General features: G+C 41.5%; 28 protein-coding genes and 1 non-coding gene across 60 annotated transcripts; 14 read left to right on the top strand and 15 right to left on the bottom strand.

Annotated features, from left to right (window-relative positions):
- The first annotated feature begins 18364 nt into the window (after positions 1 to 18364).
- znf710a (zinc finger protein 710a) lies at positions 18365 to 25685 on the top strand. Of its 2 annotated transcripts, none has more exons than XM_085779183.1 (5): positions 18365 to 18672; positions 20763 to 22286; positions 22986 to 23177; positions 23275 to 23449; positions 23873 to 25685. In XM_085779183.1, the coding sequence occupies exons 1-5, from the start codon at positions 18628 to 18630 to the stop codon at positions 24040 to 24042; spliced, it is 2106 nt and encodes a 701-aa protein (XP_085635309.1). In that variant the 5' UTR covers positions 18365 to 18627; the 3' UTR covers positions 24043 to 25685. The 2 variants fall into 2 exon arrangements, with proteins under 2 accessions (XP_085635309.1, XP_085635310.1); XM_085779184.1 differs by having other exon boundaries at positions 18522 to 18672; positions 20763 to 22256.
- Positions 25686 to 25730: 45 nt separating this feature from the next.
- Positions 25731 to 38176, bottom strand: idh2 (isocitrate dehydrogenase (NADP(+)) 2). Its single transcript, XM_085779185.1, has 11 exons — positions 37995 to 38176; positions 32517 to 32608; positions 31897 to 32062; positions 31147 to 31307; positions 30917 to 31060; positions 29508 to 29644; positions 29136 to 29287; positions 28880 to 28992; positions 28564 to 28661; positions 28379 to 28471; positions 25731 to 26135 (listed from the first exon to the last, which is right to left on the bottom strand). Exons 1-11 carry the CDS (start codon positions 38110 to 38112, stop codon positions 26051 to 26053), a joined length of 1359 nt encoding a protein of 452 aa, XP_085635311.1. The 5' UTR covers positions 38113 to 38176; the 3' UTR covers positions 25731 to 26050.
- A 3494-nt stretch (positions 38177 to 41670) lies between these two features.
- Positions 41671 to 45180, top strand: LOC146985859 (retinol dehydrogenase 13-like). The gene is made up of 7 exons (XM_085779182.1): positions 41671 to 41808; positions 42338 to 42478; positions 42568 to 42759; positions 42867 to 43028; positions 43159 to 43275; positions 43374 to 43578; positions 44466 to 45180. The coding sequence occupies exons 1-7, from the start codon at positions 41736 to 41738 to the stop codon at positions 44560 to 44562; spliced, it is 987 nt and encodes a 328-aa protein (XP_085635308.1). The 5' UTR covers positions 41671 to 41735; the 3' UTR covers positions 44563 to 45180.
- Positions 45181 to 45566: 386 nt separating this feature from the next.
- Positions 45567 to 48523, bottom strand: ankrd34c (ankyrin repeat domain 34C). The gene is made up of 2 exons (XM_085779180.1): positions 48352 to 48523; positions 45567 to 47439 (listed from the first exon to the last, which is right to left on the bottom strand). Exon 2 carries the CDS (start codon positions 47387 to 47389, stop codon positions 45800 to 45802), a length of 1590 nt encoding a protein of 529 aa, XP_085635306.1. The 5' UTR covers positions 47390 to 47439; positions 48352 to 48523; the 3' UTR covers positions 45567 to 45799.
- A 38575-nt stretch (positions 48524 to 87098) lies between these two features.
- Positions 87099 to 117197, top strand: rasgrf1 (Ras protein specific guanine nucleotide releasing factor 1). 2 transcript variants are annotated; one of them, XM_085779177.1, is made up of 27 exons: positions 87099 to 87812; positions 91800 to 91906; positions 92212 to 92359; positions 94336 to 94428; positions 94524 to 94777; positions 100284 to 100363; positions 100483 to 100676; positions 102778 to 102887; positions 103627 to 103745; positions 104277 to 104437; positions 105090 to 105153; positions 105475 to 105617; positions 105752 to 105834; positions 105926 to 106174; positions 107575 to 107945; positions 108042 to 108161; positions 109150 to 109320; positions 109544 to 109650; positions 110187 to 110299; positions 110396 to 110456; positions 110754 to 110857; positions 110945 to 111029; positions 111136 to 111333; positions 111426 to 111505; positions 111587 to 111704; positions 111799 to 111867; positions 115177 to 117197. In XM_085779177.1, exons 1-27 carry the CDS (start codon positions 87537 to 87539, stop codon positions 115267 to 115269), a joined length of 3771 nt encoding a protein of 1256 aa, XP_085635303.1. In that variant the 5' UTR covers positions 87099 to 87536; the 3' UTR covers positions 115270 to 117197. The 2 variants fall into 2 exon arrangements, with proteins under 2 accessions (XP_085635303.1, XP_085635304.1); XM_085779178.1 differs by lacking the exons at positions 87099 to 87812; positions 91800 to 91906 and having other exon boundaries at positions 92262 to 92359; positions 94336 to 94435; positions 94530 to 94777.
- Positions 117198 to 120001: 2804 nt separating this feature from the next.
- Positions 120002 to 123216, top strand: ctsh (cathepsin H). The gene is made up of 12 exons (XM_085779179.1): positions 120002 to 120188; positions 120337 to 120368; positions 120585 to 120690; positions 120779 to 120849; positions 120938 to 121042; positions 121438 to 121524; positions 121686 to 121741; positions 121865 to 121946; positions 122039 to 122107; positions 122195 to 122301; positions 122681 to 122809; positions 122891 to 123216. Exons 1-12 carry the CDS (start codon positions 120122 to 120124, stop codon positions 122958 to 122960), a joined length of 981 nt encoding a protein of 326 aa, XP_085635305.1. The 5' UTR covers positions 120002 to 120121; the 3' UTR covers positions 122961 to 123216.
- A 694-nt stretch (positions 123217 to 123910) lies between these two features.
- On the top strand, positions 123911 to 132104 carry blm (BLM RecQ like helicase). 2 transcript variants are annotated; one of them, XM_085779171.1, is made up of 22 exons: positions 123941 to 124297; positions 125079 to 125139; positions 125230 to 125854; positions 125951 to 126086; positions 126499 to 126602; positions 126719 to 126833; positions 126929 to 127596; positions 127789 to 127965; positions 128068 to 128186; positions 128294 to 128407; positions 128531 to 128629; positions 128726 to 128874; positions 128971 to 129077; positions 129472 to 129632; positions 129758 to 129953; positions 130035 to 130225; positions 130335 to 130479; positions 130573 to 130772; positions 130870 to 131065; positions 131160 to 131282; positions 131406 to 131610; positions 131708 to 132104. In XM_085779171.1, exons 1-22 carry the CDS (start codon positions 124203 to 124205, stop codon positions 131898 to 131900), a joined length of 4179 nt encoding a protein of 1392 aa, XP_085635297.1. In that variant the 5' UTR covers positions 123941 to 124202; the 3' UTR covers positions 131901 to 132104. The 2 variants fall into 2 exon arrangements, with proteins under 2 accessions (XP_085635296.1, XP_085635297.1); XM_085779170.1 differs by having other exon boundaries at positions 123911 to 124297; positions 125079 to 125854.
- A 3510-nt stretch (positions 132105 to 135614) lies between these two features.
- Positions 135615 to 189472, bottom strand: frmd5a (FERM domain containing 5a). Of its 4 annotated transcripts, none has more exons than XM_085779174.1 (14): positions 189088 to 189472; positions 150557 to 150661; positions 149111 to 149153; positions 148321 to 148399; positions 146263 to 146360; positions 145405 to 145528; positions 144345 to 144432; positions 144104 to 144192; positions 143366 to 143429; positions 143147 to 143229; positions 142124 to 142198; positions 141088 to 141156; positions 140771 to 140877; positions 135615 to 137578 (listed from the first exon to the last, which is right to left on the bottom strand). In XM_085779174.1, exons 1-14 carry the CDS (start codon positions 189187 to 189189, stop codon positions 136992 to 136994), a joined length of 1713 nt encoding a protein of 570 aa, XP_085635300.1. In that variant the 5' UTR covers positions 189190 to 189472; the 3' UTR covers positions 135615 to 136991. The 4 variants fall into 4 exon arrangements, with proteins under 4 accessions (XP_085635300.1, XP_085635299.1, XP_085635301.1 ...); XM_085779173.1 differs by having other exon boundaries at positions 143147 to 143238; positions 189088 to 189465; XM_085779175.1 differs by lacking the exon at positions 141088 to 141156 and having other exon boundaries at positions 143147 to 143238; positions 189088 to 189465.
- A 1130-nt stretch (positions 189473 to 190602) lies between these two features.
- trnah-gug (transfer RNA histidin (anticodon GUG)) lies at positions 190603 to 190674 on the bottom strand. The gene has a single exon. It is a non-coding gene; the product is annotated as a tRNA-His (tRNA).
- A 659-nt stretch (positions 190675 to 191333) lies between these two features.
- malt3 (MALT paracaspase 3) lies at positions 191334 to 199068 on the bottom strand. Its single transcript, XM_085779168.1, has 15 exons — positions 199036 to 199068; positions 198634 to 198704; positions 198392 to 198520; positions 198051 to 198185; positions 197776 to 197951; positions 197485 to 197581; positions 197003 to 197038; positions 196676 to 196879; positions 195857 to 196034; positions 195610 to 195684; positions 195252 to 195379; positions 193671 to 193820; positions 192950 to 193104; positions 192149 to 192265; positions 191334 to 192039 (listed from the first exon to the last, which is right to left on the bottom strand). The coding sequence occupies exons 2-15, from the start codon at positions 198641 to 198643 to the stop codon at positions 191698 to 191700; spliced, it is 1932 nt and encodes a 643-aa protein (XP_085635294.1). The 5' UTR covers positions 198644 to 198704; positions 199036 to 199068; the 3' UTR covers positions 191334 to 191697.
- On the top strand, positions 198438 to 214036 carry alpk3a (alpha-kinase 3a). Of its 3 annotated transcripts, XM_085779161.1 has the most exons (16): positions 198438 to 198534; positions 200811 to 200921; positions 201241 to 201510; positions 201824 to 201853; positions 202199 to 202320; positions 202834 to 202951; positions 203078 to 204440; positions 206979 to 209400; positions 209868 to 210015; positions 210575 to 210702; positions 210809 to 210844; positions 210942 to 211216; positions 211321 to 211409; positions 211506 to 211723; positions 211805 to 211853; positions 211963 to 214036. In XM_085779161.1, exons 3-16 carry the CDS (start codon positions 201383 to 201385, stop codon positions 212300 to 212302), a joined length of 5466 nt encoding a protein of 1821 aa, XP_085635287.1. In that variant the 5' UTR covers positions 198438 to 198534; positions 200811 to 200921; positions 201241 to 201382; the 3' UTR covers positions 212303 to 214036. The 3 variants fall into 3 exon arrangements, with proteins under 3 accessions (XP_085635287.1, XP_085635291.1, XP_085635288.1); XM_085779165.1 differs by lacking the exon at positions 201824 to 201853; XM_085779162.1 differs by lacking the exons at positions 198438 to 198534; positions 200811 to 200921 and having other exon boundaries at positions 201105 to 201510.
- An 80-nt stretch (positions 214037 to 214116) lies between these two features.
- slc28a1 (solute carrier family 28 member 1) lies at positions 214117 to 220307 on the bottom strand. The gene is made up of 18 exons (XM_085779167.1): positions 220259 to 220307; positions 219921 to 220000; positions 219768 to 219835; positions 219318 to 219409; positions 219019 to 219208; positions 218775 to 218916; positions 218402 to 218515; positions 217737 to 217811; positions 217556 to 217636; positions 217357 to 217437; positions 217078 to 217203; positions 215784 to 215914; positions 215519 to 215687; positions 215157 to 215354; positions 214987 to 215068; positions 214803 to 214901; positions 214617 to 214722; positions 214117 to 214505 (listed from the first exon to the last, which is right to left on the bottom strand). Exons 1-18 carry the CDS (start codon positions 220260 to 220262, stop codon positions 214385 to 214387), a joined length of 1959 nt encoding a protein of 652 aa, XP_085635293.1. The 5' UTR covers positions 220263 to 220307; the 3' UTR covers positions 214117 to 214384.
- A 2513-nt stretch (positions 220308 to 222820) lies between these two features.
- Positions 222821 to 230672, top strand: znf592 (zinc finger protein 592). Its single transcript, XM_085779166.1, has 9 exons — positions 222821 to 223007; positions 223482 to 225727; positions 225823 to 226001; positions 226089 to 226262; positions 226356 to 226515; positions 226847 to 227107; positions 227990 to 228102; positions 228204 to 228345; positions 228448 to 230672. The coding sequence occupies exons 2-9, from the start codon at positions 223502 to 223504 to the stop codon at positions 228958 to 228960; spliced, it is 3768 nt and encodes a 1255-aa protein (XP_085635292.1). The 5' UTR covers positions 222821 to 223007; positions 223482 to 223501; the 3' UTR covers positions 228961 to 230672.
- A 1279-nt stretch (positions 230673 to 231951) lies between these two features.
- Positions 231952 to 235804, top strand: kti12 (KTI12 chromatin associated homolog). The gene is made up of 9 exons (XM_085779169.1): positions 231952 to 232167; positions 233166 to 233217; positions 233296 to 233348; positions 233439 to 233494; positions 233583 to 233662; positions 233751 to 233910; positions 234034 to 234096; positions 234839 to 234907; positions 235598 to 235804. Exons 1-9 carry the CDS (start codon positions 232017 to 232019, stop codon positions 235739 to 235741), a joined length of 828 nt encoding a protein of 275 aa, XP_085635295.1. The 5' UTR covers positions 231952 to 232016; the 3' UTR covers positions 235742 to 235804.
- A 1284-nt stretch (positions 235805 to 237088) lies between these two features.
- Positions 237089 to 238125, bottom strand: ch25hl1.1 (cholesterol 25-hydroxylase like 1, tandem duplicate 1). The gene has a single exon (XM_085779160.1). It carries the CDS (start codon positions 238025 to 238027, stop codon positions 237194 to 237196), a length of 834 nt encoding a protein of 277 aa, XP_085635286.1. The 5' UTR covers positions 238028 to 238125; the 3' UTR covers positions 237089 to 237193.
- Positions 238126 to 238559: 434 nt separating this feature from the next.
- On the bottom strand, positions 238560 to 243327 carry LOC146985846 (uncharacterized). 2 transcript variants are annotated; one of them, XM_085779158.1, is made up of 12 exons: positions 243189 to 243327; positions 242053 to 242632; positions 241627 to 241686; positions 241480 to 241532; positions 241183 to 241327; positions 240669 to 241066; positions 240345 to 240573; positions 240123 to 240237; positions 239838 to 239949; positions 239613 to 239724; positions 238902 to 239014; positions 238560 to 238804 (listed from the first exon to the last, which is right to left on the bottom strand). In XM_085779158.1, exons 2-12 carry the CDS (start codon positions 242620 to 242622, stop codon positions 238735 to 238737), a joined length of 1977 nt encoding a protein of 658 aa, XP_085635284.1. In that variant the 5' UTR covers positions 242623 to 242632; positions 243189 to 243327; the 3' UTR covers positions 238560 to 238734. The 2 variants fall into 2 exon arrangements, with proteins under 2 accessions (XP_085635284.1, XP_085635285.1); XM_085779159.1 differs by lacking the exons at positions 238560 to 238804; positions 238902 to 239014; positions 239613 to 239724 and having other exon boundaries at positions 239907 to 239986; positions 240032 to 240237.
- A 1251-nt stretch (positions 243328 to 244578) lies between these two features.
- Positions 244579 to 245419, top strand: ch25hl1.2 (cholesterol 25-hydroxylase like 1, tandem duplicate 2). The gene has a single exon (XM_085780593.1). It carries the CDS (start codon positions 244586 to 244588, stop codon positions 245417 to 245419), a length of 834 nt encoding a protein of 277 aa, XP_085636719.1. The 5' UTR covers positions 244579 to 244585.
- A 928-nt stretch (positions 245420 to 246347) lies between these two features.
- Positions 246348 to 250340, top strand: tspan3a (tetraspanin 3a). The gene is made up of 7 exons (XM_085779157.1): positions 246348 to 246503; positions 248370 to 248561; positions 248828 to 248902; positions 249070 to 249171; positions 249287 to 249439; positions 249555 to 249638; positions 250158 to 250340. Exons 1-7 carry the CDS (start codon positions 246441 to 246443, stop codon positions 250248 to 250250), a joined length of 762 nt encoding a protein of 253 aa, XP_085635283.1. The 5' UTR covers positions 246348 to 246440; the 3' UTR covers positions 250251 to 250340.
- Positions 250341 to 251068: 728 nt separating this feature from the next.
- Positions 251069 to 258849, bottom strand: pstpip1a (proline-serine-threonine phosphatase interacting protein 1a). The gene is made up of 15 exons (XM_085779154.1): positions 258641 to 258849; positions 257255 to 257355; positions 257104 to 257178; positions 256930 to 256964; positions 256709 to 256815; positions 256506 to 256568; positions 255780 to 255884; positions 254805 to 254850; positions 254508 to 254587; positions 253883 to 253981; positions 253701 to 253797; positions 253445 to 253529; positions 253225 to 253301; positions 252478 to 252575; positions 251069 to 252388 (listed from the first exon to the last, which is right to left on the bottom strand). Exons 1-15 carry the CDS (start codon positions 258668 to 258670, stop codon positions 252257 to 252259), a joined length of 1230 nt encoding a protein of 409 aa, XP_085635280.1. The 5' UTR covers positions 258671 to 258849; the 3' UTR covers positions 251069 to 252256.
- Positions 258138 to 261598, bottom strand: rcn2 (reticulocalbin 2). Its single transcript, XM_085779156.1, has 8 exons — positions 261490 to 261598; positions 260886 to 261026; positions 260686 to 260788; positions 260401 to 260597; positions 260193 to 260306; positions 259977 to 260070; positions 259748 to 259887; positions 258138 to 259615 (listed from the first exon to the last, which is right to left on the bottom strand). Exons 2-8 carry the CDS (start codon positions 261024 to 261026, stop codon positions 259472 to 259474), a joined length of 933 nt encoding a protein of 310 aa, XP_085635282.1. The 5' UTR covers positions 261490 to 261598; the 3' UTR covers positions 258138 to 259471.
- A 744-nt stretch (positions 261599 to 262342) lies between these two features.
- scaper (S-phase cyclin A-associated protein in the ER) lies at positions 262343 to 323570 on the top strand. 4 transcript variants are annotated; one of them, XM_085779150.1, is made up of 31 exons: positions 262343 to 262623; positions 266932 to 267049; positions 268026 to 268102; positions 268739 to 268936; positions 271278 to 271378; positions 271832 to 271948; positions 272525 to 272652; positions 272778 to 273064; positions 273581 to 273931; positions 275218 to 275385; positions 275483 to 275549; positions 275652 to 275769; positions 276147 to 276258; positions 276685 to 276825; positions 277197 to 277352; positions 277447 to 277589; positions 277733 to 277814; positions 277907 to 278059; positions 279187 to 279294; positions 283343 to 283479; positions 289785 to 289850; positions 290470 to 290596; positions 298290 to 298405; positions 307106 to 307229; positions 308837 to 309063; positions 310780 to 310935; positions 313504 to 313738; positions 315171 to 315320; positions 321420 to 321611; positions 322449 to 322497; positions 322797 to 323570. In XM_085779150.1, exons 1-31 carry the CDS (start codon positions 262456 to 262458, stop codon positions 322892 to 322894), a joined length of 4470 nt encoding a protein of 1489 aa, XP_085635276.1. In that variant the 5' UTR covers positions 262343 to 262455; the 3' UTR covers positions 322895 to 323570. The 4 variants fall into 4 exon arrangements, with proteins under 4 accessions (XP_085635276.1, XP_085635278.1, XP_085635277.1 ...); XM_085779151.1 differs by lacking the exon at positions 262343 to 262623 and adding an exon at positions 263329 to 263833; XM_085779152.1 differs by lacking the exon at positions 273581 to 273931.
- A 1454-nt stretch (positions 323571 to 325024) lies between these two features.
- On the bottom strand, positions 325025 to 329675 carry isl2a (ISL LIM homeobox 2a). The gene is made up of 6 exons (XM_085779149.1): positions 329459 to 329675; positions 328759 to 328948; positions 328187 to 328446; positions 327421 to 327707; positions 326416 to 326583; positions 325025 to 325845 (listed from the first exon to the last, which is right to left on the bottom strand). Exons 1-6 carry the CDS (start codon positions 329514 to 329516, stop codon positions 325729 to 325731), a joined length of 1080 nt encoding a protein of 359 aa, XP_085635275.1. The 5' UTR covers positions 329517 to 329675; the 3' UTR covers positions 325025 to 325728.
- A 1701-nt stretch (positions 329676 to 331376) lies between these two features.
- etfa (electron transfer flavoprotein subunit alpha) lies at positions 331377 to 338504 on the top strand. The gene is made up of 12 exons (XM_085779148.1): positions 331377 to 331454; positions 332397 to 332546; positions 332709 to 332790; positions 333092 to 333174; positions 333293 to 333392; positions 333614 to 333724; positions 333914 to 334015; positions 334793 to 334861; positions 334952 to 335034; positions 336233 to 336298; positions 336581 to 336661; positions 337999 to 338504. The coding sequence occupies exons 1-12, from the start codon at positions 331416 to 331418 to the stop codon at positions 338032 to 338034; spliced, it is 1002 nt and encodes a 333-aa protein (XP_085635274.1). The 5' UTR covers positions 331377 to 331415; the 3' UTR covers positions 338035 to 338504.
- Positions 338505 to 338507: 3 nt separating this feature from the next.
- On the bottom strand, positions 338508 to 366278 carry tmem266 (transmembrane protein 266). 2 transcript variants are annotated; one of them, XM_085779147.1, is made up of 12 exons: positions 365974 to 366219; positions 364919 to 364982; positions 364364 to 364472; positions 356765 to 356953; positions 345946 to 346100; positions 344592 to 344665; positions 343541 to 343597; positions 343256 to 343394; positions 342362 to 342477; positions 341560 to 341752; positions 340444 to 340506; positions 339456 to 340348 (listed from the first exon to the last, which is right to left on the bottom strand). In XM_085779147.1, the coding sequence occupies exons 3-12, from the start codon at positions 364375 to 364377 to the stop codon at positions 339711 to 339713; spliced, it is 1638 nt and encodes a 545-aa protein (XP_085635273.1). In that variant the 5' UTR covers positions 364378 to 364472; positions 364919 to 364982; positions 365974 to 366219; the 3' UTR covers positions 339456 to 339710. The 2 variants fall into 2 exon arrangements, with proteins under 2 accessions (XP_085635272.1, XP_085635273.1); XM_085779146.1 differs by lacking the exon at positions 364919 to 364982 and having other exon boundaries at positions 338508 to 340348; positions 365974 to 366278.
- A 1816-nt stretch (positions 366279 to 368094) lies between these two features.
- nrg4 (neuregulin 4) lies at positions 368095 to 369698 on the top strand. The gene is made up of 5 exons (XM_085779145.1): positions 368095 to 368164; positions 368390 to 368423; positions 368511 to 368604; positions 368782 to 368934; positions 369076 to 369698. Exons 2-5 carry the CDS (start codon positions 368417 to 368419, stop codon positions 369155 to 369157), a joined length of 336 nt encoding a protein of 111 aa, XP_085635271.1. The 5' UTR covers positions 368095 to 368164; positions 368390 to 368416; the 3' UTR covers positions 369158 to 369698.
- A 1286-nt stretch (positions 369699 to 370984) lies between these two features.
- lactb (lactamase, beta) lies at positions 370985 to 374656 on the bottom strand. 2 transcript variants are annotated; one of them, XM_085779128.1, is made up of 6 exons: positions 374169 to 374656; positions 373972 to 374038; positions 372491 to 372681; positions 372059 to 372377; positions 371818 to 371983; positions 370985 to 371633 (listed from the first exon to the last, which is right to left on the bottom strand). In XM_085779128.1, exons 1-6 carry the CDS (start codon positions 374553 to 374555, stop codon positions 371114 to 371116), a joined length of 1650 nt encoding a protein of 549 aa, XP_085635254.1. In that variant the 5' UTR covers positions 374556 to 374656; the 3' UTR covers positions 370985 to 371113. The 2 variants fall into 2 exon arrangements, with proteins under 2 accessions (XP_085635254.1, XP_085635253.1); XM_085779127.1 differs by having other exon boundaries at positions 374157 to 374610.
- Positions 374657 to 378023: 3367 nt separating this feature from the next.
- On the bottom strand, positions 378024 to 389657 carry tpm1 (tropomyosin 1 (alpha)). 15 transcript variants are annotated; one of them, XM_085779132.1, is made up of 10 exons: positions 389438 to 389657; positions 388916 to 389041; positions 385056 to 385189; positions 384560 to 384677; positions 383949 to 384019; positions 383023 to 383098; positions 382759 to 382821; positions 382589 to 382658; positions 381905 to 381983; positions 380761 to 380972 (listed from the first exon to the last, which is right to left on the bottom strand). In XM_085779132.1, exons 1-10 carry the CDS (start codon positions 389549 to 389551, stop codon positions 380969 to 380971), a joined length of 855 nt encoding a protein of 284 aa, XP_085635258.1. In that variant the 5' UTR covers positions 389552 to 389657; the 3' UTR covers positions 380761 to 380968. The 15 variants fall into 15 exon arrangements, with proteins under 15 accessions (XP_085635262.1, XP_085635263.1, XP_085635257.1 ...); XM_085779133.1 differs by lacking the exons at positions 383023 to 383098; positions 388916 to 389041 and adding exons at positions 383652 to 383727; positions 388598 to 388723; XM_085779129.1 differs by lacking the exon at positions 388916 to 389041 and adding an exon at positions 388598 to 388723.
- Positions 389658 to 401077: 11420 nt separating this feature from the next.
- tln2b (talin 2b) lies at positions 401078 to 483551 on the bottom strand. 4 transcript variants are annotated; one of them, XM_085779122.1, is made up of 57 exons: positions 483322 to 483551; positions 450661 to 450834; positions 450468 to 450565; positions 450146 to 450275; positions 449329 to 449484; positions 448714 to 448856; positions 441862 to 441989; positions 441488 to 441551; positions 441161 to 441265; positions 438929 to 439084; positions 438039 to 438140; positions 437854 to 437930; positions 436455 to 436638; positions 435840 to 435953; positions 435354 to 435462; positions 434508 to 434716; positions 434161 to 434259; positions 433310 to 433477; positions 432652 to 432946; positions 430858 to 431024; positions 430057 to 430185; positions 428816 to 428929; positions 428497 to 428610; positions 428278 to 428412; positions 427902 to 428030; positions 427671 to 427773; positions 426472 to 426680; positions 425939 to 426058; positions 425564 to 425761; positions 424874 to 425013; positions 424206 to 424299; positions 423666 to 423755; positions 423439 to 423561; positions 422784 to 422927; positions 422414 to 422599; positions 422144 to 422284; positions 421241 to 421422; positions 420418 to 420550; positions 420203 to 420304; positions 419910 to 420080; positions 419059 to 419205; positions 416869 to 416970; positions 416603 to 416722; positions 415208 to 415354; positions 413999 to 414165; positions 413432 to 413615; positions 412840 to 412965; positions 411185 to 411301; positions 410435 to 410620; positions 409890 to 409997; positions 409025 to 409130; positions 407511 to 407635; positions 405065 to 405190; positions 404908 to 404970; positions 404636 to 404818; positions 404424 to 404549; positions 401078 to 403369 (listed from the first exon to the last, which is right to left on the bottom strand). In XM_085779122.1, exons 2-57 carry the CDS (start codon positions 450794 to 450796, stop codon positions 403241 to 403243), a joined length of 7659 nt encoding a protein of 2552 aa, XP_085635248.1. In that variant the 5' UTR covers positions 450797 to 450834; positions 483322 to 483551; the 3' UTR covers positions 401078 to 403240. The 4 variants fall into 4 exon arrangements, with proteins under 4 accessions (XP_085635248.1, XP_085635249.1, XP_085635250.1 ...); XM_085779123.1 differs by having other exon boundaries at positions 405065 to 405187; XM_085779124.1 differs by having other exon boundaries at positions 422438 to 422599.
- A 2447-nt stretch (positions 483552 to 485998) lies between these two features.
- Positions 485999 to 487752, top strand: c2cd4a (C2 calcium dependent domain containing 4A). Its single transcript, XM_085779121.1, has 2 exons — positions 485999 to 486152; positions 486267 to 487752. Exon 2 carries the CDS (start codon positions 486294 to 486296, stop codon positions 487635 to 487637), a length of 1344 nt encoding a protein of 447 aa, XP_085635247.1. The 5' UTR covers positions 485999 to 486152; positions 486267 to 486293; the 3' UTR covers positions 487638 to 487752.
- Positions 487753 to 502893: the final 15141 nt, after the last annotated feature.

The following is a 502893-nucleotide window of genomic DNA, read 5'->3' as shown; positions in this document are numbered from 1 at the left end:
GAATAGCACCTCTCTGAGGAAGCACTAGCTAAGTAGTGGCACAGAATGCAATCCACAGCATACAATGCATGTTATTGTTGAATGACCAGTGGAAGATAAATCAATGAAACACTAGTACAGGTGATGCAGTTTGCGTAGTTTATAATCATTACTTAAACAGAGCTACATGTGCACACTGCTTTTGAAGTTCATGTAATGCAAATTATATTCAATGACCCCTAAGATTTCTTAACACATACTAAGTATGCAATGCCTAGTTTATCCTGCAAAACCATGTGAAGGCATCACACAATTAACTGATTGTCATACGTGCCCTGAGTTATTTGGCTTTTAATCTGGAACAACTGTCATAGCAGCAGGTCCTTAATAAAACAATAAGAAAAGGATTTTCAAAGCAAACCTAATCATAACCTTATTTGTGGGGATGGAACTGAATTCTTCCCTTACAGACAAAATGTGGATAAAATAACCTGTATACTTCCCTGAAAAATCATTAAAATCCATTTCTGCAATTGTCTAATTTTTTATTTTTCAATGAAATGAAATCTAATGCATGATAAAAATTTTGTGTAAAGTAGCTCAATTAAACTAAAGGTTTCTGACTGTTATCAGACCAGGGGAACCAGCAAAGAGTGTGATTATAATTTTACACAAAAAATATGAATTAAGAAATTTTGAGTCAGAGGTATACTGTATATTTGGCCAACAATTATATAGTTGAGTGAGACTGATTATTGGACTCTGTTTGCTGGAATTTCGCCATGGAATTCAATTTCTGCCTTTAATCTATTTAATGAGGGATCTTGGCAGGGTTTTCCTGTATTTGATAGCTTCAATACTGTATGTTGCCCAAGGTAGGTGGTCCCTTAGTCTGAAATTAAAGCTTCCCTGCAGCCACAAAAATAATAATAAAAAAGATATGTGCTTTATGCAACTATAGAGCTAGCCAAAATGTGTACATTTACAGAAACAGCACTCAATCACAAGAATGTTCCCTGTGGTTTTGACTTTGTGCCAAGATGCATTCATTTCAAAATAAGAAAACACTGCTTATCTGAGATTCACAAATCAATGCTCCAACTGCATTTGAGGAAATTAGTTAGCTGGATGATAATTATCAGGATCAAATTATGTGGCTAACGCCATGTGTGAGTCGGGATTGAAGAACAGAGGATGTCCCTCAGCAAAGACAATGTGTCTAAAGCATGACAGACATATTGAGGACCCTGACTTCCTAGTAAAACATTCCCAGAGCCTCAATGTATGGTAACAATGTAATTACGCCGTCAACTGCCATGTCAGGTACAGGTGCATGTGCTGTGGAGAGAACGTAAGATACAAACCATATAGGAACCTGCTCTTCAAAACATTGCTCTTCTGCAAAACTAATGAGAAGAGGAAGAAACCTTTGGTTCCTTTAACATCAAATGAAATTTAACACTCCTGTTGTCCTTCTGGGTCAAATTGACCCAATCTGTTCCCTTCCTCCATCCTTCCTTCTTTCCTTCCTTTCTCCATATCTCCTTCCACAATCCTTTTCTCCTTCCTTCCTTCTGCTTCCTTCCTTGATCTAATCTGTTCCCTCCCTCCATTTTTCATTCCTTCCTTTTTCCCTTCCTTCCTTCGTTCCCTTCGTCCTGACTTCTTCTTCCTTCCTCTTTTGATCTAATTGACCCATTCTGTTCTCTCCCTCTATATTTCTTTCCTTCCTTTTTCCTCCCTTCTTTCCACAATCCTTTTTCCCTTCCTTCCTTCCCTTTTGACCCAATTGACCCAATCTTTTCATCTATCTTACCTTTTTTTTCCCCGCTTCCTTCTTTCCTCCCATCTCTCCCTTTGTCCTTCCTGCCTTCCTTCCTTCCTTCTTTCCCTTCGTCCTGCCTTCCCTGACCCAGGAGGACAACAGGAGGGTTAATAAGCTATGCTTCAACCTATGCCTTTTCGGTCCAAATTTTCTTTTTCTGTTTACTTATTGTTTACTCTGATTGATGTTATTTTTCTTTATTTACTTTTTTCTTTCTGGTTTGTTACTTTTCTTTTAATGACATGTATTGACCGAAATAAACTAAAATAAAATAAAAATATATATATATGCATCATGGTACGCTACATTGTCTACTTTAAGGTTAACACAGCATTATTGCATGACTTCCATTTATGCATGTTATTCCTTTTTGGTATAATTCAGAATTTTCACCCGGATTAAGAAATGAGTAGAATACTTTTGTAGGTAATAATAATAGATTAGTATCCTGCAGTAAAAAAGGATTGTGAGGTTGATTTTTTTTTTTTTTTACTCTGAATAATTAATTAAATTTTAGATTAAATTATGCAAACACTAGACTTATTTTTAATTTAATTACTTGCCTTTTTTTTTAAATTGAAGCAATTTCTGAAGAACCATGCTACCTAATGAACAAATGCTTCTAAATTCACCATTTTGTTTTTGCCAATCTTTTCATTAAGAGCAAAAACAACAGGGCCACTATGGATGGTGGTGAATAACACAGATTTGAGGGCCAAGGTGATTTACAAATAATTTAAAATTGATCCGAAAATGGATGGTCAGTGTATTCTCAAGTCAGCCTGTGAAGCCCAAAGGTACTGCAGTCAACACTCTGAAAATCCTGACATTGAATGCAGCAAGAGATACTTCATGAAACTGTCCAGGATGCTATCTGGACATGAGGAAAACAAATTTTTGAGCTGAATAGGTTTGATTAAAAAAAAACACTCTGTACCCACAGCCAGTGATTAAGATTTGACTGATGTGATAATAATTTAATGAGTATGACAGAGTAATTTAGTGCAGAGTCCAAACCAGATTCTCAAAGGCTTAAAAGGCAAATAATAGTCTAGTGGTGGTCCATGCATAATCCAAGTACTTTTAGTAGCCTGTACTGGGGAAGACTGCGGGTCTATCCAAACAATCTCAGATGTTGATATATGCTTGGAATAAATAACTCAAAACAATTTTGGGGTATCAAATACAAGAGCATATTCTTTCTTCACAATTTCCAATAAAATATCATCTTAAGTGGTGTGTTTTAATTTTTTAAAACCAGGGTGGTCGCTTATGGTCAGTATTTTTATTTAGATGAACAAAGAAAAAAGCTCACGCACATCCAGTCTCTAATTGTCACCCACCAGTGTTGCTTACTTATCCACACCCATGGGTGGATCCTGTGAAACTACTTAAAGAACACCTGAAAGCAACTGCCCTAATTGACCTGATGAAGAGCTTAACACTCAAAACGTTGTCATTGTCTCTTTTTTATGTAGTCCTCTAATAAATTTTTGTATACTTTGGGAGCATACAGTGTGGCGAGTCCCCTTCTTTTTGTTTCTTTTTGTCAGTATTTTTATTTACTCAGACAGTTCAGCTGGGAAGCATACGGGAGAGGATATGCTGCACAAGACAGTTCTAATAGGATTCAATCCTCTGCCAGCAAGAAGCTGTCATACCGAAAGCTCTCCCATCTTCCTCCCTTTCCTCTTCAGCTTGTAGCTCATCAGATAAATTTCTCTGTTGTGCATACTAAACTCTCCTGCATTACCGTAAGATATCATTCTACAATGAGCGTCTTCTGCAGCCCATAAGAAACCTCTAACACCACCTGACTATTCAAGCTCTACAGTGAGTGTCCTCCACTTGGGTTCTCTCCTGTTCCTCATCTCCCCCTACGGCTTGTTCTCCAAGAGCAACATTGACATCCATCAATCTTATCAATTCATTAATACTTTTCTGGTGGTCCAGGTGCATACTCAAAGAAAATCAAATTGTTTTCATTATGTGCTGGTGAGTGGACGGGAAATTAGGGCAGAGAGAGATTGGGAATGTCCTTGCCCAACAAAGATGTCTGACTTGCCATCAACTGGAAATAGTCAGTACACAGTTAGAACCTTAAAGGGGAACCTCACCAGTTTTATTCATCCAAGTCTCTTCGCAGTAGTTCCCTTGGAGGAAACTACGGTAAAAAAAAAAAAAAACTACAACTATTGTAAATTTGAGAAGGGCGGATTCATTAAATCTCAAGTTATTCCTTCCCAGACTTCTATTGTCCAGTGCTCATATCAGACTAGCGGTTATATATTAGGCACGCTACTAGCATAACACATTCAAATATCTGACCATGTTGCGAGCAGAAAATGTGGGTTAAATGCAACGTTTGGGTAAAAGAAGAAGACGGTGTAGCCTATACTAAAAAAAAGGACATGTCTACTTTTGCTGCATCCATTTTGATCAATGTTTAAAGTCCCACTCCCGCGACCCTTTTCGGTCATTTTAAAACCAGCTCATTAGCAATGCACATTAGCAATGCACCTCTGGAGGGTGGGCGGAGACTGCGCTGCTCTGCACCCGCCCAGCCACCTCCTCACACCCCACCCGCCGCTCGCTGACAGCTGGACATTGTACAATTACAGATTCAGCGCGTGTAGCGTAAAACTCCACACTGGGATTCGATCCCAGACTGGAACATGGTCCTTGCTCACAGTGCAAGCTGCTCTACCAGGTGAGCTATACCTGGTATACCTCAACAACTACACCGAGCTGCCAAGCCTTTCACCTCTGAGCCAGATGCAGAGCGGGGCGGGAGCTTGTAGCACTAGTGCCCTCCCCTGGAGCTGTGACACGTCAGCTCCAGTCTCCCTGAAACTGCCAGTTTGCGTCTGCCATTGGTTCACAGCAGTTTGAAGGCAGAAAAACTCAGAAATGCAATTTTGCACTTCCTTTTCTGCTGATATGTGCTCTAACACAAGAAAAATGACACAGGAACATGTGAAAAGCACGAAAAACACGATTTTCATGGGAGTGGGTCTTTAAACCTGTATTATCTAGCAAACCTTAAATGTGCAATGCTAAATCTGTGAATTGCTTTTAAATAAAAGGAACTAAAAGAGGTGTTCAACAAAGTCCATGCCACATTGGCCTGTGACAACCCTCCAGGTGTATCCAGACCTCAGAAACCTACATACATACTGCCCTAATTCTCTATGGTCTTTTTTTATTTTTTTTATTGTATTTGTGGGGCAATGTGCAGTCTAATAGGCCTGCAGCCACGGTTAAGCCTGGCTCTAATTGGTCAGCAGCCTTTTCTTGCAAGAAGCTTATAATACATCCCATTAATGCACTTGCTTTTCATTCTGTTTCTTAAAAGTGGCCATCGAAGTCTATGTAAGCTTTCCCATACCGTAAGTAAGTAGTATTTTATTTCAACCCCTGTCCTCGTTGGTCCATATCCTGCCTTCTGGTTTGTGGTTGTAGCTTCTGTCAAAGTGGGAAGTCTCATCAGCCCAGAGCCAAAGCAATGATCATGACTCCTTCTTCACCTGCCACCTGAGTACTGGTTTCAGACTGACCTTCTAGAGACATTGCATATGAAAGTTGTCACCTGAGAACATGTCACAGCCTTCCAAATCTATACAAGTCTTCCCATGTTTTGTGTCTGCACCTACTGACTTGCATTCAGCAAGTACATCCATTTGTACACACATTTTGGACTGCCCACAGCCATTTGCAAAGACCAAACATGTGTAGATTATTACATTTCTAGTTAGGAGTTAAGTGGGATTTGGAAACCCCTTCCAGAAGGTACTAACCACATGGCCTGAGAATTAGGTATGCAAAAGTGTCTTCAAGACTCAGTCTCCAGGACCACTGACAGACAATCAAAAAGTTGTGGTTTGCTGTCGTAGACACCTAGTTTGCCAGAATGTTCTTACATTCACTTACACGAGGCAAGACTTTGATGTGGCTTAGTGGTTTTCAAACCATTCTGCAAGAAAAACAAAGGACTACAAACAAGATGGTAAAACTCCAACTCATTCAGGCTGACACCAGAATTCTCCCAAGATTCCTAGCTGCCAACAAGAGCTATGCACAACTTATTTTTACACATTATGCTTTTAAAGTAGACTTCAGTGCCTAGTGGAACCATGTAAGGACCCGCTGATCTGGGCACTCCATAATGGCTACCCGGAAATACTTCTTAAAGGATTGTACTTCCTAAAGGCTCTATATTCTACAGCGCATGGTCTGTTTAAGTCCATTTAGGGCAAGTCCATGTATCTTTTTTTCTATTTTAATAGCAGAAAATTTAGTGGCTGCTTCGGGTGCATGGCCAAAAGATCCAATAAAACACTTTTCTATTTAGGCACACTTGCACCTTGGTGAACTGATATTACAATGCTTTAATGTTTCACAACGAGTTAGATTCTCTTTGTGGTCAGCTGATTTCACTTGTATTTGTATTGTAATTTACCAACTGACTTTTCCCAACATCTAAGATAATTTTCAACAAACTCTGCTTATGCGCAACAGGCAGAGTGTGTGCTCTCTGCACCCATGTATGTTGGCACATATTGCTCCCTTTACAATGCGCCCTTAAAGTAGCAGTGAAATGCTGTGCTACTGACTTCGGACCAGGTTTTTGTTGGTCAATCATGCAATCACTTTCCACAGCCTCAAGACAGCAATATGCCAACAATGCACCTGACCACACTTAATTTCAAAACCAACAAGCCTGTGGGCACACAGATGAGCATAAGTGTATTTTCTATCCAAACAATGTTGTGACTGCGTCAGTATGAAACTAGCAAAGACACTCTCTTTGAACGAGGTGAAAGACCGGGCCCCAAGTCTTTCAGAGCAGATTTAATTGTTAAAAACTGAAATAAGTGATACTAAGCAGACTTCAGGTTATGTTGCATGTAGGATTCACAATTAATAGGCTACATATTTGTGAGGCAGCATTGAGCATATGCTGGAGTACAGCAAAAAGAGCCACAATCAAAACTCTTTCAATGTAAATCAACTGTTGCTAGACAAAAGTTAACTACAAATGAAAAGTGTGAAGGGTATGCACCCTCATCTGTTATGACTGAATTTTAAGGTCAAGAGGTTGCAACAAGATCTTGTGGTAAGGCAGACTCCACCTCCTGCCAAACTATTACCCAAGATAATGTCAGTTCCCCTCTCAGAGAACAAGATTAGCCTTCGTGGCACTCAAGTCAAGATTGTCTTTGTCTACAAGAAGAGTCAGAATGGTCTAATGTAACACCAGTTGCTAAGAAAATGGCGATGCATTTAACATACTCAGCTGAACTGAATGGTTCCAGAGATGAAGATGTAGAGCTTTTACCAATCTCGAGCAGTTGAACTTCTTCATGCCATAAATAGACAAAAGGCACTACCGAGGCACAACGTGTCAGACAGTAGACTGGGATAACCATTCACTCTTGTCCGGTTCTCCATTGTGCTGTTCCTGGCATTGACCTATAGTCATCCAAATTGCTATACGGTGTCAAATAAACCAACCTTGAGACCTTTGTTTTCATATTGGATTAATTTGCAACAGAAAAGTGTTGATTAAAACAATGAGGATTCATTATTAATCTAAGTTAATATTTGGAAAATTGCAGATAATGTATGTTGACACTGAATGTATCAGTAAAACAGATTTGTTTTCCATGAAAATGTCTTTCATTACTGAGTTGTAAACCATGATTTACAAAAAAAATATCTTATGTACTATGTTAACAACCTATGAGCAACTTTCAATTTACCAATTTAATTTCCACATAAAGCTGATTTATTGTGTGAATATTTTTACAAATAGCTCACTCTTTAAGCAAGTCATTCACATGGGTATGGCTCAGTGTAAACAGCACACCAACAACTGTGGAAGGAAGTAAGGAATGTGGTTTGGTTGGTGGCAGTAACCAAACAGACCTGTCTTCGGGAATTGAGTTTATATGGAGATACAAGGTCCTTGGATCTTAAGCAATGTTTTTCTGAGCATAAGAAGGATGTAATGTGGATGTAAAGACATACGTTTATATAAGGTGTGTGGTTTGGTTTGGCCAACAAGAGCACTTTGGCTAGGGGAAGGATCATGATTCAGTGAAAGGCTTTCCTCATTTTATTGTGCTTCAAGTATTTCTTTATCAGTAGCTAAGGCCACAATCTTTTACTCAACCAAGTGCTATAGACATATAAAGTAACCACACTTTAGTTGCTACAAGTGAATATTGTAAAGAAAACAAACTAAGCACATAGCCAGTGGACATTTTGCAGATACAGATTCTCCATGATCATTTTTTCATTTTGCCATTATGCAATTAAGGCACAAGTACAAATGCAATAACCAATGACCAGTGTGGGCTGAGCGGAATTAACAGGCATATTTAAGATAGCAGACAAGTTACCTCTATGTGTATAAGAGCGATATAACAACGGTAGTTTTAGCTTGGAGGAATTTGTAAATACATAGATATTCTGCAGATTCACATGTAAGATTAATATATTAGTAGATTACACTATAAACACTGTCTATGGCAACTGACATGTAAATATCTTGTCTTATTTCAATCAAGATCAAAACACAGAGCTGCGCTTGTCAAGTCTTTCATATTATTCTTGGCATAGCTATTAATGTGGTTTTCTTTCTGTGTGTTTGATTTGATTTCAGTGCATGTACCACAAAGGTAACAGAAGATTGCAAATGCAGTGTGATGTGCTTGTAACAAGAGCAGTAGGTAGCTAGTAAGTTGTGCTGATGGACGATGATATCAGTGATTGATGATCATCAGAGCAATCACTGATAGATCATGCCTGTGCAAATGTCAAGGCGCTATTTGACTTGTTAATGTAGTAAATTATTATTACTTGAAGTATTCATTTGAATTGCCTCACCAGAGTATCTTATATACAGTATAACCATGCTTGCAACATGCATGTAGATGCTGCACTGTTATTTAAGAGTGGAGGAGATCGACAGACAGCCAGATCACACCATTTAGTTTCTTATCCCTCTGCTGTTTATGGTTGGGAATGGAACTTTTGGGCAGTCAATGAAAAATATGCATTACTTGTGGTGTCGATTTTGTTTTAACATTGCCAGAAAATGTATTTGTCATCTTGCTGTCATTACTCAGCTTATCCATTAAGACAAAGAGAGACACAGAGAGGAGGGCAAAAAAAGGATACACTCACATTTTTGGTCAGTCTTCCTTAACTCATGCTGATAGGGCAACATAAAAATAAGGACAAAAATGCAGAATATGGGACAAAACAAATGTATGTCGTTAAATAACAATCATTCTTTTGATTTCTCTGTTTTATCATTCAGGCCCTAATTCATATAAGCTAACACACATAACAGTTTTGAGGAAGTCAGCCTTCTTTGAACCATGTTCATCAGACTATTACCTTGTGTATGAAGTGACTCACATGTGCATGCAAAATCAGTGACTGTTCTTTCACCGGTTTATCTCTTAATGTTACAGTTCATCAGTTTTTCAAATTGATTTTTCTACTAGAATAATGTTGAAATATTTCCTAAAGCATGACAATAACTGAGCTTAATACAGTACCCTGTGTAGTTCCTTTAGAATAAGGCATGAAGATGCATTCAGAACTCTTCACGGTCTACATGTAGGTTTTGAATGGGCATGGATCAAAATGAATATATATGTATATATGTTTAAAACCCCCTTCAGAACCCATTTACAGAGATCAAGCAATGGTCGTCTCTACAAACTGGCCCCACCTTGCATTACTTAAATTGATCTAATGGTACTCGCTATACCCAGGCTGTTCTAGCGTAGTAACAATATAGGCCTGCTATTCTAAATATGTGTGATATATTTATATATTTTACTTCTAACTAAATTTAAAAATTTTGGCTCACATATCTATTTATTTTGCTCTGGATTTGCCAGTTATAAGGATGTGCAACACTCAAATATGAATAAACTGTAAATTTATTGATGGTATTTTGATGGATTTAAATTTAGGGAAGTGCTCCTATGTTTATGTTTCTGGGACTGTTATATATGATATGCTTATGCTAACTTCACATAGCCACTTTCAAACTTCAGCTTTATCATTCTCTCATTTGTTTAGGGTGATGTAGATGACACCAGGACTGTAATAAAGATACACATGGCTGTAGCCACTCATTACCTGATCTTTCATATTGGCTAACAAAATTATTATTGTTTGCTACATGCATCTTTGCTAGAGTAAAGCTGGAAGGTCAGTGTTTTCAATTACAGATTGTATAGCTGATACCCAGTATCAGATTCTTGATCATAACATCAGTGGAGCCAGAGTTAACCTCCTGCACGCCACATCAGCTGAGAACTATACACTGTTCCCACCTCAGTCACAATCATATAAGTCAATGAGGGCATAAGTGAGATGTGTGACAATTTCTCAAACCCTATCATAAACATTTTGACTGCTCCATCATTTGTTTTAGATGGTTGAATAATTTTAAAATAGTTCATTCTACTGCTGTGACAGAATAAAGGAAATTTAAGTAACTCTTTATTTTAAAGGGCTCCACTCGTCTTCTCCAATCATTCCTTGAGAGTCTCCTGGAACAAACTGTGTAGTCTTGTACTAATCACAGGACAAAATACATTAGCAGTGTTGACTTTATTCTTGACTTCCAGGTGATTTGCCAAAAAAGACATTTCTCCATTTAAACTCCTGTGAATATTCATTTATTCTTCATTTGAGCTGTATTATTATGTTTATTATATTTAATGTTTCACAAAGATCACCAGCTTTCCTCTGAATAAGAGTCTCAAGGTTGTGTTAGCTTAGCACTTAGAAACGATGTAGCAGCTGATCACTTAGAAGCCTCCCTAATTATATGGTCCTTTCCAGGAAACGTCTTTGCAACACTAGAGTAAAGCATTACTGAAAATAACGACTTGTATCTACATAAGAATGGTGTTCTTTGTAGAGAATGGTTAAATTTACACAATACTACTGGTGCACTTCTGCAGCTTGGCTTTTAATATCAGTGTTTTATTGAAAACAGAATATGTGTATTCAATTTTATTAATTGAAATCTATGCCGCTGGCTTGAAATTTTGAAGGAAACAGTTTAACAGTGGGAACTGCACTTATCCGTATGTGCCAAACTATTTTGAATTCTTGGGGTCATGTTAAAAAAAAAATTTTTTAAAAAATTGAAATCTTACTTTCTTTAAATTTGTTTTCTATGAATTAAATAAACAAGACATGTTTGTTTTTAGTGAGCTGATAGTGGATTTTGTTATGTCACTATCCGTTTTTGTGCTAGGCTAAGCTAACCAGCTGCTGGCTGAAGTATCTACATGATGGTGGACACTGACGTCTTTTTACTCTTGTAAGCTATAAAACAAATTGTTCTTGTGCATTTGTCATGGAATGTCAAGTTAATCTTACTCAACCATGTGATTTCTCTCTTTGTAGAACATGGGGATGTTACATAAATACAATTCCAATAAAGCAATAATATTAAGAGGTTTATATACAATATAACCTATGGACTGAGCGGTCTTAACAATACATCACTTTTTTTTATTTTTCCTTTTAATAATTTCCACAATAGCACAAACCACACATATCCCTCCTTGGAAAATACACCTTGCATCAATAATGATAATAATAACAGTGTCCTGGCAGACACACTGATGATGAGTAATGTGAGGTGAAACACAGGGAGGTGAAATTATGTAGTCAATTGAAAAGGCCAAATCTTTTTGGTTCTCTGTTTGACATTATATGAACAGTATCGTAGAAACAGTCAAATCTTGTGTATTGTTTGTCTTTTCTTACTCTGATTGAAAACGAGGGATGCAGCCACTCTAATTTAGTTTGAATGTTCATTTAAGAGAAATCAAAATAGCTTTATTTTTAGTATTTTCACAATCTCTACTATAATTATCGATTTTTCAAACCATTTTGGTCAGTTCCAAATGAACCTTTTCCTTTCCAAGATATTGTTCCCCTCATTTTCTCCTTAGAATTATTTTCCACTGAAATGTTCCTGTCTTTCAGAGCTTTCAGTCTGTATTTTTCCTCTCTTTTTTTTCGCTATGCTTTTCTCTCCTTGCTTTATGCGCCTTTTGCTCTGTATCTTTTTCTGTCTCCCCTCCCTCTCTCTGTCCTTCTTTCTCTCCTTCCCTTTTTTCTTTGGCTGCTTTTCATTCTGTTTTCTTTCATTGTTTTTCTTTTCTTTCTCGCCTAGGGACCCCATTTTTTTTCTCTTCCTCTATTCAGGTTTTCTTTATTCTCTTTTCTGAATAGTTGTGGTACTTTAAGGGGAAGGGGAAGGCGAGGGAGAGGGGAGGGAGGTTAGTTTCAGTCAAAGCTGCAGAACAAAACTTCCTCCCACACCACATGCAGTGTCTCTTGGAATGAGTTTGTCACTGACTTGAAGACACTCTCCCCCCCCTCTCTCAGCTCCACCCCATGTATACCACCGGATGACAACCCAAGAGTGAATTAGCCAACACACATACATATGTTCTATAATGACGACTGTCCTCTTAAATATCAATGGGGCATGTTGTGAGGAGCCTCTGTGTCCCAGCCTCTGTTTGTGGCTAAGGGATGTCAGTTCGGTGTGCAGTATCACATGGTGACACATGATGTGGTGGTGCATTAAACCAACCACAGCTGTGTGTGAATATGATTATCTCCCAACTGAGGTGCGTGGAGGGAGGCATTTGTGCTTCACAAGAACATCTTCATCACTGCAGAGAAATGACAGGCTACCTTACAGGAGGCAGCCCCATGTCGAGGAGCACTGGCTCCTACAGCTTCTGTCTCAGTGGGACTGAAGTCAGATAAGCACGGGTGCTGTCCACTTCTAAAGTAAAAATAATAAAATCATAAGCACCAGTTTGTATTTTTTTGTTGAGCAGTAGCTGTTGATATGGAAATAAAATTTCTCCTCATATAGAAATGGAGGGAGGGGGGGCCCAGTGCTGCACTTGCACTGAAAGACAAAACCACAGCAGCCAGTTAATCTCCAGATATCATGACAGAAATCATTCCTCTTTCTTTATGATAGTAAAAGACTACAGCCTCCTGCACCTATGGTTTCCATCTCACAGTCACACACACTCACACATTCTGCCCAAGACAATTTAATGCATGACTCAATGGCATTGAAAGCGGTTTGGATAAATTGGAAATGATTAAAAATGCAGAATTGACAGGGAAACCGATAAAACTTTCTCTCTATAAGTAAGAACCAAAAACCAGCATGATGGAATGGCAGGCTTGAAGGGGAGAGAAAGGTGAAAGACAGATGAAAGTGAAGAGAGATAAAAGCCGGAGTGAGGAGGGTGTGGGATAAAGCAGGAGGAAGGGAGGCAGAGATGAAAGCAAAATGAGAAAGATAAGAACAGAGTGAGAGAGACAGAGAGGGAAACGGAGGAAGAGATAGATAGTGTACAGAGCAGAGAGAGAGGTAACCATGGAAACAGGAGGAAGGTACAAAAGAAGAGATAGACAAAGGGTTTGATTTAAAAGAATGAAACTTGGACGAAAGAAAAGTAATTCCGACTGAAATTTGTTACCGGGAGGTGGAGGAATAATACAAAGGAGTGACGGCCATAGAGGGACAGTGGCTGTGTCCCTACTATCTCCTACAGCCAGTTTGAATGTGGTCGCCTCTAACCAGCATATAAAGGCACTCCAGAGACCTCTAGTGTTAATAGGCTTCTGTGGTTCATTGTGGGCCTCACCTTGAGTAGATCTGGGGCCATTTCACTATGTAGGACACTCGCAAGATCGTGAAAATCGTACGTTTCCTTTTTTGTACATCGATCTTTTGCGCGGCGATCTCAGCACTGACAGTGAGAATATGGTGCGATGGTACAGTATATTTTATAAGCATACTTTTCCATGAATCACAGAGCAGGAAGAGACTTCAGAGTGACTAAAATAGGATAAAGTACCTTGGTAAAATTCCTCTTCCACCTTACTGCAATGAAAAACTGCATTCCTGATAAGGAGATATGAGTTCTCCATGGTCCTACATTGTGTTTGCTGACTTATTGAATGAACTTGAGGTGCATGTTGAATTCTGCACTGTTGACTATCCTTTCCCGCTGAATAAATGCAATGTGCCCATATATTAGGATTCATATTTGTATATCTATATAGAGTTACAGACAGACAGAGGGTTTTTATTCTGTGGTTTTTGAGTCTCTTGTGGCTATCCCTCTTTCTCCCTTCCCCCTCTCTGTTTTTCTCTCCTCTCTGTCTTTCTCTTTCGTCCTCTGTCTCTGTTTCTCTCACTCGCTCCCCCTCCCTCCCTCCCTCCCTCTTTCTCTTGATCTCTCTCTCCTCCTCTCTCTCTTGCTCTCCCATGCCCCCCTCTTTTTCTCGCTCTCTTATGCTCTCTCTCTCCCTTCTCTTTCTCTCTTTCCTTCCATAGCTCTCTGTCTCACTCCCTCGCCCCCCTCTCTGTTCCTTTTATATCCTCCTTGCTGAATGCTCTTCTCCTCTCCTCCCTCAACTCTGTCTTTTCTCCTTTATATTCAGTCTTTTTTTTTTCAAGCTCTCCCCACACTCCTTTCTCCAATGTTGTCTCCAAGCAGAGCTACTTCATTGCTAATATTCTGTCTTTCCATTTAGTACCCCCACTACAAAATGGGGAGAGTAATCTTTTATTTAGGGTTTTTTGCTCTGGCCATCTCTGCATCCTGTCTTGAGGTTTCCGTAAGAATGATTTGTTGAGGGAATTTAAGACTTGATTTGTTTGAATTTTATAATACAAAAAAGGGGGAGACCGAGCAAACATGGAAAGCATCAATATTCAATCAGAAATGCAGAAAATGCTGCAGACGTCTGTTTGTTTATGTGCCTGAAGTTGACAATTATTCACCTATAGTCTACCTCGTCTAACCATGTATGCTTCACATTTAAAGTTGCTCCCCCTTACAGCAGCAGAGAGTGAGCCAATACTGATAAAGACTGTACTTTGTTTTTTTTCTTCAGTTTGTGTTCTCTGTCTGTGTGTCCAGTCTGATCCTACTGACCTTAATGGAAGAAGCTGGAGGCGTGCAACTAGGGTGTGGCTGCTTTTATACACTTTTTCTATATTCCATCTGCATTGCTTAGATTCACGCTGTGTGAGATTGTCTGTTCTGTGCTTATGAAAAAGCCTGCTGTGTATTTTTTTTTTTTTTTTTTGGGGTGGGGGGGGGGGCTTAATTACAGCAGCTAATCATGCTTGAGACTTACTATTATATCAGCATGCCGTGCAGAGGTGAGACTGATCCAGCACTGAAAATAACAGAAGGTGTGTGGGCTTGCTGCCTGAGACACAGGTCTGAGAGGAACGGCCAGCTAAAACATCAACATCAGTCCAATAACTCAAAGTTCAAAACACAGAGCAAACTGATCCCTCTCTTCTCTTCCTTGTTTCCTGATCATAAGAAAATCCTCACCTGAACGCCGTAGCTATAACAACCCTATACAGAAACCTACACAGCCTCCAGTTCGCCTGACAGTGAAAGGATGTTGAATTATAGCCATCACCCAGCACACAGTCTCACACACACAGCCAGAGCAAACTCGGGCTGTATGCAGCCTGTCACTGGGCTGTATGAAGAAACAACACTGACAATGTGAGCTCGCTAACATGCAGCAAAGAGGAATGGGGTGTATATATAAGAGACTAACCTACGGCTGATGCACTTTCTACCACTATACTGTCATTCGCGTTTGTCACCATGTGTACCCACATTTACAAAAAAATAAGGAATGAAGATAGAGGTGATCAATGAGTCCTTTGCTGTTTTATGATTCATTGAGCTTTTCTCAGGGGTAAAACAGACAGCTGATATCTGAATCTACCCTCCAACCCCCCTTCTCTCTTTCTCTTTCTGTTTTTTCCTTCCTCTCTCTCTTTCTCTCACTTGTTTCTTCTTACTAGAAAAAAAAAGTTATAACTTTGACCTATATCACGGAGAGGATGTGACACTGCACTGCATGGTTGTCCTCTTGTAGATAAACAACACAAAACCAGGCCGAGGTTTGGAAACGAGCAAGTAGTACGAAAAATATGAAAAAATACAGCATAAGTCATATGGACACCCATGTCAGAAGTGTGTTGTTTCAGGGCTTTGGGGAACTGAAAGCCTGTTGGTGTCAGCGGCGTGTGCGTGCATGGGTGTGCATGTGCATATGTGTGTGAGTGTGTGTGTGTGTGTGTGTGCTTGTCCCTGATCTCAGACATCAGACAAATGCACACACGCAACCACGCACAAACACACATTTGAAATCCCTGTTGAGGGTTAGTACACTTGAGAGCAGGGCAATGGCTTACTTCCCTCACACTTTCCTTCTCTCCGTCTCATATGTACATAGGAACCTGTAGAAATCTATGAGCTGAATGAAATTTTACACTGATTATCTATCGTGGCCGTCTCCACTGTTAGTTTTACGGAGCCGCACACACACACACACACACACACACACACACACAAATGTACCCAAAGTAAATGGACAAGCAAGCAGGTTTTGCTGTTATGAAGATTCAGGCCTGGAAAGGAGCCAGTGTATTTCTTCCCCAAACTTTTGTTGTCTGTGTCTTTTTCATTTTCCCCATAGGCTAGTTCTGTGTTGTTTTATGTACGTGTCCCTTGTTGTTTCTTCCATGTGGTTTCTTTGTCTTTCAGCCTCTTATCTCTTTGTTTCTTCCCTTGCTCTCCTTCTATTTTCTCTCCCATTCTCTCCCTCGACTTCCTGCTATCTCTCCCCCTCACTCACACCCTCACTCAATCTCTTTCTCTTTCTGCCCCCCCCCCCTTCCCTCGCGCTCACTCTCATTCCCTATCTCTCCCTCCTCCCCCTCCGCTCCCCTTTCTCTCTATCTTTCTCATTCTCGCAGCACTCCCAGTCGCTGATGATTGATCAAGGTTTTCAAGGTTTGCCCTTTCCTGTTATTTAGTAGGAAATGTTTATGCACAGTCCTCACAGCCTCACAGCCACAATTGGCATGTGTCCACACAATGTTTGTCACGCTCGCCTGCACCTATAGATATATGTTTGAAACACACTTTTATTTACCCCCCCCCCCCACACACACACACACACACCCACCCCACCCCTTGTGTTTACTAGTGAGGTAAGGTAAGCTCTGGTATAACAGAATACCTGTATAATTATCAGGATCATCTTCAGTGCCGACTACTTAAGCACACAACCTGTACTTAGCCCGCAGGTACTCTGCCGCACTGTTTCTCAACACAGCCTGAAAGAAATCTGGAAGTTCAATAGTTAATGTCTTCCCTTGCTGTTTTTCCTTTTCCTCACTCTCTCCGTCTCTCTATCTCCTTTCCTCTCTCCATTCCCTTTGCTCTCACCCCCCCTCCCTCCCTACCCTCCTCCTCCTCCTCCTCTCCTTCATTCTGCCCCCCTCTCGCCCCCCCCTTCCCCTTCCTCCCCTCCTTTTTTCTCTTTTCTCTTGCTGATGGACTCTTCTTTTTTATTTTCACACTCCACCATCCCCCTTTTTTTTCTTCTCTCTTTTTCTCTCTCCTTCGTTCCTCCTGCCCCCCCACACACACACCACCACCACCACCACCCCCCCTCCGCTCTTCTCTTTCACTGCGTTTTCTTTCAACCCTCCCTCTATCTCTCTTCCCATCCCCACCCCCCTCCTCCTCCACCTCCCCCCTCCTCTTTCTTTTTTCTTTTATTCTTTCTTTCTCTTTCTTTTGCCACATCCTTTCTTATGCCTCAACCACCACCACCACCACCCCCTCCCTTCCCGTCTCTCCTTTCCCTTCTTCCTCCTTTTTTGCTGCATTCTCTTCTTCCCTACCCCACCCCGGCTCTCTTTCCTCTCTCCCTTTTTCTTTCTGTCTCTCTCACCCCCCCACAACCCCCCCACCCCTCCTCCTCTTCCTCCACTCAGCTTCACTCCCCCTCCCTCTGCTTCTTTCTTCCTTATTCTTTCTCCCCCACGTCTGTCTCCCTCCCTCCCTCTCTCCTAACTGCTTTTCTCTCCTTTCTTTCTCCTTCTCTTTTCTTTTGTCACTCAATTTTTTTTTCTCCTGAATTTCTCAGACAGTATACTTCAGGCTGTCTCAATAGTTAATTAGTTTGAATCTAGAAATAATGGCAGCAAACTACACGGTCTCTGGAAAGTTAAAATTTTAGCATTTCTCAGACATTATCTGTCTGACTGTTTTGCTACTGACAGACACACCTCCACCCATAGTCTCTCAGAGTGTTTGTGCGTGTTGTGAAAGTGTGTACGTGCCTATGTGTGTAGCTGCTTACACACCTTTATATACATAAACATGTTTGTGTGTGTAAATTCATATATGTCGGTCTGCACGCACAGAGAGGAACTACTGACTTTATTTAATAATTGTTTGTGCTTTTGAGCACACACTTACAGAAAAAAAGGAAATGCAAAGTAGAAAGTGTGATCAAGAAAAGATAGAGCTTGTGTCTCTGTGTGCCTTAAAGAGAAATGTGTGTTGAAGGGTCATGCTAAATTGTATGTAGTGAGAAAGGGAGATAAGATGTGTGTGTGTGTGTGTGTTTGTAAGAGAAAAGAGGAGAGAAAGAGAAGTGAGATGGGAAGGAGAGGGTGGGAGGAAGAGAAAGAAATGGGGTGATGCTGTGTGTGAGTGTGTGTGTTTGTGTGCGCGCGTGTGTGTGTGTGGTGGGGTGGAGGGCTGGTGGAGGGGGGCAGGCACAGTCAGTTCTGATAACAGCAACAGTAGGAGGAGGATGAGCCGTGGGACCGCCCCACTCTCCCACAGATATAAATAGGAGGTGGATTTTTTTACTCCACTCATTTCTCCTGAAGGATGAGATCCCTGAAACACCTCAAACATCACTCCAGGAACAATGTGGTGAGTTGGAAACATAAAGATGCAAAGAGATGTGTTGCCATTAAGGATTGGGAGGGTGGTGGTGGTGGTGGTGCTGCTGCTGCTGCTGCTGCTTAGTTGTTTTACAGTTAAGTTGGTGAGGTATTTACACTCTTGTCTGTGCGTGAGTGTGAGGGGGAAGCCTGATTACTTTTCGCATTCATACGAGTACCGCAGTGGGAACATCTTCTAAAAAAGATAAGAGTTGTGTTTCTGTCTCTGCCGCACGTTTTCTGCTGCTGCTCTAATTGTTTGTCCTTAGGTGTCTTTCAGTTGCAACTTTAAATGTGAAAGTACGGACTCTTGCAATTACTACCCTACCTTCTCTGTCTCCTTGTCATTTGTCTTTTTCTCTTTCATTTTGTCAGCCTTTCATTTTGCTGTGCTTTTTTCTTCTCTCTCTAGCCCCCCCCCTCCTTCCCTCCCTCCTTCCCCTCTTTCTCTCTCACTCACTCACTCACTCACTCACTCACTCACTCACTCTGTCTTTCTGTCTCTCTCCGCCCCCCCCGCACACTCCCTCTCCCCACGCCCCCCCCCACTCCTTTTCCTTTCTCTCTTCCCTCCTCTCACATGCTCACTCAATCTCTCGTTCCCCTTCCCTCCCCTCCCTCTCCTCCCCTCTTTCTTTATCTTTCAGCCCCTCCATCTCATTTCTCTCTCCGTCTCCCTCCCTCCACTCCTCCCCCGCCCACAGCTCTTTCTCCTTCTCTCCATACCTCCCTCCCTCTCTTTTCTCTCACTCACACACACACACACACACACACACACACACACACACACACGCTTTCAAATACACACCCAGTCTCTTTCCTTTTCTTTCTCACAAACACACAGTCTGTCTCTGTCTGACTACTTTAAAAGCAGTAATTATAAATGACGTGGTTATCAGGGCATCCAGGTCTACTCCCCTCTCCCAACACACACACACACACATGCACATACACAGATACACACACACCTTTATTCCTGCAATATCACTATCTCCTCTTCCTTTTTCCCTTTTCACTCTTTTCTTTTCTCTTTGTATTCTGTCAGGAAAGGAAGCAGCTCTTGCTTGTAAGGCACAGAGTGAAGACTGGTGTGTAGTCTGAAAGGAAAGCAGGAGTGAAAGCTGCTCTCTATACATTTTCATACAAGTTAGATTCACCTGAAACCAGTGGCCTACAGTAGTCACTTCTCCTTTACCACAAGCGAGCCAGTTGGGTCATACCATAATTTTGTCCTCACAGTTTCACTGTTCCGCTTTCACAGGCAGCAGGGTAAACATGTGCATGTGGGTCTGAAACACTTCTGAACCATACAATTATGTTAGCAAGTCTTATGCATCGGTCTGGAATACAGAATGAGCTCGAAGCTCAATCGAATGTCTGTTATGGATATGAGACTGACTGCCGGCATACATCATCTTGTTAAGGAAGCCCAGTGTGGCAGGCATTATGAAGTCGGCTATGGCGAGAGTCTCTGAGTGCAGAGCTGAGACACTTTGCTCCTCATGAATGGGACAGATAGCTCCAGTGATGAGCCGACTTTGGTCAGCCAGGCTGCCCCGGGACCCCACAGGAAGTGCTGAGGACAGTCCACGGAAGTCAACTTCCTGGCTGGACCTGCATCCCTTGTTGTGTTCTTTATTATTCTAAAGCCTGTCAAGGAAGGAAGTGGGGTGCTAACACAGATCTGCCTTATCTTCTAAATCTAATGTTCTGCGGATTCAGAGCAAAGAAAAAAGGCGTAGTCCGAATGCGGCTTTCTCAAAGTTATCCAGAAAAACATGATCTCTCTCCTTGAGTCTTGGGAAAGACTGTATAGTTATAGTGTCTAGTGTCAATCTGGGGCTCTGAATTGTCAAAATTAAATAACATCACCATTTCAATATTACGTTCCCAAAAAGCTTTTGTTTGTATTAATAGGAACGTTACCAATATCTTGAGGCTACAATGGGGAAATGGGGTTATATGAGGAAACATTGTGAAAGGCTGGTTTTGTAACAACAGCATAATAAAAAAAAACCAAACACAGAGACATATTATTGCTTCTCCTTTTTTTGACTTATGTTGTATACTTTCTTCTAGGAGCAGGAGAGTAGCCGCTTGGTGCGAACCTACCCTAAGATGACTGAGGGCCAAGTGGATGTGGGTACACAGACCGAGCCTGTAGTGGTGCTATCGCTGGCTCAGGCGGCTGTACTTGGCCTCATCTCCCAGAATGAAATCTTTGGGGCCACCATTGCTCCTAATGGCTTTTACACAGGGGAGCCCAGAGAGTGCCCCCCTCCTCCACCTGATGCGATGGAGTATGAGTATGCTGACCAGCTGATAGGGGCTAACGGGGACTACCTCGCAGAGCCTGCTGGGGAGCCAGAGCCCCAGCCCCACTGCAGTGAAAGAAGAAGGCCCGGGCCCCGTGGGAGGACCAAAAGGCCCAGGAACGACGGAGAATTAGAGGGTCACCCACACAAAGCATCAAGTCCACAGGCGCAGGTTAAAGGTGAAAGACTTGACACTGATACCCCTCCATCCTGCATTCACATAAACAGCAGGCACAGTCCTGGCAAGTCAGAGGATCCAGTCACCCAACAAGAGTCTTTGAAAGAGGAGCATGCCTGTGGAAACTGTGCCTCATGTGCGAGAGATACATCCAGGTCACAGCCAGACAGACAACCAGAACAGGAACAAGAAGAGAGCACGGGTAGAGACAGAGAGAGGAAGGAAGAGGAGCTGGTGGTGGCGGAGGAAGAAGAGGAAGAGGCACTAAACCTCAAGACTAGTGGAGAGACTGGCAGTCCTCTTGAGAACCGCTATTATGAGTCCAATGAGGTGGCCTATGAGTCTGCTGACATGCCCCTGCCAGGGGAGTATGAGGAGAACGGCCAGGCCATGCTGTGGTCAGACCCAGAGGGTCTCGCCAGGAGAATGCAGATTGACCGGTTGGACATCAATGTACAGATAGATGAGTCTTACTGCGTAGATGTAGGAGAGGGTCTGAAACGCTGGAAGTGCCGCATGTGTGAGAAGTCATACACATCCAAATACAACCTTGTCACTCACATCCTAGGTCACAATGGAATTAAGCCCCATGAATGTCTTCACTGTGGAAAACTCTTCAAGCAGCCAAGCCACCTCCAGACTCACCTGCTGACCCACCAGGGTACGCGACCACACAAGTGCACTGTTTGTGAAAAGGCCTTCACGCAGACCAGCCACCTGAAGAGGCACATGCTACAGCATTCTGACGTCAAGCCGTACAGCTGCCGCTTCTGTGGCCGTGGCTTCGCCTACCCCAGTGAGTTGAGGACCCACGAGAACAAGCACGAGAACGGTCAGTGCCACGTCTGCACCCAGTGTGGTCTTGAGTTCCCAACCTATGCGCACCTGAAGCGCCACCTGACTAGCCATCAAGGCCCCACCACGTACCAATGCACAGAGTGCCACAAGTCATTTGCTTACCGCAGCCAGTTGCAGAACCACTTGATGAAGCACCAGAACGTGCGGCCCTACGTTTGCCCCGAGTGTGGCATGGAGTTTGTCCAGATCCACCACCTACGACAACATGCTCTCACTCACAAGGTACTGGCAGCGCACGCCCTCGCACTTAAGGTACTGAAACCCAGTGATGTGCCTTTGTCTACCAATTTATACGATCAAAGAGAAACCAAAACTGGTTAGGCTTCATGCAACAATACAACATCACTAAAACCTTTGTTTAAAAAGAAAAATTCTAAACATATAAAGAACCAAGGAAAAGAGGGACATAGTCTAGCCTCTTTTACTCAATGTCCTCTGTGTGAATCCTCATAGAAAAAAATGAAGGACATACTGTGCACTTGCATCAGTCTTTTTTTCCAAAACCAGTTGCTTTGTAAACATAGTCATCAAAGGCCCTAAGTTTTTTTTGTGTGTGGCTCAACCCCCCACTTGCATGTGTTTTGTATTGTATGACGTCCGTAGAGCAATTTCCCTTTGTCTCATGAATCATTCTGGTCTTTCTCTCCATTTCATTATAAAGTCTTTTTTATTATATAGAAAAAACTTTTTTTTTTCCAAGGCATTTGCTTAAGTTTAATATTAAACCAAAAGAAATAGTTTATTCTTTCCTTTGTTAGACTTTTTCCTCTCCATCTTTCAACACTTGGGGGGGCTAATGTAATCTACATGAGTTAGCCAAAATGCAAATGCTCAAAACACACAGGACATACTGAAGCACCTTGTATTTCCTCCCCATGACCCATTACTTACTTTCCTCTGAACCAACCCAAGTAATTAGAAGAGCTAAATAGTTTTTTTTTGTTTCCCCAGGGTATGAAGGAATTCAAGTGTGATGTCTGTGCCAGAGAGTTCACCCTGTCTGCCAACCTGAAGAGACACATGTTGATCCATGCCAGTGTGAGGCCCTTCCAATGCCACGTCTGCTTCAAGACCTTTGTCCAGAAGCAGACCCTTAAAACACACATGATCGTCCACCTGCCGGTCAAGCCTTTCAAATGCAAGGTGAGTGAAGCAATTGGACTTTAACATCAAGTCAGAACCGGGTTACATTGTGGGGATACTGGGATACTGACTAACTATTGAGCTCTTGCGATTTCAGGTGTGCGGAAAGTCGTTCAACAGAATGTACAACCTCCTCGGTCACATGCACCTCCATGCCGGCAGCAAACCCTTCAAGTGCCCTTACTGCACCAGCAAGTTCAACCTGAAGGGCAACCTCAGCCGACACATGAAGGTCAAACATGGCATCATGGACACCTCAATAGATGGACATGGTGAGTAGCTTTCTTGGCTGTCCTTAATGACACTCTCTGATTTGAAGTACAATGCTCTGATGGCATCTGAGTATGTTGATGAGTTATGTGTAGCAAATTTCCTGTTGGGACTTCTCACTGGGTTTCATGTCGCATTATTGTCACTCAGCCTGTCCCTAATGCACTTTGACTCAGCATGTACTGTAATCTAGTGGCCAAGTGTTTTGATGTTTCTCTGTCACTCCCTCCTTGTGTGTTTAGTAAATATAGAAGTGCCTGGATTAGACATGCCTCTCTCTATCAGCAGAGACTGATACTGAGACAGGGGAGGAGGGGCAGTCCACTGGCTGTCCTCAGTGAGGCCATGTGTCTTTTGGAGCTGTCAATGTGTGTGTTATTGAGGACAGTGTGGGATCACGTTGGTGTCTTTGTTTCCTTCTTCAGAACCCCCCCAAGACACAGAGGGCCAAGAAGACTACGAGGAGGAGAGCTTTGAATTCAGTGAGCGAGAAAACCGGGCAAACAACAACAACACACCAGACATTGCTAAACTATCTCAAATGGAGTATTACAGCACCTATGGGAAGGGCGCAGGGCGCTTCAGTACTGCATGAATTATTAAAATGACCCCAAATTGAATACAAGTGTGAACTGATGAAAATGGGATTTTTTTGCCCTTTATTATTTTGTTGTTGTTAAAGGCATTGTGTTTGGGTTGTTCTTCAAGGGCATGAAGAATCCCAGCAAACTGCACATTCATATGCACTGGAATCACTCATAATGCTACAAAATTTGGAAATGTATACTTTTTACCTAAGTACATATTTTTCACCTCTAAAAACACTGCAGATCTACTGAATACATATATTATATTTGAGAAAAAAAATAGGAGCATTTAGGTTTTAAAAAAAACAAAAAACATTAATAAATCTATATAAGAATGTATTTGTCAGTTGCTTAAAATAGGAACATCATCTGAGCCTAATTTGGAAAAGCACATATTTATCCACAAGCATAAAAGCATATGGTGATGTTATACTGCACTTACTCATTCAGACAATACTAGTCTCCCTCAGTCTGCTGGGGTAAACTAATGTGAAGGGTTAAAGAAAGAAATAAGTAGGCTATTACTCCCTTTTTTCTCTTGCCAAAGCTTTTCAAGTTACAGAGGTTAAAAATTCACTTTGCTGTGATAAATTAAATTTGAAGTATGAGAAATGACTGAAATTCCATTGGATTTGCAATCCGTGTTTTATTGTATATTATTGTACAGAATGTATCAGTCCTCTTGTATGTTGACTGGTACTGAATCAGTGCGTTGCACTGAGGACCACTGTGTCTACTTTTTAGTTTTCTGCATTAACAAGCATCACCTTGTATTGATCTCTAGTCTATGAATGTAATTGTTTCTGTGGAATGTTTTAAGATACTAATGAAAAGAAATTCAAAATACCCTTTTTTTAATGGTTAGGACCCTTAACCAAAGAATTGGATCAAATCCTGCAGCTACGGGCAACGTCAGTCTCTTCCTTGATGTTGTGTAGAGCTGGTACATTGGATTTCTTGGGGTCCAATCAAAGACCTCATGAAATTGCATTCAGGTTCCCCTCCCACCCATCTGTAGATCTCTTCAAAAGATTACCACAGAGAACAGACTGTGGTACAGCTTCTCTTTCAACAAATCTCACCATTTTCCCCAACCAGGCCTTCACGTCTGCAAAGACTGCAGCATTTTTCAAAAGCAATGCAAACCCTGCATTCACATTGCAGTTTTTTTTTTCTAAATGGATGAATCTCAACAAGAATTGTCCCAAAAAACTCGGACAGAAATATTAAGTGCCCCAGTGTGTCTGTGAGAGCGTGCCATCCATCATGCTGTACACTGGTCTCAAGTGATGAACGACAACCTCCCAACATGTGACAGGGCCATGGACCTCATGGAAAATGATTTGGGAAATGCTCAATATATTCAGTTTCCCAGTGCTTAGCTTTTCAAACTTGTAACCTGCAAACAAGGTATCCATTTGCAATGTTGATATAGTGCATTTATAATAAAAATGCTCTTTTTGTGCATTTCTCATCTTGTTTACTCGTCACTGTTTCAGTGATGATACAAAGGGGAAGATGTTCAGCTTCAATGGCTTCTGTATTAGACATTAGTGTGGAGATCATGTGGATAGAGATGTTATGTACAATGTTGTGTACCAGACAATACTGTAAATTAATAAATTTATTTACCTTTAAAAAAAAAAAAAAAGGTTGCACTTTCATTGTTTGTTCAAAACACAAAAATACTAATAAGTGAATCAAATAAGGGCTTTATTGGCAAATAGATTTGACACAGGTTCGAGTCCTGCCAGGCATTACACAGTACTGAATACAGTATTTCACATTACAAAAATAAAACCTTGCAAATATGAGGACAGATGTGAGGGAGGCATCAGGTGGAAGGATATCAACTGTTTAATAACCTAATAGAACACTATATAATCCTACAGACAGTACATTTTTCCTTCAGACAAAATGCAAGTGGATTTATTGACCTTTAAGTTAAAAATGAGGTACAAAAAAACAGAGGAGTGACATTGCCATCTCCAGGCCGACTTTATTCTTTCAAGTCCTTCACTTGCCGAGGGCTTTATCCAGATTTGTCTTGATGGCGTCAAGGAAGTCTGTAGTATTGACGTAGTGCTCGTTCAGCTTGACACTGAGGAGGCAAAAAAAGAGAGAACTGATCAGGAAATTCAGAACTACGCATTAGAAAACAAGACAATAAAACAGCAATAAACAGCAATTCAATTAGTAATAATGCAATTGTTAGGAATTAGTATTAATGCTGGTTAATAAAAGCCTAATTACTTAAATGGAACTACATAAAAAAAGACAGTATGACTAAGTATTGAATTATATTATCAAAAAAAGCTGTCCTCCTGTATTTATGCGTCTAGTTTCCAGAGAACGGCGCCTTCATCGACAAAAATAACATCCAATCATTGGTAGATGTATGGGCTGCATGTCTAACAGATGAAAAGCACTAAAAAGAAGAAAAAAAAAGATAAAGACAGGGCAGTTCAACTAATAAAAAATCTGGTTAAGACATCAGTCAGTGATGGAACAAGTTGGTGAACAAGACAGCACATACAGTACCTTCATCAGGGCTACCCAACCCTTAAGTAAGGGTTTAATAAAATGTTTTCAAAAAGTCTTTCATCTGTACCTCGATCTAGATGGATAATCATGAATACACGTGCAGCTTATTCTTCTGCATTTCAGTGCAAATCAGAAGGTCGGCAAAGATGCAATTTTAATATTTTGTGTTATTAAAAATTAAATTAATTAAAATTCCACATTTGGAATTTCCGCAAGAAAAAGTTTTTTTTCCTCGGACCATGGCTTCACATACCAAACTAACTCATATTGGCAGTATTTTTCTTTTCTGAGCTAATGAAAACAGCAACAGTAACAACACCACTATTTCTTTGGCACATGAATAAAACTTCTTAAACATGTTTAAAGATGAGGGCAGGGGTTTCATGCTTCTCACCTGCAACCTTGCATGCCGTCAGATTATAACCAGGGTGCACCCCATCTTATGCAAGTGTTTCAGACTGATGGCAGTTTTATCAAAGGGAATATTTTTGTCTAAAGTTAAAAAGGAAATTAGCCTGCAAAAGCGCTAATCATTATTCATTTTAGGTGCCATTATAGGCTTAATGTCCCAAAACAAAGATGCTGCATGGACTAAATGATACAGAATTCATCATAGGATTGCAACTGATGAGTATTTGTTTACTGATTAATAAACAAATTGTCTTCGAAAAATCTTTTGAATTATAAAATATCCGAAAAATGCTCATTACCATTTTTCAGAAGCCAATGTGACACCAGCAAATTTTCACTTTGTCTGACCAACAGTCCAAACACAAATATGTTCAAACTAGAGTTAGAGGCACATTCCCACAATTAGGAGGCTAAAAATGTGGTTTTGTTGTTTGGAATATAACACAAACAACAGTATCTAAGCTCAATTTGAATTATATTCCCCTATCAAATATTGAATTGACAATTACCATTAATTAAAGGGACAACGAGGAGTTTTGGAAAAGCGAAGCGTTTTCACACTACATTTATGAGCCTCCGCGCACACCGTAAAATTCTTTTGACCGGCGCAAGACGGACTCATGTTTTCATTCATCAATAATTAAAGTCAGAGGTTCAAAGAGGTTCACATACCGTCGTAGTTCCGACCATAAACGGCGATTCAGCTACGTTATTCTCATGACTCGTTGCGAAACTGAAAGTAAAGAAACGCTGGTCGGCTCGACCAGCATTTCCGCCACCACTAATAGTAACAAAATAACGATAGAGACAGATCGATATATTTATCGAAAATGGGCCCATTAACAAGTGTGGGTAGCGGAGATTCATCCACATTAACGTGAGACTTTTTTATAACCGATTAGAAACTCCTCGTTGTCCCTTTAAATTTTTTTTACTATTCCAACTCTTTATGTCCATTGCAACAGGAATCTCATCTCCACAATAGTTTCAACCATGCCTTTATTCTATTGTTTTTTTAAGTGTGTTGTTACATATGTACCAAGAATTTTCCACTCTTTATTTTTAGAGGTCCCTTGGGGCAAACCCTTCCTTACACCTTCAGACGCCTCCCAGGTAAAACATGGTCTGTTACGTAACCACACAATGCACCCAAGATATTTAAGTTGTTAGTTGATGTACTGATGGTGCCATTTAAACTAAAAATGTGAAGGATGTGCTTTCATGGACATGTTACACTGACACCATAGCACGTAGTTGAATCAGTGATTATCTGTAAACAAAACTACCCAACTATTATCATCTTTGTAAGTTATTCAACGGAGAGGGCAGTCAGAGCTACATGACTGCATTGTACAAATTAAAAAGCTTTAAATGGGAAAATAAACATACTTGGGAAGGCCGTGGATGCAGCCTGCGAGGTCCTTGGTCATGGTACCGCTCTCAACAGTCTCAACGCAAACTCTCTCCAGTGTCAGGGAAAACCTGCAGATGGGCAAAGACACAAACGAAAATATTTAGAAAACCCACATCTCATCCAAAGGTGAGCATCTTGACTATAAAACTGCACTTCTTACTTTATGAGGTCGGGATTTCCATCAAGTTTGCCACGATGCTCCAGGCCTCTAGTCCAGGCAAAAATGCTGGCAATGGGGTTGGTGCTGGTCGGCCTTCCCTAAAAGTACAGTCAAGGACAATGTTAGCTTTTTTTAGCTCATCACAAAGCCAATGTTCTTCCACATAATCTCAATTTTCTCCACATGATGGCAGTATAGCTCCACAGATTTACATTGTCTGTCTGCTACGCCATCACTTGGCCTCTCACATTTTCTGTTCTGTTACCCATCTTAGATGCTTTCCAATACAAGACAGACACAACTGATGGTTACTAACCTTCTGGTGCTCACGGTAGTGCCTGGTCACAGTGCCATGGGCAGCCTCAGCCTCAATAGTCTTGCCATCAGGGCACACGAGAACTGATGCCATCAGTCCCAGAGAGCCAAAACCTATAACAGGAAACACAAAATCCTGCTTTAGTGCAACCCACAACTGCTCAGAAGCTGGCAAGACCTTCAAACACATGTAGGTTTCAGTATTTTGTGGGAACATTACTTTCAAAAGAGGCAGAGCAGTTTTCCAAATATCTCACCCTGTGCAAGGATATCAGACTGAACATCTCCATCGTAGTTCTTGCAAGCCCACACAAAGGCTCCAGAGGACTTAAGCACTTGGGCAACCATATCATCAATAAGCCTGTGCTCATACCAGATCTTCAATTTGTCAAACTCAGGCTTGTAGTTCCTGTAGAAAACAAACACAGTAAACTATACCTACAGCCTTTCTGCTTTTCACAAAAAAAAAAGAAATCCATGGTGAAAAGATGGGTGTGATTTTCTGAATTACTGTAATAATGTGCTAAAACAAAATGCTACTAAGTGTCAAAAATATTAACAGGAATGATGTTGTGCATAAACTAATACGAGCAAAAAGGGGGGGCTCATCAAATCAAGAGGACACTCACTTTTCAAAGATATCCTGAAAGATGTCTTTAAATCTGCCATCGTAAGCTTTAAGAATGGTGTTCTTTGTGCTCATGTACAGGGGCCACTTCTTGCCAATAGCATACTGGAAGCAGCTGTGTGCAAAGCCTGTAATAGACTGTTGGAAACAAAATACAAACAGTTCATGACTGCTGTAGGTTTTTATCAGTAGCACAGAGGTTAACAACCTTCCTCTTGACAAATTCAGAGTAATACTATGACCTCTGGTGTTGTTAAATCAAACAGACCCGTTCTGACGGAAACCAAAACAGTAGCGAAGCAGGTTGAAAAAGGGAACCGTCTAGTGCAATTGCTGTGTTGATCTTTGAAAAAGCCTCAGGCAGAATTCAACAGCATTATCAGGCTACCTTAAAGTAAGAAAAGGTGAAAATAAAAATTAAGCTTTGGTATTGCCATCTCATGGTAATGAGGTTTAACTGCCAAAGTACCAAACTACAAACAAATGTGTGATTTAAAGAGATTTTACAGAATATTTTGAAAGCTTGTTGCTTTCAAAATGCAGAAAGGGTCCCACATGTGGTAGCATGCACCCGCATTTCTTTAACAAACAGATTGACAAGCATCTTACTCAAGTATGTGGGACTCTTTTGCTGAGGTGATAAAATGAAAGTGGTGTGGAGTTGTTTCTTAGTGTTAATGAATCCCATAAAACAACAATGATGAATTGATCCTTCTAACAAATGTACTGTGTAGCCAAATCCTGAACATCCTGACATAGATCATTTTACTTAGCCGGAGCGCCAGTACTGTCCATTACAAAACATCAATGAGCAACAGAGCTGTGCTGGGTCTGTGCGTGGTAACATGGGTAGAAAATTTATATCTATTGTTCACTTCATACATCACCCCGTTTTCATAAAGTGCACAAGGTTTATGGTAACAAATATCCCCAACATATGTGTTATTTGTTTACAATTTATTCTTGGCCATTTTATAAATCTAAAAAATAATAAAAATAAAAATAATGTAAAGATTCCTGAGCCATTAAAAAATGTTTCTATCTGCATGAGCAACAAAGAGAGCTGGGGTTGGGAGCCACAGACACAGTCACACTTTGAATACTACCCCACTTACACAGTAACACAATAACAACCATTTAGAGGAGGGTTTTTTAAAGTGTGGGAAGATGCCCTGACCATAAAAAAGGAACAACCAATTCCTATTTGCCTCATTGTGCCCTCAGTGTAGGTACTAAAAATCTATCCATTTTGCCACACGCATAGCCAAGTTTAGCTAACCAGATATTTACAGTCATTTTGTCTTGTTTATCTTCCCCTTAAACGGGCCCTCCGAACTTCTCTGCCATCCCCCGTGGGGAGGCGCACCTCTCATTGCATCCCCGGCTTGATTTAGTTAAGCATATGTTCACCTCATCTGTGTTGTACATGCCCATTCCACAGCCACCAGCAGGGAAGTCGTACACCTCCCATTCCTTGCCTGCGCTTCCATCAGTAGGTGAGAAGATAATCTTGAATTTGCCAGGCTGGTCGACAACAAAGTCTGTGGCTCTGTACTGTTGAACAGAGACATGAGGTTTAATTCGTTTAAAATAAATGAGCTGAATTGCTTCATTTTTTCCCAAACGTTTAGGAGACGCACCTGATCACCGAAGGCGTGCCTGCCAATGGTGATGGGCTGCGTCCAGCCTGGTACAAGACGGGGAATGTTCTTGCAGATGATTGGCTCACGGAAGACGGTGCCGCCCAGGATGTTCCTGATGGTTCCGTTAGGGCTCTTCCACATCTTCTTCAGGCCAAACTCTGCGGATAAAAAAAAACAAAAAAAAAACATAGGAATTATGTGCTGGTGGAACCAAGACAAGCATCATTTCATCCTGAGCTGCACTGCCAATCAAATGTTATTCTACATTATAACAACAGCTATGTAGGAAGCCTACCATAAATACAGCTGTTGCCAGTGTGCCCACAGGAGAAGGGCATTTGTGGGTTAAAACCCTTGGAACTAGAGTGGTAAGCAAGCTTGGGCATACTAGCATGATTTTGTTCTTTAATTAATCAGGGTCCAATTATCTTTTAATTTGATATATTTTCACGTAATTATTTTGCATCTGCTCTGATGTTCAACAGTTCAGACCACTCTAACTCAGCCTTTGTAATAAACACTTAGATCCTAATGGGACTCACACTTAGAGCTTTATTGAAGTTCAACCTGTTTAATTTACTGTCACTGTGCACACAGTGCTGGCATCTAACATAGAACAAATTAAAATTCATGTATGCCCCTATACCATCTTCCAAAACTTTGACAAGCTATGAATATTTGTTTTTCTGACAGCAGTTAAACGGTTGCCAGTCTAGACTATGCTGAAAGTTGAATAGTATAATCAACCTTCCACTCTGGCTTCATCGGGCGTGATGGTGGCACACTTGATCGCCACATTGTATTTCTTAGTGGCAAGGGCAGAGTCGATGGTGACCTGGTCATCAGTCTGGTCACGGTATGGTAGACCCAGGTCGTAATACTTCAGCTCCACATCAACGTTGGACAAGATGAGCTTAAAGACAACAAACAAAACAAATGTTAACAGAATTAGTCTTGATCCAGCTACTGTAGTACACCATTTTGCCATTTAGAAAATTACATTTTCCCGCTGAAGAATTGGAAAGAAAACATATGCAATGCATTATGGGATCATTAACAGGAAATACAAGTTATAGAGTGTCAGAAAGCATTCAGAGATTTTATCTCATGCCTCTCCACGTGTTCTTGCTAAGCCAACACACCATCTGCCCTCTCCGGGAGGCAATCAGCCAGTGACTGAATGAAACATCACAACAGCCCCTCCCCCGCAACATGCGTACATAATATTCCACATAACCCTCCCCTCACTACCACGTGCGAGTCTGTGATTTAAAAATAGAGCCAGCCAGTGTGGGCTATCCCTCCTCTGAGACACACACCAGTGTTTATGTGTTTGCCCCTCCACCCATGGATGCCACATTAATCACCTTTTCTTTGATGAACTCCCAGATGATCCTGGTCATCTCATCTCCGTCCATCTCCACCACCGGCTGGGCCACCTTGATGCGTTTGTCGGCATCTGTCAATCATACATATAGATGGGTTTGAGTATAACTGCATTTTCCATTCAAACCAAGATGCTTATAGTTATCTCAGAGGACAGGCAGAATTTTCTGTTTCCTGTTTCCTTTTGCCAGACAATCTGTGCCTCAGAAAGAAAACACAAAACAATTCACCTTAATCAATTCGCCTGCCTATTATCTTACCAAGAAGATACTATTTGCACCCAAGTGTCCATAACAACAGTGCAATTTTGAACATGAGCTGGGTAGCAAATTTGACTATTTACACTCTTAGATCACTTAAATGAGTCACATGTAGGTTTAGAAAAGGTTTTCTAATGCTGTTGCAAGGGCCATTTTATCCAAAACCAAGATTTATTCCTAGACGCGACCAGTAGATTTCTTACCTAAACATAACCCCAGTGAAAGCTCAACACAATAATAAAATTTAAAAAAATATCAACCAAAGTCACCCATGTCTAAAAATAAGTCAATATTTCAATACACACAGGAACCAAAATCCTTTGGGAAAAACATGTGCTTGATGCATTCATTCATCCCAACTTCCTCCTTATGAGGACTTTGAAGGTCTTTATACCCTGCTACTTGACTCCCTAAACAAATCTGTTAGATAAAAATGGTGTTAGGTACCTGATCTCATCATATATTTGGACCACTACTCAATGTATGGCCTTTATTAAGAGATGCACTGCAAGAATTTTCATTGTCCCATGAGCCCTTTAACAGAAAAGTAATAGCCAAATAGCTGCCATCGCCATGTGACCATTTTCAGCCAGGTTCAGCTAAGACACCTGGCCACTTCATTGTCAAAAAAAGTTTGACATTTTTGCTTGAGGCTAAACTGCTGCAAATAAGGTTTCTTATAAACTCAATTCAGAGTTTATTTGGAGTACAAGCTATGTTAATATCATAAGACCCATTTAACCAGTGTTAAATGGGTATTTATACCAAATACTGTTCTCTACCAAAAAAAAGCACTTTTTTGGTTACAGGAAAATATTGCACTGCCAAACATTTAAGTGCATGTGCCATAACCAAACCAAAATCTGCTAACTAGCTGCTTCATAGTGGGATTTGTTGCCAAAAACTCCACAGGATACCTTGGGACAACGAGGAGTTTTGGAAAAGCGAAGCGTTTCCACACTACATTTATGAGCCTCCGCGCGCACCGTGAAATTCTTTGACCGGCGCAAGACAGACTCATGTTTTCATTCATCAAGAATTAAAGTCAGAAGTTCGAGACGATCACATACCGTCGTAGTTCCGACCATAAACGGCGATTCGGCTGCGTTATTCTCATGACTCGCCACGAAACCGAAAGTAAAGAAAGCTGGTCGGCTCGACCAGCATCTCCGCCACCACTAATAATAACAAAATAACGATAGAGACAGAACGATATATTTATCGAAAATGGGCCCATTAACAAGTGTGGGTAGCGTAGATTCATCCACATTAACGTGAGACTTTTTTATAACCAAATAGAAACTCCTCGTTGTCCCTTTAAATCCTTTTAAATCCTAATTGTAGGTTACATCTGGTAAATCCACAAATACCATTTTCCAAGGTCTATTGTTATCTTTGCCAAGATGATTGATTTTACTCTAATGTACTCCACCTCTTTACTCCAAAAAACATAAAATACCAGTTACAAGGGGGGCTCAAACATTATTTCATGTCGAAAACATAAATAATATTCATAAGTGTTTCTACACTATTTAACAATAATAAGTAAGCTTTGCCATGGTTGACTGTTAAGAGTGATCACTTAACTTCTTTTCTTTCCTACTGCAGCAAGGTAAATTGCTAATCATATCAACTCTCACTCTGCTCAGAGTGCGAGTGTCCTGCCAGCAGGATCATTTTGGTGAATAGAAAAGTACAGGGGGAGGTGCTGGGGATCAAGTGACTCTCAAATTTCTCTGCCAAGTTAATGCTCCCCCACTGCTACTAATGCCTTCCCACAGTACTGAAAGTGAAAATTAGGTGTCCGGTTTTCCTTAAAGTCAAAGACATGAATTAAAAATCTGAAATCCACATGGGTTTATAAAGACTTTTGACCTAGTTGGGATTACAAAGCCTTGGTGGCACCTGTCAAAACAGCTCGTGCTCTGTTCCCATGCTCTAAACATGACACACGAGCCCTGCACACCACAGATACTGTGACCATGAGGAACTGAAAATAACCTCATTGCAAAGAGTAAATAGTGACCTTTATATTACAGTTGTGTTAGGCAATTGCATAAAGCAGTTAAAGACATAAAAAACCTGTCATCTCAGCAATACTGGTCAGAGTGAAACTCAACAGATACTATTGGAGCCGCATTGAGACAATGTGTCATTTAGGTACAGCAGAACATGTGTGAGAGAAAACTATGACAATGATTCAGATTGTAGATTGTGTCAGATTTTTTTTTACCCTTTTCCTCTGATTTCTAGTTTCCATTCCCTGTGGAGTAAATTCACTCATCTCAAGGTCCCCAATTTCACATTATTTTGAGATTCTATCTTTAGTGGTGAAATGGTGAATGAAGAACTGAAAATGAACGTAAACTATTTTCATAATTGGGTCATGATGACATCATGGATAATGCATAATGTCTCATTCATATACTCTGAATGTGTTACAACAGGCCTCTAACACAGTATAGAGGGGAGCGCAGGAGGGAGCCGAGTAGGTTATGTAACTTTGGAGCGTATCAACAAATGCTTGGACGCTGAAGGGCGAACTGAGCTGAAACAAAGTCATGTGGGCCTTCCTGCTGGATCATTTGCACATGCTCAGGGGATATGTCTGGAAGATTTTTTTTCCCCTTATTGCACTGAAGCTTGAGACAAAGATAGACAGAAGGATAAATAGGCAACAGGTCATGTATTATGTAGTTCATATCACTACAATTCAAAGGCTAGTAGGAGTCCTTTGACAACAACGTTCACAATTAAAGACAAAATACTCGACTAGTGCAAAAAGGAAAACACAGACATGCAATACTTTTATTCTATAGACCTAATGTTGCCTCAATTTGAGTATTAAATGTTTAGGTTCAGTGGTCATAAACACATTTTGCACCCTAGCCCAAGTACAAACACTCTTGAAATCAATTGCTTATGTAAGAATCTACTTGCATAGAATAATTTCAAGCGATTGTGGTCTAAAGCAAACACTGAACATGTCTGACGAAATAATAAGTAAACCAGATTAACAATTTGACCTGCCATTTAGTGCCAATTTTCAGTATTTAGCCATTTTTAAATACCCTCACTGGGTTTTTACAATCAATTTTAAGTATAGCTGTGTTGAAGAATATGCTGGAGGTCTGCATGTGCTCAACTGTATGTGCACCACATTCATTGCAAGTAGACAAAGGTAGTCTAAAACGATGTGTGCCATGGCAAGATGACCTGAATAACCTCTGGCTATACGTCCTCTATGGTTAACTTTCAACTCAGACAGGAAAGCGCTAAATACTTTCTGTTTTAACACCTGGTCAAGAAAAGGCATTCACAAGATCAACAAAGTGACTAAAACTAAGTGGAGACATTTGTGAGAACTAGTTGATAAACTACTTAACTGAAGACAAAAAAATACAAGCTTTGGGAAGTTTATAGACTAAAGTTGGGGACTGACCGGAACATTAAACTTTTCCTCTCTGTAAAATCCACAGCCAAGAAACAGCATGTTGGCCAATTTTACAAGCAGGTTTAAAAAAGGCATGTAATTGCAGCACAGTGCTACTGGCAAAGATAGTGCAACTCCTGACTGCAATAAAAGGGGGCAATCAACTTGGTCAATCTTCTGTCAGCATTAAAATCATTTAGTCTGACAGACTGGACTAGAATTTGTATCCTACATAATTCTGAATGAAACACTCAAAATATTGTGACAATACTGCCAGAGGTTAACGTTTTACTACATTTCACATCTATTGCAAGCATCTGTAGGATTTTTATTTTACTGGCATTTAAGAGCATGAGTTGTTTTAAATCTCCGAGACACTCATGTTGGTGTAAACTATGCAATTATCATGCAGGTACCGTTTAAAGCTCAAAATGACATGTTGATTCAATCACACCATGAACCAAAGTGCCCTTCAACTGACCCACTGCTGTATCAACGCTAACTGGTTGGGCTGGTATGCTTTGCATAGACAATGTCAGAGCTTCAATGTGCAAATTTCTGCTGAATGTATTTTGACAAATGTTTGCACAGATCACGTGATAAATCTGGATCAGTGCTACACATAGCTCACAGAAAAAAAGCAGATTTAGGTTGGTCTCCTGAGTCCTGGCTTTGGTTTAGTAAGAAAACCGGGTAAAAGTTTGTAAACATTTAAAGCAATTAAACAAACAAGCCACACACAGCGGTTTACGGTTAATTGCTACAGCCAAATGTGGTAAAACTGTGCAGCTCTTTGCAGTTGCCGGGATGTAGCCCAGATGGAAAATATTATGTAGGACAGTTGGAGCACCGGCAGCCATTGCTCTCTATAGTGGAGGCTCGTATGCTGAGCCTGCCTGACCTTGGCGAAAGTTTGTCCAAGACTTCTATCAACAACCAAGAGGTCGAGAAGCAGTGCATCATAATTGACAGTAAAGGCTCGTCTGAATTGATTTTGCACGATAGATCAAGTATGTTTAGCCACAGTTTAGAGCGATGACATTTCCGCACAAACAAGCATAAAAAACGGGAACATTAATTTGATTCATTCGCTGCCTCTTTCTCTATGCAAAGCTAATTTATTTCTCCTTGATTTATGCGCCTCTTATCAAGGAATAACGGGACGTAAACATGCCCGGTCACACTTTGTGTGGTCTGTGGGCTTTTATTCAGGCAATGCTTCATTCATTTTTTTTTGTGACCACGTACGTGTCTTGACTTTTCCACCAACTGTTCCTCAAAGTTTGGATCGAGGAGACGCAGACAAAGACAAAGACTGCTCTCCCCTGCTTCGTCGTTTCGAGCCTGTGTCTCTTGTCTAGTAACAACAATCTGTCCTCGTCGACCGTGCACACAACCACCACCACCACCACCACCACCATAAACACACCGGGTGAAGCGTTTAAGAGCATCGTTGCCTCCGAGGTCACAAAGCCAATAAGGCTATTAACAGCATCCCGGCGGGCTAGCAGCGCCCAGGTCGGCTAGCAGCGCTGCTATCTGCTAGCCCGACGCCACCGGCTCCTAACGGTCGGTTGGTTTCGACAGTGCGCAGCTGATATCACATTTAGTTTTAAGGACATTATGCGACCAGAGCCGCATTAAAAAAAAGCGCCATTTTAACACGAAGAAGGCGGCATTAACAGTCAAGCATCATGATGCTGAGGATTAGCGCTGTTATCTCTCGCTTTCCCTTTCTTTCTTTCCTTCTTTCACTGCACACTCACAGTTCCTTTGTTGCAAAGTCTGGCAGTTTGCAGCCGGAGCGAGCACGGCGGGGTTTCTGGAGAAAGCAGCTCCAGCAGACCTGGAGAGGGTGCTAAGGACTTTCAAATATCCAGCCATGTCTCCGCAGCCGAAGTCACTTTGCGGTCCAAACACTCGACGAAACTCAGAGAAGAGAGAGGGCAAGGCGTTCCGCGGCTCCCCGCAATATAGCGAGCGGCGGCGGCAGCACCGCCCTCCTTCCTCCGCCCCGGCGGGACACGCTGAGGTCTACGTCAGAGCCACTCAGACCCCGAGGAGGGTAGCAGCCCACTGGAGCAGCAGCCTCTGTTGCAGTCTAGACAACAGAGAAAGTCCTGAGCTTCTCATGTGGGGATGACCCCGAGGGCGAAAGTCATTGTGTCTGCCACCAACAGTCTATACATTATTAAGTGTAGGTTATCGATAGCTACTCCCACGCACTGTGGGAAAAAATGACTGTATGTAGGCTATGTACTTAGCTCTATGGATCTATCATCAGAGTAAATTTGAAAACAGACAATTTCATGGTTTTGGTTATGGATGTAGAAATCCATAGCCTACATAAAGAATGACATGGGAAATATTTTAAGGATTGTCAAAGTCGGTGCACCAGACACCCTGACCAGGTCTATAGGCCAAGCTCCCAAACCTGTTGACCCTACATTTCCAACAAAGTGGCATCATAAATGTTCATGTCTGTCAAACGCCACACCTCTGGTTTATCATGCAGCATTTCTGTTGTGGATTTGAAACACACAATGCAATGTAAACCCAATCCCAAATAACCCCAGTGACATCACTAAGGTTATATTTCACACTTTCGAGAAACAACCCACGCACCTTTAAATAGTTAAACTGTTTTTACATGTTGGGTGTTAGGCAAATATTCTGGACTGTAAAACTGTCACTGCCCTTTAAAAGGGTGTCCTTAAAAGCTCCTTTAGGACCTGACCCACACTTTGCCTGTAGGCTACTTGTAGCATGTTGGTGACACACTCAAGTTTTTGTTTGTAGTTCTATTCTATTTCTAAACATGTTAATAATAAATTAGGCTAAATTAAATAAAATAAAATAAAAAACAATAGGCAACAATAATATAGTTTCCACAGGTAGCCTACATTTTTGCCTCAATCCATGCTCATTATGTGAATGTGGCAAGGTGAAGAGCAGGAAGGGCAGGCTTCGAACCCCAGACTCCCGGGTAACAGTCATGTGCACGCTAACCACTTGGCCAAAGGGACATTCCCTTGGCCAAGTAGCCAGGGCGCATGATCAATTGGAGGCATAGTGACAGGACTCTCAATTGTCACATAAACTAGAAAATTAAACGATAAGAGCCAAAATGTAGCTTTACACAGGGAAGCAAAACTGTTTAAATCAACTATTAATAGCTCCACTGATCTATGCAGATATAACAGAGTTTGTAGATATGATTATGCTGTTTGACTGAAGTTTGTTCAAGGACAGATTTGTTTGCACACAAACAAACCAGATCAGGTCACAAAGCACCATTCAGTGAAGAAATTTTCTCAGAGCAATATATTGACATTTATATCAAAGCATTCCCTCTTAGGGTTTGTTTTATGACAGGCCAAATGCCTTTTCCTAATGTGGAGAGGGAGTTGACAGAAAAACAAATTACAAACTGAAAGATATTCTCAAATTTATTTAGAGCCCAAATCATCTGGGCCCAAACCAGAGTAGATTTTACCCCAGCGCTTTAAATCTCCTCCGCACTCTACTCTAAAACACCACAGATTTACAACGAGTAGAATAACAGCACTGCACTGATGCTGCTATCACAGTTTGCTAACTGCACTGTTCTCTGAGAGACTGTGACCCAGGTAACACACAACACAAACATCCCAACTCCTTGCCATGCTTTCTTATCTTTTTAAGATCTTTGTATTCCTCCCATAGTAGGCTACAGCACACTGAATCTAAGTGTACAATGAGATTAAGATTGTTCTATTCTATTCTATTCTATCCCAACCAAAATGTCTCAGCAGACGGCCCTCTAATTTTAGCAGGGGAAGGTTACCATACTGGGAGAAAGACTAGGACGCGTGCAGTGCAGTCACATGATTGGTTTGGTGATGAGCCAGCTTGAGAGACAAGCAGGTCACCTCTGAAGTACTCCTACATTTGAGAATAGGGGGCCTGCACTGGCAACTGTCAGAAATACAAATATGTAACAAGAGGGAAGCAATTAATAAGATACAATATCTTGATGTATATAAAAAACAACATTCTGAAACTATTGCTTAAAACATTGCAGAGAGGGTGCATGAAGGTCAGCCATTGTGCCTGAAATGCACAGTCTGTCCAGGACATAATGAGAGGCTACGATGCAGAATGTGGCTCTGCTGTTACTGTTACACAGAAGACAGTGGCAGTTACATAATCCTCTGACTTTCCAAGGCAACCTTTGAACTTGTGGTATGTAAACATGTCTACATGCTTCCCACCTTCACAGTCACTCAACAGTTGTCCAAAGTGAGAACAGTCACCTCACATGTCACTCTGAGAACCCAAAGCTCTAATCTGTAGAGGCTGTTCTCACTAGCGTGCATGCTCCTTTATACTTTAAAGCCCAGAGAAAAGGGTGACTGATTGATCCAACACATTAATACTTAACACCGATCAATAAACAAGGACTTGGATGTTTTATTCCAAGAGTCAGTCGCTGCTCAGCTGCAGCTCTGATCAGGCTTTAATTTACATCTGTGGGTGTGATGCTATTATTAGGCTACTGTTATCTTGCTGCTGCTGATGCATTTCTCCTTTTGTCTGCTCATATGGCGCAGACACACCTTAATTTTCTTGTAGGAGTTTAGGATATAATGCTTTATAAAGTACTTTCTCACTTTTCTTCGACTTGATTGGTAACTGTGGATGTAAAAAAAAAAAAAAAAAAAAAAAAATCAAACAGTGTAGGCTGTGTGAGATATGAGGAATTTGCCCCATCTACTGGAGTCCTTTGGAGGGCACTGCACCTGTGTTGATGAGGCTCTGGTGACCTCTGCAGGAAAATTGGGTGAAATAGCAGCTGGAACATGAATTAGTAATGTTTTATATAGTCACAATTCATCTTGAATGTTTTAACTTCATTTTCTCCACAAGGTAATTTGTCTTGCAGCCAAGCAAAAACACACAGGCTTATGTGTATAATAAAATACATAAAACATCATATGAATTGTTAAATCACTACACCCAGTCACATAAAATAAATACTGTACTACAAATGTGACATAAAAACATACAATAGTGACCTGTGCAGTAATCATGCAGCCCAAAAAACATAAGTACAATCACTGGATCTGACTAGGAAAAATATGAAGAATTTTATGCAGCTCTTGTCTGTGTTTGCCTTGATCAATGATTAATGTTAATGTTATTAATGCATTGTTGTTATTATTACTTGATAGACTAACAGTCATCATCATTATTATTAGCAAAATTGCACCTTGTTCTCACAGAGACACTTTAGGTTCACAAGTCAACACAGCTGCACAGGTTTAATAATTGTCTTTGAAATATCAGTTTAAAGTTGATTAAGAAGAGGAACCAATAGGATCCCTCTACAGAAAGACTGTGGGCGGTACTTCCGGGTAGTACTAGAGGAGTGTTATGTAGGCTAGCAGCCGGATCGGTGCTATCGAGGGCATTGCTTATTTTAATAGGGCAGGTCTAATTCAGAAGTATAAACAGGTAGAAGGTTTATGCAGACATTAACAGCGATGCGGTCGTTTGTCTTCCAGTATCCTAAAACTGTCGCGCTCGTCACAGTAACAGGTAAATTATTTTTGTTCACCTTGAGGTTCTTACCTACTGGAAGAAGAGTTAGATAGTAGTTATCCGAATAAGTAACTAGTTAATAACCTGTTCACGCCTGTTCAGTATTGACTTATCATCGGCTGCACATTATGTTTTAGTTTATGGTGTTAAGCTCACATGCTTCTTCAGCTTGTTGCTTATCTGGTCACATGGTAATGCACTGTTTGTCTAGCAGATAGCCTAATCCTAATTTATAATCATTCGAAGTTGCCTTTTCTGTTTTTTAAAACTAGTTTATGGTGATGGGGAAAAAACGTTTATTATTAATCATCTTTCACTTTTAGTAATTTTTCATGAAAATATTGCGTGCAAATTGACATCTGATTATCTAAATTGCTACTTGAATAAATTCAAAACCTTTATGATATTAAAGCAGAGTTCAATAAAGTTCTTGTGAGACTATTTTGGTGCAAAATAAAAAATAAAAAGCTGTGAGTGGTTTTTTGTGATTGTAATTTAAATGAGTGTTCCTCTTCATTTTCAACAGGAGTGGGACTTCTTGGTGTGAAGAAATGGATGGCAGGTGGAGTATGCCGCAGTAAAGCCCGGCTGGACGGGAAGGTCGTCTTGATCACTGGTGGCAACACTGGAATTGGCAAAGAAACGGCAGTTGACCTGGCTAGAAGGGGTTAGTGTCTAGTGTCTGATCTGGGTTTTGTATTCTTGCCATCTCATTTGATTAAAACTGACTTAACAGTTCTTACTGCTGTGGTGCAGGTGCAAGGGTAATTTTGGCCTGCAGAGACATGGACAGAGCTAATAAAGCTGCAGAGGAAGTGAGGAAGAAGAGCGGCAATGACAATGTGATTGTCAAAAAGTTGGACTTGGCATCTCTGCAGTCAGTACGACAACTAGCCAAGGACATCCTTGCAAGTGAAGAGCGGCTGGATGTTCTCATCAATAATGCAGGTAAGATTTATAAACCACATCATTGTCCTGCAACAGTAAGTATACAGCAACAACATAACTAGGTAAAAGGTGTCAAACATACTCCCACTGTTGGCCTATTCTCTTAGGTATTATGAGCTGTCCGAAGTGGCAGACTGAAGATGGCTTCGAAATGCAGTTTGGTGTGAACCACCTGGGTCATTTCCTGTTGACGAACTGTCTGTTAGACCTGCTGAAGAAGTCCACCCCGAGCCGCATTGTCAGCGTTTCCAGTTTAGCTCATGAACGAGGTGCGGTCTTTCTCTTTTAATGTTGTTTTTTTGTCTCAATAATGTTGCATTTAATGTTAATTATTATATATAATGTTAATGTTAAAAATACAACATCTGTGAAGAAGTGTGATTTGATTTTACTCAACAGGTCAAATCTATTTTGATGACATAAATCAAGACAAGGATTACCGCCCTTGGAAAAGCTACTCACAAAGTAAACTAGCTAACGTCCTCTTTACAAGGGAACTTGCCAACAGACTACAAGGTACCGAGACCTTTTGTAGTGTATCTCATACCAGACATTATTCAGCATTCAGCTGAATGGAGTGGATACATTATGTCCAATGTCTTGTCATTTTGCAGGTACCGGGGTAACGACGTACAGCCTCCACCCTGGAGTAATCCGGACTGAGCTCGGCCGACACTTCTGGCCCACAATGCCTCTGTGGAAGAGAGTTGTATACACACCACTCATGTTCCTCATAAAGTCTCCAACAGAAGGGGCACAGACCACCATTTACTGCGCTGTGGAGGAAAGTCTGCAGAATCAAAGTGGACTTTACTACAGGTCAGTCATTGGACAGAGGTTAGACAGTCCATATCAATGCAGGTTCATCTTGTTGGAGTGGGGGCACAAGGACAGAAATAAGCTGCTCGGCTGCTGCACTCTGTTCCCCCGCGTTCACAAGCTGGTTGATAACTGCCCATCTACTGTTTGGACAGGTAGAGCACAGTGGGTTTATCAGGGCTTTTTGCTGAGAGCACCTACCTGCTATGGGTAGTTGATGAGAGCAGATCTGCAGGCTGGAAGACCAAAACAATAATCCACACAACCCCTTTCACTTAATACATAGAATACAAAAGTCATTAGATCTATTGATACTGTAAAATATTTATTGGTGCAGCTTTAAAAACAGTTTTTCAGTACAGGGGTCCTCAGTGGATATTGTGTGTTGTGTTAATAATGCAAATGGGATCTTGGGCTTTGGGCCACTTTGCCCAGTTGATAATGGTGACCTGCCGGAGGAAATAAATAAATTTAAAAAAAAAACTGTTCTGCTTTCCAGCAGTTTGCCCATAAACTCATAAATGACTTATTGACATGTAAGTGTTGGTGCGTAAGTCGATCACATTTTAATCTTTACTGTCCATTAATCTAAGAAATTTAAAAACCTTCATAACTGAGTGAATAGAAACTAAAAAATTAAAATTAAAATTATTTTGGAGGCTGTGCTACATTTACTTTTAATACAGAGGAAAATGTGTCAATGCAATGCTTATTACAGAATTATCAGAATTACCATCAGATAGAATAAAATTGCAGTATTAGTGTGCTACAAGAAACCCTGTGATTTCCATCCTCTTTCATCATGGTAACTTGCTCTTGTGACTGATTCAGCACAGTAGGAACTGGTCGAGTCGTGTGTCTAACACTAAATTCTGTGTTGATTACAGCGACTGCACCCCTAAAACAGCAGCCCCCCAGGGTCTGGATGATGAAGCTGCCAAGAAGCTGTGGGCTCTGAGCGCCTCTATGGTTGGTTTGACATAATCACAGTGACACTGCTGATGATGATTGTCATTATCACAGTATCAATGGACTTCCAAGTGGCCTGAGGAAATACCGGTGCTCTTTCTAATGAGCATTTGTGTGGCTACTAACAGCTGAGCTCCTGCCTAATGAGTCAAATTAATACATAAACAAACACCAGAAATTCACAAGTGATAGACATTTATTCAGAATATACAACAAACTACTTGCAAAAATACTATCGATTAGATGTTTTTTTCTTTTTCTTTTTCTTAAACAGAAGCAGTGCTTCACAGGTAAGTTACATGGAAGCTGTATGATCTTTAGTCTTGATTGCCATTAGCGTGAAATGACATTTTAATTGACAAGTTTCACCAATGTCTAAGAGCTTGAGAATGGGATTCAGTGTTTCTTCTATTTATCATAGGATTTCATGTGCTTTGAGAGTTTTTCTTAACACTGTTAATAGAAACCTTTTGAGTATTTTTTCCTTCTGGGCAATAAAGTGCAGTTATACATAGCCCATTGGTTTACCTGTTTCTTAAGGCATATTGTTCATTCACTCACATCACATCTATTCTTTACGTTGTTCCATGTGAAACCAACAATATTGAAATAAAACACATTTTGGTTACATCATCATGAATTTAAAATGGTTTTAATACACAAAATGTATCTGCCCACTCTTTTTTTTTAAGGTTTCTTTTTCTTAAAGGCACTTTGTACAAATTTGCTACAAACAGTCAAAGTTCATCTTACTCAAAGCTACATCTCAGACAAGTGCATCACATTTTTTCTTTTCAAAGAAAGCCCATTAATGGTGCTAATTACATATGCACAAAGTGCACCCAAGTGGCCTGCTGGCTACAAATACACAAAATACCCTGTGTGTTCCCTACACATTAAATGTATCATGTAAGAGCTAGTTCAGAGGAAAAAGTACCATGTCTTGGCATTTACATTCAAAACTGTAATACATAAACAGCAGAGGTTGTGAAGTTAAACGATAATAATCCATAAGGTTGGGAGTAACGCAGGGAGGAAATCTATCTATATTGCTCAGTTTAAATATATATAGAGAGAGATATAGATACACATATATATAAATACATATATGTATGAATAGGCATTATAAATTAAATTTTAATAAACATCTAGATGGCTGTAAGTGAACTGAACCTATGGACATACTTCCTGACAATTTATGGTGTTAACATTTCTACTTCCACAATATGTGCTGCATAAACACCGTCACAAACTAATGAGCCAGCTCTTCAAAATCAGAAAGCTGTTTCATCTGCTCTACTTGCATAGAGTGCCTTCTCACAAGCTTCTTTTTGGACTTGAGGCCGCCTCTCTTTGGTGTGTTTGGTGCTACCGGAGCTATAGATCTAATACCTGTGGCCAGAGGTGATGAGGGCTTACTACAAGCCCCAATATCAGGAATGGGTGGGTTGGGGTTGACATTGAGAGGGGGCAGGTGGCCGGGCCTGGTGTGGGAGATGTGGTCCAGCAGCAGTGTGCCCGAGCCTCTCCTCTCCAGGAGGCCTGGTGCACGCCTGCGAGCTGAACTGGGAGAGGATGTGCTGGCATTGCTGTCTAGAGACTCTCTGGAGCTGGTCAGCATCGCTAGTGGAGAGGTGTTTAGTTTTCTCCGCTCCACTGGGACTTTAGGAGAATCTAACATTGCAGAGTCTGAATAGAGCTGCGAGTCTGAGTCATAGTGATCGTTCCCCAGACGTCGCCTGTGCATCGTGTCTCTTAGACTGACTAGTCCACTGCTGCAGCTGCTGCTTTCCTGCTCTGTGGGTACAGTGCTGCGCCGGGCCAGCGGCTGGTGCTGGGCTAGAGATCTCTCATATGATGCCTTAGATGTTGGAGGAACAGATAGTGAGGTTGTCATTTTGCACGGCTGTTCACCTACGAGTGGGAACAAGCTGTCCTTCCCATCCACACTATTCTGTCGAGATAAAGCTGACCTCTTGCTCAGAGAGAGTCCGTTTACCCCCGCCACAACGTCCTCATCAGAGCTGGCTTTTTTACTCTCCTCATGGGCTGCAGCTGCAGCCAGGACTGAGGGAGCAATCAGCCCCCAAGGCTCTGACTGCAGCCTCTTCAGCTGAGGCAAGCGTGCACGTTTGGGGTTTGCAGGCCGCCGCGTCGGAGATGTGGGCCCGTTGGCAAGCTTTGCAGCCGAGCTCGATGTTTTCAACTTTGTCTGGAAACTGAACACTGTGTTTTGTTGCTCTTGCTCAGGTGTGGGAGATGCAGTAACATCAATGTCAGAGGGAGAGGCGCAGTATGCAGGAGGGGACCTCTCGTCCAGCTCTGGTGATGGAGGGACATTTAGGTACTGTTTGGTAGTTTTAGTACCAGATGGTGACTTGTCCGTGGTGATTATGATGACTTCCTTCCCTTTAGCTTTGCATGCATCCAGGAGCAGTTTCAGTGTCTGCTTATCATCTGCGTTGATGGCGTAGACCAGGGCTGAGGCTCCACTCCTGTCCTCCAGACTGGGGTCAGCTCCGTTGCTCAGCAGGTGATCCACCACCTCGTGTCCGGCCTTGTGGATGCAGGCGTGCATTAGAGCTGTCCTACCTGTCTTGTCCTGTATATTGGGATCTGCCTGGTTGTCTAGCAAGTATTTCACAAGCTTTGACTTGCTCACGCTTTGCTGATCAGTGTGTGTGGACATGCATGCCACCATGAGCGGCGTCTCCCCACGCTCATTGCTCTCGTTGATATATGCACCTCCTTCCAGCAGGAGCCGGGTGAGTCTCAAACGTTTGAGCCATACTGCCTTCAGGAGTGAGTTTCCATCTGTCCGCAGCTCCAGAATATCAGCCATCTCCCAGCCAATCACAGATCTTCTCGGTGTTGAACTTACAGCTCACAGCCCTTTGAATAAATCAGTGAATAAGTTCAGCTTTACACCACAAAATTTTTGTAGGTTCACACTCAGATGTTTGTTCCTCTAATTTGCACACTCATCTCCACCAGCAGGTGGCAGTCTGTTACAACATAAAAGTTACAAAATATTACTTACTATCATAGATTTCTGATATGGAAATATTGTCCTTATATAATAATTTTGATAGAGGCAAAATTAACCAAATGTAAACGAAACTCATCAGGGCCATTGCCAATAACCATGAGCATGCACGAGGCAGCACGTTAACATCACCTGTTAGATTCATAAACATTACAGATGGATAATCAAGCAATAATTTGATAATTATCAAAAAATAATTATATTGATATGAAATCAAAGTTTTCGGATTCATCACTGTCAGAACAGGAGCTTGCATGTGTCCTACAATCCAATTTATTTAAGAGAAACGAACGACGAACATATAAACCAACAAGCGCGCAAAAACACAGCATTGTTCATTTCGTTATTCGAGCAAATTATGACCACAAGACTGCACGTCATGTATTACATTAAATCTGAATTTGAAGCACTGACATTATAAGCAGACAGGCGACATGAGTCGCTGTCCATGGTTCTCATTTTGGATAACTTGGCGACACGCGCTCCATTACACATTGTCAGTGTTGCTGGTTTCATTCTCCATTTAATTCTGCGTTTTCACTGATACTTGTAAAGTAAATAATATTTTTCAAACATTATCCACGATGCATCTGATGCTGTGTATGATGTGATAAGTTCATCTTGTGATACCAGCCTCATTTAAGATGAGAGAGGCTGCGAAGCAAGAAAACGACAGTTGAATTAATTAACCTTCGTTTACGGTCGTTTTGCTATTAAATAATATCGCAGAGCAACTTAGTGTTTCCTAATTCTCTTACCTGATCGGAGGAGTGGCTGTCCATGCTCAAAGTACCCAGTGCTTTGTCACGTAAAAGGCAAGAATTCTGGGTTTTAAAAAAAAAATGCTATTTTACCCAGAAAGTTTGTTGCGGTTCTTCGCAAAAGCCCTATTTCTCAGCCGTGACGGTTCCCATCGATGCGTCTTAGTCTAGGTGACAGGGTGCCGTTGCTCTCTGGCACCATAGCACGGGAGCTGCGATGCTTTTGTTATGGAGGCACACTACATCAGTCCAATGGGGAGTATTCCTTTCACTGCGCACTCAAGGATCACAACCTGGAGACGCTGCGGGTTATAAATAACTTACTTTCTTGCTTGTTGAATGAAACGTGTATTCTCTTGACGTCAGAGTCGACCAAAATAAATTGCGTCTGATGAAAAAAAAAAAGAAACCTCTGTCCTCATCTTTCTATCCGCAAGACACAAACAAAACGAACCTTTCCTCCCAAAGACATGTAAATGATGTGTGCCTGCTTGATTTTAATTATTTCAAAAGGACAATTTGTAAATGAAAGCAATGGATACAGTTGGGCCTGCACATGATGGAAATGAGGGAATAGCAGTTTTGCAGTAGTTGCAGGTTTTGTTGAATTTGGGAATTCATGCCTCAGATAGTAAGTCTGTGCTATAAATAGCCTAAGCTTTAATCTGGAACATCAGTGCCTGTTAGAGTAAAGGCAGGTCTCCTACCTGCAATGCACTAAAGGGTAGAGCTAGACAATTCAGCTGTGAAAATGTGAAAGTAGTTTTTTTGCTCCAGATCACCGCCACACTGCTTCTTGCAGGAAAATGTCACATTCATGCGGACTCCTTACATAATAAAAATCAGATGCCATATTTTCTAAACACTGAATATTCTACAGTTCATTTATGCAAATTTTCAACCAGCTGTGTTTCTGAATGGCAGCGTTCACTGCGCGCTAAATTAAGAAACAGAGCAAAACAATGTGCACCTATACAGCATATATGTATTTACTGCACAATTAAGGAGGCCAAAACTTGTAGCAGCCATCATAGCTATACAGCCTAATAGGGACATTTCTATTTTTAGGTTGCTATGAGACAGCAGAGAAGCAGTTTCTAATGAGAACAGTGATGTTCTCAGCCCTGCGAGGAACAGGTAAATCAGACATTTAACATTCCATCAAGGACCGGGGGGCTTTTATGGCATTTACTCAAATGCTTAGTGTTTTTTTACCTACTTACACAAGTAGCCCACTTTTAAAGCACAACAATACCAATATCAATACCACCAGTGTGTTTGATCATTAGTCCTCTGACCCCTGCTTTTTTTCCTCTAAGATTGGGACTAATCACTTTATTACCCGTCCAAACACTTGACATCTAAGGACTGGAATCGTCGTTGCTGGCAGTGATTTCTCACCTGTGATTGCCTTCTCAGTCCCCGGGGACATGTTGTTTACAAGTCACATGGAGAAGGTTGATTTTTAGAAAGAAAAAAGAAAAAAAAGATAGCACATAGTGTAGTCGCAAAGTCAAAAGAATATGTCATCTCCCATTCAAGCGGCATCATGGCATTATAAATGATAATCTTGTTACGGTCACTTTATTTGGTCAAAGGGAATGGGTGAAGGCCTGTATTAAACATTAAACAACATAAGAAAACGGTGACATATGTTTCCAAAATCATAGTTTTTATTTGAACTTCAAAGTGTAACAGTTATACAGTTTGAAATGTGGTGCACTTGAGTGGACCTGTATCACGGGCAGACCTGCTGTCCACAGGGACAAGATGGATCTGGGACCAGACCAAGGCCAAAGCTCACTGGTTTAGACACATTCATTAGCACGGAGAGCCAGTGGGACGTCAGCAGTCTTCATGCAGCATGATCTTTGCCCGAACACTGCTGTCATTGGCGGTATATTAAAGGGAAAATAAATAATTAAAGTGGAGAGAATAAGCGCTGTCACCCCTGGGAGCAGTTTCCATTTTCAGATATCTTACATCGCAGCTGCTGCTCATCCTCCCCTCCCATCTAAATATAACCATTTCTTCTGTCTGCATTGTGAGACTTTTACTCAACAGACTACAGTAGCACCGCAACTATTTATAGCCCCTGACAAAGTACATGTAAAAGTTATCAACAGTCGTCAAATTTAGAGTGCATCTCCTAAAGTAGTCAGGAGCAGAGAACGTGATGTCTTGCCTTCATCCTATAACTAATGTCAACATTCACGAAAAAAGAAAAAAAAAGGAAAGAAATGAAAATGGATTCAAATAAAAATGAAAGGGGGAAAAAGCTCAGAATGAATGTAATAAATCTGGAATTGATTATCCTGGTGCCAGACCTTGAACTGGCCACCATGTCTATTTTTAAAAATCTTACATTGATTACATGTCTGCTGTCGCTCGCTTATCAGAGGATGGTGGGAAATTCAACAATAATGTCAGCCAAGTTGAAAAAAAATGTGTTCTGCTGATATGTCATGCTCTTAGTATTTTTAGAATGTAACCCTTGCTGTCCCATGCTGCTTGTGTATGTCTGACTTAAAGCCTCTTAAAATGTGGTTGTGCAGCTTGCTGTCTCATAACCGGGGATGATGTTTAAAAAAATACATTATATTTGGGTTCGATATGACAGCTCTTTGCAGCATCAGTGACATCTGTGACTTTTATTATGTAACTTCCACTTACTACAGGCCTATTAGAAATAAACTAATTATCTACAACAACAAACAATGACATAATTTGCATTGGCTTTACGTGAAGTATGTTTAACCTAACTATTCTGACACTGAGTTGGGCTAGGGATGCAGACAGACCTTATTTAAACAGACTGGGAGAGATGGTAGGATTGATACCACTCTCGTGTCTGTATGCTAAATATGAAGCTTCTATCAGGTAGCAGGGGGAACAGATATCCTGTTTGTCAAGCATTTTCACAGTTTTTAGTTTAGTTTTCAGATAAATAAGTAATTATGTTATAATACTTGTTTTCAGAGGTTGTTGTGTCATGTTGGTCATGTTATCCAATCCAATCCAATCCAATATCCAATTCATTATCCCAATATGAAAGCATTAATGATGCACCATGCACTTGCAGCTCTTCCTGAAAACTTGATAGTATGCTTATAGTTAGCGGTGATGCTGAACAGACAGTCCTGTCTAAAAAAAGCTTCTGGTGACCACCTCCCTCTTCATAAGATGTCCAACAATGAAGGTATGCAAAGCACTGAAATAGTTGTCCCTCATCCTGATGAAAACGTCTATAGTTTAGGTATTAGTGCATATGCCTTAAGATCAGAATACATTTTGATTTTTGAAAATAAGGTCACACTAAACAAGGGGAAAACAGCATCTGGGACAAACACAATCTAGGACGTTACTGTTCCTGTTTTTATAAACTGCATAAAACGCCAGTGTAAAAAACCATACGTGTTCTGGGGTTTTACCGCCCAACTATTTCTTGGTCAATATGCATCATCCATGAAACATTAGTTTTACACACCAATTTTGTGGCCATTTACTCTGTCTTCCCGTCTTTGCTCCAAGTCAAGCTACCACAGGCTGCTAAAAGTGACCTCATGTTCAGCATATAAATCTGAGAACACAATCAATCTACACGTGTCTCTTGGCAAGAAAGCAAATAGGAAGATTTTCCAAAAAAATGACAAAATTGTCCTTTCATAGACCTGAGAATGAAATGAAGGATAGATTATTTCTCCTGATTGATATCAGAAAAATGAGTGTATGCGAATCTGAACTGAGCCCAGATACATATCCATTGTTCCACTGTAGAGCTAATTTAAATCCTCTTTCATAGGAAATCTGCCGCTGTCATATAGACGGATGTTTGATATTGAGAATACAGACAAATCTAGACAAGCCTCTTTTTATACAATTAACTCACAAGGAAAATCATTTCCATCACGGATTCTCCCTCTGCATGTCAACACGGACTTTTTTTTTTCTATGTTGTATTCTCTGTTGCTGTGGTGCTGTTTGTGTTTCTTTCTCTGTGCTGGATGTCTCTTTAAAGACTGAGTTTGACATTCTCATGGCATTTGGTGTCTCTGCGATTGTATCAAGCGAATGTGTGGGCTGCGACAGCAATGAACTGGCACGAACCCTGCTGCAGCTTTGCACCGGACGGCTCCACGCCGCCCTCCTACCTCGGCAGATTTAGGAAAATGCCTCCAGTGCAGCTTAAAAACCTGCCACCCCTCACATATGCTGCAAGTGATTTTTCTTCCCTCCCTCATCCACCCATGATTATGTCTCATGAAGTATAACACATTTTCAAACACTTTGATCTTTTTTCATATTGAGAAGTACTACTTTCTCATACTTAAAATCTTGAAATGGTTCCACTCCTCTTCAGCCTCCTTCCCCTTCATCACTCCTTCTGTTCTTTCACATCTCACAGTGCAAACCAACACCTGCCCTTCTGGCAGAGCAGTAATCGAGTAGAGCATTATTCAAGAGCATTATACAGGCAACAATTTTGCTGGGTGATCATTGTGTATGTCGGCCGTATCCTAGGAGATTGGTGCATATCTAATAAGGAGTTTGTTACTCATATTGCAGAGTGGGCACTTTGATGTCCTCCGTGTTGAATTTTCTGTTTTAGCTCAACATCCTCCTAATGAAGCAGAGGGCTTGAAGCTGCAGAACTGGTTGCTTATCAACTCTACATCCCACTTGTTACAGGAGTTGTTGTGGAGCCTTTAATTGGATATTGGAATAGGGGACACCTTAACGGTTTGTCACTAACCAAGTGGTCAAGATATATCCACGGATGACAATGTTGTCAACAATATCAAAAATGCTACCATTAATATCCAAAACCGAACGCTTATGCTCTTCCACTCGCTTCTTGAGTTTCATGATCGTTTTTCCCCCGGGTAAATCAACTAGTATGTCAACAGCTTCCCTGGTGTAGTTTCAGGCAGTTTTTTTTTTCTTTTTTTCCATTTTGTACAGCCACCTCACGAACTACAAAAGTAATTAGTTGTAAAATTGATGTTTCGGTAGGATCTGTCACACCTCTGTTCACACCACCAAATCAAAAGCTTACCGATGTGTCTGCCCCCCCATCCCCACCCCCCATTGAGCGGAGAGCAGAAACTCTCTTCTATCCAGTTATCTAATGAAACCCTACAGAGGAAGTACACAGCCATCAATACACTTCCAGGGAATCCTATCTCTGCATCATTACTGGGCCTTTAACATCTTTTGGTTAAAAGTAATGGCACTAGTTACAGGGTTATTTAGGTAGAATAAGGTTGAAAATGTTGACATAGCTTTGAATAACATTTCAGTGCAAAAAGTATTTTGTGGCATGAATTAATCACTGTGCTACAGAGCTGTATCTGTCAGATGTTTGGGTCTGTCAGAGTATGTGGGTACATCAGTGTGGATGAGATGAAGTTCTGACTGTGAGTTAGAGAATTTCACTGCTCGTGGTTCACACCCCGAGACTGTGACGTCTTTGACACCATGAGGCACTCTGACCAAAATACACCTCCTCTGCAGCACAAGATGAGGAAAGGGCTTTTTTTGTGTCTGTTGTTGGTGACGTCAAATCATTCCTGTCCATCCTTGAGGATGTCAGGGCTCATCTGCAGAATCAGACATGACAGGACCAAACAGGATCAGCTTGGCCTCTGCAAAATGAGTCCTCTCCAGGTGACAGAACTAACAATAGATCTGAAGCTTCATAAACATGGCTGCAGGCAGAATACCTGCCACCTATTAATTTAAGTCTGAATCATGCTCCACTGGGTACATCCATAATTAATCAGTGAGCAACTGAATCAACCGTATCAGCCTATAGTAGGCTAAATTTTGCATCTCTTTATATCTCCTCTAATAAATTTAAATAAGTGTTTATTCAGCCATAATCCTGTTCCAACAATGAACGGCCAGTGAATTGAGCTTTTGTCCAGGGAGGTGATTGTTCTCCAGGATGTATGATAAGAGACTGTGGCAAGTGGAAGACGGCGGCGAGAGCCTGTTGCAGCTGTGTTAGGAGGTGGGAAGAGCTGGCAGGTACCAGAGGACAAACACTAGTCAGTAATTATTGCTGGGTGCTGTAAGAAAGGTGCTGTGAGACAGTTAAAGCCGTTACACTGAACACATTCCTCAGAGATGAGCTGCTCTAACACACATTGTCTGATCTGCTGTTTGACATTTGGGGGCTGAACATGCAGGTCGTTAAATAAGAGAAGTCATCCACACTCATGCAAGCATCTTTGTGAGGCTTTGTGCTAAATGCTAACATTGTACCATGTCTATACAGTACCATTTTCGCCATCTTATTATTTTATTTTTTTTAGCTTCTTAGCATGTTTACATTTTTCTGCTAAAGTAAAGTGTTCACATGTTGATGTTCAGCAGTTACAATAACATTCACCATCTCATTTGTAGCCTATTTGGCAATAAATATGCCACAGAATGGGGAATTTCAGTGGTGCAGGTATTTGATCATAAACCAAGGTACTGTGCTCAGTGACCACGTCTGGGATCATTAAAGATGTTACAGTTCATTATGAGCTGATGTTACATTAGATTGATTGTATGATTTTGCCATTCAGTCAGTCATTGTCATGTCAATTCATTGATCTGAATTAACCTACAAGAAGGTTTCCTCGTCCCAAAGTGTTTTTCACATTAAATGACTGCATGCACTGGCAAAGAAGAACTTTTAAATGCAATCAATCAGCACCCTGTTGTTGAGAGCATAGTATCAGCTGTGTTTCCCTCATCCTCTTGCTCGCTCTCTAATTATGTGAGCTTTAGCTGACACAATTGGCCGAGTTGTCTTTGTTTGTGTCCTGCTGTTTGCACACACAACCCAGGCAGGACTCGTATCACAGTGTCCAACAGGAGGCAGGGCCAGTGAGGGCCCTCTCTGCCTGAATCACAACTATATCCAGGTTTTTAATCCCCTTTCCTGTCTGATTTCAATTCAAAACAGGCATGACAACAATACACACAACCATAGTGATCTGGCTGCTAGCCTGGTAGCAAAAATGCTTAGTGTGAGGAAGATAATAGACATAATTAAAAAAACATGATGCTCAGTAAAAGGGGAAGGAAAATTCATCTACGCTCTGGTTCCCAGTGTGCTCGCTAGGCCCATAGTACTGACTCCCTGCTAGTGCTCCCCTGGGCCAGGAGCTCTCATACCTGACTGAGCAGATTGAGATAAGAACCAGTTATCTTTGCCTCACAGCACTCCGCACCCCAGAGGGAGATCACCTCTCTAAGCAGACACAGCAGCCTGGGATTTAATCAACCCACAATAGCACCATTTACTTTGTCTTTCTAACTTCCATCTACAGTCATTTTGAAAGCACTGAGAAGTCACTAATTGTTTACAATCACACAAGTGGGTTTTAAGAAAAGGGTTTCAGCTTTAAGGGCTTCAATCCTAACGTCTAAATTGTCTGTAGGTAAGATGTACAGTATCAGAATCCATTTTGCTTGCTGTAAGGTCAGTATTTCAGACCAGTTGTTTTTATCCTGTGTGCATGATCTTGTATTAAAGGGATAGTAATCATTTTTGGCAAATTCGCCTATTGCCACAATTCCTATAGTCATATGGGTAGGATCATTACCTTTAATTATTGGTGCATGTTGTTTTGAGATCCATGGGTCAGAGACATGAGCTGCTCGGCACACAAACACAATTGAGGTAATGGTACATTGTCCCCTGTCCCTCAAAACTAATCAAATACACAATCCAACAACTCCAAAATGCTCTCCTGGACAAGTTATTGCCTGCACATTTACCAAGCTATTAAATAATAATGTAACATTACAAGACAGAGTTGTTTTCAAGGCAAATGCATAGCTGGTATTATTTGACCCCAAAATAAGTAACTGGGCCCAAAATCGACTGAAAAAATACAGCTAAAGAAAGAGAACCTTAACTCAACTAACTGACCACACAAAATGAAACAGAGGGGGGAACATATACTTAATGATCACCCCAGTTAAAAACAAAAAAGGGGAAAACAGCTCAGGCAAAAACTGAAACTGAATGCCCCAAAACAACACAACCATCTTAAGCGTGGTGAGACGGGATGAATATTGATTGTGTGGTTGTGGATACAGCCATTCAGCAATGTTTTTCACATATGCAGTACAGTCCTCATCACCGAACACCTGTAAACAAACTTTGATGTGTGACATAAAAGTATCTTTTCACCATTCTCTGAAATCCTGAGATCCCTGAGATCACTTTAAAGAGGACTTGTCCTGAATAGACAAACAGCATCTTGGTAATATGATGCTGGAAGTCTGGTTTATTAATGTCAACCACTGACTGTCGCACAGTCCGTTCATGATATACATTTAAAACAAAGAATTTAGGCTACACTGTTGTACACAGAAGTTTTGAAATGAACTCAAAAAACACAGACACAGAATCATATTAATAGTCAGACTACATGGAGAGTCAAAGCACAGATGGACTTGAGCAGTCTGGTGCCAAACTCATCATATGTGAAATACCACAATAAATCTGTGAAACCCATTACTGTTTTAGCCATGCCTTATTAATAAAGATTATTTATTGATGCACCAAAAAAGAAAAATGGCATTATTATTTTGTCTAAATTCTCTTGCAGTGCCCCTCTGGCATTTTGTGCCCCAGGCAACAGCCTATATTGCCTATATGCCACAGGCTGCCCTTGCATATGTGTGAACATACATACGTGTGAACAGAGTGAGCAGCTCACAATCAGAGACCTTTGGCTGACTAGTTATCACCAGGAATGTTTCAATCGAGGTATTCAGGCTTTAAAAGAGCTATTAGATCAATGGTATCAGAGAGAGCAGCAGGGGGAACTCAGCATGGCTACTTACATATTTATTTCGGGCACATCCCCTCCATCTGTGTCTGTATCAACAGTGACACTGAAAACACAGAAACAGTCACATCTTCTCACAAGTGTAAAGGTGCAAACACTTGTGATACAACAAATTTTTAGCTGACACATAGAAAAGCTCATAAACAGTGACACGGTGATATCATGTATTGCGTGTGAATTCTAACACTCAGGATCGCAGCAGCATACGATAAATACAACTAGGTCTGCAGCAACGTAGAGCACATAGTATTTGATAAATCACAGGTTTGGAGCTGTGTTGTCGCAGTGCAACTGCAGAGCATGTAATTGATTTCACAGTGATGACCCAAAATCTTCCTCCCTGATATCTACTTACCAATTTGGGTGCAAAGATAACCACAGCTGGCTGTGAGCATAGACTAATGAATACCTCTAAGCCTACTTTCTTTAAAGAGCTGCACCCAGATGATCAGTCGTAATCATACAAAGACACGGTGTTCATGGAGTGAACATTGCTGGTGTGTGCTGCAGATAATTCAGATCAATGCAAGATCCAAATAATGGCTGAGTTATGGATGCGTAATTCTGCATAATTTCCTAAGACACTCAACTTGTGGATCAGATCTGTTGCTGTGATATCACAGCCACTGCATTACACTATATGAAACCATTTTGTAAGGGCACACTTGGTCAATGAAATGCACTGTGAACCCTTTGATCAGCGCTAATGAAATCAAGTTCCCTCTCCGTTCAGCATTCAGCGCATCCCCCTGAATATAGAGCAGCATCGCAGGTTGAGTTTGAGGACATCACACAGCTAATGTGAGACAAATGATTTAAAAGTCAATGTTGTTTCATGAGGCTTTTTTGAAGTTAGAAGACATTACTGTAACTGTATATTATATTTACTGTATTTAAAGATTGTAATAAGATGAATTATTAAAAGACACTTTACAGCCATTAAACATGGACACTAATATATTGTATATACAGATACACACAAACACATTCACACTATTTCTGCCGCATTCTTCAAACTGCATATTAGGAGGAGGAGGCACAACAGGAGAGAAGATGATAAACATGAGTCACCACATTGTGATACTGACACAGTTGTGCCATAGAAAACATCCCAGTGCCTCTGTAACACAAAGGGAATTGTGCATTTGTGTGGCTTAAAAGAAGAACAGGGTCAGGACTCTTTAAGAATAAGACCCTGACGATTGTTCTGTTTAAAATTAGAATTGAAAAATCAGAATTGTAAGAGTAAAAATAAATCAAATGCTCATACTCATATAAAATATGATCGAGGAAAAAGAAGATCAGGATTTCAAGAAGGATCTTACAGGACTGCAGGAACCTCATTTTAAGTCTCCTCTTGAAGCCAATTTTGAGGTCAAAGCAAAGATTAAGTTGATCCAGCACTTTCTTTGTGTGACCCTGCAAAATGAAGCAGTGCCCTGGTTCAGCTCCATACCAAGCAGATAGGAAGTCTTTATCTGGACAATGCTGTATACCTTTGAAATCCTTTCAAAACAAGACTCAGTGCCATCATCCTACCACACAAGATTTTGTTCTCAAAATGTGCCAACTGGAGCTCTGTCATCCTGAGTTTAGAGCCAAACTAAACTGACTCCTCTTCACACAAATGCTGGGAGAGCCCAGTGTAATGAAAAGGGCCTACACCAGTTCATCTTCCATCTGTTCAAAGACTGAATCATAAAAAAACACACTAGAGTTACACAAATCAATATTTTTTATATCAGCAATGAACCAATGACTATATGTAGCGACACGATAAACACAGCTAAAGAGCCAGAGATTTTTCTCAGGCATTGGTAGAGACCAACTTTTGACTGACTGACGACTGGACTCAAATACCTCAGGTATTGAGATTGAGCAAATGTTTGCTAAGATGCTCATCAGTAACAATATAAGGTGATCAGAATTGTTGTTTCATCCCCCGAGAGGCCAAAAGGGGGAAAAAATCAATTAATGTATCTTTTGATGCACCATAAAAAAGACATTATTCTATAGTCTAAATTCTCTAGCAGTTTCTTTAAATCATTGTTACACTAGATATTAAAAAAAGACTTTTCAAAACAAAACAAAAAGACAGAGGCCTATACTGCACCCCCTGAAATGTCAGTCACGAGTTGACAACATGGTAAACACTGTCTGCTATCATGATGTAATGCCTGTAACCAATGCGAGCACAATATTACGCAACATCCAAGGAAGGATCACCACATTGTGTGTATCATTAATCTTTATCAAACATCGCATCTAGGTCAACAACAGTGCATAATGACTTTCTTCAACAATAAAGAAAGAGAGGTAACAGCTATATAAATATACAGTATAATCCAATTTATCCATCTTGCAATGTTTACACTGCGTCATTCCTCAGAGCAACTGTGTGTACGGACCACAGTGGAGTACATCATAGCCCTTGATTTAACACTTATTGAATTCTGCTCCTCTGAAAATGTTCAAGTTTTATATACAATCAACAATATCACCAATGCAATATCTGTGTCTTTGCCAATTAGTGTTATTTGTTGTTGAGCACAGAAGAGTGAATCATGAACTTTTCACACTGACAAGAGTAACACCAAGAGTGATTTCCCAGTGTATTTTTAGGGATGATTTATGTGATTCTCAATCCAGGACAGTCGACTTGAGAGCGCAATCCTTGAGGGACTGTGGATGGAACTGAATGGGGTCACCCACAAGAAAAAAAAACCCCACACAAGCTGTGAATGTGCAGATACAGTAGATTGCTTTTCCTTCTTTCTTACACTTTCAGTTTTTAGTAGGATTTGAGATATGTTTAAGGTCTTTTTCTGCTAATAGAATTAGGGTTTAAGGGTGTAATTGCAGATATCTGCATCATCTTTTCTTTGAAATGTGTAATGTCATACCTAATTTTCCCACAGACCTTTTTTTTGACCCCTTGTTTTTTGCTGTTTTGATGTCTTCCAACTCCTTGGGGAAATGCGTGGCATTTTTGCCTCTAAATTTTGATTCCAGGTAAAAAGAAGCCATCGCTGACCGACAATAAGAAGCAAAGGGCAGTCTCCTCTGTGAAAGACATGTCCTCACTTTCGTTGTACCGTAATAACTTTAACCAGCTTTTTTCTTTGCCGACAATGTGGGTACGAGAATCTAAACGTAAAAAAAATTAAACCTGTATGCATTTGACCGAATGCAAACACCTTTAGGATCCCTGGTTTACTTTTTTTTTTTAACACAGCAAATCTCAAAAATACACAGGCCTAAATGAATTGTCATTCTATGCAGTAAATACATTTAACAATTTTCCTTTAGGAATTGATAAAGTGTTTTTGATTCCTTTGATTTTTTTTTTTTTTTAAAAGGCCAATCGAGATTTTAATTTTGATAATGTCACATGCACAATAAAGGATATCAGGTCTAAAAATATTCCACTGAACTTTTATCTCAACATCATGAACATTGGATGACAGAGGTATGACTGACATTTGATGTGAGGACATTTAAAAAAAAAAAAGATAAGACACTGGATTTGAGGTGTTCAAGGCACGTTGTTGTTGTTGTTGTTGAGTGCTGATTGTTAGTAGAGGTATGGCTCGATCAATGTGATCAACCATGCACATCCAGGTGTGTGGAGAAGCAGCGAGGCACAGGGACAGGGTTTATAAATAAACCAAATAAAGGACGGTGCCGTCAGTGACCCTTGAGATGTGGCTTTGGAAAGGGTGGAAAGGCAGACGTTTATCCTGAAGAAACTAATAAAGCACTGTCTGTCAGCTGGGAGGTGAGTCAGCCCAGAGTAGCATCATTAGAGAGAAGCAGCGCTCTGATCATGTCTCTGAGGGGAGATGACCACCACGCTGCACCACACATGCAGTCCCGACCACCAAGATACACACAGAACAAGCAGCCTCGCAATACAGACTGTTCCTGCAAACAGAAGCTCTGCAGCACGTGTTGGCTCTAGAAAAACACTTATGGTGTTACAGTCAATTGTCATGGTGATAATCTCCAAATAGAAAAAAAAAATCATTCATCTTATCAAGCATCTTTTGTTGGATAATGATGTGTTAGCTTGCCAAAGCTGTCATTACCCCTCTCACAAATGGTGATCTAGAGACCTTTTACACAAGGATATTCTTTAACTTTTCAATCGTGAAATAACCATAAGAGTGTTCAATAATCTAACATTATTGTTTCCTGGAATAGAAAATACAACATTACCCATAACTGAAGTCCATGTACACTGCCATAGACTATCACTTAAGTCCCAGGTTTCTTATTCGTGTTGGATTTTCTGACTGGGTAGTGAAACACAACAGTCAGGTTGAGGGAGAACGGGAGGATTGTCCTCTATCTCAGACAAATTGCCCTGTTGTCCGTAATATTAGTCTACAATAGAACTGCGCTGAATTGAGTCTGCAAATTACAGGACAACGTGCATCTGAGTTCAATACTGAACATGTCGTCCAGTTTGCAGTTACAGGATGATTCCATATTTTACGACAGTTAGCACCCTAACCCATGGTATCAGGCGGCCCTCACAGATTCACTGTTTATTACAGTATCAACAGTTATCATGGCCAAAACACATGAAACTGGGAGTGTCCTCCTTTTTTATTCCTTAGATAAAACCATTGGATATTTTGAGGATATATTGACCACAAATCTGGAAATACCCCTCGCTTTTCATTTCAGAAATCAAAATGTGTTTCTGGAAATGCTGATCTATGTCTTCAACATTTATTAACAATATGGCTTTAACAATGGTGAATTTTCTTACACAAGACAGAGACTATGAACCTGGTTTCAAGCCTGCATAATAAAGTAACTCCTTTGCTGTATAAGACTGCAGTTTCTTCCAAATCCCAGGAATTTTCCAGCTGTCTTCAAGTCCTGATACATTTTTCAGTGCTGATGAAAGCCAGAAAAGCTGCAAGCTCCTGCAGATATCAGGTACAAAGACAAAACAGGGGTATTGAGGACATGAGGATCTACTTTAGGCTCTTCCACACTGCTCAGCTGTCCTAGCTTGTGACACTGTGGTGTGCAGTCAGTGTATGGGGAGGGAGGAGGTGAGGTCAAGCAGGCCTAAATCTACTCACATTAGAGGTAAAAAATATAATCTATGGTTACATGTCATCACGTCTTAATCTTGATTTTTTGAAGATGTTAGACAAGGTAGAGGAATCTGGGATTTTTACTCTTTCTTCGACAGACTAATTAATGTTTGAAGGGAAGGAGGTGATCCAGTATCTTGCCACATAAACACTTAATAATGAGACTCTTGTTGTTGAAGTTGCAGCTGGCATCATGAAATCAACATGTTTCTGATTAAATGAGGCACAAAGTTCTTCTCTCTCAGGTTATATCACCCTGCAGAGTTAAAAAGGTTTATGTGAATTTATAGATTAACAGCACCGCAGAGCACTTTTTCTTTTTTTTTGGTAAGCTGACTGACCTTTTAATGTTTTGTACAATGGAAAAGAAAAGAAAGGGTTTCCACACACTCCACTCCACACAGATTTGAGTGTGTGGAAGCCCTTTCTTTTCTTTTGGACACTTTTGGTTTCCAGCACCTTGACAGAGACTGGTCTGGGTTGGCGGTGATCCTGCTGCAGTTTAATGTTTTATACAATACCTCAATATTTCTCTTTCATGTAATCATTTGTAACTACTTGGGATTTTGTTGTTTTTTTTTCTATTTTTTCGTACAATTCAAATTCCCTATAAGTTACTCATCCTCAGATAAAACCAAAATGCTCTCCAGTGGCAGGTAGTTACACCTGACCTTTGTCATGATGGTAACAATAATAAACATGCAGTTAAGGATATTCTGTCATGGATAAATGAATGAATGATTAACAATTATTGGTTTCATACAGGAAACTAATAGTTTTCTCTTTCCGACAATTTTGTTGAACCATCCGTCCAGCCAAACTTCATCTCAACATGGACTCTTCCTCTAACTTCCTTCTTCGGTCCCATCCTAATTAATGTGGCCACTAAAGGGTCATATTGGGTCATGATAAGCTGCTTATACAAACAACCCATAGTGCATTTTTTTTACATGACAGTCCTGACTTTACCTCTTTGATTTTTTTTTGCAACATATTTCAACATTTACCGTTATCCCACAATCATATATACTGTATAACCACAACTACATAAACTAACTTCAAGTTTGAGTTGTAATTTGCTAATCGTCATTGATCTACACCTTTGTAATGCTGCTGACTGGTTTCTGGGTTGAAATGTGCATTTGAGCTTGAAAGAGCTTTTAGGCTAATTGTGCCTATTTTCTCTCTGTCTCTACATTTTGATGGGCTTACACAATTTGTTCACCTGCTCTGTTTATGTCATATGCAGTTGAAAAGGTCAATTGATTCATGCTTTTGGTTTGTGAAAGGTCAATAAGGTGAATGGCAAAGGCCATGTGTCCTGGAGGGAAGGCTCTCTGGCCCCTTACCCTCACTTAGAGCATCCAATAGAACACAATGGAATGAAGGTTGAAAAAAATAACCCAGATAGGAAATGGGAGGAAAAACTAAAATAGCTGCTCTCGGTGTTTCATTTATTCTGTTGCCTGTGTGGTGGCTCATCTTTGAGTGTGAAATTGCCTTTCTTCCCTATATGGTTTACTAGTTAGTGGTAAACACGCTTATGAAATAAGAACATTTGGCAAAAGTATGCTAATTTTTGGCTGCACATCTCTTGTTAGCACTTTGCCAGACTTGCTGTCAAAGCTGACACATAGAGGCATGAAGATGTCACTGGCAGTCTCCTCACGAGCCACCTTCCCCACTTGTCAGCATCCTATGGCACATGAAAGAGAAGAAATGCAAACGCAGTGTCACAGAGCAGCTGGGAACTGCTCAGGATCTGCAAAACTCAATTTGTTGGACGGAAATAATTTTAATGAGCTACAAAAATTTTTTTATGGAGTAACACAAGTTTTCAGTGATGATACAGCTGAGTGAATTCAGGGGTTAATTTCTGTTCTCCTGTGTGTTTACATCAGTATTTTGCATGAGATGTACACAAAGGAAAGACATCCTGGATCGACTCTGCTTTTTTCTTTTTTTAGATTGCTGCCGTAGAGCCGCAGCCCCCCCCAGCCTTATCTTCGGTGTCATAGGTGCCACTTGTGAGCAAGACTCTGACGTCAGATTTCACAGCAATTAGTGTCAGCAATCGCTTTGCTGCGTGCCAAGCCATAGTAACTGCTGAGCTCCATACCAGGCGCATGGATGCAAACTAGTCCCAACAGGCACCAGTAAAGCTCTCCAAAAATTAATTGCTGGGCTCCTTCTCTGGGTGTCCTGAACCCACCCAGGGATTATTTCAACGGGAACTGTCATTCAGCCTGTCTCCTGTGGTTGGCTGATGTTATGGATGATGCCGGTCTGAAGAGGGTGGCTCGGTGTCTGAGGCAGCGGATGCCTGGGTAAACACTTAGCACATGGCAACAGATAATGGTGGGGAGCTCCAAGCGTCAGTGGGTGGTACGCTGCTAGCTCGAGATGATGGGGATGCGTTACCCACTCAATTTAAGATGTGCTTCATCCTTCACCTCTTTTCCTTTTCCGCCTTTAAAAAAATCATGAGCGGGGCCATTTTTCATCTCCTGAATATCCTGGACATAATCACATCTCATTAACTGTTCTATATTTTGACCAGTGTGGAGCTGCCATCCATTCAGTGGGACCTCATGTGTCACCATGTGGCCACAGCTGATCTGAGGGCCGTGTCAAAATAAATTAGCAGCAGATATTAATAGAACGCAGAGATCATATCACAAAATTATAGCCAAACATATGGGTGATACGCAGTGCCCTTTCTGCTTCCCAGAGATGCACACAAACCCCGTCTTCCTTCGCCTCTGTCTTTTTATTGTGTCGTCATGGAGATGGGTTTTCGTCTTTGTGTCTAATTAAAGAGAGAGCTTTAGATGTATTAACTATCTCAGATCACAGAATTCTTCCAATACCTTTCCCGGTGTGTCGTCATCAAATGGTCAGTCTTTAATTAGAAACACGCACATGCAGCCACAAAGTACATGCACGATACACGTGGATGGGAGCAAATGGCATCAGAGACGGCTGTCACACATTGTGATTCATTTGGGCTGTTATTATTCTTGACGGACTGGTGCTTTGAGGGAGGATCCTTCCTCCTGTGATCAACTCTTTCACAAATAAATTCTGTGTGACCTTTGCTGACAGACACCGGTGTCAGTAAACAAGTTTGTTTTTAGAAAGACACAACTCCGGAAGTGAGAAAATTTATCACAGAGCGTGTCAGCAATCAAAAATCAAGTTCTTAATTAAAACACATAGTTTCCATAGTTACCAGGAGAATAGGAAAGAATAAGCCAAAGCTCTCCAGTGGAAAGCATGACTTTTCACGTCATGTTTTCCACGACAAAGCAAGACAAAGCATATGTTAAGGAATCAGTATAATCTTTTTTTTAAAGTTGCCCATGCTCCTTAATGGTTTTGTTACAGTAATATCTCAGTCCTTTTTTTACAGGGGTATTTTGAAACAATTTGGAGTGACGAAACAGTCCAGGGTGCCGAGTGAAGAAGGCTCTTGGTCAAAGATAAGAGAAATCCAGTTATTGTCATGCAAATACAAACTCAGTTACGAACAGTCATTATTGCCTCCAAACTACAACAAACAGTGGCTTCGTAATGGAAGTGCAGCCAAAAGAAAGGCTTCAAAGCCACAGCCTTGTTTTGTGTCACCACATTATCGTTAAATAAATTGAGCCATCTATGTTTGTCCTATTAGAAGAGGTATTATACTTTAATCTTTTACTCTGCTGGAGTTCATATTTGCGTTTCTCTTACTCACAAACAGTATTGTATCTAATCTTCTGAAAAATAGCCTATTTCTACTTTTTTTTTTTTTTTTTTTTTTTAATTTCCAAGCTGCTGTGTAATATCCCACTGGCCTTATGGTAAAGAAGACCTATTCTTAGAAAACTAAACAAGCTATTTCTTGCCCATCAAGATGGAACAGAGTGTTCCCTCAAGGCTTTGACTAACAAATCAGGCTAAAAGAAGCTGGAGGGTCCTTTACTTGACAGGTGAGGATGCTTGAAGCACAGGTTAATAATCCCTGCGTCTAAACTTTGTACGGTTCCTCGGATCAGCCTCAGGTGACATTGGCTGACCTTGCACATTCAACATGTTTGATGGTCTTTGGATTAGATTTGGTTGATCTGAGTTGATTGCATTTGCTCCTCTTAGGGATGTCATTAAAGGAGCTTTGGGTGTATCATTGTAGCCTGCCTGTGCAACATCCTCTCCACCTGCATGTGACAACCAGCACGTTGCTCTGCAAAAGTAATGAAACAATACCCTCTTGTGTCGACCGATGCAGCTGCACTCTCTCTCTCTCCTAATCTAGAGTTGTCTACATAATTCATAATAATTATTTTTATTTTTATCATCCAATCATGCTCTTATTATTCTGTTTATGTTTCTATTACACTAACAAATACATCCCACCACATTAAAAAAACAGAAAAGAAATTGTTTGAAAGAAAGAAAGAAAGAAAGAAAGAAAGAAAGAAAGAAAGAAAGAAAGAAAGAAAGAAAGAAAGAAAGAAAGAAAGAAAGAAAGAAAGAAACGGTGGTACAGTGTCATTCTTCATGTTTAGATGACATTGCTAACACACTATTAATGGGTCAGCTCTAAAATATGCATTAGGATGCCCCAGAGACTTCTACAATCAAACTGTATAAATACATAAAAATGCATTTTATTGTTATTGTCAGAGCAAATGAAACAATTATGTTTATAGAGATGTACTTTGAAAAACCTCTGAAGATCTACTTCATATTTAGTTAAAAAAAACAAACATTAAATACAAAACAAATCTTCACAAAAAAAAGAGTCTTTTAAATATATGTGGTATGTACATGGGTAAAAAAGGCATAAAATTACATTTAGATGAAGTGAAACTGGGTTTGTTGGTGGCGTTTTCTAGTCGTTACATTTAAAGAGAGAAGCTGGGTTCCATGTTCACTTTTTTCACAAAGCAGCTTCTAATTAATTTGTGTTTTTCAAGATCCAGACTTCATCAGAGAATATGTTATCACAATGACAGCGGTCACTAGTATTTATGTCTATCTGAAAATATGATTTGTTGACTTTAATCCCAAATATTACCAGAACCATTGTTGTGTGACAGTAGTCACTGAAAGAAATTATAATATTACTGTACATTTGCACATTTGAAACCGTTTCAAATCTCAGTCTGTGCTGCATTAGAGAGAACAACCCAGATGAACAAACTGAGTGCCTGGGTTGATAATGTTACAGGAGCAGTTCCCACACGGAAAATAATTGTGGAAAATGTATCATTTTCTCTGGAAGAAAAAGTGTTTCACATTAGAAATGCTGTCTAAAAGTGACCAAAGCGTTAAAAACATAAAAAGAATGTTACTACTATGCATACACCAATATTTTTGTAGACTTTGTTAAGTGTGCCAGAAACCCTCTTCTGTCAGGTGAAAATCTTTTTACACTAAAATAACAAATTTATTGAATTACATAAATAACTGTACCGCTTCTTTTCCACTTCTGTGAGTGGGGGTTGATTTTAAAATGATCTGATATCCGTAAATTGTCAAATGTTCTCACAATATAAATGTATCACATGTGAAATATTTTAACAGCAATTGAGACAAGAAAATACCAACTTAACCAAATATAAAATATATGAGATTTTTCAGCAAACAGCAATGATATAGTTATGAGCCCCGGACTAATTTATAATAATATTATTAATTGCAGTAATATTTTTGAGAAGGTTAATACTTGGTTGCCCTTCTGACCCAGTCCTTCATATAATAAAGATTCTTTGTTTTTCCCCAAATGGCACCATATTGTGTCCAGTTATCAGTGATGGAAAGTGTCAGACACATACCCTTATCAGTTCTCCGTCCAACAAACATTTGATAGATAGCTGGGCTGGAAAAGTGATAAGGAGATGTGCTCGACAACATTATAACCTGAACAGCATTTTCTAATCAGGCAATAGTGCAGATGTAATATGACAGGAAAAAAAAACAATAAAAACAAAAGCGTCTTATAACCTGAGTTCAGCAGAGGGCACAGAAAAATAAAAACGCACTTTTGAAAAAGTCTCACTTAGCCGTCATATCATCATCACAAAATGTTGGTCCAAAACATTTGTCCACAGTTTACACAAACATCCTCAGAGGGAGCTGATCGCTGCATCTCTTCATCATCAGGAGCAAAACGTTGTCCAGCTGCAGTCGTTGTCCATCACGTTGGCACGGCCCAGAGTCCATGGAGCATTCAACTGCATTCAACAGGCAAAGTAAGTTTGAGGACACATCCCATGAGCAGTTTTATGTCACTCTGGCCCCACCTCATCCTGCTCTACTACCCTGTCTCTTACTGGTTGAAAATGAATACTCAGATTATCTTTTCACTGCCTAGTCTGTGCTTTGTTAGTCATTGTTGCACTAAGAGACTGAAAAGAAGAGAACAGTCATAACTTTGCCACAAAACTGCATTACAAAGTGCTTTGTTGTGAAAAATGAACAAGGATAAAGCTGTAACAGTAACAGATTATTATCTTAAAAAAGAAAAAGAAAAAAAGAAATACATGTTAAAATGGTAATAAAATGAGATTATTGTTACATTCAAGAGAAATCTATAAAATCTGATTTGAATAAATGTGCTATACATATTTATTTATTTTCTTATTACAGCTGCATTTTATTTTAGAGGTGACTTTACATTGTGAATCTAAATCCTGACATGTCAGTGTCTAAATTTCGTACTTGTTCACCAATTCTTATGATATGATAACTCTGGGAGTTGGGAAATTGATTTGATTTGATTTTACAAGACTTTAAGTTTAAACTCAAATTGCTGTAGCAACATCCTTACTAAGCAATGGTTAGTAAAAACAATAGATGTATTAATTGTTTAAAAAGCAGAAATGACCAGTTCACCAACTGGTGTGTAAAGACAATCACATCATCACCTACTTTCTGTCTTTTAAAAAGGAGGAAATTGGTTTTGTTTGTGTCACTGTATCACAGGCAACAAAACATTTTGTAGTAATCGACTCTTTATAGTTTGCTCTTCACCTTTCATTGCATGAGAGTCTGTTAAATCAGGATCAGTGAGAATGAACCAACAAATATGTGACACGCTCTGACCCCTTCTGCCTGTTATCTATAGTCACTCCTGGGCATGCAGTTGGCAGAGGAAGGACAGCAGACGTCTCTGTATGCTTTGGTGCTGGTTATCTCTGCCTAGTTCCTCCCATCGGTGTGAAAAGTCCCGCGCAAATTAAACACGGCTGGCTCGCTTTCTGATCCAGTTCCGGATTTCTTCTCCACACCAGCCGCCAACAGCAGTCACACGGATGAGGGGAGATCTGCCAAGCATCTCCTCTGCAGTGCTCTGCTCTCCTCTGGGATTAGCTGCACTGCATTCCCACCGTCAGCAGCACCGGGGCCATCACACACACACACACAATTCAGCGTAGGCAGGGGCGGGGGTCGTCTATACAAACAAACACACACACATAAATTCCTTTTCTCTCTCTTCTCTGTCTTTCTGTCTCCCACAGACTCACACCAGTCTGGTTTCCACTCTCCCACTAACTCTCTCTCTCTCTCTCTCTCTCTTTCACACAGACATATAAACACAGTATCACTCTACAGCAGCATCCACTCTCTAGTTTGTTCACTGAGATGCAGATGCACTTCCTCCCAGGGACAAAGCGATGCAGTAAGTTGACAAAAAAAAAGTTTGTGCTTTTGTTGCGTCCTCCCCTGCATTGACTGGACCCAGTCTGTCTCACCCGCCCTGGGGACGATGGATCAGATTGTATGAACAAGAGGTCAGAGCGCACATCATCTCATAAGCCTGCAGCACTGCACTGCAATGCAATCAAACTATACACACAAAAGAAAAGAACTGCAGCTATTTGTAGCCATAGCAGAGAGAGCAAGAGCACTTCAAAAATATAATTAATGCACTGAGATTGTGGTATTTTCTTTTTTGTGATATTCCTCAATAGCAGCAACCAGGAATAAGCTTTCTCTTCTGCCTTTTATGCTTCCGTGTCCAGTCTTCCCTGTCTCTTCCTCAGCCAATGCAAAGATGGTTGCATCCGAACAGAGGGTTAGCCCTCTTGGTGTGACCTTTGACCCTCGGCTGCATCCTCTTGGGTCATGATTGTCAGTGGTGAAATAACGATAGATGATTAGCCTAAGACGGAGGGGGGATTTCCACTACGCTGTTTTGTCTGCAAACAAAAGAGGCACTCAATTTAGTGGAGGCTTGATTAGGCTTTTCCTAGGGAGACCAGGTAATTCCCACTAATGACGCCCTGAGAGAGAGGAAGCAGGGGGAGTTTGGGGATTGGCTTACTGCAGGATGATGCAGGCATGCATGTGGGAAAATGGAGAAACAAGCCGGCATTCAGCATCACAGAGCACAGTACCAGCTGATCAGTGCTGCAGTGAAAAAAAACAGGTGCCGGTCTTATCATTTGTTGGCAGCCAAATCTCGATTAGGTGAAATCCAACATACCACCACTCTGTGAATACTCCTGCAGCTTTGCTTGATGCTCCAAAATACAGTACAGTGCACATCAGTGGCTCAAATTAATCTCCAGCAGAGGGCACCCTAGAAGCTTTCTATTTATAGAAGTTGACTAAGATTTCTAAAGGGGATTAGAGGCTTCCTGAAGTTGCCTTGCTCTGTTTTCAAAGAAAAAATGTCTATTTTCTCTGAGCACTAACAGGAGGTAGCCATTTATAGCATCATTAGTTTTAAGCCGCAGTAGTAATTGCAATATTTTACACACTATATCAGTGAATGTTTTTTGCCATGGTGTTACTAATCAAAATGTAGTGTTTAGTTTGATGTGTTTAGGGTCTGTCTCTGTGATGCTGATAAATGCAAATGATTCTGATAAGACTGCAGAACTGACCATCTTTGTTTAGTGCTGGCGTATAATGCACATATCTCACATCTCTGAGAGGACTTTTGCCTAAACCATTTTTGGCAGCACTAAACTTGACTCAGTTGCTATGGACACAGATGATGTTTTCTTTTTCTTTTTTTTTCTCCACCTTTTTTTTCTATCTGTGTCCATGACAACAAAATGGCTGTTACAGGAAATGGCATGCATTATAAGACTCCGGTAAGAGAGGAGGGGGGAATGTGTTCATTAGTAATGGCAAGTTCACACATGTGAAAGAAAAATGCAATTTGTTTAGATTTCAGTCATTATTGCATAGTACAGATATTGTATCTGCATACAGCCTTTCTAAATTGCATCAACAGGCTCATTATGAACTGATGTTGGTCAAATCAGAAGCATCAGTTATGTAAAGTGACGACTCTTCTCACTATGAGTAGATTTCAGCTGAAGGCAGGATGAAGGCAGATGGAGGTAGGAGGGGTATGGTGGGGTATCCCTGATGACGGTCTGTTGCTGTTGGTGTCTGTTTGTTTGTTTTGTAAAGGCTGACCAATGAAGATGTAACTTGTGGGGAAACAAGCAGAGAAGATATTAAGTTATTCAACCAAAAAAGAAAATCTTAATTGTTCATCACTTTTGTAGAAAGAAAAAATACAAATGCACAACATTGGAGAGGCTAGAATAAACATGACAAGTTATTTTTCTTCAGAAATTTGTCTCATTCTATTCATGAGACTTTATTTTAATCGCCCTGTTTGACAAGTAGTGCATACACACTTTAGAAAACACACTTGGTAAAGTGTTTTATCTTTAACTCTTCCAATGAATCATCAGTAACTTGTGCACTTTAGTCTTGACAGATACTTGTTTACATAATTTTTCATGTCCATAATCATGTATTATTATATGTCCTCATGAGTTGAGAACACATACATAAAAAGTTTTAACAAGCATAAGAATGATTTGCATGTATATAGTATAAATAATTAATACATGCTTGATGATTTATACGGTGTGTGATCATATATCATAAAATGTGATTACAGCTTTGTTGTACAGTGTTAATGCTGACCAGTTACTAGTCATAACTCTAGGTCATAACTCAAATGAAAGGCATCTATATTCAGACAGATGATCACCCGGCGCAGGAAGCATCCACAATTGATGTATAAACAGAGAAAATTTAACACGTATTACACATTATAAACCAGTTGTAACCCTACTGTTTATTCTAAGAATTTATCATCCACTCGTACACATATTAGTAATCCATCACAGGTACATGCTGTCTTATCGAGCATTAATGAACCGTTATAAATCAGTTATAGATGCTTCATAAGGTCAGTTGTTGATAAATACAATGATTATCGCTGTTATTGCTGAACATAGCTGACTGAGTTACTGCATATAAAGGCAGGAGTGGTTGAGCAACAGTGTACCACATTGATGCCCGGAGTACCATGACCTGCTTCTTTTGGATGACCACTAGATGGTAGTGTCAAGTCAACCATCAGACTCATTATTAGCACATGATGAGGCTGCACTTTTTGTGAAAAGCAAATGCAGGCAGCCAGATGAATATTTAAGAGGTACAAAGGAAACAAAGTGAGCAGCAACAAATTCAGCACAAGTGGACGTCCAAGGTGAAATCAGAAAACACCCTGAACGCCCCTGAGTGTTGCTGCAGCAGCAGCAGCTTTTAGATTCACCATGGATAAAACAGAGACGTTTAATGCGCACACGTGTTGTATGTTGTGAGTGGTCGTGTTCGCACAGCTCATGTTTGCCAGTTTGTAGTGTCGTGTATTTTCAGTTCTCTCCCAAGCTTTTACGTGTTAATAACGTTTTTGGATATGCTTTACACCAGAGGACCTAAAATACAGCTGGATGATACTGAAAGTGATTTTCAGTGCATATACTGATATGCATGCATTTTAAAACTACCGTTTTAAATTTAACCAGCTTTACAAGTCACAGTAAGAACACCTGACTAAAGCCAAAGCTTATTCAGTAAATGCAGCAAAACTGTCTGAGGTCAGTAGAACCACCGTTTTAAAATCCTCACTCTGTATAAAAAACAGAAACTCAATTTATTTGTGCCGAGCATTTCCTGGTAATTGTGCCCTCTTCACTGACTCATCAAGGTTCAGAAGCAGAAGCTTGTCCAGCTTAACTGTCCACGCTTAGTAAATGATTACAGTTTATATTACACACATGTTTTTGACTACCAAAGGACAAATGGTTCAGGTTTAAACTGAATTGCGTCACATTACCGGCACAGTATGCAAATTCAAGGCGCATATCTCGACACTTTGCACATGAGACAGTACAGGGTCTGAGGCAACCAGGAAATGAGAAATGTGAGCAAATGCATGGGTGTGTGCTTGATTTGGAATGACTGCTCCACTATCATGATCATTTCCAGATGAGAGTGTGATGACATCTGATGACAACGGAGGGCTAATGTCTTGGTAGTTGTGACACAAACATGTTAAGTGTGAAGTTGTGGTGGTGGGACACACACACACACAACACTAACACACATAACCACACACACACACACACACACACACACACACACACACACATACACAGTAATTCATTTCCAACAAAATACTGCAGTAAAAAGGGAGAGAAAAGATCACAACCTCAAATATCAACTCTGCACAGTGTTGCCAAGTCTTGTTGCTATGGAGATTGCATCCTACTGCAGGTGTGAGTAACGACAGAGGAAGTCAACTGTGCTTCCCTCTCTGTGTCTCTTTCTGTTCCTCTGTATCTTACATGGTCCTCGCTGCATGTGGGAGCACATGTGTGTGTGCGTGTGTGTGCACCTTAGACATAGGCTACTAATGATAAGCCTTGAAGATTAACCTTGAGCTATGTGTAAATATGCTTGCATGTTGTGCACTTTGGAAACTTCCAAGATCTCTGTGTGTTCATTACAGACACCAGCAGATCACAATTAGAGCCTCTATTGTCCTCTATGTTCTTCTCTGGCACTGGGGAGGTCTCACATAAGGCGACAATGGAGGACCTCTGGACAGTGCAAATGTAATGAGCCCACAGGCAGGGTATGCACATGTAGGGTGAAATAAACAGATGCATGCATCCAAATATTGCTAGGAGATCTCCAGTGAACCGAGATGGCCGTGCTATGCGTCAACACTGTTGGAGGAAATCCAGTCAAAAAAGCCAAACAGCTAAAAAAAAAAGAGAGAGAGAGAGAGAGATCTGGCCTGCTGAGATGTGATGTGACTTCTCCCAACAATGTAACGCCTGCTTCTTCAGGAGATGGTGCAGAACCTGTTCAGAGAGGAAATCAATAAATCAGTAACTGTCCATTTCTATTCTATTCTCATTTATCTTTGTTTAAGGTAACCAGTACAGACTCTCTCATTTAACATTATCAAGTGATCATTGCTGTGACCTGTAATCACAACCTTGGATGTTATTCATATCCAAGAATTACTGAAACATTCAATACCTATTACCAAGAAGAGATTGGATCGATTAGCAAAGTGACAAATAAAATGAATCATCTAGTTTAGTTTCAGCTTAGTTATTTTTGAGGATTTAATTATTTTCTTTGTGTTATAATGTACTGAATATTTTTTGGGTTAGGACAAAGCAAGTAATTGTTCAGCGGACATCACCCAGAGATTGAGGAAATCATCGTGGGTGTTTTTCTGTAGTGGCCCTGAGAGCTCAACACTCTGCAACCTGAGAAGGCATGTGCAAATGGACAAGCGTGCTGCAAAAAATATCTTCATCAATTTGACAATATATGCGCTGCAAAAAAACAAACAAACAAATCTCAAGTCATGCAAATAAACCAATTCAACTTCAGTCCTACAACACGACAGTGACAACATTTACAGAAAGTGTAATCCTAAAGGCAGTGGCCCCCTGTTCAAGTCCAACTTGTGGCCCCTCAGGCCTTATCATTCCCTGTCTGTGTCACTCGAACAATCAGAACTAAGGCAAGAGATAGGTCTGATTTATTAACAAAAAGTGATGTACTTGCTGAGACGAACTTGTTATTCAGTGCTTTTAACTTCAAAAGTCACAGTTGAATCAATTTGCTTATCAATTTTTTCATGTCTAGAACACTTCTGTTTTGTGAATTTGCAGCAAGCATTTTATTGAAAATATGTTAATTGTGTTGCGTTTTTTGCATGTGTTTTACTGTATCAGGTTGCAGTGCATTGAGCTGTAGGGCCACCGTTTTTTGTTGTTGTTTTTTTTACCACTTTCTTGCCTTTTTACCACTTTCTTACATTTGCAAATGATTAACCAAGCCATCAAAAAAAATTGTGCAGATGATTAATAATTGCAGCTTTACAACAAATTATTCAAGATACTCTGTCTCTTATGAGTAATTTTACAGCTCAAGTGCATAAAAACCTTACATTTTAAATGGTAACTATATACTTCTTCTTTTTTCCACAAGAATTACTCCCTCGCATTGACTTGTCCAGTTCCATCAGATTTGGAGCTGTTGTTATGCACTGCAGGCGGCTGCTGCGTGGCTTCCTTGTGGCTTTATGGCTTTGAGTCTAACCGAGGCAGACTGAGAGGGGCTTATTAATCCCAGGGCTGCAGCTTCACTCTGAAGGCCACAGTCAGGGGAAAAATGCACTCACTGTGTAACATAAATAGACTTCAAATGTTGATAATCTAAATATATAGAATGAAGTGCAGACGTTAAGGGTTCGGCATGCTTGATCCAGCATTGTTATTAACGGTGGCTGACATTTTCACAGTTCATGGCTCAATCGCTCTGTGCAAGCCTTGGTGAGCCTGCACATTAGTATTACAATGCATAAATGCTCACCCAAGTGTCCGAATTTGTTCAGAACTGCATTTCGAAGTAACGATAAAAATCTGAATAAAACTGTCTGCAGTGAAAAGACACAGGTTTTTTCTTCCACAAAGATATAAAGGGAAAGGAAGAAGGTGCAGAAGAGGAATTCATCTAATTTAAATATTTCATCATCATCATCATCATCATCATCATCACCATTATTGCAATAAAAACCTGTTTTGTCACAATGTTCTTTGTACATGGCTCATAAAAAACAAAAACAAATGAATGACAAATTGAACACCTAATGATCTGTGTCTCATTAGCAGCAAACTGGAAAGGGCAGCAGTTTGATAAACAAATATAAATCAGAGATGGCAAGCCAATGATTATGGCAGATACAAATTCAGCTCAGTGGATTTCAGTGTAAGCAAGTCATCACCGTTGTGCTAGTTGGCATGTAAAATTACCAAGACCAAGCACAGTTGCTTGTAAACAACACGAGGAATGCTTCAGTAATATGGATTTAAACACGGTGACTAGACAAAGATACTGTACATATACAGTAGGCTGAGCAACATCTGTAAGTATAGTAGGACAGGGGAGGTTTTATCCTATTTTATTTTATTCTAAACCAGCAACCTCTCAGTGCTTTGCAAGGATTACTCAGCCTACAGAAAAGTGTTTGTCAGTGACTGTTTTAAGATGGATTAATACATATTTGGTGACTCAAAGATGCAACAGGGCAGCATAGTAGTATTGACTGAAAATAAACTTCATTGTCCACCACATTCATGACAACAGTGAGATCATGTTACCGTGCCAATGTATGTCCCACTGATGAGTTCGCACAGAAAAATGTGAATTTTGTATTGATAGGCTACTTTTGAGACCAGTTCATGATGGTTTTGGTCTTTTCACTGGATTTTAATGACAAAAACAAAAAAGCTAGAATACATCCAGCCTTATCCTTTAAACCTGCAGTGTGCAGTGTGAGTGTCACCCAGGCAAGAAAGAGACCAACACACTGAAGAAGCCTGAAGATGGGTTCGCACTCGGTGGGCACTGATGTTGAAGGGGCTGTTGATGCACTGCAACTGCTGAGATAATAGCATTTTTATCGAGAGCACTCGTCAACAGTGGTATAACCTTGCCTGGGCCTGGTGAGCGCTGGGCTGTAGTGTAAGTGATGGCGTTCTGCCAGGATCTGACCACTAAGGCTCATTAGTCCCTATTGATAGCCCTGATGATATAGGCTCTCTGAAAGGACGCAGCCAAGAAAAAGGTCAGCATATGAATCTTAATTTGACCTCACTAACCCGTCGCTGATTGGCAGCATCTGTCATCCTTAGATTTAATTTAACAGTGATTGAGTACTGCAGAGACCATATTGGCAATAACCCCTGTGGGCCATCTCATTGCTCCTGTTCTTCCAGATGAAATCAGTGCCTGGCATCCTCTATGGCACAACTGTCTCCTGCCCATTTCATTCAGGCTGCGAATACAGTCCGACTGGTGTTAGGAACATGCTGTGGCAATTTCTTTTTGTTTTTCCTCATATACAGTATAACGTTCTATTGCTGTCTACAAATGCAGTTCTTACCATACAGTAAGTCTACAGTTAGCAGCTCAGTTGAGTAGGACAGTAATTTGAGCTAAATGCTAAAGCTAGCATACAAGACTTCTTTTCTAACGACTTAATGTTTCGCTGACTGGTTTGGCATTTGAATTTACATGTTAAGATAATCTATTCTACTAACCATGTTAATTTAGCATTCAGCTAGTACTAAACACAAAGTGCAGCTGGCGAGTTCTGAGGGTTTTCCAGGTCAGCTTTGGTTCAGAGATTATTAGAAATAGCATTGATCTAGTGAAGGTAATGGATGAAATTTTTTTGGGATGAATGTTTGTAAAGTTGGTGTTTGTCCATTGACAATCAGTTATTTAAAGAGAAAAATTGTATTTGCTGGTTGTGTTAACCCATTTAGACCGGGACAGCATTACCGCATTTCTACCATTAAAACCGGGGGCGCTGTTGCGTCATTCTACCTTTCAAACCGGGAAAGCGGATACGTCATTTTGTAGTCTTTGTAGTTTTTTCCGCCTATTTCCGGTCTCTTGGCCAATGAAATGCATCAGAATACACGTAGGAGCGTCGCAATGCCACATGGGACTTTAAAAAAAAAAAAAAAAAACTTTGAAATCATGGCGGAAGACGGAGGGAGCTCCGAAGTGAGTGAAAAAAGCGATCTTGATGAAAACTATTCACTCAGTTTTATTGCTGATCCGGACTTTGAACCCTTGGAACCAATTGACCGGTATTTATGGACGAAGAATATGTTTTTAGACAACGAAGATGAGGACGATGATTTTGTAGGTTTTGAAACCGAGTAGGACGAATAATTACCACCCTAACGTAATCCTCGAAGGCGATTCAACCGCACCCCAGGGGCGAAAGTCACCTGCAGATGCAACACCGATCACCGATGGAGGTATTTATTATTGTTTATTATTATTACAGTAGGCTAATGAGAGCTACCGTATGTCTTTCTTCCTATGTTGTATCATGTTTACATCTTGCTAATGGGCATGTATTCGTATTATGCATAGGATTTTTATTCAGTCATCATCACATACAGTACTAGTATAAACAGTAACGTTATCTTACAGTCCAATGTAATTTCAATATAGATGGTAGGCCTATTATGCATAGGATTTTTATTCAACTGTAAACAGTAGCTTACAGTCCAATGTAATTTACAATATAGACAGTAGCCTACATGTCACATAGTCACAACACATGAGAATTATGAATATTATGTTTTATATGAATATATAAATATTATGTTTTATATGAATATTATGTTTTATATTATGCTTTCATCCAAGGTAGCTTACCTGTGTCTATATTTTTTCAGGTATCTACACCTCCAGAACAACCAGGCAGCAGATGTGAACAGAGATGACAAGCTCTGGAAAATGTGCTGGTTCCTGAACTACCTCACTGCCCAATCCCAGGCACTTATTCTTGTACTGACACTTTATTTTTTTACATTTTTGATTGAAAATAGTGCTGCTTGGGGCAGTGTTTAGCCCCATGTGTTGAGGCTATGGTTCTCACTGCCATTTCCTGTCAACTCTCCTGTTCAATAAAGGCGAAAAAGCCTTTTTTTCTCAATTTGCTGAGTTTGTTGATTTTTTAAAAAACTTTATTGAAGGTTTGGACAAATAAACTCAACTTCTCATGAAAGCCACAGGTATAAGCTCTCAAATACTTTTTGAATTTCATTTCTATCTGCTACAGAGCCTGAGAAATCAATTATTTAGTAGGCGTTGACACTTATGTTGAATTTCCAGAAAAACTTCAGGTTTTAGGGGGTTATTTTAAAATCGTCCTTAGGTTTTACAGGCATTTTTTCCAGGCGTTTTAGGCCTAAATGGGTTAAATGAGAGGTCAGAAGAACAACAAGGACCGAATAAGCTTAATCTTTTGAGGATCATGAATGTTATGAATATGATCATGAACATTTGAATCAGCACCAAAGTGCTGGGCTGACTGTAGAGCATGGCTAAAATAGCTTTGCTTGCCTGAAGAGCTTTCCTTGATATGAGCAGTGGATGGGCATTACATGAAGTAATGATGCAGCTATACACAGTGAACGCCAGAGGACATATGGAATCAGACAACATCAACGATCCTCAGACGCTGCTTTAGCAAGCGGGCAGAGAGAAGAACTGACGAGGAATGGGTGTGTAAAACGAGTGATGCTTCAAGGAGGAAGGGACTGATTATGTAATGGAGGGACTTGTTTACGTGTCCCTTCTGAGTTCGTGTTAGCTGAAGGAAGACACCCCGCCTTTGCTGCTCTTCTTGGGCTCTGCCACATTGCATTAATGTCTTTATTCATAGTGACTGGCCTACTTTGAGCCAAGCATTTGTCTCTCATGTGGAAGTGTACAGTAAGGAAATGCAATAGAAACCGCCGATCCCACTTCAGTAGACATGCAAACACAAATTCAGAAATTAGAAACAAGAGAGGAATAATTGTAGAACCTGTAGAAAATCGCAGCAGCTTCTATTCAGCACATCTGCATAAAGTTTATTTTATTTGAACAAAGGCTTTTACATGCTATTATTAACTGAAAAAGTATTAATCTGCCATTACAGTAGGTCTGAACTGCATGAGTGGTAAAAGGACAAAGTGTGAGATGAGATGGCTGGAGAAATACAGTATGTTTTTAATGTTATGTTGTAGAGAAAAAAGGTTGCACCATCTAGATTGCAACACGATGGAGTGTAGTGAAGCATTTAGCAGCTACAACCACACCAGTTGGTGGTGACTCAAAAGAGATATAAAAGTAAGAAAAGTATTGGATTTGCCAGAAATGCATCTGTGGTGTGCACATGCCCCGATTGGCAGATTATTGACATTTATGTTTGTATACATTTTTCGTTTTCTGATATAATATTGGTTTGGTTTGGTTTGGTTTGGTTTGGTTTGGTTTTTGTTTTGAAATTTCTTTCACATTTCCACCATTATTACATAATTCTATAAGAAAATGGAAAACGACTTCTTGCTGTCATCCGCCAACAAAAAATGAAAGTTAAAAGTCTATATTGCCAACATTGTAAGAACTCAGTCAGTAAGCACACTAAAGATCACATGATTTAGAAAAACCAATAGTGCTTAGCAAGGGGACATTTTGCTCAAAGTTAGCACCTCCAGGCAGATCTTCTCATACTGGATGCCACCTCACCCTGAGTGGTAAACTTAAAACCCCAAACATGGGCAAACAACTCACCTTGCCAATCTACTGTACTGAATACCTTTTATCCACTCTATTGATTAGTAGAGCTGTTTGTGGGCTAGCACACAGCCTGGGAGGAGGTGCAGCCTTCAAGGCTCGGTAAAGGTCAAAAATGTCCCTTGCAGTGTGGGATAACAAGTGTTTTATCGTGTTGGTTAAGGCTTCGGTGACTATAGGCATTGAGGGGAAAACCCCAGCAGCTTTCTAGGAAAAGGTATGGAAGATTGATAATAACATCTAGATAATGGCGTACTGTATCTTTGTAAGGTCATGGATCTGGGTGTTTACACAACATCTATGACTTTTTTCTGCTATGATGGCATCGACAGTGTAGCCTATTTATATAAGCAACGGCAATCCAGAGAGTGCAGGGGAGCCGAAGTGTATTCTCCCTCATCACGATAATTCTCAAGCATATCAGGACAAATTTTTTCGAGGTACACACACCTTGCAGAAAACACAGTTAAGCTGACTGTGACATGTGTGAAATTCAATTACAGACCTGCTGTGGATGCACTCTGTGTAACCCAAGGAGATTGGAGGAAGCGGCAGCCAGGTGGCGACCCTGTAGGCAGCAGCGAGCACAAATCACAATGGCCTGGGCCGCTGCCAAGAGCAGGGTTTCTGCCATCACAGCCCACCAACACTCCAAGAGCAGCTCATGGTCACTCATCACAGACACTCTCTACGCGTCTCTCGCTCAGTGCACTCAGGTCAGCAGAAAGAGATTGCAATACACATTGTTGGCCACTTTGCTCTATAATTCATGTCCGACTCCTAAAATAGAGTACTTGAACAGTACACACTGTTTCAACAGTGACAGCAAAAAATAGACTCATGCATGTGGAGTAAAAAGATGCATATTTTCAGATAAAAGGAGATTATGTCAACAAATTGGAAATGACCGTGGCCTATTGTGTCTAGGATGTGATGTACACATGTGCCTCAGTTTCACCACATGTACTGTAGTTATTTCTTCTAAATAGAAGCTGGTTGGTGAAGATTCACTCAGGAAGACATGAAATCTGCATGTGCGCAAGCCCACACTTTCTACATGTGATCAAGACTCAGTGGCCCCCGGGGATCCCGGAGCATATCTGCGCTGTTACACAACGTTTGTGAGTGATGGGAGTGTCAACGAACAACACATGGCCCCAGCCATCTCCGATAACGAGGCCAAAACCAAAGTGTTTGTCCTGAAAAATGCGATTTGCCACACACAAAACACATGTGCTTTAAAGATAAGATATTGTGTGCCACAGCCAGTAGTATCACCCTGCCTGTCTGGACATATAATGCAGCCAGTGTCTGGTGGGTCCAGTTTCTCCCACTCCCCCACTCATGAGCTGTGAGTGGCAGGTCGGCTAACCGGACTTGACACAGGAGAATCAGCCTGAGTTGAGAGGGAGCAGCCGTGGGAGCAATGGCTACCTGCCACACTGGAGACCATCAGCGAGACCTGTCAGCCTCCATTCCAGTTCAAGTAAAGCACTAACAGTTATTACTGCAGAATCGATTATTTGTCAATGAATAAAGCGGAGGGACAACAAAACTATTTTTGTTCTCATTAACAGCTTGTAACTGATGTATTAAACATTATTACTCTTAATACAACCACTGATTACAGTTTATAAACCCCCTTCATAAGGGGGTTTACGTTTTATTGTCACCCCCACCACTTTGAGAGTCTCTGCACACCACCGGCTGGAGAATATCCCAGCATGCACTGGGCAGAAGGGCATACCAGACACAGAGCCCGGGTCCCACGTTGGCAAGAGAGAAGTATTTCTTCTTGTGCAGTATCATTCATCAGGATGTATTAATTTTAGGTTGAACAATGGCACACACAACGGTCATTTGCATGCAGCATGAATGTGGCTCCAAATTGTTACTACAGTTGAGGGAGTTTGTAGCTCGAGCTGAAGCATCAGGGAAAGATTTGTGAAGGAAAATTTTGGTTGCTCTTTTTGAAGAGGTTCTCTGGGCTCTGACAATTCAGATTTCTGTCCCAACATCACTGCTTTGCAGCTTTCCCCACACGTCCCTCTCTCTCCCTCTTTTTTATTTTTTATTCCTCACTACAGCTAATCCAGATTGTTTAACACAACATCATGCTTTAAAGGGATTTGAGATGTCTGTTTGTATGTTTGCTTACTCACTTTCAATCAAATAGGCTGTGACTGCCACAACAGCCAACTTGTTTGTTCCTACATGACAATGAGCATGAGGGGGCCCGGATAAAATCCAGAAAGCTGTTTCTAAAAAAGGAAGGAGTAATTAGTAAATGTCATTTGAGAGGGGTATGGCGAATTAGAAGCCTGGTGGATCATGTAATTAGGACTGGAGCCTTTTCATAGACGGCTCAGGGAAGGACGAGGACACCACGACAGCATCCTCTGCTGAACGCTGACAGCACTACGCGCTATTACAGAAAACACCATTTGACACACACACACACACACACACACACACACACACACACACAAGTTCACACACTTGCACACTGACAGAAACACACTTCTGCACACATACACACGCACAGGGACAGCTCACAATGTCAAACAAGGCTGACAGTGATGCATGGCTGTTACCCCCCCCCATCTTGTTTCATATTTCTGACCAGATGTTATGGATGTCACATGTGAAAACATACAGTATAAGGTTTAAGTGAAGATTTTGGTTTTCAAATGTGTATAAAGCTACATAAGCTTTAAATGTCAAAAGCTTAACTGTAACTTTTTTCTGTAGTATTTGTAATTTTAGTGACAGTTTTAATTCAAATTTCAGTTTGCAGCTGTTTTTCTAACTAACAAGTTTTGTTTTCACACATTTTCCACCAATCAGCTAAAACCCTCATTGTGCTTGAATGTGAAAAACTTAATCCATCCTTGCAACTAGCTTGGACAATAAACAACGTTTTAAACGAGTTTGTGATTTCAGTGTGTTTTTAATTATTGGCAGCAATTTTCAGAAATTAATTACATAAATCATTTATCAATCATCTTACAGTAAATGTGAGGATTTGCTGATTTTGACTTGTATGATTTTGTTTTATATCATTCTAAAGTGAGTGTCAGTGAGAAAAATAATAATCTTTTGCAGCTCTTGGTCAATACAAAATGATGAGCTCTTTTTTGTGGGGAAAAATTGTTGAAGTGAACAGCACAGTTATCGCTCCTTTGTCGTACAGACTCTCCCTCCAGACGAGTCAGATCACCACAAACACACATACTGTACATTTAAGTGAGCCTCATAGCCAACATTATACATCTGCTGCTCTCTGCCGATTCAATGATCCACAGGGCAGGATGGACTGAAAAGACCCACATGAACCACAAACAGCCGTGTTGTGTTGCACCTTGGCTTATGCAGTGCTCTCCAACAATACCCATAGTGTTATCAGCCTCTTACATGTGTGTCTATGCAAATCTATTCAAAACGTGGCCACTTTAATTGCTTAGATACAGCACACACAGCTAACGCTGGCTCAGTTTATTACAAAACAGATGTTCACTCTTATTTCTCCACATCTCAGCGAGAGTTTCACTGATCACCTGCATTTTTTTTTGTAACAATCAGTTAATATTTAACTATAAGTGCCTAATTGAAAAAAAGAGGGGGCAATGGGAGGGGGTGGGCTCTTATTGAGGAAGACGCTGCAGAGCCTGGAGGGATTTGTGGCAGAGCAGATCAGAGAGAGCACAGATAACAATGGAGATGGAGTAATAAATAAATCTCCTCTCTGAGAAGTAGCCGGAGGACTGACAGCAGCAGATTAGAGCCTGTGCCTTTTAAACAAATTGGGTGCTCAAAGAGGCATATTGGCTGTGTGCTCGAGCATGTTTTATAGTTGGGCTCTGTAACCACTGAGACACACATGTCTGTCAGTTCCCACATTACATCATGGTGCAGCTCAAATACGCTTACACTGCATTTTTTTTTTCTTTTTTGTAATTACCCTTTTGACCTACAGTAACTGCCGCCACACTCTATAGACCTTTTACTGTTGCACTAAGCATCAAACGTTGAATCCAAAGCTCAGAGGTAAAGTCTGCAGGAAATTGTTAGAGGAAAAAGATTTATATTCCTTTTTTTCCTTCTCATTATTATCAATGAGGATAGGCTAGATAACAAGAACATCTCTGTAGTATGGAGTTCAACTAAACAGAACGCTATGGTCTTCAACTGACCATAAATACCTATAGTAATAAATTGCCAAGTGTTTTTGACATCAAGCAATAACACCCACCAATTGTACAATTTATCAGTGTATACGTTTTCTCAAAACTTGAAAATTTGGTGCTCCTTTTTAAGTGAAATCACTAATGTAGAAAATCCCCACCTTACCTCACCGTGGGGCGGAGCCTCGGAGCCTAGGCAGCCAGCTCACCTGTGCGAGTCCTTTCTCTGGAGAGCAAAGGAGCTGGCTGTCCTCCCCTGTACTGTTGTTTGAGCTGTGTGTTTGATGTGAGTTTCACTTTTGTTCCACACATTAAAAGAATATTTAATTAATGAAACAGATACTAAGTTCTACCTTTTATTCTTTAAATTTTCCACAGTAATTTTGTTTACAGTAAGTACCTTTTGTTCAGTTGTTAATTATTCATTATTATTATGTATTATTATTTGTGTGGACTGATATCCTGCTGTTCTTTTCCTTTCTCTCAGAGATAAACCAGCTTAAATGATTAAATGGGCTGGATCCTCCGAGTTTGTGCTTGTTGTTCTGACAGAGAAAACCATTGAGTTTATCCGCCCCCATTGAAGCTGAACCAGTCTCCGCCACTCCCCATTACCCAATATTTTACAACAAATGTATCTGACTAAAATCTGGACCCTAAAATCTGAGTAAAATGAATCGGAGCAATGAGACAGTACACTCCAGAGTATCTTAAGATACCACAGAGCCAATATGGGACAGCAGTTTATCTTCTACTATCTACTTCCTGCCATTGACTGCTCTCTGATTTAGTGTAGTTGAGTCTCTTTTGCAGCAGCAACCACTCAGCAACAACTGGCATTACACAGGTAAAAAGAACATGCTTGTGTTAGAGACTTTTTACAAATGACATTTAGAAACTTCACATCGCATCAAGTTGCAGGGACTTGATTGTATTGGTCATCTATTGTGCTGAAGGATTAATCAAATTCTTTACTTAAGTATTAATATCATGCTCTAAGAACGCTCTTAAAATGTTTGAAAAGGAAATTAAGTTAAGTTTGTAAATACTGTCAGAAAATGTACCTGAAGTACCAAAAGTAGAAGGACTCAACAAGAAATTGCCCCTTTAAGTGCAACATATATATATTTATGCATTGCACAGTAAAGCTGAAAATGTCATTTAAAACAAGGAACACAAACAAAATAATATCTGATCAATTGAAATCATAAAACGTTTGGTATTTTCGGTTGAAAATGCCTTGAATGATTTATCAGTTATCAAAACAGTTGCTTATTAGGCTACATATTTTATAATAGATTAACATAAATCAACTGATATATACATTAACTAATCATATTATCATTTTTATAGTGCACTTTAATACTTTCACGTGTGTTCTGTGGGTGAATTCTTGATGTATTGAGTTATTACAGATATTATCAGAGTACAACAATCAATCTTTCAGAATTGTACCGAAGAAGAAACATCAAGGGATGGCATGAAAATATTTGCACATAAGAACAGTACTTGAGTAAACCTTCTGTGTTACACTCCACCACTGGAGGCAGAATCATCAGCTCATTTACTCACACTTAAAGTGGGTGAAGACCAAAATAATATGTGAGCCCTGGGCAGTAGCAGTTAACACACATTGTAACCTTTAACCTTTGAGTTGTAACATCACATCCTGCAGGGGGGGGGGTCACCAAATGCACCAAAAGATGTTAATTCCTTTGTGCTCAAGCCAATAAAGCAACTTCTATTGTTTTATATAACCACTTAAGAAAAAAAAAAAACTATCTTAACTGGCTGCTTTGCCACTGAGATATGATGACTATTGTTTAAATATCAGGAACACAGAGTCCTGCTACATAAAGTTTTAAATGAAACATGGAGGGTGTGATGTGGAAACACACACTGCTTCAGCAGCAGCAGCCTTTTAAACGGTTGGCTTTTGTTCATGTGAGGATATGTGTTTTTTTTTTCTCTTGGCTGCATTTTCTCCTCATGTCCCCAGTATTTGCCTCAATACTTGAAACTCGATTTATGCGGCATCTTGTTGAAACGTCCCTGTCCAAGGTCCTGAAATCTGCTTTCCCAAGCATGCGTCATGTGACTTCACCCAGCACTGCCTAGCTCAGCACCAAGCCTACTGGTTTCTGGAGATTTAATGTGAGAAAAGGACAAACCCCGAACCTCTTTCCTTCCTCCTAATCTTGCCTTGTTTTTAGACTGTTTTTTCTTCTTCTCCGCAGCTCACTTTTCATCTTTGGTCTTATTTTTGTTTTTACACGATGGGGAAATGTGGACCTTCAAAGCGCTCGGAGTATGACAAAAGATTTTAGGATGCTGGACTTTGCAGCTCGTGTTGTTCCTCTCTTTTTTACTTAAATGCCAGCACGGTGAATGCGTCGGACAGAGCGGACGAGCCTGCTGCTAGAAGGTCCGCATTCAGAAAGTCAACATCTTGTCTTTGTTGATTTAGATTTTTTATCTGGAGCCACTTCAGAAGGATGTAACGGCCGATCCACCGTGTGTGCAGCCGAAGTCTCCTCATCAAAATGCAGAAGGGAATACGACTTAATGATGGTCATGTCACCTACCTGGGGCTTTTGGCAAAAAAGGATGGTACGAGGCGAGGGTGCTTGAGCAAAAAGAGCTCGGACAACACGAAATGGCACACAAAGTGGTTCGCTTTGTTACAGAATATGCTCTTTTATTTTGAGAACGAGTCCAGCTCTCGACCCTCGGGATTATACCTGTTGGAGGGAAGCATATGCGACAGGGCGCCTTCTCCGAAACCTTCGCTGTCAGCCAAGGAGTGTTTGGAAAAGCAGGTATGGAAGGAGCAGAGTGCGCGCGCGTGCACACCAACACACACACATACACACGCACACACACACACAGCTCACTTATTGTTTTCCAGACTGCACCTTAAATTATTGACAGCGTGCAACACTGAATGTGGAGGGAAAATGTCCCTGCAGCCAAATGGCTTTGAACTCTTGTGTTAAACCTTCTTCTTATTAACATGTTCTTCTTATATCCCTTCGCATGATGACCTCAAATCCAGCGCAGCAGAATAACACGAGCTTCCAGATTGCTGTATTGCACGTTATGTAATGCATGCATGGCATTAATGATGAGGTAACAATATTAACACCTAATGGCATTACAGCAGCCCTGGCAATGGGCTATGCAGTGTTTTTGCTTTGGGTTGCAGCAAAACCCAGATCTCCTTCTTTTTTTTCTTTCTCTCTCTCTATTGATGGGAGAGTTTTCAGTGGTGCATGTCATGCACCACTGATAAATTGATTTCCGCATTTATCAGGGTGGTGCATTTGCATTCTGGTTGGTTATATGTTTTGCTTTTGACTTTCAGTCATCATCAGTTATCATATTTTTATGTTTTAGGGCGGAGAGTGATATACCTAATGCCCCCTCCAATTAAACATGCAAAAAAAAAAGAGAAAAAGTTATGACCTCAGGGTTTCCATCTTGTGGTGAAAAGATAAAATTACAACTGGGACTCGAGAAACAGCAGGGTGCCACTGATCAGTCAGGTCTGATATTGCTGAACCGAAAGAAATAATTCATTCTCATATATTAATTTGTTTTATACATGGTAACTGCTGGATCTGTTGTTTTGGGTGTTATGTTTACTCATGTCTCTACAATGTAATGAAAATGATTTGTGGCATGATTTGAACATCAAAATCATATCTGCAAAAAATTCATTTGATTCTAAAAGATCTCCACTGACTGCTCCTTAAATCATCAAAACACAAACATTCACAACAGTCAATACGGTTCACAGGCCTGCTGATATTGTTATTGTGAATAAACAGTGGAGGAACATAATGCCTCACTGTCACCGTCCCCTCTCCTCTCTCCAGGCTCTGTGCCTGACTCTGTAGGTAGGGCTGCAATCCAAAGTGAGTCCAGGCTCTCCCTGTGAACAGCTGCCCTTGTGCTGACAAAGCAGAATGCAATGCACTGGCTAACGTTGTGCTCTCACAGTTGCTTGAAAGGCACCAAAAAAAAAAAAAAAATCCCTCACTGCAAGAATTTGGATTGTTTTTATATTTTTGTCAGCAGTGTTGTTTTTGCCCTCTGCATTCTGCTGTTTTGATGTAAATGTGAAGATGCTGAGAAGATTCGGATCAATAGATCCCTGCCATCTTGGGCTAAATTCATGATAAACTAGATAAAAGATATTGATTCACTTTGTTCTGTGAATCCTGTTTGTGAAGAGAGAAAAAGCACTGAGCACAAACAATGGTGTGGCTTATATGGTTTGCTGCTGAAGAGTTATCTTTCAATGTAAACAAACAAACAAACATGCTTAAGAGCACAAATACTGGAAGAGAAAGAAAATATCACCTCTATCTCCTATGCCCACCTGGATTTATGGGTTTTCTGGCAACGTTTGAGCAATCCACTATAATCCCTACATTATATTTATCCTCAAATGCAGTTAGTGTGAAAATGATAATGCGTTTGAGCCCGATGTTTCTATGGCAACCCTTATTTGCATCCTAAAGAATGATGCAGTTGGAAGAGGCGGGGTAACAGAGGGGAGAGAAGTAGTATGTCGCATCTCTCCTATTAATGCGAGCGCTATCTGGGCTAAATTTGTTCCTTGCAGTACCTTGGAGGGGTCAGAGTCCATTTATAGAAAACACTGCTCGCTCACACTGGGAAACAGCAGCACTTCAACCAACAACACAAGAAGCTGCAGGAGCGAGTGGTGGCTGTTTCGATACAAATGCTACTGTAAATCAAAAGATCGGACTAATATGAAGCAGTAAACACGTGATGCGTCAGGACCCGTGGTGCTGGGATGAAGACTAAACTGGAGCTCCTCATTAAAATGAAAGTGGATACAAGTTGAGTGATTACCAACACTTAGTCCTCCAGGGAATATATTGCTGTATAGATCTTGTTATATGGCTATGTGGAAAGTCCTTTTACAGTTCTGCTGCAATAAAGCTGAGCTGTTTACCAGTCAGTGGCAATTACACAAGGCACCAGAGTTATTCACCTCATGTAGAAAGAGCAATTAGAAACATTCTTATGATTGTTTATTTACCACTCACTTCCACAGCACAGCAAGAGCTTTGGCCTCGTAACAAAAGGCGCAGTATTCATTGATTTGAGAGCAAATAATGCTCAAGTATCTACACTATATCATTGGATTTATCAATGCTGTATCTGTCTCATGTCTCTGTTTAACATCAGTAATGATTTTTAAAGGTGCATGACTCAGCCATAAACATGCAGCAGAAAGCAGACAGTGTGCTTAACATGGCCTCACAGCAGACACTCACTGTGCTCTTAGAGAGATCATGAGGGAGAACTACAACAACATGCATGCCTTCCCTGCCAGAAATAGATTTTCTTTGACAATAGGATGAATACCTAATGAATGTGAAGATGGAAGAGCAGTCGGCCATAAATAATGATCAGTTGCAGGTTGATCGGTGCCTGTTGAACATCTGCAGGCCAAAGATGAGAATCTGGTCTGGCTGGAGCAAATGACATTTCACTCATGGGAGGTGTAGTGTCACCAAACCAACATTATACAATAAGCAAAGTTTCCCATTAAAACTTTCATTTAAGCAGTTATGTGCTGTGTTGTAGCAAAATGTTATTGTATTGTCAACATCAGATTGCTCACTCTGCAGAATAGCTGCCACAAAGGAGGAAATTCTTGACAAATGGACATACAAAATGTGCCCTATCAATGTCCTACAATTCATATCTTTAATTACTTAAATCTTATAATATTTACTAGATGATTTTTTCCCCATCAAGATTCAATAAGTGTTACATTCCTTGCCACTAGTAAACCTGTTATGAAGAATGACTTGTACAAGATTTTGACACTGTATAAAGGTGAAGCTAATGTGAGCTATTTCTTATGTAACCCACTTTTTTTATGAACACAACATTTGTTTTTATATTTAAAAAAACAAACAAATCTTAATCAGGGAAACACTTCCACAATTTCAGTTTAGAGGTAGGTAGATGCCAGATAGTAGTAAAAGAAAACGAAAAAACAAAAGCCTGAAATGATAACAATGCTTCTTTTGTTGATGTGTTCTACTGTTTTTTGTTTGAAATATCACCACATCTCCTGTTTAGTTATGTTTCACCACTGCATTTAATGATCTCAGAGGAAGACATTTCCCTGCAAATGAGCATCTCTTCGGTCAAAGGATGCACATTAAAGGCGTATTAAATACACCAGTCAAGTAAAAAACAGCCTGAAGTATTAACTCATACACAAGTGGAATACAGGATCCATATGTTATGTGTGATAAACCTCACAATTACTTGCTGCTGATGGGAATCCAGTGCGAAAGGAATCACACTCATCTTTAATCGAGTGACACAAGAAAACGCAAAAGCAACCTAACTGTTCACATTGACTGGAGTTGCTAGGAAACAGGTATCGCACACAGTTATGTAATTGGCCGTGGCTCCAGCCTCCATGTCTTATGGCATTTCCTCCTGGGAACCAGAGACATCCCAGGAACCGAGCTGGGGGAGGCTTCCCTCAGCGTGCTCCATCAATTGCACTGGTGGGCGAGGAAGATGTGGCTTCCCCAGGCCCTGTGTGGTTTTAAATCACCCGCTTGATGTCTGCAGCAGCGAGGCAGTGGAACAAACACAGAGACAAAGGCAGTGGAGAAGCTTAAGCCAAACCACTATATAATAGATTTATCTAGAGGGTATCTAATAATGAATACTCCTTCCTGTGTTGAACATAAAACACGTCAGGCTAATCCTCCCCCTCTCTCCTTGCTTGTTTGTTTCAGTACTATTTCACTGTCAGCTTCACCCAGGAAAACCAAAAGGCGCTGGAATTACGCACAGAAGACGTAAAGGACTGCGATGAATGGGTGGCTGCAATATCACACGCCAGGTAAAAGGCACACATCAGTGAAATGTGCAGACATGGCAATTAGAAGTTGAATTAGTCAGTAGAGGGTAAGTAATCTTTGACTGATGTGCTCGGTCTGTAGGGGATGTTGCCATGGTTTCATAAGTGCAGTTAAAACTATGAGGAAGGACAGACTTGAAGAAAATGCTTTGTTCACAAGAAAAACCTGATTGCTTTGATGTGAGATGAAGCTGCATGCACTAATGTGAAATTCATTACTCAAGCTACAATAATAATAATAAAAACGTGTGTGTGTGTGTTTGTGTGTTTGTTTGCCTGTGTTACAGTTACAGAAACTTGGCCACCGAGCATGAGACTCTCATGCAAAAGTATCTTCATCTGCTTCAGATTGTGGAGACGGAGAAAACAGTTGCTAAGCAACTTCGACAACAGATAGAAGACGGGGAAATAGAGATTGAAAGGCTTAAGTCAGAGGTAATATTCACTGTGATTCCTTTACACTCAGGAGTAGGGATGTAAACAAATATGAATACATTATTCAGATATGAACAGATAATGCACTCTGAACCGATATGAAAAGCATCTTAATATTTCACTAATATTCAGCCCTCACCCCCCACCCTCGCAACGTCACGCCACTTCCTCAGATCTAAACACACCTCGCTATAATCAGCTGGATTCACTCTTGACATTGGTGCCAGGATCTCTGATATCACTTGAAGAGAACATCTGTTGAATCTGCTTAGAAATCACAGGAAATCATTTCAAGTTACTGTAAATTCAGATTTGCTTTAGTATCACAATAGTCCAGGTGATGTTGTCTGTGTAGTACAAACGGGGACTGTTTCCAGCCGAAGTCTCTCCACTTCTTCACGATGAGGATTTGTTCAAATGTAAACAAATCGTTTTAAGTCCGATATTGAGACACTGAGGTTCATCCTCAATAACTTTTCACCAGTTTATTTTTCAACAGATTTGTTGAGCTGTTCAGGAAAGGACTTGACTGATGTTCCCCAGATGCTATTTTTACCTCATGATTTGATATTGAAGTCTGCACCTTGTGTGACTTGACAGCAGATAGAACTGAAGTCAATGCATGTCTCAAACAAATGTTTGTAAATAGTTGTTTGTTTTTCTTTGCTTTTTCAAAGCAAAAACTAAAAACTGCACTTTTGTGTTTCTGTTGTTTTCATTATACCTCTTATTTACTACCAAATAACAGATTTCATTAAATGTAATTTTTTTTGCTGGAATTAGTTAAATTTCTTTTGCATATTTTTGGCACAAAATCTGTGCATATTCTTAAAGTAAGGAGGTTATAATTTGCAGCAAAATGCAATTTACCAGATTTCTGAAATAAATAAAATACAGTTTTATTTGTGATAACACCCAGAATTTTGGCTAAACTAGTACATCCTTTTACTGTATTTGGGTCCTCAACACCAAAGTGAGTGCTGTTAAAATATCCAGGATTTTGTCCTCTCTGACTAAACCACAATACTGGAGGATTACAGGATGTTCTATCTATAGACACATGTGTGGCAGCCTCACACAATATCAGTCAGACCTGCTGTAAATAGACTTCCTGAACTGGCACAATGGAAGTATATTACCATGGCTTCTTGCACTGCACTGATGGTCTTCACCAAAAGATGTGTACATGTGTTGACCCTCAACCTGCACAGCACAACAAATAACGGCTAAAACTGGGGAAAACAACGTATTGTGTTGATTATTGCTCCATTGGCCTCATATGTGGAAACCAGTGTGAGAGGAGAGAAATGGAAGCGCTACCCCGTCACACACAGAGAGAGAGAGAGAGGGAGAGAGAGAGAGAGAGAGAGAGAGAGAGAGAGAGAGAGAGAGAGAGAGAGAGAGAGAGAGAGAGAGAGGGAGAGGGAGCCGTGGTCAGGCCGACCACTCTCCACTTTGCATCTCGTCTCTGAGACAATGCCTCCAATCGAGCTGCGTTACCGGCTGTATTCTTCAGATCAAATAGTCATTTTACTTTAATGTGCAAATGTGATGCTTGAAATTAAATTATGTGCTGAATATGCATGAACACAGCTTTATATTGCATCTCCTCTATGAAATGCAGTGACAATTAACTCTCTTGCTGTCTACAAAGTAAATGGAGACACAGCTTCAAACAGTCCAAGGCAGCTCCAGTCTGGGTTTTTCTCCCCCCTCAGTAGCCTGTTTACCTCTCGTCAACATGCAGGACAGTCTATGTTGCATTTAAATGACCAATGTAAATGAACATTGATGCAGAGATGCCAGCTAAGTGAACAGAGCGAGTTTAGTCAGGCTAATGTCTCAGTGTTGATAGTGCTGACAGGTCCCGTCCCGCTGACTCAGGCACTTTGTTTACATGCTGGTACACTAAGTGAGAAAAAGTGGAAAGTGTAAGTGGCAATGATTGGTCTTTCTTGTGGCTACTTTCCCGGCAGATCTCTGGGCTGCTCAAAGACAACGAAAAGATCCACGCCAGCCCTGCAGCGGCCCCGACCGACGACGACTCAGAAATCAAGAAGATCAAAAAAGTAAAGCGTTCAAACTCAAAATTGTTGTTTTATTTTCATGTATATTTTGATTTTGAGGACGTGGCCATTGAACATGACAACATGGTTTGGTTCAGGTCCAGAGCTTCCTGCGAGGCTGGATTTGCAGGAGGAAGTGGAAGACCATCATCCAGGATTACATCCGCTCACCACATGCAGAGAGCATGAGAAAGAGAAACCAGGTGGTGTTCAGCATGTTGGATTCAGAGGCCGAGTACGTCCAGCAGCTTCACATCCTGGTGAACAACTTCCTGAGGCCGCTCCGCATGGCTGCCAGCTCCAAGAAACCACCCATCACCCATGATGATGTCAGCAGCATATTCCTCAACAGGTTGGATCCCCTTATCTCATATAATAGGTTTTTTCAGTTTTTGACGACTAGTAGTAATATTGAGTATTTCTGCATGTGGGTTCTCAATCGTTGTGTCTTTGTTTTGCTTTTCCACTGACTGATTGTCAGGAGCAGAAATGCACCAAGAAACATAATGTTGCAAGACAGCTGTTAACATCCCAGAAATTAGAGCGACCGCTTTGTGGTTTAATGTCTCTGCCTCTCTCACTTGCTTCTGGTTACATCCCCATCCATCAAGAGTTATAAAAGTCTGAGTTATGGCTACAAATGTGTTCTGTGTGGTCACTGTGTTCTCGACCTTTGACCACCGAAATGCAATCAGTTTATTCTGGAGTTCCTTATTTGCAGCGATTTACTGTACTTGAGGAGTTCCCAAACTGTAGCCTAATAATAATTGGTGGGTTTGTGGACCCTCTCTTGTTGGTCGGTTTGTAGCCTTATTGTGATTGGTTGATTTGTTGTTTTATTCTGCTGGGTTGAAAATATAAACATACACTATGTAAAATATGTCAGTCAGAGTAGACCATGAATAAGAAACACTGTTGAGGGTTAGAGACTTATGTGTTAACTATTGCTTCAAGTCATCACCTTGACAGCGTCATACAGATGTAAATAATTTCTAGATAGTAAGGGCAACATATGAAAATCTGGGAACTAAATCCTTACCAAGAAATTTCTTCACAATTGTCTTTAGGAACGTGCGTAGTATCATGTCTTAAAATGTTGAAATTCAACTCCCGTGGGAAACCCCCCAAAAAACTACTCAAAGTTGGGGTACCCGTAACTGGATTTTTGAACATTCCGAAATGTTAAATTTGGCCTTAAGTAACTTGTGAGGGGTCAAACTAGGGGTTTTTCATGATTCCGAGTTGATCGCAAACATTAGTTTTACACCCAAAACACTCCTTGGTGGAGAAAAAAACAGCCACACCCACTTTTCTTGATCATCGGAACCCCCACCACCACCAATAGAATGTATTGCAGAGAAGCCATTCCATTCATTATCATTGCAGAGGTTGTGTTACATAATATTACTAAATAGCCTACTCAATATAATATAACTTTTATTCTACCCTTTTTCTATAGGACATTACAGACCCTCCAGGATTTTGTGATGTCACGATTGCAACTATTAATGCAAATTCAATCATGAATTCTTTGGCACTGCAACTTTTCAGCAAATTTGCTATCATAGGCCGCTGTGGCTAGCTGTTTTCAGCTGTGGCCACAGTGTTTCCATTTTCCATTTCCATTTTTTTTTTGCATGTGTTTTTATTAGTTATTATAGATAGATATAGATAGATATTATATATTATAGTTATTGTTTTCATATAACATTACGTTTTATGCGGATCGGGAGCGAGAGAGAAGGAAAGAAATCAGATGCACACCAAATTTCACATACCAGTAAAAACGGAAACATACACAGCCTACACACACACCCACACACACACACTTCTCACTACTGGGTACATGTAGCTACATTAAAAGGTTGCTTTCTTCTTCTTTTTATTAATTGCCATGGTAAATCAGCCTAAGTATTGTTTAGTGGTAGTTGCTGTTGGTTAGCATTAAAAGTGAAGAATTTTGGAGTTAGCTAGTGCTAGACATGTTGAAGCCATTTACAACCTTAGATCATTGACAGACATAATGCTTTTTACACCTGATATGTGTAATCTACATCTTTTTTTAAGAACTTGAAATATGCCATGTCATTGTGTTGATAACATGCATAAGAAACTTAAAAATTGTGGTAACACTTTATTTGATGCCTATCTCTATAATGCATTATTCTCATACTTTTAATGAGTTATAATGCAGTTATAGCACTGTATAACTATAGTTATAAACACTCATAAATGATCATACTGCTGTATAACAATAATCATAACACACTATAAAGCATTTTATCATGACTAATAAGGTCAGGTATTATAATATGTTATAATTGTTAGTAACTCGCTGACAATGACCACATTGATAATGCATTATAAATATAGTTATAATGTGTTACAATTGTCTTATAAACATGTATAACTATCATAATAAACACTCATAAATGATCATAAGACTTTATAACAATAAGCTTAACACATTATAGAGCATTATAACTCTATTATAATACTTGACCTTAAGCCATTATAAAATGCTCTATAATGTGTTATGCTAAATGTTATAAAGTCTTATGATCATTTATGAGTATTTATAATGATGGTTATACACTTTTATAAGACACTTATAACACATTATAACTATATTTATAATGTATTATCGACATGGGCATTGTCAGCGAGTTACTAACAATTATAACGTATTATAATACCTAAGTCACAATAAAATGCTTTATAGTGTGTTATGATTATTGTTATAAAGTATTATGATCATTTATGAATGTTTATAATTATAGTTATAGTGCTATAACCACATTATAAGTATGGTTATAATGCATTATAGAGATAGGCGTCAAAGTCTTACCAAAATGGTTATTAGTTGGCTAACAGTAAATAATATGGTTAGTTAGCCAACTCCAATGTGCGACTGAATCTGATGACCATCTGACCATTTTATTTTCCTAAATGCTAGCTGACTGCTCCATTAGCTATCAAACTAGGATAACATGGTGTAGGTCAGGGGTCATCAACTATATTTGTCGAAGGGCCAGAATCTTTCTCAGCAGACACCTTGGGGGCCGGACATTCAAATAGGCCGAGATTGAAATTAAATTCACCTTTTTGCCTAATAATTTAGTTGTTTATATTTTATTTTACCTGTAAGCTCATAATACACATCTTTGGTGTTTGGTATGGTATAAAATGAAAAATCTTGACAGCTGACTTTCAGATACATGCTGGAGCTTTACACTGCTGACTTGCCCTGTGATTTTCAGCCTAAATATGAAAGGAGGCTGACAATTTCTCTTCTATAATACACATTCTACTGTACATCTCGGAGGAGAGGTTTTTCCACACACAGAGCTCAGTGGGAAACAGTAGGAGAGACTCAGGCCGAGGGGGAACCGGGACACAACACCGGAGGGAGAAGCAGCTCCGTGCAGCTGTGCGCCAGGACGTGCACAAAAAAAAACAACCGAGTGGCATCAAACACGCGCCGCTACCGCATCGTTTTTGTTTTGAGAGGGTGCATGGCGCGCATCTACACTGAATGGGTTTGAGTGCGCAAAAGACGCTACATCTGAACGGCCCGCCCGGTTTAACCAAGGCTGCGGCCAAACTCACCCAGGCAGCTCGCCTCTGCAGACAGGCAGAGAAAACCCTGCAGTCCAGCTCCCTAAACTTTCATGCACGGTGCTTTGGGTACCGCGGCGTTTCCTAATCCCAGTGCAGGGGCTCACAGGCACACACAAACACGTTTAGCGTGTCTCCGTTTCCCAGCGCATTGACTTACAGGCGCACAGAGCCCGAGAAATATAATACTTGTAAACTTTTAGAACTCAGTCGCGGGCCGGATTGGAAGGTTCGGCGGGCCGGATTCGGCCTGCGGGCCGCCAGTTGATGATCACTGGTGTAGGCCTATAGTCTTCACAAGGATTTTTGCAGTTAGGTTTAGGCGGTGATCTACTATACTCAATAGAATACATTAGAGATACAGTAAGCTATTCCTGTGCATGACAGAGGTTTTCTTTAATGTCACAAAAAAAACTTCTACTATGAATACTTAATATAACTATATTCTACCTTTTTCCATTGTTGGACATTAATCTAGCACACACGTCAATCTCATATCAAAAACCTGGGGGCCAGATCTGTCCTGCGATACACTTTTATATGGCCTTCAAGAAAAATATTATGTTAATAATGGCCCACCAATATAGCATTCACATTACTCACATTACAATTCCCATAATACACTACAACAGCTACTATACGGTCATGACCAAGCAATAGGCCCAAGCTGGAATGAACAAGTTTGTGACACACTGCAACATCAATCTTGGTATCTATCCATTCTTCAAAAACGACCTCTTAGAGCCTGGATGCTCGATGGAGATTGATGCTCAGTCTGTGTGCAGATTAACATTATCATGTTTGCAATCAATGTAGCACCACTGTGTATTTTTTGTGCTTTTCCTATCTTCATTTCGAACAAACTTGTTCCAGTTGTTGCTGGTATGTGACTTCTGGTGCATGTCCACTGTCTTTTCTCTCTCGCTGCTTGCTACCGATCCGCATAATAAATTAAATTTATAATGACTTTTTTAATAAATTTAGCGACACCACAAAATCCTGGAGGGTCTGTATAATGTCCTATAGAAAAAAGGGTAGAATAAAAGTTATATTATATTGAGTATTTAGTAGTATTATGTAACACAACCTCTGCAATGCTAAGGAATGGCTTCTCTGCAATACATTCTATTGGTGGTGGGGGGGTTCCGATGATCAAGAAAAGTGGGTGTGGCTGTTTTTTTCTCCACCAAGGAGTGTTTTGGGTGTAAAACTAATGTTTGCAATCAACTTGGAATCATGAAAAACCCCTAGTTTGACCCCTCACAAGTTACTTAAGGCCAAATTTAACATTTCGGAATGTTCAAAAATCCAGTTACGGGTACCCCAACTTTGAGTAGTTTTTTGGGGGGTTTCCCACGGGAGTTGAATTTCAACATTTTAAGACATGATACTACGCACGTTCCTAAAGACAATTGTGAAGAAATTTCTTGGTAAGGATTTAGTTCCCAGATTGGTCAAATATCTGCTAAAATGCCCTTACTAAGATGATAAATCTTAATGATACTGGTAATTCCCTTATGTATCATGTCCTACAGTTGAAAATTTCTATTTGTCCAACCTTTGAATTTAAGAAAGAAGTGTGTGAATTTGAATGCTTATGATATGCGGAAAATCTATTGTAATGATTAGAGGTCGGCCTGTGATCTATTTTCTTGCACATCAGCTGGAGGTTCCACTTGTCCACTATGTATGACAAAATCTGAAACGTGAACACAGTGCTGCCTCCTCTCACGCCTTCCTTTATCACTCTTTTTACAATAAGGAAATCAAATTGTAAACACTTGACATAAAGCAGTGTGTTCAGTGTTTGCTCAATTTAAAATATTTCCTATGAACAAAGTAGATTAATTCAAAAAATTGCATTTATGCCTACGTGTAGTGGAATTAAACAGTATTTGCAAGTTGTACATAATGTATACATATTCGGTCTGATATCAAGGTCTGCTGCCCCATCAGGAAATTCATTGCTGGGCATAACAGACAGTGCAGTGAAGACAGCAATCTGCATGTGCCCTCATTGGCCTATTCAAAATCCACCCACACACTCATCCAAGCATATTCATGGTCAAAACCTGCCCACCCATGCTCTCGTACACACTGTCTGCGCTTCCATTTATCACAACTTCACTGGATGTTGGAAGAATTATTAACTTGCAAACTCTGGATTTGTTTGAGGAGATAAAAAAAAACAAAAAAAAACAATCCACTAATATTTTTCTTTTATTTCTTTTTTCCCCCAGTGAAACTATCATGTTTCTACATCAGATATTTTACCAGGGTCTAAAAGCCAGAATAGCGAGCTGGCCAACATTAGTGCTGGGTAAGAAACATCTCCTTTGTTTGTTTAATTCAATGTTAACTATGATTAAAGGTGATGACGCAGTAGAAGCCCTCGGTATTGTTTGTGTCATTGTTGTCTTGCTCTTGATCTCCCTACAGCGGACCTGTTCGACATCCTGCTGCCCATGCTGAACATCTACCAGGAGTTTGTGAGGAACCACCAATACAGTCTACAGATCCTGGCTCACTGCAAGCAGAACCGAGACTTTGACAAGCTGCTGAAGCAGTACGAGGCCAAGCCCGACTGTGAGGAGAGGACCCTTGAGACCTTCCTCACATACCCCATGTTCCAGGTTAGCTCATTTGCTTCACTGATATACACAAGAAATAAAGGCAGAGCCATTTGTTTGCCGCAAAGCTGCAGCCTGGAGCCAGATTTTGTCATTAATTTTGTGCTCTCACAGCCAATCTGGGCCAAGTTCTTCTCTCCATAAATGCTACCTTGGGGCCATATATTTCACAAACTTAGTCCTAGATAGCTATTGCTATGCCAATGATACCCAATTGTAGCTGTCTTTAAAACATTCGTTCACTTTGCTTTCTGCACATTCACAGCCGGGTATCTTTTAAAGACACAGAGTTTCACTCATGGTTTCCTGCGCTCTCTTATGTTTCTTAAAATTGTTGATTTAATCTTTTAAGTTTTTGACTTTCAAGTTAACTGTCAGTGTTAAACAGACTGGGGTTTAAACAATTAGTTGATAACTTGTCTGTAATGCTTTTAAATTTTAAGTTGCACATTTAGTTATGATTATCTGAGAAAATCATAAATTGTCTATTCCCCTCCTGTAAATAAATCCAGCAATCACAGCTGAAGCTACTGTTGAGGACACCAAGGACACATGTGACCTCAGTATTGACAATTTGGAGATTAAACCGTCCTGAGCAGTTCATGATCTACAGTTACAAAATTACATAAGGGTAGTGACACTCATGTTGTTTTCATAAAAACAATGAAGTTGAAGTTAAGAAATGCAGAGAATTGCAGTGTATTTATGACAGTGTGGAGAATTTTTGTAATAGCATTTAAACCATTGTGTGGGAAGATTAAACTTACAGAGATGTAACTGAGCAGTTGGTTGATTTGCCAAAAAAAAAAAAAAGGTGACTGGTTCTTCATGTGCATAGATTTAATCACACCTCAAATGTTATGACTAATATATCTCACTGAGGGTCTGTCCAAACACCTGACAGCTGTCAAATCACCCACTTCTTAAAGCTCCAGTTGGTAAGTTGACGAAAGTGAAAGTAAACTCCGCGACTTTGTCGGAAATTTCAAGACAATACTCCGTCAGGTCCCTTTATGAACCTCTGCCAAGCGCCCCACACACACACAGACACACACAAAGTAGCCATGAACGCACCCACAGAGAAAAAAAAAAAAAAAAAAAGATGTACCGTATCCATAGCACGACGTGTAGGAGCGGCGATTGGCTGCTCCTCCTGCTCCCTCTACCTGACTGGTGGAGAATCGTCGGGCGCGGTGGATTTTGGCAAATACGATTACAGGCTGTAGGTGGAGCCAGAGGAGTTGGATTTTGTCCTAAATTACTCATTTAATGTCTGACCATCAGAATATAGTGACAATTCCAGCAAATATGACTGAATAATTGTTACCAACTGAAGCTTTAAGCAAACTTCTATCAGTGTTAATGTACATTAAGAGTGATTTAAAGGTTTGGCTGCTCATCTTTAAAGCGCATCAATATTTTATTTGCAATTAACCCTTTGTGAGCACTCCTTGTTTTACCTCAGGCTAAACTGAGGATGAAAGGTCATCCAGCTCTCTCCATTAGAGCCCATGAGCTCTGGATCAACTCACTGAGTGATAAATAAAATGAATTGAATTGATTAACCTAGTAACCAAACTGATTATTTTTAAGCGCAATCAAAAAGCAAGATTTTCATCAATGTGTTCTGGCCCGTATCTAGCGAGTGGCTCAGTCAGCACTTGGCTTCAAAGTCCCCCCTCCTTCTTGAACACTCACTGGCGTTGGTGATGTCCCATACTGTAGCATCGCCGATCAACAACAGGAACAGCAGGCATTTGTCTGTTTGCTCATAATATCCCTGTAGTGTTTTTCATATCTATAAAAAGCATTTGTCTTTTGAGCTGAGGCTTTAATAATGGCTCCTTTCTGGCAAGGCATGCAGTTTCCCAACAGTCCACCCTGCTGGGGCCTACTGCAGGCTGTGCTGTGTTGATAATAAATTTTGCTGGTGAGTGTAGATTGTCCTCTGCGCTGATCTACCTTTCATTAGTGGACGTTCACGATGGCACTTGTACATTCCTGTGTGTGCATGTTTGTGTTGTGGCTGTTAACATTTAAAGATGAACGCAAGCTGATAAATCTGAGTATAACTCCCCTGTTGCTTTCTCCTCTGTCTCTCTAGATTCCCCGCTATATTCTAACACTCCACGAACTTTTGGCCCACACACCCCATGAACATGTAGAGAGAAACAGTCTGGACTACGCAAAATCTAAACTGGAGGAGCTTTCCAGGTACTTTCTTAACAACATTAAAATCAAGCATGGCGTGAACTCATAGAGCAATCTATTACAAGTATGAAAAACATTAGAAATGTCTATTTTTAAGACAATATTAAAGCAGAAGTAAGCAGAATATTTGTGTTAATATAAGTCTTAAATAGTTATATCTTCCGACGGCAATCACTTACATAGAGTGTTTGGTCCGAAACACGGGTCTGTCAGTCACTCTGCTCTGCTGTAAGCCGAGGAGAAAACTTTCCTTGTATCCTACAACCTTTATCCAATGAGGAGAGAGAACGGCATGAAGGGCTGTGTGTGCGCATGAATGTGGTGACGTAGGGACAAGGACCAATAGATCCATGACGAGGGCGGGGGCTGCTAACTCCATCGGCTGACAAAAAGTTAGCCAAAACGACCGGATCGCTTACTTCTGCTTTAACTGTAAAACACACACGTAATGAGTGAAAACACAGTGGCCCTGAGAGCCACACAGCAACTTAAGAAAACACATGCAAACAGACAAACACAAGGATCCTCAGAAAAAAACATCTTCATCAATACTGCACTCACAATTCAACACTAAATACAGAAATGCATGATAAGATACTTGTGAAAGTATCCACTAATCCCCCCTGTGAATCCTGCCCTTGTGTATAATAGTAATAATAATAAGGGAACATTTACAGTCAGACTTATTGTGCTTGTTTTCCTTTTTTGTTCCAAAAGAGTGATGAAATGTCCTTTTTACTAGAATCATGCATGACGAAGTGAGCGAGACTGAGAACATCAGGAAGAACCTGGCGATAGAGCGAATGATTGTAGAGGGCTGCGAGATTCTCCTGGACACCAGCCAGACGTTCGTTAGACAAGGTAACAAGGGTGGGGCTGTGTGGGCATATATACTGTATTTCCTGTCCCTGTTCACCTGTTTGACAGACCAGTCCCACATCTTCAGTCCTGCATTTTTTATATATATTTTTTTTTTTACAATCTCTCTCCCTCTCTCTGGGGAACAACATGTACTCCTCATGAGGAGAGTCTTTAATTTTCAAGTGTAATTAGTCTGCTCTGAGGCAAACTGATGATGAATCTAGGACTGTAAATGTCACACGTCCCCAACAGGCCTTGATGGATGTGGAAAGAGAAAACAGAAATGGTAGATTATTTAATCCTTAGTATCTCATGTGACTGTACATGTATTCAATTGTAGAGGAAGACCAGCATTTTGATACTGATTCTTATATTTAGCTTCTCTCCACTATCACTATCCCCTCCTGCTGTTATTTTTTTCTAACCCCCTGCTCTTGCCTCTTTTCCATTTATACTGTATATGTACTTCTCTATATCTCTCTTTCTCCCTTGTCCTTCGATTTGCACATACTTTTTTATTCCCACATACAGGGTCTCTTATCCAGGTGCCAATGAGCGAGAAGGGCAAGATCACCCGTGGGCGACTGGGCTCTCTGTCTCTGAAGAAGGAGGGGGAGAGGCAGTGCTTTCTTTTCTCCAAGCATTTAATCATCTGCACCAGGGGTTCGGGGGGAAAGCTTCATCTGACCAAGGTGGGCCTGCACTGCTGAGCTAGTAGAGCTACTCCTTATTTCAAACATTACAATCTTACGGCGCCACACAGCCACGAATCTCTGAGCTAAATTGAACGAATTAACTGGCAAGAGATGAAAGCTACAGGGTTAGCGATGTTGTGGCTTTTATCATTGGCAATGACCACTGGAGCTACACACACTCGTACAAGGCTGCGTGCGTGCGTGCACACACACACACACACACACACACACGGACACACATAAACACATTATACATGTTTGAAAGCAGCTGCTAGATGTCAGTTTGATTTGTATAACAGAGTGGTACAGGCTATTATTACTCCACATTATTCAACATTACAGAGGAGGCGATTTATGTTTGGCGACGAGACCAAAAATCTCACATGGTAACAGACAAACAGTGTCACTGCGAGCCATTTAATCATGCTTGAGATTTTTGTAAAATAAAGTGATACTATGTTTGGTTGTAACTACATTTTTATACAGTATAGTAGTTGTCATTTTCAGCAGCAGGTCCACCATTGTCACACTATTCAATTGAAAAGCTTCAAATTCTCATATATAATATAACAGTTATGAAATGATGTCAGTATTCTCAGATCTGTCACCAGTGTGAAGAAACTGAATGTCTATTGTATATCGTTTGCAGAATGGAGTAGTCTCACTCATAGACTGCACTCTTATGGAGGACCCTGAGGGGACAGATGATGAGTGTGAGTGTTTTATTCATACAGCAGATTTCAGAAATATGCATCATACTGTATGTACCACGTGTGATGTTGTACTGTATATAATGCATGATTACTGGAGTATGCCAGAAGTCATTAATAATTTATAATACATTTTTGGTAACAACAGGAAGATAGTGCTCCAAATCATATGGAATAAAACAATTTGATAAATACATATTTGTATTTTATATTAATGTGAATACGCACAATATGATTTTTTTTTCTTTTTTGTCTTTACTGCATATCTAAAGAAAGAAAAAGAAAATGGCAGTTTATGTTATGCCTTTTTTGTTCATCTCAAAGCCAAATCAGACAAGAGCGGCCAAGACATGGAGCACCTGGACTTCAAGATTGTCGTGGAGCCAAAGGACAGCCAGTCATTCACAGTCATCCTGGTGGCCTCCTCGAGGCAGGAGAAGTCTGCATGGACCAGTGACATCAGCCAGGCACGTCAACACACATCACAGTCTTCAACAACCAGACAAGAAGCCGAGCATGTCAGCAGAAAGTCTGCATGTCACAGAATACCCCAACATTTCCTCTGTCCTCACTGTTTTCTTCGACTGCATCTGTCCTACAGTGCATAGACAACATCCGGTGCAATGGGCTGATGATGAACGCCTTTGAAGACAACTCCAAAGTCACAGTACCACAGATGATCAAGTAAGCTAATTTCATCTTCATATGCTACTCTGAGCATCTTTTCCCTTGGCATTCGTAAATTCTGTCTGTGTTTTTTCTTTTTCCTGAGCAGATCAGATTCGAGCCTGTACTGCGATGATGTGGACATCCGCTTCAGTAAGATGATGAACTCCTGCAAGGTGCTGCAGATCCGTTACGCCAGCGTCGAGCGCCTGCTGGAGAGACTGACGGACCTCCGTTTCCTCTCCATCGACTTCCTTAACACTTTTCTTCACTCCTATCGTGTGTTCACCACCGCTGATGTGGTGCTAGACAAACTCATCACCATCTACAAGAAGCCCATCAGCGCCATTCCTGCTCGGTGAGTCATTTTACATTTGGACAGACCTGATTGCTGCTTGGCTGTTGACAGCATTTACAGTGGACAAACAGATATTATTCAATCTGTTTGGCATCCTTCCAGACCTTGCAATGCTGCATAAAGATGAGATTGATCTATCATGATGTGAAGCATTGTTGTCTTCTAATCAATGCAATATGTGTGTAGGAGAAGAGAAGCCTGAAGTTTAAACTATTGGGTTTCACTGCAACTTCACTGCATTTCTCAAATTTGTAAGGCAACTGGCACAACAAAAAAACAACAACATCCAAATAAATGGATGTAGTTATAATTTCAAGTGGTCAATGCATAAATAAATGTGTGAAGCTAATGGTTTGTGCATCTAGATTGGCAGATAGAAGTCCCCAACTACATGGAAGCAACAGAAAGGAGTATCAAGAGTCCTCCTTTGTCATTACTGCATGTATTTATGGTCGTGCAATTTAAGCCAATTTAAATGTGAATTTGAATTAGAGAGAGGGCGGATGTGAGGACGATGAAACAGTCCAGCTGGTGTTCACGGATATTTGTAGCATAAGTGTTTCGATATTGTATGTGACACTGGAACAGTTAAGTCCTGTAATCTTCCGGGCTTCGCGTGTGAATTTTGGGGGTTTGTTTTGTTGGTTTACGTGAGCACAGAGAAGTAACAGATGAAGAAGTCTAGGAAGACAGGCTCTATGATGCCTCTGTATCACTGTATGTGTGCGTTTGTGTGTTGGTGTATTTATGTGTGTGCTCACTGGTCGAAGGCAGTAATTGGGTCCAGTTTCTCCTGCCTGCCTGGGAGAGTGTCTCAACTGGGCTCTGTCGCTCTATGGCAACCAGCCTTGGTGCTGCAGGACCCCACCCTCCCTCCCCTCTCCCCCTCTCTCCTTGGCTGCAATAGATCCATAGTGTGAAATGTTGACGGAGTGTTGCGGTGGGGCTAACTCGCCGCTTCGCAGGCCTAGAGCGAGAGCCCCGCTGTGGGGTTCAGATCAGGGGGAGCTCCCTATGCCCACGCCCTGCAGCACACTCTCCCATGGTGCTTGTCATGTCACTGTGAGACACCTACACTTTGCTGCTTGTGTCAGCAGTGGCCATGCGCACTATCACTCGCTGTGCTATTTATGGGAACCCGTGAGGTCGCCAGGAGGGTTGCAGGGAGTGGGAGAGATTTTCTGCAACACTGCAGCCTGTATCCTGCTCTAAAACGATGAGACGCAACTGCAAAGGGACTTCTGGTTGCTCAGCTGACTTGGTTTGCATAAATTACTTAGGAGGTGTTGTGTATTTAGCTAAGCTCTTAAAACATAGGGTGCACTCACCAAATATCAAAGAAACATATTCGTATGTCCTTAAAGTCCTTAAATTCAAATGCATATCTTTCCTTGATGCAGGTCCCTGGAGTTATTCTTTGCCAGCAGTCAGAACAGTAAACTCCTGTATGGAGAGCCTCCCAGCTCCCCCAGGGCCAGCAGAAAGTTCTCCTCCCCTCCTCCTCTCGCTATTGCCAAGAACTCATCCCCAAATCGCCGGCGCAAGCTCTCCCTCAACATCCCCATCATCACTGGGGGCAAAGCTCTTGACCTGGCTGCCCTCAGTTGTTCCTCAAACGGCTATGCAAGCATGTACTCATCCATGTCCCCATTCAGCAAGACCACCTTGGACATCAATAAACTCTATGTGTCCAGCCCTATCACAAGCAAAATCCCTGACGAGGGAGAGGACAAGAAGGACAAGGTGGAGGATACACCCGTGAGCAAACAAGGTGGGTTGGCAGCAGCCATTCCAAGAAAAAAAGATCCCAATATTAATGCGCTGCAGTTATATTCAGAGTAATTTGTGTGCTCTTGTCATGATACAGATCTCTCAGTACGAGAGGAAAGTGACAATGATCAAAACCAGAGTGATGATGGCGACCCTGAGGCCTCTCCCACCAAGTCACCAACCACCCCAAAAAACGTTAAATGCAAAAACTCCTCAGGTACACCGTGTCCTAGACATGTGCGCTGACGTAATAACGACTTGATAGTGTGATATCCAAGCTTGTAAACCGCACACTGACATGCCACCTGTATCCACTGCCTGCCAGTGCCACATTCATCACTGAGCCCTCTACACTATTTTGTTTAACCACAGAAACAGACCACATAATAAAACAATGCTTGTAGCAGACGATATTAATACATTTGAAATATACCACATTTTACTGTCTATAGGTTTTGGCTTATTGTTCTATATGAAAATTGAAGGTATCTCACTGTATTAGGCTGCAAAACAAACAAAAAAAATTTAAATAAAGATGAATCTGTGAAGCGTAAGTCACATAAAATATTAATTTGTGCATTATGAACAAACATGTGGAGAAAGCCAGTGCTTGGCTTTAGTAGGTGTTAGGGAAACTTGTGTCATAGCAACTACATCAAGACCGTGTTTTCCCTGCCGCCCCCAGTAATGAGGCTGTTTCGCTGGAGCCAAGATTATCTGTGCCTTCTAAATCTTATGACAAAAATCACACAACAGATTTTAAAAACAAAGTCTGCTCTGTGAATATGTGAATAAACCAAAAATGGGAAGCAATATGTGTGTTTCACATGGTGTAGGGTCCTTAGCTGCTTATGATCTATCTACATTCCCAAGATTTAAACATAACAGACTGCAGAGAATCTGTTGATTCCTCTGTTATGCTGATATTTGGTGGCTATATTTAGCCGCAACCATCTTGATTATCAAAGCCCCTTGTAAAGTCTAGAGGGACAATTGTGTTGGCCTGCAGTGCCCCCTAGTGGAAGGCTTAAGGAAAAGAAGCAGGTGTATTGTGCAGTGTATGAATTCAGTTATTTTCACTGATATGTGCGTTTTAAGAGTTTTAAATATATATATATATAAATACCAACTTATATAAAACATGTAGCTTTGTAAATGTAATTTGCAACCAAGATCATTTCCTCTTTATCCATGTTTACTTGCAGAGTTCTCCCTGTTCTCCTACAACAATGGCATGGTGATGTCCTCGTGTCGAGAGCTGGATAACAACCGCAGTGCCCTGTCTGCTGCCTCCGCCTTTGCTATCGCTACAGCTGGAGCCAATGAGGGCACCCCTACCAAGGAGAAGTATCGGCGGATGTCCCTCGCCAGCACTGGTATTCACAACTATCCACTACCTAAGATCAGGTTGAAAGTCCAGCCGTAGTTATTGGTATTGGTAACATCAGCAGACAGCCAAGAATTACAAACTGCACCAGATCCACTGAGAACTGGTGGTTTTAGATTAATTCTCTCCAACCTCAGTTTGCTTGCCTAGCTGTATGTATCACGACGATGATGAGAGCTCTGTGTAAAAACATACTCGAATATTTTCTGCAGGCTTCCCAACCGATCAAAGAAATGGAGACAAAGAGTTTGTGATCAGACGAGCAGCGACCAACAGAGTGCTGAACGTCCTAAGACACTGGGTGTCAAAACACTCTCCGGTAATACATCCCAACACAAACAAGGGCACATTAACTGTATTGGCAGAGTTCACACTGACAGGATAATTTCAGTAATTTATCCTCTGACACAACATCTGGTCATATCAACAAATGTTTACAGCATTTACATGTTTGCAGAAGACAGAACATGTTTCCAGCAATAATGGTTCCAAAATCTCCTGAAAAGCTTAATTTCCATCTACAAGTCCATGTGTTCAAAAACATGTTGCCATCAAAATATCATCACTAAAAGGAAAAACTTACCCACAAATAGTCTTGAGTTGTTAGATGTAATTTATTTGAGATTTTCAGTTTTTCCTGTCATTTTGTGGTGAGGAAATTCATTACTTTTCATTTACACTATCTGATTTGTGCTTGGTAGGTGGGATATGCAAAACACAGAATGCAAAACTGCCCACGCTGCTTATACGTGCAACAAAGAGAGGTCTTTCCTTGCAGCTTTGGGCAATATTTTGTTATTAACAGAGCAATAATGTGTGGTGTGCTATGTGTCTGTCTTGCATGTGCCTCTCCAGGACTTTGAGAGTAATAATGAGCTGAAGACAAAGGTTATTGCCTTCCTGGAGGAAGTGATGCATGACCCTGAGCTGTTAACCCAAGAGAGGAAAGCAGCAGCCAACATCATCAGGTACTGTCATGTGCCATGTCATTGAAGGTCTCCAATTATTATGTAAACCCATTATTTGAGATACATTATTGTACTGTCCATACTTCTGTCTGCCAGGACTCTAACTCAGGAAGATCATGGTGACAGTCCGATCACCCTTGAAGATGTGACACAACTGGTAAGTGTGAAAGTTTATTGTAGAGCAGCTTTGAAGCTTAAACTTATCCACTTTCATACATGGAGAGGAGCAACCAATCCACGTTAAAGGCTGCAAGCAGCGATTATTTTATTATCAATTAATGATTCATGTTGTGATTATTTTCACAACTCATTTTTCCAACGGAAACAGATTGAGTTTCTAAGCTTAAGCATTCTTGTGCCATAAACTAAAATAAAGTTTGCTGAATTTTGAGCATTTCGCTTTGTTTTTCACTCACCTGCTGTCATTTTCGGTTGTTTGGTGTCCTCGTCTTAGGCGGAAGGAGGCAGACCTGAGCCCTTTGAGAGTCACTCGGCACTAGAGATTGCAGAGCAGCTCACTCTGCTGGACCACCTAGTGTTTAAGGTCATCCCATACGAGTGAGTGTCATCACATCTTGTGTCTGTGTGGCTAAGAAAAACACAAATACAAATTCAGTCTCTTTTTTGTATTTGTTCATGTAACAGGGAATTCTTTGGACAAGGCTGGATGAAGAATGATAAAAATGAGAAGACGCCGTACATCATGAGAACAACAAAGCACTTCAATGATGTATGTTTCAATAAACAGACCCCCTTGCACAGCTCTTATAGTCAAGTTGTATTGATTTTTAAAACTAGTATTGAGTCTAAACGCCTCACTCTCTTTCCTTTACAAGGTAAGCAACCTTATTGCCACAGAGATCCTGCGCTGTGATGATGTGGTCCCAAGAGTAGCAGTCATAGAGAAGTGGGTGGCTGTGGCCGATATCTGCCGCTGTCTCCATAACTACAATGCTGTGCTCGAGATTACCTCCTCCCTCAACCGCAGCTCTGTCTTTCGCCTCAAGAAGACCTGGCTCAAGGTTTCCAAGCAGGTGTGTATCTCCCTATGCGTTGTTTTTCTTTTCTTTTTTCCTAATGTCTTTAGCGTTATCGCTAATTGTGTTCTTGATAACTATTCTTCTAGACAAAAGCACTGATTGACAAGCTGCAGAAGCTGGTGTCATCTGAGGGGAGGTTCAAAAACCTGAGAGAGGCTTTGAAGAAGTGAGTTCAGTTCAAGGACTTCCTTTTGGATAGGATCAATAAAACAGTACAAGTGCATGATGTGTGTCTTCTTCCTACTAGCTGTGATCCTCCCTGTGTGCCCTATCTGGGGATGTACCTCACTGACCTGGCATTCATTGAGGAGGGAACACCAAACTACACTGAAGATAACTTGGTCAACTTCTCGAAAATGAGAATGGTGAGATCAACTGTGTCCTGCCACATGTGGAACTTCATGCAAATGACTTGTTTGAAAAACAAAATGTAATATTCTGCATTTTTCTGCTTTCCAGATTTCTCATATCATAAGAGAAATCAGGCAGTTTCAGCAAACAGCATACAAGATTGACCTGCAACCAAAGGTAAATTAATACCAATACTGTAAACTTGTGGCCCCCTATTTGTTCATTAGCTATATATAAAATAAATGCAGAAGATTTATATAAACCTTCAATTAGTCTGGCTTATTGGTTTTCAGTGGTAGGGACGAATGAAAATGAAACCGGCAGCTAGTTGTGTGTGTAGATCTGTTGTGGCCAGTTGAACCATAGAGAGATGCTTTTATCCAAAGTGACTTGCAAGTGAGTGAAGCTCAAGTGCAATAGGAGGGTCTTGGTTTAAGTGCAAGGACTGCAGGTAAATAAGTGCAACAACAGTGCATAGTAATGTAAAGTGTTCATTAGGCATGCTGGGATGCTGGAGGTGTGAGGAGATAAGGTAGTCGTAACAGAGTGAAGTCTTCAAGAGATTATTTGAGATTGAGATGTACGCCCCTGCAGTAATTGTATTTGTTAGCTTGTTCCATCATCGGGAGACCATAAATGAGAACAGCCTGGACCGCCATTTTCAAGTACGCAGGGGATGGTAAATGGGATGACATTCCTTGGAAGAGCTCAGTCTCCAGGAAGGGGGCATACAGTAAGACTGTATGACTGAGTTCTGAAGGCGAGCATTGGTGACTTGAATTTGATTTGGGCAGCAGCCATGCACAACCTGTGAAGGTCAGTGACAGATAGAGTGAGGACCTGACTGACTGCTGCGTTCTGGACCATCTATAAGTATTTCATTGTGTTAGAGGGGAGGCCCACGATCAGGTAAGACAGATGGAAAATTGTCAGTGGATAGTTGGTCATCAAGCATGACACCCAGGTTTCTTGTAGCTTTTATTTGGGTAAGGGAAGAGGAGACTATTTTTATATCGTGATCAAGAGCCTGGTTGGCTGGCTGGATGACTTAAGAGTTCAGACTTGAAGAGGTTTAGTTGACCGTGGTGTGCTTTCATCCGTGTTGATAGTCAGAGAGACATGCTGGGACCCATGCAGAGACAGTGGGTTTGCATAGCAGTAACTTGAGAAGTCATGCAAGGGAATAATTGGTAAGGCGTGGGGTCCGAGTGCCAATTCTTGGGGCACCCCTGGCAAGTAGATGTTTCTACTTGCCATGACACACTGAACGAGTGCCCAGATTCAAACAAAGAAAGCACTCTGCCCGAGATCCCCATGCTCTGCAGACAGCAGGAAGTGGTGGCTGACTATATCAAAGGCCACTGATAGGTCCAGCAAGATAAGAACCGAGGACTAAGCTGTAGCTGCCTGAGGGGCTTCAGTGACATACAACAGAGCTGTATCAGGGGAGGGGCCACTCTTAAACCCTATCTGAGCTGGATCAAAGCAATAGTCATAGAGTAGGCTATATCACTGGAGATGATGGGTGGACTGGACACCATTGTATTCTAAAAAGTCACAAGCTAAAAAGGTTGAAAACAACTGATGAAGATCATAAGAAAATTGTAACATGTGTAATTTGTAAGATTAATTTCAACACTCTAATATTCCCCACCAACACTTATTATGCACTTTATTACCTGGTACTCTGGCACTTCAACTCATTAAATGGAATTAAATGAAATTATTCAAAGGCTTATATACACCTCCTAGCGTTTAGCTTAGCCCTGGTTCTGGATCTTCAGTATGGCCTCTTCAGCTCTGGTAGGTTTTAAAGGGATATTCCGGCGTAAATTTAACCCATGGTCCAACCTATGGGTCCAACGCACCGTGAGACCCCCCCCCCCAGAGAAGTCTGCTGACCGCTAGCTTCTCTAACAAACAGCGCAGTCTATTTATCCACGCACAAACGATCAAAAAGCCACTCATAGCCACAAATAATGCTCAGAACAGCACCAAACTTCATCAACAATACAAACAGGTTCCCAGCACATAATACAAGGCAGAGATGAAAACAACTCACCCAGTCTCCTCCAGTTACGTTATGCAGCAGCAACTTTCCGCGTCCAGCATAGCGTGAGGGAACTGACAAAATACGCCCGAGTCCGACTGGCAGCACAAACATTCAGTCTCAGCAGCCACTGGCAGGCAGTGACCACACATGATTGACCACTCAAACCCCCCAGATCCAGCACTGGGACTCCACCGACCACCGGCAGCTGTCCCTCTTTCACTTGTCTCCTCCATTTCCTTCAGCTCGTGTTCGATAAACTCGGTCTCAAACTGATAGGGGCGCCCATCAAAATGAAACCAGTCGTATTTGTTCTCAGACTGCATAAACTCAGCCGTGTTGTCCCTTCTGTTATGTCTGCTGCTTCACTGTCTCTAATGAAAAAAAAACAAAAAACTGTCTCTTCCGGCAACAAACGTTGTCCTATATCTCGCGTGTGACGTTGCGTCTAATCTCACGCTTGTTTACGTGATTCTCTCCCACAAATATTAGAAATGCCAAATTCCGTTCATTTCCCTGTCAACACTCGATAATAACTTTTATAAACTGATAGGCAAGAGAGTTAAAGCAGATATCAGCTTCACGGCCGTTTCGGCTAATGCTGCGTTCAAGGCAGGCTTTTGAAACCGTAAGTTACAGCTTCAAGTCACAACTACGACTTGGTAGCGTTCCAGGTAACCCGTAGCTCGTGTTTTTACCGTCCTGTTGTCTGTGAAAGTTCCCTATAACGGCCACTCGTAACTTCCGACCCGTGAACTCGTACCAGATCGAACTGGTATGACTTCACAGGAAGGAAAAACACAAAGTACGAGTTTCCTTGAACGCACCATGAGTTAGCAGCCCCCGCCCTTGTCAGGCATCAATTGGTCCTCGTGCTACGTCACCACATTCACGCGCATCCCTTGGCTGCACACACAGCCCTTCATGCCGTTCTCTCCCCTCATTGGATAACACTTGTATCCCACAAGGAAAATTTTCTCCTCGGGTTACAGCAGAGCAGAGTGACGGAGAGACTCGTGTTTAGGCTGAAATACTTCATGTAAGTGATTGCTGACGGAAAATAGGACTATTTAGGACTTATATTAACAAAAACATTCCACTGATATCTGCTTTAAGAGTTACATAGGAATTTTGGACTTCACCTCTCGGGTCTAACTCGGTGTCACGGTGCGTTGGACCATGGGTTAAATTTACGCCGGAATAAGCCTATCTCTTTAAGCGAGAAGGTCATTGCTTATGTCCCTTTTCTCCATCATCAGATGAAACACCAATGCAGAATAAAGACATGAAAACAAAAACACGCACACGCTCACAAAAATTACAAGCCTCAAGGACTCTCTGCCAGCACATTTTTCAGATTTTTACAATTGTATATTTACGTTTTCTTGTTTTTTTTAATGTGACTAAATTAAATAAACTTGTCTTTTATGTTACAGGTAGCCCAGTATCTACTGGATAGCAGCTGTGTTCTGGATGAAGAAAGCATGTATGAAGCCTCACTCAGAATTGAGCCTAAAGTGCCCAACTGATGGGGAAGGTGGTGCTCCACATTATTATCTCTGTTCATATAACACATCAGTTAACATACACATGGATTTTTGTATAGTTGTACATGTTTAAGATATTTGCTCTTCTGTACAGTAGGTGTTTAAGGTTGTTTGATGACACAAAACATTTCAGTGTATATTTTTTGTTTGTTACCATGACGCCACCTGCTTTAAAGAATTATTAACATTTCTTTGGGTTATTTCAAGCATAATAACAGAGGTCACCTCAGCTGCACGAAACGGTGTCTCCTTTGTGACCAATGACATTATTTTGCATCATCTCATACTGTGTCGACTTTGCACTTTCTGAGCACTTGTGCTGCTGGCCATTGTTCTCTTTGCTTGAAATTTACTGTTGACTGAACTTCTCTGCAACCAATGTAGCAATGTAAAAATGTAACTGCATCAAATCAGGTAAAAGAGCACAGAGAACATAACTGTATTTAATGCCGGGAAGCAATGATCAGTGGAGATGACAGCAAGGTATCTGAAGCATAACTGGCTCTGTGCTTCCCAAACCAAAACACGAGGGATTTGTTTCTTCATTTCTGCTCAATACTCTGAGGGCAGGGGTTCCCAACCATTTGTGAACTGTGAACCATAATGTCATTGTTTACCAGCCAAACTAAACACATAACAAATCTCTACGTCTTGTTATGGTCAGTGAATAGGTTAAATAAATAAAAAATACCAGGTGAATGCTGAAGGTGTTGATGCCATACTGGTTTACTGGCCTTCTGTATTTAACACGACTAACTCTACAACCACAATAGCAGCTTTCTGATCTAAATGCTAATGTCAAAGCACTAACAAGGTCACACTGACAATGTGATGTGCTGTTGTTTACCATGTATAATGGCAACTGTGTCAGCATCTTAATTTTCAATTTTGCTGTGCTTACATTTGCTAAATACTAATAAACACAGTCCAGCTGACTGATGGGAAAGTCTTCATTTTGCAGGTATTTAATGAAATTACTGGACAAACTATTACATTTCATCCAGGGTGACATTAACGTCTGAATCAGATTTCCCACCGGTCTGTCCAATAGTTGATGAGACATGTCCCTTTAAAATTCCTCACATGTAAAACAGCATTTGCAGAATTTGTGTTAGTCCACCAATATAGTATTGTTGTTGGGAATGTGACATGGACTCATGAAAAATGTAGCATAGACTGTGAGCTGCATTATTTGCAAAAAATCATTCAGTAGGCCTGTAGCAAATGTTGTACGGCCCCATAATGGTCCACAGCCTTGAGGTTGGGAACCTCTGCTCTATGGTACATGTCTTCATTAACCTAAAATTGATACTAATTTCAACTTTTTTTTGTTATTTGTTGCAAAGTGATACACTCTTTTTGTTGCCAGATGTCACATGAAGTGTCCAGACTCACTTCAGAAACCTCAGTTCATTTTGTATAATCAGATAAGCTGTGTAACACATAGTTGAGTACAACATCTTCTGTTTCTTGTTTTATTTTTTATTTTTATTTTTTATTTTTTTGTCGAAATCAAACTCATAACAAAAGCTCACACGCGGTGGTAAGTGTTGTACCTTCAGGTTCGGCGATACTTCTGTAGAGTAAAAGGTTGTTGCTCTTCTGTAATTAAAAAGACAATCTGTCCTTTTTGCTGTTCCAGTGATTGTGGAACGTGACTGTATATCACTCTGTTATATGCATTGCTGTTAAAAACTATGATAAAACATATGTGAATGACCTCTGCCTGCAGCATTCAAACACTATTTTTGTAGTAGTATAAGAGAGAGTGACTTGCTCTTTATATAAACATGGGAAAGTATTTTGTACTTTGTTGTTAATTCACCTCACTGAGATGTGCTGTACATTTTGTACATGCAACCCTGCATATTTCTCAATGTGGAACAGTGTAATCCTTTCAAAAAAGAAAAGTTGTATCTCAAGCTTAAACACAAAACGCTATAATGGTGTGGTCTTGAAACCATGACTTAGAGGTAGGAGGCAACTTCAGAGTGTTTTACATTAATACTGTAATCCTGTCTATAACCATTTCTGTTAGCAGGAATATAGTAATGTAGTGCTTATTCTGTGAATATTTGTATGTATTTTTACTATGTATGTACAGTACACTTTTGAAGCTCATGTGGCAGGCATGCAACACCTTCACAGACAGAATAATACTATATACTTATACTGTATACACTTATACATGCACATACTCTTATAAGGTATATAAACAAATAAACATTTTGCTGTTAGCAATACCCAGTGGTATGAAAATTATCTTTCAACCCTCATGTTTCCACACATTCAGAAATATTCCCAGTTTTGTAAGAAAAAAATTAGAAAACAGAATAAAAGATTTGATGATGATAATAACAACAAACAACAAAAAATATGTTTCCCAGTTACCTCTTGCTAATAAATCCATTTTATCTCAGGGGCATTTTGTCTCAAGTGTTTTTGTAGATTATCAATCAGTTAACATCATGCTCATAATATAATATAATAAAATACAATGATAGAAAGGTCCTTAATGACACATTTCTGTCAAGCAATGGTGCACAATACCATTCTAGTAATGTGCAAAATCCTTCCAGATATGTAAATTGACCTTACATTCACCTTATATTCATTTTATGTAGCCTAGTTAATTTAACACACGGTGTGGCCTAATGGTAAAGCCCAGGTCATTATCTACTATGTATACAAAGAGACTGGGTTTTCATGTAGCCTACTGTATAGCCTACTTATAACCCTATTTCCCAGTAATACACTGTATTTAAAATGACTATAAATGATATGTCACATTTTATAAAGTCAGTTTGGTATTGAGGGTCTGTAAGCAATCATCATTGCCACTAGATGTCTCACTACACCACCAGCATCTGGATCATAACAGATGCCCTGTAGGCCTCACCTCCGGCCTATGTTGCTTTGGTTGCTGCCACTGACATTAACCACACAACATGAGCCAAACCTGAACAAAGTTACCATTTGTTCAGAGACCCAACAAATACAATCCAGCTACAACCATTAGTTCTGCTGTGTAAATCATAATATGGGAGCATGTTTTCTGGGATTACCATGACTTCCTCTGTAGTCATGTCACTCATAAAAACGAACACCATTCACCGTGAAGTTACGCAGAGAGGAGTAGAAAAGGCAGTCCCAAGTCAAACTGGTGTCAATAAGCAAGGGTCTCCATTTTGGAAAAGTCAGAACAGTACTGAACCCGTGAACACTGCATAATCCACTGTAGCCTACTGTGTTTTATGAACGTGTTGTTGACACGTCGGTTTCGTGTAAATAAGTCCACACACACAGGCCTGGCTACTTTATCAAACCTATTACTGTCACCATAACCTGGCAACCCGATCAGGTCAGACAGAATTAGCTACCATGATTTTAGTTCTCAAAGTATCCTTAAACTGGATGAAGATTTTCAGGTGTCCTCTTTACATTTTAAAACTTGCAGTGTTTTTCAACCATAACCTTCATTAATTAAAGTTGCATAGCCTATGTTGTCTATAAGTTTTAAAACGTATTTTCTGCTGCTCATTTGTCATCCTCATTCAGAAATGTAAGATCATGATATGATAGTTATGGAAGGAATGCTCCATCACTGTGACCAATGAATGTTTTGTGTCTAAAGCTTCACACATTTTTTTATTTGGGCTACTGAGATGGTGAATATTTCAGTGCAGACAAACTGACTGAACCATCCCAGCTAATTTCTAGGGCCCATGTGGGGCCACTGCGGGGAGATGTGTGTGTACACAGAATGAGAGAGGATGACAGAGATGCAGCTGAAAATGCATTTAAATCTGGACAATTTGTAACACGTTGACCAAAGATTTAAAAAGACAATTTGTGTTATAATCTGGAAGCTAAAGTGACATGATGGAGTGGAATATTATGAGATTTTAATAAATAAAATTGATAAATTATTTGTAACATAATTTATGTAATTATGATCATAAATTAATTTACTTTTATCCCATGGTGGCAAAAATTTGTTCTCTTTTTTCAATAAAGAATTAAAAAGAAAGGTTTCACAAGTCGGCTGTCTTACTTGAGCTTTAATAAAACCTTCATGAATGGTGTCACACATTCAACTGACCAGCACACGGTCAGTGGGTGAGTGAACTGAAGATGTTCTCAGGCTCACTATCTTTATAGTTCCTAAACACATACTAATAGATAAAATATGGCACCTTTGTTGGTTCTGCCTAGTCTCACCACCAGGACACAACAATCCCTTGTAAATTTCCACAGGACACTCTGTTGTTTATTGCTACTAGAAAATAATGTAGGCCTATACTGACTGTGATTTTGCTAATCAACCTACTAAAGAATCAACTTTATTGATTAGGCTACATCATGAGAAATGAATAACACGAGTTAAAACGTAAAGGATCTCCTCCTGTCCCTCATATTGAGGAACCAACACACACATCCATCTGTAAATAAATTATAGCATTGCTGTGCGGCAGAGACATCAGATTAAAATAAACTTTAGGAAATGACCTTGACCCTTGTAATTTGTAGGTAATTTGAACATTATTTTATAATCAGAGTTATATCTTGAGGTTTTTTGTCTCCATACATCTTTACATCATTTTTGTATTAGATTAATGAGCATGTCATTGAAAAGCAGCAGAGCGCACAAACTGTCACAGCCCCAGCCCCAGCCACTGATTGGTTGATCCATTCACCTTTCGGAATTTCTTTGTCAGTAGGAGTAGGCTATTTCAACAGGCAGCAGTTCGCCTCGTGACTTCTCATCTGTTACACTTCACTGTCGCGCCCTGTGATCGCCGCCGGAAGCCTTGGTACATGTAGCAGAGGGATCATGATGGTCGCTTTGCTGTTGTTGACTCTAGTGTCTGCAGCTTCAGCCTTTCCACTGTCTGAACAAGGTAAAGTGCTGCGATCACCGTTCGACTAGTGGAGTAGTTGCCAACTTTTGCACTTTCACTTTCATATTCTGCCATTGTTTGTCTGTTCGTTTCTTATTCTATTTATCGACTGCGTTACATTAACTTTGATTATATAAATTGTTTTCAGATGAGTTTCACTTCAAGTCATGGATGGCGCAGGTAGGCTACAGTGGGGTTTACCTATCCAACTCTTCACGTGTAGTAAATGTAAACAGATAAGAGAGGAAGCTAGAGATTTCTCTGTAACATTCATATGTGCTAATGTGAGCTATATGATTAACTCTGTGAGATGATTTGTAACCATATAATAATTACAAAAAATATATATAATCAATATCATTATAAAACAAATAAAAGACAATTTATTGCCCACAGCACAACAAAGTGTACAGCATAGTGGATTACTATGACAGACTGCAGATATTCACTGAGAACAAGAGGAGGGTTGACAAACACAATGAAGGAAATCACTCCTTCACAAGTAAGAAGAGCTTGTTGTTGCATCCTTTACTTTTTTTTTCTCCATAATGTCCCAAATGTGTTAAGCATTGTTTCATCTCTTTCCACAGTGGGGCTGAACCAGTTTTCAGACATGACATTCAATGAATTCAAGAAGTCTTTCCTCTGGTCTGAGCCACAGGTAATGCCACCCATCCAGGAAGTCGTTCACACACAGGTTGTGTTTTGGCAGGACATATTATTTCAGCTTCCACTTCTTCCTTTCACAGAACTGCTCTGCCACCAAAGGGACTTACTACAGCAGCAACGGACCGTATCCGGACTCCATTGACTGGAGGAAGAAAGGGAATTATGTGACAGATGTGAAGAATCAGGTAAAGTCGCACAAAATACCCAACACGCACATTTCACCCGTAATTCTAACAGGTTTCGAGTGTATATTGTGTGTTCAGAGAGCAGAGCTGATGCAGTTCTTGGATTTATTATTAAAGGAGAGCATCACAAAACTCTTACGTACAGATGAAAGAGAATCTTTTAAGCAGTCAAGCTTCTTAATCACATGAGAGCAGGGTGGACAAATATCAAGTAAACATGACAATCAAATCCAAAATATGAGGAAGTGCTTTCTCTGAAATGTCAAAATGTCTTCTGTTAAAAGCCATAATTGTTACAGGTTGATATATCTTAAATGTATAGACTGTGTATGAAAGTGTTTATATAAAATATTAATTATAAGCCCTTTTAACTTTTTTTTTGTTTTACACCAAAGGGAGGTTGTGGCAGTTGCTGGACTTTTTCAACAACGGGTTGTTTGGAGTCGGTTAACGCCATCACAATGGGGAGACTCACACCACTGGTGATTTAGTTTCACTTCTCTATCAAAACTGCTGCTCTTGTACTGTACTAAAAATGTAGTTCCCCTATCATAGAAGGACAAAGCATACTGTATGTGCTGATACCAGGTTGGAACTATGATCTAAATTCAGTTTTCAAATGTCATTTTCCTATTGCCTATAGTCAGAACAGCAGCTGGTGGACTGTGCCCAGGACTTCAACAACCATGGATGTAATGGGTCAGAGTCAAACATATTTCATTCATTTCCTTCCCTTTTCTATAATACCTGGCTGTACCACTGTGTGCATCCCCACAGTCCTGTTTTTATAACAAGACCTTATATTATTAATGTGTCCTCTAGCGGTCTTCCCAGTCAAGCTTTTGAATACATCATGTACAACCAGGGACTGATGTCAGAGACGGACTACCCATACACAGCTGTTGTACGTAAATAAGCTGCTCCTACAGCATAATCAAAACAAAATAATGAATACATATTTAATAACTTTTGATTCCTCCACTTTTGTTAAATCAGGAAGGTATTTGCAAGTACCAACCAAAATTGGCAGTTGCTTTTGTGAAGGAAGTGATGAACATAACAGCAGTAAGTGGTCGTCAATGTCTTTCTTTGAGATAAATGTCAATATTGATGAATGACTCTGAGCGATGACATTTTTCTGCTACCCGTCAGTATGATGAGATGGGATTAGTGGACGCTGTCGCCACACGCAATCCCGTCAGCTTTGCCTTCGAAGTGACCCCGGACTTCATGCATTACAGCCAGGGCGTGTACAGCAGGTGAGAAGAAGTCACAGAAATAATATAGGAACATTACTGAGTGGTCTTTTTGCTAAACTATTTTAGGATCATATTTTGGCATATCTGTGGACAACATGGGTCTGAAAGATATGACATCTAATGACATTGGCTAACTAAATTCACGATTGTATTTTCATTAATTAACTTGTAGAGGTCATTGGGTTGTGAAATTCCTACAGGGCACCAACAGACTTAAACATACTGAAAAGTCTGCACACTAAGCATTTAATTAATTTATAAAAAGGCTCATTCTTTCAGTAAAGCTGCCAGACTTGAAGTGGTTTCCTGTCTCATTCTTTATCAGTACAGTCATGTATGTAAATATAGAGACTGTAACCTCTTCACTTCCTGCTTTCAGCACCAAATGCCACAACACCACAGACAAGGTAAACCATGCAGTGCTGGCAGTCGGGTATGGAGAGGACAGTGCTGGCACCCCTTACTGGATAGTTAAGAACTCATGGTCATCTGGCTGGGGGATAGATGGGTGAGATTTCTATTTGACCACATAAAAGAAAATAATATACACCAACCAGAGAAAAGCAATGACATTGTTCTCCTTTTACAGATATTTTCTCATTGAACGTGGGAAGAATATGTGTGGACTCGCTGCCTGTGCATCTTTCCCGGTGGTCTGAATTCTGCAAGACGGCAAAACACAAAAGGACTGAAAAGGGAGAAGAATCTGATCACTTTTTAAAATAATTATTGTACATGGTAATTTTTTATATAATCAGTAACATGCATTGCCTCCATAGAGTGGGTCTTTTCATATTGAAGCAAGTAAAACACTATGATTGATTAATCAGGTCATCTCAATGTATCATTCAAGTACTAATCATACATACGTACATATCATTGTTATAGAATAAAATCTATAAAAAATTGTTATGAGATGAGTCCCTTTTTCACAATGTACAATTGCAGCTGTGTGTGTTGTCCGTCTTAAATTAGTTCATTAGAGTCTGCACATCAACTCCTAAACTCAGAAAAGCTAATTTTGTGTTAAAGACATTAGAAAACATTTATACTTTTTAGATACAAGAAAAGTGCAGTATTATCTCATAGGCTACAGATTTACACCACATCTTTAGGAAGATACCAGCATTTACCAGAAGAAAACCTGTGGTAGCCTACATAGCATCCCTTCTGACTTGATTTTAGGAGATATCACTTGGCAGCAGGCAGAAAACATGTCAAGAGGGGGGCCAGATCTAAACATCATGTAGGCCTATACACACAGACACACACATTATTGTCACACACAGTACACTACAAATAATAATGTATTGTGATGACGTCTGTCCGACTACCCATTTCTCCGACTCCGACCATACATTTCTTTATTTTTGCGTCCATCAGTCCGACCTCCCACTTCTCCGACTTAAGTAGCCCTAACCCTTAACCTTACCCTAAACCTAACCTCAACACTGTAGAATGGGTAGTCGGAGAAATGACCGAGCCGTCGGACTTGTGGGCAGTCGGACTGACGTATGCTCCCCCATGCGCTACAGTAGAGGTGTGGCTTGACTATTAGGCGCGTGGTTCGTAAGACTACATTTCCCAGAAGCCTCAGCTTCAGAGCTTCAGCCAATAAGGAGTCAGTTTGTAGAACGGGCGCAAAATCAATCCGTTGTTTGTCTCCTCCATACGCCACTAGAGAGAGTAGCCGCTGCGGTTAAACGATGCAATAAGTAGATAAAAGCGACAGAGTGTGATGAACTTAGCTTCGTTGGCGGGACAAACACGGTGCGGACCTCCGGTTACTCGTCTCCTCTCGTGTCGCGGGCGATGCTGAAGGAAGCGGCCGCTTTTTGTATCAGGCAGCACGGGCTGCTAGCGGGCTAACACTCGCTAGCTCAACCTCTTCTCCGACAACAATGTCCGGTTTTCCTCAAAACAATTTGCAGGAGCAGCTGGCGAGGCACAGCAATGCTGCTCAGAGCAAGTTGTCACTGTCCAAACCCAAAGCGGGGTGAGTTTACTGTGAAGTTAAAACAAAACTACAGCAGGAGGGAAACAGTGAGCTAACAGTTACTTAACTTAGCTAGCTGCAGCTGTCAGATGTTGCTGCACCTATCATCATCAACACTGTAGCTGTGTTACCTGTGTTCAAGGTGGCTCATTGAACCGAGTCCACAACTAGTTTCACATTGCAGTAGGAAGAGTTTCACTTCACCTTAAAGCCAGTCTGCCACAAAATGTCTAATAAGGACCTGACCAGTAGAGTTCCCTAGAGATTGTATTTGGTTTACTGTGTTTGGAGTTTGCATCATTGTGTTAATGGGAGCTGCACTGGTACCAGTGATTAATGCGGCATTTTAGTGTCTGTTCAAGTAAGAGACAATGAACAACAAGCCTTTAAGTACGTCAGCAATGATTTCTATAATATTGACCTGATGTAGCTGCAGGGCTCCACCATGTGCTGCTGATGACCTTGTATTAAAATGAAATGTGACACTGACAGGAAAATGATTGTAATAAGTTAAATTTACTCTATTAATGGTTTTATCACTTTTTCAAATTAGAAGAAAGGGTTTAATGAAGACAATTATTGAAATTGCCTGTTCTATGGATATTTTCATTCATCCAGGTCATTGTTCTTTTCTGGGCAAATTGAATCGTAGGCAACTGGACTTGTATTTGTCTGTTTCCTATTATAATGTCCTCCTTACCCATCTAAATATTTCAACATTGTGCACCTACTTTAAACTAGTCATCCCATATTCCTAATTTCATTCCTGTGTTTGTTCCAGGGCCTTTTCTTTCAAAAAGAAGTCCTCGCTGGGTACAACAAAAGTGGAAGTCCCCTCCAAGGTAATCAGCTCAAATGTTTTGGCAAACAGGAATGTCAATGTCCCTAAGAACAGTTTGGTGACTAAATCTCCTTTGACATTTTCAAACAAGCTTGAGAGACCTCAAAAGTCAAAAATCAACAGCTTCTTCCCTGTAAGTTCAAAAGGCAAGTCAGACTCCATCGCCCCGGCCGGCGACTGTGCTCCTGCAGGCCAGACTCGTTCAGCAGTGTCCGGTATTAAGGTGACTGCAACTCCAACCCAACATGACAGCAACTTTCAAAGCCCTTCAGCGAATCTGGATGCATCTCTTGGATTCCCAATGGATGACTGGGATGATTTTGATGACTTTGAAACTCCAGCTAAAGCAAAAAATGACTCATTCAGTTTAGACAAATCAGGAAACGGCTCCAAGCAGGTTTCATCTCCAAGGGAAGAAAACCCCAAATTCGTAGCGGACCTGAACCCTGATGCTTCGGTTACAACTCCAGACTTGGGCAACTGTTCAGACAAGATGGGCTCTTCCAGAAATAAACAATCCTGTGTGGAAACTAAAGAGCCGACTGTCAACAAAGCTGCACTTTCAACAGGACCTAGCGCCAGTCTGGACACAGAGTTTTTACTGGATGATTATGAGGTTAAAATGCCCAGAAGACGTCATCTTCACCAGAAGCCTATCATCAGCGATAGTGAGGACGATGACAATGTTGTGTCTGAGCCTGCTGAAGAAAATACAGGTAACACTGTTGTTGTAGCTGTATATTATTTTTACATTGGAGTGCATTGACTTAATCACTGACAGTTTAAAATTTCTCTCTTTTTTTGTGTTTTAGACAGTAAGAAAAAGTTTATTGACCCGAGGGTGATCGAGCTTGACGACAACTCAGAGCCTGAAGACGACCTAGACTACATTCCTCCTTCACCAGTCCCAGAAGCAATCTCTTTTACTTCTTCAGTTATAGAGACAAGGTCCGTTTTCTCCGTTTATTATGCTGTAGCATTCACAGGAGTTGTTGTGTGTTGTGTGACCATTAGATAATTCCTAATTTATACTGTAATGAGTGATGGCTGTATTCAATAACACACAGTTACACAGATCTACTGTGCTGTTAAATATGTACTCTACTGATTTAGCATTGTGCCCCTTCAACATTGATCCCTAACTCATCTTTGACATATTGTTTGAGTTTCACATGTTGGTATAAAACCATGTTACTTTCAGTAGCACAGTGATAGTGGTTAGTGCATTTTTAGTGCCAAGGATTCATATCATTTTTATAACTGTAATGTGAATCATGTCTTCCCTCTTTAATAGCATATTCTTCTTGACCTGGATGTCACATTTGACCTAAAAGATCATTTTGAAATCTATGTCAAACAGGTCTAAATCATCTGATACTGAAAGTAAAGACAGCCAAGTGTTTTCAAAGGGACCCACCATGACTCCATGTGAGCTTCCTGACCGCCACTCAAAAGACAAGACAAGTGGGTGTTTTTCTGATTTGTACAATCCTTGTTACACAGTTAATTATTTAAACAATGTCTCTGTTCTTTGTCCTTAATGATTAATTTGTTCTATTTTTCTTCTCATCGTGTCTCAGAGGAGCAGCTTTTCAGTCTCATGGAGTCCATTTGTTCTCTGGTTGATTTGATCCCTGAACACGAACTAATAGGTCTGTCTTGTGGAAATGACCTCTTACTGAAAAGAGCTCAAAGGTTTGTGTGTTAATTTAAGTGGAAAATCTTATTATAATTCATAATATTTTAATGATACCTCAGTAGGGCTGCACTCATCTGCCTCTCTCCTCCAGGAAGAGGATTCTTGCAACCGGAGGCGATGCTTTCTTAAGGACACAGCAGCCTGACAGCACTGTGCTTTCTGAGCCCAGCAGCATAAAGGAACAATTTTCTGTGAGCTGTGATACATCTAGTGTCATGTCATCCCGCAGCTTTGCCCCTGTGGCGTCAAAGAAACCTCTCGAGATCAGAAGGTCCTCAGTGAAGTCTGTGGACATTGACTCCGATACCTGTGACAGTATTGATAATGTCAGACCCTCGCACAGTAAAGACAGCTGGAAGTTATATGAGGAAAATGAGAGTGTCTGTGACTCTCCATCTACACGCAGCTTCTCAAAACCATCCTTTGATTTTTCTAAGAAAACTAGCACAGACTTGGACGGCTCCGATCTTTTCTTTTCACCCAAGACCCCAGCGACTGTTGTTCAGAACAAATCTAATGCTCCAGCAGCCACAGAACACATAGAAGACGACTTTTACCTTGATGACTTTGACATAGATGACTTTAATGACTCGGACATACCCGATTACTTTGATGAACCTCCAACTACGTCAGCGTCTGGAAAAAACACCAGTGCTGTGACTAAAACAGTGAAAGAAGGGGGACCAAGCAAGTCCTCCTGGGAGAAAAAACCAACAACACCTGCATCCGCACCCAAACCTTCAAAGATCTGCTCCCCTGGTAAGTCAGCATGGCACAGACTCATCGGGCTTGTATTTACCAGTCGTTTCAGAGCAGAAAAGACACAATCTTTTGAGTGGGCTGTGTAAAGAAAACTCAAAATTCAAATTATATGTTTGGAGTTTCTGTCATACTGAAGTTGTTTTGGAGGTTTGTGGTGCATTTACTACCAGTTTATTTTCTCCTTCGCAGAGCCCACCTTCAGAAACCCAGCCCATGATCGATTTAGAGGGTTCAACTTCCCACACTCACAGGAGATGATGAAGATCTTTCACAAGCGTTTTGGTCTCCATCAGTTCAGGTTTAATCAACTAGAAGCAATCAATGCAACGCTTCTTGGAGAGGACACGTTTATTTTGATGCCCACAGGTTGGTAGACATCACACATGACAAAAACACACAAGGCAGTGAAGTGGCTGCCTGAAGTAGTTGCAGTAAACATGTCTAAATTTCTAATTGATGCATTTGCAGGTGGTGGTAAAAGTTTGTGTTACCAGCTGCCGGCGTGCATATCACCAGGAGTCACCGTGGTCATCTCCCCACTGAAATCGCTCATTGTAGACCAGATCCAGAAACTCACCACACTGGATGTGAGTGTCGTTTGTTCCTGCTGCTCTGTCGGTGTGACGTCATTACCGTATAACATGCGTGTTGCTCAGAAAGCACATTGTTTATTTTGTGATGTCACACTTTTCAGATTCCAGCTACAAGTCTGTCTGGTGATAAAAGTGACAGTGAAGCAGGAAGGATTTACATGCAGCTCTCCAGGAAAGACCCCATCATCAAACTGCTCTACGTCACTCCTGAAAAGGTGGGGAAATGGATGAATCACCAAGATAACACTCACAGATATCAATATTTAGAGATATTTAAAAGAAAATGTGATTTCTTTTTCTTTATAATCAAATTTGATGCATCTTTTCCTCTCTTAAAGGTGAGCGCAAGTCACAAGCTGATCTCAGCCCTGCAGAACCTGTACGAACGCGCTCTGTTGGCCCGGTTTGTCATAGATGAGGCCCATTGTGTCAGTCAGGTGTGTTCCCCTGCTTTTCCTGTATACATAGTCTGCAGTGTGCTTTTATTTTTGCAACAGCCATTTTCAATAATCCCATGACCTTGAATTTTTCAGTGGGGCCACGATTTCCGTCCAGACTACAAGAGGTTGCATGAACTGCGTCAGAAGTTCCCCAACGTGTCGATGATGGCTCTGACCGCCACCGCCACCCCCCGCGTGCAGAAAGACATCCTCAACCAGCTGAACATGACTCGACCACAGGTGTAGGTGTTTGAATTCAGACTCTCTTTTAGATTTTTTTGCTGGATTTTTGTTTCACCCAACAGTAACTGCATATTTTCCATTCAACGTGTGTTCAGGTTTAACATGAGTTTCAACCGAACAAATCTGAAGTACGCCGTGCTGCCTAAGAAACCCAAAAAGGTGGACGAGGACTGCATTGGCTGGATCAAGAAGCACTATCCACGTAAATAATTCAGTAGTACTTTTTCTCATCCAGGTTCATCCTGTTTTCAGAACAGTGTTTGTGACTGTTTTGTTGGATCTTCAGCTCAGATTTGTACGTGAACTCATTCTGAAGTTAGTCATGTCTGAGGGACAGTTAATGGAAAATGATATCTGCCTGCAGTCAAGACATTTTCTAATTAGATAAATGATTGCACCTCATATGAAAAAGATGCTGTTTCGTTACTGCATGTCATTCCATTCTGTTTTACCGAAGCATGGTTAAAACTTAAGCTTATATCATGAGCAACTTTGCATCAAAGTGTTTTTAATTATCCCACTGGGACATACTTGGATTGATCTCAATCTCTCTGTAATTTGTTTTGCATTTATTGAGCTGCATCTGTGTGTTGCAGGTGACTCCGGCATTGTGTACTGCCTGTCTCGTAATGACTGTGATGCCATGGCCGAGAGTCTTCAGAGAGCAGGGATCTCAGCTCTGTCGTATCACGCGGGCCTGAGTGACGGTGACAGGGAATATGTGCAGACCAAGTGGATCAACCAAGACGGCTGCCAGGTGAGGTCACCACTCATAACATAATAAATATAGCTCACAGATACAAAGGTAACATTCTGCAAACCAGCAGATGTTTGAAGCTTGAGTGGAGACACATTGTTTTGCTGTTACTCTTTGTCTGGCAGGTCATCTGTGCCACCATAGCCTTCGGCATGGGCATCGACAAGCCTGACGTGCGCTATGTGATCCATGCCAGTCTGCCTAAGTCGGTGGAGGGTTACTACCAGGAGTCGGGAAGGGCCGGCAGAGACGGAGAAATCTCTCAGTGTGTCCTCTTCTACTCGTACACGGATGTCGTCCGCATCAAGAGGATCCTCAGCAGTATGTGTCAAAAATAATAACAAAGACTTTGCTCTAAGAATGTTTTTCTTTACTAATTTCCTCTTTTTTTTGCCATAACAGTGGATAAAGAAGGTGACAGACACGCTAAGGCGACTCATTACAACAACCTAAACTGCATGGTGCAATTCTGCGAGAACATGATGGAGTGTAGAAGAATTCAGCTGCTCGCCTACTTCGGGGAGTTCAAGTTCAACAAAAACTTCTGTAAAGAGCATCCTGACGTCAGCTGTGACAACTGCACCAAACCCAACGTAGGATCACGTCTCATCATTTCTTTCTTTCATTTATTTACATAATCAAAAACCTACCTGTCTGTTTCCAGCTGTTGCTCAGCTTTTATTTGGAAATTCCTGTGTGCAGCAATACAAGATCAGAGACGTGAGCGACGATGTGAAGAGGATTGTGAGGTTTGTCCAGGAGAACTGTGAGAAAGTTGGAGCGAGGTTTGGCAGGACTGCTCAGCAGAACCGACTGACGCTCAACATGCTCGTGGACATCTTCGTCGGTACAGTACACGCCTGTGCTTGCGATACAATTTTAGTAAGTTTGAATCTTGCAATTTCATATGGCAAGAACATTGAAGTTTTTTTTTTGACAGGGTCCAAAACCGCTAAGGTACAGACAGGAATGTTTGGGATGGGTGGAGCCTACTCCAAGCATAACGCTGACCGTCTCTTCAAAAAACTGGTTCTGGATAACGTTCTGGTTGAGGACCTCTACATCACAGTCAACGGACAAGCTGTGGCTTATATCTCTGCTGGACCAAAAGCCATGAGTGTGCTCTCTGGAAACATGCAGGTAACAAAAGATAACGCTAAAAAATAACTCTACGTTTTATGAATTCTCTGAGATTCATCAAAATATTTAGCACTAAACAATGCTGTACTTGTGGCAGGTGGAGTTCTATGAGACGGAGAGTGCGTCAAGCATCAGGAAACATAAAGCTGCTGTGGCTAAGAATGTCTCCCAGAGGGAAGAGATGGTTCAGCAGTGTCTGAAGGAGCTGACGGATTTGTGCAAGCAGCTGGGGAAAGCATTCGGCATTCACTATTACAACATCTTTTCCACTGCCACCTTGAAAAAGATATCTGGTAAAGTTTGAAACAATCTTGACCACCTTGTTAAATCTTACTATACCATAAACATTTTTTTTTGACTCTCCAAACCTTGTTTTTCCCATGACAGAGAGGCTTTCCTCTGACGCTGAAGTCCTCCTACAAATTGATGGTGTGACTGAGGACAAGCTGGAGAAGTATGGAGCGGAGGTTATTCAGGTCCTACAGAAATACAATGAGTGGCAGCAGCCTGGTAAGAAGTGAAGTTTTTGTGTATAAAAATGTTTGCACCCGATATCCTGAATAGGAATAGATTTTTTTATTTATTTATTTTTTATCTTAACAGTGTGATATCACTCTTACGTTGTCTCTGTAGCAGAAGAAACTGCGAGTGCTCAAGATGGGTGGATAGACACGACACGAGGACGCGCAAATATCGATTACGATGACGAGGACGACACAGAGTCTTCCACTTATTTCCGTAATCAGCCCGCACAGGGACAGAAGAGGAAAAAAGCGCCATTCTTCAAGTACTCCAAGAAGAGAAAAGGATACGGCAACGCAAACTCCAATTCTAAGGGGTCTGTAGCATCACATTTCCTCATCATCATATCAGATCATATTTACAGATTCACTTTGTGGCTGATACCTCGTTTCCTCCTTCTTCTTCCCTCTCAGTCGTGGTTACAACAACAACAAATCGTGGTCGTCGTCGTCCAGCTCCAGAGGTGGAACACAAGCTGCAGGTCGGGGGACCAGGGGCTCAGGAGGAAACGCATCAGCAGGCAGGAGACCGGGCGTCCTCTCCGTCCCGACCCCCCAAACCAACCAGCGGCCCTTCTTGAAGCCAGCCTACTCACACCTGGGCTAGGGCCGTCTCCTGGTACACTACATTCCCAAACTAGCTACTGGTGGTAAAGTGTTTACAGTGCGTCTTCTGTACAGTTATCTCCACTGTGTTTGTCCAGACTTTACATTTGATGTAAAATATACTTGAGCTGACTATTTGTGTCCTTTTTGTAATTTTTTCTATAATAAAGATGACATTTTATGAATAACTATTGCTTCGAAAGCATGCTGTGTTGAATTTGTGTTGACCCACAAAGCCACATGAGAAGCCACGTCACATTTTTATTGAATGTTTATTTCAAGTTTGAATAGTTTTATTTAATGGCACCAGTTACAAGGGACTATTGGAGAGAAACAATATTTTATACTGACTTGTACAGAAGGTTACCTACAGTACAAACGGGTTCGGAATGGATCAGACTGAACAAGAACTGGATTTTGGCACATGGATTTATATATTTATATATATTTGTATATATAACGTAATTAAACAGCAATCTCCAATCCCTGGATAGAACGATGCAGAACATAACACACCACCAGACATGGATATGCATATACACTTGATGATGTGTATACACAGCTGTGTGAGGGTCTGTCTACTGGGAGCTGGCAGAGGCGCAACAAGCAGACCGAGATGTCTTCCCTTAACGACTATCATCAACCCCAGTTCTACATGCACCATCCGCTTTAATGTGAATAAGAATTTTGGCCAGGGACGAAATTCAGTTTGCCAGTTGTGTATAAGTCATTACATTTTCATCATCTAAACTGGTTGGTTATTTAAATTTCATTACATAATATGAAAGGAAAAAAAAAAAACCTGAAAACTAAATTTGAAGGACAGCCAGTGATAATCTGTAGCCTGGATTATACCATAGATTAATTGTTTCTTGAGGTTTTTATTAAACATCTAACTGACAACTACTGAAAATATGTAGTAGGACACAGATACTGTAGTAGACAGAATAACAAGAACACCTCAAAAACACAACCTCGAAAAACGACCCCAACAAATCCTTGACCTTTGTAAACTGATCACAAGTGTAGGATTTGTTGCTGTGAGGAATTAATGTATTATACCATGCAGGTGTTTCTGTTATCCAGTCCATCACCTGTGATGTTTGCTTGTTTGTTTTTGCGTGGCTGTACCTTCACTGTTGCTTTTCCGGGACGGATGGATCAACTGTTTTTCATATATAAACCATGGATGAAGCTGACACTCGGATCATCAAAAAAAAAAAAAAAATCACACACACACCCCTGACCAAAACTGTAACCATCTCCCATGAAAGTAAAAAGAACAGTAAAATATGTAAACATGACACAGCAACTGAAATGTAAATGTAAAATCAGGGTTGTCCCGCAAAAACATGCCTGTGAAGACAAATTAAGACAGACATTTTTCAAGGGGTGGGAGGGTTGGAGGCTGCACAGTGTACACCACAATCTTAGACAGATGAACACTGGTTTCCCTCTCGGCCTGGGAGATCGGAGGATGGAGCAGTTCTGTGAGTGCGACTGACAGGGTTGTTTTGTCTCGTGTCTCCATTCCTTTATCTTTGCCACTTTGGTTAAACTGCAGAGTTAGGATCCAGGCACACGGAGGAGCAATCTGTCACTTAACAATTAAAACAGCAAAAGAAAACAGCAGCAGAACAAACATCCACACAAGAGGTCTCAGAGGAAAATTGATTTTTTTTCTCCTCCATGTATATAAAATGTTATTATTACTGAATGCAACAAGTGTCTCAGTGGTCAGCACAACAGCAATTTGGTTAGTGATTTTCTAAGAAACAGAGAGGGTGTATTCATCGTTGGATTTTTCTACGCAAGTTTTGTAAATCACATCTTTTTGCTCTTATTGCTCCTTGAATAATGCTGCCTTTGTCATTTCCTTGTTGCATGTTCAGAGAGAGACCACTGAAGCTACATAATGCTGAGAGATGTGTGGGAAACACCTGTGCAGACTAACCTTTTAAAAAAGATGTCCTGCTAACAACTCGGCCTAGCTGGCCTGGCCAGTCATGTTGAGCTTTACGTCCGTAAAAGAAGTAATAAATATGAAGTATGAATGTCCACATACACACATACACACAAATAAAAGTAAACTGCCCACCCTGCTCCACTCCTTGTTAGGAGAAATGTGCTTCATCTTTGCATCTGCTATTTACTGGACGCATCCAAGTGAAAAAACTATTGACTATAACTGTAAATAAGCCCCTATACGGTCTATGGCAGGTTTTTTGCCAGTGTAGCTCTAATGATTTTTTTTTTATTATTCCCTCTAGCATCGTGCTGCGCCCTCCACCACAGATCACTACAGTTTGTGAAGGATAATGAGTGGATCCAGCCACAATGCCAAAGTGCATGCTACTCTGTGGTCAGGACGACAACTCGGCCCCGGACTGACAGGCTCGAAATTTACATAGGAGCGAATAAAGAAGGTAGCACCATTGGGCCTTCAGTGGAGCAGCTGCAGGTGCTGGTGTAGGAGGGTGAGGGGTTGGGAGGTTGGGGTGGGGGGGGCGGTGAAGTAGGAGACTAAACACAAGCAACCCCTGTGCAGCCGTTATTAGACCAAATGCCTTCCGTTCCCACTTGAACCTCTTGATCTCCTCCTCTACCTCTTTCTCTCATGACATTCCTGTCCACTGTCCCTTTCTCTAAGTCCTGCTCCCTTTTTTTTTTCTTTTTTTTTTTTAGCAAAATATGATAAATTGACCATTTTTTAAAACTCTTCTCTGTCTAAACATCCACCTCCATCACCTTGAATCCTTGTTTTGATTCCTACATACGGACATACTAACACTTACGCCTGCACTTGGTACAGGAGGTAGACACTCAGGTACAAAAAACAGATTTTACCCAGAATCCAGCAGCCATGACAGTTATTGCTCCCTGGAGCTATGAGGGTCTGGAGCCTGACCGGCAAGTCAAAGGGCAGATATCATTTGTCAGTGTTGGTTTATTATAGATGTAACGGTATCTGCTCTTATTGTGGCTGATATAGAAAAAGAATCAAGTGAAGAAAGCAAGAAAGTCCAGTCCCATTTATATGTTCATTTTGAAATTTTAGTATGTTTTGTTATTCGGCAGCAAACTCTTATTTTCATTATTAATTAAACTGCCTATTTGTTTGTAGATTAAATCAATGAATTGTTTTGATCATGAAACAATCATAAAATTGTGAAAAAGTAGAAAGTCGTCACAATGAAGAAGCTGAAACTATAAAATATTTAGCATTTGTGCTCAATTATGACAAATATTGATTTGTCAAGGCATTTTCAAGGAAATTATCTGTCAATCATTCAAACTCTACTTTTGTTTTGACATCTCTTTAAATTCACTACAGTGTGATGTTAGGTCTCTACTGTTTGGTGCAGATCCAATACCGGTCAGGCTCTCAGTCGCCTCGACACAGACTCTCCACATACAATAAGATATGATAAACTTATGAAAGGTGAAAATGTATTTTTTGGATTATTTGGTATTTGCAGTGGTGCAATAAAATCTGCAGATTTTATGCTGTACAAATACATGTTTTAAACTGCAAGTACGTTGAAGGCTAATTCAGTGCTGGTGGAGTGATGAGACTTGTGATCAGTGTTGAGTGGTTCTGGATAAAAACCCTGTTTTTTTTTTTCTTTTCTTTTTTTTGTTTTGTTTTGTTTGTTTTTTTGTCCCCCCTTTCACATTGCCATGAATGCTTCTGACCTTACTTGAAACACAGCGCTAAAAAAGGTATAATTTAATCTTCAATAACAAAATAACATTTCAGTTCTGTTAAAATATACATGGAAAACCTGTCAATATATATTAGGAAACAAACTAATTTGTACAAAAAGTACATCATTACTCTTATTCTAGTAATAATAATAATAATAATAATAATAATATAGTATGATACATAAACCTAAGAGCATGGTTGGTATGAAACCAAAATAAATCATAAACTCTTCATACAAAGAAATAATTGAAATTCATCGAATTTCAACTTGATGAGAAAATGCAAATCAAATTAATTGGAGAAATAACAGAACAACTGAACAAATGTGCACATTAAAAAGTACTGAATTATTAAAACCATATGAGCATTGCACATCTATCTAGGCTATTATCTACTGGTGCCAGTGAATCTTTGCTCTTCATGAATATATCTCTAACCGCACCTGACACTACTGGCTCACATAACACTATTGGTACTGGTTTATTTTTACTGTATCCTTATAAAACATTAGAAAAACAACTCTGATCTTCACCAGTTTACTTTGTACGCCATCATATACTAAGGTGTAATTGTGTCTGAAAACAATCCTCAAAATTCAAAACTGCTAACAGTCATCGACGTTCTCTGAAAAAAAGGCATTTGGTAATCACCCTGTCTGTTCCCTGTTTCACGGACCTTCACTCTTATTCCCTTCAGTTTGTTCTGTTTGTTCTCATGAGGTGAATCTGTAGTTTGTTTCTCTGACTTCTGACGGGGATGGATCGGTATCAAAAGGTCATATACTACGTGTCCTCACATAATACAGTACGTCACCGCAGAAGGCCTGTCGACTCTAACCTAACTCACTTCAATCTTTTCATCTTTAACAAATCAACTTCCTTGATTACCACTTATCATCTCGCTGCCCTCTCTTATGCAAATATATGTTTAAAAGCGATAAATAATAAATGAAGGCAACATTCATCTGTTGCAACAAAATCTCCCGTTCCTGTAAAAGGAACTGTTTAAAACTCTCCAGTTCTTTGATTTCAGTTTAAATTTTTTTCCTTTGTGTTATTTGAAAAAATAAAATACCTGAAATGACTTGGAAAAGAAACAAAAAAAAAACGCAAAAATGTCCTCTGGCTTTGTAGAAAAAAAGAAGAAGAAATCAAGCAAAAAGAGGAGGTGGTTGGTGGGTGGGTGGGGGGGTAAACTCAAAGTGGAGGTGGGGAAGAGAGATCCTGGCCCGGTGTTACCAGGAGTGGTCCAAGCTGTATGTCAGCAGGAGGATGATGGGAGAAGCAGGGTTCATGGTTGGGACGAGGCTGCCCTCCATCGCTCCGGAGTCCTAACCGTCTTCTCAGACCCCCGAACAGGTTTACGAACTCTACGACCGCACTCTCACTTGTTAATGAGCAACCCGCCCACCCAGCGGAGCTTGCAGGCAAACCACCGCCTGAGGGGACAAAAGTATTCGTAATGGAACTGCTCAAATTCGGGGGTCTGGCGGATATCACGTAAAAATGCTATGTCAAGGTCTGACTCGGTGAGGATGATGAGGAGGAGGAGCAAGACAAAGAGGAGTCCAATGGTCACAAGGAGCAAACGCAGGACACTTAAGACAAACTTATTCACCTGTTCCACCTCGCTGAGGGCCGAGTCCCCCCCCGCGCCCTCCTGTGCGGATCTACCGTCCGCACCAAAATCACCAGCTTCCCCGTGCGTGGGGGTGCCGGCCTCCGACTCCTTTTCCTCTTCGATGCTGCACGGCGCCCCGTTGATCTGGCGTGAGGCGGCCAGCTCCATGCTGTGCTCGGCCACCGGGGTGGGCAGGACGCTGTCGGAGGGGCTGTAGGCCTCGTCCGAGATGATCGCCGTCCTGTCGCTGGCGTCTGTGGCCTGGCTGCGGGACCGTGGCATGAAAGAATCGCCGTGGGACACTGAACGCACTGGTGTAGAGTGGGCACTGTCACGTAGAGATTCCAGACCTGGTGGAGGCGTTCAGGGAGGAAGAAGAAGGAGGAAACACAGAAGAAAGAAATATTACTCTATAGGAACGTTATGATGCCACAGTGAAGTTGAGTTTTGACCATTTGGATATATAATTATATCCTATTAAACGTTTGTGCTAAATTATTCAAAATGATGTATGTAAAGCGTGAAATCTAATCAGTTCATCCTTGAGTCCAAGTCAACATTTCTACAAAATTTCCAAAATAAATTCCAACAAGACGTTGCTGAGATATTGTGTTCACAAGAAAGAGGATGGATGGACAACCTGAAAACACAGTTCCTCTGGCCCCGTCTGTCACTGACAGTTACTGTGTGTGGTCAGTCATTAGGAATGGGCGATATTTTACCGTTTGCGGTATACCGTCAAAAAATTTCCCCACGATAAGAATTTGTCATATCGCGGTAATAACGATAAATTCCAGTTGATTACGTTTTTTCTTTTTCTTTTTCTTTTATTGTATTCAGATTTACTCCCGTTTGATGAGGTTGTGTGCAACCATGCACTCGCAGCCCAGCTCAGGTGACGGGCACCTGCGTGCAGACCGACCTCTTGGCTCACGTGAAGAACAATAACAAACATGGCGGAAGGCGGAGCTGAGAGCGAGGAGCTCGTTGCTAAACGAGGCTCCAGCATTTGAATAAATGTTGAATCTGTTCTCACATTTCAAACTTGTTTGATTTGAGTCATTACAGTTTTGCAGTACAGGTGAATTGGTACTTTTTATCGTCACTTTTATCGTTACCGGGATAAATGGCAGAAATTATCGTGATAAATTTTTTAGTCCATATCGCCCATCCCTATCAGTCATACACTATTTGAGTGTGGCGTTCACAGACACAGCGTACTGAGAGGTTTCTTCTTTTGTCTGTCCAGCAGAGGTCTGTTACAGGACACATCGTCTCCGGTCTGAGAGCTGAAACCTGATCGTGCTGTTCCCACAGTCAGGCAGACAGGAGGGAGCACTGTCATTGTACTAAATGATCAGCAGCTGATGTGAAGCCTATATCCAAAAGCACAATATCCACAATGGTCTTATTCATGTGATATGAAAGGGAAACATCAGCCTGCTCCTGCTGTTTCTGCACAACTGCATATTTCAGGCTGCAGGATAAGTAACAGTACAGTACACGAGAGCCGCTCTACAGTGTACACGTCAGTGAAGATGAGCTGTAGTTGAGCCCTTTGCTGACGATATCACATTCTCCAGAGTGTCAAAGCCGCAAAATTATACCTTCACTATAAAGAGAAGGGATTAAAATTCAGCTTTTGATGAGAAGGCAATATCATGAAAGCGATATTTAAAAGAAAAAAAAACTGCAGGAAAAGTAGGACAGATTATGTCCAGTGAACTAAGCCTCGACTCCTGTCAAGTGAAAGAAAGGAGGCATGAAGGCTGGATGAATGTCAGCAGCCATCTTTACTCAATGTTGATCTGATACTTTGAAGCATGTTTGATTTTTTTTCTCCACATTTTGAGATTTAATTTGAAATACTATAGCACGACTAAAAGAAATCCATAATCCAACTGAACCTACAGCAACCCTGAAAATACTGTATACTGGTTGGAACCAAATATAGCTGCTACATACAGAGTCCTCCAGTCTAAATCAAAATTCTCTCGACAAAAGCAGCAAGACGAATCAAAACTGTCACACGGACGACCATGGAAATAGTGTCACTCCCTCTCTGCCAATATGAAGGAGGCAGAGGACTGATTTAAAATAGAGAAAGCTCCTGGCACATCCATGTAAAGCACACTTCTGGCTGGCTCGGTGATGAGTTTACCTGAAGGTGGGCTGGTCTGAATGTAAGGCAGGGGAGTGCTAGGCAGAGGGGTAGCACTGGCAGACTCCTGCGGCCCCATCAGAGAGGGGTACAGGGGCAGGATGCCCAGGGCCTTGCCCAGCATGCGCGGCCCCAGGCTCAGCACGCGAACTTTCACATCCCGGTAGCAGTGGTTGATCATACGCAGGTGGACGTTCACCCGGGTGGTGATGCGGATCAGACACTTCACCATGGCTGCAGCTGCATGCGCGTGTTTATCCTGTTGTTATGGTCCCAGTCCCGGAGTCCAGGCCACAGTCTCACTGTGTGTGTGAGTGAGTGTGTGTGTGTGTGTTAGGTTGAAGGTGTTCTGCCTCGGTTGCAGTTTGTGGAGTGTGAGGTGTAACGGTGGGTTTCGGCAGCAGTGCAAAGATCCTCAGCATTGGCCTGGCCTGGTTTGGCCCCACCCAGGCCAGTGACATACATGGAGTAGAAGGACCAGGCTATTTTCAGCCAGGGTATTAATACCACCGTAAGGGACCCAGTCAGCACACACTGGGGGTAGGAAGCTCTCATGGCTCTTGTGAACCCACAGCATGGGACCCTCAGTATACAGTGTACAGTGCACCTGCTACTGACCTCTGTTTATTTCAGTGTACACAGAGTTGTGGCACCGAAAGACCAAATCAAAGGAACTCATTGCTTATGCTCCACCAGGTCCACGCAAAACTGTCTGTCAGAGCCACCGAGACCACCTGGAGCCTGCAGGTGGTATGAATATGTGACTTTAGCTGCTTTTGTGTTGCCTAAACTTACATTCAAACACACACACACACACACACACACACACACACACACACACACACAACTCAGAAGAACTCTGTTGAGTTTGGAGTGGGCTGACTGACGCACACACATGCAGCATGCCCCACCAATGCTGTAAGCATGAAATGGGCCAAATGGCTCTGGTTACAGCAAGAGTGTGTGTGTGTGTGTGTGAGAGACACAGAGAGAGGGTGTGTGCGTGTTTTCTTGTGGTAGGGGAAGAGTTCTCACACAGGACTAATTGCTCTCTGATCCATTTAACATTCTGTGTGTCAACTGGTTTATTGTTGCGGTAACAAATGATTCATGAGAGTATCTGAGGAGGGAAACTCTGAACTGCCTCTTGAATGCCAACATCAACTACGACTTACACGTTTTAGTGGATGAGGTTGGTATGTAAACAACACTACACTCACTCTAAAGAGTACTTTAAACACCGCCCTTAGTGAAATCAGGTCACTTTTCTTCTCCCTCAGCCCCACTGACCCGTGGTGTGAAAACCCACCTTTTCCACCTGGCGTATCACACATTTTCACGGCCAATATGTGATTTATCATTTCTTGATCTCAGTTCTTACCCTCCATGATAGATATGTGCACAGCTCTCCGACGTGTGCGCGGTACACTGCTGAGGCGAGGTCCGTGCGTGATGGATGGACAACTTCTGCTGGGCACAAGGCCAGCCCTGCAGAGACAAACACAGACACAAAGGCACAAACATCACTGCACTGAGAAACAGCACCGAGTGGACGTCATGCTGCAGCGAGTAGGTGCTGCTGATATAAAGACATCTACAGTAGCTTGGTGCCTAAGAAAATGGAGGAAAAATAAACACAAAGAAAGAAAATCTTATCGAGAGCATTCTGACCTCTCCTGAGTTCACATACAACTCTACCTGTGTATTTCTGGAGGTTCGCGTTTGATTTTGGCACTCTGCTCCATCACCTCTTTTGCCACTCGTCCACTGTTATAAAGCACAGAGATGATGCTCAGGATGAGTTTCGCATACATGCACACAGACATATAACCAGGCAACCTGGTGTCACCCAATGCCATGAGAGCCATCACTGCAGTGGATGAGTACAGTGCATGAGCATCATGATTGAATTAACCTGGTGAATTCAGCTCTGTGTAGCTGAATTACCACCAGTGAGACAAATGCACACAGACGTGCAGGCAAAAATATCAAAACAATGGCCATGGTTTGCTCTTCAACACTAAACTCAACAACATTTCATTGACTTGGCTTTAATGTCACTTCATATGGACTAAAATCACCAGACACATATTTTTTCTTCTCTTACATCTTGAGTGAATATCAATATTATCCTCTTAAAGGGGCAGTTTAAATATATTTTCTCACTTACCCGTAGTTAGTATCTAGTTATGTCATTCCAGCCCAGCAACTTCAGGGACATTAGCTGATAGCTACATCTGTTGCTATAATATATTTTGTATGCCTTATTTACACAAAAATATAAATAAATAAATATATTCTCAGCTTTTGAGATATACAAGTTATGTCACCACTCCAACATTTTTTTTTGTTAAGTAGTAGTAGCATAACAGACACATTTCTATCTTCATTTTGTAAAGGTGGTGGCAGACATGTCAGAGATAGATTATATCTCAAAACATGTGCAAATACTCTGCAGAGCAAGATACCACTAAGGGCAGTTGAGGATAAATTACATAAATAGTGTACTGTCTATCCAAGGTGATAATCTGTCATGTGACCAGTCCCCTTAATTGTGTCCTCTATCTGGTTAAGTGTCAGTCCTCTCCTCTGGGTAAATGTAGTCTGACGTTACAGCACAGAAGGCCAGGAGGCCACATCCTCTAGGAACACCTCTCTCCACTTCCAGCTGGGGGTTGTCTGCAGTGTCCTGCCCTCCCTCTCATCAGTCATGCTTACTTGTCGTGTACTCTACCTGTAACGGAAACGACTGCCCTTGAAGAACAGGTTGCCGCTGGACACTGTGCGAACCTGACTTGACTTTTCAAGTCTGGAAGGAGAAAAAAAAAAAGACAGAAAGAAAATGAAAGAGAAATTGCTAAATAAAATGTTTAAACAAGAGAAAACAGGGAAGAAACGCACTGGCATGATATTGAAAATAAATAATGTCCCACTCATTTTTGCTAGAATATGGAGATCTCAGATCTCATTGTGGAGACATGAATATACATGTAATCTTGTGAATCCCAGAACAAAGCAGAAACTACAGTAGGATCAAATACCCTACTATTAAATAATGCATGTCCTCTCTTTGCACTATAGGCACTGCATCCTCGACATGGCTCCATACAGTATTCAATATGTTTATATTGTCGTAAGTGATACATTAATATTTAATGCTTCATTTTGCTTTCAAGAGGTTTGTGTTCCTCTCTGACAGTCTACATCACTGTAGCCCCCCAGTCTCCTTATTACAGTAACATCTTAATAAGCATGGGGTTGATAAAATATCTGCCACTTCAGGGAGTCATCAGAAGGTCACATCATATTAACTAAAATCAATACGCTTGCCTTGCTCTTAAGCCCCCCTCTCTTTCTCACACACTTTCCTCATCACCTGAATCATCAGCTCCACTCATTACTACATCGTCCACGTCCTTCTGATCTCACACTCCCTGTTTCTTTCTAAATAATCTCCTTTCTTGATCCAGAAAGAGCACAAGGGATTTGCGCTATTATTCATAGATGGGAGAGGGGAGCCATACCTCAGAAGGAGCGCTGAGGTGCTTGCAGTCTCGTGCCAGCGCACACTCATTTACTAAAGGTCAGCAGCTACTCACACCTCATTCTCCCCATTGACAAACAACCCAGAGGGTTTTGTAAGGACACCAAGGCACTGTGACGGTAACCTGCCTGACTGCACTCAAAAGTAACTAAATCATGACAGTGAGGAGGAGCAGTGAGAGAAATGAAATCAAGTTAAATAAAAGAGACTCACTTATAGAAAGCTTGGTTCTCCACTCCACATTTCCAGAGGTGCTTGCATGCCTCCGGAGTGGGTGCAAAGTACGTCAAGATGATCTTTTCGTCCTGCACGTAGAGAATGAGAGAACGTGCAGGACAATATAATCAACTGATGCAGAAAAATCACTCTTTATGAGAACATGCACTGTGGAGTACTGTATTCTTTCCCACATCCAACAATTCATACGCTCACCTCTCTCTGATTTGCATATACGTGGAACGTCTTGCCTTCGAACTTCAGCTTGGTCACCTCATTCCTGACCGGGAAAGAGTGCGGCAACAGTTACACATGCAAGCAAGCGCAGACGGAAAACCACAGCCTCTTTAAATATTCATGACAACAACTTTGAGATCACATAAACAGCCACGGACCTCTATGTTTGGCTGACAAAACAAATAACCGATAATATTCCCTGCAGACAAGAGGGGGAAACCTGAGCGCTGCCGAGGGCAAACAAACACAGCCGTTACAAATGCTGCAAACATAATAAGTCTGCTCTCATCATGCAACTGTGACCTTCTTGGTGAAAAGCAAACAGACGAAAAAGTGCAAAAATGCATCATGTTGTTTACACTTTCAATTTTTCAATGAAGCACCTGGTGGAATTAAAATGTCTCCTTAAAACAGAAACAATTGCTCTTGACTGCCTGTCTTGATCTTCTATCGAGTATCTCTGTGCTGCTGTAATTAGCCATCTGTGCACATGTTGGCCCCCGGCTCTTGTCACAGGTAGAGGCCCATGGAGGAGCTTTGTTGACAGTGACTGTGCAACCAGCTGTAGTGCACATGCTGTTTCTACGCCCTGCTTATACAGCACATATGTCAAATCAGGTAAAAGTAACACCCGCAAAGTGGCGTGTCTGATTTATTACATTGTGCAAATACCCAAGGCCCATGTTCATGTGACAGACACTGGCACATTTCGCTCACCATTTGAGAAAATGAACTCTCTTGTTTCCCTGTAGCACCACAAAACCAAACGGTGTGAAAGCGAGGAAAGCTGGGTTTCCAGACACATCCTGAAAAGCACAAAAAACAATTACAAAACATAACTAAATTAATAATAATCAGGCACTTTTCTTTTTTTTTAGCTTGTGCGGTACTGTATATCCCATCAGAGTATTTCAAGCTGAACACAAATGTGAGTGAGATGTCTAAATATAGTAAAAACCTTGCATGGATGTGGATCAACACCATATGTCTCCAGCATCTGGGCTTTCTGAAGGAAATTTCGCTCTGATGTTTCAGGTGTCTGTCCACTGAGGGAGAGCAATGACACAACAAAAACAGCTGCGTCAGTTTCACATGTGGAAAATTCGAAACGTCGTCGAGGCACAAACACGAATAAATGTCCAATAATACAATACATGAAGAATTTAGAAATACCGTACTGAAAGAGGCAAACTGAGGTTATATCAGAATAAATCACACACACGCAAAGACAACATGAGATGATGTTTAAAAGGCAGTTATAGTTTAGCTCAGTTAAAAATCTGGGTTAACACAGGAACAATATATGTTTTCATGTTGCAGCACTGTCTCCTTGGTGGTGAGGGGGAAATGAACCACTAGTGGGCAGCAGAGTCTCATCATTCTCCTTTACAGCATCAAAACGAAACTTGGTTGATGCAATTCCACCTCTATTGTCTCACTGTCTGTCTTTACACATGTTTTGTTTTTTTCTTGGCCTTTATTTGCTCCAGAGAGTTGTATCCATTACACAGCCTCTTAACTAGTGTACAATGACACAACAGCATGGTGGTTTATTTACTTTAAAAATGATTATTTCAGAGCTAATAAGAATTATCTGACAGAGGTAGACAAGATCAGAGAGAGTGAAACGCTTCATCAGCATCATGTCTGCCCCGCATCATCACTCTCAATATCATGCTCTGCTGCTCTTCCAGTGAAGGCCACGGCTAGTAGCCATCACTAATAACTGTTCAAATAAAGGGCAGCCTATGAAGTCAAGACAATCTGACTGTGTTATCTGAGTGGATAGTGGAGAACAAAGTGCTTTATTCCTCTCTCTGCTCAAATAACTGACAATAATCTGTCTGGCCAACCCAGTACAGACCAATGGTAGCTCATTACTGCAGTCAATTACGTAAAGGTCAAAGGAAGTCTGACTCTTGATCAGCCTGTACGCGGGTGCACAGTCTGCAGGTACACTTTGTGAAATGGCGAGAGCTCTTGATAGTGGAGGTGCAGCTGTGTACTTGGGTTCTTACATCAGCTCTGTCTTGTGTATGTCAGCGATCCGTCGCTCCAGCTTCTCTGAATGTTTAGGGAAAAACTGGAACTTGGAGCTGTAACCTTCAGGATGCTTCCCTGGGTCATAATCACCAATCTCAGCTGGAGGAAGGAACAAGAAAAGTTACGACACATTCCCAGACATCCAAAGTTATGATGAGTTTTAGGACTCTGGTTCTTCTGCCGGTGAAGATGGTCTGAACATGTCTGGGATTATTTGTGTTCCTTCATGCCACACTGCACCGCCTCGGATGACCCTGATGCCGATTTCTCTCTGCGAGGAGGAGCTGACCAGGCAGCCCATCTTTAATTCATCAGCCCCTCCTCTGGAGGAACCTGTCTCTCCTCAAACACTGTGCTTTCAGTGATGTTAGCTCTGTGCCACCATACCTCATGTCTGTTGTGCTTGTTTAGGTCTTTATTTATAGTGTGCGTGGTAAAAAGAATGATAAGATGCCAGATAACTACTTCAAAGACTTTCTAAGCGAGAACAATTTCTTGCTTATTGAGAGTGTGCAAACCAGTGTGTGATAATACAAAGTACAGAATAATCATTTACTTTTCTCTTTGTACCAGTTTTAGAGTCATTATCGGACAATCATATGCTATGCTCATTACTCTTAGACTTAAACTGTGACAAATTCAAATTATTACAGGCGTACTCTTGGATGAGTGGTTGTTCCCTGTGTCACCTGATTCAGCTTCTTTCGACATATAAATCTATGTGCTTGACTGGCTGTTTATCAGCAGCTACAGGGCATGGTGAGGCAGAGGTCATGGACACAGTGCAAAGCAGAGAATGGTGTAAGTCATTTCCATCTGTCGCTTCCCATTACCTTGAAGGATGTGGGCAGCCAGCATGGCCGCATCCGAGGTTTTACACAGGAGCCGACCGTGGTAGAGGTCTCTCTTGATTTGCAGGAAGACAAGATACCTACAAAAGGACAAAGACCACACCAGACAGGTTAACTTACTAGGATACCAATGATGATATTCATAAATGCCCACGACCGCTCGTACAGATACATCTCGCAGTGAAAACACAGAGGGAATAAAACAATAAGAAAAGATCGAGAAGGAGCAGCAAAACAACAAACCTGACAAACCTCAAAGGCTGTTGGGTTCAGGTTCCCCACGGGTGGTTTGAATATTTCTTTTTGATTTAACAGAAACGAGGGTTTTGTTTGGGGGAAAAAAGGGTAAGCAGGGCCCCGAGGGAGACGCTGCTACCGACGCTGTGCTGCTCTTAAAGCCTCCAGCCTCGTTTCAGACTCGCCCGACCAATCGGCTCCGGAAGCATGAGATTTACTCTGAGACAACATCTGAAGCAAACAGCAGGAAGCTGATGATAATGATTATTTTAGATTATTACCATCATTATCATTATTGTTATCACTCTAATTATTAGAGGTAAGGTGAGGTCACCATGTCAGTGGGGTCGTTGGAAATCATGTCCTCCTAGTATTGAATAGGAAATAAAACCATTCCCTCTAAGGTTAATAGCACTTCCTGTGTGGAGACATGAATTAAAGAAGCTGCTTTCATTTCCTGTGCTGTTCGTTTTCCCAAACCCTGGCACATTGACATTATGTTTACACAAATTCTCCCCTATTTTCATATTACTTTTTTTTTTTCTTGTGGATCTTCTCACTACTACAGTGAGTGGATTGCATACACACTGTCATACATGTAATATGCTCTGTTGTGGTGCACCAAAACACATCAGCAGTTGAGTCAGACCATTAGTTTCGAAAAGAGCATTTAAAGTAAACAGTAGAAACGACACAAGACCAGAAAACATTTTTACGCACATTGGTAAATTGGTGCATTGGAACTGTTTTCCATTAAGACATGTTATTAGTAAAACCTCTGTTTTTTCTATAGTATGTAAATGATCAGACACAATAATGATAATAATGATAATACTACATGATACCTGCAGTATTTCTATGTTTTTTTATACAGCATTTACAGCGTATACAACATACTGTCCCTTCCCAATAGAACAGGAGGGGGCCAAACACTGAATGAGCCCCATATGTGACTGTGATTATTTACCCTCCTTTCTGTTGCCAACACCAAGCTCTGCCCTCTCCGCTCTCCTCATATATCACTCCCCCACCCACCCGACTCCCCCAGCCTTTCATTCTTCCTCCTTTCCCTTCCCACTCTCAATCAGCACCCTTTGCCCTCAATCTCCTCTGTCCGCCCTGTTCACTATGTACATCCTACATGTGGCGTGCATTTCATCTCATTACACCTCAGAGAGAGCGAGGAGACTCCTCGTCCCCCGTGGTCAGTGATGAATGCATCAGTAAACTATACATGCACTCATTCATCAGCCGGCTGCTCTCAGCAGTATCTGGAGGCAGCGTACACTCACCACTCTTCACTTTTAGTATTACATTTGCTTTTCTCTAAAATAACCAGAAATTATTCCAAGAACTGAGATGGAAAAAAAAAAAAAGTGAGTATTTAAACACAGTAGCATGTTGTTGTTGTTGTTGATCTTCTACCCATTAACTTTTGGAGACTTTGCTACTGGCGATGGTTTTTACAGTCCCCTGCTTCCTCTTGCAAACTGTGTTGTGTGTAATATTTATCATAATGTTTCAAGTACTCAAGCATTTTAATTATGAAAGCCCATGAATAATGTTTTAGAAAGAGACGTTTGCACTGCCGAACAATTCTGGAGCACAAACTGTACGGCAGAGAAAAAAAAACATCAAGCGTAGCTGCTTTTCACAGGTTTGTCAAACGATAGCATTCTCCCCATGAAAGTAACTGTCTTCCTTAATGTTTTAGTTTTATGCTGAGACAAAAGTAAGATACCTGTAGAGAAAAAAAATAGAACCATTATCGCCTTATCTTTGAACTACAACAGGAGGTCATACCGTGTAATTTCCTCCTTCAGGGCAGCAGGTTCAGGAGGGTAGAACTTGACTCGCAGACACATGGTGAACGGAGGCTGAGCTGCAGGAAACAAACACCAAACATTTAAGACACGGACGGAAAACCTTTCATAGTAAGAGATCAGACACTCAACATGAGACTGAAGGGGACAGCAGGACTCTTTTTTTACACTGAGATATGGTCAAATGTTATTCTAATGTCTGTTAGTTTGTACATCTTAAAGCTTATTTAGGCAGCAACTTGTCCGTCTTGATAGGGTGTTAAATACATTTAATTGAACTGAAAAACAATATTAAGTAGCATAAATCAGAGGCACACATGTACAACTACCTGAACATTTGTTTTTTTTACAAGTATATATTTTTGGCTTTTTCATGCCTTTATTTGACAGCACAGTTGAGAGAGACAGGAAACGGGGAGGCAGAGAGAGGGGGAATGACACGCAGGAAAGGGCCGTCTGATGCGGGATTCGAACTGGGGCCGCCTGCACAAGGACCATAGCCTCAACACATGGGGCGCCCGCTCAACCCAGCGCGCCAGTCGGCGCCCCCAACTACCTGAACATTTTTGATTAAGCAAACATTTTCAGCATATTAATTTTGAAAATTGGATAGATCACTTGCATGATTAATTAGCTATTAATGCTCTCCACTCCCTTGTATATTATATGGGCTCAAATAAATATATATTACCATTATGAGTGTAGACCTCATGTTGAGGTTGAATGATTTAAAGATTAAATAAAAATATACATGAGATCAGTGTACTTACATTTCATTTGCTTTGCAATGGATTTTGTGAACTCCAACCAGTGCTGCATTAGAAAGAAAAGCAGAAAATGCAAGTAATTACACGTCAGAGTAACCCACACATCAAATGATTCAACTGACACTTGATGGAAACCTGTTTGTGCTGCACGTGGTGTTACAATGGCACTGTTCCTTCACTGCAATATGTCAAGGCTGCGCTGAAAATAAAAAATTTTCAGGGTTTTCTCTGTGTGAAATCTTCAAAGGCTTCAGGTGAATATTCAAACAGCTCTGTGGAGCTCTCTAGAGACAGAGCACGGAGGCTGATTAGACACCAGGTTTTGACTGAACAGTGAACTCGTTTTGCTGGTGGTGGGTAGGTACGTAAGCCTCACAGAGTCACAGAGTCTATACAGCCTGATTCAGATTCTTCATTCTCTCTGTGAGCAGATCCTCTCTCCATCTTTCTTCAGGGCTACCTTCACATCAACCCGACCCACCCACAGCAACAACCACTGAAATAGTCAGGAGTGACAGCATAGGAAATGCAGCATCAGCAGGACTTGGCTCTCGTCTGCAGGACAACATGATCTGCAGTGCAAACATGTGAATACTTCATGAATCAAGCAGTGCAATAACATGCCTCTCAGCAGAGGAGCCTGATGGAACAACCGTCACTCCGAAAGGTGGCGCGAAAAGGAGACACAACTATTCACTCTGGTCCACAGCCTCACTCCCAGTCTTCAACTGAAGTCAAACACAATCCATTTTTAAAATATAGCCAAGCCTGTCGTTTTTATATTGACAAAAAGCCACACAATCTGATCTATATGGAGTCATATTGGGTTCACATTCAGCCACTTCTACTTTTAAAATACTGGATGCAGTGGATATAACAAGACCATTTCAGACTCACTATTGTCACCTGTTGTGATCGTGCACACTGGGACTATCCAGTTGAAATCCACATCCTACATTAGTGGGTATACTGTGAACACTGACTGAGTACTGAATGAAATATCCCATTTGAGACACAGCATTTGTAATACAGAGTTGGAGCCAGGAAGTGGTTTGCTTAGTTTAGCATTGACTGGAAGCCGGGGGAAACGACAAGCCTTAACACACTACATCGCCTTTGTTTAATTGATGCAAAAAGAGCAAAATGCAAAAGCAACATTTTTGGTATTAGAGATAATTGTGTGGTGTGAAGAATGCCCCATAAAACACACACAAATTAGAAACTTGTAACTGTGGTGTAGTCCTCAACACACACACAGTGATGACTCAGTTCAGTGCTTGTGAATCCTTCTGGCTGCATGATGTGGTGTACTATGATTTTTTTTCTTAAAAGGCTCCCTTGAAAGAATTTCTTTATACTTATTATCTGAAAATGACAATGCACATAAGCATGCACTCAGAAACACAGTTTTGCTCACACCAACACACATGCACTCACTCACACACTTACCCGCTGTTTGTCTGGATCCACATATCTGATGCCAAAATAGTCTTTCTCCAGCAAATTGAGGTGGTGACAGATGAGGTCAAACAGATACTGTCCCTTTGCGTCCCGCTGCAACGGAAGAGAAGAAAAACAAAAAATTCACCAAGCATGTCAGCAACACAATTCATGTTTGTGGACAAGAAAAAAATCAACAAAGAAAAGGCACCATCCCGAGTTTCAACATGACAAATAATTCCTGCTGGCAGAATATACTTCAGATTTCTTTCTTTTAAACCCTGCCACAGATATCTCAGATTCATCCAATATTAATACACAGCCAGAGCCATCTGAGGTGTCTGGAATAAACCCCATCCAAAGCTAAAAGAAGAGCTCAAAGAGAGGATGGATTTAATATGCCGAGATCTGACTGAGGTTTTGCTAATTCTCTGCAGTCTGAACCTGACGAGGAAGCTCCACTTGAAGAAACATCCGTGTATATTGCAGCACAGAGAGAAGCCTGGGCATCCTCACTGTGTCAAATACATATCTGAAAGCCTCCTCCCTATTCACAACACTGTAGTCTGTGCAACATTGCTTAACATCCTAACTAAAACCGGAAAATTTGGATCGGACTGGAGCAGACTTTAAAGTAATCCAACAGCGACACATAATACCGTTGAAAACATCCCATAATATTCACTCTTGCTAAAGATGACAGGACAGAAACAAATTAAGACTTGCTCTGCTCCCTTTGGAATAGTGTTGTACACCTATGAGGGATGCAGATACAATTTGCATAAATACATTATGAGTGTTACTGCAGTGAGCCAGGCAGAGTAATAAGTGACAGACACAGCAAACAGACAGCTAACTGGCGAGGAGGAGCATTAAGCAGTTAGGCGGGTAGATGTTTTCCTTGGAGCCTGGTGGAGACCAAAACAGAGGTAAAAGAAGAAGTACTTTATTGTACTGTCTGTTTTACTTCATCTGTCAATATTGTGTCTGATTCTATGTCTGTCTTGTTATACCTGTGTCTTGTAATTGTAATGAAATCTTTTCTATGTAAACTGCCAGAGGACAGCGGGTGAAAATTAGCTACTTGCTAACTCCGGTACATTTACGTTGGGCTTCTTCTTTTCTCTTCCTTAAAAACAGAAAAGAGCTGATGTTATTAATGTACATTGTCCTTTTTAAATAAATAACTAAAATTAAATTAAAGAAGTAACAAATAGTGGCAACAGACATTTGGCTTCTTTGATGAGATTTTCTACATTTTTTTTATTTTCATTTTAGACTGTTTTACTCAACTTCTTATGCAGCTGCTCATGGTATTTATAGTAATATCTTAAATGATAAACTGTTTTATCTTTTTTTTTTTACATTTACTGTAATGCTAAAGGCAATATCCAGTGTCCATATCTAAATCACATGTGGGTTGCAGTCTGATGGCCACTGGCTCGGCCCTCATCATGACTCATGAGGAGGTCGGCTGAGGTCAAGGTTGGACAGCGCTGTTCCTGTGCTTATTTGCCCTGTGACGGCAGTAGAAGTGTCAGTGGCAGCACTCCGCCTCATATCATTACTCAGGCTGCAGATAACAGGCACTTCATTAGGACAATGGCCTGTCGATGCCGGGCTCGTCGCTTAACTGCCGTGACTCTTGTGACCAAATGCCAATAGGAGCTTTGCTACTGGAGCTAACTGACCTTTCTGCAGCCAGACCGAGGGGCTTCATGGGTGCTCACCACTGTCACTTTGAGATTGTACTCTTGCAGTAACATGACTAACCAATCTGATGTGCCTGCTAACTTACAGAGCCATGATAAAAATGGAGAAGCAAAGTACTTTGTGGCAGTAGGAAGTATTTCAGAGGGACCACATATACATATAATCATAAATAAAGCTAAAGTTTATCTTCTTTTTTTAAAGTTTAAAAAATAAAAGAAATGTAAAAACAATAAAACTCAATTTCCCAAGCTGCATTAAAAAAAAAGAAAAAAAAAGCCATTTTATTGATTTATACATACACATAAAATAATTCGCAAATCCTGTAGAATTTTAATTAAGATGAAGATTTTCTAGTTTTCTGCTCTTAAAATCCAAAAGGGGCATATAACAGTGAGAATAGTTTTTCTAAATGTAAAATGTGACTGTTCTAATCACCCAGCGATAGGGAGCTGTGGGGAGCAACAAAGCCAAACACAAATTAAAAATGGGTCTGTCTGGAGAGGACACACTGAGTCAGAAAGGACATCTGCTCCTTTGTTGCAAGGAAAGAGCAAGTTTGTTAGTATTCAACAGCATTCCCACCATCCGCCCTCCCCCTCCCCATTTTCTTGCTCCCCGGTGCCCCTATACCTCAGTCCCTGCCCCATATCGAGCACAGCTGCATTATCCCCCCCACCAGCCTTTCTAATTACAAGATCGAGGTGATTTGCAGGAGAGAAAGGATGTCCTGAAATGTCTAATTAATACTAATGAACCATTTCCTCGCATGGGCTGGCATCTCAATCTAGCCCAACAGGAGCCTCAGCAGATTTACTAAAGGGTTTTATATTAGTCTGACCTGTGATGGAAAGAGTTTTCAAACAACCAGGTATACAGTATATCCCCATACAACATTCAGTCCTGCTGCGTTGTATTTGTTGCAAACCCCTCTGACACCTCTGGTTTGTCCTACAGTAAGCAGGAGTGGCTTCCTTCTGATACCTGATTACAAAAATGTTAAACTTTGAAGAAAGGATGGTGTAAATTGGGAATATGCAAATGTAACTACAAATCTGTATTTGTTCAGTGGAAGACTGCCTGCGGCAAAATGTCCCTGTTTTACGGAAAATATTGAAACAAAAAACAATTTCAAACTGCATCACATCAGGATTTTATTTTATTTCTGGAGAGACAATCCAAACCGAGCTCCAAATCAAAGGCAAATGTGATGTGAATTGATAAATCAAGGTTTCAGCTAAGAGCCAAAGGCTCATTTTTGCTCTTTTCTGGTTGCTTACCGAATCCCTCTTTTAAGCCTTTGTGAGCAAAAGCACTTTAATGCATTAATAAATGATTTTCGGATCAGTTACAAGCCATTACTACGAACACCTGCTTGACTGCCAGACAAATCTGTCTGCTGTTTATCTTCCTCCAGCATGACATTTGCTCGTGAATCTTTTTTTCAACCCAGGAATCAGGCTTTGTCAGGTTAGGATGGGAACCACTGTCTTAGCTATCAACCAATAAACGTATAAAAAAATTTGGCTCACAATCACAATCATTATTAATTGATCTTTACACAGAGCTCATCTGACAGCACAGCAGTTCTTATTTAACAAAACCACGTTTCATCATAAAGTCTTGGTCTATAAAAACAAACAGAACAGAACCTATTGTGTTACCGTTTGCTCTTTTAGCCTGATATCAAACATATTCACTTCATGGACTTTCATCTAATTTGTTGAACCATGTTGAAGATGCAGAATAGATAAAAGGCTGAATGTATAACTTTTTTAGATTTTAAAAAATGTATTTAGTAATCGATCTTTATGCGTGGCTAAAACAGTTTGTAACCAATTGATCAAAATACACACACAAGCTTCCTGAAACAACCTGACAGACGTCTCAAAAAGGCACAAAAGAATTAAAGAGATCTTTCTGACGTGCCTGTAACTGAGAACAACACATTGGTTTTCCTATTTCCTAAAGAGCCCCCAGAGTGCAATGGGCACTTTCCTTTCAAATTAATCATTAAAATGGTCTCCATGTCAACTCAGGAGCACAGACCATTAATAAAAGATTGTATCACTTTATAGTGAGAGGGGTGGAAACACGATGTCAATGACTGTGGGGGACTCAGGACTGGATGTGTGTGTGAGATTGTCTGTGTGTGTGTGTCAGGCTAAAGGTACCAAGAGCCCTGAGGCGCTTTCTTTGGTTTCATAAGCAGATTGCTTTCTTTTGTCCCAGGAGGAGCGAGTGATTGCGCTGATTCTGTCTCTTCTTTGAGCTGCGGAGAGATCAAGTCATGACCCTGCCACTTCAGCGGGGGCCGAGAGCACACAAAACTACACCCACCACCAGCCTTCATGATCAATATGAAGCTCTCTATACAGTAAACCACAAAATACTGTCCATCTCTCCAAGGTTACAAGCTGAAATGCTCTTCACTACTTCAAATGAATTAATTTGTTCTTTAGACAATAAAACTTAACAGTTATTTATTTACTATGAAAATTCTGCAGCACAACATGTGTCGGAGCATTTACAATAAATAATCATGTACATTTTCACAACAATATGTATTTTGGTGTATGTACATCATTAGTAGACTATTTCACTACAATTATTTAATGGAGGCTACAGCAATATTAGACTCTAGTTCTCACTTTGTTTAATAAAAAAGGAAAATAAATCAATTAATGCTACTAATCATCAGGAATTCATTCAGTGTAAATGTGTTAAATTGTGAAAAATAAGGGGAGAAAGTGCTGCTTGAATATGTCACAACAATGACAGACACAGCAGGAACTCATGATGCAGGTGAGTGTCGACAACTAAGGAAATAGGCCAAGGTACACTGCTTTTAACAGACGAGCACTGACAAGCACCAGATGATCTTTTTATAATCCTCAACCAGCCGTCTGTGTATGACACAAAATCTGCGTTTTTGAAACACATGGCCAAAATCATTCAATTGTCAGCACAAGACTGCTATAATGAAATGCATTCATGGGCTCTACAGTGCCTAATGGGGTGGAGAGAAAAAAGCTTGAGTGAGACGGAACTGAAAGAGTTAAGTGTCTTTAATAGAAAACGTCCTCAGGCACTGCGCCACATGAAGCCAGCAGTTATCACACTCATCACCTGAGGAGGACGGTGTATGAATCCAGAGAGGAAATAACCAACATTATGCCTAAGTGAGCTCCACTGGTCAGTGGGAGTGTCTCAATCCTCATCTCACATCATATTATAGAATAAACTGGGCCCAGATATCTTAGAGAAATGGTGAAGCCAAATACTTCACAAGCTCTGAAGAAAATGACTTATCTCCCTAAGGTGTGGAACCAATTGATCTGCACATGGTCGGACACTTGGTGTCTTATTAGCGGCTCAATGGCAGCTCTTAAACGGGCTTATTAACTTATATACAGCCCCGGGCAGTCCAAGGAGACACAGGACATGTAATAGACAGTGACAGAATATCTCAAGAGTGATTAAAATGCTTCACACAGACTATTTTAAATCATCAATCATTGAATCTGCAGAGTAAAGACACGATGTCAGAGTGACGGCTGAGGGAACATATAGTGCAAAGAAAAACACAATTTAATTTACAAAGAATATACATTTCCTTTTTTTTGGCAATTAGTTATTTCATACGAGATATGATGTGATGCAGTCATATAGAGTGTATACACGACGATGCTGTGAAGCAAAGAAACCATTTGCAGTTGAGTCCCAGCGAGCGAAAAAAATTGGGCCATCAAAACACGATGAGAATGTGTGAGGATTTGCCCCAGAAATGTGTGGAATCGAGAGAATATGAAAAGCAGAAAGCAAACTCTGGATAGAGTGATATGGATAATTGCTTTTAAAGCTTCTCAATGTTAGATAGTTTGAAAGGGTGAAATGTGAGTTGGCATTTAATGATTAAAAGAAGAATTCATGGGAGAGGAATGTTCTATTCAGCTAAATGCCAAAGCATCTCCTCCAGACCTTGCAAATAGGATTCATAATTGATATATTGAGCTGTAACCCTGCTTGACACCGCTGGCATGGCTCTTAACAAATCAGCAATGTCATGACTCACGACCAATGTTTTTGTGATTTTGTACACAAATAAAAGCAGAGAACAATCAATTCACAGCTTTGCTATATGGTTATCTTCTACTGTATCTTCTAGTGCTATTTCTCATGCTTGAAATACACTAATTTGGTACCATTTGATTTATCCAATATGTGATAAGCGGATTTGAAATACAATGCCCTTACAGTACATGACTTTGGTGAAGGGCTTTGTCAGCTAATGTTTTATCATAAGAAGAATGCTTATGCTTATCAAGAGACAAAAAAGGTGAAAACTGTGAAACTGTCATGAAGTCATGTAAGGAAAAGCTGAAAAACACCATACAGTACGCTCAATGTGTTACTTTAGTAGCAGCAGCAAAATGTCTCAGAGCTACTTGAAAATATTTTTAAAGCTAGCATTTCCAACTGCTCTATTTCTGCTGTTTCCAGACACATTAAAATACAGGCATATTGCAAAGCTATGTCAAGCTAAACAGTTACAAATGTTTAAAAACAAGACCAAGAGTCTGCAGCCATGCTAACAGCTCCATTAGGCTGCACTTACGCCTGCTAACATGCTACAGTAACATACTTACGTCAGCATACTATTTTCCATGTTCATTATTGTAGCTTGTTGGCATGATAATGCTTACTAATTAGCATTTAACACAAAGTGCAAGCCCACAAGTAATTGATTACTTTTGCTCTCAATAGTTGGCCAATAGTTAGAAATGGAAACCTCACGGTGGCGCCAATAGGGGTGTAAAGCTCTTTCTTTGATAAACTGAATAAGGTTGTCAGTCTTTAGAGGACTCAAGCCTGCAAGTATACTTTGTGTCACTCTGCATTCAGTGCTGTCCATAAAAGACATAAATTACTGCAGGGTCACACAAAGGATGAACCCTCGCCACCTGAAAAGTGTGAGGAGATGTGCGTTTGATGGAGAGTTGTTTGTGACAAGTGCCTAAATGATTCTGTGCCTTCCTGCAGGCACGGGGAAATGAATATGTTTCTCGATGAGGATTTCTGAGTCATTAGTTCTTCAGCCCACCAGTGATGGATTTCGTTGCCAGCCTGGTTCTAATAGCTTTTCTGTCACATTTCTCAGCTTCAAATACAGCTGAGCATTATGGGTACAACTATTTCAAAATATACCCTGTGTAGGAAATGTTTCCAAGCAGAGCTAGGTTTTAAGTGAGAGTGAAAACAAAACCAGGCATATCATCTTAAGTTGATCTTTTCCTAGCCATATCTTCGGTTAGTAGCCTATACTTTTGGGAGCTTGGAGTTGTTCCCCTCTGCACAACTGTTGGGTTTTCTTTCTAAAAAAGTGTGACAAATACCTCCCAAACAAAATGAGCAGCACAATTGGTGTCATGCTTGGGATTAGCATATAAACAATGCTTCATTTTTTGGCATTTGCACAGCTCTGGTGGTGATGCGCCAGTCTGGTCTCCCCCAGTGCACTGAGAGGCTGCCGGGTGATGAATCAGTGTCGCTAATTCAGACTGTATTACCCCCTTCAGACCAGACATTTACTCTCACGCATGCACTGTTAACCTATGTGTTACACCAAAACGGGGTAGTCTTACAGTATGCAATATTATCATAACTATATCTAGATTTTGCCCACAGGCATAACACATTGTATGAGACTTGCTGGCAAAGACCCATTCACACACTGACTAATGTCTGTTGTCTATCAGCGCAGTAGCCATAAGCAGTGCACTATTGGATTTCTTGGCAGGGGCAGCTTTTCGTGCCTCTGAGCCTTCAGTGTTTTTTATCCATTTCATAAATGGCTCTTCAGAACATTAGACCTTAACAAGAACTATTCCCAAGCAGGTTCATTTGGAGAACTTAAAAGCTGCACTACATAGTCTACTAATTGGTCTCAGGCTATAATGTTTATAGTGTGTCTCAGCCATGGGCTTTTTAAAACAAAGCAGAAACTAGTTCCCTGAGCTGTATCCTCATCCACTTTGCCAAAGCTAACTCCCCCTCCAGAGAAGGCAGCTGGAGCTTACCAGGCAGTCTCCACCACTGGCCCTTTCTTTTCAAGCCCTCCATCTCGAAAATGCATGGACACCCACCGTGTCTAATTGTTCCACTACCACAGCACCTTCTGCTTGGGTATGGTTATAACAAGTGATACTGTGCTGATAATGCGAGACCCCTCTCTGTGAGGTACACACCCACTGGTTTCATCTCACAAATCCCCCTGTGGCTGTACGCTGATGAACTCTGACGGCCTCCTCAAGTAAGACTTTTATCTGCACTTTTAGGACTCTCAGTTTTCTCCCCGTTTATCTCATTTAAGGGTTTACTTGCAAAACTGTCCTTTTTTGCTTCTGCTTACAGAATCTGCTGACACAAACAACACAGCTGGTTTAAGCATAATGTATCTCCTTCAACTGCTGCCGTCAGATCTTTAGGGCTGCATGAGACAGAGGGCAAGAAGAAAAATGGTTTCTGGGAAGGGAAAGAATTCACTCAGACACAGTTATCATTTTACTGTCAATTGTAATTTCCCTTCTGAATTCTTCATCTTTTTTCTATTATTACTGAAGAGGGATATTTCCCAGCCGCAGCCTCTCCTATTTTTGTCAAGTGGGCTGATTGAATGTGAAACCACAGGAGAAAACATCAGCTGGGAATGGCCCCTTTGTCATTTTACCTTTACATCTGACAGATCTAATAGATTCACAGCTACATGTTAAAAATATTGCATTTTTATAATTAGAACAGAAAAGTGAATTACTTTTCCCAGCAGTAGACATTTATATGTAACATACAGGACGAACCATTTTGTTTTGTATGATGCGTTTGGATACCTGCGAAGGATTGTTCTGCACTTCAGAATCATCACTTGGGCTGCAGTGAGGAACCGGCCTCAGGGCTTCGTCGGTGTGGAGAACTTTGTTGCTGAGATTCACTCCTCCTGTGTCACCTCAGGTTAGTCTAACGTGAGACTAGCTTGTCCAAATCGGTCACCTCGTCTACGAGCCTACAACCTGCGTTGACCAGAGAGGTGATGACAGGCACGCCGTCTAGTCTGGTGTGTTTAATAAGTGGCTTCAGAAGAGCATAATGGAGTTAAGAGTCTTTATGTTTCATAGGAGGTGTGGGGAATACAAATAAGGATGTGAAAAAAATATCCAGAATCCAAATATCCACTTGTAATGAAGTATTTTGTATGTAATGTTTGTTAAAAGAGAAGAACCAACAAAACCAAAAAGGTTGACTGACACCTGTGGACAGGGGCTCTGCTATGTATCCGTCCTCAGAGTCTCAGGTAAATCTGCTGATCACTGCCACAATGACAGACGAGTCTCTGCATAGTGAGAGCCTCTTTCCGTGCTGCATAATTGAGTAAATCAACACCCAGGTAAAGACTATGCATCGGATGTGGAGTGGAATTTGATACGTATCAATAAGTCTAGTGTAGAAGCTCCTGCAGAAAGCTTCTCCAAATTTCCTACTTTCAGACGAGCAGAGGCAGCAGATAGGACTGTACAGTACTTTGACAGATGGCTACAAACCAAAAAGCTGCATTGTGTTAGTATCCACTGCTGCCTCAATTCCAAAGCTCAAAGAGGCTCCATTATTTGACAAGGCAACACCAGTAACCTGCACATGTGCCAACAGGGCACGGAGTGATAAGATTGCTGCTGTGAAGTCCGAGGCAACACCAATTAGAGTGAGCTACAAGAGGGAAAAGCAGCAGGATCTTTTTGAGTAAATTCAAGCTTCACTGTAAGTAAGAGGAAACTATCTATTTCCAGTGCTGATTAAGTCACTTCTACATTGAATAATGTCAGCTTGACATACGCTCTAGTTTTTCTGTTTGACTTTGACAATAAGTGGGCCCAAACTGGAGTCGATCTTACTGTTGAAATCTTTTCTATATTCTAGTTATATCAAGCTGACTGCATCACACAGCTCTGTGGTATGGATAAAACGATGGTATGTGCCTGTTAATAGATATATTAATTAGAAACAATCGTCTATTTTGGCTAATTCAACTAATTAAAAAACCTGAGTCAAAGTAATTGCGTACATCATCACACTGATCATAAAAAAGTCATAAAAATCCATAAAGCGCCTGTTCAGTGTCTTGCAACATTACCCTGATGGACAAATTTACATACAGTTATTTCTCAGAGTAGATCATCATATCGCCCACCTGTATAATTCAACATCAAAGTTCCCTGGTTACACATAGACATTTTAATTTGCTAGCTGACTGGATACAACCAATATGACGACAAAGCATGGAAGCGCTACACTGTAAAATCTTTTTGCCTTCATCAAGATACCTGAATCTTTTGATGAGTCTTTAATCCAATGTCCCACAATGAGCCTATTAAATAGTGCTTCTTTGCAAACTGCATCCAGTTGCCCTCTCACGGTGGCTGAATTTCACTCAGTGTACCCTTAGTGCTTACAATGACATCCCACATATTTTGTGGCTGTGTCTGACTCCAGCATGCCAGGGGCACTGACTGTGCTGTGAATCAGATTCTGTTACCTCTTCAGAGTAAAGCACTTCTACTGTAGCCTACTACAAAATGTAACGATAGCTACCACAGTGGTTGTATACTTGGCAGACTTACTGTAACGTACGGGTAACTAAATATCTGGGCTTGTACATGCTATAGGAGCCATACTCGTGTGACTGGCAGACAAGCAAGTCAAACAGGCGATTGACTGGTGGAGAAATGTTGAGCGCCATCGCTCAGAATTAGCACCCTTTGGCTGAGTTAAATGTCTCATGCTGAGCAGAGGGGCCCTCTGTGGTACCACTTCACCCTCTCCATTGTCTCCAGAGCCCCGGGAAAGATCACTTTCCAGTGGTGAATCCAGCCATAAAAATGCGGAAAGCTGTTTGGCCCCGGAGACTGGCTGCCTGTGCACACAGGCGTGAAAGGCCCACCACTGTCCCTGTGTGTCAACACGCTAATGGAGGCCCAAGGGAGACGCAATCTTGTCAATACATGATTCAGAGAAACAAGGTTCTTGTAGAATGCCGGTCTGCGTAGTTGTGACAAGGGTAAACGTGGCCATGGGTGGGTCATCGGACTTGCTGCTGCCCCTAAATGATGCCCTGCATGGCTGGAGTGAAAACTGACTCAGTTCAGTGAAGAGGAACACTTTAACACAGAGAGATTATAGAGCTGAGGATGTTATTTCAGGAATGAGTGGCTGATAAAGCCGGCTGTAAGATTTTAATACTCACTCGAAAAGTTTTTCTACCTTACTGTTCTGTCGTGCAGATGTGGTTGTTGAGGTTGCACTGTTGGTTAGAGATAGTATGCGATTTATGTGATTTAACATTAATTGATTAATCAAGAAATTCAATGGTCAAAACAATCAGTAAATAATTTCAACTGAGATGAGGTTCATGTCTGTGCAATATGTAATATAACATTTGGTTCGTTTGATTCAAAAATAGCTACACATTCACAGGGCTTGCATACAGGGCTCTACACTAAGATTTTTTAGGAGCACAATGACAAATGTTTAAATAGCAGGTTGTGAATTTTCAGATTTGAGAACAGTAAAAACACCAAACGTTTTTCCTTTTAATAATGTTTTAACATTAATAAAACTCAACAACCTGTCACACAAGCAGCTCCATGTTGCCCCTGTGTGATGTTCAGGGACAGGTCAGACAGGGAGCTTTGAGGTTGAAGTTTATATGAATGTTAAACTGTGAGACTGTGACCACATGTCAGCTGTTCTCACCGGGACGAGCGTTTTTTTTTTTTTGATAGCTCCGCGGTAGCCTCGGAGGCCACGTCTTTCCACCTATTGGCTTCCTTCACCTCCGTTTGAAACAGTAGGAGAGACACAGCCCGAGACCGTGTACCGGAGGGAGAAGCAGGTCGAACGTGCACGACAAAAAGGCGCTTCGCACCGAATGTGCGCTGCTACGGTGTCGCCTTGGCGTGCATGACGCGCGTCTAACTCGAAAGTAATGTGCGGAAAAGACGTTACATCTGAACGGCCCCGATGTACACAAGCTTTAATCAATGCGGCGGCCAAAATCACCAAACAGGCAGGGGGGGGGGGTTACTGCAGGCGCTGGACTAATCTTCAGAAGATGGGGACTCCTATTAAAGCCAACTAATCCACAGATCCACTACAATGGGGGGAAATTAGGAAATTATATCATTGGTGGCACACAATTGGATCGCCAAGAGGGGAACAAAGAGCCACTGAGCTCTACAGTGCCCTATATAAGTGAGCTGTCTTTGAAAACTCCCAGAGGATGCAGTAGTGCCTGTACTTTGGACGACAAAAAGCCATTTCGCCTCGTCAAACCCACTGTTATTATGACAATTTCAAATTCTCACCCAACATATATTTAAAACAGACACTTTAAAAGCACACGTTTTAAAGGGAGGGAAAAGCCTTTTTTTATTTCAGAATAGACCAAGTCTTTTGAACGCTCCTGATATGTAAAACCCTGTTGTGTTTGGTTGAATTTGATGTGGTGCTTTACATGGCAGTTACACACTCCGAACTGTCCCGAGGTGGTTATTGAGTTAGACTGAGGGCACAGCTGCTCTCCTCTCACTTCTCAGCATCTTATAGCAACAATAATGAGCACAATCATTTCTTTGAAATTGTGTTATTTTCCTTGATTACTCGGTGTGACAGCCGTGAAGAGTTTAACCGTGAAGGCGAGGGTGGCTGTTGTCTGTGACCCACTGTGCTGTACTTGGCAACCAAACAGCGAGGCGGGACAAGCTCAAAAGTGCTGTTGAGATGTTGGCTGGGGATTTGGAGTGACAGCTTATTTGAGAGATTTACTGTGGTGTCACTTAGGAAGCTTCAAGGAGGAGGTTCCCTGTTGCCTAATCCTCAGCGCTGTTAGAGCCTAATTGAACAGACTGGAAATATTTTCTGAGATCAATGGTATAATGAGGCCAAAGTAAACAAAGGGGTCTTGCTTTGAAAACAACTGTGAGTACTAACTCCCATCACTCCAACGTGATATCATCAAGTAGTTTGATTTGTCCCACCAACAGTCCAAAACCTATACCGATATTCAGTCGACGATCACATACAGTAGGTCTAAAAAAGAGCAGCAAAAACTCACCTTTCACATGGAGAATGTGGGCTTTCTGACTTAAAGAAAATCTCTTCACATAAAACTGATATCAATATATTTGCAAATCTTTATGTTGATCAACTAACTGATTAGTCAAATAATCTTTTCAGCTTTTCCTCACTTTTACAGATCTGAGCTGCAGAAATTAATCACACACAACAGATCTTTTAAGCCCATTGAGAAGTAAAGAAAGGAAACTTAAACCAGAGAATGAATCAGTCTGATGATGATCCGATCAAAAATATCATAATAATATTATAACATCACAGCAAACCTTTTTTTGTTCAATGGAAAAAATGTTGTTTTGTTTTTTCTTTCTTCACATTTGCCTTATGCGCATTCCTAGGTGAGAGTAAACTTAATATCTTCAGATTAGCAATTGTTGGTCAAAGTAATTGATTGATCGATAAGGAAATGTGTCATCAATAATAACAATAGTTATGATTTTTTATAGAAATAAATTTCATCCGGTGCTGCTCAGCAAAGATAACATACTCCTGTAAATGTAAAGCACATGTGAAACATCATCTGTCGTGTCAGAACAGACAAAGCAGACGCCGGCCAGCTGTGACACAGATACTTTTCATTTGCGTGTGTGACTTTTATGAAAAGCTGGACGGTGGTTGTAAAACAACTGGCACTGGTTTCACATATTGTGCTTAGAGAGGTTCATGAGTCTGAGCACAAACCCTGTGGCAGCGGACGTCTCTGCGGCTAACCTTGTCTGAGGTTAACCGAGGGAAAATGAAGACGTGCATAACTTAATTGGTTTGCATGCTTAATTAAATGCTGGTATTTTGAGAGCAATCTGATTGTACAGCTAATATAAATTAAGCCTCTTAGGGTGAATCTCCAGAAGTGCTGCAAAAAATAGAACTTTCAAAGGCAGCTGTGAGAACTCTTTCAGCCGCCTTTCAGCTTCAGGTCCGTACAGCTTAGCCCGCGCTCCTCTGGGGAGACACGCTGCTGATTGTCTTATGGCCCCACAGAGACTGAAGGTTAAAAACCCTCCTTGCGATCACATGGGATCCAGCATCATCATGTGTTGGGACAAAGCAGAGATTAAGCGTGTGTCTTAGCGCTCCAGCAGTTTCTCAGCAGAAGATGACACATGAGTGATGTATTAACAAAAGTGTAACACATGATTAGTTTAACTATGTCTTTTAGCTTTAAGGAGACACTGTCATTTCAAAACACATTTTGTCACGTGATCCCAATTGTGCCCTTTGCAAAACAATCACTAACAATTTGAGTGTACACCCGTAACCATGTCCCTCAAACACCTAAAGCTCAATACAACCCCTGAGGGACAAACATGGCCTTTTCACTCCCTGTTATTCATGCTGTGTGAAAATATTGTTCCTCGTAAGCTGATCAGACAGCAGTTGACAGCGGAGGAGACGGGAGAGGAGCTGAGCAGAGAATCCACAGCGTACACAGCTCTGGCTTCTTATTCTCGCTGCCTTCAATGGAAACGGGTTACACTATTGCGTGTTCATCACGGAGGGCTTAGTGTAATTTCAGCACACATTTGGCGCCCAGGCATTAGGTGTTAAAAATATTTCAACTTTTCTCAAAACAGAGCTGTGCTTCAAACACGTTTTCGACAGTCTCATAGCAACAGAGGTCTCCGTGAACAGAGCTGCTTACAGGCCTCTCTTCACTCAGGGCCTTACTTCTCATGGCATGCCCTTTGAATGGAGGTAGGCGACTTCTTGCGGAACATACACAATGTAAAGATAGCACTCACTCTTCTTAAGTAATGGAGTCTCATATTCATCTTCAGCTGTCTCCCACACAGCTTACATAAGGTATTGATTTGAGTGTGCCAGACTTCAAATGGGAGGAACAAGCGAGTAAGTCACAACTCTAAATATCTCTGCAAATGAAATATTTAAATCTTATCAAAGTTGGACTCAAAATCATTGCTCTAAACCTCGGCGTAAGATGACAGCAAAGTGACACCACAACACTGGGATGGAGAAGAAGAAGAGCTCATAGAGAATTATTAGCCTGAAGCCAAACACTGAGACAGAGTCCTCATTTAAACATGCATCCTCATGAACTAAAGACTTAAGAGAAGCATTGTTATCCAACATGAGAATTGGTGCTATTGTAAGAAAGAATAGAAAAGAAAAGAAAAAATTACACAGTGAAGACCAGTTCAAGAACTTGTAGATATGTTTTCTCAATAAGCTCAGTATGAGTGGGTAACAAGAGGTATGGCTATCTGGCATATAAATCAGTTGTAAAGTGGAAGGAATTGAAAATGGAAGATGAAATGGTGATGAATGGAGTCAGCACAGCCAATAAAGTGACACTGACAGACTGTGACATTACAAATGCCTCAGATGAAAGCAACGTCTCAAATGTGGAAGACACAGGAAACGACAGAAAGATTTTCACCTCCTGCTTGTGAGATAAGAGTTCACGGCCTTGAGACTTACAACACACACGCACACACACACATGGCTACCATCAACATCACATCCTCAAAATATCAATGTTATCTGTCATTTTAAAAAATACCACGTTGAAACAATATTTGACCAGGACTACACACATGAAGAAGGGGAGGAAGAGTCGACCCTCTCAATATTAAAAGTTATACATTCATGTTTCCTCTGTGTTTCCTGTGGGGTCAAACCATTATTTGGCTCAGACAACAACTAGTTGACCATTTTATTAAAAAAACAACTATAAAAACAACAACTTTGCAGCGCAGTTACTCTGAGAACTACTGAAGTTGCATATCTGTGACAATCATGTTGGCGGCGACAGCAGACAGTTCAGTTAAGCTTCTGTCACACTTCAAGTACTGTCACACTAGACCGGCTCAGCCCACAGAGATGCAGCGCGGAAGTGGACGACTGCTTTTTTAAGGCAATTTGTCCTCGTGTTGAGAGTCCGCAAATTAGATCCAACCACATTATACAGTGTGGAGGGCTGCTGTTCACAGCTTTATAACTCACAGTGACACTGGGGATTTTTTGGTAACTTTGACACATAATTATCACAGAAAGCTGGTTGCAGCCAAGGCCTTGTTCGGGGAGGAGGGGGTTACTAAGTCATGAAGGGTTTATCTTACAATCAGATACTGAAACCGAGAACTTCAGATCATCAATAAATATAGCATTAAAAGCTTCATTTTTCACACAGTAGTATTTAAAGCATGTTACATTTTTGCATTTTAATTTTATATTCTTCATTTCCTTAAATTCTAATACGATGCACTTATTATTTTGGAAATGCTTGATAAACTATATACAATTTATTACATAAAATAGTCCACATGCTTTGATTAAGAGACAGAGCAGTAAAATATTCAGGCTTGTGAAAGTCATACCCATAACATTTGTACTGGCATGGACTGCTTCACACTCATTAAAATCTTCAAATTCTAATTAAGATCATCATTGTCACAGTTGAAAATGAGTGTCGTTACAAGAGACTCCTACTTCAGTGTAAAATGAGATTGGTGCCCATGGTACTGTAACACACAGTGGAAAAATTAGACTGTCAGCGTCACCAAAGATAGAGAGCTCCTTGTACTCCACTGTCGAACACCAACTCCAACTATGATGGCAGTGCTGGGAAACTGTTCTCATGGACATTCATTGCACTCACAAGTCAGTGGCCAGAACAGATAATCAAATTGAATGTCTTTGTCATACTTTTCCTTTGTCTCAAGAAAAGTTCCCCAGATCCATAAAATGAATCAAGGGTGTGAATATCAGCAAAAAATAAAAACTCCTTCATGCAATATGCTAATATAATTTATTGCTACATCAGTCTTTCTTAAAGCCTTGGAAATGCTGTGATGGGTGTATCAGTTCTCAGGGGAGTGCACAAGATACCAGTAATAGGTTACACAAGTCATGTTTTCTGCTCCCTGGCCTGAAAGCAAAGACTCTTTGCCAATGAAAAGAGAGGGAGACATGACTGCTGAAAACCAACAAGTCAATAACCTGACAAATTCATCGTACTTGGGTATTGATCATTTTTCACAATAGATGAGTAGCAAATTACCTAGTGATGAGGAGAGAGCGAGAGTCTAACTACACAACACAACACAACAGAAGCTGTGACTTAACTGATCTCCTAGGGGCACACATCTACAGTGACTATTGTTCATTTCCCAATTAGACATGATCATAACATGAACTATTATAATCCAATTTTTGAATTTATTTTCTTTTTTTTTTCTTGCAATTTCTTCCTGAAAAAACCTAATACTCCTGTATAAACCTGTACACCTGAGGCTGCAACTTCCTTTAATCCATTCCAGCAAAAGCTTCCCTGATAACCTTAAAAGCGTCTCGGGGCTTCAAAGGCTTTTCTTATCTTATAGGCCAAGGCTTGTTGAACACCTTGACTACTGCACAGAGTGACTGAATGAGGCCAGTAGATTGATGCTTCAGGTAGGAAGAAATGGGAGTCCGCTGACTGACACACCAAAGAAGTGACATCACCCCAGAGGGCTGATGGGAGTGCAGGTGCATGCTGGTCCAGTCTGCCCAGTTTCAACCTCGGCAGTCAGACAAATAGCATTTTGGCCCTGGAGCCTCCTCAACCATCAAAATGGGGGTGAGTTTGGGAAAGTCACTCAATATCACTGAAACAAAAACCTTCAGCTACTGTTCCACTCTCACACTAAGAGGTTCTCCAGCATCAGGCCTCAGGCTGCAGGATACAGACAAAGTATGTGATGTGTGACAAATATGATGGATGTTACGATGCCAATATACATTGCTATAAATAGACTTAGATATACTGGCCGACTTCTGTTTTCTGTTGGAATCCATACTGTGGTGGGCCCAATGAATTTCTATTTGATTGCATCTACAAAGCTACATAAACTTTTGACTACTTCTACTGGTAAGACAATGATATAAAGTTGTCTGTTATTGGAATTCAGTGGACTAAAAACATGGGTAAATGGTTTGGAATGATGTGTACAAAGAGTGAGACTGGAAACAGTGCCCATGAAGCAAGAATCAATTTTCAGATCAACTATTACTTACTACTTTGTGTAATTGTGCACACTCACTGTTTTCTTGGGATTATTAGAAATGACCCTGCTGCATTCACTTTCTGTTTCACCTCTAAATGAAGTGGTTAAACTACCAGCTTGTTTATAACTTCTACAATTGTCTGCTTGTTTTTCTTGGACCTTATCTTGGAAATGGAGTGGAGTTATGAAGTTCCACTAAACTTCAGTTTTCTTTTTAAGATGTCAAATTGGGTTGTGGTTTGTTTTGAATGCCATAGACCATGAACCTTGGCCTCACAGATCGAATTCTTCGCTGAATACACTGATGCATTGTCCCAGACAGTAGAGGGGATGGATCATCTTTGCCGGTGTGCCCTTTTCAAGATGGACAGCACCAAGCAGAAAATTCAAAAAGCAGAACCAGCCTGACTAGTTGTGCGAAGCACAAACCAGCAATGCTGTAGCAAGGAAAAGGCTGGGTCACTTCACAGTGAGCAGCCAAGAGGAACAGATTGCTTCTGCTCTGCATGATCACAGTAGGGACTGGTCTGAAAGGGGTCTTTGTTTGCCCAGGGGGAGCTAGAATGGCATGGCTTGGCTGCACAGGGTGGCATGTGGTCTGGTGTAAATGGGACCGAGGTGGCGTGGGAGGCTGCACTTTTTGCTGCAGGCCCTTTCCCCCTGTCCTTCCAAACTCTACTCAGTCATGCAACTCTGGAAGCAATGATGTCATCCAGCACTGTACACAGTAGGCAGCCTCCCTGGCGAGACTCACTCAAAAAATACTGCACCGAGTCTGAGATTTGAAGAAAGGCTCAAGTATTTTTGTGTTTCTGTCCTGTGCTCTGTGCTTCCAAAAAAAAGTCTTAAAACCAAATACCTTTCTATGGTTGGTTGGTGTGCAGAACAATATGCTCAGTCATCCTCAGGGGCAATGTGTAATGTGATCACGTGCATAAACATTTCCCTGAAAGCCCAGTGGAAGAAACCAATTAACAAGTGCCTTCAACAGAGACGAATAATTCCACCTGTGTGCACTGCTGTGTGTTGGTGTTTGTTACATTTATTTTAAAAGATTAATAGATAGTTATTCTTCTCACCTCAGACTGAAGCACATAGATCTCAGTGGTCCCTGAGGCAAAAGATACATCTCAACACCATCATCACCCTCTTTTCCCAGTGCTGCAGCTACTGCTGCTCCTCTGCTTGAGATGGATGAGCTGCTGTAAAATGGAAATCTCACTCACAGCCCATAAGACAGGAGCCTCCCTAGTCAGCAAGGGAAAATTGGAACCAGGAAGTATTTTTGATAGATTGGTCTAAAGACCTGGATTTACGGCTCTGGGGATGAATCAAGCTGCACACCATCAAAGATACAGAGATGGGATTCACCATTAGAAATGAAACATTCATATACATGAAGCCTGGAAACACAATGACACATTTGATAGAGGACTAAGAATTTACAGTGGGTGAAGAAGCCACTAAATGGGTGGTGATATGGACTGCTGCACTATTTGTTTTTCACTCATCCCAGATTACAAATTAATTCAACTTCAAACTGCTGTATTTTTCCACAAAACACAAGCCACAATTTCAAGCTGAATCTCTAAGCAAATGCAGACACTTTCACATTCACATCTACCGCACCAACTTCAAGTTCAAACACTGCTCCTTTTTTCACTGGAGAAATATATAAAAAAAAAAAACTTGAGTTGACTTTCAAAAGTGAAAAGGTTTTATTTTTTCCATCTTACAGAAACAATACAGCCACTAAATCAGTTCTAATCCTGTCAAACTATCGAACTTTCTTGTTGATTCCCCCTAATTAATAAATACTTGTAATCAAATTGTAATCCCTGTTACAGAAAAAACAAGGGCGCATACAGCCATCCAATTTTGACGTCAATGACAAGGCAGAGACAGATGTTTGTTCTTCATCTAATCGCTGTAGTCACATAAACTTGTCGAGATAAAACAAAAGAAGCACAAAGTACTCACATGTGAAGAGTTTTGGTTCAGTGGTAATGAAGTGAAGGTTGGCAGGTCATGAGTAAAAACTCTGACTCTTGCATAATGCACACACGGGTGCACACACACACACACACACACACATAAACACACACACGGACACACACCATCAACCATCTGTAACTGGCTGCCTGGTTCGGTGGCAGTGATGAATGAAGTGTAGGCTGAAGAGATCTTTAGTGTGATGCATCACCTATTTAAATGCTAATTGCCATTCCTTAATGTGATTCTGTGATTGTATTAATAACAATTAAAACAAAAGTAACAATTAACTGTTATTCTAATGACAGATAAACACTCATCTATAATTAGATAGTATTATCAATCATCACCGTACATTTACGCAGTGTATATCAACAGACAGATGTGTTGTAACTAGCAGCTGTATCTAAGAAGGTGTCAATCCTGAGATTGGTAGTTCATTCTCTGACTTGTCCTGCCCTCGAGCAAGACACTGAGCTCCATGTTCCTCTAGATTTGGATGTTTGAGGAAGAAATATGAGTTATTTTTGACTAAAAGCGTAAAAGCGTTGGCCATTCAAATCAAAACTACATCAGTGATGGATTTACGTCTGGTGATGATGTAGGCTAATTACAGCAATGTCATGACACAATGTGTGGAGGTCGTTAAATCCCCTGTGCGAGACCACGGAGTCGAGTCAAATTCACTGGAAAAACTCCTTCCAAGACAAAAGTCCTCTAAACTCTGCTGTCGAGGCCTGGAGGGAACTACTGTAGAAGCTCCACAAACCACCAGCCTTGAGCCCAAAATGCTGATCTCATTACCACCATGTAATCAGCCTTTTTAATGATCAGGGCCCCTTTTCAGCCTCCCTCGGATCACGTCATCCATCTGCTCCACTGGGATTCAGTCCTACTCTCCTTAGCACTGAGCCCACTGGAGCACCGGTGCTGGATTAGCAGAATGTGCTAATGCTGCACCCTTCAGGCACTAATTACTGTACCAGAACAAGCGGATTTTCATCTGCGGGCTGTATTGCTCACTGTGATGTGATGTGCCTCCACTTGCCACACGTTGATTCACTGCACACCAAATTTGTGAATACGGGAAAGGAAGACAGGAGTTTGTTTAGGTAGCTGAACAAAAAATAAAGAAATAAATAAAACAACTCAGACATAACAGGTCTGATACCACGCTTGCATGATAACTATGGCGATGACTCACAGCTTGGGTGATGTGGTGAGAAAACAAATGCAAACGCATGATGTAATGGTGAAATCACAAATCCTCTGACATCTAGCTCTGTTGGGATGAAGCCGGCATGGTTAAGTGTAACATGAGGTGAGCGACGAGGTGCAGCATGAGGTGAGACGTAGCTGGGAGCAGAGAGAGTTTGGGCACATATTACACAGCACACCTGGGGAGCAGTGACGAAGTGAGCAGTTGCCATGGTGATGAGGTGCCACAGCATCCCAGAACTCCAAGGACACAGAAATTTCTTTCTTTCTTTCTTTCTTTCTTTTTTTTGGTCCCTTGTTTGCCACTCACAAAACATAGATGTAGATTATCTGAATGCAGCTATATCATAGTGACAGATGTTTCTGTGCAATAATTCCACATTAAAAGTGAGATATACATGTGAATGTAAGTACATGTCCATCAACCCCTTATAAACGTTAAGCCAAACACATTTCACACCAGATGGATTATTATTCACATGCAACATACAGTAGACAGTAGGGCCGCATCTTCATGGTTCATTGGACTAAATTCTAAAAGCGGAATGTTTTTCTATAATCCTCTCAGGCGAGCAGTTACATAAAACATCTTGATTGAGAGAATTAATCCACTACTGGATATCAGAACAGGGTCACAGAGAAATAAACCTGCAGAGTGGGCCGTATGTTTAAACATAACAGACTATGTGAAGAAAGGAGTGGAGATGGAGACGCGGGACAGCTAGGAAGAACCCGGATGAGACCTATGCAGCTGCAGCTGACCACGATCACTCTAGAGGTTCATGCTAAAAGGCGGAAAATCTACTTGATACGTGTGAGATAATTATAGGGTTTGATCGGTCAGAAGCTGATTCGTGAGGGCAGTATGAAAAAGAGAGCGGGTCATCAGTTTTCCATATACTTATTTAACAGCGAGTTAAATTTCCATGGCCTGTCTGTGACCTTTTCCACTGTCTCTGGTGTTGAATTACTGAAGGATGCAAGAATGGATGCAGTAAAAATGAAAGTTTTGGTGTCAATATTCAGAAAAACATACCTAGAATTAGACTGAATACAGTAAACAGTTTCTTTGTTTTTTGTACACTGTGAAAATATGTGATAAAAAAGACCTTAAAATCTTTGTTGAACAACACTAACTCAAACACAAATCTTGGTACAGTGGGGACTGTGGGCAGGACATTGTCACACAGCCAGGAGTGGTGACTTCAGGCAGAGAGACAGCTGCATCAGAGCCAAAGGAGCGCATTTAAAAAAAACAACTAATGGCGATTATCGGCTGATATTATCGGGCATGCCGATAATTGGTTGACCCCCTACTGTAGCTCAAATGACATCACATTGTGGCTTTTCTGAGCGCATCTCCTCTCCAATCACCTCTAACACCTCCACAAGTATTATGCCCCTTCAGTGCACTTCTTTAGTTGTCCTTGACTTTATTGAGCAGATGCTGTACTTAGTACGTACACAAAGGTTTCCTACGACACTGAATCTTTAGTGACAGCTGACAACCCTCACTGTGAAGTTACTTTGGATAAAAGCATCTGCCAGATGAGTACATTGATTGTTTATTTATCTGCTTATTGGCTGTCTATTGTTCTATTGTCTTAAGTGTTTTTTTGAGCTCTCGCAAACCCTTTTCCAATGTGGTCTCCTTCCACAAATGGCGAATAAACTGACTCTGACTCTGACATGTAAATGGTGGGACAGTCTGCAGTGGCTCGTCTGCCTCTCCGTCTCTGCCTCGGTGACTCATCAGGCAATAACCTTAACAAATGACCTTCAACACCCACACTTGGCATAGCAACACTGACAAGATTTACAAAGCACTTTCAAACTGCAACTTCATTTCTGTCCATCTGTCATCTTCCCAATTATGCAGCTCTGCCAACAGTTATATACTCATAATTCACCTTCTGCACATCCTCCAGCGATTCAGATGAAACCTGTAGGTTGGTGCACTACAGTGTGTGTCATACTGTCTAATGCACAGTGGTATTGGTGACAATGCTACAACTGGGTTTCTGGTGAGGTTATGCAACCATGTTGCCACTAAATTGTCAACTCTGAGTATTTGAATTTCACAAAGTAGAGAGCTCGAGAACCCTGAAATACCTAGTTTCTTTAAATCTGTTTGAAAATGGCCAAAGATTACTGTCAGACATGAGAGAAAACAAAACCACCCCCATCAGCCACGACGAGTACGCAAAGAGGAAAAGTGGAGCATTGCAATATACCAAGAATTGTCCTGAGGGACAAATGCAATGTGCAGCATGTGTATCACTGCCAGAAATGCCTGTGCCTGTTTGAACTGGGCCACAGAAACATGTTAGCATTTAATGCCTCATGTATTTTACTGGGACAGTGTGTATTCTGAGGACACCCTTTTGTTTTGAGTATTAAAATAACCAGTGTGGTTGGTGGGAAGAGGTCAAGTTTTGTGTCACTGTTTATTGCTGACAAGCACCTGTCTGGTTAAGACAGAAAGTGAGAAGACAGTTTCAAAACAGATTGTCTCGTGCAATGCAGGTGTAAAGCCAAACCGGCCTGTAAGTGACATTTTAACACAGTCTGAGATTATATGACAACCTCATGTCCAGAAAAACTGTCATCACATACATTATAAAATAACTCATAGTATAAAAATCATATTTTATTTACCAAAGAAAGAAAAAATACAAGTCATGTGAGCCATCAGTCAGTCGGGGAAATATGTTTAACAGTCCATTAGGGTCAAGGATGGAAGAAGCAATAGATACTTTTCAGCTCAGGGCTGCTGCTTTCATCAGAGTGGACTGACTATGTGGTTTAGATACTCCATCTAATGTTTAATGCATCCGCAGCGTCAACATTATCTACAGCAGAGAGCATACGACTGGAACAGAGATACTTGTATCGTTTTGTCACAGCAGATATTTTGACTTGACCTAATAGGAAAACCACAAGTGTGACTAAAATCTTAAATGATGGCTGTACCAACGATAGTAATGATCAAAATGCCCCCAAAAAACAGACAAGGATTTTTATATCTGCCCCTTCACAGTCTTTGTCTTGTGTGCTCTGATACAGAGGGAAGACACTTCACAATAAATCAAATCAAGGTGACATTTGCAGTGAATGAAGTGGGCAGTGAAGTATTGACTGCAAAGTCTGGCCGACTGTCACAGGGTAAACATCAGCAGACAGCTGAGTGGTAATTACTGCACCGTTCACAGAAGGGCACAGCCTTGGCAAAGACTCAGACGCTCATATTTTGCCCACTCTACAGCTAAAAAAGATGAAAGTTCAAAAAACTCACTGAAAAAGTCAGACACAGGCACTACGTTGATTTCTGCCAAATTAGCAAAAAAAAAAATCAACTCTGGCTTTGGTCATGGAGAAGTGACCTACATTTAGTTTCACTGGGTCTGCACTGTCAGTTTCTTGGGGAAGTATACTCATTTATCCAGCATCCTCAGAGTTCAGTAACAAATGCATTATTCATATATTCACTCATTTATTATTTAGCCACTTGCAACTTTAAGACACAGCCTGGCTGAGGAAATGATGTAATTATTGGAAAAAAACAGGGGAAGCATCACATCATATTATAATTTCACCACTGTAAAACCTGCCTTACAGTAGTTTGTTCTTATGCGTACAGACAAAAACTTTTCTCTTGACTAAGACTCTTGGTGGGAACGTAAGTATTCTGTCAAAGAAAAATGTGTACTGACAAGAAAAACATTAGATCTGTGGATAATGAGGAATAATCTCAGACTTCACCTCCTACAGATGACAGCACCCCTCAGCCACGACTGTCACCACAATGCATCATTAACAAGCCAGCAACGACAGTCTGGGACTGCGCCCGCCAGAGGAAGGAGGTGATGGGATGTCCTGAAGGGCACTCCTGGGGGCTTTCCATAAAGCTCTGCTGCCACTCTCCAGTTAGCTACCCCTCATTAATTATAGAGACCAGTAAATGCCTACTGTATAAAAGGCGTTTCAGGAAAGCCCAGAGGAGCCAGGAGTGAGAGCAGTGGTCAATAAAGATGCTGAAGCAAAACTCAGCAGTTCACTCATTCGCTGTAATGGTACACTGACTCAAAGCACACAGAGAGACCTAATGTCCAGGTGTAGATCAACCTCAGTGGGACTGGTATCAGGAACGTCCTGCAGGTTGCAGGTTCTGAGCAAAAACACACACAGCATGAAGAAACAAGCTGCGAATACAGAAAACAAGCAAACAGGGAAACACTGCAAGCCTTAGAAGTCACAACACAATGGGATTTCCCAAGGGATCAAACTGATGGCTGTACATGCTAATGATATGTAAAAGGTATCCTTATTTACATCACATTTCTTAATACTGCATGTGCTGTCAAAGTGGAAAACATGTTTTTTCATTTGTTTGTTTGTTTTTTCACACCTACACTGTTTATGAGATATTTTTTCCACATCGTATCTTGTTCATGTTCTTATGACACAATAGCTGTCACTGGATCAGCCTATAAAAAACCAGAGACTGGAACATCTGCTTTGTGCCTTGTTGCGAGCTTTCGATCAGAGGAGGAGGCCATAGGCTACACATTATGTAATGTGCTAAACTTCTAAGGCTCCTTGGGCTTGAAACGCAATAAAACTGTAGCACAGCATGAGCAACACAATCAATCCAAGACAGAGCGTTTGTACGCAGGGCACCGACAGATCAGATAATGATAGTCACAGAATGCGTTCATGATTCATTAGCTTTGCATTGTGCTTGAGGCAGCATGTGGGTGGAGGTGGCCGGGCCAACTCCTCTGTGGAGTTTATTCTCTCTACCTGCTCTGAGGAATGACTGGTGCTAAAAATAGCTACGCTCGCCACAAACCGGACCACAGCATCATCAGTATCCCGCAGAATAACTATTGATCTCTGTATTGATTGGACCAATCCTCATTTAATTGCACTGCAATTTGGGCAGCACCTAAATTCATGGACTGTTGTGATGCATGAATGTGAAACAATTATCCCAATACAAGAGTACAAAACGTGAAGTCTTAATTTTGTCTAATCTATTTGTAAAATACATGCAAAGAAACAACTGAGAGGATGTGATCGGCCTATATTAGATATCATCTAATATTATATGAAACCACTGAAGCTGCTCTTCTCTTCTTGCACTGTATACACAGTCAAAGAGCCTGGGGCAAGCAATCACTCTCCCTTTGCAAATGAGTTGGGAGACTGACATGCTGGGTAGCTGCGCAAACAGTCCTTTATTCCCTTCAGCGGCACCTGTCTCTCACCCTAGGGACAGTGGGGAGCTCCATGAACACCATTTATTGAGAGGGGAAGGACCACTGTGGAAACAATCCCCTCCAGACTGCTATTCTCCTGCCATATGGCACACCTCTGTCTGTGTATACTCAGCCAAAACAAAGACACAGAGCTGCTACCAAAGGCTAAAATTATTTTCCTGAGGTTCACAGATTGTGCAGATTTTCAGTGTCACCGCAACACATATCACGGCACGCAGTAGACAATAAGAAAAAGTGACGTGTTACTGCTTAAAATGGTTGGTTTGGGTTTGCAGCTACAAATGCCGCCATGTTTTCTTTTGAAGGTCATTCCTTCTCAAAGCATCGTTTGAGTTGAATATGATACTGGTGTTTTAATGGTACGAGATGTTGACTCATAACAACTCAGTCGACCCTCTACAACTATCACCTGCAGCTGTGTGTGTGTGTGTGTGTGTGGCAGGCTAAGCAAATAGTCACCATCTTAGTTCAGGAGCAAGAAAAAGTGGAACTGGGCCTCCCCACCTGTGTCAATACGGAGATCAACAACCCCCAGCTTTCACTATACACAGGATTTTTAATTTGGTTAATGGACATAAATGTTTGTTGAAATACACACCAACAATGAATGACATGTAAACAATATGGATTTTAAAAACTGTTATTCCACATTCACTTCTTCCAGAGATTAATATCATACAGACAATGCAGACAGTGGAGGCACCAGACCAGAGCCACTTAGAGATTTCTATGTGTTATTTGCTTTGAAATAAAATCAATAAACAGCATTACCCTGCAATAAAAGCTCATCTCATCTATAGTTTGACATGACAAAGAGCAGGCTAATGGCTCATATGTTAGCAGATGCTTTATTCATTCAGTCACGACCCAACCAGAGAGACATGCACATTGATAATCATATGCACAACACTTAAACCCTAAATCCATGTCACTACTTGGCCTGAAAACCCATTTTCCTCAAGACAGCACTGCAGTTGTTCAGTGCTTACGCTGGTTCCTAATGTGATTTTCTTGTGCTAGATGTGGGAATATCTCCTGTTACAATTACAAACATTATCTGACACAGAATGGGATTTTATGAACCAAATGAAAAGATGCAAGTGATTTGTATGAGGAGAGAGGAGAGGAGAGGAGAGGAGAGGAGAGGAGAGGAGAGGACCAAATAACAAGTCTTTATCTTGGCTTGTTGTCTAATATATCCAGACACACAACCTAATGAACCAGGAATAATGAGAATGTTTTCCTGAACTCCAACAGCTGTTGTGGCTAAAGGGGGAGGACACCTGGGAAATATGTTGTGACAGGCAGTGGTTGCCCTGGTCATTGAGAACAGGAGCCTGGCTGGTTTCCTGGTAGGCTGACTAATCAGAGAGCAAATAAATGGCACAGTAAGAAATTCCAAAGGAGTAATCCAAAGAAGTAATTAATGTGATGATTACTCTCTGTGATGCTGTTATTGTTGTTCTGCAATTTCCCAGCTTGGGATCAATAAAGTATATATATATCTATCTATGTTGGTTGAAGTCTAACCTCTTACCAAGTCTCATGGTGACATAAAGGAACAGAGCTAGGGCTGCCACTAACAGTTTGTTTGTTTTACCATTGTCACTTATTGTAGCCTACGTTATTTTTTCAATTAATTGTTTTATACATAAAATAACACAATATTGTCAAAAAATATGACATGACAACTTCTAGAGGCCCCACGATGTTGTCTTCATATTACTTATTTTGTCTTACCAAAAATATATTTATGTAAGACAGAGAAAGGCAGCACATTCTTATAATGCTAACTGCAGGCCGTTTATGAGCCTTAGCCAGGAAAGATAAACAAGCACCAGCTTAGCACCAGCATGTTGGCCAAGTGCAAATAAAGCCATCTTTTCTTTCTGACTTCAGTACTACAGCAAAACAAACTGGTGTTAATGGTGTTAACACATCGCCTAATAGCAAAACTAAATGAAATACCTGTATAATCCCTATTAGCTCATTGCTACAATATTACAACAAACTTGTATAGGTGTAAAATAAAACTATTATCTTCCAGGAAGCCAAAGATTTTGAAATCTAATATAACGGCAAATTACTTTATGTTTTCTTTTCTTTTTTTTTACAGGAGAAAAGTAATGTTATAATGCACCTGAGGGTACGATTTGGCCCAGGCAGAGGCAAACATTTATAGTGGTAGCCTACTGTCACATGCATTACCGACTTACACCATTTCCTGCCCCTGTATAAAGCACTCTCCTCTCAGTTGCCTTGTGTCTGAATGGTGCTGTATAAATAAACCTGCCTTTTCTTGCTTGAGCAATCAGGGGATCTCACAGGACTTCAGCACACAGACGTCTGCCCTTCTTACAAGCACCAGGAAGGTAAACACAAGTAAATTAACGTGCAGGGTCCAACAACCTTTCATTTATTTCATTATACACCAACCTTATAATTTCAAACATCGCTGTCCTCTTAATCAAAATATGTTTACTGAATTGACCAAGAACCTGCAGTGGACAGCTTTGTGTCTGTTGTGTATTTTCACTGGCCAGCCCCTTTGTCTCCTGCGTGTGTTCATCTATCTCCTCTCCAGAGACACTCATCTCTTCTGACTGCTACGCTGACACACGCACAAAGGGAAAGGAGACTGATTGCATGCATGAATAGCTGTTAGTGTAATCTGCAGGCCCAGACACACGAGGAACAATGGAAGCCACCCAGGTCTTCATTTGATTTTAAGATTGAATAAAATATTGACAGATGGATGATATGGCGTGCAAATATATCTCAATAAATATATGCACATAGATACACACAATGCAGGCATACAGTGCCACCACGCACAATTAATGACTCTCATAAAGCAGCTCAGCCTGTCATCCTTCAACCCAGTAGAAAAACACAACTCCTCTGGAGCAAAACTACCTCGAGGAGTGGGTGGCAAATTAGACTTAGATGAATTAAAGATTCAGTTGCAACATTACACATGGTTCCCTTCAAGCTCCTCCGCTCTCTGCCTTTCTCATTTTCATGAGTGATTTGTTTGACTGTGTGCCTTGGCACACCTGAGAAAAGCACATGCTGTTGCTCTTCTGAGCAGAGATAAAATACAGTGCAGAAAGCTGCCTTCCTGAGAGAGCCACAGAGGGTGAACAGAGCTGGTGTTCTCAGTGCGCAGCTCAAGTAGCCCTCTTCACGGGCTCACAACCATACGTCTGTATGTGGATGATAGGCTCCCTATTGCTTTTAGAGGTAGATGTTCATTTGTTGGAGATTAGGCGGCTTCTGTTCATGACCACTTTTTACTGTGATGCTCTCAAGATCAGCCACCCTCCTCCTCGTACAGCACCAACCTGAATACAACACGTTATGCCAGCTGCTGTTTCTTCATTTATCCTTATGAATATTATAGAGAGCTAAATCAAATTCTAGCTTTACTGTCAGCATATCAATTTAGACACTGGGAACAGGGCCGTTGTATAGGGGAGAAAGGTGATGATAACTCTAGGGGCCCAGCGCCCAGTAGGGCCCACAAAAAACCCCAGTAGTCTAATCTTTGTATGACTGATTTATTCTGCATAAGACCCTGACTAATACTCATAGTAATGCTGCATTAGCATCAAAACAAAGTAGGCTAAATAAAAAATGATAATACATATGTAGTCTAAGAAAAAAAAGTGGAAAAGTCAGGGGGCAGGGGCCCACTTTAGTATTCTTTCAGGGGGGCCAGAATTGCTAGCTACGGCCCTGACTGGGAACTGTGGAGCCAAGCTGGGCACCAGGACCCTAATCTGATATACCCACATCTGGTGCTGATAGCAAATTACATAGATATCTGCCATGACTCCAAGCAGGGAGGTATATACAGATTTTAAATTTGGCAAAAAAAAGAGAGAGTATTTTTGTTCTTGGCAAGAGGAGAGAGAAACTTGCTTTGTCCTCTGCAGCTGCACTGGACAGGTTGTTCATTCAGAGACACCTTTATGCAAATCACTATTGCGCCCAGCTGTAACTTCCCTAACCTCTCTCATCAGTGAAGGGCTTCTGCTGACACAAAGCTTTCTGTTTATTATGCAGCTCTTGGCAAACTAATATTATGCACCAAATCTCAGGACATCATCAGGCATGAAGATGGCACACCACCTCAAATTTAGCTTAAAACAGTAACTGTATGCGCTCAATTTAGTCCACTCTACCTTGCCTAGATACTTTTATACTTTGGTTCGTACATGACTCACTGTCTGGTAAATTTAACTGTTTTGTTTTTTTCAAATGGAGCAATATACAAAGTGGAAACCCAGGGAATAGATATGCAGTATGAATGTACTGCTTAATAAAAAGAGAAAATAAGATGTTACCAGGCGTAATTCTGTCTGCTCAACACAAAGCCTGAGGGGGCTGACAGCTTTTCACTGAAGGATCTTTTCACTTTTTTACAAAAATATATTAAATGTGACATTATCGAACATAAAGTCATCTCTCCAGGCAGTCAAATGAAAACACCAGAGGTAATACCACAGTCTTCTGAAACTAAATCCCAGAGAAGCAGGATCCATGAAACAAGCTGCCTCATGAAAGTCAAGTGACATCCATAATGAAAACCATAAGGCTACAACCAACCTTGGAATAAGCCTTGGGCTGTACATTGAAAACAACAGCATAAGCCCAACTCTCCACTGAGCTGTAATATTTCACTCCTCCAAACATCAGTGCAAGAATACTGGACTGTGTCTAGAAAATTCAGTTATACAAAATCAATACCAATCAAACAGCTACTTACTGTATGAGCAAGTGCTTCCTTGTTTATTTTAAAGTCAGCTTCCTGGCAGAGACACGTATAATGGCACAACTGGTACACAGCAAGAAAGTAGAAATCACTATGAAACATTTGAATAACCTGACACACAAACATGTTCCTGAGAAGCAAGGACAGAATTGATAACAAGGCAGAAGTGAGAGGCCACAGAGCACACAGAGTGGGTAACTCTGCTGAGGCGACAAATAAAACACAAGACACTGAGGCATGAACGGTGGAAATGGAAGACAGAGGGAGGGAGGAAGGGGCGTAACGGCAATCATTATATCAACAAAAAAAAAACCCTGTGGTGAGGCTGTGTGCAGCAGAAGCAGGCCTGATGAGGTGACCTGAGGACCAGACAAAAGTATACCAGTAGGACAAAAGGGATGAACAAGAAATGTCTGATAAATAAAATGGTTCATCGTTTCTTTTGAAAAAACACTCCTTTGAGAGACATCAAACTTAGAAGACTCAACTGAGCGCCGTTTAAGATGAAATGAATCTCTCCACCTCCACGCTTTGTCAGTACTTCAGCCTTTCCTTGCTCTGTTAGTTGTTGGCTGGTTGTCACAGCTCTAAGAATACATCTGATTTCAGCTCACTACCTGTCCTGAGAGGTGATGGCACCCACATCAGCATGAATCTCCAACACAAAGCAACTTTTATGATGGAGAACACATCTATGGACTGTTCATCATTACTATTAACACTACTGGTCGGACAGGGACGAAAAATGTGTTGAATAGTACCCATGTAGCTACAGAATAATAATCCAAAATGCATAAACCAGAGACCATCCATGAAATAATATTATCACAATACTTTTGCAATAACATATTATGATACAGTAGTCTGTTCATCTCATTTAATCATTTTTATTCTTGCAAAATAGGATTGTCAAGTGGACAGACTGAAGAACGCAGTCATAAAAAGTACTAGTAATAAAAATCTAAATTCATACTTGCAGTTTACATAGAGCGATATTTGGTGTGGCGCATATTGATACAATGCTGTCGCACAAAACATCACAATACTATGCTGTACTGTTGTCTTCCCCCACCGCAAGCAGACCACTACATCGTTAATCTGTTGTTGTGCAGATTAAGTCAACAAAAAATGCAGCTGTGCTGTTTTTCCACTTGTGCAGTAGTATGAGCATATCCCTCTGTTTCCTCATTAGTCTGCAGAGGCACAGCGCCTTGAAGTACTGGAAAACAAAGGCTGGATTCTCCCATACAGCAGACAGCAGCACCGAGGCCCAAACACAGACAGGGCCAGATCCATGAGGAGGGCACAGGGAGAAGAGGATAAAAAGTGTTCATCACAAGGCTGATAACTCTTTGCATAGATCACCCCAAACAACATAATATGTGTTCAATAAATCCTTGAACTCAAAATCAAGTTTCAAAGGCAACATCAGCAGATTTTCTTCTCTTCTAAATTTCCATTTGTTTAGACACCGTAGGATGAATAAGGTTTAAAAACAGAATTACATTAGCAGCTGGTTGCAAAGCTGTGATCAAGCAGGCTATGGTCCCAAAACAAAAACATTGAGGGTAGTTACACAACAAAAATTGCTCTGCGCAAAAAAAGCGACACATTATAAAACATTACACAATCTGCAATATTTAAAAGGCTGTTACATTGTCCTCCGACAGTCAATGCAGAGCCTGACACAACGCTGCAATTAAAATTCAGTTTCATATTAGATTGAGCTCAATAACTTTTGGAGGTCAGCATCTGAAGACGGCTCTTATCTGATTAACTCTGTGGCTTGAGGTGGTGGTGCATCGCTCCTGTGCATCGTGCCTGCAGGTTACCAACACCCTTCATTATCTGTAATTGATCAAAGCTTAACTCGACTCTGATTTTTCCTTTTAAAGGAGTCACGCTTATCCCAGGTTCTCCCTTTCGCAATGCCTATACCGACAGTTGTGCTGCACCTCGTTAATTCGTTTATGAAGCCACTGAGGTGTGTAAATATCGCCAACAAGCTATGCAATCTGTTTGCATTACCGTGGCTGTAGGCTCTCTCCTTTTAAAGTGAACCCTGGGCTGCTAGGGGAGCAGGGCCATCAACTCTTGTCCACTTCTCTTATTAGCAGCCCAGCCCAGTCATCATCACCACGGGAATATATAGCTCTGGAAGGAGGTTTAATATTCATGCTTCCAGGTGGAGCATAACCTCTGGCCCCCCTCTGTTCTTTCCTCATACACAATACAATCCCAGAGAGCACAATGGAGGGCTCAGCAGACTGCTACCGACACACTGACAGACTGCCTGCCTGCCTGCCTGCTCTCCATCCTGCCCACACACACACACAAAGAGACACTGTTGGGAATAGGAGAGGGCCATTTGGTGAGACAACCCCGAACAAGCTCTGCACCCACATTTAGTGGCCTATGACAAACACAACAAATAATGACAGGTGATAACATTTCCAAGAGAGAAAAACAAGAAGCAAGTGTTTATGTGAGTAAGCCTCGTGTTTCAGCGGGAACAGAGCAAAAGATTTATTTGGTATCATGACTTCAGTTAAGCTCTTTTATGAATCCCAGTAAGCCAATGCAGGTCAGGCAGAGTTTAATTTCCCTGTCATACCTCAAGCCGTGTGTGAGACAGACAGCACTGAAACACAAGGGGGAAGATTAAGGGCCACGTTCAGCAGCAGCAGCGACCGAGCATCAGCCCTTTGCCACCTTGACACGATTCATCAGCTTCTTTCATTATCAACAAAACATGACCGATGGCATAAATGGCAAGTGGCTGCTCCCACATATCAAATCCCCATGAAGGAGATAGGAGAGGGCTACATGCTGGGGCTTTTCTAGCCTGCTCTGCTGTGATAGATGCTACACTGATGTAATCCTTAATCGCAACCAGCCATGCGCCATAGGTTCAGCCAATCGTGATGCTGGTGCGCAGTGATGCTGGTAAACACAAGTGACGTTCTCATGAGGTTAGTCCTCATGAAACATTCAGACCTAGCACACATTTTAATCATTCATATGAAGCATAGCAACAATGTGTCAGCCGCTGTGAGCGTGCGCACACACACCTGCACCCGGGAGGACGCAGAAGTATTCAATCTGTCAAACCAAGGTGACATGTTGTGCGCCTCTTATGGCGCTCCTGGAGGTCCTGACTCTGTGGAGTCAGCAAAAAACAGACACCTGCGGTCACCAGGGATCGCTTAGATGTCACACTGGACAATGAATAAGCATATCATAAACATCTTTGTACTAAACTAGCGAGATGATGACCTTGGGTTAAGATTTTTTTGATACGCATCCACTCAAATGCATCAGTGACAACAAAATGAAAACAAAAACAGAAAAGAAAAAAAAAACATTGCTTTGGGTGTCTGACTTCAATATGTTTTGGGTATGATCACTGAAAAATGCTAGGGATCGAAACCAGTATTGTTTTCTTAGTAAAAAAAAAAACTTAACTGTCATAGCAGGAAAAGCGCATAGTTAACTAATTAATTATGACTTTGCTCTGTTGAAGGAAACTCTGACAGTGTGACAGTGAGCCAAGATGCACAATGCCAGGGCCTTGAAACCGAAGCAGAGAAATAGAGTTCAGCTATATTTATACTTTTTCACATACATTTCTCTTCTCTTATGACATATAAAAAAGTCTTCTGTGAAAAGGAAAACTTTTATACCTGCACTACAGGAGAAAAACATGATACTGAGCACTAGATGCACTTGCTATTGTCCTAATGCATCTAGTTTTTCATGTGAACTTTACAGCAGCCAATCATGTCTTGTATTATAAACCTGTCATGATAATGGTATCACTAACAGTGTGAAACTGAATGTGTGTCAGGGGAACAGTGGGACAGTCCCGAGATAGTCCTGCTTGGTGTGGGCATGGCATCAGTCACCACACCATCAGTGCCCCGCAATGGCATTCAGAAAGTAAATTACAATACTTTCCCGTGAGTACTAACGGCCAAGTCTTTGTCAGGGAGTCAGAGTAAATGTGGAGTCACCGTAGCAACAGCTGGGACCCTGGCACCATGCTTCAAAGTAAAGCAGCCCTCAATACAGAGGGAGAGAGGAGGGAGGGAGAGAGGCTACCATCCCCCGGCCGGCAGTCTCCTGACCAAGACATTAGCAGACCTCAGGAGAACTTGTACAGCATTGATTCTGGTCCCTGCAGTGGTGTAAGGGCAGAAAGACCTACAGTAGCCTATACTAACTCTTCATTATTTTAGCACAGACTTCAGAACACACACTTTTTTTTTAAATTTTCACTTTTCAGTTGATTTAGGAGACACCTCGAAAGCTAGTGGTTGTGGCTTCTTCAAACAAACAAAAAATGAAGGGAAATCACAGATTTCACATGGTGCAAAATTATAATTAATCTGGAATAGAGTAGGCCAGAGACCTGTGCTGACAGCCATTCAATAAATCTGTAATTAATTACAGGCACAACAACAAAACACTGGTTTTCAGAATGAGTAGCAGAGTTACACTGGTAAAGGTGAAATTAAGTACGATATATCATACGTCATCTCTACGTATGATGCTCTCCTCCTCCTAATCAGCAAAATCAGGTGAGAATTCAAATAAAACCAGCATGGCTCGGTTAGAGGACAGCTGAAACACACCCTGTTTTTTCTAATTTGATCAAAAGCTGCTCAAACAGCCAAACAATCCTTTTAGAGATGAACAATAGTTTCCCTGTGTCTCTCTCACTCTCTTTCAGCCTCTACTCTCCCCACACAACATTCACAGCAGGCATGGAGACATTTTACTGTGACAACCGGCATAGAGACATTTTAAGAATGAAGATCTGAAAGAAATACCAGCAACTGACTGTGAGAGACAGTGGCATATCTGAGGCTTCTTCATATGCAGAGGCTGGGAGATGGAACTTTTAGTGCAAACTCAGGATAAACAACCTACTTTCCAATGTCTTAGACTCATCAATAATGCACCTGCCAGAATGAAATTAGAGTCATGTTTGAATTTTACTTCTCACGCACAAACAACAGAGTGTGTGTCATAGATATTGATATTTCATTAAATGTACAGCCTTTTCTTCGGATGTGATTCATCTGTTGTTCAAACATGTCAAAAGATGTGAGGCACTGCTACATCTCAGTGTGACTCTTTGCTGCAACACTGCATTAAAATCAGAATAGAAGAGGCCCGAGGCCAAATGAGGATTTCAGGCACTTCCATCAACCTGCCACTACATGAGGACTAAATCTACAGGGCTGTGTAATGATGAGTGCTCACTTTTTCTCCCCCCCCACCCCCAAACATAGTGGGAAGATCTATAATTCATTGAAGCAAAACTTAAGCTCATGCATTACAGCTGCCACTGCTTTAAAAAGATGCACACGTTTCCTGCCCTTCTTCTGAATGCCCTCAATGCTCTGCTCTAGTGCACGCTTAATTTATGTTTCTAATTTCTGCTGAAGGTGGCTTTAATAATAAAACGGACACCATGGAGATGACTCTGTCATTGTGGAAGATGATACCTGGTTCAATGTCAGAAAATGGAAAGAGTCAAACCTAAGCCAGGGGGACAAATTTGAATTTGGAGCCATTGTACAGTTTAAGGGCGGGATCGGAGTGTAATGGAAACAGGTCTAGTGGGAATAAAATCTCAGCATGCGAGAAACAGGATAAGAAGGTGAAAAAGAGTAAGAGGGAGACACAGAAACACATAGAGAGGGAAAGAGAGATTGTGAGAGACTGAGAATATATGACCTAGTTATGCCTTTTAGTTTGCATTCTCGAGGTGTCCTGGTATCCTAGGTGATTCTGGTTTTTGGGAGGCAGGAAGGCTTAAAAGGAAGGAAGGATGAAGGAAGGAAGGGCAAAGTTAGCCAGGAACATGCTTCAGTGGTTTGGCTAGTCAGGTAGATTAGCCTGCTCCCTCCCAGGGCAAGGTTAGACAGAAGCATAGTCAGGATGCCAGACAGTCACAGCAGAGCCAGTGCATGCTCCTCTTTCACTCCACTCCCCTCCTTCCAGCCTGCTGACGTCAGCCACCCAGACCACACGACTATGCTGCAAACAGCACACCTGCTGGCTTCACAGTCCATCTGGACCGGCTCCATCTCTGGCTCATCTCGCCGAGCAAAAAATGCAGGTCTCTCTTTACAACCTGGGCACACAGTCACGATCCTACAGTAATTGCAGTATCCATTTCTTGATAACTGAAGGCAAAAAGGAGGAATTGTTGCAGTGCAGCCTGCTGATGGTAACAGATATCAAAGTGGCAATACACATGCATGTCTTTTTAATGTTTCATTGTTGCACATAGCAGGTTAAATATTCATTTTGTTTTGTTATTGAGCAGCTTTAGTGTTTCAACATGTTGCTGAAGATTCAGAGAAATCACACGGGATTTCCTCACATCCCTTTCCTAAAATACACGGCATGCAAAAAAGAACTGTTTTGCCTTGTAATTGATGTGACAAGCCCCCTCACCTACTTTTTATGAAATCAGCATGAAGATAAAACCGCACTCTCATCAAAGCAAGGCTTCTCGTAGTGATATAAAAGGCAGAGAAAGACGCTTTTAATATCAGGGCCTGGTCTTGTGTTTACCTTTCAAAGCGATCTGTCTCAGCTGACAATATCAATAGTTGTGAGAGGAAAACCACTATCAATGTGCTATGAAAGCCGTGGTCTCTCACTGACAACATCCAAGTCCTCCATCAACATCACAAGGCACATTTTAGCCACGCTTCTGCCAGTGTGTATCTCAAAGAGCCACATTGTGTAACTTAGTAGGCATGTTTTCAAGAGCAGCAATGGGATACCCTCCGTGCATTATTGATGTCAAAGATTCAAGGGAAACTGCATGAGCAGCAACATGAAATGATGGCGTTTAATCCAACAACAAAAAAAAGCACACAACAATCCAGCCAACACCACAAAGCAGAGGCAATTGTCTTAAAAAAAAAAAAAAAAAAAAAGACAATAAAATTGTGTAAAGTCCTTTTGGCATCCCATCAGGTGAACCATGTTAGTTTAACAGAGCGCCCTGACGTCTCTAAGCCTACCACCGAATTAATTGACAGGATCTGGTATGCTGTGTGATGGGTCGTGTGGAGGAAGTGCATTAACACTCCCCCCTGTGAATCTGCCGTATGTTATTTGAAATGACAAAAAAATAATAATTCAACACATTCCTACTCAGGGTCAGCATATGTCCTATTGGTAGACACCAGCAGCCAGCAGGACGTGCAGGCACTTGCTGTCTCTTGTGCCCAAACAGTCGCCTCTCCGTCTGTCTGCCAGGTCAGACACAATTGCAGCGCTATTCATCAGCGTTGTGTGCGGACTGTGGAGTGAATCGGCTACAACTGTGGTCGACAGGTGACTAACCTGAATGGTGCAAGTATATTCCGTATCGTCCAGCAGTCTGACGGTGCAGCTGTATTCCCGCTCAAGATTCCTGATGCTGCCACTCATGAATCGGCTCAACATCTTCTCGGAGATTTGCTGCTCTGCGTCTATAAGGACCAGAACAATAAAAAAAAACTCAATGCCAGCGTGCAAGTGAATGTCACATTGACCACACTCCCCGGTCCTCTAGACGACGACCAGCTGCAGCCACGTATTCAGCCGCCGAGGCGTGCACCATTGTTGTCCCGCTAAGTTTTTCGTGCAGTGGGCCCGTGCTAACAGCAGAATCCGAGGATGCCCGCATCCAGATCCAGAGGCAGCTCAGCCCCGTAGTGTGTCTGTGGTCGAGCCGAGGATTATCTCTCACCACTCACCGCTGCCACTTGAGCAAGCGGGCGGGTCCCAGTGAAAACTGACGTCAAAATGAACCAACGGCAGCGATGGCTTTTTATCCCGGCTCTAATATACAATATAGTTGTTGTGGGGGGTTTTTTTTGTTTGTTTTATTAACGCTGCAATTTGTCCTCACACAATTGCTACCCAGATTTAGAAATATTTTTCATTTTCTTTAAAGACTGTAGAGGGAAAATAACATCTAGACGGCCCAGACTAAACTTCTGTGAACTGAGGGGTGTAGCCTAAATTATAAATCATCAGACCTAAATACAAGAGATAAATAAAATATATCCTCAGTTAATTTGGTGGAGGGTACAAGAAGCTACATGAGCATGGGACATTTCTAAAGCACACACAATCCTGTGGAGAAGAAAGGCGATCTGCCTATGATTGCAATCTTTTACAAAGGAACAAAAGACGGACTGGTTGGTTGACCAAAAAGCCACTGGTCTCGGGAATAATAGCAATATAACTCAAATATTTTTTTCAAACCTGAGAGGTGAGCAAGGCATCTTTTATCTGAATTCTTAGTGCATACTTTGGTGAATATTATGTACTCGCCTGCCACCTGCAGGCCGGTCATTGTTAGTGCGCTTTAAATAGATGCAAATTCTAACAATGCATCCATGGCGTTAACCCGTGCATGAAAGGATTAAAAAAATCAGACAGACTACTGTTTGGACTCAAAGGCGTTTATGTAGGGTGGTGCAAGACCCACCCAGGAGAGTGATGTAATTTTACTGTCATTTGATTCAATTTATCTCCAACGAATTACATGTACGTCTATAAATGAGATACAATGGATAGTGTAACTTCACAGATGTTGATAGGAAGAAATAAAAGCTGAGTTCTACTCTGAATGGTGTGTGTGTGTGTGTGTGTGTGTGTGTGTGTGTGTGTGTGTGTGTGTGTGTGTGTGTGTGTGTGTGTGTGTGTGTGTGTGTGTGTGTGTGTGTGTGTGTGTCCTACCCAAAATTATCAAGCTAAACAGTAAGTTATGTGAAGTTTCACTTTAAATTAATAAGTAGCCTACAATAAACATCCTTATTAATAGAAAAAATAAGGATGAAAAGATCACCCCATGAATTGCTGATCCTCTGCCGTGACCCGGATTCGAACCGGGGTTGCTGCGGCCACAACGCAGAGTACTAACCACTATACGATCACGGCGAGCTAGCGGGGACTGGTGCACGCCGGGTGGATTTGGTCTATATGACAGTCACCACCCATAGTCAGTCGCGTTGTGTCTTATGGACACCGTTACCTTTCAGAGCAGCCAGTTCCCCAAACAGCAGCTCGTCTTTTAACTACTCAGACTGAAGTTGCCATGGGAAACAAGAACGGCAGGTGTAGCCGCTCAGCAGCGAACTAGTAACGTTAGCTAAAACTAGTGCTCTAGCTAAAACTTCAGCTAAGCTAAGGTTCAGCTAGCGTTCACTGACTCGATGACGTGTTGGACAGACAAATTGCCAACAAAGTGGACATGTTACAAGATGGTAAGTTGTGAATATAAAATCAATTCTTACGTTGACGATAAAAAAAAGTCGTCTCGCAGTCCTCCATCGTGTTTTAGTTGAATTAACCGACGTCACATTAACTTTGCTAAACGTCGTCTTTCAATCATCATAGTTGGTCTGATAGTACCTAAGTTAACTACGCAGATGTTTACGCTGCAAATTATGAAATATTTTTGCTCATCTTTCCCCGTAACATTTTAATAAAACACGGCAAAAAGTCGCCCCAGTTCACATGTCAGCTGTTTATCAACAGTTACATTTATTTCACGTAAATGAGACATATATAATAAAACAGCAAAATACAAAGGAACCAAAGTGGAAATCTTTATTTGATAAATTATTGACAGCTTTGATAAGTTTGGCTAGCCAGCTTGCCACTTATTAATAAAGTGTCATTCATAATTATAATATTATATACAATTATTATATAAAGGTAGAAAAAAATTAAATGATGAAGTGGTTTGCAAAATTAAGTGTTACGTTTCTTCAGTGTTGAGCTAAGAATTAATAGAAGTCAAATTAAATAAATCTCACTCACTCTCTTATTCATTCATCGTCATCATACAACATACAGATGAGACACATGATCAGTAAATAATCACATCAGTAAAAAAAAAATAAAAAAAAAAACATCAAAGTATCAACAATGTATTTACAGTGATTCACCCACAAACGTCTAATGTTGAAAAGCAAAGTCTCGCAGTTCATTCTCATCATTCTCTTCAGGTTCGTTGCTCCTTGTAACTGCAGCTTTGGTGGCACACACCGCCATTCTGGTAAAAGGGCGGCATGAACCAGCCTGAGTCTGAGGCAGCAGTGGCTTACTGCCTGAAATGTTGCCCATACTTCGAGCTGAAGCACCTTCGTGTTTTTTGTTTGTTGCTGCAGGGTTCCTCTTCCTGTTCAATTCACAAGATGCCACCAGAGGTTTTCCGATGTCCACATGTTTGCTTTCTGTCAGGCGTAGCTTACTGTCTGTGTGAGTATAGTGTAGATCCACCTTGATGACCAGCGATTCCTATAACAAACAAAAAAAATTCACTTTTATTGCAAAGACTTTCAGGTGAAGACTTGCAGTTTGTTTTACATAGGGACAGAGATAGGGAATACACATATCACTGGCATACCTTAAGCCTCTGAAGAGCACAAAGTCTCAAAGTGCAGTCTGGGTTATCAGAGGTGTTAAATAGTAGAGAGTCCAAATCCTCTGACCTGCCAGGGCCTGAAAATATGTCTTGCATTGTCTAAGGATAAAGAGAAAACAATATTTTGTTAGTATAATGAGCATTTATTAACCAGCCAACCATTTATTAACCAGCCACCTCCTGCATTTACAATGTTTTGGCAAATATTCTCTGCCAGGATCTGGTGCAACAAGCACTTCAATGAATCAGACACTAGATGTCATTATGGTCCAAGACTTGGTAGCCTAAAGCATTTATGCATTACTAAGAGAAGTGCAGCAGATTACAAGTACTACATCCTGCCTTGTCTTTGTCTTTGTGGTTGCAGCAGACGGGAAGTCTATATTTGGGCAGAACTTCCTCAAACATGTGAAACGTGGGGGTGAATGGTCAACATTGAGAAATTCCTGCTGGCTGATGGAAAGTGACTGCATGCTACAGTGAGCAACGTGGAATTTATGATGTAGCTAGATAGTACAATTGGGATGACAATGTTAAACCCAATGTTGATTTTACTAACTCACAAAGGAGAAAGTCAGAGCTCATGGTGGTATAAAGGTAGTTATGCATTAATAAAGGTAGTATGTCTGTATACTGCCCATTTATTGTATTTTTTTCACCAGTGGTGTGTTTTGTTTGATGTTGTATAATTATGTGACTGTATCAATTTCGTGTGGTTCCTATATGGATGGCAACAAAGCTTGATAGAATTTCTAAAAGTTTTAAGTCAAAATGGATATTTACAGGTTTGCTGCTCAGTGTGACGGTGCAGTCCTGGGTTTTGGGGCCTTTTGTCTTCACAGTGGCAAAACACACCAAGACGTTAGAGAACAAAGCTGAGAAGCTGACTTCCACTTCCACCCCACAACGAAACATCAGTCGTTTCTTCCGTGGTAGCTCTGAAAAAAGATATGAGAAAAGTTTTTTTTTATACAAAGGGATGAGGCTTAAACCACTACTATAGCGTGAACCTTGTTTATGCGAGACTGAGGAAGTTCTCATACAAACACAATCGTCATCATAGCATTTCATTGTAAAAAGGTAAAACACATTTGAGGAAGTTGGTGTTAAGGAAGGTGTGAAACGATTACTTCCTTCAATGAAACAGAAAGATACATATAAAATACATATAAAATTAGAGTAGTTCCCTATTTTGATTTATCAAAAGCATGAGTGAGTGAGTTTTTTTAATATTGTTTTTATATTGTTATAAAAATATCACATGAAACCACAATGTCTCTACTTGGTTTGTCACATTTTACAGTGTAGGAGGTGTGACAAAAATAGGTGGGAGAGCAATTCCCCTATCTCGTTGAAGGGGACAATAGATCAGTTTTTCTTTGATGGAAAATAAACAATATTTAGAATGGAGACATTTATATACATATCCTGTTTGCAACTTGACCTGGAATATAATGAACAGAAGAAAAGAAAAGCAGCTGTGGGGACGTTTCTTTCAACTTACCGTTTGCTTGTCTCCAGCAGGCATCTCGCAAATGTAGTTCCTTTGTGTGGCCGGTGGTCCGAACTGGATCTGCGAGGGATCGAGGTTCCTTCAGCGTGTGCTTGATTTCCACCGCCTGCTTTCCTGTGATTAAAGGGTCTCCGGCTAGATCTGGTGTAGCGAGGGGAAGATAATGTAGGTAAATATAATGCCACAAAGACCAGAAAACAAAACTCCACCACAACATTACATTCACATTCAAATTTCCATTTTATTCTCGTCCTCTTTTGAGACTTCCATTCCATTGACTCCTAAAATCTTTTCAAACTTTTCTCCACCTACAGCAGCATGTACGCTCGCACTCCTTTTGATCATGGGACTGCCTGAGTTTTGCAATAGCAGTGAGTGAGGAATGAGTGAGCTGTACGGAGAGTTAATCAGATTCACATGGTTGATTTTGAGGAACTTAGGAAAATTTGAAAAACTGGGATGATATTCATATTGTGTAGTTAATATTCACTGTAATTGCGTGGGCTAAATGAGTTTTGGAAAAACCCGTCTCTTTGTAAGATTTAAATATTTGCCTATAAATATGGAAATAATTACAAAGGTTAACAGGTTGGACTGACTGACCAGCACTGACCATGTTTAGAAAAATAATGTAATTAATTTTATGTTTGGATTTTGAGGTGATTTTGTGTCAGTTTTCTCATTATGTCAGACAAGATGACTGAATATCAGAACCAGAGTTTGTTTGTTTTTTGTTTTTTGATAAGTTACTAACAGTGGTGTGGTGCTGCAATTTCAAAAAATAAATAAATAAATAAATAAAATCCATAACAAAAGTTACATTTGTCCACATAGGTATGTCTACACACACACACAGTGCTGTCAGCAGGGCTTCCTGTCCTGCTAGCACTGATTTGAGAGTGAACCCATGAGAGCAGTCACAGTGGGTGCCCAAACGGCAGAGCAGCTGTCTTGCACTCTGCAGCTCTCAGGTTTCTTGCTGTTCTCTAGCCAACAGTCTGAGTTTCCAGAGAATGAGGTCACATGCTAATGGTACCTCAAAAAATTATTTCACTAGAGACCAATTAAAACAGACAAAACACAACGGGCTGACTTGATAAACTGTCAGTCTTGCTCAGTCACAGCTTTAGTCACAAGTCCTGAGTCAACAACACAGAAAATGAGTTGCCAACAATTATAAAACTTGTTTATGGTCCACCCAGTACACCAAAGAACAACCTGTTCCCCTCAGATCTGTTTACCCTGCATCTGCAAGAACTGTTGGCCTACTGAATTATATAATATTACATTATTCATTAATTAAATTGATAAATACAAAAATACAGGCTGAGAAAGTTTTGTACTTTGGGAGGAGAGCCAGTTTATCAGAGGTAGATGTGGACTTTAATCTCAAAGATGAATGATTATTGGTATCAACCAGAAATTCCAAACATATTCCTTTTTATTGTACCCGTGACCACTCACCCACTAAAAACTACACAACATGATCACGACAACAACACCTATGCCTTACTACAACATCATTCCTCAATTTTCTGATTTTAGATTTATTCAAAAAACAAAGATTCTTACCCTCAGACACCTTCTCTAAGACATGTGTGACTTTCTCCGCCTCAAGGATGTGCTTGTTCAAGTACTTAGTGAATATTCCTGTACTTTTCCCTCCATCCTGGACCTCAAAAGCCTCCGCATCTTCGCATCTGCAGTAGATCATGAAGTAAATGTTACAAACAAATGTTACAACATGCCATGTATATGAACAAAGCTACCATAAGATTTTTCAAATTTACGTAATGTTACATTTTACAGCATGGTGGCAAAGTGAAATAATGAAATATTGTCATTACATCGCCTAATAATCAATGTACTTGTGCAGTTAAATAACCGAGTATTTCTATATATTTACATGAGAAGTGTTAAAAGTACTTACGTGGCATAACCGTAAACAGTATTGCCACTAGGATTCTGTGGTGTGATGATTGAAGGTATGCGATCCTGGTTGTACCTTTAGAAAGAAAATACAGTTTTTAGATTAGAAGAATGAAGCAGTCAAAACAAACTCTTATGTATTTCATTTAAAAGTTTACATTAATATGTCTAATTAGGTACTTGATAGATGCAAAAATTGAGCCACTGTCATCTCTCAGTGAAAACTGAAATGAATGAATGGCACCTACCATTTTCTGCAGGTATCCAGTAGGATTACACTCAGAGCAGTTCGTCTTTGCTGCATACTGAGCATGACCCTCTGCACACAGACACAGTTTTCAGGTTGGTATGGCTGTGGGGCATCAACAGCTACCAAGTAATTCCTCCCCGAGCACTCATACCCATGACCCGCATAGTAGAAAAGACCTGTGAAGAGTCACAAAATGCACATCTATTTAATGCTGCAAGACTATAAAAATCACTTTTTAAACTCAAAACTTGCCAGATATCTACACTTTATGTTTCAAATGACATACTGTAAGTTTCCCATTTTCCATTTCGTTATGAACAAGAAAATAACAAAACAAGGTATCATTCCGACTCAGCATGACGGTTACCTTATTGTTTTAATATGTTATGTAATGTCATATTACAGTTGTATGATTGAAATGTGTAGTTGTGTGCACCTGTGTGCTGTTTAATAATAAAGAGTGACAGAAATGTAGTTGACCAATGACAGTGTTTATATTTTTAAAGGCATAGTTCTCTATTCGACAAAGTGAGACAGATACAGGAAGTTCCATATATAGCCTGTGAATACTTTAAACACCCATGCTTCTCTTATCTGTCATCGTAGCCAGACATACGTATAGGCAAGATACTATAAACCGCTCGTGGGTTCGTGACCCATGACAACAACAGATAAGGCACATGATACAGCGAAGAAAATTACAATATAATCTTTTTAAGTCTCTACGTCAGAGTTTATATAAGCACAAAAGCTGAATTCATGAATCAGCTGACAAATATAACTAATAAAAACATTAATGGAGGCTTACTTTACTTACCATAAACTCCTCTGTCCAGGAGTTGAATGAACTTTTCAATAGCAGCCAGCATCTCCTCCCTGGTGAGGTCAAGCAGGGATACCACCCTGAAGCCGAGCTGCTGTAGGAGGTTGGCCAGCTCATGCACATCCATAATTGGAGCCATCAAGCCAGGGTGGTTGGAGTAATTCAGGTTTCCAATGAGTAGGGCAACTTTATCAGTGGCTAAGAGGTGAAAGTGGTGTTATAAATAGCAACACGAGGAAATTTTAAGACCACAACGGTTTCTCTAACTGTCTAACAGGTTATAAATAGCTTGACACTGAGGTTTTTTCCACAACACCATACCTGTGGGTGATGCTGGAGGAAGCCGATCAGTTTGCACTATAAAAAAAAGAAAAGCAAAAGTCAGTGTGTCTTACAATTACTAATTTCTTGTACTGATCATTTGCAGAGGGCACCTAAAGGGCAATGCAGTTTAGCAATTTGACAACAGTTTTACATTATACGCACTGTACAGACAAGTTACAACAGGAGAAGAAGCGCTGCAAGAGCTAGTTTCACTTTACATCACTTTTCCTGTTAAGTATCTGAGCCTCGGACCAAACACTATTTGGAGCCTAACAACTTCCTTTTTACACTGTAGAAATGGGAAAGTACCTCCAGCATAATGGAAACAGCTAGAGGCCTCAGTGCTTAATCAGTGGAATGAGAGGAGTCTGTTTTTCTCCACACCCTTTTCAGTGGAAATGAAGGAAGTAGCGTCTGAGGAAAATAACATGCCCAAAATGGAAAAGAAAAGGCCCCACACAGCCGGCGAAAGTGCTTACCAATGCCAACATCAACCGCTTCAGTCCATCTCTCCTCCAGAACATTTGATATTGAGCACAGGTAGGTTCCTCCATGTTCACTTGTTGCACGGTCAATCTGCAAATATCACAGCAATTCATTTTCTTTTCATTTGTTCCTATTACTCAAACACAAATCAGTGGCAGAAAATTTGCCAAACTTTCGAAATGAATTACATCAGTCAGTGAAATAACACAGTAAGTACAGCACAAAGTAAACAATCACTATCAACACTGAGGTTAAGTAACTATTCACTTGTGGTCTTCCCTTACCTGTAGCGTGTCACCAGTCATGTCTTGCAGGGGCTGTCCATTTCTGTACCACTGGTAGTGTGGAGTGGGGATGCCGAAGGCAAAGCAGCGGAGAGTGAGTTTTGTACCATGTCGGACTGTTTGGGGTTTAGGGTTGATGGCAATGTGCGGCTCTCCCTGCCAGTGCAATGGTAAACCTAATGTGTGACAAGTTATAGACAGATTCAAACCCACAACTCTCAATATGAACCATACGATTACACCATAAATCAAGGCGAGAGTGTCACAATACGTACCTGACTTATCTATGTCTAACACCTTCACTTTCACCCAGTCGCTGAACACACAGTTACAGAAGTGGTCACTCACTCGGCACACATAGAGCTCTGTTTTTTCGGCTGTGATGGTCAAGTCTGCTTGAGTAGCACCCGGCACCGTTTTGGGGGGGGAGGGAAGGGGGAGCTGAAAAATGATAATTATCACAAACATTTTATACCTCCTATATATTTTACTTAATTTGTTGTTTTTAGATGATTCTTTATGTCATGGGATTTTTTTTATTGAGCTGACTTGTTTCTCAGCAGCTGTAACAAAGGAAATTCATATTGAGATATTTTTAACCAAATGTAAAATCCACATACCTCCTGTACATCATTAGTGAACCACTGGTAGTTGAGGATGCCCGTGCCTTCAGCACGGACACTCAGAGTCACTTTGTGGTTCACTGGCACACACACAGAGACAGGATGACGCACTATGAAGATTTCTGGAAGACAGAAGGTGAGAAAATTCAATTCACCTGACATCGCAAGTTCATAAACATCTGTTTCCCGAGAAATCACAACACGCTGATGCGCAATCTAGAAAATAGCAACATACCTCTGATCATTATGCGACAGGGATGGGGACGGGATCCGGTCCTCAGTGCATTGTCCTCCTGTTTCACTGGGCTGTGGGGAGTTTGAGTTTCAATGAGAATTTTTTTTTTTTGGATTCACCCATTAAAAACCACAGAAGGCTCAAGTCTTCAATAACTAAAACAAACAAAGACAAAAAACTAAGAAAACAGTGAAAAGATTATTAAAACTTCGCTTTAAATGTGAACTCGCTGTAGCCTACATAAACCAAGCCTCTAATTTCCAGTTCAGTCAGCTTTAACCGCAGTGTACATTATCCTACTGTAATAGATAGCCTACTGTTTAGAAATGCCCTATTGTAAACATGCAAATGTAACAGTGATCGATAAGACCATCAGTACACTCGTGTTAGTGTGGAGGCTACCTGCCGTCAGTCTCGTACCAGTCGAGCAGCTGTCGGACGTCAGCCAGAAAATGTTTTTCTTCTCTTTAACTTCACTTATTTTATATTGAGCAAACTCTTCCCTTTCCCGGAAGGAGGCAACGCGCACACACACAATACCGTAAGGTGTGTAATATGAGAGCACCGCAAAAAAACTACAACAACAACAACGCGTCTATCACCTGAAATTGTTATTTTGCCCGTGAAGTCAGTTGGCCTTTGTGTGTTATTTGTTGAAACTGTCTGAAAATACCAACTCTTTGTCGATTAGATGGGCTGGAATATCGAAAGAGAGATTCGTGTGGAGCCGCTTCTCCAAACATTATGGTAATCATCAGTGGTGGCTTAATCTGTTACAGTCTATGGTTGAGGTTAGAGGGTGACAAAGTTTAAACTGGACAAACTCAGTCTTGGCTTTTACTATGATAGATAAACCACACACATACATGCAATTCTTATGTAATGTCCTCACTGACATTAATATTACTGATCATCTCAATACATTACAACTATGTGACTTTCAAAATAAACAATTAATTGTCCTCTTATTTGATTAACCTTTATTTTTCTTCTATTGTCAAGAGGCACTTTTTTCCACTATGGATGCATAAGTGTTCTTGCAAGTATTTGCAGTAGGCTACAGTATTTAGCCTGAAGTGATCATAAAGCATCATGATCTTTTTTATTGCACCAAACATATTGACTAAGCTGGAAGTAGTCCAATAGCCATGAAAAGGACAGACAGGCAACCCGGTATTGATCATTACAGATATAGCTTTAATTTTTAATTTAATTTTAATTTTAATTTTTGGGCAGCTCAAAAGACAGTGGCTCCTAATACTTTTTTATATATTATTTTTATACATTATCAAATGTTTGTATTATAGTTTGAAACCCTGTCACATTACAAATGTAAAGGTATGACATTTTTACAATCAAACAATTGAGATATTTGATGGATTTGAGGATGTGTTTCTTTTTTTTATGTTTGTTTGTTAAAGCTACATTTTTATTGTTATTTATTTATTTATTCATTCATTTTTGTTGACTCTATGTGTAAACAGCAGAGGGTTTTGACCAAGACACAACCACAAATTACAGATAAAGGAATGTTAACCAGAAATACCACTATACTTTTTTTTTTTTTTTTACACAATTGTAAGATTAAATAAAACACAGTTGTATAATAGATTCATCCTCTAATGACTGAATATCACAAAGCAAATTGGTTTGTTTTCATCAAATTTTTCAAACTAGAAATCTAAAATGACAACTAACACATTGATAGTCTAAAATAACCTTACATCATGAAATCAAAGATTTGGTCAGATGAGCCTGTTTGTGTTATTGATGTGAAATCATGTGGGCATCAAGTGGGTCACTATGTTTTGAGCATATGTTGCAATGAAAAGTGAGAGAATCTGTGCTGTAGCAACCACTAAGCAAAGCATAGATCATAGGCCATCGGCTGTCATCATCTACGTCATGAATCATATTATACAGGCATGTTTTGCAAGTTGACATCTACTCCACTTCAGTGACTCACTAAGATGGGACACAAATTTTCCAGCTTTTTAAGATGGATCAAAACAAAGAAGTGTTGTTTTTTTTCAAGAATGACCACTAATGATTTCTAGGAATGTGTTCTGTTTAAAATCATTAGCTTTTATTCCTCATTCAGTTTAAGTTTTAGACTTATTTACTAAGTCTAAAGTGTAGTTTCAGACAATCTGATGTGCTCTTGCACCTATTTGTAGGCTTGCTATAAATAGGCCCCTGCTGGCAACACATGCATGTCTATGATAGGCAGTTACAGAGATATTCTTCACAGACTCTGGCTCCAAAGCAATACTGACAACATCTCAATGGTAAGTTGAAAAGATTTAAAGGTTTTTAGGTTGCCAGGACACACTAAAATAATTTTTTCTTACATGTACAAGTAAATTTCTATGTTTTGTGTTTGTGTTTGACCACTAAGAGTCCTTCCACAACCTGATAGCTGATCTATTTTTAACTTGCTCCAATGTAAGTACTTTGCTTGGTCAAAGAGGACAAGCACAAGAGTCTGAACAGTGTGTTTGAGTTTTCTTTGAGCAAATATCCCAGAGAGAAACCCCTGTACTGTCTTTCATTGACTTCTTACAGGTTTTGTTGCAACTCTGAAGTGTTTCTTTTTCTTTTCTCCAGGGGTTTTTATATGGATAACACCATCAAATTTGAGCCTTGAACTTTGACAAGCTGTGGAGGTGAACACGGAGCTGTTTCATACTGTGGGGTGATACATTTATCTTGGATCTTACTTTTTTTGTGTGAGTTACTTCAGTGGACCATGACTTCCAGAAGGCCAATGACACGCTCTTTTTCTGGCAATGGGAGGACAAGCAGCTTCAGCGAAGAGGATGGCAGCTCTTCCAATGGCCGCAATACTTACCTCTCGAATGTTAGGCCTGAAAACAGGTAGACAGTCTCATTTATATTCTATGTATATGCACGTTATATAAATCTTTCTTTCTTGTGATTTCCATTTTGAAAAACAGCGTATGGTGGTCAACAGAAAGCTTTTGGGTCAGATACAAGAAAGGAGTGAGTCGCACCATTGACTTTTGCTTTAACATGTTCAGCACATTAAGGGTCAATCTACAAACCATCACAACAAGCTCCTTTTGACAAAGAGGAGGGCAGTTATGAAATCATTTTATTTAGGTAGGTTCCATATACGCAGATCTTATTTAATCATTGACGTCCCTTTATTTGCCTCCTCTCTGAATAGCTCAAGGTATTCTCACTACAGACCAACGAGGTAATCCTTGCTTTTAAAACATTCCTTCCAACTAACATCTTAACCACAAAAACTGGTGTACCCCAAGAATGAAACCTCCACACGTTTTAACTGTAATGTAAGTGTCTGGTTTGTCCAGTGTTGCGCTCAGTTTTAGTGAACAGTTTCAGTTTCAATGTTTGATTGACAGCTATGTTTTGCTTGATGTCTCACAAGTCCCTTTGTCAACGCTTTGGATTTTATTCACTACCAGAAATTTTCCATTAACATCTTTTCCTTAGTAATTGGAATGTACTGCACAGAGGTGGAGAGGTCGCTGAAATGATAATGAAATTCAGGCTCTAATACATTGGTGTTTCCTTCCAGGAGCACATTATGCAGTGTCATGGCTCAGCTGACGGAGGATATACAGCCGTCCTTTGAGACCACCTTGAAATCCAAGGCAGTGTCGGAAAACTGTAATGTGAAGTTCACCTGTGTGGTGTCAGGTAGGCCTTGTGTATTTGACATGTCTCTGCTTGTTTCTTTCTTTGTTTTTTGTTTTGTTTTTTGGAGCAAGTGAAAAGTTTCAGATTGGTCGTGGTGTGAGGAGACAGGATGTGACTAATCTAGTAACATTGAGCATAACATGAGAACTCTGGGGACACATTTATTCTTCCTCAGTTGCTCCTTTAAGACTACAAAAAATCGAAGCTGGTTCTTCAAGCTGTTGCCTGCAGGCAGATTGAATGGGTGGGTCCGTTCAACAGTTGCAGATGTTCCTGTCTGATGCATCACAAACGTGATGCAACATATTCATGCCAGAGGTTCTGTACTGTGCTTTGTTAACTGTGTAATTTTTATAATTATAATCATTATAATTATTATTTAGCACAACAAACTGTGAATAAGCATTATAAACTGTCTTATGTTTGTAGGGGGTATACATTAAATGTACATGTGTGGCATGAGCAATGTGTGTTTACTACCAAGAGGCAATGACAGCGTCTCTCTGTCTGTAGGTTACCCAGCTCCGGAGCTCAAATGGTATAAAGATGATATGGAAATTGATCGGTACTGTGGACTCCCAAAATATGAAATTCGCCGGAATGGAAAAACCCACACCCTCCATATATACAAGTATGTAAGGCAACTTTGCAGGGCTCATCTATACACCTTTTTGAACTAAAAAAAAAATGCAGCAGATTTTTTTTCTCTGCTTGTTGTATCAATGAATACCTCTAATACAAAAATGTCAATTTTCAGCTGCACATTGGACGATGCCGCCATCTATCAGGCCTCAGCTAGCAACAGTAAAGGCATTGTCTCTTGCTCTGGAGTTTTGGAGGTCGGCACCATGAACGAGTACAAGATCCACCAGCGGTTCTTTGCCAAGCTGAAGCAGAAGGCAGAGAAAAAGAAGAGAGACTTAGAAGAGCATACAAAGAAAGATGATAGAGAAAACATTAAGAAGGAGAAACCACAGAAAAGCCCAGAACCTCCTCCAAGGAAGCGACATGTTCCACTTCCACAGGAGAAGCCAGTGGTCAAGGAGCCTGAGGGTGGGGAACAACCAGGAGCTACAGCAGAACCTAATGGAGTTAGCTCGGAAGTCATGGAAACAGAAACTTCCACAAACATCAGCACAGAGAAGGAGGTACTTCCACCTGTGGAAACTTTGGCGAAAAAGAAAATGAAGATTTCAAATGGCGGAGATGTTGGGGTTAACAACAGCAGTAGCATCAGCACTAATGGTGGCAGGAGCCATATGATGGGGAATGGAGGTGAAAACTGTTACGACGGAGGAATCGGTTTGGCACAGTTTCTGGCAGAGACTCTCCAGTCTCAGGCTTCTGACGAGAAACAGAACTCATCTCGGGTGGAGAAACCTAAAGATATGAATGTACCTATTGTAAATGACAGGACAGAGACAGAGGGGATGCAGAAAGAGAGGGAAGAGCAAGAAAAAGCACCAGAGGAGAAGTATGATAAAGACAGAAGGAGTGAGGAGGACCTGGCCATAGAAAGAGAGACAGACAGTGAAAGCCCATCTGAGATGTTGCATACAACAGCCCACAATAAATATGGTTCAGAGGTCAAACATCGCGGCAAGGCTCATAAAGATCATGACCACCACAACATCCAGGCTTCCATTTCCTCCATGCTCCACACAGTAAAGGACTTCCTCTTTGGTAAGACTAAGAAGGACTTTCATGGTTACATTGAGGACAAGGACAGAGAGTTTGACCATGAGACAATTCAGTCTTCCTATCCAGATACACCGCCATCATTTCGGCTGCAACTGGAGTCTAATCCAGATGTGTACAAACCACCCACAGAGGATGTTGTGCCTATGGAAACAGATAAACCAAAGGAGTCTTCAGAAAGTGTGGATATACAACAGCAGTCGGCATCATTGGCGACACATGAACCGAAACCCCAAGACAGTGTTGTACATATAGATCTGACACCAGCTTCTAAATTGCCACCAGAGAGCACAGAGAAGTCCACAGAGCAGGGTGCCAAGGAGGCTGATGATGCTGTGGAGGCCATGGAGGTGTCTGTAGGGAAAGACAGCATCAGTCCAGCCAAAGAAGAACCATCGTCTGGGCTTCAAGTTCTCACTGAGGTATGTACTGTGGTGTTGCAGGACCGTCTAATAGTAGATATATGCAATAGATACTGCATAGATACCACATTTGTATGACCAAAGCCAAAGCTTGAACCTCTACAGCCTAGATAAGACTTAGAGCTGCTTCTGGTTGTAAAATGCAGGCAACGATTCGTAATCAGATGATGTATTAATGGGACAGTGTGAGTCAGTAAGACAACACAACCACTTCTGTGGGTTTACTGCACAACTGTACATAGTACACACATACAAAAACAAGTCAGAGAAGATAGTGTGGGAAACCTAAGGAACCATAACAACAGGGAAACTTGTGCTACATACCTATATGTGTGGGTGAGGGTTGTTGTGTACCTACACTACACACTAAGATAGGATGGGGAATATCTCAGATGTTTGGCTGAGCTGAGCGAGACACTAGTGCGTCAGAGATCATGATGAAACCTGAATGTCAGAAGTGGTTCTCATGTTACAAACAGGGCATGACAGAGAGTCTGGATGAGCAGTAGTAGAGTTGAGTCCTGCGGCAGGTCTTAGCATGAAAGGAGGGCCTCGTCACATTGGACGCATTCCTCACTGCCCCCATACCTTAAAATAAACCTCTTCCTCATCTAGAGAAGAGGGAGAAAGGCAGCACTTCTGTGTCCAGTGCGTCGATTTGTTTCATGTCTGTCACGTGCAAAAGAATTAGAGGATTATGGGTTGTGATAAATGCACTGCACAGCACACACCCATACAGTAAAAAAGCTGATGGTGACACTTTGTGACTTATTATTTTTATTTTATGTGTGGATGCACTTGTGGGACTTATATTTCTCCTGAAACTGATTTGACTTTGATGTTTCCATTGTGATGGTCATTAAATATTGCTCAAAACTTATGGTCATGGATTGGATATTTGAAAGTAAACTCAATGAAATAGTGACTGGATCTTCTCAATATTTGCATTTATTCAAAAAAGTAGTAGTTAAAAAAAAAAAAAAAAAAAACACTTAATAGTTATTAGAATTTTATTTCTTTTTCTGCATTTTTTTGTTTTATTTTCCTATCCGGTGATATGGCAACCACATAATTAAGATAAAAAATTGCACTGACATTATGACATATCAGTTATGATAATCAATCATTGAGCACTGGAAGCATTCTCAATTTATGAATTGGTTTGCTCAGTGACTTCAAAACGACGCGTGGAAAAAGGAAGTGAAGTCATTTAGTTTATCCGCCTGCAGAGCAAGGTCGGTCGTTAAAGTGGAACTACAACTTTACCTTTTGTTGTGTTGTGGTCAGACTTTATGGATGACTAAATGGAGGAAGTCAAACTGTTTGTGAACAATGATTTCTCATAGGTGTGACATCTATTTACATGCACGTGTCTATTGATGGCCAGTGCTTCATTTTTAGACTGAATGTGACACCAGTTCTGTTCCATTGAAAGCAGCGACTTCTTTTTTTCTTAGTAGCCACTGCTGGCCAAACATGTTGTCACGAGTTGTCACGTGGCTTCATTGCACTTCTGCATAAATGTAAATGGTGTTAACCACAAAACAGGGGAGGTGAGGGGAAAAACCTTACACTTCTCTTTATAATGTAAATCTTCTTTTTTGTGCCATACCTACTGAAAATAATTTACAGTATAACTGAAAGTTTTACAATTTCAAAGTCAGGCCCTGGTCTGTTTTGTCAGTCACAATTTAATGTTGTCATTAGTTTGATGATTGATGTCGATACTCAGGACAGATTTGTGTGAAACCCAGACATTATGACTGGTGTCCTTGCTGAGAGATTGTCCAGCAGGTTCAATGTGTAAACAGCACACCCCTGTCAAACATGGGAATTCCCCTGTGCATGTTTCAACACGAGACACAGAGTACACAAACAAAATCAAAATCACTCTCTGTTGTAGTTTGTTTTTGAACTGAATGGTGACTGTAACATGGGTTAGGATATAACCCATTTTATAGTTAGGCTACTTAAAAAACACAAAAAACATTCAGGATTTAATTTAGCAAAGACAAACTTGAAAAGATGAACTGTTGAACTGTTTGTTCAACAGTCTATACATTTTATTGGGCCCCACATGTGCAAACACTTGGTTTCAGCCATGTGACATGACATAAGGAACTTCCTGAAATAAGATGAGAGGTCATAAAACACACATATTTACTGACTTGCTGTAGTTAACCCAGTCTCTTTTTGAACTGTTTACTGTTTATTAATAATGGATTAATGCTGTTTACAGACTGAGTCCAGTGCTCTCGCTGGCTGTTGGGGATATAACACTGTAGTGTAATTTTGGATGTGTCAGAATATGTCACTGTTAATGACAACTAATAAATGATTTATGGTGTTGCAGTTTACAATGTCAAAGGTCGCTTCAGTTTACTGCAACAGGCTTCTTAAAATACTTTATATTTGTTTCCATTCAGTTGCACAGTCTCTTTGCTTGTAACAAATATAGGTATAGCTGCAACTGTAAGTTTTGAAGTTGTAATGTTATTTTTGTTGTGTTTTTTTTTGTTTTTTTTTACTTTTCCTCAGATGGAAGACAAAGATTCTCAAGTAGTCTCAGTTATCAGAGAGGTTCCTGTTAAACAGCAGGAGCCAGATTGCCTGGTAGATTCACCACAGCCTGATCACCACGCTGCAAGAGATGACTCCTCACCCGGGGAAGATATATCTCTCTCACCACAGACCAAATCCCCCTCTGAGGAAGGAGAGGAGCAGATGAGTGTGAATAACATGGGCAAAGAAGGTAAAACAGACACAGAGGAAGGGCTTTCTTTGAACAAGTTGTGTGAGGAGGAGAAAGCTGAAGTGAAATCAAACCCACAGCCGTACTCAGATATAAACAGATCTGAGATTACTGAATTAACAGCACCTTCACTGGAAAAAAGAGTGGAGCCATGTGAATCTAAAACACCAGATCAGGTGCTTTTGCCTCTGCCTGCTGTGGCAGCCGACACTGCAGAGAAAGATTATGTAAAAGAAGAGGCAGAATCTACTTCATTGGTTCAGGAAATGAATGTAGTATTTCCGCCTAGTGCAGCCCCAGAGAGTTTAGAGAACACTGACCTAAAAATACAGCCTGAATGCCCTCCTTCTACAGCAGGCGAAAGTGCAGAAGTCCACAGTCTCGATCCAACACCAAGCTTAGGTTTTACAAGCCATGAAGAGAAAAGTGAGTTGAAAGAGGTAGTGTTAGTTTCAGAAGAAAATATAGAGGTTCAAGGGGATAGGTTGTGTAAGAGTCTCAACACGCAACAGCATGTAATTTTAGAAGGTGAGAACACGGAAACAAGGACTGAGGGTTTACAGTCTGAAATGGAGACAGAGAAGACAGTAGAGGAGTTGGATGAATCAAAAATTGTTTCAGTAACACAAAACAATGTAAGAAGTGCTAATGTTGTGGAGGAACACACTGAAATTGCACAGCCAGATGGTGGTGAGACACGGCCGGTACCGCCTTTGGATAATATTCCACAAATCCAAATATCTACAATTGAAGACACCCCAGAGGTTAAAGCAACTGTGCCACGTACAACCCAAAATGAACATTTTGTGATTCCAAAAATTGAAATAATGGAGCCTGAGCTCAAAGAATGCACTCAGCCACTAAGTTTCCCAGCACTACCTGGGCCAGAGCCAGAGCCTACTGTTTTACAAAAACATGATGCAACTCCTGTGTCAGAGATTATGGGCCAAAACCAGAGCGTGACTGATTCTCCAGACTCGTTGCCCACAGAAGAAGGTATGCAGAATGATTATAACCTCTCCCCGGCACAGAAAGTAAAGGAAGTTGCACAATTAGATGACGAGACAGAAATGCTTGAGCAGGAGCAGCCATGCATGGAGAGCAGTGAACAGCTCCCTCAGATGGACTATGCATCAATTCCTGTTATAAATGTTTCATGCACTGATGACAAGGAGAATGATGCATTTGTAAATGCCCATGTTTCACATACACCACAGCCTTCTGAAACTCCAACAGTGCCTTTGTTTGTTGTGCCACCAATATCTGTCACTTGTCATGAAAGTGATCCCGGGCTGAGACTGCCCACATGCAGAGAGTGGACAGAAACAGAAACCTCAGCTGCCACACAAAGCGGAACAAAGCATGGCGCTGACATCAGTGAGAAGGCTGAAAAAACAGAGAGTAGAAAACATAATCTTGAGGAGGTGTCAGACAAGAGTGCGAAAGAAAACAGCCCCTCTTTTCTACTTGAAACTCAGTTACCAAAGGCTGGTGAAAATGAGTCATTGCTCAATAAAGCAGCTGAAAAGATCACTGTTCCTGAGAGGAAAAATAAGATAAAACCTCCGAAAGACACCAAGATAGAGAACTCCGTGTCTGTTGAGGAGCCACAGAGAAACAGATGCACTGTTGAACGACTCAGCTCTAAACCCCCAGCACATCCGTCACTGAGTCCAGCCAGTCTTCGCAAATTCATGCCCAAGGCTGCTCCAGACCCAGACAGTGAGGCGGTGACGACTGTCCCTACCATCACTGTGGGTGATCGTCAGAGCGACAAGGCAGAGGAAGATCTCAGCGGAGGCTCAACACCGACTTCATCCCTCTCCTGTGAGAGCAGTCCCCGGCTAAAACGCAGAGACAGCCTGTCACTCATACGCTCGGCTACGCCTGAGGAGTTGGCCTCCGGAGCTCGGCGTAAAATCTTCATCCCAAAGGCTAAAGACGATGGAGACGGAGCACTGCTCAGTTTGCTCGACACTCAAGGCAAGAAGGACACTTCCTACATGTCACCCAGCCAGGCTCGCAGAGCGGCGTTTCTACTGGCCTCCGCAGGACAAAACACTCCTCCGATGGAGAGGCGCTCTCCACTACTGAGCCGCAGAAAGGCCACCTTGGAGGTGCCAAAGGTGGTGGAGGAGACTCCAAAAGAAGAGCCAGCCACCAAGAAGGAGGAGAAACCAGCTGAAAAGAAGTTGGATCCTTTGAAAGGTAAAGTGCTGACAGATGGATCTTGTTTAGATATCATATTTAATATCCAAGTAAGAAAAGTTTTGGATGTTTTCCAGTGAGAGCTGTACTATCTTCTTTGAACCTTGTATGACTTACTTAACCAATTTATATAAAGCAAAAAAGATAAATGCAATATTGATGAATTCTCAGGCTGCCTACAGTGTAACATTTGACTTGTGTGACTCACTTTTTTTTTGACTTAGTTTTTATAAAATCCCAGTACAAATGGTCCCATGGGATTCCTTCCATGTTTTTTGAAGTTTGTCAACATGATCATCTGATCAGTGCACTGGCATTTGAGGAAGTGGAAACACTAGAAAGTCTCTACTCTCTCGAGTGCAGTATATATTTACCTTGGACCACTTGGTGGGTACCCCAATCCCCTCTCCCTCTCTCTCTTTTCCTCTCTCTCTCTCTCCCTCTCTCTCTCTGTCATACACCACCAGCTCCTCAGGTCATCCGTAAGATCCGGGGAGAGCCATTCCCAGATGCCTCTGGACACCTGAAGCTGTGGTGCCAGTTCTTCAACGTGCTCAGTGACTCCACCATCAAGTGGTACAGAGACGAGGAGGAAATACTAGAGGTTAAGAGAAGGTAAATCCCCTCGGGTCCTACTGTGGCCACCTGTAGCACCAACTGAGCAAAATCACACGGTGTGTGTTCACTTTTGTTACGTATAATTGATTCAATAATATCACCTTTTTCACAGCTATTATTCTGAGGATTTCCAGCCAACTTGAGTGGTAAAACTGGGCAGGTTCCAAATGTTAAACAATAACGCTGCAATGTTGAAAAGGATTTATTTGGGTCCCGTGGCCTTCTGTCAATTTCATATTCTCACTGCAGAGACATCCAGCACATGTGACTGTGAACCCCACAGCTGTGACACAGAGAGGTGAATCTCTGGCTAGACACAGAAACTGTAACCTGACACGATATTTTTTTCATCTCTAGGGGGCATTAAAAGTCTATATATGTGCTATTGGTTGCTGTGTCAGCGGATTGCTGCCACACAGCATGATTACTTGTCCCACAGTGACACCTTGTGGGCTGTTGTTGAGCCTCTGATGTTAGGTGTTAACAGATTTGATGAGCCATCCGACATGTGTAAATACTGATGTTTTTTTGTTTTTTCCATCTTTTTGTCCTGAAGTGGAGGTGATGAAAGTCAAGTTGCACTGGCTATTGTGCTGGCATCCAGCCAAGACTGTGGGGTGTACGGCTGTACGATCAAGAATGAATACGGGACTGATACCACTGATTTCCTGCTCAGCGAAGACAGTAAGATACAGAATACATGGAGAAATCAAGTTTGAAATCTAAATAGCAATAAGAGTTATTTTTTTCTGAATATTTGTGTGTTCTTTTATTCTTTTGTATTTTACAGTTCTCTCTGAGATTCTGCTAAAAGATGATTTGGAAGGTAAATTTCTCTGTCAACAGTTTACCATAGGAATCATCAATTAATTGACACTTTTTATGAACGGTAATGGTAAATATTTATTTCTGTTTTCCTTAAGTCGGAGAGGAGATTGAGATGACCCCGATGCTGTTCACCAAAGGCCTGGCTGACTGTGGAAACTGGGGTAACAAGTACTTTGGCCGCATCATGACTGAGACAGCGAGCATTGGGGAGGGCTGTGCTCACAAAGCCAGCAAAGTGAAGGTTATTTATGGCCTGGACCCTGTCTTTGATTCTGGAAGCAACTGCATCATCAAAGTTCAAAGCCCCATCGCCTATGGGACCAAAGAAGAGCGCAACCTCACTGAGAGGAATCTAGAGATTACTAAGCAAGTGAGTAATTGATTAATTACCTGATCTAAATTGCCCAATATAAAGTCTTAGTGATAATAAATGCAGTACATGTTTCTGACCTATGACATCCTTTCTTTTGCCAGGAATGCAAAGTCCAAAACATGATTCGAGAATACTGTAAAATCTTTGCAGCTGAAGCAAGAGTTATTGAGAACTTTGGCCATTCACTAGAGTGAGTGCCACGCTAATTATACAGATTTACGCCTCTCCAAATGAACAGTATTGTACACGATCAACCCCACTATGTGTTTTGCTGTGGTTCCCACAGGGTGATTCCTCAATATCTGATGTATCGTCCTGCCAACTCTGTGCCATATGCTGCGGTGGAAGCTGAACTTGCAGGTGTCTTCCTCAAGTATTGTATGATGGATCCTAAAGGGAAACTGATTACACGAACCATTTCTGAAGTGGAGCAGAAATGCAGCGCCTTCCAGCACTGGATCCATCAGTGGACGCACGGCAACTTACTCGTCACTCGGTTGGAGGGTAAGCCGCACAGACAAGGTAGTAATTACCCATATGTGAGAATAAAGATATGATTAATCCTCTTTTGATTTATATTTGCAGGTGTTGAGTGGAAGCTTACTAATGTTAGCGTTGTGACCAAGTCAAAAGGGTTTGTATCTGATACATTAAAATGCTGATATATTCAATACAAGCATATGTCATTGTATTGGATTGTGCAATGGTAATAGCTAGAATAAATTTTGTACTTTATATTTTAGATACCAAGGATTAACTGAGATTGGCTCTCCTGAGGTATTCGAACAGTTCCTGACACAGCATCAGTGCAATTACTACTGTGGACTTCTTGACCTGCGCCCCCTGAAGCCTGTGGATAGTCTGCTGCAGCCTAACAAAATAAAGGGCTCCAGGAGCCCCCTTCTCAACCGCAAGTTGGGCTCCAACAGCCCGCAGCTGCAGCGGAAAGGGCAGAGCCCTCAACTGTCTAGAAAAGCTAATTCTAGCCCAAGAGTGACCAGAAAAGTTCAGGAGCCAGAGAACAGTAAATCAGACGCCAAGGCCAAGCCTGCAGAGACTGTCGGTGCTCTTGAAACGCGGTAGGAGGAAGGCCTTCCTATTGTAGTGCTATTAATGGGTAACTTTTACCTGTTTCTTTCCTGTTACCAAAGCCAGCAAGGACGTGAAGAATAAGAGTTATGAGAAGAATAGCTTTTTGACCTGACTTGTGAAAAATATACTGTGAATTTCTCAGTTGTCATCACGCCCATCCAACATCCATTTACCAGCTGTTCAGGTAACTTCTGAATACAGTTAACTAGGTTAATGAGAATGTTTGGGGTGATGGATGCGAGGTTTTTGACCCTGTAGGGGTCAGAGGTCAAATAGGAAATTCAGTGTGTGTTTTTTTTTTTTACTGTAAAAAGCCACTCAGCCAGATGAGAGTTGACACCCGAGAGTCTTATCAGCTCTATAAATGGACAAAAAAAATCTCCACGCAGGTTTTATCCACTTGAAATACGTTAAATTGCATTTGCAGTTGTACTTTTCTTTTATTGAGGGGATGTCCTCATTTTAAGATTTTGATTGAAAGGACTGTTGCTGTATAAAACGTGACACAGATAGAGAGGGGATGGATTTAGTGTATCCTTATTAAGCAAGCATGTTCATCTATGATGCACAGAACATGTGTTGGGTACAAAGTTTATCTTGGAGATGTTATTTGCGATTAACATGTAGAACTGCATATGCAGCATTTCTTCACACAGCAAAGTTGAGCTGATGCTGTTGATTGCCAGCACCATTTTTAGGTCAAAAATGTTTGTGTGCACTGTGTTTTTCGGCATTACTTTTTAGTAGTTTTGGAATACTTTGTATGTGTTTATCATAGAAGTTGTCTGTGTATTTAATCAGTCCTTTTACAGTATTTCACAAATGCTGCTGAATACCTCTGTGGAAGCCGTAAGCAGTAAGGGGCTTAGCAGTGAACTCCTTAACTATGGCATGCTTATGCTCATTGACATGCAAACACATGAGCGTGTCCCTAGCAGCACAGAGGGCTGGTGAATGAGGTCCACACAGCAATTTGGACCTGTACTATGGACTGTGGGATAAAAACACACTGAACAAAATACCCAAATGAGCAGACTCAGGACTTCTAGATGGCTATTGATCACTAAGTGAGCCTGCCTGCGTGAAATCTGTAAAGTTTTACGATAACTGACAATCACATTTGGCTGAACAGCACAGCTGGAATTTTTGCAGGGGCGTAATTGGACAACAGAACCCAGACCACAAACACTACAGGAATTTGGTATTAGAAAAAGACTAAAATGTTCTTGTTGTCTCATGCCTTTCCACAGGTATTTATGGTTAAGTTCGGTCTCCAGTTTTTCTTTTATGCCTACATCACGTCTTCCCTCTGACAAGAAATCTTAAGGAATTTCCACAATTGATTCTTTGTTAATGATCAACACAAGTTTTCAAATGAGTCCAAAAAGTCACTCTTAAACTGCTGTTGTCAGTTAATTGCATGAAGCCTCTATTAAAAGCACAAAACACAATTTTTAGGAGGAATATTTGAAATGAAGATGAAATATTTGAAATAGCAAAGTAAGTGTGGAGTCATGCAAACAAGCCGTTGTATTGTGTTTATGTGTACATAAAGTCACTAAAGGACTAAATATGTGAAGTAGTGTGAAGAAATTCAGTAAATGTGTGAGGGAGCGTGTGAATGAGTGGGTGAGTGAAGAAATGTGGGTTTACAGTGTGTGCCATCTTTGATATGTTACGCCATGTCAGCTGAATTTTTTTAAATAAATGTGTAAAACATTTGCAGCCAAGCATGATTCCCATTTTGTTCACAAAGCTTTTTATTTTTACATATTTATGCCTTTCTGTATAATTATCATAACAAAAATAACCGAGTCACTTAACCCTATTTGAAATATTTACACTGATCAAGCCGTTGTTGCCTGAACATTTCCTGAGGTACATTTCTTAAGTTGTGCCCTTTTAGTTTAAATACAGGAATTCAGAATTAATTTACAATATGATACATGAGAGATACATTCAGCTTGAAACAATATGCATAGAGGCATTAAATCTTTACATTAACTGTGTCGCAAATATACAAACATGGAGAGAATTCAGTACAAAAACAGGCACTGATGTGCATTTTCTCCTCTACATACAAAGGGCCTCATGAGACACACCACAACACTGACAGCATTTAGAGAAAAACTCAGTGACATTTGCTACATTACTCCAAGCGTCTTCAAATGAGATCGTCCCATTTAATACAGTGCTGAAAAAGAATGAATTTAAACATATTAAAAATATATATTATATTATATTATATTATAGAAGTGTGTAAGACTGTGTCAAACTCCTTTTTTATTTGAATGAAAATGCTTACCTTTTAAAGAGGTCTGTACAGCACGTTGCAATGTTTGGATTTGTGCTGTTAAAAGCTGAATTTTTGAACAGGTCCACACAGTCCAGTTGAGGTTCAAAGAGGATTCCTGAGACACAAAGTCAGGGCTACTTGGTTAAACCGCACTGCAAGAATGCACTCAAAGCAAATACTTTAAAAAGCTCTTACCTGCAATGCAAGCATTGACAAGAGATACACAAGTCCCAGTGATCATAGCTCTCACCACTAGAGACGAGATGTCGCCTCTTCTTGATGGGCATATAGAGGCTTAGGTGAAAGAAAACACTGGGTGTCAAAAAGCATTACTGGCAGTGCACAAGGGCAAAAAAAAAAAGGACATTAAAAAACTCACATAGGCCACCGATCACAATACCAAGTGAGCTAAAGTTGGCGAAGCCGCAAAGTGCATAAGTGGTGATGATTTCTGATCGGATCTGAAACAAGACAAAACAAATCACTTGACAGTCACTGTGTCACCTGATGCTGTGGTCGTTCAAACATCAACTAAGGACATTTACTCACTGATATCCATTGTCTTTCATCTCCAATCATTTCATCAAGTCCATCGAGTCTGTTTTGTTTCAGTTCAGATAATGTCTGATAAGCCACAAACTCGTTGAGGAAGAGCTTTGTGCCAATCATTTCAGCCACAGTGAAACTCTCAGGGTACGGTACCCCCATCATGAAGGCCACGGGCATGAACAAGTAGGAGCACATTAACTTCAAACACAGAAAGGAACAGACATAAATGTCAGAATAATGAATTAAAATCCTAAGTTATTAAAACAAATGTATTTAACTCTAAAGCTAAAAAGTCATCATCATTATCAAAAAGTTACATATATCATATCATATCAGGTTGTCAGTAATTTGTTAAATCATACCTGAAACGTGAGTTCGGGATATCCCACCATTCCCCCAAACCAACTCAGAGCTGCATTAATGAACCCGAGAATGGCCAGAAAGGCTATCAAGTTAGCTGCAATGTTAGCAACAAGACCGATTGAAGCAGAGGCCCCACTGCTCGCAGCCTCCAGGATGTTCTGTTCATCTCTAGAGTTAGGGGAGGGGGGGTGTCATTCAAGTCACAAAAGCGGAAAAAAAAAACATGAAAGGACTGAGTAGGACCAAAGAGAGAAATCTACACACCCACAAGACACTTTGACATTCTTCTCTGACTTGAAGGGACTCTCCTCTGTCTCTGGATAAGACAGCTTGGAGATGGCCAAGGCACAAGGAGCAGCCATCACAGAGGCTGATATCAAGGAAGATGCATCAATCTGCAAAATATAATGAAACGTCACTTATATTTACATGATTTGAAGATTTAACAGTTATTGAACTGTTGCCCAAAATATATTTTTATTGTGGTTTTATTTTAACTTTAAAACACTGAAGCTATTACACTGCCTTTAATTTATTCAAATAGTGCAATAGCTAATAACTTCCATTTGATCATGTTAGAGAGAAGTGTAGCCTATGTATCCCTCCCCCACCAGGGATCTTGTCCAGTTTTATGGCAGCTGATGCTACTTTACTCAAAACAGGAGTGTTTTCTTGTCAATCTGTTAATTTCTCCCATGACCTCGTATTAAGACGGTCTTTCCTTCTCAGCAGAACCACTGCACATTATTGACCTCTTGACCTGCTTCTTTCCAATGACCTCCAAAGCTGTTTTGGTTCGGCCTGAGGGAAAAGCAGTCCCTGATGGTAACATGAATCACTTCTGACCAAAATACTGATTAACTCCATTATATCTCTGGCTCCAATGGGTTGGGCTCTCTGGCACAGCTCTAGACTGGATTATTGCACACCTATCTGACTGCAGATAGGTGTGCAATAATAATGGACTGCAGTGGAAGGTTATTTAAGAAGAAAGAAAACAGTCCTACGTGTTTGTTTTTAATTTAAGACTGAAGTAGTAAACATTTTAAGAGTTGAAATTTTGAAGCACACCAGTTTTGGAGAGGATCACTATATTTATTTTCTCATGGAAGAAGTGTGAAAACCACATTCATGGTTTTGTTTACACTTGTCCTGATTGTGGGCTAATGTATTACAGAGCGTCTTTGTGTTCTCACAGAACTGCAGCACTGCATCCACCTCCTTGCTCCAGACAATACCACTGGCCTCACAGTTCACGATCTTAACCAATCCCTGAGCTGTGTTGCCACTGTCACATTAACTAGCTGACAGTAATGTTACATTCATTTAGTTTATGGTGGACTCCTTCTATCACAACATTGTAATAAAGAGAACTCAACTCAAAACAAGACAAATCTCTACCTTGTTTTACAACTACAATATAAGGTTATTCATTAAAAAAGAACTTGTGATGTGCAATATGAATATAGCTATACAGTAGTATAGTATTGTATAGTATAGTATTGTTGTTGTTGTTATTTACATATTGTGTGCAGGTATGAAAATAGCTTCATCTCACCCCAAATGAGATGAACGCCCCCATCACACTGCCTGCAATTGTGGCAAATCCACCAGTCATAACAGCATGGATCTCAGATTTGGTCATGTCCTTTAAATAAGGGCGAATCAGCAGCGGAGCTTCAGTCTAATGCACAAAAAACATGATGTAAAAGTCAACAAGCAGGGTTAAGTGTAGGTGTTTTACTCCAGTTATACATGGTCAATTATGTAATCATAAAACAAAAACACAACTGTCAAAGGTAACACTGCAAAGACATGAAGCCTTGCCCTACAGTACCTGCCCAACAAATATATTGCCTGCCACACTCAAGGTCTCTGTGGGAGAGGTTCCCATCGTTATCTGCATTGCCCATGAGATCTGTGTGGACAAAAACACATGGCTTTTGGTCACAACAAGTATATCGCTACAAGCGTAAGCAATATACACCTGCACTTACAGGAACATGTATGACATATGTGCTTAAGGCCTGCGTTACCTTCAGTATGAGCCACTGCATTATCCCCAAAAAGTAAAGGACTGACATCACACTGCTGAAGAACACAACAATGGGCAGAGCCTGCAGATAAAATCACACAACTACAGTTAAAAACACACACATTCAGTTTTAAATCATTTGTAAGCTTGGTTATGTGAAGAGTTATTTTTCATCCTCTCACTTGAAAGGCAAAATATTTTTCATTCAAATCCCCGAACACAAATCCTGATCCCTGTTTGGTATAGTCGAGGAATATCTGCAATTGACAAGCAAAGAAGAAAATGTGTTATTAATTATATAATTTCAGATGATTTCCTCACTTCATTTATGATATTTATGATGTGGTTACTGCTGCAACTTGGTTGAGACAGTGGACTGAACCACAGTGATAAACAGACCACATGTCTGTGAGCACATCTGCTGATTCAACCCTTAGCTGACCCGGGAAAAAGGAGTCAATAGCCTAATAAAGCAGCACTAAAGATAAGCATTTATGCACCACTCAGATAAAAAAAAAAGAGCTTTTAGATAAAAGACACTGTGACTGGGAATAAATGCTGGATGAACACATTTCACAGTAATAATTCTGTTGTTATTCATTAGGGTTTTTTTGTGTGTTTGTAATTTGGTATGTTTCATATACACCTGACTCAGTTATATACGATGGATAAACATGTATATGTATGTACATTTTTGGATGTGGTTAATAGCATCATATTAATGCATGGCATTGATTTTTATAATCAAAAAACACAAGGCAATGGGAGTGATATACATCTAGTAAAACACACATTTCTGTACACTTTCTTATTTACTTTAAAGAGAGAAAAGGTTCTAATGACGTACCTGCACTTGATCTCCAAGCCATTCGAAAGCAATGAGGCCAGGCTCTGTTCTTATAACAAAAAGGCCAATGCAGAACTGTATCCCCAGACCCCAAAACACAGGCCTCCATGTTACCTAAAGGTTTTTTGGGTAATAAAAAAAGAAAGCAATTTGAGTATCTGTGTTACAGGGAGTCTCCATAAAGTCAGTTATCACAAGGAAGCACCTCTACTAAACCCTAAGATGATAGAGGCACAAGGCCGAGTGATATCCAAAGTCTTAAGATAAGTTGAGAGATAGCACCTAAGGCACGTTTCGAAACAAACGTCGCCACTATAATGTAATCTAACATCCTTGAGTGGAGTCACTGGTTGACTGGGTGTAATGTACTCACAGCTGTCCTGTGCGCCGAGAAGAGGAAAATAAGCAGGACGAACATGCACACGCCTCCAAACGAGATGAGCTGCTCAGGTCTCTTGCTTGTGTCTAAGACGAGCCACACCACCAGCAAGACCAAAACCACTACGATGAAAACCCTGTGGAAAAAACCCACATGAAAAAACACACACCATCAATCATCAGCAGGCTCCACCGTGAACAGCTCTTTATCAGACTGAGGACACATGACATCCGCTCACCATTTCGTCCATCTCAGGTTTGATTTAAAGCATCTGACAGCCGGTCTGAAACACCGACTGATGCTTTCTCCTTTGTACTCTTTCACAAGTTCATACGAAAAAGCGGCAACAGCCAGACTGGTTAGGACAACAAGGGCGATGGCCCTCTGGAAATTCAACACACAGGCTGCGATGAAGAACGCCACATAACCTGGAGAACAAAACACAGTGTTACATAAAAAAACACTGTCACAAAACCTCAATAAACTTCTACATGCTGTAGATGTTTAACCCAGATCAGATTTTTATTCTAACATTACCTGCTCCAAGTATTCCCAGCACAATGTATTTGAAGGTTTTTGAGTGAGACTTGATGTAATCCTCTGTGGCATTAATCGGCTTGGTCACTCGGCTGAAGTCCAGAACAAAAAGTAAGAGTAAGGTCCAATTCTCAACAACATACAGTATGCTTCGAATATCCTTCTCTCAAGTGCATAAAAAATGTCTCTGTTATTATTCTACAGATTCATTTTCAAGTAGTGGAAATTTAAAAATAATAAATATTGATTTTTTTGTTTCAAATACAATCAAATCTCAAAACACAAGAAGATAAATCTCAGAGATTACAGCAGCACAGATTTTGTGTTGTATATCAATCACTCTCACAGACATCTAGCTAAATACTGTACACCTGTTGTGGTGCGCCCCAAGTAAAGCAAATACTTCTTCTATTTTACAAAATGCAATCACTCATACTTGCACTGACACACCTTAAATATGATCCCAATCCCCTTTGAGTCTGCCCTCTCAAGTTGTTAGTATCAGTAATGTTGTCCTCCTATAAAAATAAAGATATTTTTTATTTGTTTTTAAAGATCATGTTGTGGTGTTTTTCTTTAAAAAAAATCAAAGGTGACACATACCTCTATTTCAAAAGCCTCGTTGACCACACCATTTTCATAGGTGTGAGTCAGACCTTTCAGCTGGACGCCGTTGACTTCGGCTGGAAAAAACAGAGCAATTGTTTACTTCTGTGCAGTGGCTTTGAGAAAAGCAGCTTCAGCTCAAACAAGCAGCGACGCCAAACAAGTAACATGCTGTCTCTCTGTGTACTCTGTGAGATAAAAGAAACTTAAAAATAAATCCACAGAGTCCTGGAGGCTTATCTTGTGAAGAATGGTGAACAAAAATACCCAAAAAAACAGTTCACAACTGCAAAACAAACGGCTTAATTCAAGGAAAAGAAGAGCTAATGGCTTACTCATTGTGACTCCTCTTAAGCCCGGCTGTGAAGTGCCGAGCCGTAAAATGAACAGCGGGAAAATATACTCTGCCCTCTATGAAGCATCTTATCATTAATTAACAGACAGACACGTAACTGCTCTGATCTTTTTCAGGAAGTACAGTGTCATTATGCAATAGAAATTATTTTTATTTATGAAGTAACACTGGACTGGACGTGATGTCGACCAAGTTCATCATTTGCCAAATGATAAAATGTGAATTCGTCTTCAGAAGTAAATATACTGCTGAGTCAGAGCCTGAAAAGCTGACACATGATAACACAAGGCCAAAGAAAACGTGGTGATTTAGTCATGAATGACTTTATCTGTTAGGGCTTGTAATCCGCATCATACAAGTCATACACGCTCTCGGATCATGAAGTTCAGTACGTGCACAAAATCACGACAAGAACCTATATTTTGATTAGGTTGAATCTTTTATTTATAGCATTCATGTAATTGCATTAAGTCTAGCTTAGCTACATTACTCAAACTCAGATTTCTTCAAAATCAGTTGTGGCCATTATATGGTCAATTTAATAAATTTACTTTCAGGGTGATAATTTATGATTGGAAATAACAGCAGCTATTTGTCTCACTTGCTGCATTTCAAATTTGATCATTTCGCACACAAAAAAACAACTTGTGATTCAAAAGTACAGTTATTCCACAGTTCATAACACTCAGTGGGGGCTCAGTCTGTCTGGATGAAGGTGATAAACCTTAATTATGTTTAAATCCATGTGATACATGTGTCCACTAAGTTGCCAGAAAGCTTTGCAGAGCCTGGACTTCATTAGCAGAGGTTAATGACAGTGAATGCCTTGGTTCAGTAAGTCAGGACATTGTTTTTATGTATCATCAACTCATTTGCAGACAGAACAGACTCATTTAACAGTTTAAATGTGGCAGTCATGACTTCAGAGAATTCATGGTTGAGAGGGATGTCTGCAACGAATACTAAAAAAATAAAATGCAAAAAAATTCATGCAACTCAGTTTGGTTAACATCTCAGAATTCGGTGTGTTCATTGTTGCCTTTATTCTTATGCCAGTATGCATAAATCTATATTTACATATCAACAAAACATCAAAGCAATTACTTAATTTATTATATATGTAAGCTGCATGTAGGCTACATACAAGTATACTTACTGAGGCTTTTTTTTTTTTTTTAACTTTTTATCTGATACCAGGGAGGGTAGTGCCTCTGTAAACTCAACACCACTGTGCTGCCTTAGGTGAGGGGAGAACGCTCAACACTCCCTGACGTTTGTCTTACAGGATATCAAAATGCAGCTAAGAAAAGTTGCCCTTAAATGACCCACGGAGTAGCCTACTAACACAGCATAAATACCACTGGGTAAAGTCGGTTGAGTTTAGTTCCAGATCAAAGTGTTGTGACTTGTAGTCTTTCTCATAGTAGCCTACCTGGCAAATATTGTACCAGTTCTATTGTTAATTTATCTAGCCTACATTCAATTCCACTTTGCTTGATTTTTCCAGGAAAATCTAGTATCAATACTGCATACCAGGTAGCAGTAGTTACACGTATTAAAAAACAAACAGTAAAACAATACCTTATCTTCCTCTGTGATGACGTGTGATTTACAACATAACAAGGCTGCTGACAGGAGCAAACAGTGGGCCTGACGCCTAGTTTCCTTTATTTACATCCTGATTTTGAATCAACAAAGCGCCACAATGGACTGGAGGGCATGAGCTTAACAAAATATTAGTATTTTGATAATGCATACCATTTTAGTCTGTATGTTTCTCATCACCTTGAATTGTGACTGACAAACATTTACAAGTTTCTACGTTCACCAGTTCACTTCCTTTGGATATGAAAAAAAGCTACAGAATAGTATGAAGCAGAGTTTGAATTTATCTTTAGCTTTAACCATTAAAAAGGAAATTGACAATATCAAAACATAGAGGTAACATGAACATGCTAGGAGTGTGAAGTTTGGAATCGAAGCGAAGACATAATTAGAGGCCTCTGATATTTTCATTTTGTTGCAAGCAGGGCTCCAGAATAACTTTTTTTTCACTAGAGCACAGTGGCCCCTAACTTTGTTTTTAGGAGCACTGGAAGAAAATTCAGGGGCGTACAATATAGGCTAAATTGACTTGCAAATATTCACATTTTCCTTTTCATTCATAATCCTCCTCACACACATTGGCCTGCCACCTGTTATGGCAGATTCAAGAGTCTCCCATGTTTCACCAGCATTAAAAAAAAAAAAAAAAAAAATAGTAAAGAGGGAAATTTACTGGCTGCACTTGGCTAAGTAGATGAAACATTTAATTGTAGCTGCCTACTGTCTCAAGTTTTAGGGCATTTAGGGGCAGTCTGGAGTCCTGCAGTATAGTAACATCCTATTGATTAAAGTTAAACTGCTACTTTTCCACTACTCACCAAAAACAGTGGCAAAGTTTGTAGGTACATTGCAGCAGTGGATGCTCACGGACTGCTGTCTGTCTCCCTCTTGGAGGTGACATGCCGGTGCAGCAGGACTGTTTCAATGGCGCCACCTCTCGTCTGTAAGACAACGCCGAGGGCTTCAATCACTCACGGACAGGAAAAGGGAAAAAAACGAAGTTAGCTTGTAGCCTAGCTATGAAACCCTGCAATAGCCAAACCTAGCAGGCGAGCACTTAGCGCCCACTGTAAACCAACACAGCTATAATTCAGTAGGGCTGTCAAACATAACCGGATCAAATGGTAAGCGAAGCTGTGCATCGATATAAGTGACGAGTTTATGGTAGCAGTTTGGGTGATTTATTTGCGCGTTAGCAGGTTGCTAAGCTAGGTTGCTAAGTTGCTACGTTTGGATACGTGAGGTAGCCTTCTGTGTTAGTTACGCTAACATCAAAACAACTGTCAGTAGGGCAGTCTTTGAAGGAGTTAATGCATTTTGGTGGCTCCATGAGCACAACAGTGTGTGTTAAATGTTAAGTCACGTATGCTGTGAATGTGATAATGTGTGTTTATCTACAAAATAGTAGCTTCATAGACGAAAACTAGCAGATATTTGCTACGTATAACTTGCTAGCCGAAGCTAACGTCAGCTACGTTAGGACGATACTCAGCTGCCTGCTAAGCGGGTAAACCAATCTGTCAGTGTGAAGCGGCAGCGGTTATTTGAGCACTGCCGAGTGTGTGCATTTAAAACTGTCCTTGCACCTGTCTCTGTAGGTTTATGAGACTACGCAGCCATGGGTGACATGAAAACCCCAGATTTTGATGATCTTCTGGCTGCCTTTGACATCCCAGATGCCACAGGGTTGGATGCCAAAGAGCCCATCCAGGGGAGTCATGAGGAGACAGAGAGTCAGCTGAAACACACGGGGATATGTCTGGATGACAGCTTATTGGGTAACCAAGCTGTCTCAACATCAGATGTTCCTGCTGTAAGTGTAATAGTGAAAAACACAAGTCGCCAGGAGTCACTGGAAGGTTTTGGCGATAGGCTTCACTCAGGATCAGCATTGCAAAATGGATTCAGGGGACAAGAGGCCTCCATTGACTCTGTTCAGACAACTAATAGTGGCTTCTCTAAATCATTTGTCTCAGCTTTGAATGGGGAGAGCTCCCGAGAGTTTCTTGGAAAGGCACCTGTTCAGCACAAACCTGATGGCACACCAGTATTTTCTCAGTCACTTTCTCATTTTAGCCCCATCTCCAGCCCAGAATCTGAAGGCACTCAGAGCAGTAGAGATGAAATGTATCCAAAACAAGAGAGACCCTGTTTCCCAGAAGCTTCAGTTTTGGTGGAGCCCTCAGGCACAGACAATCCCAAAAAAATTGACCTCAGCATGTTTGATGATTGTCCAAAGGCCTCTGATATTCCCAAGAACACTCAAAGAAACAGAGCAGAAAGTAGTAGAAGTGAGGAGCCCTCTGACATCTGTGTCAGTAATGAAATTGATGCGACACCTGGAGTACACACTGCACTTCTCCCGCCAGGCGGTAACCAGAGTTTTACTGAGACCAACTGCAATTCAGGAACCACAACGGATGCTTATCCACATGTCAAATCTCAGACATCTAAATTATCCTCTTGCCTTGAGGCTTTGGTGGCTCTAAATGCTAGAAAAGATCCCAGTGAGCCGACCAATCCCAGAGAGACATCAGCAGTTCAGAATGACTGTGTGAAAGCTAGCCCGAAGGTTCCCATATCCCCACGAAGTCCCAGAAGTCCACTCGAGGCTGTGAAGCGGTTAATGAAGCCTTCTGATAGCCCTGTTAGCATCTGCAGCGATAGTAGTGGCAAAGCTTCCCCTGCATTGGCGTCTGGGTCACCCCCTGCTATTCCCAGGGTCAGAATTAAGACCATCAAAACCACATCTGGGCAGATCAAGCGCACAGTCACCAGTGTGCTCCCTGATTCGGAAACAGATGAAATTCACTCTACGTACGAATCCTCTCCATCGCAGAGTATGATTAGTGAAGACTCTTACTGCAACATGTCTCCTCACCAGTCTCAAAGTGCGGCCGTCGATGGCGTCGGCGGAGGACAGAGTAAAGGCGCCTCCGCTAGTGCATCCTCACCGAAAGTGTCACACAACAAATCGGAAGCAAACTCCAGAAGGTCCGGCACGACGCAGTCCGCAACAATATTTCATAATACTACTGCGCCTCTCAAAAGGTCTGTTGCGCATCATAAACCAAAGAGAGTGTCAGCCACAGCAGGCCATGCAAGTAGCACAAACTTCCTTCCCAAAGCAATGCACTTGGCTAGTTTGAACCTGGTCCCTCACAGTGTTGCTGCTTCAGTAGCTGCACGGTCGACGTCTCACCAACAAAGCCAACACACGCTGTCCTCGACGGTGTGCAGCACTGTCCCATTGGTGCATCAGGTCAAAACGGTCAACACTTGTCCTCGCACATCCACTCCCAACACAGCAGCAGGGACACTGAACAGACTATTGAGCAACGCCAACCCCGTGCCTACATATGTGCCCAACCTGAACCCCCCTCCGGAGAGCAATATCAATCTCCCACCACGCGGGTACTGCTGCCTCGAATGCGGGGACTCCTTCGGGGTGGAGAGGAGTCTGGCGTATCATTACAGCAGGAGGAGCGTTCACATTGAAGTAGGGTGTACGCACTGCGCAAAGGTGATGTTGTTCTTCAACAAGTGTGCCTTGTTGGCACATGCGCGCGAGCACAAGAACAACGGCGTGGTGATGCAGTGCACGCAGCTCCATATGAAACCCATAGCAGAGGAGCAAATGTTTGTACCCCTGAGCGCTGAACCTGCGAAGGCGGACAACTACACCTCGCCGTCATCCTCCCGTAAGAACCAACCTGTCCTGCCCTTATATCCAGACAACGTCATTCGCCACCGACTCCGATGCCTGGAGTGTAACAAGCAGTTACCCGACTACAAAGCTCTTGCAGGCCATTACCAGAGGCCATCAGAAGACGTGGAAGGACTGGTGAGTGGATGTTTCACTTACATTTTAAAGGGATTGTGATAAGTATTTATGTATTTTCCTAGCCTGACACTTTGTCATTTATTTTTATCTCACAGATGTGTAAGGTGTGCTCAATGTTGCTACCCAACAAGTGCAGCTTCAGGGCTCACCAGCGTATTCATGCACACAAATCCCCTTACTGCTGCCCTGAGTGTGGTGCCCTGAGTCGCTCTGCAGACATACAGAAGCATGTGAAGGAAAACTGTCTCCACTACGCGCGCAAGGCTTGGTACAAGTAAGTGGCCAAGCATGAAAAAAAAAATCTCAGTTACACACAATGCAGTGGCAGAAAAGTGGCATTATGTTTCTTTTATTTTTCCAGATGTCTTCACTGTGATATGGTTTTCAAGACCCTTCAAGGACAAAAGACTCACATTGAAGATAAACACTGTGAGGTCTTTTACAAGTGCTCCATCTGCCCAATTGCTTTAAAGACCGCTGACAGCTGCGAAGTTCATCTGAAAAATAAACACACTGCTGTCAAAGCATCATCTCTGTGAGTTAACATCTCATGACATAATTGTGAAAACTTGTGCAATTCTTACAATTTTACAGTACTTAAGTTAACTGTTTTCCCTTTGTTTTGCAGGTTAATCTTTAAGTGCTCATGTGAGACAATTTTCAACAAAAAGCAGTTACTGTTTCAGCATTTCCATGAGAATGCCAACAAGCGTGTGACCTGTGTATTCAAGTGTCCTGAATGCAACTCAGTGTTTCCCCAAAAGCAGCTGTTAATGCAGCATTTCAAGGTTAGATTGATTGTATTTTTAAGGAGATCTTTCATATGCCTGTTTGTTGTAGGTTGAACGTACTTGTGCTGTAAGAGAAACATTTATCTGTGTATTTGGCTACATAGTTCTTGATATTTCACATATTAAATCTATGCCAAAAGTTTGCCAAACATTTAACCTGAGCCTTGAGCATTTTTGAATTTGCCAAACAAAGCTCAGCAACTACTTCGTCATAGTACTTAAAATCCTGCACGATGTGTTAAGGAGGAACTCACTCAGTCCAACAAACCTGTTGTATAGGCCTGTTTTGACTTATTGTGATTTTTGCCACTTATTTTCTGTCTTGCAGGGTGTGCATATAGGAAACGTGACCGTTGAGACAGAGAAGAGCACTAGACAATCCGACAAGACAGACCGGCATCAGGATGTTCATCCTGTCCAACAGCAGAAGAGCCACAGTCCTGTTAAACACACAGATAGTCCCAGGAAAAAGGCTGAGCAGGACAGCAGACCTCGTGTGAAGCCCGCTGGCTGGACATGTGGGGAGTGTCTCCAGTGTTTCCCTGAAAGAGACTCCTATGTTTCTCATGTGAAGACCAAACATGGGAAGGTAAGGCACATAAATCCCCCATGGTGGAATGTATTTGTATTGGATCAAAACATGTAATGTCTGCTGTGTGTCACACAAATCTTCTAATAATAATTCACTTTAAGTAAAATATATAGAACACATTCCTTTTTTTTTTTTTTTTACAATCAGTGTTGATAATGCTCTGAGGAAAATTTCAACTGTTGTCAAGGAAAGATTAAAAAAAGAAATCTTGGATTGGCCCCTTTTACCAGATGCTACCAGATACTGCCAAAATAAAACTGGTTCTTCCTCAGCCCATGTCCCATCACTGTTCCATAATTTTTGTGAAACTTTCTTGGTGGAGGAATTTGGAAATGAACAACAAATCCCCATTTTCCTCCAGCAAACCCAACATGCAGTCTACTGCAGTGGAACTGTAGTAGTCGTCCTCTTGTCAGGCTCTTTGGCCAGCCACTGTCCTTTGTGCAGTGCTGACAGGACAGATGACAGCTGGGTGTGACAACAGTGAGTCCTGCAGCTGAGGTCAAAGTGGGTGTTGATTGAATGGTTGGAGGCAACGGCATGAGACAAGCTGCTGATTGATTCCTTTGTGAATTTCTGTGGCTAATTCTGAGCTACACGACACTGTGTTTACACACTTCAGTTATGTGTGTTAGATTTTTGCTTTAAGATTTTAGTTACGTTTTAATCACCTAATTAAAAACATACGAGAGTAATAATTTCCTTTATGGTTACCTGTGTGCAGATAATGAACTCGTTACATGTTCATGATGACCTCATAACTCAGTTTAACAAGTGCGGCAAAGATTGGAAGAAATCTTTACGACTTTGTCAAGCTTGTGTTGACACACTTTTGATGAAATTAATGTACCTTTTTATCTTTCACTTTATTTCCAACAGTCTATCAGGAAATATCCATGTCGACATTGTCAGCAGTCTTTCAACTCTGCAACCAGTCTGAGAAGACACATTCGCATCGATCATGACGGAAAAAGAAAAAGTTACACTTGTTGGTAAGATTGTTGTGTTTGAAAATGAAATGGGTTAATAAATGTTTTTATTGAATTAACCATCGACTCACAAATTTCCTCTCCATTTTTTTTTTACACTCAAGGTATTGCACAGACACAAAAACATTATTTACATCAGCTGTGATGTTGAAGAACCACATCAGTCTCATGCATGGTATCAAAAATCCTGATCTCAGCCAGATGCCGAAAACTGCCATCCACGAGCCAAAAAAGGTTTTGGACAAGGTATTTATTTATTCATTCATTCATTCAACTCAAAGGCATTAATACAATTGCAGATCTTACAGACCATTGTTTTTAATGTGTGTCGACTTTTGTGATTGACAGGGACATGTATCGGAAAGACCTGCGGTTGGCTCACAGAAGGAGGGGAAGGGTCGCGCTGGGAGTCTGCAGGCTCCGTCAGCAAAACGTCTGAAAACTCAGTACCGCTGTTCAAAGTGTGGTTTCGTCACAGATGACAGTGCACAGTTCCAGCAGCATATACCTCAGCATAAAACCGATGAAAACACTCCTCAGTGCCTTCACTGTGGCCTGTGTTTCACATCCGTGCTGTCCCTCAAGAGACATCTTTTTATTGTACACAAAGTCAAAGATCCTGAGGGAGAAGAGACAGAAGCAGAGGAGGAGGCGGCAACAGGAGGAAAGGTTAGGAAGAAGGAGCAGGATAATCAGCCAGTAAGACCAGCAGAGACTAAAGAGGTCAATAATTCGTCACCAGAGGGAAACGAAACGGAGCCCTTACAGGCAGAAGAAGCTGCGCGTCGGCACTGTGACAAGACCACAGACTGTAATTTAAAACTGAGCTCTCACTCTCAAACAGTCTCCCCTCAGTATTAAGAGCTGCCTCAGAGTTGTTTTCCATGTGAGAGTAAGGAGGAGAGCTTGACGTAATGCATGGAGATGGCACAGTGTTGGAGCGGTTTTTTAATTTTGAAATTCCTCTCAAGTTATTCCGAGGCCATATAGTATATTCAAGGAGATCCTCAACGTTTCATATCAAACAGTATTTTCATAAATAAGAGGACAAATTAATATTCACATTTCAATTATTTTTATTTAACTTTGCATGTTGGTATTCATTTTTGCCTTCCAGACATAACTGCACTCATAGTAAGTCTAAAATCTTTTCTTTCTATTTCTTCTTTATGTTTTCTTTCTTTTTTTTCTTTTTTATTCCATCCACCCTGACAGGAGATCCAGGAACGTCTGTTATTTTTTTACGTCTTGTATTGATTGATGTAACAGTGACGGGGTGGATTTTCACCATTGTTAACAAACAGTAAATTTAAACCTAGCCTAAGGCCTAAACCTAAATCTTAAATATTTAATGCTACACACTATTACCTGAATGGGATTCAGGTTTGCAGTTTTTATGTTGACTGTCTTGCAAGCATTTTGCAATACAAAGCTAGGATTTTAGCCATCATTTATTACAAGACATAATATAGCTGAATATTCATTCAAAAGCAGTACTTCTGCATTCATGTTAATGAGTTATCTTATAACAGCCTGTAAGATGAGTTACAGGCGTGGAGTTGTGTTGCTAAGCAAAGCCTACTGCAATGAGGCTGTACATGAGAATAAGAGTTTCAACATTTCAGAGTTCTGAAATGTTTTTCCCTTCATTTTGTTCACCGCGTTTGATTTATTTGTGCCTGAGTTGTTCCAAATCTGGCCTTTTAAAAAAAGAAAAGTTATGATTTTTCTTTTCATTGGAATGAGCATCCAGGAGAAACATGTGGAGGTATTGGATGTGTGGTGCAGCAGTATTGTAAATACCTCAAAATGCCAGAAGTGTATTTTTCAGGCAAGTGAACGGCCAATTTATGTCAAATCAGGGTACATTGTTTTGGATAATCCAGAGAAGGTATGATTTAGAGCAGGACCTTTTTCACATCAAGTCACTCGTAATTAAAAAAAAAAAAAATCCTAGAAAGAGCATCTTAATTCCATAATCCATTAACACTCATTATGGTGTTTCCTTCGCGCTCACAGGTCCTGATTTGTAAAGCGGCACCTCATGTTTTGTAATGAACACATGACAGTTCCTACCTCCATGGTAAATGGCAGTGATTGTTAAATGTTGAAAGGCTTTGAAGAGTTACAGGTGATCTCAGTGCAATGTAAAATTAGTTTATAAAATGTGTATTATCCCACATTATTAAATTTTATAAATTATTTTGGGAACGATAGTAAGACTATATGGTCATATTGACTGAACCGGAAAGTGAACTTTTCTATGTACGCGCTATATGAGCTCTTTATTTCTCTGTAATCCTTAAATCACCACTCTGCAGCATGTCAGTCTGCAGAGCCTGAAAAGAATGACTTGTTCTTTTGTAATGCTTGTTGAAAGAGATTTGTACTTTTGATACTGTGTACAGTGAGGACTTGTATAGGAAAGCAACCTGTGTACATACAGTAGCCAACAAACCTTGGATTCACAGCATTTCTTAAGCCATTACATCTGTTCAGCATGCAGTGGCCCATGTGCCTTGCTGTTATGTTTACGTAATGTACTTACAAATAAATCGGTGCATTTAATTATACTGCTTTGTGCTTTGCATTGTGCCTCAGACTGGTTTCTGTACTAAACCACTGGATACTGGGGAGAAAGAATCTAATCTGGACTTTCGCACTGATGTCACGTACTTGACAAGCGTCATAGCAAGTCAAAATGGTGAAAGGCACCCCAATGTGTATTGTGCTATGAGGAACCAACCACAGATGTGTGACCTCATGCCATTATAATATTAGGCCCATCCTATCTCAGTATAAGTGCCTGCCCAGAGGAGAGGAGCAAGGAGATTTTAATTGACTGCCACCAAATTGCACAGAGCACGCTTGAGGAATGAAAGGCACTTTGACAAAAATCTGCAGAGCAGGACTCCTGTCTTCTTTCATCCTTATCTCATACGTTGCCATGACATCTTCAATGACTCTTGATTTGACTGAGCTGAGAAATAAAGTTTCAAAGATCAAGGTGAATCCCAGAGGGAATCTGTGGGCGACAGGTAAGAAAAATTAAAACGATTATGCATTATTATATTTTTGTTATTCTTAAAAATGTACCTTTTTGAACTGTTGACGCTGAGTTTACTATGTTTTGATCAATCAATAGGACATTTCATGGGCAAGAAAAGCGTTGTGGATAGCTCCTTTCTGGAGTCTGCCTTTGGGGATGTGAATGTTCCCACTGAAGTCAGAGCTGCTAGTCCTGTGCACAGAGTGGACGACCTGCAGGCGCTGCTCATTCACATTTTAAAAACGGCCCAACAAACACAACAGAAACAGCCGTTGGACATGTTAGTTCATCATCATCATCAATATTATGATTATCATTAGTATTACTGTTGGTCATAAGCTGAAACTGATTCTATTTTTTTTTATTATTATTATTCATTTAGAGGAGGAGGGGATCCAGCATGAGGAACATCTCCACCAGCAGAAACTGTATAAATGAAGAGAAAAAATGTACTTGAATATTATGATTTTACGTCTTTCTTTTTTCTTTTTCTTTTTTTTATCTTAAATGTGATGTATTATGTTGGAAAATGACTGTGATGCCAGTCTGCACTGCTTTATGACTGGATCCATTTATTTGAACCTAATATTGATGTGCCCTGTGTCAATAAACCAGTACTGAAAACCAGACCACTGTCTATTTGAAATATTATTATCTTTCATTACAGAAAATAAAATAAACTTACAAAAGGATGTATTTAATTTCTATGAAAGCACTTTCACACACTGCTGAAATGATAATAGAATATTCTGTCAGCTTCATGGCGCCCCCTGTTGGTCGTCTGAAATACTAGTTTTAGAGAAGTGTATCCGGGTGAAAGTGGCAGCACGCCGCTCAGGCTAGTTTACATGTGAAAACAACAGCAGCCATGCCTCTGATAGTGATGTGTGGATACCCCTGCAGTGGTAAAACACGACGGGCGGAGGAGCTGAAGGCGCATTTTGAACACAACACAGAGAGAAAGGTTCACGTTGTGGGAGACGAAGCTCTCGGCGTTGACAGAAACAGTGTTTACGCAGGCAAGTTGAGCTAACCAAGTCCATCTTCATTTAGTTATTAGCCTGCTATGTGTATGTGTTTATAAGTGTTGAGTTTTTGTGAATACGGAGCTGCTGCTGCTGCTGCTGGAAGCGCCTGGCTACCCTCCAAACTGCTCAGGTGTTTTTAATTTATTTTGATTGATTAAAAGGAGACCTGGCTGTCAGACCGGTGTCGCCTTGAACTGAGGCTAATTTTTGTAGCCTGGGAAGTGACGTAAAGTTATTCGTTAAAAAAAAAAATCACCTTTTATTGAAAGATATTAGTTTTTTGAATCGTTGTAAGATGTACTGCAAAATGAAAATATGATAGAACGAATATTAAAGCAAAATTTTTTAGTTAACCGTGGTTATGAGCAGCCTTAAATTAGTGGTATTTTGATGGGGGTTTGGCTTGAGAGTGTCTACTCTGCACCATTAGTTTATCATGGAAACTCCTCTAGACTTGATCATGTAAACTGGGTTATGTATGGAGTTACATTTGTTTCTTTATTATTCAATCAAACAGAATGGTTTTGCAATAAAAAAAAAAGATTTGAAAGCAAAACAGAATAGGTTTGTGTTGTGTTGTGTTCTCAAAAAATCTTGTAAAAATGTACTCTAACATATCAGAAACAGTTTATTACACTATTAATATTGAGTCTGTAGCATGTCAAATAGCTGTTGTGATTGGGCTCACATGGGCATTATCTCACCATATTATCTAAACCTGTCACTTCAATTAAAATTAATTGCGTTACTCATGATCCTGCCACACAGTAGGCTATGGCACAATTCACCCCTGTACTAGCCTCATTAAAAAGTCTACTTGTTCAGTTGTTTAATGACCAAACAACAGCATGACCCTGTGTGGTGAATTTGCCAAATACTTAGTAGCCTAACAATAAGAGGTTTTTTTGAGAGGGGATTTCTAGAAAGCAACCTTGGACTTGTTCTTGGCATACTTTGCCTGTGACTTAATCTTGCTGGATATGTTGCAGATTCCCAGAAGGAAAAAAATGTGCGAGCAGCTCTAAAAGCTGAAGTAGAGAGGTGAGTTTCTGAATGAAGATCATTCACTGATGTGCTACAGTCCCTGCCCTTTTAATATTCATCTATTTGTTGTTTTAGAAAAGTCAACAAGGACGACATTGTAATTTTGGACTCATTAAATTACATAAAAGGTAAATCATAATAATAATATACTATACTGTGTAGATTCTATGTTAAACATTGTGACTTGTCCTGACCTTTATAATTAAATTACTTTGCAGGCTACCGCTATGAACTGTTCTGTCTTATCAAACACACACAGACACCTCACTGTCTGGTAAGTGTTGTAGATAACTTACTATCTGATTTCAGGTTACAAAAAATAGTATGAACACGTTAATCAGAAATACTCTCTTTGGATGAAGGTATACTGTTTGACGTCAGATGAAGAAAGCTCATCGTGGAATACCAGCAGAGATCCTGCAGTGCAGTACACCCAGGACATGTGAGTGAGAAACCTCTGTTCACACTGGATCACTCATTCATGAGATTTGTTTTTGTAATTTGATTTGTGCCCATTTTATCTTGTGTAGCTTTGCTGCATTAGTTCTGAGATTTGAAGCCCCAGACTCCAGAAACCGATGGGACAGTCCTCTCTTCACCATCCTGAAGGACGACACGCTTCCCTTTGAAGACATTTCTGATGCACTTTTCAAAAGAAAAGCTCCCCGACCAAACCAGTCTACTCAGAGTGTAAAGGATATTGCTTTTATTTTTTTTCTAAATACACACCCAGTGTTTGGTGCATGTATAGATGCAGTCTCTGCTGTGCTACCTGTTTGACTCCCTGGTTTTAACCTTGTTTTTCCTCCACAGCAACCGCTGTCATCTGCAAACTTCTTGTACGAGTTGGACAAGATCACACAAGATGTGTTAATGGTATGTTTCTATTAGTTGTTTGCCTGTTGCTTTAAGTTTTTTTTCTCTCTTGTATATTGTTTTAGCTGGTGGCAGTGTATATTTAAGAGCACCAAAGTGAGACTCACACATTATGTACCAGCTAAATTTCAGGTTTATCAGCACGGGAGTGAAAACATTTTACAGAAAGTTCATGTAGGTGTTACTTGCAGGTTATAGACATGGCAATCTTAACATTGTCCACCATCCAAGAATTCCTTAAAAGTATTAGTTTTAGTCTGAATGCAGTCAGTGTGGTGTCTCTTTTCACATGGCTGACGTCAAGATTACTTGATAATTGCTAGGCTATTTGGTTGTGTGTCATCTTGTGCAAATACCTTTGCTGCTGTAATTATTTATCTAACTATTGATGTATCTATAATGTCTGTCTGCTAAGTGCTGCAAGCCAATAAGAGATTACCTCCTTTGTTCCCTCAATGTGCTATTGAGTTCACATGTTGGTGGCCTGAAATAGGATGTTAGTTGTTGCGTCTCCTTCCAGGCTTGGGACTGCATCACCAGTAATGTTTTCATTTTTGCCGTATTTCTACCCAAATTCCTTGAAAATAACACAAACAGTTTGAAGGACAAGTTCATCTCCGGCTGTGCAGATCCCATTTGCTTCTCTCTAACTCCCTACAGTGCACTGTCCCTGTGAAGCTGTGTTTATCATCAGAAACATTACCCTCTGTTTGTGTTTGATAAAAAGTAATTTAAATTTCAGGCAATTTTCAACGCACAGAAGACGAGTGTTCCTGGGGATCTCATTTCAGTTCCAGGAGCCACGGAGAAGATATCCTTTTCAAACAGAATTTACCTGCTCACTTTGTTATTTAAAAATTTCCTTTCTTTAAACTTTCAACAGATCTTGGTTGATCTTTTTTTACATGTGTGATGTCATGAATTCAGGTAGCTGTCACCGCTAACAGGGTGTTTTAAATTCTTTTGTCCTCTGTTTATTTCTGGTGACTCAGTCTCATCATCTGCCTCCTAAGGGAAGAGATATTAACTCACCAGTGGGAGGCAAAGTGCTCTATATCAAATGACTTGTTAGAAAGGGGAAGGTTGATGAGTGTATGTCCATCAAAGGACATAAATGAAAGGTAAAGCAACCAATCACTGTTAAAGGTCTCTCCAGTAATAACATAGTATGGGATATGTATGGTGGAGGGATACCAAATTACGTAGATACGTGGATTTTTATTGGCAGCTGCATGATGCCAGCCTTTCTTAGAAGCAAACACTTTGATTTTTTTTTCCTTTTGAAGGTGTTGCTCCAAGCAGGGACCAACATAAAAGTACATTGAATTCTGCAGTGGACAACCTTTAACAACACATGCATACTTTGAATTTGAAATTATTCATTCAGAACTTCGTGGTGAGGTTAATGTGACCTTTACAGACTTTGGTCTTTTACTTTCTGTAGTAAACTTGAGGATACATTTGCATCTGTATGACGACAAACCTTAACCCGTTGTTAAACATTGAACTTACCCGGAGCATCAACATGGCAGAGCTGCGGAAACTACGGCGCCAATTCATCAGCTACACCAAGATGCACCCGACAGAGAACACAGGACAAATATCCAACATGTTTGTGCAGTATTTAAATAAGAGCCTTCACTGAAATATTGTACCTTAAGTGACATTTTTTTTTATTTTTGGAGAAAAATAAATATATTTAAATATTTACTGTCTGTTTGTGCTGACCATTTTAGAGTCACGCACACACATTTATGGTTGGAAATATTAAAAGCAGAGCATTTATTAAAGAAGAAAATTACACTCAAATTGCACTCATTAATTCATCAGAGCAAAAATATAGATACTTTTGTAGTATTTATGTCTTGACTTCAATACAAAGCCACTTCTAATAAAGCTAATCACAAGGTCCAAATAGCCCTGTTTTTCTCAGCAAACGGAGTTTGTTCAGAGGTCATAATGATTTGACTCCAGATAGGTGAACCTTGCATTCAGAGTTGGTTGCCAAATCTTCAAGCTCTTTATAAGATTAGACAAAGATTGTGTATTCATCCCACACATGGGAAATTTGGTTGTTAGTAGTAAACAACAAGGTAGAAAAATCAGCAAACATAAAAAATATAATAAAAGAGAGAGATAGATTCTACAGTAAGGTACCAAATTATTAAGAGTATATACAGTTATGTAAGAAAATGGTATAAAATGTATTTATACACAGTGTTGATTGTTGTAAGGCAGAAAAGAAACTATTGCACAGATGTGGGGTGTATATGGAAGTGTACAGGAGAGGTATGCAGTTTGTACACAAAAATTGTAAAACTGTAGTTAGTAAACTGTAAACTGCATAAATATAGCCTAAAGTATTTAAAGTTTGATATTCAGTATTTCAGGCCTGTATCTGCATTTTGAACCTCTTTATTGCCTCTCATTTTTGCTGGGTCATTCTCAGTAATGAAGTCCACATTCATATGAGTGGAACTCCTTTTTAAGTCTGTACAGGGTATTTCCCCCCAAGTAAGGGTTAATGGTAATTCCTCGAGTTCAAACTCAAGGTGACAAGCCAGACAAATAGTGCTTAGACTTCTCCTTCAAATGCTACTAATTGCTGTGAGGAGTTTGAAAGGGAAATTTGCTGAGTAAAGCTCTTTAGATTTATGTAAGTATTATGCAAGACGATTGTGAGAAAAGCTAGAACAGGAATGTGAGTGGCTTCTACTGTTAACTGTTGGTTACTTTGAGTGACTTAAATGAAATGTGACCGTGCAAACGCAGCATGCATGGAGATTAATGCACTGAATGCATCAACTTTCTGCTATTTCATTGATCAATATCTGATACAAATATCAAAGAAGCAGTAGAGTCAAAATGTCATTTTATTGAAAGAATAGATATAAGATAAAAACCTTTCAATGACTTTTATATTGTATTTCACAAGGTTAGTCCATTCTTGAAGCTGCCCCTCAAAGAAAACAAGAGAGGCAAGTAATAGAAAAATAATGGGCATACATGATTTGCGAAAGACAAAGAATTTGCTAAAATAACTGTGACAATAACTTACAAAGAAAAAAACTAAAATGAGAGCAGCTTTCAGTTATTATCAGCTTCTCATGTTTTTTTTCTTCAGGGGCACAGCAGTGCCAAAGATAATGTCCCAGTGGCTAAAGAAAGGAGCGTAGTTACTGCTGGGCTTCTGGTGGTGCATGTCATGAGCTGGTGCACCACCCAGCAGACCGAAGGGCACCAGATGGTTGAGGGTCCACGGCAGGTCGTAGCCTATGTGGTCCTCCACGGACATCCAGATGCTGAAGACCGTCATGGACCATGTGGTGAGAGGGTGACACTTCAGGAGAACAGGATCCTGGTTGCTCCAAAGTCCCACAGTCATCAGCTCTGGGATACTGAGCTGCTCAGTCGACCATGAGAAAGGTGCGATGTATTCATGGTGGATTGCATGGATCCATCGGTAAAGCTGTGGGTGCTTGTGGTGTACGAAATGCCAGATAAAGTACTGAGTGTCAAAGAGGAGAAGTGCAGCCAGTCCATCAACAAATACCTCGTACAGAGTAGGAGCCTCCTGTGGCAGAGTTGGTGCTGGCAATATGAACATGCCAATTATTACAGCAGGGAGAACAAAGAAGAGGTGGTTATACAACGCTGTTAAGAAGCTCTTAGCCATCATTTCCAGTGTTGGCTGCCTGTCTGGTTGGATCTTGTACTGATACAGTGAAGGGACTTTATCTCCCAAGAGGTCCAGTATGGCAAAAGGTAAACTGAAGAGGAAATAGCTGGAAAACGCAAGCAGGACGGGGAAAAATGGAGATGAAATTAGAGGCAGATGGTGTAAAAGCAAATAATCCCAGAGAGGCTGAAGGAGACGACCTGAGGCCCTGGAGGGCTGGAGGTCCAGGGGCAGCTCACTGATGTTCAACATCCTGCTGTGGTACAAGAGTACAGCGGTGGTGGTGGTGCTGCTGCTGCTGGAGGTCTCAGGATCAAGACCAAGTTCTGCCTTTATATAGTGGAGTACAGCAGAGGGGACTCTGCTCCCAGTCAGAGCAGACCAGCTTTTCTTTTTCTTTTTTTTTTTTTACAACAGCTCAATGTCCACAAACAAATCTTCATAAGAAGATTAACAAAGGCCCCCAAGAACACAAGAACATGCATTAGACACAATATTGATAAGCTTGAGACTCACTTTATAAACCAGAACAGAGTCAAGCATTTTTAATACACAGAGAGGAGGGAAGATGTTTGTTTGTTTTTTTTTAATTTCTTGAAATCTAAAATATGGAACCACTTCTTCATTTTTTAAAGCTTTTTTCTAATTCTAGTAGCAAAATTGATTCTTATTTTGTCTTACAGACATGTACCTTCAAATTATGAAACTGACTGCTACATTTTCATCAATGACGAAGTAAAAGTATACTGTCTCAGGCCCAAAAGGGTACAAAGTCCTCCAACTCAATCCATGATAAGTCCTGAGACTTTAATATTAAATTAAAAAAATATTAACACTAATCACACGCACAAAGAATGATTATAACAAGGTTGTTTTATTGAGGAAGTACAAAATTTACTGAAATCATGATTCATGTATCAAAAATTCCAAGATAATGCAATCGTGCTTTTCTTCACCAGCTACTTCTTCTCACTGGCTGCCTTCCTTGAAACCGTTTTGTTGGTGTTGGCATATTTTTGTCGATCATTTCTGAGGAAAGAATTATTTTTTTTTTAAATTAATAAAACGGTTTCACTTCCACCAGTATGTTTTTTTTATGTAATGTTAAAAATAAATGTGTATTTACTTGCTCATTTTGACTTTGTTTCTGCATCCCATTCCTCCCTCCCAGTGGCTGCTGCGTGCACCTCTTGTCATCATACTCCCACAGCTGATGCAAGGCTTTCCATTGTTGTACGGCTGCCACAAAGAACATGGTGGAGATTTCATTAAAACATATCCAAATTCATAGTGAAAATATAACAGCCATGCTTCAATAAGGAACCTAAATTAAATGAGCTAAGCCAAGGGAAATGGCTCTGTAACTCCTTCACTCTACTTTTCTCATTTTTACCTGACCTCTCTTTTGCTTTTTATGAATACCTTAAGGTTTCTTGCCTGGATCCTAATTCTACATGCAGCACTCATCTGCTTAACCTGAACAGAGACAGGACATGGGGATATTTTCTACTGTGTGAGATGGGCATTACTGAAGTTATGTTCCTGTACTCAAACACAATGATGATGATATGATGGTAAATAATAACTTTTACAGTGATAGGAACAGGTGAAATGTTCTCTTCTCTTGCAGCCTTTGACTGTGGTTTTATGCTGTGTGATGAATTTCAGGTTGTGAATTATGTAAAGCAACACAGCATTTTGCATTAAAAACAAGAACAGGAAGAACAGCTAAGGCACTTTGAATGGGGTTAAAGCAGGATATTTTGCTGAACGTCAGCCTTATAACAGCATAAGTTGAATGCCTGAAATGTAATGTTGTGTCATGTCTATAACTCACCTGCTCTTTGGCGCAGTAGCCACAGATCATCCTGGTGGCGAGCTCCATGGGGTGATCCTGGTCCTCATCGTGGCACACATCACAGGCGTAAGCTCGGCCGCAGCAGGGAAACCTAACAACATGGGTGCAAAGTTTTTTACTCAGTTTCTCCAGGTTCCTCTCAAAGCTAATATCGAGGCGGATATCAGACATGTGAGATAAAATAGGACACAAAGAGCACAATACCTTAGCCAGCGATGGCTTTGTCTGTAATGTTTGCATGTTCCTTTGTCTGGTAGTGGTTTCCCCTTCTGCACAGCAGGGTCTCTTATTGTCTTATAATTAACAGTACTTGAAGCTGCACAAAATAAAAACACATTTGTGTATGAGTAACACTGATATTTCAAGGTTTTCATGCATCGTGTTACATTTCAAATAACAATGTGAGGTGACAATGGACAGAGTCAACTCTGGCACTTTGCTGTAAACCTGTAATGACCCTTTTGATAGCAGATGAAGGTGAGCTCTGACCTGTTTTGTTGGTGCGAGGCTGAATATACTGGAATCTTGTGCTCTCGGCCAAGATACTGACTTTGCTGTGGCAGTGTTCACAATTAAACTCTTTGGTTTGTCCATAGGAGATGTTCTGAAAAAAAAGAAAAAAGACAAATCTCTCTCTCATATTTCATAGTGTTGACTTTAACGCACACAAAAAAAAACTCACACAGCAATAAGCAGAACATGTTTCAATACCTGCACAGGGAAGTCCTGGGAGCAGGTGAGGCAGCCCACAATGAGTTCACACTCCTGCAGCACAAGGTCAGCAGCTGTAGCATTGTGCAGGTCCAGGTATCCCAGGACGTCACTGTAATGGTGCAGCATACAGGGCCTGAATGCAGCATTGATGCTTGCATTACACTTTTCACACTGGGCTGTGCAGGTTGTCCTTCCAGTGAGAGTCAGATCTGCAGTTACCTTACACCTGCAGACAGGACACATACAGCAGAGTCTGGTTTACAACTGAGGTTGAGAAAATGCAGATTTTTTGATCATATTTTTTTTCCCTCTTTCCCTTACCTGTTACACTGAAGACAAACTGTAATCCGTTGAGCAGCTACGGTGGCTGTGTTCTCTCCCAGCCTCAGTCCCAGCATCTTCACCTCTGTTCCTCTGCGGGGATCACTGATCTTAATGTTCTCCACCAGGCGACTAGCTTCCTCCTGTTGCTGCTCTTCTTCGCAGCCTGGATGCAACAGCTTTCCTTCCTCTGCTGACCTCTCACCCTCTGTCTTTTCCAGTTTTGTGTCGGTACCGGCATTTTCATCTGCATCTGCATCAGCATCTGCATCAGCACCGGTGTCGGAGGCCAGATCTGAGGTGTTGTCACCCTCTGATTTTTCACACACGGTCGCCTGCAGCTCCTGGTACGATATAAACTGGAGTCCGGCCTTTTCCAAATCGACATCTTTTTTAAACTGCCAAATTTCAAAATGACAGTGTTTTGATTAACATTCAACAAAATATTATTTCTTAACATTTCAGTGAATGGAGGTTCAGCATCATCCGCTGTTCACACAGGTTGTAGTCTCACCTGCCTCGCTCCCTCAGTGAACAGTCGCTCCAAACTGCGATCCAGCCAGCGAAGAAAAGGCCGGAAGAGCAGCTCTATCTTTCCCATAAGCTGATTGGTTGCGTGCTTTGCCTGAAGCCACTCCAACGATGCTTGTTGTACATGTCTGCACAGGTTAAAATATTATCTTATCTATTTATCTTCACTTAATTGGGTTTAAGAACAGTGCACACCTGCATTAATCATTAAAAACAATAAGAGGATGTGTGCACCAGATTTAGTATTAAAATATCACAAATTTAACTGTAATGATTTTACCTCGCCATTACTGATGGCAGATTTTGATCCAGTGGTATGTCCAAAGTGAAAATCTAAAGAAAATGTATCAATGTCAGCAGAAGCTGTTTTTTTTGTTTCAAGTCAGTTATTTAAATATAATAGAGAAGCGTAAGTGGTGACCATTACCTCTTGTGGGTAGTTGTCTGGGAAGCTCACCATGATGTCAATCTCTTTCAGGTCAAAGGGCTGTGAGTTAGAACACAGTATATTACCAGATAACACTGTATTTAATCTAATGTGGCTGGTTGTGTTTTCCCCTACACTGGTGTCACTTACTTAGAATAAGGGAATAGTGTAATGCCAAATCTAATGAGTCTAATGAGGCAGTTTTAATCACTACTTTACCCCATTTTTCTTCTAACAAACAGGATTAATTCTCAGTGGTTCAGTTTAGATACAAATCCCTTATACTGCAGGCGCTGTCGTGAGGTTATAAGAATGGTTGTATTATGAGTTGGTGGATTCATTTTGCATCACAGAAATTATATTTAGGTATAATTTTGCTCTGAGCTCATCTGGGTAGAGGCGTGGAGATGGAGATGGAGTGTTTACCCAGTCTGGATCTGTAGCTTCTACAGTCGCCCTGTAATAAGTAACTTTGCCATCACTTCGCTCCTGAACAATCAGCTGATCTTTGGGAAAACGCTTCTTCAGCTGCTTGATCTCTGTGTCCCGTAGCTGTTTGGCAAGATCCTCCGTCAGATCGCTCAGCTTGACCTCCTGGAGGACCGGGGGTCGTGGTACTGGGGCTGGTGCCATCCTCTGGGTAGGTCGTGTTTGATTGCCAGAGTCAGGCAGGTTGTCAACAGGGGGCAGCTGCGGCGGATGCCAGAAGCGACACCTGTCCTCCATGGTGCAGTGGCCTGAGATGAAGTAGCGACAGGGGCGGCGGCCAGCTGCTGGTGCAGCTCTGAAGTCATTAGTGGGAGGAGGGGTAACATCTGACCGGCTGGCTGTTCTGCTTGTTTTCTTCGTGTGAACAATGGTGTCATCTCTTACATGTAGAAATTTACATTTCTTCCCAAAACTGCAGTATCTTCCTTGAGAGAAGAAACGGCACAGTGGCTGTGTTGGAGGAACTGACTCTGATTCAGCTGCATTTCCATCCACAGCATTCTCCATTGTTGTGTACCTGGATGAAAGAAGACAGTTACAAAGATTACTGAGATTTATTTTCACCAACTACAGAGCACTGTCATGTAGATCAAGAGTAGCCTACAGTCACCAGGAACATTGTGGTTTCCAACCCTGATTTTGACTTCTCCTTGTGACACTGCATTAGCCTACAGTTCATGGCTTTTATTTATGAATTGTGAGCAATTCAAATTGTCTTCATTCCCTTATTATTTACTGTTATGAATCTGCGGAGGTCTAAGGAAGAGTGGGTATCTAGTGATGTTGTTCTTGGGGCATGTAGGCCTAATGGCAAACCATTGGTCTAAACGGCAGGTTTCAGTTGAGTTTACTGACGTGAATAAAAGACATTAACCAAAGACGTTTAAAAAAGAGGTCTGACGAATGCGAGCAGGAATGGCAAAGCCATTTGGTGTAGTTTACGACATGGCCGACGTTGTTTGTTAAATCTAGCCTACTAACCTAGCTGAACTTTAAGCAGAGTTATTAGGGGGAACTGACTTGCTACTGCTGTCAATCACATCGAAAGAGTAATAGCTGAAGGACGACATTACCTAAAATATTAGCAGGGGTCCGCATCAAGGTTTATTCCGTGAAATGTTTATATCACAAGTGTTCGGAAAAAAACGCTTGAAAAAACCTTCAAAATGAGCTTTTACAGCAATCTGTCAAGTGACTACACCGTTACGTGCTACCGTGCATGATACAAGCGTAGTCGCTACGTCATTACGTATGACAGGAAGTCCTTAAGCGGCAGGGGGATGGTCCATAAGACATCCATGCATGGGATGGTCCAGCGATATTGATATCTATGGCTCTGGTCCAGTCCAGTCCTATACATGCCCACACATCCAAGAATGTAGCCCAACCAAAGCCTGTTTATTTTAGAAACTCTTGCCGTGTGTAAAGTTACGAGAATTTCTACTTAAAGGGTCTTGAAAGCTCCTCTGTTGGACACTGGATAGGATTTGCTTTTGGCGTCCTCTATAGTCTGGGAGGTTCAATATTCATTTACACTGTTGTAATACAATGTAGGCTATATCAGTAGATGGAGTTTGCCCAGTTGTAATTACTGAATGATGATCGTGATTATGGTCAAAGTTCATTCTTGACTTGCAACACCAATTCCAAGTAGCCTATTGTACAACAATTTAGTGAGATCAATTAATCATCATGGACTGGACGAGCCTACATGTATAGCTCTGTGAATTTCAAATTATTTCAATTTAGAATGAATAAGAGAATGAATAAACACACATTCATTTCCTTTAATACATTTTTATAAGAAACAAAGCTACCATATTCCAAGTTTGCACCTACACCTTTTGGTCATTAGGCCACTGAGATAAATAGATAGATAGATCTCATCTCTACACCTAAGATATGTAGGACTAAGCAACATATTTTGCAAATTCTGCTGCTAATGTTTATTTTGATTCTATCATTGCTTTTATCTACAGTGTGACTTTATACAATCTGTGTATTTCTTTTTTAATTTCCTCCATCTCCCGTTAGGCCCCAAGTTTGTTCTCTGCAAGTCTTTCTGTCTTAGATGACTGTGTGAACTTAACAAGAACTTTAAGGGGCCTGTATCTGTGTAAAAGGGTAAACAGAGTCACTTGAGCTCGAACAGAAAATAAATAAATAAGTGAGCAGTTTCACACACTGAACAATTTATCATGTGGCGAGCTATATGTTAACAGACAGTTACCCAAGGTGCATGAATAATTTATTTCCCTCGTCTCTCACTTGATACCTCACAGTGAGCAAAGCACAAACAGACACTCATTGGATTCAGTTGTTTCTATAGAACAGCCACATTCCTCAGACATCAGGTAGCCTACATAAAATATTGACCTTTTTGATTGATTGATTGATTGATTGATTGATTGATTGATTGATTGATTGATTGATTGATTGATTGATTGATTGATATCATTTTTCCTGCAGGATGGATCTTTCTGATACTAGTGCATCTCTTTGGATGAGATGCTTTAGAAACGACTCGTTGCTGCAGCCCCTGTGGGACAGCCTGAGGCTAAACTACAGAGACCATCTGAGATCTCCACTCTTCCCCGTTGTCCTGACCGTGTCCTCCTACTTTGTCCTGTGCCTTCCTTTCCTTGTCTGTGACATCATGGGGGACAGGTGGGCATGGGTCCAGCAGTTCAAGATCCAACCGAGCCGACGGCCGACAGCCTCCATGCTGCTGCACTGTGGAGGTGTCACCTTGTACAACCACCTGTTCCTCGTGCTCCCAGCATCAGTGGCCCAGTGGGCATGGAGGCCCCCTGTGGAGCTGCCAGCCCAGGCTCCATCCCTGCTTGGGCTGATAGCTGGAGTGATTGTCAACCTCCTGCTCTTTGACTTTCAGTATTTCATCTGGCATCTGCTCCATCACAGGATCCGCTGGCTGTATGTCACTTTCCATGCCATCCATCACAATTACTCATCTCCCTTTGCCCTCGCCACTCAGTGTCTCGGTGGCTGGGAGCTGGTCACGGTCGGCTTTTGGACCACCCTGAATCCTGTGATCCTGCAATGCCATCTTCTCACCACATGGGTCTTCATGGTGTTGCATGTCTATGTTTCTATAGAGGATCACTGTGGCTATGATTTCCCTTGGTCTACATCACGTCTGATACCATTTGGCATCTACGGAGGGCCCAGCAAACACGACGTGCACCACCAGAAACCCAACACCAACTTTGCACCGCACTTTAGCCACTGGGACAAAATATTTGGCACCCATGCTGATTTCAGTTTCTCTTCCCCTTTAAAATAGAAGACTGTTACACTTTTGGTACATAGGTACTTGTGTTTTGGTGTCTGTTTTTCTGGATAGCATGACGATGGAAAAGCTGAAGTGAAATCATAGTTTTTCTTTGCATAATTATAGGCCTAATTGAGGCATGTCACTGTCAAAATAAGTGTAGTGTGTTTCCTGTAGCTTTTATGATATTGAGCAATGATTTGAACTTCCACCTTCATGTGTGTCTGGTTATTTACACTGAAAGTGATCTTGAGCTTTAGACGTGGCTTGCATCACATTTTCCCACTTGTAAATAATGAATCTATCCAGCCACTTTTTCCACTTGTGTCAGGTTTCGTGTAAAGTAATTTCACCCTTCTGTTTAGTTTCATTTCATTTCCTTGTGTTTTCAGGCCCAGAGACAAAAACATTTACATTTCCAGGGAAGAGATAATGTCATTAGTTAGACCTATTGTCCTTGATACTGATCATTTATTGACCTCTGATTTGTATTTATCTTATTATTTAGCAATAAATAAACTTGTGTGTGTACTGTGACACCAATGCCTTTTGTTTTTTCGAGGTCAGGTGACCTGATCAGTTACCCCACACACTAGCCTACTCCTACTGTCAACTTTTTTACCCATAAAAGTTAAGTGACATTAAATATCCCACCACTAGATGTCAGTAAAGCGCTCTAATTTATATTTAGGCTGAATTCAACACACTTTATAAAGTTATTCCCCGCATATATCACTCACACATCCTGGTAATTTGCGATAGAAAATATATTGCATACATGATATTTAAATTAACTAGGTGTAAATAATATTTTTGTTGGATGTTTCGTTGTCCAGAGAGTTTGTTGTTGTCATTGCCCTGGTGTCGGTGCAGGTGGCGCTGCGTCGCCGGCGGTGAGACCTGATCCGGGGGCACAGACAGTAGCTGCTGCTGGGCTATGGAGAGTGAGCCGTGGAGCCGGACGGGACATGTCTGAGTAGAAAGCTGCGTCATTTTCCAACACTTTAACATTTTTTAAATCTCTGTGTCGAAGATGGGGCACTGCGGCATCACGTCCTCGAAGACGGTCCTGGTCTTTCTGAACCTGATATTCTGGGTAAGTGTGGAGGGTTTTGACCGTTTTAAACGTGCGTCACGGCAGCAGCAGTTGCAGCAGTTAGCAGCAGTTAGCAGCTAGCGGCAGATAGCAGTAGATATGAGCAGTTAGCGGCAGTTAGCAGCATCACAAAAACAGCAAAAAAAAACAGGAAGAGTTATACATTTGCTGACAATTTTAGGGAAATAACCATATTCAAAAAAACAAATGTAGTCACTCAAAACCTTCATTTATAGCATTTGAAAAGGAAACTGGACTCTAACAACAAAAAAGCTGCTAAAACTTTTCATTTGTGCAATATAAATATTAATCAATAAAGGTTTGATTAAAAAAAGGAGAAGCTAGCGGCGGTTAGCAGCAGCAGCAGCAGCAGCTAGCAGTGGATAGGGCTGTGCCCAGTCAGCTGCCAGGCTAGCTGAGGCAGCCGACCTTTGTTCACTCGGGGGGGGATTAGTTTGAGAGCACAGCACCTCAGTGGTATATGATATCATGAGGTCAGTGGTTACCCACAGACGGCTTTACATGAGGTGGCATGAGGTTTTAGAGGCGGTAGAAAATGAGAGCGTTGCTCTACTTGCTAAAGTCAAACTATCACTGTTTTGACACCCCCAGTGGAGAGTAGGTCAACCTTAATCTGCCAGGCAGCAGCACAGAGAGAATATGAATCAGCAGTACATGGTGACAGCTAAGCTAATTCAAAGTATGCATTAATAAATGCATCATCCTTCATTCAGTGAGGTCATCAGACACACACACTAACAGGAAAGATATCAGTCACACACAACAAAACCCAGACCACTACCACCACACACACACACACACACACACACACACACACACACACACACACACACACACACACACTCACACTGCATCTCTATTACAGGTGTAATTTGCATAAACCTAAAGAAGAAGTAATTAACAGTGCAAAACGAAGGAACAGTCAGAGGCAGTCCCAGTGGCTGAAAAACTGGAAAAGGTCAATTTGACTAAAATAACAACTACTGGTACATCCAAAAGACATGAGAGGATGAAGTCTAATGGTGCTTTAAAATTTAAAGGCACATCTCCCACTTTTCTCTTGAAGCCAGGTGCAGGGGATTGGTTGTGTCTAAGCAGTATGACTGTCTTTATCTGACAACAACTTGTTTGAAGCATATAGGAATATTGAAGTAAATTTAGTTGAAATCAAATGTCTCCTATAAGAGGTGGCCACGGTTAAGTATCCTATGTGAAACAATGACGTGTGTGTAATATGATGTGTGCAGTGACAAATGTCACTGCACACATAAAGATGAACACTGGTTTCTCTTGGCTTTGCTAAAATGGCATCACCATCATCAGTTGGCTGTGAGGCAGGAGAGTCAAATAATTCATTGACTGGTATAAAAGCACTTAGGACATCCTGATGTGTTGCAGGTCCAGTCAGTGTCAGTGGGTCATAGGAATTCAATAAGAAGTGGTGACGGAAGCATGCAGCTCTCATAAGTAGTAACATTTTAGATAAATAAGAAATGAAACGCACATATGCAGCTTTGATAATATATTGATCCCCTATATGGTTAGGGGTGACTCCCTGGTGAGGTTTTAAAACTAAACATTTAATCTGCACAGTAACTGTAGCTCTCATTAAATGTAGGGGAACAAACATTATGGTATAGTCCTTGTAATGGTTAAAAGTAAATTTAAAGCCTATTATAGTATTGAAAGTAAAGAGTACTAGTGTGCACTTAAGTACTTTCCACCAGTGCATGCATCACATCACCGATTAGTGGTCCACATGCGTTTTATTTTTAAAGGTGTAATCATGTGATTTCCTTTTGTGGATTGAGGCGAGTTACATTTTGGTGCGTCTGTCACCCACAGGCTGCCGCTGGTATCCTGTGCTATGTTGGAGCCTATGTCTTCATCACATATGATGACTACGACCACTTCTTCGAAGACGTGTACACTCTTATCCCAGCAGTGGTCATCATTGCAGTTGGAGCCCTGCTTTTCATCATAGGGCTCATTGGATGCTGCGCTACAGTCAGAGAGAGCTACTGTGGACTAACAACGGTTAGTAAACCAGTTTGGCAAGTTCAGCTTGTGTGACAAAGTGTGACCTCAGGATACATTAGAACAAGGTACTGTATAGATGTTTTAAACTTGACATGAGACTGAGAGAGTACGTTATCATTTATCACATTTCACTGCAAGTATGGAAGATGGCAAAATGTAATATGATTCAATATTTACATATGGACGTGTTTGTTTTCTGAGGTGTCTACAGTCTGAGTTTCCTAAATTTCATTATGTCTCTAAATCCAAAATTCATTCCACAGTTTGTGATCATTCTCGTGCTGGTTTTCATCACCGAAGTGGCAGTGGTGGTACTCGGATACGTTTACAGAGCAAAGGTGAGAAAATCAAAAGCACACAATGCATATACACAATACTGACCCACAGGAGAAGCGAAAATCTGTCACCCCTAAGTAAGCTCATCTAATCTACTCCTGATTACCATCTGTAAGTCTGGTTTATGTGTCTGCAAACATGTAGTCTCACACCTATTTACTGTCTACAGGTTGAGAATGAAGTTAATACTTCTATCAAGAAAGTGTATGATGAATACAACGGCACCAACAGCAATGCCCAGAGCCGCGCCATCGACTATGTTCAGAGACAGGTAAGGAGAAATCCTGTCTCCTTGATCGCCACTTATTGTTTTACCTGCTTGTCAGTTAGGATTGATGCAAGTAGTTGACAGTGATTTTGAATTTTTATTGTCATCGTTTTTACAGCTTCAGTGCTGTGGGATTCATAATTACTCAGACTGGCAGAATACACACTGGTATGAAGAATCCAAAAACAACAGCGTACCCATCAGCTGCTGCAGAACTGACATTCAGAGCTGCACAGGGTCCCTAACTCATCCTGAAGATCTCTACCAAGAAGTATAGTTATTTTTGAATTTCTCAAGTTTTTATACTTTTAAAGCAGATTGATTTCTCCTCCTTTTAAATATTTATTTTAAACATATTCTGTGTGTGTGCCGGTGCGTGTGTGTAGGGCTGTGAAGCTCTGGTTGTGAAGAAACTGAAGGAGATCATGATGTACGTCATCTGGACTGCCCTGACATTTGCTGCCATCCAGGTATTTAACTTTTATCAGGATACCTAGTTGCATATTATCACCAGTCTTCAATGGAAAAATGTTTTTGTGCCATTATCATGATTTGTCAACTTACATTGTGCCCACAGACATCAATAACAATAATAATCACTACTCTTTTGACTGTCTGGTAATTATAAAGCTACAGCCAGCAGCTGATCTGCACATCAAATGCTAACCATTAAACCCTGTTTATCTAACAAACTCATGTTGGTGACCGTAATATGGGAAGTTGCTGCACCAGTACAGCAAATAAGCCTGTGTATATACTCCCCAATAAAACGACAACTTTTGTTTGTTTTACACTCGAGTTTTTGTATGGATTAAACAAACAAGATATCAGGTGTTGGTTAGGGCACTGGTGGGAAATTTTAATTTTCAACAGAGCCAGGACAGATGGTTTCTGCCTCTCTTTAGCAGTTTTGCTAAGCAAATTTGAACCACTCCTGCCTCCACCATAGTAAATAATAGTCAATGAGCCGTTTGTCTCTTTTCTTCTAGATGCTGGGGATGCTGTGTGCATGCGTCGTGTTGTGTCGCAGAAGCAGAGATCCTGCCTACGAGCTCCTCATCACAGGAGGCACCTACGCATAAAGGAGAGCACTCCTCTTTCCATAACACACAGACACACACACACTTTTAGGATTTACATGTGTCACTGAGGAGAGCATGAAAATAATCTAATACCCCACTTACCTTAACACGCTAACCACACTAAAGTTAACCCATTTTCCCCAAAACAAAAAAAAGCTTATGACCAAATTCTTTTAATGGTCAATGAGAATGAGGTGAGATGTAGAAATCATCCTGTTGCTCTGAGGATTTCATGAGGGTGTTAGACCTCATTCTTACCAAACTTAAACTCTGTAATTCCTGTATGGAGTAAAAATGTGGACAGGGTCATTTCCTCACATGTTAGTTTGCACTATGTGTATGGCTTTCAAATATTTTCTATTTAAACTTGTCATGTACTTGAATGAAACTGTGTAAAATTTCACCCTGTACCTCTACTACTATCACTACTGCGACTACTTATACTACTACAGATCAGTTTTGTTTAAAACCTCAATTTTTACCAGCAGTATTTTGGCAAGACATAGTGGACATCACAGCCCGAAAAAGTGGCACAGCAGGTTTTAGCGTGTGAATCATGAAACTCAACAGGCTTTAGCTTTGCTGATCTTTGTTTTAAGAGTCAAATCTTGTAATCACCTCGAGTAGGTGGGATATTTCATGTAGTAATAGTGGACACAAGATACGTTTTTTTTTTTCCTGTAGCCTTTTTGTTTGTCTCTGTCTCATTCTACTGATGGCATTTTTAGGAGATGATTTGCTGATTATCTTGAAATATAAAGACTCAAGAATGTAAATAAAATCTGAGGTGAAAGTTTGAAATTAAACAAGTGTGTTTTCAGATTTTATTGTTTCATAATATAAATATTAAATCTTTACAGACTTTTTACCCAATCTGATAAAAAAAAACAAAAGAAACACATTCAATGGCCAATCACCGATCATGTTGATCATGTCAACAGTCGTCAGGAGGAGGGATTGTAAAGAGCCTGTGTATTTTTTACCTTTTATGCTTTGATGCTACAAGTCTTTGAACTAGGTTGTGGGTTACCAGAGGATAGAAATATAAGTAACATGTTTAGCTATTGAAGCTACTTGTAACGCTAGACCTAATTACCGCTGAACTCTGCCCGGACACCATGGTAGCTGTGCGTCACCTGCTGCAGAGTAACCAGATACCTTAGGACTACAGAATGCTCAACCACATGACCCAAGAATAGTGCTTGGGTGTATTTGGACTACTTTACTTGAGTTGTCCAATCCGGTTTTATAATCCACATTAAGAATAGTTTTTGTTTGAGTAAATGGGCGACAAGGGGGAGAAAAAGAAGTTGTTTTCTTAAATAGTAAATAATAAAAACAATATTAACAATGCTTTAAAAAAAATCCCAAACATTTGTCTGTCATAATTCAATAAATACAAATACACAGTCATGCAGCATTAGCATTCAGACTAAAATCAATAACTAGATAATATATACAATAAATGCCAATCAAACTGTCCAGCATTTAGGCTTAACTCCTAATATAAAATAATTTAATAAACTTAGTGCAATGACCTTGTGTATCAGGTCAGTATATCACCCAGCTGTCATTGGTATGAAGAGCATTCAACACACCAGAAGTAAGGGCAGAGTAATATGAATATGTGCTATAGCAATAAATATTTCAATGGTTTAACAGTTACTGTATCTTTAAACTCCCATGTATAGGATTTTTCTGTGTTAACTTAAACATAATATGATTAAAAATAGTTGCAGTTTGTATAAACAAAGTTTGTTGCCATCAGGCTTTCGCAGCATTTTTCCCCACTACAGTGTCTTTTATGTTACCACCAATAGGTGGTGCCAAATTCTGACATTTTAAAATCTTACACACAGGAGTTTTAATGATGTTTGAAAAACAAATATGCACAGTTGAAAAAAAAAATCAATTTATCAGGTAACTTTGAAAGGACAGAGCCTTTACAACATTACATGAGAAGTGTAGTTGTCTTTATGCCCCAATATATGACTAGTCAGGTGAATTTATTCTCTGGCAAGGTACGAACCAGGGACCAACCCTGTGAGGCCATTTCTTTGCACCAACCACCAACCATCCTCGCCTTGATCTATGACCACCACAACGTCCCCAGCAGATACCGAGAGCTCATCATCCCCCTGAATGAAGACAGAAAGATAAGTCAACAGATCGGTGTGAAAAAGGAGAAAGAATTAGGACATGTGAAAGTGTCTCATGTCTTGCTCACCTGTGCCACGTAGTCATACACTGTCTTAAACTCATCACTGCTCAGCTGGGACGGCTGACATCCAGGAATGGAGGCATATACTCCCTCTGATGTTTCTGCTGTGGAGTCGGGACAGGATTGCAGACGTAATCAACATCAGTTCAGGTATCGTGTGGAGCCACTCATGACTAGACACTTTCTTATGGAACTCACAATGCTGGATGTTTTTTTTTATAGATTCTACACTAGTGTAATTATCTATATAAAAGTGCATGCTGTTGCACTTTATGGTGGGTGTGTTATTACAATGTAGTCTTGGTTTCACTTTTTTTCTTTTTTGGTAGATGTGAGGTTGATGTTTGAGTTTCAGCATTTCACAACCTGAAAAGGTAAATGCTAGACTTTAAAACTACCTACAGTACCTATTCTTTTGCACTTTTATCTATGATATCTGTCTATCTAAAACTAGGTTGAAGAGTTTTCATTTTACTTCATAACTTTAGTCTGGTGGAAAGCATGTCTCTACATTTCCGTATTGTGTATCACACCAGTTTATAATTATTTATGGGTGGGTACATATGCTTTTTTTTTCATGATTCAAATATTCCCTACAAAAATGTCCCTTTTATTTCAGATTAGTAGTGTCCCTGAATCTGTTATTTAATGCATTTTAAGTACATTTGTTGCAACTTCCTGTGTTGTAATGATGATGGTGGCTCACAGTCTAATCTGTCATCTGGAAATTGAAGGTTACTTAATTAACTGTACCAGTGGGTTGAGCAACAGACTCATTGATGCTGGTTTTGGAGCCAGTGGAGCCGCTTCCCTGCAGAAGATTCGAAAACCTGGAAATGATATTGAGAGGATACACAAAGAAACATTGAGAGACAGAAAAGAGAAAATCATGCATTAATCTCTGCGGTCATCTTTCATCATTGTCATTGTCACTCATTTAGTGCGACACTGCTTTCCATTGTGTAACTCTGACCTTTTCATGACTCCTACGAATCCAGCGCTGCCGTTTCTGTCAGTCGTAGCTTCCCTGTCATAGTAACTTTGGTATTCAATTGGAGCTATAAATGTTTTAAAAAAAACACAGTTGCTTCAAGGTCTTACACACAATACATCACCTGTTTCCCTGTGGCAAGCATTCTGTTTTTGCAGCAGTTGAAAGATAATATTAAAATTTTCAACTTAGAACATATTCAAATCCAAATCAGGAAGACTGCAGGGCGGGTGCCTACCTGGGGGGGTTGAGCCAGTGCGTTTCAAGTCCACAAAGCAGTTGTTGTCTGTGATGATGTCACACTTTTCCAGTGTTTTCCTGACATCCTCGTAACACTGAAAGAGAAGTTTGGATTAGATTTAGCTCTATAGCACGGTGTATTTCTGTCCCATACAGATGTGTAACAGCTGCTGCACCCACCTCATCATCTTTCACACTCTGCATTGATAACTGGTTACAGTGCACCCACAGAGCATTTCTTAGTATGCTGATGCGGTCTTCTTCCTGTTGCTGAAACATCTGCACAAAAAATAGTGAGTAGTAAAAAAAAATGCCAATGATCCAGAAGACTTTACTGCAGTTACTGCACAGCTGACAATGCACAACATTGCACACACAGTCTACATCTGAAATGATGCAAATGGCGACTTCTTGCACAATGAATGCATCCAGCATGGCCTTTCACATCTCTGCCATTTGTCAGGTTTACTTTTAGAATGAATTTCAGTGCTTTATAGCTGCAAATTAGCTAAAGAAAGAGTAAGAGTAAGAGAAGAGTAAAGATGTTGAATGGTTGCCACGTCCCAGTTGTGTTATCACATATAGGAAGGCTTAGTTTCCCCATTGGTTTTTCTTTAGTACATTAGTGACTCATTTCATATGCTGCTCATAGGAAGTATTACACATCCTCTATGACAAAACAGATTTCAAGTATTTCCACTCTTGGGTTTAGTCTGTACATTTTAAGATGTGTAAGGTACAGCCTGTATTCCCACTTGATAAATATTGTAAGAGGGGAAATACAACTTCCAGGATCATTCTTTACCTCACACGTGTTGCTGTGTGTTGATTCCCATTCTTGGCGGACCTTGTCCAGCTGTTCAATGTTTGACATGTACTGTTTCTCTAGAAGAAAATAGAAACAATGATAAAGAGAAAGTCAATCACAGATGCACTCTTGATTTTCCTAGTATGCCACATTCACAGTATGTCCAACTCTATTTCTATCCTCAGAATAGGGGAAGTTAATGTGACCACTATCCATTAAAACTGGATTTTGGTTAACCACCTTATTTTATTAAGCGATGTGTTCAGTACCAGTTTTAGTGTTGTTTGTTCTTACCAGCCTCCTCCGCAGCTTCCCTGCACTGTTTGGATTTGTTGTTCATCTGAAAAAGAAAATAGATGATACAATGACAAATTGTCTTTGCATCTGTAGCTGTGTGGATATCCAAATGAAATGGAATATTACTTCATTGACATAATCTACTGGTATGTAAATCTTATTTAAAGTCGTCAAGACAGAGGCTGTGGTGTAAGCTCACGCTTATAATGCCAAAAATAATGGTATTTCCCAATCACTGTTACTGTTGTGGAATAACTGGGATAACTGTCAGCGTTGTTTTAGAAACTCTTCCTCTGGTTGCTAACAACAGTGTTTGATTCTAAATGTATTTGTCATATTAATGGTTAAAGAGCATACAAGCTGTTATAATATCTTTATGATAGCCATAACACTGTTACATGTTCTTATGTCTGTTGTTTTGACCATCACAACTATCACATATTACACTACATATAATAAGTTGTACACATACAGTTTGGTCATTGCTGCTACATTCAGATGTTTGCCCTTCACTGTGCAGAATAAAGTGTGAGCAACGTTTTCACATTTATCTACCGTGAGAAAGTTTCACTGCAAGTTAAATTTAAAGACATGTATCTACAAGCATGATAGGAACTTGAAACCTTTTTTTCACGTACAGTACACTGACCACAAACTGTTCATGGAAGAATGAGACATGCTGTGTCCAGCAATTATCCATTTAAAGGCAACAAGTTGAATCATAGAGTCTAGTCTTCCAGGTGTAAGTGTGCTTTTATACGTTTTTGTCTGTTACAATTTGGTGGAATAACCACATCTGACACAAAGTATTATTTAGCAGATTAGCAGATTATATATCTGTATGTAGCTATATGTCTTGTGTTAGTGTTATGGCTGTGCACAGAGAAAAGGGTGTAAAATAGATTTACACTTTGGGATGACACTCCCTATAGTTACATCAATGCACTGAGTCATACCACAGCACAGATTTACCTTCTCAATCTGTTTGGGAGTGGCTGTGGGAGCGTTACCCATCTTCTCCGCCGTTTGCTCTGCCTCGTCCGCCTCCCTGCAGCGCTGCTCGTAAGATTTTTTAGACTAGAGGTAGCAAAACGGAAAAGATGTGAAACTTTAAACACATGCTTTGTTCGCCAGCAATCGACTCTACAAACTCCTCACAGGAAGGAGGGTTCGTGGGGTGTGGGGGTGGGGGATCTGGGGAGTTTTGGAAGGGTGGGGGTTGATGTACTGTAGGGGGACTTCCTTCTTCTGAGCAGAGAGAAAGATGGCACCAGGCTCATGATGCATTGACAACACTTGCAAGACTGTCTTCCTGTGAGACGTATATACAGAGCAATGCTATGCTTCTCTAATTTCTCTCTCACACACATGCACACAAACACACTATGTTTGCACTGTATAGTCTTTCACATGCAAGCAGGATGTACCTGTACTAAAAAAGATGACTGAGACGGAAGTTGCCACAATTGTATAAGATGTTATTTAAAGACATTCGCTGAGACTGAAGTGACACTTTTTCGAAAACTGTCAGCAAGGCCCACACCAAACATGAAGTCTAAACATCATCATTTGGTTACAAACACAACCTACACAAAATATGAACCCCAATATGAACCAGTATCATTTGCATTTCATGATTGAAAAGGAGCAGAGAGGTGGAAAAAACATACATATTATGATGATATGAATTGTCCTTACTTCTATTGTTTTCTTGTAAAGGGAGACTTTTGTTTTCTGGACCTTCTCCATGATCACTTCAAACTAAAGAGTGAAGGATAACATAATGTTAAAAAAAACAACAGTAAACAGAGTTAATGATCATCGTCACTGTCAGAAAACCACAGTCTCTTTTTAGATTTCCTCTGTATGCAAATGAAAAAGGTTCAGCCCTCTCTTGTTACCTTCTTTCTCTGTTCTTTCTGTCGATCTCTGAACTGCTCCATTCTCTTCACCTCCTCCTTCAGGAGCCCAGAAAGTTGAATGTGCAAGTTTCCTATGTTCTCGATTTCTGAAAGAAATACATATAACATAATACAACTGAAAAGTCTGAAGTAAAAGGGACGGGCCTGAATGCCTTGAAAAAATATTTAATACAAGAAATATGAGCCTATTCCGTGCTTACGTGTTTTCATTTCTTCAAACGATGCTCTCAAAGTGCTGTGAAAACAAATCAAAAGTAGGAGATGTTAAGGGGATGCTAAAACGAAAGACGTAAGAAGATGTGTTGCTCAGACTGGAGGAAATACAGATGAGTAGGCTATATTAATGCTCAAATGCACCAGCCCACAAAACCTACCTTATCTCATATAAACCCCCGGCCTTGCGTGCAATGGTGATCAGTTCCTTGCCATATTTCTCCTCTGCTGATGCTCTGTAACAAAACAATAGAACATGCATTTCTCTGAGGTCACTTTCTGTGTTCAAGTGCAAATTCAATGTGAGCCCACCTCATTTTCACCAGCTCCTCCATTTCTTTGCATGTCCGCCTGCCATCATTAAGTCTCTGAATGATGGTCTCATAGCCAGCATTGCTGATGAAGTCCGTTCCCTAGGACCACAAACACCAAAGTTCAACATTAATACCTTCAGTACAAAGGGAAAAAAATTATCACAGGGAACATTGATCAGTGTAAAATTTTAAAATAAAATAAATAAAAACAAACAAATAAAAGTCGTACATCTTAAACGGAAAGAAAAAGCCACTGCTTCTTTATGTTTATAGATATATTAAGGACCCCAATGATCAACTTTGGTCAATTTATGATCAATTCATTGATTTGAATGGCAAACAAAATATGTTGCTAACCTTTTTTACTTTGATAACTACGTGTCTTCTGAGACATTTTTTCATGCATCGGAATTGTGGTATCTCATCTTGAATGGAAATTGTTACATGGTGTTGTGGGGGTCTGAGTGGAAAGCTACCAGATGAGAAAAGTACCAAAAAATAGAATAGTGATACTTTGCTGAAAACTGACCGATGTGGAGATCAGATAAAAGGTACTCGTGTTCACTTGTTATATTAGTATATTCACATTTTACATGATTCCTCATGGCAGGATGATAACAAAGAGGAAAAAGGAAGCACACAGCTTCACACAGTAAACTTAAGCTACGGTAGAGTTCAACTGATTGTTCTTTCTCACCTGCCAGTTCCTGATGCTTTGCTGATGGTTATAAGAGTTTGCACCTGTGTTGGTATCTAGTTACATTGACATTTTGATTTCTCTTGCACTGTCACGAATGTGTACTAATAGGTGTTGGGTACAGATATCAAAAGGCAGAAGCGGTAAATCAAGTACACCTTAAGGAGCTGAGGTTAGACTGAACCACAGGAAACACCCTAACAATGATAAAGATCATTTCTTAACCATTATGACATCACAGCAGAGGCTAACTGAAACGATGAAGATGTTGTTCTGAGATCATGACATTGATGATTTTATCGTTTTATAGAACAACTAGAGAACATGTGCATAACCCAGAGATAAAAACAACATTTTTGTTTCCAATACCAATTCAGTTAGCTTTAAAGTGAGAACCGCTGAGGAAAAGAAAAAAAAAGGCAAGAAGTCTAAAGACAGGAAAACGTGTTTAGCTCAACGTGCTCTCAAACAAATTAAACTGGAATATGATACAGGAATTACAATCCAGACAACATAAAAAGCACAAATACAGTGAAAACACAAAATCCTAGTGACAAAAACACCAGTAAACGTACAGAATATAACAATGACTTCTCATCTCAGTACATAAACTTACATTCAACTAAGCTTTAGATCTAATCAATACCAAAAAAAAATTTGGTCAGTACCAACACCATGCTAACTCACCCAAAAGGCATCTTTAAATTGTAATGTCATCTTGGCAGTGGTTAATAACAGTCCCTGTTGGAGAATCCACTCAACTTCTCTTCACTTTACTTCACAGGCAGCAGTTTAAACAGGCTGTTGCTCGATGCAAGTGAACAACGGCTCATGACACATTCAGGAAATCAGCCGTCAAACAGCAACACTCACTCACTAACTCATTTGATTTAAATGAGGAAGAGCTGCAACATGTCAGCAGTTACCACAGCTGGACTGATACTCATATAATTTCACTGTTGGAAAAAGTGAACAGACAGCTTATGATAATGAATCTGATACACAGCTGCAATTCCATTTTAAGTAAAGTTAAGTTAAAGTCATATATTTCTTCAATGTGTTTTTTAAAAAAAAGTTTTAAATTGTACTCCCAGTCAGACATCCCTTCGCGTCAGGAACATGTATTTACACGTAAGGAAGGGATAAAAAACAGGAGGGCCTTCCACTGTTATGCAATCTAATAAAACATGCCTGCAACACACACTATTTAGTGACGCTGTTATTGTTCATACTTTGCTGACACTCATACTCACATTGGGGGAAGGTGCCACTTGTGCTGCTCGAGCTGCTTGAGCATGTGTTGCAACATATGCTTCCTGTTATTTGGTCCATGTCATTGACTATTGCAAACTAATCAAAGGGCAGAGAAAGTCAAAGTCACCTCTCTCCTGAGAGTGACATGACTCCTGTGGCGATGTCAGCACACAGCCCAGGAAAATAAACTGCATGACACTTATGTGGAAACAAATGAAGGCACTAAATAAACAAAACACAACGACCATAAATAGGAACATAAAGTTATAATTCATCATGTGACACATGCAGCTGTCTGCCATAGTCTGTCACTTCACTGTTCATGAATGTTTCTTGATTTTTCAAAATTTCAGCCTCTGAGAGCTGCCCGTCTCCGTCACTGTCCATTTCCTTAATGAGGTGAAGAGCCTGTTGACGACAGCAGAGCAAAAGAAAAGGAAAAGAAATCAGTGAATCTGAATATGTAGCCATAACATCATGGACAGAGGAAATACAGGTATTTACCAGTAAGTTTGTTATGTGGATCAAATTCAGTTTTACCTCTTCTCTTGCTGAACCATAGCTATTTGGTGCAACCCAACGCAGCTGCTCCTCCCGATTCAGTTTGCCATCTTTGTCTTGATCATAGAGGTCTTTAAAACGCACTGTTTCCTCAATCTCCCACTGTGAAGGGGAATCATCTGATAAAGAAAAATAAAGTGTTCATATTGCATAGGTCATTGCAGAGTAATCTAACATCTGTGTTTTAAATTGATTTCTGTTGTCTTACCATCACTACGGATGTCTCCAATAAATTCACTTAGACCGATGAATCCGTCTTTATCTGTGTCGTATTCACTCAACACATCTTCAATGGCAAAATCCTATCAGGATAAAAGACACATCGTTAAACTGTAACATAAAGTAGATATTGCATTCTTGTAATGGATGAAAGAACACATTATCATATCAGGTTTTGCAGGAACAGGAACTAATCTTGTCTTACAGCCATGTGATCCACTTCAGATGGATGGGTGAAGGCAAGGAACTCCGTTACATTAAGCCCGGGTGTACCGTCCACATCAGCAAAGTCAAAGCGCCTTCTTTCCTTCAGATGGAGCTAAGGGTGATACAAGCTCAGGTGAAGGTAACTTTCACACAATTTAGGATGTGGTATAATGTGATTATGAACAGAGCAATGAAAGCGTGCCTACGTGTCTGAGAGACTCCTGCTCTGGATCATCCAGAACCGTGTTCTCATCAAAACTAAAGAGCTGGCCGTGAACAACTGTGTTATATTCCTCCCATGTCACGACACCGTCTTTGTCGGTGTCAAACTCAGGGAAACGCTCATCTGCATCATCCAGGGCATATTTTCTGTAGACCTGCTGTATCCATAGAGTGATCTCCTCTGTGGAGAAAAAAACAGAGCAGGACAAGTATGAAAATGAATAATTTCTGTTATTATCTTTCTAAATATAATCATATATTTACTGTACCTGGGCTTAGCAGCTTGTCAGAATTTGTATCAATCTTCTTTACAATTTCCATCATCTTTCTCTTTTGTAGTGCTGGGCTAAGTTTCTTGATCTCCTCTGTGTCCTGAAAGTGAATACAGAGCAGAGACAGAGCAGGTGGTGAACGAAGCACAGACATTGGGTTGAAGAGTTTTAGAGAACGAGTACAAGTTTTCATTGACCTCATCTCCCAGCAGGATGTTCATGTCGTGTTCAGGGTTGTGTTGCTGACCAATATAATGGTCCTCATGAAGATGCTTATGGGAGCTTTGTCCCAGTCCAAACTGAAGTAACAGCAACACCAACAATACAGAGGATGCCATCTGTTGAGGAACACAAATAATTAGCAACAAAAGACAAAAAATAACAAAGGGGAGGTGTGGAATTGAAAGTAATGTTGTTGATTAGCTTTTAGGCTAGTTGGCTTGTTGAAAAGTCAACCCGACCAAGGTAAAACAGAGCAACCTTGTGGCCAGCAGGTGGAAGTTAACTAAGTTAAACTTAATATATATGTGCTTGTATATCGTCCTGTATTAGGACCATTCATACTTAATCTACAAAAAGGCAAAATGACCTGGTACAAATGTTGTTGCTTTTCTCGAGCTTTAATTGATTCCTGTTTATACCGAGCGTTTGACAGAGAGAGAAGTAATGAGACAACCAGGGAAGTCTGATGACAAGTTAGCAAAACGAACAGGCGCCGACAACACAAACTAGGCAGTACTAACTTACAGTAACTGTGACAAAGCTGATCGTGATAACGTAAACGGGCTAAGTTGTTATTACCGTGCGAAGGTGTCCATACAAGTGTTTACTTCACTGTCATCGCCACAAATGGAGATACGTACTTCCGGTCATAGCTTTCAAAATAAACGGTCTATCCTTCTGGTATTTTTTTTGGAGGCCAAACACCAGCTCAGATCGAGGAAATGCAAACATGTAAGTAGGTGGGAGAAACTATGCAAAAAAAAAAAAAAAAAACACAATGAATTGATGAAAACAATCTTCTTAACTAATACACTACTCCATGTTAGAAAGAGATAAACGTAAACCAAATTTTGACACAGGGCCCCGGTTGGCATTTTATTAGGGGTACCTTGCTAAAATGAGTGCAGTCTAAAGCAAGAGTCCTAGAACAATACTATCTTCATGAAGGTCACAATGTTCAGGATTATTTTGTGCAAATAAACAAACACTTAGATACTTGTTTGTTTGTTTTTACAGCTCGGTAAACTTTTGCAATTAAGTTATCAAAGTTTACTTGAATTAAATAAGTACTTTAAGTAAGAAAGAGTAAGTTTACAACAAAGTATTAAGTGATTATAGTATAGTTTTGCTCCCAGATGCTTTTATTTTGAAGGCAGACTCAGTGTTTGCTTTGTTTCAGACGGTTGTTAGGAGACTTGACGTTCTGTGGAATCAACCAAACCTCCCGCCCGATCATCATGGTTGCTATGGTAGACGGCTCGAAGTCCCGCCCCTTGAAAAATCCGCCCCACCCCTTGCCCCAAATTCCTCAGAACGTGATTGGCTGGCACGAACGTTGGTGCCATGCAACTGTGAATTCATTGGACGAGCCCAACGTCTGCCAGGAATGTAAAGTCAACAGACTTCCTGCTTTTGTTAGGTTGTCCTCCTCACTGTCATGTATTTATCTGACATGTTTTTCCATCAACTCTGACAACAAGACAACTTTGTCCGCAGACTTTGTTTTATTCGCCACACGCTGAGCGCTGAACATACCGCGTGTCGATGTCCAAAGACAACCGCCACGATGGACGACGGCGTGGCGCTGGACAGCACCGCCTCGGCCCAAGAATTAGCCAAGGAGGAGACGGGAGGGAGAGGTCTGGTAGCAACAGCTCTGGCTCCTCGCATGGAGGAGGCAAAAGCAAGAATACAGGCTCAGCCGCTTTGAAGGCAAGTGACGACCCGTTCATTTGATCGAGAAAACTCAAATTCCGATGCAGTCCGAGCTAACCCGGGGGATAAGATTAAGTAGGTTCGCCTAGCTAACAGTCTCCCGGAGGAAAGCAGCATTTTGGGCGACCTTACCTTTCTGTAGGTGATGTGGTCTTATTCAGTGGCCCTCCTCTGGGTTGAGAAATGTCGCTCTTTCCTCTGCTACCATCAGATTCATCATCACCTTTTGACATTTTTGCCAAGGGATGAATAAGAGGCCACGTGAGATTTGAAAGAAGATGTTTATTATGAATCCTGGGGATCCTGTGCAGAAATGTATTGTCATGTCACCATTTGAGAGTGAGGGCAACAAGAAGTGGTATGTTGGGTAATATAAGGTTAATACGATGTCAGCATTAGATAGTAGAGTATAACGTTAGTGCTCTCCAAGTTGGTCCCAACTTCTTGTAGAGTTTATGTTAGAGTATGCATGTGCAGCCTCTCAGACCATGTGTTTTGTCCCCCAGCAGTGTATGAATCACCCAGTGCTGAGTCGAATTTGATCCAGACCATCACTATGTGTGGCTAATGCACGATCAGGCTTGTGTTAGCAGCACACACTGCCTCTCAGCCTGCAGCTATACTCTCTCTCATCACTGGCAACATGGGATGGGGGCAGAGCGGCATGCCTGTTGTGTGCACATGACTGCGCAGTGTTGTGGCAGAAGGAGAGTGAGAGATGAGAAGCAGAGAGAGAAAGAGAGGGAGAGAGGGGGGATCTGATGCAGAGCAGAGAGAGCAGAGGAGAGAAGCTGTAAATATAGGAAGCTGCATTCAGTGGAGAGCAGCAGAGATTGGATGGCAGATAGACATCAGCGGGCAGCGAGGTGGGCCTAAGAAGTGGCTGCTAGCTCAGCAGAGAGCTGACGGCTCAGGCTGGATTACAGACAGAATAGTCAAAGTGAAAGGCAGGACTGACCCGGGCTACTGAGCACTTGTCTTTCTCAGTCGCTAGTGTGAGAGGAGTTGACACAGCTGGGCAAGTTGCTATAGCAGTGTGGACTACACTACACTGGGAGTCTATTTTGGTCCCACCGTCAGATGACGATGTCACCTTGCACAAGTGGCAGTGCTGGTGAGGGGGAACAGGTTGCCTGAAGTGGGCTGCAAAAGTATGTCAGGGGTGGATAAGGACGAGGAACCTGCTTACAGGCTGTACTTCTACTCTGTATGTATCCTCTATTCTTTTGATTTTCTCTTTGTCTGTCCTAATGCGCTAGGTCTCACTGTCCCTCTGTTTTGCTTGCTTGTTTGTAGACCTTGCCAAATGGAAACCTTACACTTGCCCCTTACTCAGCAGAGTCTAGAAAACAAGCTCTCTCTGTGTGTGTGTGTGTGGTGCATGGGGAAAGATTGCCTGTCTAGAGAATATCGCAAAAGTTATGCCCCCACAATGTATGTTATTCCTCTACAGTGCAGCCCAGGAGACAGCTTGTTTGCAGCTGATTAAGTGGATCAAGGGAATGTTGCTGTGGAAGCCCTTTTTTTTATCTTCAGGCTGCTGCACACAGGTAGCCATCAGTTGTGAGTAGGTAGGGTATTGTCACAACACTCATCTGTCATCCAATGGCTGCCAAGTTCAGGAAATATAGAGTAAATATTTACATACTGTGGCTGGGGGATGGTGCATTGATGCTAGCCTACCTCACTAGTTCTCACTGATATAGCAGGACCTATGTTGTTTGATGTTGTTTTATGTCTTTGTGGTCTTTTTTAACATGGCAGAATAAAGGCCAGGCCACTCAACATGTTAAGAATTTTGCTCACCAAAAGTAGGTCAGTTGGATATCTTCCTTGGGGACATTAAAATGTATCAGACCAATGCATGCATGCTGTTTCTACATGTGTAACGCCTAATGAGCCATGTTCACATTATTCGGGCCAGCCTTTGACAGTAGTCTGAAAAGATTTTTTTTGGTCATTTTTACATAAACGCGGTGCTAATTATCACTTGTTTTCCCTAAACCCTTGGAAAAACGTCAACTGTGTATGTACTTCATCCTTTCAAATGAGGAATAATTTTGCTACATTTCTTGTCTGAATAGTGGTGCTAGTGAGACACGGCCAGGAAAAGAGAGAACGGTTTGTTCCATGACTCATTTGCTATTAACAGGAGAACTGGCTCTTGATTTTTTGTGTTGGTTTCAGGTGGCACTGTATTTTAAGTCTGAAACTACATCTTGCAGTTGTCTGACCAAAATAGCAAAGTTTGCTCTGGATTTTTGTCAACACGAAATTAAATCATTTATGAACAGCACAGAATTGGTAGAGGGGCACTCTGCTTGGAGAGAGAACACAGCGAGTTGAAGATCCACAATGATAAGCCTCTAGGTATTAGCCTCTGTGTTGTTGTGTAACCAGATTGCCAGAAGTCAGAATATTTAGTGATGTAAGATTACAAAGCCAAATGATACCAAGCAGACCGTTGGGTACACTGTGTATTTTTGTCTCAGTGGTTGTGTGGTCAAATTGAGTTATTTCTTATATTTATTGAGTTTTCGTTCTGCATGTGGGTTTGTTTTACCTAACCGTTATGTGAGATATGATGTATTTCTCTGCGAGATGGGGATGCTGAGAGATGCTGACACCATGTTTCATCACACGGCATCTTAATTTTGCATTGGTAAAAGCTATGATGAATGACTTCCACTGCATTTATTTTGGTTCACAGTGTCTGCTTCACCCGAGGTTAGAGTCAAGCTCACTGATGCATATTCAATGTGTAGGTCAACCATGATGCATGCTGGGAACAAAACGAGTTTAGAGCTTCGGCCTGTAGCTGTTTCTTGTCACAATATTGCCAGTAGACCTCCTCTTACATACAGTGCACGTATGGGCTTTTTTGCCCTTTTTAAAAAAAATGGAAAGCACAGTCGAGAGAGAGACAGGAAATGAGGAGGCGGGGGGGGGGTGACATGCAGGGAAGGGCTGCTTGATGCAGGATTCGGACCGGGGCCGCCTGCAGTGAGGACTGTAGCCTCAACACATGGGGCGTCATCATAAGTATTGCTTATTTTACCAATTGGATGTCTTAGATTTTTATATATAGGGTTAAGAACAACTGATACTTTTTAAGTAACTGAGTAAAAGGTTTTGAGTTACTGTGAGGCCTAGAATGGGTGTTGACCATCCTGCTGTATTTATGATTGAATTATCTTTGTGAAGGGTACTTACGCACTTCTTTGCATCTGTTTTATGTCAGTCTGTTATAACGGATGTAACCATAGCAACATTACTTGTGCTGAAGGGCTGTTACCAGTTACCACTTTGGTATTTTAAAGAATTGTGCCGGCAATAGTCTATATTTTTGCACTGTCTGTCAACAAATCTCATGAAAAGGCCAGTGTTGGTTCTTCTCATGGCCCAACTTTGTTTGTGGTCACAGTCAGAGTTGGATCGCAGCCACAAGCCCTTTTGTTCCCATTGAATATAAAAGTCTTTTAAAAAGCAGGTCATGAATATATAGTTTCATTTTGAAAACGATGCCAAATAATTTCTGATAACTGCTGACACACACAGGAGTTAATGGTGTGTGTATATTTGGTACACTTAAATTATGTCACCCAGATGTCAGATTTATAGACATTAAAAACTTTCCATCTAATGGCTTAATCTGTATAGTTTCTTTTTTTTTTTTTCCCTTTTTCCTCTCCTCTAACACTTTGTACTATCTAAGGTGAAATCTTCCCTTTTTCAACTATAAATAGTTAAAGCTATTGCTATAAAAGAACACCCTCTGAGGAGCCTGGCTGCAAAATGGTCATCAAACATCCCCCCAATATGTTTGTTTTGTGCAAGATTTTGCTTATTTTTTAAAAGAGGCATCCTCTCTTTCTTTATGTGTGGCCATGGATTGAACCTTATAATGTATTCCAGAGTACTGAATAGAAAGAAATGGCCCTGGTGTCCATTAGAAATCATGCCACTTAATGAATGTCAGGAGACACTGTGTTTGTCTTGGACTATACCATATACCTCAGAATTACCTTCTGGCAGCATATCATGACATCATATTGAAAGTCAACTAATGAGTCCCACAGGTAATTATCACTGTATGTATGATTTGATACTGATTTGGGTTTATTGCCAAGTAGGATTTCAACATACAAGATATTTGCTTTGGTGTTTTAGTGCATGAAAAATAAAGAAAATGGTAAGCTGCTGCTGGTGCTTGCAGGTCACATATGTGATGTTGTATTGATCAACTCCAGATTCTTTGAAAAAAAATGCACAACTGATGTGTTGAAACCTCTCTCTTTCCTGCAGGCATCATTCCAGCGCTCCAACAGCCATGACAAAGTGCGAAAGATAGTTGCTGAAGAGGGCCGCGCTGCTCGAAACCTCATCGCCTGGAGTGTACCACTAGAGAACAAAGAGGAGGAGGGTTGGTAGCTGCATGCAAAACAAACTGTCTGCATGCTAATATGCAATTATTCTACTGTGTTTCCCATAACCCCTGTGTGTTCAGGACAAGAGTAGAACAAGCATGACATTTTATTTATCGTTACTAGAGGTCTTCTTTGTCCATTTGCAGGTATTTCTGCTGCTGTTTGCTTTAGGTGTGTTTCACATATCTTCGGGCCATTATTGAATGCCTGGTCATTTATCTGAAGAATTACAGTGACCACAGTCTTTGATCTTGCTTCCAGACAGAGCTGTTAGTTGTAATACAATATCAGCTGGAACACAATGATCATTTCATTTAATCTCATGGCCAAACTGATAAATAAGGGATCTTTTATAACTTGACCCTCTGTTATGTTGAATAAAAAAAGAACTGGGGTGGTGGGGGTGGTGGTGAATGAGCTATACTGCGCTGTGGGTCAGAGTGTTTTGTCAATGGGTTATTATGTAATAGGCTTCATGTTGATGTTATTTATCCTGTTATTTCAGAGAGAGAGAGAGTAAGCTCTGCCAAGAGGGTGACGTTCACCTGCTTGACAATGTAGTTTCCCATGCTCCTTCTCCTTGTTTAGGCTACATTTTTTGGGAAAGCCTCTTTACGGCCAACTCACTCAGGAACCCCCACCAGAGCTGTTCACAGTCTCACTTTCACAGACTCTCTCTCTTCTTTGAGGGACAGGCCAGTTATTTATTCAAGTGTTATTCAAGTTCACGCCACGAAAAGCAAAAATCTTAATTGCCATTACCCCAGGCCTCCAAATTTTGTTTTTGTCTTTCCCACCATGCTGTGCTTGTACAATTGTGACACTGGAATTGATCAGCGATAATCTGAAGCCACATGACTGCAAGTGGTTTAATAGAAGACATCACAGGAGCATGTTGATTGTTAACTAGAAGCTAAGATTGTTTGTTTCACCTTTGACTGTATGTAAGCCTGTTTTTTCCCTTCCAAATAGCAAAGTCCAAAAGCAACTCCAGTGGCGGTCCCAGGGCCCAGAGGATCAATTCTGGTCAGCAGAGGAATAAGAAGCAGGTTGGTGTTTGACCTCTTTCCACTAGAGGGCACTATTCACCAAGCTAATTTACTCTCTACAGCCAGGCTATGATGGTCATGTCTAGCACGGGATGAGTCAGCTTGGAAAAGTAGAGTCCACCAGTTTGACCAGTGCTGCAGCTGTGGCTTGTGATGAACCTTCAGTCTGAGCTTCATTTTCAGACCAGAACTTTATGTCCATTAGTTGTTGTGTAAGGTTGCAAACTTTTCCAAAAAAAAAAAAAAAAAAAAAAGATTGGGACCAACTGCAGTAGTGAAATGCTTTTTAACCAAATCTGTTATCTTTTAGTTTCCATGTATATTTATATACATTTACATACATTCCATGCCTTTAATTACGACGACTACGTCATCCGAGGACCCTATGGAAACCCTATTGAAATCGTGCAGTTTATTATTATTATAATTTATATATGTAATACTACCTGACACACTCGCAGTTAAGTTTTGGCATCAACATAAATGCAATGGGTTCAAATCTCGTTATATGCACTGGTAATGTAAGCCATATAATAGCTGTGGCTGTTATATATGTAAACAATTAGCAATTTACATGACGCTGTAATAAGTTTGTCATCGTTACCATAATATTTGGTTCATGCTTTGTTAACACAGAATGCTGGTGTGGAAAGTAAAGGCACGGCCGGTGCCCTGCTGGACAAGGGGGCAGAAAAGAGCCCCACCAAAGCCAGACAGCCCCGCAAAGTGGACCTGCGAGCACGCTACTGGGCGTTCCTCTTCGACAACTTGCGTCGAGCTGTGGATGAAATTTACGTCACCTGCGAATCTGATCAGAGCGTTGTAGAATGCAAGGTTAGTGGTGCTTGTCTGACCCGCGAAGAAATAAAGTAAATTCTTCTTTTAGCAACAGCGGGTTCAAGGACTGACCTGACCAAACAGTTCTTCCTTATTTGAGGAGATTTAAGAAGGTGGTGTGATTTCTAAACACTAGAGGGGGACATTGAGATCAGAATGAAGTTCTACCTCACAGGGCACATTCCTCTTGATTTCTGCTTTATGTCAGAGGGGCTCTCTGAAGGCTCGCTGGTGAGAGAATTATCACAGGACTCTCTCTTGGGCCTGGCTGACTGGGCTAAATATTGATGACAGAGTGTAAACAGAATTGTATACACCCTGTGTATGTTGTGAGGCATTTTGCAGAAACGGTACTTTGCCATTCAAACTTCTCCTTCAGTCTGCGCCCTGCGCACGACAACGACTGCATATTCTCCACGATTCTCTTTTTAGGTGGAATTACGTGTTTTGTTTCGGTCTGGCTCTTGAGTGCCACTGACTGTGGTGTTGCTCCAGGGCACAAAGGCATGATACGGCTGGTCCTGTGTTTTATTGATTCCTCTGCCATGCTGCATTATGCTGAGCATGGGTTCTGGTGACCGTCTGCGGTCAGTACCGTAGCCCAGTTCCCTGCGGTGCGGTTGGCTTGCTGTCAGTGCCGCAGCGCTGCTCCCTGCGGTGTGATCAGCATGTTGTCAGTTGGCTTATGTCAGACATCTGGCTGCTAGGTGTTTTTTTTTTTCTTTTCTTCTCGGACCACTGTATCGCTCTACACCCTAATGCTGTCTAATGGCCAGGGGGGGCTGGGTGCTGTTCATAATCCCCCAACCCACCCAGCTTGGGCTTAATGGACACTGATAGATGATGGAGTCATCTGGAGGGGAAGCAGAGTGCTCTGATAGCCCCCAGCCACAATCCCCCTGTGTAGCTGTGGGCAATCTGTATTTTGTGCCCTGCTAACAATTTTCCACCTAAAAACAAATGGACACAAACATAGCCATCATCAGGAAGGCGTGCCTAAATCTCAGCTAAGGCTGTGTTACTGTAACACTTGATGTCATTTTGAATGAGAGCCTCACTGCTGACCTGATGTAATGTGTTTTTCTCGCTCAGAGGGAAATTGTTCACCCAGCAGAATGATTCATGTACACTTATTAAAAACGTCCACACCTCTCTACCCCTTGGTCCTCAGACCAAATTAGCTCCTATCAACTATTCCTTATCTCATCACCTGATTTATTAGACAGCACATCAGGAGGACCAGGAAGGAAAGGTACCCGGTGTTCCTGTTTACTTTGAATCAGCTGAGATTTTCCTAAAACAGGCTCAAATAGTGAAAATAAAAAACAGAAAACAATGAAAACTGTCAATTATTTACTTGAGGGCAATAACCCTGACCTCGGCTGTACCTGTTCAGTCTTGTTTCAGTGTCAGGACCACAAGATTTTACTGCCCATTCTGCTTTATGGCAATGCCTCTAGAAGGTTAAACATTTTGTCATTCCTCATGAAATGTTACGCGAGGGTTGTATTTGGGTAAGTGTGCCGGTGAGCATGCTGAAAGCCGCTTTATGGTGCCTTCACTCACTGTTGGTTATCTGTCAGAGGAGCAGCAAACCTCTCTTCATCTCGGCCTTCATTACCAAATGAACACTGGGCCACAGCGGTGGTCTTTGCCTGTTAACCAGCTCTAATGAGCAGACCTGCTGCTGGACACATCTTTCACTGGCCTGACTTGTCTATTAACTAAAAGCACTGTGAAGCTTTACTCTCAATTACCACTCCCTTCACGCTCCCCATCAATCAGCTGTGTCCGTTTCATTAAAGCTCTGGGAAAAAGCTCCACACAGCCCGCTGCCTCTGGACAACCGACACTGTGTGTCTGCCCAAGTGCAAATTATTTGCTATTTGGAATTTGCTCACTCTCTGTTATTTCTCAAGTTTTTTTCAATCAGTGTTTTTACCTTTGACATGAACACATGCTTTTTGTAACGCTATTAATCACTGTCAGTTTTAAACTCACTTGAACTGGAGATTGCCGGTATTGGTTTTAGTTGAAAGTAATTTGTCTCTATCTGTGGATTTTACAATATACTTTTGTTTTGTTAAACTAATCCCAGAAATACTTAACCTCAGAGACAGACCCTCACTTGCAAATACTTGTAAAACTTAAATAAACAATCTGCTTACTTTATACAATGGTTGTAAAGATATCAGTACCAACTTTATTAACTAGGGCAGCTCCAAGGTCAAGTTGTGTTCAATGGTATGTTTGAGTACAATGCGATATTTCAGGTTTGTGAAACTCAAGTTGTTCCTTTTAATATTTTTTACTGTCCTGTTGTAACTACCATCTTCAGGAGGTTTTAATGATGCTGAACAACTATGTGCGGGACTTCAAAGCTCTCATAGACTGGATCCAGCTTCAGGAGAAGTTGGAAAAAACAGACGCGCAGAACAGGTGATCCTCCGTTTGGCTTTCTCACTGTTTTTCTTTATCGCTTGCTTTCATTCACTTTCCAATCTGAATTGCTCCCTGAGGTGAAACTGGAAGTGGCGGTGTCTGGTCCCTGGCTTTGAGTCACAAACAGAATGGATCAATAGCCTTGGCTTTAATTCAAACAGATCCATGAGTTTATTGGCTTCTCTTTAACACAGTGACCACTGCAACCGTAAATTGACTAAGAAATGAAATTCCCAGTGCTGCCTCGCAATTTGTTCATTTAAAACATACTGTTAATCAATAAGACAACCTGAAACTTTTCCATGCTCCATTTATTGCATTAATTGCTGCAAGTGAATCAGCCATTTAACTGATTTGCCAAACTGTGAGCCAAGCCTGTGTGTGTTTGGCCACAAGGAACTGCAATAAGTGTTGGTCAAGTAAAGTTGGCCACTTTCACTTTTTGTTCAGACCGACCTCTTTAGCCTGGGAGGTGCGTAAGATGTCCCCAGGACGCCATGTGATGCCCAGCCCCTCTGCTGACAGAATGGTTCCCTCTCCAGGTGCACGTCGCACCCTCAACTTTGGGTAAGCTTCGTCTAACTGACGTCATCTCCACTCTTCCCCCACGTCGGGTTCTTTGGTTGGTTTTAAAGATCAACAGAAACTTTTCTTTGAACAACATTAAATCATAAACTATGCAGTCGTTAACAAAATCCATATTTGAAACGATGCTCTATGCTTGTTTTTGAAGTGCTGCTTAGAAATTGATTGCTGATGGTGAAGCATTTGTTTAATGCAATTTGTTGAGTCTCTCACTCTCGGGCCATGGAATCAGTGGAAGGTGTAGATGAAAGTCCCAGTTAAAGACTGCTGAAGCATCGGTTCAATATGTGCACCGCTCTGTAATCGGATACTGCAGGAAATGGATATTGATCATGACGGAGGCGGCCTGTTGTTACAGTTCCGTGGTATCTCTGAGTGGAGAGTGTGGGGGTTAAGCAGACACTGTCTTCTGACCACTGAAGCTTCTTTGAAAGGCAGTGCAGTAGAAGATGCTCAGACACAGGATTTAAGATGGAAATCCTACCTCTTGACAACAAAGGCCTTACTGCAAGGCTTTACATTTTCTTATCCTCATGCATCTGTGTATGTATTCTTCAGTGGTCCTCCACCTACACTGGCTGCAGCACGGCTCTCCCACACAGGCCCCAGTTGGGCAGATCGAGTGAAGTGTACTCAGTCTGCCCCTAGCTCCCATCAAGCGACCATATCTCCATTAGAAAAACCTGGTAAGAAATTCCACTTTAACCCGTCCCAGACTCTACTGAGAGAGAATACGGTCTCTTCTGACCAAGAGAACACAGCAACAAATCATATTCCCCTCAAATTATGAAGTGCTTCATGTGTTTTCCAGGTAAAAAGGATGCCGAGGGCTGGGAGACTGTCCAGCGAGGCCGCACTGCCAAGCCTCGCTCCGCTGCCATAGTTGCCAAGGTCAGTCCTGTCTTGGCTCATGTCACCCCGAAACAGGACAACGCCAAGGGCAACAAGTCACATTTGCCGGCACAGGAGGAGGAACAGCTCCAACCTCAGTGTCCTCCGGCCAAGGAATCTAGCCAGAAGGACACTGAGCAGCAGGTCCCTGCGGAGCCCGAGCCCCCGGAGAAGGTTGGAGGTCCAGAGAACGGACACACGATGGAGGTACTGAGGTTCAGTACCTTGTGATGTCTTTTTCCCAGAGCAGTCCTTGGGTATCAATTATTTACAAGTAGCAGAGTAACAGTAGACCCATTTTATCAGCCACATTTGTTTTTGTTTTGGGCTCCATGGTATTCATAGACACTGTCCAGACAGGCGTATCAGCTTTAAGGCGATTGATTGTACACTGACATTTCAGAGGCAGAAAACCCTTTTTCACTCTCATGAAATAAATACTCTAGTCATGCCTCCAGACACACTTGGTAGGAGTGTGTTATAGCCATTGGTTAATTTTGAAAATACAAATCAGTATTTCCAATCAATCAGCAGACTGTATTTTCATCATAATTGGATGTTTAGGGCATGTCAGTATCAGCTTCCCTGCATGCATTTGTGCTCTCAGCTGTGTGTTGATTGGTCTGATTTTGTATTGTTTTGTGGTTATTGCTTTATGAATTGCTTGAAATATGCATGTTTTTAATTGAGTTTGCGTGTGTTTGTGTGTGACTGTCGGTGCAGCCCCCAGCAGAGAGTGCACAAGACTCGGGGGAGTGTGTCGACGCACCCTCTGAAGACGCGCCTCCCCCCATAGCAGCTCATAGCCCTTCCCAAGCCCCAGAGCCCACCTCATCCTCAGCCACAATCCCACCAACAGACATTACCCTATCAGTCCCAGTCCCCTCTCTGGCCCGTTCCTCATCCCCAGATCCACCTCAGACGGACGGGCTCAATGCGCTGTTGGTCTTGGGGGACAGTGGGGCAGAGGGGGGCGCGTCAGAGGGCACGGCCACATCTGCTCCAGGACAGGCTGAGGCTCCGATGGCAGCGGTGAAACTGGAGAGTGTGCTGGACCCCACAGAGCTTTCTACTGTGAGTGCTGAGAGATGGAGGAGCAGAGGGAGGGGAAGGGAGGGGAGGGGAGGGTGGGGTGGGGGGCCGGGGATCCCCCAAGGGTCCTTCACCGCCTAAACAAAGTCAGTCTCAAGAAACCACCAGACCAAATGTGCAGGCAAGACTGCGCAGATCTGTGTAGTGTTGTTCTAGCGCCGTTCACTGTGAAGAATAGCTGTGAGTTAGATGGATTTTTGTGCTCAAGCAAGTGTTCCCAGGGTGTCCTTGTTTTAGTTATTTTGGCCACTTTTAAAAGATCTGTGCAAGTCAAGAACATGTTGCCAAACCTGGAGTGAGTTTCCAGTTTGCATTCAACCCAGTGTCAAATCTTTGGCGAACACTGTCTGTCTGCATCCGGTGTTGTCACTATTGTTAAGCATCATGAAGTGAGTAAATGCAGAGTTTCATACGCTGAATCATGGATGCCTACACCTCCAAGTGGGATACTGTCACATTTTGACAGGTGGTGAAAGAAATCATGTGGAAAGAAACTTCAGTTCAAATCTACAGTGAAGGCTTTTTGGCTTTAAATCTGTCGACAGGATACACATGTGCATAAGAGTTAGAACATTTTCACCTTCCCAGACATACCTCATGTAAAGTAGACAGGGTTTTGGGAAGGGCCATCCCTGTTTACCAATATAATCTTTTTTTTTTCATAGTAGTTGCTGTGTCTGGAGTCATTCCCTCATTATTGCCATACCATGAAAACGCATAAACTCCCCAGTTATTTAAAAAGCAATCATCCAGTTTTACAAAGCAAAACCATCAATTGCCTCCTTCCGCCATCTCTTCATCCTCACAGTAAACGTGCCCTGCATGACTATTGAATGCTTCCTCACTTGTGATTCTTGTGATGATTGTGTGGTACAAACTGTGATTGGGTTGATATGGTGTTCCCCTTGGTCTCTGAATTGTGCACCCACGTTTGAATCAGACCAACTGCACAGAAACTAAAATCCAGTACGTTTGTCCATTTAAAAATATTTATCTACTATATTAAAAAATAAAACTACAATATACTGACAGGTAATTTGCATAATTTGTCAGCCCCACCCTATGGGCATAGGAGGAAGAAAGAAACCTATTAGAAACTTTGCGTTACATGTTCCGAAGTAATATAAATTATTTTATTTTTTTTATAATATCAGAGGGCAATTTTATTGTTATTGTGTTTCTGGTGACTGACTGTGTATGTTGGTTTGAACAACCTAGTGTTATGAAGTGAAATCCATGTGTGAGTGTTAATTAAAGCATGTGTTCAGCCTCAGTCCATGGCAGAGGTCCTGGCCAAGAAAGAGGAGCTTGCTGACCGACTGGAGAAAGCCAACGAGGAGGCAATCGCCAGCGCCATCGCTGAGGAAGAGCAGCTCACCAGGGAAATTCAGGCCGAGAACAACGAGCTGGAGACTGACAACGAAAGTGACTTCTCTGTAAGATGCAGTCACTTATACAAACTTTTTTCATTTTGTACCAAGTACGTTGTTGTCGTTGTGTGTTTACGTACAAAAACAAAACTCCACCTTACAGGCCAGCATTGGAAATGGAAGTTGTGGAACCAATATAGATTGGAGTGACATGTTGGCAGATTATGATGGTATGTAGCTCAATGTTGAAATGACCCCTAACTTTCACTCTTTTTTTAAAGGCACACATTGCATTTAAGTCTGTTCCTTTTCTTTGCTTATCTTTCCTGTAGCCCGGGAGCCATGGCGTCAGAGTACCTCGTGGGGGGACATAGTAGAAGAGGAACCTGCTCGGCCTCCCGGACATGGGATCCACATGCATGAGAAATTGTCCTCACCATCACGCAAAAGGTGCAAAAACCTTTTCTGTATGCAGCTCTATATATATTATACATAATATAATATATTCCATTTTTCAACCACCTGGTTTATTTTCTTGACACACTATGCCAGTATCTACACAGTGCAGTTAGCTTCTCTTCTTAGCTTCCGAGCTGCACCACAACACAATCTACTCATTTCCAATCCCCTCATATTATTTTGACAGGGATTTAACCCAGCAGCCTTAGAGTCAAAGGCCCACTTACTATGTTTGACCTCTCTTTCTTTTTTGGTTACCACCCACACTGTCTAAACAGGCTGTGGCCCATATCAAAATCTGTCCGCCTTTCCCACTGTTGATAAGGACACAGAAAGAGATGAATGATTTGTTACCATATTTTTGACAGAACCATCGCAGAGTCGAAGAAGAAACATGAGGAGAAACAGCTGAAGGCGCAGCAGCTGAGGGACAAACTCCGGGAGGAAAAGACGCTTAAACTGCAGAAGCTCTTAGAGAGGGTGAGTAGGCTGTGCCGAGTTGACGGAAAGCACCCTAAAGAACTTCACTACTCTGGCGCACAGCGAGAGCTTCTGTCAGCACACTGCCCGATAGAATCACCAAATATTATAACCACCTCCAGTCCCATCCAGGCCAGCTGGCCGCAGACAGTCGTGAGAGAGACCCCCTGGCCAAAATCAACAGCCTTTCATGAAGTTTGTTTTTGTTCTCCAGGCCATAGCTAGATGAGTGAGTCGAAGACTAAATCAGGATTAACCACATAAATTCATGAAGTGGTGTATATTCACATTAATCCCCATGGGGACACACTAGAGGGGGTAGCGACTGATAGATCAAGAATCTTTTGTCTGTCCTGTCCTGGAGACTGTACTGTATATTTTATTTGTTTTTTAACACTCCAGCTTCTCACTCTCTACTTTTTGCAGGAGAAGGAGGTGAGGAAATGGAAGGAGGAGTTGCTGGAGCAACGTCGGAGGATGATGGAGGAAAAGCTGCTACACGCCGAGTTTAAGCGGGAGCTGCAGCTCCAAGCAATTGTGAAGAAGGCTCAAGAAGAAGAAGCCAAGGTACAGAAGGGGATCTGCTGAAAAGCTGTAACAGTATGCATGTGACAGCTGAGGAATTTTCTGAATTAAGTCAGGCATTTGCAGTCATGCTTATTTTCACTTAGTGTTACATTACATTCATATATACACACATGTCCCTCGAAAAGGAGTGTTTAGGTCTGTGGAGTGATGGGGAGGGGGTCAATTTGACTGATTCAGGCCAAAGTATACAATTTATTTTAACATATTTTGTAATTTTCAACGTTGATGCCATAGAGAGCCAAAAACTGACGACCTCTGCTTTTGTATATGCATATGCATCCATGTATTATGTATGTTTTAAACCTTGTGTTTGTTTGTATCCTCATGTATAAGTATATGTGTCTGCACAGGTGAATGAAATTGCATTCATCAACACTCTTGAAGCCCAAAACAAGAGGCACGATGCCCTGGCCAAGTTAAATGAATATGAGCAACGGCTTAATGAGCTGCAGGAGGAGAGGCAGAGGAGGCAAGAGGAGAAGCAGGCCAGAGATGAGGCCGTGCAGGTGATGCAAACAATTGTCTATTCAAACTTAACGTTTACACACATAATCTTTACATATTAATGCATCTCTGCATTCTCTTCTACTCTCTCTACAGGAGCGTAAACGGGTCCTGGAAGCAGAACGTCAGGCGAGAGTGGAAGAGCTGCTGATGCGGAGGAAGGAGCAGGAGGCTCGCATTGAGCAGCAGAGGCAGGAAAAAGAGAAGGCCAGAGAGGATGCAGCACGGGAAAGGGCCAGGTTTGTAGTCCCAAATCCTTTGTGGATGGGAGGATATACACTGGTAGCAGCACCAATCCGAGTTTGTTTGCAAAAGTAATTTAGATCAATGGAAAGGGAAACGTATGGTGGTTTTACACTACTTTTATATGTCCTATCTTAAGGGACCGAGAGGAACGTCTAGCTGCTCTAAGTGCTGCTCAACAGGAGGCCATGGAAGAGCTACAGAAGAAAATTCAGATGAAGGTAAGTTTATATACTTATACCACCTTGTTTCTCTAACGGACACCATACAAGAACCCTCACTTCCCATATGACTGTTTTTTATTTTTCCATAGCATGATGAAAGCAGCCGTAGGCATATGGAGCAAATTGAGCAGAGGAAGGAGAAAGCTGCTGAGCTCAGCAGTGGTCGTCATGCTAACACAGACTACGCCCCCAAACTGACACCATATGAACGCAAGAAACAGTGCTCCCTGTGCAGTGTTGTGGTATGTACAGTTTTATTTAATCTCTTTCAGGACTCTTAGATGCTCAGTGATGTCATTGACTTGTACTGTATAGATTTTGTTAGATCTAACAATTCAACTTCCATGACCTCTGTTATGGAGACAAGATGTTTAAAAATCCTTCTTTTAAAACAAACTTGATTTGTTATTTAATCTGGAATTTATACCCTGATAAAGTTAGTGCACATGTATCTAAGGAATAAAAAAAGGCAGTTAAAGCTTTGGGCATCTCCTGTGTTATTTGGCAGGCTATATATACATTAAAATGCTGATTGGAAGGTGATTCAGAGGATTTTTTGGAAGAGGGCACATTTAAATGAGGATTTAACTGCATTGATTAATCAGGGAGTCTTAAAACAGAGATTTATGACTGGGCGTGATTATGCTTTTTCAAGTGTCAGGCAACAAATCCACCACACAGACACATTTATCTCTGATGGACCGGCTGCCACGCTAACAAGGGTGGGACACCTTGAGTCTTCAAACCAGCATCAGATAAAGAGGGGGTTCCGGGGGTGAATGAGGAAATCTTGTTAAAACGTCAGATGACCTTGGCCAGCATCTGACACCAGAGATCATGGATGGGTCAGCAGAAAGCACTTTATTTAATGACATTAAACACAAACCATTCTAAATGGGCTTATTTCCAGAGATGGAAGAGCAACGCTGCCTCTTGTTGTGACTATTTCTCAGACCCGTGCTACTTGTAGGGCAAGAATATTCAAAACATTTTGAAAATAATTTTTAGATTTTTTCCCCCCCTCAAATATCAAATATGTCCTTAAAGTAATAAAATCCCAAAAGTTTTTGAGTTGAGCTTGTTCTTCACCTTTACTGTGCTGTAGGCCCAGGTATTATAATACAAAAATACAATGACGTACAACCCTGAAGTGATCTTTTACATGTTAAGCATAACGTGGCACATGTAAGAAATCACATTACCTCTGCTTAGTCCTTGGTTCAAAGGACGAGGCAGGTCATGTCTCATTGAGAAGCCCCTGTTGTATATCGTTTCACCAGCACCCCATGGGACTCTCTTGACCCTTTCCTGCCTCTGCGTCCATTGTGTCCACAGCAGTGACCTCTGACCACTCTGTTTGTGTTTGCAGATCACCTCGGAGGTGCACCTGTTCAGCCACACCAAGGGCAAAAGGCACCAACAGGCCGTGCGAGACAGTAGCAGCATCCAGGGACGGGAGCTCTCTGATGAGGAAGTGGTGCGTAACCATAACCCCCCCACACACACACACACCACCACCACCACCACAGCACACACACTCTGCCAGGAACAAACACTCACACATCCCGTCAGAGAATACTGCTCTACTGTCGCTTGTGTCGTGTAAAAAGACAAAGAGGAGCAGCGGTTATCTTTTATGACGTGGTCATTATTATTGTTTATGCGTCCCTGTGTGTGTGCATGTGTGTGTATGTGTATATCCCCTTATACACTTCCATGGCTCTGGTGCTAGCTTTGTGAGATTACAAATGGGCCTTGAAATGTACACAGTTAGGGTTCAGTGCTTCAGTGGAGGGGTGACATCACCCCCTTGTCTCCAGGCTGTTTTTGTCAAGGAGTGCTTTCCATGGGAAGGCAGCTCGTTAATGCAAGGTAACCTCTCAGGCTGCAATATGAGATTGGCTTTTCAGCGGTGCTCATTGTGAGGCTGACAACTGTTGGTGCTATACGCAGCACCTTTGGCCCCGGCAGCTCCTTCATTCAAAGCTTTTCTCAGTAGGAAATAATTGATAACCCCTCTTTCCTTCCCTCTAAATCATTTCCTTTCCAAATGCAGGTCATTTTTTTTCAGTGTGACAGTATGATAAACAAGGCATTGGGGAGAAGCACTTGACCAATAGAGCATTATAAACACTTCATATATGAGCACTACTTCATATACAGTGCATTTGCACTCTGTTCTTGTGTATGATGTAGTTTTACCAACAACATTATAATAAGGCTTTATTGTATTCCCACATTGCATCTCACCTGCCAAACCTCACTAGTCATCCTTGTCCAAACCCACATCTGGATAAACCCAAATGTGGATGGATTGGATGGATTTTTATGGGGTTGTAGTATCTCATATAGATAATATTCCTTTGTCCAGAGCTTCTTTTTTTATATCGTTTGTTTGGCTAATCAAGTTCTGTAATAGGTTTATGTCTGGAGACTTTGTTTAGGTGACTTATGTTTCCACTTGTTATTTATATCAAACTTAATTTCAGTGCTCACCGTTTCATTCATACTACTGCCAACTATTTTACAGACTGTCACTTTATAACTCTCTGTGCAGTGAAAGATTTTTAATTAAAATAAGGATGGTTGGCTCAACCGTACAGAGGTCACTCCATAGTTTTTCCGGGGAAGCGGGCAGCAAATGCCCCGAGCCTTCATATTTAGTCATTTTCCTCACTCTGGACGACTTGTGCATTAAATTGAAAATACGTTGAGTATCAACAGGGCAGCACACATGGGGCTGCAATTCCTCTTTGCACTCGCCGCCGCTCCTGGTTTAATATGAAGCCGGTAGTAGACTTCTGACTTCAGGACTTTATTTCTTTGTCACTGTTAGACATGACAGCATAAAAGAACTGGTCCTTTCTGCTATGCGGGGGCCGTCCTCTGTTCTGCTTATCTGTAGCACAGCCAGTAGAGGGATCAACAGGCTGCAGAGGGTATCAGAGCTGACCTCCCAAATACACTGAATAGTCGTAAAGGTCTTGTCGTTGAAGCTCTGCTGATGACAAATTAAGAACCTTGATGAAATATCCAGACAGCCAGCTGGAGTGTGCCTTTCCCTCCCCACCCAGTGTTGAGATCTGACTGTCAGCTAGTTATAGCAACAAAGCTGCTGTTAAGAGAGAGGGAGCCAATGACTAGTTTTCACTTGGCTTTTGTCTGATTGTTCCACTCCTTAAATGACACTGATAGCACGTAGTTTAAAAAAATGTCATGCAAACCTCTGAAACGATGGTAACTCAATCCAGTGTAGTAGTATGATATTTTGCCTCATAGCCAACATGAAAAGCAGCTGTTTGTTTCACACCAAATGGAAAGCCTATCTCTCAGGCCTTTGTATGTGACTCAAAAGGCAGTGGTCGAACATATCCCATAGAATTTGTGTTTGTATGGGCTGCCTTTTAGATCTGTGATAAGTCTGTTTGTGTCAGTGAACGGCAGAGATGTTGAGAGTGGTATCACGTTACTCCCACCAGAGGCAATCTGCGGTATCGTGCGGTAGTGCTGCCCCGAGGCCATCATCTTTGCTGCTGTCTTACAATGGCTCAGTGGTAGACACCTGTCTGTTATCTATCTGATCGTCTCAGATGCTCAAAGTCTACACTACTTTCATTTAGACCAACCTCCTAGCAACAGGAAATGGGCTCTAATCATTATATATTTATTTGCCAAAGTATCTTAGTCAGTGTGTCAGCATTATGGTCTATTTGACAGTTTAATATTTTAGGTACCTTTTATGTTAGCAGTGTGATTTTCTTTTCTTTTTTTGCAAAGATGTTTTGGGTGTGTTACTGAAACAATTCCATTAAGAGAGTGTCTACTGCACAGGATACCCTCTCAGAGAGATTACTGCACAACAGCTGCCTCCCAAGCGAGGGACAGCTACGGTCATGGGCCATGACTGACCTGTAGTATCAGGGAGGAGAGGGCAGAAGTGTGTGTGTGTGTGTGTGTGTGTGTGTACCATTGCAGACACACACAACCTTCTCAGGAAACACAATACCCTCCCAATCCCATGCAGAACCCTTTTCATTTCCAAAGTTATCAATCCCCTTTTTCCCATTTTACTTTAAGTCTTCCACATGCATCAACACCAACTTAGTGATAAAATACCTACAGTATGTGACCATTAAAGCACAAAACATTGCTTTAAAACTTACTAATTTTTCTACGATATTGAACATTCATTACAAATTTTTGTCAGTGCAACTGTGTTGGTGTAATATGGTCAGAGATGATTGACGTTATGGCATTATAAGCAAAAAAAAAAACCTACAGCTGTCATCACATTTTCATTAAAAGTTTTCTACGTCTTGACTTTTTCCCATTGGAGTTCCACCCACATTCAACCAATGGGAAAAAAAGAAAATACAGAAACTCTCATATAACTTTACAAACTTTGGGAGGAAATTATGGACTCATGTAGTGCCCTGTCACTGTAAGAAAATAGAGTCTTAGGGCATTTAAATCAAAATGATAAAGAAATGATTTGATTCAGTGGCTCTAAATCACACTGTAGCACACCTAAGGACACCTGTTTTTTTGCAACAACCTCAAGTGAAATCATCTATTCAGGCAGCAGGTGCACTGACAACACTTGTGACCGAAGGGTATGGCATCCCACACGCAGGTTTAGCTCGACTGCTGAATGGAAAACCCTTTATCTGTGAGGCCATCCTACTCTCTGGGGTGCTAGATGACAGCATAATTGGGTAATTGCTTTCTTGCACATGCATCATGTTGTTCAAATTGGGTTACATTCCCCCTGTCTCCTGGTGGAAATATCAGAATCATCTGACAGGGCCAGACAGGAAGCAACACCTCCAACCCTTTAGCATGTCCATGGGCGGATGGCTTCAAAAGATTGTGGTTTATTGGTAATTACAGGATTCAGTGGTGTTATAGGGGGGAGTGTAGGTCTACATGTCACATAATACATGCAGTGGCTACAACGTTGGTGGTGGACAACCTGTATGATAATGGGAAAATTAGCTGGTGTATTGTATTTGTGTGTTTTTGAGAGAGCTTGCTCAGCTATGCTGTTTTGCAGTGTAGCTTGTATTGGTTTAGTTATACTCACTGTTAAGAAATGAACAGTTTATTAACTTTGTACAATACATTCACATATTTAGAGACTGATTTAGAAGTGTATATTACCCCTTTTCCTCCTGATATTTCCTATTCATTACCAAAACTAAAATTGCAGTTGCAGGGGATTCCCCTTCCAATATATTGGACTTTCATTCATGAAGTATTTTCATTTTGAAATAATTTCTTGCTTTGCCTCAGATTATAGGCATGGAGCAAGGACAGTACAAAGAAAGTGGAGAATTGAATGAATTACAAATGACAGACTCGCGTAATAGGCAGTGCGAAGAGTGACAAATTAAAACCAAAATCATGTGTCTCAGGAGTAGAACAGTTTCAGTGCCCTCAGTAATCACTGAAGAGCTTGCAATAATTAATAGTCCAGAAACTTGCCAGCATTGTCTTGTAATCTATTGTTTGTTTTCCAACTCTAGGAGCATCTCTCCTTGAAAAAGTATATTGTGGATATAGTGACAGACAGCTCCGTTTCTTCTGAGAGCATGAAGGATGGAGAAGAAAGGCAGAAGGCGCGAAAGAAGGCGAAGAAGCTCCGTGCCAGGATGAACTCCAGGTAACGCATCCATTTTCTCTCTCCTTTCAGGTCTCATAAGTGCGCGTCTCTGTCTCTCCCTCTCTATCCTCTCAGAGGCACAGAGGACAAAACTGTGCCAGGACTTTTTTATGAGTGACAAGGAGATGGAAAGCAGATGTTATGTGCATCCTGGCTGTCCACAAGATAACACTGATGAGCTTAATTTATGACCACTTTCTATGATTGGGGAGCAAAACTGCAAATCGATGTGTAGTGCCCTAGCTTTCACCTGTAAAGAGCTTTCCTCCAAATTGCTGCCACAGTTTTGCCAAACCTGAAGCCTTTCTCGGCGCACAGGATGTATGTTAAAGTATGTATGAGCCATGCCTATTTTTCTTCTTCTGAGGTATTGATTTTTAAATGAAGTATCAAAGAAAATCAATAGTAATCAACAAATAGGAGGCAGAGCTGCTTTGTGTCAGAACCTGGACCTGAGCTCAATCAATTTAACTAGGTGTCACAACAGGGAGGGTGGGAGGTAGAAAGAGACAAAATGTTGACAATGTTCATTATAAGATGTTAGTGATGCACATGGGAGGATGACCAGTTTATCTGATATGTACACTTCACAAAAAGGAAGCTTGCATACTAAATACAAACTCAAAGTGTCATTAGCTGGATATGGCTTTAATCAAAGTAATTTATTATATATATTATATATTACATGGAAAATCACTACCTTAAAAAACATTAAGATATCTCTGCCTATAACTAATAAGCTAATTATTTCTATAGACAAACGAGCTAAGAATAGCAACCCTGTGCAAATTTACATAAGTGATAAATCATATAATTAAATCCTTTAACATTAATACTGTACTTGGGTCTCAGTTTCATATGTTCACCATTGAAAAACTGAAAACTGGCATCTAGAAGGGAATTTAAAAGCTCACTCATGGAGTTGATATTTCAGCAAGTAGTTGCTGACCAAGGCATTTGTGCTACTTGGATTGAAAAGCTCAATTAAGTGCAGTCTGTTTGCTATTTATATTATAATAGGAGGTGTATTGTAAATGCTGTCTTAAACATTGAACAGCATACATGATGGCATACAGGATAATATATACTTAACAGTGGATCTGTGAATTCATCAACAAGAGGAACAGTAATTCCTTGACTATATCCTAGTAACAGTATTTTCTAATATACTCATACTTTAATATACTCCATTCCAGCCTTTTCATCTCACCCATTAAAAATATATTTTCCTATATGAATAACTGTAACTTCTCACTTTTGTTTTTTTTTAAGGTTCTTGTTGTTCACAGAAAAAAAAAAAAAACAACAAAAAAAAGTGAGAGGAGCCATTTCTGCATTAACTCATTAGAGGATCTTTCAGACTTTTATACCACTTTCTGGTGAATCTCTGCCTCTAATTTAGTTATGGCTGTGATGGTGTACATATCCTTCTTTTGTACTAGTGGCCCTCTGTGAGAATAGGCAGACTTAGGATCCGAATAGAGCCTCCAACCTCTTATCATGATATGATCATGAGTAAAATTTCTAAAAGGGGAACTCATATTCTGCTGTCCAGGTGAAAGTATTTATTCAAAAGAGGGGTACGGCAGAAACACCTAATATGCCACGGTGCTTTATTCACAGTGCTGCTGTTTTTGGCTTTGTGAGGCTCAGTGGTACTGAGAAAGTGACAACATGATCTGTCTCTGTTCACTGTCACTCCTGCGGCAGCACTGCTGAGACTAGCACTCAAAGGCAACAGGCTTTCAGAGGTCATAAATAACACAGAGCCCCAGTAAACATAAAGGTGAGCCGCTTCACCACCAGGTGGAAATGAACCGTTTTATTGGAACCTTGTATGGTGTCCGTAAAACTTGAGTGGTTCTCACCAGTCTTTTCACTAGGCCTACATGCAGCCCTGGTCTGTCATAAAGCAGTGCGCACACATTTTAGCCCACATGTTTTTTTGCGGCTTGGCTAATGTTCTCTAATAATAAGTGTTTTGGGAAGGAAAATATTCTATTACAATTTCATGTAAGTAGGCTGTCGGTTAATGTTAGGATGGGCTCTGAACTTGGAAAGCGAAGTCTCTACTTATGGTCTCATATGAGCTGCGTGTCCGTGGCTGTCCAGCTTGTGGTGTACTCAGCGGGGAACAGAGTGCCCAGTGTGTTTTGTATGTATGTAGAGCGCGGATGGTGGTGTGTGTATACAAAAAGTCTCCTGTATCGAGAAAGGCTACAGTATTAGGTGGTAAGCATGGCTCTAACTCATGTTACTCAGTCTATTGCGCTTAGATTCAGGGAGAAAATCTGCTTGTAAATGAACATGTATCCTTAAATTGCTTATTAATTCCCCTATTTTTGTGCAAAAGCACAAATTATATACTTTTTAACCTTTTTTTTAAAAGTTGTAACCGTGCCCTCCTCTGACAGGTAACTCATAGGACTTTTTACAATCAAAAACTCTAGGATACTGAATCAAAGTTATAGAGGGATAAAACGTGTACCATAATACATAATATCTAACCTTTCAAAACCGTTTTAGAGCCATAGCCACAAATTTGAACAAATCTGGTGACATATATCCTGGATGCTTTGCACAGATATATGAACAACTTTCAAACAAAGCTCTACCAAGGCGAAAGCATCCCACAGGTGGTGCAGTTGATCCTAAAAGCTTAACACTGCATTCTAAATGCATTGCAGTGGGAATTATCTGTATAATTTCAGGTTTATTATCCTCTTCTTGTTTATATTATTGTACAAAATAACAAAAATACAATAAACAGGTTGTGCAGGTGAGATTTAAAAACCCCCGAAAGGCTTAGAAAGGGAATCTCACCTCAGTAAACAAGTCCACAGCAGTAAAGAGAACAAGCAAACAGAAACCATAAAATAAAAAAGCAAGAATAATTCAAAAATCACATATAGAACACAACTAAACTTGTGAGAGAGAGTGTGTCCATGCATGCTCGAGCGAGCGTGGGAGTGTGCGACACATGTCCCAAAGCACACTTCTGGTCAGCCAAATCCTTACAGTGGAAAGAGGAGGGTCAATTATGGTCAAGTATGATCAGTTTGAAGAGATTGGGTCATCGGATAGGAGCGAAGCCTATGTTTGAAAGTCTGAAGTTAAGTTGACTGAGATGCAATTTGAATATGACTATTCCAATGCTGAGCCCCTTTATATCTATAGAAAAATCTATATAATTGACACAGCTTGGTACGAAACATTGGAAGGTGTAAACGTTGGCATGTCTAGTATTATAGTTACGAACATCACTATTAGGCTGAAAAAAAATCTTTACAAGGCATGGAAAGTGAAGCAGCAAGCTGAATGAGAGTGTTCCAGCTTTTTAATCAGAGTTTCATCAATTAGAACTCCATGTAATGGAGTTATTTCTAATGGAAAGACAACAGTTAGATATACATACTTTTTTGTTTTTTAAAGCAATAAAACCAGATTTTTTTATATATACTGTATATATTTAAAGATAATTTGTTTAATTGAAACAAATTTGACTTTTTTTCTGAATCAGAGTTAACTTTGGCCTTCAGTACAGAGAAATTAGAATGCAAGTCAAATAAATTGGTGTCATCTGCAAAAAGTACAGGAAACATGGAAGATAATACTGCAGTCATACATTGATGTAAATAAGGAATAAGAATGGTCCTAAAATAGAACCCTGTGGGACCTCACATGTTATAGTCGTCCTATCAGATGTCAGTCCATTAATGTTGACAAACTGTTGTTGATTATGAGTATAACTGTAGAACCATTAAGTGATTCCAGTAAAACCATAGTGTAACCGTTGTTGCTGTTGAAATTCTGCCTGGTTGTCTTTCCTAGGTCTGTGTCGTGTAGTCAGGGGTTCTCTGTGAGTCATGTGCATCTGTTGAAGAAATAAGCGTATAGGGGACCGAGACCTGTCATATCGTGAACTGCTTATGGTCCTACGCTATAGATTTGTGCTTTCTCCCTTATTGCTGATCACTGTTATTTATTGCTTGAGGTCCATTTCACATGGGCTGCTTCTCACAATAATGAATTGCTCAGCAATTGCTCCTTTTTAACTGAGTTAGGTATAAACCTGTCAGAGATTAATATTGTAATATCCTGAATGACAAACAGGACATATATAGTTCAACCCCCTCTGAGAGCCACGTCTGTGCTGCTTATTTATCCTGTTCGCAAGACACAGAAAGGAACTATATTTACAGTTAATACTGAGGGGTGACACAAATGAATATTGATATCCTTGCTTGGTCTACAGACATTTATATTGATTCAGTTTTCTTCCATCTGATCATGTAGACTGCTCATTAGTGTGACTGCTGAAGCAGTCACACTATTGTTCTTCTGTTTGGCCATTTTCTTCCGCCTTTTTACGGTCTTCTTCTAGTCCTTCATACTTTGTGCTATTTCAACAATTCATATATCAAAACGTGCAGCTTTTTTTGAACTTTATCGGCATTACTTTTCTCTTTTTAACTATTTATACTCTTTCAAATATTTAACTTTTTCACAAAAAATCTCACATTCATCAAAGTCTCAACCTCTCTTCTCCACATCTCCACTGTAGTGTAGGGGGTAGGGTAACTGCCTGCCAACCCTAAGGTCACTGGTTCGAATCCAACAGAAGAATTCTTGTTATGTTATGTTGAATTCTGCTCTCCTCCCCCGCCTTCAATTGGTTACAGGTGTTTGTTATCTCCTTGATTACTCGTACCAGTTTGCAGCACATCATCACATTACAATGAATGACAACAGTCTTGAAAGCAGTGTGCTCTCTGTAGCCGAGTGGCAGAGTAAAGGTTTAGTGATCATATGGTCACGGGTTCGATTCCTGCCTCAGTCATTTCACATCATTGCTTGACTTTTGATTCCAATTATTCAGCTGTCATTGGACAGTCTTTGATTCCTCATAGTATAAAGCTCATTGTAACTCAGGTTCTCTGTGGCCATATGGTTAGTGTGTTAGGTGTTGTGCTATTTCAACAATTCATATATATATATACCCCTTACATACTGTCTCTGTCTGTAGCCTAGTGGTTAGCTTGCTGGTCTGGAGACCTGAAGGTTGCTGGTTCAAATCTTGCCTCAACAACAATTATAGTGAATTATTTTCCCAGTTGTCCTCTGTTGACTTCTGATAACTTGCTTCATGTTGAAACTGCTGCTCTCAGCCTGAAATTCACAGAAATTTTCATTCTAAGTCATTCAAGCTTGACTCTCAAGCTTTCTTGATGTTGACAGAGTGCAGCTCATCAACAGACAACAGTCGCTGTAACAGTGTGTGCACTGTGGCCTAGAGGCAGAGTGGAAGTCTAGTGACCATGAGGTTGTGGGTTCGATTCCAACCTTGGTCAAACATTTGTATGGTGATCACAGCTTGCACTATTTGCTAATTCTGCAACAGCGTTCAGTTGCTATCAGCAGTCACACCATTTCCATTCTTGGAAATGCTTTTTCTAGTTTAGACTTCAACTACTTTAATGATCATTTAAAATGCCATTCCCATTGAGTCTATGGAAACATAGACAGTTTAATAAGAGCTCCATGTAAAATAACATGACTATATTTCTGAATATTACATGCCTAAGGTGATCAGTTGGAAGTGTTTTGGTATCTCTTTGCCCTGGTCTAGCCGTGAGGTGAGTTATCAGTTGCTGCCCTTGAAAGCAAGAGATTGTGAACAGTAGATCAGGCTTTGGTTGGTCCAGGGCCGGTCTCCCATCGTCTTCCAGGAAGTGTTTGATTATATCAGTGTAGAGATGGGTAACTGGAAGATGCTCTATCTTACTCTGATCAATAGTTACTTATCATGTCTGGGAATGCCTGATTGACAGATACACAATTTCATGCGTGCACAGCTCACACACACACAGTTTGTGTTTTGCAGCCTGCTGCCTGGACTTATGCCACAGAGATGCCAGTTCCTTAATGACTGTGACCTTTCAGGAGGTCAGCCATTCAAAATACTGGTTGTGTTGCTTGAAATCTCCATTAACTGTTATTTGACAGTGAGTGAAGCAAAGAACCTGAGCCTCCCTTGTTAAATAAGACTCAAAGCCAGAAGGATTTAAAGGTAGATTTAGGACTTGGGGATATGAGTCAATGGCAGCAGAGCACTTGTCCCTACAGAGCCAGTGTCTGATTATTTTAAGCCAAGTTACTTGGTGAATGGCTGACAGGCCAAATAAACAGACTCAGCTTGAACTTTTTCTTTCCTCTTCATACTGTCATCCGTCGTGCTCTTTACTGACAGGCCAAACACTTTTTTTCTGTGATTCAAAGACTTTTTCCTACTTCTCCCTCTGCAGGGCAAAGGAATATGAGACGTCAATGGAGGCAAAGACACAGGTCCCCGACTCCCCATACAAGGCCAAGTAATGGTTTTACTTTTCTGAATTTGAAGTTTCACATTTTTGTCTTTATATGTTTTATTCTAATGCTTATAAAGCTGTGGTGTAGCACAGCGAGTAACAATTATATTCCTAACTGATTTATCCACTGCTTGTTTCCTCAATCACTTAATTGTTTGGTCTGTAAAATCACAATTTGGTACAAATATCAATTGAGTTATTGCAAAATGCAAGATGTTGCATTTTAGAGGAGCAATGAAATAGTTGTTTTTATTGAATTAGTTTCTGTCTGACCAACAGTTAAACACCCAAAGGGATTTGAGTTTCTGTTAAAGAAAACATTCAGATTTCATTGGCTTAATTTTAATTTTAATTTAAATGATAACTTTAAATAAATCATTACATCCGTTGTTGATTAATTTTGTAAATCAATTTGTCAAGTACACTTTTCAAGTCTTAAGATAAGCTTGTCAGACCAGCAGTCTAAAAAAATCAATTACTGAATTTTCTGCTGATCAAGTAACTGACGATTAGTTTCAGCGCCACCGTGGTAAATAGAGGCTGGCCCGAAGCAGCACAGAAACACTAGCTGTCAACTAGTGTTTATAAACAGATTAATGATAATTAGTGTCTGTGTGTTCAGGTTGCAGCGGCTGGTGAAGGACCTGTTGAAGCAGCTGCAGGGCCAAGACAGTGGCCAGTGGGCCAACAACAAAGTGTCGGGCCTGGACAGAACTCTGGGAGAGATCTCTCGCATCCTGGAGAAACAGGTAGAGTTTGCCATGTTAATTTCTACCTTTGAATAATCTACCCGCCTCAGTGTCCTGCTATGCTGCTTTGCTGCAGACTCAAGAGTTTGCAGCAGTGCGCGGGTCGTGCCAGCCCTTTGGCATGTCTCTTCTGTGATGAGTTGTGTTTGGCTCTGGCTCCCTCTGTCTCACCCTCCCGATGTAGAGTATCGCTTACTCCTAACCAACTTGCCTTTGGTTATTGGCTAATGAAGACCAGATTAACTGTGTTTTCATTGTCCACATGGTACCAATAGAGGAGCTTCCTAGTACGAGAGCGAGCATTGTCTCGTGTCTGTATGCCTTGCACGACTCAGATGTCACTAGTTTAGACAATGGTAAATTGGATTTCCAGATGAAAAGCACAAGACTTGATTGAACAAAGGCAAGAGAGGAGAGATTTTTTCTGAGATTGAACATTTTTCTTACACTTCTTTACAGCTGTATAAATATATATAATTGTCAGATATAATGGCAGACATTTATAACTGTAGTTCATTTGAAACATGTGTCCCAGAGGCTTTGTTGCGTTATGTTTTTGTTTTTTTTTTACAGTAAAAGTCTCATCAATTTGAGACTGAGGGGAGGAATTAAAACACCTGCCACGGTGTTTATGATGAGGAGAATATACAGCCCACTTCCTGTAATGAGGCATAAATTTCCTGTCAAGTTGTGGTTCGAGCCATCATAACATCCCACTGTGCATGCCTCTGGGTGTGAGCACAGAGAGATTATGGTGCCTCATCAGTGACGAGGGGGACGGCTGTAGAGGCTATTACCGAATTTCCCCAGAGAGGCAAAGAAAGAGGTGGCTGAGGTGGGTGGCATAGCATCCTGTAAGGAGAGAGGAGGAGACCAGTGTGATGTGAGTAGCTCACAAGCTGTCACTACATGAGGGCTCCTCCCCTCAGCTCCACGTAATCCCAGTGGGAGGTCAGAGGTCAGTGGGCCACAGGAGATGTGCTCTGTTCAACAGGGGGTGTTGCAGGCAAAGAGGAAGATCAAGGTTGCGTTCGAGTGCTTCGGTTTTGTCTCTTAGTGCAGTCTTAAGGGACATTTTAAAACTGTTTTGTCAAGTTCTGTCTTACCAGCTTCTTACAGAAATGCCACCACCCCACCCCCCCACCCCCCAAAAGCTTAGTGGGACAATGTGATTGGTCCGTGGGGCAGTCAGCAGACACCTCCCGCTCTAATCCCTGGACAAAGTCAAATAAATAGAGTCTCCGTCAGCATGGCTGTCTGGCCCCTGAGTCACTTCAAGTCAGGACCGTTTAGATTATTTGACCTAACAAGCATCTCTCATGTCATTGACTCACCTAAAGATTTGTTTTTCTCTCCCATATCTGATTCAGTCTCCACTTTCTCTGCTAATTCCTTAGACAACACCCGACACTCCCCCCACTGCACTGCTATTCGGGTCCCACTCCCCACCTCTCTCTCCTCCCCTGCTTTCGAGGCTACGTCTAGTCTCTGACCTCAGTGTGTTTCTCCCTCTGTGGCCTCTAATGGTTTATTTTGTGTCAAACCAGATTTTTTCTTTACTTTGGATGGCTATGAAGCACAATTTTCCCAATGCGGTGTTGCTTCTTTCTGCTGCATATTTGCCTTTATTATTTAGCACTTGTATTTATGCATTGCCCAAAGTGTTTACCGCTGCTTTCAGTTAAAGCCCGCTTGGAAAAAGAGAAACATGTATGACAGGTTAAGGAACTGTCAGGAACGCGGTGCTCTGTGAACCAAAGACTTCAGACTGTATTTACATTTTCATTTGCCAGCTGTCGGAGCTTGGTGGGCCAACCAGTGAGACTGCTGGGAAATGTATTCGGGGATATAAGGGGGGAAGGTGAAAAGCAGAGTGGCAGGACAACATCGCTTCTTACTTGGGCCTCTAGCAGACTGAAGGATACAGCCCAGATCAGCAGTGTCAGAACTTTGTAAAGGAAAGCAAAAGTGAGCAGCACGGCGCTATCCAATCCAAATGAGAATACTCTTTTCTTATCATTATATTCTACTTCCATATCTTTATTAAATTAGGAGGTTCCCTATGGCGTTCATTAGTTCTTGGATTTTTGGCAGGCATTTTGGCCATTTGTGACAATTTTCAACAGCGTCAACCGTAAAGTTTTGAATTTCAGAATAATGGTATCATGCTATATCAGTCTCTCACATGTATAGATTTGCTTCATTTGCATTTTTAAATTAGACTCACGTAAAAAAAAATAATAAACTAAACGAACAAACAAAAAACATAGAGACATTTCGAAGCTTTGGTCAGTCAGTCACTGCACATTTTAAGCTTATGACCAAATAATTAATATGGACATTTTTAAGATAACGTTTTTTTTAAAAACCTGGATAATATACATGTATACTGATACATAGATTTTAAAAAAAGTGAAATCATCTATTTGGTTCAGCTCTAATTTTACCATATTTTCTTATTCTAGGCGGTCGGTTGTCCTTGTCCCTAAACAGTCTCAGTTTTGTTTCCTCACCACAAGACCAATGAGGAGTGAAATGGTTCTATGCTTGTTGGTGTGTTAGTTTACAACTAGGGGCTGCCTGTGGTTTCTGTGGCAGGTTCGATTTTGCGGCACACTTGACTTTGATTAATCTTGCTTTATTTTATAAGAATAAACAGAGTTTGTAGAATTATCCATTTCCATGTTTGCCTGCACTCATACAGTGCACCAAATCATATGCTGTTGTATCTTGTAAACACACAAGTTTATACTCGACCTTAAAATGTTTACTCCAGCAGCCTTGTTGTGGTTTACAGTCGACTCAGCCCACAGAGCTTTGTTTACCACGCGCAGGCTTGCCTTTAAGACTGTATAATGATGAAATTCATGTGTTGAGAGGGTGATCTGTCACACTCGTCTCTGTCATTGTTAGGTTTTAGTTGTGAATGAGTGAACTCGTTACTTGAAGGTGCAGATCAAAGTTGAAGCCGGTCCTTGATGAACTCTGCCAGTTGTTGCCCATCTGTTAGTTGGGCAGGACAACTGAGGCTGTGCCTTCCTCTCTGCTTTAATTAAAGTGTCTGGTGGGAGGAGTCTACGAAGTGCAATCTGGCCGGTCTGCTGGTGCGCAGACACTGTCGCAGGAATGACCAGCTGCTTCAGCCCTCCCATCAGCTGGGGTAACAATGGTCACCCCGGACAATAATTGGATAAGATTCCCCCTGTTGTATTATTCAGGAGCCATCCGTCTCACTTTTGTCTTACTGCTTGACCCTTTGTGGTGGCTCTACTTTTTTTTTTGTCTCCCTTTTCAGCTGAAATTAGTTGTTCCTCCTCTTTCTGTGTTTTGGTGTAGCCTTTTCCTGGAGTTCTACTGGGACAATGCTACAGTTTGAGTATTTGCTCTCTTACCCAAAGCCATAATATGAATTTCATCTGTCTTTCAGTGCACAGATATTGTAGGTCTAGCAATTTATGGCTTAGTTGAGCTATTTTCTCAAACCACAGAAGACATTATACACCGGTTTTTGCAGTTAAAGTAGTATTCCATGTGATCAGTAACTTGGCTTGACAGAAAGAATTTGAGCAATGACTTTTCTAAAAAATAGTTTTCTATAAAACTGGCATGCCGGTCCAGTGTGTCTGTGAGTCTAAGGTTTAGTAACACTTACACTGATAGAGCTAAATGGTAAAGTCATAGTCTTAACTTGCTTAGTGACAACGGTAACATGCTCGGTGTGCTCAAGTAGCCTATATCACGTTCCCTACCTCAGGTTAGAGTGTTTGCATGCTAAACTTTGCTAATATTGGTACAGCTTGTTAAATGCAGTGGAATCTGAGGTGATAATGTTAATTTAGCATGTGACCACCAATAGGAATGCACATTGTGAATTTTTTTTGCAGACCGATAACAGATCAATAACCATTAACTGGTGAAATTAAAATGGTTTTATTGAGTGTCTATGACTAGGCTTGTGCCGATCGGCAACCCGATCCCGATCAGACAATGCTTTTTTTTTCTTGCCAATGTTATAAAACACGCTGCTACAGCTGTGCAGCGCCACATCCACTGTGCTCCGGCTCAGCTGATCAGTGCTCAGATGGCGGTTAGATCTCAACTCATTTTATAATTACAAAGTGCAGCCAAACACCGGGCTAGAGAGAGGGGAACAGCAGAGCGCTCCTCTGACAGCTCGTCTGTGTGGGCTGCAGGTGAGCTGTCCTTACAGGTGATGCACACAAAGGTGTGTCGACCTGAGCTTCTTTCACGGGGACTGCACAGCATAACTGGCACGTACTGTCAGTCCCTCAGTGGTGTGTAGCTTTTTGCTGTGAAATATGGCTGAAGGCACAAGTGGAAGTCTGTACGTGTCCACAGACTTGTTAACGGTTTATCACACGCATCCCTAACCACCAAACCTGTATTACCTTTTTTATTATAACCTCTCAGGTTACAACACAGTCAACTATGCATCCAAGAGTCTCTTAAGTTTTGTTCTCAAATGTGATAATGCAACTTTGAAACTATTACTATGATGACCAAACATTGGAGAGGCTACATGGCTGCCTTACTCCCAGGTAGCCTCCATGCACATGGAGGAAACAGCAGTATCTCTTTAAGAGCACTGAGAGAATGACCTTTATTGTAACTGTCTCTCAGGAATGTAATTTGTTAGTTCTTGCTGGTCTTATAAAAACAAAAACATTGTTTTCATCTTGTTAAATTTGTATTCAAATTCAGCTTACTGTGTATACACACTGTCAATGTAATTACATACAAACATGATTTCTGTTGCCCTGCATGGTTACGTTTGTAGAAAGGATATATCATCACCAGATGCTTTTTCCATTTGCGTAGAAAGTCAGCTGCTCTGCACAGCACAAAGCTCGCCATTTGCAAACCGCCAAAGCTGTTAACATACAAAATAAGCCTGTATTTTAAGCAGTAGGTTTTTAGTTAAATGTGTATCTTGCAGTAATACTTAGATGCCCTTTTTGTCTTCTGTGGCCCATTGCATGCGTAGAGGAGACCACCTAAAGATAATATGTCAGGTAGTTTGAAGTTAATCCTCTTCACCGGTATTGTTCCATCATCACAACAGATAAATCTGTCAGCAGAGCAGAGAAGTCACAGACTAGCCAAGCAACTCTTGTCTGGTTTTCACAGGAGACAGCCAGGACTGGGCAGGTCCCAATTACCCCCTTTAATACCATTTGATAAGCTGCTATGAAAGACCTGCCTTTTTCTTTTTCATTTAGTCTAGAAGCTTTTAGCTAGGTGTGTTGATGTGAGGGTTAAGAGAGGGGTTAATCCAAGCTCAGTGACTGAGACTCAATTGATTAGGCATGGAAACTGCCTGCAACTTTCAGAAAGGAAGTCATAATGAGGTCTTTTATACAAACACTACTTCCACTCTTGAGACTGTCTTTGAGACATTTTTCATTATGTTGAAAGTAAAGGGTGTTTGGCGTGTTTGTTAATGTTTTGGTCCCAAACCCAAAATGATTGCCTAGCGCCTTCAGTGTGTGTGTGTGTGTGTGTGTGTGTGTGTGTGTGTGTGTGTGTGTGTGTGTGTGTGTGTGTGTGTGTGTGTGTGTGTGTGTGTGTGTGTGTGTGTGTGTGTGTGTGTGTGTGTGTGTGTGTGTGTGTGTGTGTGTGTGTGTGTGGTGTGTGTGTGTGTGTGTGTGTGTGTGTGTGTGTGTGTGTGTGTGTGTGTGTGTGTGTGTGTGTGTCTAAGACCGGAATCGAGGAGCAGTTACCTCAGCAGCAGGCATGAATGACAGATGAAGAGCTTATCTGTAATTTGGTATAGCGCTTCACTCTCAATGTGTTCAGGCTTGTTGGCAGCTTCCCATGTGCGGAACAAAAGCACTGTGAAGAGGTTTGATTTTCATGCTGTCACAGCAGCGAGGAGCCTGTATCCTCTTCAGGAGTAGGAGTGACCTGCAGTGTAACACTCTGCAGTTGTGTGAAGAAGGTCCTCCATCAGCAGCTCCTCATCTACCCAGGCACAAACATGCCCGGTAGTCAGTGCTCGCTCCTGGCTTTGTACTTGTTGATTTATAAGACACTGTAGCAACAGCATCTGCCCTCCTGCCAATTACTCTATCATCAGAGGAGGGCTGGGTCTAACTATTTACATGTGTTCATAAATCTCATGCACTGGAATGATGCACTAAATTATTGATATTTATATTACGGCTTTCTATTTTGTAACTGAGAGTGAGGGGAAAAGAATGTAACATAAACAATGGACTTGACTTATAAAGTGCAAATCCCCTTATTTCTTTATCAAGTTCAGAAAATTGTAAAAAAAAAAAAAAAAGACTCAAACCAATATGCTCATCCATAGGATCACTGCTTATCAGATGTATCCCTGTTTATTGCAGCATTTATATGGAAACGTCTGGCAGTTTAGTTCATCAAAGCGATTGAAGGACGAAGCAGTTTGTGATGGGGACATGTACCCAATAAAGCTTATGTGTTGTCTGTCAGTTAATAAAAACAGACAGAACAAGTAAAGCTCGTCTGTAAGAGAGTAATTATAGAAATGAATGAAGTTCTTATACAGAAAAAACAAATAAAATGTTTAATGTTGAAATTAAGCAAAGGATTTCTTACGAATAGGTCTACTTGAGTAACTTACAAGGTGAATTAAAATACCCTGTCCACTCTCTCTAACATTTGAGTGGCTAAGAGTTTATACAGAGGGTATTTTCTATTTTCTCAATGAGTCCAGCAGGCAATGTTTGATGGTGTAAAACATATGTACATATATATGATGGTTTGGCCTGATATTTACTATATGATTGTCCACCAATAATAATACATTTTCAATCACAGCAGACAATATATTCATTCTTTTAAAACATTTTGACATATTATTGGTTTGACATCTTTAAAAATTGCAAGAAAAATTTCTAGAAAATGATAAATATGTATATATGATATATATGTAAAGATTGTACATTGTGTCTGGCCTTGCAAATAAAGTCTAAAGTAAAAAGGCTAAAAACCACACTTTAAACATTTCACAAAGTCAACAGAGGTAAAGCACCTTTCGGATGGTCAAGAGTGAGTTGTATGAAAAACCTGCTATCAGTGCAAAAGTTTCAGCTCTAAACTAACTAGAGGTGTGAGATGATCTCCTCTGTGAGCATGTGAGGCTGGATCGTGTTAAAGGTTAAAGGAAAATCTCTGAACAGGATTACATGGCTCTTTAATCGCTGTAAATGCTGACACAATAGGTGAAGTAATGTAAGTGCAGAATCCTTTTTACCTCAGAGGATCTAATGCATTAACGATTGATTATAATAAGAATCTAATGTTTCTTGTTTCCTCTCCTATTAGAATCTTTTTTCGTTTTACATTTCTCTAATTGTCTTGTTGTTTGCTTGGCCGTGTAACATTTTCTCCGTTGCTCTTAACTCCGTGGTCGTCCGCCGAGACCACCCCGGTGCTTGCTGGAGCCTGCAGAGCTTTTGCCGTCCTCTGAAACTTGACTGCTGTGGGTCGGGAGTCGGGTTGTGCACTTTTGAGATTAAACAGGAATACTTCAGGGATCACTTTGTTTCAGATTTCAATCCCTCGCCCCCGTAGGAGAAGGAGAGGTTGCCTCCCCGGTGAGAGCCATGTAATCCCCCCTGTCCAGCGGGTGGTTTGTTGTCCTCTGACTGTACCTCTGTTTCTCTGTCTGCCCTTCCCTCTACAGAACAATGCAGACCAAGTTGCCTTCCAAGTGGGCGGCGGCCTGTCGGCTCTGGAACAAATTCTACATGTCATCACTGCTGCTTCCACACCCACTGCAGTTCCTCGTATTCCTCTCAAGTGAGTACCGTCACCAAACTGAAATATTTACTTATTAATTTATGTAATGATACATGCAAATACATGAAAAGCAGATTTCTATGATTGTTTTAAAGCCAGACTCAGCCAAGAAGAAGAAAGAATCAGTCGCTATGCCCTTTAGTTCATTATCATGGCTTTTGATCAAGTTTCTGTTTCAAGCCAGCAGGGTGAGCTGTCTCTTTAGCTTATGACTGGTGCAATTTGATTTCGGAAAAGCTGACCACTTGCTTTGTTGTTGTTGTTGATGTTGTTGATGAGTGGGTGAGTGTGATCTTGTTGTGTTGGATGGACACAGGTATGGACTGATTTTTCTGAAATGATCGAAAATACACATTTTCTTTTTACTTAATCGCCCAAAGTAACACAAGGTATAGTTGCAACATATTTTGCTTTATCATCCACAGTGGTTATCTAATGAAAACTCACTGATAGGTTTAATTTTTTTCAGTTGTCTTTTTGCTTTATTTTGATTTTTGATTTTTAATCACAGATTAGTGAAAGATGATTTTGGAGATTTTTGATTTTTCAGATTAACTGAAGAAATGAATGTAGTTTTATGGGTTAAATAGCTTATACATTCAATTAAAAAACATTTCAAATTTTAAATTAACCATTGCATTAGAAATTAATTGCTGAAAAGCTGAAAATAAGCTGTTTTATTAGCTGGTGTTTCCCAGGTATAAATGGTTTTCACAAATCAACAATAACAATCAAACCAAACAGAGGTGGACCAAGGCTTCTATATAATCTGCGGCAAAAAAAATATTTGATATCTTTTAATTTTCCCCAAAGTCTGTTTCCTTTTTGGGTATAATTACCAACCTTAGTGTTGGAAAAATAAAAATTATATAGTGATTTTTTCCAAGAGTGAAGTACTATTATCTGAGCCACATAAACACTTCTGTATCATCCAAATTACAGTCTAATCATAAGGCGGCAAACAGCTGTTGCACGGTGTCTCCTGTTGGACTTGTCTTTGACTGTATCCTTTTACTGACCTCACTGAAAACACATTGCTTTATTCCCAATTTGTAATTGTTTATGCAGTTGCATAAAGTGACTCACTGTTTGTAGTGGGTTCATCCCAATAAATACTCTGGAAATGCATTAATGAGTAACAGCTCTACCCTTACAGAAATGGAAAGCATTTCTCCATTTCTGTAATCAATTTATGTTCATTCTTTTCTCTGGAAACAGAGAAAGCACATGTGTCCCATCTATCATTTAGAGTGCAGAGTATTTTTGAGTTGTGGGTCTGACGTTTGCATGGCCTGCCAGTAGATAACCTCAAAGAGGCTGCCGTACTCACAAGTGGGACTCTGTAATGGACTCGAATGGCCTTGCTCTCCCATTCATTAGCATTTACTGGTCTCTGAAACTCTGCTAATGGAGAAATGCTTCTTATATTTATAAGGCTTTTAAAGGGCATCACATGTATATTGATTTTTTTTGTACTCTCTCTTCTTCAATCATTGTTATCTGAGGGAATTTCAAGCAGACTTCTGAATTGGAAGAAATGTTATTATCTCAAATGGAGAGACTGTCCTCTAGTACGAAGCGTTTGTTTGCTGAGTTTGTTGGCACGTTCGTGCAATGACGTTGTGTTAGCTTAAGCTCAAACAATACCCCCTTGACTTTTAAGACATCTTCTTGACATGCTGTGGTGATAGAACAGGAGGTGAAGATTAGGAGCATCTGTTTTTATACCCTTCATACTAGTCTAATCCAACCCTGGAGTCGGTTATGAATAATTATAAAAGAATGGGCTTGAATAAGATCCTCTTTTGTAAACTCTTGGCTTGGCTAAATGGGTTTATCTGCTGGGGCGTTTCACACCAGCATGGGATTAACGCAGTAACACTGACACACTTAAGTATGTTCAAGACCTGAAAGGTTATTATTGAATATAATTCAATTTTATTTGTATAGCACCAATTCATAATATGCATCATCTCAAGGGGCATGTTTATTGTGTGCAATGTTCTGTAGTGTAGATTGAAAGAGCTTGTCCTGTAGTTGGAATGTACTAGTAAATTAATATAAATTTAACATCTTGTATATAAACAAAAGGTTTAAAAGCCGTAAATAGAAACAATAAAATAGAATAAAGTTTGGTTTGGGGTGAATTGGGGGGTTTGCAACTTACTCATGTAATCAGTGCTGTTTAAAAGAATAAATAAGGTAAAAAGACAACAACAAAGTATTTCAACAAGTCGCAAAGTAACAAATACTGTGGCCCATATCCAGCAGTTGTGGATGTGCAATGCAGCAACAGAACCAATAGAGTAAGAGAAGGTATAGAATTTACATGCCAAACAGTATAGACAGTGTGCACACTATAGATTGTATTTAACAGTGTAAAAAGTGTTCAACAGTAGTGAGTTGTCACACAGCACAGGGCTGCAATGCAGTATCCAAAATGTGATGGGGTCATCACATGGGGTTGTGAAGAACAATATGGGTGAATGCTGAAGTCTCTGTACAGCTAATATTGTATTATTAAAGCAGAAGTAAGCGATCCGGTCGTTTTGGCTAACTTCTTGTCAGCCGATGGAGTTAGCAGTCCCCGCCCTCGTCCCTACGTCACCACATTCACGCGCATCCCTTGGCTGCACACACAGAGAGGACCGCCCCTTTATGCCGTTCTCTCTCCTCATTGGATAAAGGTTGTAGGATACAAGGAAAGTTTTCTCCTCGGCTTACAGCAGAGCAGAGTGACTGACAGACCCGTGTTTCGGACCAAACACTCTATATAAGTGATTGCCGTCGGAAGATATAACTATTTAAGACTTATGTTAACACAAACATTCTGCTTACTTCTGCTTTAATACAGCAGCTGTCTCTGTGTCGTAGATACAGATGTTTTACACACTATCCAGACGAGCGGTCCCCTGTGTGTGCTGTGTAGCTTCTTTGGTGGTAGTGCAGTGTGTGAGGATGTGATTTCAGTTGTGTGGGACACTTACAGTGGCAATTAGACAGATTATGGGGGTTACTTGATGGACTGATTCAGAGCAGTTACAGCTCTGAGGAAAAAGCTTTTCTGAGGCAGTGTGAGCTGTTTATGTCCTCCAGGGTTTAGGATCTGTATCCCAGTTTTCTTCTATGAGCTGGAGATGACCCTCTGAAGTGCTTTTCTATCGCTGCTTTACCACACAGTCATGCAGCGTGTCAGGATGCTCTCTGTGGTGCAACAATAGAAACTCACTACTGGCATGATGTAGGAACATTTCACAAACACCATCTAGAAAAACACCAGTCTGTGAGCTTTCTTGACCAAGAGAGAGGTCACTCTTAAAGCTTAGTCCAGCTCAGTCAGGTCAGTGGAGTCCATAGCTGGTGACGAGGTGCAACACAAGGACGCAGCCCGGCTGTCTACTTATCACTATCCGTCATCTGGATGGCTGTGCGGCCTAATGGGCTGCTATACAGACGCTCACCCCAGAGTGCGCTACATTATCTGTTTACAGTGATGCTGCCGTATTGATCACCTCCTCCTTCCAGATAAGCAGAGTGATTTACAAAAAAAAAAAAAAAAGGCAGCTGCGGAGATGCTCCTGCCATATCTCTCCCCGGGGAGGCTGATTCCATCTTGTTACCATTACATTAATGAGCTAATTCCTCTACGAAGCTCCGCTAATGTCCTGGTGTAACCCTGTGGTCACTGGAATGTCTTGATCAGAGTTTCTGCAGCCACTGTCATTAAGTTCAGCTGGAGAGATATCATCTCAAAACAACATCCCAAATTGTAAGAATTTAGTTTTTCACAAGGGGAATTAATATTTCATTAATTTTAAATAATAATAATAATAATTATTATTATTATTTTTTCTCTCCTTAAATCATTTTCTGTAAATTGACTTGCTGGTCAGTCAACAAATAGTTTCCGCTGGTCAATTTAAATTTAATATGAAATTGCACTTATAGTAATATATATAGCATTGCAGCATGTGAGGAACTTATCATACCCATTATACAATATAGTATGCATCAGTATCAGTATGCATGTTGTACTGTAAATAATTCCTGTTATGTAGTTGAGGTAGTTTTTGTGCTTTAACGATATAATGAAATGCGCAACTTCTTTCAACCCAAAACAAGTGTTCAACATGACAAAAATCTCTTTTTTTTTAGCTTGTGGCTTCTGTCTTCCAATAGGGGTCAGTGGAGAGAAGAGAGGAAGAACGGTCTAAGCACAAAGCTCCGTCTGCCTGTTCACAGCTTTTAAAATCTAACATGCAAAGGCACTTGTCTGTGATGTTTGGGATGCCAAAATCTAATTCAGAAGTTTATACTGTAATGTTTTATTTGTACCTTGACAATTTTCATTGCTTTTAAAAAGGAAGGCAGAGCTGCAAAGGGAGCGTAAAGGGGTGATCTCCAGAGAAAGGTTTAGGAGTCCTTCACCACTACGTGTTAACCCAATTTGTATTTCCACCTCTGTCTCACATGACCTGGTGTATCCTGTGAAATCAGAGCTGCTACCTGTGGTTTTATTTCAGGATGTTTTCCACCATTTGAAGGTGTGTGTATGTGTGTGCGCAAGTGTGTGAATGTGCGCACTCATGCTGCTGTGCGTGATGCTGTGTGACGGCTCATCAGATTTCTTCCCCTTCATACCTGGCCAGTGTGGCACAACAGCCAGAGTAGATGTCTTGGAAGCACTCAGGGTATCGTAGAGATCAACAGCAGAATCAAATTAAATGTCATTTAGATAGCAGTGAATGAAGGGATTGTTTGACAGCACAAGGAAATGGATTTGCTCCTCACCTTTTATTTTGGCTTAGGATTCTTTTTCTACCCCTGAACACAAATTTACCCTGTTTAAGAGGCAGGAACTTAACCTGATCTGGAAGTTGGTCAGATTTCTGCAGCGTTGCTCCAGTCAGGCTTGACTGTGCACATAGGAAACACACACAGAGGGCGAGAAATGTGAGACTCGGGTTGAGGAGAACAGATCTCGACTGATAACTCAATGCAGTGACAAAAAGCATAAAGAGCCTTTTAAATGTTTGTTGTCTACCGAATTGAAAGTCAGCTTTTTACTATGATGAATGACCTTATGTTGAAAGAGACAAAATCCATGACTATACATCTCTCTACGAAGCAAACCTTGTTTATGGTTACTTCTTATTTATACTCAAGGAAGGAAGTCTGGCCTCTGTTTTAGCTCTTTTTTTGTCTCTTTCCCTCCTTACTTATTTTTTCAGCAAGTCTGATAAATAAGTGTTTTGGTGTAAGAAGTTTAAACGTAAAGGTCACTGTGTGGGACACAGGCCCCCCAAGCCTCTACCTTATCATGTGTAGGCCTGTTGGCCACCCAGGCAGAGACCTAGAGGGCTGTAGGGTGGCGAAACTGGATCAGGTGTGCTCCATCCTTATACCTCTTGGCCTCATTTCTCTATGCATGTGAATAGCCATGTGGGTAAAATAGTAGCTGTGTGAGGTCAAGCTGTTTTTAATGTGGGTGCACAGATTAAATCGCTCTTAATTTGTCTCTTTCTTTATTTTTACCTTTTTTTATCTGCATCAGTTGTCACTGGTTTGTGCATCAGATAAAAGTTGTGACAGTAATTTTTTGCATCTAATTTCAAAGCAGCAATGTGACAATGCACTAGGTGGGTGGCAATATTTAGTGGCTGGGACCGTGTAAAGTGCCGTCTGTGTAATACAATGAGGAACCTCACAATGGTGTAGGTGGAGGAATGTTGGCGGCTTAGACAGAGCGGGACACATCAGTCCCTGCAAAGTTTTTATGCAACATGAGACAGGCTGGCGTGGCACTTCACCAAATTGTTCCACAAAATCTTTGGCTCGGGCTCTTATTGAGGGGTATTGAGATAGTGAGATTCCCAGAGAGGGCGTACTATCAGGTGTCATGCTCATCAAGCTCAATTAGGTGGGAGGAAACCAAAGACAGATCACTGTGATGGTTCATTGTACAAGCTGGTGTAAGGGCATAACTCAAACATAGTCTCTGACAGGACCCTCATTTGTTCAGAGATGACCAAAGACAAGCCTGATTAGCTGTGTTACAAAGCAATTGCATGCTCATTACATGAGCAGTTGAGTGAGTCAATTGTGAAGCCAGCGGGCCAGAGCTGAGCTGCCAGGAGTAAAGTGATTTAATCAGAATATGCTAATCAGCTCAGGGTGGCTACAGGCATGCCTAGAATTACATTTGAAATTAAACATTTACTTTGCCTTGTTTGTCCTGTTATACACTATAAGTGTTAAGCAGTACATCATGATATATCCATTATAGTTTGGGTTTCAGTTTCCAAATAGCAGCAGAGGCAAAATTAGGAAAACTTTTTACAGCTACATAATGGAATAAAAAAAACCCATCAGCACAGGTTACAGCATAGCCACAGTCAAATATACCTTAACCTGGGAACTGTACCCACATGCCAAACATATACAACATTTGAAAGGTTGAACAAGTGTTAAAAATGATTTCACCATGGACTGAATGAGCATTAAATGTTTCTCACTATTCTATAATTTTGATAATTTAATTTCACGTGAATCAGTCTGTATGCAAGGGCAACAGACAGAAATCATAGTCACGTGACAGCAGAAAACAAACAGTTTTTGCTAAGTAACATCGTATATGATGTTAATGGCAATCTTGTTTGACAGGACTAGGTGCAATTTTTAAAAGGGATTTTAGGTATTTGATTTATTTTCAACCAATTTCCATTTCCTGTCCAAAAACAAAGAAGTGAGCCAATAATTTGCATGTTAACCACTGAACAACTGAACAACTCACCACACATTTTCATGTGGTGATTTGCCCGTTCCGTTAAACAAACCCAATACCCCTTTCCCACTGGCCAAAAAACCCGTTTAAACCCGCTAACAATCGGCTTTTGGTGAGAGTGGTTTAACAAACTCTAATCAACAACAACTTTGCATTGCCTCTCCAGTCCACTGATAGAAACCTTTTTTTTTTTTTATCTTTAAGAGACGTTTAAAGTTCTTTGTTTCTCTTTGAAGCCACAGTTAAATCTCCCGTGATTAAAACTGTTCTGAAAGGAGTGATGACACCACCACAGTTTTTATGTAAAATTGATACACAAAACATTTAGAAAGTACTAAATCTGTTTTATCATATGTAAAATCTGACTGCTACCACTGACCAAAACGACCTCCATCAGGCTGCTGGGAATGAGCTCTTTGACTCTAAAGCGGTCAGTCCCTGCCTCATCATAGAGTCTGATACAATATCCTTACTGTTATGTGTTCAACAAGGGCATGATCATAAACGCTAAAATAGAGACTGAACGCACCTAAACTAACTCTTGTCCTTTGGAGGAATGTACAACTGTACAATCCAGCTACCACAGCTTAAATTTCATAAGATGTGTGAAGCACATAATTATACATCTGTATTTGAGAACAGGTATTTGAGATGTCAATTTGGTATTTGCATAGAAGCCGATCTAAATCTCGTGTTCGCTGGGGAATCGGAGTCCTGACGCTGCATGGCTGCACACATCCGTATAGTTTGGCTGGGATCTCATGTAACCTCACCTCTTGCTCCACACGGGCTGTTGTGTCAGTGCACTTAACCATTATGACCCGACTTTTTCCACCATCTTTATACTTTAATAGAATTAGTGTCAATATAGCTGGCACATGGGACTGTAGCATTTTACGAGAAAGCTCCTTTTATGATTTTTTTTTTTCTTCTTCTTTTTTTAGGTGGACGGAAGTGAGCTTTGATGTCAGATTTGGTCACTATCCAATAGTTCAAAAATATAGTGCCTCTCACATCAACACTACATTTCTATGTCTGACAGCTTTACCCTGCAATGTCAATAATGACACGGCAAAACGACCGATCTGCCCACTCGCAAATGCGAAGCAAAGAATGGAGGAACTTATTGACAGACTTGGGTCTACTTCAGTCTAATCTATTTTCCTTTACTATGCCAGCCGTGGTTTGACCGAAAACGCACAGCAGATGTGAAGGTTTCAGTAGATATCAAAATGTTTACCAGTTGAAATAAACATGGCCTACTTTAGGCAGTGGAGAGGCAGATTCCATTCTTCCAGCGAGCAGATAGGACACGCCATTCCGCCAATGGCTAAAATATACAGTTGTCAGAAAATATTAACTGATGAAACAGGGGCGAGGGGGAGTAGCAGTCACAGCAGAACGATTGGTCAGTTATCTGAAGCATTAATCTTCCCTGGGACTCGTTTTAGAGCAGACATAATACAGAGGCACGCTGGCTGGCTCAGCACTGGCTGCTGCCTGGGGCTGCCTGGCGGCTTGTGAGGAGCTGCTGAGAGGAATAGTTTTATCTCTCCAGCGGAAATGCTGCACCATCTCAGCCAAGATGGGACTGAGATTGCGTTCAGCTTCTCTGAAGGTGGCTCTAGTGAGGGGAGTCTCTGCATAAGTAGCTGATATGAGTGTTTTATTCCCCAAATCGGCTTCCTTACTCGGCGCTGTCAGTGAGATACGCTTTTGACTTGCGAAGACAAACTACACCCTTAAGGAACCACAAATACAGAAGAGTGTGTTTGGTTTCCTGATGACTGCAGATAGTCGTGTCAGTGCCCAGGGCTAGACATTTACATCCCAGTTGTAGTGTTACTGTAATGAATTGCGAGGGTGGTGTCAGCACACCTTGTGATGAATAATGATTTGTCATCTTTCTGTGTTAGATCGCTCTGTGCTGCTGTAAACACCTACTACCTGGCGTGCTCCTGTTGCCCCCTCAACTGCTCCTATGTGCTGTTTAGCAACAAGATCGCGCTTCTCATGGACCTGCTGCTGCATCAACTCACAGTAAGTCGGTGCACCTCCTCTGAGACATAATTTGCCATCATAAACAAGACATTTCACAAAGAATGCAATGAGTCGGTTTGTTCGCAGATAGTTTATGCAGGCTGCATAAGTCCTGTACATGTAGAGAAGATGCTGAATGTGTTTACATACAACGCACCAAAATTTGACCAGACGAACAGCGTTTCTAACACATACTTTTATTAACACTTCCTTGTTTTCTTTACATTTATCTGTTGATATACAGTATTTTGACCACAGAGAAAGCCCTGCCTGTTGCATGTTCCTGCCACAGTGTTAATGAAAGACAGACCAAAGGCACCAGCCAGCAAGTAACAAACCGTTGCCCAACCCTCTTCACAGATGCCTCCCGACTTGGGAATGTGAGAGCACAGTCAGTCAAGCAGGCAGGCAGGCTGCACTGCGGCGACATGTCAGCCCAGATCCTTCAGCACTCTGTAAGGAGGACTGTAAACATCAGCCCACTCCAAACATCTAACGGTGGCGGACTGCTGGGGCCGCCTACACTCACAACACAGACAGGACAAGGCACAGGCACAGGGTTGTGGTACATGCATGAACTCTACTGGGGCTTCCCTTTCTCCAGTGCCGAGTTCCAATCCAAAGCAGTCATATTTCCTTAGGGCACACAGGGAGAGGTTCGGCTGTACGTTTGAGTTTATATAAAACATATCTGAGCAGCTGCTCTGCTGACTGACACGTCCAACAACACTGCAGGAGACAAACTAACTGTTCTCCATGTGTTCAATGCAGATTAGGATTTGGGCTCAACAATTATCCACGCCGCTACACGCCTCTCTTTGATAAGTTGTGATTTAATTCACATCTGTTAACTTTAACATGTGTATGTCTCTGTCCTGGTTGTGCGTGTGCACCAGCAATAGCGAGTGAGGCAGTGGGGGTAGTGCTGCCATATGAGCATGTCCCCTTTTAATTAGATTTGTGGAGAATGTCGGTGGATTTACCTATGCTGTCAGCATTCACTCCAACCATTAGACCAAATGAGGAGGTTCTACCTTTACAACGTTCTCCATGTCTAACAGCAGCACTATATTTTAAACATGGACTTCTGCTTGTGTGTTTCATTAGGTTTGACTAGAAATGTGACCGAGGAAAATGGTCATCTAAATGCATGGTCTACTTTCTTCTGCATTGTTGTCATTTAAGCCTTCATCCTGTCAGAATGGACTTTATTCATATTCCATCTTTAATTGTTTACACCAGCTTTTTTTGTGTTTGTGCGGCTTAGAAATACCTCCACTAGATATCATTATTGTAGCCGTTAAATATCCCATAGATGCTGCTAAGTTGTGGCCTAAAGATGTTGAATAATGAAGTCACTAAACTCACTAAACTGTATAATGTAGCAACGACATCGGAAAAGCTTTAAAAAAATAAAACAGGGCATTTAATGTAAGCCTCTGTATTAATTGAATGGCTTTTAATGCACATGCTGGAAGTTGAATTGCCCTGTTTTTGTTTTTCTCTCTGCTCTCTAGATATTTTGTCTAACTGCATTTGGATGATCAAGTTTTTTTTGTTTTTTTTTAATTGGTTGTTGTGTTGTCTTCTGTTGTGTATTCTTGCAGCTGTACGTCCCAGATGAGGATAAGTCCATTTTTGGGCGCAGTGTGAACAAACAAGTCTTTGAGGGCTTGACCACAGGCCTGCTGCAGACCATTGCTACCATCCTGGGGTCCCTGTGGCCACATATCTCAGAGTCTGGACAAGGCGAAAACACGAGGATTTCCTCCCCTGATGCCAAGGTCAAACCTGCCACCGAGTCCTTCAACACCCGCACACAAGACCTCATCAGGTATTTTCCTTCCCGTGTTCCGTGTTTCTCGCACACTGCTTCTCCTCCTCCTCCTACATGGCACCTCTTTTTCTCATCATGACCTTTTTACCTCCTCTAGTACATCCCTCCTCCACTCCTCTTCACTGGGTTGAGAGTTGGTCAACCTCTGATTTCCTCAACAGTGTGCCTGATGTAAAGAATAGGCTGACAAAGTGTCAAATCTCTTGGAAATGGTCCAACTGGTGTCTTGTTAAAATGAGAGTTGTGTGAGAATGACGGTGTATTCTGGCATCCGTCCAGCTTGTACTTTTTCCACACATTCAGTGCCACATTTCAAGTAAAATCAGTTCTGGGAGGGGGTGGGGGGCTACAAAGTAGCATAAACAAAGAGCACTTCCAAAGCTTTGAAAGGTCCCCTTGAACCTGGTGTTTGAGCTAGCCTCGTGGGTCTGAGCTGTAGGAGTCGGTGCTGTGTTGGAGAAATGTGGGCTGTGAGGAAAGGCAGGCCCGGCTTGATGAAGCCCTGTGGAAGAGTGCAGTCTTTCCACCATCCCTCCCACAAGCCATGATTCATCTGGACGGAGCAGCTGCACAGGCCCACCACTCTCATCCACTGACCCAGTCGTAACCCTGGAGACAGGGGAGGGCCTGAGAAAAATGGTATCGTCAGACTGGTAATCCCAAGTACGAGCTCAAGATTTACCTCAACTGCCTTGTATAATGTATATGCTTGTGAGGAAGGACAAAAGATCAAAACAGTTTTAGCTTTTGCAACACTCTCCCATTATACCCACCCATATATCACACAGAAAGGAGTTCACCATTTCCTCTCGTCTCATTACCAGTTTCTCAGTTTGGCTTTCAGTGCTTTTAGTCGCCCATCATCGTCATTAATGTTTTCAATCCGTGCTCAAAACGTTGAGACCCGAAGCGGTGAGTCCGACCACCGAGCTGATTGTCAAACAGAGAGCAGCCTTTAACAGATCACTAAGTGTGAGGACTGATCCTTTCAACCTAAGTAAAGCTGTGGAAGAGGATCAAGTCAAAACAATGGGACTGGGTTCAAGTGTCAGGTGACCTGCAGTGGCGGTGGTTGGAAATGGTCATAATAGCCTGTTTTGAGAGACTCTGAGTGAGTGACAGACAGTTCTTAAAAAAAAAAAATTTTTTAAAGGTATGCGAGAGAAGCAAGGAGTCAAGACAGTGGTAAGATGAGCAGCACTGGCTTCACAGTGACCATATCAATGACTTTGAAAGCCATGATTGGCAGCTGCAGCACTCGCCAGGTTTTCATAGGCTTTCGGTGGCTGAGCTGAGCCTGAAGGCGCAGGCATGCTGGAGCTGTGGGAAGATGGCCCCAGGTCAAGCGGACTGTCAAGGGCCCAGAGTTGGGCTGGCACAAGGGCCACAACAGCCCTCTAATGACACTATTAGCAGTGATTTGTGGCTGAAAGAGTACAGGGAACATGATCATGAGACCTGTCATTGGCAAAGACAAATTGGAGATATCACAGTAATAGCAGGGAGTGGAGAGCTTAGGTGAGGTGTCTGCTTTCAGCTGCGGTGTTGTGGAAGTATGCACAGTAAAGGCCTTTGTCTGCCTCTATGAGATGAGCTTATTTTTTTTTTTTTTAACAAAGGAAGTCACCTGTGGTAAATTTGTTTCAACATTTACAAATAAAATGATTAACCACAGTATGTTCTTTTTCTCTTTTTGTGTTTTTTTTCTTGCAGCTATGTAGTAAACATGGGTCTGATTGACAAGTTGTACGGATGCTTCCTCTCCGTCCAGTCTCCTGTAGACGAGCACCCCAAGATGTCTGCTTTCCTCCAGCAAGCCTCGGCCCTCCTGCACAGCATGTGTAAGCTGTGCTTTGTCGTAACCGGACGGTAAGAATGTCTCTTACTCTATTACACACCTTAAACATCTCTGTGATCTCTTGACACACAGAAACATCTCTCTTTGCATCTAATAATGACAGAGACCCAGTCGCTGTCAGTTCTTTAATGTCACACGGATCCCCAAAGACAGGCTCGCGGTTACTCACACAAAGACTCCTGGTTCCTCTGCAATCAGCCAGCAGGTCGTTTCCTCCAGCCAGCTCGCTGGCTGAGCTGTCGTTACTGCAGATAGAGATAGGTATCTACTTGACCCAGTGCTCTGTCACTCACCATAAACCTTAGCCTGCAGCGTGGGGGGAGCCCACCCACGTGTGCTACGGTGACCTCCACTAAGGGAGGTTCAGTGGCGCCGCTGACAGAGGCTAAGCACACAGACACACTGAGGGACATCAGCACCACAATTCTTCACTTAAAAGAAAAATAAATGTTGACCATGGTAGCAAGCTGAGATGTTCTTTGATGTTGTGCGTTTACACGCATTTAATCGCTATACTGGATCTAGTTTAGAGATTGAGCCATAACATCTTCACTGTTATTCCTCTTTCAGTTCCCCCCACTGTACTAGGGTTACTACTAGTCTGCTATTATCTTACCAGCTGCAGAGCACTTCAGTATCAATGACCAACTGCTTCACACCAGCGTGGCAGAAGACAGCTACAGCAGGTCTACGTTCATCACTGAATATCTGTGAGAAAACACAGTCTGATCACACAGGTTTAGCGAGAGCAGTGTTCTGGTCAATATCGCAGCCCGTGGGCTATGTTCTGCCAAGATACTCTGTGTGTCATATACAAGAATGCTCAATGGGCTCGTAGAATATTTTGGCCATGCCAGTTGCTGTGTCAGGGGATTATAATGGCATTAGGAGGCTATGTTCTTGCCTAGCAGCATATTTCACGCAGTGCCTGTTGGCTAACATCAAGTATCAGCATGCAACTGTAGCTTCCATCCAGAGGTCACACACCCTCCGTTCTACATGGCTGCAAATCATAGCTGGTGCTGCTGCTGCTGCTGCACTAGTCTTAAATTGTCTGTCTGCACTAGCCCAGGGTTTTTTACTGGAGTCTCCTGCATTACGACTTATTTACTTACATTTTCTCTGGTGTTTCAGTTCATTTATTTTTTGTCGGTGAATGTGTGTACTCACATTACCCCTGCAGCCACTTAATGATATTTAATGTTTCTCTGATGTATTTTCTAATTTTTCCAGATTTGATTCACCACCTAAAGTTCTGTCCATTCAATTTTTAAACAAAAATCGCGAATATTTTTAAATCCCCTGCTCTAATGCCAGACACATCGATCTAGGAGCCTTTACTCCACACAGTACCTTCTCTTAACAACCAGCATAATCCTGAGCTTTGTTGTTAGATGTGATGGAGAGGTGTTAACTCTATTTCTGCATCTTTTTATGTTCAGTGTTACCGTGTCCTTTTCCGTCTATGTTGTGTTTTGTTATTGTTTGGTAATATTGACTTTTTCCTTTCTATAAATGCAATTGTATATAAGTATAGGTGTAAATGTGGTATAAAGCATGTTTATTATTATAATAATCATCATTATTATTATGAATTGCATTATTAGTAGTAGTATTTTAGGGAAGCGGGATAAATATAAATATGCAAGTTACTGCACAGGGAGAAGAGGTGGAACTGGACAAGTCTTGACTTCTTCCCACTCCTCTTTGAACATGTGTTGAGCTTTCTTTGTCTGTTGTTGTTGCTTACCGGTAACTGTTTTGTTTTTCTTTTCATGTTAAAATAAATTTTTTCATCATCATTTTACATCAGTGTACAATGAAAGGATGATGTTACCATCCCTTTTAACAGAGTGGCATCTTGTAGCAGTCAAAGAAACATATATCACCTTAAATCAAAACCTTACTGAGGATTTAATTAAATGTGCTGGAGCACTCGGCACCTTGTCAGGCATCAATCATTATCTGCCATCTTGGAGTTACTGCCATGAGCTCCTCGTCACGGGATTATTATGTTTACTGCAGTGGGAGTGGGAGTAAGTCATGATGGTCCCGCTTTTTCAGCTGCAACCAAACTGGCAGTGACTCTTACCAGTTAAATGAAAGATATTGGAGGTTCCTTGCACGCAAAGAAAAAAGATGGTTGCTCCATAAATAAAGGAGAGGCACATGAAGTTCAGAAGATGAATTTAGCAGCAGCTGTCATCCAACATGTCAATATGCAACAGATTTCAAACTTGGTGTTCTTCCACTCGCAGCAGTCAGTTAAGCCAGGTAATGCAGCAGCGCTAACAGGGTAGCGCGTCTTATCTAAAGGGAAAGTTATCTCTAAGCTCTTGTCTGATTAATAAATCTACAAGCTGCTGAGGTTCAGACTGTTATTTGTGTCCTCAGCCTTCAGCTAAATTATAGTCTGACTTTCTTTTATCTTTCTTTCTTTTTTTTTGCTTAACGGCAGAAAATAAAGACACTAATGCTATGTAGTGTTTCCAGGTATCAAATGGGCTTTTTCTTGATAAACGTTTTCACTTTTTTGTTTTTACTGACCATTGTCTCATGTCTCCTCTTTTAATCTCCAGTGCTCCCAGTATATTTGACAATAAACGTCAGGACCCCACTGGATTGACAGCCTTGTTGCAGTCTACAGACCTGGTGGGAGTGGTGCATACGCTGTATTGTATCCTGCTGCACAGTTTCTTACCAGAGTCTGCCTCCCAGAGTCAGGAACCCTACAGCCCCGGGGTCATCCAGGTGGCTTTGCAAGGCATCCGCTTCCTCAACAGTTTTGCCCTGCTTGACCTATCCGCCTTCCAGGTATTCATAATAAATCCGAAATATATTCTGTTTCACACTTGTCGCAAATAAGATCCTTTGATCCAGCAGATTTTGTGCATTGGTGGCAGATGGTTAGACGTAAAGTATTTTTTCTTTTTCTATATGATTCTGCATCTGATCTTTATTTGAGCATATTTTCTCTATTCCCATTCTCAGTAACTGGAGTTTGAATAAATTGTCAAAAAGAGCAAATTATGCGACTTCTGCCTTGTCACAATAAAAAAATTATCCTTTCTGGATTTAATAAAATTGCATACATAATCAATTTGATGCAGTTTCCTTTGTAAATAGCCATTAGAGGAGGAGTTATTCTCCTCAGGACAAAGCTGACCTGTGCACATAAACACCGGTACCCTTTGACCCCGGGTCAGTAGTTGGGGTTGAACAAAGCACGGTGGGTCAGCCGTTAGGACGGAGCGCCGGTGATTAGCACTGTATGCGGGGCCGTACATTACCCACCCTGAGGAGGAGAGGGCGACAGCTTCACTGTGCTAAGTCACCGTGTAGACGGAAAGGCACGAGAGCAAGCGTTAATTATTTTAATGTCTTGCCGTAATTACTTTGAAGCAGCTTCCTCTCACTGACCTGCCACAGTCCGGCAACTCAAAACAGCTGGAAATGAAAGCATTTCACTGCCGAGTTTTATGAACATTTTAAATAATGTTTCTTTTTTTGGCCTGGGTTGTAATCACCTTGTGTTTCATATTACCTCACAGCACAGACTAATACATATTTTACTGGATGGATGATCAGAATTCAGGCCGTTAATTCACTCCTCTGCCACATCAGCTCCTAATAATATGTTTAGAGGGGAATTGCAGTAGGGTCCTTTGCAATATAAATAACTTGGTTTTGCTGTGGTTGCATGTTGGCAGAATATGCTGCAACAAAGGGAACATAAGTTCACATTCAAACCAGAAATGATGTTTTCCTTCTTTGCTTAGTGGTTTTCCTGTTTGCCTTTTCGAACTGTGACATGATTTTCTTTTTTATCTAGATTTATTTATTTATTTTTATTACAGAGAGCAGCTTACATGGTTCATTGAGTGTAATATGTTGTAATATGTACATTTTGATCCTTCTCAGGTATTGTGTTTATGGATGTTACAATGCTAGCACACCCAAATGTCCAGTAAATTGTATTGATCTTATGGTGCTCTGTCACACTGACATGTTTAACAAATACTGTCTGTGAGCTGCTCCTAGCATCTCATTTCTGAGCCGTATTGGGGTGTTTTATGGTGGGACCCCCGCTTGAGTTGCTTATACTCTTACACCATGTATGTTCCCACCAACAGCTTTTATTACTTTGCGTTGTTAATGTGTTGAGGTCTTTGGAATCACAATTGTAGAGGATTTATGGTTATTGTGCTGTAGTACACACTAACATGCTTTGTCTCTGACTTGCCAGTCTGTTCTAGGAGCTGAGGGCCTGTCTCTAGCTTTCCGACACATCGTCAGCTCCCTGCTCTGGTACTGCTCCCAGCATTCCTCTGAAGAGCTGCTTCATGAAGTCATCATCTGTGTGGGATACTTCACCGTTAACCACCCAGACAACCAGGTAATCCAGCTTCAAACTCACAAAAAACGAATTGCTTTTGTCAGACTAAAAAGATTTGAAAAAGCAAACTACCATAAATATAGAATATGTACATAGTTTGTTATAATTAAAGCTAACTTGAAATTGTTTCTATTACAAGTAGAGCCAGTACTTTCATTTTGTTTCAGCTGATCTGAAGTAATGACAAATTCCAAAAATTCCAAATTACTAAAGATAAATTAGTCTTTATACTTCAGGTTAAAGACATTAAAAAACATGAACATAAATATATAAAAAAATACCATAATGGCAAAAAAAAGAAAAAAAAAGAAGTATCAGATTCAAATCAGATTTTACTTTGTAAATTACTTCAATGCAAGTGCTGCAATTTCCCAGCGTTTTGAAATGATGATGCACATAGCAGTTTAATTTTCTATATCTCTAGTTGATATCTACAAATCATTTGTTTTATCTGATTAACAGCACAGACACCAAATGTATTCATTTTTTTGTTATTCATAACATAAGAAAAGCAGAATCAGACAGTGTTTAGCATTTTTGATTGTAAAATAACTGAGAGAGAGTAATCTGCTGGAAATTATTGCGTATCAATTTTCTAGCAAAGAGAATTTAATTGAGGGGGTCAATTAATCTGTTTGTTTCAGCTTTACTTAGCACAGTGAATCGATTTCTACAACAGTTGTAATTTAATGTTGTGTCAATCTACTAATTGTTTAATTGTTATAGCACATGTTGCATTTAATGCTTTCCATTATGAAAAGCTGCCTGTTCAGTTAACAGGGCTGGCTAATATCATCTTACTTTTGTTCTGCTCATGTATTATTTGTCAGAAAAAGGGTGTAGTTTTGTAATTGTAACAAAAAGCACCTGTTTAAAGATTCATTCCCTGGCACCTTCCTGCTCTTGGTGTGTGTGTCGTCTATTGTCCCACAGAGTGACCCATTGTTCCCTCCTGGTAAAGCAGGGCTCCGTGCTGCGCCCTGTGTTACAACTACTTAGGGGGCTCTATTGAAGTGAGCAGGATGTGATGGAGCAGACCTGGCTGCTGTGTAATTGGCTGTCATGCATGGCCCGTCTACCGGGCCCCTGATTAGCCATGCTACAGTTGGCTGGGCTTTGATTACGTTAAGCCTGACCCACACAGGCAGCAGCCACAGCTTCACTCTCAAACCTCTGATATGTCATTTAAGTCCACACAGTTGCAGCCAACCCCTATCACAACAATTTATTGGCTGATTACTGATTTTAATTTGCCAGATTTTTTACTCCTAATTAAAGGTTCCTCCTCCAGTCTGTGGCACTTAAGCTCTCCTCTTTGCTCCTATCCAATTTAATTATTATGATGTACAGAATTAGCATTTGTTGCAGATTGCAGATCCAATTTACATATTATATTGAATAATTGAATGAAGACTGATGATTAAATTAAGCGAGTGACAGATGATCTGTCTTTGTGGACCCGTGCAACATTAAAAGAGCAGCCACGGGTGACCAAAAACATTTGCTTGTTGCTAATTTCTCCACAAGAGTAGACAAATGTTTAGAGAAAAATCACCCCAAAAAATAACTTACCTTGCCTTGGGTTTAAGAATTAAGTTTAAAAAGAAAAAAATACACATTTAAGTGAATATTGTCGAGAAACAAGATCCCACACAACCTCAACACAAAGTTGATCTTTGCCAGTGGTCCAGTTCCTGGAATGCGTCCATTCAGTTCCGCACCAAGATGGATGGCGTTAAGGAGAATATTTAGAGCAGCTTGAGCTTTTCTCAAGCTAATGTAAGCATTGGCAGAACACAAAAGCAGCCCGGCCCAAGGCTTGTGTGGTTGAGAAGACTGCTGATTCACTGTCGGCACACTAGTTTTTGTTTATACATACATACATATATATAAAATAGAGAGAGAGGGAGAGAGAGAGAAATTAGATTATATATATATACTCACACATATACACAACATACATATACGTATACGTATACGTGTGTGTGTGTGTGTGTGTCAAAAGCAAGACTTTGAAGCAGCACCTTACGTGGCGATTCCTTCCTTCTGCTGTGGGAACATGAATAATTCACCTTTTGCCACCAAAAGCCGATGGGAGAGTGACATATGTAGGCTTGTATGTTTTTCACGTGTCTCCGCTCATTGGGGCCACTGAGCCATTTGACCATATGTTTCATTGTGTTGTTGGGTGCGTCCGTACAGACCTTTCCACAAAACAACCCGAGCAGACAAATCCTACTTTGTAACTGACATGTAACTGTACTTCCTTTTCCCCTGAAGAGATATTTACCAGTAATCTCCTTGTCTTTAAACACAATGATTCATTTGTGATTCACCCACAGCGATGATCTGTTGAATCTTTCCGCTGACGGGACTGTAATTTTAAACTGTTGACACGTTAACCCACCTGCTTCCCACTTGCTTTTTTAGAGAGACACAAGCAATTTGAGAGTGTGGAAATCTTAACAAAACTTTGCCTTTTCTTAAGGACGTGCAAAATGGCCACACACACGCAAGCAGAATGAGCCACACACACAAACACACATGCTATTGTCCCTATAAGACACGTGTCGTACACAAACAGGAACGGGTGTAACTACAGGTAGGTTATGGTGGGTTTTTTTTTTTTTTCCCCCCTTTCTGGTTATAAATGTAATGGGGTTTTCCCTGCGCTGGCTCCTGATATTACCTGTCTCCTTTGTGCTTATATTTCACTAACTGTTTTCTTTATACCTGTAAGCATCTTATGAGCTATGGACATCTCTAGACCTAACATCCCACACACATCTCCAGAGCTCAGCCTTATCTGTGGGGTCATTCCTCTTCTTCCCATTCTCTACGAGGGCGTTTCCTCTGCCCTGCAGGCCCAGGACGAGCTTTAGGCCTGTAATTCCTGTTAACCTGATGTTGAAACGCTCCCCTCAGCAGTCCATTACTGCCGCCGAGACAACCAAAACCCTCACTGCCTGCAGGGTAAGTGCAGCTCGTGCAGACCATAGGGAGCCAGCACTAGGGAATGCACACTCTGTATCACCCAGCAGAGTAAACAGAGGCAGAGAGACGGAGACACACTGCACTGACTGGCAGGAGAGGGCCTGATTGTTAGCTCGGTAGATGATTTACACTCGCTTCAAGGGTGAACGCAGGTCCAACTGACTTAAAGTGAAGCTGAGGACATTTTTATTCCTGAAGACCTTTCAGCGAGGAGTTTCCATTTGTCTGTAACACTGTCGTCAGATTAGTTTCAGAGAGGAATTATCTGCAGTTCAATCTGGGATGGAATGACAGCGTCAGCTCGTAGCGATAAATAAGAGTTATTAAGCTTTATTGTGTAAATAGCAGGTTTTTATTGGGTTTTTAAAGCAACTGACGGTTATCTTTAAAAGTCAAGTTGGAGTGTCTATGTCAATGTCTGCCTCACTGGCACCTGGGTAATTTACACACGTCTCTCGCATGTCCCTTTGTAAATGTTGTAAACAAGCACTAAACAGTTATTTGACTGTCTTTTCTCAGTGGTGTCTGCTGTGCTGCTTGTCTTATCGCTGAGGCGGGTCCACACTGATGGATCTGGTTTATATTGTGGATTGGAGTGACAGATATACGGCCCCCTGCTGTGATGCAGGTTGTTCCTGAGGTGTTTGGGCCGTCTAGACGATACACTGAACAGGAAATGCCTCTAAATTAAATTCTACTAAATTCTAGTAAATTTGTGCGGAGACATTATTAAGATTTCTTTTCTGCAGCCTCATGCATACATTGCATGTCTGGATGATGATTTTTTTTTTTTCGCTGTCTGTTTTAAAAAAAAAATCTGCTTTAACTTTGTTTCCACCTCAACACTGGGTCTTCCCAGGAATTTGTTTGCGTTTCAGAACATTAACTTTACACACTCTTTGTTGTCATTGTGGACAGTGAGGAAGTTATGTAATGGAAGCGCCATAAAACTCGGCACTGTTTGAAAATGCCAGGTCTCTGAACTTAAGAGGGAACAGAGCAGCCAAGACACTTGAGTTTTTACAGGGTCTGCATTATATGCAGGCCAGATGCATGCGTTCAGATGCTTGTTGTTAGTTTTATGATGTCAGGCTTTGAGCTGCAGATACTTCAGCGGGAGAAGTAATGCTGCGGCATAATCTCTAGTTGGAAACCATTTGGAGCTCTGGTGTTGCTCTTCACCTGGTAGAGGCGTGGAAAGTTGGCAGGGGACTCAGTTTCTTTGTTACCTCCAGACTCTCGCTGCCACCAGGCTTTGTTTTATGTCCTATTGCGTCAGGCACTTGAGGGTGGACAATTTGTTTAGGCAGCGGAAGATGGAACTGTGCGTAGCGGAGGATTATGAGATCGCTGGGTGATTTGTGGGTTGGATCTCCTTGGCGGCCCAGCTCAAACATCCAACACTTGCGATGGTGTTAAATTATGATACCTAAACCATAAATGTCCTGGATTAAAACACGGTACACGAAGAACGAATAGATTCTTTAGTTTTCTTTTTTTGCAGAATCATGATTTTGGCTCTCTAATGAATTCAGCCTTGTGAATTTATGACCAACCCTGCTGCCAGTTCGTCTTTGGTCAATGTTGCAACAGAGAAGATAAATATGATATCGTAGGATTTAGTGGAAGGTAGCATTAAAATGCTAAAACTACATGTACTGAAAATAAGCAGCTCTGCTTTTGAAAACAACCAGACTTGAATTTTTTTTTCCTTCCTTCAGTGGATGAATTTGTCCAGCAAGTTCCACATTCCTTTGTGAAAAACACTTATTGAGTCAGTGAAACTGTGGGGATTTTGTTCTCCCACCATAACGCTCACATTCACTGCACAGTTTTCATCTTTGCTACATATTCAAGACCCTTCTTGAGTTCAGCCCCGTGCTCAGTAATACACACCAGAGCTGCAGTCGTTCACATGTTCTCTCAGCTTCATCAATTAACACTTAAATTTCAAGTTGACAAATGCACCGCTCTTCACATTTCTAAGTATTTGCAATGCATTACAGTTTGGTTTGTTTGACCTGTCCATATGGATTCTTTAAACTAACGAAGATAGGAAATGGCACTGTTTTGTGTCCCTTTGAACGCCGCTGTAGAGGGCGGCTCTGAGAAGCTTCACCTTGAACTGATAAAAGCCAAGAATTATCGCTTTGTTTATCCTGCTGCTAAAACTTGGAGTGCACTATCAAAGGAGAAGCCAGTGGAAGAGTATTAGAGAGTGTATTTTTAAAATCTTGTAAACCTTGTGAATTTATGTCACCATGACTTGGGGACCTCACCTTGCCCTTCTGGTTTCCATTTGCGTCGAGCCCCCTCCCAGTCCTCAGTCCTGCAGTCCATGCCTGAAAAGCATGGTTTTGTTGTTTTGGTGTCTCTTTTTTTTTTTTTTTTTCTTTGGTCTGACTGCCTGGCCCTCACAGGGGTGCTTGGTGGTCCTTGGTCTTCTGAGGCTCAGGGGAGATGACCAGAGCATTAGGCTGGGACCCCTTCCTCTGCAGCAGCCCCCCACCTTTCTAATCAAATGAGGCTGGGAGTGATTTGGTTTTAATACTGGTGGCCCGGATGTGATGCTGTGTGATTGACAGGCTGTGATGGAGGGCAGGATGTCGGCAGGGTGAAAATACCATTAATGGTATTGCTCATTTCTTAAAGTGGGGTGGCCGCACTGTCGGTGGGGGTGTTCCTCACCCTACCCTGCCCCTTCGTACCCCTGTTGCACTATGAATGCCCTCTCCACCCGGGCTTCATACCTGCACTGATTCTGCTGCTTAAAGAGCTCAACGCACAACTTGAAAGTGAAGTTGTAACCGTTGATTGTGACACAGGTACGCATTTGTCATTTCCCTCTTAGGTTACAGCAGCTCTGCTGTTGTCGTCGGAACAAAGGCAGAACAAAACATCCCATCATTGTGTTTTATAGCCTGTAATTGTGTGGTGGGAGGCTGTGCCCCACAGGTCTGCTCCTAATGGTTTTTTGTGTGTTGTTTTAGTAGCAGATTTACATGTGGGAGGGGCACAGGCAGGGTGATTTACAACCTGCAGTGCCACTGACTGGCCGCCTGACTGGCTCAGTGACTGACTGGCCCCGCTCCCTGTGTGTTCCAGGTGATAGTGCAGTCTGGCCGGCAGCCCAGCGTGCTGCAGAAACTGTGTCAGCTGCCCTTCCAGTACTTCAGCCACCCGCGCCTCATCAGAGTGCTCTTCCCCTCCCTCATCTCCGCCTGCTACAACAACTCTCACAACAAGGTCATCCTGCAGCAGGAGATGAGCTGTGTGCTGCTGGCTACGTTCATTCAGGTAAATATGCAACCGTGGTCACACATGTAGTGTATGAATGCATATATATTGTGTATTATAACACATTTAGATGCTGTAAACTATCAAGACACAAAAAGCTAGAGTGTGCTGTTGTTGGGGACCAGTGTTGAAAATGCGTATTAAAATCTACTATGATCAAAGTCGTCCTCATTGGCTTTGAGTATTTTACGTCTCAAAATGAAACTCAAACTCAATAAATTTCCTCCACATCAGAGGGAAACTTTTCTGTCACGGCCGCTGATAAACGATTGCTGATCTGGGGCCCGGTGAATCCGTAACAGGCGGGATTTTACAAAGATAAATGGCTTCCTTCACTGTGGATTTACCTGCCACTGGTTGGACTCCCAGTAAACAGCTTGTCTCCTTCATCTTCCTCTAACAACACGCCCCTCACCGCTCTGCAGCCACCACTGTTTAGACACCGATTAACTTCCATTCAAAGGGAGACAAGCTATTGTCATTTCTTTCAAACAAAGCAATAATGCATGGCGTCCTGCCCCGCTGCCCTCATTGTTGGGTTAACCTCAAGAGCATTCCTCAGAGTGGAACAATTTCATCCAGGATGGTTCAGTATTAGTTATTTCACTGAAGACATTTAGTTTGATCAGATAATTATTATTTGATCAAACTGCAGAGGCACCTTCAAAGCTTAATTTGTATCTTATGGGTGTTTTGTTGTTTTAGTTGTTATTTTGGGGAAGTTTGATTAATCTTAGAAGATACGTAAATGAAACTATTGAACTTTGGTACACACAGCTGCAACAGACTGTTTGTACTGTTGTAGAAGGTATTAATGTCGCTTATTAATTCTCCTAGGACTGTGCTGCAAATGAGAAGGAGTCAGACAACAAAAATAGGCAAGCAGGTAAGTTTTTCTGATTTCAATTTGTTTGTAACTTTAATAGTTTACTGTTATGTATAATGTATTATAATAATAGATACTTTGGACAAGCAGGTTTTGCTTGTTGTGATGTTAAACTAAATTGTCTTATTTGGTGATTTTATGATTTTTTTATTATTCTTTTTTTTTTTTTGGCCATGAAGATTTTCTTTCCATACAGACGTTGGTCATGTTTTGGTGACTTTTTCCCCCCTGTTTAAATTAAGGATTACAGTCGAGCGAGCAGTGTAATCTAGATGCTCTTTTTTTCTGTCTGTGCAAAGTTTCCCAGCCGCTGGATCACTGCGAGTTGTCCAACCGCTTCCCAAGAGATCAGTGGGACTCGGCGCTGCAGTTTTTTCTCAAGAAGCAGGAGGAGTGATGGAGTTGTCCGCTGTCCTCTGACCGGATAAGCACAGTACACACAGTACAAAAGAGACTGACATGTAGTGGAGATGGGGTTTTTTGTTTCTATGTTTGTTAGTTTGTTTTCTTTCTCCTGACAGTCAGTCTACACACGAGTGAAATATTTGTCCTTCAGACTGTGTCAAATGTAAAGAATATGAAGCCTTATCCTATATGTCAGTGTGTCGGTTTTGATTTCTTGGAAATCACATTGATGTTTAAGAGGAATTTGCACAAAATGTTTTGTTTGTACATTACAGTTGGAACACACGCACAACTATTCCATTTAATGTTTAGACAAACACACGTTTCTCTTTTCTGTCGTAGGTAGAAATGGATCTGTTCTTAAACCAGTCACAACTTAATACCTGAACCATGTTCTCATACTGTAATTCATAATTTGCCAAACACTTCCTTTTATGTTAATTTATTGTATTTTGTCTTATTTTTGAATGTGAATGACCAGAATGTTTTCTTAGTCTATATTAGGCCAGTTATACGTTACATGACCTGCCGCCTTGATTGCAAATATGTTGTTATATTGTGTAAGTTTACATCTTTTTCTGTTTTTTCTCTCTGTGTTAAGAGTCACTTAAAATTAATATAATTTATTGAGTTATTTGCCCTTATCTTATAAAATAAAATACTTACGGTTAAATTTTGTTCTTCCTCATATTTATTCTGTGCAAAACAAACTCATTTAAAATGAGCTGCGCTTTGTGGTGAGTCTTCTATCAGCTAAATCCCTGTGAACTATATTGAAGATATGTTCATTTGGTCTGACTTTTAAAATTGCAAAAAAGCAATACTCACAATCTAATACCTCAAATGAAAGAAAACGTTGTTTTCAGTTGTGAAAAATACAGATGATATTATTTTTAATTATTATTATTTATTTTATTTTTTTTACTTTTTAGGTCCCTTGGTGAATCCATATCTTAATATTCCTGCCCTTTGTCTGATCATTGGAAGTTTATTGATTGGTGCATATTCAAAATACAGGCCAGGGTTGGATTTAAAATGGTCCTCAACTACAGTATCAGTGTTGCCTACAGGTGCAAGTGACACTCAACCTTAAGATTTAGAAACTGTAACCCAAAAAAATCACTAAACACTAACTAAAATTCAGGCACAAGAAGTGTTTATTTTTAGTTTTATATTAATGTCACACCTATAGGATTTTCTGCTAATTAGATGGCACTGTAGTTGCATTTTTTTATTCTATGATCTTGTTAAACATCCTGTTGCTACTGTTGCACATCTTGTCCACCCTTTACAGATTTACTCTATCAGCACGTCTTAAAGACTTAACAGGATTTTGAATTCATTGAGACTCCGTGTCCTTCACTGATAAAAAACCGATCCTCCCCAACAAATTGTTGAGGTGTAGAGTGTCGGTCCTGGCTTGACCTGTGTGCTCTCTTGTCCAGCGGCTATTTGCTCGTTCGGGATTCCTACTGGAATGAAAATAAACTCAAGACACGCCAGGATGCGTCCGCAGGCTGGGAGTCCCCTCAGCGCTGCGCGGCCGTGCGTTTTGTTGTGGGTCCATTCAGTGTATCCTTTGCAGGTGATGCCAAATGCAGATAAGGGGCCGCCGCTGCCTGTCCTCTGTCTAGACTTGTATAACCGTGGGCCTCAGGTTGGTATGGCACTGGGACATTTGTTTAGGTAAAGACCACTTCTATCGTTTTCTCACTGTAACTGGAAGAAAACCTGCAGATTTCACTACAAATACAAGCCCAGGATCGTACGGTGCACCTAATAGTAATATTAATATTAGCTATCACCACATGAGGGGGTGAATTTTACAGGCATGGGCCTATTGTGTCTGCTTCGGTGACCTATAACACACGGGCCAAATGGTGACTAATATCCTGTCAGCCATCAGTCACTGATCCACTTGGCTGAGAAGCGGAGCAGCTCTGAATGTGACCTCTAAATGTGGGTTAGTCAGTGAAGCTCGCAGCTTTAGGTCGAATGAAAACTCCCTAACACTCAAATATCCAACATGTGAATACCCACACATATGTGTGTCTCTTTTGTGTATTCCTCAATAAACTCTATAACAGTGTCAGACATTATAAGCAGCAGCAGATGCGTTTCCATTGACCTTAACACTGATTTATTTTACCGGCTATTATGATAATTATTATAATTATTAAAGTTCCTCGGGCGTTTTTGCGGAACAGATTGATTTTGCATGCAATATTCAGTTAGAACTATGTTTTTATTGATAAGATCGGCTATGTCTTGTCCTCATAATAAATAATAATAACTTACTTTCTGGAGAAAACGCCAACATTGCGCGTCTCTCATCTGTTTCATTAATTTACAAGAGTCGATAGTGAAACTTACAAATCATGCACATCTACACAGTTTGTATTTTTTCCTGATAAACATACTGTAGCCTCGGTGTTAAACGCTCAGACGTCCAGTGTAGGCTACAGGCTGACGTGTGTTTTGAATCCCACCACATCCAGTCCAGGCACTGGAGCATGGCAAAAGGCAAAGGTGTTCCAGTACAGAGAAGCCCCCTGCCAAAATATAGTGTCCGTGGGCAGCTGTGTGTCCTGCCGGAGTGTCCTTGAGCAAGAACGAGATGTAAAGGGAACAGTCAGATCTCCAATTTGTCCAGGTGGGAACCCGAGAGTATAGCCTCGAACATAATCCATCCTGCTCCTTTATGCGTCTTTCCTTGATTGAATGTCACTGAGGTCTCTGCCTGCGCCTGTCCCTGCAGAGGACGCATGGGTAGGGTGGGATGGGTGGTGGGGTGGGGTGGGGTAGGGGGGTCCAGCTGATCTCTCCTCACGTGTCGACAGGACTCGGCACCATGCTGTTCGGTGTGTCCGGTAACTGCGACGACAGAGAGGTCACATCGCTGCCCGAGGAGTTTCCCAGCGAGCCCGACTCAGAGAAGGACACCTGCCGGGAAGGAGGAGGAGGAGGAGGAGAGGAGAATGTGATTCAGCAGAGCGGATTTATGTCGGTAACAGTTTGTTTCTCTCTGGTGGTGCCAAAACTCCCCGTGAACCTCTGGTTAAACAGATGTCAACATGTTAGTGAACGTGCTTATCACCTGCGCCCACCCCCCCTAAAGTATTAGGCTTATCTATTAAAAACATATGAAAACACATCACTCTATCAGTCCTGCAAATCACCCGAGACTCCAATCAACATACTATCTATCTGGAGGCTGCACGTGGGAGGCTGAGAAAGTGATGGACACAAGAAACAGCTGTTTGCGCCCTTCACCTGAGTCGGATTTTTTTTAGTTATAACTTTTTAAATGACTCATGTCACATTAATCCATTTTTAAACATCATCACCATCAATGCTAAAACATCTGGATTAATCCATCAACTTAATCTGTGCTCCATGTGTCCTTCCCCTTTATACATGCATCTAAACTCTTTATTAACAGTTAGGCTAATCTTTTTATTTTTTAAATATATTGGCTACCCCTATATATATATTTCTGTCATTCAACCGCACCAGTTGTTGGAAGGCGGGCTGGTCCAGGTCGCTCTGCAGGGCGAAGTCGCTGAGGGTTTTCCAGGGAGGCTGGTAGGTCTGCACCTCCACAGGATTCCCCTGCACCGTGTTGTCGTGCCGGATCGGACTGCCCGCCACCAGAGGAGTTCCCGTCAGGCCCTGCAGATTCTACAGGAGCAACGAAACACTCAGTGAACAGGGTATAAAAATCAACTCAGCCTCGGGGATGTTTCTATCAATCCAGGATGAATAATACAGAGGGACATTAAAGAAGAAGAAGAAAAAAAAATCAACGAATTGATTTGAGGAACTTACAGCTTTTGCAAGACCACAAACAAAACATGAAGTTTTATGATCATTAACTAACTGCTCATGTGTTTAAAAAAAAAAAAAAAAAAGCATAATAAACTTTTATAGGCCTGTAAACAGCATCGGTCTAATTCTGCAGTAGTTCGATGAAGTGGCTTTAATTCGCTCTGCTGTGCCAAAAACCTTTGCCCAAAAACACATTCATGATCAGTTTCAGGAAAGTCGATTCAGTGATTGAATTTACAGTTATTTTCTGGGTAATGTAAACTATTACGAATATTTAGAAAGAAATGTGGGAGAAGAAAATAAAGAATAAGAAGCAGCTGTGTCAGAAAATTTGTGGAAGGAATTAGCTAAATTTCTTTTTCTTTTCTTTGTTTTTTAATCTTACAATGATCAGTGTGTCTACATAGTTTGGCCTTCAAAATATCAGACTAAATATGATTTCATTTCAGTGTGCCATGCATTTTCTCCAAATATATTGCTAGTTTATTTTGGATTAACCAGCAGAAACACATTATTTGGTCACCTGGTTATTAGGTCATATGATTTTAATGTGTAAAGATATTAATCATATCTTGCTGACAGAAAGCTACAGTAGCCTACAACGAGACATAATGAGCAGGTGTTAACACGGACTGATCTGGGATGTGGGAACTGTTGGAGTGTGAAAGTGTGGAAATATCTTTGACTCACCGTCTTGTCGCTGTGCTGCTGCTGCTGGATCTGCTTCATGAGGATGGACCTCTTCTTGTCTTTGCAGCGCTTGTTCTGAAACCAGACGCGGATCACCCTGGGGCTCAGGCCGGTCATCTCCACCAGCTGCTCCTTCATCAGAGCGTCCGGCCTCGGGTTGGCGTTGTAGCAGGTCCGCAGGGTGTGGAGCTGCTTCTCGTTCAGCACCGTCCGGACCCGGGTGGTTTTCTCCGACTGCTTGTGGACGTGGTTCCTGTGATGAGGAGGGTGCCGGACCGACACTGGGTCTGAGGAGAAGTTAGGACGGATTAATTTATTTTAAGGAATTATTAAAGCCTTAGATAGCCTATCAAATAAACAGGCCTAGAAGCTAAAGCCAGAAAACTCAGGCTAAATCAAGATATTAAAGAAACTTTGCATCTGTGATTTATGAAAAATATATACCATAAAATACCAAATATTATCAGGCTGAGTCAGACACTCTCAGAACTTAATAAAGTAATACAGAATTTTTTTTTTTTTTAAAGTGTAATATATTGACATGACTATACTTGCCTCAAAATAATTTCCACATGAGGCCTATATGCATACAAAATCTAATCATTACCCTGTTGTGAATGCAAGAAAGAGGAAAAACGCAATAATAATAATAATAATAATAATAATAATAATAATAATAATAATAATAATAATAATAATAATAATAATAATAATAATAATAATGTGCAATTATTATTATTATATTATTATTGATCCCAGCTCGTACCTGATATGTGCAGCGGTCTGGTGTGGAGGTTGGCCGGACTCAGCGGGCTCCCTGCGGAGGCCCGCTCCACCAGCAGCCCGTGGTCCGCCAGACACAGCAGCTCGTCGTCCCGCAGGGAGAACTCGTCTCCCGGCAGGAGGTGTCGACTGCAAACCGAGCACCGAAAACACTCCATGTGATACACGTTGTCCCGGGCTCTCATCACCAGGTCGCTGCTGCAGAAGCCCATGTTACACTTTGCACATTTGATGCCAAATAACCTGAAAGGGAGCGCAAACACGGTTTGGGTCTCGCGCGTTATAGGCTTTGCCCTACAATATGACCCTCTTATTGAATGAAATTGAAATATTTGGAAGCTGTGAGATAATAGGCCTAATGATTAAAACAACACATGCACACTATTGCGCACGTTCTGCACCTTTGCAACTATAATGGACAATATAACCATGTGAATATTCTCATTTTTTAAATCCACCACTTTCATTTACAGCTCAACACAAGGCCTCTAACATTTTCAATAGTAAAACGACCGCAAAATAAAAGAATAACCCTGAATACTATTGAATCCATACCTTGCATAATCTCTTTTACAGTAAGTCTTTCCGTCTCGGACGAAGCAAGTACAGGTCTCGTCCAGGTACTGGCTGCACTCTGCACACTTGAGGCAGGCTGCATGCCACTCCAGGTCCGGGGCGACTCTCAGGATGTACTGGTCGTGTATCTGACTTCCACAGCCCACACACATTGCGATTCCCGACTTCTCTGTGTGTGCAAAGACGAGGAAAGGCGTTATAATAATGAAAGCAACAACCGTGTGCTGCTCTTTTTAATCCCCGTGACATCCCTGTTAACCCCCCTTCACCCCTTCACCTCAAGGAGAGAAACTGTTGTGCGCGTATCACAACAAACATGTAACCTGTGGTCCATCCAAGAATATTAATATTACTGAATAATTATGATGAGTGCACAAGAGCTAAAAATATATCCAAGTCACTCGCGGCATGAGTCACTTTAGACGCACGAGCGCTACATGTAAAATAAGTTTATATAGGCTGAAGACATCAGTTTTTCGTCAGCGCGGCTGCCGATCGTGTCATTGTGTCGGTTTTTTCGTTTATATTATTCTGCAAAGTTTGAAACAAAACCAGCGTTTTAACATTAAATTCAAGCGACTGCACACCGGTTGGGACGTAGAAGAAAAAATAAATAAAATAAAACTCACTTTTAACCTCACTAGTTCTAAGATATGAATAAAAAACAAGAGTGTCTTACTTTTGGAATGATCCCCCATATCATCCAAGAAAGAAGTATTGAGCAGGATATCCACCATACAGAAGAAGCCCAGTGCAAGCCGACAGATGGAGGAAAGGAGCGGCAGAGGAGACCGTCCCGTCCCTGACTGGATGATAAACTTGTATTCCTCCACCGAGAGGTGGAGAGGAAACAAAGATCCTCGACCAGTGACGTCTGTAAACCTGGACCTCTCTGAGTCCGGGGAGAGGGTGCCATGCAAATCTCCTCCTGGACCTTTGCGTTTTCTTTTTTTTTTTTCTATGGCGTCTTGGGCTGGATGTGAGGAAGGTTGTATGCGTGTTTTTTTTTGGTTTTTTTTGTTAATCTATTTGTCCCACAGCGCTGCCTGCCCATCTCCGGTTCCTACAAGTGAAAGCAGTTATCTCTGTTGACGCTCACAGTTATAAGCTAACTTTATACTACTTATTGTGTGACATCAAGTGTGCGTCTTGATCTGTTGTTACTTCCTTTGGTATCACATTCCCTTAATGTTTGTCTACCCGGGCCCGTGATACCAACAGATTTGTTGAGGTAATCTTATCCTTGTCAGTAGTTTGAATGTCTGTGTTTTATAGCTGTTTTCCTTGGAAATCCATAATGTTAGATTATGTTTAGATTTCCTCCAAAATACTGAAATAAGACTAAAAAGCAGAAACTGTGGGAAACACTAAAAATCTTAATTGCACTGGTTATTATCTTATTGATGCTATAATAGATAGGCTAGATAAAATGATAAAGATGATGATAATAATGGTGGTGAGTAGAATAACCTCACAACCCAACGATGGCCATTATCATTATTACTATTGTTGTTGTTGTTATTGTTATAGGTGTCAACTGTTAGTTTATTGTAGTAAAAAAAAAAAAAAAAAGTGACAGGACCGGTGTTGTCATATTACTGTAGAGAGCCCTCTACTGGATGAAACATGCAGGAATCTTGGCTCCACAGAGTGGCTGTTTAATAATAGCCTACGTTATATCTCCAGTTGTGAATTGACTCATTGGGTTATATTTGGTGACTGACAGATGATATTAAGCTTTAACAAAAATAAATTAGGCTAATAGGCCTACACTGTAAAGAGATGACATGCAGTATGACTAATTATACATTAGTAGGGACTAGAGAGAGAGAGAGAGATTCAGTCAGACAATCAAAACATCTTTCTTTTTCTCTTGCCTCCCTCACAGGCAGAAACACATAACCCACAAACTAGTCTGTTTAGGTCGCTAGGCTTAGTTGAATAAAATTCACCAGCAACCCACAAAATCGCTCTCTATTTAGGCCCAGGTATTTGTTCTAATTTAGGATTATAGGAGGATTATAGGACATTAGATGGGAGAATAAAAACTGTTAAAAATAAATAAATAAATAAAAAAAATCCTAAATGTTTTAGGATTTTGGTGGTTAATATTTGATTTAAAAAGTCCACAGCTGGTGATGAAGGTTAGCCTATATAGGCTATAACACATAGGTGTATCCTAATTATTGTATTTTCATCATTGTGAATTAAACAGCATTATTCTACTCAAACATTCTCAGTAGCCAATCAAGTCTGCAGAACAGTGAGACCTACATACAGATAGATCTTACTCTATTTCACTGAATAGGCCTATTTATCAAGTAGCCTAGCCTATGAACCAAATGCTATAAACAGAAGACAATATGAATCCGTGGAGTATAAATGTGTCCATGTTTGACTAATCACCGTGAAGCATCGAGTTATTTATTCATTTGTTTATTTTGGAGGATATTTGAGGACGTGTGTGTGAGAGAGAGAGAGAAAAAGAGGGGGGTAGGGTGTGTGTGTGTGTGTGTGTGTGTGGGGGGGGGGGGGGTAGTATCGCTCTATCTCGCGAGATCTCGTCGTAAACGTCAGATGACCTTTGGCACAGTTCCGTCTCTGCAGCGCAGCAGGAGCAGGCAAAAGGGTCCAAGATGAACAGAGCCTTTAATAAAACGAGTCTGAAACAGCTGGTAAGTATGTGACAGTCAGAGTTTAGCATTTTAACCTGCGCAGACATTTGCATTGCTCTGTTATCGCTGACTAAACACATGAAACACCTGTTTTGTTTTGTTTTTTTGTTGCTGTTGCTGCTGCTGCTGCTAGCTAACAGGTTAGCTAACTCAGGTCGCACTCATGTGGCACGCCGTGGTCGTATTTTTTGAGTTATTGCTTGAACAGTATTGTTTTTTTTGCTTATTCCGTCAATAAAAATGTATGTACATCGTGATACAATCAAATGACCAGTTGATAGGCTTTGTTCTGTGAGCCGCTGCTAGCCAGTGTTAGCATAGCTAGTCGCGTCGTTATGAAACCTCCCGTTAAACAACAGTTACGAAACTTGAGTGTTGCCGCAGTGTCACCAAAATATTAAATGTCAGAAGCACACTGCATCTCCTCGTATGTACTACTAGGACAAGAAAAGCAGCATGCAGTAGTTTAATTAGTATTTTTGCAATATTTGCTCGACTTCATCCGAATGACCTTTCATCATTGACGGTGTTCAGTCCTGTCCAGATGAGGCTGGTACTAACCTGCTGCACCTCGAGTCTGATGCAGCTGTTGCAGAGGTTGTTTGCTCACCAACCTGCCAGATGTCACGAGAGGGATAATGTGGAAATAGTGTGAACTTTTTATGGCCTTGAAATATAGACAAAATGCTGTTAATAAATACATGACATCCCAGAGCTGAGGATTATGTAGAACAAATGTCCATGTTGACTAAATCCTTGACCAAGTTGATTAACAGAATTAACAGTTTAGAGATTAAAATGTTGGCCTGTATTGCATTATCCTATTGATTCTTTCAACAAGATTAAGCACATTTTAAATCATAGATACATTCACCAGATCACTACAAATGCAGAACCTCGAGATTTTTTCATACTGGGATGTCAACCTTTTTTTTTAAACAGACTGGTCTCCTCCAGAGGTTTCAAAGCACCTTGGTGGTTGCAGAGCACAACAATGACAAGCTGACCCCTATTACACTCAATGCCATCACTGCTGCCAGTAAGCTGGGGGGAGAGGTGTCCTGTCTGGTTGCTGGAACAAACTGTGCAAAGGTTTGTAAAACTTTAGTCTCACTAAGTCTCGCTTAAAATTTCACCAAATGTGTATTATTTTTGATTTTACTTAAATGTTAATAAACACCTATAACATATGGAAACTATCTTAACATATGGTAAACAGATACGAGCAAAGATTTTATGTTTTTCCCTTTTCAGGTTGCGGAGGAAATCAGCAAGGTACAGGGTGTGAAGAAGGTTTTGGTGGCCCAACATGATTCTTACAAAGGTGCCATGCCAGGTGTGTAACACCACAGGTGCTTGATGCCTGTTGTATATTTAACCTTCAAGCAAAGATAAAAACATAGCAAACCAATCTGCTCCTTTTTTCTTATTTTTTATTTATTTATTTTTACAAAACCCCACTTGCACAATACCACATTCACAGCTGGATGATTTTCTGCTTTACCTGTTAAAAACTGTGTTGGTAGTAGTAACTGAAGCAGGGGCGACTTATTCATTGGCTCTTCCTGCTTATTTGTTTGTTTTGGCCAAAACTACCACCTCTCACTGTCAAATACGGCCACTTTCTTTTTCTTCAGAGGAGTTGACTCCACTCATCTTGGCAACACAAAAACAGTTCAGCTTCACCCACATCTGCGCTGGTGCATCTGCCTTTGGAAAGGTAAAGCAAAGAAGTTCCTCTGTCATTTCTAGTTTCAATACTGACTCCTTGTGATACTTTAAAATGAACACTTGTGAAAGCTGTGTATGTCTTGGCTAATTGACCATTTTATCTGCAGAACCTGCTTCCAAGAGTGGCTGCCAAGCTGGATGTAGCCCCAGTTTCAGATATTATTGAGATCAAGTCTCCAGACACTTTTGTCAGAACCATTTATGCAGGTGAGCCTGTTCATATCGGAAGAATGTCACAAAGGAATTATTTTATCTTCTCATAAATTCTTGGTTTGGACGTACCTCAGTAGAAATGGTGAATGCTTGATATGACTCAGATTTCACTTTGACACTGCTTGGTTTTTGCAACATGATTTGGCTGTGCTGAGTTTGCACTGATGATTGTTGGTGCTTTTTAAATATTTCACACTAATATTCAAATTTTACAGGAAACGCTCTCAGCACGGTGAAATGCAATGAGGCAGTCAAGGTCTTCACTGTCAGAGGGACGTCCTTTGAGGCAGCTCCAACAGAGGGAGGAAGTGCTGCATCAGAAGATGGTACAGGAGCTTTCAGATTCATTTAAAGAGCTCTGCTGTACTAGATAAGAAAGTGTCAGATATTCTGGATGTTCATTTGTGACATTAAAACACAAAGCTACATCTACATCAACAAGTATACATCTTACACTTTGTTTGTTATTGTGAGTTTTTATCCTTTTTGCTAATTAATTAATCTCTGGTTTACAGTGGCTCCCTCTTCACCCACCGGAGTTTCTGAGTGGCTGGAGCAGAGTCTGACAAAGAGTGACCGTCCAGAACTGACGAGTGCAAAGGTCGTGGTGTCAGGAGGTATGAGTTACCGCTTTATCTTTTTATGTTATGTATTGCTATTTACTGTATGGCATTTTGGGACGCACCTGTTGGTTTGTTAGCAAAGTGTTTAGTCAAGAGGCGGTGCGTGGCGCAGTGGCTAAAGCGGCCGCCCCATGTAGAGGCTACAGTCCTCACCGCAGGCGGCCCCGGTTTGAATCCCGCGTCGGGCAGCCCTTTCCTGCATGTCATTCCCCTCTCTCTGCCTCCCCCTTTCCTGTCTATCTATACTATGTGCTATCAAATAAAGGCAAAAAATATACTTTAAAAAAGTGTTTAGTCAAAGCCAGGACTGAAGAATAAACTGAAATATTAACACAATTTTGTCAAGTGCAATATCATAATTGCAGGAGCTGCAGTTTTTTTTGATAAAAGTAAAATATATCACCTACCTGGCATACAATTTCTGTTCTCCAAACTGAAGGGGATGTGTTTGATTAGTGCAGAGTAGACTACAACAAAAAACACCTTTTTTAATTTTCTTCCAATGAAAACAATGAAACACTCAAATTACCATCTCCTCTAAAACCAAGACTCATTACAATCTGTCAAAAATAGTCACAATTTTGTTTTTTTGCATATCAGAGCTAGTCAAAGTGGTTTCGATTTTTCCTTTAATTGTTGGAAGTATTAGGACAAACAAAATCTGCTTTATCTTCCCCCTTTTTTTTTACTGACCAGAGGTTTAAGGGGAATTCAGTTGCATGTTGGCTGATACAAAACTTAATTTGTATGGTGATTTGTTTCTTTCCTCAGGAAGGGGCTTGAAAAGTGGGGACAACTTTAAGCTGCTTTATGACCTTGCTGACAAACTGAATGCTGCAGGTAGGGTGGCATTATCATTTTTGTTTTTTGAAAATTATTATTTTCTTTTAACTAAAGTAGATGTTAAACTGCATAATATTCCTTTTTCAGTTGGTGCATCCAGAGCTGCAGTGGATGCTGGGTATGTCCCGAACGACATGCAGGTTGGACAGACCGGCAAGATTGTAGCCCCGGTATGTTTTTCCCTTTGCTAAGGGTTGTTATTTGTATTTACTCACAGCATATCAAAAAAGTAGAGTCATAACAATGTTAAAATGTACATAGTTACATTAGTCATGTTTAAAGGCAGACATCACTTGAACCTGGCTGCAGTATCTGTTGCCTGTCGGCGTTCTCATAGCACGCTTGCTATCCAGTAGCATCAGGATGTCTGCTCTGCCCTTTTTAAAAAGGTTAACTTCCCATTATGTGATTCAGCTGGGTTACCACAGCTGTGATTATCCACACATTAGGCCCTGCAAAATGTACTTGATGGCACATTTAGGGCCCTAAATGATTTAGCTGATCCATTAAAGCAGAGTGCAGTGGATCTCTGCTCGGAGCCTCAGACCAGAGCAGACTGTCCAAATTGGATTTTCCAATTGTTATGACAAGCTTGTTGAATTTTGCTAAGTTAATTGAAAAATAATTTGGATCTGATTAGGTTTTTTTTTCTTAATTTACCAATCCAAAAATGTTAAATTAAAGATTCATGTTGTTTTCACTTGTATGCATTATAAGATACCATCTCCTCACAATTCATTATCATTAGTGTAAACATCAGAGTCAAATGTCTTGAACAGTGTCAGCCTCTGAATTGTTGTTGATCCACCTAAACAGACTGGCCGTGTGTTGACAGCTTCACAATGTTGGAGTAGAACTGTAAGATGTTAATGAGTTAATATATATCTTTACCAAAAAAAGAAAGAAATGGGATTCAGGTGGAATAGCCAAAAACATCTTACTTGGTCATCCTTATCATATTCTGATAGCAGATTTGTTTTTGCTGTGTAATAACTGCTTGTATGGAGATCTGTAGATTTTGAGGTCAATGTCTGGCTGGTCGAAAAATGTTGCTTTATGCATTTCCTGCAGTTATGAGACACTTTTGTGTTCACACATCGATGCTCAGCTGCACTAAGGCGCCATTAAATAATTCATTTGGTAGTACATTAAACAGAGAGGCGCAGATGGTTTTCCCCAGCAAGTTTAGGGTGATGGGAGCGTGGCTGACCCTTTGATAGATTACACACCCACACTGACTATACAATCTATCGACTCTGCTGTGACGTGGTTCTGAGGTGTACTGTACCTTTTCCAAAAGCCTGACATTACACCTCATGTCAGCAACAAAGTAACACTTGTCTTCTCGTCTTGTTTTCATGTCTACAGGAGTTGTACATCGCCGTTGGTATCTCTGGAGCCATTCAACATCTGGCTGGAATGAAAGACAGCAAGGTAACACCACTGGAGCCAAGCGTCTCCCCATCCCCCACAAATTGTATTGAAACATTGTAATGTAGATTTCACGAAATCTAATGCTGCTGCAGGCAGCACTACAACCACAACTGTGTTGACCATACTGCAACAAATATAAGGCTGCTGCCATTAAACATTTTATTTCTGTGATTCAGGATTTAAGTCTAAATTCCAGTTTTATTAACTGAATAATCAATGTTTCTGGGCTTTTGACTGTTTTGTTACGTATAAGTGCTTGACATGTTCTCTTTGTTTCTTCAGACTATTGTTGCTATCAACAAAGACCCAGAGGCTCCCATTTTCCAGGTGGCAGACTATGGCTTGGTAGCCGATCTTTTCAAGGTGAGCATCAGGGATTGATATTAAAGCAACGATGACACTGACTCAACCAAGCAGCGAGGCCAAAACACCACTCATGTAGCTCCCATCTGGACTGCATGTTTTGACAGCTACCAGTCCAGAGTGACAGTCAGAATATAACATTCGCTTCTCTCCTGATAAATCTTGCACGATGCTTATTCCAGCTAATGGAAATGTGCGTCTGTTGAATTATTAAGTTCTTGAATTAATCAGAGTGGTGTTGTGGACGGGGTTTGCTGCAGAGAGAAAAACACATTAGCATCCCAGAAGATATAAAAAGTGATCAATAGCTGCTTTAACGGTTGCTTTGCCTTTGTATTCAGCCTCTACAGTAGTTGCCAGGCCTTTTACACACTCCACTGCCTCCCCGTATCAGCCTGGTACTTGGGGATAGCGAGCCAGGAGTGTTGGCACCAGCAGCTCTGTCCAGTGCTGCTCGTTAAAGGCTCGTGGGATGTATTTTCATGCGTGTGCTGTTGGTCATGTTTTATTTAGCCCCTCAGCAGTGCACAAGCAGCCCAGGTGTCCTGACAAACTCTGTAGAAGTGATTAGTAATAATAGCTGGTGGCAGTAGAGTTGTGACCTACTGGGTGAGATCGCCTTACATGTGATCACTCCTCAGATAGCTGATTAAAATGGATGGGCTTTCTACTTTTCCCCCCAAATGGATAATTGATACCTCAGAGCAACTCAGGCAGTGACTGATGATTCAGTTCTGAAGTTGCAAGACTCCATTTGAATAATTTTGCGCTCGCATCTTCCACAAAAGGCTTCGGAATCAGTCTTCTTTAAATCTACATGACTGGCAATATTAGCGTGTTTATTTATGGCTCAGATGACTCCCTTGTAGAATGTCGCTCTGCATTCATCAACCTCGCAAACACTGATAAATGTTTGTTTGCCTCCAGCCTGCCACTGTCTTGATAAATCTCAGCGTACTCATTTTTACCGTGAGCACCAGCATGCTTGATGGTTTGTGTAATAAACTCATAAATCTTATTATATCAAATACGCCAGGGATGAAAGTGACAGGTGCTGGCGAACATTTATCCCCCGCATGGAAAAGCCTTGAGATATTTCAAATAGGTGCAGCAGTTATTATTATTAACTATAGCTTCATTTTTATGCCTAAATAATTTCTATATTGTGTTCGTTTAGTTATTTTGACTTTTGTTAGCAAGTCGTTCATTTAAAAGTACACTGGAGTGAGAACAAACATATAGTTTTTGAGTTTTCAGGGCAGTTTGCAACAAACCACTGCAGTGAATACACTTATGGGTAAAGTTTGCTATTAAAGTCTGCCCTGCTCTCTCCTCAGGCTGTTCCTGAGATGACTGAAGCACTGGACAAGTGAGGAGAAAACAACCTCCACCAAACGTCCACTGCAGAGCCACGAGGGTGAGCACAGGATCCCACAGCCTCTGCCTTAACACATTTCTGAAGCTGTGAGCGTCCGGGTGCAAAGATAATCTCATCATCAACAGCTCTCTGACTTGTATCAGAACAGAACAGTCAACTCTCAACCCGGAGATAAACGCCACCTGTTTTTTCATAAACTGTACAAGCATTAAAATATCAGTGAATAAGCATGTACCCTCCTTTTGGCAAGAGGTAATTTCACGCCTTCAGTAGGACATGTGTTGTCATTTCTATTTAATTATGGGGTACAGCAAGGGACATCTTTTGGGAATGCTTACCTTGTCTTTAGACTTCTGACCTTGCTGTAGTTGGCTGTACGATGTAGCTGTTCACGCTAACCCAGAGGATGTGTAATTATTGAGGTGCTCTTGGAAAATGATGTATTAAATTGACATCTAAAAACTGTCCTTCTTGTTTTGCCATGATTACCCTTTATTGGGTTCATTTGTAATGCCCTCTTTCCATTATCAAGATAGAAAATGCCTGTCGACAGTACAACAAACAGGGTTAGTTTGCAATATTGAAGTTTCAAATCTTGAAGGTTCATGCTTTGATTTTTGTTCCAACATTTCTTTGAAGAGTTGCCAGTCTGTCATTGTTTTCGGCTGTGATATGATGATCAAACACATCCTGGAATATTTACACAGCTTCCAAACAGTAAAATCATAAAAAGGTAACACTTTTAGACCTGAATGATGTGAAATCTTATCATATACAGGTAGATTTTCTTCTAATCATTTTGGTGCATGAAGAACATGCCGCTTTTCTCAAAACCTTGGTAAACACTGACTCAGCTGGGTTCGGTCAGCCTCCAGTCATGGCACCTGGATTTAAAAACTCTGTGAATCACACTTGAATCATCAACTCGTCAAAAGATTTCCACACTCGTTCCACTTACAGAATTTAGATAAAAATGTTAACACTGCTGATATAGAAAGACAAAGATTAGAAAGAAGCTGAGACTGATCCATTGTACCCTGCAGCAGTCCATCAAAGAGGACTGGTCTTGGTAAGTTTGGAGACACTAGACTGAACCAAAACAGCAGACACACCTGCTCTTGTGATAAATCCATGCCTTGTAGCTTGAGGGGTAGGAGTGGATGGGGGGGGGGCTTATTCACAGTTTATAGCTCTCCCAATAAATCATCAGTCCAGCATCTCCAATTCCTATAAAGTGTATCAGAGGAGCAAAGCCCTCAGCACCATCCCCCTCACTGGTTTCATTTCCCAGGAACCAAACCACAGCTTCACATATCAAAAGCCAGATTCACTGCACTGACCAGTTGTCTGAAAATGAAGGACTTGAGCCCTGTTGCTGGTTTCTTTTGGTTTTTTTTTTTTTTTCATAAAACTCAGTTGTTTTGTTTTTTGTGAGTGTCAATTCCTGATAAGTGGTGCCTGATATCAAGTCCATCTCCTGTCCTCCGTGCTCTTATTTGTGCTGCTCTGGCAAGTTCATCCTCTCTGCTACAACACTACAAAGAGGATGACAGACATTAGGCATACAGTTTATGTGCCAGTGACTCCCAACAACGTGGGAGTTGAGTAAAGCGTTAATTTTTGCGGTTGATCTGAAGAGCGAGTCCTGTCAAGTTGAAGTGTCGGGCAGTTTTATGTCTCTGACAGACGGTTGACCGGTGTGTCCACCGGCTCCATCATCCTGTACTTCTCCTCCAGGAGAGGCTCGTTACCCTGCAGATGGATGAGCGGCTTGGAGTGGAGCCCGACCCGGCTCTCCTGGTTCCTCTTGTTGTAGATGTTGACCCTGTGCTCCAGTTCGGGGCTGGTTTTGGTGGAGCCTGCCGGGCTGGGCGGTTTAAGGTTGACAGGGTCCAGGCCCTTCTGTGTGAGACACGAGTCCTCGGACAGAGAGGAGAGCAGCTCCTGCACCACGGCGCTGGGACTCCCCCGCGGCTGAGTGCCCAGGGCCAGCGGGCTGCTGTAAGGTGGAGGGTAGCAGCGCTGGTCGCTGTAGTCCGTGGAGGTGGAGGCCTCTCGCACCGTGGAGCTGCAGTCCGTGGTGGAGCCCAGCGTGTGGCTGCTGATGCTGTGCTGCCGGGCGCTGAAGCTGGTGCGGGACACTGTGGTGGTGGAGGCTTCGCTGACTGAGCTGCCGGTGCGCTGCAGACGACTGGACGGCACCGCGTCTGCACTCACCAAAGAGGAGGGAAGCTGGCTGGGGTTGTTAGGCAGGTGCACGTCTATGGCTGCTGTGGTGATGACGCGTGCAGGATCTGGGATCCCCATATCTACAGAAGCAACACCCAGAGCACAGGCCTTTTGAAATATTGTGTTAAAATATGACATGAAGAAAAAACTGAAGCAGGATCTTGTTGATGCTCACCGCTGCTTGGCTCACTGTAGTACTGGCTGATGTAGTTGTTCATGTCATCTTGTCCATGGTGATCTGAAGGGGATAAAATTGACACTAAATAAACTTCATGTCTGGCACAATAAAAGTGAATCCAGTGTGAATGTAAGAGACCAAACAAGTTTTACAGTCCAGCGTGAGGAACTCTGAATTATTTTGATGAAGAACATTGTAACACACTACTTTACTTCTCTCTTTATAATTGTGTTAGATAGAAAATTCATATGCCCATCACATGTTTCTAGAGCCTGAGGTGATGTCCTAGAGTTCGTCTGATCTAGAGTCCAAAACCCATACTTATCAATTTTATATTTTAGGCGAAATGGGCAAATGGTGTTTCATGAATTAACTACTCAGTTTGATCCTCAAATATATTAATTAACCAATTTTTGTGTTACCTGAACAAGCAAAACTTGGTGTGGATGTTTTTCACAGATCCAAAATCAGCGTTTCTCATAAGTGCTATTCAGTGTTAATGGTCTGTATTCACCTATGTTTGGCTGTCACATGTTCAAATAAATGCCCTGAGAGGGGCCCACTCACAGTTGGGCCTAAAAAGTGACAGGGATCATCTCCAGATGATCAATACCACATGAGTGTATGAGGAGCGGGCTCGGTTAAAAGGATGTCTGACTAGAAACACTGCGTCTCAGATGTATTGCAGGTCACACTGTGATTTATAGCTTTGATAAAGGAAAAGCCTCACTGTTTTGAGCCCTGACAGCGCTTTGTTGCTTTAAGTCCTGTAAGTTATGACCTGTCACTGTGTGAGAGGTTTATAGTCCATCTAGATGTGGCACCAGAATTTTGATGTGGATTATGAGATGAATGTTTTTGAGAAGAGGACACCAGCACTGCTCCGGAGAGTAACATTAACACACAGTCCTACTCTCCAACACAATGCAGCTGCAGGTACAACTTATTACTACACGCAGATGTGTCGTTTGGTGTCATACTTTCTACTAATTATACTTTCGTGTTGTGTTGTTGTTGTTGTTTTTTTACATTCAATAATCCACCTAAAATGTGAACAGCACATCCTTGACCATCCTTGGTCTTTGACGGCCTGTAACACAGAGGAGAGGTTACCTGCAGGTCCTCCGGGCTCTCTAGCTTTAGCTGGACCGTGATGCTCGGAGGCACCGGGGGCCAGTCCGTCCACCTCCTGGAAGGTGCTGCTTTGTTTACCCCACATATGGTGGATCTGCATGGCTGCTTCACGCTCTGCTACCAGATCCAAGTCCTGCTGGGCCAGGTGAGCCCTCAGCTGCCTGATCTCAAACTTAAAGGGGAAAAAAAGAGAGAGACAGAATGGGAGACCTGAAGAAAACTAACTCTTATTCCCCCTTATTAAGACATACAGAGTAAATACACACAGGCATTTTTAAAGAAATTGACTAAATACTGTATATTCTTGCTAACAGGGCAATAACTTTTGTCCAAATATTTTATTTGGGTTTGATGCCCGTGAATTTAGGAGCTGGCTGTACTGCTTGCATCATAGCTGAGCTTTACATACACAGTTCAGTGTGTATAAGCCAAACTGCACATTCCAGTCTCTCTAATGGTTGCAATATGACTCTCAGACGTTCAGTAGACACTTCTGAGCACTCAGTGGATGCACTTGAATCAACACTGGATTATTAAATTGGGAAAATGTGAATAGATTGCTTTAGGATGATGCACAGTGTTGGCTATCTGATATCCACAAGACTGCTGTAAAAAGTTTTATCTTGTAGTAACATGAAATCAATTTTATACCTCTTCAAGAACAGATTTTATTATTCATTTCTTGCATTGTGCATTGCTGCCCTCTGCTGGTTAAAAGCTGAAGAAATAAACAATGTGCATGCTGTGAGTAGATAGAAGCTATGCAGACAAGAGGACTTACTGCCTGTTCCTGGCAGATCTGAGTGAGGCGGTCAAGCTGCTCCTCCCTCACTGCCTTGGCCTTCTCGTACTGCTGGATCTCCAGCTCCATCTCCACCTTCACTTGCAGCACATAGGCTAGAACAAGAGGGTGAATGAGAGTGAGTGAGACCTTTGATGTGAGCTCAATACTACATTGATTAATTAAATTCCCCCTAAAGATCCAAAAAGCAGATCTTTTATACGTTGTTAGCCACAGTTGTATTGCAATTAGAACCTGCGTATTCTCCACATTCACTCATTACAAGGATCTGCTCCCAACATGATATACACAAAGTGACATCATTATGATCCTGCAAACAACAACTCCTTTCTGAGGCTTCAGTCATACTGAACCTTCATTGAGGTGGTGTCATAAAATGTGCATATTTCATCAATATTTGTGGTGGTGTTGAGTTTTAATGTCTTGACATGACGTCTTCTAATCTGAACACGTTGCTGGAGGGGATGGCTGACATTACCCAATCATCCTTTTGTGCTGTATTATATTCAGAAACCACCAGGGGGAGCAACTTTGTTAAAGAAAAGCATTCTTCCCAACAAATGAAATGCTCAGTGTGCACCTACGTATATGTTCAAATCATTTTTCACGTAGCAGCTATTGTGAGAGCATCGAAAAACCGCAGGTTCATTACAACAAATGATGCAGCACCCGATGTACTGCCATAATTCCTGAGGGGAAAGAACAATGAAAAAAGAGGAACAAATAACCGGGCAAACAACCTCAAGACTAGAATGTAACCAACACTGCAGAGAGCACACTGCAGTATCTGCCTGTCTCCTGCGTCCTGTCCTTTACTGTCAGGTATAGGACAGGACTCAGGGGACAGCAGCCCCCAGCTCCTCCCAGCCTCACCATCGATGATCCTCTTGACCCTCCAGATGCGCAGTGTGATGATGAGACCGATAGCATCCCAGGGGCTGCTGGGGCCGTTTGCCACTGTTGAGGCCACCATGGGGGCCAGAGAGAGGACGATGACAGCTCCATCAAACACCTGATAAAATACACACACACACACACACACGGTTATTGTTGTGCCTGTAGCTTCCACAGTATCCACATTGAGGTATGACATTGAGGGAATGACACTGCAGTGAAAGGGGCCCCGAGTCAGGACTAATGGGACCCGTGGGAGCTTACCTCTACTTTGTTCTCTATGTAATCCCATATCCCCAACACCACGATCCTGAACACCGTCTGAGACAGACAGGGGGACAGAGATGGAGACAGAGAGCAGGTTACACTCAGGGTAAGATGGAAGACAACAAGGACAGAGACGCTGAGAGACACTAGATGATGGAGCACGATGGGTAGTTAATAATATCTGCAGCCGCAATTCAGATTTCTTTTGTCCCTCCCCTGGTTATTCATCAATGACATCATTTTCATACACATGACAAGGCGGCGCGATAGGATTTCATCTAAACAATCAGAGACACCACATTTAGCTCCTTCTGCTGACACAGCAGGAGCCGCAGAGGGCAAATAACCCTCTCTCTTTCTCCTCCTCCTCCTCCCTAACTCCCATCCTCATTTCAGATAGTCAGGGTTGCACTGGAGCAGAAACCAGCCTCCCTGCTGTTTGCGCTGCTCCAGTGTGGCACCGAGGGCTTGCTTTTATTGATAAGGAAAACTCCAGCTTTAAAAAAGAAAAAAAGTTAGCATTGGTGTGATCAAGTGTGGGGAACTTAGACAAATGCGGCTGGCTGTAAAGAGAATGGTAATCGATACGGCACACCTGCGGCCGTGAAATTATTTAAAACTAGTGGCACAGAAAGGCTCCATCTGCATTTTTAAAGTGTTTGTGCTGCGGATCAATCGAATAACCCGAGAGGGAGCGAGCAGCAGGGCCAGCTTCGACAACAGCTGCAGTAGTGTATGTGATTTTTCAAAAAAATAAAACAACACAGGTCTTTGTTGTCCCATGACTTTCAATATTTCATATAGGCACAACATCGAAGGAACCGTGCACAAGTTCACCTCCGCTAATCAATATCTAATCACGCGGTGACAGAAGGCATGGGGCGATTTAAGTGTTGTTAGTATTATAATGAGAATGTGTCGGCGTACCTCGCTTGGCCCCACATACTGCACAACGTAGCATTAATCGACAGGCCGCTGCATCAGCTGTAAGCGAGACTGTTTTTGTGTTGAGTTGGGGTGTTGTGGGGAGGGCAGAGCAGAAACTCACCTCAGTGAAGAACACGGAGAGGATGGCCAGGCTGATCCAGTGGATGATGCTGGCAAACTGGAATGCATTATTAACTGTGGGGATAAAACAGAATCACTTGTGTTTCATTTCATTTTTAATTCGTGTGACATGTTTTGGTGAAACATGGAGGCTGCAGCTTGGTGTGATTGTGCTTTTTTTTGTTGCTGCTGAACACCGGTGAGGTGTTGTTGAAAATATAGGTGCATCCATGTCCACACACACCTACACAAATGCACACAAGACAACAAGAGCCGTGAAGCAACATGGTGAATGTGAAGTCAGTCACCACACCTACTGTACATGCATGTGTCTGTATCATCGGTCTATTCCTGGACAGCCTCAAACAGCACTCGCCTGTCATCTGAGGAATTTCTCTTCATGCTCCACCTCTCGCCCCCATCTTTCTTTGTTTGCTGTGTTCAGTGATCTGTCTATCAGTCCATTGATCTCCCTCCAGTCAACCCCCGCGCTCATCCGCCCGCCAACTCTGTATTGCCCGATTTCTTAGTCTGCTAATCTCCCTTCACGCATTTGTCTCACTTATGTCCCTCTCGTCTGTCAGCCTGTCAGCTTCACGGCAACAGTGGAGGTGCTATATGTTCTTCAATCAGCTCTCTCACATCAAACAGGTCACAACCCCTGACCTTCTGCTTATGATGGATGAGGATGTATCCACCAGGCCGGATGATCATGGAGACGGAGGCGATGCTGGGCTGACATGGGTCACCACTGCTAACTGTGGAATACTAATGGGGGTGTTATATTCCCCAGGCCATTATTGATCAGAGCCTCAGGTCCCAGAACAGATCATCAGTGACACAGGCTGATTATACAGTAGATGTATAAGACCAGGATAGCAGCTAGTGTTGTTCACACTCCTCTGCACATGATTACATACTTGTTGCATTATTGATTTATCTTCTTTCACATACAAACACTGTTCTTGTTGTTCCTTATTTACAGCATCATGGTAAAAGGTGCCTGATGATACACAGTGAGAAAAATGTGCAATATGTCTTCCATTTACTCTGCTGTAATCTCTACGAGTGCATGATCTCCCTGCAGCTTAGCTTTGGTGCTAATTTAGATCTCCTTTGTGTGAGGTCTTTATTTAAGTCGATACATTGGCCCAGTGCCTTTGTATAACAATTAGTAAACCATTGTGCTGAGCGGTTCACTTTCCTCCCTCTACAAGAACACGATCGCCGGCCAAGATGGTAAACAATGAGCACGACAAACCACCTCAGTGTTGTGGCCTGCAAACCCACCCCCCCCACAACAACCATATCACAATGATAATCTAAGAAGACGTCACACTGTTGCTAGTACTCACACTGCAACAGCTTGATGTCTATGAGCAGCTCCAGCGTCAGCAGCAGCACCACCAAGATGACGCAGGCCACCAGGAAACAGTTGAAGCCCGCCGACAGCAGACAGACCTGCCACAGCGCTGCCCTCCTTCCACAGCACGGCTTCAGCCAGTTCGACCTGAAGCGGGGGGAGTGGGGGGGGGGTGAGAGACAGAGAGAAGAGGTGGGGGGGGGGGGGGGTTAGAAGAGCAGTGGCTACAAAGATAAATGGTGTGTCTTGTTGTGGTGTTATTTTAAAATGTAATACTGGTAACAGAGAGCAGACCTGACAGCCCAGCCTGCGAGGTCAAATCAATAAAACACAAGAAACGTCAGGATACACAAATCGTGAGGTGTATTCAACCTTGACTTGGCTCAGTTTTCAGTCAACGCTCTCCTAAATGATTTTCAGCAGAGGGCACTATTCTGCATACAAATCATACACATGCAGAAGCGTGCATGCTGAAATTAATTTACGATGAAATTCAACGATGCATAAATTCTGCTGGCAGTGAGATAATGTATTAGCATGAAGTAATTCTGTGCATAAAGTCAGGGTGGTGTTTCTTCTTATGGCCTTTTCTGCAACTGTCCCTGCAACTGTTCTCATTAGAGCCCTCCTGTTACACCATCATCAGGCAGCACACTCTACCTACTACAACAGCCAGTGCGTTGTTTGTGCCTATTTTTGGAAACAGATTACATGACATCTGTTAAAATCCATATTCAAGCATTAAATGGTTTGTTTTTGTCTCAGCATCACAGAACATGCTTGTATATATAGATTTAACAGAACATCCATAGAGGAGATGATAGATGTTGTTTACTCTGTAGTAGGCCTACACATGTGTGAACTCAAAGTCAGTAAAGCGTGGTTCTGGGGAGATTAAGAGTCTTGCATACTTAATTCCCCTCCCTGCTGCTTCACTGGGTGACAGGACGGGTCTCGGGGTGGAAGTGGGGCTAGCTGACTGGCTGGCTGTTTGCCAGTCTGAGTGACTGGTGTGCTAACAACCTCAGTAGCTTTGGATAAGCCACCGGCTAGGTGGCTGGACTTTAGGTATAGCTCTTACAGCAGGACGGTGGGGTTATGTGTGCACCATCTGAGGGATTCAGCCACACACAACAGAATTGTAGATTGCTTAACTGAATGTCAAAACCTTCATCTGATTTGTTTGTAGCTACCTGCATGCCTGGATACTTGCTGAAAGGACACAGGAGTGAAGGGATAAGGAAGAAATATTTAATATGTCTCATTCATAATTCGTATTCATATTCGAAGTGATACCATTATGTGTTGTCATTCCTACTGGTGGTTTAGCAGCTCCTGTTTATACATATCCCTCTGCTCTGCAATATGTTTTCCATTAGTTTGGAGTGTAGCAGGGTCCCAGTGTGCTTGTTCCTTGTCCAGGTGCACTGATCCCAGAGATGCGAGTGTCAGACGTGCCTTAAATCCATTCCTACTCTCTGCTTCAAATTCCTCCAATCAGAGACTGTGGCTGACTGAGGCTCCTGGGGATTTATGGTCAATAAATAATGACAAATCTCCAGGAGGCACACAGGGCTTTCCCTTCCTGTCACAGCTTTGTATTCAACACACACGCTACTCAGATGTAGCGTGTGTGTGTGGAAAACCAAATACAAAAAAGGGGAGGCGAGCGCGTTGCGTGTGGGGGTCTGGGTGCTGTCCTTTCTCGGATGCAACATTGAGAAAGGCAGTCTGTTCCTTAGCAGAAAATAGCAGCGATCCGTTGTCACCTGTCCCCCATAGGAGGAAAGCTACAGGCAATATCTGTCAGAGGACAAGGGAGGATGCAATTTATTCTGCTCTCCCTCTTGCTTCGGCTCAGAATGAAGGTGGCAAACAAAGAGAGAGGAAGCGGGGTGCAGCCGGTTCAAAGGCATTGGGACTCATCCAAAAGTGAACTGGAGAAAGAGCCAGAAAGGAAGGAGGGGGAGTTGGAAAAGGAAGAATGTAAAAGACAGAATAGAGGAGGAAGATCCTGATTGAGTTAATGAATAACTGACTTTTTTACATGTATATATATAACTTTTTATGTGTCTGAGCCGGGCCATCAAGGTAATGATAGCACTGTCTTCAGAAAGTCCCATTGAGCTTGAAATATTAGCAGTCTGAAGGTCATACACTGCACATTTTAACAAACCCACAGATGGCAAAACTTGTCTGGAAACAGGGCTACAACCTATGATTATAACTAAAAAATATAACACAACTTTAGGTGTTGAGATGTCTTGTTTTGTCCAAGCAGCAGTCCAAAACCCACTCAGTTCACTATCACAGGGGAAAAAAGCTATTTTAGATGCTGGAACTAGAGGATGTTCGGTATTTCTGCTTGAAAAATATGAATAATTGATTAGATTATTATTTTGTCAATTGACGGATTGGCAAATAGTTTCACCTGAGAAAAGAAAGGTGAATCCATCCATCCATCGTCTATAGCGCTCATCTGTGCATTGTCGTGGAGGGGCTGGAGCTACTCCCAGCTGACATACACCCTGGTACTGTACACCCTGGCCAGGTTGCCGGTCTATTGCAGGGCCACACATAGATGAACAATGCGCACACACATTCACATCCACGCCTATGGGCAATTAGAGTCACCAATCAACCTACTGTGCATGTCTTTGGACTGTGGGAAGAAGCCAGAGAGAACCCACACAGACACGGGGAGAACATGCAAACTCCACTCAGAAAGGCCCCAGGCCTGGGAATCTAACTTCTTGCTGAGAGGCGAAGAGTGCTCACCACCACTCCACCGTGCGGCAAGAAAGGTGAATGATAAAGTTATTATCAAAAACATACAAATCCATTAAATGTTACTCACTGATTCTCCAGTGCAAGTGCAACCTCCTGTTCTTGTGTATTGAGGAGCTTCCATTAACATTCTGGGCTTTCTCACTTCTGGCATTGCCTCCAAAAAGACTAAGCTTGTTTATGACTTGTCTAATGGTCTCGTGTGTCTTGGCCAGTTGGGCTGCCCTGAAGTGATGCCTCTGTGTTGAGTACCATAACCAATAGGAATTATGGCCAAAGACATAAAAAAAAATACCTAAGATGTGATAAACTGGAGCTCTGAGGTGGAAAAGAGAGGTGATCCATCTAAATGGTGTCATTTTGCAGGAGGAGCTGGACCTCCGGTGTAGCACAGCCACACATCCTCTCCATCCCTCACCAAGGTCAGCAGAGAGACTGGAGCTCTGCCACACCGTGTCATTGCCCTCCCAGAGGCTAACTGGTGCACTCAGCCCTCTGCAGCAACCCTCTGTACCAGCCAATGCCAACAGATTAGGAGCTCAACACCTGGGGGTGACAAAGCGGTGGTGGAGGGTAATGGTATCATTAGCAGATACCATAGAGACTTTCCCCAGCACCAATCTGTTCCCAAGGAACAATGTCAAACCCCATCTGCCAGTGGAGGAGAGCCAAGGAAAAGAAACATTTACCTAATGATACGCCTAACACAGAGTCACCGGACATTTGTGGACCATTAGTTAAAAGGCAGAGTGAATGGCACACAATCCAAGAGACACCTCACTTACCTTCAGGATTGAAAATTGTGATTTAACTCGTACTGTGTGGAATCATAATTCATTCAGACCTCTCCTATAAGCCAGGCAGAAAAGGTATTAATTTAATAAACCTGTAAAGAAAAACCCTGTCTGGAAGCAGAGTAAATGGCAGTGATGGATTACTCCAAGCTCAGAAACTTAATTTTAGGGAAATCACTTTAAACCTTGAACGCGGAGGACCTGAAGTATTTATGAGGAAGTGAGGCTGCTTCAGTGGTGGAGCGAGCCAAGGATGAAAACCACCTCACACTCTCTCAGGGTCACGGCTGGTGTGGATCGAATGGGCAATACCCAGAGGGGTCTGTCATGCACACATATGTGCATACACACACAAACCGTCACTCACACACACAGACACTCTGCATTGTGTGTGAAGGAAATGAGAGACACACAGTGGCTTTTGCTGTGGACAGATTCATGAAGACATCAACAGGCCAGCGGCTGCAGCGGTAACACACTGAGTGGAGATCGAAGCGTGCCCGACAGCAGCGCAGAGCGAGGGGATTAGATCATGAGGCTGATCAATAGTGGCCTGAGATGGAAGTGATGGCATGCTGCACATGACACCAGCTGCATGCAGTGGCCCCTCGCTGCTGCAGAATGACCAGACAGGACAGAGCGGACAAAGACATCGGGCTGAGTGACTGGCACAGAGGAAGGTGTCTGCTCGCCCTGCTGGGGCTCATTCACACACACTGGAGCTCTGGCTTCAGCCCGAGCTGAGTAACTCTGACCGAGGTGAGGAGCCAATCACAAAGAGCCCCTCTTTTATCAGACTGTCACCTGTAATTGAGACAGGATAAAATACAATGTAAACTCATTAAAGCACAAGTTAAATGGAAATTAAATCAGAGAGGTGGTGCTCTCTCTCTCTCTCTCTCTCTCTCTGTGTGTTTGTGAGTTACGAAATGGAGTGAGGGAGAGCGTGGGGAAGGGCTGAAAGAGGGAAAATTCATTCAGAAGTAATGAGTCTGAAAGACTATCAACTTGTCTGAGGTATTGATTGCAAGACACACACAACCGCACACAGACACACACACACACTTGAGCAACTGCAAACACTAACCTCTCCTTCAAAATGTTTGCAAAGGAGAGCCTAAAATAATGTCGCCCAGAATGACTTGCAATGCAGCTTCAGTCCTTTAAATAATTGATTGGAATTCTTGATTGATGTCTTGATTGCACATTTACTACAGAGCAACACTGCACATTAGGGCACAGATCTGTGGCATTTGCCTGAGAATTACATTTGCTTCCAAAGCCATTAATCATTGCTATGAGTGTAGAAAAATGAAGGCAGCCAGTCGATTCTCTGCGCGGTCAAGGCTCAGGTCACTGTGCCTCACAGCCATTCATTTATTCAAGCACAGAAGCAAAGTGTGCTCTTGTTTTAAAAAAATTGAATTAATTTTTCATACAGTACGCTGTAGCATTAGTGCATAGTTTTCCAAAACTTTTGAATTGTGAACCCTGAAGCAGTGTCTTATTGTGCCTTTGTCACAGGTTATAGTCTGCACAAAAGCAGAGCTGGGATGAGTAGTTATTTAATAATCAGTAGGTGGACAGAAAATGAACTTGTTAAATCAGGCAGCTATAGTTTCATAATTGATTCATTTCTCATTAGTCATTCAATCGTTCAAGCAAAAACACCAAACATTTGCTGATTCCAGCTTCTTTAACGTGAGCGTTTGATGCTCTTCTTATAAGGGCCCTGTTTTCCATCTTTACGGACTGTTAGGGAGACAAGAACAACCAGTTTGAGGATACCAGGAAAATGACTACTGGGTTTTTTCAATTTCATTATCATTTTTTCATCATTATCAGTACTTCAGTCACATTTTGTAAATAATTTCTTTTGATCCATCTACAAAATAACTAGCAGGGTTGTCAGCTGTTCAATCCAAGTGTTACATCTATTTGGTTTGTAAGAAAATTTGAAAGATTTGAATAGTTGAAAATATACAGAACTTGATACACACACAAATATACATTTAAAAAAAAGTAAACGTGTGTAATAAGGACAAATATTTTCATTCTCATGCTTTTAAACTATCTTATAAACCTTTAATATTTACATTGGTACAAGGTTGCTTGACCTGTTGGTGCTGAGCCAGTACTCCTGTAAGTCTAATTTATCATTAAAGGCTTAGTTCATTTTCATGCTAACCTCCATGCTAATTATTATTTTTGACAGACTCTGTTCTTTCTCCTGAATCTCTCAGATTATCAGTGAGAAACATGTTCACACACACTGGGGAGCATCTTTTGAATTGAATGTATCTTCTTTGATGGTGTAAGGGGTCGTGACAGATGCTACTCCCACAGCATTTTAAAATGATAAGTTTACTGTCTCCTCTCAGCTTCTCCCTCTCCGTACTGATAACTACATATCCCTATGGTTCCTCTAGTATAAACTTCAGCCAATTCACACCAATCTGCTGAACTCAGCAGGCCCAGGCAGGGGAAAATGGACCACAACTGTGTGCCTGCAGGCTACCAAACAGCAGAGGTGCGAGGACTTCATCCCATTCAGGTTGCTCAAGCTCTATGTCACACTTGCTCCTTAACTTACTTGGGAGGATGGATTTCTTCCTGATATATATGAGGCTCTCTTTCTTGACAAAGCACAGGTTGGGCACGATGCCGCAGTTGCATGAGATTCAAAAGATAAATGGCAACGTAACAACTGGCTAAATCCTTTCCTGTGGAACAAATGCTGGGTCATCCGTCATCACAGCCAAAGAAAGGAAAAGAAGCCCTGGGAGAGGAAAACCAGCTAAGCAATAAATATGCTGAATAAAGTGAAGTTATCATTGATAATCAATGGTACATTTCAGAGTTTGCATGTCTCATCACTATTAATCTCATACCTGTCTCATACTCGTGCAATTACTAAACACTTTTGGCATAAATTAAGAAATGAAAGAAAGAGGACTAATCAATTATAGATGCCAGTAAATGAAGTTTTGTCCACATACTTGAATCCTATGTGGTTGATAAGTAAACCCTTTTTATAATCTTCTTGATGAAAAGGGCATGCAGCTTTATCAAAACGTGATCAGCTACCATCTCTTCAATCCTCGCATCACCTACACCACAGTACAAGACAGCAGAGGGGATTCAGAACTGGTCTTTGCCGGAGAAATGGGCCACAGATACTAAGCAAATGGAGATGGATGGGGCTCCATGTGCAGAGCAGCAGACAAGCTGTCCCTGATAAATGGGTTTTCACCAGGACACTTGATCTCTCTCGCTCTCAGCCTAAAAAGCAATCTCGCACTTTGCATGTCTGTGAATATTAACAAACCCTCAAACCCCGCACTCAAATGTCATCTATTGTGTCGCACATGGTGCCAGGCAAGAGAGCCAATTTGATGGAGAGGACTGTTCCTCTGTGTGTTTGAAATAGAGTCAGAGGGGGGAGAAAGAGAAATCCTTCTCTCTTTTCAGACATCCATCAACACAGTACAGGTATAGTATGGCTCTGGTTCCAAAGCCCCATGAAATATTGCTGCTGCCAAGATTCATACTAGAGTCTGGCAAGGTCCTTCAGATTTATATTGTTCTATTGTACAGTCCGGGTTTTTTCTAAATATTCCATCTTACTTCAACCTTGAGCATTATCAACCTAGGTTTGATTATGTGATTGCTAACATAATCACATATTAATGCACTGCAGTGAAGGTCTGGGGACAACTCGATCTAGGCTGGCCTGGGTATATAATGTCATCTAATATCCAACATTTTGTCCAATATCAGCGAGCAACTGTGGCAACACGGCGCAGGATTAATCCCACACTAGTGTCCAACATGTCAGATATGACATTAATCAAACTGAGCCATTTCCTTGTGATCTGAGGCCAGCAGCTTTGTAAATGAAAGCATGGAGGAGGGTCTTCTGCTCCAGTCCTCCCTCCATCCTTCTCTTTATCCCCACTGCCTCCACTCTCCTCCAGTCAAAGCGGCAGGTTGACCCATATGAACCATCTGTCATTTCTGCAGCGCCTCACACCTCTCAGTCTGGCCCCCGGAGATCAACAGCATATGCTACTGCTGCTGTGGACAGCTAGCTGATCTGGGGATGATAAGCCAGGACAAGACAGTGCAGGATGTGCAGCCCGGGGTCCATAGACAGGGGCCAGGCAGGGAGAGGAGCCCCGGTCCCAACCAGCTTTGAGGTCACAAAGGTCAGAAAATGAAAGAAAATGTCAAATGCAATGCAATACTGTGTCAGATAAAAAAAATGAAAAAGTTCTACAATTATCTCAAAAAGTCATCAGTGAAGCGGATTATGTGATCTACAACCTACAGTATTTTATTCTGACATTACTGTAGACAGTGGGGACACGCATCTGGAGCTGATTTTTCTTTAAAGGAAAATAAAAATAACCTTTGATTTAGAAAATAGATACACGTTCCATAATAGTACAGTTGTTTAAAACAACTTCCACCTTTTACCAAATTATTTAATTCAGTTGGGGGTATGCTTTTCACGAACACAACCAGATATTAAATACCTTCTTATTGCTGCAGGGCATGTTATTGTAATAAAATAAATGATGATAAAAATCCTATATGAATAAGCTGATGGTTTTTTTTTTTAGAATACTACAATATAAACAAGTGGAACCATAATAATGTGACCTAAGTGTGGAGTTACACCACCCTCGTCTTGCACTTTCCACCAAGTTTCCTGGGAAGATGGCGCTGCTAAAAATCTATTAATAATCCAACTCACCACTGCACAGAATCTGCAAGTACTGCGTGTGCCCCTTGTAGTCCGCAAGAACATCCACCTCCTACATACATCGCCCACATCTCCTGAAGAGCCATCTTAAAGAGCCATGAGAAGCCTCCATGCAAGACTAAATGGTGTGTGGTGTGTTTTCTTTTGCTCTTTTTTTCCCCTCCACAGCCATTTACAAAAACAAAACAAAAAAACAAAACAAGGTCTAATCAGTCATCTAATCAAGACTGAGACCAGTGGACCACTCCAGTGACATTAAGCATTTTCCTTTAATGTCCACAACACGAAATCAAGACAAACTTTCCAAATTGAATAAAAGCAACTTAGATGGTCAAACTGAAATTAGACAACACCAGCTCATGAACCAACTATACCACATCATGTAATCACCTCTGGACATCCCAAGAACATGACTAAGATGTAAAGGCATCTCAGGAACGTAAGTCATAACAGTTTATGAAAACAAACTGTCTGGCTAATTGCCGAAATCAAAGCAACACCTGTAGCAAGGCAATGAAAGTGGGTTCATATTCATCTGCACAGTCATTTACAAAGTGCTAAAATTAGCCTACAGTAGAGGAGTCTCTGTGAACATTCATATCAACAAACAAGAGAAGAAAACGGTTCACAGAGCAGCAGAGATAGTCAGCTGCTCACTGCTCTGCCATCAGGGCTTTTGATAGTTTCGATTAATTTAAAAATCTTGCAGCATAAACACACCTCACCTTTGTGCCATTCCTCTGTTGTCACATGCACACAAAGGCAGCCAGAACCCGTGACAACAAACTAGCCCTGTTGAATTTCCCAGGAGCACCATCAAACAACCAATGTGTGTATGAAACTGTGATGACAGGTATGTCTAAGAATGTCTCTGACCTGAAAATCAGGAATTCCAATCTAAAAAGCTCATTGGACGCATCGTGACGCTCACATGGAAGACAGACAGCACGAGGTTTGCATTACCCTGCGAAATATTTCCAGGCTTCCTGGAAAACAATCATTTCTCAGATTTAAATTAAATGACTCCACTCTTTAAAAATAACAAATATTTACACTGTTGCCTTGATAAGTCCACTGTGGATGCGTCTTGGCAATGTTTGACTTTTCCACTGCACAATGCCAAATCCTAGGGGACCAGGGTGTCATATGGCGCCATATGAGAGTGCCCACTGTGATGATAATGTTACTGGGCTGCCAGATCCTGCCCTCTGCTGTGACATTGCTATGTGTGTGTTTTGTGTCCTTTGTGTGTGCAAGGGAGAGTGAGAAAGATATGAGGTAGGACGAGAGATTGGGTGTTTGGGACAGGACCCATCTGTCCCTGCCCTCCTGTCCCACAGAGACATCGGCCTGGCCCGGTCCAGGCCGGGCAAAGTCCAGCCGGACGCAGTCAGCTGACACACCGGGGCTTGGATGGCAAAATGCCGGATGCTCTAATTAAGCTTATGCTGTTTGTCGACTTTCTCTGCATGGATGCCAGCATCGCAGCAAGCCAAAGGGTTGTGAGTCACGCTTCCTGAGTGGAGAGCCATGGACACTTGCTACAGGGGTGCTCTGGGAGGGGTGTGTCCTGTCCTGAGAGTACTGGGCCTGCAGCATGGCGATATGGTGATAAGAAAACAACACGAACCCAGGACAAGCAGGCCTCGTGGACAGAAACAGCACCGCCACAAGGCCCTGACATTTCAGAAAAGCTACGGTGCTAACAACACTCTTTGTTTTCTGCCAGAAATCGACATTACGAACAGAGGCCTGTCCTGGTAGCGAGAAATTGCTGTGTCATTGAGCTGAAATGAACACATCAGTAGAGACATTGTCCATTTAAAATGGTGACACTAATAAATTCATCGCCAAATATCCTCGACTCCTGGACTCTAATATAAAATGAGGGGTGATTCAATATGCCAAGTGTAATTACCATGTGCAATAACGAGCAATAGAGAGAGTGACGGCAGAGCTTTTCTCTGCCAGGGTAGATTATAGATTGTAGTAATTGCAATTCTGCCTTAATTATGGATGTAGTACTTTCACACAACAAGCAGAGACAATGTTTCAGACACCATATCTCCAGTATCTTCTTAGCTGTGGCAGCCAACATCAATCAATATATAATTACATCTTGGGCTTTTTAGTATACAAATTAATTATAGGAAGATTTCATTGATAATCCTACGACTAATTTGTTTCCAGCCTCCTCAAAATGTAGGATGTGTGATACCCCCAATGAAAATTAAAGTGTTCAGTTTCATGTAGTTTCAAAACCAAATCATGAGCACTCTGAATGCAGTGCCTCTTTGTCTACATGACCACACATAAGTTGCTGCTTCAGTGCAGCCTAACACGTCACGAGTGCTGCCTAAAAGCAGAATCATCTCTACAGATAGTTTGTCTGGCTGCGGTCAAGCTGTGAGGTGAAAACAAAAGGTGAAAGGGCATATTGGGAGTTCATTTTTGGGACGTACCCCTCTCTGTTGTCTTCCTCGTCTGGGTTCGAGATGAGCTGGGATCCAGCAAGAGATATGTCCAGGGCGGCCAAAGGCAAGTCTCTGTAGGCGAAGCTGACCAGCTGGACGGGGGCCACGCACTGGTTGTCCTCCTCCACCTGCTGGGAGATCACCTCCAGCTCTGAGGCCCCAGCCTGGGGAGGAGCCCTGTGACACACACACACAGCGCACAGCACAACCAGAGCAACATTAGATTCACAGAGTGGACATGTAAGCTGTGAGTGTCACCCATGGGTATTTTAGTATGTTTACCGTGTGTTAAGTCTTCAGCAAAGATGGCAGAATTACAGGAAAGGTGTACATGAAAGTGTGCTGCTTATTTGAATTAGCCAATGCACCTTCTAGGAAAATGCTAAGTACTAAATGTGATAACACCTACTGGGACTTTTCCTAAATTTGATGAATGAAAACACAAATATGGTGTGAAAATCCTGGTTTCCAGTGTATACAGGTGCCTTGAACAAGGACACAAGGACTGAAAATCAAACTTAAAACTCGCTAAACATGAGTAATAGGGTAGGCTATGATTTGATTTTTTCTGCTAATTTTTTTTGGTTAAAATTATGTTAGCCCATTTGCTAGCAGTGAAACTTTTTAAAATCTCTATTACTATAATCGAGTATGTTTCAGCACCTGATAAAAACCTCTAAATAGGAGCAAGAAACTTAATTAGATTTTTTCAAGTTTCGAACATGTCTCCATTGTATCAAAATGGCCATTAAAGGTTTTTTTTTTTTTTTATCTGTCAGATACTTAAAGCAGAAGTAAGTGATATATTTGTGTTAATATAAGTCTTAAATAGTTATATCTTCCGACAGCAATCACTTACATAGAGTGTTTGGACTGAAACACGGGTCTCTCAGTCACTCTGCTCTGCTCTGAGCCGAAGAGAAAACATTTATCGTATCCTACAGTTTTTATCCAATGAGGAGAGAGAACGGCATGCAGGGCTGTGTGTGCAGCCAAGGAACGCCGTGAATGTGGTGACGTAGCGACGAGGACTGTTATGGTGCGTTCAAGGAAACTCGTATTTTTCCGACCGTGAAGTGGTACCAGTTCGATCTGGTACGAGTTCACCGGTCGGAAGTTACGAGTGGCCGTTATAGTGACTTTCACCGGTAAAACAGGTCGGAAAAACACGAGTGGGTTGCCTGAAACGCTACAAAGTCGTAAGTTGTGACTTGAAGCTGTAATTTACGATTTCAAAAGCCTGCCTGGAACGCAGCATTAGCGAAAACGACCGGACCACTTACTTCTGCTTTAATCTAAAAGAATAACGCATGAAAACCTGAAAAAATCATTGAGTTTAAATGTACAAAACTACCAATACAGTTACAGACCGTATCACAACGGTAGCTGTCAAATTTGATAAATGGCAATTGTAGGAAAAAACTAGAAAATTTCCTCTGGGGAAATTTTGAAAGGCCCACGGGGCTACTGCCGGTTTTGCCATCTCTGTCAACATGGGAATCAAACCCACGATCTTAAGGTCAAGACAGAGCTGATCAGACAGACACATGATCATCTTTCTATAAGCACTGATATGGAGGAGCTGTAACCACATTAGGTTAACTGTGTGTGTGTGTGGGTGTGTGTGTGTGTGTGTGTGTGTGTGTGTGTGTGTTAGAGTGTGGGAGAGGAGTGCGCGCTTCCGCACGCATTTGTATGTTATGTGTTTTGATGTGTGTGTGTGTGTGTGTGTGTCTGTAACTGTAATCACATGAAGCTGGCTCTAGAGTCTGTGTGTGTGTGTGTGTCTGTGTGTGACTGACTTGACACATGTTATGAGCTGCATCCTGTTTCATACTGATTTAGCTGTGTCTGTGTTTATAAACATTTAAACGAGCACCAGGTGGATTGCTTATGAAGTTAACGAGCTCTGGCCTGAGAATCAGACATTACCACGGCAACTCGAGGTGGTTACCACGGCGATAGGGCCCCCCCAGGCTGAGGCAGACAGAAACGTGGAGAAAAAGAGCGATTTTCTGCCTCTGCACTGGTCTCGCAAAAGGCTTAGCGTGACAAAACAGTAGCTCCTATCAGAACAAAACACAGATCAAAGTTGCTCTAAGGACTTCCTGAAAAATGTGGTACGATTTGGTGTTTCTACAGTAAATATTTTGGCGACGCTGGCAGTTTTAAAACATCGGTCCGTTCTGCTTCTCTCAGAAAATATTTATATTGGAGTCAATGAGGAGCAGAGACAGACGTGGCCGCACTCAGAGGCTTATTCTGTAAATTCTGTAAGTCTCTCTGATATTTTGAGCACCTGATATGAGAGATAACAAGTTTGTCTTACAAATTCTGAAAAAATTATGTCTGTAGAGTGTAAATTGTGGCCGTGCTGACAGTTTATCCAGAAAAAATACAGAATGTTTTTTCACTCTCTCCCACTCTAACCGATGATGTCACGTGCTCTGACACGAACATTCCGTGCAATACACAACCATTATAAACTCATAATTTCTCCAAAAATGATCATGGTCATTGATCAGGGATTGATCAAAAACTATATGACCTATCAAAACGTGGAGTAATACGACAATACACAAGACTTGTGTCTACTGTTTAAAGTTTAAATGAAGTCTCATATGCCTGAGCAGTAGACGTTTGTTAAACTCCAATGATTGGTCTTTTTCGCTCTTTTTTTTTCGCCCGTCCCTTTGACTTACATGCAAAAATTTAGCACAGTATTTTTTTAGCACAGAAAGATTCGTAAACTGTTGAGAAAAGTAATAGCACACCGATCCCGATCGAACCGCACGTTTTGATATATAATTTGTCCTAGCGAATTGAAAATCGTCCGGAAGATGAAAAATAATGATATTATGGAAGAAAAAATCCACACAATAACAGTAGTAGGGTACTGGTCCCTGCAGCTATTTCATAGCTGTAGGGATCAGTGCCCGGTGCGATGGCCCGTGGCCCTAATAAAAAGGTCATTATTTCAGTTCTGTCTCTTTTTCCTTTTTATTTATCTCCTCTTTTTTCTCTGCAAGGTTCTTAATATTTGACAGAACCTCAACAAAGAGTCACTTTTCCTGCCAATGAGATCTCATAATCTAAATATGTATAGGGAGGGCTGCAATTCTTCCAGCTTAGCCAATAGTGGACAAGGAGAAGTCAACCTGGGAACAGGAGACTCACACGGCTTGGCAGCTGTCCCAGTGCAGCCAGCGTGGAGACATCAATAACCCCAGTGCTTAACAAAGGAAGAAGGCATTGATTACAAGATACAGGGAACAAAAGCCACTGAGTTGGTAAATTCTACAACCTCTGTGTTGGAGGTGGAACCGAGAGGGAAGAAACAGTTTGTGGAAGATCACTAAGCAGACCCACCTTCCTGTTAAATGGCAATGTAAACCTGGGAAAGAAAACTGGCCTTTTTTCCTGACTTACTTCTTGACTAATAGCTGTTTAACTGACTCATTTGAAAGGTAATTTTGCTATTCTCACAGGGAACCAGGTATTGCTTAAATTAGTACTATATATACTATACAACACAAATGACTCACTATATAAAATGCCTCCACAATTTAAATATCTGATCCTTTGGTTATGCGAGTCCTGCTAGATGTGTTGTTTAGCTTGAGGGTCAAGTGCCCATATATTATGCTCGCCACAACAAATGCCTGCGCACACCAGTGTTATCTGTGAACTTGGCACCCCTGACTAACCGCAACAAAGACAATAATCAGTCATGACAGACACAAACTGTTTAGTGCATCAAAATCACATTTCCAGACAATCACAGAGCAGGCCAGGAGCCATTATGTGCAGAGCCCAGTGGAGTGGCTGGTTGCCATCCTGGGGAGGGAGCGGAGGCTTCCCATCTGAACACTCTGCACCCTTCAACGACGTGGGCAAGGACAGCCAGTAGCGTGCTAAGGGCTGGGATCTTTTCAGAGGCCTGCGATATTAGCAAACGCCATGAGGAAGCAAAAAGGTTAACATAGTGCATGCATGGCTAGGGGGGAGATTTCACAACCATACAAAGCTGAGGCTATAGCCTATTTGTAGAACCACATCTTAAGGATGTAGATACATGAATTTACTACAGCAAATTATAATGCAAAGTGCTGCACTGAAATGAAACTGGTTGTAGCTCAGTTTTTTCCAAATGTCCATCTATCATTATGTGGCTTAAACTATGTTGTCAAATATATGTTATGTTATGTTATGTTATGTTATGTTATGTTATGTTATGTTATGTTATGTTATGTTATGTTATGTTATGTTATGTTATGTTATGTTATGTTATGTTATGTTATGTTATGTTATGTTATGTTATGTTATGTTATGTTATGTTATGTTATGTTATCTTTAGAATTTACTTTATTTTATTTTATTGTGAATGTACTTTTGTGATCTAGAAAGTACAGTGTGGGTTTCAAACTAATTGCTGTTTTATGGAGGTCTATTTGCTCCTTTTGTATAATAACTACGAATTGGCTCCTCCAGAGTAACAGGAATCCATAGATATCCCCCAAGCATTTTCTACATCACATTGCTATAAATCACCGTGCGGTGATCAATGGAAACATAAAAATATAATGGCCTGCTGGGATCTCGCCTTTGCAGTTCTAAATCACCACATAAACAATTTAGTTGTTTGTCATGATATGACAGGCATAGCATTCATTTACTTTAAATAAGACTAAGAAAATATGTGCTCAATTTAAGATGGTCTCATTGTTATATTCTCATTTTCCTCCAGTTACAACACATTATAAACCAAAAGAACAAACACACACACACACACTGCAGTAACACATTCCTTGGAAATACATACAGGACCGTCTTTTTTCACTTAGACATTTTCAGTAGGAACATCTTCTTGGCAAGACATAGTGGTTCCATGGATCTCAAGTTTAAATGAATCTCAGTTGTAATCTATTCCAGCTCGAGTTTTTCTGCTGCATTCTAAGGTACTCGAATACCACTGAAGTCCAATACTGCTGAACTCAACACAAAGTAAAACTAATTTATATCTTTTTACTCTGAATACTAAACCTGGTGCACATAAAGAAGGTCCAAAAGCTGACATAAGATACATCAGAAGGGAATATGTAAACTTCCAAGGCTGCAACTGAGGCTGTGCAAGTGAGCTGATTTACAGTCTTAAAACATATAAAGGTAAGACAAAACTAAAACCAGCCATGGCTGAGACTCATTTAAATTAATTTATCTCTATTTCCATGTGTCAGGGACACATCAAACGCCTAATGAATTTGATTAAATTACATTATATAATAATTTACGTCATACAAACAGATTCTAGTCTGAAACAATCAAAGATGACTTGAATAGGATTGTGTGTGTGTGCAAGAGTCAACTGTTCATGGATAAATAAGTGTCTTTATGTTTAAGTTAAGTCAAACTAAACACTTTGAACAATTTATGATTGTTATAATTGTTGTGACCAATTCCAACAATCGCCAACAACAGCAATCGAATGAACTATAGCTATTCTGTCACAGTGATGAGGGATGAGACTGATGACTGCCACTTCATGGTTCGAATCACCTATTCACAGCAATAAATTCTCTGCTTCTGTCACTTCAGTGGAGTTTAAAGTGTTGCCTCAGCATGAACCGGTGATTTGCAGAGGGCATCGGTATCATTGTCATTCTGAGTGCTCACTGCCACGGTATTTCTGGCCAGCTGTCTACAACCCAACCCCTCTGTCTTACCCAGTGAGTTTGTATACGGTCACTTGGCTACTCCTCTGTGTGGAGCATTTCACTGCTCTGATATCATCAGGAAAGTGGGACCAATGTGCCAAATCACTTATATGGGCACTGGCCAGATTTCCCAGCAGCAGCAGCAGCAGCAGTCCGGCCATGAGCTCCTGACACAGTGGTACATTTGTAAGATCAGATCTTTGAGGCAAAGCCTGCTCTTTGAGGTCCAAGGGGAAATTACAGCAGCTGACAATGAAGAGTAAAGCTGTTTTCTCAGTCTTTGGAGTTTCCTCTTTAATATTAATAGAGAAAATAGTCCAACTTTTGCATATCACCTCAGCTAGCGAGCAGAGAAAATGACGACCGAGACCGTAGGTTTGATTCTGCAGAGATTCCAACAGCTGCTGCTTCCATTCACTGCCCCTGAGGAAGTGAATCTTATAAAGGCAAAATCATTTTCTAAACCATCAGGGTATTGTTTTTAGCAAAAGTTACTTGAAAACACTAACAATGCATTCACCGGGGCCAAAATCATAGTGATGAGGTGGATGTAGACAATAGTTCCTTTAGCATGGAATTTCTAATCAGATATTACTCCGATAATTCTCCGCAATCATTACACCGAGAAATTAAGAGCAGCGTGGCATTGGATCATGTGACACTGAGGGTAGTTACAGTAAATGTTAGGTGACCTGTTTCAAAGCCAGCAGGCTCCTCTGGGTGAGTGGTGTTTGCTCTTTGTGCAGTGAATGAGAAAAAAAGTACAAACAGCTCCATACATAGGAGAATGGGAGAATAGGAGGAGCGCTGCCTCGTCAGTAAGACGGTGCAGTTTTTCTTTTTCAATTTTCCTTTTCTATAGGTTGCTATTTAAATGTGAAATGCACAGATACCAAAGATTCCATCTTCTTACATTAATCAATGTGAAATATGTCATAAAAAATGCCACTGAATTTGTTGAATTTGACAGTCTATTATTTTTCAGCGTCCTGCTTCCAACTGCTTGTGAAGGGAGAGAGAGAAAGAGAGAAAGAGAGAGAGAGAGAGAGAGAAAGGATTTACAGCAGCAAGTCTGGGAGAGCAGGGGTGAAAATAACTCCAAAGACCTTTCTCTGCATGAGAGTTTCCCATCTGTCACTTCACAGAGAGTCACCGGCGTTCAGCAGCATTAACTCACGCCTTTGTACTACTAACCACTCAACACATCCTCTGCGGTTACATTTGTTTTGCACCAGCGTTCCAGTTGAAATGGACTCGTAATCGACCGTCAGCTGCACTAATCTGCTGCTCTCAGGCCTGGACAGAGATCTCTGGTGGTTAGACGAGGCATCCTGTGCCTTTAACCAGAAGATGCAGCTGACTGAACCCATTTCGCATTCACCCCTCACTCCACTCCACTCCACTCTACTCCACTCCACCTCCTCCTACTCCACTCCGTTGCCCTGCTCCCTCCCTTTTCCCTTCTCTTAGCCCCAACCCTGGCTGGCTGTCATCAGAATGCAGGGTCTGTCTGGAGGACCACACACAAAGTAATTATTAATAAGAGAAGATGACAAGTGAACATCTTTCCTGAATGCTAAGAGATGCCAACAGAGAGTGGAGATGGCCGGCCACTCACTCACTCACTCACTCCCTCTCTCTCTCTCTCACTCCCAGAGATGCTGGACCAGGCCAAGCTCCACTTTCCAGCTGATCCCCGTTCAAAGTCATTCACAGGAGAACCGTGAGAATATGCAGGTCCCATCCTGGTAATCATACCCTACTGTGGTGAGATGCCCTTTGCACAAGACTACGTGTTCATAAATAGAGATTTAAGATTTCACACTCTCTCAGACATGGTTTCAAACAAGACTCGGGCAGGTGTTATACTTACTGGGGATTGCTCATGTTGAGGTCTTGTTGCTGCAAATAGACGTCCACGATAAATGACCCTAAGTGTGAAATGTGATTTCACCACTGCAGAGACCTGGCTCCAATCACACCTAGAGGAAATACAACAGAAAAATGTCATTACTACAGGAGATGAAAAAAAACATTTCAAGCAAATCACAGGGCAAAATCTGTCTACAGAGGGGTGTTATGAGATATGATTAGAGCTCCAGAACAGCAACTGATAGACCTGGTGGAGATAATGTTTTGCCAGTTGCTGTTTCCAAGGTCAATAATGAACTTCCAATCTCAAAAATGTGAAATATCCATATACAGTTAGGTTTTATAACACAGATACATGCACACTTATCAGTGTAGTATCAGTGCTTATGCTTCTCCTCAAGGCACCCTGTCCTCACTTCAGCTCCGCTAAACTACTTTCCTGGGGAGCACTAAACTTAAATGGATTTTAAATCTCCTTCAATATACGCCCCGCTCTGTGAATCAGGGGCTGAGGAACATCACACCTCTTGCATAGCAAGTACAGCAGGATGCTCACTCTTTGTGCCACAGGATAGAGAGCCATTGATGTCCAAGTCGGTTTCAGTGAAAGCCCACTACAGCTGCTTTGCAGGAAACAGACATGACATGACCAGATAGGAAAGTCACAATCACATATCCACAGCTTTAACATGAGACATCCACTTCGACAAAAAAAAAAAAAAAAAAGTGTTGCAATGTAAATGTAACACTGAAATCAGCTGTCAGCAACTGAATTTATCGCACGTTTGCATTGCTTCATGATTTAAGGTGGTTGGTGAGTGTGGGTGACATAGAGACACTGTGAAAACCTTCAGACATGGAGAGGTGAGGAGTCAGCATTCACAGCCACAGCAGAGTAATGTAGTGAAGCACAGCAGATTAAATGCTACTCACGATAAATCACCCCAGGTCATTCAAGGGCTGGGGAGTGATATTGTTTCACTGCAGCACCCACATTTATAGACATTAGCATAATACTCAGGAAAAAAGAAACACAATTGATCTGACTGAAAGAGGAGCAGAAAGTCAAAGAGCATAACGCATTGCCAAAAATACTAAGGTGCTCCTCTTACTGTAAGAATTCTCTGTAGATGTGACCAGAAAGGCAAGTGGGATCAAAAATGTGTGTCTTTCAATTCACTGCACATGCAAAGTAATTACGGACTCGAGTACATCCCAGTATCGAGATTAAATTTTGCAACCAGCACCTTGACTTGCCACTCACTACTATAAGTGCTGTCTGCAGGAAGTGGTTCATCAGCGGAGGTGGTTGTCCACAAAGTTATTGCTTCTTTTTTTTTTTTTTTTTTTAACTATTCCATATTCACTGTGGTCTTTCACAGTCCATGCAACATAATCAAGATGCATTTGCAATCACTATCCAAGTCGTAGCTACATAAACAGTTATGGAGGCTGTTAACATTTTCCCACTGTGCTCACAGGGCCATACAGTCTCAGTCTTGCTCTTGTTTAACTGTTTAACCCAGCACACACACACACACACACACACACACACCCCTGGGCGCTTCAAATCAAGCCCTGACTGGGGAAGAAACACAAAGACACACTAACCTCTTGTGTTTTCTTGCTCTACATTGTGCGAAGTGTGGTCGTGACTCCTTTGCCCTCGCAGAGATGACGGTTATATCTCCCTCCTCGCCGATGATGAGGATGATGATGGTGGTGGTGATGATGGTGGTGGTGGTGATGGTGGTAGTGATGGTGATGATGATGATGATCGGTGTGAGGGAAGCTCGGATCTTGCTGTGTGTAGGCTGCGATTCCCCTTAAATTCGCGTTGGCCGAGCACCCGTATCGCCTCTCTGAAGACAGCGCACGACGAAAACGCCTACTCCGGACTGAAAGCAGCATCCTTCAGCGGAGACGACGAGGCTGTCACTGAGTCAGGGAGATAACGACATCTTCGCAAGGATGCATTTGTGCTTGCAGGGCTTCCCCCACAATCACACCAGGGACTCCATGTGCCAGAGAATAAGAAGAGGTTCACGACCGTGGGGGGAGAGGAGGAGGAGGAGGAGGAGGAGGGGGAGGAGGAGGAAGAGGAGGGGGAGCTGTCCAGGTGCTGAAAACGGGATTCCAGCGGCGACACTACAGATGTGTGACGAGCGGCGGCGTGAACGCGGAGGAAAAACCTGGCTATAGGTTCACAAAAACACACTCAAGACACACACACGCACGCACGCACGCACGCACGCACACAACCACACAATAATATCGATATCTGTAGCTACTCTATGTTCCCGTTAAGTCGTAAAGAACCCGCAGACGTCCCTCTTTCCGTGCCACCCTGGAAGCGTCGTCGTAGAAAAACATTCTCGCTTCACTTCACCTCTTGAGCTTCAGAGTTCCTCGCGATAACAACCCACACACACGGAAAAAAAGGGGACCCCCCCCTCCTCCTCCCCCTATTCTAGTTGTGTCCTAAAAAAAAATGTAGCAGAGGAATTAGGCCCCGGAAACACCAAAAAAGGCTACGTGGAGAATAAACATTGTCTGAATTGTTACTGGTTTTACCACATATAGGCTATTAGGCTATACCAATTAGGGATAATAAAGGAGCCTTCATAAAGTGATGGTCAATGGTTTGTAAAATGGTTAATAACCCATTTTGGTTTGTCATTTTATAGTGCTGTAGTGCAACAATCAATAAAAAAGAACCTGTGGGTTTCCAGGTTGTCAAAGTCCTTTTTGGCTGGAGTGCATCTTTTTTTATAGGGTAGGAGAAGTTGTGTATTTGGTTGTTAATGGAGTTCTAATTTTCTTTGAAGCCATAAAATCTGCAGTTGGGAATGTTAATGCAAGTTTTTCCAAAGGGTAAAAGGTCCAACTCTTTTCTCTCTCTTAAGAACCTTGGATTTTTTCTAAACTATAAAGCATACAGTATATGCTGGAGGACGAATAACACCAGTCAAGGATTTATCTTTAAACTTGGCCAGGCCAAAAGTTGTTCTTATATAACTGTATGTAATTAATCTGTGAAGCATTAGTGTACAATTTACTGCTATTAATATGCCCATTAGTTAAAAAGGGTGTCTTTTTAGAAAGTGGTCTCCCCATTATTAACAAAATGAAATGTAACCATGGCAGGCCTATGAGGTAAGGGCATTTATTCCCAGTGTGATCAAATAGTCAGAAACCGAGCAGAAATGTCGGCCAGTTGATGACTCAACTAACGGTACTGAGCGTGAAGCAGTAATTATTTGTCTGAAGGAAGTGGTGTTATGTGATGTGTGTTCTTAGACTACAAAAAAGTTCCCACGATTCCATTCATGCCTTCTTTGCATACCAAGCATTCAAGTTGTTTCCAACCAAACCCAGGCACACTGAGCACACATGCACAACAGGTGATTTCTTCACCCACTTTCCACTTGACGTCATGACTGAAGTGAGAAGAGAACAAAAACAAAACGTCACCCGCTTGAGTCTTCATCTGACATGGGCTTCGATGCTCTGACACCGACTTTTTAGGCCTCTGACAGCCATTTCTGATTTACTCACACACCGGCAAATGACACTATTTATGACACACTCTAGCAAATTACCCTGGTATCCTGACGTTTAGCTTGCCATTTACAATGTGGACAAACTGCAATCACAACATTTTTCTAGGCCACAGGTTGAACACGCCCACATGAGGATGGTCCGACATAAAGCAGTCCCGAGTTATTTTGAAGCATCGTTATGAGTCACCTTCACTACTACCACCTGCACTAACTGCCAAAAGCAGGGATTTCACAAGCTGGTATGTACAGACTTTTTCATCTAATTCAGTCAGGGAAATTATATATTCCTCTCAAAACTCAAAAACATTTAATTTTCACAAGGCTTTTCAGCTTTAAGAAATGGTTTACTTATGTGCAGGTTTGTTTCTGTCATTGGCATCTGAAACTTCTGGTTATGTCATTCTTTCCTCTTTGGTGACAGATTATTTTCTTCTCTGTGATAAAAATATTTCTTGTGTTCTCAGGAAACTCTAAGAAATACATTACAGATTATGGCAGGTAACTAGAAAAGATCAGAAGAAACAAAACACTCTTTAAAGTGACTGGTCATTTGTGTTACTGATGTCTTCTGAAATGTTTGTGTAGAACATGGAGACCCTTGTGATGGGCAGGAGGCCACCTATTGCATGAATGGTGGGACATGCTACAAAATACCTTCTATGAATTCGCTCTCCTGTGTGTAAGTTAAAACATTTTTTTCAAAATACTCAATTATCAACAGTAAAAACAAGGCTTCAGGAACCTTTAACCTTTTTGTAGAGATACCTGTTGATTTCAATGAATAGCAATATTGTTTGTTGACTTTTTGTTGTTCTGACGGGCTGTCTACATTTTTGTACGTCACATCTTACTTCAGGTGCAATGAAGATTACAAAGGAAGCAGATGTGAGCAGTTTCAGCTCCCGAGCACAGTCGGTAATGCAGGGGAGGCAGGGTTAATTGCAGCCATGGTCATTGTTGCCCTTCTCATCTTAGCGCTGCTGGCAGTTGTTATCTTCTACGTCCGCAGGTAAGTACATTATGGATGAAGGGTTGCCAATTTTCTCTAGATATCTAAAAATAAAATAAGGTGTGCCATAGTAGTGTGATTGTACTTCAGCCAGGATGTACTCTTTTAAAGCTAATGACTATTACTTGTGTCCACACACAGGATGTTGAAGGCCAAGCAGCAGAGCCAACAGAGCCAACAGAACAACCAGCAACCGTACTGGAGAGTAAAACCAAGAGTATAGTCTTTCTTGCTGCACACGTTTTTGTTTCCTCTTTTGGTTCTGTGTTGGATGGGGTGATGAAAAAAAAAATCTTATGATAACAATTAAAGACCAATAGAGGGAGGGAAGCTGCGGGTTGCTGAGAGTCAAGACGGGTGCTGAGAGCTGATTTAATCGTTTTCGTGAGATTTCTGGATTCCATGCGGTTTGCTAGGGAAAGGTGTAATTCATTAACACACTCGCACACAGACGTGGTGTGAAACACGTGTGAGTGGGTGAGAACTGAATCACACCTGGGACAGTAGCCTTTTTAACAGAGCTAAGGGGTTGGCACTGGTGTTACTCGTGTTAAAACGCATTTCAATCTGTGCTTTGTCTTGAATGTATTTACAAAGCGTAGTAGGACTATGTAAAAAAAATATTTTGTGAAATATTATTCGAAATATTGAACAAATAATAGGGGATTATAAAACAACCCCTTGTGTACATGAATGAATATGCATTGCTCAATATGTTACAAGTAAATATTTTGTAATTGTGTAAATATATGCAATGATCTCTACTGAATCATTTGACTGTGATTTCTAGTGGGAGACTACACACACACACACACACACACACACACACACACACACACACACACACACACACACACACACACACACACACACACACACCACACACACACACACACACACACACACACACACACACACACACACACACACACACACACACACACACACACACACACACACAAACACAGACCAGTCGTTCTCAGCCTCTAAACTTAACCATCGGCACTTCATTCCTCACCTCAGCCTGTAGTCTGCTCTTAACCTAACCCTAAATTTAATCTTAACCCTAAACCATAATTGCCCCCTACCGAAGCCAGGGCAGTTCAGGATAACTTCAGTCTTTAGAAATACATTCACTGTGTAGTTTAAAAAAACAAAACTGACCTCTCACAAAGCTGGACATGCAGGAACACACACACACACGCTGCCTATCTTGCAAATGCACTGTGTGTGGGAGTCTGTATAATTAGCCTATCCCAAGCCATTCATCAGTCCCCTTAAATCTAAAAACAGGGGCACAGGAGATCCCAGGAGTTTTCTAATGAGAATGGTGGCATCAAGTCGACTTCAGTTGAGCTAACTTAGAAGAGGAATTAAAACTCGTTGGACTGCATTGCCAATAGTTTGTCAAGTCTTTCTGTTTTGAGGGACTTCCAGTATTCTTGCACAGTTTCAGCCAACTATGGAGGGAGGACACATTTGGACAGCTGACAGCTTAGTTTCTCCCAAACATTCTTCACTCACCATTAAAACAGTGAACTCTGCTGTGAGTCCTTGTTAAATTCAAAGACTAAGTGACTTGTACTAAGGCACTGTACAATAGTGATCTTACAGCTGGCACAGAGGTGAATACATTGTATTTACGCCCATTTTGACATGCAAATAATGCATTGTTGACAGAGTAACATTTGGTCAACACACATCAGTTTTCAAAAGGAACATCACAATGGTATGAGGAAATATTTGGGCAGGGTGAGCCCTAAAAGGTCGCTCCATAAACCTCGACGCTGTAGCACAATGCTTTGAATAGCATCCAACTTATTTCCGCTATGTATGGAATGTTTTTGTTAACTGATTAAATTCAAATTTTATTCATTGTGAGAGTTGCCCTACCTGCTGTGGAAAGCACTCTGCACTGATACCACAGTTCAGTGGGCTCTTCTTATTGTTAGAGATGCAGTAAACTGCTTCCACCTAGTGGCCAAATGGTGTCCCTGCCGGGGAATTGAAAATCTAAATTTACCTAGCATTTCAAAAACTGCACATAAAGTCATTGATAAAACATTTATTCCTAAAACACCCTCTTCACACTTTTCAAAAAAAATGTATCAAAATCACACAAGATCACAAAATGTCTCAGTAAAATGTAAACTTATGCATTTGAGCAAACAACTTACTTTTACAGGCATCTGGCTTTGTCAAACTCATGTGCAATTTTCAGTGCTGTGTTATTGAGTCCCACAGACTGCATATTAGTGATGATTGTGACCACCACTCCCTGTGGTCTCAGTCCTTGGCGCTGGTCCATCTCCTCCTCACTGGGTAACACCAAGAGGACACTGCTGGCTCCCACAGCGCCGCCTGTGTGCGACACATAGTGTCTGCGCTTCCTGCACTGGCCATACTTCTGCAGTTTCTCCACTACAAGCCAGCCTTGGGCGTACAGTCCATCCTTATCCCAGCCGCCCTCTGTCCTGTCAACTGGTGCCCACAGATCTAAGGCGGTTTTAGGTTTGAGGAATCCAGGCTGCAAGCCCTCCGTGTCCTTCAGCTGGGCCAGCTGGTAGCTGTAGAGCAGGGCATTACCGAACAGCAGCAGGTCTCCAGCAGTGGAAAGGAAGCCGCCTCCTGCCCACTTGTAGGAGTTGTCTACATACGGGCAGTTAACAACACGTCCTCTCTTGTTGAGATGATAATATCTGTGGAGGGGGCATCATCAACCACTGGATTATTAACATGCAATGTGCACAGAGAAACAATCACAAGCAATCACAACAATCTCGAAGAAATAACAGGCTGATCCACTCTGATGTGATTCATCTCCCCTACAGCCACTTGCCCCTTTCTTTTGGACTTAAATTGACATTAGTTATTCTACATTACCTGGATCGGTGGTAAATAATGGGGTCATTCTCATCAGGCACAGTGTTGAGCATCCCCAGTTCACGAAACATGTTCATCATGATATCCAGGAAACGCTGGCCAGCAGCTTGCTCCATAACAGCACTTAGCAGGGTAAAGGCATGAGTGGAGTACAAAAAAGTGGTACCTGCATAAAGCAAAATAAGTCCTGCTCATGACCGCATCAACATAGAAATGTTAAGCGAGGAAGTGTGCTGCTTACCAGGTTTGAAGATGAGTGGGTCGTCCTTGAAGAGGTCCAAGGCCTGAGTGACGCTTTCAAAGTTGTCCTTCAAGTAATACTCTTCATGTTCAAACTCCTTTTTCTTCTGAGCCTGAGTAGCGTCTTTGCCTTTAATGCTCTGTTCTGTTGTGGGTTTGTCTTTGTTTTCAGATGACCTCTTTTCATCCTCTTTCTCTTTAACTGGCGGCTTCAGAAGTCGCTTAGCTTTCTCCTTGTCCTCTTTCACTTTCTTTGGATCCCTCTCATAATGTCTTATCCCGCTTAGGTGGGACAGAATCATACGAGGGGTTATTGTGACCTGAAAGAACAGAATAATTAATGTGCATGTGAGCTGAACACAAGAGTGAACTACATAGGATTCCTAAGATGGAAAAATGTGTATTACATTTTGCATTACTTCAAATGACTTACATCCTGTTTGTCAAATTGTTTCTGGGGAAATTCTGGGACATATTTCTGGACTGGGACATCGAGATCTAGTTTCCCTTCCTCACACAGTCGTGCAGCAGCTGCAGATGTGAGGGGCTTACTGATGCTGGCGATTCGCATCACCGTCTCTGGGGTGCATGGCACACGGTTCTCCAAATCAGCATAACCCAACCCTGAATTACATAAAGAATATTAAACATATGTACATATAACTGTGGTTTCTCAAGGAATCTGCTTGTTTGATTCTTGACACAAACAAAAGTAGGGATCAAACAATATCTTTTTTCAGGGCCAATACCGATACCAATCAATCAGGGAAACCAATAACCAAAATTTTGGTGTCAAAATTTAGAATAACACACCTGGGATTAGACTGAGTATACTGTTGAAACTTTGAAAATCTGTGATAAAAAGACCTTACATTTTTGTAGAATAACACAAACCCCAACACTAGTCTTGGTTCAGTGGGGGCTGTGGGTGGGACTTGTTACACAACCAAGAGTGATGACTTTAGGCAAAGAAACAGCTGCATCAGAGCCAAAGGAGTGCGTTTTAAAATACATTTATTTTATCGGTTTGTCTGTGAAAAAAATGGCTGATATCAGCCATGCTGATAATCGGTTGACCCCTAATATAAACAAAAGGCCAGAAATGCAACTGGGCTACTTGTGTTCCAAGGTAAACAGAGCTAAAAAACTAAGCTATTTGTTAATTATTATCCACCTCTTATGTTTCTTGTTCTTGTCCCTAGATTTGTTGCATGTAATAAACCAATACAGCCAATGTGTTTCTGCAAGAACATTTTTGGCAAAAGTGGCATGAAATCAGCAACAATAGCAGATTTCTGGAGTATTGGCAAATATTGTGTGGGAACCTTCAACAATGATCTATTGCAATATTGATCATATATACTAGCATTAATTCATCATTAGGGCCAATGTTGGACCATTCAAATCAGTGATGAGCAAACAGTTTACACAGCCAAGTCCACAAAGCAAGTTGCCAGTATTATTGGCATTATGCCAGCAACTGCTTAACAGCTTCAACATTGGTTAAACATGGTGAGGAATCTGACAACTAGCAATTGCTGCTTACAGCTGTTTAATGTGATTATACTGTAAATGTCATCTTGTTTGGTGTAGATTTAAATAAACAATATGAAGACACTCAAAACAGGAAGGGACTTTTAAACCTTTTTTCATGGTTTACAAGCAAACAATAGGTCCCTCAACTAAAGTAATGGGCTTATTTACTATAATTTGCATTACTTAATAATGGAAAAAGTGAAACAGCATAATTGTTATGTCACAAATGTACCAAAGGCAATTGTTGTCCTGGTTGAACAAAGAACATGCTCAAACACTGGACAGCTTTAATTAGTCTCCTACCGACAAATAGTAGAGAACTTACAATTAATTACAGTGGTATTGTAGCCATGTGTATTTTGCAAGAGTGGTACCAACCTTCACACCAGACCTGAACACCGTCCACAGAGACCCCCACCACCAGCCCAGGAGCCCCCACCTCTAACTGACAACAGACAGACAACAGTGAACTGACACAGGTGTCACTGAGGTCAGGCAGGAGACACGGAGGTCAGTGATATATAACTGCACCCAGCCAGCAGGTTGACAGTCAGCGGGCCTACCTCTGTGCCTACCTTTATCCGCTCCACTAGTTCTCTGCTCACTTGAACTGCGGCGCCGTATCGACCCGTCCTCTCTGCGACGGCAGCTGCAACTTTACCGCCGCACGAGCTGTTGGTTGTGTCGCTGCGATGTTTCAGGCCGACGGCTAAAGCGACGCCCGCGCCGACACCGACCCCGCCGCACACCCAGAGCCACGACTTGGCCCGGTGTTGGGAGAAAACCGTGTTGGACCGACTCACGTATCGTCTTTGTTGTTGAGTGAAAACACTGCGCGCGACTGGCTGTTGCTGCTTGGCTCGTGCTGCAGCTCGCAGCGTCAACAACAGAGCCGAGTCCCGCGCGGACAGCAGAGGAGGACATGTGGCACTGAAGCGGTTTGGTAAAAACAACCGCGACATTGTTAGATACGCTGCTCAGTTTTTGTTTTTGTTGTTGGCCGCAGCTGCACAGGCAGTTACCGACAACTTGCTTACTTCCTGTTTGCGTCCTCGAACCAGACCAGATGAATCAAATCATGATTCGGACAACATCGATGAGGCGCTCAGCGGGGGGGTGAGGGGTGAACCCACGGTCAGGACGGTCGGTGCATTAGTGCAGTATGAATGTTTTTCATTGTTAAAAGCAGCCAATGCATAATGATAACACAACGAATAGTACATTGTTAATGATATAAAGATGTAAATGTTTTCAATTTGGCTTTATACATGCCAAATACTTAATCACATGTAAAGCAGTCGTTGTGGTAGGTAATAAAGTCAGTAGCTACAGTGAACTGATCTGAACTGGTAAAACAGTTTCACTGTCCCACACTGTTGGGATTTTAAGATCGGATCTTTACACAGTTTTCTGCTTTGTGTGCACTGATGTTCACAAAAACAGAGACAGAGTTTCTGCAGATGATCTTGTGTGCAGCCACTGAAACTGATTGATTTCAAGTGAAATGAATTTTAGGTAAAAAATGTCCCTCAGAATTGTATTGTGCAGAGTAGCCTAAAATGTCCCTGTTTGCCCTGCAATTGAAAGTTTATTGTATTTAGTTATTACGCAATTATGTGGATGCCAGAGTCCACTACAGGCCAGTAGCCTACCACCACACCTTGCTGGCCCCACAGCCAGCAAGTAATGTTAAGTCATAAACATGACCACACATCCCACAACAGGGTCAAAATGATTTACAAGCTTTTCCGGTGATTAGAAATAATTCCTAAATTGATGGTTGTATATCAACCTGTAAAACAGATCTGCAGGATAAATTCAATTTTGAGCAAGTCAAAAAAAATGTAGGTGTCAAAGAGATTTGTGGCTTATTAAAAGACTCTATGAGTAAATTGCCTCTTTTCTGGCCTCTGGTGGTCATATTCTCTGCACCTGAAGACTACGCTCTTTTCACAAATAGCCTATCTTCTGTACAAATACTACAATTTTGAGTTTCTAATGCCATTTTTTTTTTTACAGGTTTGTTAAGGTTAATTTATCATTAGAAACTTTGCAAACATTTTTCATGCAAACAGGTTGCCAATAATATTGACTACATGTTGGGTGTGCCTTGGCCCGACAGCTACAACTTTCATGTGCAACTGCACAGTAACAATATGGGGGCCCATTATACTGCTTGATGTTACTTGGTCTGTCTGGTTAGTACTACAGCCTTGACTTTAAGAATGGGTATTTGATAATAACACTCTTAGGTGATAGGACATACAGTTTTTAAAGTTTCATTTATATTATATTATTATGTTTGATGTTTCTGGTATCATACAAAATAAGGTGACTTGTTTTCATACGTTTCTTAAAAACACGTGACATGTCACTTTTGGAAAGCATCTCACCCCCCACATTTCAAGATGCCAACCCAATCCATAAATACAAAAGATTCAGGCCTAACTCCCTGGTCATAAAGATCTAAAATAATCACTCATAATGTTTTTCTTTCACACACACTTATCTCCATAGTGCGAAATACGGGGGGGTCTGGGGGGGTCGGACCCCCCCGATTAACCCCTTGAGACCCCCTGAAAGACTCAAAAGCAAAATCTGAGGGGGGTCTCAATCTTGTCAAAAAAAAATATATATATAATATAATACAATAATTTTATTGTGGTCAATTAAATGTGTTTAAGATCACCATGTCCAGTATTCATAATTCAAAACATTTATTCGTTTAACATTAAGCTGAACCGTGTCACCTGCGCATTATGCAAATTAGCCATGTGCGCCAGCCCAGCGCAGGAGTCGAGCCCACTGCTATCAGAACAGAGGATCCCGTTCCTCTCCCACCCTCTGCCGAAGAAAGTGAAGTTGAGGCCGAGTGCTCTGAAGACGTAGCCGCAGCCCCTGCTGCTAGCACTGGTGATTGGCCGCTTTTCTTTTCTCTTTTTTTTACACCTAAGCAGGTGGGGTAATGGAAATACCGCAACCCTTGGCTTGACATTAAGGCAGGAAAATAACTTAAGGTAAGAGGCTAGCCTGCTTCAGCATACTATGGCCTGAACCCCCAGTGTTGTTTGGCCAGGCGCCTGTTGTGAGCTATGTGTCTGTGCTTTTTCAATTTTCATGATGGCCCGTTATACGAATGTGATTTGTGGATGTGTTCAATGCTGTGTTTAAACGTATTTGCTAGATGGATGGTTAGATAAGGCTACATGATCGGTCATAGTTGCAGGCTGAGGATCTCGTGCACATAATTGCACGTCAGTCTCCGATCTCCAGATTTATACAGTTGGTTGTTATTTGAGTGCACGAGTTTGGTGTCTTTCATTCATTTTAATTGTTGTATTTTATTTATTGTCTATTCGTTTCTGCATTGCCCTGATCGCGCGCCAGTCTCCTATACCTGGTATTTATTCATTGTTCAAGTGCGCCAGTGTGGTGCCAATTATTGTCTTTTATTTATTGAATTATCGTCTATTTATTATCAATTACTTTCTGCATTGCAATGCACAACTTTGCCTCTCCTTTTTAGGCTATAGGCTAATTTTCTTGGCTTATTGTAATGTTATAGTCCTACTTTATAAAAAGAAAAAAAAATAACGGTACTGCGCAACAATCGCGAGTTAGGGACCCCCCCGAATATTGATGGGTATTTCGCACACTGCTTATCTCTCTCTCTCTTTCACACAAACACACACACAGCCTTATCTCTAATGTGTCAAAGAACTTTCACCGAAGTCATAACACCCAGTTAGCTACTGTCAAATGTGCATATATTGTATTGTGTGTAAGGTGTTGTCCCTTTAATTGGTATTTTAAACTCCACTGATGCCTTCTGGGGAAAGTAAGATAACATGCAAAATATATGGCATGATAAACTAGTTATTTAAATGACCTACTCAACGGTATAGTAGTAAGTTGGGTCCAGACACTCCAGCATGAAAGGGTAATGCAACACTAATTCCAAGCAAATGAAATGCAACTTAATTTTAATCTGACTATAGAAACAATCTTCTAGTAATGGTTTCCATTAAGGTTCTGCTACTTCTACTAAACTAAAAAACTTGAGAAAATGTTCCACTCTTGCTAAATGGTTTGATTGACTTTGAAACTGAATTGCTATGGTCCAGTAGTGCTTAGTGAGCTGCAGTGAACCAAGGAAACACATGACAGTGTTTTTCCCCCAGCTGGAGGTCAAGTTGAGGGTCAAGGGAACATGAGCCAAACTGAAAAGATCTCCATTTGTTCTGAAAATGTAAACACATTCAACACCTTCATGGGGAGGTTGAAGCCTCTTTAATAAGTCTTCTTATTAATTTGCATTACATGAAGTGTTTTTCATCCACCTCAATACCCATTAAAACCTTCAATCTAGTTCCTCTTGAATGGACCAAGTATGATGTCTTTACTTTGCATGCACCACAAACAAAGTTAGAAAACTTTCAAAACGTGCTTTTATTTTATAGTCATAACTTGAACATTTCAGATATGATAAACACTTGAAACATCTACATTAAAATGATGCTAAAACAACGCACAACCAGATGACTGAAATCATACTTTATAGACAAGCTGAAAAAAAATCCGAACATGTTATTTTTTTTAAAGAAAACAAAGACTATACTGTAATGCATTGGCATTTTTCTGACATTGCTTTAACAATACAGTAGCACCAGTATACATAGAGACAGGCAAAGTCCATGTATACTTACATCTGAGAGGAAATTTTCAGGGAGGAGGGCACATGTTTCTTTTAAAAACATTGTTTTCTTAAATTATGCAAAATGTGCATAATGTTGAGGTTTAATTAAGTGCAAAACTTCTCCACTTTATACTTTGGTATGTGCATAAACAGGGTGGAATGGATCGTACCGGATCAGCCTCAAATGCAGATGTAGAAAACTATTTTTGTAACCAATGGCACATGTCACTTCACCAGATGACTTGTCAAAAAAAAGGCCTTATCTCAAGGATTGCAAAAGGCGGACATCATTACAAGGTAAAAGCTTGCTTGCAAAACAATGGTGTTTCTCAGTTTAGGCTTCATCAAAGGGAACGGTTAAGCTTTACTTCCCTTTAGCTTTGCTCCTTGGTCGAGTGGTGGAGTTCCACTGAAGGCAGAACGGTGCAACAGGAATAGCATCTGGCTGTTTGACTCTCCACCATGGGCAAGGTACGAGAAGAGGGGTTTACGGTAAGCAAGGTGCAAGTACAAAAAGCCAAAACCACAGTGTGTGTGGGAGGAGGGAGGAGGCAGGGTCTGGAGGATCAGACTGTTCTTTCACAAATTGTTCAGTTCCATTAGAGTCTGGTCCAGCATCTGGTGCATATCGAGGTTCTCTTCTTTAGCGTGTGACAGTTTCTCTGTTAGAACATCAAATGAAGAAGTTTTAATCTCACACAAGCAAGCAGAAGTGAGTCATTTGGTTAGCTTGCATTAATAATGGTGCTGGCTACATCATTCAGGTCAGTCATTAAATCTGAGTTATGTTTTCACCAAATCTACACCAAATAAAACCCAAAACAAGACAAACACACTCAGTAAACAAGCTCATATTATAATATGAGATGCAAGCAACCATGCAAACAGGTTACAGTCTCATTAAGACACATAAACACAACAACAGTTTGCAAAAATGATTATCATTTCATCACAATAACTTTAAGATTAAAAAAAAGATATCTGTAAAATAATCCCTGATTTTAACTATGTTTCCACTAGAAACAAAGAAACAGCAGCACACACTTCAAGCAGTGCAGGTGTCGAGCACTGGGCCAGACTGTCATACACACATTTAAAAAAACAAAACCATAACAAACAGATAAAACATTCACACTATTTAGTCCTCATTCAAGGCCACGCGTAGTTCATTAGAGAGAAGGCGGTTTTTCTCAAGTTGCTGGTAGAGGCGATCTTTGCAGTCAGACAGCAAGTTGAAAAACAGAGAGAGGACAGGCAATCAGAAGAAAAATAGGAAAAGAGAAAGTGCATTGCCTGTTGATACCTACCTTCTTTAAGATAGATCACTGAAGACTTTTTAAATCTTTGTAAAACTGCAATGTCACTGAAAATATCTGAATAGCTTTAAATTAACAAGATTGTAAGTGTTTCGATGCTGTTGTTTTTTGGACAGGGAGTTTTGGTAGTCCAGGTTTTTTTTCCCTCTGCAGCATGTAAAGCATGGCAGGACAGTGTGTTGAGTGAAAACAGAGCAGCAGAAGATTTAAGCCAGGAAGGTTTAAAGGAACAATGGCAGCAGCTTGTCCTAATAAATAATCACTTAAAGTGGATAGTGTGGCAAGAAAATAGAAAGAATAATGAATCTGTGTTCAGTCATAATATCCGTGATCAAAGGTGTCTTAGCATATGCTCAAATATGGCTGGTCAACATCAGAAAAGGATAAACTGTTCCTCATTCATCCGGCAGCCTAAGTTTATTTGCACATTGAGTGTAAGAATGTGGCTCAGCAAAATCTCCTAACACACACAGCTCCAGGAACAGCTCACTTCTGCTTGTCTCTCTGTGTCTGGCTTCATGGAAATAGGTTTAATAAAAGGACTCAGGATGTGTGATTGTATATTTATTCAAATATATGACAGGATACTGTGTATCATACAAAGCCCATGTGTCATCATAATCACCCATATCAGTTTCATCCAGTTTTCCCAGCAAGCAGACGAGACGGCTCAACATCTCTGACATACTGTTCTGTATTCCACCATTACCCATTCCTCTACTTTACCACAATCTTCCTGATAACAATCCAACACTGCCTCCCTCCACTTCTCAAATCTTTCCAGTCAGCTCATCCTACCACAGTACGAAATATTGAAAAGTGCTAGCAATGCATCAGTTTCAAATGCAAAGGGAAAACACAACTCGGCTCAGCTTTCAGTTAAGTCCCTGATGAATTAGGTTTGTGTGCTTAAAGCACTACTATGATATTCCTAATACCTCAGCTTAACAGAACAGTATCTGAAGACAATAAAAAGGACATTCATTGAAATCTCTAAAACTACACCAAGGAAAGGAGGGTAAGGCTCAGCTAATGGTTTGTTGAGATGTAGAAACAAAATGAAAAAAACACAAGTTCCTGGTTTTATCAGAGCCACAAATAAAAAGAAATTAAAAAGGACAAAAAAGGACAGAGTGAAGAGATACAGCTTACATCGAAGGAAGGATGTTTATTTTTTACACAACGCAGAAAGATTCTAGGATTCTGTACAAGAGATGGGATGCGAGTGACGTTGACATGTGGATGAAAACATGAGGGAAGGAAAGCAAAGACAGAGAGGGAAGGGGAAATGGAGAGAAGGCTGGTGAGAGCAGACAGATGCTGCTCAGCCGGCAGGAGGCGTCTTTGATGAGGTGTAAACAATTTATCTGCGTAGGAAAGAAGAAGCAGAGTGAACCAGGGGGGTCGCTGCGATGGGACCTATCCAGTGCGCACCACAATACACCATAACCAACGGAGTCACGGCACCTCACTACAAACTCACAATGCATAGAGGAAACTCAACATGAGACAACACAATGCTGACAAGCACAAACTGGAGGCTGGGGCTACGACATCCCCTCTCCGATCAAAACCTTTCTACTAAAACATGAAGAGCAGCGCTGGACCGGTCACTTGTCCACTGAATACTCAGATGTTTAGTAAAAACGCTAGGAGACAAAGTTATGACAATTCAACAGGGACGAGGGTCTAACAAATAAACAAGGGACACAGAAGGGGCCTTTCTTCTAGACAGAAGTAGACCATTATTAGTAGAAGAGGGAAGACTGAATTTGATTAATTGAAATGCTTCTTTTACAGAGTTCAGCATTTCAATAGACAACCTGCATGCAGCATTTGGGACGTCAAAACATCAGATGAATTGACCACAAATATCACCACATTTACAAATCCATCACCCGCAGAACAATATCACATGAAACATATACAACTCAGAAATCAACTGGAAAACGTAAGTGCTTTTTGTTTTTGTTCATGCATTACATTCACTCAGTCCTGTTTCCAGTATTCATCTAACATCAGTGATACTGACACAGATGGCATAAGCACTTAGAGTGAGTTGTAGTCATTTAGACAGCTTCAGTTATACAGACATGGAGTACCACAGTGTCTGTTTTAAGACGTTTAGGTTAAAACAAAATCAAAAAAAAAAAGTCCATAACCATTTACGATCCAAGGACAGACACACGAGTGGATTGGGTAAAAGAAACTAAGAGAGACGTCGGAGGCGGGGGGTGGTACATAGAAGGGGGCAAAGGATGGACGGCGGAACAAACAGGCATGGCAAGTTGAAAATTACATGGAAGTCATGTCGTTGAGGGCGTGGTCCAGCTCCTCGCTGATGGCCTTGTACTTCAGTTTCTGGGCATACAACTCATCTATTGGTGGGCCGGGGATGTACGGGGGAGGGAGGGTGCAGTGACAGAGAGCAAAGGTGGAGGATCACATGGCAAGGAGGTGAAGGGTGAAGCATCCAGACCATTGACAAGAGAGGGAGGAGGACAGGAAAGAAGAAGTGATAGAGAAAGATTTGGGAAAAGAGGAAAACAAAGTTACACCAGAAAATGATAGAATGGAAATGCACAAAAAATGAGGGCAAACTCCTCAGCACCGTGGACCGTTTATCTCACTGCCATATGGCTCTCAGCCGTTCAATGTGACCCTATGGACACTAAATCAACATCTAGGCCTAAAACCTGATAATTGTCAAAGCCAGACCTTCCTACCTCCTCAAAAATTAACTAAAATTGATAAGGAAGGTAAAAGAGGCAATAAAACAAAAGCATGTTGGTGTCTGAAAAAGAGGCATGATGAAATTAAGAGAGAAGCAGAAACAGCAAAGAATCGTCTAGGAAAGACTGAGCACTTACCCAAATACCATGACCCATAATGATAATACTACTACTACTACTACTAATAATAATAACAACACTAATGATAACCAGAGTAGCATTCTGCGGTGAGGTGCAACAAAAAATCATACCTTCCAAGTCATCAATGGTCTTCTCAAGCTTGGCTACTGATCTCTCAGCGAACTCAGCACGGGTCTCAGCCTGTGGTCCAGAGACAGATTTATGAGTCAGAATGTGATACGGCACCTGTGACTTGTATGAATGTTCCTGCGATCCCATACAAGGCCTTGTGAAACTTTACCTCCTTCAGCTTGTCGGTCAGGACCTTGATCTCCTCCTCGTACTTGTCCTCCTTCTGTGAGTACTGTGGGACAAAATCAAAGACAGGAGTCAAACATAGGGACATGGAGTCCAATGCTTAATGTCCTAGTATATTCAAAGTGGCACCGCACACATCTTCTAAAGGCATATTGTTAAGTTAAACTGATGTGAAGAGATTTCAGCTCCCCGGGCTCCTCTGCTGATGGGTTTGACAGCATGCACTTGGCCGCAAGGTCGCACTTACCTTCTCAGCCTGGGCCTCCAGTGACTTCAGGTTGTTGGTCACAGTTTTCAACTCTTCCTCAAGCTCAGAGCATTTGCTGGTGTTTTAGACAAAGGGATGAAGTCGCAAAAGAGAAGGAGGAGGAGTTTGAGGAGGGGAAAAGGAGGGAAGTGAGGATGGATAGAACCAGAGGTGGACACAAAACGGGTGGAGGGAAGGTAAAGAGGAGGGAGGGAGGGAGAGGACACAAAATAAGTAAGAACTACAGGGATTGAATAAGGAGGGAACCCCAAGTGTTTCCCCAAGTGCCTTAACAGAGCAGTGAATGTGAGAATAGCAATGTGAGTCTCATAAAAGAGCAGTTGAAAATGAATTAAAACATGCTTTTTGAGTTAAACATGTGGGGAGGGTTATTCTTGCACAATCTCTGCTTTTTGAGTTAAACATGGGGGGGTGGGGGGGTTATTCTTGCACAATCTCTGCTGTGTTAGAGGCATGAAAGAGTGTATTACCCAGAATACAACAGCACAAAAAGAGTTGAGTAACAAGCACAGCAAGCAAAGAAGAGGCTTCATTCAGCAGCACGAATGAAAGTGAAAAGAGCCGCTCATCAAAAGACAGAAGTGTGTGTTAGTTTTGGTTTGTAGTACCTGTGTGACTGAGCAGCTTAGTGATTTCGTGCTTTGCTCCAAAACCCTTAGCTCTTCCTCCACTCTCCGAGCTCGTCTGTTAATGGGTGTGGCGTACGTGCGCAAGCCAGAACCATTCAAACCATGAAGAGCATGCAAATAATTAGCACATACAGTAAGAACACGGGGCACACTGCTCAAAATGGGAACAGGTGTCATACTTTTGTGTATTAGTGCTGAAAGCTTCGACTGTTTAGACGCTGGTGGGCGTGCATGTGGAAATGCAGGTTTAGTGCACACACAGGTGAAACATCTTACCCTTCTGACAGCTCAGCACGCTCCTCTGTACGCTCCAGGTCACTCTCAATGATGACCAGCTTACGGGCAACCTTTAGGTGCAGCATAGCAAAGTGTTACAACACAACACATACTTCACCAGTGACACAATTACGACGTGGTTAACAGGTTTGGAGTGGACGTACAAGTGGAAAGTGTACTCCTCCAGAATGGTTCAGTAGTATTGGCAACACTTTTTACAGACAGAGTGGTAATTTTGTTTAAACTATTCACCAACAATTTCACTTTTCATATGAATCCATCTGTTATATTATTACAGAGGATATTGTCCTTTATCTGTTTCTACACAGCCTCCACTTATGGGTGCTGAAAGGAATTATAGTTGCTGAAAAATACATGAATAAAGTTTTATGTCTACTGACAAACTGTCAATTTGTTAAATCAAATCATGAATATTAATATAGTCAAAATGTTGCCACAATTACACATACATGGGTGAAAACTGGTTACTTTAACATTAAAAGGTTTAAGATTAAGTCTTGGAAATTCACCAACGATTCAATAATTATCACAGTGTTTCATCACAGTGATATTGATTACAGATTTGTTTTGAGGAGGCCTGAAAAACTCGCCTCCTCATATTTGCGGTCAGCCTCCTCAGCGATGTGTTTGGCCTCTTTGAGCTGGATCTCCTGCAGCTCCATCTTCTCCTCATCCTTCATGGCCCTGTTCTCAATGACCTTCATGCCTCTGTGTGAGGGGACAAACAGTTGGAGAGACTGTTAGGAATCAGGAACCTAGACATAATAAGGAAACACGTGTCCGGTGCAATGTAGCGATCTAGTAAATCTTTAATGTAGTCGTCTTAAGGTGAATGGCTAAATATTTTCTGACATGAAAGAGGGGGAAATACAGGATTTGGGATGTGAGGAAATCACTGCGCTATCTGACACAGCTCAGTGAGCCAGTCCGACACGGAGATCGGCAGCACAGAGGAGCTGCTTGTGCCCCCATACAAAGGGCTGGAAACGCAGCTGCACTTGGAGCTTCGTGCCCTGCCACCTGGTCTCTACAGCAAAATGGCTGAGATCAGACGCCTGAGTCTTCGCCGCTAAAAAGGAAACCCACCTCTCGCTCTCATCAGCAGCCTTCTCAGCCTCCTCCAGCTTGGTCAGGGCAGTGGCCAGACGCTCCTGAGCACGATCCAACTCCTCCTCAACCAGCTGGATACGTCTGTTAAGGGAAGCGACATCTCCCTCAGCCTGGGGAGAGAAGGACAGCGCGTCAGAATTTGGATTTCACCACCTTTAACAAACAACCTGCAGATCACACGTGTTCATACGTACATGTCAGCCCAAAGAATATATATGGTGTATTTGTGTTTTTTAGGGTGTGGGAGGCTTTGTAGTGCACTCGAACTTTGTTTCATACCCAGTGGGTGAGTGTAGCTGCTCAAGTGTTTCTGATTGTCACCTGTGGGGAAGAGCCCTCCCTGGAGGCTTGACTCTGCTCCTCACTGATTACATAATAATGATAACAACGTCCCAAGCTGACAGAAGGTTGAATACCCTGCCTCATTACCAGGCCCCTGAGAGAACATTAACAAGGCTCGGGTCAAAGAGCCTGAGACAATTATTCTGTAAATGACTGTTCACATGGTTCGTATACAACCACAGGGGAGTCTCTTCTGGTAGTTCACAACTGTTGCAGACATTTCAGAATGATAGAGCTGGTCACATTAGTCATTTAATTTTTGTTTTAAGCTTTATTTAATTTGCATTATTAGGAATGTGATATCAAAAAGAGAGCAGGCCTTTGTCTGCTTCTGCTTTCTGAGGTCTGCTCAGCAGGTATTAGAGCTACATTGTACTGAAAACGCACAATGACTTTTAAAACAGGATATAACTACTAGTCAGAGTCATTCAAAAGGTGTTTTGTCTGTTTTCGCCGTGCAGCTCAGGCTAAAAGTGCACAAAGCTGGACCCGAGTGCATTTCAAGGTGTCAATCTTGACAGGGGAGCTAGACTACTCATTATGTTTAAACTGAGGCAATGGTTTGAATTCCATTTCAACCATCTTGCATGACATAAATCAAAAACTGTCTGAGACTGGTCTCTGCACATAGATTTTCCCCTCTGGGTAACTACCGCTATGTTCTCATTTGTAGCTGTGAAAATCTATTGTCCTTATATGGACAAGTCAAAGAGCATAGCTCACAGTGCACACTGGCACCTTAAATGTTGCCACAGCTCACTTTTAACTTCCTGGTTGCAATAAAAAATATATATATTTCTCATGTGTTTTACCCTGTGCCGTGCTGCCTGCAGCTCAGAATAAACGGAGCTTACTAGAAAGCAGGTTGAATGGGACCGTTATATAGATATGGCATCAAACGGGAGATGCGAGCGGAAAGTAAAGCGGGAAGATATCTCAACAACACAACGCGCCAGGGTCGCTTCAGAGGCTGAGACCTGGGCATCAGCGGCCTAACGTTACCAATTAGAGCCGCTAAGCCCGGAGCAGCAGGCAACCCCCTCAGTAACACTTAGTTTGTGGTGGCACAGCCAAGCGACAGAGCGACAGAGCCACCCGCTGCTCCGTTTGGGGCTTTTTCAGGAGAAATCTCGCCGTACCACTGCGTGTCAATTCAAAGTGAAGACACCAAATGAAGTGAAGCGCGGCTGCAAAGGGAAAGGATGTGTCGTTCTGCGTGTGATGTGCGGGTCCTGTCTGACTATAGGCGGTTATAGGCTAAGCATGCTTACTTGTTCTCTGGTTTTCCTCTCCGCAATCAACTCCTTCTGTAATCTCTCGGCTCTGTCTTCAGCAGCGTCTGCCTGCCCTTGCAATGATTTAATCCTTCGTTTTACCGCGTCCAATGATGTAGCTCCAGCCATTGTTTACTGTGCAACTATATATAAATATATGTTTTAAGAAAAATCCCCTCTCCCTGCAGAAGCACTATTTCCGAGAAACTGAGAGGCAACGAGGTGACGTCCTTAGATTGTGCTGAATGCTGCGTGAAGACAGCCAGGTCAGTGCGCAAGCTTTCCGGAGGCGCACTCTGCAATGCTCTCTCATTTGTTCAGGAAGTAGCACTACGCTGGTATCAAGAATAAGCCGTAAAAACTAAAATATTCTGCATGTTTTGTGCAAAACGTCACGCGGTGGAAACCTGTTGCATTGTCCCCTATAATAATTGAATATTGAATTTAATTGATGCAAAGTAACAATGTGTTTTAATGAGAGGATTACTCCCTGACACTACATTGTGTGCATCATGCTGGTGGTGGCGGAATAATGGAGCCACAGCGCCCTCTGCGGGTCAATCCTCCCTATTACATAAGGTCATGAAATATTCTGAGACCACAGGGAATTCAATAAGTCCTCGCTGGATCAAGTAATTACAGGCTGCATTCTGGACTTTGTGAATATCACAGGAAATCAGTCCAGACACAAGAAGAAAAAACAAGGCCATAAAAACTGAGTATCATTTAAAGTCATATGAGCGCTTCAACTATACTTAAAGATCCATAAAGGCCTATTAAGACAGGATCCACAGCAGTATGTATGGAGGCCTATAGGGAACAGAATTCAGAATTAAGCTTGACAGGCTAAAGCTCACTATAAAGCAGCCTAGAGCCTCTAAGACACTAACTCCCTGAGGGAATCCAATTAAAGTATTGTTACAGCAAGGTGTGTTCAGGGCCACTCTGCAAACTGACTGACTGTGGTGCTGCACACGAACTTGACCCTGAATGAGTCATTAATGGGATTGTTGGTCATCAGAAAATGTTTATGAAGAGTGTGTTTAGTGTCTCCAGCTGGTCGAGACCTTGAATTGCCTAAATCTAAATTCTTTACATAGTTTCACTTTTATGTGGTGGAATAAAAGTATAACTATGAGCAATAAGGGGATCATTTATTTAGTTTTCTGTAGATGAGCTTAATTTTTCTTTTCTTTCTTTTTTAAGGGAGACGCTGCATGGGACGTTGCTGATGGGAAGCAGCGTTTTTCCCTTTGGTAAGCAAAGAGCGCAGGCCGCAGATGTGAGCTCTATCTTGACCATATAAAGCAGTGGGCTATATTTATCCGGGCGCTTCCTCCCCGTGCGCTTGGGAAGACTGCACATTTAGACTTGTTCACTCTTCACTCTGAATAAGACTGGTTGGGCCGGAGACATGTGAGACTGGAAACTTCTGGATTTAAAAGAATAAATAAATAAATAATAATAATAATAAAGTTTTATCCAGTTTAATGCTTGACTTAATCTATGGATGGAGTGGATTTACAAATGTATAAAAAGTCAATCTGGCTTTCGTTGGGCTGACTTGTAAGAGTTTGTGCATGTGATCTTTGATATAACATAAGGCGACAATTCAACAATAGTTGGTTTGATTAAAATGCCAATTAGGAGTTTGATGATGATGAGTTTTTCCTGGATGGGCAAATGTACAAAACGCACACCATCCCAAAGGAATGCGATTTCAGAGTTGATAGATAAAGTCAGTTTGGAGCAAAGATAGGAGACTTTATTTCTCAGTGGCGTTGAATTGTCGCCCCCACCCTTCCACCCCCCACCCCCCACCCACACACAGTGATGAGAGGTTGAAGATGTGAGGAAGAGTTGTGCAGGAATTGTGCCTTTGTGAATCCCGTCCCTACTTACATCGGTAGCTTTCTTCTCAGCCAGTTCAAGTTTCTCCTGGGCGTCTTTAAGAGCCTCAGAGTACTTGTCCAACTCATCCTCAGTTCCCTTCAGCTTCTTCTGCAGAGCTACCAAATCGTCCTCAAGCTGAGGCGCGAGTTTCAGTGCAGGACAGTTTCAGAGGTGATCAGCAGGAGAGTTGCGTGAGCGCGCACAGTGCGCAAGAACGCGGACAGACGGACACGCAGGACAGGAGAGGACAGGACAGGACAGGACAGGGGAAAAAGAAGAGAGAAAAGAGAAAAGTTAGGGAAGCTCATGCAGGTCAGGATCAGATACCTTGGTGGCGACCTCCTCAGCGGTCAGCAGCTTTTCCTCAGCAGTTTGGAACTCCTCAAACACTTTATCTCTTTCATCTTCAGTAACACGCAATTTCTTTTCCAACTCTCTTATTTCGTCCTCTAACTATACATGCATATAAAAGACATTATATATGAGTTAAAACAATATGGAATAAACATGCAACAATTCAATTCATTATCATAGATGATTGATTTATGATTTTAAATCTTGAAAATGATAATCATAATGTATAAATTCTATATTTACATCACTAACTGTCAAACAGTTGAGAAGAGACTTAGTAACATCCCAAAAAAATCATGAAGGTTGAGTTATTCTTAACTTAATCCTTATTTGGGATTATCCAAGAAAGTAATTAATCCGTATTTAGGACGCGATCCATTTAAAGGGCAGCAGCTTTATGCTGCTGCTGGTGGTGTTCCTGCTTTTTTTTTTCTATGGATCTTTGAGTTTTCCCACAAAAGACCAAAAAAAAAGGAGAAAAAAAAATCAGCCGACCTGTTTGCTCCTGTCCTCAGCTGCTTTCTTGTCTGACTCAGCCTGCTCAGCTCTGTCCAAGGCATTCTCCTTGTCGAGCTTGAGCATCTGCATCTTCTTCTTGATGGCATCCATGGCTGCTTTTTGCTGTTTGGCGGCACCAACAAAACGTCCAAATGAAAACCAAAGAGAGCGAGAGAGGAGCTGGGCGTCTGTGCCTTACTGAACGCTAAGCTGGAGTGCAGGCTCTGCCTGACTGTGCCCTGTCAAATATGTACTTTCAAGGGGGGGTGACTGGATTCCTTTGGACATCCAATACTTTTTGGGAGGAGGCGTGTGTGGGTGCCCGAGTGTTTTTTAAGGATCTGCTCAGTGATTCGTCGCTCCCAAACATTTGACTTTTGATACGCCTGTATATGGGGTGTGATGGACATGAAGGCAGCTCCCACGGAAAGGCTTCCAAATGGTAATGTAACAGAAGCCATTAAATGCACAGAGAAGATGCAGATAAACGGAGTTCTTACTGACTGAGCACATCTTGAAGTCTGTTTGTGGCACTTGAGTACAGTTTGTTTTTTGTTTTTTTGTTTTTACCACTGTGACCACTCACAGTGGTAAAAACAAACTGTACTCACATGTGGCAGTTATCTCTTTATCAAGTGCCAAAATAATTCATTTTCTTGAATAAATCAGGGGCATGGTTTCTTTTCTTTTTCATGCAGATTATACTTTCTGATTTTACAGGCTGGTAGTGTTGGACACCATGCAGCTGCAGTTACAGTCTGAACCAAGCATTTGTGAACCTCTGTCTCTCTGTCTCTCTCTGTGGCTGCCTGGATGGGTGTGTGAGTGTAACTTCCTGTGGGATAAATTGTAGTAGCTCTGGGCAAGTGGACTGTGTGAGAAGAGATGCTTTCGGTAAGCCAGGCAAGCCCTAGAGGCATTGTTCGGAGTCTGGAGGGCTCAAGACAGGGAAGTGTTTACCTGATAATGTATCAGATATCCGCCCTGTAAACTGTTGATGTGTCATTTGAATGTGGCACCACAGCATCCAGCCCCTGCTGGGCAGGATGGGTTTTATACCTCAATTACCACAGCTCAGCCACTGATTAACATGGCATTTGAGAAACGTTAACTGCTTTACAAACTACTAAAAAAGAACACTACAGTTTATGTGCAGCTCATTTGTTAGAAACTTTATAAATATGAATGAATAAGACTGTGTTACCTTAGATTTCATACAAAAAAAATCATGTATGAATTAAGAACTGATTATTTAATTCAGAAATCCTATTTAAATTTCAACATTATTTAAATGCACCAAACTGAAGGAAAGTTAAAGCACACAACTGTAGTGACTGAGGATCACTGAGTGTATATGAAGAGCTGAGGACACCCCAAGTGTCTTCAAGTCTCCACAAAGATTCTTAAGGATATTTTTAGCATCGCCTTCTCTTTCTTGCACCTGCCTTGGTCTGTAATATGGATCCAAGGGTCTGTGCCAAGAGTCCAAGGTCTAACGCTATTAGATATGTCCCCTAAAATAATCCTTCTCTTGCTTAGGCTTTGGTCTGTTCTATAGATTATTGTTGCTACGCCTGACAAATATGAGGTGCTCATTTTTCAGACTTTACCTAAGAAGAGGTAAAATACAGCAGCAGCAGAGAATAAATGGTCTTTGCAACTTCCTCATCACGTTACTTATAAAATTACATTTATTGTGCTGGTAGACTTTGACTGATGGGCACAGTAATAGAAAAATATTTTGATAATCTGGGCTCAGTTTAGACTGGTATTTGAATAATTGTGATTGGCACTGAAAAACACAGGAGCAGCGATCCAGACTGATTTCTTTTGCTGGATCACATTTCTGGAAAAAGCTTCTCTTTTTTTCAATGTGTTGCCTATATGAATAAATATTATTCTACTTATAAAATATGTTGTACTTTAGGCTACATTGGTACATTTTTTAAGATGTATTTTTACGGTGTTTTAATTTAAAGTTATTTATTCAATATTCCCCAGAAATCCTTTATCATACAATATCACTGACAGTAAAGCACAAGTGGGGTTTCCTTCATTTGCAATTTGATCTTAATTATCATCAACAGTCTTTTCACTTAATGGACTCAGGGGAGGTTCATGATGGCACACGAGATTTACTGTGGCATTCTGGGAATGAAAATAAGCTCCATTATAATGTTTTCCTTTAACACAGGGGCACAGTAAAAATAGCCCAGGGCCCAATACGCTTGTTTTGTAGCCACAACTCTCTCCTCACATACAAACATTATTGAAAGCCAAATGTGTTCCAGCTTACATCCCACGGGAAGATTTACAGCGCACACACATTAATACAGAGCTATGTTTCGTCAGTACATTATAAATGAATCAATGACAAACTCAGTGTTTAATCTTTAAAAAAAAAAAGTAAACTATTGCCCACAACATTTGAATTAGAATCAAGTAGTTTACTTGCAAGACCAGGAATTGATGAACAAACTAGTGTCTCCCACCCTCCCTCCCTGCCACATCTTTGCCATCAGTCGCATTAGTGAAGAACTTATCGCCTTTGTCTGTGTTGAAAACAGTGAATGCATGAGCTTGTTCAACAGCCAAGAATCTCCATAGCATTCATCCTGCTAGGCAGCAAACAGCTGTGAGGATGTAGTATGACTTTACTGAATGACAAATTCATTCTTCACAACATAGACCGTTTCTTACTCTGAAAAAAAACAAAAAAAAAACAGACTTGGCCATCAAACAACTGTTGCCCATTTTCTGGACAGATCTGAAATACTCTGTTGGAATCCCAATCGTCTCTGTTTCTGGACTCAGTCGTCTACACGAGGCGACAGCTGAGTGAAACAGGTGCAGCCACGAGCGAACGAGAATCCAGATTCATGCTCACTACACTACACTCCACTCTTTGCCCTCCTACCAAGTCAGAGTTTTTATGACCAATGGTGATAAACAGGATTATAAGAGTTGCAGTATCACATAAAAACATGAGACGCCTCTGAGTCGAAAAAGTATTTTTAGTGTTATGAGTAAATATAGATGTAACAAGGGCAAAACTGGACACATAAGGGGTCAAATTGTCAAATTTCACACAATTCAAGGCATTGACAACTGAGACAAACACAACAGTCCCTGAACTCTCACACTTCCAACTCTGTAACCCTGTGACCTGGAGGCAGCAGCACAGCCCGTCCTCTTGTCAATTTAAATGACGCCTTCCCTCTAAAGCTAGTACTGTAACACTGTATTAGTGAATCTGTTCGGCCCACAGTGACGACCCACTGTGTATATGGAATGTCCGGTTCCTCTGAGTCGCCGCTCAGGGAGGAGCCGAGCTTGACTTGGCTGTTGTGCCTGAAGTCATGTTTTAATAAGAGCACCCTTGGGAGAAACATTTAAGGTGGTTTTCTCATGTCTAAAATCTCACTGCATTAGAGAAACTATGTGTCTGCTTCTGTTGAGGCTCAGCCATGACGCCTGCTGTTCCGGGAAAATATCTGAAAGTACTTGTTCTTGGAAAAAATTCTGGCATTTGGTGTGAGAATATAAAATATTCTTTAAAAAAAAACGTATGTATGGTGGTTTTTCAATTGTGAGCTATTGATTTCAATGAATACAAGACAGTGAGGGAATACAGTACTGAGGGAGGTGACTTGCCCTTCTCTGAGTGAAACTCTGAGAAGCACAGTTCTGGCAGGCTCCTCTTCAAATACCATGTGGAGATTTCTGCAGACACCGTCCAGATATATATAGAGAGAGCTCCTTGGCCCTTTGAGACAGTACCCGGGGGATTAGATCGCTCCATGAAGGGGCATAATCATTTAGCATAGCAAAAACGGAGAGGGGGTAACTGGGAGGGTGTAACCCAAGCCGTAACCCAACCCTGGTCGATGTCGCGCTGCTGCCGGGTTTATTCACAGTAATGTTCCACTGACATACACCGGTAGTTGTAACACTTGAACTGGTATATTAATGAACACAGGTGGACAAACTGGACATCTAAACACAGCCAGGGCACAGAGGCAGTCACAGTATTTTCCTTGATGGATAGTTGCAATACGACTGTGACACTTTGACTCACACAGTTCAGTGTGGTGATAAATCTGTCATTAAGAAAGTAAATCACACATAAGCATCCCCTCAGAATGTTGTCATTTCATGTAACATTTTTGTTTAATTTACTTTACTGTACTGTTTCTGTTTACCACAGAACGAGGAGCTCAAAATTAATAATTTTCCACTGCTCGCATCTGAGGAGTCAAATTCCTGGGCGATGAAGGTCAAATATTTCAGCTGCAGGTGTTTCATTGAAGATGGGTAGCATTCCTCCTGTGCCAAGTTTTTGCCACTGTACAAGTAGCTGCTGTTAAAAGAAATGATCTGTCAACTCGTAGACTGTTAAGACCTGACATGAATCTCTCATGGACCTGGAATGAGGCACAAACTTTTACAAACTTTTACTCATACACAGTTTTATAGAAACGCCCATGACCACCACTACGACTCTAAGGGGAAAACTGGGAAAAGATTTGCAATGATAGTGAACATCTAAAGGTAAATTTGAACTTCAGATTTTCCCCATTGTGCAAATACAGAAACAGTGAACAATTGAGAGGGTAAAAGAGATTAAGGTGTACTTTCCATAAGAGACTAAAGTTTGAAGAGAATCCTGAGTGACACTGTGCAAGCAGCTATGACCTACTGAGTGAAAACACAAGCTGAGCTGTGGAGTAAAAATACCAAACGTGGAGGCTTCCAGTACTGCAAACACAAATGTGGGTAGAAGTCATAATGGAGGAATATTTGTGGCCTCGACGGCGCTCCTCCCAGACTGTTTGTTTGTGTTCCCCTTCTGCAGATGGGGACACACAGAGAGGCAAGAATGTCAGCCATATCTGATGCTGCTCAGTCAGCTTCGACCGAAAGAGGGGAGGGGGACGAGAAAGCATTCGGGGGGAACTGTCACGATTCATTTCAAGCTCATGTGGGATGCCATGCTAGAATCCTGCTGTAAAATTAAATTCTCCAAAAAGGCCAGACATGTTGTAGCCCGAAAAACTGGAGCAGAGAAAAGTCAATTCGTCTGACATCCTGCAACACATTTCTGTCTTCAATTTAGAAAAGCTACTTTTTTGCATCCTAATTGTGTTTATTTGTACGCAGAAAAGGGCAAGTCAACAGGGAGGTGGAGAGTAAATGACTGTTTACAGGCAACTTGGACTTCTCCCATTTCCAGATAAGAGATTCCTTCCGCAGCATCACGGTTGTGTCCTGCTCAGAAATTCTTCCCTCAGGGATCAGTTTGCTGTTGAAAGATCTTTCTAAATCACACACACACACACACACACATTAACACTCAATGTCCTTCATCATATACAGTACATGATGTCTTCACCCTCCCGCTGCCTAATTATCATTTTTTTGTTTTTTTTACCCTGGTTGCACTGGTTCACAGCTGCTCAGCATCTTGTTGATAGCGCTCTTGAAATATTTTTCTTCAGTCTTTTGCCCCTCATGTCACAGGGCTCGACGTTTTAGTGTTTGCACACGGAGGGAGAATCTTTCATACATGTGTCCATATATGGGCTCTCTCTCTCTCTCTCTCTCTCTCTTGTAAGTGAGGTAGAGGAGACAGACAGAGGAGAGAGCTAAGTTGCGGGGGCTTTTTGTGAGGTCCAAAGACGTACTCAATATTTCTTTCCATTCCACAGGGCTATAAAACTTCTTGGTATGTGCTTCCAGCTCAGCCACTGTTCTCCCGGTTACAGCCCTGACTGTCAGAGGCCTCTGGCACTGGGAAATGAAACAATTGCAAGACAAGGAGGATGCTGGGCTTGCCTTTGTATGTTTTTGTGACCATAAATGTTTCTTAATATTTCCTCTCAACAACAAAATTCATTGTAATTACCTATCAAATCACTTAGAATAAACATTTATAATAATAAGAAGAACTTCTTCTTTTCCAACTTTGAAAAAGAAAGTGAAGCTTTATGTGAAGTTTATGAGTAAGACTCCCACACCACAAAATGACCATAGCTTGGCTGAAGAAAAAGCCATAATGTGGAGCGTGTGTGAGAGTCTATGGTGATGAGACATTCCAGTGTGGTTTTGAGTGGCTGTTTCAAAGCTTGCAGGCTGTGTGTTCACCGTGACTGGGTCACAGTGGTCTCTCTACGGTGAGGAATGCTACAGGAACCCACAGCTCTGCGGCACCTGCATTCTTACACCAAAGCCTGCCTGCAGCCCCACGTTTGATCAGATGCCGTGACCATTTTCCAGTCAGGCTCAGACTCACCACTCAGCCGGGGAGCTAGATAAAACAGTTGTGCAAAGTCAGTCATCGAAAACAACCGTCTGAAGGCACAGACAGGAGGATAAATAGACATCCATCTGGTGTGGTTTGGTGAGTTCCTGCTTTGAGGCCTTGGATGTCTAAGATAACAATATACAGTACGATAAGAAGGCAATTATGCTCCTGGGCTGCTTAAAGACAGCAGTGGTCTCATCAAAAGCATGGGAAAGACCAGTGCAGCAAGGAGCTCTCAGATCCTCCAATTATGTACCAACAACCTTTAAACCTCAGGTTAAGTACTAGTACAAAGGTTTTATGAACAATATTTACATTGGATGTTGAGTGAGAATTTAATATCACTAGAACAAAACACAATCAGTGCTTCATTAGAGGTGGTTTAACAACTTTATATAGGCAGACAATGGGCTGTTTAGTTCAGTGGTTTTCAAGCTAAGGGCTGGGCCCTCTACTCAGGGTCACATGATAAATTGAAGGGGTGGTGATTTAATGGTTGAGATGGAAGAGAAAAGAGCTCTAGTTCTTCTGCTTCATAAAATTGGTGTTGTTTTTGGACTTCTTCCCACCAGTCTTTGCTTTTAAATGAGACTATTTCAGAAGTTTAGACAGGCCATCATTCTTGGGTGATAAAAATTCACAGACACTGGAACATGACACATTTTTCACAAAACATTGCAAGCTAAAGCACTGAGTTAAATAAGCTTGTCATCGGGTTTGTCCAAGTGAAATCTTAATCTGAATAGTAGCTAGCAAACTGCCACATGAATTAGGCCAAGTGGTGTAAAAAGTTTAATCTCGTGGAGTTTAAACTGGCAGAAAGTGTAAATTCTCGAGTAGCCTAAAGTGGAAGTAAACAAACAAAAAGAAAAACAGTGCTTTGGAGCACTACTTCAGGCACCTAGGAACCATCAAAGAGAGTCAGTGGAGTCTCTGGCTGAGTGAATACAGCAGAGAGAGACAGCCCCTCTGTGTAAGACATAGTAGTGTGGAGAGAGTCATACTGATTAATCATTTTGGCTGTCCCAACACCAAATCCTCTCATGAAAATTGGCATCAGTGATGAGAAAAATCTGCTGAGCACTGAGCAGAGTGACTGTTTATTCAGCTTTAATACAGGGTGGGGAGGCCGCAGGATTGAGAGAAGAAAAGGAGCCAAGGACTTTTTTCTCTCTGCAGAAATGTGGCCTGTCATCTAGCGAGTGTTGAGCAAAGTTTCCTTATTAAGACAGAAGGGTTTGGATGGACGAGTGTTAGATTTCACTCTAGACAGCTTAAATCCCAGGAGACACTGCAGATCAGTTCCAGTCGGCAGCACAGTCTGAGACACACGGCTCCCCTGTTCCACAGCTCCCTTCTCTACACTGTACCAGGCATGAGAAAAACCAAGAGAAATCACAGTAAATCACCGAGGAAAACCTGATTTTAGAGGAGCGCGACAGGGAGTCAAGACGGTATCATTTAATAGATGTTCCCGATGCTACATGTGGGGTTGTCCAAAATTAGCACTCAAGTTTTAAGTCTCAGGTCAGTCCCAATATAGCCTTGCTGTCATGCTGACTGAGAAATACTGCGCCCTCCTTACTTGATGGTTAAAGGAGCTGCTGTGCCGTCATGGGAGAAGCAGGCAGCAAACACTGTCACTCAAGACACTCAACACAGGTTGGACTCTCTGAAGGTGACTGCCGCCAACTCCCAAACTTCACCGAAAAAGCACCACCCACCTGTTTTCTTATGGAAATGTGGTGAATTTTTCTGCCTCATGTAGTGTTACATAACAAGTAAAAATATGGGGCACTTCCTGCAACTTGACACTCACTGTGCAAGTTCTATGATCTTTGGCTGGAGAGTTAAAGGCCATGTGAACAAGAATTTGTTCATCATAAAAAAAAGCACTGGTATCATGTCATCCCATCCTCTTCAGTTGTCCTCAGATGATTATATCCATTGGATGAGAAATAGAAACAGTGAAATCAAGCAGTTCAGTTTTTTTTTTAAACATCTTGTATGAAGTCACAACCCAGACAATAACCAGTTATGAAAGCACAGTCACCTTCCACAGACTCTGTTTACTATTCTCATTAAATCAGAGGCTGCACACTGGATAGGTTATGGAGCCAGCATGTTGGGACACCCCGGCTGATTACCTAAAATAGTCAAGGGTTCCAGACCTGAGTAAAAGGCTCTCTTCGATCTATCAGCTGCTGTCTCCCAGGTTTATGTTAGGGAGCCGGGCTTCTCGGAGCAGGCAGAGGGGTGGTATGTGAGAATGAGTAAACAGCAGCATCCTTATAGCACAATGACCTCACTCACTTTGGTAAAACTTTACTGTAAGTCGCTGCTCTGTTCAGCTGTGTTTCTGTTCTTCAGCCCTTTAACTACAGCACAGTGCGAGTGTGTTTACATGACGTCTATACAGCATCCCATCCGTGAAGTGCTGAACAGAGCGTGGGTAAACACAGACTGAGGATGATGTTTAAAAAAAAAAAAAAAAAAAAAAATCTCTAAACAAGCTTTTGTGGCTCAAAGATAAAATAATAATAATAAAAAAGCACAGATATTGAGCATAGGATAAACAACATAAAGAGTAAGAAAAAGGAAGTTGGATGGAAATTACTGAGAGGCTTTGGTAATTCTCTTAACAGTTTAATTGCCTCACTTCCATACCATCTTTGGGTCTGGACTATGTGAAACTTCCTGACAAAGTGGATTGAAGCCAAACACTAACTACAGCTATTCAGCCCACGAACAATGCTGGCTTCCACTGTTTAATCAGCTTGAGCAACCTGTAAATGTATTTTTCTGACATGGCTCCCAAACCACTGCTAAAGCCCTTCCTTAGCCTTCATTCTCCTGAATCCTTCATATCACTATCTCAGTAGGATTATAAACACAAAACTATTTCTGAGTAGTTTCATAAAAATCTCAGAGAACAGGTGTGCTCAGAGAGCAGCATAAAGGATAAAGGAGGAGAACATCGCTCATGTTGCCTGAAGTTTACAACTACTGAAGAACTTTTTTTGTGCTCACAGATGTTTTAATGTGACAAGGAGCTCAGAAAGAAACTGTCACATTGAAATGTCGTCTATGAGCAAGAAAAATCTAAGGAGCATGCTTTGGACAAATAGCCCAGCCCAAAACCCAAAAGCCTTTCCTGGTGTGCATTTTTTCCAAACCTCACTTCCTCTTTCATCCTATTTCTCTAGAACTGGAGAAAACCAGCTAAGAGCAGTCTCTCCCTCCCTCTGTCCTGTAAAAGACCATTCTGCTTTTCATGGCCTGTTTCATCTTTCTACACCAGAACAGGTTTCAAAACAGCAATTAACTGGTCAAACTGTCAATTAATTAACTGACAGGTTTCTTCTATGGTGTGGTCTGTTTTTTTGTTTTGTTTTTAATATACAGTAAAAAAAAATACTGCAAAAAAAAAACCTATTCCATATACACGGAGTATCATTAACACTCTATAACTGGCCGCATAGCTTTCCAGTGTGACAACTCTCAGTTTCACTGCGGCTGTTCTTAGCAACAAGCCATGGCTCCATGGCTGAGCAGTATCATGTCTGAGCTCACAGTAGCTAGCATGTTATCCAAACTGGAATATACATAAAACATATGGGTTTAAGGAAGCTGTATTAGCTTTGTGCATTGACTGTTGCTCTGCCATGGCTTAAGTATATTGGAGATTAGTGGTGAAATGATGAAAGCAGGCAGTTGACCCTGTGTTGTTTGGTTTAGCTACGGGTTAACACGGCTTCAGGTTTGAGAACTTGAGCGTGGAACAAAGCGTGAACTAAATGGTGGCCGAGCTGTGGGGATTAGGAAATGGCACAAGCCTCTGTCGCTGCCACTTCCAACGCAGCAAATAGGAAACACTTCAGATGCTAGAGATGCACACAGCTAATGCTTGGGATTACTAAAGCATATACAGTACACTACATGCTTTGTCATGAGAACTGGAGAAATAACACAACAACGTTCTTGTGCATTTCTTCATTAAACAACTTCGGTGAAATATTCAAAGCCAATTTTATGGTCTGCATAGAAAATTCTAGACGTCTTGTGTATCATTTCATGTAATCTAGCTCAACATCAATGGCATCTTTGGAAGAAGTGAAATTTTGACAAAATTTCAAAGGCTTGAAATTTGACTCTGTGGGGGGTGAGGAGGTTAATGGCATATGTCACGGTGTAAAAGATCGGATTGAAAAGGGGCATCTAGAGTTCACACCTGAAACTGACATGTGACAGGAAGTCTCTTTAATGGCAACCAATAGAAAGGCAAAGAGTGTGAGCAGTAGATATAAGTAGACTGAAGAAGTGCACAGAGAGTGAGAGAGAGAAAGCACCAGAAACCCTAATCCTAAACTATTTTCTGTTTTCATTGCAGACATCATGCCGACCGTGTGGCTTCTTCTGCCAAGTGGAAATTTTGCCGTAAAAAAGCTGTAGATGCACAACCCTTGTGGAAACTTGATTATAGCTATAACAGAGTGGTTTGCTAATTAGTCAGAAACCATGAAGTTCAGGACAATGAGAGGAAGAACTCGCGCAGACCACATCTCTGCTTTTCATCATTAATCTACTGAGGTTTTAATGGCTCTGAACAAACGCCAGAGTCAACCAGACAAACATCCTGCTGGTGCTCAGGACTGGAGGGAGAGAGAGGGTGAGTAGTAGATGGGCACTCCCAGTTAAACACATGGCTTCAGTTTCCCCTCTCCACTGTGTGGCCTGGCCTTGCATGAGACCAAAACACTCAACCAAATATGGTGTTCATTAGGACGACCCATTGTATTGTTAGGCACCTTTTAACCATCGTTTACACACTCTGCCCCTGTATATACCTCTGGCACAGAGAGGCTCGGCTTCAGGGTGCAGCACTGGATCACCTGAGGAAAAAATAAGAGGCCAAGTTCAAGTCTGACTTATTACTGGCAGAGCATCAAACTGTCCACATGAGGCTAATTATCAGCAGTCCTGCAAAGGTTTGAGCTATTAGCTGTGGAGGCCAGAGAAAAAAATAAAAATAGAAAAAATGAATGTGGAATCTCATTCTTGACCAAAACATCTAAATGGGAATCTCTACATACTTCAAGGTCTGGACTGTGAACTAAGAGGGGGAAAAAACACATCTACTATGTCCATATTTGGTCTGGCTTACTTTGCCAAACCCTCCAGTAGAACATATTTCTCCAAACATCCAGTGACCCCTGTGACTAAACTATGAAGGATAACACTGACATCTGCTGGAAAGAATGTAGCATGACTGTTATTTGCTCCATTACATCTACATGCATTGATATGAAACATAATAATCTTAATGCTACAGGTTGTTTGAAACTCTTTATTTATTTATTTTGTGAATACAAAAAATACTTTTGTGACCAGATAAATATTATACATACAGCATCAAATCATAAAACTAATGCAGTCTGTTAAAGAAAGCACAACACCGATTCATAACAGAGCTAGTAACTTTTTCTATTTCCATTAATACTCAGACAAATCAGTTAGACAATATATTTCAGGGTATTTCTGACATTTACTGATAAAAACCTTTTTTTTTAATATAGTGATTAGACAATGAAACAAGGAAGTTATTCAGTCCAACATTTAAGAGGGACTCAGCGTAATGAATTTCAACATTTCTTGACTTCAAACACAAATTGCCACATGCTCAAGGAATGCAGTCTAGTGTTAGTCTTCCAATATGGTCTCCTAATCCTAAGGTATCCACAGATGCCCTTTTATATCAGCATTATAATATTGTAGGCAGGTAGGTCACCAGCCAAGGCATTGTACTGTATGGCAAAGGACTAGGTGTCAGTTTATTAAGACCCCTAAGGGCATAATGTTCTGATCCAGAGAGGAAAAGGCTCAGGCTCCCACCCAGCATGATCTTCAGCTGCTCACAGGGCAGACTCAAGTAAGGCACTCGTGCACAATGCAGACCAGACACTGGCGTGGATAGACTGAGATGAACTGCTTAAAATTTCCAATATATTACACATTACTATACTCAAGAAATGAAAAAAAAAAGAAATAATTGAATCAGTTTCCTCAATCAGAGCTGGAGGCCATTTCCTTCTAGTTTGTTAGGAGAATGTCCCACATTTAATATAATGGAAGCGTTAAATTGCCTTCTTCAGTGCGTAAGTTTATGAGCAACTTCAGTGCATAACGTTTGCTTGTTCCATTCAAGAGCCCAAAGCCAAATACCATTGCACACATCCAATAACAGCACAGGCTCTCGTTATCATTATCTTCTTCTTAATGTATTGCTATAGACACTCCGTCTAAAGTAGAAATGCCTTTACCAGGACAGGGCAGTGACTAGTGGGAAATAACTGAATGTGTGTGAGTGTATAGTACAGCGGGCACCAAAACCAAACCTGGCCAGTGTTGATGGGAGAGGAATTAAAACATGCAGACAAGAGAGAACAATCATGACAAATAATGTAAACATATATTCCTTTAGACAGCTGTGGATGTGGATGTTAGGAGAGAACTCGTGGCTGGGTAACACAGAGTGGCATGACGTAAGAGGAGCATGACGTATTTGGTCACATATAGTCCAGATTCTCATAAACAACACAGATTACACCTGTCCACTCGTAAATAACTACTTGCTCTTTAGAAAAATTAGTCAAGAATAAATATATTTATAGCTATCGTTGGCCAGTGGTCTGTTTTCTTTTTCTTTATAACTTGTCATTTGCACCAATCACAACAACTCACTGTTTGGTGCGAAGCTAAACATCAGTTCCATCAGAATCTGTGGTTTCCAGAGGTTTGCTGGATTAACAGCAAAACCATAATTTCACATTTTTATTAGTAAAATACAAGTGCCTTTCCTCTCTACACTACTCTATTGGTTAGTAGCTTCATTGATATGTATACACATTATGGTGCATGCAAGCCAGTGGTGACATGAGGCATAACCCCCCCTCCCCCTCCCTCCTGCCTTTTTCTGAACCCTTTGAGGTTTTTTTTTTTTTTACGTACAGAATAGAAGCTATGGACCCTTAGGTTTGCTCTGCCAGTTGCAGAAATATCATCGGTTTATCGTTGCTCTGAACCTTCAACAGTTATAACACATTCAAAGATTATAGAGGATTTCTGCATTCATAACATCTTCAATTCATGATTGTAACAGTCAGAAATGCTCATGATGCTGTAACACTCACAAAGCAATGATACATTTATCATACAACTTTATCGTACTGTCTCGACTTGCTTATATTAACAGTAACAGCTTCCTCCTCATTGAATGTCAATGTCACCCACCGACAAATACATACGCACGTGATGCACACACACATACACACATACAAATACACTACAGAGCACAGGCACTTGCTTTTCTCACCAAACAGGCCTGTTTCAAGTGCTGTATATTCCTCGGTTATATGAGAGTAAAGCAGCCATCGGCAACATCATCCCATGACAAGAGGGTCTCATCAGCGCAGCACACATCCTCCCAGCTCAGCCAATCAGCCCTCATCCTCCCTCAACTCGCTGGGCAGGAACTTGTACTGCTGCTGTCGGATCTGAGCCAGCTTCTTCCGGGCTTCCTCCAGCTCCCGTTCCTTCCTCAGCATCTCCTCCTGAGCCGCAATGATCTGAGGAGAATGGGAACAGATGACAGAAAATGTGCCTTTCGCTCATCCTAATCCCATTCCTGTGGATAGCTTGAAATGAAAAACCTGCTCTACAGCTGCACTGTGCTCTGCTGACACTATACAACCTGTTAACTCATAGTATCGCAGAAAACAGCACCAAACAGCACTATATACTGACACACAGTTGCTTAAAAGTCAAGATTACATGTCAAAAGCGTCTGAATTTGGGGCACAATGTAGAAATCGGGCTGCCGTTTTCACAGTGTTCACCAAATGTGGATGCAAGCAGATGATAAAAAAACACGAGTGTTCAAGAGTGTAGTGGGGGAAATGGGGGATGTGATTTTTGCACAAAATATAAGCCTACAAGGTCTTTTTTGTGTTGGTGTATTTTCAATACATCATTTCTTACATTGTTATTTTGTTTTCAGATAAAAATGAATAGCAGCAGCAACAATAAACAATTTCCTTGAAATTATATAGTTATTGTTGGGCTTGTATAAAAAACTGATAAATGATCAAGCACAGTCTAAAGTGTTTAAAGACACAGTGTTGTCCACAGCTCCCTCTGAGCAACAGTGATCAGACATGAACGAGACAGCGAATCTCTCCGGTCAGACAAGAGAAACTGACGAGCTGAAGCCCTACAGGCACACACACCGCTGACTGGGACAGTAACTTCATCAATCAAGCTGAAAACTAAAGCTTCCTGTAGCACCCCGGAGGAAAAAAAAGGAGACACACTCACATCAATTACTGTCAAATTTTTCCAAAGATAAAAAGGAAGCAACTTATCTGCTGTAACAGAAAAATGCTAAAAGTCTTCAAGAGATGTGATGTTTTTGCAGCTGTGGGTGTCTGGTAAACCTGGTAAACATCTTTGAAATGAATGAATACACAGTACCTACAGCAGATCATCACAATTTCAGAAAAACCACTGTGGCATTTCGGCAAATCAGCGAGAGGTGCAAATGTGCAGTAAAAAGGGCAAACTGCACAAAAGGGATTAGTTTTGTTCCATGTTTCTCAAAGATCTTATAAAGTTTTGTCTCACCTGAGCTATGCCTCCAACAAATTTGGTCTTTACCACCACGCTATCATCTTCATTCTTGTCAAATGCTGCTTTCTGAGCCGCCTTCACCAGGTTGTCTGAGGCTCGCTTCACCGCGTTGCCTGCAGCCTAAAAATAGCAATCTCAAAGTTAGCACACCATCCATGTACACACACACTTTCGATGGATACGTTATGACTGTGTGTCAGCTTTACCTGTAGTCTCCTCATGGCTTCAGAGTCCTGGTCTGCCTTCACCTTGCAGGCCACCAGCAGCTGAGCTGTGGAGGCTGCCACCTGTTTGGCTGAAGAGATGAGCTTCTCCTCACTGGCGTGACCCTGGACTGAGGCGTTGGCCGCCTCACACAGGTTACTGGTGGCTGCTGCTACCATACGTGCCTACAGAAAGCACAAAGTTCAAACATGCTCATTTTGTTTTCAATCTGGGTTTAACACACAAGGTTATACAAGCAATTTTAGCAACTTACTGCTGATATGAGACCCTGCGACCACTGGCCATCATCCACTGCATTGGCTTGATTGGATCCCACCTGAGGCAGGATATGTAGAAACATTATCAATATTGTGACATTGACATTATTAGATGTAGTATGTTCATCTCCCAGAGTGAATGTTTTGACTGACCTTGCCTTGTGCCACTAGTTCTCTCTGAGCTGCTGATGCAGATTTAACGAGAGCACTAGTAGCTGCAGCGATGGACTTGGCGGCCTCTAAGATCTGCTCCTCAAAGTCCAGCGTCTCATCTGCCTGCTGGGAGGAAAACCACATATGAACTAAGGCAGTCAGGGGTGTCAGTGTCAGACTTTCACTACATGACTATTATATAGGCCAAAACAATTCATGATGATAATATTATTGGAAAATCCATAGAAATTTTGAGGGGGTAAATTCATAGTCCATATCTGTACAAGATTAAAATGAAAACAGCGATTACACTAAATGGATAGTGAAAAAGGCAACTAGGTGAACAGGTAAACAAAAGACCACAAAGCCTAACATCTGCCATCACAATATTCAACATGTGTATTATTACTTACACAAAACTATAGAAAAGATTACTGCCTGTATACGTTTGCTTATATAGTCTGAAATTTCCATCAATTCTTTGACTGAAATACAAATTATTATATTATATATTATATTATAATAGACTGTACTTGAGCTCATGAAATATCCACTATCACAAAAGGTCTTCCTCCTGGTTTACCCCGCAATAAAAAACCAAAAAAACAACAACCAAGAAGGACATGACCTCATGTCCACAATGGTAGCTACAACCCTGAACATAACCTGAAATGTTCAGGTTTATCTTGCACACAAAGCACAATTGAAAATAATAATTTTTCAGTGTTAACAGACTGTAATCTAGATCAATCCAAACCTGAGCTAAATACCAGACTGGAGTAGTGTATGAGTTCAAGGGTCAGTTAATAATTGGCCATCTCTGCCTCAGGAGTGAACAGCATTTGATAGAGCTCCATAAACACATAAGGCACACGTGGCTGGAGACAGGGCGGGACACTGTAGGAATATGTTTGATATATAGTTGGACTGAATAACAACCTAATATATCAAACATATCAGACAGAGCCCTGCAGAGAAGGCTTCCAGGTCTACAACGAATCAGAGGGGGGGATGGGGACGGGGACGGGCACAGGGCAGGGAAGCATGCTGGGAGCAGGAGAACCCACCCCCATCCTTGCAGGGTGGGAGGAATGAAAGAGCAGAGAGGAGAGGAAGTAAAGAGAAGGAAGAAGGAGAATTCAAGCTGCTCTAGACGAGTAAACCAGTGTTTGATGGAAGCATCTCAACACCTGCACAAACTGGTGGATTATACACTGACTTGATGTCTCTACGAACTGCAGCTCTTCGCTAGAATAAAAATCATATACTATGTTGCTTCTGTGTTTTTGTGAGACACTAATTTGTGGACTGCAAAACTTGCAAAAGCTTAACAACAAAAAATGAATGCTTATTCTATGAAAAACGTTTCTGCAGTTAAGCGTAGTTGTAGGTTGAGAGATCAGTGTTATGCCCCCTTTAAAAATGCTATTTGGTGGAGTTGCTTCCTGTTACATCACTAGAGGGAGACACTGACATCTAAAAAGAGGAAAAGCCTTTCACTCACTAATCCCCTTTTCATAAACGCAGTCTGTAGCTGTGGAATTATAGTACGAGACAGAGCATTATATGGTACTTATTAAAACTGGGGTAATCTAAATAAGGAATCCTTCACATCATACAGAGGGTGGTACTGACAATCACTGAGCACAGGAAACAGGTACGTATAGAAAAGTGGGGAGGGGAAGCACTACAGGCACACAAGGAGGAGCTCTAGGATCCAACTATTCAGTCTCCAGAGACAGATACACACAGGACACAATCATCATGCAGTAGCACACCACAAAGACAATCCTATTTTGCATACAGAACAATGTTAAAAAACAAAACAAAAAACTTTCACTTTCCAAAAGCACTATCACTACCATCTCCCATCTTTTGTCTATTTTCTCTGTGTATTATGTGGTAAAATTGGTTTGTTTTTCTAAGAGACCACCGCAGCATTGGAGGAGATGAACAACAGGCTGAAAAAGCCTCCATGAGTTTGGTTTAGAAATGAGGAACACTGCAATAAAACAAAGGAAATAAGTTCAATAAGACAGGGGCCCACTCCTTTGGAAAGGGTCACAACAGTTCATCACACATTTGAACTCGCTCCAACACAAGCTCGAGGACCCAGCAGTGTAATTGCGTCTCTTGGCAACGCAACTCACAAAAAAAAAGAAAAAAGAAAAAACGTCCAAAAGTGTGTTTGAAGAAAGTTTTCCAAGCGTTGTATGTGAGGTCACTGGACCAGCTGTCTGACTCAACACAGTGTGTGCATCACAGACGCATTTTTTCCCTCCTTTAATGATATCAAGATAGCAGCTCTGTGACGGGAAAAGATGACCCCACCAAAGTCGGTGTCACCTTTTCCTACCTTCGGCCCACACAGACTCCCTGCTGATTAATCGCAGAAAGCCGTGCGTGGGTTTGTGTGGGTGGGAAGGATTGAGAGGGGCACTTATACCTTGGGCTTGGCCCTGGGTTTCAGTTGCTCTAGTTTCTTGGCTGCAGCTTCAATGGACGCCGCTGCTCCAAGGAGCTCAGTCTCAGCGATGACAGTGGGGTCCTCGGGGTCCACACACTCTGATCCTGAAAAAAAAGGGATCCACATATGCCCAGATGTTGGTTACAGCATGCTGATATCTAGCACAGGCTCACAAAGGAAACACCAGAGCAATACTTCTGGCGATAATATTTTATTTTATGTAAACACTGAGGTTTGAGGTCAACATTAAACTTGAACCAGATGTTCTTCTTCATGCATGCATTCACACAATCCAGGTATCACAGAGAGGCTAAAGCTCAACTTCCTTCAAATGCACCAAAGCCCATGAGGTGTGCACGCACCCAAAAAAACAGTTTGCAATATGACAGCAATGTTTCAAAGTTAAATAAAATAAACTAAAACTTAGAATACGCGCACATTTGATGGATCTTTGTCTTTTTATAGGTTTTTAAGTGCCTATAAACTGGAGATGTTTGGGAACAGCTTGGTAAAGCAGATGGAACGATGTTTTCATAGATTATGTCGAGCTCTGGGGAAATCTGTTCTGCACCCCCCACCACCCCTGAAAGCCGACCATTCCTCTACCCCACCCCACCCCACCCCACCCCACCCCTCCTTCTGACTCTATGAAAGGTGATCTGAGGGAACAAAAAACACCACATCCCACTTACCTCCATCTGAGGCGGCGGGGAAAGAGCAAGGGAGAGAGAGGGAGAGAGCACATGGGACATTAGAGAGGTGAAGTGGATAGCCCCACTGGGTCTCGGGCTATACGCTGAAATCTAATTCTCGTCCAAACACAATCTATTACGCCTGTCAGATGTGGCACTGCAGTTTCTACAGGAGAGACTCCAGTATATCTGTGTCATAACCATCCTACAGAGCTTCATCTGGAGCAATTTGCAGGGCAATCGCTCTGCGGCGCGATTTCAATATTCTAAAGTGATTTTCATGACCTATCTTTATTAGGGACGCAGACAGGTTTGGTGGCTTCACTCAGTAACACTATAATATTATGCACGCAGAAGAGGATTAGCGCTCCTTTGACTAATCTCCAACATCGCCACAATCCTGTCGTTTAATATATTGGGTTGGGTCCCAATGGGAATCCCCTTGCTTTTAATCTCACGGTATGCTGCAATTTCAGCTTTCCTAGTTTTACACTGGTGTGCGTTTACTGTCTCCCAGTCATCCTAAAATTTAAATCTGCTGCCAACAATTTTTGGAAAGCACACGACCTTCTGTAGAAATCATGCCTTTCAAATGAAATAACATTATACTGTTTCATTGAGTTACCAAAGACTTGGACTGCTAAATATACACAACTTTCATGTGTGTTAAACGGTCCATAAAATCCTGACATCAGTGCGAACGAGGCCACGGGTAACTAAAGTTTGTCAAGCCGGACTCTTGTTTGTGTACGTTGTGTAAGAGTGTGTGACAGTGTACATCAGCAGTGTGTGTGGCCTCACCTTTCATGGCCTCAGCTGTCTGGACGAGCTCTGTCACACACGCCGCCACATGCTTCGAGTGTAGGGCCAGCTGCTGCTTCTGGTCCGGCGTGGGTTTCTGTAACACCTGAAAACACACACACACACACACACGGTTGTCCTTTAAACCTACCTAGATGTGAAAATTAACACTTATACCTGCAGCTAATGGAAACTGACAGTCATGCACTCCCTTCCAGCGAGTCTATTAGTGTTGCCTAGATATGATCTTTTTTAAATTATGGATCTTTCCTTTCTTTAAAGTTAACTAACATGGTTTCAACAGTATATTCTTTCTATGAGAACACAAATTCTAAAACACAGTGTTGTTGGTTTACTACATGATTTACCTGTAACTAATTATGTTAATTAGATGATTCATTACGCACAAATCAAGTGTCATACATGTCAACACATGGGAGTATTATAATGAACTAGGAATTTCATAAAATCTATGTTTTGCTCCTCAATATACAACCTTATGCAACAAGCTGCTCAGAAATTAAATAATGTCCAAACAAACATGGATGCCAACAAACAGACTGCAGACATAGAGGCACATTTCAACAGCCTGCAGTCTTGTCATTCATGCTTAACAATAGCAGTCATTCAAAAGACCTTCTTTCCATTATCAGTTCATAGTCATGAGCATGGGTGACAGGAAGCCAGGAGAGATTTGTCAAGCATCACAGGATATAATCTTGTAGATAAGACCTGTGAGATTTCACTTGGTAGTGGTAAAGACCAGGATCCACCCATCCACAGCTAGAGACATGCACATGCACACATGCATAGGCCAAGTCTGTTATTTATTAATTCATGACACATGCTTCTGACTCATTCTAACCTGCAGCACTTGCTCCAGAAGGTTGATGTATCCGCTGGTGCACTCAGAGCCGTACTGCAGGGCCCTCACCCTCAGCTCATCCCCCACTTCTTGGTGGTGCGCTGCTTGCTTGAAGGGGGAGAGAACACAGATACAAAACATTGTTCCCAGTAGAAAGTGAACATTTAACAGAGGGCTTGATATCACAGTGAAAATGTACTGTGTGAGGCCTCCATATTATTTTACTTGTGCAGATGATCCCATTGCCAATCACAAATCAAATATATTGTACGGCTTATAAAACAAATCTCTTAATTCTGTACTAATTTGCTTGTAATGCCTACAATGCTCTGTCTTCCCTCCGTTTTATCTTGTTGCAGCCGCTCTATGGTCACTGAAGGACATGCTGACTTAAAAATGACTGAGTCACCACCAGTGGGAGCAGCCATAAAGTGGACGAAACTCTAATGTCCTATCTGCTCTCAGCAGGCCGGGCCCACATGCTCCCTGGCAGCCTGGTGCTGTCTGTGTGAGGCCCGTTCTGGCAGGGCGGTGTGGATTAACACCTTGCAGGTAGTCAGCATATCGGAGATGGCTTTGCGGCTCAGGTTGGCAGTGGCGATCACGTCCTCCTGCTGGGCAGAGTTGCCGGCAGCCACCGCCTTGGCCGTTGCTAGGGTGATGCCCTTTGTCATGCGGATGAACTCCTCGGGCGTGGTCGGCTTGTCTGGGACGTCCCTGGACTGGAACACCTGACATGATGATGGACAGGAGACACAGGTGGTTACAGGCCTGACAGGGGCACAAACATTTAATATAGATGGGAACGTCCTCGTAGAAGTGCACATGAATGCTGTGTTTATTCTGAGAGTGTAATCAGTGCAAACAAAACCCTGATATGGGTAGCAGTGTAATAAGTAGTTAGTTAGACTGTGTTGAATTTGGCTTCAGCTGCAGTTCTTGGTAAAGCCTCCTCTCGGGCTGGGGGTTCTCTGATAAGGATTAGCAGTAAATTACAAAAAAACAAGCTCTTGAAATCGCCTTCCTGTTTGACTCTGCCTGTGCCTGCTATCCAGACCCTGATAAGAACAAGGGCTGTGAGAAACCTGCAGGGGCTGAGAGGGAAGAAGGAAAAAAAGGAGCTGGACAGACAATAAAGGAAAAAGAAAGAACAAAAAGCCTCCCTGTTTTGTTCAGAATAATAGACATAGATATCCCTGACCCTCTTTGGGCCAGCTTTGCAGAGAGGATGTGCCTCATCAGTTGACTCCCAATAGACCACAGAAGAAGCGCTTCAGCCTGTCAGGCACTCTTACTGTCAGCTCCTGCTTGATGCACTCAATGGTGGCCTCCAGTGCCCTCGTCCCGCGAGTGGCTTCATCCTCCACTGCCTTGACTGTTTTTAGAAGAGACGTCACATTGGTCACCATGACCTGTCAGATAAAGAGGAGCAATAATGAGGCTCACAGTCAAACCAGGAGGTGGAGCTCTTTCTCCTCAACTGCTGGATTATTATATTGTAAAAACAATAAAAGGGCTTCACTGACTCCATCACAGTAAATACTGGTTACATGTGCTGAGGATGCTGCTGATGGAGAGGACTGAGGGATTTATTTCAAAATTAAAAGAGGCTGATTTAGTGCTGGTGGTACTGGCAGAGTTTATTCAATGGCACCTAAAGTGGAAAGATACAGCTCATGGTGACATATTCTGTTCTGTCTACGCTGCATTCAGCAAAGTGCATATTATTAGGTTTGGAATTTGAGCACCATTATGGCCAGGAGTTTGAGAGGTTCCCATTTGGAGGTCACCATATGTTGGAAGAACAAAAACAACCTGTCCACCCGAGCAGGTCTATGGGTGGCCCTAATTCCATTTAGATGAGAAAACATTACACACCCCAAGCGCCACTTAGATGAGATGATAGGCGAGAGAAAAATAAATAAATTAACAGAGGAAGTTTGCAGAAGGGGAAGAAAAATCAAGAGGTTCACAGTTATCTGATTCAGTGCTTTCATCTTTCTTTCTCTATTGCAGTGACCGGAGCTGCGATAAGGTTAGACACAAAAAGGTCTGATCTCTAGTTTTCATTCCTCGGCAGCTTGGTGAAGTGGTAACAACAATCAAGGGCAAAACAACAATTCTCATCTCTCAGGTTAGTTCTCACTGACCTGCCACATGTCTTTCCTCTGCTCCAGTCTTCATAAAGAAAATGCATTTGTACAATTTCTCTGAACCCCCTTAATTGTTTTTTTCTTTATTATAATAATTCACATACTTTATAGTGTGGTTTTCTTTCCAAATGTTGATATTGTAGCTCTGTGGTAATTCTGTCACTGCTTTTTCTTGCTTCTTTTTACATGTACCACCAACTGCATGAGTCATGTCTTGCTTTTTCACCTCAACCAAGGACGCTGGGTCTTCACCCGGGTCTGTTTATTTATTTGAGAGCAGGAGTATGCAAAAGTGCTAATCTGACTGGCACGAAGCATGGTTGAGGAATGGAGGATGGGCCAGGAGAGAACCTATTAGATTTTAATAAAGGGGCAGTTCCTTTCCTCACTTTCCTGAACAATGCAAGATATTCTCTCCAGTTTGTCAGGATGATGATTGATGGAGATGCAGATCACAATGTGGTGGAAGAGCCTGAAGGATTGTTTGGTCTTACAGTTCTCAGTAAAGCAGATTAGCCTTAGCTCTCTCACACAGAAATATGCATCTTTGTAACAAGTCCACTCCTACAGACAGATAGGACGGAAAAGGTGAATAAATCCACACACTGATAAGAACAGTCACATCGTTCTTGTAAAACAGCAACAGCACCAGATACAGCAGTAAAACAAAGACAGGGTTTATAAAATACACTTCAAGCTGCCGTATTGTCTCGGTGAGAATGCATCAGCTGAAAAATAAATTACAGATAAGCTAAAGCAGATATGACAGTCGTTTGTTTGAGCGGTCTATCCTTTACCTTGGCAGCGCTCTTTAGCTGATACATGGACGGGTCGTCAGCTGGCTTCCCCGCGGCACATTTGGTGGCACCGATGAGTTCGGCCAGAGCCTTGGCAACATCACGCACCGCGTTTATCAGAACCACCTGAGGAGATAGAACAGGAATCAATACGGCACAATGGTCAGAGTATAGGTTTATCAGTGGTTTCCTGGGGAGAGGATTTAACACTGGAGCCCTTATCACTCCCACCTAGTCATGATACTTCAGACTTAGTGCAGGGCAGAGATAGAGGCATTCACACCAGGGGAAGAGGAGACACAATGTGTGTATCGGATGAAACCTCAATTACACGGAGAACGTGACGCAGGCTGCATAGACAGATAGAAGTCATTCATTGTGAATGACTGATATTAGAGAATAGAGTGACGACAAAGAATCTTAATGGCAGAACAAAGCTCAGTGCCACTGAATTAAAAAGTAATAACTGAGCTTAGTTAAAGATTTTAATCTTTTAGAAAATTAAAGCATGCAACTGTGACTACTTATGGCTGAAACAGCTGTGCATCTATTAAACATCCTGTAGTCTAAATGTATTTTGGATCGTGATTACCTGTGTCTCAGGGTCCTCAGAGCCCATGCTGGTAGCTCCCAGTTTGACCACCTCAGTGAGCTGGGTGATGGTCTTGGCCGAGGACTGGGCAGCCTGAGCCAGTTTCTCCTGGCTGGACGCGGCTCCGGCAACCAGCAGCTTGGTGTCCTCCACCAGCGCCTTGGCTGTCTTCAAGATGCTCTCCCTGAGGGACGGGACACATTGTGTCACAATCTGCTCCACAGTCACACTCAAGTACGAGCAATATGAAAGGAAGCTGTTGCTTTTCGTAACAGAATGCGTGTTTAGTACGGACAATTTTCAATTTGCATTCATTATGTGAAATGCATCTCGGTATTCTGCACTATTGGCAAACTGCTCTCCTCCTGAGTGAGTCATCAACAGAAAAAAGCAGCTCTGGTGTAGCAGTGTAAAAACCTAGCAACTGAAATCTTGAAAGCCATTAATCTATGGCCTGTTTTTTACATTATCCAATACTGCTCTTTTTCTTTCTTTCTTTTTTTTTGAGGTTCTCATTTAACATCTTGTCTAGCTCTGCTTCTCTTGTTTGTGGCAAGGTCGTTGCACCTGTGGTCAGCAAAAGACTCTTCATTCTCAGGGTTCAGTGTTCCAGCTGAGGCGAACATGATGGTGGTGTCCAGGTCAGCAATGATGCCAGACACAGCGCTGGCTGCTGTGATGCAGGCCTGAGTGCCTTTGTTCCCCGCCTGCAGTGCTGACAGCACCAAGGACACCTGGAACATGTGAAGCCCAGTATTAGATATGCAGCAGAGTCCTTCAAACATGCTGTTTTCAGAGGTGTAAAGACAGCTATAAATAACCCCAGTTTCTGCATGCATTGCAACTGTTTAATGATTAAACTGTTTTTTTTTTTTACTCTTCACAAAATGTTGGTGTAGCCTCTAAAAAAGCAAGTGAGCGAGGCTGTAAATGTTTACAGTGAAAGATCTGGACAGAGCTGCAGGATTAAAGCAGGAAGCTGGGACTAGTGGAGAGAGCAGGGTTAAGTATGCATTAAATCAGAGTCTGCTGCACAATCACATTAAGTCAATGAGCCTGACTCTGCAAATCACACAACTCCCTTGAAGACTGGCATCTGCCCATCCCTTCTAAACAAATGGACAGTCCTGAGAGGTACATTTCAACAAGGCCCACGCTTCAAGTATCAACAAGCGCAACACCACAAATTATTCCGGTTAGATTGAGCCTTGAATCAAGTCGTAGCCTCAGAGTAGAGATAAATTCTAATGTGTGAGCAGCACTGGTGAGCTGCTGCTGCCAGGGTCACAGCAGGGAGATGTTAGTATTATTAGTAACCGCACAGTGTGAGGGTGGTCAGAGGGCCATGCTCTTGTGACCTGCATGATTAGTACTGAAGACCCAGTTATTAATGCCTAAAATAGCATACAATACGTCAAACCCTCATTCCTCTAATGCTGAAACTAAAAAAAAAACAACGAAAAGCATACGTATTTGGAGTGGTATAGCAACAGTTCTTACAGTTGCACATGCTTATATGTTCTCGATCACTTTATGTAAATTGGGATATACTTTACATACTGTATGGCAGCGACGCTGAGAAATGCATGAAATAGTTTCATAAAAATGCTAATGCCGAGTTGATGCTGCCACCAAACTTCAAACAGCAGAGATGGCAAATTATGACAGCAAAAATAGACTCCTCTTTAAAAGTCAAAATTAAAAAAAAAAAAGAAAAAAAAGCTTTCTTCTGCAATAGTTAGAGATGCTGCACCAGTTTCAGTCTTCATGGCTTACCTTCTCGGTGACTGCGCGGGCACACTCGATGAGCTCCCTTTTGGAGAAGCTGTCAGTGGGGCTGAGCTGCAGGGCTCCAGCCTTCTGGACCAGGTAGATGCAGCCATGGCCCAGCTCTTGTACCCGACACTTAATCTGGAAGCTGACCTGAAAGCACAGCCCGGGGATAGACTTACGCTTGGATCTATCTTCTCATTTGCACCCATCTTCTTATTTGTGTCACTGTGCTACACAATCAGAGTCTTGTACTAAATTGGCACGTCTCTTATCCAGCCCGTGGATGAAAATGATTTCAAGCACCCTCAGAGAGGCAGTGCTGGCACTACACCTTTAATTTCCAGACTGAGTTTCATGGGTGGGTGGTACTTCATTATAAGCATCACTATAGGCTTTTAGACTTGTAGAGGCACAATGTCGCTATGGTAACCAGCAGGGTTTCCAGCAGCCTGTTATATACAAGATATTGATAAGAGTTGTGTGCTTATTAGTGCAATGTTTACACACACTGCTGTCCTCTGGACTACACAGAAAAGCTTTAAGAAGAGAATATGTGAGGAGGAGAATGATGGAGGCCGGGGGGATACAATATATTTCTGTTTGATCTCACAGTGTCGCGAACAGTCTCACAAACTTGTGAGTTTATATATCCGTGAGCATTTTTTGGAGTAAAATTCAGACTTAAAGGGATGGTTCAACATTTTGGCAAATTGGCCCATTGCCATAATCCCTATAGTCATAGCAGTAGGTTTTTTAATTGTCGGTGCAAGCTATTTTTAGAGCGGCCGAGCCGCTACGCTACGGAGGCTAATAGGATTTCTTGGTTTCCCTCATCAAACTCATCAAATACACAATACAACAACTCCAGAACGCTCTCGTGGACAAGTTGTGACCTGCACACTCACCACGCTATGAGATAAAAATGGAACGCAAAGGCAAATGCAGAGACTGCTTGCCGAAAAACACCAGCGGTTTTGCATGAATTTACCTCGAAAACAACTCTGTTATTATCTCATAGCGTGGTGAGTGTGCAGGTCACAACTTGTCAATGAGAGCGTTCTGGAGTTGTTGGATTGTGTATTTGATGAGTTCGATGAGGGAAACCAAGAAATCCCATTAGCCTCCGTAGTGCTCTGAGCAGCTCGTGGCTCTGCTCTGCCGTTCTAAAAATAGCTTACACCGACAATTAAAGGTAACGAACCTACTGCTACTGTAAGACTATAGGGATTATGGCAATGGGCAACTTGCCAAAATGTTGAACTATCCCTTTAAGCTAATATTCCAGTCTGAAAATCTAGGCAAAGAAGAGTAAAGAGATTCATGGCACAATGTGCTAAATCTTTCATGTGTGTGATTTGCTCCTACATCCTCTGTAATACGGAGGGTCTGGCCTCTCACCTCCTCTGGCTCTGCAGTGGCTGCGGCAAGGCGTCCTTGGTGTGTCAGCTGTCCATAGTCCACCGTCACCTGAGAGGCAAGGCCACCGAGCTCCTCGGGGCAGGTTACCGACTTGGTCATCTGGCAGCAGAGAGAACATACATCATCAGCAGAAGCAGATTAATGTTTCTCCAGTCCTACTGACAAATATTGTCATTGTAGATTGGAAAAGTAATGGAAAAACACAGAGTCGGACATGGCTATCCCAGCTGCATTAATGCACTCACCATCTCCTGTGCAGTGATGGCAATGGCCTTGGAGAACTTTACCATGGTGGTCTGGTAGTCCACAAAGGATCCCTCAGGTTCTGGGGGTGTTCCTTCATCCAGCTGTGAAGATCGACCCTTTAGTACTTACAGTATCAATTTCAGGGCTGGCAATACAATATATTTCTACATAAGGAGTTTATATGTGGTGAAAATTTTGTTTTTGTCTGATAACACTTCACAAGTCATACTAAAAAAAGAGATTTTGATGAATTATTTATCAAATATTCATACCATTTTCAAGGAGTGGTCTAATAGCTTCATTAAACCTGCGCTGATAATCAGTAAATTTTGGCATAATCCGCACATGGATAATAAGTTCACACCAGTCATTTCTTCATTCTCTATTCTTTCATGAATGCATTTTGCATATTTGTATGAAGATGTTACAATACTAAATATAAGGAGATTTTGGTTTTCTAGGTTGTCACACAATGAAGGAAAGGATTACCTTGGTCGATCATCTGCTTATTTCTCTTGCTTTGTCTTTTGATGCAGGTTCTATAAAGAAACCATCCCACTGACTTTCTGATCCCCCTAAGACGGCTTTAGACCAAATTACAACCCAACCATAAAATCAGTCTTTTTACACATACATCTGTATTATCATATATATTGACCGATAAGTAAGAAGAAATGACAGTGGAGTATAGAAATACCAAGGATATCTGAAGTACCTGTTATATAGTTGGCTGCCTGAGAACACTGACAATTTTATCTTTCAGCTAATGATGACATTTGATCATGACCAAATTTAAAGAACCGAAGTTAAATTTACACACATAAAGTTTATTATAACTGCAACCCGTGTGGATGTTGCTCACAAACACATATTGAGATCTAGATATTTCTCTACATACTGAGAATTTTTCCACACTACAATATCAAGTCTTCAGTTGCAAATTTTTGTCATTAATAACCAGCTGGCCTCCAAACTCAAAGTGATTAATTTAAAGCAGATATCAGTGGCAGGGCCGTTTCGGCTAATGCTGTGTTCAAGGCAGGCTTTTGAAACCGTAAGTTACAGCTTCAAGTCACAACTACGACTTGGTAGCGTTCCAGGTAACCCGTAGCTCGTGTTTTTACCGTCCTGTTGTCTGTGAAAGTTCCCTATAACGGCCACTCGTAACTTCCGACCCGTGAACTCGTACCAGATCGAACTGGTATGACTTCACAGGAAGGAAAAACACAAAGTACGAGTTTCCTTGAACGCACCATGAGTTAGCAGCCCCCGCCCTTGTCAGGCATCAATTGGTCCTCGTGCTACGTCACCACATTCACGCGCATCCCTTGGCTGCACACACAGCCCTTCATGCCGTTCTCTCCCCTCATTGGATAACACTTGTATCCCACAAGGAAAATTTTCTCCTCGGGTTACAGCAGAGCAGAGTGACGGAGAGACTCGTGTTTAGGCTGAAATACTTCATGTAAGTGATTGCTGACGGAAAATAGGACTATTTAGGACTTATATTAACAAAAACATTCCACTGATATCTGCTTTAAGAAGCAGCTACAAAGATAAATCAAGCTGTGCTGGCAACACTAAATCTGAACACACACCATTTGGTAACCCAAGTTCTTTTTATTGTACACTATCACTTGTTAATTGATGTATAATTTCTTAACAATTAAAAAGCTATTAGCGAGAGCATATAAACCTTTTTTATGCATGCATTCTTGTTAAGTGTTCCGACTTTATATATGCTAATGGGGTTTTAATGGTGGTCGCCTTACTTGGTTGAAACGGAGGGCACCATAAAAAAAAAAACATGAAAAGAAAGTAAAAGTAAAAGTAGAGATGAAATCTGAGCCAAGTGTGTATGTCTGAGTATGTGTAGAACATGGTCAATTATTAAACACACTGTCAACACATTGACATGTCCCCCAGCAGGATGAGTGACAGCCAACATCACCAGTGGGCTATATGGATTTGAAACGTGTCATCCATTGGACTAATGAGAGTCACTGACAAGGACACTCTCTCAGCAGCAGACCCACCGTGGAGCTACTCTTGCAGGGAAAACTCATTTTGTCTTCAGACAAATAAGATAGGGAATAAGTGCCAACCTGAAATCCATTTAACACTACCTGTGCAGACTTCTCACAGGACGGTATCACACATGTAACACACACAAACACATTCGTTCTCACCCTGCCCATGGCCTCGGCGATGGACTCCACCATGCCCCCGACCATGCCCCCCTCACTGGCTGCTTCATTCAAAGTCACCATGATGTCGTCCACAGCCTCCTTCATCAGCTGGGATGCCTCAGAGATGGCATCGTGGGTGTGGGACGCCTGGGGACACAGTCAGCTGATTAATGCTTCTCTGACAGTCTTGGTCTAGCCAGAGGGAAATTCATCAGCTTGACCACAGCTTCAGAGCGTCCCGTCCCTACAGCTGGTAAGTAGCATCTCACTAGAGGACATGACTGGATTCTAGCTGCTTGAACCACTCTGTAATATTTCAAATTTGAATTACAAAAGTTGACAGTAATATGCAATACATCAGAATATAGTTACCCAGTATTAATAAAAATAGGGTAGGGGCAATTCAGTGACATGAAAGAAATTCCTCACAATGTAATTTTATTATTTTCTGAGTTTGAGCAACAGCAGAATCAACCGTGAACACGATTAGAAACTGTGCAGTGAATGGGTTTTAAAAAATGATCACTAAAATCTGAAAAAATCAATTCTAACACTAATAGAGAGTCATAAAAGCTGAGGACTCCCGTGGCTTTGTTCTGTATGAGAGGAACAAATGACTTATGGCTGCGAGAGGGACATATAACAAAGAATTACAGACACTGAGGCAGAAGGAAACACTTCATGCTCAGCAGTAAAGAATGGCTCAAATCTCCTTAAAAAAACGTCATACTGGAAAAACATGGCTACATGACGGTATTACTGTATTGATCTACTCACAGAAATTTAGCCAACTATCACAGATCACCCTTAAAATGGTGATCATGCTGGCTTAACATAGCATAACATAATACCTTTGGATTCCCCCCGCCTTCCTTGGCAGCGTAGAGCATCTGCAGGGCGGACTCGGACAGGGTCTTGGTCTGGTCCAGGATGGTCATCTGCTGCTGGTGGTCAGGGAACTTCGAGGCCAGGCCCACCGATGCCACAATGAGGGGATCGAAGTAACTGGCCAGCTGAGTCACCTGGGAGAGCAAGTTTAAGAGAGCTGTCTGAGAAAGGATTGGCTCGCAAGACAGAAAACAGAAAGAATGGATCTTTCCTCTAAATCCAGAGGGGATGAAGGGATATATGACCAGACCAGCACCTTGTGTCCTAGTTGGGCAGCCTCGCCTCGGGCAGCAGTGGAGACAGGATCAATCAGATGCCCAATCTCCTGCACCGAGGATGTCAGCTGCTCCTGGAGAGCCTAGCGAGTTACAAAGGCAGAGAATTACGGTATAAGTCACAACAGAAAGACTACAGATCCCATTAAGTTCTCTCTCTCAGAAAAGATAGAGCTGATGGGGTACTTGAACTCACTTCCATGGAGATATCATCTCTGCAGGGCAGAGTCTGACCGACGGAGGCTAGGGAAGCTTGCTCAATGTCCCGGATACACTTATTGATGTTATCAATGGAGTAATCACACTCCCTCTGTCCTGGTGCCTTGTCCCTATCACCAGAAATATTGAACAATTAAAATACATTTCTATATCTTTTGTACAAATGAATATGCTGAACATTTTTTTATCGCTTACTTGAGGAAGGTTATAACAATGTTGACTGCAATTGAAAATCTTTACAGTAAATTTAAAGCTATAAATCACATTAGCATAGTTTAGCTTGGGTTAGCTTATTTTAGCATGAAAAATGTCTATTCTGGTTTTGCACCCCAAAATATCAGCACTTTGAAAGCTTAATTTTTAAAGTGTTATATCTAAACAGTGTACATTATGCATGTCCAAGCTACAGAACATACAAAACGGTGTATAAAAACTACTGCTGTGGTTTTAGAGGAGGAACTTGGCTGGAGCAGTGACTTCCTGGAGTTTTGTTATTGCTGCGAGGTTGCCTGGCAACCAGAGGACACTAGTTCATACTCCAGTTAATCAGCTGCTGATTTTAGCTGTTTAGTTTTGGTTCAGCAAAACAGGGGGGGAAAGGTACAGTACTTCATAAAATGCTTAACTGTTCACTGACCTATTACAAATCTATTACTAGGTAAGGGGAATCCAGTAGCTACTGTATAAGCTAAGTCTTAATAGTTATTAAATGTTTTCCTCCAACTGTGAGCAAACCTTTACAAGCTTGATTCAGGGTTATCCTGTAGAAACAGGAGGTTGTGGGTGGGATTAATACAAACCTGATGGAGGTGATGAGGCTCTTGATGGAGTCAGAAACTGTCCTGGAGTGGCCCGCTAGTATGGACCAGGTGGGAGGATCTTTGGGGTTGAGGACCAGTGAGCGGGCCGTTTCTAACAGGTAAGTGGAGCTGTCGAGCATGGAGCGGGCTGACTGTACAATAGGCTCCTGCGCTGCTGAGCCCTGTGGAAACGAAAAGATTAGTGCAGGTGAAACAACAACCCAGGTAACAGCTCAACAACTAAGAGGTGGCCACATTGGTATGACAGAGTTGTTAATATTCCTTGACTACCTTGGGAAGATCAAAGGTGTGATCAAAGGGAGGGATGAGATTAGAAAGGCAGCTTTACACAGATGCAGGAAGAAACACCTTCGGTCTTTATGATCCGAGCCAAAGCCTCCCTCGACAATTAGATTAACAAGCAGAAGATTAGAGCAGCTGTGCTGAGAGAGTGCCGTTAAACACTGCCCTCCAACAGATTACAGCCATAAAGCTTTTAGAGGACTGTGCGAGAACTGTTCTGCTCAGATTGAAAAATAAAAATCTCCTTGAGTCTTTTCATGACATCAAAAGAAAAGGGAAAATTGAACCTCAATCCAATCCCCCCCACCCCTATGTTGCTTGGCTGTACAAACCTTTTTGTGTTGGCTCATATAAAAGTGCCTGTTTCAAGAGGGTAAGCAAGTCACAAACACAGTCATTAAATCTTTCTGAAGAGTGGCTTCAAGATCCTCTGTGGGATGAGTGGAAGAAATTTACAAATGGGATGTTTCTGAGAACAGAGGACATCATGAAAGATTGCTATTCATTCTCATTCAGTTCAGGCATTTCCAACTGTAGGAGAAAAATGAAGAGAACATTTTAAGCAGGGTATTACAAACAGTAATCAAAATGGATGAATACCTCATTGCTGATCTGAGCCGGGATGCTCGCAAACTCAGGGTTGCTGGCGAAGGTTGAGAGGTTTTCTACAGCCTCAAGGAGGGGGGCTGTGGCAACGCGGCACCTGCTCCTGTTCTCCTCAGAAAAATCCCCATCTAAGGCCTGAAACCAGACAAGGCCATTTGAATATGTGTCCATTTCTGGTTGTATTTTTGTAAATAAGTGAATTATACACACTTTGACAGCTTCTCACTCGACGAAAAAAAATGCTGTAACAAATTTACACTCAACGTTTTGATCAGTTGGGGAGTTGACCTTGATGGTTTTGACGAGGTTGGCTGTGGTGTTGGCCACCTCTTTGGCTGACTGCACAAACTGTCTCCTAGCCACAGGGTTGGAGGTTTTAGAGGAAGCCAGGCGGCAGGCATTACAAAGAGCTGAGGTGTGTTTGGCTACAATTGTTGCTGCTGACAAGACCTGGAAAAACAAATACTGTAAGTTAAAACTGTAAAAGTGTAAAGCTGTAAAAAAAAAAAAAGAATCTGGTAACATGTGCAGAGTATTTACAATGCACAGGTTGATTTTAACTGTTCCAAACGAAATGAGCCATTTAATTGAAGTACAGTCCCTATATCCCCATCTCCCAGCCTCTGATTCTTACCTGTGAGGGGCTACTGGCTGGGTCCACTAAGTTCTGACAAGCCATCTGTATAGCCTGGTGGGCCCTTGCAAACTGGATAGGATCCACCAGCCCTTCATGGCCTGACTGACTATTGGGATCCGACACACCTACAAGATAAGAAGCCTGCAGAAAAACAGAAAGACGGTTGTACTAAAGCATCCGTTTGCACTAGACACGTCTTATTGTCCTGCAAGGCTACAATTGCTGTCACAGATAAGCCAACACTCAACACACAGTCCACATTTTCTGACATACATACACAAGTGCATGAATATGTGAATAGATACATACATAGATTCATATTGTATACATGATGCATAATAGGGGAGCTTTCTGAGGGAAGATAAGCAGTGGGAACAAAGGAGTCAGTGTGCCCTTTTTCTAGAGACAGCAACTGAATCTTGCATGGAGGTGAGGATGTTGTTTTACAGCTTCAGGGGTGGGAGTCTGTAAAACCTCCAATGAAACCTGGCTCACTCTGTCTCGCCATCAGGATTTCCAATGCAAAATAAGGTAAAGACTACGGAATTTTAATGCAACTTATAAACAGTTCCCACTTGTGAGGACGTATCAAAAATCCTTTGTTTTCCTCACTGAAACGTGACGTGATTATCATTAGGCAACGTAAACTCACCTGTCCTGCTGCCTCCGTCAGCCCACACAGAGCTTTGGACGCCACACCCACGCTCTCCCCGAAGGCTACTACGTCACCTGTCTTACAGTGCTGAGAAATGCCTGCCATCGACTCCCCAAGGACCTGAGGCATTTGGAAGTGGAAAAGCATGTTAAAAAATGTGTGCTATGCAATATATCTTTGGATCTATACAGTACTGTACGTGCAATTATTTTCAAGAAGCGCACCTTTGAGTTTTCCATGACGCTCTCAATGCAGTCAAAGTAGGACAGTTCATTGACAGGCTCGTTGGGATTATCCAGGAGCCCTCGAACAGCCTGTGCGCAGAAAGAGATGGTAATGACTACAATAAACACACCACTGAGTGATTCCACTAACATACCTTTACACTTTCATCAGCTATTTAAATTAGATTTGAACAAGCAAGCACTATAAATGTAAATCAAGCTGATTTATAATGTACTCCCATGATAATCAAGGCTTTAAAATGCACAGTGTCGTTGTTATTTTGAGTTACTTGAGTGTAAGTGAATGAAGGGCTTCAATATGCAAAATGCTGTTATTCAGCCAGGGTCACTAATGCAGCTACTGTAGTTGTGAATTTAATGTCCATCTACAATGGGAATAATCAAATGAAAAATAGATGAAAAGCAAGGGTGAAAAAAAAAGATGAAAAACAAACAGTAGAGGCATGCACAGGCAGCATAAAACAGGCCTGAAGAGAGCGAGGTTTGTGTGTGTGGTACAGTGTATGTGAGGACAGCTACCTCCAACTCCCTCAAGGCGTTGTCACACTCCTTTTGTCCTGCTGCTTGCTGAGTACAGAGCGTGATCAGCTGGTTAATACTCTCTGTCACCGCCCTGAAACACACAGGCAGCCACACAGGCCTTTTAGTTCTCACATGTGTCCGCTGCATGCATGCACAGCCTGGATGCACTCACACTCACTCGCACATGCTTTTAGCTCCACTATTCAAGCATGGCACTGCCGGCCTCTCACTGTGATAGGCTAACACAGCACACAGGAGCGCCGAGATTGTCTCGAGTTTGTGTTCAGCCTTGCTGAGCACAGACAGGCTCTATCCAAGGCTTCCATCTTCCTAATTAGACAGAGAGAAGTCAGTCAGGCCCAAAGCCCTGCGGGACCAGCTGCTTGGCTTCTCTCCACCAGGGGGAGGATATGTACTCCCTCCAGCAACGCTGAACAGACAGAGCTTAAGGGGTGGCATACAGATGCAACAGGGATATATTTTGTGACATTTAAGTATAGAATCTTAATTTTTCGCAACTTCCCGCAGGCTTGAATCTGGAGCAGGATTCACATTTAGGACAGACAACATGGTTCTGTTTACCAGCAAATAATGCAAGAGCTTAGTTGGAAACAAACGAGAAGAATGTCAGACACAAATCAGGTGTTATTCACATCTCATCGCACCTTGCTGCCACAGCGAGAAGATTCTTAGCATTGGCTGCGCCTGGATCCACAGAGAGAGACTTGGCAGCCAGTAGCAGCTTGCTGGATGCCATGGAGATGTTCTTAAGATTGCCAATGACTTGGATCTGGTCGTCCTTGCTCTGCAGGGGAAGAGTAAATAAAAAAACACAGGTGATATTTTTGAGATCGATTCAGAATTATATTAAATATAGTGAATTTCTAAACAGTGTTTAAAGAATCAGCAATAACTGTTCAGAGACAAAAAACTGCAGAATGTTCTTAACGTGTCCCTACAACCTATATCCTCCCTCAGCAGGCGTCTTTAAGCCTGATTAAAGCTCGGGTGTCATGCTACATCAACTCCAATCCCAGACGATCTTTCCAAATTAATGAGCAAAATAGCTTGAACAAGAACATCACAAGATCTCATTACTTCTGACTATGTTAGTGCTCTTGGGGACAATCATGTGCCTAAGTGAATTAGATGAAAAGGTCTAATTAACAAACGACTTAAATAGCTAAGGTACTAAGGTGCTAAAAAAATATGAGCTTGATCACCCAGTATTTAAAGCTTTTATATTCATCCAAGGTTTGGGCACATTGTTTGATGTGTATAATATTGGTGGCAGTAGATTATCACTGGACTGTTTCAGTGGAAGTGTGGAGGGACCGTATGATCATGAAACCTACTTGGGTGTGTCCTGCCATCTCAATGCCGGCATCCAGGAACTCATCAAAGTCCTGGCTGAACTTCCCCGAGGCCGCGGCCAGCTGGCTGCTTGTTCCACGAGAAGAGTGGACGACCTCGCCTGCAGAGTGGTTGAGTTCAGCTGCCGTGTGGTTCAGATCAGTCTGGGCCTCCTGGAATGTCTTACTGCAGAGAGGGAGCTTCAAAGACGAGACGCACATTAGCCGTACCGTACAATATCAAAAGTCAAGTTAAATGGAAATGTCCTGTACAGTTATGGGGGAGATATCAGAGCGTATGATCACGGTAGAGATGTTTGTGTCAATACACATACCCATTATGTCAATAAATTCCCGAGTAAAAAGCTTGAGACTTACCATGTCCACCAGCAGCTTCTTGCTGGCCTCTCCAATGCTCCTGAGGGCCATGTCAACATCCTTCTGGCCTGGCAGGCAGTTCACACAATTATTCAGGGAGTGTGACACAGCTTTGGCCACCTGAAACACAGCACAATGCTCTGTCAATGGATTGCCATTACTCATCCTAACAATGTGCAACACAATACAAAGTCCCAGGGCAGAGCTATAAGGGGAAAAACACCTCAAATGCAAATTGGGCTCACAGCAGTGCACAGTAATCCGTGTCACTAATTTATGCTGCTGCCACAGATATATGCCAAACAATATGTTTATCCACTGAAGAGCTGCCGGAGAATGAGCAGTTTTACTCTGGCACTCCTGAGAGACGAATACCAGGCGATAGCAGGGAGAAAATAGCAACGCTTAGAGGGGATGATTGCTAGGTAAAGAAGAAACATTTACAAATCAGTAGAGGAGAGAGAGATGGAACAATGCGATCGCTTCGTGAACAGCTTTGTCTCTGGGGCATATATTACTGGGAGCTATTCTACCTGTGCCAGTCTCTGCTGACTCTCAGCATCTCCAGGATGAACCAGGGCCTGATGGGCTTCATGGATCAACATGGCAGAGCCCTCCATGACACATTGGGCTGAGTCGAGCATCGCGGCCGCAGCCTGCGGCTCCTTGGTGCTGGCTGCCACACCTCTGGCTGCCTGGGCCAATGTCCTCAAAGCCTGTGCTGTTTCTCTGGCAGCCACACCTGCAAACAACCACGCACACATTGAAATGACAATGGAAACTTTCAAACTGAGAAAATCATGCCATAAACTAAAATATATTTGTATAATAGTATCAGTAAATGCAATGTAACGTCTATGACTGTGACATAAGTGTAATATTCTATGGATATGGGAAATGTAGTGTTCACTTTCTCCTGTGCTATACATTTTTAATGTAGTGTGAGTAAGTAACAATGTTTCTAGAGAAATTGAAACTGGCATTGTACTTAATGCTTTAATTTCAGCCTCATTACTTTTTGCTTTGCAGCAGTCTGTTTAAGCACCACAAATCCAGAGGTATGAATATTAGCTGTCTTCACGCTAATTGTAATTGCATTGTGAGAATCAGTTGGCAGGGACTAGTAATATACACACAACGAGAACAAACTGCGATACTGAAATGCCCTCATTGTTTAAATAAATGGGTTAATATAATAAAGATGGCCTCACACAGGAGGTGCCCTTAACTTATTATACATAGAGACGAGAAAAGAAGCAGCAAATTGCATCAAATTGCATTAACTAGCCAAGTGGAGCCGTTTGCTGATGGAATGTTAAATCTAGTGAAAATAAATTAATGAGTAGCGAGCAGCACCCTGAGCCACAGCATGAAGTGCAGCATGGGAGCGTTCATTGTTAGTGATGTTATTCTCTATCTGTCTTCATCTCTGCTCCCCTGAGATCTTCAATTGAGCCAGAATTGATGGAAAAACAGCCAAGGAATGTCTGATCCAAAGGTCTCACATCAGGGCAACAGTAATAGGACAAATAAAAGGAGTTGTAATTTTTCCTGCTCTATCCTCACACTCCCACTTTGGCACAGGAGATACTTTTACTATAAAAGATACACTCAGCAATCTTTACATATGCATTATATCCATCTACTCCCTCTGGCAATGTAACCAATTAAGACTGAAATAAATTATTAAACTAAATTGCTACTTATGCTGTGTTGAGTGAACTTCTCTTACCTGTGTAGTGTTCATTGCCTTGTGCAGCGCACGTTAGCAGCTGGGCCATGGAGGAGCCCACAGCCTTAGATGTACTCCCCAAATCCTGAGCACACTTCTCCAGCTGTGTCAGCAACAGAACACACAAATATATAACATTGTTCATAGCGGTGATCTCATCATCTTAGCAGTTATCCAGTTGGATATAATGTTTTATTTAAACTTCGCATGTGGATGTTGGTGTGTACTGACTGTTTCCCCAGGAAGAGGTTTTAGTTGGCCTTCGATGACAGACATCTTGGCATCCTGAAGCTCACTCTTGAGGGTCTGTACTGTTTTGAGGGCTGAGTCGATCTCCAGTGGGCCACATGCTTCATGAGCCTGATAACCACACAGACACACACACACACACACACAGTTCCTCAAGTGTTCCTCACATGCATGCATCCATCTATTATACTGTAAGGAGCAGACAGGATGCATTCTTATCTACAGTGCACGGTATCTCTGAATAAGATCAGGGATCAGGGCTTACCTAAGTGCAACCTAACATCCAACAGCATTTCACAAGAGAGCAAGACATTTCCTGCATCAGTGAGATATCTCCACCAGTGTTGTGTATGCATACCTTCTGGGTGGCAGTCCTGAGCTCTGCCAGGCAGGTAGCCAGGTTCTTGGCACACTGGCCAAGTTGCATAGCAGCTGCCTGGTCAGCCACCGTCGGAACTGCTGCCTTTGCAGATGTCACCATCTTACTTCCAGGCTAAAAGATGGTGATAGACGGAAAACATAAATGCAGTTGTTTGTATGTGTTAATAACAGGCTATGTTACGGTGTAAGGACTGACCTGTAAGAAGCTCTGACTGGCCATGATGAGGGCGAGCTGGGCACCCAGCTCCTCAGGTTGGGCCTGGCTGCTCCTCATGCCCTGCACCAGCTGGTGAATGGTATCTGCTACTGCCTGCATTTCAACATACATATAATAAATGCTTCAAATCCACATCATCGTGTCTGAAAGAGACATGTATGGACTACCAAAGCATACATATTTATACACAGTATATTATAAGTTTTGAGTTTTCCAAGACATTATTTGACATTATTTTTTAAATATACGTTCAAGCAAAAACAAAAAAAAGGAAATAAGAAAGAGTACATGGCCATACCTTACAGCTGTGTACTAGTTGTTGGTGTGAGGCAGTGTTCTTGTTGGAAGCAGCAGCGTTTTGGGCAGCTGCGATGGTCTGAGTAGCAGCAGCCGCCGCCTGCTTTGCAGCTATCTGTTCAGTAGATACAAATGGAAATCATTCAGGCAAAAGTAAGAGGGCGGCACCTGGATAATATTCACTCTGGGCACTGTTTTCATGTTCTGTACTCAGACAGAGCCGTTCTAATCAAACTAAAAGGGGTCACAAACCAAAATGTTTTGTAAAAAGGTGAAATAGATGGGATTGGGACCGCACAGTTTTTATCTTATGAGATGATCGGCATTGTTTTCCCTCTGCTATGCTCCCAAATCTGAAGCACTAAGAATACACTGCTTAGCTCACATCAATTCATAGGCACAACACCAGCTTTGAAGCGATGACAAGACTGAAAAGAGAGGGAAATATATTCCTTGTTGAGTAGATGAGGAGGCGAGGATGAAAAAAGAAACATGGAGGAGATGATATCATTATACTGATAAAAAAAACAAGGCTGAGCTGCATGTGGAACTGACATGATGGGTAAGGAGATTTTCTGTCAGTGGCGTAGCATGCTTCTGATATTTATAGGTCCTATACAGAATACTGTATTTGCTTGCATGGTAAATAATGTCAGTGAGACAACAGGTGAAATTAATGGGGTCTCAAGGGGCCTGTGCTAATTGCTACATGGCACACTTGCAGATTCATGACACTTTGGTCTTCACTGGCTCACACACTTCCTTGATGGAGGCGACCATTAGCACCATTACTGTGACCATCTGATGCAAGGAGGCGGACTGAGATGTGTGTCTGATAGCAGGCTGATCCCAGCACTGGGTAATGCACAGTTTATGTGCCTGGGAAATTGGACATTGGGCGCTCTGGAACTGAGAGTGGGGCTGGTCATTAGGGGCAAATTGATACCGAGGGCTACACACAGATCTTTAAAAGCAGATAGTTCATTCACAGCACTAATGGGATTTAGAGCTCACTCCTAGAGCAAAGAGAAATAACACAGACAAATACTAAATGGATCATATTTGCACATACGGTACATGAATGTTGAACCATTTTAATTTCTGGTGTATATTTCATTTGTCAATAAAATGTCAAAACATGGACATATCTGCATGACATCTTTGCTGGTAAAGAGAGTTTATGTGGGTTAAGCTCAAGGTCAGACAACACAAAGATGAGAACAGTTAACTCGTGTGACTCACCTCCAGTCTGTTTACCAGTTTTTTCTTTATTGCATTCTGAGCTGCCGCATTAGTGGCAACACGGAGCCCCTCTGCTGCTTCCCTGAGCCTCTGCTGCTGGTCCTCATTCTCTGGGTAGGCAGCCGCCCCCTGAGGGCACATAAACACAGTAAAACACACACATCCAGGCATACATGCAGTTGCACACACAGACACATGTGATGATGACACATGTATACAGTGTATAACTATAGCTATCAGACTGCAGCAATGAGAGTTTAACAACTCTGGTTATACACATTGCACAATAGATACAAAGAGGCATTTAGCTCTGTCTGCTTTCTGACAGTTTCCAGGGAAACCGTCAGTGCCAGATTCCCACTTCCTCTTTGATAATGGCAGTGATGTGGTGATTAATGTGTCACAGATCAAAAACATCTAACGAGCCATAAGCAGCGATTCACTTGCTTGGTTATTTCACACTGATAATCTCCTCCTCGACAGTGCCAGGGGCTTATTAAGAGCCACTGATGCTGCACCCTTTCATTTTGGATGTGAATGATGCTGGTAGTTAGCGCTCACAGTAATGCCAAAATGTGTATTCTATCAAATGGAAGCAATTCAGTTGGTTTCATTTTCATGCATCCATTGCTGCATTAGACATGCAACACAGAGGTGCTCAAGAATAAAATGCACAATATCAGTTGTGGGTCAAACATATTGTTTGCAATAAGGTTAAATCAATGAGAAATGTTTCTTTATATCAAGTAATGTAATGATGTCATATATTACATTGGGAGAGTAAACCTGTTACACTCTGACCTTAGCAGCCTCCACCATCCGAGCTGTGGCATCAGCCAGGAGTTTGGCTGCCGCCAACAGTTTCTTGGAGTTGTCAACATCTACTTCTGCCTCCGCATCAGATCTCATGGCAGTGACCAGGTCAGAGGTGGCCTGGGCTAACACCCTGGCCTGACGTACCATCTCACCTGTTCACACAAACACAAATATACAGCACATAAACACACAGTAGCAAATGCCACACACAAAACGTCAAGATTATCAACTACAATTGCAGCAAGGAGACAAACCCATTCAGTTTGTGCTGAAACGCTGATTTGGCGCTGACGATTTGTTTGCTGTGAACCCTGTTGTACATTTGTATCCACTTTGACAGGCAGAACTTTGAAACTTGTCTGCATCCATTTAAACAATAAAATGGAAGAGGCGTTTCTTGACAAAATCATTCTTAAACAAAGTGACAAAAACAGCTGCACACACTGTCAAATTAGTGTCAGGTCAGTGATGGATTAGTGTGTCTGCAGCCTAAACATATTTGCAAGTTTCAACTGCCAACAGCACCTCATTTGTCCTGACAAATGTGCATTAAAGGTGTGTGAAAAATGAATGATGTCCTTTATCAGATCTGTAATTTCATCTCGCAATACCAGTAATCATTCATGCGAGGACCTGGTACACATTGGACAGGTTGCCAGTCTACCACAGCACAGACGTGCAGAGACTACCACTACCAATACTGTTTGTATTGTTTGTTAAGTGGATGTTTGTGTTTTTATTGCGTGGCAAAGCAGTTTCCCCTTGGGGATCAATAAAGTTTTCTAATCTAATCTAATCAGAGCAACCAGTCATGATCACATTTAGAGTCACCAATTACCAAAACTTGGGAGGAAGGTGGTAGGTTCAAACCCAGAATGTCTTTGCTGTGAGGCAACTGTGGTAACCAACGCACCACTGTGCCTCCAAGTATATGTACAGTATATGGTGAAAAACTGATCTTTTGGAATATTAAATTGAAGAAGCTGTAGAGATAAAACGACCAATGGCAATGTCTATCTTTATAATCCAGTGACTTAACTCCTCCCAAGACTCCTCCTGTATATTCAGTAAGTCTTTGGTTGTATTATGGACAGTGTTGCAGATGTTAAAAAGGGATCAATATTCAAGTAGAAATAACAGTTGAGTGTATGATCGTAAAGCCCGCCATTGGTGCATGCATCAGTAAGAAACTCTCGGTAGTCGCATCACTGTTTCACCTTTATGTACTCTTAAAGCTGAAGGTTTCTAGTGAGTCATCTTCTCCCGCACAAATGAAAGTCTGAATATATGTACCATCTCCCCACACACCTGCTATAAAAAACCTGTGTTTCCCAAACACCCACCTACAGCTTGAAATAACTCACCCAGAGAAGTCTATGAAGTCTTTTTTTTCCCCTCGTAGATTTATTGGAGAAAAAAGTTTGTCCTTCCAAAAATGCCCAGGTCATGTGTTTCCTTTTAACTTTCAAAGCCTCCCTGATGCTGATTGGGACCAGATTGAGAGCTCTGTAGTGGTTTTGGATGACATGTTTCCTACAACCCCTTGAGAATTGGCAGGGTTTGGAAATTCTTCAGCCTCGTGGCTTAAAGCATGAGAAATAGCCTGAGCTTTGAAAAATGTTTCAGCTGGATTGTTAAGATCGCTGCCCTCTGACGCAGTCATGATAGGTATTAATTAAACTCCACCTGATTCTGCGTAAACAGGTCTGGATAAACTCAGGAGACACCAAACAACTCCAATCTGAGGCATTTCTCTCACAAACATCTTTTTGTTCTCACCAGCGTCACCCATGGAGGTGAAAATGTTCTCCGTCACGTTCATGATTGTGTCCGTGGCCTGGTCGTAGCGTCCAATAGGCTCTCCGCAGCTGGCGTAGTGGCGAACGTGCTGCAGCAGATCGCTGAGGGCCTGGCTCACCACGCCAGCTGCCGCCCCAACTTGCTTCAGCAGTTCGCCGTCGTCGCTGGCCGAGCGGCAAGCTTTGACGCAGGTTTCCACCGAACGGTCCACCAGCTTCCCGGCCTCAACAAGCTGCTCCTGACACACTGGGGAGCTGATGGTGGGACTCACCACCTGCACCGCACACAGTCATTGGCAGAGGCTCAAGATGAATTACAATAATTGAGAACTACTATACGGAGATATTATACAGACTATATCTATGGTAATACTTTAATCTTACCAAGAATAACAATGGAGTCTTTTAAAATGAAACATGGTTTCATGGTTATTCATTAGTTTCTGAATCACTTACTACATTCAAGATATGACACAAAAAAACGTTTTTGAATTTCAAAAAGGTTCAACATTGCATATTTCTAAAGTAAAATCTAACAAAGCTCAAGTGTGGTACACTGTCACTACAGGGGGTTCCCACCCCGTCGGTATGTCCTTTACCTACTTGGATGTGGAGACGGACAAGTTTTAGATCAGTACCTTGGTGCAGGCTACCAGCTGTGAAGTGGACAGGGCACACTGAGTGGCAGCTGCGATCACCCGGTTCTGCAATATGGTGTCCTCGGCCACCTGGGCCACGTTCTTGGCCTTCAGGACTAACATAGCAGCTGCATTGGCCACTGCTTTGGCCAGATTCATCAGGGTGTCCTGCAACATATTAATCAACGTCCTTCACTGAAACACAGCACAGCTGCGCACATGTGACCAGGAGGAAACAAGTAAACAAGGTAAACTCATTTTGTTTGGATGATATAGTGGGGACACTGGACAACTAATGCACAGAGGAACAGGAGTGTAGCAGTTTAGGTACCTCAAGCAAGGGGCAACGAGTGATTATGAATTTTAGGATGTGAATAATAAGTTCTATCTGCGTTATTAAGCAAAGGTAATGGATTACAGACTACAGTAATCTTGATATACTGGGAGAGCGCCGGCTTAATGTCCACGAGGCCAAGAATGTGGATAATATACAAGCCCTCCTGGGATTAACACTAAAGGCTGTGAGGAGACATCCAGGGAATAAAAAATGTGTATGCAGCAGGGAAATGAATTCAGATATAAAATAATACCCGAGACTGATGGCAAAGGCTACAGATAACCTTGACTTAATGGATGTCTGATACACTGTATATAATTATTATAATAATAATAACAGTTCACCTTTGGACAGTTTGTGATCAAATCAACATAAAGTAACAGTCTAATAATAAAGCTGGAGGTGATTACATAAGTCTGTATTGACATTTTTTCAAAGCGGGGCCTGAGAATATGTGTGTGTCTTCCTGTTTGGCCGGCCGTGTCATAGAAACAGTGAGTGGGTGGCGTCCAACCTGGAACTTCTCATCGGTCTCGCCCTCCCCCATGTGACGGAGCAGGTCCCCGCTGGCCTGTCCGATGCTTCCTGCCGCAGTCAGCACCGTCTGTCTGGGCTGCATGAAGATGACATCACCACATTCATTACACAGGCCTGGCCCGTTCTCACACAGGCCTCCATGAATTATCTAAAACAGACTTCTGGATCAAAACCATCACAGAAAAACCCTTCTGTAATATATCTTCACTGGGACACTGATAACAAGGACAGCATGCGGTTTAACGCTGTATGTGGCTTTATGGCTACCGTGATGACAATAGAGGATGAAGTCCAGTTCAGTAGAATAATCGGTGGCCGTCTCACCTCAGCAGCTGCGGGCTCAACAGATCTGAGCAGATCTGATACAGCTCCTGCCAGCATTCTGGCAGCACCCATGAGCTTGTGTCCGCTGCCCACCTCGTCGTCCAATAACGCCGCTAGCAACTTGACACCCTTGGACATCTCGGTGAGATTGGAGGAGATGGTGGTGATGGCACAGCCCACTGCTGTGTAATCAGTCTCGGTGGGCTCACCTGCAGAGAACGGATGGCCATCATTACAGATTACAACTCCACTGTGCATCATAATTTGCTGTGCTTCTGCCACGTTGATTAAACTAATGCGGGGGAGGGGGGGGCAGCTCATGTGTCACATGCTGTGTAACACACACATCAGTGTCATAATTAGAGCCTATCTGAAACGGTTCCACAGAGATGAGCATGTTGATGGAGCAAGTGGTCGTGAAGAAGAAAAACTTTGTAATAGATAGTGGAGGGAGTGTAAGAGCAACCAAACAGATGGTGAGGTGAGATTAAAATCCTGCAAAAGGCTGGCAGGAACTTGACTGGCTCTGTGCCAAGCAACATGGGAAGCAGAGAGAGACGTTGCCAGTGAGTTGAGATTCAGGGGCAAAAAGTTCATGATTTATTTATCATCAGAAATATTTAGTGGGAAAAATGGATAATGCAGATCCTCATCATCATTTAACTCTGACTTGGAAAACATTTCACAGCTTTGTGATACAATGATGTAAAGATAAACAATATCCTCCTTCAGAGCCTTGTTCAGCACGGTTTCCATAAAACAGAATTCTGGTGTAAAAATAAATGAAAACAGAAAATAATACTACACTCTATCCTTGAGCTGTTTAGTTTTCTCTTGGGCACTCACCTGCTGTGAGATTGACCACAGATGCTGTTCCAGCGGTGATAGCATCAACCTGAGAGTGGATTTCATGTTTGGATTCATCCACTTTGTTCTGAACCCAAACTCTGGATGCCTTTGTGGAGGAGGAAAACGAGAGCTATAAGCTTTCATCATAGTGGGTGATTTTCAGCTCATATTAACTTTCTTGTGGAGGATTAAAAGACTCTGGCTGTAACACCTACATCTTTGGAAACACTGAAACATTAAATACAGCCTCCACAGTTACAGCCAGTTCTACATCTTAATTGTATTTGAGAAATATGACGGACTTTGATGTGATGCTTCCTAAGATCTCTTTGCTGAGCAAAAACCAGAGGTTGTGATATCAGAGAGCACATGTTCACGATGGTTAGAAAAGTGGAGGAGGAGGAGTTGCTATAAATAAAAGGATGTAAGGAGTTGTTACTTGATCTATCCTTGCTGCATCTCCGGCATACAGAGGAAACTCACCAAGTCATGGCCCAGTGGAGGAAGATTATCAACATATCCCAGGTCAGATTGGGCCTGCTGCACAGCCTGCATACTGCTGTTGATGGTCCCCATAAGGGCCTGCTGTGCTAGACTCTGGCAACAACAAACAACAGAGGCACACAGTGTTCAAATTATTACGCAAAAGCAATCCCAATACACAACCTGCATTATATGCGGCTGCAAAATTGTGAACCTCTCAGTCTTGCAATCTAATGTCTATAAACCACAGGAGACAGATGGGCTTTTAGTGTGAGCATAAGTCACATTTCATTCCCTATCTCACTCACAGCCATATTCATGTTATTATTGCGGTTCAGTGTTGACAGCAGGGACCACGAGCAATATTTCAAACGCAGCAGATCAGATTTACATAAAAAATGTGTGAATGACCTCAACACTGTGTTCTGACATTTTAAAAATGACAGCGCTGATCATTTTCTCATCTCCTCTGTTCCCTATGTTAAATTGCACACAGAGGCCCTTGTTTGGCTGCCACACATTTATACGGTGACACAAAGGGTATATTTGCTATACTGTAGGCACATTTGCCTGAGACACCATATTTGCTTGTAAATTGCCAATGCTCTTTCTCACCAGAGGGGGCATATGTCCTCTGTGCATCTGTCCTGTGGTGATCTGCTGCTGGGCAGAGGGCATAGTTCCCATATTAAAGGTGTCAGGGCCGCCGATGGATCCTGACCGAATTATACCAGGAAGTGCTACTGAGCCATGCTCCACACGACCCACACGATTGAACTGCTGCTGCAAAATTGTGGACCTTAAAAAAGGAGAAAGGGAGAGACAAGAAGTGCACAATGAATTTCATAATTAAACACACGTCAATGAAGTTGTTTCACTATGAGTGCACATCTGCATTCAACACAGGATGCATGCATGTACAAGACAAGTGATATAATGACAAACAAAGTGAGAGACAAAATTACCAATTTCATTCAGGGCTACAGACACTGTAATGATACAGTATACATGGTGCTGTTGAACTAATCTTCCATCCTTATGAAAACTCATCAGATCAATTATAAATGATCCTATTTTAGGATAGTTATGTCTATGTCTAGACAGTGCAGTGTGCTTTCCAAACTGGCTCACAGAGGTGCTCTTTTTTTTTTTTTATTACTCGTTGGCTCTTTAAATTCAGATCATTAATCCACATAATAACATAACTGTTGGATGACGAAAATTACAAAAATTATAATCAAAGCAATTACCACGCTTGTTAGCAACTGTTCCCAAGGTGAGTAGACATCGTCAGGAAAGATATCGCACAGAAAAAAATGTCTGTTTTCCTACCCAGCTCAACAGATGCTCCTGACTCCACTGGTTAATTACGGCTTGTTTTGAGAGGCGGCAATTATGTTTTTGTGCTGAGAACCACGACATGAGTCAATTGGCCCATGAGCAGCAGGAATATGATGCCCCATTCTGCCAGAGAGTGGTTTCACTCAGAGTCGTGTGGATTTCCAGTGACAACAAATTTCCAAGCTCTGTGTGATAGAGTCGTGGTCCATGAGCATCATCAGACACTAAGGTACATGGGAAAAATTGTTCGAGAGAGACGGCAAACAATAGCGAAATAAAAATGAATGAATTCAAAAGAGCCTCCAATGAGATAATAGCTTAACCTTCCTAAGATACAGCACAGCATTCTTTTGTGAAATAAGATAATAATGTAGTGGATTTTACCCTTAGGCAGGTTTTGTGTTTATAAAAATAAAGAAATCCTACAAGCACTTTAACAGATTGTCTTTTGGAATATCAAGAACGGTGGTATTTTAAAATCCAAAGTGCTGTTTTTGTGTTTTATTCTAACATTACCCCTCCTGGGGGCACTACACTGGGAGAAATGTAATTGCATGCACAATTAAACAACAAGGTTTAAATTCACCAGGAATAACCGGACTGTGCGCACAGAATAGGGACAGTCAGCATTCTGCACAGCCAATACAGTCGATGATACATGAGCACTACTCACTTCTTGGGGGAAACAGATTCCTCCAGCATGGTGGATTCCTCATCTCCCTCAAGGCCAAAGCGATCCTTACTCTGCTTCTGTGGAGAGCAGAGCCACGGACATCACAGCAAATAGTGCAGGCATAAAGAGCTGTGTGTGTGTGTTACTAATTCAAAGAGCTTCACTTTAATTTTTCAATCACTTGCCTTTTTGAGAATGATGTCGATGTAACCTGCAATGAGTTGGGATATCTGCTCCCCCTCTGTGGTCTGGACAGAGTAGTAGCTCTCCTGATACTCCCCAAAATCCTTTGTAATGCAAAAAAGATGGCAGAGATTCATCATTTCAATCAGGTTACAGTATTTTAACATCTATCTCTTTCTTTGGCACTGATAACATATTCTATACCTGATAAGAACCTCACAGTCTGCTTGCAGATAAAATATAAAAAATGCCTTAGTGGCACAGAGGTTCTGAATAATCTTGGCAGCATCTTCATCATTTCTATAGCCTACCTGACAAAAAGAAGAGCTGACTGGCTTCTATGGCCCTATTCCTCTAAAGAGCTGATTAAAAATGAGGTGTGGTGAATCTCCAAACTGCTCACTTCAAAGCATTCGGCAGAATCACAAGGGTGAATATTTTTTTTGTCTAAATCATTGTTAGCAAATACACCTGAGAGTATTTTTTTTAAAATTTGCATAATCTATTAATCTTTAAATTGAGTACTCCGCTCCAATACGAAACATAAGACAGACAGTGCTACTGCCAACAGCTGGTAAAGAAAATTGAAAAAGCTTTCAGATAAATAATACATCCAAATTCTGCACGTTCCTCTCCAGGCATCTATTGTTAACTCAGATGAAATGGCTGGGTAGCATGCTGAAAACATTCAATAATGGAGTTGGAGGTCTCAACTATTTTTTTTTACGGATGCTGTTTGTATTGGAAAATGAAAAGTGGGGAGAAGATTGAATATGTGATGTGAGGCTGTGTAAATCACATGCCACACAGAATAACTGAATATGTGCATAGGATTAGGAGGGTCCAACATCTGACAGTCTAACTAGTGCTGAGGCAGATGGTTGCACCGTACCAGGGTGAAGCTCTTCGGGGAGGCGGCCCATCTCTTGACTGTTGTCAGAGGCCACTCCTGCACCACGTCCTTCGTCTTCTCATCCACTCGCATCACCGACTCTTTGGTTATCCCCAGCAGCCGTGGCACCAGCTTATTTTTACCCTTCATCTTTTCCTGTCAGAGAGGACAACATCAAGCAACATTTATGTCGGTGCTAAACACCCACACAGATGATTCATTCAAGGTGCGAATGCAAAATTGTTGTGCCATTCGGCCTGCGCCGCTGTAATAACACATGCTGCGCCCCGCGGCTTGAAGCCCCCTAACGGAGGAGGGAGAAGGGCAGTTGTGAAGTGACCCAGCAGAGTTCAGCCTTGTTTAACCGCTGCTTTATTGAGCAGGGTCTCCACAGGCTTTAGTCACTGTCAGCACCACCAGCATGGTGCTTTCACCAGCGTTGTCTGCCTGACCAGCTCCAGTGCCCTCCACTCTCTGCCCACTGAAAATCTATTACAGCTCACTTTAGAGACCGAGCCTACACTTGGCTCCCCTCCAGGGCTGCAGAGGACGACACAGGAATTAACTGAATGTGGACACAGAGGAGTTCAAAAATATATACATTTTACGTTTCCAGGCTTTTTATTTTCCTTTCTTATCACTGGAGAGGACTGAGAATGGAACAAAGGCCAATAAGTGGAAGGGCTTTTGGGGTCAGGCCTCTTAAACCCAAGGACAGATAACATTATCTGAGGGTTCGCGATATCTTCACACGAAGGTTTATTAAAAACATCCATTGTTTTATTTTACATTAGTTGATTGTCACAAGTATCGACGCTATATTCAAGCAGGAAGCTTGGTTTTCTAATCTAAAGTGGTCAAGCTGAGGTATTATGTTATTTTAAATAGTTAACCTTGATTATTGTTTGCTTGTGCAACACATTACAATAGAGTAGAGGTCACACATACACACACATTTACAGACGTATTTACTTCCCATGTACAGTATTTCCAACATGAGAACCTGGAGTGATTCAAGTCTGCCAGATGAGAAATAGAAGGTTTACAACAAACTCTCAGATCTGCTTCAACAAAGCCTGGTCTGTGCTTTTGCCTCTGTTAGCATCGAGAGCGGAGTGCAGCTGGAGTGAATTATTTAACAGTGTTTTGAAATCTCCATCAGTACATCTCCTCATCGGAGGCTCGCACACCGAGGTGCACGCGCACTCACACACACAAAGATAATCTGAACCCTGCAGTCTGCTTTAACTGTGGGGCCAAATATTCCATTTATCGTCCATTAAGAGCCCAGTAGACAACTGCGCTCTTCCTCTTTTTCCTCCCTGCTTGGGCTGCCACCAGAGAGCTTTTATAATACCTGCTGGTGCGACTTCATCCCATCCGCATGCCGCACTTCCATTCCACTTTTGTGTTCGCCAAACCAGAACAGAACAGAATTGCTATTGTCACAAGTATTTCACAGCACTGAGTGTGCTGCTGAACAGCAAGTGCACAAGCTTTCACTCTGAAGCCGCTGATTTGTTGTGATAATGGGGTTTTTGGAGTTTTCAACGGGCTTTCATACCTGTTAGACAGCGGAGTGTATATCAGAACTGCTTTCTCACAGCTGCCACTCATCGGCACAGAACCATTAAGTGCCTGTTTTCCACATCCAGTTGTGTCATTAAACTGATAGCGCTCAGTAATTATTAAAGGAAAATTCTAGTTTATTACAACTCATTCATAGTGATGTCCCTCATTTACATAATTTATGATAACACTGTGCTCTAAGTGAATTAGTGTGTAAGTGATAAACAAATGTAGCAACTTTACTACAACCAAATTAAATAGGGCACACAAGCAGTCTGAAGATGAGACTTGTATACAAACCAACCGTTTAGCTCCATATTATCCACCCCTTTATTTGGAGGTAAAACAAAACGTGCCTTTGTTTCCTTTTTCAAATAAATTCAGATTACCTTGGGGCTCGTTTACAACCTGTATGATCATCTGACTGTTTGTGTCTCTTCTGCGTTTTTGTTTGTTTATGCATGCTAAGATCACATGCAGTAAATTAGGTCAGTAAAGTGCTACAATAACTAACAGAAATGGTGGCCTGAAGAAAAATATCCAAGGTGTAATTATGCTTTAAGAGGCAGAAATCACATTTGTTGGGAATGTGGGCTTATTGTCTGCTGTGCTCGTGACTTTAATGTATGCAGTAAATCTGTGAACACATTTTCTCTCTCTTACTTTCACCAGGAAGAAGGACACGCCGTACGTCTGCAGGGACCTTGCCAGCTTCACGTACTTCACTTTTGCCTCAATCTCCGTCATCTCTCCACAGTTCTTATGATCCTGGTGAAACGACAGCAGTTACATCTCCAACATATGTCGCCTGATTCTTCCATATGTACATTAACATGTTGATACTCGAAATGCTGTGATGTGCATGTTTTGTACCTTGCCAATTTGTGCCTTAACAGAGAACAAATTACTACAATTCCCACGGGGCAGAACACAGTTTCTAACACACTATATTTACTTAAAAGCAACATTCAGGCGATGTAATGTACATACTTGGAATATTTTCTTCTCGGACCCTCTCTGCTTGATGTACTCTTTGGGTAGGAACTCCTTCAGGCTATGGAGATAATAACATTTTTACATGGTTACTCTTTTGAGCTACAGGCATTTCCTTTTCTGTTAGCATTCCTCTACATATGAGGTCATTCTTGCCCTACTGCCTACATATCAGAAAACAGTTGTAACAGCTGACATCACCCCTGAGCTTTCCACCAGAGGAAATCCCTGAAGAAACAGCCTGCATTGAAGCAGGAGATAACCACAGCATATGTGCAGCTGTGGACATGGTGAAAGCACAATGCACCATGCAGACTCATTGTGAATGTTGGTTTTTAATGTACATGATCTTGTTGAGGAGGAAAGCTTACTCCAGGAATCCGGGCTTGTGCTTGTGCTCCACGTGGGGTCCGAACTGGATCTGAGCCTGGATTCCTGCGAACTCGCAAGCTTTATCAAAGGAGACAGGGTGGGATCCATTCAATATATCATCCCTAGCCTGGAGGAGACATGAGGAGGGGGGAGAAGAGAGAGGGTAAGTGAGAGGAAGAAGCACACATCCAGGAAAAGGATACAACTACAAAGGCATGAGAGTTATCCAAAATTCACGCAGCAGAGCTCCGTAATGAGCTCTTATTGTGTGCTTTGAATGCACCGTGGCTCCAGAGAAGATGTCTTCTAAGTGAATGACTAAGTGTATATCTAGTGCAGGAGCATCATAACTGAGACTCTGCCACGCTGGGGAGCCAAACAAGATTTGTTTGCGACAATAAAAGCCATTCTGCCGGCTTTTGAACGTAACCACTCCAACAGTGTCATTACAGCCCATTACGTGTTATTAAAGAGGAAAAGACATTACAGGAAATGCATCAGTCTATTGCGATGTCTCGTCATCTGCATTATGGAACGGCCCTCTACTGTACATGTTGTTTAGAAATCTAATGACAGAAACTGAGCAAATGTCTGGAGTTTGGAGCTGCTGAGACATCACTTATGTTTCTGTGCACTTTCAGCCAGGCTGTCTACATTATCTTCACCATTTAGGTAGATCGAAAGGCAGAAGCCTTTGTTGACATCTTTCAAATGGTTGTCAGTGTGTGCTGTTTTCTCCAGGGGGCAGTCTGCTCTGCCACTCTGTCTCTCCCTCTGTCTGTCTTCTCTCACTCTCTCTTTCTAGTGTGCTGCTGCAAAATTAATGGCTCCAAAAGCCGAGAGGCCTTGCTGACAGTGAGAAAGGCTCCATCAGCGCTTTTAGCATTAGCATATCAGCGCACAGCGTGGACTTGACTCATTCTTACGTCCCATTACATCAATGAAAAACTAAGCAGCAGCTTACTGCTGTAATGAGGACAACAATCTCCTCCACTCACAATCAAGTCCTTTCCCCAGTGCAATTCACAGTGGAGTACATAAGCTCTTACTGAACACAAGAAGACACTCTAAAATTAGCCCTCACACATGCCATTCACGCTGCTTTGCCTTACTACTCTGTATTATTCTGAAGTAAGATGCAAAGGGATGGTGGAAGAACTAAATCGCAACGTTGAAATGATGAAATGGGGTTTTCTTGGTGAACGCAGGTTGGTTAGAGTGCAATTAATTTATCAGTGGGCCTCTAGTTCCTTGTAGAGTAGTGTAGATTTGCATATTCTTTACAACTTGACCCACTGATGCAGAGGTACTTTTTCTTCATAATTAGTGTTTTGCATGCACACTAGTATGTTATAATCATCAGGATTGTGGAGTATCTTGGTTTTGTGTTATCATACAGTATGTAATGGGCTCATGCATAAATGTGTACTAGCATATTCTAGTTCTAAAGAGGCTCAAATGGGCGAGCTGAAGTACACTGACAGAAACCGAGATACCATTAAATGTAAACAGGTTATCAAGGTTGTGCAGATGCATCCTCAGCTTTAGCTCCTGGCACTTTGTCAGTAAAGGATGCATTTTATTAGGTGTTACTCTCATCATCCATTACTGGTGATAAGATGAAGGAGTCATTATCCAAGAGAGAGCATCCAAACAGTTGACTCAGTCGATCCAGAAGTGACGTCTCACACATAGAGGTTCAGAAAACTAGATACAGTACTAGTCTAATAGAATAACGCATACAAGGATGTAACTAACCCGTTTCACTGTAATCCATGAAAAAGTCATAAGAAATGCACTTTTTTTTTGCACATGTTTAGAGAGCTTAATTTAACAGAGAAGGTTCTGTGAGACAGTGTTGTCAATTGTGTCTCAGCAGAATAAAGTGACAAAGTATCTGGTTAACGCTCCCATGCCAAAATACAGTACATGTTGCTTTGTTTACAATATGCTGTATTTTATTTTATTTAGTTTGGCTTTGCTATCATAATGGGTTTCACCACAGAGAGTGAAGTTTACTATTGACTTTGAATTGATCATTGTCTGGGTCACTTTGTCTGCAAAGAGGTAGTTCCTCTATTTGGTCAAATGTTTGGCCAGATAATTTTACAACGTTACAATACAGTGAGGCCAGTCCCTGATTTTCTCATAGCAGATACGACAAGTGATACAGGCACTGGTTCTGGGACATTTTAATAGAGCTGCATGAGTGGAAGTGAAGCACAAGACATCAGAAGCTGTGACACATACAGCCTGGGGCTACAACAATGAGGTCAACAAGTCCACCCCGGCCCAGCAGAGCACACAGAGTATAATGCAAACATAAAAATAAATGCTGACGTAGGGATATGCTAAAGCAACTGAATGCACAGCGCGGCGTTCGATCGGGACGGATACTAATAGACCAGTGAATAGAGCATTTTCATCAACAGTTCATGACTTAGATGACACAGTTTTGTGTGAGGAATAGTCTTAAATGTTTGAAAAGATGAACTGGGGGTCATTCTGATGTATTAGTTAACTACAGTAAGAAACTTGAATTGCTTGGTTCAAATCCAACCTGACCCTTCTTTATCTATTTCTCTGCGCTGTCCATTTTCCAATAAAGTACAAAATGTTCCAAAAGCTGCTAATATGCTATCACAAACTCTTACATACCTGTAGCAACAGGATGAATCTATGTGACCTGTGAGATAGAAGGTCCTTAGCTGAAAAAGCACTACTGTATAGTGGATTCTACACCTTACAAACCTTATAAACACCTTTAATCACAGTTTTATACAACCTAAAAGATGAAGATGATTCTACAACAGCGTCTCATGGTTCAGCAAGTTTCATTTAAAAATCAATTAATGTGAGCGAAAGTAAAAGCGAAAGAGCAGGACACACATAGCGATGCTATTGCAATGGATGTTGATCCTGGTCTTAGCACAAGTACATGACAGAAAGGGAGTGGTCGGGTAGTAAAGAAGATTAGTCTGTTACTGGCAGAGCCTCCATTACAGTATGTGTGTGCATATATATGTGTGTATGTGTGTGTGAAATCATGAAAGCTTCAAATCATTAATAAACATTTGAGATCATTGCTGATTCTGAGGGATGCTCTGTCAAAGAAATGCCAGCAGTAATGTCATCATCCGCACAATCCGAATTCAATTACTCTATACTGCTGAGGTTCTGGGAATCACAGGAATTGTGAATGATGAAGGATGTTAAAGAGGAAAATGGAGGGAGGGTGAAATGGAGAGTGCATGAAAGAATGGGAAGAATGGAGAGAAGAAGCCTGGGGTGTGTTCCATTCTGCTGGGGATCTCTCTTCTGGCTTTGTTTGGCCTTTTTAACACAGTGACAAATTAGAGCCACTGCCATGCGAAGAGTCTCTGTGATCTGCCTGTGTAACAATCCGTGTGTGTGTGTGTGTGAGAGAGAGCGAGAGAGAGAGAGAGAGAGAGAGAGAGAGAGAGAGAGAGAGAGAGAGAGAGGGAGGGAGGGAGAGCGAGAGAGAGAGAAGGCGAACGAGGGAAAGATAGATGGGGAAGGGCAACAGAGAGGCAAATGGAGGCGGGGGCAGCGGGCGGGGATGTTATTGTGAAAGGAAATATGAGTCTGTGTTGAGAGGAGAGCATGATATGCGCTGCGCTGTAATGTGTGCCAGGGTAAGAGGGTGGGGATGTGTGCGATTATGTCAGAATGTGTAGGAGATGGAGCAGGAGTGGAGACAAGGGAAGGAAACAGGGGGGAAGAAAAGCAGAAGCAAAAACAGAAACAGATAGACAGAGAGGATGGGCTGGCTGTCTTTTATGAAGACGTTTTATAGAGGCAGCAGTGAAAAGGCTGAGAGACAATGATTTTACATATTTTAGACATGGTATGTATCTCTGAGCAGTGTTCAGGGCTGTGTTTATGTGTTGGAAGGTATTCAATCATCTCTGAGTAATTCTTTTTCAAAAAATATAGTTTGTGTGTGTGTGGGTGGGTGTGTGTGTGTGTGGTTACTCCACCCTGTTGTTTGAGTCCAGGTGTCAGGTGGGGAGCTCTCCTCTCCTCTCCTTGACAGTCTAATGTGAACTCAGTGGTGTGTGCAGTGAGTAAACCCTGCTGACTAGTATGGAAGGGGAATTAACTGACCCCCATCAGGGAACCCCCCCCTCCCTCCCTCCTGCAGGGACCCTCTGCAGGGACCCTCTGCTTGCAGAGCTACTGTAGTAGAAATAGCAACTGCCAGAGATGGATAGAGACACAGCAAGAGAAAAGAAAACCAACTTAATAAACACACATCACTGCTCATCCACTCATAACTCCACACTTCTTGCCGCTAACTGAGCCTTACCACATCTATGCTACAAAAACCCACCAACAACAGGAAGTGTTTAAATGGTGATGTAACTCACTGCCACCCAAAACTCCTACACTTCAAAAACAACCGCTACATCACTGACAAAACCTTCTCAAGTCACTAGCTGGTCAGTCGTGCTGTGCAGCCGGCCATTGTTCAAACCCACAGAATTTGAAGTTGCTGTGAGGATCCTAAAGTTTCCATGGAGACTGAAAAATGTCAAGATTAAATTTGGGGAAAAAGCGTATGAAATGATGCACAAAACAACTTGAGTATCTCCATTTGCGGAAATGGTGTGGCTACAAAATTGAATATTTCCATCAGTGTAAAATGTGAATTGAAGAGAAAGGCAGATGGAAACTCTATTTTAAGGTGACAGAGTGAGACATGTCTCAACAAATGAATGGGTTATTACCTCTACTTATTTATCTCCAATGCAGCAGAAATGTTTTTCTGAGTTAAAAATAAAAAGAAAAAAATCAATGCCATCTCATCAGATATAGGAAGGGAAACTGGTCTATGCTGCACTATAGCTGTGTCCATCCTCACATTATCCTTTTCATGTGTCCAACCTACAGTATAGACACGGGTAAATCAGGCCATGTCAAATTCACAAACAGCAACAGTTCCACTGATTACATGTACGTATGGAGAACACTGTGTGTTTGTAGTGGATAATTATATAACAAAAAGAGCAGAGTGATGGTAGGAATTCATGGAGGAACTTAACTAACTTTTTTAATGTATATTTTTTGGGCTTTTTACGCCTTTAATGGAAAGCACAGTCCAGAGAGAGACAGGAAATGGGAACTCAGTTACCTTTACAATATGGTACTGTACGTTGAATCCATCTTTGGCAAGCTGCAGTGTAGCCTACTTCTTCCTGTTTACAGAGCCGACGCATTGTTTCCGTTTATTTAAGTATGTGCGGTGGTCATGGAGAGTCAAGGTCGATCACCGCCTGATGGCAGAGGAAGAGCCATCATAAGACGGCATGAGCAGGACTCTTGGGGAGGGGGGTAGGAAGGCGAATCCAAGTAATTTGACATATTTGATCTTTATATAAAAAAAGTAACGCAGTAGTTACTTTTCCTGGTAATTATTTACTTTTATAATGTAGTAACTCAGTTACTAACTCATGTACTTTTTGGGGAAAGTAACTAGTAACTATAACTAATTACTTTTTAAATGTAACATGCCCAACACTGACTATAAGTAATGTGAAAGGGGTCGTTTGTAATGACAAATTCATATTGAGTTATCACCCAACTCTGCAGCCCCACTCGGCTCTTTGGCGTCTTTAAGCTTGTTGTTTTGGTTTTACTGTCTGCAAATGTACTGTTCTGGTGATCTCTCTCCACCCTCATCAGTGTTATTTCACACAGCATCAGGCTGATACTCTCAACGACAAAGATATTGTGAGGCTCCTGTGCGCTAACTAGCCAGCAGTAAATGTGTGATTATGGTCGATTCTTTCATCAAAGTAAATATTGGACTCATTTTTCACAAGCCACATCTCTTCTAAACATTTTGACACTAAAATGGCAAATTTCAGACATACAAATCATGAGAAAATAAACGTTGTCCCTGGCACAGATCTCTTAGGTAACATCAACAAACGTCTGCGAAGGCCCTCGCTAACAAATTTTCATAATGCTAAATATGACTGTTAGCTGTACATATCTAACGTAGGCAGAAGAAAATATAAAAAGCTCCCTTACAGTACTTCTACTGACAACATTTATCCATCCACACACACGTTCACAACACTTTGAAATGAGGTGGTGGTACGGGCGACCACGCCTACTTAGGAGACAGGAAGTGTACCATTTCATGTCATTGGCGCAGCTTGTAATGGGCCATCTTATAGTTGTAGACTATCTTTGATAAGACATAAGAAGTACAGTAAGCCACTAGCCTAGGTGGCTAGCTAGACTTTACCAGATAAAGAGCTGAAAACGTTTCTGACCAGAGCTAAATATGGGCTTACAGTAGGTTCATCAGGTGGACACAAACACAGCTCCAAATGTATGCTAAGGTTACTCCACATCTGATGGACATTTAACAACTTCTTAAGGTGATCATATCTGGGTGTTTTCCTCTGTTCTGACATCACCTTGACAAAATGCAAAGTATTAACATCTGGAATCAAAGCTTTGCCTTCTTGTGCAAAGATTTATATTGCTGTGACACTGTACAGCAGAACCATGAATCAAGGCAAACCTGTCTGCACCACATCTGAGCTAACCATATTTCAGTCTGTCCAGACCTGGCCCAAATGTTAGATGCAGGCTAAAACATAGTTATTGAGTGTAATTACAGTACACTCCTGTTGTCTCTTCGGAGAAACATTCAAAGAACCACCCCAAAAACCTGCAGTATGAGTCATATGCTGGTCTGCTTGGGCCTCATTTTTTACAGCATGGGCTGCAACAGCAAAAAATAGGCCTCCGTCACCTCTGTACCTGCAGCGTTTGTTGCTTTGTCAGCACAAAGGTGTGCGCATCTGGTTTACCTGAACATAGAGCAGGTTTAGCTGAACAGGGTCCCGCGAGTCCACGTTCTGGTCCGAGTAGAAGAACTTGCGCCTGAGCAGCAGAATCTCGCTCTCCTCCACTCCTTGCTCTCTGAAGGTCCTGCTGTGGTCCAGCCAATTCACTGCCCAATCAATAAGCACACACTCTCGTTACCACATGCACTGAAATGAATACACATTCACTTAACAAAGATGTTACCAGAGCGGGGTACTGACGGTGAAATTAACCAGGCCGTTCAGACAAGACAAGATCAGCTTAGACAGACAATTTACCACATTAATCACGGAGAAGTGAAACACTGCCGTTTGCTTTATTTTCCGCTGAGACGAAAGCTAGTTTTCAGCCAAAGTTAGGAGGGTGATTTATATATTCACATGTTTCAAAATTTAATTGATGTCCTCTGGGCAAAAGATAACAGTGGTAATTTCATTAAACTTTGATTTGTCCATGCAATAAATTAGACTTGAGTGATAAAGCACATGTCCAGATGATGGTGTTGAGTCAGATTAATTCATGTAAGGATAAGAAAGGGGCTGAAAAACCATCAACATATGAGTGACACTTCTGGAGGCTTTTTGCACGCTCGCACTCACAGTCGTCATCTGTGTGGAGTTTGGCTTTGAGCTTTTCCATCTTCCTCTCGTCTCGCAGCAGCAGCGTCCTGTCTTTCTTCAGCGTCCCCATCCCGTCCTCCTTCTTGTCCTCCGCCACCTCTTGAATGAGGGAGTACTCTTCATAGTTGGTGATTCCTGAAAAGGGCACAAGTTAGCCAGGGAGGGGGAGGAGGAGGAGGAGCTGCCTCAAGCTGGCAAGATAACTGCTGCCACGATAGAGAAAGCAATTCTCTTTCGCTCCCTTTTCATCTCTTTCTCCCTGCTTTGCAACACAAGTGAAGGAAAGCTGGGACGGAGCCAGCAAACTAAAATGGGGAGCTGAGGAGGAGAAGAAGCCAAGCAGAGAGGCCTACTCCAAACAAACATTTTCCAATAAAGCTATCTGCCAGACACACATCCCTCTCCTCCTCATCCAGTCGAGCTTGATGGCAGCCCATTATAATTGAAATATACAGCTTAGGGAACCCCTGTGTGACAGGCACCCAGGGCACGGTGTGAGCACTTCGAAAGAAACACTTCAGCATTTATTAGAAACAAGCCTGTTTGAGCCTGATAAATGATGCCAATCAGGCTTTAAAGAATGTGATCAGGACTTAATCAAGTGCACATGAATGCTCCAGAGTAGTTAACTAATGCTGCTGTTCAAATACGAGTGTATCAATGTAGCATAATGCAACTCAGTGTGAAGTCAAGTGGTATTCTGTGGACTAAAAATAAAATAGAGGATGAATAATTCAAGTCCTGGATGATGGCTTGACAAGATTCATACTAGCAGCACTGGGAGGGTATTACTTACCTATTCTGCTGCATATGGTGACGAGCAGTTCCCCGACTGTTTTGGAGTCATCCACCATGATGGTTTTAATGGCACCATCCAGCATTTTGATCTTTTGCGGCCTTTGTTTCTTCTTATACTCCAAGACGTCCTGAGAAAACAGGAGGGAGAAGCTCAGTGACATCTACGACTGTGCTGATCGTTCTCGACAGTAAACTGCGGGCGTTCCTTGTGAGCAGGGAGGCATGAATATCTCAGGTGCCTCCAGAAAATGTAAATCACTTTAAGAGATGATAAGTGACACTGACAGTTCTCCACCCCGGACTTTATGACTTAATCTTACTCCATTTCGCAGCATGTAGTAATCCAGGGTTCTCCCAGACTCGAGCCAGATTCCTTTCCTGGGATCATCGTCAGACAAGAAGAGGCCATAATCGGAGGCTGGAACACAAAGTGAAACAAGTGAAGATTTCTACAGATTTCAATTATGTAAATGAGTGTAGAATAGATTCACAGTTTGTGAGTCATCCACCAACCTTGTCCTGTCTGAGCTTCCGGTACTCTCTCTCTGATTATCCTGCAGGCGTCATACACAGGCGTGGATGGCTCAAACTGCATCGTCTTCACCACATTGCACTGGCGTACACATATCTTCAGCGACAAGGCCACCATCTTGGTGGGTAATACAAGGGCCTCACCAACCTACACACCTGGAAAACACAGAATTCACAAACAGCAGGTGAGGTTCAGAGAGAGTGTAAAGTCATCCTGCTGGCTAATGTCTCCACAAGACGGTCCGTGTTGTGGCTGGTGTCAACAAGACATTATTAAAATGTCCTCTTATAAAACAATCATACTCCAAAGTGTGAAGAGGAAGCCTCTGAGGCAGAATGCAGCGCTGCGAGGCACAGAACAAATCAACACAATTACCTTCATGGGGACATTTTCACCTGTGAAATTGAATGTGTGTTATGCCGCATCCCTGCTCCTCGTTCTTCCCTGCTGTTCTGATATTAAAGGGTTACGTTTACAGAGAGCCTCTGCCTGATTGCACTGAGTATAGAATTAGTTGAACCTCGGCAAGCGACACAATCTTTCAGAGGAAGAAGGAAGAAGAAGAAAAAAAATCGCTCTAAAAAATCTCTCTAATCGACAGGAATAGCAAGAGCAGAGTCACAACACTGAAAATGACTTTCCACCGCTGCATAATTATTCACTCTTCCTCTGGTTTGCACTCTCCCCCAGCAGCAGACTTTACCGCGAGACAAATCAGTGGATAGAGAAATACTGCAATTAGGGTGAATCAATTCAGGTACTCTGAGACTTGTACATGCAAAAAAAAAAAAGAAAAAGAAAAAAGAAAAAACAAGGGGGGGCTGATACTGCAGAGTGTTCCTCCTCTTCCTTGACCTTGGCTTTCACAGGGAGAGGGTTGAATGTGATGAATAGGGCTATCTACACCAGGGAGGCTCCCTACCTCTCATTTACATGATACATCTGAATTCTTGTTCTTACTTTTTTTTATGAGCAAAGATTAGTCTGTGACGCCTTCAAAGCCAACTCATCTCCTCTGGAGAGGACGGGTTTGGCAGCATAGATACAAGTCCTCACATACTGATGATATATTCCAGGGCTGCGACTAACAAAGGTTTTTTGATCCAAAAAACACAAGAAAATTGTAAAGAAAAAAAAAAAAGATGTAAAAAAAAGGAAAGAAAAAAGAAAAGCGCAAGTTGGTATATTCAGATCACTTGTATAGTCCTAATGTTTAGTATAATATAGAAGATGAAAAATAGAAGTAATAAGACACTTGAATGAATTCTTAGCATCTTTATTTGAAGTGAAAGGACAGACCTGAAATAAAACAGTTGCCAGATAATCTTTTAGTGACTATTTGATGACCTCAATAATTGTTTCAGTTTTACTCTAAATTCTTCTGTAACGCCGAAAGAATTGTTGATTTGTCTCCACAGTTGGACACAGAGGCAAAAGTTCAAATCCTCCTCACACTGACACAATTCAGATGTTAGCCGCACTGGGAAACAAAGAGTTATTTTGTGCTCCGGATTCACAGCTCATCCACAGACCCCTTTTTGAGTCGGAGCAGAGGAAGTCTAACAAGTAAATTTTCTCTAATGATGGAGTTGTGAATGAGGCCGCATGTGACTGTGTGGCTCTCAGTCATGGACCTGGGTTCCTCTCCAATAGACCCTCTGCTTCCCTGAGTTTTTCTTCAGACAAAGAGGAAAAGACAAGCACAAAGAAGAAGGGGGTAATGGCACCGCATGAGCTCTCCTCTGTACAGGCTGGTGGAGAAGCCCCACCGAGTTTTTGTCATCCAGCTCTTTCCACAGACACTTGCTTCTAGACAAGCAGCTTGAGACCCCAGACTGACAACACGGCAGGCCACAGGGGCATGTATGTGAGCTCACAATAGATTTACCAAATATATGGATTGGGAAGAAAAGAGTGTGTGTATTTTTCCGGACGTTTCCCATGGACATTTCAGATGGGTCCATCCGGTGACCTCCATGACGGGTATTTTATAGATTGCTGTAGGGGCTGCTGCTAAGGCTACAGTCGTTTCAGTATCTGTTGTGAGTAGCATTACTCAATTCAGAGTACTACAGAAACCACATGATGAAACCCAGGAGGATAATGATAATCCCTGAGCTTACAGTAGTGTGAGAGCACATTTTTCACCAGGATCCTCGTGCAAACACTCCAATGCTGCCAGCTCCTCATCAGCTCTGCTTTCAGGCATGGGTGGATCTATGTCTGTGAGAGGTGCAACGAGAAACAACTCACTTATGTGAGTCTCTGGTGAACCTTATTTATTCTATTAGCCTTGCTACATCACTAGGTAGATCTAAAAAATGTAATTTCAAAGCACTCCGGTGACAATCACTGATCCATCAGAGGGCCCCCCTGTATTGGATTAGGTTTGTTTACTACTGAATATTAAGACATGAAAACGGCCAAAGAGCAGCTTGCTGGGGAGTCTGAACATGGACAATTCAATAGAGACCAGGGAGGGCAGGTGCCATCTGGAGAGGATGCAACTCTAATGATTGACTGTAATACCAGCAGCAGCACAGAGCCCTGCTGCGATTAATGCACCAGTCTGTCACATAAGTAAGGAGGCGGCTGGACATGAAACGCCTGATCAGTTTGTTTGGACCGGTGTCCAAAAAATGCTTCTGACAGAGCAACTAATCTGAAGCCGAACGACCCCTGTGGACTAACAGGGTGTGGATGAGAATGAATAACATTCTTACAAGGACATTGTGCAACAATGCTGTACAGGGGTTCTTCAAATGTGTGGTTTTTATTTGATCAATACCACAGTAAATGACTGTGTGTTTCTCATGCTGTGCAGAGACAAGAATGTAGAGGAGGCAGAGTACAAAAGCCAGGATCAGCTGTTCTGAGAGAAATACGCCGGGCTACACGGCCACGATTTCCAACTGTGAAGAGCACACACGCTCTTCACTGCTGCTTTGAACATTTCAATGCAACAATCACATGGCAATTACAGTATACTGTACGTGTCAGACATACTGCACAAGACTGTCCCCTGCAATTTGCATCAGGTGCCAGGTTTTTTGTTGTCTATTAAATCAATTCATGCCTTTTTATTTTTGCAAATACATAACGCGTTTTCCAACCACACCAAAAACACTTAAGATCTAGGAGTGCACAGCATAAACACTTCGAGTAATTATGCAAATGGGAAACAATAACAAATGAACACAATCTAAAAGTCCTCATTCTTAAAACACCAAATCTAAACCATCCCCCCCACGTTGCTACAGGATTTTCAAGGTCAACCCATTAAACTGAGATCACTGGAGAAACAGTAATGATTCCCTGGTAAGCAAGGCGTTTTAATGCTCTCTCTTCTTTGGCAGCATTTCTGAATCGAAAATACAAGCAGTGATGTAGATGCAAACATCTCTTCTTACAGTACTTACGCAAACAGCAGCAATTACCGTTCAGTTCTAAAAACAGCCACGGTGGGATAAAAGGTAGATTAGCATGGCGACTCTAAAAGAAAGCACCACTATTGTAAAGGTTGACAATTAGGCTTTAATAAGCTGTGATGCAATTGAAAATAACCCCAAAGCTCTAATGAAATAGCCAGTAAAGCAGCAGGAGGATACCGTGGCTGCCGCCTTCACTAACCTCCCAAATACAAAACAAGAGTTTGCATTTACTATACCAAATTATCTCCAGCCTAGTGAGCCTTTGTTATTGTGTAATTTAAGCATGTAGGATGGCAGTGACATTGAATGCCCGGGCTGGGAGTCATTCTGACCTCAGTGGTTCTCAGAGCTGTTGAGAACAGCAGGATTAAAGCATGCATGCATTGAGAAAATACTAATTGGCGAATCGGCTCTATACCACACCTCCTTTTCTCTCTGAACATCCCCCTGCATTGACAGCCTTTTATCACCGCCTGATTGAAAGCAAGGTCAGTTTCCTGCAGGACCATAGTGCCTCTCTGGAGACCACTAAGTTTTCCTGGAACACAGACACTCCAGCGACGGCTCACATAACGGCAAACAAGGGCTGTTGTTTTGATCATCTGTGTATTCAAATCCAATATTTTCCTGCAATCCTGAAACCACATTTCCATTCAACTCCACTGTGGACCGCCCTGTCAAGGTCAGGTGCGTTATTTTCTTCATGCTGCTTCTAAATTTAATGACTGCTGGGTAATCTTTCTGACCACTTCACATCCTAATTTTAATTAGTATATCAGAGCCCTGGCGGTCCACAAGAGGAAGGAATTAATCAACCACCATTAAAAGATCTTTATTAGAATGCATTATATTTATGACTACTGGGTATATTTGATTTACAACAAACAATACAGCAAAATGACTGTGCAATTATTTAATAGCCCTGGGCTGTAATCTAAATAACACATGGGGCTACAGAGACATCATTTTATGAGCAGGTCTGTTCAACCTGAGAGTATCAATACAGATAAACTGCTTATTATCACATCTTCATTTTGCTTAGTAGATCTAAAATTAACCAGGCCCTGTATTTTCAAATGTCCATTTAACAGGATGTCCTTTGGTTAATTTCCTTGCAGGAAACAACCACTGAATTGGGATTCTACCTGAATACAATTCAAATAATTAATAAGTCAAAAGGCTTTCACCTCCAACCTTATCACTTCCTCCATACCTTTCATAAATTAATCATTGCTCCTGCAGGAAGCAGCTATCACCCGACAGCATTATGAAGCAGAACTGACCCTTGCTATTAAAAGTTCATTAGGTTTACTATGAACACGCTGTCATGTTATAAGGGGCTTGCACAGTATTATTTTTACCTAATAGGGTGTTAGTCAAGCAGTGCTTGTTGATTGAGATATAAATATAAAAAAGGGGGCTGTGCTTTAAATTGAGAGCTGCTCACATTAACACCAAATTATTTTTTGAGCATTTAAAAATGAACCATGCTGCTATACTCGCTAGGCTACCCACTTTACTCCTGGGTGACACCCTCCGCTCTAATGCAAATTTGAGGGTATAGACGCTGACAGAAATTATGAATCCTGCCCTTGTCACGGGAGGGGGAGAACAGCTCCTCTTACACTAAAAATATCCAGTGAAGTAGAGCGTCCTCCAGCAGCACTGCTTGGAAAAGAACAGCACAGCAGCAGCAGTAGCAGCAGCGCAATAAATGTAACTGTTTCTTCCTCGCCTTAAAAGACAATGGTATTTATTAATACCCTATGGTAATAGATCAAAAGAAATCCTGTACTTGAAGATTAGACGGAAAATCCTTCACTACACTGAGAAATTACAAGAATGGATATAACACACACTGTGCTCAGTTAGGTTATACTATTGACATATTATAGGTTTGAGTAGTCCTGAGGTCAATACGGTCTTATAACACATGGCATCATTCAATATGTACCATCGCTCATCCTCATTTAGAGCTGTGAAGAATGAGCCTCTTAATAGATGGAGACAGAAACAGCTACTAGAGGAGGAGAGCTCCACCCAGCAGCTGCACTCCCTCAACCAATGAGATGGTTAGGGGTAATGGTTAACGCTGACACACACACACACACGCGCGCTGCCCAAACATTTATATTCAATTACATCCACAGATGGGTGCAGATAAGCTCAAAACAACAGAGGACCCAGCCCAGGATGATTTCATTGTCATTCTCAACCACATTTTAACCATAAATAAACCATAATTTTCAGTATCTGGACTCTGCTCCACTGGCCTACATCTGGTTTTGACTAATAACTATTCCAGATGAAGTGATGTAATGGGGAACATGTTGAGAGGCAATAGTCCAATTTTTAAAATAAAATAAAAAGTGGTAAGAATGCTGTGCTGAAAGAACACTTTATAACACTTCATAAGAAGTAATATTTTCACCGCACTTCTCTACACATTTGTTTCATACCAAAGAAAATATTTTTGGGATGTGATAGCCGTATGAATGACTATAATAAATTTGTATTAAATTCTGAACAGCTGCTTGTCAAGTGGCTTCAACCACTCAATCCACACATGCTTGCCTACAGTAGTACCATATATAGTGTTCATTACATATGGGCACTTTGATGTCGACATACTTCATTACGTTAAATCTGGGAATCATTTCCTCCCCACAGTTACATCCTGAATATCATTATTTGCTAGAAAAAATGTAATTTTTGTTTAATAATATATCTCTATGTTAATGCTGATATATGTGCTTGAATTTACATCCTGTGTAAAAGGCACAACGGCACTTCACTTTTGCCAAATGAAGTTGTAACACGATTTGCCTTGGTGTATGAGTATCCCTGCATGTTTTCCATCCAACTCAAACACATTTGCATGTTGAGTTGTTGGAAACCATAAACACAAGTTGTGGCATTAGCTGCTCTTAAACAACACTTGAGCATCATGGTAGTGGTGTAATGTAGCTGCTGTGTCAAAGACCCCTGCATGGGCATGTGAATGGCAGCAATGATAGGAACTTGGCACTCCGCCCTCCTTCACGCTATTGGTTATCAAACAATACGCCAGGCGCAGTCTGCCTGTTAAGGGAGATGCAATCTGTGTGCAATCAGTGAAGTGTGCTCAGGTTCCTTTATGCTTACGGCTGGATTACACAAATCACAGGAGGAGGAATGATGAAGTGTGGAGTTGACACATTGTGCTGTATTTACAGATGCTCGATCAATTTGTGAAGGTTAGTTTAACATGGAAATGAATCCACCTGTCAAGAGCAGGTGCAGATTTAAGCAAAGACAAGTTGAGGTGGAGAAAATAATAAAAATAAATAGGGATAATATATGTATATTTTGTCATTAGTATTTTAGAAAGAAAGAGCGACTGAAAATGTACTGTATTAACAAACATCTAGAATGACTCGACAGTAATAACTCAGACACTGACACTTTCATACCCTAGAATTTATGTTATCCAATGGCAGGGTAGGAAATCTACACTGTGCACTGCACAAAATACCCACAACATCCCCAAAACACAAGACACGTCATCAGCAAAATCAAATCAAAGACAGTTGTCTTCCTATAGAAACTTCCATCTGTGTCACTCAGACCAGTAAGTGAGACTCGTGGTAATAAGGCTTGTTTCCTTTCTCTGCTGCACTTCGCACTGTCACAGCAGGACTACAGTATGTGGCAGGCAATACACTGTGACAGAACTGAGATCTAGTTTTATCAAATGCAGACAGACAGGCAGAGGGAGATGAAGGAGTAGCGAGAAAAGACTCCACAGATGTGACAGTAATTAGTGTAAGAATATAGACGCACAAGGCAGAGCCGGCGCGTGAAACGACTGCGTCAGAATTACAGAAGGTCACAGTTAAGATGCTAACCAGTGTTCCCATCATCTCAGTGCCAATCTTACTCTCCCTGCGCCATAAAAGCACATCACAGTGAGGCAGCCTCTCCTTACAAAAAAAAAAGGGAGCAGCCTGAAAAAAGCTGTCTGCCAAGCATCACTTCATTATGAAACAAAACATGTCAAAACATGGAGGCAACAAAAAAAGAAGGAAAAATAACAACAAAAGTGATCATCCTGCAGAGGGCATAGAGTGTCAGATCATACTCCCACACCTCTGGCTCCCCACAATCAGTGCATTCTGCCGAGAGTGTCACGTCCTGTAAATCAGGTGACTCAAATCTCCTGTCTGCGCCGCCCTCCCCAGCACCGAGCCTCTCTCTCATTCTTGTGACGGCCTACTACCACTTGCATGCTGATTACAGTATCAAGAGCAGTGGAACGGAACATGCATTGGCTTCACTCCAGAGTGTGATGTCCCAGAGGACTCTATCAACATTTTATTATAGTCTGGCATGCTGTAAAGGAAGACAGGCATCGTATAAAAAAGGAGGAGATTCACCGTTCTAGCTCTTTAAGCAGAACCAAACATTTAACTAAGAACACATATCAGTTTAGTTCCTTTTAGTTTCTCCTGCGCTGTATCTCGGGTCATTTTCTTTGCTCTCAGTGAGTTTAGTAGAGCACTGTTAAAAGAGACACTTACCAACTTTGTGATGTACAACAGTATCAAAGTGGTCTTTGTGACAATAAAATCCCCTGTTTATGGTGAGTGAAACCATGTTGTTGCATGAGAGGAGGTTCAGGGAGAGGCCATGTTGTTGGCCCATTGTTTCCAGATCAACGACTCTGCCCACAGTTGCCATGGCTGCTGCTGTGCCCACCTTTTCCTGGACATATAAGGCTGGACAGCAGCAGCAAGAGCAGCCACGTCCACTCTGCCCTCCGGCCCACGTCTGCAACTGCTTCCAGGGTCATTTGGATGTGAGGTATACACTCTGCAGCGACTCGAGGCTTGCAGCTTTTAAATGTCAAGCAGACAAGGTCAAAGAGAGAGCGCTTTGACTGTGTTAAGGGCTGCTTTCTGTTGGGCTGTGTGTGTGTGTGTACACGACTGTACAATCCCAGCTTCATCCAAAAGGCCTGTCAAGCTATCGTGTCACAAGAACATGGGAAGTGTTCAGCAGCAAAAGAGATTGAGGGAGTTGACTATGATTTACTTTGATAGAGCGTGTCTGAAAAATTTAAATACTTTTCTGTTAAGGTGTCACTTCAGTTTCGCTGCTTTGTTGAAGGTTGTGCAGACGAGAGCAGCAATGAAAGATGTGAGAATCATCAGCTGGCGGATTGATCCCCGCTGTGAGGCGGAGGAGACGTACGTGTGACAAAGACAGGCAGACACACAATGTAAAGAGAAAGCACTTACGCAAGAACCGTATACTCTTCCCCTCAATTAACCAAACAACTTTCCACAGATCTGATAAATGGCCGTTCAACAACTAGAGTGGACAGTAAAAGTTCAAAGCAGATTGTGAGGCAAAGGCAAATGAAAAACTCCATTATTCTGTTAACATGGGAGTACATTCCAAGCGCAGTATCATTGTGCGACTCCTTGCAGCTTTGTTTTCCTCTCAGCGAGGAATAAAAGCACTGGAGAATCAAATGTTTAAATTGGCAGGGGAAGGCGTATACAACAACTTTCCCTCTGACAAATACTGTACACTTCAGAAAGTTCTTCAAGTGGAGGCTGTGCGCAGGAGGCCTGCTGGCAAATTGGGGAGACTTTTCTGAAAAGTGTTTCAAAGGCATGTATGTTCACAAGAGGTCAGTTTAGCTCTGGTATATTCTACTGCTACAATCTCAAGGCGAGGAGAGGTGCTGTATAGAATAAAGACATTTCTTATTGGTGCTTAGAAAAAAAAATTCACTTTGAGAAAAGTGCAGATTCCAGGTTTCTGAATTCAATAATAACAGTTCACAGTGAAGTTCTCTGAAGTGGTGAACATCTGTAAAGCTTTCTCAAATATTTAAAGGGGGCAGGAGTAAAAGTTCAAAGTAAACATGATTCTGCTGTAAGAGCAGAAGCCTAGTCTGCTCTGTTATTCTTATCTTTCCAAACGTAGATGAGAGAAATGCCTTGTTGAATATTTACTTCATTTAGAGTAAAATTCTTGGTTTCTGAAAATAAGTGGCATAATTATGCAATTGCAGTAACAACAGCTCTTGTGCTAAGTTACTTTCCACCCCTGGAGTCTGGTTATGACATGTGAAACATACAGTACAGCCTCACATGAGATAAAACGTTATGGTACAGGGAGTCATACCTTGGCATGCAGGCTTTCTGCCATCGCATCATTTCCTTATTCTAGTTTCTTCGGGTGTCTCCCTGGATTCCAACCCTTACACATCCAAGTGTTTCTGATTACTAGGAACAAACATCTCTGGCTTAAATCCGCCTCATAAACATCTGGTCAACTAACCCCCCCCGCTCAACACACACACACACACACACAGCATGGCTATCCCTCGCATATTGTGCAACAGGGTCAACTGAGAGACTCATGCTGACTACTTGAAATTCTTTTTGTGCATGCTGTCAGCTCAGTGTCAAGCGGACAGAGGGGAAACACAGCTGCACACCTCTGGACACAACTTGCAGCTGGAGCTTCAACGAGATGGAGAAGCCGCACTACACTATACGGAGCAGATCATGTAAAGGGGGATGCTGCCATGCTTGGTTAAGGACCCGCAGCCTCACTATTTCATGCTCCACATCTGCTGGTTGCCATAGCAACCGAGTTTTTTGGGCAATTCCCAGGTCAGGTGGCTTCTGTCAGCTCCAAAGAAGAAGAAAAAAAAGGGGGGGGTGTGGGGTTCCGTAGAGTGGAGTCTGCAAAAGAAACCGACGAATGAGAGAATATTCTGACTTTCATTAGTGGTTCTTGAGATGGTCACTGAAGTGTTTTCAATGGCTCCACACTCAAAGAGACAAGCTGTTACTACTACAGATGAGCTGGAGTGCACTTTTCCTGAACTTGTTTTGCGCTTTCTGTAGAGGCTAGATAAAAAAGACTCAACAGTAAGCGTTCGGGGGTTTCAGTTGATTTCACTACAAAAACTGAAAATGCTGAATAAAACCGAGGCATAAACAGGAGGAGCGATGTGCAAGACTATTATTACTGCTGAATCACAGCTTTTGTAATTCAGCAAAATATAAGCTGCAAAAGCGAAAGCAACAAAACACCTCCACTCCCGTGCGCACGCAGTCAAGCTTCATTTGTAAATACAGTCGCAGTTGTGCTGTTTCTCTGTGTTTTGGGAAGATAAAATTGTTTTTCCATCCGCGCCTCATTGTGTATGCCTTATCTGTGCCATAACACAGTTAATTGCAGAGAACTTGCTTTGCTATTCACTTAATATGATAGTGTGACCCGCAATAAATGGATCAGAAACCTCGAAAAGAATGGCTGTATATTAAATGTTCTTTACAATTACAAGCTGGTCATTATGACAGCATGGGTGCAGTTGAATAACCCAGTGAGGGTTTCATACAAACAGAAGCAGCGGGAGCCGATCATTAGGAGGAGGCGTCTGCAGAGCCGGGGTCCCAGCAGCTCAGCCGGAGTCTGTGTGAGAGGTTCACTGTCTCACCGGGGAACTCCAGGGGAAACACACCACAGGCCAAGTGCTCCCTAGTTCCCTTCTCTTTAACCTGATTACTGTAATGAGCTTAAAGACTGTTGGATGCACAACATCTAATGTGGGTGCAGAAAAGCACACTGCACTCGCCGACACTCACTGGCAGCTGAATGCCAGGAACATCATCAGGCTCAAACCCAGCATAGCTAGAAGGCTCATTGGCCAGAGAAATCGTTAGGGTAATGGATGAGAACAGGAAATTGCAATTTACTCGAGGGTGAAGCAGGTTTAAGGGGCAGCTCAGAGAAAAGTTGTCAAAATGCCAAGGAAATGATGCCAGACACGGCATAAATATACATGCCTAAGTGGAATTTGTGCTTAAGGAAGCCCACACTTCCCTTCAAGTAAATACGATCGACCTTCATCCCGTGATATGAACACTACACACCACAGAGCTGATTCAGTGCTGTGCCTCCTGCAAACAGGTGAGAAATGTATAAATCAATATGCACCCACCTTAGGTCTGTAGTACAATCACATTCTAACGGCATCTGCACGGTAATTACACGGTATTATCTCATTGGTTCATTTAACTTGGAAATAATGATTTTGGCTGTGCAATGCAGTCCATTGGTCTACCGATAATTATTCACAGACACTCTGGCAAACTTCCACAGCAATGATATTAAGATGTAACCAACTCTTCACACTGTAAGGAGGTAAATCTGCAGCATCTGCAGACACAAATATGTTATCATACAAGAAGGAGATGGTTTAACATAAGGAGTAAAAGTAAGTTCTGTGCACGCAGTGCTTCAGTCATGTGAGGATGCACATCACTGTCTATATAATGCATTATCTCCATGTTTGATAAATTCCCAGTCCAAAGAGATCCTGCCAGGCTGCTGCGCCATCAACAGTATTAAGAAGTTCCGTGTTTGATGGAGTGGCTGTTGTAATATATCTGCTTCTTGCTTCCCGACGTAGCTCTACATTATGATGAATAGACTATTAAAGTATACACACACTGGTGTATGTTGACTAAACGCCACTGTACAAACACAAAGTAATGAACATTTTGCTAGTCACAAGCTTACAAATCACGGCAGCCAGTGTGCATACAATAGTCTTAAAGGACAATGAGAATAAATCATTCTATTAACACCATGATATGCAAATCTGGCAACAATATGCAAAGTTTAGATGTATTGTAGTCATGGAACATGACAAATGGCTGAGGCGTAAATTTGCTGAAAACAGCTGACAGTGAAAAATTCATTATTTTGCTCCAGAAAAAAGTGATTTCTTTCAGGCTAAATTGTCTCAGATTTGGAGTTTATTCTTATATTTGTATAATTAATGCCGGAGAGCCCTGTAGCCAAATTAATATTCATGGAGTAGTTCCATTAAACTGAATCAAAAGTGTATGCATTATGCTTCAGCAAAAACACTTCAACATACCAAATCAAGAGGATGAAGTCTGCAAAGCTTCAGGCACCACTAGTCGCTCACAAGTTTGTGTGCATGGCAGCTTTGCAAACGTGACAGTAAACAAACGGCACTGAGGGGGTACGTACACCATTGTAATGCACTGGCTCACATACAGTATATAGCCTTTAACATCAAACTAAGTAATCCCAAAAGATTTCTATGAATTTATTTAAAAGATCCATAAATAAATTCCAGGCCTCTAGGAATCTGGACATTAGTTAAAAAAATATAAAAATAAGAAAATAGCAGAAAAAGTTATTTTCCTTCCTACAATCTAAGTCTGTAACGTGCCTGTCAAAGACGGAGCATCACGTGAAGGACACAGCATCAGTGTGAACAGCTCTGTTCTCAAACTGAAAAAATACATTTCAATGGTTCAAAGTGTGACGTAAAATATCCATGCAACACTAATGCAACATAATACAATACAGTAAATTGGGATTCTCATTGGTTAAACGGATACACAGGGCATTTACTGAGGGGGCGCTCGGGGAAAAAAGGAGTTTGATCGATGCAGATAAACAAAGAAAACATTTCTTACCATTTGCAAAGAATCAACACACCACTGTGTGGTCGGGGCTTGTTGTATCCCTTCAATTACACCACTCACTATCTCTCACAGTTCTGCAAGTTTATTCTCCTTTACCCTCTAAAAGAGGGACAGGATTTCACCAAGTGGAACAAAAACAATCTCCCTTTGGGGATTGTGTGTCGGTACGCCTAATGTATGTACTGTAACACAAAACTGAGTCCAGAGCCAGCATGTGACATTGCATCTGAAGGTTATTGAAAGCGAGGCCCATTAGGGGAAAAAAAAGAAGCTGTGCTGGTTTACCTGAAGTTCAGTCAGTGATCGGTAAATAACACATGTCCACATGGAATAAAAAAGGTTCTTGAAAAACACACTATCACTCAAGTCTTACACAGTGGGTAACAAAGGCCGTTCCTACCACACCTGCAAAGAAATTACATTTTGTATCATATTTATAATAGCACAGTGCTTCCTTGATTGTCAAAGCTGCATCTACACCGAATTCACATTATCTTAGAAATGCATCTACCTGCCACATTTGTTATGCTAATCTCAGTTTCGTCTTTCACATCCTGACCACAGGAGAACAGGCTCATCTGTAAGACACTGCAGCGCCTCAAAATTACTTGAAGCCTCATGCTGTTCTCACACTTCAGTTAGCTTTCACTGACCAATGCTACTCAACCAAAGAAATTCAGTTGTATGAGACACATCCTTATCATTTCTGCCTGAGAGCCAATTTAGAGCCATTTTGACTGTGAGCCTTTCATGCAATACAAAAAATATAGAATACAGAGAAAAGGCAGTATTATAAAATGTAACAGAAGTTTTCTACAATATAATAGCTTTTCTTTGAGAGAGTATATCCCAGTGTTTTTTTTTTTGGGGGGGGGGTTCTGCAAGATACAGTAGCAAAAGTCAGTTGGTCAGTCCACATTCTGCACTGACTGGCATCTAAACACTGTTTTGAATGGCTTTTGTGGTCCCCTGGCTTTTTCTGTCTTGGACTACCTTATCAGCAGGTCACAATTTTAGTTGTCGAAACCAAAATTTTAGTTGTTCAAACCAAAATAATTGCAAATGACAATCCCAAGGGTTTGACCTTATATTGCATGTTAGCATTCTTATACAGTAGTATGCTAAAGTTATGGTAAATGGTAAATGTTAATTTTTTACAAAGGATTTGCACAGCTTGCAGGGGTCCAAAATACCTCAGATAACTGAATGCGTCCATAAGTATCACAAAAGTCTCATCATCTGCCGCTGATTTGACTGAATTGATTGAAATACTAGATAAAAATAGAGTCGAACTATCAGGTAGGAATAAGAATAAATAAATGGAATAAAAGAATAAAAGTGCGGTTTGCATTAAAAGGGGGTTTGAGTTCAGTATCTTATGGCCTGGGGAATGAAGCTGTTGCAGAACCTGGTCGTTCAGGTCTGAAGGCTGCGGCGAACAGAGTGAACATTCCATGCTGGGGATGCATGTTGTCCCTGATGATGTTGTTCGCCCTTGTGAGACAGCGTCTGAGCCCAAAGTCCTGGATGGAGGGAAGAGGAGACCCTATGATTTTCTCTGCAGTCCTCACCCCCACCCTCTTTAGGTCTGTCCAGTCTGCAGCTGTGCAGCTGCCACACCAGACAGAGATGCAGCTTCATGATGTTCTCTATTGTGGTCCTGTAGAAGGTGGTGAGGACGGGCGTGGGGAGATGAGCTCTTCTCATCCAGTGGAGGAAGTGCTGATGCTTCTGTGCTCTCTTAACCAGAGAGTCTGTTATTTGCACCACCAGGAACCTGGTGCTCTCCACCACCTCCACACCTGTGTTGTTGGTTTGTGTGTGTGATGGGTCTGATTTCGATGATCTCCTTTGTTTTGTTGACATTCAGGACGACATTGTTTTTCCCGCAGCAGTCCTGCTCAACCTCCTCCCTGTAGGCCAGATCGTCGTCGTTCCTGATCAGGCCCCACCATCTGCATACTTAATGATGTGGTTAGTGGTGGACCTGGCGACGCAGTCATGGGTCATCGTTGTTTAGAGCACCAGACTCAAGACACAACCCTAATGGGTGCCGGTGCTCAGAGTGATGACCAAGGAGGCGTTCTTCCCCACACGCACAAGCTGGGGCCTATCAGACAGGAAGTCAAGGATCTCATTGCAGAGGGCGGTTGTTGAAGTCCAGAGGTGCCAGTTTGCTTATAAGCGCTGGGGGATGATCGTGTTAAATGCTGTGCTGAAGTCGTCAACATTTCTGGTTATGGCAACTTAATTGCTCAATCACGGTCGTAGCACATTTTCCCACCATGCTCATACGAACAGAACTGACTTTACAATTCATAATATCGTTTCATGCGGCACTCCGCGTATGAGCATAATGGTTAATTTAACATTCTCATGTGGCTAACTGTCACACAGTGTACCAGAGGTCATTCTTGGGGCTGCCTATTGCTGATTGCTGTCAGTTATGGGTGACCTACCAAGTGTGTAGCTCAGCAATTTCCCATGGAGTGTCATGCCTTCTGCAGATTCACTAATTGCCTCAATGAATTCTGCCACCATAGTACGCAACTCATTAATGCTAACACACTCTTCCAATCAGCTAAGCTAATAAAGTGAATGCTTATTATTTCTGCTTTTTGAGTTGCTATGATAACACTTCATTATCTACGTACACAAACACGACACCTTCACAAACGGTCATGAACGGCCCTTTTGAAAAAAATACATGTTATTTTCATTGACAGCTTTTGGCAGTTTATCATTTATAGAGAAATGTGGTGGTAATACAGATCAAAACATGGCAATTATCTTCCACTGAGAGACAGAGTGGGCTTGAATTCCAAGTAAAAACTACACCAGGTGAAAGCAAAGTATTGGGACATCAAACGCAAAAAGAAGAAATCAAAGAGGCGCTAACACTAGAACCTCGGCTTCTTATCCTGTACAAAATATTTATCCTCATTCCAGTTAACATTCTCATTAGGAAACTTAGCAACTGCTCGGCTCTTGATCTAATCTGAAGAACATCTGGGCATTATCAACTTTTATGTTGCCACGTTCTTCCCCATGGGGATCAATAAAGTTAGTAATTAATAGAACTTGGCTCCATGTAGATTTAACTGGCTCCTTTGCCCAAAGTATTATTATTTCTTTTCTTTTTTTTTAAACAAAATTTGTGTGGCATTAAATGTGCTGGAGTTGCAGGAACAAAAAGGGGAGTAGTGGACAACGGCTGTATTGTAATGATTTGGCTGTAATGAAAATTCATACGTGCCACAGGCTGTGCCTTGTACTTGGGGGAAGTTCATAAGGTGCACTATCACTCTGATCTAGTGCATGCAGTAAATTATGTTATTGCTGTCAGAGTACTAGGGTGCTGTGCAATGCCTAAAAGATGACGACACATTAGCTAGGAAGAATTTCGGATTTGACATATTTTAAAGTCCTTTAAAATTAAGTTCTGGGGAATCTGAGTTTGTGAGGCACAGCAGAGGCACAACAATTAAATTGGGCTTTTAGAAGAGAGGCATTAATTCTAGGGTTTGAGTTTTAATTTGAACAAACGAAAGGATTCAAAGTTTCCAGCTGTATAGTGAGTTGGGAGACAGACTCAGACCAACAATATTTACTGTGACTACTGAAATATACTGTATTTAAAACAGTTTAGTGGGTTAAAGGTTGAAAGTGTAAACAGTGCATCAGACAAATTCAGCAGCACATGATTGCCAGGCAGTAATAATGGCATCTCTCAGTGATGCCTGTTACCAGAAGCCTGTAATATGCTAGAGGCATGAGAGCGCAGACTTTTTTTTTCTCCTACTCAGTTGTTTTTGGTGTACACTTTTTTCATGATTCGTGAATCAGATGGGACGTTGATGCTTTACATGTCATGCCCACTGTGTGCCACAGAAATGTTGGACTAGGCACATCAAATGAAACATGTCAAGAATTATATCCATTTAGTCCTAAACACATTAACAGTATTACCCCTCAGGGGAAACAGAATTATAATACATTTTCAGTTTCAGCTGATGAAACCACACATAAGAGAATGCATATTTGTCTCTCTGTGTTGTAGTTTTTCATGTAACAGTCTGACAGGCAACACAATATACTGATAGTTAAGAATGTGCTCTAAAATGAATAAAGCCATCATGGCACACTAATGCATGGCTCACTATACTCTCTCGGGAGCAGATAAGGCATCTTTAAATACCATTGATAAAGGAGGTGGAGGGACACAATTTCACTATATGATAGAGTTGTGAGGAAGTTCATCAATCTTTTCTTGATTAATTAATGAATCACGTATTCAATAAAATTCCAGAATGAGAAAATATTAACTGGAGTCAATATTTTCCCAGACAGTAAACACTGTGTCTTCAAAATCTTTGTTGCTTTCAACCAACATCTGAAACCATTTCATTTAGAGTGTTATGAAAAACAGAAGAGCAGCAAATCTTTTTGGCAAACTGGAAGCAGATAATATATAAATTACTTAGACAGGTTGTTGATTTTTAAAAACAGTTGGTGATTAAATTCCTTTAATCAACAAATTAAATAATCCATTAATTGAGCACATCTCTGTCCCACACTGCACTCACTGAAGGACACACTGTCTTTTTGTAACTGTGTTTTGAACAGTTTTCATGTTGCAGGCTAGTTTATATATGTAATAATGCGATTGAAGAAAGCATGGCAATGCAGTAAACATGAGACTTTTCAGCCCTTATGAGATAAGGACCTAACAAAATGTGCTTTTACAGTCATGTTGAAGGTTAAAGAATGTAATTTGTGTGAAATGGCACAAATCCTTCATGTTTACACTGTGTCCTTCTACCACTGATAGGAGACACAGACAGACAGGCAGACTGCAGGCACTCGGTGAGCACACGGGTATGGAGGCAGGCAAGCATGCAGGCAGGCAATGAAATGTGCCCTCCTCTGGCCTATAATAACTGGACAACCCATCCATTTCATCGTTGCCTCAACACAGATCTGACAGGGGTAGTATCATCCGACTCATTGGCAGAGATGTGTGGGAGAACCTGACAACCTCCGCATCCTGCCCCGGTTAACAAGGCAAAAAGTTATGCTCCAAAGATCTGTAGGAGAAGACAAGAAGTCCATGGCACTGACTGAGCGCCATCTCTGTGGCTCCGTCTTAAACGTCTGCATCTAATTGTGAGGCTGAGCACACAGCTGTGACACTCCAGTTGGGTACAGATTCTTTAATCTCCCCTTTTATATGACATCGTCATGTAATCTCCATCTAGCTACCCAGGGAGCAGCCAGAGAGGCAGGAAATGAAATCAATGCTGTGTCTCTGCACTGGGTGTTACTTCATTAGCATGGGCACTACAGATGTAGCAGTAAATCTGATTTATGAAAGCGCGACAACGGGAGCACCGCAGACAGACGGAGGAATTCATAATAGCAAATGATAGGGACACCCGATGTCCTGCATTTCGCCAATGCTTTACTGATGTCTGACAAAGGGCAAAGAAAGGGGAACAACTTTCTCTCTAACATCCAGCATTCTTTCTTCGCTGGAGCAGTTAAGCATTTAGATCCAGACTCATGCTGTATGAAACGCTATTAGCATCTGATTTTCTAAGCTTGTGACTGATTTTCATGTCCTGAATATCATGACGGAAAGTAAAGCAATGGAAAATCTATTTAGAATAAACAGAAAAGGCAGGTAAAGTATGACCTCCAGTGACTGGATAATCACAAGTCATATATTATACAAAAATCAATTATTATTTCAGCGCATTAATTCTCCCTGCACTCAATGTTTTAATTTGTTGTGTTGTTTTTCTTCTCTGTACACAATTCATCAGTTCCATAATACTTGCTATAAATTGCACTGCGGATGTAGGAGAAAACACTTTATATATCAGCCAGACTAGTTAAGTAAACTGGGCTTAATTGGGTTCGGTGTTAATCTTCATTATATCCTTTGTCACAATATTAAGCTGTGAGCTTAGGACTCCTGGCAGGTTTGACATTTAACAATGTTGGGCATTAGCGCACACCTCTCCCTCACACCATGGGGCAGAAAAAGGTCCATTATCCTAATTATTTCCCAAGAACATTTGGGTTTATAATATCCTCAGAAGATAAAATGAAATATATTCACACCATCCAAAACACAGACTCCGACGAAGCACAACCATTTAAACGCCATGAAAGTCTAGTAAAACATGTGGAGTGAGGTCACAAGCACTGTTATACTTTATAAAATTTAAATATTGGACTCAAGGGGGAAAACTCATCAACCAACTTCCTAAATTGGACTTTCCTTTCATTAGTGAGCAGCGCAACTTCGTGGGATGCATCTGTGCACCAGCTGTGGCGCCACAACAGCCTTTATAGGTCAATAGGTTAAGAACCTTCTGGAGTGATGACATCTAATCCTAGGGTTGCTATGGCAATGCTATGGAAAAGTGGTAGCCTCTGTATAGCAAAGGCTAATACAGTTGGCTGCTCATACGAGAGGCATCGATGCAGCCGCCCCTCCCCAGTTCTGAAAAACAGAGATTCCAAATGATTAGTTGTGCACTCCCATGGGACCGGGAAGCTAAGGAGGGGGATGTGTAATTCAATTAGTCCCACGGTTCTGCACCAAAAGGGAGGCAGACAGATTCATCTCATTGAGACATCCAGGATGCGCAGGCCTGGTGTGTGCGCAGAAGATATTGGCAGCACATCATTAGCGCTGTTGGTTTGAATTAAAGATAGTTTCACTTGCTAAAAGACTGGCGGTATTGAATAAATCCCAAAATCTCGACACCGAGCAATTCCTCCCAAAATACCCTCAGCAATCTTGCAAAATCCCTTATCTGCACAACAAGTGGCTTGAATGAGAAGTGTTTGCAGACTGATGCTAACAGAGAGCGGAGCAAGCTGCCTTACATGACGAACTACATTTGAAGCAATGCCTCTGAGGTCGTACCATGTGTCGAAGATGCTGTCTCCCACTGAAGTTGCACACAGATTGCCCTTTCACAACACAGTCTCCTTCACTGTCTCTATAAGTCCCTCCTCCCCAGTCGGGAATTTTCTAAAGCTTCACAGTGCCTCACTCCATGCGATTCCTATAATTTATGACAGCCTTTTCCCAGGCACAGAGAAATCAAATCAGACTGTAAATATAGTGCATGTTTCCAAGTATGAGCTCCTCACGCAGACCGTAGATCATAAATAAATGCAAAGGGGTCTTGACAGTCATTAAATAACAGCATCAATAATCCCACATGTGGCAGCACTGTATTTGATTTTGGATTATGAAAAAGGCAGAAAGCATGGATAATGAATGAAGCGCAGCAGAAACAAATGAGAGGAAATGAAGAATTACCAGAGGCACCGAACTGCACATCAGCCACTTTGTGCCGTTTTCAAAGACAGGATCCTCAGTCCTGCTCATTAGTATCAGACCAACCCTTGACCTCAGGCTGGCGCACACACCTGGCTATGTTATAGGACACTATGCGGCCCAGACTGTAGGAAGAGGGTGTATCTCATGGGTATAACTCGGGAGGGGTAGCATGTCCACTGTGGGTGGGCAGTTACCCTCCATTGGCTACAGGTCCATCAATCTCCTGTCTGAGGAAACTGAAGACCCGATGGAGAGAGAAGCAAACAGCTGCCACATAGTGGACCCAACAGATGGCAATGGTGGCAGGAAATTAACACCGTATCATTTTTAAGTTCTATACAGCATCTTAGATTGAGCGGGGAAAAAAAACACGGCTGCAACTTCAACAATTCTCCAATATTAGAACTTCAGAAAAAATCAACTTCTCTTGTCCCTTGTAATGTTGATTGTCATTGTTTGTCTGTTTTTTTTGCACATTATATGTTCTTTTAGAAATATTTTCAACAGCACACTGTGAGAACCCCTGGCTATCTGTTCACATCTCACTATGACTATGGGAATGCATTTTTGATGTTTTCTTAATGAAAGTAAGTAGTATTATTGTATGAGAGCCTTCTATTAATAACTAATGGTTAATGGTGGTGATGGTGAGTAGGCAATATCTCACACATGATCATTCCCATTCATTAATGCAGATTTTTCATAATTGCTACTCAAGTGAAAACACAGACAATATGGAGGTCTGCACTAATTACAAAAAACACTTTTTTGCATTCACAGAATGAACATAATAGAGAAAGAAAAATACTTTGATCCATGTGTGCTAGGCCTGTTAGCCGTCCTCTTACTGTATGCCACAGAATCGGGTACTGTGTGACTGCAAAGTAATCCAAATCAGCAGCGTCCTCTTCACCTGCATCTCTCCAACTGCATTGACGGAAATATGACAAATGCTTCAGTATTTCATGCGGATGTTAACAAATTCACTGGGGGCACCAGCAGCACTTCAACCACTGCAGTCAACGCCGAAAAAGTTCAATCTCCTCTCTGAAGAGTGTGGCCAAATTTGAAAAACTCTAACTCTGTGCTGCAAAGTGCTGTATTTTGGCATACTGTAAGTCTAAACTTTATGATAAACCTTTAATAAGCATAAAAATACCCTAATTTCACCCGGGCCATAATATTCCTTGTCAGATAGATATGGTGGCACATAGCTGCTTCTATTTGCTGTTCATACACCAAAGCATATTAAGGGTTTGGAATCAAAGCAACTACAGCCATTACCTTGTCAGAGTAGTCAACGCTTTATCTAATTAATATTCATTCAGTTAATAGCAGGCCATATATTATGCTTTCACAAAGTGAAAAAGGAGCACTTTTTACAGTGTGAATGCTGGGGAGGCTCTCGGGGACAACATGCAAGCACACGCACAGAGTTTGGAACATAATAGTTGCTCTGTTTAGAGCATTTTGAAGCTGATGTCTCATCTTAATAAAACACTGTCCATTCATGTTGTGCTGTATTGAACGGGCAGGGATGGCATCATCAAAACAATAATGGCGTGTTTGGATGGTTCACTGACTTTGACAACGCCATTCAGGGCCGTCGATTAAATTCAACAATGCTTCTATAAATAACATGATTATTCCAGTGAATAACTGTTGTGCTGTTCATAAGCAGGCTGAAGTGTCACAATACAATAGCCGCAGGAAAGAAATTAGAGACCACATGTACAATGGAAGGGAAATAATCAACTAGGTAATGTACACATATATATGATATGTTATTTTTGTTGACCGTGCTAACAGCTCCTATAGCCTGGAGTCTCTGTTGTTCTTCCATTGTAGTGATTAGATGATGTGATCCTGCCTGTTTTTTTTTTGTTTTTTTTTACTTTACAGGAGCTTTTGGTTAGAACTATACAATGTTATGCTTACTCCCAGTGTAATAAATGCACACAATCTCACTAGATCTAGGAGATGGTCAGGAGAAATAAAGGTTTGATCCAGCTTCTCAGCATATTATCCAGAATTAGATGTCAAGCAGTGGCACTAACAAGCGAAGATGCATGAATGGTAAAAAGCATACTGGGATAGATTATAGCTTTAGGAGGATGTTGATTCCTCCCTGACTTCAGTAGCTGCTGACACAGTTACAGGAAATTGAGCACAAACTCAATCAGCTCATCGGTTCTGATTTGCCAGACCAAGCATGTTCGGGAGAAAGTCAACATTTATATTCAGCCCTTGTTCGGCTCCAAGAACAACAGCGTACCTACAAACAAGGTTACAGTATGAAACATCGGGATTTTGTATAATTATTGCCTGACTTGAATTAAAATCTCCTCCTCCGCTAATGATTTTGTACCATCAGGCCAGGTGAACCTATTCCCACAGCGGCCATTTAGAATTTATGTCGCACTCGACCCAGAGGATCAGCATAACAACTAAGGTTGCGTCAACATATTTATGAGGGCAGGTGAATGTAAATGTTATACAGCAAGATGAACAGATGTTAGATGTACTTATGAGCTGCAGTTTACAGTAAAAGCTTTATTTATCTGATTGTGAGTATTTCCAGAGCTTTAGGCTGCATTGTAGTCCAGCTGCACCCTGAAATAATTCAGTAATTGCTCAGTAGGGCTGAGCATCATCTGACATGCGCTGATGAAATATGTGAGTGACACAAAACCAATATGATTATTAACTAAGTAAGGTAATCTAAATACAGACAATATGTGAACAAGTGAACAAAATAACATTTTTTTGGTGCTACTTAGGATTTGAGACACAAGCTGTTAACACATCTAATTCAGTTTTGACAGCCAACCTGTTATAAAACAACTGCTTATTAACACTTCAAGGAGAGATAGATTTCCATTATAGCATTATTTTTTTTTTTTTTTAATTCTGGCATATGGCAATTTTAAATCCTATCTTTTTCTCTTTTGGCTCTGTTTTGCTCCCCACCCCCTCTATCGATCAGGGATAACATTATGACCACCTGCCTAATATTGTGTTGGTCCCTCTTTTACTGCCAAATACGCAACAAACTGTGATGCACTGTGTATTCTGACACCTTTCTATCAGAAGCAGCATCACCTTCTTCAGCAACATGAGCAACAGTACTTGTAGCTCATCTGTTGGATCAAACCGTACCGTAGCCGGTTCACCACTGTTCCTTCCTTGAAACCTCTTTTGATATAATCCGACCACTGCAGACCAGGAACACCTTGCAAGAGGCTGCAGGTTTTGAGATGCTCTGACCCAGTCGTCGAGCCATCACAATTTGGCCCTTGCCAAATCTGCCCATTTTTCCTGCTTCTATGTAAATGTTCACTTGGTGCCTAATATATCCCATCCACTAACAGGTGCCATGATAAAGTGTTATTCAGTGTTATTCACTTCACCTGTCAGCAGTCATAATGTTATACCTGATCTGTGTATATATGTGAGAATAAATGTGGGTCCTGAGCAGCTAATTGCTGCACTTTTTTAAAAACCTATTTCCACCACCTAGTCACCAACTGCTTGTCTGCCATTTGGTGCTGGGCAGGCTTCATTAAAAAGCTAGAAACTATTTGGATTTTAGCATCAAGAGCATTTCCACATTCTGATATCGTGTTAAAGGGATAGTTCACCCTAGAATGATATTTCGCTCATTATCTACTCACCCTCATGTTGACTAAGGGCTGGAAGAAGTCTCAGAGTCCTCCGTCCCTTCTCTGAGTTACAGGGGGTCTTAGCGTAGCAGTGCATTTCAAGGCAACGGTTGTAAAGGGACACCAGAGCTCTTCGTAAAAAAACACACACAAAAAAACATCCAAATACCTCCATGATGCTCGTATGTAATGTCCGTCTTGTGCTGAAGCCCCAAATTGCGTAATTGTCCCGAAAAAAATTAAATAAGTCCACATTCCAAGCATGTTTGTAGCATTAGCTCTGTGTCTGTTGTCCGGTCTTCCGCTGCCAGCGCGCATGCGCAACCAGACTGAGACTCGAGTCGGTCTCAGTGCGAACCTTGCGCATGCGCGCTGGCAGCGGAAGAGCGGACAACAGACACAGAGCTAATGCTACAAACATGCTTGGAATGTGGACTTATTTAATTTTTTTCGGGACAATTACGCAATTTGGGGCTTCAGCACAAGACGGACATTACATACGAGCATCATGGAGGTATTTGGATGTTTTTTTGTGTGTGTTTTTTTACGAAGAGCTCTGGTGTCCCTTTACAACCGTTGCCTTGAAATGCACTGCTACGCTAAGACCCCCTGTAACTCAGAGAAGGGACGGAGGACTCTGAGACTTCTTCCAGCCCTTAGTCAACATGAGGGTGAGTAGATAATGAGCGAAATATCATTCTAGGGTGAACTATCCCTTTAATATAAAAATATTCATTAGTGTGGCTTTGAGAATGAGCTCATACTCACTGGTTATTACAGGAAAGGTTTTGCGAGCACATACTGTAACAACACTGGACTTTTAATTTCAGTCAATGCATTTGCATGACTACAGATCAATGAGGGATTTCTGCCGTCATGAACAGGCCTACTGTACAGTACATCATGGCCAAACACAGAAGGTTTGTCTGGAGTGCGTTAGCTGCAGGTACCATTTACCCATCCCAAGGCAGATTCAAAATGTTGACTGTAAGAATAGGTTTATGAAGAGTATTGCAACAAATCATGCCATGGACTCCTGAGTCAACTTTATCATTCCATCTCCAAAAACAGAGCAACGAATGTAATCCTAGATATTGCCTTACACTGAGGGTAACCAGAGAATCCCTCTGCCCTTAACACAAGGTCACCGCACTGCTGATGAGTCGAATATACACGGCTAAAGTAACACAATCACTTATACAGCACAGCTTCCAGCTGCTAAATGCACTTCTGCCAGGCCAATATGGAATCATTTCGACGAGAATGTGTCAGAGCACTTCTTCTTTGAGACTCAAGGTGCTGACATGACACAGCCCTGAGCCAGGGGAGGAAGAGAGGAAGAGAGAGAGAGACAGAGAGAGACAGAGAGATCTCGCTCGGTCAGCAACCCTCACAGTCTGCAGAGGATCAGAGCAGAGGAGAGCAGTAATTTCAGTGCTGCTCTTCAGACAGGAGAGTCCTCTTCCCCCGGACAGTTACGAAAACAGGCTGACAGCTGCTGTACACACAAAAGACCTGACGGCCCTCAATTAACCTTGATGTGAAACTACTGCCTTGTCATTTTCCCCTAACACAAGATCAACTGTCCCATTCAACAGCAATATCATTTTGTTTACTCCGTCTTCCATCTCGCCTCTGTCCCAGTGCAGCTAGCCTTTTGCTCTCACTGTCCAGAAATCCTGTAAGTGTCACAACCTCCTGACATCTCGATTCAAAGACAATTTACACCGACATACTTCAAATGTTACGCCTTGATTGTTGTCAGGGAGTTAAACAATTGTGTTAAAAAATAAATTGTGTCATCCAGTGAATAATGTCTTAACTGTACCACGGTTCAGGACCCCTACTACTCAGCTGCATTTGGCTGTGATGTATCATTGATGCAGATCAATGGCGAGTGGCTCGAACACTAGGATCTCTGCCCCACTGTCATTGACCTCTGGAACCTGCAGCGCTCCTGTGAGACCCCCTGCCAATGAAAAACACTCCCTGCATGCTGATGAAGAGGGGAAAAACCAACAGAGCCTTCCAGAGAACGCCTCTAATGTGTTTTCTTTGTGATACTGGCCACAAAAAAATCCCTCCCAAAAGCACAACACAAACATAACAGTGTGATACAAAGCTCTCAACAAGTACAATCTAACGTATGGGCTGGAGTGATTATAGTTCTTATCATGGATCAGGATGTAGCAATTCAGAAGAGACAGTGAATGCACAACATTTAGTGCTGGATCTTTTTTGTGTGTAACTTCAAACACGCCTCTCAACAAAGAGCCAGTTTTTGTCAGTTAATTGCTCCAAACACAAACGGTCACAAAAGAGCAGAAAGAAGCTGGGCAGGTTATAACAAGGTACAACAAGGTGACTATTCACTGAGCACAAGCAGCCATTTTAACTGAACAAAGACAACCAGGTGATAAACTGAGCTCTATGGATTCTGTAACCATCAAAACCCAAAAGCAGCAGTTTGCATTATCTGGAAAATATTGACTCAAGCAGAATGGCGTACACCAGTTCCTCTTGTATCCAAATTTAATTACCGTAGATGACCAAATAATCGCCCGCGTGCAAATACGCGCCTGTGCTCTAACAGCCGCCGGGGTCCGAGCTCATTTGGCAGAATAAACGCCGGTTCAATTAAACGCCCGGGCGATTAAGTGTTTACCATAGTCTTGCACAGAAAACAAAAGTTTTTTTTTTTAACAGCACCGGCTCTCACCTCTTCTGTCAGTCAGCCCCTCCTCTCGCTCTCTCTCTCGCATGCAGGCACACACACACAAACACAGGCGCGCTAGACTGAGGGATATAGGGATATAGATAAATGCGCTAATGTACAGTGTTGAAATTACCGCGATCGACCCCCCCTTCCGTTATCATTCATAACACTGCTCTGATCAGCTCCCTGTGTCGCGGTAACACAGACAAACTGTCTTTGTATTTATTGTCTGATGTCAATAAAGATGCGTCGGGGGAAAAAGTAGTTTTGTTCCAGTGGTCCTACGGTGAAATCCTTGTTCTTTGCATGATGGTCTGGTGCTGCTCATTGCAAAAATAAATTGTAGCCTGTTGCAAATACGCGCCTGGTTCTTATAAACGCCTGGGCTCCAAGTCGATTTAGCATATTAAACGCCCGGGCTACTAAATGGTCATCTACGGTACTTTCTTTAAACTCTGAACACAGGTTCTCTCCTGAGAAGTACAAAAAGTCACCATATCCTCCAACAGAAATAATAACAAAACCCAGGCCTACATGTGTATCAAAACCATCAAGACCTGACCACTCCAGACCCCTGCTGCGCTAGGCCAACATATACTGTATATTTTTTTTACTTTTTCTCCTACCACCCTGGCAAAAAACAAGCACATCGCACTGAATTTCCCTCTGTACATTAAATTTAATGTAGACTGATCGGTTCATCGTCTTTCTCACCCCGGGATGACAACGCAGGTTAACCGGCCGAGCACCTCAGGAGACGATATGACTCGCTGGTCCCGGTCGCTGCTCCCACAGGTGGAGCTTCATTTCTCCAAAAACGTCGGAGCGAACTTGCAAACAGGCATCATTTGGATAAACTAACCGCATATTGGTCAACTTAACGGTTAATTACTAAAATATTAAGACTTAAAGTGACGAATAACAGCACAACAGCTTGTACATTGGTTTGCCTGGTTTGCCTGCACATGTCATCAAGGGTTATGAGTCAGCCGCCACCGAAATAAAAAAAACAACGTTAATTGCGTAATTTTTTAAATTTTTTTAACGCGTTAAATGTTTTAAATTTCTCGTCAAAATTAACGTGTTAAATTTGACAGCACTAAATAATTCATAAATGTATTTACTCAGACTTGTTGTGCAGGGACACAGATGCATCAGAGACAGAATTAGTTCAGCTACTCTCCCTTATTTCCAGAGGGAGGCTGTGTATCACATGAGCACAGGTATCACATGATCTTTGCCTCTGATAATCACTTTGCCTCAGACGGAGTAGGTCACGTTCCTGATCACATTCCTTGTGTTTTTCTGCTGAAAATGAAAATAGAAATGTGTTACTTTACAAAGATGCAGTGAGTATTCGCAGCAGTTAACACCTTACCTCACAAAATTAAGGACCGTTAATTGCACACCTATTTCAATGACAGTTGACAAGTAAAACTGAATATTAAGAGGAATTTACGCTACTTGCAATGCACAGCAGCAAACCAGTGAAAATATCAGCTTTAGTGCTTTTGTCAGATGCTCACTGTGCTAAATTCAGCCAAAACACACAGACATAAAAAGAGTAGGTAAGAGACTATTCATTAAATTAACAACAACCATGTACAAAACAAATTGAAACTAATTTGCAAGCACATAAAAGCAGCCAGACAGCCAGAACGACAGCCATTGACTTAAGCTGACAACTGGTGTTCAGGAACCTGCAGATCACACATTTTTTTCTTTTATGCCACAAGCTGAATTTGGAGGAATGTACTGTGTGTGCCTGACAGTGAAGTCAAACCTGTCGTCTGCTACGTCAAACTGGCATCTCATTTGACCCACTGATGAGAAGTGCCACGGGCTGTGCCACTGCCTCTGACCTGCAACACACCACGCCGGCATCTACTGACCTACTTCTTGAGTGTGCTTACGCACCGCTGGCAGAGCCGCATCAGTTTAGAGCACATGTACAGTAAATCCACTGTATCAGCCACCGCTGCCTGCTTTGTAAGGCCTGTGTTCAATATACTGTAGTACAACCACAGCTCACTGTTTGTCAGCCTTATATTCTCCACCATCACATTCATAAACAATGGCATGTGTTGCATACCTGCTCAGATCACCTATCAGTATGAAAAAATGTACTGTATGTATTCATTGAAATAAACAATATATTATATTTTTATGTTGCTTTACATACTATGAAGAATTCCGGAGGTTGAAAAACAGTAAAATGAAAATGTATTATATCAAATTGCCACATGTTACAGGATCAACAACTGGGTGACCTGTGGATGTACTTCTACTAAACATACTGTATTAATATGTATGCAGTCAACTGAACCTGATCTCACTAAATTTTTAATTACAAGTGAGATCAACCGTACTTTGAATCTGTGAAAATACGGAGAATGTATTCGCTAGGGTCCATCTGCATTGTAGCTCTCATGGATCAACAGCCTGCCATGTTCATCTGTTGGGGGGAGAAAACTACAGGTAACTATGATTTCAGATTCATGTGCTGGTTCAGGAGGGAAGGAATGGCAGCCAGCTTCTGCTTCTACCTCTTGTTCTCTTGAAACAGGTCTGGAGGCGAGCCAGCCCCCTAAAGAGGCTGCGATCACAGAGACAGCGCCGAAAAAATACGTGGGAGAGATCTATTTCACTGGTAAACACAAAACACAAAAGGCTGGGTCACAGTGACAGCATGGGGTGTGTTTTACTTTCCACCTCCTACACACTCATGCATTAAATATGGTTCAACAATCACACTCTCCAGTGACTCTCAAAACCTTAACTTCCCACCCTCCAACTGAACATTTCCTGGGGAATTCCGACCAGGAATGTGTTCTTGATGACGGAGCAACTGTAACAGCTGAGAGGAAAATCACTTTCTAATGAGCAGCATGGAAACACAGTTGAGGCTTTGTCTTTAACAATTACTTTTTTGCAACACTTCGTGGGGTCAAAACATGTGCTTGGGAATGCACGACTTTGTTGTAGTTATTTCTGGAGCTGTGTGTGGATTGCGTACTACGGCGCATTTCAAGATCACGTCCAAGAGTTGTGCTTCCTAGTGAATTAAGATGCTGAGCTGAAAGTGTGAACTCAAGTTGCTGTAGCAGAGACCCCCAGCAGCTTCCCATAATACACTATCGCAGTGATAATGGCCTCTCCAATAGCTGGCAATAAGTGGGAAAAAAGGCACCATTTAAAGAGAGCTAGGTTTTAATTACTGCTGTAAAGTGAAATAGCAGTGTTTAATATTTTAGAAGCTCCGAGGAAGAAGTTCAGAGTGTTGACGATATCTGTGTGTTTGTACCACTTTTCATGTTTCAAGTTGAAAACTTTTCTGACTTCTTTTAACACAATCTTACAAATTGCCTAAAGTTGCTTTTACGACCTTGGGACTTATGAATAGCATCTAGTGTGTTGTTTGATGGAACAGTGTGCCTTTATCAGTGGCCTCTGGCAGATGCATGCTGCATGTGAGCTTGTGACATTGGTGGTGCTGTGATCTAATTATATCTCTGCTCTGTGTTATGAGAAAGTATACGGTACTCATTGTAGATGCTCGGATCACTTTTGTATTGAACATGAGCTCATATTGTGAACCAACAGGTTTACCAGTATTTTCACAAAATGAGATATGTGAACGTTATTTGCTCTTACTACTGCAAGCATTGTCACAAAAACAAACAGACGCCCATAGACTGACCCGCTCTATTATTTATGGCGAGTCTAAATGTAAATACATTAATCCTACAAACAATCCAGCTCAATTCCATGATATGGAAAAGGTATTTATGATTCATAAAGCCTTTCCAGCTGGATGAAATCTAGATTATTCTCTATTGGCACATTTTGACAGTCTGCCATTGATTCAACAAATCTTTTTTCAACACAATATAAGGGAGGCACACGTGATCCTATTACTTACATTTATTGATTTAAAAAAAATAATTCAGATATATCTGATATATTATATCATATATATGATTCATATCCGACACAAAACCAAAAATACACCAAATGGTCTTAAAACAAAACATGCTTGCATTCGGGTAAAGTGTTAACATTCTCGACAAACTGCATGGCTTTGGGAAATTTGAAAGGTGATTCGGTGATGCACAGAAACCTGTATCTCTGACCTCCAACTGTCAACATACAATAGCTTTAATCACTTGAATGGATTTGACCCGGGATAAACCATCAAGCTTTTACTTTTCATACATCAAAATCAGCCAAGAGAACCTGTGTATAAATGATAGAAACTCACTGTACAACACAAATCATCTAGTAACATGGAAGAAAGTCTATCTTTCATCAGCTGTGCTTTAAAAACTCTTCAGAAGAACTCATGTAGCACCTCCTATTGTGCATTTGTAGGACGCTTTAATCCTGTACTAACTGGTACCATCAGGGAGTACATTTTTAGTGCGAGAGTACTCCCTGCTTGGAATGAAGCCTCTGGTGTGTCAGGGATGGTAAAGATATCCACAATCTCAGCTTCACATTTCTAGTTGCATCACTCAGGTAAAACACGTCACTCATCCATACTGTTGGAAATCTCCCTCACACCATGAGTATCCTTGAACTGACCCTTGCTATCCAAGATGCCTCTCAGAGTGAATGGCCAGCTGTTTACACTGTAAAGGGTGGGGTGAAATCTGTCAAACAGTTGGTTGTAGCAGCCAAAAGCATCTTTAGTAAATGAGTATGTCAAAACAGGCTAACATGGTAGCTAATGTGGTTTGTCATGCCGAGTCAGCCCGATGCTCACGCGTTTGTTCCACACACTAATGCAATATATGGAAAACCAACCACAGAAAGATATGTAGGGAGTTAACTGTGCAGCCCCTTCACCTCACCATAACTGCACTAGAGCAACGTTTACTGGCCTGAATCTGTGTGTGTCACAGCTCATAATATATATATATATACTGTATACATATATATCCACAAGTGTAGCACGCAAGCCTCCGTATGGGCGCCCCTGTGGTTCAGCAGATACGTCTTTAAGTCAGCCAGAGGGTGCACAGCCTCTCTGCTGGTGTCTTAGAGAAAGCTGCAGCACCAAAGACAGGTGAGTGTGTGCACTCATTATCTCTGCAAGCAGGCAAGTGTCAGATAGAGAGAAGGAATTTTCCAACAGGGATCAATGAAGTAGATGATTCTTAATTTTTTTTTATTTTACCACATGGGGCAAAAGATGACTGGGCTTGCAAGCTTTTGCAGTCTTATGAAACTTGAGCAAACTGACCATTACCAACTGTCCTCTGCCTGCTCTGCCCACATACCCTGTCAGCCTACTGTATATCATCGCTGGTTACATCCCAAGCATGCCCACTTCAGTCTCACATTGTCAATGTCAGCTTTGATGTTGAGCAGATCCAGATAACATTCAGGTCAAGTCCAAGTTACTCTACAGCACATTTCTTTGCAGAGCAGCACTGATGCTGATTCTCGGTTCTGTGTTAGTTGCCTATCTAACCTACTTCAAGACACAAAACTCGACAAAGCCAAATATTCAACATGCAGCAAACAAATAGGTCAATGAAATATTAATCTTTTTTTTTTTTTTTTTACCTCTTATCTGTCAATGTCAGAGCACTCCGTCTGATTTAAGGCGAGGAAATAAGACTTGACAGGCTTATAATAAGGCACCAGCTGAAGCAGATCGACTGATGTTAAATCCACAGAAGAACAAGGAGACGATGGAGTGGGTAACATCACACAGATCATGTGAAAAGGTCGTCTGCAGCCGCTTAATATGAAATGTTTTCAGCGCTTGTGCTCAGCCTGAACATCGAGCGGGTCCGCCTGCCTCCCTGTAGTGAGCCCGTTTGGGAGGAACAGCACCTTCAACATCAGCGCCGGGGATTTTTTTTTAAGAGACACGGCAAAAAAAGAAAAAAAAAAATCTAAGGGAAATAAACGAAGGCGAAATCCTACCTGATGTCTTGTCGCTCGTTAATGCATTCGGGCTGACTTGGATGTAGGCGAGGCGACACGCGCGCGCGCACACACACTCACACAAACACGCACACACACACCGCAAGCGGGTCAGCTCGGCTCAGCTCTCTCTGCCTGCCTGCCTGCCTGCCTGCCTGCCTCCTCCACGGCATCAAGCCCCTCCTCGTTTATCGTACAGTGGAGAGAGATGGGAAGAGAAGGGAGAGGGGAAGAGGGAGAAAAAAAAAAACACGACCACATATCTATGCGCCGAAAAAAAAAAAAAGGAAGCAGCGTCACACATTCACCCACGGTGCCTGATGCTCATAAAGATGTAGCCCCCCCAGCAGGATAGATCGGGAGTATTGATTCAAATAAACGTCCCTGAGAGATAAAATAGTCCTGACAAACATGTTAAATGCATCATGCGCGCATTGGGGATGGATGGGTGGGTGGGGGGGGGACTGAACGCACGAAAAATTTGAACGACCGAGTTGCCTTTTATTTTGAAAAATGCTTTGAATTTGTGCAGTGAAGTGCACCTGCCAAAAGCGTGTCAGCAGCACACAAGCATTAGCAAGGGAGGAGGACAAGTCCTCTCTGCTGTGCTGCGCTCTGTCCCACTCTGACACAAGGGTTATGCTCCCATTTTCACACAGGGGTCACGTCACTGCCACATGGAGGATGATGTAGAATCACTATGCAGTAAAATCTCTGATGAATGGCACCTTGAAAGAGCCGAAGACCAGTTCAGATTTGTTACTTTACGAAATGCTTGGTTGCAGCTTTGCATATCTGTGTAACAATTAGAGTGTATTTAATGTATCAATCAGACTAGCAGCTCCCTCAATGGGTGTACTGTTGTTTTCTAAACAGATACTGCCCCCTAATGGAGATACACAAACATCCTTTCGTGGACAGGTTTAGCCACTGTAACAGGATGTAAAGTGTTATAATGTCTACCCCCTGCAATATATTAATGTGTATTATTAATATTTCATACATGCAATTATTTCAAGGGGAATGGTCATGTGTTTCTGCATGGATGCTCAAAAATAATCTTGCTTAATTCACACTTCTCTTCCTCAAAATCACAGAGGATGCTGAGCTATTTCCTAAAAAACTGTTGAAATTTGGAGCTCTAAAACCCTTTTATCTTGGCAATTAGTATGCACCATGTGCTTAATAATGCAAATCTCCATTCGTGATTATGATTCTTGAAGGTATCCTGTGCACACAAAGCAGATACATGTAGAGACAGCAGGCATGTTGTGCTTGTCTTTGCATATCAGGTTGGATGATATTTTCAAAGAAATAGAGTTTTGTTCAAATTTACCCCAAACTCATCAAATTCTTGCACTTTGGTTTGCAGAAGGCCAAGAAGTTTGAGAGCCACGCTTGAATGCCTGATGTGATGTGTACGTTTTGGAAAACATTTCTGAGAAGTACCCCATTTAGGACACTTTCCTGGTATATTGTTAGCACTGACATCATTCTGTCCTTTAGTGCCTGGTAACCCGTTGTAACTAAGTTACTCCACTTGAACCTTGTCCTGTGCCAAGTGGAGCATTTTTTCTCCCATCACCCCCCTTTCAGACTAGAAAGCTAATGGACACAACTGTCAAGATGACTGTCCTTATATTATTATAGTAAAGTACCCAAACATTAGAAAGAGTGCAGTTGATACAGGTTTATCACAATTTGACAGTGCGTTTAGACAAAGGCTTTTGGGATGACTGCAATAACTGATAGGTTGGAGCTCTCAAATGCAGGTCTACCATAACATCACCTCTCTGTCAAGCATGACTCATTCATAACACAGCTGCATTGTGTCCCACCACAAGAGGGTAGCACTGACATTAGGACGTTTCAGTATAGGTTGCAGACCTAGGGAGCAGTGGTTAGTATGGCTGAAAATAAATCACTGTTTTCTGTGTCTGTTTAAACATTGTTGTTGATTTTTCAGAAAGCACATCTCTGATAGCAACACAGCTGTTCTTTTACTGTGGTAAAGTGTTGGCTGATGGGAAAAAGGTAATTTTTAAGATAATAACAACTGAAAGGGTACCAAATATCAAGCCAAATCACATGGACAGGGTTTTGTTGTGATGAAAAATGTGATGCAGCAATAATTTATATATATATATATATATATAATATTTCTCCATGTTTAAAAATGAGGGTGGCCACCAGACTAGCCATATTTATTTCAATACCACAAGGACTTAAATGGCAAAGTTATTGATCACTGTTTTCACTGGAACACCTGATGTCCTTGGTGAAACTTTGCCAGCTTTATCCCTTGAACCATTGCGACTTAAATTTAAATGGCACAAATGCTCTCAAAATAGTGCAGAATTTTTATCTTATCAAATCACTTAGTTTATCTTAATGGAACAAGGTCGTACATCGAATATCAATAAATGGAAAGGTAAACATGCGAGCTAACAGCCTACCGCTTGTTTAAAAACACCTGTTCACTTTCAAGGCAGCGAACTTATCTTGCCAAATGGTACAACGGCTACTACAGGGCTGCTGATCTCTGTTGTGGTTTGGATATTCCCATGGGAACCAGTGGCCAAGGAGAGAGGGAGGATCCTGTTCAAGCGGCATAGGGGGTGTGTGTTAGAGTCACTGGTTTCCTGCTTCATTTAAACTGCCTGCGTCTCTTAGACAGCCACAGATGTGCTGCTCTTGACAAGAGAGAACCTCCATCTGCTGTCGAGAGAGGCACAGGGATTTGTGACAAGACCCTGAACTTTTAGCTGGAGCAACCCGTCCAAACCTGTTCAAGAACACTTTGTGGATTAGCCATATCTTCAAAACATAAGGTAAGAAAGTCTTCATGCAAAGTTGGTCATTTTAGATTTGATGGCTCATTTTTTTTCTTATAGTCTTTTTGTGTTTTAAGGACACTTCACAAATATATTCTTTTGATTTTCCAGAGTTTCTGCATTTCTACCAAAGCACCCATGTGGGTGGTGGAGAAGATCCGTGTGTCAGTGGAGAGATCTAACCTGCCCATCCCATCAGCTGAGCTCAGCTTCAAAATTAGCGATATCATGTTCGGAGAAAGAGTTGACAAAACCAAAAGGATTTCTCTCTGTCCAAACGTCATCACCCCTGACAACATCCCAGAGTTCTGCATCCCCCCAACGATCCCATCCCTGCATGAGACGAAGAACACAGAGCAGGGCCGAGCCGCTCGCATCATGAAGGCGTCTCCCTGCGAGAGGGCTAGTCCTGAAATAGAAATAACGCACCATGAGCCTCTCAACCCACACATCATTCAGGTGGAGAGTGTGGACGAGAGCCCCTGTGATGGCTGCAGTGATGAGGAGACCACCAATGCAGATCCTCAGAGTCAGGCTGCACTGTCCCTTCCACACCTGGCCAAAACCCAGACCTGCTATGGCTTTTGCACCTTACTGGAGAGCCCCCACACCAGGAGGAAGGAGTCACTATTCCACTCTGATCCTGGCTCCTCTCCGCTGCTGCCTAGGAGTCGTTCTAGCATGTGCTCCAGAGCCTCCCCCGCCACCTCGCCCTCCTCCTCTCCTTCCTCTTTCAGTCTTAACACCCTAACGTCAAGGCTTTCACCGAGATGCTACACCCTGAACTGGCAGACCGCTCTGGACAGTGATACGACTTCCTCTACTGAATCCTCTCCTTTCAGCTCACCACTGCTGACCAGGTGCCCGGCCAAGTCTTCCCTCTTTAAAGCACTGAGTCATGAACTGCTGTTGTCACGTAACATGAGGAAGGCCATGGTGTCCAGGAACAATTCCCTATCCACGGATGAAGGCAGCTCCACGGACAACAGCCCCAATGTCATGAGGAGGGCATCAGAGGGGTTAGCTGAAGGCCTGCCCAGCAACTACAGCCTGGCACCGCCCACCATCTTCCCCATGGACTTGACTCTGCACAGAGAGAGGGTGATGAAGGAAAGAATGGTACCCATAGGGAAAGATGGCAGCCTGAGACTCTCAGCAGAGTACTGTCTGGATAACCAAAGACTACGGGTTCGACTGATCAGTGCTGAGGGCCTGTATCCTCTCTCCGTAGATCCTAAGATTATCAACTGCAGCATCAGCCTCTCTCTTGTTCCTGGAAAAATCCAGAAGCAACGCAGCACAGTCATCAGAAAGAGCCGTAATCCCATCTTCAATGAGGATTTCTTCTTTGATGGTATCTCAGAGGAAGACCTCAGCCAGCGGTCCCTTCGCTTTAAAGTGGTGAACAAAATGTCCACCCTGAAAAGAGACTATCTCCTTGGTGACTGTGATTTGCCTCTTTCTAGTATTGTGCCATTATAAACCCAAGTACTTCCTCAGCAGCTTATTTATGAGTTAAATTATTTATTTTCATTTTTGTATTATAAAAACTGAATTTTATAATGATTAAATTATGGAAAACAATAAGGTTGTTTGTCTTTCATATTTCAAAATAAGACTCTCTAGACTCTCCTGACAAAATAAGACTCCAAGATTTCATTAGGAACAGAAAAACAAATGCACCACCAACAAAAAGCTAATCCTTACCATGTTATTTCCCATCAATGAAACGTTAAATACATGATTTTCCTTTTCATTCATTGACATGTTAATGCGGTTGCAACATCAGCTGGCGTGAGACAAGCACCATCTCATATTTCTCCTAAGCCTGTTGTTTTCTTCCTGACCTTTCCAATGATTAAAAATATCACTAGAAACCAGAAACCTTAGAGGGGAGTTTTCACATGTTGAGTATGCATAATTTCAGTCAATGTACAATAGAGGCTCTATCCGTTTTTCTCCACTATGATACACAACCGATACACAGATACGCTACCGACTATTACTGTCACAAATATCAACTAAAGCTGAGCACATTTTCTACTTTTTCCATTGTGAAAACTATTTTATTTCAGTATGTTTTTTTTTCTTTCCGTTTTTGATAATGATGAAAAAATAGTGCTTTTTGCTCTTACAAAACATTTGATCTTAATACACGCCACAGCTCTGACTGAAAACATTAATTTAGGTGGCTAAAAGGCAAAATAAAAACAACAACTGCACTGCTTATAATACAAAGTATTATCTTAAACAGGCCTCTTTTCAGACAACTACAGAGCATGCCACTATTTATTTTCAAGACAAAAGACAGCATCTCTCTTTGCAGTATGTTTACACAAGTGAACAGAGCAGCAGCTCTTAATGTAGACTCCGGGCAAGTATATCCGGCTGCTTTCTGCAATAAAGATCAGGCTTAAAAGCACTGACTGCCACTATAGCTCCTAGTTAAAGATTAATAGGTTTCTCAGGGCTCAGAAAAGCTCTGAAAGGGGACAACTGCTGGTTATACACAGTATATGCCAAAACAACATACAGTAATATGAGGAGATGGGAAACATTCACAAATAACATATAAATAGCTATAGCTTCCAACACTGTAATATAACCTGCTGGGAGATTGGTTTTAAAGCTCAATGTCTGTAATGACGCATGCTTTATTATGCAAATATTTTACTAGATTTTACAGTTTGCATTGTGGCACTGAGAAAAGCCTCTGGACAAATATAGCTCATGATCCACTTTCAGTTTGAACTACAGATTCAGCGCGACCACAAAGAACCTGCAATCCCCTCTCAATTGTTTTGATGTAAATAAGGCTTTTGTGTCTCTACAATATGAAGCTTAATACACAGGCTTTTTGCGTTACAGTAATACAGAGCAACATCTCATTTCTGACAAAGAAACCTATAAAAATCCCACATAGACAACCTACATTCACCAACAATACCACTCTGCACACAGGATGTGTTTTCAGATCCTGCAAGGAGGCTGATACTGTTGGACACTTTTGTATTGAGTGTTGACTCAGCGGTGAAATGCCCTGTAATAAATGCGAATTACCTGTGATTCCCCTTTGCTGGTCAACCACTGATAGGATTCAAAGGGATTTCCACTAATCTATCTTCATTGAAAAGAGCAGAAGCGATGGTTTTATGGAGCACACTGGTTACAGCTGCATTAGGACCTTGATCCATGCTGGTGCCGCCCATACCAAAATGCTTCTACTTTAACAATGGACACTGAATAAAAACATCAAATAACAACAACAATTCATATTCACTTCTTGGAAAACCACTGCTTTCTTAAACCAAAGCTTTATAGTTGACCTCATGCTGCACTAGGGGGGAGAAGAGAGTCTGACTCATAAAATCATTATAAAAACACAGGTTAGAAATAAATAGACAGGTTTGACACACAGTGAAACGTTTCTAGGGTAGCCTACACTATATAAAAAAAATAGAAACACAGAGGGCTGTTTTGCTGTGTTTTGTGTTTACAGTAGAACCGATTACTAGAAGTCATTTCATATTATCTGTAGGAAACATCTGCCTCACTAAGAGCTGTGCATCATGAATGTAAACGCACCAAAGGGGAAGTGCACCGGCTTAATCTCAAGTGACTGAAAACAGTTGCCTGGTTACCTTCATTCACCAGGATGCCTTTGCCCAGCTAATGCTTATTTACAATATCAAAGTAATGAGCTGGAACTGACATCTACATTTCAAAATGATCAAGTACACTTCAGTATTATAAGTCCCCACTCTCCCATATTAAGCTCTCTGTTTGCATCAAACACTTTTCAATGAAGTTTCTTCAAATGGAAAGATGATGTTTTCTTACCAAGAAAATAAACTATCCACTTCCCCTACCATATCTCACTTGTGTTCTTTTTTATAAACCTTCCTACGTAAACGGCTGTCCAAACCAGGGCTCTTATCTTTTGTTCTGTTTTACCAGGCTCTTATATTGTGCCAAAAAATATAAAATACACATTACAATGGCACTGTTGACATGTTTGGCCAATGTGGTCATCAGTACGTTCATTACTCCACCTTCTAGTGACAAAAGCAGGTGGGCCTCTATTTCTTGTTATCTGCCTCCCACAGCAATCCATTATATATCTTGCAAGAATGGGCTCATTGTGTCACTGCCACGATGTTGTCAGGACAAGGAATTCTGACGTCTGATACCCATAGACAAGTAAGGGCAAAGGTTGAATTTTGACTGCTTATTTACAATTATTTACAAAGACAACAAACAAGTCTGTACATCACAATCTTTGATCCATAATTTATACGACTTCATAAAAGAGAGGTAAACCCTTTCAAACACCATATCTGACCTTCAGTTAGCTGTCATCAAATTACCTAATTAAAAGGGGTCAAAATCTTCCATGATGTTAGCACTGTTGCTGTGGGCAATTGTCATGTCAGGTCTATGATGTCACTGTTTACGACCCACTCTTCAGACCGGTAAACACTGACCTCAGTGTTGAGCTTGGCACCAGATTAGTGGAAGTAATGGGCAGGCTATACGATGTATTTTAACTGCGTCATTAGTTTGTGCGAGGACACATCACGACACAAGATGAAACCAGATCTGACTGAAACAGACTGTCACACACACACACACGCACACACACAGCCTGATGATGCTTCACCCTCACTGGAGTCTGCAGTATTTAATTACGGTAAGAGATTGTAATTGTAATGTGAACATGAATTTAATTTGTTTATAAAAACCTTTGCTGAAAATATTTAATTACATAATACTTGTGACTTGAGGTGGTTGGCATAACTGACATAACTCAGAATATTTAATCAGCCTGAATGTATTCCTCTCTATTGACATTTCCAAATGTCCAGCTGACAGTTCAGGTCATTCATTCTCGTCAGTGTCAATTGTCAGTTATAACGTCATTTTAACAATGGCACAAAATCAACTTCCTGCGGCTGCCCAATATATTGTTATCTGTATAGACATTCACAGTTTACGATAAGACCGAGAACGAACCATGCTGTATCTGCACGTAGCAGACTCATCACTGGGACTGTGCACCTGCCCTGTGTTACACCACCCACTCAATCACCTCAGGCACAGCATGGAGCTGAGTCCAACCGTGACCTGTTTGGTACATAACAACCAAACATACTGGAGGTTGGACTTCCTCACATCTGATCACTTATATAAACAGAACCAAGGTGTTTGAACCCGTTTGACCCTGCTCTGTTTCGTAGGTGCTGAGACTCCACATGAAGCCTTTCTGAACACCATGCTTGTCTGGCTCTGGAAAGCAATTACTCACAAGCATGAATGCTCACTTACCGGCAATACTGACAGGGGTAAGAAGAAAAGCTAAAATTAACTCGTCATGGCGCCTTGTGTAACACACTGGTTTGTGTGTTCATTTCTCAGTTGCCCCATGTGATTTGTCGGATCACACTCGGGAACAGGCACATGCTGATGAGATGGTAAATTGCATTAGGACAATCAGGACAGCGCTTGCACAATATTGGCTGAATAGCCATTACACAGTTAGGCAAACAGTCTGCCACGTACAGGTCATGTGACAGGTAGGGGGACGGGGGGCGGGGGTGACACAGGAATAGCTGGATTTGTTTGATTTAAGCTAATTTTAGACTTTAAAATTGACTAGATCACATTATGTAGGCTACTGGAGCTTTTCCAGTTACTTTAAAATAATAACAAAAACGTATTTAAAAGCTGAGAATAAACTGTGCATGATTAGGTACATGGAAAGATGACACTGTCTTCTTGCCTGTCTTTCTGTGTTTTTCCTCTTCCAATTGCGCCTTCCACTCCCATGGCAACGAGGCCCAGCTCCAGGGGAAACCATGGAGATCCTGCCTTTCATGTGTGAGATGCTTTTATTTCAACACATAGGTTGATGGAGGCTGTCCCTGTCTGTTTGATTCAGATGCATCTCAGCTTCAGTCATGCTGCTGCTTGTATCCGAAGCCAGCTGTCAATACATCCTTCCTCTGCATCTGAAATGAAGTGGGAGGCAGTGGATTATGTGGTGGGAATATTACTTGCTGTTCAGAGACAAACCTACATCTGCAAATAATTATTTGTCCATGTACATGGACACATTTAAAATATATATATGACAGAGTTTGACACGAGCTTACTGCACAATTCAAAGGAAAGACATCAGTCAATTGTCTAATTATATAACTCATAATTAACCAGGAATTAAATTAATCTCTTCTGAAGATTTTATTATGTTTTCACTTTTTTCTGATTATACAAATGAATACACTTAATTTCAAGTTGTTGGTATCTAATTTTAAACCAAAACTTCCTGTGTCCACTGTACTTCATTTGCATTGTGCTGTTGTGGTTGTTAGCCAGTATGCTTAGTCTGCCCAGTCAATATACAGTCTGGTGCTTGATCAGGTTCCCTGAGAGGGAGAGGCAATGAGACACATCTAGGTCTGTCTGTGTCATTTCTAGTGTCCTACTTCCTATGATCTACTTACACAACCAACATCCAACCCACAGAGGAACTTTACAGTCCCAATTCCCTCGACTTTGTTTGTCCTTGACTTTGAGATGTTATAAAAGTTGTGGACTGTAGAGCCAATTGTTTATTGGGGAGAGTAAATTTATGGTCAAACCCTATATCTTTTGTCAGCTTAATTATCTTATTTGAGGGGAGAAATCCAATGTCATGGTAGTTCCATAAACACCAAATTTATTGAATTGCCATTTTTATTACGATAAAGCAGGGAGAGGGATAAATTGTAATAATTTGGATGAAGAATGGGCTCTTGGGCTTTCATTTTTAAGAAACAAATCAAGTTAAGTTTAATTATGATTCCACAGCACTGTAGTGTCTAAAAACTACTCAATAAAAAGAGAAATCCTCTTTCTCACTTCTTCCAGCCGCACTGCAGGTAATACTAACCTTGCGTTGATTTATTAATGTTTAAATGTGTTTACTGAAAATTGGTTTACTTGAAGAAGAAAAACATGTCTTTTACTTTAGTGTGCTTTTAATGATATAACCTTAACTGTTCAGCTGTATCAGATTTTCACATGATACACATGACATGACATCATATTGTGTAATTTGAAGCCCACAGACATTAAAAATAATGTTCTCCTGGTACTTGGACATACAGTGTTGTCATATGATTAACTAAGGGGCTGTAAATATAACAGTGCATCAGAGACGATAGATAACGAATAGTTCACAGCCTCTAGTCATGCTATTTAACAGTGGGTAAACATGGGAGCCAGGTGATGGGTCTTTTTTGTTTGGTTTACTGAGAAACCAACGGATACACACCAGGGTAAACTGCAGTGTCATTTTGCACTAGTGCTTCACAACCCATGGCACTGAGGGAAGACTTTGCCTTAGAGACGAATGGCTTTAACCATGAAACATTCACACTTCAAGCTCCGAGACTGCACTTTCAAGTTAGCATAAGCCTCATTCTCCATGGTAGTCAGAGTCAGAGACCACAGCTGCAATAAGTCAGATGTGGGAAGAATTGGCTGCTTTTGAAGCGCTGATACTGCCTTAATAAATTTCTCATTGCTTGCTTGTAAGCAAGGAGTTACTGCAGTTGTTGATGTTAATAGTGCACAGACACAGGTGTCTTGGGCTGGGTTATAAAAATGAAATCCTTTGGGTGCAGCTTTGCTATCAAAATCCAAGCTCTGTTTCAATTAGACATCTCCAGACATGTATTCCAGTCAAAGTGCCAGAATTATGTCTTGCCCCAAGGGACTAAAAGAATGGTAGCACCTTTTAACACTTAATCCTCTGTACTGCGACATGAAACTTAAGTAATGCTTTCTTTTTCAAGATAGGTTTGACATTTTGAAATGTTCACCTCTATATTAATTTGAATGGTACTAATAGCAGTACCATTTCCTCTGTTGCTAAAACCACCTTAGATGTCTTTGCCATGACGTTGTTGACAGACTATGGATTGAGTTTTGCTTTTCACACAGAGGAGAAAGACTGCTATATCAAAAATAATCTAAGGGGCCGACAAGCGCTGTTAAAACTGTGCAGCCCCCGTCATTCTGTGATCTAATCTACAAAGTCTGGGATGCACACACTGTGCAGTTTGTCTAACTAAACAAGGCCCTTTTTATGTACTCAGTGCTTTGTGGAAGCTGGAGGAGAGGTGAAAGTGTGGGTAGCCCAGACTAATGAGAGGGAGAGGTGGTGTCAGCCATGAAAGAATGACATTTTATCAGCTCTGTTCATTTACTAAAGAATGGATTCCCTCTCAATGATCAAAACCTGCAAATGTATACACAGTTTTATGTAGGTAGACCATTTCATTATCAGTTAATTTCAAATTTACCAGACATCAGACCAACTTCAAAGACTAAAGCAGAATTGAAACAAGCTACAAACAAACAGACAATAACAACAAAACAAACAGATAATACAGATGTTCAAGGTGTGGACAATATTAAAGGTCTAGTTTATTGGCAAAATATGAATATACTACCCATGAATATATTTGTATAAGTGTATAATTGTTATAAAATAAAATTTGTTTGGTTTTTGTAGCCTTAGAATTATTCTTTTATAGTATATAGGCCTACATATAGCAAGGGTCTTGCTTTAGAGAGTGTTGCCATATCGCGCCACCATGTTTGTACGGCAGCCTGAACAGAAAATCCAGCCAGCCCAAGAGAGCGTTTTGCGAGTTTTGCGTAGGAAACAGCACAGCAGACATACAGTATCGTAAAATGGTTTCTTCACCTCATCTCCACCTCCACAGCCAAAGTTACAGGGGGAAGGGGGGATATGTTTCATGGCAAGCGGAAAAGACAGTCTGAAATAATTTGTTTCCCCCCTGTAACTTTGGCTGCGAAAGAGGAAACTTGCTCATATTCTTACTTAAAATGGTCTGAGTAGCCTAATACACAGAATAAATGACTTGGTGGTCAGACTTCACCAGTTCACCATAAGGGGGGATACGTTTCATGGCAAGCAGAAAAGACAGTCTGAAATAATTTGTTTCCCCCCTGTAACTTTGGCTGCGAAAGAGGAAACTTGCTCATATTCACCAAGGTTACTTAAAATGGTCTGAGTAATACACAGAATAAACGACTCGGTGGTCACTGGTCAGACTTCACCAGTCCACCATAAGGGGGATACGTTTCATGACAGGCAGAAAAGGCAGTCTGAATTCATTTGTTTCCCCCTGTAAATTTGGCTGTGAAAGAGGATCACCAATGGCCTTGGCACAACTGCGTTGTTGACCTAAACTAGAAGAACATTGACATAAAAAAAAGAGTGAACCCCCCCAGGGTTGCCACCTTTGAGTTGTGAAAATAAGGGACACTCGCCCAAATGTCGACGGAGGTGGGGTGACAGGGGTCAAAAGGCGACACAAAGGCGACAAAGGCCTATGTATTTTGTACACAGTGTTCAATTTATTGTATTAACACAATTGAAAAACTGGGTGAACTTATCGGTGCCATAGCAAGTCTTGCGTTGACATGAAAATGACTGAAATATCCCAAGCAAGTCAACCTTTACAATCAGAAAACTGGTCAAAAAACTCCCAGAAACATTGAAAACACTGTAATTGCAAACACTTAGACCCGGTTTGTTCGACCCCCCCCCCAAAAAAAAACGGGTCCCGAGAGAGATTGTTTTTTTTCCCGGGACAGCTGATTAAAAAAAGAGAGAGAACTGAGAAAATCGGGATGGGTGGTGGCACTGGCAACACTACGACACACATTCAGGTAACTCACCTCAAGTAGGCCTACTCAAGGACAGATGGTCCATGTCTTCTTCGGGTCCACAAGCGGTTTTTTCTTTCTTTTTTGTGCCCGCGCAAAAGTCCGCTAGCATCACACAGCGCTTCGTTAGCCATGATGACTGACAGTTTTGTTGTCAGGCTTCCCTGGTGACCAATGAGCTCAGGGTCATGAACGATGATTGGTCGGGGTCCCGACCACGAAGCGGGAACAGGCTGCTTATTTTGTCATGGTGACCATCTTGAAATACAAAAATATATATATCGTGTAGGCTTAGACACTGCTAGTTGCTGCTAGTTTCTAGTTTTTGTGCTAGCCTACAAAAATTGAAAAAACAAAACAGAAACACTGCTGTCTATGTTGTTAGCAAACGCAACTAGGCTCCTTGCAAACATGTCTAAGTACATTTTGGACGACTACGCCGATATTTTCGGACCTTATTGTCGACGTTTCCGGAAATATTCTTTTTCAAAAATGTCACCGTTTCACTTTTCAAAGACCAAGCCGGAGATTTAATTACATGGACCTGGAAATATGGCGGCTTTTCCTGGCTGAGGACCTGGACATCACCACTTCACCTGACCAAAGTAAGCGTTAAACTCTCCATGCTACTTTAAAAGTATGTCCGGTCAGTGCTGTGTGCAGTGCTGTTGACGTTTTTCCAAGCAAATGCTGCTGCTATCTACTTGGACCTCGTGGTACTGGCTAACCACCTGTCCACCCTGCTCACCTGCTGTCCTTATCCTTCTCTGTGGCTTTATCACCATTACCACAAGATTCCCTGCATTGACGGTTTTGTTGGGAATATGATTGCTACTGCCCAGTTCACACATAAAACAGTGTTTATTATTCTCCTCTTGACCCACATTGGCAGCAGAATCCACACAATAGTGTCTCTGCCATGCTGTAAGAGATGAGTTAAGAGGTCAGAGCCTAGCCTACATGTTAAACAAACTGTGCCCTTTGTTTAACAATGTTTTATAATAGCTGTTACGGTGATATCAAGAACTGACCAATACATAGAATTACATTACACTGACACCACATACACAAACCTAGCCTAATTATAATCAAAAGGTCACCTATTTTTTTCCCCTCATAAGTCTTTGAGGGATTTTGGTTAGTTGGTAATATTCTCATTGTGACTCTGATGCCTTATTGTCATAGCATATATATTCACTACTTTGTGACAGTGAGCTGACTCAGAACCAAAATACATCTGTGACTGTAGACAGGCTCAGTACAACAAAGTCTCCATACCACATCGTCTCTCTCTCAGCACTTTATCTGTGAAGTGTTGGATAATTATTCGCTTCATTTGTGTTCTGCCCCACTCTCACAATGCACAATGGAAAAAATAGTGTTTTGATTAGGAATGCAGGCATCCTAATCTGCTGGAGGCTTAGTGAATCACTAATTTGCCACTCTGATCAGAACCTTAATTGATTCAATTGGTGAATTATTGCTGCTAGTTTCTCAAAGAGAGTCACTATACTGTGTGTTTTCAGCAGCTGGGCATCCTTTGCCTCATGCAGCAAGTTGAAAGGGAGAGTTTCAAAGGCCACAAAGCTCAGATCTCAGCAGGGCACATGTTTTGCACCATGTGAGGCTGCATGTGTTGGTACACATGTCAGGGCTACAGTGCAGAAAGAGGGTGAAGAGTGTGTGTTTGTACGTGGTCTGTGATTGCACATGCAGAGCTGTGTCTGCACTGTGTCCACCCAGGACTTCAAGGTGTGATGAAAGGTCATTTTAGTAGCTGAGACAAGGCAGGTGGTCTTGAGATTACTGTTGAAATATTTTAAATGGATCACACATTCAGTGCATCATTGTATTGAGGTGTTAGTGTGATGATAGCCTACTAGATAGATAAGATATAAAATAATGATCCTTGGCAGTGAAAGTTCAATATAAGTTGTTACCTCTTGGACATGTTCAGGTGAATGTGAGAAGTGGATCAAATTATCGTAGACTTGTTGGGTTGCTGTTAATTTGGGCCTTTTTTCCCCAAAAGCATTTTGACAAGTCACAGTAAGAAAAGCACAAGTGTAAATAATACATCTAAAACTTCATTCTCACAGTCCTGCTGTTGTGCATGGTGGTTCACTGTCACTGTAGAATTGAGGCATCATTAATAATACTAATAACACCTGTGCGTTTTCTGCTATGACAAGTCAAAATATCTGCTGTGGCCTGGTTGTACTCCCAGTGTAATTGAGGTTGACAAAGTAAACTTTCCCAGCCGAGACTGACGAAAACAGAACCAATTTTTCAACCTAGCACTTAGGCTGACATGTCTGAAAAGCTCCACCATGTACAGTACATTATGAACTTTACACTTAGGTGTGCCGCCATTGGTATTGATCAAAGCACTTTCTATGGTGAGTAGTTATTACAGCCTCCTTGTTGCTAATGTGAATGTGGCTACACACTTGTAGTCTGGTTTATGCTTATTATCCTTTCAAGCAGTGTGAGGGCTGCACTGCACTGTGTATGTTAACTGCAGTATGGTATGGAAGCAAGTGTGTGTAATTACATTACAACATCAAGTAGCACACAAAATAGGCTGTCCCCAAGGCAGGTGTCAATTAAAGGTCAATCACCTGCAGCTGGTTTCAGAGGGGACAAATGAAATTTGAACTCGATGACATCACGAGCATCAGTGATACTTCAGCTGCATGAACTAGAGATCAGGTTGTATCGTAAGTCCTCCCGGTGAGGCCAAGTGGGGTTAAACTTCTGCAGTTGGCCTTTTGTGAGTGAGATATAATTTTCCTTTTACCACGTTTGTACTCTGTGTTGTCTCAGGCACACATTAACAATGATATTAATGAGTATCTGGGCCTCCTCGCGTCTGATTGGTCCTTTTCAAGTGAAACATACCCACACCCAAGTATTCTCCCAGGTTAGCACAGTCACAGTTTCCATGTCCGGTTTTTGTGAAGTCACACTATTGCCCCAGGCTCCATGGCCTCTTGAAAACGGAAATGACCTGCATCTTTGGCACATTAGTGTGGACCTGCATGCGCTGTAACATACTTCCTTTTGTTCCAAGAATATCTGCATGGAAAGCATTTGGCTCAAAATAGTAAAGTACCTACAGTTTAGCTTTGAATGTTCTGTCATTCAACCGCACCTATCTTAGCTCACTGGTTAGTTATGTTTGACTGCATCTGACTGATCAAGAAGCTGAAGCAGATTTTTAGGCCTTTTGATGAGAAAAAGTACCATCAACTATGTTGGATTTATTTTTGAAACAACATGTTTCCTTTTTTTTTTTTTTTTTTTTGGGGGGGGGGGGACTTAATGTGAGGAAATATCTGTTGAATTAATGATGGTGTTTCGTGGATGGCAGTGCTTTTTGGCAATGCCATTTGTTACTATAATATTGTGAGCAGGTAGTTTGCACCTCTACAGCAGCTGATGGCTGCCGCCCTCTGCTGGTGATACAATCTCATCTCAGTCTGAACCAAACCAAATTTGTCTTTGTTAAAAACTGGTGCACAAAGCACATGTGATGGGATTTTAAATGTACTCTTGCTGCCCTCTAAAATATTTGAAGACACTTTCATGTTGTCCTCAGGCAGACTTGCTAATTTGACTTCTGCACTATACCAAGTCTATATTCAGGCACATCTGCTTTTTGGCTCTCACATGTTGTACAAAGGCACAAAACACACACTGGCAGTAATGGACATGTAGCAGCATAGCCCCTGGCCACAAACATACCAACCACCCATAGGTCTCTCTACTGAGGTGTGTAAACAAAGGGAAAAACAAGGAATGCATGACTGTTGATTTACACCATGCACCTTGAATATCTCTTTATTCTGGCCCACGGCAATTATGTACAAGTGTTTACTCAACAACATGAAGTATGTTCTCAGTAAAGAGACACTTGTTTACAACCAATCACTGGGACTGGGCTCATGAATGTTAGGATACACAGTGTGAGACCTTTTCTCTCACCATGCTATTTTTAGTAGACACCAATGCCTTCCGGCAAAAATCACATGAATATGGATAGTGTGCTCGGCTGTACAGAGTGGTTTGCAGCAAGAGAGCAATGATTCAGAAAGACATCCTGCACATACTCTGTGTGTGTTCAATAAATACTGGACCAGTGCAGGATTATCATTAGGTTCTCAAGGAATAAAATACTGAGAGATTATTGGACGCTAAACATGTTTTATTATATATTATATTCTGTTGGTTCATGAGAAAATTGCAGCGTAGAAATCAGGATTCACTTCCATACGTACTTGTCAGCTTATTTTTGAAATAATTTTACCATGTTACCTTTTTTCATTATCATTTATTATCCTTGTTTACATCATTTTATTTAGTTTAGTTTTCTTTTGTTAATTCTCTGTGAAAGATTATGAGCTCTTGATTACTCAAAAACTGTCAAATACATGCACATGAAATCAGATTTACCATCACAAAAGACAAGCACAACCACATAAAACAGAAAATTGCACACACATCAGGGTTTTTGAATTTGCTGTAATATTTTCATCCTTCTCCAAAGCTTGTAATTCTTGTGATTTTAAGAGCTTGTAAATATAGCACCACCACACAATGAAAGTAATAGATTTATGATGCCGAAATGTACTGTAAAAATTTTTTAAAATATGCTTTAAATATAAAAATGTAATTAATTCTTAAACATGGGAAGTAACCAAATTATTTAAATATTAATTGAATTTTACTACAAAATACTACCACAAATTCATAATTAATGTTTTTTTGTTTCCCCTGTAAGCTTGTTTTCCTTCACAGCAGAAATTCAATCATTCATTATTTGTAAAAAATAGTAGGGTACTTGACTTTTTACTTTGCATGGATCCTAAATGTATTTGGTTTACTTTCCATCACTCTTGTGCCAACTAGCATGGTCTAGCTTCCTGTCCTTGACCTCAGCATACTTTGCAAGTCAATATTATTCAAAGGCTGTCTATGGTTATGCCTTTAAATAGGCCAATTTAGGCTTGGAGCACATGCATCTTGGAAGACAGGTTTATTTTGGTGTAACTCAATTTTTCTCAAGTCTCCTTGGCTGCCGGGATATATCCTTGAGAAAGAGGCCAGAGGCATCTGTACTTTTCTAAACATCTAAAATCAAGTAGTACTCAGTGTAGCAGAAAACCCACAGTGTCTGCCTTCAATAGATTATAGGTCCTGCAAGTTTAGCAGTGTCCAGCAGAGAGTGCCCTGGCTCTGTTTAACTCTGGTCTGCTCAGCACCAACCACTGGCTGGAACCAGCAGGGGCCAATCCTACGGGATACCCGACTTGTTTGTAGATTTTTCCTGTTTGTAGTATAAGGATACAATAAAATTGTATAAATTAAATACGAGACGCGATGCACTGCACGTGTGTGTGTGTGTGTGTGTGTGTGTGTGCATTTTTATTTTAACACCTATAGTACATTTGTGCTCAGGGGAATACAGTTTTCACTTAGCAATTCTAAATGATTCATTTGTCATGCCGTTTCAAGCCTGAGGCTGTGAGAAATCATTTGGCCAAAACATTTTATAGAAATCAGTATCATGCCTCTCTTGGTTAATAATGTTTCAATTCCACTGATTACTTGTCATTGACTTCACCTAGAGCTCTTCTCTTCTCTTCTCTTCTCTTCTCTTCTCTTCTCTTCTCTTCTCTTCTCTTCTCTTCTCTTCTCTTCTCTTCTCTTCTCTTCTCTTCTCTTCTCCTCTCCTCTCCTCTCCTCTCCTCTCCTCTCCTCTCCTCTCCTCTCCTCTCCTCTCCTCTCCTCTCCTCTCCTCTCTTCTTATCTGCCTTGTTTTCTTCAACTGTCCTCTCCCCATGGAGTGGTCTTGTTCTCCTCACTTGCAGATGATGTGGTTTGGAGGGCTGGAGCTGATGCAAAGTGACGTGTCTTACCATCACAGGAGTGGAGCTGAGGCTGGGCCTCACTTCCCCCGCACTGGGCTGTTTTTGTTCGCCGCAGCTCATGCGGATAATTTGCCGGGATGCAGTGGAGGGCTGTCACAAGGACTTGGCTCAAGGGGTGTGGGAAAATAGCAGAAGCGTCTTCCATGCGCAAACCCTGCCTTAATGATGAGCATTAAATATGAACATCTTCTTTGTGTAAGTGATGCATTAGGCGCCCTACATGTCCCTCTCCTTGCTTTTGCTTTTTCTCTCTTTTGGTCTCTTCTTTCCCTCCCTGATTCTCCGCAGCCTTGTCTAGAGTCTTGTTTGAGAATCAGTTGAATAATCCGACTGACAAGCAGCCTTTAGGTCATGGCATCTCTGTTCAGAAAATATTCTCAATTCTTTGTGAAAGCACAGCACAAACACAGCTCTGTGTGACTGAGCTAATGTTCCTCTACGAATACAACAGAAATGACTAGAGAGACAACATCGGCTTCGTCTTGGCATCCTTTACTATTTTCTTTATTTCTTTGAAGACTGTTAATGTGATTGCCTGATATTACACTGTAATGTAACGCCATAGTATTTTGTGACTACCCGTACATAGAAGAAGCCCATCTTTGTAGGACAGCTACTACGCAGGAGGAGGACCAGACCAAATGATAAATTAACAGGCAGAAAGCTCCTTCATACCTTGCTGATCAGAGACAGCAGTCCCAGTTCAGCTGAACAAGTCTATGTAGAATTGTTCCATTGACAGTTACAGATAAAGTGATCTCGGGGAGCTAAGGAAGAAAACACACCACCCGCCCCTTAAAATAGACCTCTCTGGGTACTGAAGCAAAGGACAGAGTGACATTGTGAATGCTAACATCTGTGCAGAACCTTGCAGTACCAAATGCCCCAACCCCAAGTTTGAGCAGACTCTACCGTCATCCTCCAAGGAGCAGCCATTTTGGAAGGCTCTCCCGGCACAGATGTTGCATATTAAAATGTAGGGCTGTTTTAGCAGAGGAAACGCTGTGGAGAGAGCAGGCTGCTCCTCTGTGGGCCTCACCTGTGCCTTCATCCGAGAAGCC

Source organism: Trachurus japonicus, chromosome 6 (genome assembly GCF_045865225.1).
Source record: "Trachurus japonicus isolate A0001 chromosome 6, Traja_1.0".
Classification (NCBI taxonomy): Eukaryota; Metazoa; Chordata; class Actinopteri; order Carangiformes; family Carangidae; genus Trachurus; species Trachurus japonicus.
Note: the sequence above shows the minus strand (reverse complement) of the source record. Positions and strands in the feature narration are given on the sequence as shown.

What these genes read in the sequence shown, in the direction of transcription:
- znf710a (XM_085779183.1), top strand. Translation starts at nt 18,628, where the DNA reads ATGAGATCCCTGAAACACCTCAAACATCACTCCAGGAACAATGTG. An exon ending in CGCACGCCCTCGCACTTAAG is followed by an intron (nt 22,287 to 22,985) that starts GTACTGAAACCC and finishes TTGTTTCCCCAG; the next exon opens with GGTATGAAGGAATTCAAGTG. An exon ending in TCAAGCCTTTCAAATGCAAG is followed by an intron (nt 23,178 to 23,274) that starts GTGAGTGAAGCA and finishes TTGCGATTTCAG; the next exon opens with GTGTGCGGAAAGTCGTTCAA.
- idh2 (XM_085779185.1), bottom strand. Translation starts at nt 38,112, where the DNA reads ATGGCTGGATATTTGAAAGTCCTTAGCACCCTCTCCAGGTCTGCTGGA. An exon ending in GTCTGATATCCTTGCACAGG is followed by an intron (nt 28,993 to 29,135) that starts GTGAGATATTTG and finishes TTCCTGTTATAG; the next exon opens with GTTTTGGCTCTCTGGGACTG. An exon ending in GGAAATCCCGACCTCATAAA is followed by an intron (nt 28,472 to 28,563) that starts GTAAGAAGTGCA and finishes GCCCATCTGCAG; the next exon opens with GTTTTCCCTGACACTGGAGA.
- LOC146985859 (XM_085779182.1), top strand. Translation starts at nt 41,736, where the DNA reads ATGCAGACATTAACAGCGATGCGGTCGTTTGTCTTCCAGTATCCTAAA. An exon ending in AGTTGACCTGGCTAGAAGGG is followed by an intron (nt 42,479 to 42,567) that starts GTTAGTGTCTAG and finishes GCTGTGGTGCAG; the next exon opens with GTGCAAGGGTAATTTTGGCC. An exon ending in ACTTGCCAACAGACTACAAG is followed by an intron (nt 43,276 to 43,373) that starts GTACCGAGACCT and finishes GTCATTTTGCAG; the next exon opens with GTACCGGGGTAACGACGTAC.
- ankrd34c (XM_085779180.1), bottom strand. Translation starts at nt 47,389, where the DNA reads ATGGCTGATATTCTGGAGCTGCGGACAGATGGAAACTCACTCCTGAAG.
- rasgrf1 (XM_085779177.1), top strand. Translation starts at nt 87,537, where the DNA reads ATGCAGAAGGGAATACGACTTAATGATGGTCATGTCACCTACCTGGGG. An exon ending in AGGAGTGTTTGGAAAAGCAG is followed by an intron (nt 87,813 to 91,799) that starts GTATGGAAGGAG and finishes TGTTTGTTTCAG; the next exon opens with TACTATTTCACTGTCAGCTT. An exon ending in TTTAAGGTCATCCCATACGA is followed by an intron (nt 110,858 to 110,944) that starts GTGAGTGTCATC and finishes TTCATGTAACAG; the next exon opens with GGAATTCTTTGGACAAGGCT.
- ctsh (XM_085779179.1), top strand. Translation starts at nt 120,122, where the DNA reads ATGATGGTCGCTTTGCTGTTGTTGACTCTAGTGTCTGCAGCTTCAGCC. An exon ending in TCAAGTCATGGATGGCGCAG is followed by an intron (nt 120,369 to 120,584) that starts GTAGGCTACAGT and finishes TATTGCCCACAG; the next exon opens with CACAACAAAGTGTACAGCAT. An exon ending in AGCCAGGGCGTGTACAGCAG is followed by an intron (nt 122,302 to 122,680) that starts GTGAGAAGAAGT and finishes TCCTGCTTTCAG; the next exon opens with CACCAAATGCCACAACACCA.
- blm (XM_085779170.1), top strand. Translation starts at nt 124,203, where the DNA reads ATGTCCGGTTTTCCTCAAAACAATTTGCAGGAGCAGCTGGCGAGGCAC. An exon ending in TTCAAAGATCTGCTCCCCTG is followed by an intron (nt 127,597 to 127,788) that starts GTAAGTCAGCAT and finishes TCTCCTTCGCAG; the next exon opens with AGCCCACCTTCAGAAACCCA. An exon ending in GCTCGTGGACATCTTCGTCG is followed by an intron (nt 130,480 to 130,572) that starts GTACAGTACACG and finishes TTTTTTTGACAG; the next exon opens with GGTCCAAAACCGCTAAGGTA.
- frmd5a (XM_085779173.1), bottom strand. Translation starts at nt 189,189, where the DNA reads ATGTTGAGCCGATTCATGAGTGGCAGCATCAGGAATCTTGAGCGGGAA. An exon ending in CTGAAGGAGGAAATTACACG is followed by an intron (nt 146,361 to 148,320) that starts GTATGACCTCCT and finishes GTCCTTTTGTAG; the next exon opens with GTATCTTGTCTTCCTGCAAA. An exon ending in GGCAGTCGTTTCCGTTACAG is followed by an intron (nt 141,157 to 142,123) that starts GTAGAGTACACG and finishes GCTTTATAACAG; the next exon opens with TGGACGAGTGGCAAAAGAGG.
- malt3 (XM_085779168.1), bottom strand. An exon ending in CTGGATACCTGCAGAAAATG is followed by an intron (nt 195,685 to 195,856) that starts GTAGGTGCCATT and finishes TTCTTTCTAAAG; the next exon opens with GTACAACCAGGATCGCATAC. An exon ending in ACTGTTTACGGTTATGCCAC is followed by an intron (nt 195,380 to 195,609) that starts GTAAGTACTTTT and finishes GATCTACTGCAG; the next exon opens with ATGCGAAGATGCGGAGGCTT.
- alpk3a (XM_085779161.1), top strand. Translation starts at nt 201,383, where the DNA reads ATGACTTCCAGAAGGCCAATGACACGCTCTTTTTCTGGCAATGGGAGG. An exon ending in ATACTAGAGGTTAAGAGAAG is followed by an intron (nt 210,016 to 210,574) that starts GTAAATCCCCTC and finishes TTTGTCCTGAAG; the next exon opens with TGGAGGTGATGAAAGTCAAG. An exon ending in ACTCGTCACTCGGTTGGAGG is followed by an intron (nt 211,724 to 211,804) that starts GTAAGCCGCACA and finishes TTATATTTGCAG; the next exon opens with GTGTTGAGTGGAAGCTTACT.
- slc28a1 (XM_085779167.1), bottom strand. An exon ending in TCTCGGCGCACAGGACAGCT is followed by an intron (nt 218,516 to 218,774) that starts GTGAGTACATTA and finishes AAAAACCTTTAG; the next exon opens with GTAACATGGAGGCCTGTGTT. An exon ending in TGTCAATGCTTGCATTGCAG is followed by an intron (nt 214,723 to 214,802) that starts GTAAGAGCTTTT and finishes TTTGTGTCTCAG; the next exon opens with GAATCCTCTTTGAACCTCAA.
- znf592 (XM_085779166.1), top strand. Translation starts at nt 223,502, where the DNA reads ATGGGTGACATGAAAACCCCAGATTTTGATGATCTTCTGGCTGCCTTT. An exon ending in GCGCGCAAGGCTTGGTACAA is followed by an intron (nt 226,002 to 226,088) that starts GTAAGTGGCCAA and finishes TTATTTTTCCAG; the next exon opens with ATGTCTTCACTGTGATATGG. An exon ending in AGAAAAAGTTACACTTGTTG is followed by an intron (nt 228,103 to 228,203) that starts GTAAGATTGTTG and finishes TTTACACTCAAG; the next exon opens with GTATTGCACAGACACAAAAA.
- kti12 (XM_085779169.1), top strand. Translation starts at nt 232,017, where the DNA reads ATGCCTCTGATAGTGATGTGTGGATACCCCTGCAGTGGTAAAACACGA. An exon ending in CTAAAAGCTGAAGTAGAGAG is followed by an intron (nt 233,218 to 233,295) that starts GTGAGTTTCTGA and finishes TTGTTGTTTTAG; the next exon opens with AAAAGTCAACAAGGACGACA. An exon ending in GTGCAGTACACCCAGGACAT is followed by an intron (nt 233,663 to 233,750) that starts GTGAGTGAGAAA and finishes TATCTTGTGTAG; the next exon opens with CTTTGCTGCATTAGTTCTGA.
- ch25hl1.1 (XM_085779160.1), bottom strand. Translation starts at nt 238,027, where the DNA reads ATGTTGAACATCAGTGAGCTGCCCCTGGACCTCCAGCCCTCCAGGGCC.
- LOC146985846 (XM_085779158.1), bottom strand. Translation starts at nt 242,622, where the DNA reads ATGGAGAATGCTGTGGATGGAAATGCAGCTGAATCAGAGTCAGTTCCT. An exon ending in TCACTGAGGGAGCGAGGCAG is followed by an intron (nt 241,067 to 241,182) that starts GTGAGACTACAA and finishes GAAATTTGGCAG; the next exon opens with TTTAAAAAAGATGTCGATTT. An exon ending in CAAAGCCATCGCTGGCTAAG is followed by an intron (nt 239,725 to 239,837) that starts GTATTGTGCTCT and finishes CCATGTTGTTAG; the next exon opens with GTTTCCCTGCTGCGGCCGAG.
- ch25hl1.2 (XM_085780593.1), top strand. Translation starts at nt 244,586, where the DNA reads ATGGATCTTTCTGATACTAGTGCATCTCTTTGGATGAGATGCTTTAGA.
- tspan3a (XM_085779157.1), top strand. Translation starts at nt 246,441, where the DNA reads ATGGGGCACTGCGGCATCACGTCCTCGAAGACGGTCCTGGTCTTTCTG. An exon ending in CTGAAGATCTCTACCAAGAA is followed by an intron (nt 249,440 to 249,554) that starts GTATAGTTATTT and finishes GCGTGTGTGTAG; the next exon opens with GGCTGTGAAGCTCTGGTTGT. An exon ending in TGACATTTGCTGCCATCCAG is followed by an intron (nt 249,639 to 250,157) that starts GTATTTAACTTT and finishes CTTTTCTTCTAG; the next exon opens with ATGCTGGGGATGCTGTGTGC.
- pstpip1a (XM_085779154.1), bottom strand. Translation starts at nt 258,670, where the DNA reads ATGACATTACAATTTAAAGATGCCTTTTGG. An exon ending in AATTTAAAGATGCCTTTTGG is followed by an intron (nt 257,356 to 258,640) that starts GTGAGTTAGCAT and finishes TTGTGGTCCTAG; the next exon opens with GGAACGGACTTCATCAGCAA. An exon ending in TGTATGACTACGTGGCACAG is followed by an intron (nt 252,389 to 252,477) that starts GTGAGCAAGACA and finishes GTCTTCATTCAG; the next exon opens with GGGGATGATGAGCTCTCGGT.
- rcn2 (XM_085779156.1), bottom strand. Translation starts at nt 261,026, where the DNA reads ATGGCATCCTCTGTATTGTTGGTGTTGCTGTTACTTCAGTTTGGACTG. An exon ending in ACATCCTGCTGGGAGATGAG is followed by an intron (nt 260,789 to 260,885) that starts GTCAATGAAAAC and finishes ATTCACTTTCAG; the next exon opens with GACACAGAGGAGATCAAGAA. An exon ending in TGACAAGCTGCTAAGCCCAG is followed by an intron (nt 260,598 to 260,685) that starts GTACAGTAAATA and finishes TTTTCTCCACAG; the next exon opens with AGGAGATCACTCTATGGATA.
- scaper (XM_085779150.1), top strand. Translation starts at nt 262,456, where the DNA reads ATGTCCAAAGACAACCGCCACGATGGACGACGGCGTGGCGCTGGACAG. An exon ending in ACCCCACAGAGCTTTCTACT is followed by an intron (nt 273,932 to 275,217) that starts GTGAGTGCTGAG and finishes GCATGTGTTCAG; the next exon opens with CCTCAGTCCATGGCAGAGGT. An exon ending in GCAGCACGGGAAAGGGCCAG is followed by an intron (nt 277,590 to 277,732) that starts GTTTGTAGTCCC and finishes TCCTATCTTAAG; the next exon opens with GGACCGAGAGGAACGTCTAG.
- isl2a (XM_085779149.1), bottom strand. Translation starts at nt 329,516, where the DNA reads ATGGTGGATATCCTGCTCAATACTTCTTTCTTGGATGATATGGGGGAT. An exon ending in TATGGGGGATCATTCCAAAA is followed by an intron (nt 328,949 to 329,458) that starts GTAAGACACTCT and finishes TTGCACACACAG; the next exon opens with AGAAGTCGGGAATCGCAATG. An exon ending in AGCCCGCCTTCCAACAACTG is followed by an intron (nt 325,846 to 326,415) that starts GTGCGGTTGAAT and finishes CCTTCCCGGCAG; the next exon opens with GTGTCCTTCTCTGAGTCGGG.
- etfa (XM_085779148.1), top strand. Translation starts at nt 331,416, where the DNA reads ATGAACAGAGCCTTTAATAAAACGAGTCTGAAACAGCTG. An exon ending in TTACAAAGGTGCCATGCCAG is followed by an intron (nt 332,791 to 333,091) that starts GTGTGTAACACC and finishes CTTTTTCTTCAG; the next exon opens with AGGAGTTGACTCCACTCATC. An exon ending in AAGTGCTGCATCAGAAGATG is followed by an intron (nt 333,725 to 333,913) that starts GTACAGGAGCTT and finishes TCTGGTTTACAG; the next exon opens with TGGCTCCCTCTTCACCCACC.
- tmem266 (XM_085779146.1), bottom strand. An exon ending in GGTCAAGAGGATCATCGATG is followed by an intron (nt 342,478 to 343,255) that starts GTGAGGCTGGGA and finishes CTCTTGTTCTAG; the next exon opens with CCTATGTGCTGCAAGTGAAG. An exon ending in AGATCTGCCAGGAACAGGCA is followed by an intron (nt 341,753 to 342,361) that starts GTAAGTCCTCTT and finishes TTCCCCTTTAAG; the next exon opens with TTTGAGATCAGGCAGCTGAG.
- nrg4 (XM_085779145.1), top strand. An exon ending in ATGAATTCGCTCTCCTGTGT is followed by an intron (nt 368,605 to 368,781) that starts GTAAGTTAAAAC and finishes ATCTTACTTCAG; the next exon opens with GTGCAATGAAGATTACAAAG. An exon ending in GTTATCTTCTACGTCCGCAG is followed by an intron (nt 368,935 to 369,075) that starts GTAAGTACATTA and finishes GTCCACACACAG; the next exon opens with GATGTTGAAGGCCAAGCAGC.
- lactb (XM_085779127.1), bottom strand. Translation starts at nt 374,555, where the DNA reads ATGTCGCGGTTGTTTTTACCAAACCGCTTCAGTGCCACATGTCCTCCT. An exon ending in AACAATTTGACAAACAGGAT is followed by an intron (nt 372,378 to 372,490) that starts GTAAGTCATTTG and finishes CTGTTCTTTCAG; the next exon opens with GTCACAATAACCCCTCGTAT. An exon ending in ATTATTTACCACCGATCCAG is followed by an intron (nt 371,634 to 371,817) that starts GTAATGTAGAAT and finishes CCCCCTCCACAG; the next exon opens with ATATTATCATCTCAACAAGA.
- tpm1 (XM_085779136.1), bottom strand. Translation starts at nt 389,551, where the DNA reads ATGGATGCCATCAAGAAGAAGATGCAGATGCTCAAGCTCGACAAGGAG. An exon ending in CTGAGGAGGTCGCCACCAAG is followed by an intron (nt 385,190 to 388,915) that starts GTATCTGATCCT and finishes TTCTCTCCCCAG; the next exon opens with GCTGAGGGAGATGTCGCTTC. An exon ending in CTGACCGCAAATATGAGGAG is followed by an intron (nt 384,020 to 384,559) that starts GCGAGTTTTTCA and finishes CTGCACCTAAAG; the next exon opens with GTTGCCCGTAAGCTGGTCAT.
- tln2b (XM_085779122.1), bottom strand. Translation starts at nt 450,796, where the DNA reads ATGGTGGCCTTGTCGCTGAAGATATGTGTACGCCAGTGCAATGTGGTG. An exon ending in TCGACATCATTCTCAAAAAG is followed by an intron (nt 437,931 to 438,038) that starts GCAAGTGATTGA and finishes TGCTCTCCACAG; the next exon opens with AAGCAGAGTAAGGATCGCTT. An exon ending in CCACTGCAGAGCCAGAGGAG is followed by an intron (nt 415,355 to 416,602) that starts GTGAGAGGCCAG and finishes CTGTGCTTTCAG; the next exon opens with GTCAGCTTCCAGATTAAGTG.
- c2cd4a (XM_085779121.1), top strand. Translation starts at nt 486,294, where the DNA reads ATGTGGGTGGTGGAGAAGATCCGTGTGTCAGTGGAGAGATCTAACCTG.